Below are 576,716 nucleotides of genomic sequence, written 5' to 3'. Positions count from 1 at the left end.
TTAGTAATGGGTCTGAATATTAATTTACTGGTTTCCCATTCCCAATCCTAGTTCAAGGTGTTAGATACAAACTAAATTGAGTTACTTGCCTCCTGAGAAACATGTATGCAGATAAAGAGGCAACAATTAGAACTGGACATGGAACAACAGACTGGTTCCAAATTGGGAAAGGAGTACATCAAGGCTGTATATTGTCACCCTACTTATTTAACTTATATGCTGAGTACATCATGCCAAATGCCGAGCTGGATGAAGCACAAGCTGGAATCAAGATTGCCAGGAGAAACACCAGTAACCTCAGATATTCAGATGACACCACCCTCATGACAGAAAACGAAGAATTAAAGAGCCTCTTGGTGAGAGTGAAAGAGGAGAGTGAAAATGTTGGCTTAAAACTCAACATTCAGAAAACTAAGATTATGGCATCTGGTCCCATCACTTTATGGCAAATAGATGAGGAAATAATGGAAACAGAGACTTTATTTTTGGGGGTTCCAAAATCATTGCAGATGGTGACTACAGCCATGAAACTAAAAGACACTTGCTCCTTGGAAGAGAAGCTATGACCAACCTAGACAGCATATTAAAAAGCAGAGACATTACTTTACCAACAAAGGCCTGTCTGTTTTTCCAGTAGTCATGTGTGGATGTGAGAGTTGGACTATAAAGAAAGCTGAGTGTGAAGAACTGATGCTTTTGAACTGTGGTGTGGAAGAAGACTCTTGAGGGTTGCTTGGACTGCAAGGAGATCAAACCAGTCAATCCTAAAGGGAATCAGTTCTGAATATTCATTGGAAGGACTGATGCTGAAGCTGAAGCTCCAATGCTTTGGCCACCTGATGTGAAGTACTGACTCATTGGTAAAAACATTGATACCGGGAAAGATTGAAGGCAGGAGGAGAAGGGGACAACAGAGGATGAGATGGTTGGATGGCATCATCAACTCAATGGACATGAGTTTGAGTAGCCTCTGGGAGTTGGTGACGGACAGGGAACTCTGGCGTGCTGCAATCCACAGGGTTGCAAAGAGTCAGACAAATCTGAGCAACTGAACTGAACTGAAATAAAGTTAGGTATTTCAAGTGTCAGGTGTCATTTTAGAGCTCATGGCTACACTGGTTGAGAGTCTATTTGCCCAGGAGGAATAATTTGTAACGAGATTATGGAGACAATACCACCTGCATTTGTGGAATGACTCTTCCCCCTCCCACCACTGCCCCAGGAAATAGGTGTAATTTATTTTCTTTATTGCATTTTGACATTCTCACATTTTATTTTATTTGGGCATGATGTTACTTGGCTAATACTCAAGTCATCCTTTCAGTGACTAGAGTCAGTTGTTCCCATGCAAAATTTCAGAGCAGATATAATTAAGATGAGGTTGTCCTGGAGTAGGGTGTATTCCTGATCCAATATGACTGCTAGCCTTATAAAAAGGGGAACTTGGACATAAACACTCATAGGGGAAAGGTGATGTGAAGAGATACAGGGAGGAGATACCCATCAACAAGCCGAGGAGAGAGGTCTGGAATACACCCTTCCCTCACAGCCATCAGAATAAATCAACCTTGTCACAGTCCTGGTTTTGGACTTTTAGACTTCCGAACTGTGAGACAATACACTTCTGTTGGTTAAGCCACCCAGTCTGTGGTACTGTTATGGCAGCCCTAGTCAACCAAGACACCCACCAAACTCTGGCATCATGGCTTCAGGTAGAGGGAATACGGTCCATTGACCCAGTATCGGTCATATTGCCTTTGCCTGTCAGCACACTCACCCATATGCTGCGAGAAGGGAACTTAAGTCTTTTTCTCAGAGATGCCAAGTGTGTGTTGTGAACTAAATATGGCCCAGCAAGAGGACCTTTTGTCTTTTAAAAATGGTATTGGAGGAGGGTAAGAACTCACAGATGATCTTTCTTTTATTTTGTGGAATGTTGGACAGGGAAGAAAAAGAGAAAGAAACAGCCCTCAGGGCACTCTAATAATATTTACTTTTAACCAGCAGTGAAAGAATTCACAAGTTATTGATGGAATATTTTTAAAGAGAGAAGGTATTTTTGTGGATTTTCTTCCTTGTCAAATGACCAAAAAAAAAAAAAAAAAACCCACACCCCAAATCCAAACTCTTTACTTTATTTTCTTAAAGATTTGTAGTATTCTGTACTCTTCATTTCAAATTTCTAACTTATTTTTTAGTTTTCCCATTTCAACACTTAACGATCAGTATTCTTTAACTCCATGCCTAGTTATTACTAGTTGCCCAAGAGGTACATAATTTACTTTCCCTGATTTGCAAAAGGCATGTGTGTTTGTCTAAGTGACAGATTATAATATGATCACACTTTTAATTTTACAACGTGGCAAGCCATTAGCATTAATAAAGTCTATGCATGAAATAATAATTTGAATTTTGAAAATGACCTAGTAGGGAGGAAGTAGGGAAGAAATATGGTGTCTAAAAAGAATACTGGACTTGGAATAAGAAAATCTGAGTTTAAATTCAAGCTCTCACTTCCTCCCTCTGAAATTGTGAACTGATTATATAACCTCACTGCACAACATTCAAGATTATAAGATAGTGATTTCCCCCATATGTTTATTCTGAGAATTAAAATTAGATAATATACATCACTGGAGGAGGCAATGATAACCCACTCCAGTATTCTTGCCTGGAAAAACCCATGGACAGAGGAGCCTAGTGGGCTACAGTCCATAGGGTCTCAAAAGAGTCAGACATGACTTAGCGACAGATTTTCACTTTTTTTCACTCGGTATACCTCAAATCATCTGGCACGATGCCCGCACCCTAAAAAATAGTTATTGGGAATTTGTTAAATTGAATGCTGAACTAGAATAATAAATGGATGTTATTTACATTCCAGCTCTGTTTTTTAAATAGATATTTCTTCTCAAATTTGAAAGTTTCTTAAAATTAAGCACAAAAGACTTAACCTATAACCTTTTTTTCAAGGCACCTAGTTTTAGGATGTCATTTAATATTTACTGAGGTTTTGCTGTGTACCAGAAAGTGTTTATTATGATTATCTCATCTGGTCTTTATAAAACCCCAAGGAGACAGACAACATCATTACTCCCACGAGGAAACTGAGGCTTACAGAATAAGTGCAAAGTCTCAGCTAAGAAGGGAGCGGGCTTGGCTAGGAAGAAACATAAGGCTGGGACCAAGCTTTTAACCTCTGCACTAGGCTGCCTCCCTGTAGTAGAGAAATTATCCCAAGCACTACCCTCTCGCCATCCAGATGATGGGTTACAGAGAAAACTTCTTTTATTGGGAGAGATAACTAGCAAAAGGGGATTAGATTTATTATTACCACACCATAAAGAATGAAGACCTCTCAGAGATCACGGCTGTCTTTAATCTCTTCTTGAAAGAAAAATCTTGGGAGAAGGATAAATGAAAGTGAACGATGCCCAGCCTTGGGAGAGAAATGGTTTCCCACATCTGAGATGACTCACATCTTACCCTTTTTGCTCTAATTTCTCTCTTTGTACGTATCCTGTGATTTACTCTCTGCACGATGGCTCTGCCGCCAGTTCCCAGCCAGTGCTCACAGACGCTATCCATTTCAGAAGAGACATGCTCTTTGCTTGTAAGTGGTCACTTCCCGCCCCCCCCACCCCCAGCTTCCCATATTTCTCTTCCCCTGAGAGTACATTGTTGACCGTGAAGTAGGTTAGGAAGCAGAACCATTTCACACAGTATAAGAGGCAGGTTGATTCTGTGGCGTTTTGCTACTTGGGTTACAATCGATCCTGGGTAGCGGAGACTCCTGGAAATTCCTCCTGGGACCACGGTGGTGTGTATGCGATGCTGGTTTTGCAATGTGGCCTACATAGAGTTGATCTTGCCCAGTAATTAGGGGTTCACTCCCTTGATTTTGTCTCATCAATCTGGTTTATTTTGCCTCAGACACATTTTTCTCCTGAAGATTACCTCCACAAACCCCAGGACTGAGAAGAATGAATTCCAATAAAACCCAATAAATCTGACAGAAAAATGTGGAGTTAGAGATCCACACAGACCATGAGGACTGTCACATTAAAGGCGCCTGGGGATTTTTTTTATGACTTTTTTTTCCTTCCTCTAATGCTTGGTCTCTTGCTTCCATAAATTGTACGGGCTGGCTTTTCATTAACTCGGAAAGCTGAAATAATTCTTTGTAAAGAATTCTTTAGTCACACATGATTCAAAAGTTCACCGAGATCAAAGCCAGTCAGCTCTGTGGCAGGCCCAACACCGTATATTTCATGTAAATAGTGTGGCTTGCTGCCCTCTCGGCTGGAGTTGTTTCAATTTCACATCCCTCCGGCAGATAATGGGACCCTCTGATATTGTCCCCAGCACATGGGGCTGCTCTGTGTCCCATTCCATTCTCCTCAGTAGCCCATGTAGATGCTGTCTGTATGGGCCAGTGAAGTTATTCTGACAGCCCCCTCAATATTACCTGAAATTTCATGAGGTGTGGGAGTCCTTCCTGACTCTAGGGGGTCTGGAGGAGTGGGGTGGGGAACAGAACAGAGAAACGCTTCATTGTTCAAGCTTCATCTGCTGCTCTTATTCTCCCTGTAGGAGTGTGGGATGTGTTAAAGGGGCCCAAAGGTGAGGTTAAAATAAACCAAGAGCAGCACGAGCAGGCAGTCCTCCTTCCTGGGGATACTGCTGTCTTGTTCTTAGCCTGTCTTATTGTTCTTAACATTTTCCATTTAAAACGTATGGGCACAGGAGGAAATGATGTGTGAGAGACGTGAGAGAGAAAGCTTGACAGTTGAGCTGTTACAATAACAGCGCTGGAATAACAGTGGGCTTTTCCTGGGGCTCCCCACTTCCATGCATGCCCCCATCATGGACAGAAGCTCAGAGCAATTCAGAGACTCACCAGGCGCTTGGTCAGAAGCAAGAAGAGAGTAAATTCTTCATGAGGCTGAAGAGAGGGAAGGGTGTGTCTGCAGGTGAACTCCAGAGGCTCCGGGCGCCTATAGAGTATATGCCAATTGGCTGTTCTGTTGATGAAATGACAGCCATCTGAGTCCATTTCTGGATGAGTCCATGGGATACTCGAGCATTCAGTCCCTTGCATGGGTAGTAGTGGCTCTGATATCTGAGAGACATTCCAGGGATTCAGGGGAGGCCCAGAGATGAAGGACAAAGATAGGAGATGCTGTAGATAGGCAAGAGATGTACCTGAGAAGGACATCCTTGAGGGATGTTCCCCCAAAGAGAGGGAGACTCAAAGAAGAAAGGTGGAAAGTCTGCTGGTAGTTGCAGGAAGTAAAATGACACCCTCACCTGGCACATTGCTGTGTGCTGAGTGGAAGAGGCCGTCCTGCATCCATTTGGTAGTCTGGGTAATTTCTCAGGAACTTCAGCAGTCTAGGTAACATGGCCCTTCTATTAGACCACAGAATTCAAACCCTAAACGAAGTCAGGCTCAGGTTCATCCCTTCCCTTGGCTGGCAAAACTTGGGGCCAATTGCATCACTCCCTTCTGCCTTGGTTTCTCACATCTTCATTATAGGATCAGAGTAACTAAGCCTTGGCTTATTTTGCCAGATGTTAATGAATATAATAATACAGGTAGTCATTCAAACTGGTAGAAAATGCTCTTTTTGCCAACACCATGGAAATATGGACAGTGAAGTTAGAAAAGAAAAAAACTGGCTTTCTATTACTACCAACAATAGCTCATACATCACAGAAGTTGCAAGTCAGCTCCCGTCCTTCCTCCGCAAGGAGCAAACTATATTTTCAAAAATGGAAGCATCTGGTTAAATATTAAATAGAAGAGTCATTCTTCTGAGGTCTCGCACCGCCAGCACTTAGGTAGCAGTTAAGTGAGATGGCTTGTTGGCTTTGACGGCTGTACAAATAATAACTGTATAAAGTTATGCTGTATAAATAATAACTGACAGCAGTTCCACGGCGATCTTTCCAACAGTCTCGCCTCTCTGCACTTTCTTTAGTGGCTCTTTCGCTTGTGCATACACGCGTCCACACACACACACATACACATGCACACACACTTTGCCTATCATAATAGCTATTGTCTTCTCCTCACCCCCCCTTTCTTTCAACAGATGTGTCCATTTTTAGTTAATGCAAAGGAAATAGCAGCTTTTAAAGGTAACCTTTTGCAGTGGGAAAGAGCTGCATTAACTATAAAAAACTTTTAGTTGCACAATTTTTTATTCAGAATCTCCTCCCCAGACATTGGTCCCCCAGCTCAGTATTTCCCTTCAAGCTTACTGGTGATTAGAAGTGATTGCTTGAGGGGCTGTGAAGGAGGAGCTCACAGCAGCAGCAGTAGCAACAGCTGAGAAACTTTAGCTCTCAGTCCCCAGGCCAGAGAGCAGTGGCATTTATAGCCTCTGACAAAGTAATATTTGTGTGTTCAAAAAACATCTTACGGAAAAGTTTGTTGTGCCAACCCATGCTTAAGATGCTAATGGTATTTGTCTAGGCCATTGGCCAAATGAAAACAAATTCACACATATGAAGTAGAAGGACACTTGAAATAATAACTTTCGTTTCCAGATTGTCTCAAAATGTGATGAGCACACGAGCTCAGGAGACTGGGAGATCCTCAGGGCCACTGGAAGGCAAGGCTTCAGCCATAAACTGACCTCAAGTGAATCCACACATTAGAGAAACCTTGCATGTTTGTGGTGTGGGAAAATCTCAGACAGGAAATGCCGAATGCCAGCTCTTTGTACCAACTCAGGTGTAGGAGAGATGGCCAAAGGATGTAATTCTTGTGGGAAGCATTCTGTAAGGTGATCGCACTCATCCTATTTAGTGTCTCAGCGAATCACACTTCAGGCAGCAAATTCATCCTACAGGCCTTATTCAACAGAGTGTGTTAACAAAAAGATCAACCTCCCTCCCTTCCACCTTGTCCTGATGACTAAGTACTGAGAATGCACGAAATAATTGGAAAAATCTAAAGCTCTCTCTGGAAATTTACAAACTCAGGAAAATCAGCCATTGACCTGAGTTGTAGATGTCAGTTCCATCATGGCTCCAGACTTGTTACTCACGGGAAAGAAACTCCCTACAAGGGTCACACCCACATCGGCATCTACTCCTTGGACTTAAAGAAAAGCCTTGTGACAGGCAGTTTTTCCACTCTACCTTCCTCTCTCTTCTGAGAATAACCATGTAACCTTCTATATCCTTCTAAAGGCTGCTCCTGGCAAAAATGAGCAGAAGGCCTAGTTCCTTAATGAATGCACTTAACAATTACACTAGGAAGCTTTGCAATGTGTCCACTCTCCTCTAGGTGGAACTGAGAAGCACAGAAAAGACAGGATCATGGATGAACAATTTGAGCACCAACTGTGTATATTGTTAAATTCTGGGGGATATGAAAATTTTCAAGACACCTTCCTCTGCACCTTCCTCTCTTGAGCAGCCCATGTTGACAATGAAGATAAACTCCATCAGGACAGCCTATCAACAACTGAATATGAGCTTCTGTTCTTGAGTATTTCCTATGAATTCTACCAGCAGGAGAAATCTTCCCCTAGCTGGTTAGAGTTTCTTCTGCCCTAGCATCTAGCCAGTCTATGCATCACAGTGGTTCCTAAACTTGGCTTTCAGTGGAATAATCTGGGGGTGGCCGGAGGGTGGGGGTGGGTAAAATACACTGACCTTCCCTTTCCTGAGGTTTTGATGTAATTGGTCTGAGGTGCACCCTAAGCAGTTCTGCTGAGCAGCCAAAATTGAGCACCATTGCTACAGTCACATTATTTCCCCATTGTTGTTGCTGTTCAGTCACTAAGTCTTGTTCTGCCTTTAGCAACCCCAGGCACTATAGCTCACCAAGCTCCTCTGTCCATGGGATTTCCCAGGCAAGACTACTGGAGTGGGTTGCCATTTCCTTCCCCCATTTCCCCATGGCTGTTTCCAAATAACAGACCATAACTGGTCCAACTGCTGGGGATGTCTTCTCCATCCTTGTTGGCCCCATGCCCTCTCTTCTGCCCAGCACATGGGTCTTCGTACATTTCCCAAATGAACTTGACTGAAACAAGGTCTTCAGATACCAAGAATAATTCTGTTTCTCTAGAAGGCTGCAGTTTTCAGAAAAAAACAAAACAAACAAACAGAAAAAAACCACAACAAAAAACATTGTGGGTAGTTGTATTAGGTTTCTATTTCTGCCATAATGAATTACCACCAATTTAACCATCTTAAAATTTATTTACTTTCAATCCAAGGGTATTTCCAGCAACTCTTTCATTATCTTGCGTTTCTGCAGGTAGTGTTTCTGTGGAAGTCTGACAAGGGTCTCATCAAGTTAGAATCAAGGAGTGGCAGGGCAGTGCTCCTTACCTGAGGCTCTGGGGGAGAATCTGCTTCCAGGTTCATTATGACTGCTGGCAGATATCACTTCCATTGGTTTGTAGGACTGAGGTCCTGGTTTCCTTCCTGGCTATTGGCCAAGGTTGTTCTCAGCTTCTGGAGGCCACCTGCATCCCTTGGCTCATGGCTCCCTTCCTCTGTCTTCAAAGCCAGCAGTGATAGTTGGAGTCCTTCTCAAGTGTCACAGCTCTCTGATCTCTCCTTCCATTTCCTCTGTCTCTCTCTTCCTCTGCATCTCTCTGACTCACTCTTCCACCTTTATCTTCTGCTCTTTGGGGCCCCTGTGTTTACATCTGTTTCACCTGGAGAATCCAGGACACTGTCCCTAATTTAAAGTTGGCAGATTAGTAAGCTAATTTCTTCTGCAAAATCCTTTCACAAGAATTAATCCAACTCTAACCTAGTTTAGGTTAGAGTTGGATTAAATGCCCATGGGTGAGAATCTTGGAGGATGTCTTAGAATTCTGCCGACCACAGTAGCAATTATTAGTGAGAACAGAAAACCTCTTTGTGGACAGGAAGTTATTAGGGTCAGGGCCAGGATCATGAACCTGCAGATGAACGTTTTGAAATGATTATTATTTTAGCCATGACCATAAATATCGGCAGATGACAGACAGTCCTTGAGGCTGTTAGAGCAAACTGGGGAGAAGAGACTCGTGTTTATCCTGGGCTTTATAGTTTACAAAGAAAGACTCTTCTAGAATTGGATTGCTGAAGGGTGAGGAGGATTTGAGTACTAGAGGTTCAACAGGCAGGGCTGTGCTCCCCTCCTCAGCCCTCAAACTGGAACAGCTTTGCTTGATGTGTTTAGGATATTGGACTGGAATACAGATGATTTCTGAAGAAATACTTCATCAAGTGGTCTTCGGGATGCCTTGTGAGGCAGATGGGACAGCTTTTAACTTCCCTGTCTTGCTGGCGAGGAAACAGGTTGCCTGAGGTTCCATGACGTTCCCAGAGTCCATTTAGCCAGTGATCCTTCACTCTGTGCAGAACAGGTTGGCTGTGGCTGCCCTGAAGTGGCCTACAGAGCCCACTTATAAGCTATTTGATGAAAATCAACTTTTTTTTGTTCTGGTGCAATCTCATTGTAACCCTGACACACTATGGTCCAGCTTGATTCATTTTTTTTTAACATCTTTTTTAAAATTTTTAATGAGAGGATAATTGCTTACAATATTATGCTGGTTTCTGCCATACACCAACATGAATCAGCCATAGGCATACAGACAACTCCTCCCTCTTGAACCTCCCTCCCACCTCCCACCCCATCTTACCCCTCTAGGTCATCATAGAGCACCTGATTTGCAGCTTGATTATTTTTTTAAAGACCTCAGACATGACACTCAGCATCTTGGACTTTTCCCACAAATCATGCTATGCATACTATGAAGGATATTCAAAATGATGTGCTAAGCTCTAAACTCAACTGTGAAAGAATTTCTCACACAGATAGATAACTGATCGTGTGTGTGTGTGTGTGCTGGGGAAGAAGGAGATCACTGAAATAAGTCCAAGTCTCATATAGGAATCTGCTTTGAAGACAGTGAGACTTATTTGGATACATATACTTTTCTTACTTATTTTTTAGAAAAAGTCACCTAATTTTACCATATTTAGGTTTTGATAGATTTAATAAAGGCTTTTGAAATCACTGGATAAAGGGCAAAGAGGAAATGGAAAATACTCTGATTCCATGGCATGTTATCAACCAAAATATGAAAGTTGTATGTTACTAAGCATTCAGGCTTTTCTCTTGCTTTCGGAAAGGGCTGGGTTTTCCTCCTAGCTGCAGCACTTTTACAGTATTATTGAGGCTGTCAGAATGCCTCTGTCTATATGAAAAGCATTAGAAAAGCAGTGGATGTGCGGGGTATTTCCTAGAGAGAAAACCATGCTTATCTGTCTTTTCCTCCTTTGAAGTGGGCCTTGCGTGGTCTTGAAGTGGGGGTGGGGGCGCTTTGAAAAGGAGGGGTCTGGGGGGAGGGTGGGAAATCAGGCCAGGGGAGTGTGTGTGGGAAGAGTAGCCTCAGACACAGGGTCATTAGTGGTCGGCTGAGCTGCAATATTCACAGCACATTTGCGGGGTTCAATTGATCACTCCAGGCCAGAGATAGCGTCAGCGAGGATGTGGTGAGCAGTGGCCCGGTGCTCCGGGGCTTCCGCTCTCACACATCATCAAGCCTCATTTTTAAATGGTTTGAATTAATGACACTTATTCAGACAGACAAAGGAGGTAAATGGAAATGTTAGACCAGGCTTTTCACCTACTTTGCTTAACATTTCCCGTTACCTTGAGTGCTGGAAACTCTCCATGGTCTCGCTCAGCCTGAACAGGAGCTGCCTGAGTGCCCCGCCTACTCGACCTTGAAGGAGGACGTGCCCGTGCCCATGTAGGGAGGTGACAGCTTACGGGGAGGGTGAAGGAGGATGCTGTCAGCCCATCAGAGAGCATGCTGGGGAGCAGGGGTTTCTGTCCTCCAGGGTCAGGACTACCCCCAACAATGATGCCTTTCATCACGTAGATTTTTATAATGATTAAGACGATTTTCTGGCAGTGGGCTGCAACATGTCTTGAGCAAGGGCACCTTTGACCAATTCACACAAAGTGGGCTTTGAGGCTGGTGGCAGGGCTGCCAAGTGACACGGAGGGACAAAATAAAAGGACTCTGGAATTAGGGTCCAGCTCAAATCCTCGCTTTGCCATTTCCTGCCTGTGCAAAGTTGAGTGAAGCCACTTACACAGTTTGAGGTTTAGTTTCATCATCCATAATCATGGGTGTTATGCTAGATTGAAATGAGGTGAGCTGGGAAAATGGTGATCGTGGTCAGAACTTCATGAGCTCACAAGTCACTAGGACTTTGCCCTGCTGGTCCTCTTTCTGCTCCTACCAGATTGCCTGGAAACCATGGGTCATGAGACCCTACAGGGACTCCAAAGCACTAAAGCCGATTGACCCAGGAGGACACACACATTTGCAGGACTTGAGTTTGACAGTCTGCAAAGCCATCTGTTAGCAGGGCCCAGGAATTTGTTCCCAAGGGGGAGCCAGCTTCCTTCTCTTGATGGAATGTTCAGGTTATCCCATCATACCCTCCTTAGCACAGGTGAAGGACAGGGGATCCCAGTCTAGGCAGGTCAGGCAGTGAAAAACAAGGAACAAGGGCTACAGCCCTGTGATGGGTGGGATGTGGAGTGTCAGGGGGAGGCGAAGGCCTGCAGGGGAGCAGGTGAATTCAGTCTTTGTTCCTAGCATCTTGCTCTGGGGACCTGCTCCAGGTTTCTGTCTGGCCCCTCTCCTGACTTTTTTATGTACACAGGAGAGTAGAGGATGATCCAGAGTCAGACTGTCTGGATCCCAATGCAGGCTTCCTGTGTCTACTGGCTTTGTGACCTTGAGCAAGTTTCTTAACCACTCTGTGCTTCAGTTTCTACATCTGTTAAATAGGGGTAGTCATAAAATACCTACCTGACAAGGTGGTTGTAGCAATTACATGAAAATGATTTAGTAAGTATTCACTACATGTTGATATCTTTGCTATTTAACTATGATTTGTCACCTTCTTAGATTTCTAATTGATGTAATTTTAATATACAGTCAATGGATTTTACATGCAAATTAATGCAAATCAATATCAAGAAAGTATTGATTTCATTCTAGCACCCATTGTTGGGACAGTGAATAAACCAATCCACTCGGCCTCGGTTCCCCAAAACCCACTCTGTTTCCCTGTCAATTGAACCTTTGGCTGACTCTCCTGAGGCTAAGCTGTAAAACTCTTTTTACAGATTGAAAGGTTTTTATTCTGAAAATAATATTTTCACTTTCCTTTCCAAAGGGAGTTTGCTCTTCTCTGTGGGGACAATCTGAGTTTTCCTTCAGATTAAATATTTTTAATGTAAATGTTCTAAGGGGAAAAGTGTAGGGTTAGATGAACCCTCAATCTGGGTTCTGTGTGCATTAGTGAAGGTTTTCAAATGCAAATATTTGATAAAAATATGTGGTTTTGTTTATTTATATGTATCTATATGTTAGCAACGTTAACTTGAACTGAACCGTTTAACGTGCTTAATCTGAGGCAGATGGAACGGTCAGTGAATTATTTTTGTAAACCACTTCTGTTGGCATTTTGAGCTTCCTTTCGTATTGATTCCATTCTGGCCAACCACTCGAGGCTTCACCAGCATAAGCCGGTGCCAGACTCCACTTCAATGACATATGTGTTCGTTCCCCTGAAACACAACACAATTGCAAATTTCTTCAGCCCATAGAACCCCTTTTGTAACTAATTAGACCAGACAGCGTGCTGCGGAGAAACCCCCAGACACAGCACTGCATCCTGGTGGATATTCATACAGGCCAGCCTCTTCACAAAGTGAACAATTGCCCAAATAATTATTTCCTGCTGTGGACTCTTTTTTTTTTTTTTTTTAATGCTTTGTTTGTTAAATCCTATTTTCCTTCCTACTTTCCTGTTGACTGCAGCTAAATTGAATTTGGTCCAACCCATCTCACACTGGATCAGCAAAAACGCTTCACTCTGTGGGAGAAAGGAGTTAACCCTTTGAGTGCTGCCTTTCCTGTCAGCTCAGGACCCAACATCTGGTTCTGTCTTATTCCAATAGCAGAGCAAGAGGAGAGGAAGGGCTGCACTGATGCAGGAGCAAATGAAGAATGAGATAGAGATGGAATATGTTGTATTAGGATCATGACCATTTGGGGTGAAGAAAGTTTGTGTCATTTTCATGTCGTCCCTCAGAATACAGAGCTATGAAAAGGCAGGGAAGAGGGTGTACACAGCTTAGTAAATATAAGGAAGAAGGGCACTTTTGAACCAAGGCCTTCTCTAGAAATGTGACAGACATTTGAAGTGAAGTGCAGGTTGTTAAATGAAATATTGAATAATTTGGATAATCATTTCTGCATAATAAGATTAATTCATTGCTGTTGTTTAGTTGCTAAATTGTGTCTGTCTGACTCTTTTGTGACCCCATGAAATGTAGCCAGCCAAATCTCCTCTGTCCATGAGATTCCTCAAACAAGAATACTGGAGTGGGTTGCTATTCCCTCCTCCAGGGTATCTTCCTGACCCAGGGATCGAACCCAAGTTTCCTGCATTTGCAGATGAGTTCTTGGCCACTGAGCCACCAGGGAAGCCAAGGAAGATTAATAGAAGGGTCTGAATTAGATAAAGGGAAGAATGACTTTAATTCATATCTCATCTTAGAGCCATCTGTGATGGGAGTACCCATCTCATTAATGGTTTCTCACTGTTGGAAAACTTGGGGCTGTATTGTGAAATCAGATAGCTGAGTGTGTCGAGAGGCGTGAGATCCCAAGGAAAGAGAAGCTGCTGTGAGGAATATTCTGGCCAATATCAGCAAGTGTGATTTTGTGGGCGTGTTGTAGCTTCTGTCCTTCGTTGTGTGAAAACTGTCCATCTGGTGAGACTCTGTGGAACTTGCTGTAAGCAGAGATGGTGTCAGAGGCTGCATTTGGCTGTCAGTCCCGGAAATGTAGCTTATGTTTCTGCAGGTGGAGTGTCAGAGCATTTTCCTGTTTGATGCAAGAGTCTCAGATTTCTCTTAGATATTGTATAAACTTTTACTTCCACCAGCAATATATGAGATTACTGCTTCCCCCAGCCCACCCTACAAAGAGCATGTAATCCAACTTTTACTTTGCACCAATATATGTTTAAGCAATGATATTTTGGCTTGAAAAATTTTTTTATTGAAATATCATTGATTTATAGTGTGGTGTTAGTTTCAGGCGTATAGCAAAGTGAATTGATTATACATATACATATAGTTGCTCAGTCATGTCTGACTCTTTGTGATCCCATGGATTGTAGCCTGCCAGGCTCCTCTGCCCATGGAATTCTCCAGGCAAGAATACTGGAGTGTGTTGCCATGCCCTTCTCCAGGGGATCTTCCCACCCAGGAATAGAACCCGGGTCTCCTGCATTGCAGGCAGATTCTTTGCTGTCTGAGCCACCAGGAAAGCAAAAGTGTTCCAGCATTCCTTTTTTTTAGCTACACAGCTTGTGGAATCTTAGTTCCCCTGACCCGGGACTGAACCAGGGCCTATGGTAGAGAAAGAGCTAAGTCTTAACCACTTGACCTCCAAGGAATTCCCCATCCACTTTTTTTTTAGGTTCTTTTCCCATATAGGCCATTACAGAGTATGGAGTAGAGTTTCCTGTGCTATATAGTAGGTTCTTATTAGTTGTCTATTTTATACATAACAGTGTGTATGTCAGTCTCAATATCCCAATTTATCCCTCCCCCCAGTCTTATAAGATAAGCACTTATTTGCTTTTTACATCTGTTTTGTAAATAAGTTCATTTGTACCCATTTTTAGATTCCACATATAAGTTGGTTGTCTTTTAATATGAATGAGAGTGTCTGGTCATGTGTTCAAGAGCCATACCCAATGTTTTTCCTGAACTGTAAGATCGAATCATTTGGTAACTTCATTGGCATGTTGCTCTTTTTCCTATGTATTTACAAAAGCTCTTCTCAAATGTCTCATAATTTTATGAGGATATTAATCCTTGCTTTATTATGTAAGGTGCAATATTTTCCCAGTTTGTTACTTTTGACTTTTCTGTCAGTACTTTTTGCTATGTAGAGGTTTCTAATTTTGTTACCGTTAAACATGGAATATTTTCCCATTACACTTTCTAACTATTGTTTTATATGGAAACTATTTTATTTCCCTTTATTAACTTTGTGCCCTGATATTTTACTGAATTTTCCCTTTTCAGCAATCTTTCAAGTGCTGCTCTTGACTACAGATTTACAGGGTCTTCTGCAAATAGATACAGTTGCATATCCTCATTTTTAATTTTTAGGAATAAATGAAAACTCTATGAAGAAAACTTTAAAATTATTTCTAAGAAGCATTTACCATACATGTGTGCACATGGACACACACACACATACACACACACATAAACATGCTTGAACAAATGGGAGGCATCAATTCTTAGATAGGAAGACAATATTATAAAGATGTCACTTTTCACTAATTATAAATTTAACATGGTCACAACAAAAAGTAACCCATGGGACTTTTAAAAAGTTGAAGTAATTCTAAATCAAGAAAGAAAAGCAGAAAAATTCTGGAAAAACCAGAGCAACAGAGAAGATTGTCATATTAGATATTAAAGGGTATTATAACTGCTCAGTAATAGCAACAATGTGGTATTGTTCATGAGTAAGCAGACAGATCAGTGGAACAGATTAAGAAATCCAAACATAAACCTTAGTATATGGAAGTTTAATATGTGGGAAATCAGTGAAGGAAGCCTGTACTATAATAAGTGGTACTAGAACAAATCATAAAATCATAGCCAAGTGAAAACAGATGAATTTATATCTGAACCTTATGCCCAATATCAGGATAAACTCCCAATGTATCAAAATTTAAATCTAAAAAAGATTAGTATATAACTTTAAAAAAATCCTAATGGTAAAGGTACTATAAACATGAAGCTGTATCAGTTAATATACTTCTGCCATTTCATTTTTAATAGTTTCATAGTACTCCACTCAACAAACTATCATACTTTGTTTATGGACATTCTAGGCTCTTTCCAGCTTTTTACTGTTATAAACAAAGCTGAAATAGCCATTTAACAATGTAGGGGGGATTATTTACCAAAACAGCAAAACAGATTTCTCAAAATTGAACGTCAGTTATTGTGTTCATTTCCTATGGCTACTGTAACAAATTACCACAAATTCAGTGACTCAAAACAACAGAAATTTATTCTTTCACTGTTCTGGAGGCCAGAGTTCCAAAATCAGTATCACTGGCCTGATATCAAGGGATCATAGGGAAGCTCTAGCTTTTTCCTTTCCTCTTCTAGTGTCTTCTAGCATCCCTTGGATTGTGGCCACACACCATTCCAGTCTCTACTTCCGTAGTTATGTGGCCTTCTCTTCTAAGGTCAGATCTTTCTCTGCTCCCTTCTTATAAAAGTACATGCAATGATATTTAGGAACCATCTGGATAATCCAGGATTGTCTCCCAGTCTGAAGATCCTTAATCACAACTGCAAAGTCCTTCCCCCACTCCTGCCCCCCCACCCCCTGTTTGAGGTAACATTCACTGGTTCAAAGGATTTGAACTTGCAATTTTGGCAGGATGGGGTTGTGGGACTGGGTCAGGGGAGTAGGCATGCGCAGCTATCCATGTTCTTGGAAATTTGTAGATTATTCTAGCTCTGGAGAAATTCTTAGCAGCATTAATTTCTAGGCAGATTCCAGCTTTTGCCAAATTACCAGGCTCTTTCTTACTTCTTCATTCTTCTTCTCCCTCTTTCCAGCATCATTGTCCCAAGCCTCCCCAAGGCCTGCTTATCTGGGATGTTGGTCAGCTAAAGGCCTCCTCAGTCCTATTCCTAGGTCACCCGTTCTTGTCCTGAGGTCAGTCTTTCCAAGGGCTCATCCTAAAGTCTGGTTATCTCTTCCTAAGGGGATTTCTCTTTGGTGTTAGCCAACTTTTCCTCTCAGGTTTCTTACTTCATAGCTCAGGTATGCAGCTATTCCTATTATAATCACCACCTTGCTCCATTCCAATGGTCCTTCACATGTTTCTCTGGCAGTTTCTGGCTAAGAAACTCTTATCTGCAATAACAATACCACCATCTCCCCCTTTCCCAAACACTCGCATTTCAAGTCTTGGCCATTTTAACAGAAAGGAAAAATAAAAACTTTTTGCAAATCATGTGTCCCTGAAAAGTCCCAAGTTCGTGACTTTGTTTCTTTCTGCCAGGTGATTCTTATCTCCATATTATTTGTGCTCTTCTATGGACTCAGCAAAGGGCCAAAACCTAGGGAACCCCCTATCCTCTAGGCCTGAGCACTTTGCTGGAAATCCTGCTGATCATGTTGTGGGTGCTGGAATCTGCTAGTTAGCATCTTACCCACTTCGTGTCCCATCTTGGCAGCCTTCAGATTTGTCAGCAAAGAACTCTTTTTGAGTTCTTTTTATGTCGGTTTATGACCCAGTGCCCAGCCCTGGGACAGCTTCTGAGAATAAGCAAGCAGGAAATTTGATGGCAAACCCATCTCCAGATGTGGTAAGGCCCATGACGACGCCCTGCCTTTCTTTACAAACCCTTCCAGCATCTGTGTAGAAACTTTATTTATTCATTTCTGGATTCCGTGTACTCCAAAGTACAGAAGAAGGGCTTTGCATCCACAGCCTGAGTCTTCCACTGGCAGAAATATGACCTGTCCTAATTGTGTAGTCTGGTTCAGCTTCAGTTTCCCAGTCAGTGAACTGGGCCCTGATGCTGGGAAAGATTGAAGGCAGGAGGAGAAGGGGACAACAGAGGATGAGATGGTTGGATGGCATCACCAACTCAATGGATGTGAATTTGAGTAAGCTCCAGAAGTTGGTGATGGACAGGGAAGCCTGGCGTGCTACAGTCCACAGGGTCACAAAGATTCGGACATGACTGAGAGACTGAACTGAACTGAACTGGGCCCAGTGAAATCATGTCAAAGATTGCTGTGAAGACCAGGTGAGACAATGGATGTTGCACACCCAACACCGCTCCTGACCAGCAGCATCTCAACATCTGCTCCCCTTTATCTGCTACTGCTGAGTCACTTCAGTCGTGTCCAACTCTGTGCGACCCCATAGATGGCAGCCCACCAGGCTCCCCCGTCCCTGGGATTCTCCAGGCAAGAACACTGGAGTGGGTTGCCATTTCCTTCTCCAATGCATGACAGTGAAAAGTGAAAGTGAAGTCACTCAGTCGTGCCTGACTCTTAGCGACCCCATGGACTGCAGCCTACCAGGCTCCTCCATCCATGGGATTTTCCAGGCAAGAGTACTAGAGTGGGGTGCCATTGCTCATGCTCAAACTTGAGCCTTGTTTCTCACTCTGTATTTTCTTCCTTTAAATCAAGTTCTTCTAAGTCCTGCTTATACTTAGCCACAGTATGGTTTAGTAATTAAGGTAATTGATATTCCTACTTATTAAGCCAGATACAGCAATACTTGCCTTTAGGTGCATTTTGGCATTTAATCTATCTTTTTCTTTTTAAAAAATTACAGAAACAATTGAAGCCTCATTTGTACTTCTTTCCAGTCTCACCTCTGTCTCTCAAATACAAGTTTGAAGTTGATGAGGATCTTTTCTGAGTTTTTTAAAAACTTTTGCTATATTTCAATGGCTAATGTGTAATAGAAAAAATAGTGCTGCTTTCTGTTTTAAAATTTTACCTAAATGGTATTATAATGTACATTTCCTTCCCAATCTGATCTTTGGAATCAACAGTGTATTTTAGAAATAGATCCATGTAGCTCTAGTCCATTAATTTTAACTAGTATAATAGTATATAGAATAAAAACACTACTATTTATCTATACATTCTTCAATGGACAATTAGTTTGTTTTCAAATTTACAAGCAGTTCTGCAATGACTATTCTTGTGTATGTCTCCTTGTTCCCAAATTATTATTTTTTAAGACAAATTCCTAATGGACAAACTATTTGGCACATTTTTAGGACCTTCATTATCTCCTAACAAATTTTGCTCCATCTCCACCAGCATCATTTTTAGTTCCACCAGCATCATTTATAGTTTCACCAGCAGGGTATGAGAATGTCTGTCTCCCCCGATCATCACTAACATTTTATGTTCTGATTCATTTAAATTTTTGCTAATCACAACAAAAAATCATCATCTCATACTTTTAATTTTCCTGTCTTTGATGAGTAGTGAGACAGCATCTTTCCTTATACTTATTAGCCATTTATGGTTTTTGTCCTGATCTTTAACTTCTGTATATTTTACAAATATGTTGCCCAATTTGCCAATAATCTTTTGATTTGTAGTAATTTTTACTCTGTAAACTTTAAACTTTTTATATAGTCAAGTGGTCAAATCTATCAACATTTTCAACTGAAGTCTTTTTTAGTTATTGAATTATATTTAATTAAATATCTTATCTATCTATCTGCTATGTGAAAGACACCAAGGGTTACAAATAATAGTCAGTTATCATTTCAGGGAGAACTTCTAATTTAGTTGAGGCAAGATACTTAAAACTATTGGCAATAATACAAGCTGTCCATGATGAGTGTTAAGTACTTGGCACAAAAATTAGGTGATTTCACTTTGGCTGCCAGAAAGCTGAGAGCAAAGAGCACAAGTAAATGCTGAATCACAGTGACTAGATTAGCCTTGGTGACTCATGGAAATGCAGAATATTAAGGCTGGAATAGTCCTAAAAGCCATCTAACCCAACCCTTCCATTTAAAATAAAAACATATATCTTTCAGCATTGAGTGAATTCCCACCAAAATGTCCTGCCAGCAGACCAGGCAGCCATGCCAGCCCCCACCAAGTGTTCTCCTAAGTGACTGCAAAGTGCCCAAGACCATGCCCTCTCCAGGCTCTTTGTGCTGTGGGGCCAGTCCTGAGAACAGATGCCGCATGAGCCCCCACAGCCCCTTACATGGCACAGACGCCAGCACCAGAGTCCTGACTAGTGTGAGTGGGGGCTCTGGGACTCTGGCTGCCGCCTCAGCTCTGGGCTCAGGCACCACAGAGGATCAGTATTGAGGCAATAGACCGAGGGTGGAGGATATAACCCAGCCCAGTGCTTCCCCTGCCCTCACTCTCTTTCCTCTACTGCACGGGGCTGACTAGTCTTGTGTTAATGGAGTCTTCCTTGCAGAATGTTCTCTTTGATCTGAAAACTCAGTATTCATTGTGGGTCCTGATTTCTTTTTTCTCATATGATACTTGCCATTGTCAGATTATTTGTACTTCATACAATTGTTTACCCACCCTCCAAAGCTCAGGGACCCCAGGATACCTCTCTTTAAGGTTAATAGCAGAGCCTCATTAAATGGTGAGCCATCTTAGCAATTCCAAGGATGCCTTCTTCATCTTTTTTCTTTTTTAAACTTTTTATTTTGAATTAATTATAGACTCAATAAATTGTAATAAAAGAGAGTAGCTCCATGTCCCATCACTCAGGTTTCCCCAAAAATGACTTCTTATATAACAATATATTATGAAGCAAGGAGATTTTTTTCTTTTTTGGCCACACTATGTAGCTTGTGGATCTCAGTTCCCCAACCAGGGATTGAAACCATGTTCCCTGCAATGGAAGCGTGGAGTCCTAATCACTAGACCACTAGGGCATTCCCTGAAGCAAGGAAACTAACTGACTCAAAACCATCAACTAAATTACAGATCTTATCATATTTCACCAGTTTTTACATGCACTCATTCTTGGTATGTCTCTGTACAATTCTATGACATCTTATCACATGTATAGATTTGTATAGCCATCACCACATTGAGTTCCAGAACTGTTCTGTCCCATAAAGTATCCTCTTTGTAGCTACCCTCTCCTCTTTTCTATCCACAGGAACCCACTGATGCAATGATTCAAAAACTGCATCAGTGGAATCACACAATCAGTATAACCTCTAAAGACTGGATTTTTTTTTCACTTCACATAGTGCTCTTGAGATCTATTCAAGTTGTTGCATGGATCAATAGCCAGTTCCTCTTTATTGCTGAATAGTATTCCATGGTATAGATGCACCACAGTTTATATTATTATTTATCTGTTGTGGGACATTAGATTGGTTCTGGGTAGTATAAATCAAAGTGTTTAAGTGATGTAACTGTGGAATAAACTAAATATGTAACAGTCATATGGATATTTTACAAATGAGCTCTCTTCATCTTTTTTAATTAAAAAACATACATATTTCTAGGGGAGTTCTTTCCTATCTGCATTCTTGATGAGTTTCTTAAAGGGGTTGTCTGGGCAAATGACCATTCCCAGGTCATCCTTCTGATACCTACCAATGATTTTCAGACTTTTTTGGGGGAAACCAAGTTGGTCCTCTGCCATTAGAGGTTTCCTTTCCAAAAATTCTAGCTATCAAAAGCTGCCATCTGCTATGTGGACTCCCATCACGGGGACTTTGTACATTTTCCCCTTGTTTCACAGCCTTCTGACCATTTAACTCTCTGACATTATGATCTTTGTTGATTTGTTGCCTTGTCTGCTGACTACCCCTTCTGTGAGAGCTGCTGCTGCTGCTGCTGCTGCTAAGTCACTTCAGGCGTGTCCGACTCTATGCGACTCCATAGATGGCAGCCCACCAGGCTCCCCCGTCCCTGGGATTCTCCAGGCAAGAACACTGGAGTGGGTTGCCATTTCCTTCTCCAATGCATGAAAGTGAAAAGTGAAGTCACTCAGTCACTCAGTTGTGTCCAACTCATAGTGACCCCATGGACTTCAGCCTATCAGGCTCCTCCGTCCATGGGATTTTCCAGGCAAGAATAGTGGAATGGGGTGCCAATGCCTTCTCCGTCTGTGAGAGCGAAACCTTGCTTTGTTCTCTGCTATTTCCCAGTTTATAGCTTGGGGGCCAGGTATAGAGCAGGTGTACAATAAATGGTTTTGATTGAATGTGTGAATGAATTGTGTCTTTAATACAGAAAAGAAACTTGAAAACATCTGTAAGACTGGACTTAAGCAAATTTAAGTAAAGTCCACCAAATACAGAGAATAAAGGAAAACCATTCCAGAGCTTGAATTTAGAAAGCCTGGGTCCGAATTTCATTTCTGCCCCTTTCTGGCTCTAAATCTGTAGATAAATGATGTAACTTCTCTGCCAAAGTCTCGTCATTTGCAACATTATGCATCGTCTTCACAGGATAATCGTGAAGTTCAAGTAAGACAATTTTGTGCATGTTGAAAGGCACTAAAGTGCTATGTACATCTAAGGGGTTCTTCCTCTTCTCATAGTTATTATGACATAGTCCTCCTTCTCTCTCCTTTTCTCTTTCCCCTCCCCCTCCTCCATCTTCATGTCACCATCACCACCATCAGGACCCTCTGGATCCTTGAGGGGATGAAAACATCCAGGCAACTGCAAATATGAAACCATGGGTTCCTTGTGACATTCCATCCAGTAGAGGGCAACAGTTCCTACCAGCTAAGTCCAGTGTCTTTAACCATCAAGTTGAAGTACAATCATGGCAATTTATGATCATTAATACTTATTTAAAAGAAACACACATGTCTCACCTAGTAATCTTTCCATTCAAAAATTTTCAGATATTTTTGTTTGGTATATTGCCTTCTAACCTAAATTTCTGAAAATGTCTGATGGCCTTGAAACATTTTTTAAAAAAATAGGATTTGCATCCTCTCCCTTCTTTCCTGATTGGCTGACTAAAATGCAAAACAAATAGTGGTTTAGGACTGATGACATAGGCATGCTTCTCTTTTGAATATTTATATCCTTGGCATTCCTCTTATATGATAGGATAATTGCTACAGGTTATCTGAGAATTCTCCCACTCCTCAGATGGGAATTCTCTCACCTACACTTTCTGTGTGCTGGGCTGTCACTAAATGTATTTCATTCTAAGATTGGTAGAGAGGGTTCTCTACCAAGAAACTGATCTCCTGAGTCTACCTGATAGGGTCTAGGAACTCCTTCCTGTAATGTTGATGATCAGCTATCATGTCAGTGGGTGAGGGACAGAGAGGCTGGGAAGTTACTGGGGGCTTCACTGCAGATAATGAGCACAGTGGGGCCTTTGATATTCTGTTTTAACCTGTAGCCAGGGGAACCACACTAGAAAAAGCCACTGCAATCAGCTCCAGAGAGGGAGAGAGAGAAAGATACACAAGGCAGCCCAGTTGCTTCCAGTTAACGAGAGCAGAGAGAATAATCAAACATTAGCAGATGCTTGCTTGTTCACTCTGGGGAGGAACATGCTTTCCCCATCATTGTGTGGAATTACAGGCAATCCTGGGATGCCTCTTCTTTTTATTGGACATCTATTAACTTTCATATCATACCAGCCCCTTTTATTGAGGAAGGCACCAAGATATTTAAACAAGATGGTTTATAAATTTGAGTATCATTCATCCATTCATTCATCAAATACCAGTGGAAGGCCTACTATTTGCCAGGAACTAGAGATTCAAAAGGCTTCCTTAGTAGCTCAGTTGGTAAAGAATCCGCTTGCAATGCAGGAGACCCCAGTTCAATTCCATGGTTGGAAAGAGCCTCTGGAGAAGGGATAGGCTGCCCACTCCAGTATTCTTGGGCTTCCCTTGTGGCTCACCTGGTAAAGAATCTGCCTGCAATGTGGGAGACCTGGGTTTGAGCCCTGGGTTGGGAAGATACCCTGGAGAAGTGAAAGGCTACTCACTATATTATTCTGGCCTGGACAATAGTCCATGGGGTCGAAAGAGTGGACATGAGTGAGCAACTCTTTTTTTTCACTTTCAGAGATTCAGAATAAAGTAGGATCAAGACACTTCCCAGTCTCTGGGGGAATCGGATGCAAACCATTAAAGACCCACAGGGGAGCAAGTGGTATAACTGAGCTAAGAATGTATGGTCATGAGCACACCCTAGGAAATGGTGACTAGCTCTGTCTGTGAGAGTCCTCTAGGGAGGTGGTGTTGAAGCTGTGTCTATGTGCTACGGGATACATTTCAGAATTTTTCATCTTGTTTCACTTCTTAAGCAAAGCTTAGTTTGTGTCTACAAGGATGCTGGATGAGAAAGATGCAGTCAGTCTTAATTGTTGTCACCCTCCCTCCCAGTGTCCCAGCCCTGCCTGGTATAAGCTATGATTGGATTTGACAGTTGTGAATTGGTGAGCACAGTGGGATGAGTTGGCATACATGTCCTAAGAGTTCAGGATGGGAAGCCAGATCTTGAGTCTTCTTCCCTCTTCCCTGTTATTGGCTAAGGAGAGAAGCGAATGGAGCTTGTTTGATTTCCTTTGGTTGGGGCCACACTAACTTTTCCCTAAGATAAGGCATGCCTCTCAGTATTCTGCTACAACTTTCTAATGAAAAGTACCGTGTCAGGGAGAGGACACTGCGGGTTTAAAATGCGGGGAAGAGGTCCTGTTGTAGGAGAAAAATCCCATCCACTTCCCCATGAAGCCTTATGCGACATGCGTAATTTATTCTTCCTTCTTGGGAACCACACTACTCTGTATATTAATTTGGTCATTTTGCTAAACTTTTCCCTCTCAAAGCTGGATCTCCAAGACACCTTTAAGATAAGTCTGAGGGCATAAGCCCAGCCCTGCAGCACTTCTGGAGCTCTGAGCCCCAGTCTTTGGAGTAGTGAGCATTGAGCAGCTGCCCCTGGCAGAGCAAATGAGGAGACCTGACACCCCCACCCCCAGCTCCTCAGCTCAGAGCGCCCAGAGCACACATCCTCCAAGCTGTGATTGAGCCTGGGGCAGAGCCCAGCCCTGGGGACAGCACAGCCCACACTCCAAGCCCAGGAACACTTTAGACCCATGTTGGCTTGGCTCTGGAGCTGGCTGTGGCCAGCTGGGACACTGAACCGTTGGCCTGTTCTGTCAGCAGCCCTGAAGAACTGGAGCTTTTCCCCTGTGGGTGAAGTCTAAATTTAGCCCCAAAGAAACTGCCTTCCCATTTTGCTGGAGAAAAGCTCTTTTCACTGGAATGGGCCTCTGCTTTGATTAAGTGGGAGGACCCACATCTGGGAATACATAAACTTTATTGTCCTTGGATGACAAAACTCTTTCCTTGCCTACTGGTTTTCCGCCTTTTTAGCCTGGACTGTGATCCTCTCTGCTTATGACTATGTTGGCCAGGGCAAGCCATTTCACTGTGGACTGGGCTCCCCGGGTGTGTGCCTAGGCTGGAGTTGATACCTGGGGATGTTGTCTTGTTCCTACTTCACCTCCTGAGGCCCAGCTCTGTGCACACAGGACAGAACAGAGAGCAGGAGGCTGGGTCTCTGACATGGTCCTAGGGGAACACAAGGCCCAGATCTGACACTCTCCAATCCTTGGATTAGATCCCAGGATTTCAGGAGGCCTGGGACATTCCAGGGCTTCCCCATAAGGCTCCATGGGCCAAGGTCTTAGTTGCCACCCTGGCCTACACGAGTGAACATGAGACCCTCCTATTGAAAGACACCTAGCGTAAGAGCTTCTCTGGGCAAAGAAAGGCTTTGGGGACTTCTGATGCCTGCCCTAAAACCCCTCTGCCGTTTGAGTCTCGTGACAGTAGCTCCAGTCATAACATCTTTTCTGATAAGTGTTTTCTTTGGTGTCCAGTGATACGAACTCTGGTTAACTCTTCTATGTAAGAGCTTTGGAAATATAGGGTACAAACTTGGCTTGTACAGCAGTCACTGACAAGTCCAAGTACAGCATTGGACTTGGCTTCAGAAAAGTTGGGTTGCTGGGTGGTCTGATTTTACTCCTCATTAGCTGTATGACACTGGGCAAGGTAGACTTCTCCAGACTTCTGTTTCCTTGACTGGAAAATGGCAAGAAAAAGACTGTACTCATAGTTTTGTTGTCAGTGACAAGTGGGAAGATGTTTTATGTAGCTTTAGAGTGCTCTTTGTAAGAGTAGACTGCCTTCTTCATTCAGGGGTGTGGGCTGGTGGCAAATGCTTGCTTGGACTTCACTGGCTCCCATATGACCCTCTTTCCCTACCCCATGGAAATCTCTTTTCTCTCACAGAGCCTCTGAAAGGACACAGGGAGCTTATCATATCAAGGGAACTCCTGCTCTGTTTAGGCCCTTCTGTGCCCACAGAATCTCTTGTTTGATCTCCTGAATCTCACTTTGTTTTCCAGAAGAATCAAAGTGAAGAGGTCTGGGAGGAAGGCATCACACTTCTGACTTTTGCTGAATGTCCTTCAGCAGATTATATCTAGTCTGTCTTTACCTCAATTTCTTGATCTGTAGAATGGACACACAAGTACCCATAAGCAGGTCCTGAGAAATGACTTACTGAGAGATCAGAGAGGAAAACCGTAATGATTTCAATGCTGTGGTCGTCATCCAACTCTGGCATATTTTCTGATCAGAACCTAAAGTATGGTGATTTTTCCAATCTATTCTGCACAGTCTTCAACAGCAGTCTGAAACAAGCTTTCCCATTTAAAAATAATTGATAGAACAGAAAGAAATTCGACTAAATCTAAAAAAAAAAAAAAAAACCAACCAGGATCTGGGTAAAGAACTGGAAAGATACCCTCTTGCTGTAATTTTCCAGGATGCCCTGGATAGCCCCCAGAGGTTGTCAGTATGGAAAGAGCTTGGAAACGTTTTACAAGCTGGTGAAACATTGTTGAGGGGCTGGTGGTGGTGATAGAGTCTTTGGAATTTATCTGCGTGGCTGACGTCACCTTCTCAGCACAAGGAGCCAAACTGTCTCAATGTCTGTGGCTCCTTTCTGGAACCGCTTCCCAGTTGTTAATCCCAAGTGACCCTTAAGGCCACTCACCTGTCAGAAATTGTTGGTCTGCAGTGAGAAGTGGCTCTCTCAGGGTCCCTGAGGTTGGCAAGGATGCTTTCCCTTCCATCTGAAATGGAAGGGAAATTAACGGCTTCTCTGGGCTGCAGGCCCTCTCCCCGGCAGACCCATGTCTGGGCGGTCCACGCCTCATATTTTAAATCTTTGCCTCCACAAGTAACAGCTGTCACCCTTGCCAGCTAGATGCCATCCACAGGCACTCAGCACTATTTTCTACCCCAGCTTAGATTAGAATGTGGCTTCCAACAACAGACTGAGCGGAACCCTGCTCTCAGGCTGAGTCCCTGACTTTGTTACGGTTGACAGCGTCACTTCATCTTTCCTAAGCTTTAGTGATTACAAAATGGTCTTTTCATCTGGCCATTGGGGAGGATATGACAATGGATCCAGGAAACCAAGAGGGCAAGGAAGAAGGAAACAAATGAACATTTACTGAATCCTTTCTCTGCGCCAGGCACTCTGCTTAAATATTTTAATGTACAGAAGGAAATGGCAACCCGCTCCAGTATTCTTGCCTGGAGAATCCCATGGACCGAGGAGCCTGGTGGGCTGCAGTCCACGGGGTCACAAAGAGTCAGACACGACTGAGTGACTTTACTACTAATCATGTTTAGCTCTCAAAGAACTCCCCACGCTAGCACATTATTATAAACCTCATGTTACAGATCTGGAAATTAAGGTTTGGAGAGCTAAAATGAAATGAAGGACTATGGCTTTTTCTTGATTCTCTTGGAGGCTGGCTTCTTAATAGAGGTGATGTCATCTTGTACAGGAATATGAAAACAACAACCCCAGTATCACAGAACCAGGACTCCCTGGAACTCCATTTGATAGATCCCATTCCTTCAGGGGAGAAGGCAATGGCATCCCACTCCAGTACTCTTGCCTGGAAAATCCCATGGGCAGAGGAGCCTGGTGGGCTGCAGTCCATGGGGTTGCGAAGAGTCGGACACGACTGAGCAACTTCACTTTCACTTTTCCCTTTCATGCATTGGAGAAGGAAATGGCAACCCACTCCAGTGTTCTTGCCTGGAGAATCCCAGGGATGCGGGAGCCTGGTGGGCTGCCGTCTATGGGGTCACACAGAGTCGGCCACGACTTAAGTGAGTTAGCAGCAGTAGCAGCAGCAGCATCCCTTCAGGTTGATGAAGCACCCTAACAGAAAAACCCAACAGGGATTTTCTAGGCAAACCAATCTCTCCTTTTCCAACAGGAGAGCTGGTGCAACCAAACCTGGCCATTCCTTCCCTCTAGGACAGGGTGACCCTTCAGATCAGCTGCTCTCAAGATGGCTCTGCAGAGCCCCAGTGCTGGCTGCCAGCGGTGTTCCAAAATCTCTCTGCTGCCCAGACCAGCCTTGGGAAAGAGACAACACTGTCCAGCTGGCGAGCCTAGGGGGTGACTCATCTGGCCACGGGGGCCTGAGCATCAGCACGCCCTGCTGCTGGCCGCTATCTTTGCCATGACCACAGCGGCCTGCAGGCACGGCGGAGGCTGTGACCCTGGGCACTGCCAGCCACCCAGCCCTGAGACGGAGCCACCTGGAGGCAGAGAGCTCAGCTGCCATGCCTCCTGTATTCCCCGCCCTCCTTGCTTGCTTGCAGCTTGATCCCCCAGGACTTAGGGTGTGGAAAGCAATTCCTGTCTCCAGATGCCCCGTGACTGAGCTGAGATGGGAAGGATCTGTGGGCCCCCTTCAGTCAGAGACAGCAAAGACGTTTATCCCCCAGAGTTAGGAGTCCCCTGGGTGTGAAGCGGGGGAGCAGCAGGAGAGGTCTTCTGTCACTTTCTGACCTGGCGCTGACCTTCACTCCAGTGGCCACCACTCCCCTGCCATTTGCTTCTGTAGTCAGAGAGCGGGACAGATGACGCCATGGCACTTTTTAAAGTGCTGAAGTGAAGTTTTGACAAATTCCAAAGAACATCAAAGTGCAGAACAACAGCCAATACATCATAGTCTGTCAGCAGGGCCCCCGCCCCTGATTATCACATTAAATCAGCAATGGGCACATTTCAACCCAAGCTCAACAGACGCCTACTGGAACTGAGTTTCTCCTTCCAGACTTAAACAAATATGGCAATGGTTCTATTTAAAAATCTGTGCTTCCTATTCTACATTCAGCAGCTGAGCCCTTCATCACACACACACACACACACACACACACACTTACTGAGAAAAAGAAGCATGTTGCTAAAGAACCCACAGATAATTGGGATAAGTAGTCCAGAAGAATAGTGGAATACAGAACTGGGTTCTAACCCCAGCTCTGACACTTAATAGCTTGAAACTTTTAGCCGCTTAGTTAACATCTCTCGGCCTCGGTTTCCTCGGGGTGACAACTCTATTTTCCAAGGTTGTTGAGCACAGTTGGTACTGCAGTTCAACAATCATTCTTACCTGGGAATCGCGGACACTGCTTGCTGGTCATGATGTTTTGTATTCATTTTTTGATGTGTTTATTATGTGTAACTTTCGGATGTAAGAAAGAGAAGATGTTCTTTTCCACTAAAGATTGGTTTAGAAGCATTCGTGAGTGAAGGGAGCATAGGCCACTCAGGGTTGGAGTTGCCGGTTGTGAAGGAAATACTTGCTGGGTTGGTATTTCCCTGGGTAAATTCTCACCAGGGGTGGGAGCGGAAGGTAACTTCAGAAAGAGCTTATGTTGATCTTTAGAACCATTTCCCCGAAACTCTGGAGCATCCAAAGAAAGCAGAGTTACCTGCCAGAATGTCCCAGAAAGAACAACAGGCATGTGAATTCTATGCCACATGAGCAGGCACAAGAAATGTCACATTTCTTTTATTACTTTAAATTAGATTTGATATGCTATTGTAGCCATCCTGCCAGGATGGGGGAAAGTCAGGCTCAGGCCTTCCTGGAACACCCTCTTCCTCCCAGATTCTGTGAACATCCACCCAGAGCATTCAGGTGGAGCCCCCTGGTCTCCTGTCCCCTCATGTTCATTTGTCAGGCCCCTATCAACCTTGGAGGCTGGAGTCTTTACCATCTCTTGGGAGAACTTTGCCGTGGCTCTCTTTTCTTCCTGAGGCCCTACTGCCTCCCCAGAGGGCTTTCAGGGAGGTAGAACCTTCACACCTGGGAACACAGATCTCCATCCCACTCCAGTCCCTGGAGGAGGCATCAGGATTCTTTTCAGATTTCCTTCACTAATAGCACTGCCTTCCTCTCCATCTTCTAAAGAAGACAACCAGTAAGCTCTCTGCAGAGAGCCTTTAGGAACACAATGATGGCCTCTGCTTTTTCCAGCTAAGGGAAAGGAAGCTTATTAGGTTAAGTAGAATTAACCAACTGTGCTACTGAGTTGGGGAAGGAGATAGGATTGGAGAATTGGGGGATTTAATGAGGAAAATGCAGGAGAGAGATTTAGAGAATCACATGTGAAACTGGAGGAGATTCTGGTTCTTCTGAAATACCTGTTGCTTCCTTTCCTCCCACTTCTACCTGTGCAGAGTAACCAGTGTAGGGAGGAGGCCTGGGAGGGCAGCAGCAGAAGAGAGCTGCTTCGTGAAGCTCCAGAAGCAACAGGAGGTACTGTCTGCTGATGACAGGGTATCGATCTCTTTGTACACTGAGAAGGTGCTTGCTGGGGGGTGATCTGATTTGGCTGTTACAACCACTTTGCAAGGTACACAGGGCAGTCATTAGTCCCACTTTCCAGATAAGAATACTGAGGTTTAGATGGTTTAAAAGACTTGTCCGAGTTTATAGAGCTGAGTGGCTCAACAGGACAACTTATCTTGGCAGTTTCTTCAAGACCCCCCAGGTTCTTTAGCTCATGATGTTTGTTAGACTTCCCGCGGCACCATCCATCCATGACTTGGGATGTTTGCCTTTTGCCAGTGGTCTGGCATTCTGGAAACCTGCCAACAGATTTTTGTCTAACTCTTGCTCTTACGCTATTCTTTGCTACTTTCAGGAAGTCAGGCTAGGAGTAGAATACATTTCTTATGAGAGAATACACTTTGGACTTTGATTCATATCTGGTGGTTCCCAAAGCCTTAGGTTGTGGCAAGTTTAAGAGCATGGTGATAATTCTATGAGCATTCAATAGGACTCCCTTCGTGAGGGGAGTACTTTTATAAAACTATTAATTCAAATTTCAAAGAAGAATTGCAGGAAATGTATTTCTGACTATTTAGAAGTGACTCACTATGGGACTATTTGAAAACTATATATTATTTTTATCAGTACATAGAATTGCCTATAGTCAATGTTATCTCGTCACATCCAGGGATTCTAAGATCCGCTTACCCACTTCCCTCAAAACAACTGACAGCAAATCTGGGGAAGAGAGGGCCCACCAGTCTCAAGGCTAAACCTCCCCCACACCCACTACAAACTGATAACGCCACACCCTCCTGCAAAACAACAGAGGGTAGATAAGATGGAAAATTTCATTCCAGTTCCCAATTATTTCTGCAGCCAGTGAGATATCAGGATCGGAAGAGGTTCCATAACCAGAAAATCTTGGCTGGAGTTTCACTATTTGGAAGTAAAAAAGGAAAATTAAGGAGAGCCTGAGATAGCTTTTCTTGGGGGACTATGTTAGGATAGGGGTTTTTGAATATTTAAATTGAAACAAAGGATGGCCAAGAGTTTGTACTCTTTAGTCCTTTCCCAGGTTAACATCAGACTGTACAAAGTATTTTTAATAGAAAATATCTAACCCACTTTCATTTGTTTCTTGGAGTATTTGGCCTCACCTATGTGAAGCAGGAAATTTCGATGCTAGCTGTGTCAGCCCGGCTCTTTGAAACACAGGTATTCAGTGTTCAAGGCACTCTGGTCCCTAAATAGTCAAGAATAGATACTGACCACCTTGGAGCAGGCTTTCAGTTGGAGAGTGATGGGCCAGCCCACGCAGCTTTTTGGGTGTGCTCCACCTGGGGGGAGGTGATCCAGATCCTTCTCTCTCCAACAGTCCCTGGGTTTGACACTTCCCGAGAGTGCCAAACTGGCTCCCTTGTGTGCCACAACTCTGGAATGCAGCTCTTCCTGTTAGGAAGACAATGGTCTTTATGGGAAGGCTAGGACTTGCAAGGAAGAAAGATTTGAGCAGCAAAGAGGAGGCAGGCACTGCTGGTAAGGGAAAGACAGGCAGATAATCCTGGTAGGGGATGGGGGTGGGTGTGGGTGTCCTTGAGGGCTGAATAATGTCTGCCTGAAGCAGAATAGGGAGGGGAGGGGGTGGATTGAGGAGGTTAGAAATGTAGTCTGGGGGTGAGGAGCATCTCAGTGTTTTACCCCAGCTTTAGAAATCCGGCTCATAGCCTACTGATCTTTGCCACTCAGAGTGTGGTCCTAGGATCAGCAACACCCTTGCCATCTGAGACTTGTTAGAAATGCAGAATCCCAGGGCCCACCTCAAACCTAGGCATCATAATCTACATTTGAACATGAACCCCAAAAGATTTGTATCTTTTTAAAAAATTTATCTATTTTTGGTTGCACTTGTTCTTCATTGCTATGTGCAGGCTTTCTCTAAATGCAGTGAGCGGAGGCTGCTCTTCCTTGCAGTGCACGGGGTTCTCACTGTGGTGGCCTCTTTTATTATGAATCACAGGCTCTAGGCACACAGGCTCAGCAGATGCAGCACGTGGGCTCAGTAGCTGTGGCTTGTGGGCTTAGCTGCTCCGTGGCACGTGGAATCCTCCCAGACCAGGGATCGAATCCCTGCACTGGCTGGTGGATTCCTACCCACTGCACCGCCAGGGAAGGCCAGATTTGTATCTTCATTCAAGGCTAGAAGATACTGTTGTAGCCACACATTCTGGGAAACAAACTCACTCAGAAGGACAACGCAGATAGCGGAGTGCAGTTTATTACACCGGCGGGCCCAAGGCAGAGTCTCCTCTTAGCCAAGGACCCTGACCAGTTTTTCTGACAACCGTATATACCCTAAGTGTACGTGCCCAAACCCACCTCCCCAAATTCTCTGAGACTAGTCTGAACAAAGGAAAAGAAAGATACAAAGTTAACCTGTGATTCATATGCCTTAAGCCTAGGTAGTTAACAGTGGACAATTATCAATAGGCCTGTGGTCATACCCCAATAAGCATAATAGAATTCATCATTCTATTCAGTTACACAGATAATTAGGGTATTCTTTTAGGCAACAGAGAGTCTAGGTACAAGCCCTGGGGCTCTTCCATCCAGGGGGCCTGGTTTTCCAGTTGGTATGTCGTTTCCATAGATACTGGGCATATAGCTCAAAGTCTAAGGTCTGGCCCAAAATAGAGTCCTGCTTTCAATATGGAGCCTGTTCTGTCTGTTTCCACCTTCAATACAAATTTGTATCTTTGTTTCAGGCTAAGAAGAAGCAAGGAAGATTATGCAGCTTAGGATGGAAAATGTGTTTTGAAACAAGCCTGCCAACCACATGTTGACACTTTGCATGAGCACTTGCCGCCTACCTCTACACAGATCAGATCATGTGCTGCTGCAGCTGCTGACCTTCAGCACTCCCCGAAGGAGTCAGGGTGGAGAGCAGAAACAGGCACACTGTGCTCAGGGAAAAACTGGCAGGACAGGTCTTCAAATAGCTAGATATTCTCAGGGCTGAGTTTATATGAGCCCAATTCTTGTATCTCTTCATATCTAGAAAAACACGAAAATCCTTCATGGTGACTAGCAGAAGTCACAAGACTCAGTTCAGTTCAGTTCAGTCACTCAGTGTTTCTGACTCTTTGCGACCCCATGAATCGCAGCACGCCAGGCCTCCCTGTCCATCACCAACTCCCGGAGTTCACTCAGACTCACGTCCATCGAGTCTGTGATGCCATCCAGCCATCTCATCCTCGGTCATCCCCTTCTCCTCCTGCCCCCAATCCCTCCCAGCATCAGAGTCTTTTCCAATGAGTCAACTCTTCGCATGAGGTGGCCAAAGTACTGGAGTTTCAGCTTTAGCATCATTCTTTCCAAAGAAATCCCAGGGCTGATCTCCTTCAGAATGGACTGGTTGGATCTCCTTGCAGTCCAAGGGACTCTCAAGAGTCTTCTCCAACACCACAGTTCAAAAGCATCAATTCTTCGGCATTCAGCCTTCTTCACAGTACAACTCTCACATCCATACATGACCACAGGAAAAACCATAGCCTTGACTAGACGGAGCTTAGTCAGCAAAGTAATGTCTCTGCTTTTGAATATATTATCTAGGTTGGTCATAACTTTTCTTCCAAGGAGTAAGCGTCTTTTCATTTCATGGCTGCAGTCACCATCTGCAGTGATTTTGGAGCCCCCCAAAATAAAGTCTGACACTGTTTCCACTGTTTCCCCATCTATTTCCCATGAAGTGATGGGACCGGATGTCATGATCTTCGTTTTCTGAATGTTGAGTTTTAAGCCAACTTTTCGCTCTCCTCTTTTACTTTCATCAAGAGGCTTTTTAGCTCCTCTTCACTTTCTGCCATAAGGGTGGTGTCATCTGCATATCTGAGGTTATTGATATTTCTCCCGGCAATCTTGATTCCAGCTTGTGTTTCTTCCAGTCCAGCGTTTCTCATGATGTACTCTGCATATAAGTTAAATAAGCAGGGTGACAATATACAGCCTTGACGTACTCCTTTTCCTCTTTGGAACCAGTCTGTTGTTTCATGTCCAGTTCTAACTGTTGCTTCCTGACCTGCATACAGATTTCTCAAGAGGCAGGTCAGGTGGTCTGGTATTCCTATCTCTTTCAGAATTTTCCACAGTTTCTTGTGATCCACACAGTCAAAGGCTTTGGCATAGTCAATAAAGCAGAAATAAATGTTTTTCTGGAACTCTCTTGCTTTTTCCATGATCCAGCAGGTGCTGGCAATTTGATCTCTGGTTCCTCTGCCTTTTCTAAAACCAGCTTGAACATCAGGAAGTTCACGGTTCACGTATTGCTGAAGCCTGGCTTGGAGAATTTTGAGCATTACTTTACTAGTGTGTGAGATGAGTGCAATTGTGCGGTAGTTTGAGCGTTCTTTGGCATTGCCTTTCTTTGGGATTGGAATGAAAACTGACCTTTTCCAGTCCTGTGGCCACTGCTGAGTTTTCCAAATTTGCTGGCATATTGAGTGCAACACTTTCACAGCATCATCTTTCTGGATTTGAAATAGCTCAACTGGAATTCCATCACCTCCACTAGCTTTGTTCATAGTGATGCTTTCTAAGGCCCACTTGACTTCACATTCCAAGATGTCTGGCTCTAGATTAGTGATCACATCATCATGATTATCTGGGTCGTGAAGATCTTTTTTGTACAGTTCTTCCATGTATTCTTGCCACCTCTTCTTAATATCTTCTGCTTCTGTTAGGTCCATACCATTTCTGTCCTTTATCGAGCCCTTCTTTGCATGAAATGTTCCCTTGGTATCTCTAATTTTCTTGAAGAGATCTCTAGTCTTTCCCATTCTATCGTTTTCCTCTATTTCTTTGCATTGATCGTTGAAGAAGGCTTTCTTATCTCTCCTTGCTATTCTTTGGAACTCTGCATTCAGATGCTTATATCTTTCCTTTTCTCCTATGCTTTTTGCCTCTCTTCTTTTCACAGCTATTTGTAAGGCCTCCCCAGACAGCCATTTGCTTTTTTGCATTTCTTTTCCATGGGGATGGTCTTGATCCCTGTCTCCTGTACAATGTCACGAACCTCATTCCATAGTTCATCAGGCACTCTATCTATCAGATCTAGGCCCTTAAATCTATTTCTCAGTTCCACTGTATAATCATCAGGGATTTGATTTAGGTCATACCTGAATGGTCTAGTGGTTTTCCCTACTTTCTTCAATTTGAGTCTGAATTTGGCAATAAGGAGTTCATGATCTGAGCCATAGTCAGCTCCCGGTCTTGTTTTTGTTGACTGTATAGAGCTTCTCCATCTTTGGCTGCATAGAATATAATCAATCTGATTTTGGTGTTGACCATCTGGTGATGTCCATGTGTAGAGTCTTCTCTTGTGTTGTTGGAAGAGGGTGTTTACTATGACCAGTGCATTTTCTTGGCAAAACTCTGTTAGTCTTTGCCCTGCTTCATTCTGCATTCCAAGGCCAAATTTGCCTGTTACTCCAGGTGTTTCTAGACTTCCTACTTTTGCATTCCAGTCCCCTATAATGAAAAGGACATCTTTTTGGGGTGTTAGTTCTAAAAGGTCTTGTAGGTCTTCATAAAACCATTCAACTTCAGCTTCTTCAGTGTTACTGGTTGGGGCATAGACTTGGATAACTGTGATATTGAATGGTTTGCTTTGGAGACGAACAGAGATCATTCTGTCGTTTTTTGAGATTGCATCCAAGTACTGCATTTCGGACTCTTTTGTTGACCACGATGGCTACTCCATTTCTTCTGAGGGATTCCTGCCCGCAGTAATAGATATAATGGTCATCTGAGTTAAATTTACCCATTCCAGTCCATTTTAGTTCGCTGATTCCTAGAATGTCGACGTTCACCCTTGCCATCTCTTGTTTGACCACTTCCAATTTGCCTTGATTCATGGACCTAACATTCCAGGTTCCTATGCAATATTGCTCTTTACAACATCGGACCTTGCTTCTATCACCAGTCACATCCACAACTGGGTATTGTGTTTGCTTTGGCTCCATCCCTTCATTCTTTGACTAGTAGAAAACTTTTGGAAAAATATGTGCTTGATTGCATGTATTCCCTGATTTACCAAAATCACATATACCCAAACCTCCCCCCTACCTCTTTGCAGTAGTTTCTCTGAGTTACCTGAGATGCTGTCTCCCGGGTTGCAGTCCTCATTTTCCCCCAATTAAAGCTTAATTCACAACTCTCATGCTGTGCATCTTTTTTAGTTGTCAGCCTGCAGAAATGGTTAAAGGACACCCACCAAGGAGCCCATGGCTGTATTTCAGTTGTGGCAGAGAGGAGAGAGACAAGGAGGAGAGTCCAAGATGGGTGTTTTGACCAGAACAACAACTCCCCGGAGACAGACCTCCATCACCTGATCTATCCATCACATGGTGGGCAGCCCAGACATTGTACAACGTTAGGTAGGAGATGTGTGCTCCAGAAGTGGCCATCCCCAGGATCTGCGCTTTTGAAGTCAGATTTCATCGCCGTGGCTGATCATATGCCCAACCCCAGGGAGCTGGCTGGTGCCCTGCCGCCACACAAACATGAAGCTGGTAGAGCCAGAGCTGCTGTGAAAGACATTTCGGAAGTTTCCTGTGGCTGCAACAAATTGTTGGTGTCTGCCCCACAACACCACTGTGACCTGCTTACCTCAATTTCAGGGCAGCCAGCTCCTGAAACTGGAGATTCCCAGAGCCCCTTGGTTTCTGCTTGCCCGGGGGGTGAGGAGGACTGCCTGTAACACCTCCCCTCTCTGTCCAAGCATGCCAGCCCTGCCCAATGGGCTGGACAGACTGGGTTTCCTGTGCCTCTGACTCCAGGGAGGAGGTGATTATTGCTTCCATAGCAATGGCTGAGAATTAAGGGAGGCAGTGATGTAGGTCCGGGACCCAGTGAGGCCTGCATCTGCAGGCAGAAAGAGAGGCTGGGTGACATGGAGAGAGCGCAACTGCAAGATTCGAAGCCTCTCAGTTTTGAAAGGAAAGGGCATGGACTTAGTTTCAGTTTGTTCCTGCCTTTTAAAACTGTTGCTTTGTGACTTTGGCCAGTTAACATGTTGTAGTCATGCATTCTGGGAAACAAACTCACTCAGAAGGACAACGCAGATAGTGGAGTGCAGTTTATTACACCGGCGGGCCCAAGGCAGAGTCTCCTATTAGCCAAGGACCCTGACCAGTTTCTCTGAAAACCTTATATATCTTAAGTGTACATGCCCAAACCCACCTCCCCAAATTCCCTGAAACTAGTCTAAACAAAGGAAAAGAAAGATACAATCAAAGTTAACACGTGACTCATATGCCTTAAGCCTAGGTAGTTAACAGTGAACAATTATCAATAGGCCTGTGGTCATACCTCAATAAGCATAATAGAATTCGTGATTCTATTCAGTTACACAGATAATTAGGGTATTCTTTTAGGCAACAGAGAGACTAGGTACGAGCCCTGGGGCTCGTCCATTCAGGGGGCCTGGTTTTCCAGTTGGTATGTCGTTTCCATAGATACTGGGCATATAGCTCAAAGTCCACAGTCCGGCCCAAGATGGAGTCCTGCTTTCAATATGGAGCCTGTTCTATCTGTTTCCTCCTTCAAACAGACCTCTCTGAGTCCCAGCCTTCTCTCTTTCTCTCTCTCTCTCTTTTTTTAAAATTCAGCCTGCAGGATCTTAGTTCCCCAACGCGGGACTGAACCTGAGCCCTCGGCAGTGGAAGGCAAGGGTCCCAACCACTGGACCGCCAGGGAATCCCTCAGCCTTCTCTCTAGAAGGAGACGATATCAGTTTTCAAAGGTGGTGAGGCTCTGAGAGTACCACCTGGCATGTGGATGGCCAACCAATGTTAGTTTTCCTTCTTTCCCCTTCTCCAGAGTTGCTACCTCCTTCTTGCTGTTTTTTGCAAATAAACTTCTGAATTAAAATAATTCCCATCTGGCAATTCAGATCAACTAAAGAGAAGACAAGTCTTGAATACATGACATTTTGAATCTGGAGCCTACTGTGTAGAATAAATGTGCTCATTTACTGAAACCAAACCATCTTCTAGAATGAAATCTGTAGGGTCCTGCTTCATGAACAGACCAGAGGGTCATTAGCGTGTTAGTTATTTGAGAGCAAGTGGGTTCTCTTAGGACACAGATATAATTAAAAGCAGTTTGCTCTAGTGTCTGCGGTTTAAACATTGCTCACAGTGTTCTTTTTTTCTACTCTTGCTGAGTAAACCCATACTTTATGAATTCAAAAGCTAACCTCTGATGAATCCTACTTATTCTAGATATATTCTCAAATCATGAGTTCCTGAAGGTATTTTCAGTCCTCTGCTCTCTGGAGACTGTGAGGTTATCAATGTTGTGGAAAACCTCTCATAAGGTTTTTCTCTAATATAGACCTTGGGAACACAGAAGCCTCCTTGAATGGTCAGGCTTACCTTTTTCCCAGGACCGTAAAGATATATATTTTTGTTTCCACCCCAAACACAGCATAACTCACTTCCCATTTTTCCTGGGAGATTGTGGTAATATGGGGAGGCCTGGGGGGTCTCCAGGATAAAGCAGCTTGTAAAACAACCATGGGGGCTTCCAGATCTGACTTAATCAACATTTCTCAAGATCCGTAGACCAATAAAACTGTTTGCTTTCTTACCACAGTTCAGCTGATTTATTTCTCTCACCCTGCAGAAGCTGTCGCTGCCCAAAGCAGTTCATTTGTCAGGCGGGGAGAATTACAATTCACAGGACCCTCACTACTGCTATCTCAGTTTATAAATTTCACGAATTACAATTTATTGCCCTGCACCCCGCAGAGTCTCATATTAATAAATTGCATCTCATCTGCAAAAGCACGTGTATATGGCTCCCTTGGACATAGGCTTACGGTCCTAGAGCCGCAGCACGTCTGCATGTGGCCAGCACACAGCCTGAGCTGTGCCGGTGGAACTGAGCTGCAGTCAAGTTCCCGTGGCCTCTGTCTGCTTTTTGCTTTTCCTTGCAATCCCCGTTTGCAGGCCCTGGTCTCTTGTTTTTAATCTCTACAAGAATGCTGCATAAAGGAGATCAGACACCGTCTGTGGGTGTTTGTGTTGTGGTCGTACAGTGGGGCTGAAGGAAGAAATTAATGCTTTCTAAAATGTAAACTTCTACTGTATAACTTTTATCAACTGGTGGGTACAAGCAGAGTCACATTAATAATGTAAACTCTTTGGGACTTCCCTGGTGGTGCAGTGGTTAAGAATCCGCCTTACAATGCAGGGGACATGGACTCGATCCCTGGTCAGGGAACTAGGAGCCCACATGCCGAGGAGCAACTTAGCCCATGTTCCAAAACTGAGCCTGTGCACTCCAGAGGTAGCAAACCACAACTAGAGAGCCTGCCTGCTGCCACTAAGACCCAACACAACCAAATAAATAACAAATAAATAAATTTTAAAAAAGAGATCAACATCATAGAAAAAAATGGCAGAAGAAGAAAAAATGGGGTAAACTTTTCCTTTGCCAGATTTTGTCCTTATAAGCCACAAGATCCTCCACTTTCTTCTGCAAGTCTTTGGTGAATTTCTCACATACACTCAGAAGCTAGTCTAGTTGTCCATCTGGTCAACTCCCATGCAGTGTTTTCTGTTTTCTTCCTTTTTTCCTTGTTTTAGCCTCTTCTGCTAGACAGGTCTCCCACCCGTCATCACTGTATGATTTCTACCACTCTACCCCTGAGTCCACCTGCAACTTTGTTTCTTAGTGAACCTCTGCTGGTTACATCAGATTCCCTTCGGGCATGCCCTAATTCTCCCTACCTTTCAGACTGCCCTGCATTCTTCAGTCCTTTCATGGGTTGACTTGTGTTCCCCACAAATTCATATATTGAACTCTGAATCCTCAGTACCTCAGAATTTAAAGATAAGGTTTTTAAGGAAGTAATTAAATTAAAATGAGATCACCAGGGTGGTCTCCAATTCAATATAACTAGTATCCTTATGATAAGAGATAATTTGGACATAGAAAGTGCAGAGGAAAGACCACATGAAGATTCAGGGAGTTGACAGCCATCCGCAAGCTAAGGACAGAGGCCTTAGAAGAAACAACCCTGCCAGTACTTTGATCTTGAATATCCAGCCTCCAGAACTGTGAGAAGATAAATATCTATTGTTTAAGCCACCCGGTCTGTGGTGCTTTGTTATGGCAACCTTAGCTAACCAATACAGTCCCCTGACAAGAAATGTCTGGAGCTTTCTTGGTGACCGAGACGGGTACCAGTGGGTATCAGATGAGAGATGAGAGCTTCTGACTTTGGTTGAGGTTTTGGTGTTTTGGGAGGAGACCCAAAGCCTTCCATGATGGCTCAGCTGATAAAGAATCCGCCCTCAATGCAGGAGACCTGGGTTTGATCCCTGGGCTGGAAAGATCCCCTGGAGGAGGAAACGGCTATGCACTGCAGTATTCTGGCCTGGAGAATTCCATGGACTGTACAGTCCTTGGGGCCGCAAAGAGTCGGACATGACTGAGTGACTTTCACTTTTTAAAGCCTCCCAACCTGGCATCAGCCAGCTGCTCCAGGTTCTTATCCCCCTCCCCCCAAAAATGGTCTGTGCTCTCGTTGTACCAGAGTTATTTTTTCTAGAAATTATTGTGACTTTTGGTTAAAACAGGGGCTGGGATCACTCAGAGAAACCTGGAATCACAGTGACTCTATTTGGGGGCATGAGAGCCATGGAGGAGACTGGGGTTGCTGCTGAGGACACCTCTCAAGGATAAGAAAGGAGGGAAGAAAGGTCCAGGCTGCACCCACCTTTCCTCCCACACTTGGTCTCTGCCACGTTCATCCCATGGGCTGAGCCCTGCAGGAAACGACAAGGGTCTGGGAAACAGCCTGTGGGGGCAGCCCCCAGCGGTAGAGAGCAGGTAAAGGGAGGAGAATGGGACTTGGGGCAAGCAGGCCTAGGATTGGCCTTCTGCTCGCCCCCCTGTATTTGTTTCCTGGGGCCGCTGCTATGAATTACAGTCCTCCCACTGTATCTGCTATCCAAGGGGTTCCACAGCCATGGATTCAACCAACCCTGGATCGAACATGTTCAGAAAAAAAAAAAAATCCCAGAAAGTACCAAAAAGTAAAAGTTGCATTTGCTGGGCATGGACAACTATTCACATAGCGTTTACTTTGTATTTATAACCATTTACATAGCATTTACAATGTATTCGGTATTGCAAGTAATCTAGGGATGATTTAAAATCCCTGAGAGGATATGCATGGGTTATATGCAAATACTACACCAGTTTATATAAGGAACTTGAGCATTCATAGATTTTGGTAAGGGGTCTAAGAACCAGTGCTCCATGGATACTGAGGAACTGCACCCCAACTTGGTACAACTTTAGGTGCCCTAAAAAATAGCAGAAATTTATTCTCTGATGGTTCTAGAAGCCAGAAGTTCAAAATCCAAGCATCAGCAAGCCTCTGCTGCCCAGAGGCTGTCAGGGCGAGTCCTCCCTTGCCTCTTCCAGGTTCTGGGGGCCCTAGGTGTTCCTTGGCTGTGGCTACACGACTCCAGTCTCGCTGTCTTCAGTCCTCTCCTCTTCCCTCTGTGAGCCTCTCCTCTGTGTGGCACTGGTCATGGGACTGAGGACTGACCCAGATTATCACTATCTTTCATAGCTCAGCCGGTAAAGAATCTGCCTTCAATGCAGGAGACCGGGGTTTGATTCCTGGGTGGGAAAGATCTCCTGGAGAAGGAAATGACAACCCATTCCAGTATTCTTTCCTGGAGAATCCTATGCACAGAGAAGCCTAGTGGGCTAGAGTCCATGGGTCACAACTGAGTGACTAAATCACCACCAGATTACCCAGGATGATCTCACCTGGAGATCCTTAACTCACTTACGTCTTTTCCAAATCAGGCCACATTCACAGGTACTAGGTGCAAGGCTGTGGGGGTACTTTGGGGAAGGCACCATTCAACCCGCTATAATCTCTTTTTGCTGGAGCTGTATTTCCCCAACCCTTCTCTATCTAGAAAAATCCTTCAAGTCCCCACTCTGGTATCACCTTCAGTGTGAAACCTTGCCTGAACTGCATTATGGGATAGACTCACTCACAACCCTCTGGGGCCTATATACAGTTCTTTGTTCCTGTGTGCAGCTTTTGCTACCTCAATAGTCTGGTCCATTAGACCATGAACTCCTCAAGGACAGAGCAGGGCCTGTGTCCTCTGCTTCAAGGGCCAGATTCACCTCTCAGCTTCTCTTTTCCATGAAGACCTTCTGTCTGGTTTTTTTCAGTTCTCTTTTCCTGTTTTTGGATACAAATAGCTTTCTTTACAGGAGAAGGCAATGGCACCCCACTCCAGTACTCTTGCCTGGAAAATCCCATGGACGGAGGAGCCTGGTAGGCTGAAGTCCATGGGGTTGCTAAGAGTCGGGCACAACTGAGCAACTTCACTTTTACTTTTCACTTTCATGCATTGGAGAAGGAAATGGCAACCCACTCCAGTGTTCTTGTCTGGAGAATCCCAGGGAAGGGGGAGCCTGGTGGGCTGCTGTCTCTGGGGTCGCACAGAGTCGGACATGACTGAAGCGACTTAGCAGCAGCAGCAGCAGCAGCTTTCTTTACTCCTGTGTGGCTCTGCCCACCATCTGACCACCTCACATGTCTGGAACCTAACCCCAGGGGGTTTGCCTGAACCCCCTCACCCTGGACCTAATCACATAGGCTTCCCAGCACAATCCGTGCTCAAGATGTGCCGCTATTGAAAAAGTCACATTAGAAACATGTAGAGCTGGGACTAGAGGAGGGGAAGAAACTTTGTGGTATCATAGAGTTTCTGGTAGAAGAATTTGATCTGGAATTTGGGATAAAGACTGAGTCTAGTCTCTAAAAACTCATTTAAAACTAATAAGTAGGTGCATGATGCTGAGAAAGATTGAGGGCAGGAGAAGGGGCAACAGAGGATGAGATGGTTAGATGGCATCACCAACTCAATGGACATGAGTCTGAGCAAGCTCCGGGAGATGGTGAAGTACAGGAAAGCCTGGTGTGCTGCAGTCCATGGGGCTGTAGAGAGTTGGACACGATTTAGCAACTGAACAACAAGGTGCAAGTGATTTTTTTTTTTTTTTTTGTAGTGAATGACTTTGCATTGTTGACTGAGAAGTGTTTTAAAAGTCTCTTAAAGTTCTGTAGGAAAAAAAAAAAAACAACCTTGATTACCAGGAACATTTGGGAAATTGGAGACTTGGTTCTTATTTGTTATAAGCCAAACCCTTCAGTTGTAATTCTTGGTGCTGTTTTGCCTGAAACACATCTCTCTTTTGCGTCAGTAGATGAAAGGTGGCAAATGGGATATTCATTTTGTACTCCTGGGATTGAGGACTAGAGATGCCGATTTGGGAATCAAGCGAGGGATCTGAAGCAGAGCCTTTGTAAATCCCCATTTATCTGCTTCCTTTCAGAGAATTTTGTTTTTCTCCAAAAGCAGAGGGCAAAAATAGTCAATTAAGTGAAAGTTTCTTTTTGCTGTATTCTGATTAGTTTTCTCTTTCCTTCTGAAGTGCTAAGAATATTTTCTTAGCAGTAATCGAGAATGTTATAAATGTTGCCATAGAGAGAGGTTTTGACCACATTTGCAGGTTTCCTCCTGCTTGAGTAGGGGTGTGTGTGCATGTGTGTATGTGTGTGTGTGTGTAACTGAGTGTGTTTGTAGCTGAGTTAGCCTGAGGGGGGTTTAATCTCCAGTGGAATGAATGAGAAAAGCAGTGGGTTAGACATCAGAAACCTCTGCATTTTATCTCTCTCTTTACTGCTTACCGTGCTAGGACTTTTAGCAAGTAAATTTACTATATCTATTTTCTCATCTAAAAATAAGACTAATTCTCATTTCTACCAGCCTTATAGAGTTGTTATGGGGATAGAGTCAGATGTTTAGAAAGTGATTGATAAATAAAATACTGCCTAGACTTTCCATGGTATTTGCATGACACCACACTCTGTAGAGGTGAGTGTTTTTGTAAAAGACTTGTCTTGTTAACTGGCATCGTTGCTATTATATTTTCTAACACTGATTCTGCTTTTACCGCATCTGAGTCTGTGCGTGGAGGCTCATCACTGACAGGCCACACCAGGGCCATGTTTCCAGGCCTGATCATCTTCTCTCGCCTTTCCTTTCCACACCCAGTCACGCCTCACCAGCCCGCCTGGCCCTGCTACACAGCCATTTGTTGTATTCCAGGGAGAAGCTAGACTCTGCTCTTTTACCCAACATAAAACCTTGATGTCTCCCTCATGTCCAAAAAAAAGGAAAGAAGAAGAAGATTAGACGCCAGAGAGACACTATATATAGTTTTTCTTTGACTGCTGGGAAAGATAAGTGGCTGAAAAGAGACGGGAATTGTTTGCCTATAAATTGAGTGCCAGCAGGTTTATCGCTGAATGCAGTAGATTATGCTGAGTGGAGCAATCAGGAGGAAGAATGGGAGGCTACAATAACACTGCGATAGGCACTATTTGGAGTCCACAATCAGACCCTTCTTGACTTATGTATCCTGGGTGGAAAGCGCTTATGTTACAAAACAGCCTGAGGTCCCGGCCCCGAGATCCTTCTGTGTCTGTGAGGTAGCGAGGTGACTGTTGCCAGTTGGACTGGTGCACTCTACGGCTGGGTCCAATGTCACTTGAGAGAACTAGATGGGGTAACAGGGGTGGCAAAGGCTTCTTCCCACAGAGCGTGTCAATGCCCCAAAGCTGGAATCCAGGGGGCTGCTGAGAAGGGCAGTAAATGCCTGGTGCAGAATAATATTTGGGCACAGTGTTCTGTGAACCATGGGAGGCGTGGAGTTGTCTGAGTCTCCCTCTGGCCCCTGCTACCCTGTAAGCTGCAGGTGATAAATAATATCTCAGTCCCAGTGGCGCCCAGTGTCTATGGAGTGTCCGGGCTGGCCCCTCGATGAGGCCACTGTGAGAGCTGGAAATCACATTACTGGAGCTGGGGTGGGGATTGGGGGACTGAATAGGGTGGAAACACGGGACAACTTCCATGAACCCCAAAGCCTTTCTGACGGTTGGTGCTGTGTTCCTGGTACTGTGGTCTGAAGAGTGAAGTTCCGCTTCCCAGTAGTCCTGTGTGATGGTGGGGAGGCAATAAAGTGGTCAGGGAGCATGGACGGCTGTGGTATAAGTTGCAGTGATATTCCTGTTCTGCTGGTGAGTGTAAATCAGGAGACTTCTCCCTTATCTTGGCAGAGGGTTTACTATCCTGATAAATCACCCTTGTGACCAAATGCATTTGGCTCAGATGAAGTGTCTCTTGAGCCTATAATTACTCATAGTAATTCTCATTTGTGACTCCAGTGGGCTCACAGAAGGGACAGACTCAGTCCCCAATAAAACGGATACCTTATACTCCCCATGTGAGCCAGCCATGGTGCTGTAAGACAAGCCAAGGGGCCAAAAGAGGAGCCCATGGTAGGTGCCTCTTCCAAAAGTTTATAGCTAAAGGGAAAAAGAAAATCTATAGCTGAATGCAATGTTTATAGACACCCCAGATTCTCCCTATTGCTTCAAAATCAAGCCTAAACTTCCCAGTGAGGTATCGCGATCTCTCTCTTTCTTTTATTTTTTCCCCCCAGCCTCATCTCTTGCCACTCCCTGCCTCTGTGCCCTTCCCTCTTGCAGCACCAAGATACTTTAAATTTCCCAAGCAATTTATGCATCTATGCTTCTTAGCGTTACTCACGCTAGCTCCTCTTGGCACAAATCCCATGTTTCTGGTGAGCTTCTATTCATCCTTCAAAACCTGAGTGCCCTCATGAATCTGCAGTCCATTCACTCTTCTTACTGTAACTCTGAAATAGACTGGAAGTTTCCTTGTTGTGCTCAGGGCAAGTTGTTTATTCCTCTAGTGCAGGGCTTGCCCTCTGGACTTGATATTATTTGTTCAAAGTTTGATTTCCCCAGTAAGTACTAGGCTTTTATTAAGGCTTACTCATCTTTCAGTTCAATTCAGTTCAGTCGCTCAGTCATGTCTGACTGTTTGCGACCCCATGAATCGCAGCACGCCAGGCCTCCCTGTCCATCACCAACTCCCGGAGTTCACTCAGAGTTGCGTCCATAAAGGCAGTGATGCCATCCAGCCATCTCATCCTCGGTCGCCCCCTTCTCCTCCTGCCCCCTATCCCTCCCAGCATCAAAGTCTTCTCCAATGAGTCAACTCTTCGCATGAGGTGGCCAAAGTACTGGAGCTTCAGCTTTAGCATCATTCCTTCCAAAGAAATCCCAGGGTTGATCTCCTTCAGAATGGACTGGTTGGATCTCCTTGCAGTCCAACGGACTCTCAAGAGTCTTCTCCAACACCACAGTTCAAAAGCATCAGTTCTTTGGTGCTCAGCCTTCTTCACAGTCCAACTCTCACATCCATACATGACTACTGGAAAAACCATAGCCTTGACTAGACGGACCTTAGTCGGCAAAGTAATGTCTCTGCTTTTGAATATGCTATCTAGGTTGGTCATAACTTTTCTTCCAAGGAGTAAGCATCTTTTAATTTCATGGCTGCAGTCACCATCTGCAGTGATTTTGGAGCCCCCAAAAATAAAGTCTGACACTGTTTCCACTGTTTTCCCTGTTTCCCCATCTATTTCCCATGGAGTGATGGGACCGGATGCCATGATCTTCATTTTCTAAATGTTGAGCTCTAAGTCAACTTTTTCACTCTCCTCTTTTACTTTCATCAAGAGGCTTTTTAGTTCCTCTTCACTTTCTGCCATAAGGGTGGTGTCATCTGCATATCTGAGGTTATTGATACTTCTCCCAGCAATCTTGATTCCAGCTTGTGTTTCTTCCAGTCCAGCATTTCTCATGATGTACTCTGCATATAAGTTAAATAAGCAGGGTGACAATATACAGCCTTGACATACTCCTTTTCCTATTTGGAACCAGTCTGTTGTTCCATGTCCAGTTTTAACTGTTGCTTCCTGACCTGCATACAGATTTCTCAAGAGGCAGGTCAGGCGGTCTGGTATTCCCATCTCTTTCAGAATTTTCCACAGCTTATTGTGATCCACACAGTCAAAAGCTTTGGCATAGTCAATAAAGCAGAAATAAATGTTTTTCTGGAACTCTCTTGCTTTTTCCATGATCCAGCGAATATCTCCAAACCAGCACAAATTGGTACATCCTTAATTTCTTCTGGGAAATGGCAACCCACTCCAGTGTTCTTGCCTGGAGAATCCCAGGGGCGGCAGAGCCTGGTGGGCTACCGTCTATGGGGTTGCACAGAGTCGGACATGACAGAAGCGACTCAGCAACAGCAGCAGCAGCAATTTCTTCTGAATTAAAATACTGTATCTGTAACATATGTGACAAAACCAAGCCCTATTTTCTTTTTACTCACTGAACAGTTATGAGGGGAAATGAAATCATTCATAGAAACGTATGGCCATCTTCTATCAGCTTCCTTATGGCCTCCAATTTGTGAGAGGCATAGCTAGTGCCTATGGCACATGATGAATATGAGCAAGGAATAAAAATAAGATGGAATGGAGATTTGTAAATTGGAAGCAGAGGAGAGAAGACTGAAAGTCACTTTTGTGGGAATAATCCTTTGCTTTTATTCTGATTATTCATTTGGTCTTTCACTGATATTTCCCCACCAAAAGGAAGCGGCAGTGTAATTGCTCAGTTGTGCGTTGTTGCAGAATGGGATAGCATTGGACTGACAATCCAGATGCCCAGACCCAAACCCTAACTCTGCCATAAATCATAAATCATCTTTGTTTCAGTTTTCCCACCTGTGGGGAGAATGACTCAGACCAATGTGTCTCGGTAAAATGGGATTATCAACAGAAGAGTATTAAGTACATCCCACTAAGTAGCAGAATATAATTCAGGCCCAGGCCTAAACTCAAGAGTCCATGCAGTGTCTACCAGTTGTATTTTGGATGTAAGAAATTTTCTGTTGTTTTTAAACCTCTTGGAAATAGTCAACAATCTGCAAAATTTGAAGTACCAAAAGCCATATGGTTGCCAAATATTGTGCATCTAACTGTCTACCTTAATCTTCTTTAGATGTTCTAGGAAGGCGATGTCTAGTTTGTGTTCCCCATCATTGCCAGGGCTATCTTTTTCAGATATAATCTAATTATGAGTATTTCCCTCTTAAAAACCTTCAATGACTCCCCATTGCCAATGAGAAAAAAAATCCAAGATTTTCAAGAGGAATTTCAAGACTACTTATGATCCAGCTCTTGCATGTGCCTCCTACTTTTTTCCCGGTCATCGGCCCTGACCCCTCCTCTACCTCCATTGCAGCGATAGATGGAAGTAAGGCGGAAGTGGTTGTACTCCCTCCAGCTCCCGTTTCCACACTTAAACAGGGGCAGTTGGATCAGGGAGCAGTACATGTATCCTCTCCACCTGAAAGGGGTTCTCCTCTGCTGTCCTTCTCTGCCTGGTAAACTATTTATTTCTATACAATTTACAAAGCAGTGCTTCCTCTGTAAAGATTTATCTGCCCTCCAAATTTGAAACAAAGTTAATTATTCCCTCCCTTGTGAGAGGCATAGCTAGTTGGCTAATCCATACTCCCTCCATCTCTTCTTACTTATTTTCCATATCAGTTACACATTTGGGGGGCATAACAAATTTCCCTGAAACTCACGTAAAGCAATAATGATCATCTATGATTTCATGCCATTTATAAGGGTTAGGGATTAGGAATGGCTGAGCTGGGTGATTCTGGCTTCAGGTCTCTTGTGAGGAGGCAGTCAGTTTACAGCTGGGCTGTAGTTATCTGAAGGTTGGACTGGGGCTGGAGGATCTGCCTCTAAAATGGCTCACTCACATGGTGGACACATTAGCTCTGCTTGTCAGCAGGATGCCTCAGTTCCTCAACACCTGGACCTCCTCACTGAACTGATGTCCCCCAACAGACATGGTGACTGGCTTTGCCCAAATCTTCTTTGCTTGTTGATGTCAAATTTTGTTCAGTGCAGCAATGTGCCCACCTTATAAACTTGAATTCCCAAGCTCAGGGGGCCTATGGTGGCCCTGTGATACCATTCTAGCCAAAAAGATGTAAGAGAAGAAAGCTCTTATTTTCCCGGTTAAGGGAGAGTCTCTCTTGGCACATGCTTTTACCTTTACCTGTTTTTCCTGCCCGAAACTCACATTTGGTGTCTGGATGTGCAAGCGTCATGATGAACATCATATTTGAGGGATGGCAGAGGGGAATGATGAAAGGAGCTTAGGCCCTGACAGCTTCATGGAGCTCCTAGTCTTGACTAGACTGCTTAACTCTTCACTTCTTACTCCTTAAGAAAAATGACCCAATTTGGTTACATCCCTGTTGTCAGTTTCTTGTTTCATGCACCTGGACACAATCCTAACACATTCCTTTGTCTTCTTCTAAACTTCTAGGACTTCTATTACTATAAACATCACACTGAATTTTCATTACGTACTGACATGGGCTTCTCCTCAACTTTTCACTGAACTTAATGAAGGAAAACATCAGATTATACCTAAATTTGTGTGGTACATTTTTATTAAACCACTGGGCTTATATTTAAAAGAAACCTTTAATGAATTCTTTGAGCTTTTGACCTCAGAGAATAAGTTCAATCATTCTATTGGTGATCAGTAAGTCTGGTCTCATCCTGACTTTCTTTCTCACCAGAGCCAAGATCTGGGTCAGAGAAGAGAGACATCAAAGGCAGCTGGGGTGGAGAGGGGAAGACCTGTTTGATGTGAAGAAAGAGGGAGAGGTCTTTGCTAAGTTGACTACAAAGAAGCACTTCTGTGGAAATGGCTGCTGGCTCACCAGGTCATTATTTTTGCCATTCACCTTGCATGGGTCAGAGGACTCGAAGACAGATTCCTGCAGCCAGAGAGTCTAAGCTCATCGTGAACATGACTCCAACCTGTCACTGGGTGCCCTCCCCTCTCCTTTAAGTGCCTCTTCCTCAAAGGATAATGAGGGAAGAGTCAAAGTTGATTCCAGGGTGATGAGGTGACTAGGGGGATGGTGTGTCATTAAGAGAAATGGGTGGTCAGGGGCTGGCATGCAAAGCACACAGCAGACTGGCTTTCAACATCCAAGTGGAGGTGTGCAACGGGCCAGCAGGAATTTAACCTGGAGAGCTGTCAGAATGCTTGAAGTGGTCCCTGAAAATGTGAGGATGGGAATTACTCCCTAAAGGGGAGAATAGAGCAAGAAGAGAAACAGATCAGGATTGGAACTGCAGGGAATCTCCCAACTTGGGTCAAGAAAAGAGAAAAAACAGGGGCATTTAGGACAGTAAAATTATTCTGTTTGATTCCATAATAGTAGATGCAGTTTTCAAAACCAACAGAATGTAGGAGACAAAGAGTGAACCCAATGTAAACTATGGACTTTAGTTAATAGTATTATATCAAAATTAACTCATTGATGATATCAAATATACCACACTAATTCAAAATCTTAATCTTAGGGGAAACTGAGGAGGAAGGGAGGTATAGGGGAATTTTCTGTACTTCCTGCTTAATTTTTCTATAAACCCAGAACTGCTCTGAAAAATAAAGTCTCTGTATTTTTTAATCACAAAAAATATAAAAGAAAAATGGATAGGAGGAGAACAAAAAGAGTTAGTGTCTTGGATACCAAAGAAGAGGAAAAGGGAGTGGGCTGCAAACAAGTTTGGGTTAATGAGATTGACACTAAATCAGAATCAGAATAGCTCATATGAAGCCATTTACTGTGTGAGCTCACTGTCTCAGTGGCATGAGTGGCAGCACCAACTCCACGGACATGAGTTGAGCAAACTCCAGGAGACAGTGAAGGACAGGGAAGACTGGTGCTGCAGTCCATGGGGTCACCAAGAGTCAGACATGACTTAGCAACTAAACAATACCAACAACTGCGACTTTGGAAGATTCGCTAGTTATCTCCATTGAGTCTGAGACTCAGTGTCCTCATCTGTGTAATGGGTATGTAAGATGTTAGAGTGTTTTCTCAATTCTTGGTAAACATATTACTGGTGGATTTGAAGATACTACAATGTCATCTTTGATGATATTGAATCACATGGTGAGAAAGTTATCTGTGTGAAATCACACAGTAAATGGCTTCATATGAGCTATTCTGATTCTGATTTAGTGTCAATCTCATTAATCCACACTTGTTTGCAGCCCACTCCCTTTTCCTCTTCTTTGGTATCCAAGACACTAACTCTTTTTGTTCTCCTCCTATCCATTTTTCTTTTCCAGTTCAATTTCCGTCCTAACCTGGTCAAGTGAAAGTCTCAGTTTGGTGCTCGAAAGACTCTGTGTGTGTGTATTTGTGTGTGTGTGTGTGTGTGTGTGTGTTTGTGTGTGTGTGTGTTTGCTCAGTCATGTCCAAGTCTTTGTGACCCCATGGATTGACTGTAGCCTACCAGGCTCCTCTGTCCATGGGGTTTCCCAGGCAAGAACGGTGGAATGAAAGAGCGTGCAAATCACTCAGTTGTGTCTGACTCTTTGCGACTTCATGGACTATACAGTCCATGGCATTCTCCAAGCCAGAAAACTGGAGTTGGTACCTGTTCCCTTCTCCAGGGGATCTTCCCAACCCAGGGATCAAATCCAGGTCTCCCACATTGCAGGCGGATTCTTTACCAGCTGGGCCACCAGGATAGCCCAAGAATACTGGAGTGGGTAGCCTATCCCTTCTCCAGGGGATCTTCCGGACCCAGGAATTGAACCAGGGTCTCCTGCATTGCAGCCATATTCTTTGTCAGCTGAGCTACCAGGGAAACCGATGGTGGAGTAGCAATCTGTGGTGGAGTGCGTTGCTATTTCCTACTCTAGAGGATCTTTCTGACCCAGGCATTGAGCCCTTATCTCTTGCATCTCCTGCACTGACAGGAGGATTTTTTTTTTTTTTTTAACCACTGTGCTACCTGGGAAACTCTTTAACACATTTCAAATAAGTAATCGCTGGTTTCATTTTTAGAAATTGTGGTTAAAATATGTATAACATAAAATTCACATTTTAACCATTTTTTAGTTTAAAGTGCAAGTGACATTAAATATATTCACATTTTTATGCAACCAAGGCCATCACCCATCTCCAGAACTTTTCCATCATCTTTGCTGAAACTCTATATTCATTAAATAGTGACTCCCTGCTTGTCCCTCCCCCTTGGCCCTGGTAACCACCCTGTACGTTCTGTCTTTATGAATTTATCTACTCTAGGTATCTGAAACAAGTGGAATCATACGATATTTTTCTTTTTGTGGCTAGCTTATTTTACTGTTCATAATGTTGTAGACTGTGTCTGACTTGCATTCCTTATTAAAGCTAAATAATGCTGCAATCATCTGCTGATGGACTTTTGGTTTGTTGTAAGCAATGTTGCTATGAACATGGCCTACAAATATCTCTTCAAGACCCTACTTTCAATTCTTTTGTATGTATGTATACCCAGTAATGACATTCCTGGATCAAATGGTAATTCTGTATTTAATTTTCTGTGGAATCAACATACTACTTTCCACAGTGGGTATCCCAGTTCTCAGTAGCAGTGCAGAAGAGTTTCAGTATCCCCACCTCCACCCCAACACTTGCTCTTTTCTTTTTTCTTTTTTCTGATAAATAACCATCCTAACTGACGTGATGGTTCCATTTTTAAACGAAGTGTGAATGGACTTTGGCCTCTAACTAAGCCTTAGCAGGCAATAGATTCTAGCTAGAATAACAGAGGGAATGCTGGAAACCTGGCCACCTGAGGGAGGGCCCCACACCAGTTCTCTGCCTCTTCTATGTCCTATGGCAGAAATATGTGGGAATTGGCTGAACGAGACTTTGGGCTCTGCTGAGATCCTTATGAGCAAACAGCGGTGGCACCTCTGCCCCATGGGCTGGACGCTGGTTAGAGACCACTGTCTGGGCTTAGGTCTTGGGAAAGGTCTGGCACGTGGGGAGTGGCAGAGGATGATATTGACTGCTTGTGAATAAGCCAGGCCTCTGTGAACCCGGAAAGGTGGAGAAGGAGTTCAGTAGGGCTGAGCCTTCCCACTCTCTGAGAAGAACAGTGGAAAAACCAGAGAACTGATTTTCTCCAGGGGCTCAGAGTCTCCCCTCAACTATAAGGCCCACAGGCCAAGAGTCTTTCTCACTTTAGTTTTTTAACTAAAAAATTCTTTTTATTGGAGTGTAGTTGATTTACAATGTTGTGTTAGTTTCAGCCATATAGGAAAATGAATCAATTATACATATATCCACTCTTATTTTAAAGAGTCTTTTCCCATATAGGCTGTTACAGAGCATTGAGTAGGGTTTCTTGTGCTAGAGTAGGTTCTTATCAGTTATCTATTTTATACATAGTAGTGGGTATATGTTAATCCAGCCTCCCAATTTATCCTTCCCCGCTCCTTATCCCCTGGTAACCATAAGTTTGTTTTCTACATTTGTGACTCTATTTCTATTTTGTAAATAAGTTCATTTGTACCTGTTTTTTAGATTCTACATATCAGTGATATCATCCTTTCACTTTAAATGTAATAACATTATATTTTCTTCACTAGATTTCTTTACACCAGTTTCTCTTAGTAAGACAAAGGATATAGATTCTCCACTTATGAAAAGTTAAGCTATTGAGTTATTTTCAGAAAAAGAATAAGCACATAAAAACACAGGGAAAAATAGATATGGCAAAAATTGAGAAGGTGATATGTTAATCTAGACTGCGGTTTGGGAATCTCTGAGATATTACATGCTTTTCTCACAGGGTCATGAAATCCAAATGACAGAGTATGTGTGAAAGTATTTTATTAGCTGCAAAGGACCCTTTGGGTGTAATATATCATCATTTTCATGACAAATGCTGCAGAGTTGACTCAGTTGAGTGGTGTAGGCAGAAGTCTGATGGTGGGGGGTTAAAGAGTAAGTGGGATGTGGAGAAGGAGGACATGGGCAGGCAGTGGGTTTAACAGAGCTGGTGGGGAAGCACAGACAGAGGAACACATGTGCTTAGAGTCTGGGTGGTGGAGGCCTGTCCTGGATGAGGCAGTGGAGGGAAGATTATGGGGAAGAATGGGCAAGAAGCCCCGATGGCCTGGTAGAAGTGGGGAGGAGAGGGCTGGTGGGGAATAAAATGTGTCTGTGGAGGCAGGTCTTCTTGATGGGAGGGGAGACTGTTGGAAATAGACCCCCCCCACACACACACACCCTGGAGCAAAATTCTTCAGACTATATGCAGAAGTGTTTCTCAGGCAAAGTTTTCAGAATGCAGATTCATGGGCTCTTCCCTCTGACTCTAATGAGGGACCTGGCAATTACTCTTCTAAAGACACCCTGAGGTCAGGATGCTGGCAAACAATTATCTCATCTAAGAGATACCATGGGGAAACAAAAGTCTAACGGGAGAAACTGTCAGCAACTTGGGTAGATAAGTGCATTATTGTGTATATTTCTTCCAGTTGACAGTATTTATTGAGCTCCGGTATGTCTGGTGCTGTGGGAAACTCAAGTAAAGAAGGCATGGCTCCCACATCTGTATGGAGAACCCTGGGAACAGCTCCAGCTCAGTTTGCTGGGCTTATGCCTTGCTGCTGATACCGGGAGCTGGTCTGACTCGAATGAGAGTAACACCAGGGCTTTGGCCTCCAGGAGAGGCAAGAGGTAGTTTCAGCCTGGACATTTAACTCTGATGCTGTGTCTGGGCTCTGGGTAAGTAAAAAGTCTGTTTGACAGAGCCAAGAAATCTGAGCTAGGAAGAGAGACAAGGACTTGAGTACTTGGAAAGGAGCAGCCCAGGGTCCTGGGTGCTGGATGACTTCTACCCTGTCAGCTGGTGTTTGTCACTCCATCAGCGTGCCACAGATGTGAGGGTCATTGCAGGCTGGTAGCCAGGCCTTATTTTTCTTCCTTTCTGAGGTTGACATTGGATCCTTCTGGTCTGGAGCTCTCCTGGTATTGGTGTTAGTGGTCTCCCAAATAAGACTAAAACCTAGAATGCATATTTAACGGGGTCCTGAAAGTGTCCCACAAGCAGTCCTGTTTGCTGAAATCTGTGCTCTGTGATTGGAATCTAACGACTCTAGGCAGAGGCAGATGATACAGTTTGGAGTTGGTGTTGAGGCTTGAAGACTATAGCATTACAGCATTCAGTTGGGTGGGATTCAAAGCAAGTGCAGACAGTCTCTCCTTCAGAAATCTAGGCAAATCTGAGCTCCATTTGCCAAGAGGCTTGTAGGCAATTGGCTGTCAATGTGCTCACATGGAATCTGGACAACAATCTATCTTGCCTTCTCTGGGCTATCATTAAACACACACTCCAAACGTTTTCCTTGCTGGTTTAGTTTTCTCCATCCCGTTGTCCTTTCTCACTCTTTCTCTTTATGGCACACACGGTATGCCCCTCAGCATCCTTCTTTGTAGTTGTACTGGAACAACTATTCAACTGCAGTAGCTGTTGAACAATCACAGACTTTTCTCTCATCTTTAAGCAAAGAGGCCATCATTGTTTCAAGTAGCAGGAACTCAGAAGCAGGAAGCTCCTGTTACTTTGGGAAGGGGCTGGGCCGGGGGAGGTGGCACTGCCGAAAACTCTGGTGGGACTGATGCATCGTAATGAGGTAAACTGAGGAAATCAGTCCTCAATATTCATTGGAAGGACTGATGCTGAAGCTGAAACTCCAATACTCTGGCCACCTGATGCGAAGAACGGACTCATTTGAAAAGACCTTGATGCTGGGAAAGATTGAGGGCAGAAGGAGAAGGGGATGACAGAGGATGAGATGGTTGGATGGCATCACCAAATCAATGGACATGAGTTTGAGTGAACTCTGGGAGTTGGTGATGGACAGGGAGGCCTGGCGTGCTGCAGTCCATGAGGTCGCAAAGAGTCAGACACGACTGAGTGACTGAACTGAACTGAATGAGGTAGATGATGGAATGGCTAACCCTGGATTGGCTCCTCTTCTTGAGGGAAAGGTCATTAGAATGTCTGTTTGGGAAGGAACGCTAGACTACAGTAGAGTTCCAGTGGAATAGAATTTCTGCATCAAAATGAACTCAGAAGTACAAATCTCACATTTGAAAGAAACAAGCTCTTGTTTTGTTCTGATTTGATCTTCAATCTCTGAGGATGAGACAAACCTGTTCAACAGAGCCCCCTTGTGGAGAATCACATATACAGCTTTGTATTAAAGGCTCTGAGAAGTTCTGCAACAAGGAGGCCAGCTTTTCATAATGCACTTCCTAATTTTATTGTCATAGGACTCTCTTTTTCACATACTTTACTTTTCAGGTACATTACTATATGCTTCCTGTAAAACTATTGTTCTACAAAATACTTTTTGGGAAGCATTGTTCTACGAATTTTATAATTCCAAAACCTTTCCTTCCCTAAAAAATATATGTAATCCCCCAGTGATTAATAATGTTTTGACAAACTTAGGAAAGGTTATTTTTTTCTTTATAAGTAGCAAGAAAAATGGATGCATTAATTAACATATGCTAACTGCCAAAAACAAAACAAAGCAACTCCCTAAATCTCAGTGATCTTAAATTATACAGACTATCCCCCAGTCTAAAGCAGTTAATGGGGGCTGTGCTCCATGCGGTCATTCGGGGATCCATACTCCTCTCACTCTGTGGCTTTGCCATCTTCAGAATGGAAATTTGAGGTCCTCTGATGTGATCCAACTGTAAGTGAGAGAAGAGAGAAAGAAAAGAAGACCCGCTCCTGACTTGCTGGGTCAATTCTGCTCATGTTCCATGGCTGAGGTCAGTCCTGTGCCCCACCTAGATACACACGTGCTATGAAAGGCAGCTTAGCTGTGGGCCTAGAAAAATGACACACACCTAGTGAACATCTAATTCATCTCCGTCTCTGTGAGAGAAGAAAAAAAAAATCTTCAGTTTGGGTGAAAGTGAAAGTGTTAGCTGCCCAGTCATGTCTGATTCTTTGCAACCCCATGAACTGTAGCCCTCCAGCTTTTCCATCCATGGGATTTTCAGTTTGCCTATCTGAATCCTATTCTGATGCTAATCTTGGTGGGAGAGCAGAAGGAAGGGACCCAAGAGATGGAGAAAGTAGTGGATGCTATTGAGCATAAATCAAGGGAAGCAAGAGTTTGTGAGGCCTGCCACAAACAGAAAGAAATATTCAAGAGCTACCTATGGGATGAAGAACCAAAGAATCCATGATCTCCATGAATAAAGAATACCACTTTGGGGCTCTGAGAAAGGGACTGAATGCTGTTAAAGAAGCATGGGGGGAAAAAAAAGAAGGAAGAAGGGCACAGACAAGCACAAATTCCAGGAAGGATGTCAGAGTAGTAGTTAAGCATGCTGTTTCTGTACCGGGAAATTGCTTATTTTATTTGTAGAATATCTTTAAAAAAAGACATTTCTTGGAAGGGAAATGAAAGCATTTGTTTTGAAGTAGTTAGCCTGAGAAGACTTTTATCTTACTTTTCTTAGCTTTACTTTTGTAAGGTATTTTTCCCCCTCTAGCCCAGTGACTCTCAACCTGTGTGCCAGTGGATTGCAAGTATCCTGAGACAATGATCTTCTCACACCCTGAGGAATGGGACAGAGTGGGGATAGAATCCTCAAGACATCCTTGGCCTCTGAGCATCTCTTCCATTCACTGCAGTGAATCATGCCAAGAGTGTTATTTTCACTGTCCACCTTGATGTGAAAAATCCTGGGAAGTAGCCCACTAGCTTAGTATCAGTGACTGCTAAGGCACTGGTTGGCACCAACTGGGGTGAGCCACAATCAACCCAGAGGTTGCAATATTTTTTTATTTATCTGTACCTTGCATGGCATAAATACCTGCTAAGCAAGATGCAGTCCATTGTGAAATAGCTGAAGAAAATATGAGAAAGGGAAAAGGAAAGTTGGAAAGATAAGATGGAACCAAGAGTGAAACTGGTAGACAAATAGGCATTGCATGGAAGGAAATATCTCAGAAAAAAAAAAGACAACCAAATCGATTGCACATTCTCCAATATCAATAAGATAAAAATAAATTGTATATTCAAGAGGAAGCATAGCTATTCCTGGTACTAAAATGGGTCCTAAAAAAGACATTATTTCATGATGACCTAAACCCTTCACAACATTCTTAGCATGAGTACAAACACATGTGTTATGAGACTTTTTTATGGTGTACTTCCATGTATGTTCAGAGCAATACTCCAAGTTCAGGCTGGGAAAAGCAGTTTGGAAAGGAAAGGATGAAGGGGGGCCAGAAATGCATAGCCTGAGAAGATGTTCAACGTCACTGGGAAACCAGAAAATGCACAATGCAAAGCCACTTTCCAGCTATCATATTGGCAAAGGTCATAAAGAACACAAAAGAACAAAAATGCCTCATGCCTGTGAGAATATGTAGAAACTGGTACTTTTTATATTACTAGTAGCCTTGAGGAAGGCACTTTCTAAGAAATTCACTGAAGGAAATAATCATGGGTGTGCCCAAAGATGTCACTACAAAGATGTTTGTCGCTGTATTGTTTCTAATTTCTAAAAATGATGGACTAGAAGATTAAATAAATTGGAGCTTACTCATAAGATGAAGTGAAAGAAAGGGAAGCTGCTCAGTCATGTCTGACCCTTTGCGACCCCATGGACTGTAGCCTACCAGGTTCCATGGGATATTCCAGGCAAGAATACTGGAGAGGATTGCCATTTCCTTCTCCAGGAGATCTTCCTGACCCAGGGGGTGAGCCCGGGTCTCTGGCATTGTAGGCAGACGGTTTACCGTCTGAGTCACCAGGATGGGCATTAAAAATCATATTGAAGGACATCCCTGGTGGTCTAGCGGTTAAGAATTCACTTCCCAATGCAGAGGACACAGGTTCAATTCCTGCTCCTCGGGGCAACTAAGCCCTCGGGCCACAACTATTGAGCCCACTCACTGCAAATACTAGAGCCTGTGTGCCTCAAGCATGTGCTCTGTCTGCAACAAAAGAAGCCACAGCAATAAGTCTGAGCATTGTAATTAGGGAGTAGTTCACGGCAACTAGAGAAAACCCATGTAGCCATGAAGACCTAACACAGACAAAAAGAAAAAAAAGTCATATTGAAAAAAAATATTTTAAAAATAAATCTTGTCAGATGATTTTTCTTGACATGGAAACATATTTGTAATTAAGTAAATGAGATAAGTATATTACCTTACAGTATGTACAGTATAATTTCATTTTCTTAAAAGAAAAGAAAAAATAAAACAACAACTCACACATGTACTCACACACACCCCAAAGTATAAATAGTGGTTTTCTTCTTAGGGTGATATTTGGAGTGATACTCCTTTTGAATATACATATTTTTTCCCATTTTCTCTGTTTCTTTTTTGTTGTCTTTATCTTCTAAAGTTCCTACACCAGGAAATGAAACTCCCTTTTTAAAATGGAGGTGGGAGACAACCTGTTTTACTCATTCAGATCCTTCTTTTGAATGATGGTAGAGAGCAGAAGGGCAAATTATCTATATCACACTATGCCTTTCGGGTAAGAGATGTGAACATTCTCCCCCAAAGAGCCTCTCCCAGTGTTATTCAGTGCCACATCCACTGCAGTAAATTGTGGTAGAATGTTCTACCTAGGTTAATACATATGGTCACCTAACAGATGGCTGACAAGGCAGTAGCCCATCCAACGTCCTTCTGGTCCTGTGACAATGGCATCTTTTTCTCTTCAGTCCAACTGCAGCTGCTTCCTCCCATGGTCACACCTGGGTTGTGGCCATCTCCAGGAACTTCTCCACAGAAATCAACCATCTCACTCTAGTTTATCCTCTGTTCTTTCCAGTTCTTCATTCAACATTCCCTTCTTATCATTTGTTCTTAGAATTGAGACCTCCAGTCTTTTGACCCATACACATAATTTGTCATCATTCATTATCTGCCTCTTACTTTTATGCCCTTGTTGTTCAGTCCAGATTTCATAAAACAACTCTCTTGCACATGCAGTAAGTTCTTATACATATGTCTTTTTCCAGAATGGAATTCATGCAATTCCAACCCTGGATCAACATAACATCCACCTTCTCCCGGCATCTGAAAAATCACCAGAGGAAATTTGCACAACTGGGTAACTTTATAACATCATATATTTTGGAATAACGATGCTTATTGAGATCTGAATGGAGTGCAGCAAACCCCCTTCATTTCCCTGGAGAGCACGTACTCCCTTCCCTCATCATGGTGACTCCATTCTTCTAAATTCTCTTTAAGCCTTGGTTCCATTGTAACCCTTCCTCAACTTCAGCCTCATAGTGGAGAGTCTAGGGCCACCTCTCACCACGTTTCCTTTTCTATCAGCGTTTGTCTTCCTGGATATTAAAAACACAAACCCAAAATAAAGTCAAAAAGAAAAAGAGAAAGGTAAAAGAGAGGAGGAGGAAGAGGAAAATAAGAAAGAAAGGGATGAAGTAACTATTTTAAAATAAAAGGAAACTAAAAAGTTACAAGGAGAATAAAACTAAGAACCTCTCACTGGCCAGCAGAATGACATAGGTGGTTTCTCTGCTTCTGAAGATTCTGTACTCAGTTCTAACATGGTGGGGGTAGGGTTCCCAGACATCCAAGCAAACAAATCTTCAACAACAGCTGGGTCTCCTACAGTTTACCTTGATTCTGATAGTATCTATACCTAGAGATAGTATCAGATTCCAGAGACTGGAATTCAGTCCACAAAGACTGCCCCCACCATCCTTACCTTCCCATTCAGATGACAATAGCAAGTCCAGGTTTTCATCTGTACTTCTGACCAACAGGCTATAGATAAAGCTTCCAACAGTCAGCTACCTTTGGTTTAATCAGTTTGCTGCAGTGGCTCACAGAACTCAGAGTAACATTTTAGTCACTAGATTACTAGCTTATTATAAAAGGATATGACTTAGGAACAGCCAAATGGAAGAGATGCACAAGCGAAGGCCTATGGGAAAGGGTATGGAGCTTGAAGTCAGGTGGGCCTTAGGAAGCATCACTATGAACAAAGCTAGTGGAGGTGATGGAATTCCAGTTGAACTATTTCAAATCCTGAAAGACAATGCTGTGAAGTGCTGCACTCAATATGCCAGCAAATTTGGAAAACTCAGCAGTGGCCACAGGACTGGAAAAGGTCAGTTTTCATTCCAATTCCAAAGAAAGGCAATGCCAGGGAATGCTCAAACTACCACACAATTGCACTCATCTCACATGCTAGTAAAGTAATGCTCACAATTCTCCAAGCCAGGCTTCAGCAATATGTGAACCGTGAACTTCCTGATGTTCAAGCTGGATTTAGAAAAAGCAGAGGCACCAGATATCAAATTGCCAACATCTGGTGGATCGTGGAAAAAGCAAGAGAGTTCCAGAAAAACATCTATTTCTGCTTTATTGACTATGCCAAAGCCTTTGACTGTGTTGATCACAAGAAACTGTGGAAAATTCTTCAAGAGATGGGAATACCAGACCACCTGACCTGCCTCTTGAGAAACCTGTATGCAGGTCAGGAAGCAACAGTTAGAACTGGACATGGAACAACAGACTGGTTCCAAATAGGAAAAGGAGTACGTCAAGGCTGTATATTGTCACCCTGCGTATTTAACTTATATGCAGAGTAGTACATCATGAGAAACGCTGGGCTGGAGGAAGCACAAGCTGGAATCAAGATTTGCGGGAGAAATATCCATAACCTCAGATATGCAGATGACACCACCCTTAAACGGCAGAAAGTGAAGAGGAACTAAAGAGCCTCTTGATGAAAGTAAAAGAGGAGAGTGAAAAAGCTGGCTTAAAGCTCATCATTTAGAAAACTAAAATCATGGCATCTGGTCCCATCACTTCACGGCAAGTAGATGCGAAAACAGTGGAAACAGTGGCTGACTTTATTTTTCTGGGCCCCAAAATCACTGCGGATGGTGATTGCAGCCATGAAATTAAAAGACGCTTACTCCTTGGAAGGAAAGTTATGACCAACCTAGATAGCATATTAAAAAGCAAAGATATTACTTTGCCCAGAAAGGTCCGTCTAGTCAAGGCTATGGTTTTTCCAGTGATCATGTATGGATGTGAGAGTTGGACTAGAAAGAAAGCTGAGGGCTGAAGAATTGATGCTTTTGAACTGTGGTGTTGGAGAAGACTCTTGAGAGTCCCTTGGACTGCAAAGAGATCCAACCAGTCCATCCTAAAGGAGATCAGTCCTGGGTGTTCATTGGAGGGACTGATTTTGAAGCTGAAACTCCAATACTTTGGCCACTTGATGCAGAGAGCTGACTCATTTGAAAAGACCCTGATTCTGGGAAGGATTGAGGGCCAGAGGAGAAGGGGAGGACAGAGGATGAGATGGTTGGATGGCATCACTGACACAATGGACATGGGTTTGGGTGGACTCTGGGAGTTGGTGATGGACAGGGAGGCTGGCGTGCTGTGATTCATGGGATCGCAAAGAGTCAGACAAGACTAAGCGCCTGAACTGAACTGAACTGATGGAGCTTCCGCTCCCTCTCTGAGAGCACCACTATCCTTACATTTCCATGTTGCACTGACACTGAACCTTCTCCTCTAGGTCATTTTTTTTTTCCTTTGGAGGCTCCATTACATAAGCTGCTGCTGCTGCTGCTAAGTTGCTTCAGTCGTGTCCGACTCTGTGCGACCCCAGAGACGGCAGCCCACCAGGCTCCCCTATCCCTGGGATTCTCCAGGAAAGAATACTGGAGTGGGTTTCCATTGCCTTCTCCAATGCATGAAAGTGAAAAGTGAAAGTGAAGTCGTTCAGCCGTGCCCAACTCTTAGCGACCCTATTGACTGCCGCCCACTAGGCTCCTCCATCCATGGGATTTTCCAGGCAAGAGAACTGGAGTGGATTGCCATTGCCTTAAGCTTGATTGATTAAATCAGTGACCATTGGTGATTGTCCATTCAACTTCCAGTCCCTCTTCCCTCTCTGAAGTTAAGTGGGGGTGGGACTGAAAGTTCCAACCCTCTAATCACCGGATTGGGATTTTCAGGTGGTGCAGTGGTGAAGAATCCACCTGCCATTGCAGGAGGTGCAAGAGATGCAGGTTTGATCCCTGGGTCAGGAAGATTCCCTGGAGTAGGAAATGGCAGCCCACTACATTATTCTTGCCTGGGAAATCTCTCTCAGCGACAGAGGAGCTTGTTGGGCCACAGTTCATGGGGTTGTAAAGAGTCGGACATGACTGAACACGCAATCACTCAGTTGGTTCTCCTGGCAAGCCCAGCTCTCATCCTTTGTGTGGTCTACAAGTCACCTAATTAACATAACAAAAGCCACCTTTAATGCTCTCATCACTTAGGAAATTTCAAAAGTTTTAGGAGTTCTGTACCAGAATTGAGGAGGGAGCCGCATATATATATTCCTTGTTATAAATCACAACATCACAGCCTCCATCATTGATATTCGGTTTGAATTTAAGACCCTAGGGTGCCCTTGCATGTTCCTCATAGCTCCCAGCCCTCAGGGTGCATTTCGGGCTCCTCAGTTTAGCCTTTGAGACCCAGCAGGAGTCCTCACAGTATAGGTCTTCAGGCCTGGAAGTTGAACCACCCCATCACGGTGTGTGGTGTCCTAATGCCTCTTGGCCTCCATGCTTTCCAATCCCTTTGCTTGGAATGCTGTTCTTCCCTTCTGTTGCCTGGGTAGGTTTTTCCTGTTTTATGAAATAGCTCAACAATTATTTCCTCTGAGAAGCCTTTTCTGAATCTCACCATTATGTGGCCTCCCATCTCCAGTTTGGTTTGGTCTTCAACACCACTGTGGAATAATTGTAGATTTGCTGGTCTGCCTTCCCGATGGAACCAATGCTGGGGACCACTGACTATTACGAAATAAATACTCTAATAAAGCAATATCCAACTGTTTTCTCATCAGATCCTCCACAACCTTGCTAGGTAAGTGGCTGATAGCCACATTTTACAGACTAAGAGGCCAAACTTAGTTGTTTACTTTTTTTTGACAAACCTTTATTGACTTCCTGCTATGTGCCAGGCTTACAGGGGTTAAATAATTTGCCCAAGGTCACCCATTTAAAAAGCTGCAGGAGCCATTTATTGAACTCGAGCCCCTCATATTCCAAGTCTATGCTTTCACTGCTTTGTTTTTTTCTTCTGAGCACAGAGTAGGTGCTCACTAAATGCTTGCTAATCAACAAAAAAATGAATGGATACAAACTCCTCATGTAGTATGCAAATGAGAGTAAAGCCCTTGTGAATCCATTTCTGCTTTAAAAAAATATAATCTTTACTTCATAAGTTATCCATGTTTTTGAAAAAATATTTATTTATTTGGCTGTGCTTCATCTTAGTGCCTGTAGGATCCTTTGACCAGGGATTAGACCCTGGGCCCTCTGCATGGGAGCATAGTCTTAACCACTGGACCACCAGGGTAGTCCCCATTTCTGCTTTCTTGATTCACCCCTTACACTTGGCTGTGATAATACTACTTGGTGGTGCTTGTGCTTGGCATCTTCAAAATAAGGTGCTGCTGAATACGTGGAGCACGTTAGAAAGATGCCAAAGGTAAACACGCAAGTTGCAATAAATTCCTGAGAACTTTCCTTTGAGAAGGCAAACAGAATGTGGACGCTTGAGTTTTTGAGTCTGAGATTTCTAGGATTCATTTTTATGGTTTGGGGGTGGAATGCATGGTTTAAGCAAACACAGTTAAATCCAAATTACCCATGGCTGGGCAGCTACTTGCTGTCTTTTGGTGTCAGAAAAAGTCAGGCTTTAGAGCTAGAATGTATCTAAAGAAAAGGTATGAAATGGCTTTCTCCTTTTCCTTTCTGTAAAGATTCATTTAAAACATGCCAAATTCCTGAGGAGGTTGCCATTTTATTTGTTTGTTTTTCTGATTTGTTAGTATTACACAGCATGAAATCTTGTTTACAAGGCACTGTTCTTTTCTTGAGAAAGATACCCAGAGTTTGCATTCTCAGACACTAAGTCTAAAAACTAAATACAGCTTTTGGCTCTCTGTGACACCTCTGTGTGTTCCTTAAAATATGCTCGTGTTTTTCCTGCTGAATATTCTTCAGAGACAAAGTGCAGGCCACTTACTGTGACTTGTAATGAGTTGATTTACATGGAGACTGTTTTAAATGCAGTGTATCCCTTGTTACGTAGTATACATGCTAAAGTGTCATCTCCATATGGTTGGTACAGGCCATTTGAATAAAGTACCAGATGGAAATCATCGTTCAAACAGTTCTTTTCCCATCACCTAAATGCAAACAGCAAAATGGAGAGCCATTTTCCATAGCTTCCAAAATAATAATAATAATAATGATAATAATCATGATGATAATAATAATAATAATGGTGTTAAAAATCCTGACAGATGCCTTCAGAGGGTATGGTATTATAATGACCGTAACTGCTATAATGGGACTCACAGATGGCAGCCGAGGCAGATCAAACCCTTCATTAGTCCTTCTAAAAACTGTCATATACTTTCTCTTCTTTATGGTTCAAAACACAAAAGGCCCTTTGTGCCTTTAGAAACTTAGCTGCAATTTCAACGAAAAAGAGAAGCACATTAGCCGCTTTTATGCATGAGCCATATCATCAGCATAAAAATGAATTTGTAATATTTTGCCACATGTGATGTATTATTGCTGGGCTATGTAAACAATACCGGGCCTGAAATTGAGCCTTGGGGACTCCCTTTACAACTGACAAATTGAGAAACAAGGCCATCAACTCTCACACATTGCATCCGGTGAGTAAATAACTCAGCCAAGATCCATTTCCAGCCCAGTCTGAGATAATCTCTGTCCTGTAATAATAAATCATGGTCAAGGGCGTCAGATGGCCCAGGCAGATCTATAAACCTGTAAACACTGCTATGCTACAAAATTTTGATCTCTTTCAAGAGTTCAAGCCAAATCATTCATGAGTTTAATCTCAGCATTGGTTGTAATTACATTCACAGCTCCTGTCTGCCTGTCAAAAACAGCAGGGTTACTCTTTGGAAATAGTTCAAGGTAGTAGCTGTCTCTCTTTGTTGATTCTTTGGTTTTTCCTTCCACACTCATGGATTCAGCAAAAGTTAGTATCTACCCTGAGAAGCAGGTCACGGAGACCTGGGGACAAGCTCTGTTGCAGAGGAAGGAAACAGAAAAAGATTACATAGTGAAATGAAATTGCTGAGGCAAAGAATTCTCTGTCACAGAACCTGGAACAAACATTGGGGCCAGAAATGGCCTAGAGGATGACAAATCTGCTCAGTTCTGCCTTCTGATGGCCTTTCTTCCCTTTGCTTTAGCAGCATATGTCCCTGGGTTCATAGGTTTAACTGTCTATTTCATGCCTGTGTTGGGTTCAGTAGGACAGTTAACACTTGTTGATTGTATAAGGTCAAAGCTGATCCATGAAGCTTAATGTTCAGGCTTTCTGTCTGTATTTAGTTCTTTGTGCATGCATGCATGCTAAGCCGCTTCAGTCACGTCCGACTTTTGTGACTGTGGCCTGCCAGGCTCCTCTGTCCATGGGATTCTCCAGGCGAGAATACTAGAGTGGATTGCAAGGCCCTCCTCCGGGGATCTTCCCAACCCAGGGTTTGAACCCACGTCTCTTACATTTCTTGCATTGGCAGGCAGGTTTGCTACCACTAGCACAACCTGGGAAGTGTTTAACCTACCCCAGAATTCACAATGTATGCCTCTTCTCATGAGCTTCACACTCAAGAACTCAAGGACCAAAGCTATAGAGACCAGCAGAGGTTACTAAGGGAGGCTTTGAAGTTCTAGGGAATATGCAGAATCCTTCTCTGATTATACTCACAGGAAAATTTGCGTTTGTTAAACAAACATAAAATTCCAAATGCTGTGCTGCCAGGCTTGGGAATGTTCTCTCAATTAATCCTTACGGTAATCCTGTTGGTGGATGATATAATCCTTGTTTAAGAAAGAACAAAACCAAGACCCAGAGAGGCAAAGTAACTTGCCCAAACACATAGAGTCCACTGAGGGACAGAGCTGGGATTTGAAATGCTCTTCCTCCTATGCCTTACCTTGGGAGATAAATTTAAGTTATCTCCCAGGAGTGATGGTTTGAATTCATGCGTCCTCTTCGTTCTAAGGATGGATAGGCCAATAGAATTTATGCCTGCTGCTGCTGCTGCTAAGTCACTTCAGTCGTGTCCGACTCTGTGCGACCCAGAGATGGCAGCCCACCAGGCTCCACCCGTCCCTGGGATTCTCCAGGCAAGAACACTGGAGTGGGTTGCCATTTCCTTCTCCAGTGCATGAAAGTGAAAAGTGAAAGTGAAGTCGATCAGTCGTGTCCGACTCTTAGCAACCCCATGGACTACAGCCCACCAGGATCCTCCATCCATGGGATTTTCCAGGCAAGAGTACTGGAGTGGGGTGCCATTGCCTTCATAAATCTAGAATTTATGCCAGATTTGGTCAATTAGTAGTAGTGCCTGGAATGCTGAGTTGAGAAAGATGCTTACTGAGAAAGTATCTGTGATTGATTACCGCTGTCTGGCATGTATGCTGCAGGGAGAATACTCATCCACAGACTGAGCTGAGCATATGCTGGCCTTCTCCTTGGGCTTCAAGAGATGGGAATAACAGACGTCCTTACCTGCCTCCTGAGAAATCTGTATGAGAAATCAGGTCAAGAAGCAACAGAACTAGACATGGAACAATGGACTGGTTCCAAATCAGGAAAGGAGTATGTCAAGGCTGTGTATTGTCACCCTGCTTAGTTTTAACTTATATGCAGAGTGCATCATGCGAAATGCCACGCTGGATGAAGCACAAGCTGGAATCAAGATTGCTGGGAGAAATACCAATAACCTCAGATATTCAGATGACACCACCCTTACGGCAGAAAGTGAAGAAGAACTAAAGAACCTCTTGATGAAAGTGAAAGAGGAGAGTGAAAAAGTTGGATTAAAACTCAACATTCAGAAAACAAAGATCATGGCATCTGGCCCTATCAATTCATGGCAAATAGATGGGGAAACAATGGAAATAGTGAGAGACTATTTTGGGGGGAGGGGCTCCAAAATCACTGCAGATGGTGACTGCAGCCATGAAATTAAAAGACACTTGCTCCTTGGAAGAAAAGCTATGACCAACCTAGACAGCATAATGAAAAGCAGACATTACTTTGCCAAAAAAGGTTCGTCTAGTCAAAGCTATGGTTTTTCCAGTAGTCATTATAGATGTAAGAGTTGGACTATAAAGAAGGCTGAGTGAGGAAGAATTGATACTTTTGAACTGTGGTGTTGGAGAAGACTCTTGAGAATCCCTGGGACTGCAAGGAGATCCAAGAAGTCAATCCTAAAGGAAATCAGTCCTGAATGTTCATTGGAAGGACTGATGCTAAAGCTGAAGCTCCAATACCTTGACCACCTGATGCAAAGAACTGACTCCTTGGAAAAGACCCTGATGCTGGGAGAGATTGTAGGCAGGAGAAGGGGATGACAGAGGATGAGATGGTTGGATGGCATCACTGACTCAATGGACTTGAATCTGAACAAGCTCCGGGAGTTGGTGAAAGACAGGGAAGCCTAGCATGCTGCAGGCCATGGGGTCACAAAGAGTTGGACACAACTGAGGGACTGAACTGAACTGAACTCCCTGGGCTATTAGGGGATGTAGTCTATCTTTTGGTAAAATTGTGCCTGTATGAAATTTGTGTTGAGTAGTAATGTATGTCCTGTACATACATCCTGCATCAAGTAGCCTGATGCTCATAACTTGATAGCAAGGTATTGTTCATGTCTTATTGGGAAGAAATTTACTTAAAAAGAACACCTTCCAAATGCTACTATGGAAACTATGAAGTTGTAGCCAATCAGCGTTTCAGAGGCTCATATTCTTGGAAGTAGAACACCCCTAAAGATGCCTAGTGTAGCATACTCTGAAATACTATTTAGAGAAAAATTATTTCCCACCCTCTAGTTGAGTTGCAGAAAGAGTGGTAAGTGAAGGAAGCCTTTGTTGTTTGTTGTTCAGTCACCAAGTCATGTCCGACTCTTTGCAACCCATAGACTGCAACACACCAGGCCTCCCTGTCCCTTACCATCTCCTCAAGTTTGCCCAAATAATTAATATTACAACAAAAACTCCTCCAGACATGAGCTGGTGCTATAATCTATTACCCTTAATTTATAAAAACTTTGTGGATTGCTTGCTGGCTACTCTGTTTCCTTTATACATTCACTTAGTTCTTTGCCTACTTGGCAATCCTCCTCAAGACAAACCAACCACTCAGTGGTCCAGTGAACAAGCATCTCCACCAAGTACCCCTTTTTTAATCTTTTTTTTTTAAATTCATAGACCTTATATTTTAAACACTTTGGTCTAGCAAACAAACTTCAATTAATAATAGAAATTCATTTTTGGATTTTCATTCATTAAAGACTAGAGCTTCTGCTCAGAATATGGCAAGTGTTACCAGATGTGCTATGTTTCTCTAGCTAAATTCAAAGAAATTTAATGCTTTAGATAATGTGCTTGTATGGTCTTCCTGTGTGCATGCTCAGTTGTGTCTGACTCTGCAAACCTATGGACTGTAACCCGCTAGGCTCTTCTGTCCATGGGATTTCCCAGGCAAGAATACTGGAGTGGGTTGTCATTTCCTCCTCCAGGAGATCTTCCCAACCCAGGGATTGAACCTGTGTCTCTTGTGCCTTCTGCATTGCAGGCAGATTCTTTCCTGCTGAGCCATTGGAGAAGCCCCTGTGTGGTCTTATCCAGCACAGACATACAAATTCTAATGGGCTTTTCAAAGTGAAGGACATTGTGCACTAATTCTCATTACTGCCTTTGAAGACTTTATCATTAATTCCTGGGTGCCAGGTAGAAATTTTGTAAATACACAATGGTCGTGCTGGCTCCCTAAAGGTAATACCTGTTGATTCTCTTTGTTGGCCAAATTTGATCATAAACTTAGCTCTTGCTCAGGATAAAATTCTCTATTTCATATGCTTAAGTGTAGTCGCTCAGTCATGTCTGACTCTTTGCAAGCCCATAGACTGTAGCCCACCAGGCTCCTCTGTCCATGGGATTCTCCAGGCAAGAATACTGGAGTGGGTTGCCATTTCCTTTTCCAGGGGATCTTGTACACAATTAACATCTTTAATTCTAGGGTCCAGGAAAACAAGGATACCTTTAGTTTAAATTAAATCACCAAAGTTCTTATAGGATTAGTTGCTAATAGTAAAAGAGACTAGAACTCAGGACAATAGGTATCACCTACAATTTTAACAATTAGACCACACTTCCTCTCAGATATGATTTTTAAGTCCTTCAAATAAAAATAAACAGATTTTTTGACTGGAAGATTTCAGCTTTTGTTTCATTCTCAGTTAGCCTGGAATCCAGCCGTCCAGATGCTTCAGAAAGAGGAGGAAGATGGTAAGACCAAATGTTGCTCAAAACCTTGGAGACAAGTTTGTTCCAGCATGAAATGGAGTTTCACTGGATAAAGGCTTAATATAAGCCACTTCCCTCAATCCCTCTGCGTTATTTCCCACTGCCTAGTGAGCACTGGGACTCAAGAGCCAACGTCACACATGCCTTAGGAATCAAACTTCACGAATTTAGTTACAAACCATGCTTATTATTTGGATTCTTCCCCTGACAGAAGGAAGGCTCTTCCTTTTGGACTAAACCTAAAAGAAGTGAAAGTTCTATGGTAAAAGTGATTCCCAGACTGTTTTTGCTTTATAAGCTGATCAAGCTGATCCTAACAGTCACTTAATCACATTACCCTCCTCCTCCAATGGTGTTCTCGACTAAGCATCTGCCTAACAACATGCTCCAAGTGGTTTCAGATGGACTGACACCAGAGCAGATTGGAGAGGAGATTAAAAAAAAAAACTTTGTGAAAAAAAAAAAAGGAACTGGAAGGGACTGAAGTGTAAACATCATCAAAATAATTTAGAAGATACCTTTGAAAATTATCACTTGCCATTATTTAATCAGGACAATGAGATTACCAACCTAATAAGAGTTGTTCAACAAGACTTTACTGAGAAGGTTGCAAGAAGCCACTGAGGAAGGAGCCCACAGGGGGATTTTTTTTCAGAACCTGGTTTACTGTATCCTCATTGTCTAAACTTTAAAGAATTTAGGAGGAGAGTGAAGTGCAACTATGTCTGAAGAACATAGTCCAGAGGCTGTTGATGGCTCAGTCATTGCAGACCCCAAATAAACGGACAGATTTCAAAGGCATCAAATTGTTGATCAACTGGGATTTAGAAAATGAAGAGTGTGTGAACCAGTGAAATTTGGTAACCTCATAAAGAAAAGGAGGACATCAATTCCTCAGAATGGTACCAGATATGACTGAGATGCAGACAGGTGTCTACCAGCTGTCGTTCAGGCATAATCTAGCTTGGAAGCCCCATTCTGCTGCAGAAATTAAGAACACTGCATTGTACCTCTCTGACTTTCTTTCCCTGGGGCTGTATCTGGCCTGGATGTAAAGATGTTTGGAGGAGACCATAAATCTAGCCCATGACCCTGGCTGCAGTCCAGTTTCACTCACCTCCCTAAATTAGATCTCAGAGCAACTTGAGCTTAATGCAGGGGAAGATAATTCTTCTGCCTGTGGAAAGTGTTAGATGATGACAAAGATTAGACGACAAAGCTTGGTTGTAAAATCTCTCTACGGATTAGGAAGAAAGTTATTTAGACCAGTTGTGTGTCTGCTGATTATAATATAGATATGATCAGTCCCATAAGCCTCAATTTTATCTTTTTTTGGTTATATTACTTGGTTTGCAGAATCTTAGTTCCCCAACCAGGGATTGAACCTCAGTCCCTGGCAATGAAAGCTCCAAGTTCTAACCACTGAACCACCAGTGAATTCCTTCTGCATCTTTAAAATGAGGATATAGTAATAGTTACCTCGATAGGTGGTTGTGAGGATAAAATGAGTAAAGTAGGTAATGTACCTAGCTACACTGTTGTCAGTGGTCCCCAAATGATGAATTATGGAGAGAGGTTCCCTATGCTAGAAGTGAGAGATTCCAACTGATTGTTATCGAGTTTGAGAAGACTCTCTTTCTCATGTTCTCTCTCACTCTGTACACATACACATACACGCATGTGCACACACACACACACATATTAAAGTCTACAGGTATTAAGGAAAGTGTTCCTTTAAAGCTGTGGTACTTACACTTTCAGAGCTTGGTGAAAGCTACAACCCTTCTGTAGGGACAGCTACTAGATTCAGAATGATTTTTAAAGAACTGAATGATGGAAATTGAAATGCAGAACCAGTTTTTCAAGGTTCTAAAATGTATCATTGTTGTGATCATTGTTTTCAGCTTTATCATGCATGCTTGTCCTGAACCCAGCCAGTGAAATGACACTGCAAAATTCATGGTTCCTGTGCTTCTGATACAATAATGTTATGATAATTTTCAAGCACTGTACTAAATGTTACACACACAACAACTCATAGACCTTTTGGCTAAGCCCCCAGCTGGTGGTTACCTTTGATTTCCTCACTTTAATGATAACGAAATTGAGGTTCAGTTCAGTTCAGTCGCTCATTTGTGTCCAACTCTTTGCAATCCCATAGACTGCAGCACATCAGGCTTTCCTGTCCATCACCAACTCCTGGAGCTTACTAACTCGTGTCCACAGAGTTGGTGATGCCATCCAACCATCTCATCCTCTGTCATCCCCTTCTCCTCCTGCCTTCAAACTCTCCCAGTATCAGGATCTTTTCCAAGGAGTCAAATCTTCGCATCAGGTGGTCAAAGTATTGGAGCTTCAGCTTTAGCATCAGTCCTTCCAATGAATATTCAGGACTGATTTCCTTTAGGATTGACTAGCTGGATCTCCTTGCAGTCCAAGGGACTCTCAAGAGACTTCTCCAACACCACAGTTCAAAAGCATCAGTTCTTCCTCACTCAGCCTTCCTTATAGTCCAACTCTCACATCCATGCATGACTACTGGAAAAACCATAGCTTTGACTAGACGAACCTTTTTTTGGCAAAGTAATGTCTGCTTTTCAATATGCTGTCTAGGTTGGTCATAGCTTTTCTTCCAAGGAGCAAGTGTCTTTTAATTTCATGGCTGCAGTCACCATCTGCAGTGATTTTGGAGCCCCCCCCCAAAAAAAATAGTCTCTCACTATTTCCATTGTTTCCCCATCTATTTGCCATGAATTGATAGGGCCAGATGCCATGATCTTTGTTTTCTGAATGTTGAGTTTTAATCCAACTTTTTCACTCTCCACTTTCACTTTCATCAAGAGGTTCTTTAGTTCTTCTTCACTTTCTGCCATAAGGGTGGGGTCACATGCATATCTGAGGTTATTGGTATTTCTCCCAGCAATCTTGATTCCAGCTTGTGCTTCCTCCAGCCCAGCATTTTGTGTGATGCACTTTGCATATAAGTTAAATAAGCAGGGTGACAATGTAAAACCTTGATGTCCTCCTTTCCTGATTTGGAACCAGGCTGTTCTTCCATGTCCAGTTCTAACTGTTGCTTCCTCACCTGCATACAGATTTCTCAGGAGGCAGGTCAGGTGGTCTGGTATTCCCATCTCTGGAAGAATTTTCCACAGTTGATTGTGATCCACACAGTCAAAGGCTTTGGCATAGTCAATAAAACAGAAGCGGATGTTTTTCTGGAACTCTCTTGCTTTTTTGTTGATCCACCAGATGTTGGCAATTTGATCTCTGGTGCCTCTGCCTTTTCTAAATCCAGCTTAAACATCTGGAAGTTCATGGTTCACATAATGTTGAAGCCTGGCTTGGAGAATTTTGAGCATTACTTTGCTAGTGTGTGAGATGAGTACAATTGTGCAGTAGTTTGAGCATTCTTTGGTATTCCCTTTCTTTTGGACTGGGATGAAAATTGACCTTTTCCAGTCCTGTGCCCACTGCTGAGTTTTCCAAATTTTCTGGTATGTTGAGTGCAGCACTTTCACAGCATCACCTTTTAGGATTTGAAATAGTTCAACTGAATTCCATCACCTCCACTAGCTTTGTTCATAGTGATGCTTCCTAAGGCCCACTTGACTTCACATTTCAAGATGTCTGGCTCTAGGTGAGTGATCACACCATCATGATTATCTGGGTCATGAAGATCTTTTTTGTACAGTTCTTCTGTGTATTCTTGCCATGTCTTCTTAATATCTTCTACTTCTGTTAGGTCCATACCATTTCTGTCCTTTATTGTGCCCATTTTTGCATGAAATGTTCCCTTGGTATCTAATTTTCTTGATGAGTTCTCTAGCCTTTCCCATTCTATTGTTTTCCTCTATTTCTTTGCATAGATCATCGAGGAAGGCTTTTCTATCTCTCCTTGCTAGTCACTGAAACGCTGCATTCAAATAATGTATCTTTCCTTTACTCCTTTGCCTTTCACCTCTCTTCTTTTCTCAGCTATTTGTAAGGCCTGCTCGGACAACCATTTGGCCTTTTTGCATTTCTTTTTCTTAGGGGCAGTCTTGATCACTGCCTCCTGTACAATGTTGCTAATTTCCATTCATAGTTCTTCAAGTACTCTGTCTATCAGATCTAATCCCTTGAATCTATTTGTCACTTCCACTGTATAATCATAAGGGATTTGATTTAGGTCATACCTGAATGGTCTAGCGGTTTTCCTTACTTTCTTCAATTTAAGTCTGAATTTTGCAAGAAGGAGTTCATGATCTGAGCCACAACCAGCTCCCATTCTTGTTTTTGCTGCCTGTATAGAGCTTGGCCAAGCTTAGTATATGCAGACCTAGGATCTGAACTCAGGTCTGTGTGAATCATACCCCAAGTTCTTATCACTCCTGTTCTTCACTGCCTCTCATTGTGCCATGCTGATGGGAATGGTGAGCATATGATGCTCCAATACTGACTTGGGGCTGAATTTCAGAACGAGAACTTGGGGAAATGGGCCATCATGTGACCTGTTAAAGACTTGCCTGTCCTTTCTTTTCTGGAAGAGAAGTATCTTGTCATACCAAGCTCAACAGGGTGAAGACCTGGCCCTGCTTTTCGAACTTATCTTGCCTTCCTTTTATTTCATGACCCTGGCTGCTCTTCCTTTGTAATTTAAGAAGAGTCATTAAAAGTTCATCTCTGCCCTATAATTGTCAAGTCAAAAGCACAGAAAGATTCTCACTGTGAGTTGCAAATTTGTTGAGAATCTTGTATTTGATAACTCTTCAGTCTTGTCCCCCTCCCCGGCCCTGTATGAAATGGATGTTCTAATTGCCATTCTGCAAATGAGGAAACCAAAGCTCAGACAGATTACTAAACTTACCTGAAGTCAGATAGCTAGTTGGTGGGCAAACTGGCATATAGATCTTAAGTCTAACTGGACACGATACTTTTGCTTTTTACTTATGCTGTATCCCAACACTCTAATGCAATGGTCCTCAACCAATGGCAATTTGGCCCTGCAGGTAATACTTGGCAGTGCCTGGAGACATTTTTTTGGTCAAAATTGGGGGCCGCTACCAGCAACTTGTAGATGGAGACCAGGGATGCTACTGAAGATTCTACAATGCATAGGACAGTCCTCCACAACAAAGAACAATCACATTCAAATATTAATGGTACGAAGGTTGAGAAATCCTGTTCTGAAGGCAACGGGGGAAGCTGTGTGGTATAGCAGAGAAAAGAACAAGCTTACAGCTCCTAGGCCATCCATAGGGAGTATCTTGTCCCTCAGCTCTGCAGGTGAGATCTAATTACCTTCATTTCGCACACAGGGAAACTGAAGTTCAGAAAAGTTAAGCAACTTGCCCAAGATCACACAATGAGCAATCATGGGAGGCGAAATTCAAATGAAGCCTCCTGATCAAACCCAGAGGTTTTCTCCTTTATCATAATTGCACCCTCCTGGATTCTTGCTTTTCTCTGTGAATTTAGACTTTTAGTCCACCTGTACATTATTTAGCTAGGTCAGTGGTTATCAAACTATAACCTGCTCCAGGTTTACAGGAGGTTTGGTGAAAACATGAATTGCTGGACCCTACCCCCAGAGGTTCTGATTCAGCGGGACCAGGGCAGGACTTGAGAATTTGCCTTTCTAACAGGCTCTCTGTGCTGCTGCTGCCGCTGCTGCTGGCCTGGGGGCCACGCTGTGAGAACCGCTGTGTTAGGTCCTAAGTGTGTTTTCTTTTCTTCTTCTTGTTGGGGGGGAGGGGGAGGGTCATGTCCTATCCCCAACTTGCCTCTCTCTCTCACAACTGTCCGGGGACACAGAGTGCTGAATGCATAGCCTGGCTCCCGTGGACAAGCCGAGGATGACAGGCCTGTGAAATATTAGTGGAACATGTAAAACCCACCGCCTTATGAGTGCTCACTGCAGAGCTCAGCCAGATTACATGTCTAAGCAGTCCCTACAGTCTCCCGGGAGTGAATTAAAATCATTTGCTGGTGACATAGGCGGATGGGCTGGTTCTGAGTCGGGTCTAATCTGGGTCAGAGAGCACAGGCTGATCTGTCATCCGAAACACTGAAATCTCCTCCTGGCGTCTCCTGCGGGACCGTGGCTGCCCTCTGTGCACAGAGGCAAGAGGGTGGGGGTGCAGATGGAGGCCTCTGTCCCCTGTCCCTGTGTCTGGCAGCTGTTCCCCTCACGGGGTGGCTGCTTCAGGCAGCAGTAGGTGGTCTGCTTCAGGAGTTGGGAAGTCAGGCTTTTCACAGCCCTGGGGGTTTCCTCCAGTTTATTACCCTGAATGCTTGGAACATCTGATGTGCTTGAGGTCCAGGAATTTGTGATGAATGTACAATCAAGACATATGCTGCACTCAAACCAGCACTAAGTAGGCAAAAGAGGGAGAGATAGAAATTAGTGTTTGTTGTTGTTGTTATTGTTCAGTTGCTAGGTTGTAGCCAACTCTTTGCGACCCCATGGACTGCAGCACTCCAGGCTTCCCAGAAATTAGTATTTATTGAGCTTGATTGTGTACAAGGCATTGTGTTTGATGCTTTTCAATCATCTCATTTTATTGATCCTTATAATAGTTTTGCAAGTTAGGTATTCTTACTCACATGAAGAGATCTACTGACTTAGCAAAGCCCATGAACCTTGTAAGTGGGGTCACCAGGACTTGAACCCAAGGTAAATTTGACTCCAACAGCTGTAATCTTTCCAGTTAATGACAGAGAGAGAGACAGAGAGAATGCTTGAAAACTTGAGGTTCAAAGGAGATGGGAGTGCCTTATGTCTAGTGATTTACTTTGTAGTTCTTAGGCTAGTCATGACTTTATCAAGCCTTTGTCAGATTACTTCAGAAAATCACTTTCTCTATTGTGTGGTGCTGAGAAATTAGAATGAGAGGAAATGCATTAGTGATGCTGTGAGGGATTTTATTTCCATCCTTAGATTAGTGACTTGTGAAGTGAATATTCCCCTCAGAGCTTTGTAGAAGACATGTAAATTCCAGAATTATTAATAGAGTTTTGGAAGAGGGAAAATACAAGATATTAAGGAGCTGAGACTTGTTTAGGGTAGAAACACAATTTGTTCTCCTTTCAACCAAAGTTTGCCATCTTAGATCTAGACAGAACTCCGCTGCTCCTTTTCTGTCTTGAATAGGAAAAAGAAATTAACCTGTTTCCTACAGTTTCCCTGACTTGTGAAAATAAAGTCAGAATAGGTCTTTGTAACGTTATCCCATCCAAGAAGACGATGAAAGAAGCATGAACCCAAGTGATCTGTTAACCCACTCTTTCTGTGGTCCCCAATGCATAGGTCTTCTTTGCAGGTAGGAAGGGCACTTGGATTGGTAAGACTTTTTTTACATTCACTCATCTGGAGCAAATTGTGATAGCCATAGGACAGGCAGAACCAAACATTTAAACCACTGTTGTGGATAATTGGCCTTGAGCCTCCTAATCCCATAATATGCTTAGTGGTGTCTGCAATAGGCCTGACTTCCAACACTGGCCAATTGAAATTAGACCCAATTCACAACATAATTAATAATACCTTTCATTACTTAATGCCTTTTACAGCCCTGTAAAGCATTTTCAGTCACATTATCTCATATAATCCTCAGAACCACTCACTGAAGAAGATATTTTCATTTTCAGTTTATAGACAAAGACACCAAGCTTTGAAAAGTTCACAGGGTTAGTAAGGGGCAAAGTCCCAACTCAAATTCAAACCTGAGTCCCATCTGACCTAGGCTTGTTCATTACGTTTCTATCTGCCTCTTTGTTTTGTAAGGCCGACTGCTGATTAGATTTGTTTAAAATAGCTTTTCCCTGATACAAAATAAACACATATTCTTATTGAAAATATAGAAAAATCAGTGAAGGAACTCTTCACCTTAATTATACAACCGCTGTCAACATTTTGCTGTATTTTTTTCTGTACATATTGAGTCAGCACCTCTTCATTTTGACTGAGGTCAGATTGCATGTACATGCTTCCATTTTCTCTCCCCAGGTGGTCCTAGCACTATTTATTTTTCTTTTTTAAAAAATTATTTTTAATTGAAGGATAATTGTTTTACAATATTGCACTGGTTTCTGCCATATATCAATATGAATCAGTCATAGGTACACATATGTCCTCTCCCTCTTGAACCTCCCTGCCACCTCCCACCCCTTCCCATCTCCCTAGGTTGTTACAGAGCCCTGGTTTGATTTCCCTGAGTCATACAGCAAATTCCCGTTAGCTATCTACTGCATATGGTAGTGTAAATGTTACCATGCAACTCTCTCCATTTGTCCCATCCTCTCCTTCCTGCCCACTCCCCCTCCCATGTCCATAAGTCTGTCCATATGTCTGTATCTCCATTGCTGCCCATAGGTTCATTGGTACCATCTTTCTAGATTCCATATATATATACATTAGTATACAATATTTGTTTTTTCTCCTTCTGACTCTTTTCAGTCTGTATAATAGGCTCTAGGTTCATCCGCCTCATTAGAAATGACTCAAATGCATTCCTTTTTATGGCCTAGCACTATTTCTAAAGCCTAAAAATTGCTCTGAGGGATCTGCTGTGTGGATGGAGGGACAGAATTATGAATGCATGCATACACAGGTGTATGTAGACACGAAAGACTTAGAAGCTATTGTCTGTGTCTTTGAAATGGCTCCCATCTAAATATTACAAGACTAACTTTTATTTATGCAGCAACTTTTTGGAACAAAAACACAAGGAAGCAACTAAATCAGGAGTTACTAATATGATACGTGTTTCATGTGTAAGTGTTGAGAATGGGATTGAGCAGCACAAATTGGGACTCGAGAAACTCTTGGGACTATGTCACTATTACCTGAAAATTTGGAAGTCACTTATATTCTAACAATTTTCCTTTGGCATTTGGGTCCCTTGAGTGGAAGCACAGTACATCTAGTGGTCCTAGGAAACCTATTCTTTTAATCCATTTATTGAAAATATAAATGTGACCTATGTTTCTGAAGAGTGCTATTTTCTAAGCATTTATGGAAATATACAAAGAAACAAAAATAGGGTTTTTTTTACTATTTAAGCTTTGGCAAAAAGAAATCATGCAACCTAAATAATTTACAGATTAAAAAACTGAGTGTTAAGGAAGAGGTCAGCTTTGTTGATTTTAGAAGAATGATTTATGGGTCTACTTAGCTTTTAAAGTCCTGCTGTGACATTTCGGGAACATGCTTTTCCATTGATAAGTAATGCTGTAGTGTGATAGATGAAGAACAATAGCATAAGTTTGGCCGAATAGCTATTCTTATATTTGGTTAACAGATAAAGAAGTCAGGTGATATTTTCCACCAGTGTGTTGTGCAATACTGTAAAACTAACAGCTCTGAATTTAGCATAGAAAATGAGAAATTCCCAGGGAAACTCTAGACTGCTAATTAGAAAAGGACATCCAACATCAGTTGGATTCCTTAAATACCTTTGCCTATGCTTTTCATGATTTAGTTGAATGTGCACAGACTTTGAAGTCAACTCTGTGTTCAAATCCCAGCTCTGTTACTCTGTAGATGTGAGCCTTTGGAGATGTTACTTGACCTTTATAAGCCTGTTCCTTTACTCTCTAGAAAGGGTTGTTGAGAGGATGAACATAGTTGCTTGTGTAGAGAGGCTTACACAAAACTTGATGCCTAGTGGACTCTCAATATATCCATTCATTCAACAACCATTTTGCACACTGTTAGAGGCTGCACAACAGAAGAATGACAGTCGGTCTCTGCCCTGACAGAGCTAAAATTTTAGTGGGAATGTTAGTTCAAAATAAAAGTAGACAGATAAGTGTATATAATCACTATAAATTTAGTCAAATGTTAAAAAGATTCCAAATGCAGAGACTAATGATATTTGGAGTCAGAGTGAAACTGTGTCCCAGGTAGAAGAGAGAATGCTTTTTGAACAGGCGACTTGAACAGAGAGCTAAAGCATGTGAAAGAGCCAGCCATGAAAGAGTAAGGGGTCAGCATTTTAAGCAGAATGTGCGGTAACATTGCCTGAGGCAGGCATTACTGTTCCAGGAAATGAACAAGACCAATAGGATATGGCCTGGAGAACAAAGAGGTGAACTGCTATGGAGGAACAACGTAGGAGTCAGCAAGGATGGGCCACGCATGACCTTGGTAGAGAGTCTGGGTTTCATTCTAAGTACGATTTGGGCTTCCCTGGTGGCTCAGACAGCAAAGAATCTATCTTCAGTGCAGGAGACCCAGGTTCAATCTCTAGGTCAGGAAGATCCCTTGAGAACAGAATGGCAACCCACTCTAGTATTCTTGCCTCGAGAACCCCACGGACAGAGGAATCTGGTGGGACACAGTCCATGGGATTGCAAAGAGAGGACACACTGAGCGACTAACACACTTTAAGTACGATTTCATCATTTGTGTTATTCCCTTCCCATTGTAATTTCAACCATTAGATAGCATCAAGAACCTGCCAACTGTCATCCAATTTTGCAGGAATTCCAAGGAGTATGTGCTCCAAAGATTAGGGGAGAAATACGAGGGTGGTGAGAAAGTGTATCCTGTTGTGAAGTTAGGCCTGTGGAACCTGCAGTGAGAGGCTACTAACCCAGCACTTATTTCACTACTGCACAATGTGACAGAGCTGCCATGGCCTTGGAGCTCCTCCCATCCTGCTGCTTCATTGTATAGATGTGACTGGTCTGCTTGAGGCGCGGGCTTAAGGTAACTGGGAGAGAGAGATTTAAGTGCTAATTTATTGACAGTCTTTTGTTTTCCAGGAAGGGTGCTCAGTACTTTTCTCTTTAACAACCTCCCTTGGTCCCTGAAAGATAGTCATGTTACTCAGATTTCCCATATAAAAAAGATGAGTCAATTGGTTAAGAAAGTGACCCATTGGAGCAACTATTTTGGAAAATAATTGAGTTTTATTCTGTTATATTGAACTTTCACTGGCAATCCCAGATTTTTACTTTTTGTATATGAGAGTGCCAAGAGACACATATAAGAGTGTTCAAAGAATTGTTGTTCTTAGTAGCAAAGAAGTATAAATAATCCAAATCCCTATTCCTAAGGAAATAGATAAGAAAGTATGATATAATCACATAATCGAATATTACACAGCAGCAAAGTGGAGTGACTTACAACCACCCCAGCAATATGGATTTCATTCAACATAGTGTTAAATGAAAACTAGTCAGAAATGATTTTTTATAATATATACTTTTCTTATAAAGTTCAAAAGCAAGTAATCTAAATGACCTTGGTAGAGAGCCATCTCATCCTCTATCATCCACTTGTCCTCCTGCCCCCAATCCCTCCCAGCATCAGAGTCTTTTCCAATGAGTCAGCTCTTCGCATGAGGTGGCCAAAGTACTGGAGTTTCAGCTTTAGCATCATTCTTTCCAAAGAAATCTCAGGGTTGATCACCTTCAGAATGGACTGGTTGGATCTTCTTGCAGTCCAAGAGACTCTCAAGAGTCTTCTCCAACACCACAGTTCAAAAACATCAATTCTTCGGCGCTCAGCTTTCTTCACAGTCCAACTCTCACATCCATACATGACCACAGGGAAAACCATAGCCTTGACTAGACGGACCTTAGTCGGCTAAGTAATGTCTTTGCTTTTGAATATACTATCTAGGTTAGTCATAACTTTTCTTCCAAGGAGTAAGCATCTTTTAATTTCATGGCTGCAGTCACCATCTGCAGTGATTTTGGAGCCCAAAAATATAAAGTCTGACACTGTTTCTACTGTTTCACCATCTATTTGCCATGAAGTGATGGGACCAGTAGCCATGATCTTCATTTTCTGAATGTTGAGCTTTAAGCCAACTTTTTCACTCTCTTCCTTTACTTTCATCAAGAGGCTTTTTAGCTCCTCTTCCCTTTCTGCCATAAGGGTGGTATCATCTGCATATCTGAGGTTATGGATATTTCTCCCAGCAATCTTGATTCCTGTTGTGTTTCTTCCAGTCCAGCGTTTCTCATGATATACTCTGCATATAAGTTAAATAAGCAGGGTGACAATATGCAGCCTTGACGTACTCCTCTTCCTATTTGGAACCAGTCTGTTGTTCCATGTCCAGTTCTAACTGTTGCTTCCTGACCTGCATACAGATTTCTCAAGAGACAGGTTAGGTGGTCTGGTATTCCCATCTCTTTCAGAATTTTCCACAGTTTCTTGTGATCCACACAGTCAAAGGCTTTGGCATAGTCAATAAAGCAGAAATAGATGTTTTTCTGGAACTCTCTTGCTTTTTCCATGATCCAGCAGATGTTGGCAATTTGATCTCTGGTTCCTCTGCCTTTTCGAAAACCAGCTTGAACATCAGGAAGTTCACGGTTCACGTATTGCTGAAGCCTGGCTAGGAGAATTGTGAGCATTACTTTACTAGCATGTGAGATGAGTGCAATTGTGTGGTAGTTTGAGCATTCTTTGGCATTGCCTTTCTTTGGGATTGGAATGAAAACTGCCCTTTTCCAATCCTGTGGCCACTGCTGAGTTTTCCAAATGTGCTGGCACGTTGAGTGCAGCACTTTCACAGCATCATCTTTCAGGATTTGAAATAGCTCAACTGGAATTCCATAACCTCCACTAGCTTTGTTCATAGTGATGCTTTCTAAGGCCCACTTGACTTCACATTCCAAGATGTCTGGCTCTAGATTAGTGATCACATCATCATGATTATCTGGGTCATGAAGATCTTTTTTGTACAGTTCTTCCATGTATTCTTGCCACCTCTTCTTAATATCTTCTGCTTCTGTTAGGTCCATACCATTTCTGTCCTTTATTGAGCCCATCTTTGCATGAAATGTTCCCTTGGTATCTCTAATTTTCTTGAAGAGATCTCTAGTCTTTCCCATTCTGTTGTTTTCCTCTATTTCTTTGCATTGATCGCTGAGGAAGGCTTTCTTATCTCTCCTTGCTATTCTTTGGAACGCTGCATTCAAATTCTTATATCTTTCCTTTTCTCCTTTGCTTTTTGCTTGTCTTCTTTTCACAGCTATTTGTAAGGCCTCCACAGACAGCCATTTTGCTTTTTTGCATTTCTTTTCCATGGGGATGGTCTTGATCTCTGTCTCCTGTACAGTGTCACGAACCTCATTCCATAGTTCATCAGACACTCTATCTATCAGATCTAGGACCTTAAATTTATTTCTCACTTCCACTGTATAATCATAAGGGATTTGATTTAGGTCACTCCTGAATGGTCTAGTGGTTTTCCCTACTTTCTTCAATTTGAGTCTGAATTTGGTAATAAGGAGTTCATGATCTGAGCCACAGTCAGCTCCTGGTCTTGTTTTTGCTGACTGTATAGAGCTTCTCCATCTTTGGCTGCAAAGAATATAATCAATCTGATTTCGGTGTTGACCATCTGGTGATGTCCATGTGTAGAGTCTTCTCTTGTGTTGTTGGAAGAGGGTGTTTACTATGACCAGTGTGTTATCTTAGCAAAACTCTATTAGTCTTTGCCATGCTTCATTCTGCATTCCAAGGCCAAATTTGCCTGTTATATGTATGTGTGATCAAATGAAATTATTTTGTTGTAAAGATTTGTGGTCTTCAAATGTTTTTGATCATGCATCTAATCAGTATACATCTTTTGAACATTCATTCCTAATATCTGAGAATTTATTGATAAATTACAGCTACTATTATTCATATATCTATTTTTTCTTTTTTTAAAGTAAAATGAAATATAAATGATAGTTTGAATGATTGATTTCTCCTCACATTCCAAAGGATTGTCCTGTGTATCCCTCTTTGGGGAGATATATAGATCACTAAATCATATTAGAAAACACTTATATTTCAAAGTCTCACCATAAATGTCCTTATTTGATGTTCATGATATCCCTAAGTGGCAGGATGGGGAGGCAGTGTTTTTCTAAATCACCAGTGGGGAAAGTGAAGTCCAGAGAATTCTTGGTTCTCTCATAACATTACCAAGAATGAGGCAGAGTTTGGAGTAGAAGCCAGAGGGTCCAACCCTTCCATTGGGTTTCTCACTCTGTATTTGGGAACTTTTAGGCTAGTACCAGGGATTCCCAGGTATTCTTGCCTATATTCTTGCCTGGAGAATCCCCATGGACAAAGGACCCTGGCAGGCTACAGACCACGGGGTTGAGAAGAGTCAGACACGACTGAGCAACTAAGCACAGCACAGCCTAACACCAACAGCCTTATGTGACTCTTAAATTCAGGTCAGCCTGACTTCAAATTCTAGCTCCAGTGCTTAGTTGCTCTGTGTGCTCAAATGGGTCACCCAATCTCTCTGAATCTCAATTTTCTCATCTGTAAAATGGAGATAATTTTATCCGCTCCACGTGGTAGTTGTAAGGAAAAAAACAAGACCAAATGGTTTAAAACTTATAGGGAGGACAAGATAGTCAATACAGGTTAGGTTTCTTTTCCTTCTTATTCCCACTTCTTTCTCCCATTATACTGACATAGGTGATTTAGCAATTTTTGGAAACAGAAGAGGAAGCAGTAATTGTAAACAGCATATAAAATACAGTTTTCTAAAATATAAATAAAATAAGTTTATTTAATATAAATATATTAGATAATATATTTAAATATAAATTATTTATTTAAATTTAAATATATTTATTTAAATATATTGGTTTGTTTAAATATATTAATTTATTTAAATATAAATAAAATTTATTTAATAATAAAATAGAGTTGATTTTTAGTATTTTTTATTTACTTATTTTTGGATCTTCTCTGCTGTGCTTGGGTTTTCTCTAGCTGTGGCGAGTGGGGGGCTCTTCTTTGCAGTGCAAGGGGTCCTCATTGCAGTGGTTTCTCTTGTTGCAGAGCATGGGCTCTTGGGCATGTAGGCTTGAGTAGCTTAGTTGCTCAGTGGCCTGTGAGATCTTCCTGGACCAGGGATTGAACCCATGTCTCCTGAATTGACAGGAGGATTCTTAACCACTGGACCATCAGGGAAAACTCTAAAATACAGTTCATATATTTAACTTTAAATGCAGAAAGTCATATTAGCTGTGTGAACCTTGTCTCTAAATCTCTCATTCTTAGATAAAGCAAAACCGGTCAAGGTACTGAAAAACAGTGTGGTCCACACAGACCTTGTGTCTCTTCCACTTTTTTGATATCAAATATGTTGCCACATTGAGATATTTCATAAGTCTACCCACTTAAAGATCTCTAGCTCTTTGAGTTATAATATAATTTTTGTCCTTATCCCTCTCTGAAGGAGCACCAAAATGTTTTGCTTTGGTTTGTTTTTTGAATCTAAACAACATCAGCACGGGAAGTGAAGCGTTAGTCACTCAGTCATGTCTGATTCTTTATCATCCCACTCTAGAGAGCCTGCCATGCTCTTCTGTCTGTGGAATTCTCCAGGCAAGAATACTGGAGTGGGTAGCCATTCCCATCTCCAGAGGATCTTCCCAAACCAGGGATTGAACCTGGGTCTCCTGCATGGCAGGAAGATTCTTGAACCTGTTAACCTAGGTACCAAAGAATCATACAATGCATATGTGGCCTTATCTGTGAATAAAATTCCTATAAACGTGAGATATAATAACACATCTTTACAGAGCTGACCTACTGAATGCCTGCACATGTTTCAAATTTACATGGAATTATTCTCTCAGGAGATTCCATTCTCCCTTAAAAAACACACATGTACAAAAACAAAACTTGATTTAAATGAAACAGACACCTTAAGAATCTTAACAAGTAGAGCTGACCTTTGAAAGTAATTCGACAAGACTTATTGGGCTCCCCAAGTGTTGCCGGGAGATATTGAACAGATCAATGCATGACAACTCCCCTCCTGAACTTCCATAACATCCAGAGGAGGACAGATTCCATGAGACTCATGGGCAAGGGTGACTTGGCCAGAATCAGGTGGTGCTATTTTTCCTATCAAGCCAGGCTATAATCAAGAGCCCTTCTCTCTCCCTGGAAGCTAGCATCATGTGTTTCCCTTAATTTGATAGTAGCAAAGCCTTTTAGTACAGAGACCATGGGAGGTTGCCTTTCTGTGTAAACAGAATATACATGTGCAGTAACATACATTTTTATACACAGGGACATTCTTAGAAAACACAAGTAGTTGTCCATGCATACATCTGATCTATTGATCAAGAGCCCAGGTTCACTGCAGTGTCTCAGAGTTTAGGAAATCAAATATTAATAATAGAACAACATATATTAAATCTATTCTGAGAGCACTTTACCATTTTACTGAAGGCACTCAGATATCTTAAAAAGGCTTGAGTCGTATTTTAATCTTCATTTCTCATGGTTTTGGCCAATGGCAGAGTGCTACTTATGGGGGGAACTGTGGTGTTGGAGAAGACTCTTGAGAGTCCCTTGGACTACAAGGAGATCCAATCAGTCTATTCTAAGGGAAATCAATCCTGAATACTCATTAGAAGGGCTTATGCTGAGGCTGAAGCTCCAATACTTTGGCCACCTGATGCAAAGAACTGACTTATTGGAAAAGACCCTGATGCTGGGAAAGATTGAAGGCAGGAGGAGAAGGGGACAACAGAGGATGAGATGGTTGATGGCATTACCAACTCGATGGACATGAGTTTGAGCAAGCCCTGGGAGTTGGTGATGAGCAGGGAAGCCTGGCGTGTTGCAGTCCATGGGATTGCAAAGAGTTGGACATGACTGAGTGATTGAACTGAACTGAACTTATCTGGATCCACAGGGACAGAACAGGTTAGCGGTTGCCAGAGGCTGGGGCAGGAGGGAATGTGGAATGACTGCTTCATGGGTTCAGGATTTCTTTGGGGGTTAATAAACATGTTCTGGAATTAGTCAGTAGTAATGATTGCACAACTCTGCAAATTTACTAACACCTAAAAGTGGTAGATTTTATGTTAAGTGAATTTTACCTCAATTGAAAAAAAAATAAAATAGGGACCAGGAACTAAGAGTGTTAAGCTGTGAAACAAAAAGTTAGATCTCCCCAGTGCTGGGGAACAGAGGATGGTTGCATCCTAGAGAGTGCCAAGACGTGCTCCAGGATCAGGGCCTGGGAAGAAGACGGGTGGATTCCAGCACTGGCAGGTGAAGGATCTTGGGGTCAGGACTGGTGAGTCCAGGAAGCATCCAGAAAGTGCCAACTCACCTTTCCCTGGCCACTGCCCCTATTTGGCTGTTTTTTCTGACCCTGGATTATGTTCTGGTGACTAAAAGCAGGACGTGTGTGAGTGCTTAGTCTCTCTTCTGCGACTCTCTGAACTGTAGCCCTCCAGGCTCCTCTGTCCACAGGATTTCCCAGGCAAGAACACTGGAGCAGGTTTCAATTTTCTCCTCGAGGGGATCTTTCCAACCCAGGGATCCAGCTCGAGTCTCTTGTGTCTCCTGCATTGGCAGGCGGAGTCTTGACCACTGCGCCACCTGGGAAGCCCTAAAAGCAGGAAATTCTTCCTAAAACGCATGGGTCTGGTGTCCCCAAGCCCAGCCTCCACTCTGCTTTGCCTGGGACAGAATCCAGCCTAGAGGGGTCCTAGAGCTGATGCCGTGTGTATCACAAGGACCTCTGGGCAACATCCCTGGGATTGCCCAGGGAGCCTGCGACAACAGGAAGGTGCAGGAGGCCAGCTTGCCTGGATTCCTGTGGCCAGAGTTTTACCCACACATGTTGACGCATCGTACATTTCCCCCTAACAAGTGAGCCTGGTGTCATTAGGAGTTCAGTTCAAGAGGGAACCAGTTTATTTCTAAAGTAAATCAAGCTGTATTTTTTATTTGGGAAATGAGAAAGTTGGGCCTTAGTAACTCACGTAGACTTTTTTTAAAAATAGCTTTCCTACAAAACATTAATGTTAGGCTTGAATTTGGGAGTAACATGTTAAAGGTTTTTTTATTTCACTCATACAGCAGGACTGAAATGGTTTCGTCTGCCATATACTCTTTTGTCTTGAAAACTACCAGTAATGAATGCTATGAATTTCTGTATCGGAAAATCTGAATCACCCTGGGATCCACATGAGTTCCTTGATGAAATATGAAATTAATTTTATACTAAATAAAACTTGAAAATGGTTTCAATTATGGGGGGTGGGGAAAACATGAAATGAAGACAGTAATTCTACTGTATCATATTCTTATTTCATTATTTTGAATTTTTAAAATATCATTTTTAGACACTGCTCTATTTCATAAAGACGCTGAGACTGTAAATGTTGGAAGTCGTGGTGATACCTAATACAAACCGTCACCTTCTAAAGAGAGTCTAGGATTGCTTTGGAGTAGGAGGAAATGGAGGGAAGAAACAAGTATTTATGAAGCATTCACTGTATGCCAAGATCTGGGCATGCAGGAAGAACCACACTTGTCTCATGTAGTACTCTCATCCAGTACTCATGACTGTCTGAGATAAATACTGACACCTCTGTTTCAGATGGAAAATGAAAGCTCAAAGAGATTATTCAAGAAATGGCAAAATGATATAGCTTGCAACTGGCAGAATGTGTGTTTCTCTCCTACTCTGAAACTGACTTTTCATTGCAACCCCGTAATCTATTATTGAGGAAATCCAGACAATGCCCATAGCAAAGACTTCTTCCCGTCTTCAGCCTGGCTTCTTTCACCAACATCTTACACTTGGCCTGAGTTTCTCTCCTTAGTCATCATCCTCGCCTCCATAGTGAGCTCAACCTTTCTGAGAGAGTCCCCATGATGTGTCAGAAACTGAGGTCTGAATAGAAAAATAAGCAAAACACAGTTGTACTCTTTGGGAGCTTAATCCAAATGCTGAATTTGGCAGTATTTGACCTCAGTGTCTTCACCTTAAAATGGAGATGATGGTACTTGACCCGAAGGGCTATTGCATGAATTAAAGTAGTGTCAAGTGTCTAGACTCAAAATACATGAATTCTGTTCCCACTGCTACCTCTAGTTTTGGGGCAACAGGCACGTGAGAAACTTTGTCAGGAACACTGAAAGACGAGAAAAGAGTTGGAAGGCAGACAGCAGTTGGAGCTTTTGTCCACAAATGCCATCAAAATCTTGGTGAATTCACATAAATATATACACACATGTGTGTGCCTTCATGGACTTCCCAGGTGGTGCTAGCGGTAAAGAACCCACCTGCTAATGCAGGAGTTGTAAGAGATGCGGGTTCCATCCTGGGACGGGAAGATCTTGTCAAGGAGGGCATGGCAACTTGCTCCAGTATTCTTGCCTGGAGAATCCCTTGAACAGGCTATAGTCAATGGGGTCTCAGAGAGTTGGGCATAACTGGGTGACTTAGAATGCATGCATACACTCACACCCACACCCACATGTCTTTTAAAACTGAAATCTGAATGCAATATAGTTTCTACCCATCAGAGTAATTTAAAGACAGCTCTGTGGTGAAATTTCATGATGGCAGGATGAGGCCCCGAGTAGAAATGACTTCTTTGCCACTCTCTGAATGTGGTGTCACTTGGAGTCATGGTCTCCACTGCTCTCTCAAAAATGGGTCCAAATCAGAGCAGGAAATGGGAGACATTTTCCTCATTCTAACATTTAACTCTGTTGTTGGTCAAAGGACACCCTTATAAAGAAGCCATATTTTCCAGAATGAAATGGAAGACTTTATTGTTAGAGCAGAACCCAGATTTGTCACTGCAGGTGTTGAAGTTCCCCTCTCACAGGCCCAAGGGGTGAGTCAAAGACCCACAAACCAAAGAAAGAGCAAGCAAGTGCTGGTGAGGGTGAAGATGGAAGGAGCTTCAGCTTTCTGGGCTCAGAGGCTCCACAGTGATTCAACACAGAGCTTTAGCAGCAGTTTTGAGCCTGTGAGTTCTAATCACTCACTGACTCTGAGTTTTCTAAAATATTCAGAACATTTTCACCCATATCTTCTCATGTTGCCATGGAAGGCAAGTAGAAGGAAGGACAAAAGAAAAATGACATCTTAAACTGAATTTCTAGGATGTGTTGGGCACTGTGATAAATGCTTGCCTGCGGCCTTATTTCACCTGGTAGGTAATACGGGGATTTAATCTTCCCATTTTGCTGGTAAGGAAACTGAGTTCCTACTGGAAATGGCTTTTGCCCTTTTTAGGTGTGTCTGCTTGTGAATGTTTATAGTACATTGCGGAAAGTTAAACACACAAGATGGGCTTCCCAGGACGCTTAGCAGTAAAGAAACTGTCTGCAGGAGGAGATTCGAGTTCAAGTCCTGGGCTGAGAAAATCCCCTAAGAAGCAACCCACTCCAGTATTCTTACCTGGAAAATCCCATGGACAGAGGGATCTGGTGGTCTATTGTCCACGGAGTCCCAAGAGTCAGACATGACTTAGTGACTAAACAACAACAGAACATTAAAGAGATGGGAGGAAAGTTTCCATTTTGAGATTGAAGGCAGATACTGGAGAAAAGCAAAGCAAAACCCTAGATCAATAAAAGAAATATAATCTGGCATTGCAGAAGAGGGAATACCTACTGTTTATGCCTAAGCACCACACCCCGAAGAATGTGTGCCTTAATTCAGCCCCTAATTCTGAATCACTCCTTGTTGGTCATGTAATATGGTCATTTTCCTACATAGCAGGCTTATTACTTTACTACTTGGAAAATGCTGGGGAGGTGTAGTAATGATCCAAGCCTGTTCAGGTTTGGCACATCAACAACCTTTCCAAGCCTGTTGAAAACAAACCCAAACAAAATGCAAGGGCCTTGAAAATGATCAATAGGATTTGAAGATTGAGGACAGGTTTTAAATACTCTTTTCGTCACAAATCCCCGATATCCTGGATTCCAGTTGTCTTTAGCTTAAAGACAATGATGGAACATCTTCCTGACACTTTAGATTCATTTGCAAAATGGTTTTCAAACCGTGTTCTTTGCAATTCTAGGGTTCTTTGGAGGATCCCCCATGGGTTTCCCATAGGGGAAAGATTATGGTTAATCTGGAGGGGCTCTCAGCTGCCTCCCCCTCATATGCCTCTTCCTTCCCCTCACCCCACCTTCCCTTCCATCAGAACAACTTTGCTTTTATCAGTTTTATGTACTGGTGTTCCCCATTTGGTTTAATTTAGAAAAGTTACATCGCAACTAACAATTTGAAAATCAAGGCTTTAGGAATGGTAGCTCTTGGAATTGAATACAAAAAGCCTTCCTCTGAGATTTACCTTAAGGTTAATGACTTGGAGAGATTCACCTGAGGGAGCATGGGCCAGAATTCAGGGAAGCATGTTTCACTTTCCAAACTCATGTCAGCTTTCAGGACTAAAAAAGAACAAAACCATTGTGAATACAAAACATATCATAAAAAGAACAAAGTGTGGCAACACCACCAGTGAGATCAGACTCCTTTTAGCCCACAGACTTACTGATTGGAGTTTTCTGATGAGGCAGACAGACTCGTGGAAGGCTGCCAGGAAATTCTGGACATCAAATTGCTTTTGCTAAGCCAGCCCAGCGGTGCAGTAAAGAGCTAAGGAGTCCCAGGAGAGGGGTGGGAAAGGATTGGTCTCTGTTTCTCTACCCCTGATGTGGGCCTTTTTCGATTAGGAAGTGGAGTGTGAAGGAAGTTATCGGGGGTGAAATCAACTCAGCAAGAAACCTTTTTAGACCAAAGACCAAGGAAAACTAATAAAACCAGTTGGACTGCTTCATGCTTACTGTATGTTGTGCATGTAGGTCAGCTCGCTTTACAGCCAAGACAGACACCCCCAAAACAAAATGCTCAGTTCTGTGAAAGGATTTCCCAGCCCCTGAAGGCTGGCCTGGTGCTTTTAAGGGGCATTTGCTACATGAAACTCTAGTACCAGCAAGTTTCTGACACACTTTCTCAATTATTGATTGAAAAGAAATGTTGCCTATTGTACAGATTAGGGATTGTATTTGACTGAAAGGAACAAAGGCCCCCATGTTTCTTAGATAGCAGCAAGTCTGCAGGCAGCTCAGGGATGCCAGGATCCAGGTCTTCAGTGATCTCTTGGCTCTCTGCCTTACAGACCCATAGTGGCTCCCATCTTCCCTGGCACCTTTTCCAAGTTCCAGGCAGAATGAAGAGGGCAGACAAAGAGTGAGTGGGCAGGAGGCTGCTGAGTCTGAGCTCTTCCTTCTTCTATTCCCATGCCCACATTTTAAGGAGATTTTCTGGAAACTCTATTCAACAACTTTAGCTTATATAATTTAACTGGAAACTATGTCACATGCCATTTCATCTGCAAAGGAGTCTTGCAGATACAATTCTTTTAGCTAGGAGTGTTGTGGTCCCCAAGAAAACTGGGGCTCATTTCCAAAGAAGGGGAGAAGGTATACCATTCTGACAATTAGCAGAAGATTCCTTCCTCCTAACTCCTCAGGATACATGCACAGCACCCCAGGGCCTGCTCTATCTGGATATTCACATGGGATTGATTCTAGGATTCCAGTGGGTACCAGAATCTGCAATTGCTCAAGCTCCCCGTATAAAATGGCAGAGTATTTGCATATAACACACAGACCTCTCTATACTTTAAATCATCCCTAGATTACTTATAATATCATACAATGTAAATGCTATGTATATAGCTGCAGGCATGCAGAAAATTTAAGCTTTGCTTTTAAGGGACTTTCTGGAATTTTTTTCACCCAAAAATTTTGATCTATGATTGGTTGAAATCACGGATGTGGAACCTGTGGATTCGACTCTACTTCATTCTCACAATAGCTTTTCTTTGTGTTTTGGGTTCTATTTTTCTTCATGACCTCAGATTGCTTCTTGGAATATCACAGCATGCTTAGGTGCCAGGCACGTCACATCCCTGGCTAACGATGGTTGCAAGTGCGGCTTGAGCTGAGTCACAGCGCTGTGTGTGGGGAATGTCAAGTCCAATCCTTTGCAGATGAAGCAGCTGGTGGCAGGCTTGTGGGGCTTCCTTTCAGGTTTGCTGTCATGAGGTCAAAGGTTCACCAATGCCAAGTTTACACAATTTGCTCGTGTACGGCCATTGTTCCACAGACGCAGCTGAGAAATGACACATCCCTGGCCTAAATTGTGCTAGAAACTGCTCTTATTTAATGTCTTATGAATTCTCTGGCTTAATCCCTACAGCAGATGTTTCAAGCTTAGTGTATCTAACCCCAAATTCTAACTACATTTCTGTCCCCTCCTCCATTGAAGGAGACCTCAAATCCTAGTTTGCTAAAAACAAAAATCAAAAACATGAGGTCATTTGATACAAGTTGTGCCCTTCATGCCTCCAAGAGCACTGCATTTTTCATTCTCCCTCTTTGTTTCATTTTGATTATGAGGAATCTAGTCCTTTCTTGGTTCCAGCACTGGAATCATCCTATGGCTCTTGGCCCATCTCTCACACCCCTCCAGAGCTTGTGTGTCTGTCAAGCCTCCTGTACATTTTCAGTTCCTGCATCTCACTCAGCAAGTGCCTTCTTACTTGTATAGTAACGGTCATGGCTACTCTGGTCTACATCAAGCTTGCTCTGTTCTGCTGCTCGTGTAAGCGTCTCCTTTTCTCCTCCGCCCTTTTCTAGCAGGTTGGCTGCATCCTCTGCTGGAGGTCCCACCTCCTGGTCTCCTGGTGGGGCTCTTCACGTGCACTCTCTCTCCCTCTCTGGATTCAGTACTCACTCTCCCCCCTTAGAAGGAGTAAGTGCTCAGGGGAAAAAAAATGGAAATCTGAAGATTAACAAATATTTGCTCTGATTAGGAAATTAATGGTGCTTTTTAAAAAGGAATCTGTTTATTCTTCTATGCACTTTACAATTTTTTTTTTACATTAAGCATAGTTTTAATCAGGAAAGCAGCTTAAATTTGGGTGAATGTCTATCTACTTAGGAAAAGTTCTACTTATCTACCTAGTGGCTCAGATGGTAAAGAATCTGCCTGTAATGCGGGAAAACTGGATTGGACTGCCTGGGTTGGAAAGAGCCCCTGAAGATGGAAATGGCTACTCACTCCAGTGTTCTTGACTGGAGAATCCCATGGGCAGAGAAGCCTGGCAGGCTACAGTTCATGGGGTCACGAAGAGTCAGACATGACTGAGCGACTAACCCTTTCACTTAGAAAAGCAAGTAAGTAAAAGAGAAGAGAAGTCAAAAGAAGTGGACTCAAACGCTACTCTTTCATAATTTACTACGTGTCTCTAAGTGGATTTTCTCATCCATAAAAATCCATAAAGTGGCAACCATACTTTCTACTCTCTGACATTTCCACAGCTTTTGTGACGATTAAATAGACTATATATGGTAAAAACAGTTCTTCTAAGTGATCAGCTGTAAGGACCAATTTGTTCTTTTTTTCTTTAAAAAAAAAAACGCATGCAAACTAAAGTCCATAGTTATTTAGGTTTTCTTATTTTTTACTGAATCTCCATTATCTGTTCCCTCCTACCCTTCAGGACACCATATAGTGTCTCCTTAGCTCTACTTGGTTATGGCAGTGTTTCAGACTTGCCTTGCTTTTGATTACCTTGACAGTTTTGAGGAATACTGGTCAAATACTTCACAAAATGTCCCCAAATTGGAATTTATCTGATATTTCCCTCATGATAAGACTGGGGTTGTGGGCCACTGAGAGGAAGGCCACAGAGATAAAGTACCACTCTCATCACGTCGCATCCGGGATGCAAACCATCAATATGAGTGATGACTGTTGATGCTGATCTTGATCACCGCTGGAGCATTCGTTTCTTTCCTCTTTCCATTCCATTTACACCTGGTTCTATTGCACACAGCTGAGGACACAGTTCACGACTCATCCAGCTCATAGGCAAACACAACCAGATGAGGCCACTGGCCATGTGTTTGGATGGTGTGGCCATGTCAAGTGCCAGAAAGTTTCTGACACCTATTCTCAACTCACCTGCTTATCTCAGCCCAGATCAGTAGATGTCTGCAGACTGGCCTGGGTCCACAACCACACTTTGAGTAGCATCATGCTAGCACATACAACACAGGAGGCTGCAGTGAGTAATTTGAAATCAAACTGAGTATGATTGAGAAATAAAAGGTGAATTTGAGTTGGAACCGTGAAAACATTGCAGTGAAAATGGGAAGGGATCTTGGTGAGAAGCCTTTCAATTTCCTTACCCTACAGATTGGGAATGTGAGTTTCAGGTGTTCAGCTCCACAAGGGAATGTGGTGGTAAACCGATGGGCAGCCTGGGTTTCTGGGAAGAACCAGGGTTCTTCCCACGATCTGACTTTGACTGGAATCATTTCAGGTTCCCCCGTAAGGAAGACCAGGGTAGAAAACACAGGAAGAGATCGGAAGGAATTTAGATCGACAGCAAAGTTAAATTTCTCCCTGACTTTCTGACCTCCTGTTATCCCATTAAAATGTAAATGAGTACCCAAGAAAACCAAAATGTTTAAGGAGAAGCAGAGGAGCTTGCTCGGGTGTAAGTGGTGTTCAGATGATTGGAGTCAATTTGTGCTTTCAAGATAAGTAAGTTAGTCTCCCTTTGGCACCATCCCACCTGTCCTGTCTCAGTGCAAGTCAGAGAAAAAGAAATTTAGGGCTGAGGATGGAAAATAAATTAGTAAGTGGCAGAGTCCTCCCTCCTCAAATGGCCTGTTCACTTCTACTTCCCTTGCAAAAAAAAAAAAAAAGATGGAACGGAGATGTGGGTGAAGGGCTAGAGAAACAAGAAATCAGGAATGTTAGGAGAGGTTTCCTCATTTGACTTCTTTTTCTGTGGAAATGTATTTAAGATTAAATTAGACATGACATTTAGTAGACTCCCAGTGGAAAAATATTTTCTTATACCTGAAGGGGCTTTGGGAAAATGGAACAGCCTGGCAACCAGGCTTGCCTGGCCAGGGTATGGTGGAAGATTAAGTTCCATGGGGTACATTGTAATACACTGCACAGGAGCTTCAGGGTAACGGGTGATGGGATTCTGGGGCCATCTGCTTCTCAGCCGTTCCTCAATTGTTTCTGTTTCATTTTAGAAGGTTTTAAGTTTAGAAGGGAAAAGTGGCATAAGAAATGGATTGTTATTTGACAAGGCATTGCCCCTAGTTCACAGCTTTCCATCACTGTCTACATGATGAAGCCCCCCAGCTTCAACAAGGCACTTAAGGCACCCCCAAATCTGTGCCCACCTGACCCTGTGGCCTCACCTGCCTGGTCCACATCCATAGTTTCCCCCATCCCCTGTTTGTATCTCCACCCTTTTGCAAGAGCTCTTTCTTCATCCTGGAAAACACCCCTTCCTCCTTAGCTGTTGAAATCATTCATTCTTGAAACTCCAGCCCAAACATTACTTCCTATGTGAAGCTTAACCCAATGCCCCAGCCTCAGTAAATTCCCCTGCCCTCACCCTCTGCTGCCTACTGAATGTGTCCACAGTCCAAACTGGTAACACTGCTTTCATCATTTGTGTATACACAAAGCATGTATGAAGTTCTACAAGGCTCACTGTTAGCAATATTTTGTTTTATTTATTTATTTTTTAATTTTAATTCTTACTTTATTTTACTTTACAATACTGTATTGGTTTTGCCATACATTGACGTGAATCCACCACGGGTGTACATGAGTTCCCAAACATGAACCCCCCCTCCCACCTCCCACCCCATATCATCTCTCTGGATCATCCCCGTGCACCAGCCCCATACAAGGCTCACTGTTAAGGGCTTTGTATAATTGTCTTATTTCATCCCACCAGGATCTATCAAGTAGGAACCATGATTACCCTCCTTCTATAGATGAGTAGAGCTCCTGAGTCACCTCGTGACTTTCTCAGAGTGATACGGTCTGTAGAAGAGGATTTAAACCCAGGACTTTCTATTCCTGAGCTCGCTGTGTTTCTTGGTTAAACCACTTGATTCACCACATTCAACTCTGTGCTGGTTATCCCCCCGGACCTAACTCCATCTCCAGCCCACATCTTCAGCGGCAACCCTCTTGGGAGCAGAATTTTCATTAGATGGCTCTCTGGCATCCCTGGTGCCCTGGCTCACTGAAGCGGCCAGGACTGTTTGTTGGCTAAAAGTTACTTCTTGCTTGAGCTCTCTCCCCAAGTCTTGGTAAAGCATCTGACTCAAAAGGCTGTAGCTGATGTTTCTTTTGTAAGAAATAGCCCAGCAGTCAGGAAAACCCACAGTTGAGTCTTTGTGGCTGGCAAGTGATTTCCTTGATACTCAGGGCTTTTGCGATTAAAATCAGAAGGCCTCAGGTGCCAGTGAAGCCTGTTTCTTCAAGACCAAAGTAAGCAACCTTTGTGCTGTCCTTCTCAGATCCTCTACAAGACTGGAGACTTTTCATATCACTCTCACAGCCCTGTCCTGGGCAGCAATGTGTTTTGAGTCTAAATCATGACCAAACAGCTCACAGCTTCTGGGCTGCCAGGGGCTGGGGGTGTCTTTGAAAGCCTCAGGTTGCCTCCTTTTTGTTCTCTCTTGCCCAGAGACAACTCCCAACTTCCAGACATTTGAAGTAGCTCAAAGAATGGAAAGATACCCTTAAAAAAATAAATTAAAACAAATTCACTCACACACAAACACGCAAAGACATTTATGTGTATGTGGGTAGGTGCATGTTTATCTCATCAGCTTCTATTGATTCTCTATATTGAGTTCCTCAGCCTGTTCTTGCAGCAGAAGTGCAGATCTTCCAGGTAAAGATTCGTGGCATCAGTGCCTGAAGAACTACGGAGAGAGGTTTGTGACATTGTACAGGAGGCAGTGATCAACACCATCCCCCAGAAAAAGAAATGCAAAAAGACAAAATGGTTGTCTGAGGAGGACTTACAAATAGCTGAGAAAAGAAGACAAGCTAAAGGCAAAGGAGAAAAGGAAAGACATACCCATCTGAATGCAGAGTTCCAAAGAATAGCTAGGAGAGATAAGAAAGCCTTCCCTAGTGATCAATACAAACAAATAAGAGGAAAACAATAGAATGGGAAAAATTAGAAAATTAGAGCTACCAAGGGAACATTTCATGCAAAGATGGGCACAATAAAGGACAGAAATGGTATGGACCTAACAGAAGCAGAAGATATTAAGAAAAGGTGGCAAGCATACACAGAAGAACTATACAAAAAAAATCTCATGACCCAGATAATCAGTATGCTATGACCACTCACCTACAGCCAGACATCCTGGAACGTGAAGTCGCGTGGGCTTTAGGAAACATCACTACAATTAAAACTAGTGGAGGTGATGGAATTCCAGTTGAACTATTTCAAATCCTAAAAGATAATGTTGTGAAAGTGCTGCACTCAATATGTCAGCAAATTTGGAAAACTCAGCAGTGGCCACAGGACTGGAAAAGGTCAGTTTTCATTCCAATCCCAAATAAAGGCAATGCCAAAGAATGCTCAAACTATCTCACAATTGTACTCATCTCACATGCTAGCAAAGTAGTGCTCAAAATTCTCCAAGCCAGGCTTCAACAGTATGTGAAGCATGAACTTCCAGATGTTCAAGCTGGATTTAGAAAAGGCAGAGGAACCAAAGATCAGATTGCCAAAACCCACTGGATCATCAAAAAAGCAAGAGTGTTCCAGAAAAACATCTACTTCTGCTTTATTGACTATGCCAAAGCCTTTGACTGTGTGGATCACAACAAACTGTGAAAAATTCTTCAAAAGATGGGAATACCAAACCACCTGACCAGCCTCCTGAGAAATCTGTATGCAGGTCAAGAAGCAACAGTTAGAACTGGACATGGAACAACACACTTGTTCCAAACTGGGAAAGGAGTACATCAAGGCTTTATATTGTCACCCTATTTATTTAACTTATATGCAGAGCACATCATGCAAAATGCTGGGCTGGAGGAAGCACAAGCTGGAATCAAGATTGCTGGGAGAAATATCAATAACCTCAGATGTGCAGATGACACCACCCTTATGGCAGAAAGCGAAGAACTAAAGAGCCTCCTGATGAAAGTGAAAGAGGAGAGTGAAAAAACTGGCTTAAAACTCAACATTCAGAAAACTAAGATCATGGCATCTGGTCCCATCACTTCATGGCAAATAAATTGTGAAACAGCGGAAACAGTGACAGACTTTACTTTGGGGGGAGGGGGCTCCAAAATCACTGTAGATTATCACTGCAGCCATGAAATCAAAAGACACTCGCTCCTTGGAGGAAAAGCCATGACCAGCCTAGACAGCATATTAAAAAGCAGAGATATTACTTTGCCAACAAAAGTCCGTCTAGTCAAAGCTATGGTTTTTCCAGTGGTCATGTATGGATGTGAGAGTTGGACTAAAGAAAGCTGAGCACCAGAGAATTGATTCTTTTGAACTGTTGGAGAAGACTCTTGAGAATCCCTTGGACTGCAAGGAGATCCAACCAGTCCATCCTAAAGGAAACCAGTCCTGAATATTCATTGGAAGGACTGATGCTGAAGCTGAAACTCCAGCACTTTGGCCATCTGATGTGAAGAACTGACTCATTGGAAGTGATCCTAATGCTGGGAAAGATTTGAAGGCAGGGGACGACAGAGGATGAGAAGGTTGGAGGGCATCACCAGTTCGATGGACCTGAGTTTGAGCAAGCTTCTGGAGTTGGTGATGGACAGAGGAGCTTGATGTGCTGTAGTCCGTGGGGTCACAAAGAGTCAGACACGACTGAGCAACTGAACTGAACTGCAACCAGGAGCGCCTTCACCTCCAGGTTCTAAGTGTGCTTCAGTTACCTCAGAAAACTATTTCGCATCTATTCCCATGCATCTCTTTCCCCTCATGATGTTACCAAGCTTCCCTCATCCAAAAACCCCACTGTGATTTTAAATGCAATTGCGTGACATTCATAATTATATTTGGTGCACTGACCTCTTGACAATACTTATTCTTCCCATGTAGGAACATCATGTCTCTCTGTGTTTTTTCACGTCCCTTGATCTGACTTTAGGTTTATCTCCACACAGGATGTGTGCATTTCTTTAACTGTATTTCTCAAAAGTTTTATACTGTTGTGGCCATTGTTGGGACTTAATGTTGAATTTATGCACACACACTCCAGCTGTTCTGAAAAGGGAAGTGTCTTGAAATTAAGTGAGTGGATTAGATACCTATTAGAGTGGTTCGGACTCTATCACCTCATGGGTGATACACCTCATGCTTGTGGGCTGCAGGGGACTGGTACATTGCAGGAGTTCAGGATTATGAGAGTGATGGGTAGGAGAAGAGGTCCTTAATCATGCAAGTGAAGGTAGGTCTGTATCAATTACTTCCCCAAATGCAGGGGCCTCAACAGTCATTTGCTGTCACTCACACATCTGCAGTTGGCTTTGGTTCAGCTCATCTCACTGGGTCTTGGCTGGGTGGGGCCTTTGCTTTGGGCTGTGACTACTGGGGAAGCACTGAGCTCAGTCTGCTGTCTCTTCAGTTCTGCCTAAGATGGTACAAGCAGTCAGATTCAACTTAAGGTCTCTTAAATTCTGGACATTGAACCGGTTTGCTGTCCCTTTGAGGCATGTGCACTGGCCAAGACAAGTTATATAGCTGAAGTCAGAGACAGTGGGCATGTGGTGGCTTTGTTAAATTGGGGTTGTGCTTCTGAGAATGCCCTCCCCTGTCAGGTCCTAGAGGAGCCGTGGCCACAAGAAAAATTCTCAGAAGATTTAGAAGGTGGAATTGAAGCCATGGTGGTGTCTATGACAGTGGCAGATCACTGCTGTGGACCTGCTGGCTCACCTTGTAAAGAAGTATGCCAGCCCACACTCCTTTAACTCCTTCCAGATCACCTTCAACCTCTCTGACTCATGGGTTGGGTTTGTAGGCAGCTCCATGGAGGGAGAAATGTTCCAGCCTTCTGCAGGTCTGCATGAACACTGGGGTCTTGGAGGCAGTGAGACACCCATGTGAACACTAGCTCATCCTTGTAGGCTCCAACCGGCCACTGGTTTTTCCCACTTTGCACCCAGCTCAAGAACTGGGCCCACTGACCTCAGGCCTAGCACCTGATGCAAGCACATCATCCTTCCATGGACTGCTTTACCCAAGCCCGAGATCCCATAGGGTCTAATTCTAAAATAAGTCCAGTATTTGCCTCATGATTCTGCTTTTCTGATTGAACCTTTCCTGATGCAGGTGAGGAACTGCACTTCGTCTGTGACATGGCCAGGCAAGATATAGTGAAGAATCGAGGCCATTCATTCTATGTTGGCCATGATATAGTACTTGCAAAGACGAATGTGCCTGCAAACTTTTTCTGAATATTTTTTTTGTAAGGTTTAAGGCAAATGGGACTCCAGTTAACTTCCAGATCATGGCAACTTTAATAATGAGTATCTCCCAGATGGCTTAACTACAAATTTAACTCTACTTCATATTCATTTTAAATGATCTAGGAGACATCCCAACAATGACCCATCAAGAGCAGTTACCAATACTTCATTATAAGGGGATGTTTTAAAGGAATCTCTCTTTTCAATCAAAGAAAGCTGAAGGTCAAATCGCATTGTTACAAATGCTCCTCCAATAAAATTACAAATTATAATTAAATTTCTAAGGTCTAAATCCTCATCCACTTACTTGGAGGAATATTTGATTGGGTAATATAGTAGAATAATTAAACAATCTCTATCTCTTTAGAGTTTAAACAGGATTTGATCTTTAGTATAAATAATTTCTTCTTTAATTTGCCTACCACCATCCTGGATTCCTTGTTTCTTACTGGTCCAAACCGTGGGTTTAAGTAACATTTTAAATGTGAATTTCTTAAGAAGACTTCTGTGGCTTTATTTTTTCTTAAAACAATTTTTGCTTGCCTGGCCTGGGACACTGGCTTTGGGGCTTTTGGGGAGATAAGACACTTCAGTGTTTTCTTGACAGCTGAACTAAAGAAAACCTCTTACATACACGTCATCTGATTTACTTCATGCCATTTTGATCACTCCTTCTGACAGTTCTGATTTAATTTTTCTTTCAAAAAAGAGTATCAATTTCAAGGTTTAGAGTTTTTGGGATTTAGAATCTTTGATTAAAAAAGTGAAATTTAATCTTGAATCAAGGGGAGGGAAATGTGAGCAAGATTAGCAGGCTTCTTTTCGATAGAAGACTCTTGTAGCCAGTATTTATTATGGTAATGCTTTGTTATTATAAACCTCCTACGAATAATATTTTGGGGAGCTGCCACACAACAAGGCGTACATTATAACACCCGGGTTAGGAGGGGGGTGACAGCAAGGACCTGAGAAGCGCAATTATCTCACGGTTATGCATGCCTGTGAAGTGTGTTATTACTTTTGTTTTTTACAACTTGGAGAATATTTTCATTGTAGGTGAAGCATCAGACACATTTTTATTCAAAGGAAGAGAAACAAAAAGAAGGTTGTGTCTGCTGTGCACTCTGAATGGTACCCTGGTGGCCCTGGTCCTCTAGTTGGGGGGCTAATTTATAACGGAGTGTCTCCCAGGCGCCAGAACATTCAGCTTTATTGTCTGTGTCATGGTCTTCTGATATCCACGGCACAAAAGGAGTCATTCTTTGGAAATGGTGATTAGTCAGTTCGAACAGGAGGGTCTGCTGGTGTGCCTACAGGAGGTGTTGTTTTAGGCTGACTTAGTGAAAAAAAAATCAGTAAAGCTTGGTGTGTGTCAGTTTGATGTTTTTTTGAAATCAAGTAACCATGCAACTGGCATTTTATTTGTTGCTAAAGATTTTAAGACCATATTGACAGAGTTCTAGGATAAAAATTAGTCAGTCCTGGGGAAGAAAGTGAGTTAGTGACTGTTAAGTACTTTGCCAGGCAGTTTACTTCAGGTAGCTTTTTAATTCTCACAACAACCTACAAGGCTGATATTATGTTCATCTTTGCAGAGATGAGGAAACTCAGGTTCTGAGAATTCAAATGAGTTGCCCACATTGCTAGGAGATAGTTGTTGTTCAGTCACTCAGTCATGTCTGACTCTCTGTGATCCCATGGACTGCAGCATGCCAGGCTTCCCTGTCCTTCATATCTCCCGAAGATTGCTCAAACATATGTCCATTGAGCTGGTGATGCCATTCAACAGTCTCATCCTCTGTTGCCCTCTTCTCCTCTTGCTCTCAGTCTTTTCCAGCATCAAGGTCTCTTCCAATTGGAACGTGATGGAGCACATATTCAACCTGGATTTGCTTGATTCTATAGCTTTTACACACTTCCATTAAACATTTCCTAAAGGTATATTTCCATGTACAAGAATACACAGAACTATACAAAAAAGATCTTCATGACCCAGATAATCATGATGGTGTGATCACTCACCTAGAGCCAGACACCCTGGAATGAGAAATCAAGCAGGCCTTAGGAAGCATCACTGCAAAAAAAAATTAGTGGAGGTGATAGAATTCCAGTTGAACTATTTCAAATCCTAAAAGATGATGTTGTAAAAGTGCTGCACTCAATATGTCAGCAAATTTGGAAAACTCAGCAGTGGCCACAGGACTGGAAAAGGTCAGTTTTCATTCCAATCCCAAATAAAGGCAATGCCAAAGAATGCTCAAACTATCTCACAATTGTATTCATCTCACACACTACAAAGTAGTGCTCAAAATTCTCCAAGCCAGGCTTCAACAGTATGTGAAGCATGAACTTCCAGATGTTCAAGCTGGATTTAGAAAAGGCAGAGGAACCAAAGATCAGATTGCCAAAACCCACTGGATCATCAAAAAAGCAAGAGAGTTCCAGAAAAACACCTACTTCTGCTTTATTGATTACACCAAATCCTTTGACTGTGTGATCACAACAAACTGTGAAAAATTCTTCAAGAGATGGAAATACCAGACCACCTGACCTACCTCCTGAGAAATCTGTATGCAGGTTAGAACTGGACATGGAACAACAGACTGGTTCCAAATTGGGAAAGGAGTACGTCAAGGTTGTATATTGTTACCCTATTATTTAAATTTTATGCAGAGCATATAATGAAAAACGCTGGACTGGATGAAGCACAAGCTGGAATCAAGATTGCTGGGAGAAATATCAATAACCTCAGATATGCAGATGACACCACCCTTATGGCAGAAAGCAAAGAGGAACTAAAGAGTCTCTTGATGAGAGTGAAAGAGGAGTGAAAAAGTTGGCTTAAAACGCAACATTCAGAAAACGAAGATCATGGCATCTGGTCCCATCACTTCATGGCAAATAGATTGTGAAACAGTGGAAACAGTGACAGACTTTATTTTGAGGGGCTCCAAAATCACGGCAGATGGTGACTGTAGCCATGAATTAAAAGATGCTTGCTCCTTGAAAGAAAAGTTATGACCAACCTAGACAGCATATTAAAAAGCAGAGACATTACTTTGCCAAAAAACATCCATCTAGTCAAAGCTATGGTTTTTCCAACAGTCATGTCTGGATGTGAGAGTTGGACTATAAAGAAAGCTGAGCACTGAAGAACTGATGCTTTTGAACTGTGGTGCTGAAGATTCTTGAGAGTCCCTTGGACTGCAAGGAGATCCAACCAGTCCATCCTAAAGGAGATCAGTCCTGAATATTCATTGGAAGGACTGATACTGAAGCTGAAGCTCCAATACTTTGGCCACCTTATGTGAAGAACTGACTCATTTGAAAAGACCCTAATTCTGGGAAAGATTGAAGACGGGAGGAGGAGGGGATGACAGTGGATGAGAGATGGTTGGATGGCATCACTGACTCAATGGACATTAGTTTGAGTAGGCTCAGGAGTTTGTGACGGATGGGGAAGCCTGGCATGCTGCAATCCATGGGGTTGCAATGCGTCAGAGATGACTGAGTGACTGAACTGAACTGAACGAATACTTCGAATGGGAATACCGTAGGCATTGTGTTGAAACAGATATAGGCAGGGGTAAGCTATGACCAAATGCATTTGGAGAGTGTTAGATCAAAGACATTTATGTTTTTAAAACTGCAGGACTTTTCAGAGCTTTATAATATACCACTATGCAGGATTTGTGACTTGCCTTTTTTTTCCCAGAAAGGGATCATAATATGAAGAACCACATGACATCATCTGCCCCTCAAATGCTTTTTGAGGGAGCACTTGGTGGCATTAATGTTCTGGGGAACACCCATATCCCTGCCTCTGCTGGCCTGATACTCTCCCATATCTGCCTGAAACTCCCTCAGCACATGTACTTGATTCGAATCCAGAAAGAGGATTTCTTTTATTTGGCCACCGAGGTATGGGTGTATGACTTTTGCTCTGAAAAGAGAGTTAACAAGCAAGCCTGAATCTGTATCTTTGCGACCATGTGAATCTGCTCTTTGCTTGTCGTTTTTCCGTTTGCCTTGCTTTTCACCTTCGGTGTGAGCGCTCTCTCTGGCCCTCAGGGCGTAGATAAGAGGCTCGCTCCCAGGCTTCTGTACTCCGTGTACTTCACTCTCATCTACTATCCCAAGCTGGCATAGGAGGCAGGCACACACATACATAATGATGCTATAATATGACATCAAGTGATGGCAGGGAGATGCCAAATATAATGGGAACACAGAGGAATGAGGGACTGTATTGGAGAAGGGAAGGAGGGGCAAGGACGGGGAGCCTGGGTCTTAAAGATGGAGCATGATTTAGTCTCGTGTCTACAAGATAAAGGGCAGTTCATGTGGAGGGAACGGCACCAGCAGTCTAGAGCATGAGGACCATGATCTGTGTAAGGACCAGTTGCTACTTCCAGCAGTGGCTGGAGCGTAAACTGGGAGACAGATGATGAATGGGTAAGAGCTGGAGCTGCTGAGATGGGTGGTGGTCAGGCCATCTGCAAAAGATCTCATCTGCTATTTAAAAATGAGAGCCACTCTGGAATCTATGGAAAGATATTGTGAGGTTAGAAGGGAGCAAGTGATGGGATCAGATTTGGATTTCCACAACATGTAAGCAATCCTCTCTAATGATGTTGGACGTTTCCCTTTCGGGCTTGCTAAACTGGAAAAGGAATATGAAAGAGCCTTTAAGATGGCTCCTGATCTTGGGGTGAGCACAATTGCACTCTTGTTTACCTTAGTGTAATAGGATCATTATCTGGGTGCCCCATTTGGATGAAGCCTTGAAAGCATATTAACCTGTCAACTTTGTTCACAATAATTAAGGAAAATCTCTCAGGCTCCAAGCCCAGGTTTTTAAAGCCAACAGTGAAGTAGTCTTTCCTTGTTTCCTGTGTTGACTTTCATTTAAGATTTGCATAAACATAACTGAATGGTGACTCTTGCTTTTTGGTGCCAGCCAATTATATGAACTGATTTTTGCAGGCCGAAGGTGTTTTTGATCTGCAGTCTGTTAAAAGGTGAAGGCAGGGGTGTTGGCTGACCTTGACCTGAACAAGGAGAGGACTTACCTTTATATCTCAGGGTCTAATAACAGAGACCTCAGTGGTAAATGCATGGGAGCCAGTGGCTTTCTAACCCCACTGTGACAGAGGGTCTCCTGGGGAGTGGGAGCCACAACTGCTCAAAGGAGGTCTGTGCTTCTCTTCTCTCTGACCCACTGCCTGCCTCCATTTACCCAATTAAAGTAGTGGAGGGCATGGCCTGCCTGCTGCTTTCCTGGTTTCACTCAGCCAACCCGCCCTCTGCCTTTGGAGTGCATGATGGATTGGTTTGAAACAAAACCATCTCGTTCCCAAACTGAAAGGTTCCTTTTTACAACTGGGAACAACTTGAAACCACTGGAGAAAATCATGTGCCAATTATGTATAAACTCCTTTACCACAAGGTATAAAGGAAGCCATAATTCGGGGGGGCTTACATTTGATTGAATTCATCTGTTTTCATTTTGTAAATAGAGAGCAGGGAGAATCCATAGTGGGGGACAGTTGACATAGTGCAGCTTCTATTCCCAGGCAAGAGAAAGGGTGGCCCTGTCGCCTCACTTGCTCAGAGCCACGATTCCTAGGTGTAAAGAATCACAAGAAATCCTTACTCTAGGAGGTCAGCCTTGCTCCAGGCAGCGCCAGACTTCCCCCAGAACCAGAGGCACCAAAGAGAAGGGACCGTGTTTTATCAATCACCCAGCCAAGAACAACAACCTTCAACTGGGGAAATACCCAGGCCCCCATCTGGGATGAGATTTACACTGATGGGTCTGTATTTGCCAGCAGCTGACAAGTCAGACTTTACCCTTAACATCCCTAAGTGTGTTGGTACTAATTAGGTGAAAAATGAGATGCATTGTTAAAACTGGCTTTCCTTTCCTGCTTGGCAGCCTGACATTATGGGACACTGAAACCTTAAATTGCCTTGCAGAAACATGCCCGAGGATAACTGCATTGTGAGGGTAGAGGGAGGACCTGGTGACGGAATAAAGATTGCTTCACCATTGCTGCCATCTGTCACTAATGAAACACTGGCTTGTTAATAGGCCTAGAGGATTAATTGATATCGTTCTCCAAATGTGTGCAGCTAGTGACCCCTGATCTTTGGATGCACTAGACAAACTTGGGTGTAATTCCAGATTTTCCACTTGGCTGGTGGCATGACTTTGGGCACCTCTCTCTGCTTCAATCTCCTTAACTGTAAAATGGGGTATTTCTTTGTGCTGTTATGATCAAACAATATTTGAGTGTCATGTAACATGGAAAAGTGAATCACTGGGTTTTTCCTTTCCATTCTGAGCCTTTCATTTCCTGAGAAGGTGGGCTCCTGTGTTCTCTATTTTAAAGCCCTCATGATGGACCATGAAGGCTCCTTGCTGTATAGCAGAGAATGACCACATTCCGTGGCTGTGCATACACCTTTCCTAGACTTTTCTGTATTCTCACCAGGCCACTTTGGATCATCTGCCTCTATCTTGGCGGCTGTGATAACTGGCCCTCTGGATCACTGGTGCTGTGTGTTGTGCTGTGCTAAGGCACTCAGTCGTGTCTGACTCTTTGCGACCCCCTGAACTGTAGCCCTCCAGGCTCCTCTGTTCATGGGATTCTCCAGGAAAGAATACTGGAGTGTGTTGCCAGGCCCTCTTCCAGGGGCTCTTTCTGACCCAGGGATCGAACCCAAGTCTCTTAGTCTCCTGCACTGGCAGCCGGGTTCTTTGGAAGCCCCCCTGGATCACTGGGTATAACCTTAAATTGCTTTCTCTTGTTAATTTTTAAAATGTTAAAATATTCTTCCCCAAATGAAAATGGATTACTATAGAACTGTTGCTTTTGTTTATATTTGGTCCACTCTTGATTGTGCATAGACTAGGGGTTTAAAGCTTACTCTCCATGCATGATACAGACCCTTGCTCTTCCCTTGCTGTCTCATCTCTAGTCCATTCTTGATTCAATTCTGCAAATATTTCATGATAGCTAAGTGACTTACTTGGAAGATCTATTTTAATCTTCACCTTGTCTGAGATTATCCAACAAATAAGTGATGGGGGTGGGATTTGAACCCAGGCAGTCTGACCTTAGAACCTGAGCTTTGGGGATTATGCCTTTATCCACCAGGTGTTCCTTCAGTTCATTAGAAGAGATTGCACAAATGAGGGCCCAAATCATGAAACATAGATCAGATAAATCCAAAGGCTCATGTATGAATGGTGAAGGTGGAACAGGAAATGGGATGTGAGGTGCACACACACCTGGGGGACTCGCACTAACGTTTAGTCCTCGAAGCCAGTCTTCTCACTCTCATAGTCAGCTGAGGTCTGGAGTGAGTTCTACTCCCAGAAAAAAATCAACTTCCAATTTCTTTAAGAGAAATTTTACTTGATACTTTTATGTGGAGGGTTGGAGGGCGGGGCAAGGAACACATCATAGCTTCCCAGGGCAAGTCACTCTTGACATCCTAAAATAAACTTGGTTACACTGCCTGCCTCTGGGCAGCAAAAATTGTATTCATAGTTATCAAAGTTTGTACTCAAGCGATTGCTCCTCCTGCCCCTCTGGAGCCTTTAGATTATGTTTTTGTTCATGATTTATGCTGCGACCACACATCTGACATATTTTTCCTGTTATTTGTTTCAGGCATCAGAATATCTCAGGCTGCCCCTAGGCTTGAGACATAAAGACTCTATTTTGCTTTCATATCCCCCTTTCACCCCCTTGGACATTCAGACCTTCCTGGGTTTGCTTGGTGATTTGACTGCAACTTTTCTCAACTTGGACTTTGGGGGCATCCCGTTTGCCTCCACCTATTTTATAAGCAGAGGTAGCCCCTGCTTGTGTGACAAACCTAGACTTTTTGGAGGATCAATCCTCTCAACGTGTCCAGATTTATTTGTCTTTGTGGGATGCATAATGAAGGGGTTTCAGAGACTGACAGAGTAATTTGTTCCGTCCCAGACAAGGATGGTCTTATTAGGGGATGACTATCGGTGCTGCTGAGGCATCCATGGAGCTCTAACAATATTTGCTTTTGAAAGGCTCAAAGTCCGAACCCCAGCAGCTCTCAGGCTCCTGTCAAGACAACTGACCTAATCTTACCCTGATATAAGCAATTTTAATTCATTGAGATTCTGCCTAATGATGCTGGCGATTTACATTGTTGTCATTCTTGAGTGTGATTATGTTTTCAAAGAAAGGGATCATTCCTGCGGAGACATTTTCCTCTAAATGCTTCCTTTGAAGGACTCTGCTCACTATGGAAGGGAAAGAAACGAAACAAAAGAGAGACTTCTGTAAGACAGCCAGGGTCTCGCCCAAGAACTCTGGGAAGAATAGCATCTATTGTACTCACGTGGCGTTTAGATATCTGTCATCCCAGATCACTTGGAATGAATCCTCCAAGCAACTTTTGGGCCTATAGGAATTTTTAGGGTTCCCTGTGCTCAAGTTTTGCTCCGTTGTTGTTTTGTCACTAAGTTGCGTCCGACTCTTTTGCGACCCTGCGGACTGTAGCTCTCCAGGCTCCTCTGTCTATGGGATTCTCCAGGCAAGAATCCAGGAGTGGGTTGCCATTTCTTTCTCCAGAGGATTTTCCTGACCCAGGGACCAAACCCGCATCTCCTACATTGAAGGCAGATTCTTTATTGCTGAGCCATAGGAGCAGGTTTGGCTTGATCCAGTATTATTATCAAAAGCAGGAGCCCCTTGATTCCGTGAGAAGGGGATTTCTACTACCCCAGAGATAGAGCAGGCACTCTGCAAAGCACTTAGATCCAGAGAAGATACTATGAAGGGAAACCTGATGAGCTTAGTGGTTAAAGAGTCGGACACGACTGAACAACTAAACAAAGACAACAGGAGGAAAATTAGAGGACGGAATAAGAGGAAGAGATGGTAACTATCATTGGAAAGCAGTTTTCAGAACCGTGGCTGCTGCTGAAGAAGAGAGAAGGTTTGATTTGGACAGGTGGCTAAAAACTATCACGAGTGGATGTTATAATGACTGCATCCTTCCTTCATACATAAGACATGTATCACATACACCAGGCACTGCTAGGAGCTTGGGTTAACAGTCATCTTTCATTTGAATGTTGTAAGAGCCCCCCAAACTGGTCTCCTTAAAGCAAGGAGACCTCCATTATTCACCCTTAACAATCTTATCAACAGAACAGCCAGAGTGATCCCAGGAAAATGCGTATTCAGGTCCTGTCACCCTCCAGAGGCTTTCAGCATCTCTTAGAGTAAGTCTGTACAATATTCACATGTGAATGGCTGAGATCTGCCCCCAGCACCCTATTTCCCACTCCAGCACCTCTAAATTCTCACTGAGCCGCTGAGCAGCTTACATGCCACCACCTCCTGAAGAACCCTGGGGCCCCTGTGCAACCCTTTGCTTGTGTCTCAGTTGTTATACTGACACCCAAATTCTCTCTTATATTTTCCATGCCCACTTTGATCTCTGAGGTTCTGCAAGAGGAGCTGGCTTTCACTTACCCCAGAATCATCCCAAGACTAAGTTCTCAGGAGTATTGTTGAATGAATGAACAAATGAATGTGTGCGTGACTGATGCCCCTTCTCCACGGGGTGCCTATGGCTCTGGTACTCCAGGGCAGCCAGCAGACTGGTTCTACCACTGGGCCCTGTTAATGTTCACACCACGCCTGTGTGCCATGATGCCCCATAGCCAAAGCCAGGAGCCAAACCACTTCATTTTTCTGGCCCAAGAGACATCTAGAGACTCCCCACAACTCCATTCCTGGCTCCCGGAGAAATGAAGCATGACTATAAGATCCTTCCTCGCTTCCTCAGTCCTGGGGTGGCCCCAGAAGAGGGTGGGCAGGATGGGGAAACACCCTTGCAGCCGGGCCTGTGCCTTGTTCGCCCCCACCCCCTTGTCTGGTGGAGCTGGGCTCTGTAGACTGGCCCCCCATGCTCTGCGGCTCCAACGATGTAAATATTGTTGAGACGCTCCACTGGGTGGGGGGATGGGGAAGGAAAAGCCATCACGAGGGACACATATGTCTGCAGTGCCTCTTCCAGGGGATAACAGTCTGGGCAGAGCCAGCTGTGGGGTAAGACTTCTGGACCCTGAGACAGGGAAGAAAACCCTGCACAGATCTGAAGGGCCCCCCACTGCCCCTCCCCCCCATGAACTAGTGGCACCTACTGTGGCCAGGCCTTTCCCCAGGGCAGGCGCACAGTGGGCTCCTGGCACTGAAAAGGCTTGGGAAAATTATAGGGGGGAAAGCTATTTGCTTGTGGCACACTGCCCAGGCGGGTTAATCCGGTGCCTCCGAGGAGAGAGTTCTTCCTGAACACTTGTAATTAATCCGGAGAGCTCATGGCCTCAGGAGGCTATGAAGCCAAATTACTCAGTACGTTTCTAAAAAGGAGTTGTTGTCCAGGTGGGAAGAGTAGCATCTTCCGTAGACAAGGGCAGTAAATCTGCAAGGATTGTCAGTGGGACTGCTGGGACGGAGGAAATGCAAAGGTCTGGAGGAAGGATAAAGGTAACAGTGGTTAACTTCTAGAGAGCAATTGCCTGACTCTGTGAGCTCAGCACTTCATTTGCATCTGCTGGTGTGATTCTTATAAGCAGTGACCCTTGTCATTCCCATTTGACAGATGAGGGGCAAGGAGCCCAGAGACATTAAGTAACTTGTCCATGGTCACACAGCGAACACATGCTGAGTTAAAATCTAAACTCAGGCACAGGGTTTCTAGATCGGCTCTTAATAAGTGGGCCTTAGTTCTTTGCTGCCATGGGTTGGAATGGGCTTGGTGAGGCCATGCATGTCTTTTCCTTGTGACTTAGTGCCATGTGTAGAGAGAGTTTCAAATTTGGAAAATACATTTGGTCATTAGCAGCATGACCCTAGAGCAAGGCATTTCATCTTTGAGTAGTGTCCTTGTCTGATAGAGTAGACATAATAACACCTTTCTTACCCATTTTGTGTGATTAAATGTAATGGTGCATTGAAATACACAACATACACACAAAAGTGCTATTGAACTGTCAGATTGTGTTGTGAAATTACCTACAGTTTCGGCCAAATGAAAGCATTAAAGCCAGGCTGTCCAATGGTCTTTCTGAATAATGGAAATACTTTTTATGGATGCTGTTCAATATGGTAGCCACTGGCCCCATATGGCTATAAAAACTCTTGAAATGTGACTAGTGAGATTGAGGAAGTACATTTTAAATTTCATTTCATTAATTTGAACAGCCCGCATGTGGCTGGTTGCTACCATGGTGAAAGCACAGGAGACGGTTTCATCTGGGAAAGACTTTGGAGATCCTTGAGTCCAACCTCTGTTTCACAGATGACAAGACTGAGGTTCTTAGTGGGGCAGGAGCTTGCCCGAGGTCATTTGGTAAGTTAGTAGAGAGCAGGTTAGAATCAGGTCTTCAAGCACCCTGATATTCTCTACTTTAAGCATTTTGAATATCCCTATAAGTAGATTAGAAAAAAAGATTGATCATTATCAACCTAAAATCCATATGAAATACCAGGAAGGCTCTGGTTTTGAAGAGGGGCTGAGGCTAGAGGGGGCAATGATGAATGCCCACACCCATTTGTGTGACACATTGTGTGACTCTCTCCACTAGGAGCCTAACTGGGTGTTGCCCTGACCAAGCAGGCATCTTCTTGCTTAGAGTCAACAGACAGGAAACCCTTTTTCACTGAAACCCATCACAGCAATGATGGAGACACCTCTGGCGAGGTCCATTTCTCCGAGGAATAGCCCTGCCAGTGATGGAGGGCTTGGGGCTCAGTGGACTGTAATGGTATATCTGTGGAAAGAAAGAAAAGGCCTGTGGTGAGGCTGCAACCTTGGTGCCAAATCACAATCTATAATTGGGCCTGATTTTTTCCATATGTATCAACAAAAACAGCTTTGCTTTCACGGAGATGAAAGCAACCCTTTTCTTTGGTCCCATTTCCCTTTTGTATGTATTTCCCAGGTCTCCACTGGGTTCATCATTCTCCAATCAAAACAAACCTACAAGAGAACAAATCAGAAATTAGGGATATGGAAGGACTTAATGGAGAAAATATCTTTCTTTAAAATTTCCATGGCAGAGAGGTATTCTGTATTTTTCTCTCTTTTCTTAACCAAAACAAAATTAACTTGCTCTGCCATAGTTTTGATGAAATCATATTCTTGGGGTGCCTGAGTGCTCTTTATGGCCCCATGGACTACAGCCTGCCAATCTCCTCTGTCCATGGGATTTTCCAGGCAAGAATACTAGATTAGGTTGCCATTTCCTCCTCCAGGAGATCTTCCTGGCCCAGGGATTGCACTCCTGCACCTCCTTCTGCTGGTAGGCAGATTGTTTACTACTGAGCTACTGGAAAGTCCATATTCTTGGGGTGGTGAAAGCAGATAAGTGCTTAACAGCAGTAGATTCATGGATCTGTGTGAACCATCTTTATTAAAGGACACATACATTGTCAACCCACATTTTGTATTGCTGCCATAAAAAAAATTGCAGACTGGAAGCTGTGAGCAAGAAAAATGTATTTACTTACAGTTCTGGAGGCTGAAAGTTCAAGATCAAGGTACTAGCTACTTTGATTTCTCCTGAAGTCTCTCCCTTTGGCTTGCAGATGGCCACCTTCTCTCTGGGTCCTTGGGCTTTTTCTCTGTGCATATATCCCTGGTGTCTCTTCCTCTTCCTGTAAGAATGTCAGTCCAATTGGATTATGACCCCACCCTTACCACCTCATTTAACCTTAATTAACTCTGCAAAGACTTTATCTCCAAATATAGTCACATGGGAACCTAAGGCTTCAGCATATGAACTTTGGTGGTTTAGTCACTAAGTCGTGTCCGACTCTTGCGACCCCATGGCCTATAGCCTGCCAGGCTCCTCTGTTCATGGGATTCTCCAGGCAAGAATACTGGAGTGCGTTGCCATTTCCCTCTCCAGGGGATCTTCCCCACCAAAGAACTGAACCTGGGTCTCCTGCATTGCAGGCAGATTCTTTACCGACTGAGCTACAAGGGAAGATCCATAAGAACTTTGAGGGAACACAATTCAGTCCTTAACAACTTTATTGAGGACTTGCTATGTTTCGGGACTGGAAATACAGGGGAACAAAAAATAAAACACAACAGTATAATAACCTGACCTCTGAGAAGTTGGGAGTCTGACAAACGTTAAAAAAAATGCAGTATGATATGCAATTTATCTACACCAAAGGCACTGAGGGAGAGAATCCACTTTATTTTGGGAAATGAAAGGGAAAAGATTTAGAGAAGTTTTCAAAGACACAGAGCTGAGTGAATTGAGATTTGAAGGAAGTCTGGCATAGGCAGGATGGCAGGAAAAGAAATAAAGAATACAGACGAAATAAGCCAAGTCTCTTTCTTGACTTCTGAAAGGTTCTAAAATACTCTCCCCAGTTTCAAAGGCCAAGCTTCTATGATCAGAGATGACTTCTTTCATTAAGCCATTGTTTCCTAAGAAGAAACAAAAACAAAAATCAATATTGGCTTGGAATGCTTTTGGCTACACACATCATAAAACTATTATACAAGCTGGCCTGCACAATAGGGGCAAGAGTATTTTCCATGATCAGATCAGTGGTAGAGTGGGTTCCGGGCACGGTTTGATCACTGAGTGATCGCATTGACGACTCAGGTTTTTTTGTTTATTCATTTTGCCTGTTTTACAGTGGCCTCAGACAAAGGCTGGATCTTCTTCTCCTGGCTACGATAGCCATCAGTGGAAACCCTACCGACATGCTTACTTACTCACACATTTCAGGAGAGAAAGTGAAAACCTCTACTCCAGTCTTTGGTGTGCTAGAATTGGCTTCTCCTGGCCTCTGAGATCTGATTGTCAAATTTTCAGAAATTTTGCAACTTGTTGTTAAACATAGCTGTTATTAAAAATTAAATCATATAAACCTAAAACAAAACAAACTTGATTAAAAACAAAGATAATAAATATTCAAAATTCATCACTCCCCCTTATTTTACTAATTTTACTCTCATCCGTGCCCCTGGCATGATATACATCCATCGCATGTGGATGGTGGTAATATGCTAAACGGGAGCTACTGCACTGCCCTCCCCAGCTCCGTATTGGTGACCTGAAATCGGCCATGATGACAGTATTCATAGCCTAGAAATGGGCAAGTGCAATAAACAGGTTATGAGATACTGTTTTTTGTTTGTCTAGGGCTTCCCTGGTGGCTCAGTGGTAAAGAATCCGCCTGCCAATGCAGGAGACACAGGTGTGATCCATGGCTCGAGAAGAGCCCCTGGAGGAGGAAATGGTAACCCACACCAGTAGTCCTGCCTGGAGAATTCCATGGACAGAGGAGCCTGTCAAGCTACAATCCATAGGGTTGCAAAGAGTCAGACATGACTAGGTGACTAAGCACACACACCGCCCCCACCCCCCCCCACACAGACTACAGAAAGTGATGGAGAAATGCACATAATGCAGATTAAATTTTTAAAAGTGTTAATCTAAACCACTTGGGTTGTGAATAGTGCAGAAATTTGAGGAGATATTTTTCCAGTTTTATCTGATTCAGCAAAGAAGTCACATCATTGAAAGATGAGTGAAATTCTGATCATGTGCTTTCATTGTTTTACTTGTACCAGAAGCAAAAGCAGCCAGCATTCATGCCAGCATTAAAACTTATCTGTCAATTACAACCATCGATTGGTTAGAGATATAAGAATGGCAAAAGTGAGTAAGAATATTCTGTGAAAATCAATTTATAGTGTGGGATTTACAACAAAGAACATTTTTTGTGTTATTGTATTTGTATTTGGGGTTCTAAACATCCATTAGATTAGTAAAGATTCATAATAAATGTATAACTATGTAGGCATCAGAGGGCAGACACACAAACCATAATCACAGAAAACTAGTCAATCTCATCACACAGACCACAGCCTTGTCTAACTCAATGAAACTAAGCCATGCCATGTGGGCCACCCAAGATGGGGGGGGTCATGGTGGAGAAGTCTGACAGAATATGGTCCACTGGAGAAGGGAATAGCAAACCACTTCAGTATTCTTGCCTTTAGAACCCCATGAACATTATGCAAAGGCAAAATGATAGGATACTGAAAGAGAAACTCCCCAGGTCGGTAGGTGCCCAATATGCTACTGGAGATCAGTGGAGAAATCACTCCAGAAAGAAGGAAGGGATGGAGCCAAAGCAAAAAAAATGCCCAGTGGTGGATGTGACTGATGATAGAAGCAAGGTCCAATGCTGTAAAGAGCAATATTGCATAGGAATCTGGAATGTTAGGTCCATGAATCAAGGCAAATTGGAATTAGTCAAACAGGAGACGGCAAGAGTGAATGTCAACATTCTAGGAATCAGCGAACTAAAATGGACTGGAATGGGTGAATTTAGCTCAGATGACCATTATATCTACTAGTGTGGGCAGGAATCCCTTAGAAGAAATGGAGTAGTCATCACAGTCAACAAGAGTCCGAAATGCAGTACTTGGATGCAATCTCAAAAACGACAGAATGATCTCTGTTCATTTTCAAGGCAAACCATTCAATATCACAGTAATCCAAGTCTATGCCCCAGCCAGTAATGCTGAAGAAGCTGAAGTTGAATGGTTCTATGAAGACCTACAAGACCCTTTAGAACTAACACCCCCAAAAGATGTCCTTTTCATTAAGGGGACTGGAATGCAAAAGTAGGAAGTCAGGAAACACCTGGGGTAACAGGGAAATTTGGCCTTGGAATACAGAATGAAGCAGGGCAAAGGCTAATAGAATTTTGCTAAGAGAACACACTGGTCATAGCAAACACCCTCTTCCAACAACACAAGAGAAGACTCTACACATGGACATCACCGAAATCAGATTGATTATATTCTTTGCAGCCAAAGATGGAGAAGCTCTATACAGTCAGCAAAAACAAGACCAGGAGCTGACTGTGGCTCAGATCATAAACTCCTTATTGCCAAATTCAGACTTAAATTGTAGAAAATAGGGAAAACCACTAGACCATTCAGGTATGACCTCAATAAAATTCCTTATGATTATACAGCGGAAGTGAGAAAAAGATTTAAGGGACTAGATCTGATAGATAGAATGCCTGATGAACTATAGATGGAGATTTGTGACATTGTACAGGAGACAGGGATCAAGACTATCCCCATGGAAAAGAAATGCAAAAAAGCAAAATGGCTGTCTGGAGAGGCCTTACAAATACCTGTGAAAAGAAGAGAGGCAAAAAGCAAAGGAGAAAAGGAAAGATATAAGCATCTGAATGCAGAGTTCCAAAGAATAGCAAGGAGAGATAAGAAAGCCTTCCTCAGCGATCAATGCAAAGAAATAGAGGAAAAGAACAGAATGGGAAAGGCTAGAGATCTCTTCAAGAAAATTAGAGATACCAAGGGAACATTTCATGCAAAGATGGGCTAAATAAAGAACAGAAATGGTATGGACCTAACAGAAGCAGAAGATATTAAGAAGAGGTGGCAAGAATACACAGAAGAACTGTACAAAAAAAAATCTTCATGACCCAGATAATCACGATGGTGTGATCACACACCTAGAGCCAGACATCCTGGAATTTGAAGTCAAGTGGGCCTTAGAAAGCATCACTACGAACAAAGCTAGTGGAGGTTATGGAATTCCAGCGGAGCTATTTCAAATCCTGAAAGATGATGCTGTGAAAGTGCTGCACTCAATATGCCAGCAAATTTGGAAAACTCAGCTGTGGCCACAGGACTGGAAAAGGTCAGTTTTCATTCCAATCCCAAAGAAGTTGAGTTCAGTCGTTCAGTCATGACTGACTCTTTGCGACCCCGTGAATCGTTGCACACCAGGCCTCCCTGTCCATCACCATCTCCCGGAGTTCACTCAGACTCACATCCATCGAGTCAGTGATGCCATCCAGCCATCTCATCCTCGGTTGTCCCCTTCTCCTCCTGCCCCCAACCCCTCCCAGCATCAAAGTCTTCCAATGAGTCAACTGTTTGTATGAGGTGGCCAAAGTACTGGAGTTTCAGCTTTAGCATCAGTCCTTCCAAAGAAGTCCCAGAGCTGATCTCCTTCAGAATGGACTGGTTGGATCTTCTTGCAGTCCAAGAGACTCTCAAGAGTCTTCTCCAACACCACAGTTCAAAAGCATCAATTCTTCGGTGTTCAGCCTTCTTCACAGTCCAACACTCACATCCAAACATGACCACAGGAAAAATCACACCCTTGACTAGATGGACCTTTGTTGGCAAAGTAACATCTCTGCTTTTGAAGATGCTATCTAGGTTGGTCATAACTTTTCTTCCAAGGAGTAAACGTCTTTTAATTTCATGGCTGCAGTCACCATCTGCAGTGATTTTGGAGCCCAAAAATATAAAGTCCGATACTGTTTCCACTGTTTCCCATCTATTTCCCATGAAGTGATGGGGCTGGATGCCATGATCTTTGTTTTCTGAATGTTGAACTTTAAGCCAACTTTTTCACTCTCTACTTTCAGTTTCGTCAAGAGGCTTTTTAGTTCCTCTTCACTTTCTGCCATAAGGCTGGTGTCATCTGCATATCTGAGGTTATTGATATTTCTCCCGGCAATCTTGATTCCAGCTTGTGCTTCTTCCAGCCCAGCATTTCTCATGATGTACTCTGCATAGAAGTTAAATAAGCAGGGTGAGAATATACAGCCTTGACGTACTCCTTTTCCTATTTGGAACCAGTCTGTTGTTCCATGTCCAGTTCTAACTGTTGCTTCCTGACCTGCATACAGATTTCTCAAGAGGCAGGTCAGGTGGTCTGGTATTCCCATCTCTTTCAGAATTTTCTACAGTTGATTGTGGTCCACACAGTCAAAGGCTTTGGCATAGTCAATAAAGCAGAAATAGATGTTTTTCTGAAACTCTTTTGCTTTTTCCATGATCCAGCAGATGTTGGCAATTTGATCTCTGGTTCCTCTGCCTTTCCTAAAACCAGCTTGAACATCAGGAAGTTCAAGGTTCACGTATTGCTGAAGCCTGGCTTGGAGAATTTTGAGCATTACTTTACTAGTGTGTGAGATGAGTTCAATTGTGCAGTAGTTTGAGCATTCTTTGGCATTGCCTTTCTTTGGGATTGGAATGAAAACTGACCTTTTCCAGTCCTGTGGCCACTGCTGAGTTTTCCAAATGTGCTGGCATATTGAGTGCAGCACTTTCACAGCATCATCTTTCAGGATTTGAAATAGCTCAACTAGAATTCCATAACCTCCACTAGCTTTGTTCATAGTGATGCTTCCTAAGGCCCACTTGACTTCAAATTCCAGGATGTCTGGCTCTAGATGAGTGATCACACCATCGTGATTATCTGGATCGTGAAGATCTTTTTTGTACAGTTCTTCTGTGTATTCTTGCCACCTCTTCTTAATATCTTCTGCTTCTGTTAGGTCCACACCATTTCTGTTCTTTATTTAGCCCATCTTTGCATGAAATGTTCCCTTGGTATCTCTAATTTTCTTGAAGAGATCTCTAGTCTTTCCCATTCTGTTGTTTTCCCCTATTTCTCTGCATTGATCACTGAAGAAGTCTTTCTTATCTCTCCTTGCTATTCTTTGGAACTCTGCATTCAAATGGGTGTACTTTTCCTTTTCTCCTTTGCTTTTTGCCTCTCTTCTTTTCACAGCTATTTGTAAGGCCTCCTCAGACAGCTGTGTGTAGACTGTATTTTTTCCTAGACAGTCATTGTTATGCATTTATTAGCACCAGTCCCTCATTCCTTTAGTTTGATTGAGCCCATCTAGCTTACATGCCCACTCTTAAAACCTGGAATGCCTTATATTGATTATGGTTTGTGGCTGGGAATGGATAGTTTGTTGGGAAAAAGGAAACAGGGGATGAATTTTGGCTAGACAGACAAAACTACCTGCATCTGTAAAGGTCACCTAACCCCACCAGCATAAACAACACATTAATACAATATCAGTCTTATTTTGTACACATGTGTGTGCTATTGCTTCAGTCATGTCTAACTCTTTGTGACCTTATGGACTGCGGCCCGCCAGACTCCTCTCTCTATGGAGTTCTCCAGGCAAGAATACTGGGGTGGTTTGCTGTGCTCTCCTCTTCCAAGGGATCTTCCCGACCCAGGGATCGAACACAGTCTCTTCTGTTTCCTCTATTGGCAACCATTTTCTTTACCATTTGTGCCCCAGGAAGTTGCTTTTTTATTTTAGTATAAATTAATATATGACACTTTTTAAAATAGAACAGCTGACTCAGGGCACACTGGATAGAACTTTTAACAGTTTGGGCAGGATAATTCCTTGTTGCGGGAGGAGTGCCCTGTACATCATAACAAGTCTAACAGCATCCCTGACCTCTACCCACTAGATGCCAATAGCACCCCACTTCCAATGATGACTACAAAAAACTTCTCCAGACATTGTGCCAAATGTCTTCTGGGGTCTGTTTTGCTCATCAACTACTGGTTTCAACCCAGGACTTAGGGTTCCAAAGCTGGAAGATTTTAGCTTCTGTTCTCCTCCCTCTAAGTTACTGCTTATCTGTAATCAAATGTTAAATTGATGGCTCAAAGCAACGCCAGAGAAGAGGTACATTCCTGAGGGCTGGAACCCTGGGCCCCAGAAAAAGGAGTCTGGAGGCAAATCTTCTGGGCTCAGGAGAAAGGAATGTTCCAATTGGGCAGGCCAAAGTTTCTAGATACCATCTCTCAACTTAGCAGATTCTACGGTGGCTTTTTTCATCTTTGAAATTCAAATGATATGAAGCTCTTCACCTGAAGATCTATATATGAAGATCTTAAAAACATTTTGGTTCGTTTTAGAAAATTTAAGTAGATTTTAGCCTGAGTTAGAAGGAAGATTTCATTTAGCTCATGCTTGGGTTCCAGAAGCATCAACTCTTCAGATCATAGCAATGATGTAAGTTCCAAAGGAAGCAAACAAATGCATCTCAGCAAGATGTAAACTGTCCAAAGTCTGGGAAATGTCCTCATGCCAGAATCTATTGACATTTGTGTAAAATAAGCTTACCCAAAACTCTCCTCTCCTCAAGAAAACCCTCCTTAGACCTGTTTCTCCTTCCAGCATCCAGCCGGTCTTCATCTTTCCTCAATAGCTAAGGCTCTCAAAGGATTAGTCTTCATTTGCTCACAATTTGTTCTCCTTCTGTTCATTCCTTGGATTCTGTCCCTAAATACCAACAATACTGTTCTGATGTGTTCAGTCACCTCCTCTAAAACATTCTTGTTCTGTCTCATCCTTAGGACAACTTTGGACAACTTTGCTGACCAGCCTCTCTCCTTTATGTTTTTGCCGCTTGTTAGTTCTGTAATGCTGGGGTATTTTTCCTACCCTTCTGTTGAATTCTTTACTGGTTCTTTTTTCTCTGTCTGCTACATAAATAGAAGTATTTCCCCAGGGATTTCATCTTGTTCCTGTTTCTTTCCTTTCCTTTCTCTCTGGGCTGTCTTCTTATCACCTCTTGACTTTAGGTGTGTAGCTTCCAGCTCTGCATCTTCAGCCATGCACGGCCTCTCCTTGGCTCCAAAGATAGGTACATTCACCTTCGCAGGAGTGGGGGCAGCCACAGGGGCTTCAAATACAACACGCCTAACTTGGAACTCCTTTTCTCTTTTCCTAACCCAACTTTTTCTCAGCTCTGTCTCAGTTAATGAAATTGCTTTCTTTCATGTCTCCCAGGGTAGAGACCCTAAAGACACCTTGAGTTAAGGTTTCCTTGTAAATCAACCCCAATATGTCATGTGTCTCTGCATCCTGTGAATTTCACTGCCATCATTTCCTTGATGAGAATGCCACCCTCTCCACCCTCACCACCCACATTTAGATCACAGACTGGCAAGCTTTGTCTCGAAAGGACCAGATAGTAAATATCTTAAGCTTTCTGAGTCACTCTGTCTTTGTTGCAACTACTCAACTCTGCTCTTGAAGCATGAACACAGCCATGGATAATAGGTGAATAAGAAGGTAGACATGACTGTGTTTCAGTAAAACTTTATTTAAAAAAACAGATTTCTGATCTGATTTAGCCCAAGGGACATAGCTTGCCACCTCCTTGTTTAGAGGGTTGTTGTCTTTTACCTGGATTATCTCATCTTCCCAGGTGGCGCTAGTGGTAAATAACCTGCCTGCCAATGCAGGAGACATAAGAGACATGGGTTCAGTCCCTGGGTCTGGAAGATCCTCTGGAAGAGAGCATGGCAACCCACTCCAGTATTCTTGCCTGGAAAATCCCACGAACAGAAGAATCTGGCAAGCTACAGTCCATGGGGTCACAAAGAGTCGGACATGACTGAAGCAACTTAACACACACACACCAGAAGCTTATCTCCCTGCTCCAGTATTACTTTCCTCTAACCATTTTTATCTTGCTGTCCAAAGTAAATATTTATTGATGAATGCATCTGCTTAAAATATAGACAGATTAGATACATCAGACTCTGACACTCTACGTAAGTTAGCTTTCTTCAAACATGCCATACCCTCAAGCTCTATAATTCCCCCCTTACTCTGTTTTCCAGCCTGGAATGTTCTTCCCTGTCCCCAAATCCTTTTAAGTGTCAATTTATAAGACATAGTGTGCAAGGTATCTTTGCTATGAAGCCTTCCATACCTCCCTTCCCAACTCTGAACTCTTTCTTCTCTAATACTCTCTTAAATAATATTACTCCTGCCTCACACTGTCATCTCATTATGAGTCTGCCTTATGGTGAAGTGACGTCTACCTATGTTGGTCTACCTCTGTCCAAAGCTCCCTGGGAAGCAAAAAGTGTCTTTTGAAAAAAATCTTTTTTTATTCCCCAACATATTACTGCATTTAAATAGTAATCTCTACTAATGTACTCTGCAATTTCAAATACAAAATACACACATTTCTCAAGAATAGATGCCAAAAAAAAAAAAAAAAGGTACAGTCCAGAGCTAAGCAAGTTCACTCCACCCACCACCACCAAATGACATTTGGGATTGCTTATTCAGCCTCAATCACATCTTGTTCACCAGTCCATAGCATGCCTACTGAGTCTGTGATTAGTTTTTAGGTTTGTCTTTTCTCTTTTAAGCTTTTGAAAATGGATAGGATGTTGAAGGTTGTGGGGAAATGAAGCTGTGACAAAAATAAAAGAGAAATTTGTTTTTTAAATGGAAATTGGCAGGAAAATGTTGTGTGTGGATCAAATCTTTTGTCTACAAATATGACTTTAAAGGACCAAGAATGAGCCAGACAATGTGTAAAGAGTGCATTATTAATGTGACGCAAGGCAATTAACTGTAAGCAATAAGGCGCAGTGTGTGCACGTGCACTTGGCCGTGTCAGACTCTTTGTGACCCCATGGACATAGCCCACCAGGCTCCTCTGTCTATGGAATTTTTTAGGCAAAAATACTGGAGTGAGTTTCCATTTCCTCCTCCAGGGGATCTTTCTGACCCAGGACAGTAGCCTGCCAGGCTTCTCTGTCTGTAGGATTTTCCAGGCTGGAATTCTGCAGTGGGTTGCCATTTCCTACTCCAGGGGATCTTTCTGACCCAGGACAGTAGCCCACAAGGCTTCTCTGCCTGTAGAATTTTCCAGGCTAGAATACTGGAGTGGGTTGCCATTTCCCACTCCAGGGAATCTTTCCAACCCAGGGACCAAAACTGTGACACCTGTGTCTCCTGTACCAGCAGATTCTTTACCACTAGTCCCCCTGGGAAGCATGCAGTAAGAGGGGAAACTGTATAATGAAGAAATGGAAACATATTTTGAGAGTTTAGCTAGAGTGAGCACTATTTAATATGGTTGTTACTATCAATATGTGTGGTTATTTACATTTAAATAATTGAAATTAAAATTTAAAATTCAGTTCCTCAGTTTGTATTAGTCACGTCTTGAGTGCTCGCTAGCCATCTGTTGGAAGTAGCCACCAATTTGGACAGGACAGGTATAAAACTTTTCCATAGACATAAAAAGTTCAGGCAAGTAGTGTTGGTCTAGAATCAGTGAAGTCAAATATCCGTTAGCTGAAAGTTAAGTCAGAAAATGATGGAACTTTGTTTGAGAATGTGCTGTGTGTTAAGTCGCTTCAGTTGTGTCCAACTCTTTGAAACCCCACAGACTCTATCCTGCCAGGCTTTTCTGTCCATAGGATTCTCCAGGCAAGAATACTGGAGTGAGTTGCCATTTCCTCCTCCAGGGGATCTTCCTGATCCAAGTATCAAATCCGGGTCTCTTATGTCTCCTGCATTGGCAGGCAGATACTTTACCGCTAGCACCACCTGGTAAAGACAAAAGTTGGTTAACATGCTGGTGATGAAAGTTGAGTCAAACTCTGCAGACAGTTCTACAGAGCTGAGGCCCAATAGAATCTTAACTTCCATGTAAGACTGGAGACAGTCAGCTCTGTACAGATTCCTCACAAACTCAGTACTTCTGTGTGCCTGCTGAGAGCATCATTCATCACCAAAGCTATTTGCTTTTTTTCAATGTATATTTAAATGTATCTTTTGGGGAGGGATGTTCCACAACAGTATTTCCCAAAATGTGGGTCAAATTCACTTAGTGGGTCATGAATGATTTAGAATAGAAACAGAACAAACTTGGAAAAAATCAGGCTGGGTCATACATTTGAGAACAAATGTTTTGTGAATCTTTGCTTTCAGTGATATTTGCCCATATTTCTAATGTGAAGTGAAAGTGAAAGTCGTGTTGACTCTTTGTGACTCCATGGACTATACGGTCCATGGAATTCTCCAGGCCAGTATACTGGAGTGGGTAGCTTTTCCCTTCTTCAGGGAATCTTCCCAGCCCAGGGATCAAACCCAGGTCTCCTGTATTGCAGGCTGATTTTTTACCAGCTGAGCCACAAGAGAAGCCCTTCTTAATGTGAGTCAGGCACAAACATTTGAAATCCAGTGTTTCAGAACATAGATTAGCACAGAAGGAGAAAAATATGTTTAGTTTTTGAAATGCAAAAAGACAGACTCGACTGTGTAGGGCTGCCTGTGAAAAAGATAAGCACAAGTGTCACCTGGCCTTAGAAAAAAATCAAAGTTAAAACAAGTCCTGAGAATCTAACCTGTTTGTTCTTAAAAAAAAAAAAAATTTTTTTTTTTAAATTTATGACTGTGCTGGGTCTTTGTTGCTGCATGGGGTTTTCTCTAGTTGTGGTGAGTGGAGTCAACTCTCTCATTGCAGAGCACTGGCCCTAGGGCCAATGGGCTTCAGATGTTGCAGCTCCCTGGCTCTAGAGCCCAGAGACCCTACAGAGACTGAGCCAGAACTGTGTTTGTGTCTCTCCTGTGGAGGTATGGGTCAGCACTTGACTACTGACAAGTGACAGGGAAGCCTGGCGTTCTGCAGTCCATGGGGTCACAAAGTGTCGGACACGACTGACTGACCGAACTGAACTGGTTCTAGAGCACAGACTCAACAGTTGTGACACAGAAGCCTAGTTGCTCTGTGGCTTGTGGGATCTTCCAGGACCAGGCATTGAACCTGTGTCTCCTGCATTGGCAGGCAGATTCTTTACCACTGAGCCACCAGGGAAGCCCTAAGCTGTTTGTTCTTCACTTTCACTTTCTAGAAATGTGTGGATTTTAACCAATTCTTGAGTGGTCTTCATCCCAGAAGAAATGTTCTCTTCCTTGTTATAGCTTGTTACCAGAAACCACCTGAGCTTGCCTGTCAAAAGTGGGTTGATCCCAGGAGCCAAAATTAGCTACTTAGAAAATGGTGTGACCCCTGCGTGCATGTAACAGGCAAGACCAGAAAGCCTTCCATGTGTCCCCAGGCACACAGCCCAACAGTCACCTTCCTACTTGGCAAAAACAAATGCTCTAGTAAATTCTGAGGGAAGAGAATAATGCTTGTCTTATCCACATATTAATATGATTTATTTAAAAACCCTGATCCTGTTGCCTCAAAACGACTTATAATGCTCTGTTTATCTCTTGGAACGTTGACAGTGAGAGTTCAGATTTCTCCCTCCAGTCTTCTAAGTGATCTTTTTTTGGAGCTGGTGGGAGCCCAATGTACTCTGCTACCCTATACATTACATAGTAATATGGAAACCTTGATTGCTGATTTTGGCCAATTTAATTAAAAATTAAAGGAAAAAACCCAGCATAATAGAAAGTTCTATGGATGGCCACGCAAATTTGCAGAAACCCTGAAAACTTGATTAGTCACTTTGAAAAACAGCATTGATTACTTATAATTGTCATTAATAGTTCAGTTTCAAAATTCTTTCCTCAGGTTAAACATCCAATCAGTTCTGACTGAAATATATACATGTTTGTTCTAAATTATCAACATTTTCATAGGCAATAACTTTGTGCTTCAATGAGGGCAGATATTAACTGAAATTTTGGAAGTAGTTTTCTTTGAGCATTTGGGTGGATATTTCCAAATTCTTTTCCCTTGAGTTTTCATTATACAGATATATAAATATGTGTATATATATATTATATATATGCATATCTGTATTATATATATATATATATATATATATATATGTGAAAGTGTTAGGCTCTCAGGCATGTCCAACTCTTTTGTGACTCCATGGACTATACAGCTCACCAGGCTCCTCTGTCCATGGGATTCCCCAGCAAGAATACTAGAGTGGGTTGCCATTCCCTTCTCCAAGGGTGACCCAGGGATTGAACCCCAGTTTTAACGTGGTGGCTAACAAAGTCTACTTCAGAATGTTTCTGTCTATTTGCATTTATTCCTACAGTTTTCTCTGTGAGGCACTGCAAGTATTAACATGGCTCAGCTGCCAGCTCCATGCACTAATCCTAAGTTACATTTATCCCAAGTTCTAAAAACATTCAGGCTCCTGGGCCCTGTATTCCCAGGGACCTCTCCACCTGAATCTCCATGGGCATCTCAAACCCAACATGTTCAAGTCTTCCTGCCTCGACTCGCTTTGTCCTCCAGCTGCAATGCTGTCTTGGTGAGTGATGTAATGTTTGCCCCGTATCTTAAACTGACAGCCCTGATGTGGTCTTGAAGGCTTCCCTTGTCATCAGCCCCCTGTTAACTAAGACCGTTAATGTTTATTAATGATAACAACAATAGGATTTATCAGCTCTTCCTCAGAAATGCCTCAAATTTCAGACTCCGCTGGCAGTGCCTGCGGCTTGGCTCACCGTCTCACCTGGAGGACAGTGCCAACTCCCTAATCAGCTTTCCTCTGTATTTCAGGTCTTCATCCATGCTTCCTCTGTGTTATCTTCCTAAAAACAAGCAAACATACTTTGGACAACCCACTGTCGAACTCTCCTCTATAGGATGTGTGTGCTAAGTCACTTCAGTTTTGTCTGACTCTTTGTGACTCTGGGACTATAACCCACCAGGCTCCTCTGTCCATGGCGATTCCCCAAGCAAGAATACTGGAGTGGGTTGCCATGCCTCCTCCAGGGGATCTTCCTGACCTGGGGCTCGAACCCATGTCTCTTATGTCTACTGCATTGGGAGGAGGGTTCTTTACCACTAGCACCATCTAGGAAGCCCAACAATCCCTGTTGTCTCCTATTGTTGGCAGGATGAAGCCAAACACTCAAGAAAGGCAAATGTGTCTCACAGTTGGCCCCTCTTCTTTCTGCCCCTCCTGAATTTGGTGCTTCAGACACACTGAATTTCCTTCTACTTCCTTCAGATGGAAGGTATTTTCTCATCCCTGCCTTTGCAGTGCTCTTTCGCCTAGAATGGTCATACCTTTGCCCCCACAACAAAGTCTTTTTATCCTCTAAGACTAAACTCAAATGCCCCCTCCTATGGGTATCTTTTGGAATTACACCGTGAAGTATGTTAGCAGTTAATCCCTCTTTTTTGGTTTCATTTCTCTATTATAGCACTTTTCACATTGTATCACAATTACTTACCAAAATGTGTGTGGGATTTTTTAGGGCTATCTATCATGTGTTGCTGGATCTTTCCCAATCTAGTTGTAAGAGGGAATGGTCCTTTCTGATTTTTTTGTGATTGGGTAAGATAAACGACTAGTTCTGGATAATGAATTGGGAGTGGAAGGGATGAGTGTTATTTCTAGACTGAAACATTTAATTACTGGTGCAAGAATTTTCAGACATCTCTTTTCTTCTAGTGTGGTGACTGGTAATGTTAGAGATGGTAACTACTCCATCAACCCAGACTCCTGACCCACAATACACATATAACATGAGGAAGAACCTTTGCTAATTTGGGGCAACAAGATGTTGGGGATGTATGTTCCTGCAGCATCACCTAGCTAATTCTTCATGATACAATATGTGTCATCCCCATGGGGCAGTGAACTCCTCAACAGTCTTCAGCCAGTTCAGTCTGGCATCCCTATTATCTTGCAAATGCATGGTAGCTGGGTGTTCAGTGCAACATTTGTTGAATGAATGCAAACAGAAGTAAAGCATTTAAATCCCAGGGATATCAATAGAAAACCATTAGTGAAAATACAGTGTTTCTATGCCCCTTGAAAAAAAAAAAAAGGCCACTTGAGAAATGTACTTAAAACCAATTCACAGCTGTTTTCATTAAGTTTTCAGTGTAGTTTTGTATTCTGGCTCTGGACCTTGCATTGCAATGAGGGGAATGTTTGTTAAAGAAATGGTGCAGGCATACGTGTTTAATTTGTACATCTCTGTGTAGTTGGGTGATTGGTCCTAATGGACCGTCAGAGCTTTTTAGAAAAAAGCGCTCAGCAATGTGCACATTGCCTTGATTAGGTGAGCTCCTGTTGTTGTTGTTCAGTCGGCAAGTCATGTCTGACTCTCCTTGACCCCATGGACTGCAGAATTCCAGGCTTCCTGGTCCCTCACCGTCTCCCAGAGTTTGCCCAAGTTCATGTGCATTGAATGTAGAGGATTGCATAACTCAGTGAAGCTATGAGTCATGCCATGCAAGGCCACCCAAGACTGACAGGTCATAGTAGAGAGTTTGACAAAACGTGATCCTCTCGAGGAGGGAATGGCAAATCACTCCAGTATACTTGCTGTGAGAACCCCATGAACTGCATTAAAAAAAGGCAAAAAAGTTGAGCTCCTAGGTCCAGAGACCTAGTAAGGATCTGCCTAGTTATCCCCACAGATGTTAAGGGACTAGCTGTTTGAAAGCAATTAGTTACTGAGACTTAACTTCTTTCAGTGATGGAAAATGACGAGGAGTTGCCCTTGAACCAGCTGTGTGTTTGCCTTTGTAAGTGACCAGAACACTGTGTCAAAGCCCTACACATGAGCTAATAACTTGCATTTGGAACTGCTTTCCCTGTCTTCCTGGAAGAGGCTCAACATTAGGAAATATTGACTAATGGTGAAGAGAAAGAACCCTGGGAGGCCTGTCTAGTCAGGGAGGGCTTCAGGGAATCTTTACAGGAGCTAGAGATAAGTAAGATATGGCTTGATTAACCACAAAAAGATAGCAATGAGCAAAGTGGACAGTGTTTGGAGGGGTTCAAGCTCAGACACCAGGGACTCTGAGAAGGAATCATTCTTATTATTTTATCACATTTGGAGCATGATCAACTTGTGCTTCTCCAAACCTGTAATCTGGGTGAGGGATTCCCAAGCCTTTGCAAGCCCTGAAACTTCTCTCAATGTGACCTCTTTCCATAAATTAAGGGATGAGAGAAAGTTAGTGCACTGATTAAAAGAGGGCTCTGCCTGAGAACCAGACCTGTCTGACTGGAGGTCAGATCCCAAAGCTGCCACCTACTAACTGTATGCTTTTCACCTCATTGAATCTCAATTTTGTCATCTATAAAATGGTGTGCTTATTACATTGGAGGGTTCTGAAGATTCAACAAGATCATGCATGTGAAACTGTCACTATTCTCATGAAGCACATATTAAGCCCTCCATAAGTTTAGTGGTTATCCAGCTTGGAAATACACACTGGGAAGTCCATCACTTACAAACGATGTTCTGTTCCTGAAAATGAATCAGAATGGAGAGGTTTAGGTGGTAGGGACGAGGGGCAGAGAGTTGGGGTGTTGGAGGTGAAAGAACATTTTAGCATTTAGATTTTCTACAGGAAACTGTTTTATAAGATACACTTTTGGGTTCCGTTGTCTCTGCAGCAGGCGGCAACCGTTCAGAACTGTAAGCCTCCTGGTGATGCTAATAGCCTGAGAATCGAACAAAGCCCACAGTCTTTGCTTCCCGAAGCAGAGGCCCAGTAGTTACTGTTTTTCCAAAGGCTGCATTTGAGCTTTGTCAGCTGTCTGGGCTGAAGTTTATCCTGTGTCCACTTCCCTTATCAGCCGCCCATGGCAGGCACACGTTTCTCTGCTCAGTGAATGGCAGGACTTTAGGACTCCCTGTTGACAGAGCCAATCCATCTTTCTGCTGTTGCCATCTTGAAATAACTTCGGAGGAGCTTGTCAGAGGATATGGAAGCCGCCATGACGACTGGGAAGTTTTCTTGGGGTATGAAAAGCACTTTTTTCTAACGGCCTACCTACTGGAAACTTTGATGAGGATATATTAGGGAGGAGGCTCAGAACATCTGCTCATTTACTGGGGCAAGAGGGAGGCCCTCTCATCAGATAGTCCAATGTACCCCACTCATAAACTCTTTTAACACAATGTCTTTAAAGGAGGTTTAACGAACAGGAGAGCCCCTGACAAAGTCAGGACATCCCGTACCCCTCTCTACCTATCAGAGCTACTATTGCCCACATCAACCACTGTCACCGGAGCAGACGTGGTGCTGTTTCCTGCCCTAAGATGGGCCTCTGGCACTGACCCACCTTAGAGTAGCTTCCACGGTTCCATGCCTGCCTGGGGTTCTGCAAGCATGCTGCTACTGGGTCATTTTCATGTGATTGGTCTTAGGTTTTGAGAACTGTTTTCCTTTGGCAACAGAAAGCGAGAGGGTAGAGACATGCCTTCTTACATTTAGTGCTCCTTTTCTTAGGGATGGATTATCCTCTATATGAAAGTGCCCAGGTTCAAAAGAAACGACGTCTTCCTAAAGCCTGATCAGAGTGCAAACCAGGATTCCTGCTTTTCTCTCCTTCACCACAAAGTCAGAAGTCAGGCTAAGGGACTTCCTTGTAGAAAACAATCCACCTAGTTTGGCTAGAGGGAAGGTCATGGGGTGGAAGTTTAACCTGGTCAAAGTGGGTTTCTAGGAACTTCCACCCTGGTTCCAAAGTCCAATCTGAGCAGTCTCATCTCATTACATGACTCTGGGGTGGGGCTGTGGGGAGGAGGTGGGCATCTTTCATATCACCTGCTATGTGACTGGTGCCCGCTGGAGTCATATGGTGTAGAAACTGTGCATGGCAGGAGGCAGAAACTTGAACTTGAGCTTCAGTTCCCACATGACATGGGCTCTCAGCCTTATGCTGTGTTCAAGGTACTGCTGCGTCAATACCTTAGCAGGTGGTTGCAAATCACTTGTATCTCATAGCAAAGTATGAACATTTGCAACCTTGTTCATTCTTTATCATGAGTTAAAGAAAGCCAAGATTATCATTGCTTGATCACTTACTGTGACTTAGATATGCTGGCTTTTTTCCCCTTATAATATTTCAGTGTTAGATATGAGGAGAGAGTCATGAAGATCCATCCCCAGAATTTGAGTAGGTTATAACTGAGCATTGTGATCCTTTATCTTCATGTGCCAGTGATAGGAATGTCATCAGTCATGTATGTTTTGGTGGAAACAGAGGCAAAGATTTTCAGGCAAGAAGAGAAAAGAATGGCAACTCTTTGGGCGAGGACTATATCTTAGCCATCATTCTTCTACAAATTGAGTGTGTTGCCTGGTGCCTCAACACTGAATTTAGATTTTTACCATGAATACTCCTGACACCACCCTGCCTGGGGCGGGGCGGGGGGGGGGGGGCGGGGCGTGCAGGGCAGTGGGGAGCTGGTGAGACTTTAGCTCTCACACTTCAAAGGAGGGAAGAAGACAGATTGTGAGTTACCCAACCCATTCCTTATCCTCACAGTGGATTGCATTTCTCTGAGTACATGGTGATCAGCATTTTTAAAAGAATATTTTCAAAGAAGAGTGATAACCTTGTTAAATTTGGCAAAGGAGTTTTATTCCCTGCTTTTTCTCACGGCACTGTCATCAACCTTTATTTTTTGCTTAGCTATAAATGTGTCTCTCAGGAACGTGCAGTGTATTTGGAGAGCAAGTGGTGAGCTTGGTACAGATCCATTTTTCAAAACGGGAAAGTCAAGGCAGTTAAATTAGAGTTATATCCGAGGTGGCGCTTATAAAGGCAGTTTTCTCCTCTAATCTGTTTTGCAAAACCAGCCTCATCTTGGCTTAAAAATATCACATGAAAGCCTCTGGCGGTGGTAGAGCTCACAGGGTCCTTGGAGATCACCTAGGACAGCCTCCCCTTTACGGCAAAGGTCCTCTGAGGGCAAGTGAATTTGATCCTTGAGGAAAAGTCATTTTGGCAAACATTGCTTGCCTTGGGCAATGTGGGGCAGGAAGAATGTGCCGGGACCCGGGGGTTGGACAGCTTGGCCTTCGTCTTGGCTCTTCTGCTTGTGTTTGACCTCTGGCCAGTTTCTGAACTCCATTCCCCTTGTGTACTAAGTAGGGGTCCAGCCTCTCCCTGCCTGGGGGTTGGAAAGAGAATTAGAGGAGAGTCTGTCTTTCCCTGCTGACAGCCATCCAGGAGAGTTCCGTTATCATTAAAATTCACTCTCTCCTCAGCACCTCCATGGCTATTCTTTGCCCCTGAATAAGTCACTAACCCTAAATTCCCTGCAAAACCCATGTTTCCTACGCAGTCAATAGTTGGCAGAGCTTTTTGCCAATAGCTATTTGCCAATCCATGAATGCATATGGATTTGCAGAAAAACCTTCTGGGCTCATTTAGGGACTGAGTGCATAGCCTTCTATAGGGTGCCTCAGTGATTCTTTAGAACATGCCCTAGGAAATTTTTAGGCTATTCCTAAATGGGGTGATGACCCCTTTCTGTGTGACATCCAGGTTCAGTATGACCCCCTGTACTGCTGTTTGGGGATGTTGTAATCTTGTAGCGTGGTGTGGCATGTTCTTATTCTTTGTGCTTTGTCGCTCGCTCAGTCATGTCCGACTCTTTGTAATCCCATGGGCTATAACCTGCCTGTCCATGGGGATTCTCCAGGCAAGAATACTGGAGTGGGTTGCCATACCCTCCTCCAGGGGATCTTCCCGACCCAGGGATCAAACCAAGGTCTCCCGCATTGCAGGCAAATTGTTTACCATCTGAGCAACCAGGAAAGCCCTTTTTCTTTATATTCCTTTAAAACTGCAGATATTTGTAGATTCACATTTTAGTGACATTCCATATCTTAGTGACATTCCGCAGCCACTCATCAACTTTGCAGCAGAGCCAGAAACCTAGGACACAAAACACTACACTATGTTCCCTCCCTTCCTACCACATAAACTAAGAAAAGCTCCTGGAGGAGATGGCTAATGACGAATGACTCTCATGCAATTTGAGGCCTTACCAAGCAAACAAGATGCTTGTGTGAGGAAGGCTGTCTTTCACTGGCCTCTCTGGGACCTTCTCTGTGTTCTTTCTCCTTCTATAACTGGAGACTAGACTTGAGGTTGGATTTCAGTTTTAAGGTTTATGATACAGCATTGGTTTGATCAACAATATAGAAAACTAAGATTTAGTACAGCTTTCAAATTCTACCTCTCAGCCACTGCTCATGTTCTGTCTTGTACTGTAGCTCCTAGGGAGGTATGAGTGACTGCAGTGTTGGAGCTATGAGACCAGGAATGATGTTTTATTCTTCTTGGCATCGTCACATCCCTGACTTAGTTCTGAGGATAACTGGTACCCTCCCCTTAACTGACTCCATCCTCTCGGAACTCTGATTTCCTCCCTCAAATTGCTTCTTCTGCCGTCTTTCCTGTCTCAAGAAATGGCATCGCTACCCAAGTGCCGAAGCAAGCACCTATGATCCATAACTCTCTCTTTTCTTTCCACTCCCCCCTCCATGTCCAATCCATCAACAAGCCCTCCTAGGCCCTCTGAGTTGGCATTGACTGTTGTGGTTATACAGATTGATATATTGAAATCCTTCCAGACTAATTGATAAATTATCTCTTTTAAGAGTCCCCCACTGAGGGCCCCCCTCCCACAATCTCAGCACCCCAGCCCCTTCCATGGAACCTCACCTTTTATCCTCTCGTGGAGTCTAACAGTCAAATGATTACTGCCAAGCACAGGGAGAATCTTCTGAGTCTCACCTTCTTTCTCCACTGTCGAGGACAGGAATGCCATTTTTAGTTTTGTGATGGTTAAATTAAAGAATGTATTTAAAGTTGTGCGTGCATAAGGCTTGGCATTCCCCATGTGGGCACTCCATAAATGAGTTCACTTTCCCTTCTGCTTTGATGGGTTATGGGTACACAGTAAGAAAGACTTTAGAGAAAGCTAGATGTAGATACAAATTCTGGCCTCGCCTCTCTTCCTGTGACCTGGGAAATTAACCAACATCTCTGAACTTCTGTTTTGTTGTCTGTGAAATAGGAATAAGGAGTGTCTAGTGCCGTTCCTTGGCATAGAGGGTATCCACTTTCACTAAATACCAGTTTTCCTTGGTTAATTGAGATCGCATCAGTGGATGCCTTTGAAGTGAAAAAATGTATTGTATACTGAAAAACAGTCTGAAACAGTGAGATACCACCATACACCTATCAGAATGGACAAAATCCAAAACACTGACAACACCAGATGCTGGTGAGAATGTGGAGCAATAGGAACTCTTATTCACTGCTAACGGGAATACAAATGGTACAGGCACTTTGGAAGACAGTTTGACATTTTTTACAAAACAAAACACACTCTTAACCATACAATCTAGCAACTGCCTGCCTTGGAATTTACCCAAATGAACTGAAAATTTATGCCCACACAAAAACTTGCATATGGATGTTTATAACAGGTTTATTCATAATCACCCAAACTTGAAAACAACCAAGATGTCTTTTAGTAGGTGAATTTATAAATAAAAACAGGTACATCCATATAATAGAATATTATTCATTGCTAAAAAGAAATGAGCTAGCAAGCCATGAAAAGACATGGAAGAATCTTAAATACATATTATTAAGTGAAAAAGGCAGTTAGAAAAAGGCTATCTACATAGTGTATGGTCCCAAATATATGACATTCTAGAAAAGGCAAAATTGTGAAGACAATGAAAAGATCAGTGCTTGCCAGGGGTCAGTAGGGAGGGAGGAATGAATAGTCAGAACTCAGAGAATTCTTCGGGCAGTGACATTATTCTGCCTAATGCTTACTGTAATGGTGGATATGTGTCATTATACATTTGTCAAAACCCATACAATGTATACCAAGAGTGAACCCCAAGGTAAGCTATGGACTTTGGGTGATTATAGCGTGTTGATGGGTGTTCACCAACTGAACAAATGTACCACTCTGGTGGCGACATTGGTAATAGAATAGGTTTGCTTGTGTGGAGGCAGGGACTACATGGGAAATGTCTGTATTTCTGCTCAGTTTTGCTGTGAACCTGAAACTGCTCTAAATAATAAAGTCTATTTTTTAAAAAAAGTCTAAAATTTAGATTTCTAATCTAAATTGACCTCTCTCTTAAGAATTGCCTTAGAAATTAGATTTTTTTTCCCAAAGGAAATAGGTGGATTCCCTATGTCCCTTGATAATAATTCCATTCTCTTATGCTTTTATTACCATAGCTCGGGTAAACTTTGAATGAATTTACCTTGTGGGTAGTTTTCTATCAGGGGTTAAAGAAGACATTAGAGTGAATGAAAAGGAGTATCAGTCTGATACAGTTTGCACCAGGCCCAAAATCCCAAAATAGAATACTCTTAACCATCAGAGTGTTTCCTACCCAGAGAGTGGCAGCTAGGTGGGGCCTGCTGACGTATTGGTGGTGATTGCTTTCTCAATTTTGTCCCATGTTTTTTGAATCCTCTTTTTGAGCCATGATAATAGCCAGTATAAAGAGTTTTATCTGGGCCTTTGAGAATGAAGTCATTCTACCTCAGATTCTTTGTGGAGCAAGGCAGGCTATAAATAGATCCCTGTGTGAACAAGTAAGCAGCTCACGTTTCTGTCTGTTGATAGCTCTTCTTGCTTATTTTATGAGGTTAATCTCATTGCTGGATAGAAACCTTGACTTACCACAAGTTCACTCATGCCTGGGAGAGCTGTAGGGGTGGAGTACCAGGAATTTTCATGTGAACCTATAAGACTTGCTATCTCTTCCTTACATCTGCTTCTTTCCACACTCAAGAGCTTTCTCTGGTCACCAGGATGGCTGGGAAAGGGCAGAATTAGGTAGGAGAGGAATGCCTCTGTCCCCTGTCATCTTTTATAAGCAAGCCACTCAGTTCCTGGAACATTCTTTACCAAGTGATCAGGAAGGAAGAATGGTATCAAACCACCATAGTTCTCATAAGTACGCCAAGTGTTCTAGTGGGAGGATGTTCCACAGTTTTGTTGAGTAAATCCAGGAAAACCATTCTTATACCAGTATCATTCATCAGTGGGCATCCTTATGGTCTCAGGACCTCCCTCCTAAGATCTGGGTTCCCAGTTGGAGAAGTATCAGCAAGTCAGGTGTGAGATCCATTTTTCTATCTTCTTCACATTTACTGAGTACTCTAATAATTATGGGAACTTTGAATCCGAATACCTCCCTAACACTTGGAGCTTTGGAAACATTACAAATACTCTCTTCACCCAAATGCCTGATGCCGATTGGCTTGGTATCTCTGGGTTGTCAGGGGACTAGGTTTTTCAGAGGGATGTATCCAGGCTTCATTTTGAATGCACTAAGAAAATGAGACCTATTTGAAAATGAGAGAAGCCCTTTTTTTCCCACAGGAAATTGGGTCTTCTGAAATCCGAATGTCTTCATTTGTGTTGGTGTTGAGTTTTGAGTGAAGGTTCAGCCAGATTCTTGTTTTCTGTAAAACACTCCTATCCATAGACATACTGGCTAATGAAGCCGAGCCACGTGATCCAACTTGGTAAATGTTTTGCTTAAGTCACTAAAAGTTTGGCATGAATAAAGATCAAACAAGGATTTAGGATTAACTTTCTTGGTCCCAAAAGTGAACGAAGTTTTTGAGACCCTTCTTTAAGGGATTTGGATCCAAATCGTCATCTATCATCTGGGTATTTGACAAAGAAGAGTTTGGATTTTTTAAAAGGTCTCCCTTTAGTCCACTTCTACACCCACATAAGAGCAGTATGGGACTGTTCAGAGCCCTACAGAAAGAAATCGAAGATTGAGATTTTTGGATAAAGGTATTTCCTTTTTATGGAGATAATTTTCAATAATACTGACTTTCAGCATAGAGTCTGTAGCCTTTATTGAGATCAGAAAACATTTTGGATGGGGTGATGGAGTGGGGGTGAGCTCGTTGCTTGCACTGACCCCTGCACAGGGACCCTGAATAGACGTTCATTGGCAGAAAGGCAGTGGTGGTTACTGAAAATGGCCAGGGAAAGAGTAGAGGGGAGGGGCAATTGAATGGGGCTTGGGTTCCTTCCTCCTCAAGGGAGCTATTTTTTGCTTTACATGCAAAGAATTGCTTTGGACAGCCAAGTTGGTTTCGATCTTGTTTACATAAGAGAAATTGAACATTTATTTTGTGCTGGGTTATTTTTTTTCTTCCTTTGCCAGTCAGAGGGTCCTAGGCAGATCAATAAACAAAGACTCTGCTCTGTTTTCATTTTGTGGCTGGGGATTTGGACTGGGTAACCCTTCAATGACTGGAATAGCTACTTCTGTGGGGACTGAGACTTTTTGCCTCAGTTAGATGGGGTTTCAGACACATTCTGATCAGGCTGGAACCCTGCAGCTCCAGAAGACAGTGGGAGGGCCCCTGGATCCTTGGGTCTGCAGCAGATGGCAAAGTAGGAGAGAAGAAAACTACCTCTTGGCCTCTGTAATAATCAGTCGAAGTCCTGAAGTATGTGATTTGGTTACTCTCATCTTCGCCTAGCCAACAGCCAGTATTGTTTTGGAGCACTAAATCAACACAAACATTTTTATTTTTTTTTTTTTTTTCCTTTTTTTTTTTTTTTTTATTAAATTTTAAAATCTTTAGTTCTTACATGTGTTCCCAAACATGAAACCCCCTCCCACCTCCCTCCCCATAACATCTCTGTGGGTGATCCCCATGCACCAGCCCCAATCATGCTGTATCCTGCGTCAGACATAGACTGGCGATTCAATTCTTACATGATAGTATACATGATAGAATGCCATTCTCCCCAATCATCCCGCCCTCTCCCTCTCTCTCTGAGTCCAAAAGTCCGTTATACACAGCTGTGTCTTTTTTCCTGTCTTGCATACAGGGTCGTCATTGCCATCTTTCTAAATTCCATATATATGTGTTAGTATACTGTATTGCTGTTTTTCTTTCTGGCTTACTTCACTCTGTATAATCGGCTCCAGTTTCATCCATCTCATCAGAACTGATTCAAATGAATTCTTTTTAACGGCCGAGTAATACTCCATCGTGTATATGTACCAAAGCTTCCTTATCCATTCATCTGCTGATGGACATCTAGGTTGTTTCCATGTCCTGGCTATTATAAACAGTGCTGCGATGAACATTGGGGTACATGTGTCTCTTTCACTTCTGGTTTCCTCGGAGTGTATACCCAGCAGTGGGATTGCTGGGTCATAAGGTAGTTTTATTTGCAATTTTTTAAGGAATCTCCACACTGTTCTCCATAGTGGCTGTACTAGTTTGCATTCCCACCAACAGTGTAGGAGGGTTCCCTTTTCTCCACACCCTCTCCAGCATTTGTTGCTTGCAGATTTTTGGATCGCAGCCATTCTGACTGGTGTGAAGTGGTACCTCATTGTGGTTTTGATTTGCATTTCTCTGATAATGAGTGATGTTGAGCATCTTTTCATGTGTTTGTTAGCCATCCGTATGTCTTCTTTGGAGAAATGTCTATTTAGTTCTTTGGCCCATTTTTTGATTGGGTCGTTTATTTTTCTGGAATTGAGCTGCATAAGTTGCTTGTATATTTTTGAGATTAGTTGTTTGTCAGTTGCTTCATTTGCTATTATTTTCTCCCATTCAGAAGGCTGTCTTTTCACCTTGCTTATAGTTTCCTTTGTTGTGCAGAAGCTTTTAATTTTAATTAGATCCCATTTGTTTATTTTTGCTTTTATTTCCAGAATTCTGGGAGGTGGATCATAGAGGATCCTGTTGTGATTTATGTCTGAGAGTGTTTTGCCTATATTCTCCTCTAGGAGTTTTATAGTTTCTGGTCTTACATTTAGATCTTTAATCCATTTTGAGTTTATTTTTGTGTGCGGTGTTAGAAAGTGATCTAGTTTCATTCTTTTACAAGTGGTTGACCAGTTTTCCCAGCACCACTTGTTAAAGAGATTGTCTTTACTCCATTGTATATTCTTGCCTCCTTTGTCAAAGATAAGGTGTCCATATGTGTGTGGATTTATCTCTGGGCTTTCTATTTTGTTCCATTGATCTATATGTCTGTCTTTGTGCCAGTACCATACTGTTTTGATGACTGTGGCTTTGTAGTAGAGCCTGAAGTCAGGCAAGTTGATTCCTCCAGTTCCATTCTTCTTTCTCAAGATTGCTTTGGCTATTCGAGGTTTTTTGTATTTCCATACAAATCTTGAAATTATTTGTTCTAGTTCTGTGAAAAATATGGCTGGTAGCTTGATAGGGATTGCGTTGAATTTGTAAATTGCTTTGGGTAGTATACTCATTTTCACTATATTGATTCTTCCAATCCATGAACATGGTATATTTCTCCATCTATTAGTGTCCTCTTTGATTTCTTTCATCAGTGTTTTATAGTTTTCTATATATAGGTCTTTAGTTTCTTTGGGTAGATATATTCCTAAGTATTTTATTCTTTTTGTTGCAATGGTGAATGGAATTGTTTCCTTAATTTCTTTTTCTACTTTCTCATTATTAGTGTATAGGAATGCAAGGGATTTCTGTGTGTTGATTTTATATCCTGCAACTTTACTATATTCATTGATGAGCTCTAGTAATTTTCTGGTGGAGTCTTTAGGGTTTTCCATGTAGAGGATCATGTCATCTGCAAACAGTGAGAGTTTTACTTCTTCTTTTCCAATTTGGATTCCTTTTATTTCTTTTTCTGCTCTGATTGCTGTGGCCAAAACTTCCAGAACTATGTTGAATAGTAGCGGTGAAAGTGGACACCCTTGTCTTGTTCCTGACTTTAGGGGAAATGCTTTCAATTTTTCACCATTAAGGATAATGTTTGCTGTGGGTTTGTCATATATAGCTTTTATTATGTTGAGGTATGTTCCTTCTATTCCTGCTTTCTGGAGAGTTTTTATCATAAATGGATGTTGAATTTTGTCAAAGGCCTTCTCTGCATCTATTGAGATAATCATATGGTTTTTATTTTTCAATTTGTTAATGTGGTGAATTACATTGATTGATTTGCGGATATTGAAGAATCCTTGCATCCCTGGGATAAAGCCCACTTGGTCATGGTGTATGATCTTTTTAATATGTTGTTGGATTCTGATTGCTAGAATTTTGTTGAGGATTTTTGCATCTATGTTCATCAGTGATATTGGCCTGTAGTTTTCTTTTTTAACACAAACATTTTTAAACACCACAACTCTGAAGTTTGACTCAGCAGATATGGAATTCCATAGAGAGGCTCCATGCTGGGGGGGCAAAACATATTTTTCCTTAATTTTTTTCTCTAACTGTACCTGCCATGAACTTGGACTGACTCTTTGTTCTTTTGTTGTGGGACAACATGGAAAATAAGGGGGAAAAGTCTTCACTGTAAAAGCATTTCCTTAACCAGTGTTCAACTGGCTGATTTCCCTCTTTAAAAGTTCACAACAGCAGCTTATAGTGGTTCATCATTTATAAATCTCAGCCACTTAATTTCTCCTTTAATTCCTATTATCATCAGCTGGAGCAGCATGATTGAGGTAGGGGAGAATAAGAGCTTTGGTGTTAGACCAAGACTTGAAATCTTATTTTATCCCCTACTAGTAAGTTGGTCTTCGCTAAGTTATGCAGCCTCCCTAAGCCCCAGTTTTCTGCTCTGGAAAACAGGAATGAGAAGATTTATTCTAGACAATATATGTAAGAAGGTTGACATGGTACAACACACTATAGGTTCCCAGTGAATGGTTTTCATTAGGGGTTTCATTCTTCAGACTTGGAAGTTGTGGTGACAGGATTCCTTAGAGTAAGAAGACCTGTGTCACTGACTGGTTGCAGAGGCTCTTCACTCTTCTGAGGGACTCTAGAACAATCTTTAATTGTATGATCGTAACATGTCAACGTATCAGTCATATGCAAGAGAAGTTGTGTATAAATATAACTAACAAGCCCCACAGAATGAAAGTAAAATAAATTTGAATCAGGCAGTCCTTGTTCTTTGCCAAATAATATTATTATCCAAACTGGACACAGCTTGTTCCTTTGAGTATACCTGTTTGAGCAAGTGTAAAATAGTAGAAGAAAAATATTGAATTAATCAAAAGAACTCTGAGTCTTACTAACAGCATATGTTTATTAATTATCTAACCATTTAACAAGCTGGAAAAGTCTGTGGCATACTAATTAAAGTTCACAGCTAGTATTTATTTAATAAGGACCTATAAGAGAGCAGACAGTGTTCTCAGCTTTTCACATACATCAAACTCAATGACAATTACCTAAATATAGTCACATGGGATAGGTTGTTCTTCACCTCTTTTTACTGATGGGACCACTGAAGCTCACAGAGATCAAGTATTTTGCCCAAGGTCACCCAGAAGGAAAGTGATGTAGCTAAAATGTGAACACAGAGAGTTTGACTCCAGAGTTTATTATTTAGCCACTATATTATTCTCCCTCTGGTAGTGATGAAAAAGTTTTGTGAGCAACAGACCTGAGTGTGAGTCTCAGCAGCACTGAACACTGTTTCTATCAAAATGATCTGTGTGAGATTTCCACCTGATATCTCACAAGGTTAACTCAGATAACAGGCTCATGGCAACTTGAGTATAATAATATAACATGATAAAAATATGTGAAAGGACCAAGTGAAAGTTGCATGTCATGAAAAGATTAGAATCTGAAAGTCATTGCCAACCATGAAAATCACGTGGAGTCAAAACTATCCTTGAAAATCTCTTAAATTGCTCACTATGTTCTGTGTATATAACTGTATGCATACAACGTGTTACAACGATGTTAAACCATGAGGCAATGGATTCTTTACAAACTCCAGTAAGTTCTTCACATATCCAATGACTAGCCTTTTCCTCCATGTGATAACACTACTTAAATTAATTTTTTTTTCTTGCTGACTGTATAGGATTGAATCTGTAAATACAAGTGATATGCCCCAATTGGACTAGGCAAATTTTAGGTGAATTAGAACCACTCCTTGCTGGTGGGAGCATTCTGACATTTCTTAACATCAGGATTATAATGATCAACTAAGAAGGTGATTTTAAAATGTTTTAAGGGTCTCTATTTGGAAGGAATGATGCTAAAGCTGAAACTCCAGTACTTTGGCCACCTCATGCGAAGAGTTGACTTATTGGAAAAAACTCTGATGCTGGGAGGGATTGGGGGCAGGAGGAGAAGGGGACAACAGAGAATGAGATGGCTGGATGGCATCACTGACTTGATGGACGTGAGTCTGAGTGAACTCCGGGAGTTGGTCATGGACAGGGAGGCCTGGCGTGCTGTGTGGGGTCGCAAAGAGTCAGACATGACTGGGCGACTGAACTGAACTGAACTGAAAGATTCCAGTGCATTATCTTGGGGGTGTGCCTTTGTGTTCACTTTGAATCATCATTATAGATCTGTGATACTCAGCAATGTTTACTCAAAATCACAGCCATTCTGCCCACTGATTGGTTGATAGGTTGGTTGTTTTTAACTGCTGACTTTTCTGACTCTAGTTTTCTCTCTGTCCTGTATGAGTAGTAGTCAACAAAGTTTAGAGACACTTCTTGAATCTTTGCTCTTTCACAACATGCTTTTCAGTTCTCAGTCCTATTGCACCTATCACTTAGTGTGAGTCACATGTCTACGAGGGTCCACTGTGCACCAGGCTGGGTGTTTTCTGCAATCCTCACTTTCAGGAAGCTCCAGATCTACAACCTCCTTCAGAACATTTCCACCTAGAAGTCAAGCCACCTCTTCATCTCAGCCTGTTTAAATTGGAACCGAGCATCTCCTTTACCTTTTGGGAGCTACTCCTGACTTCCTGGTTTCTGTTGCTGGCAGCAGCTTCTTCCTGTCAGATGAGGCTGACACCTCAGCAGTATCATAAGAGGCTCTTCTCTTGTTCACTTTGGAAGCAGTATCAGGTTCTGATTCTGTAATCTTTCTATTCCTTTCATCTTCAAACCATTGCAGAAGCCCCCAGTCAGCCTCTGGCATCCTGTGTCTCTCCAGTTTCTTTAAGGGATACCTGTTCGTGAGATTTAATTTTCCTTAAAAGTGCTTTGTGCTGCTTCTAAAAAAAATCTAAATACAGTCTGACCACAACCGGTGATTCAAAGTGAACACAAAGGCACACCCCCAAGATAATGCACTGTAATCTTTAGAGACCCTTAAAACATTTTAAAATCAGCTTCTTATTTAGATTTCTGTCTTTCTGCTTCTACAGAAAGATTCTACATGAATATTTTTCTTCAAGGACATAGTTGTATTTCTCACTATTTCCCCATATGTCCTGCCTTTCTTTCCTGAATATTGTCTATTAAGGAAAAGATGGCAGTTCTTACCCAAATTAGTCTACACATTTAATAGAGTTGCAGTTGAAATGCAAATACATTTATTTGTGTTAAGTTTATCTGAAGGAAGAGAGACACATAAATAGCAAAAATAAATTTAAAAGAAATTGGAAGGAAACCTTACACTGATAATAAATTGTAACATAAAATTACATTTAAATAAACATGCAGAGCCTGTAACAAATAGAGAAAGCAATGGACTAGAATAGACAGCCCCCAATGCAAGGATACATCTATTTTTAGTACATGAAAAAAATTCTCCAGCACTCGAAAATAATGTGAAGTGATGGATTATCCGATGAGTGATGGAGAATAATTTTTATTTTAAAAATTAAGTTAATCCTTTCCTTCACCATAGGCTAAAATAAATTTTGGGAAGATAAAAAAGTAAAAAAGTAAAACATAACATAAAATCACCAGAAGAAATCTTAGTTAACTAGTTGTATAATCTGAGTATGTGGGAGGTCTTTTCAGGCATAACCCTAAGGCAGAAGCCATAAAAAATTTAGATATGTAACTATATAAATGTGAAATTATGCATAAAAGTTATAAACAAAATGAAAAGCAAATGGTAAGACTGAGAAAAATATTTGTAACATATAAGACAAACAGGAGATTAATATCTTCAATATGTAAGGCATCATTACAAGTCTCTCAGAAAAAAATAAACATGAATAGAAGCAAAGGGGCAAAGGCTATACAGAGGCAATTCACAGCGAAGAAACAAAAATGCTCAGTACATATGAAAACACCTTTAATCTTGCTTGTAATCAAAGAAATGAATATTTAAATGTTATCTCTGAAGACTAGGACATTTCCTGTTTTACTTTATAAACTTCTGTATTCCTAAGCAATTTTCTAAAAAAAATTCAAATAAAATTAAAAGATAAAATATACTACTGTGGAATTCTTGTAAACCTGTAAAGCCCTTACCAAATTCTTAATCTTTGATAATGATCTTCTAGGGGTATATTTAGTGGAATGTTATCCATCAATAAATACCTAAGAGATAAAAATAACCAAAGGATTAGAATATGTGATAAGGTCCTGTTTTGGTGAAAATATATGTAGAAACATAAAAATATATAGAAGAAAATTTAGATGACTATAAAAGAGAATGTTGATAGGTTTTTTTTAGGTATTGGAAATATGGATAGTATTTTTATTTTCTTATTTTTGCCTATTTATTTTCTAATTTTTCAGCTGTAAGCTTACATTGCTATAAACAAGTACAACAGACATATATACAAACATATAATTTGTAAGTATCAGTTTGATGTATTGTCAGTAAGTGAGCACACTTGTATTAGTTTTCTAATTTTAGCATTCTTTGCAATCTGGGTGGGCCAAGAACCTCTCAAATTACCAAGCACTGGCTCCTTTTTCCTTAGCAGTTCCTTCAGCACTTTATCTTTCTTTTCACATTTTATAAGAGCATCAAGAAGAGACCAGGCTGCATCTTCCACATTTTCCTTAAAAAAGTCCCTCAGCTAAATATCCAACCTCATGGCTTACAAGTTCTGCCTTCTACCCAATGGTAGAGCTCAGTTCAGCATTTTCTCCAGTTTTTAAAAGCATGTTCCTCACCAGAAGTACCTTGAACATTCACATTTCTTAAAAGATTCTATTTAAGACGATAAATATTTTCTCTAAGATGATAGAAGCTTTCTTTTCCATGCCCTTCACCTTCTTTTTTGAGCTCTCACCAGAATCACCTTTAAAGTCCATGGTTCTACCATCTCTTCAAGGCAACATAGTCATTTTTTCTATCATGTGCCTCAAAATTCTTCCAGCTTCTACCCATTACCCAGTTCCAAAGCCACATCCACACTTTTAGGTACTTGTTACAGCCACCATCTCCATTCCCAGCAGCAAAATTGGTATTAGTTTCCTAGAGCTGCCGAAACACATTATTCCGAATGTGGTAGCCTGAAACAGCGGAGATTTATTCTCTCACAGATCTGGAAGCCAGAAGTCCAGACTCACACATTTCAGCACACTGTCCTCCATCTAGAGGCTCCCAGAGAGGAGCTTTCCTGTCTCCTCCAGCTTCCGGTGGGCCCAGGTGATCCTTGACTGGCAGATGCGTCGTTTCAATCCCTGCCATCTTCACAGGAGCTTCACTCAGCCTTCTCTGCTCTTCTCTTCTGTGTTCCTCTGTGTCTTTTCCTTTTCTCTCTTGCTTTTATGGGAGCAGTTTGTTGGAGTTTGGGGCAATGGGCGTGGCTTCTTTCACTACTCCTGTCTGCACATGAAGAACACACTCCAGGCAGCCTATAGTCCTTTAGCCTGAATAGCATCTGAGTGGTGATGGGGGTGCAGTGGGGGAGGGTGGCAGCTCCCAAGGTTGTCATCCAAGGGTCTTCATGAGTAAGCAGTCCGAGGTCTGGGAGGGGGTTGAGGCAGGAATCTGAGGAGAATGTGTGTGTATCGGGTCTAGCATACACACACACTCCTTCAGCTCTTCCCGCTGCTTTGAGAATAAAGACAAAATCCTTTGCATGGCCTACTGGCTCCTGCCCACTCCTGCCTCCTTGTGTTGGAGTCATGTTGGCTTTCTTTTGGTTTCTTGAGTATACCATGATCCTTCCTGCCACAAAGGATCTTTGTGGAATGTCTCTACCCCCATTCAAGAGTTAACTGCTATTCATCTATGGGGTCTCAGCTTTCCATGATTTCTGAGGAGGATTTCCAGCCACCCTCTCCCTGTCCCCTTCTCTGTACCCCTTCTCCTCATACCATGTCATAGAACTATCCTTTCTCTTTCTTCTGAGTGCTTTGACCACACTCATCAGTTATGTGTAATTCATGCATGTCTCCACAACCAGACTATAAGCTCCTCGATGATGGGGTCGCCTCTCTAGCTACTCAGCGCTCCACTGCACCCTCTTTGCCCAATGCCTGACACCACAGCTGGTGCTCATTAATACATAAAATGTTTCAAGATGAAAGAGAAATTGGGTAACAATGAAGACCAGCTTATATACTACAGTTGTTCTTGGGGTCGGGGAGTAGGGTGTGGGCTGCCTCGGGTGGGTTCATGTTGTTAATGAATAGAGATTCATACATCTACAGGGGATTCCTACATCAGGCAGAGGTTGACCCAGATGATCTGTAAGAGTCAGCTCTGAGAATCTGTGCTTTGAACACTCCACATATTCAAGTCGCCCCTGGAATAGACTTATCAGGAGGTGCTCTGTGATTCTGTTCACTGTCACTGTCCCTGCCCTCTTGGAACCTTCAGTCCATGGGACATTTCAAAAGCATCTCCGGTGGAGATTTGGGAGTCTCGACCCCGTTGGTCTCTCTGTTTCTGGTGGTTGAACGTTGTGACCCAGAGACTGGGGTCAAATTTGTAATCAGTTATGCTTATTTGGACCATTGTAGCTCTTGAATTTGGAGACAGTGAGGAGGGGGAAGCTCACAGAATACCTTATTTATTCAGGCTGAGATACTGAGTGGAGACAAGAAGGAATTGAGCAGAGGTGAGACAGACAGGATGAGGCAATGTGTCCTTGGCTAACAAAAACTGGAGAGGGATCTGCGATTTCTCAAAGGTTAGCCCTCAGGGATCCCAGGGGTGGGCACTCCAGGGTTTCTTGGCATACTTTTGCTTTCCTGTGTTGGCTCCAGCCAGCTCAGTATGTGCAAGAAGCAAGCAAGACGCCCCAAATTTTGGCCTGCGTAGCAGTGCGTCTCTTTAAAAACTTACAATTTTTGCAGAGTTCTAATGTTCCTTGCCTATAGTTTGCCCTGGTGAATGCTTGTTAATTCAGTTTCATTGTTGCCTGGGGAGAAAGAACCCCAGTGACCCCCTATAACCACTGCTTTAATGTGGGGCCTCTGCTTTGGGCCTGTGGAGTATCCTTTAACAAATGAGCAGAAGTGGCCAAAGTTATATTAGGCAATGCTGCCAGAGGTTTATGATAAAATCTCCAGTCACTGCCAGGGACAGTGTGATCCCTGTCAGTCTGAGGATTAACTTTTCTGTAGTAACAGCTCAGACCTTTATTGGGAGGTTGTGGGGGAGGCTCTCACTACATACCAGTCACTGTGCTGGTGGTGGGAGTGGGGATGGGGGGGTGATGCTTTTATCTGCACGATTTCTGTTAGTCTTATGTTGTTGTTGTTCAGTTGCTAAGTTGCGTCCAGCTCTGCGACAACATGGACTGGAGCACTCCAGGCTTCTCTGTTCCCCACTAACTCCTGGAGCTTGCTTAAATTCATGTCCATCGAGTCGGTGATGCTATCTAACCATCTCACCCTCTGCCACTCCTTTCTCCTTTTGCCTTCAATCCTTCCCAGCATTAGGGTTTTTCCAATGAGTCAGCTCTTTGTATCAGATAGCCCAAGTATTGGAGTCTTCATAATATTTTTCTAATGTGGATATTAATATTAGTCTTCATAATATCTTTCTTATGTGGATATTATTATTCCTATTTATCATGGTAAAATGGAGATGCAAATTGTTTAGATGACAAACTCGAGATCACACTGGGGCTGAGATTCCACTCCAAACCCATTAGCTGCTATGCACCAGGCTGCCCCTAAGATGACTTAAGAACATAGAGCCAGATGGCCTAGTGCTTCCCTGGTGGCTCAGAGGTTAAAGCATCTGCCTGCAATGTGGGAGACCTGGGTTTGATCCCTGGGTTGGGAAGATCCCCTGGTGAAGGAAATGGCAATCCACTCCAGTATTCTTGCGTGGAAAATCTCATGGACTGAGGAACCTGGTGGGCTACAGTCCACAGGGTAACAAAGAGTTGGACACGCCTGAGTAACTTCACTTTCTTTCTTTCAGATGGCCTAAGGCTGGTTATTTGTCACCCATGGGTCAGTAGGAACCAGCCTCTTTCCCACTTCATCTGACATCATGCAAAGAAAGTGAATTAGGGAAAAGAACAAAGAAATTTTCAGCTAGGCATTCTCTGTCTTCCTAGGTAGCATTTAGGTGTTGACAAATGTTGGAATAAATTAGAAAAATTTCTACCAATCCTTGCTATGTTTGTTCAGCTGTCTCTTGTCTTAAATTCTCATTCCAATGCTGAACCAAAGTTTTCCTTTGTCTGAAAGATTCCAACATGAACTTTAAATCCCCCCAATAATATCCACTTTGCTGGGTTATTGTAAAAAGAAACTGCAAATGATCACATTCTCATTTATCACTTCATTGCATTATATAAAAAATTAAGTGCTGGAAAATACAGGAAGTTAAAATATGAATATACAGACAAGAGTCCTACACAATTTTTAATACTGAGCAGAAAAATTTGGCTCTGAATTTCCTGCTGGTCAAAGGAAAAAGAGAAATAAGATCAAATGTTTAATATTAATTCTCAAAAAAGAAAAACTATGGAAAATATAGTTTCTCAGGGGCAGAGAGATTTCCCTGGCACTTAGAGAGGTAATAAGTTTCTCTAGAAGACTGAGGATGACACTGGATGATAAAGTGACTATAGTCCTCATCACTCCCCTCCCTCCGTTACATTCAATTGCTGTTGTTGTTCAGTTGCTCAGTTATGTCTGACTCTTTGTGACCCCATGGACTGCAGCACACCAGGCTTTCCTGTCCATCACTATCTCCCAGAGTTTGCTCAACTCATGTCCATTGAGTTAATGATGCCATTCAACCATCTTATCCTCTGTTGCCCCCTTCTCCTCCTGCCCTTGATCTTTCCCAGCATCAGGGTCTTTTCAAATGAGTTGGCTCTTTGTATCAGGTGGCCACAGTATTGGAGCTTCAGCTTCAGCATCAGTCCTTTCAATTAATATTCACGACTGATTTCCTTTAGGACTCACTGGTTTGATCTCCTTGCTGTCTGAGGGGTTCTCTAGAGTCTTCTCCAGCACCACAGTTCAAAAGCATCAATTCTTCAGCTCTCAGCCTTCTTTAGGGTCCAACTCTCATATCTGTGCATGACTACTGGAAAAATAGCTTTGACTAGATGGACCTTTGTTGGCAAAGTAATGTCTGCTTTTTAATACGCTGTCTAGGTTTGTCATAGCTTTTCTTCCAAGGAAAAAGCATCTTTTAATTTCATGGCTGCACTCATTGTCCACAGTGATTTTGGACCCAAGAAAAGAATTCTTAAATTCAATATTACAACAGAGGCAAAATGCCAAAGCACAGTCCTCTGAAAGGAATTCTGCAAAGGGGTTAAAAGGATGTGGTTCATGAGACTTCTCTGTCAGTCCAGTGGTTAAGACTCTATGCTTCCAATGCAGGGGGCATGGGTTTGATCCCTGGTCAGGGACCTAAAATCCCACTTGTCATGTGGCATGGCCAAGGGAAAAAAAAAAAAAAAAGAATGAATGTGATTCATTGATATGTATTTCTGGAGTGCCAACAAATCCAGGACTTTAAAATCTAAAATAAAAATGGAAAAGATGCATATATTTTAATGTATTTTCTATAAGGCACATTTTTCTCAGGGGAGTTTTGATCAAAAATTGGGCAATGGGCAGAAGACAGTTTGAGGTTATATAAAGACAACAGTGGCCTCAGAATTTCTTCATGGGGTGAAGGGTTAAGGGAGACAGACTGGTTGGAACTGGGGGTGCTGGGTAGAGTGACCAACTTGTCCAGCTTGCCAAGAATGTTCTCAGTTTGGGGATTAAAAATCTCACACCCCTACATGCTCCTCGGGTCTCAGCAGTTGGAGCAGTGGATCACCCTAGTGCCAGGCTGGGAGTTCCAAAGCCACACTGATATAACAAGCACACTGTTTTTACTTAGATTGCATGTTTATTTAGGGGTGGCTCTGGGGGATACTGATGGATTTCTCCCCAAAGCCAACACACATGTTCCGCATTGCCAAATCGGAATGATTTAGCAGTCCAGTGCTTGGGTGGTGGAATCAGATCCGTCTGTGAAAACTGATGAGCCTGGAGATACTCTGGGGACTAAACATCCATCGTGCCTTGCCTTAGGGTGACTATAAAAATGCTAGGTGAAAACGCACATAGGGAAGTTTTCTTCCCTGAAATTCTTTAGAAACTAGAGAAAAGAGCCAAATGGAGTGACCTTAGTTAGTGTCCTGCTTTGCCACTGATCAGTTGTGAGGTTTTGAGCTGTTCATTCAACCCTTGGAAATGTAGTTTTCTCATTTGTAAAGTGGCCATAGGGACGCTATGAAAATTGACTGAGATACTTGAAAGCCCCTGGCAGAGTGCCTAGTTCAATGCGCATCTCTTTCCTCTTCTCAGGCTAAGATAAGTGGAGTTCAGCCTGCAGGTGGGAGATTTGAACCTAAACAATAATTGTTCTTCAGATAAACCTCAGCAGTTAGAATATCCCCACCATACCACAGCAATGAATAGAGAACTGAATATCTCAGGGGTCATTCCTAAACGTTGTCTGATTGCAAAAGATGTGATTTGCAAAGTGCTTTAAGGATATTCAGTATTAATTCAGTGCCATCTAAAACATCCCTGGATTCTAGACTCACTTTTTCAGCCAGTAAAATATGTGATTTCCCTCCTTCCTTCCTCTCTCCCTCCCCGCTCCCTTCTCCCCCCTCCCCTTGCTCTTTCAAGCTTTCTATTTTTCACTTTTGCTTTTTGGCCCGATCCACTTTTTCTCTACACTAGATTAATTTGCTTTGTCATGCTGATCACTGCTCCAGCCTCCTATGTTGTTCAGTTTACTAGCTATGAGCTCCCAGGTTAGTTATTTGTAGACTCAATCTCCTTATCTATAAAAGAAAAGAAGGAAACCAGATAATTTATGAGATCCCCTACAACTCTATATCCTGTAGTATGAGGAATACTGTTCTTTTATTTATCCAGCAGATATTTATTGAGCACGTACTAAGTACCAAGTGCAATGTAGTAATTAGGGCTACAGTGATAAACAAAACAGCAAAGCCTCTGTTTTCTTAGAACTTATATATCAGAGAGAGAGACAGGCAATAAATGAAACCCAAATGAATACGTAGCATGTCAAGGGTAGTAAGTGCTAAGGAGGGAAATTAAGTGGATGAAATGTAAGGGATGATGGTGATGGTGGCATGTGGGAGTGCCTCGTGGTGCTACTTGAGAGGCAGTGGTCAGGAAAGCCTCTCTCCAGTAAGCCGATATGTGAGCAGAAACCTGAATGAGTGAGGAACAAGCCAGGTGGTTATCTGCGGAAGAGTGTTCTGAACAGAGAAAAGTTAGTACAAACGTCCTGAGGTTGGACCATGTGCTCATTTGGAAGAAATATCAAAGGAGACCAGTGTGGCTATGGATTGTGTGGAGCCACAAAAGAGTAGTAAGAGATGAAGCAGAGAATTATGAAAGGTAATAAGAATAATGCACCATTGGTTCAGCATCTGTGTCTGGCACAGGTTTTGACGGGAACCCTAGAGAGGAGTGTAGACCATCTGAGACTTATCTAATTTCTGGGTGCTGGCCTTTCATAGTCTCTCTTTACATGATGCTGTGTCTTTAACCTTATCCAGGGCTAAGGCAGACAGTCTTCAGAGACCACTAGGCAGGGACACAGAGGCACTGAAGTCTGAATGTCTGGCTTGTTATTCCTGGTACTCTCAGGGATGAGGGCTTGCCCCAGGCTCTACCTTTTACCACCCCCCTGCCTGGAATGGTCCTCGGAGCTTTGGAACACATGCTCTGCGTTTAGAAAGAAGCTGGTGTTTTCCATCCCATTGAAAATGGGGCAGAGTGATAGAAAGCAAATCTTCAGGAAATGGAAGCCTCAATCTTGTTCATGTGTTCATGAAACCTTCTCAGTCTATCTGTCCCTTTCCAAAGCTGAATTTGCCCTCAGCCTATCCCTCCCAGCACCCGTTTTTCCATTATGTAAGGGAAAAATAAAGGGCCTGGAAAATCTGACTGGGCACTTGCTGTGATAGGCTGAGAACCCCCAAAGTTCAACCTTTGTGTTTTCAATTATCTATCAAGGCACAAAGAACTATGGTTATGGCTTCCCGTGTCCTTGCAAACTCAAGCCACTATTGGTCAGAGCCAGCTGTGAAGATATTGATAGAATATTTCTTCCCGTGTTATTGACTGCCTCCTTCTTATATTCCAAGGTCTAGTAGAGTCTGAGACTAGCCGCTCTGGCCTCATTGAATCAGAAACTGTCCCTAACCTTTCCATGTTTTGGAACTTTTTGTGCTCAGGAAGAAGATACTAATGACACATTTTTTTGAGTGGCTGTAAAGTTCTAGAAACAGCGCCAGGTACATTTTACATAAATCGTATCCTTCAGCCTCAGCGCTAGACTGTGGTGGCGGATGTGATGAGCCCACTTAAGCAGCTACAGTCATAGAGCTGATAAGTGAGGGGAATTTTCCCTTTTGTTGCCTCTTTGTTATTCTTCTAAACATGATCAACCTTTGCTCTAATGAAGGGTGGCTCCTTGACCTAATCCATTTTCTCTTCAAATGCCAGCTGGATTGGAATTGAGGTTTGGGGCAAGGTGTAGAACTTTGTTTTATACGATGGTCTTTAAATAAGATGAACTAAGCTTGGCCACTGGAGAAAGAAATGGCAACCCACTCCAGTATTCTTGCCTGGAAAATCCCATGGACAGAGGAACCTGGCAGGCTACAGTCCACAGGGTCTCCAAGAGTTGGACATGACTGAAGTGACTTAACACTGCAGCACGAGCTTGGCCACACACCTAAGCTGAGCATCCCCCAGCCAACGCAGAAAAAGAGTTGTGCAATTCTTCAAACAGTTCAGGGCCACCCCATATGCTTCTGCTTCTGTCCTAGCAAGACATCTCTGGGAGCTGCAGGATTCATACAGGGCACTCAATTCTTTTTCTTCTCTTAGTTTCACCATATCCCTGAGCAGTTGATCTTCCTGCTGCTTTTCTTGCAGAGCCGAAGGAGCCTACACAAGGGATGTGATTGCTCTGTTCACATAGTCGTGGAGGTGGGTTTTGATTTTTGGTTCCCAAGCACCCAGGTAATTTAAAAGCCAACACTTTCTCCTACGGAATTTCAGCTGAACTGGCACTTTTCTGGTGAAGTGTGAGTTAAGTGAGCCCCACTGTTTCAGAGATCGGCTCACTGAATTGCTCTCCCTGGCCTCTTCTGCCTGTTACTTTGTGTTGGAACAGAAATTCCACAGCATCTGCTTGCTGAGAGCTCAGCTGGTGTCATCACCGTCCTCCTGGATCCATCAGCACTCACTGACAAACAAGGAAACTGGATCCATGTTGGACATGAGCTTTGCTCAGTTATGTAGTTTGTCTCCCTGTAATCCCTCTGGTATTGACAAATAGAACGCAGGGACGCAGGCGGCAGTGACAGCTCCTGCAGACAGCACGTATTAGCGTCAGCATTATCGTCCTTGGCCCTGACAGCCTGGGCACTAGAGAGAGGATTAAGCGATTAGTACTGTGTATGTTACAACCATCTTTTTATTCCTTGTGACTTTTCGGTTTTGTTCACTTCATAAAGATGTAAAAGCGGGCTCTGAGTAAAAACAGATGCATTTATACATTTTTCAGGTCTGATGGGTAGCATATGTCTTGGATATTTGGGCAATGTTGAGACATTATCAAGTTTCTCCGTGTACTGAGCAAATTCTCTGCCTTTGTGGCAAATATAGGCTTAAAGGGAACTGTGAGGTACATTACATATATTTAGAAAATAAAGATCTGTTTGAATCTCTGACATTGCTTTTGATGGGTTGGTGTATATAGATAATCATTTAAAGGAATTTGTTCCCTGAAACTTTAGTAAAAGTTAGGTTGATCTCATGGGATTTTGCCCCTGAGATGGAATTAATATAACAGTTTTATATATATATATATATATATACACACACACACACATATATATATATATACACACACACATATATATATACACACACACACACACATATATATATATATACACACATATATATATTTGCATTTATTTTTGATTTGGCCAAATTCTCTGGAATAGTCATGCACAAGAAGTGGCCCAAAGGAATGTCCACCATATCTCTCAACATCAGTTTTACTAGTGATAGCATGTTACACATTTCTAGGGTAGAAAAGTCTATTAAAGTCATTATAAGCTAGGGCCTTTGGTCTTTATCATAGTGTGCGATTTTTAGATTGTAAATTGCTGACCACTTATTCTATGTTTTCTTTTCTTTTAATTTATTTATTCATTCATTCAGGGAGTTTTTTGTTTGTTTTACTGAGCATCTCCTATGTGGAAGTGGCAGAAATCTATACCAATCTAAAATATGTGTTCCTTGTTCCCTGAAAGTCTGCTGAGCTGTCGCAGCTTATGACTATGTGCCAATGAGCTCTGGCAACAGGGAGTGGAGTGGACTTAGCACCGGGGTGAGTCAGTGAGGATGCAGGAGGCAGACAAGACTTTACAGCGGAGGGGCTCAGATGGCCCTCAGAAAAGGAAGGCACACAGGAGAGAAGGGTGCGGCCCCTGTGGGGGTAGGAGAGAAATTAGTGGTTCATGTTTGCAGTTCGGGTAAGACTGGAAAAGGAGATTGGAGCAGACTGTGTTGGACCCAAACTGTCACATTTTGGGAGTTTGGATCTTATCCCTCTAGAAACAGGGAGCTTCTGATGTGAATGAGGATGACATTTGATAGGCGTTCTTAGGACAGATTGTTGGCAGGTAGGATGAGAGAAATGCTAAGGGAACCAGACAGGAAACCAGAATGCAGGAATCAAGGGGTGCAGCCAGGAGGCCCGGATCCCCAGTTACCACAGAAGCAAGAGGGAGGGGATTCTCAGAGGAGAAAGTACCTATGCTGAATTATTGGAAGCTGGAGTAAGAGCCAACCATTTTTTTTTTTTTTTTTTTTGCCCCATGTGAATCTTAGTTCCCTGACCAGGGATTGAACCTGTGCCCTCTGCTTCTTGGACTGCCAGGAAATTACCCAGGCCAATGCCCGAGTGCTGGCCAAACTGCTAAGTAATTTGCATGTATTTAATCTTTACAGAAATTCTGTTATGTAGGAATTCTCATTAGTCCCATTTTTGGATGAGGAAATCGAGGCTTAGAGGGGTCAAGTAACGTGATTAATGTCGTATTGTAGGAAGTGGAGAGCCAAAATTTGAACCTGCCCTCCAAACTCCTAATCATTATGAGTGTCTTACTGCCTGACTGTGGAGGGGATGGAGAATAGAGGGAGAAGGGGAAAAAACTTTTAAAAAATATTGGAAATGTAATATTTCAAAAGAATTTTACTAGTATAATCATATTATTATTAGCCTGGAAAAATAGCTAGCTTGAAATAGAAATGAATAAATCAAATTTTCATATTAAAAAAAAAGATACTCTATAAAGTGAAAGAGAAGTTCATCCAAAATATCCTGTCTTAAAATAGATGCAAAATTCAGAAATGCAATGCATGCTGTTTATCTTAATCCTCTTTATTTACATGTTCTCATACACAGAGCACTGTATACCATGAGGCTGCCCATGAGGACACATGTGTAAATGTCACCCAGGGACCCAAACGAATTTAACCTTGGTTCAAGCTTGAAGGAGAAAATGGCTGTAGTTTCGACTTTTAAAAAATTATCTGTTTATTTCCCTTTCTCTGTCGATAACTCCTGGTTGTAATGCTGAAGTCTTATAAGTACAGCACAGTTAACTCACAAAATGAGCTTAGTGTTCTCCGGGCAGCGCAAGTTGAACAACACATAATTTGGCACAATTTGGTGGGCCTCAGTTTAAGACAAATACGAGACTGAGAGAGCACAGAGGCTTTATTATTTCTAAGTGAGTTCATGTAGTGTACATGGGTGGAACCGATCAGAAACCCCCACACGGCCCTCTGCCACATCCAAGCATTCAGTTCTTGCGCTTTCATAAGTGTCGTATTCATGGCACAGGGTTCCTTCTTCCCAAATAGGAATGCTGTTGTTTTAAATGACCATCTGTGCTTTTGGCAGAATAGTGAATGCCATCTCCTTTTGCCCCCTTCAGGCCCTGTTGGTGTCACAGCGAGGTTGGAAGGGCAGTGGAACACACAAGGCAGAGTGTTTTTTCTACACTCAGAGAGGTTTTCTACAGTCTTATGAAAGGGATGGCAGAGGGGAAATGCTCTATAGAGCTGCTAAATGGGGGCTTCCCTACCCAGTCAGAGAGCTTTACATTACATTTACAAATGGAAGTTCAGTTCAGTTCAGTTCAGTCGCTCAGTCATGTCTGACTCTTTACGACCCCATGAACCGCAGCACACCAGGCCTCCCTATCCATCACTAACTCCCAGAGTCCATCCAAACCCATGTCCATTGAGTCAGTGATGCCATCTAACCATCTCATCCTCTGTCGTCCCCTTCTCCTCTTGCCTTCAATCTTTCCCAGCATCAGGGTCTTTTCAAATGAGTCAGCTCTTCACATGAGGTGGCCAAAGTATTGGAGTTTCAGCTTCAGCATCAGTCCTTCCAATGAACACCCAGAGCTGATCTCCTTTAGGATGGACTGGTTGGATCTCCTTGCAGTCCAAGGGACTCTCAAGAATCTTCTCCAACACCACAGTTCAAAAGGACCAATTCTTCTGCGCTCAGCTTTCTCTATAGTCCAACTCTAACATCCATACATGACCACTGGAAGAGAAGGATATTAATGTAAATTTGCTTGAATCCTTGAGAAAAAGGAAGAGAAAGAAAACGAAGGTTTGTCAGGCACCTATGGAGGAGACCTGGATTTGATCCCTGGGTTGGGAAGATCCCCTGGAGGAGGGCATGGCTACCTACTCCAGTATTCTTGGCTGGAGAATCCCATGGACAGAGGAGCCTGGTGGATTATAGTCCTTGGGGTCGCAAAGAATGGGACTTGACTGAGGGAGTAACACTTTTACTTTTCACTATATTGTATAGCTCAGGTGGCCATATACCCAATCTGAGATTTTACCTATGGTTTTAGGGTGAAAGTAAAAAGTGAAAGTGAAGTTGCTCAGTCATGCCCGACTCTTTGCGACCCCGTGGACAGTAGCCTGCACCAAGTTCTTACGTCCATGGGATTTTCTAGGCAAGAGTACTGGAGTGGCTGCCTTTTTGAACTGGAAAACGTCTCACTTTCAGAGGTGTCCTGGTTTGGACAATAAATCACATCATTGCCCTATGAAAGTGAGACGTTTTCCAGTTCAAAAAGGCAGCCACTCCAGTACTCTTGCCTAGAAAATCCCATGGACGTAAGAACTTGGTGCAGGCTACTGTCCACGGGGTCGCAAAGAGTCGGGCATGACTGAGCAACTTCACTTTCACTTTTTACTTTCACCCTAAAACCATAGGTAAAATCTCAGATTGGGTATATGGCCACCTGAGCTATACAATATAGTGAAAAGTAAAAGTGTTACTCCCTCAGTCAAGTCCCATTCTTTGCGACCCCAAGGACTATAATCCACCAGGCTCCTCTGTCCATGGGATTCTCCAGCCAAGAATACTGGAGTAGGTAGCCATGCCCTCCTCCAGGGGATCTTCCCAACCCAGGGATCAAATCCAGGTCTCCTCCATAGGTGCCTGACAAACCTTTGTTTTCTTTCTCTTCCTTTTTCTCAAGGATTCAAGCAAATTTACATTAATATCCTTCTCTTCCAGTGGTCATGTATGGATGTTAGAGTTGGACTATAGAGAAAGCTGAGCGCAGAAGAATTGGTCCTTTTGAACTGTGGTGTTGGAGAAGATTCTTGAGAGTCCCTTGGACTGCAAGGAGATCCAACCAGTCCATCCTAAAGGAGATCAGCTCTGGGTGTTCATTGGAAGGACTGATGCTGAAGCTGAAACTCCAATACTTTGGCCACCTCATGTGAACAAGAACATTTTTAAGGAAAAATCTCATTCTTGTTGCTGTCCACCTCTGGAAACTGAGTCACTGAGAGGTTAAGTAGTTCAACACATGCAAATTAACATGGGAATTTAACAAGAAATTCTGCTTCATCATTGTACCTCCCAAAGAGCATTTTATCAATGCCAAAACAATGGTACTCATTCACCAATAGGGCAAATTAATTTATTTTCAAAGCAATTTGAAAGGGCAGCATGTTCTTTCCATTGTTTTCCAGTGATGGCGAGTTGGATTTATCCCATCCTCTCTCACTTTGTCTTCTTGTGACCAGGCATAAAATTTGAAGGAATAAATGATGAACTGATGATCACAGTTAAATGGACTGTGGGTTCATGGACTACAAGAAAGGTAACAGATCTGTACAGGAATTAGACCCAGAACAGCTTTTTCCAACTGTGAATTCAGTTCAGTTCAGTTGCTCAGTTGTGTCCGACTCTTTGCGACCCCATGGACTGCAGCGTGCCAGGCTTCCCTGTCCATCACCAACTCCCTGAGTTTACTCAAACTCATGTCCATCAAGTCAGTGATACCATCCAACCATCTCATCTTCTGTCGTCCCCTTCTCCTCCTGCCTTCAATCTTTCCCAGCATCAGGATCTTTTCCAATGAATCAGTTCTTTGCATCAGGTGGCCAAATTGTTGGAGTTTCAGCTTCAACATCAGTCCTTTCAATGAATACTCAGCACTGATCTCCTTTAGGATGGACAGGTTGGATCTCCTTGCAGTCCAAGGGACTCTCAAGAGTCTTCTTTAATACCACAGTTCAAAGGCATCAATTCTTTGGTGCTCAGCTTTCTTTATAGTTCAGCTCTCACATCCATACATGACTACTGGAAAAACCATAGCTTTGACTAGATAGACCTTTGTTGGCAAAGTAATCTCTCTGCTTTTTAATATGTTGTCTATGTTGGTCATAGCTTTTCTTTCAAGGAGTAAGCATCTTTTAATTTCATGGCTTCAGTCACCATCTGCAGTGATTTTGAAGCCTAAAAATATAAAATCTGTCACTGTTTCCATTGTTTTCCCATCTATTTGCCATGAAATAATGGGACTGGATGCCATGATCTTAGTTTTTTGAATGTGAAGTCAGAGGCTGAACAAACCCAAATTCCAGAGGCCCGAATCAAGGAAGTGAGTATTTATAGCATCATATTTTCACACTTTTGTGTTGATAAGTAATAAAGTGCCTTTTAGCCACTGCATATTTGATTGATCTTAGCCAGTCACAGTTAAGAGATAGTTTTGGATATTTTTGGGTAAGCTCTCACTACAGAAAGTACTGCAGAGAACAAAGAGTTCTGAAAAGGGGATCCAGAAACCTTGAGTCCTCCTCCACATTGTAGTTAACTATCCATATGAGCTGTGCCAGCTTCCCTGGTGGCTCAGTTGGCAAAGAATCCACCTGCAATGTGGGAGACCTGGGTTCGATCCCTGAGTTGGGAAGATCCCCTGGACAAAGGCCTAGCAACCCACTCCAATATTCTTGCCTGGAGAATCCCCATGGACAGAGGAGCCTGGTGGGCTTTCAAGTCCATGGGGTCGCAAAGAGCTGGACATGACTGAGTGACTAAGCACACGTGAGCTTGTGCAAATCAGTATACCTTGCTGGGATTCTGTCTTTTAGGAGTAAGAAAAAAGAAAAAAAAAAAAAAAAGAAGAAGACATTAATTGATAAGGAGTCCGTGTCTCCAGGGGGTCCTAATGATTACTGCTAGTTTTTGTAAATACAGCTTTCTTAGAACAAAGCTACACCCATTGTTTACACGTTCTGGTTTTTCAGCTACAATAGCAGAACTGAATAGTTACAAAAAAGACTGCAGGACCTGCAAAGCATAAAATACTTACTGTCTGACCCTTTACAGAAAAATCTTGTCTAATCTTGGATTAAATGATTTCTGAGGACACTTTCACTTTTTGTCTCTAACCACAAGAAAAAAGAAAAGGAGAGTCACGGACGATGAAGTCAAGAGTTATACATCTAAATCCAAAAACCAGAAAGCAACTTACCAACAGTCCATAAGGCAGTTGTCCTAACAGGGACAAATTGCATCACCCCCTGCTGGCCAGGAGGTCCTTTTGCTGTAACGGTAGACTCAAGAACTATAAGAAAGTAACAAATCTGTGCTGGAATCAGATCCTCAGACCCATTTTCAACACGGAAATCTCTGCCAGTCAGTAAGGAAGTTTCCGCTTGCTCTTGATGCCTTTGAATTCATAAAGCACGTGCTTTATGTAGGGAAACTAGGGGAATTTGGATCCTCAAGCTAGAGTGTAAAGCTCCTTTGGAGAGACGTAAAACCAAGAGAGGACAGGAAAAGCTTGCTTGAAAAGAACTTAATCATGGTGAGTGAAGCCAAAGCTAATAAACAGTGCTGGATGGGCTCTCATGGCCTCAGACAGTAGGTGAGGATGGTTATTGTTGTGATTGCATTAAATCATACTAATCCCAATGCCAAAAGCCACTTTGAATGATGAAGTGAAGTGGCCTGCAATGGCGACCAGAAGGCTCTCTGCTCTATCCCGGTTGGGCAGGGCTGCTGTCAGCCCTCTCAGGCAAGCTCTGCATCCTGTCTTAGGGGCCCAACTCTGCCTTCAGAGGAGACTTGCAGACTGGCAGATTTCAGTTTGGTTTGGAGTTTTGTTGTGTGTTTCTTGGCAGGAGGGGACCATCCTCCATCCATGGAGAGCCCCGGATTAATGGCTAAAGTAACACCTACTGGCAGCACCAGCCTCTCTGCTATTGACTCAGGACTCCTCTTGACTCACAGCCTCACTTAGTTTTGTTGGCTGTTTGAGGTTCCTGCTCTAAAGTCTGCCTGTTTCATGATGTGAAAAACATGCTGAAGAGTACATGTTCCTTCTTTCCCAGAGTGGAACATGGGCTCCTTCATGGGCAAACCTTGGGGGACTCAAGAGGAAGTTGTTTTGTGCTATAGTGAATCCCAAGCCAAAAATAAACTAGCCTTAGCATACATAGTCTTAACTTGGTTACTTTCTTTCTTTAATTTCCTTGAACTTCTACTCATAATCTTGGAGAATGGTTGAGATAATGTCCTAATAACCTAAACCCATATGGAGGTTTAGGTTTTTCCTTTTGCCTCCAGTGAATTGAGGTGAAAATTGCCACAGTTTTGGTGTGTTTTCTTCTCCTCGGTGATAAATCCTTCTAGCAACAAGGTGGGATATGAAAATATATGGCGACATGTTTGTTTACTTACATTTTTTCACCCTTTCTCTGAACCCAAATTGTGCCCAAAAGTGCTATTTTTTTCTACTTGGTAGAAGGGTGGAGATTTTTATTTCCTTAATCTCTCTCTCAGGAATATAAGAAAATCAAAATATCTTCTGTAAAGTTTTAAAAATGGGTTAATTTAACTGGAGCTTGCATTTGCTACATATAAAACATTTATTTATATCATGGGTGGACATTGAGTAATGTGAATTTTCTTCATTTTTGAAGGGTACAATACACAAACCAAAGGGATGGTGAAGCATCTGTTGAATTGCCTTAGTTGCCCCATTAAAATGATGCTAAACAAATTAGAAGAAATAAGAATGAAAAATGAACTGAATTTCAGGAAAACTAAACAAGAAGTTCTTACGCAAAAAGGCATGGAAAAAGGAACTGCTGAGCAGTTCTGTATGTCTGTATATATGCACGTGTCTTTATGTGTCTGTGTGCACGCTCTCTCTCACACACACACATGAACTCTCATGCAGTGGGGTGAGATGTGCGGGTAATCTGACTGTTCCTGGAGTACAAATGTAAGGCGAGAGGATTCTGGGATTTAGGATATTGGAGCAGGAATGGATTCCATATCTGCTAGTGTATCGGGTGGCCTGTGTAAGAGGAAAAACCCTTGCCTCTGAGCTTCTAGGCAGGAAATCTGACCTGATCTCCATCTTTTCTTCTTAAGGGAGAATCCAAAGTTTGGAGCATATAAGAAAAATAAAATGATGGATCTCTGAGAAGAAGGCAATGAGATTCAGCCTAAAGGCCAACCCCTCCCAATCATCTCTTACCTCTTGGCCAGGAACAATTAGCACAAAATGTGCTCTGGGTTTCCAAGGGAAACCTTGCCAGAGAGTCACTTAACTGCCCCAGATGGGGGTGGGAGTAAGGGGATTTCTTATTTCTGCAACAATTTAATTCAAGTGAATTTTCCCTTTTGTGGGTCACCTTAAAGCCAGGATCTTGAAGATGTCAAAACCACCTGCTAAAGTTAATTTTTTTCCAAGTGACTAGACCTCAAAGAAGATTTATTTTCATCTCAATTTCTCACACTCCATGAGGGGCAGTTGTATACAGACTATGGGAATTTCTATGGAATTACCATCGTGGGAGAAGAATCTAGCTGGAGTGGTGACCTTGGAATTGGAATTCATTTCAAAACTGACACTCCAGAGGAACTTTCCATATGTCCTACCTCCTAGGGACAGTGCACACTTCTTGAACTCTCAGAAACACTAATTGATAGTAGTGTCTGATAAATGGTAGCTTTGCACCAAAACATGTAGCTGTGACTTTTATTTTGCTGGTTGTGGTTGTAATGTTGAACCTCCCAGGCACATGGCAAAGTCTTACTTCTTATGTATGTGAGTCAAGAAACTTCATTAAACTGATATTGACTGAAAGACTGAAAATTAAAGACTTTGTTTACACAAGGAGATGGTCAATACATATTTATTCGATAGAATATTTTTGCTTTTGAATAGAAGTTGAAGATTTTATGGGGAGGTATTGCTTTAAGAGAAACAAAGTGACTTGCAGCTGTGTCCACTCTCTTTAGTTGGCTGTTTAACCTTGAGCAGTATATTATCAAGTAGACATTTTTTAAAAAGATAGAACCCAGTGTTGGTGAGAGGTTGAGAAATGGACATACTCCTACATTGCCAGCAAGAATATAAATGGTAATGGATTTTTAAATAAAATTATTTGTATATTGTGGTTCAGTAATGCTTCTTTTAATAATTTATCCTAAGAACATAAACAGTAACATACATAAAGGTATATATACAAGGATTTTCATCACATCATTCTAAGAACAAATGCTTTGAAGATAACAAAATTTCCAAAAGAAGAAATGGTTAAATAAATTATGACATATATGGTCTGCAGACATAAAAATCATCTTTGAAAACTTTTTACAGACATAGAGGAGAATATTTTTCAAATATAATATTAAGTTTAAAAGGCAGGAAATGAAGTGAATTAATGAAATAATTTTGGTAAATAATATATGTATAGGAAAAATATTAGATGTACATAATCACTGATGCATTTTGGTTTATATCTGACCGATGAGATTTTGGAAAACCTTTTTTCTCTACTTTTATATATTCATCATCTTTTTAACAACTAATATGCAGTACTCTTGTAATTTACAATTTATAGTTGTGATATTCTTTGAGGAACTGAACAGTTCATTAAAGGGTATATGACAAAAGTAGCATTATTTAACTTAACCATGCTCCATTTTCTCCATATAAGATTTGAGGCTAGTTATGAGAAATACATAGGATACAATTATTAAACACAAATAAAAAATCAGGACTGAATAAAAAGTAAAATTGCTACATGCCATAGAATCCTACTGAATCGTATTAGTCAAGCCATAGATTCAGTGATGTTTCCTAGTGGCTGGAACAAAGAGGGAAAATCCTTAGGTGATGCAGAGGCAAAGTTTTGGAGCCCCTAAATTGAGAGACATTACTGTTGGACTTTATCCGGTAGACATCAAAGGGTGAGATGAACATATTTCTTGGCGATATTTCTGCTGTAGAAGTTGCCATCACTCAACGGATGTCAGTGGAGGAAATAAAAAATGAGATTCAGTGAGCAATTACCTGGGGCCTGTTGTAGTTTAGGTTTTTCCTAAAATAGAGCCCAAATGGGACTCAGGTGCAGGTAGTTTATTTGGGAAGCTATGCCAGAAAGTAGGAGTATGAGGCAGGGAAAGCCCATAAAGGGGTTTTGTTTGTTTGTTTGTTTCTTTTGTGATATAACTGAAACATATAAAGAGAAGCTTGTTTTCCTTATATTCTTAAGTGAATACCATACAATTCATCCAAGCTTTCCAGATAGTGCTAGTGGTTAAAAAAAAAAAAAATCCACCTCCCAATTCAGGAAATGCAGAAGTGAGTTGGATCCCTAAGTCAGGAAGATCCCCTGCAGGAGAAAATGACAACCCACCCCAGTATTCTTGCCTAGAGAATTCCATGGACAGAGGAGCCTGGTGGCTACAGTCTATAAGTTCACAAAGGGTTGGCCACAACTGAAGCACCCACTCAAAGCATACAATGCAATATTTCTTTTAATACATTAAAGAGCCTCTTATAGAGCTGGTCACTGAGGATCACAGAGGTTCCCTCATGCTAGAGACCATATGAAGATCTAGGTAGAAGACTCCCCTACCTAATTGTTCCTCAAAGGAGAGGCAGCTGGGACATTGCCCTTCCCTGGCTGAGGGGCAGTGCCTGTGGTGTGAACATTCCCTGCACCCTGGATGTGCCTGCCCTCCAGACCCTGAGATGAAAGTCAAGAGGTGTGGCCATGCTGCTGAAGGGAGCCCTGGGTTTGCTGGGAACTGACCCCACAGCCACAGCTCTGGTCCACAAAGCAGAGGTGGGCCAGGGGATGGCATGGCAGCAATGCCTGTGCTACAGAGCCAGCAGGCATGCCACTCCAGGCTTCAGTCTGACCCAGGGCTAAAACCATGACTGGCTGCCACCATTTCTGAGATGTCCTCCTCAGAGACAACGTGTGTTTTCTTTTTAATGACTCCTGTTTCTGCTTCAGGCTGCCTTATTCCATCTTCAGTGTCCTCCCACAGCCCTCCTTAGCCACTCTTTCAGTAATGTCTCTTCCTTTTAGAAGCTACCGGAAACCTTGTGTCCCTTACCAATCCTGTCCCAAATGGGAGAAGAGCACTGTCATGCCTTGCTTCCTCCTCCTCCTCTCACCTCTCATGACATTTGCATTTATAGAAACAGTTGCTTCTGCCCATAACTTAAGGAAAATATTGTTTTCATCTAGTTGAGTCTTATTATGGCATATAGGGCTTCCCTTGTGGCTCAGCTGGTAAAGAATTCACCTACAATGCAGGAGACCTGGGTTCAATCTCTGAGTTGGGAAGATCCTTTGGAGAAGGGAAAGGCTGCCCACTCCAGTATTCTGGCCTAGAGAATTCCATGAACTGTATAGTCCTTGAGGTCGCAAAAAGTCAGATACGACAGAGTGACTTTTACCTTCATATGTATCTATACATATACCCGCCCTAGTGGCACTAGTGGTAAAAAAAACAAAAAAAAATCCTGCCCGCCAATGCAGGAGACACAAGAGACGCAGATTTGACCCCTGGGTCAGGAAGATCCCCTGGAGGAAGTCATGGCAAGCCACTCCAGTGTTCTTGCCTGGAAAATTCCCATGGACAGAGGAGCCTGGCAGGCTACAGTCCATGGGTTCACACAGAGTCAGACTTAGTATGCATGCCATAAATATATATATAGTTTACTAAAGGGCCAGAGCAAGAGATGTATCTGTTTGATAAGTTTACTTACTTAAAAAGCAGGTGTGCATAGTGATATTTTTTTAATGATACTTTTCATTTTCATTTTTTGTTAATTTTTGAAAAACTTTTTATCTTGTATTGGGGTATAGCCAATGAACAATGTTGTAATAGTTTCGGGTGAACAGTGAAGGGACTCAGCCGTACATACACATGCATCCATTCTCCTCCAAGATCTCCCATCCAGGCTGCCATGTAACACTGAGCAGAGTTCACTGTGCTATCTAGTAGGTCCTTGTTGGTTATCCACTTTAAATAAAGCAGTGTGTACAAGTCAACCCCAAACTCCCTAACTATACCTTCCCACTATCCTTGACACTTTCTTCCTGTCTGTGTCCTGTGCAACCATAAGTTCATTCTCTTAGTCTGTGAATATGTTTCTCTTTTGTAAGTAAGCTCTAAGTGATATTTTTTAAATGATGCAAGTTTCAGCCTCCTGACATCTCCAATGACCAAACAATATGTCCAGTATATTCCAGGGCACCCTGCCTCCTCTTCTGCTCTCCTCAGCCCCTATACAGCCTACCCTCCAACATATGAACTTCTCTTTTTTCTTTGAGTACACTAAGTCCCAATCCCTTCCTATGCCTTTATCCATGTTCCTCCCTCTGCCAGGAATATCCTTGTCCCCTTTTCTGGGTGGAAGACTGTTAAGCCTTCAGAATAAAACTGATCATAATAAAGGTCACATTTGTTACTTACCTAGCCCAAGCACTTTATATACATCATCTTGCATAATTCCCAGAACAACTGTATGAAGTTAGTGTATATATGTGTGTTAGTTGGTCAGTTGTGTCCAACAGGTCACATTTGTTACTTACCTAGCCCAAGCACTTTATATACATCATCTTGCATAATTCCCAGAACAACTGTATGAAGTTAGTGTATATATGTGTGTTAGTTGGTCAGTTGTGTCCAACTCTGATCCCATGGACTGTAGCCTGCCAGGCTCCTCTGTCCCTGAAATTCTCTAGGCAAGAATATTGCAGTAGGTAGCCATTTGCTTCTCCAGGGGACCTCCCTAACCCAGGGATCAAACCTGGATCTCCTGCATTGTAGGCAGATTCTTTACCATCTGAGCCACCAGGCAAGCTCCTAATGAAATTAGAGCTACTCTTAATTCTCACATTATAGACTGAGGCTTAGAGAGGTTAAGTCACTATAGTGGGTTGATTCCCAAATGGCCCACAATGGTCTCGACTTCCTGATATTCATACCACTTGAATGTGGGCTAGTCTAATGACTTACTTCTAACCAACAGAATATGGCACAGATAATGAGATATCAATTCTACCATTATATTATGGAGATGTTTAACTTTTGTCTTGTTAGCAGATTCTCTTCCTCACGGGTTTTGATAAATTAAGTTGCCATATTGGGAATGTTCACTTGGTCAGGGACTGGCAGAACCTCCAATCAAAAAATCCAACTAGAAATTGAGACACTCAGTCCAATAATTCAAAAGGAACTGAATCCTCAGCAACAATGTAAGTGAGCTTGGAAGCAAATTCTTTCCCAGATGATCTTTCAGATGAGACCACTGCCCTGCCTAATAAGTGAACTGCAGCTTTGTGAGAGACCCTGAAACAAAAGACCCCTCTAAGTTATGTTCAGATTCTTGATCCACAGAAACAGTGAGATAATAAATATTTGTTGTTTTAAGGCACTAAATTTGTGATAATTTGTTATGCAACAAAGGTAACTAAATACAGTCATATTCTTAAGATCCTGGGACTTAGAAATCCATGCCTGGCTGAGTCCAGAACATACACTATTGTTCACTTCTCTGCTAGCTCTGAATATACCTCCATTAGGAAATTTTTCTACTATAAGTATAAATAGCTTTGTTTGTGAATTTTATTATTATTAATACTTATATTTAAGCTCTTTCCATATTGAATTGTAATTTTCTGTTTATTTATCTGTTAGACAGTAGACAGTTCAGGGTCATGAATACAGATTTATCTCTATAACTCTGGCACCTCGCGCAGCCCTGATATATAGATTCTTTGAAAATGTATATATTGAACTGATAGATTATTACTTTGTAAGACAATGTAAATCAACCAACAATTCACTTCTGATGATATTTATTGATGTCTCTCATATCAGCCACTGGATAACATGTCGAGACTCAAGCATGAACAAATCACTGTTACCTATATATAGCTGCTAGCATCTAAAGGTAACTGGCATATGAAAAAGAAAGACAACACGGAGCAGTAAGCAATATCAGAGAGGTGTTAAGTTGAACCCCATAAAATGACCATCTTTGTATGTCAGAAAAAATTGAATATGGACAATGTCATATGATTCAACCTATCAGAGATTATGCTATCAGAACATAAGGTGGAATAATTAGTGGATCTGACATTGTCTTGACCTTTAATTCTAAGGCTTGGAAAAATGACAAAGATAAGTGAATTCTTAGCAAACAGTAGGGTATCCTTTGAGCAGATAAACCCAAGAAAAGATTACATCGTAAGCAAACAGAATGATTGGTGTACTAACAGAGGTGGGAGTAAATGAGGATAAGGTTTTAGAGGATAAGGTTTTGCTAAATTCAGAGGAACAGATCTTCTTTTTCAACATCATACTTCTGTAAGTTAGTTGCTATCAAAATAAATTGTGAAAGAAATTATCCTGTGAAATTCCAATTCAAGTCATTAGTTCAGTTCAGTTTGGTTCAGTTGCTCAGTTGTGTCCGACTCTTTGCGACCCCATGAATTGCAGCATGCTAGGCCTCCCTGTCCATCACCAACTCCTGGAGTTCACTCAAACTCACATCCATCGAGTCAGTGATGCCATCCAGCCATCTCATCCTCTGTCGTCCCCTTCTCCTCCTGCCCCCAATCCCTCCCAGCATCAGGGTCTTTTCCAATGAGTCAACTCTTCATATGAAGTGGCCAAAGTACTGGAGTTTCAGCTTTAGCATCAGTCCTTCCAAAGAACACCCAGGACCAATCTCCTTTAGGATGGACTGGTTGGACCTCCTTGCAGTCCAAGGGACTCTCAGGAGTCTTTTCCAACACCACACTTCAAAAGCATCAATTCTTCAGCGCTCAGCCTTCTTTACAGTCCAAGTCTCACATCCATACATGACCACAGGAAAAACCATAGCCTTGACTAGACGGACCTTTGTTGGCAAAGTAATGTCTCTGCTTTTGAATATGCTATCTAGGTTGGTCATAACTTTCTTTCCAAGGAGTAAGCGTCTTTTAATTTCATGACTACAGTCACGATCTGCAGTGATTTTGGAGCCCCCCCAAAATAAAGTCTGCCACTGTTTCCATTGTTTCCCCATCTATTTCCCATGAAGTGATGGGACCAGATGCCATGATCTTCGTTTTCTGAATGTTGAGCTTTAAGCCAACTTTTTCACTCTCCTCTTTCACTTTTATCAAGAGGCTTTTTAGTTCCTCTTCATTTTCTGCCGTTCTACCTAATGAGCAACATACATGTGCCAGGTATATTAATTATCTCTCGTTATATTTACCCATAATGACATTATTATCTTATAATTTCTGTAAGTCAGGAATCCAGGCACCTCTTAGCTGGATCCTCCAGCTCAGGATCTCTCACAAAGTTGCAATCAAGGTGGCAGCCATGGCTGCCCTGCTTCTAAGGTTTGACTGGAGCATGACCCACTTCCAGGCTCACTCGTGTGGCTGATGAACTGAGGGCCTCAGCTCCTCAATGGCTTTTGAACAAGGGCCACTCCTAATCCTGGCCAGGCAGGTATCTCCAAAGGGCCATGCACGTCATGGCCCCTGAATTTTATCAGAACAAGTGAGAAAGCAAAAGAGGGCACACAAGATGCAAGTCACTGCCTTTCATGACCCAACATTGGATATAACCTCCAGTACCTTAGAATGTAGCCATCCTTCTAGAGGTAACAATCTGTAGGTGAGGTTATTAGAATGGGTTCTAACCCAACATAACTGGTCTTTATAAAAAAAGGGAAAATTTGGACACAGGGAGACACACAGAGGGAAGATGACATAAAAAGGCAGGGAGAACCTCATGTGAGTGTAAAAATGGTCACTGATCAGCCCAGGAAAGAGGCCTAGGACAGATGTCCCCTCTCAGCCCTCTGAAGGAACCAAACTTGCCAACACCTTGATTTGGGATTTCTAGCCTCAAAACTCTGAGACAATAAATTCCTGTTGCTTAAGCCACCCAATTTGTGGTACTTTGTTACAGGAGTTCTAGTGAACTTATGTAAGTGGTGAACAAAATGGATAGGTTTCCTGCAGTCAGAGAGCTTTCAGTCCAAGGGCAGAGACATCTGTTAAACAAATGACCAAATATGTAATTGAAAACTGAAAGACATGTTCTTAAAAAAAGAAAAAAGACTTTATGAACACATAAGAACCCAACTTAGCCCTGCACACTCAGATATCAAAAGCAAGCAGATAATAAGGAGGTAAAAAATTTCTATTAATCTAGCATAGATTCCTAGACGAATCTGGATAAAACTTGCTCAGGAAAATTCCAGCAGGGAAGAATTTAAACATTGGATCCACTGGGTGGCTAAGCATTTCAAAGGAAGGATGGAAATCCCATTTTTTGAGCAATTTCAGATGGCACAGCGGAAAACACTCTAAAATCAATTCTAGGGAGTCTTGGGACTTCCCTGGTGGTCCAGTGGTTAAGACTCCATGCTTCCACTGCAGGGGGCACAGGTTCTATGCCTGGTCAAGGAACTAAGATTCTACAGCCAAGTGGCGTGGCCAAAAAAAGAAGAAACAAACAAACAAAACAATAATAGGGAGCCTTTCTCTGGCCAGTACTTTTCATCTGTGTCTCTTTCATTTCTTTTGCTTGCAATATTCTAATTGCATCTCAAGTTATGGCCTAATAGTCAAAGGGGCTCTAATGCCTCCTTTGTGTAGTCACAGCACTTTGCCCTTTATAAAAGGAATTATGCAAGGCTAATAAATTAAGATAACCCTCAAATAAAATAAAGTGACATTTAAAACAAAATCATTTAAGACTGTTCACCTTCTGAAGGAGGAAAAACTGTTAAGAAATTGAGTCTTGAGATGAACTTGGTGTTTGGCAACCTAAGAGGCTCTTTTCCAAGATAACATTACTCGGCAGCCCAAAGGTTTTAAAACAGAAGCCATTCCTTTACAAGTTCTCAGAAACCATTTGGATTATCTAGTCGAAAAATCACAGGGTTGATAGTTGATTCGGCTGGCATATGAGTCATCTTGTATATATCCAGGGTGTTTTAACCAACACCTCAAATCTTAGATGCTCAGATTTCAGCTGAATTGACCTTCAAAATCTGGGAAATGTGTCAGATGGTTTCAGCAAGCCAAAAGACTCACTTTTGTTTTCCTACACAGCCTCCCAATGGATAAAGTTTAGAGGCGCTGATGGTCTATTTGCCAAGCAGGTCTGTGTCACTGAGATCCTATTTGTCAGTGACATTAGGTTGTCCAGACATAAGTGCCAGTCGAGACTGCTGCCAAGGTCATGCCAGACAAGGGCAGCCAAGTAGGGACAAGCATCACCCTCCCTCATTTTGAAACACAGAGATCTCAGCCTGAGCCGCAAGGCAGGGAGAAAGGTTCTGATTCCAAATCTTTTACTTTTCTGCACCCAGTGCTTCTCTGCTATGCTGTGTTCACCTGGATTTACTCCCTCTAGTCTCTGTCCACTGTCCCAGGGCTTCCAGGTGACTCAGTGGTAAAGAATCTGCTTGCCAGTGCAGGAGATGTAGAAGATGTTGGTTCTATTCTCTGGGTCAGGAAGATGCCTTGGGGGAGGGAATGACAACCCAGTCCAGTATTCCTGCATGGGAGATCCCATAGACAGAGGAACCTCGCAGCTATGATCCATGGGGTCGCAAAGAGTAAGATCTAAGTTAGCAATTGTTCACTGTCATAGCAGCCATTCTTTCCCTCTGTAACTCTCCATTTGGGGTCCGTCAGTGACCTTGAAGGCCTGGAACCTTGTTCATGTTTGAACTTGTTTCTACACATTCTCATTCAGACTTTACATATTCTCAATCATGGGTGATTCTCTCATGCCTGCTGCTGCAAGGATGCCATCTATGCCCAGGAAAAGGCATATCAACATTGGGAAACATTGCGGCTGTGATGGGCCCAGTGAGGTGCCCAGTCACTGATTCCAGCCAGCCTTGTCCTGTATCCCCAATATCTGATGATTAAGGATCGTAACAGAGGGGCCCATCTGGGAAGAGGACTCAGGTTCTCTCTTGGATCTGGTTAGTGCAGGTTTGAGAAGAGCTCAGTGGTGGCCAAGAGGGCCATGGTCTTCTTACCCTATTGGTGTGCTTAGAGATGATGTCTCATTGCTGGTGTTTAAATGAAGTCTGAGCCCTATCTCTCTGTCTTGAATAATCACAAAGAACAGTGTGAAATCTGAGATGTAAAGCTTGCTTGGGGCAGAATGACAGCACATGGTAATGATCTATTTATATATTTGCTGTAAAATTCCACTTGAATGGATGTGTTTGTTCTTATTCTTTCTCCTTCACACTCACACACACAAGGCACTATGCACATTGTCAGTGCTAAGGTGAGATGAGGGAGACACTGGGGTAATTGCTCTGGTTGGATTGCTCTGCTACAGGCTTTTACCTAGTGTCAGAGGCAGGTGCAGCCCCACTGTGTCCAAAGTCTGGAAGTAGCATGTCTCAGCTATGTTCCCTTGGGTCCTGCCATTGCCCAAATCTTGTCGTTCAGCACCCCTTTGGCCTTAAGAATTCTCCTTATTTCCTTCCAAAAATCTCTAATTTCTGCTTTAGTTAGTGAGAGTTGGAATTCTGGCATTACTACTTAGGTATTACATTGTTGATAGTGGAGTTAGATGAAGTGGTTAATCTTTTTTTCTTTCAGCTCTCTCTTAAAACAACAGTTCATAAACCCTCCTGGATTGTATCAACTCAGTGATTTGGTTGAAGGAGGTGAAGAGGTTGATCTAGTTTCAGGATGTGAGTCAGTGGGAATGTTAGTTAAAAAGACCCCTGGAATCCAGAGGCTCCTCTATTTTCTCTCTTTTCTGAAATTCTCCACCTTGAAAAAGACAAAAGTTTTCAGTAATTAGTGTGAAACTGCACTGACCCTATTGATCTTTTAATTATTTCATTTTCATTTTGCTGATTAAGCTCTAAATAAAGCCTAGTTAAGACTTAAAAATTAGTATAAAGTGCCAAGATATTGAAGTTTACAAAATGACCACTACTTGTGTGGTACAAGTCCATCCACAGATGGTTACTATGAGGATGTATTCGTGTCACGTGATTCGGTCCATTGCAGAAGAGAGTAGGAGGGAAAGGTCTCAGCAAAGGGGGAAACATTGGTTATAGCATTTGGGGTTTTAGCTGTGCTTGACCGCCTCTTATTCCATCTGTCACCCTTGGATTATATTGTTTCTGAGAATAAAATATGGCAATGTATAATGTTGGCGAGATGGGTCTCAATCACAATTCATTTCAAGTCTCCTTGGCTGAACTAGGTCCAGGAATTCAGCAAGAAAAGATAGTAATAATCAAGGAGAAGAATGAATAATCATGCAATATATAGAATTCCAACAGGAAAGTATTGAGGTCCTACACTGGGCCAGACACTGCTAAGCCAGAGGATATAAAGATGAAAGATGACTGACTAGTTCTTGCCCTAAAAGAGCTTAGACTCTCTGGTCACTTGGAGATGTGGGTGAATAAACGTATTCTATGTATGTCATTTCAGACCAGAGGCTTGCAGGGCTGGAGGTCGGATTACAAAGAAGCAGGAATAGCTGTCCCACACCAGACCTGACACCCTTCCAACTCCAGTCTGTCTGGAGTTGCCCACCCATTGATTCCATGGGGTTAGCCAACAACATTTTGGGGCAAAAGAGACAAAAAGGCAAAATGAGAAGATAACTGCAGAGCAGAATAGAGCCAGCTTCTGTGGCTGGAATTCATTCATTCCAGTGGTTAAGACTCCATGCTTCCAATACAGGTTCAATCCCTGATCAGGGAACTAAGATCCCACAGCCATGGGGCCAAAATAAACAAAAAAGAATACAACCAGCTCTGCAATGTGAAAATAAGAAGAGCAGAGTAAAAGGCCAAAGATTTCAAGAAGCCTAATCTATGGACTGGCGCCATCTTGGTAATATTTTATAACCTATAGCAAAATGATAGGGAAAGCAGTGTAGTACTTCACTGTATGCCAATTTAAGGTTGCCCAAGGTTTTTCGTGAGAAAGACTCTCATTTATTTTAGTACTATCTTCTCCATAATTTAAAATGCCCTCTCTTTTATGACAGTCTGTACTCAGTTGACAGTTCTCTGAGAATTCCCCAGAACACATTACACTGATGTGCAAACACCGGAAGTCAGGAACCACTGAGAAATTACAGCGCAGTTCCCACCACTGGAGGCACTTCTGCGCTTCAAAAGACAGGCATTTCTCAGGAATTAAACAAACCTGGTTTTTTTTGTGCAGAAAATGAAGAGGAAATGGTGATGGGATTCTGGAAGCAAAGCTTCCCTCACAGTCCGTAGGTACCATTACATTTGGTCAATCATCGGTTTGAATTTCCGGAGACTGAGGGCAAGGGGTCAAACCAGTGTTTACATGGCTGTAGGGAAGAGTGGGAGGAAGGAATGGATGAGTCAAGATGTATCATTCTGGAGTTAGAATGAATTCCTGTCCCCCTCAGCAGCATCGCTGACCAGCCAGCTACAGAAAAAATGAGGAAATTACTTCAAAACAGGGAGTGGAGGTGGAGAGAAAAGTTTCCTTAACTTTCTGAAAAGAAGTAAATAGGCTTTTTATCTCTTCTTCATCTAAAGTAAGGAAGAATCCTGAAACTAGGAGCCTCTCCTTATAATGTTGTTATTGTTATTTAGTCACTAAGTCATATCTGAATTTTTTTGTACAATCCCACGGACTGTAGCCCTCCAGGCTCCTCTGTCCATGGGATTTCCCAGGAAAAAATACCGCAGTGAGTTGGCATTTCCTTCTCCAGGGGATATTCCCAATCTAGAGATTAAACCTGAGTCTCCCGCCTTGGCAGGTGGATTCACTACCACTGAGTCACCAGGAAAGACCCTCTCCTTATACTACAAGGTTCCAAAACAGTGATCTTACACCGAAAACTTCCTCTTGGAGCCTATAGAAAGCAACTATGCTTTCCCTTAGGCATTGACAAAGGCCCTGAAGAAAATGCTGGTCTTCCCCAGGGCGTAGATTCACTGAGCTGCTCTCATCACAGTGAAAAGGGTTCATCTTACCCTCTTTTCTTTTTCTTATTTGTGCAACTTAACTGCAGGCTAAAAGCATCTTACTGCTTTTCTCAACAGAAGTGAACTATCATTTTGTTAGTATTATTAATCAGTGTTATGAACTGCACTCTACCTCCCCTACCCACTAAATTCAAATGTTGAAGTTCTAACCCCCAAAATAAATGTATTTGGAAATTGTTCAGTTCAGTTCAGTCACTCAGTCGTGTCCGACTCTTTGCGACCCCATAAATTGCAGCACGCCAAGCCTCCCTGTCCATCACTAACACCTGGAGTTCACCCAAACCCACGTCCATCGAGTCGGTGATGCCATCCAGCCATCTCATCCTCTGTCGTCCCCTTCTCCTCCTGCCCCCAATCCCTCCCAGCATCAGAGTCTTTTCCAATGAGTCAATTCTTCACATGAGGTGGCCAAACTACTGGAGTTTCAGCTTTAGCATCATTCTCTCCAAAGAAATCCCAGGGCTGATCTCCTTCAGAATGAACTGGTTGGATCTCCTTGCAGTCCAAGGGACTCTCAAGAGTCTTCTCCAACACCACAGTTCAAAAGCATCAATTCTTCGGCGCTCAGCTTTCTTTACAGTCCAACTCTCACATCCATACATGACTACTGGAAAAACCATAGCCTTGACTAGACCGACCTTTGTTGGCAAAGTAATGTCTCTGCTTTTGAATATGCTGTCTAGGTTGGTCATAACTTTTCTTCCAAGGAGCAAGCATCTTTTAATTTCATGGCTTCAGTCACCATCTGCAGTGATTTTAGAGCCCCCCAGAATAAAGTCTCTCACTGTTTCCGCTGTTTCCCCATCTATTTGACATGAAATGATGGAACCAGATGCCATGATCTTAGTTTTCTGAATGGTGAATTTTAAGCCAGCTTTTTCATTCTCCTCTTTCACTCTCATCAAGAGGCTCTTTAGTTCTTCTTCACTTTCTGCCAAAAGTGTGGTGCCATCTGCATATCTGAGGTTATTGATATTTCTCCTGGCAATCTTGATTCCAGCTTGTGCTTCATTTAATCCAGCATTTCTCATGATGTACTGTGCATATGAGTTAAATAAGCAGGGTGACAATATACAGCCTTGAAATACTCCTTTCCTGATTTGGAACCAGTCTGTTGTTCCACGTCTAGTTCTAACTGGTGCTTCCTGACCTGCATACAGATTTCTCAGGAGGCAGATCAGGTGGTCTGGTATTCCCATCTCTTTCAGAATTTTCCAGTTTGTTGTGATCCACACAGTCAAAGGCTTTGGCATAGTCAATAAAGCAGAAGTAGATGTTTTTCTGGAACTCTCTTGCTTTTTTGATGATCCAGTGGATGTTGGCAATTTGAGCTCTGGTTCCTCTGCCTTTTCTAAATCCAGCTTGAACATCTGGAAGTTCATGGTTGGCATACTGTTGAAGCTTGGCTTGGAGAATTTTGAGCCTTACTTTGCTAGCGTGTGAGATGAGTGCAATTGTCCGGTAGTTTGAGCATTCTTTGATATTGCCTTTGTTTGGGATTGGAATGAAAACTGACCTTTTCCCATCCTGTAGCTGCTGCTGAGTTTTCCAGATTTGCTGCCATACTGAGTGCAGCACTTTCACAGCATCATCTTTTAGGATCTGAAATAGCTCAACTGGAATTCCATCATCTCCACTAGCTTTGTTCATAGTGATGCTTCCTAAGGCCCACTTGACTTCACATTCCAGGATGTCTGGCTCTAGATGAGTGATCACATCATCATGATTATCTGGGTCATGAAGACCTTTTTTGTACAGTTCTTCTGTGTATTCTTGCCACCTCTTCTTAATATCTTCTGCTTCTGTTAGGTCCACACCATTTCTGTTCTTTATCGTGCCCATCTTTGCATGAAAATTTCCCTTGCTATCTCTAATTTTCTTAAAGATATCTCTAGTCTTTCCCATTCTATTGTTTTCCTCTATTTCTTTGCATTGATCACTGAGGAAGTCTTTCTTATTTCTTTTTGTTATTCTTTGGAATTATGCATTCAAATGGGTATATCTTTCCTTTTCTCTTTTGCCTTTTGCTTCTCTTCTTTTCTCAGTTATTTGTAAGGCCTCCTCAGACAACCATTTTGCCTTTTTGCATTTCTTATTTTGGGGATGGTCTTGATCAGTGCCTCCTGTACAATGTCAAGAACCTCTGTCCATAGTTCTTCAGACACTTTGTCTATCAGATCTATTTGTCACTTCCACTGTACAATCATAAGGAATTTGATTTAGGTTATACCTGAATGGTCTAGTTTTCCCTACTTTCTTCAGTATAAGTCTGAATTTGGCAATAAGGAGTTCGTGATCTGAGCCACAATCTGCTCAGTTGTGTCCAACTCTTTGCGACCCCCTGGACTATACAGTCCATGGAATTCTCCAGGCCAGAACACTGGAGTGGGTAGCCTTTCTCTTCTCCAGGGGATCTTCCCCACCCCGGGATCGAACCCAGGTCTCCCACATTGCAGGAAGATTCTTTACCAGCTGAGCCACAAGGGAAGCCCAAGAATACTGGAGTGGGTAGCCTTTCTCTTCTCCAGTGGATCTTCCTGATCCAGAAATCGAACCAGGGTCTCCTGCATTGCAGGGAAAGCCCAATAAGTAAGTAACTTTGGTTAAATGAGACCATAAAGGTGGGGCCCAGATGTGATAGGATCAGTGTCATCACGAGAAGAGACATCGGAGAGTTCACTCTTTCCCTCTCTCCCTGCCATGTGAAGACACAGAGAGAATGTGGCATCTAGAAGCCAGGATGAGAGCCCTCACCAAAAACCAAAACAACCGTGTCCAGCAGTGGGTCACAGAAGTTGTCCAGAAGTGAAAGAAATTAACTTCTGTTGTTTAAGCCACCGGTATGTGGCATTTTGTGATGACAACCTGAGTAGATTAATATCATTAGTTATTATAAAATGTTTACCCAGAGGAACGGATAGAAGTCTCTGGGAACCACATTGTCACTTAGAAAGAGGAGGGTACTAACATTATTTGTGCTTTTACATATTTGTTAGGAACTAATCATTGCAAATACACTAGGTAGGAAGCTGTGGGTTAGAGGGCCTGTGCAACTTGGTAGGTCACAGGGCTAGGAAGGTGAGGGCCCCCGTGGGATATGCCAGGTTTGCTGGGCTCAGAAGCCAGACTGTACCTGTTTCCTCTGCCATCTGCACTGTCCTAGCCCACATTAGACTGAGTTCTCACCTTCCTTGCCTAAATATCACTTTTGCTGCAGCAATTAAAACCACTTCATAAACCGGGGAAGGTTTTTTAGAGCATTTACTGAGATCTAGTGGTTATATGATCCCAATTTTGCAGGGGTAAAGAAAGAACAAAAGAAAACACATACTGTGTATCTTGCACTTTTTAAAAGCCTGGGGAAAAAAAGACTGGAAAAGATAGTAAGAGGATCTTTGTTGCTGCTGTTGTTTTTCTGAGTAGTAGGACAATGAGTGACTTTATTTTGTTTTTATATTTTTTGGACCCTTTTAATTTACATTCTCAATTCTTGTAGTCAGAAAAACAGTTTTAATGACAAAAAGCAGGCTACACCGGCTTCTTCCTGTGGCATCCATTTGCTCAGTGCCAGCACAGGGTGTCCATGGCTCCTTAACTAAAAGCTTGGGCATCACGGTCAGGGCTTGGGAGGACCACAGAGAAAAGTCAGTGGCAGGAGCTGACCCTGAGCAATCCCATTACAGAGCAGTGGGGGCAGGGAAGAGATGCTGACACGGGTTCAGTTCCAAACCTAACTGGGAAAAGGTGAAATGGTTACCATCTGGAGTTGCCCGTGATGGGAGGTGAGGGGGGGAGGTGGCCTGCCGCAGGGCTCCAGCACAGGGGTCCCCTCTCTGTGCCCCTGCCCTTCCTCCGAACTGTGACGCAGGAGAAAGAGCTACACCTCTCTGTGACCTTCGGATGACCCAGCCACTCTGACAGGGTGGCCACCATCCAAGTGACATTTCCAAATAATGAACTGATCCACAGACACTGGATCATATCTTTGTAGATCTAACTTTATCAAATAGAAAGAAATGAAAAGCAAATTTTCTGCCTGCGTTCTAGAGAGTGTGTGGCCTAGATGGGTGGTATTCTCTGTGGTTATCTTGGCAATAATCAGCTCTTGTTCCCTCTTATATCTTCTGAAGTGCCATTTTTGGCAAAAGAGCCTGGGAGAAATAGTAGATATTGAGGAAAAGGAAACAGTAGGGTTCCCGCCCCCCCCCCCCCCAACTCTTTCTTTCTCTGTTTCATAATGAAAAGTTGTGAACAGTAGAGAGCTAGGATTTCTTGAGAGAAAATGATGGTGAATGAAAGATTCTTATAAATGCTAGAATATTCTGGAGGTGATCCAGCTGATTAGAAAGTGAAAAGGCTATTGTATTTTTCCCAGGGGGCAGTGACCTGAACAGGGCAGAACTTCTAGAATGATTTACATCTGTCCTAAAAGCCTTTATGCAACTAACTCTTTGCCTTTTTGTAACTCTATCTTTGCCTCTAGTTTCAGTAACTCTTAGGAAGCAGAGATCCTATTCTGTTTATCTATTTGCTTCTTCAGCAACTATTATTGAGCATCTGTTACGTGAACAGCTCTGTGCTACCCATGGAGGGGATATACCTGTGTATATATGTGTGTGTGTGTGTGTGTGTGTATGTACAATGAATATATTATACATGCATTCATTATATATTTTACGTCTGTATATGGTAGTATCCTGAGTAGTGCTCACCAAAAATATAGGCCCACGTCTTAACACTTGTTGTGCGTGTGTGTGAGCCGCTTGGTCATGTCTGACTCTTTGCAACCCCATGGGTACAGACCCCTGGCTGTAGCCTGCCAGGCTCCTCATCCATGGACTTCTCCAGGCAAGAATACTGGAGTGGGTTGCCATTTCCTTCTCTAGGGGATCTTCCCAATCCAGGGATTGAACCTGGGTCCCCTGTATTGCAGGCAGATTCTTTTAACACTGAGCCACGAGGGAAGCCCCTAAAGTGAAGTGAAAGTCATTCAGTTGTGTCTGACTCTTTGCGATCCCATGGACATACAATCCATGGAATTCTCCAGGCCAGAATACTGGAATGGTTAGCCTTTCCCTTCTCCAGGGGATCTTCCCAGCCTAGGGATCGAACCAATTGCAGGCGGATTCTTTACCAGCTGAGCCACAAGGGAAGCCCTAACACTTGCTAGGTATGCAATTCTGAGTAATTTATATCTCCAGTGGAGGTAATAGTTTATGTGTTCTCACATATTCTCTGTTCTTCACCGATCGTAATCCTCACTACTCCGTATTTCAAATATGTGTTTAATGCCTGTCTTCTTTGATGAACAATTATGTTCTATTGTTCCATGAGATCAGGCATTGTTTTGATGCACACTTATACATATAATATATACATATGTGCATATATTATAAGTGTGTGTTAGTTTCCCAGGCACTCTGACTCAGGAGCCTCGACTTTTCACCATTGTACCTCATTGCTCTTTAGTATGTGGAAAGACTAGCAGTATGACTGAGCCTGGCTTTGTAGGCAGAGGCAGCAGGGAAGGGCTTAGTAACTGTGATATGTACGGTTACTACACCTTACATGAATGATTCCGTGCAAGTTCACAGCTTAGTCTGAAAAAGGAGAACTAGAGCCAAGGGATTGCTGTCTTTAACAAATGATCTTAGCCTGGGATTCTGCAGAAGCAGATGCTAAGACAAGATTCTAACAGAGATGATCCCAGAAAAAAACACAGGTAAGAGAGTTGGGGAAGTGAGACAGGGAAAAGAAGGCAGCCCAGGGAAGAGTTCATTATCAAGCAAGCTCACACTGTGGGTAACTGAAGATTAGTCCTGTTGTGGGTCCCTGGGAGCCAGCACGGGGCACATCCTGGGGTGGAAATTATCTCCACTGAGAGAGAAGGGAGCTGGGCTATTTACACACCAACAGCCATTAGTGTTTTGTTTAGGTCTCTTCACAGGGGACAGAATTTCCTTGCACTTTTGGCCAACCAAGCAGCAGCATAGGCCTTTCAACAGAGAAACACAGGTGTGTTTCCCTGGGAGGCAGTTATTTGGGCCATGCGGAGAGCACCGAGAACATCTGCCTCAAGGGGTTGAAAGGATCCATTTTCTAAGGTTACTGGTCCTGAGGGTGCATGTGGAGAAAGAGGCGGGGCATTATATCCCAGAAATGCCAAATCCCCAAACTAGATACATTATTCTCCCAACTTAAACCCAAATTCAGTCCAAAACCCCATAGCAATGAATGAAGCAATGAGTAACTATTGCTCTCTTTTATTTCTCCTTTCCACATGATCAAATATGATTGTTTATTATGATTTGAACAGTGCTTCTATTTCAGGTAGAATATTCTAGAGAAATAGGAAACCATATTGGGCGTATTGGAGAAGGAAATGGCAACCCACTCTAGTATTCTTGCCTGGAGAATTCCATGGACAAAGGAGCCTGGCAGGGTACAGTCCATGGGGTCACAAAGAGTTGGACATGACTGAGTGACTATCACTCACTCATTGTGAGTATGGTTGGGAAAATAGAAAAAGGAGAAGAATCTAAATGTGGAAGTCATCTCAGACACAACTGGCACTGGAAAATTAGAAAACAATTTTTCCTTCTTTTCTGTTGGGGGCAGGTGCAGGCAGCTGGCGGAGGGTGTGGTTTCAAGCCCAGCATCTCTCTGCATATCTCAAGTCCAGTGGGAGAAGGACTTTGGGCCCTGTGGATCTTTTGAAAACATTTACCTTGGTCTTCCCTGGTGGCTCAGATGGTAAAGAATTCTCATGTAATGCAGGAGACCTGAGTTTGATCCCTGGGTTGGGAAGATCCCCTGAAGGAGGATATGGCAACCCACTCCAGTATTCTTGCCTGGAGAATTCCATGGACAGGGGAGCCTGGCAGGCTACAGTTTGTGGGGTCATAAAGAGTTTGACACAACTGAGAAACTAACACTGTCACTTCATAACTGAGCATGAAAAACTGTGTGGAAAATCATTACCAAATCCTCCTGAGGGAGGACATTCTCGTGGCAGGTCCAGGGAGGGAATAGATCTCTCTGTTCTCCCACTGGGCAGGGGGGAAGGCAGTGGGGGCAGAGGTCTCTTGCTCCAGGAAACAAAGCCTCACTGAAATGAGTTGTTTGGGGCAGCAGGGAGGGAAATCTTTTCTTTACCAAGCCAAGAACCCTCAATATTTGTAGAAAGGATGTCATTTCAGAGGCCACAGAGGAATTTCTGGAAGAAAAGGCATAAAAACATCTCTGAGATAACCTCTATGGATAAAATGAAAGAACTCTACCGTTTTGGAAGTAGTAACAGAAGTGAGCAGTCTCAGAGGTTGGTCCTCAAATCAGGGAAGGGAAGCCATGGGAAGAGTTGAAGGTGAAATTATTGGAACTTCCAAGTGCTGCCTAGTGATGGCAGCAGCTCTGAGACCATCTGTCATTGCAGGGGAGTGAGGGTGGCAGACAGGGCATCAGTGCAGTTGTGCAGGAGCCTGGAAGATTAGAGGAGCCTTCTGGAACAATCAGGGAGCAAAGAAACTGGAGCTATGCAGTCCTCACCTGGTGGCAGAGGTGATGCCCAAGACTGTCAAGGCAGTGTAAATGAGTGTTTCAAAACTGGTATAAAGTATATTCATAGGAAATTTGAAGTATAGCAAGGTCAACAGAGGTAGGAAGAATACACAAAAGAACTACACACACAAAAAAATCTTCATGACCCAGATAACCACAATGGTGTGATCACTCACCTAGAGCCAGACATCCTGGAATGTGAAGTCAAGTGGGCCTTAGGAAGTGTCACTATGAACAAAGCTAGTGGAGGTGATGGAATTCCAGTTGAGCTATTTTAGATCCTAAAAGATGATGCTGTGGAAGTGCTGCACTCAATTTGCCAGCAAATCTGGAAAACTCAGCAGTGGCCAAGGACTGGAAAAGGTCAGTTTTCATTCCAATCCCAAGGTAAGGCAATGCAAAAGAATGCTCAAACTACCGCACAATTGCACTCATCTCACACGCTAGTAAAGTGATGCTTGAAATTCTCCAAGCCAGGCTTCAGCAATACGAGAACCATGAACTTCCAGATGTTCAAGTTGGATTTAGAAAAGGCAGAGGAACCAGGGATCAAATTGCCAACATCCTCTGGATCATCGAAAAGAAAGAAATTTCCAGAAAAACATCTGCTTCTGTTTTATTGACTGCGCCAAAGCCTTTGACTGTGTGGATCACAATAAACTGTGGAAAATTCTGAAAGAGATGGGAATACCAGACCACCTGATCTGCCTCCTGAGAAATCTGTATGCAGGTCAAGAAGCAACAGTTAGAACTGGACATGGAACTACAGACTGGTTCCAAATCGGCAAAGGAGTATTTCAAGGCTGTATATTGTCACCCTGCTTATTTAACTCATATGAAGAGTACATTATGAGAAATGCTGGACTAGATGAAGCACAAGCTGAAATCAAGTTTGCCGGGAGAAATATCAATAACCTCAGATATGCAGATGACACCACCCTTATGGCAGAAAGTGAAGAAGAACTAAAGAGCCTCTTGAGAGTGAAAAGAGGAGAGTGAAAATGTTGACTTAAAACTCAATATTCAGAAAACGAAGATCACGGCATCTGGTCCCATCGCTGCCTGGCAAATAGATGGGGAAACAATGGAAACAGTGACAGACTTTATTTTTTGGGAGCTCCAAAATCACAGCAGATGGTGACTGCAGCCATGAAATTAAAAGACGCTTGCTCTTTGGAAGAAAAGTTATGTCCACCTAGATAGCATATTAAAAAGCAGAGGCATTACCTTGCTGACAAAGGTCAGTCTAGTGAAAGCTATTGTTTTTTCAGTAATCATGTACAGAAATGAGAGTTGGACTAGAAAGAAAGCTGAGCACTGAAGAACTGATGCTTTTGAACTGTGCTTTTGAATTGATGTTTTTGAACTCTTGAGAGTCCCTTGGACTGCAAGGAGATCCAACCATCCCATCCTAAAGGAAATCAGTTCTGAATATTCATTGGAAGGACTGATGCTGAAGCTGAAACTCCAATACTTTTGGCCACCTGATACAAAGAACTGACTCACTAGAAAAGACTCTGGTGCTGGGAAAGATTGAAGGTGGGAGGAGAAGGGGATGACAGAGGATGAGATGATTGGATGGCATCACTCAATGGACATGAGTTTGAGTAAACTCTGGGAGTTAGTGATGGACAGGGAAGTCTGGCGTGCTGCAGTCCATGGGGTCACAGAGTCGGATATGACTGAGCAACTGAACTGAACTGAGGTCAACAGGTCCAGAGATGATTGTCATTAAAAGATGGTTTATGGTCTTCCCTGGCAGTCTAGTGGTTGAGAATTTGAGCTTGCAGTACAGGGGCCTTGGGTTCAATTCCTGGTTGGGGAAGTAAGATCCCATATGCTGGGTGGTGCTGAAAAAGAAAACATGGCCTGTTACTTACAGTTCCCAAGAGGAGGGGATGTGCACATCAAGGGCAGGCATGTGGGGGTAACATGTGAAAAGGCACCAGGTTTGGTTAGAAGACAGAAGGAGAGAGAGAAAACTGGTTTCTGCAGGGAGGAACAGGCAAGGCAGAGTAAGCAGGCTTGAGATTGGCCAGTTTGAATGGTTTCAGTGGACTCAGGGGCACAGGACTGTCCCTTACTGTCTGGACCCTGTCCTGGGGTGATTAGTACAGGTGGTCAGTGCCCTGGAGTGTGAGAGTCTGATGAAAGAGGTAGCTGGGATATGGGCTCTAGAGTTGTTGGTGTGTGTCTTGAGAAGTGTGTTCCCGAGTGAGTCGTTTATCTTTAGGAATTAGCTAACTCTGGGAAAGGCAGTCTTTCCAGAGTCAGCAAGGCCCCAGAGCTCAGAGCATCCAAATAGAGAAAATAAAAGACATGGTTAATACCACAAGCCAGCTGGAAGGTGGTGAGCACCATTTTTTCTTTTTCTTTTAAAACCTTTCATAAAACGTTAAAACACTTTACATTTTAAGTCATGGCCCCTATTTCACCACATAGACCAGCCCTCATGTATCTACTCCTAAAGGGAAGTGGTTATATTTGTCCCAGGCCTCACTTGGAAAGGATTTTGAAATCTTTCTCTGCAGAAGGCCTCATATTCATAAGCACAAAACCTTATTCATTGATAATAAACTTCAATGGAAACTTTTAATCATGTTTTTAAAAGCTGCTGTTTCAAAGCAATCTAGTAGAACCAAAGCCTTCATTATTTGAGAGATGTTTTTATGCAGAGTCTGTTGATACCACACTTTGAAAGTGAATTAATGATGAGCCTGGGTAAGCTGGATATTCAAAAAGATGTCAGGAGAGTTCCCCACTGGAACCAGCTTACACTGTGGTATAAAGGGTGTTCCTGCCACAACCCCACATGAACTCTGATTCCCCTTCTTTCTCTCTCTTTTGGGTTGCCCTGCCAAGAAGAAACCAGTCAAAAACTTACACATCACACTGTATTTCACTATATAGCACTATTGTTACTGCCATTTGAATATTAATTTTCTAGAATCAGATGGCAGTGAAACTGCATACATGACACCAGGGAGGGTATGAAGGCGTGAGTGGTTTTCTACCACACACGGATTCCTGGGTTTGACCAAAAATAAAGAGCAATAAATACAACATATTTTAAAAAAGAGAGAGCTTTAAATCTCAACAGACTATGGTTCTTGGGCTTGTGAGAACAGCTTGGTCTCTGAATCACTGAGTGAGCTCTCAGGGAGAGCTGAGCTCTTGGAAGAACCAGCACATGAGTTTCAAAGCCAGGGCTGGCTCCAGGAGCTCAGGGTATCCTGGTGCAGCGCGGTGTCCAGAACACGTAGCCAAGAGTTCAGTTGTGTCCAAAGGGTTGATTCTAGCGCTGGAAAAGTTCTCTCGGGTCATCTCGTGCAAAGCAACCCTCTTCAAATCTGGGCTTTGGATTCTGTGCTAATCCTACCCAATTTTAGCCTGTCTGAGGATTGCTGATACGTAGAGTGGACTGTGCTTCATGGGGACAGTTGGCGTTTACTGTTCCATGATGGCTTCCTGCCACCACCCTTGGACTTGCCACGGGCTCCTATTCCTGTCGACAGTATTTCTATAAATTCAGTTAACTCTAGTGTGATGTGGTAAGAGGTACCACTCATGCCATTCACAGAAGAGAACGTTCTCATCCTCACTTGTTCAAAGGCAGACCTTGAAAGGCAATTCTACTCTGCTTGGGCCTTTTCAGCCAGCTGGAGTGGCCTGAGTGCCCACAGGCCCAGAAATACAGGCCACAATCCCCTCCAGGTCGTTATGATATAATTCTTTATGGAAATCAAACAACAAATAGAAAACAGGGGTTGCTTTCATTTTAATTTTGTCATGTGAAAAAAAATTCTATCTAATTCTATCTACTTTCCCTATCATGTTACAATAAAAGTAACACCTAAAATGTGAATACTCTCCGAAGTTCTCTAATTTACTCACTGTCTGGAGTAAACGTTGGCAGATTGCTCAGCTAGGTAGAAAATATTGACCTGTTTTTCTTGAGTGTTTTCCAGGTATCCTAGGCATTCTTTTAAGCCCTGACGTGTGCCATCTCATTCCCCCCCTCTCCCTTTTAAAATGCTTTGATGGCTTCAAACGGTCCTTTGTAGTGGTGGCAATTTCTCATTCCTGTCACATCAGATCCATCAGCAGGGCCTTGCCCAGGGCATTGTGTAGATAGGGATCCTGACATGAACCAGGGCTCAGCTGGAAGGGTGCCTGATTGATTAATAATGCCTGTCCCCAGAGCGGCTCTGTGGCAAGGGATGGGATGGGTGGATATTTGCCACCCCACAGTTCTCCAGAAAAGTTTCAAAGTCCTCAGTGGGAACTTAAGGCACTTGACAGTTCTTAGGATGCCTTCCTAGACTCATCTCTTTTCTTTCGATTCAGTGCCAGTGTTTCTCCAACTATAAAAGATACATGAATCTCCAGGGTTCTTATTAAAATGCAGATTCTTAGTCAGCAGGTTTGAGATTCCCCATTTCTACCAAGCTCCCAGATGTTGCCAGTCCATGGGCCACATTTTGATCAGCCAGCCACTTACCTTTAAGTTCTCAGAAACTGCAGTGTGCTTTTACTCATCAGTTAATAATGACTGCCATTTATTATTTACTAAGTGTGAACCCCTGTGCTAAGCATTTTACATAAGTCATCTTATTTGATTCTAACCAAAACCCTCTTAGATAGATAGCTGTGTTGTCATTCCATTTTACAAATGAATAAAACCAGACTCAAAGGATAAGTAACTTGCTCATGTTTAGAGGACAGCAAGGGGCTTGAACCCAGTTCCCTGCCACAAACCGCTCCTTGGTGGCTCAGTGGTAAAAAATCCACCTGCAATGCAGGAGACCTGGGTTGGATTTTCCTGGGTCAGGAAGATCCCCTGAAGAAGGAAATGGCAACCCACTCCAGTATTCCTGCCTGGAAAATTCCAATCCATGGAGTCACAAAACAGTCGGATACAACTGGGCCACTAAACAACAACAACAAACTCAGCCCACAGTTAGTAGTACCAGCATCACTCTGGAAGCTTGTTAGACAAGTCAAGCCTCAGGTTGTGCCCTAGACTCTACTGAATCAGAATCTTCATTTTCTCAAGGTCCCAGGTAGTTTAAATACACATGAAAGAAGTAAGTAGTGCTATTCCAAACAATCAGGACTTCTCAGATTTTTCTCATGCTGTTTCTTCCAAAATAGAAAGTCTTGAATCACAATTTTTATGATACCATTTCAATCAAGGATTATTTTTTAATATTCTGCAGTTTTGATCACACAAATTTGACCCAAAGGGCATTTTTTACTAGGTTGCTGAGCAAATTTTTGGCTTGGCTGAAATAATCTACACAAAATAAAACTGACAATAGCTAAAGATGCAAGTGGTAAAACTTCTTATAAATGAAAACCTGCCTAATGGGTCATCCCATGTCAGTCACTTTGGATACTGCAAGAGTTGGCTCAGGACAAAAACTAGACTTGGTTGAAATAATCAACATGAAATAAAACTGTCAACAGCTAAAATTACACATGGCAAGATACAGATTAAAAAAAAAAAAACTGAAAGAAGAATCAAGTCTTCTTAAAAATGAAACCTGGAAAGTTGGTCCCAGAAAGTTGAACTTGGTAGAAAGAGTGGCCTCAAAAAGAAAGCTCACAAATGCAGAGGTTACTCCTCCAAACACCTCCTCCTTATTGTCTATTTCTAGACAACAAGAAATCCTAATTAATGATTCAATATTAAGTTCCCTGTGCAGGAATTAGTATCCTTATTCACTATGTATTCCAGCATATGCAGCAGAGCCCAGTATATAATAGTATCTCAGTTAAAAATGCGTTGCACAAAATCTTAAAATGTATAGGAATACAATCTGATTCAAAAAATTTCAGTAGAACAAAAATGAAAATGGGAAAAATATTTTTAAAAGTCTGAATGTGTGGTATAGAATTTCACCAAAGAAGTAAAGTGACTTAATGACATTTGATCCAAAGAATGATTTTCAACTGAGAAAGATTTCACGAGAAGATGATTCATCAGTGTTGGCAAAATTTGGATAAGAGATTCATAAACATGAGCTAAAATAAGCTGGAAGGATGACCTCATACCGTCCACCTGGTTAAACGGTGGAGTCAGAAATACAGAGCAAAGCAGCTGCATGAGAAAAATCTGCATTCTTTCCTTCTGGCAGTAAATCTTAATTATCCCTCAATGGCTAAGTGAAATTTAACATCTTTCATTAGGATTTTTTTTTATCCAAAGAAGGACATGTTGTCCTCACTGCTTTCACTCCTACCATTTTGACCCAAGGACATGTTGACCACACCACAGAGCCTACTGAAATTCATCAAAGTTGAAAAGAAGATTTTTAGCACAATAAGAGTATTTTCATAATAGAGCAAGCTTCTAATACCTGAGAATTGCTTACAATTTTATTATAGTTTAGCTAAGAAATAAATTCAAACTGTCAAACTGTTACTCAGTTCATTATATATGTTACTAAAGATAATATATAAAATATAAAATGTTAAACAATTAACTGCCTAAAAAGTCACCCTTCCTTGTTCATAACACTGAAAGCTACAAAAATTCACCAAAAGTAAATAATACAGTATAAATATTCAATTAAAATAGTCTGAAGTTGAACTATTGATGGAAGAATGAAAACGTCTTTCGAAATTTAAATTTGAATAATTGAGCTCAGGAAATGGAACTAGATGAAAATGATCAAGAATAAAATTTACAGAGTGATTCAGTACTTACACTTTTAAGTATGTTCCATAAAGACATAAACAAAATATAAAAGAGTTATATCCTAAAATGTTCATTCAGAAGTTATTTATAAGAAAAAATTAGCAAATCCTGCTAAAGATGGAGTATATGGGGAATATTAAGTAAACAATGTCACTTTCTCTTGATGGTTGATGGCTATTTCCCAGAGCAGCAGCTCTCTGTTTATGTCTGATCATTTTTATTTGTATAGTGATGAAAATAATATTTTCCCCATTCTCCTTAACAGTTTTGCAAGATGGCATTTTTGTGGGCAGTTGTGTGATGTCTGTGAATGACAGAGCCCTGGAAACACAAAGGCTACTGCTACTGCTATTTCATCTCCAGGATACCAAACACCAAAGCTGTGTCGAGGGCTTGAGTCAGGGCAGTACTGAAGGATCAAAATATAATTTTGGAGCCTGCCTAGCATGCTGGGACCTAAAGGTTGGAGGTTGGAGGAGTGAGAAATATGAAACACTCCACAATGTTTGAGTAAAAACTGAACATCCTGTCTTTCTCCATTCATTCATTCAGGAAACATTTCTTGAGTGTCTACTGTGCACCAGGCATTGTTCCAGACAATGTTCTAGCTTTAGAACATCAAATTCAGAGACTGAAGGGTGAAGAAAAGAGACAAAAATTCCTGCCTTTGTGGAGCTTACATTCTGGTAGAGAGAGAAAGTCAAAAAATACAGAAGAACATTTGGGGATGGTAAGAACTTCTCTCCAGTGTAGACCAACCCAGAGACAACTTTATTACACACTAGAGCTCTTGGTGTTCTCAATAATTTTTAAGACTGTAGAGAGGTCCTGCAACCAAATAATTTGAGAATTGCTGGCCTAGACAATCCTTTTTTAAGATCCCAAGAAGTCAAATTACTGGTTTGAGACCTGCAGGTTACTGAAGGCAACTCCCCTCTCTACTCTGAATCTATCTCTAAACTTGGAGAACAGTGAGTTTGATTCTTGCCAGTAAAAGTATTTTTAGTAAGTCTCATTTATCACTTTCAAGGACTTATCCCTCTTCCCAATGGGACTCTGCTTCTATTGTCAGATATGGAATTTCGAATTCTCATATCATTGTCCAATCCCAATTGAACATTGTTTTCTCTCTTTTCAAAATCTCATGCATCCCTGTGATGCTGTTCTTACCGTGAAGCTGTACAAATATTTATTGAGTGTCTCCTATGTGCAAGGGTTTCCCTGATAGCTCAGTTGGTAAAGAATCTGCCTGCAATGTTGGAGACCCGGGTTTGATCCCTGGGTTGGGAAGATCCCGTGGAGGAGGGGAAAGGCTAACCACTCCAGTATTTTGGCCTGGAGAATTCCATGGACTGTAAAGTCCATGGGGTCGAAAAGAGTCGGACATGACTGAACGACTTTCACTTTCATTATGTGCAAACTGCTTGTCTAGGGAGATAGGGAGACAACATAATGAAGGAGATGCTATTCTGTTCTTGGAGTTGGTAGTTCAGTCAGAAAATATAACGCGTAGTATAGTCACCCTTTGGTATCCAGGGAATCAGTTCCAGGAAACCCCATGGATACCAAAATCTGTGACTGCTCAAATCCTTTATATAAAAGGTTTAATATTTCCTTATAGTTCATGCACATCTGCCCATAGACTTTTACTTACTAGATTATGTATAATACCTAATACAATGCAAATGCTATGTAAATAGTTGTCAGCATGGGGCAAATTCAAGTTTTGCTTTTGGGGACTTTCTGGAGTTCTTTTTTTCTGGATAGTTTCTATGTGTGATTGGTTGAATCCATGGATATAGAACCCACAGATATGGAAGACTGACTGTATTTAATTGAACACTTACTCTGTATCAGGTTCTGTGCATTTTACATGTGATATTTCCATTGTATTATCACAATTCTCTGAGGTTAGTACTAGTCTCTCCACTTTACATAGAAGGAACCAGGTTAAGAAATCAAGAAATGTGCTCACAATACCATACACCTACTTGATCTTGGCACCCTCGCTAAGATCCTTTCTGGTCTTCACCAGTGCCGTGCATCCATCCCTAAGTTTGGTGTGTTGGAGTGTTAATAACTTGCAGCTACAAAATTCTTCAGAGGATCATCTATGGGCCACAATAGCTGCAAGGCCTCCCCAAGTGCTCAGGAGTTTACTCCTGAACCTCCACCCATGAGCTGATGACTAACTGAGGTTCAGGTACAAAAGCCCAGCTTCTTTTAACTCTGGATAAACTCTGGGGTGCAATTCATACTTCAGAGATTTCCAGGGATCAGGCTGAGGCTGGTTTTCAACTGAAATTAGACCCTTGCTTAGCTTTTTCTTCCCTAGTCTGATTCTCAAAATTTACCATTTTTTGGAGACGTCCCTGGTAGTCCAGTGCTTAAGACTCTGAGCTCCCAATGCAGGGGCCATGGTTCTGTTCCCTAGTTGGGGAACTAAGATCCCACATACAGAGTGACCTTGAAAAAAAGAACCTGAGAGTTCTCTGTTGATAAATCACTTGAACTTGAATCTTTGGCTCACTGTCTGCTTCTGGGAGATGCTGACTAAAGCCAGTTATGTGCCTAAGTGGCAGAAGTCAGGATCTGAACCCAAGCCCAACTGACTCCAGCACATGCAATTTTAACCAGCATGTGTTCCCAGTTTATTGGTGTGGGCTTGTTGGCAAGTTAGCCTACCCAGATGTTAAGGCTATATAATCGCATTTCTTATTCTACCACACACAAGGCTGTTTCTTTTCATCCTGAGGATATGTGTTCTTGACTCCCTTGATAGAAATTCTGCACAGAGAAGAAAGTCACAGTAAGACGGGGTGTCAAGCTTATTTAAAAACCAGACAACTGAAAACAAGAATATATAGACATTTCCTTGCTTCCTCTCCTCCCCAACCTAAATAAAAATAAAGGAAATAGTGACAGACTCTGCTTTCCTACTACCATGATGGAAACAGGTAAGTAAATGGAGAAATAATGTTCCATGGGCTCCGTCCAGAGGATCAGCAACAGTTAAGAGTGTCTTCATGACCTCTCTGGAGAAGCAGCAGCAGCCTGGTGTGTGTGTGTGTTGTGTGTGTGTGTGTGTGAGAGAGAGAGTCACATCATCGTCATTGTGCTGAGTTCTGCCTTCTGGTGTTGAATGCACAAGCTGTTACTCCCCAAGGCCCTTGCCACCCCTTAGTCCAGTCCCTGAAACTCGAGTCAGGGTGACTACAACTACCCATGCATTGCCTTCACAGAAAATCCTCCGGGCTTGACTGTTGGTTGCCCTTCTCTATTGTGGGGTCCTTGAGTTTGTCTGGTGTTAAAATTCACAGGAGGCATAGGGACATGTACCCTCAAAGCAGCCTTAATATCAAAGACATTTCTGTGAAAGGGGCCCTTCTCCATTACTACAAAACTGCTTATTTTTCTAATTAATGAGGGATAAGGTGGTCCACTAGGGAATTTTGGCCTGGAGTTCCAGCATTTAAATACATATGCTAAGTGAGAGGCTTGAAAGACCTTAGATTAATCCAGTTCTTGTGACATCTGGGGCTGGCATGGGGGTGGGAACAACTAGTTTAAGTGCTGACTTTGGAAAGAGCCGTTCTGTTGAAGTTTGGAGCCTGGAGCTCAGGTCACAGCTGCAGGCTTGAAGTAGTTTACCGAGCTACACTCAACTGAAAAGTTGACAGTCCATCCATTGACGTTACTTGATACATACTCTCATCCCTCTATTATACCTTTCCTTCTCTCCTCCTCAACAAACAGTATCTTGTATTTTACTTGAAACTTGCATACACATTTTAAGGCACAGTCTATTTTTCATTTCAAGGAAGAATAAGCCCTAATGAGGTCTTCCTCAGTGACTCAGGGGTAATGAACTCACCTGCAATGCCCGAGATGTGAATTCAATCCCTGGGTTGGGAAGATCCCCTGGAGAAGGAAATGGCAACCCACTCCTGTACTCTTACCTGGGAAATTCCATGGACAGAGGAGCCTGGTGGGCTACAGTGCATGGGGCCACAAAGAGGAAGATATGACTTCACAACTAAAATAGCAACAACAAACAACAAAGCCCCAGTGAGAATCTCACTGGACGCTGGGATAGGTACAGAAAACACCTCACTGATCCACGCTCCTTTTAGGTTAGACTGAATGTAGTTCTTTTCCTCCTCATGGATAGCAGAACGGTCTATTGCATTTCAAAGCAAGCGTATTTGTAGAAATGCTACAAATTTGGTACCTCTGCTCTGCAAAGTTTTCTATAGCAGATATTGGCACAAAAGTGGGGAGGAACTCACCAGCAACTACTAAGAGCACTAATGACTCTAGAGTTAGAGGCCACACTCTGACAACTTCCCTTTTTGTTTTGTTTCCTTCTTCACTCCATGTCCTCCCTTCTCCAGTCTGAAGATACAGAGTCATCAAACTCCCCTGAGGTGGGGATGATTAATGACCAGTCTGATCTTGGGAGAAACTACACTTTGCTATATATTTCAGTAGAGAACCCCAGTAAGATTTCTAAAATTTACCCTCCAATTTATGGAGCTGAGAAATATTTACACCATCTCTTGAATGATTGATTGGAGTAGTGAAGTCTTTCAGAAGAGAAGCTTCCTTTCATGGTGGCATCACTGTGCTCTGTAATAGATGGTGTTCAGGTCTGATTTTGTCTCCTCTTCCCCCTTGCATTTTATTTCCATCTACTGGAGAGAAGAATCTCTTGAACAAAATGTGTGTTATGATCTTATTACCTCTGAATGCACTGTAGTCTTCTTAGGGCCCAGGACACCTCTCTCCTGGGCACGGTAGATGCAAAAAAAAAAAAAAAGAGAGAGAGAATGGGAAAGTCTTTTGGGTTAAAATTCACTTGGGGGTTTGCATTACTCATATAATACCAACTGCCTCCAGAAGATGGATTTCCACCTCAGCTCAGAGACTATACACACATATAGAGACTGAGCAAAATCCAGAAGTGGGAAAACTTGGTTTGGTTCCCACAGCCCCTCCACTTCCCAACAAGTGTCCTGCTCTTCATTTCCCTTCATTTCTTCCTGCTGCCTGCAAAACAATTGATTCTGGTTTTAGGTATGGTTGGATTTGCAGCTCAGTGTCAATGGATTTAGTTCAACATGTTAATTTTTCCTGTATTTGTCTTATTTTTAGTTAGGGAAGGAAAGGTTCTGCCCTCTTAAAGACATTGTGGGGAACCTGGGAGGTACTGAGGACGCAGAAAGGAAACTTCTTCAGGAACCAAGAGAAACATCATCTGAAAATGCCTCAGCTAACAAAACTGAGTTTAGGACATCTGCTTTTGGCCCATTCTCATTAACCACCATGTCCCTAGAGACTAGTTTTCCTCCTAATATGGTGAAATATGCCAAAAGCAAGTAAATTCTCCTGTGGGATTTAAAGGATTTAACAGAATCACATGGAAAGTTACCAGATCTTCTCAATGATTTATGTGGTAGAGGCATGGTTCTATTTGGATGAACTTCTTGCTGTATCACAGGAAAAAGAAAGTATTCAATATATATTCACCAAAAGGTTCCAAGGGACTTGCCTTGAAAAAAGACACATTTTGTTCTAAAAGTTAGCTTACAAATGTATAAAAAGAAGTCACATTTTTATATTGAATTATCACATTGACTTTTTTCCCCCATCGGTACTATAAAGTCACTTTTCTTGTTAGTACATCATTTAATTGCTCATGAATTTTAAAAAGGTGCATAAGTGTGATCTTAATCTAAGTGTTAACACCTTGGTTGGAAATGTGGAGTCCCTCAAATTTATCCTAAACACTTAAAACACATGAGAAAAATTTTAGAAGCTGAAAACCACATGGGGATGCTGGGTCCCAGACACATGCCCTTGTGCCCTCAAAAATCTACAGCATCTCTTAAAAGGGATTATTTCTATTCCCTGCCTTGCTTTAAAATGGAACAGCAGTAATGAATTCTGTTGGGTTCTGCTCACATCTCAGTGACCCTAGAAAAGTCTGCAGGAAGTATACTCCTCAATCATACATTTAGTTGCCTTGTACCTCAAAGACTCCAGATAGTGTGTGGTATTTTTCCATAACTACAGCAAAATTGCTAGAGAATCAGGAAAAATATATACAACTTTTTTTTTTCAAAGGTATCTTCAACTGGAGAGGCAAGAATTATTAAAGAATTTTACATTATAATAATAATAATAAAAAGAATGACCTGTTTTTGCAAAGAATAGATTTGGCAGAGGAGGGATCCAGTTGGAATTCAAGTAATCATGGTGTGCTCTGCAGTCAGCACGTGCCTCATGTTTCATAAGTGTTGGGGAAATTTACAGGGTCACCCGGATGTGTCCAGCTAACAAGTTCCTGTTCAGCAGGATCTTTCACACCATCTGAAAACCAGCAGTGGTCTTGGGAGGAAATTTGGGTGCTTATTTGACAAACCTTCTCGTTTTAGAAATGAAGCTTGTAAAATACATTTGACCTTTGGAACAAGGTAGGGGCTAAGGGAACTGACACTATACCCAATCGAAAATGTTAGTATAATTTATAGCCAGCAGTCAACATATACATGATTCCTCTATCTATATATGTGGTTCCACATCCATGTTTTCAACCAACTGTAGACTGTGTAGTGCTGAAGAAATTACTCATGGAAAAAAATCCTTCTATAAGTGGACCCATGTAGGTCCACTATGCCTTTCAAAGGTCATCTGTATTAGGTTTAGAGATCATTTTGAGAAATTGATTCAAGACAAGTAAAAAGGTACATACCTATCATATACACATCACTTTCCATTCCAGGGTTCTCAAAACTCCAGATCTAGAACATCATTATGGGAGAGTTCTTATTTAAAAAATATCTATGATAGACAGGAGGAAAGAAATAGGATTCTAACCTTGGGCAGAGACATAATTCCTTTAACTAGTGACCAATTAATCCAACTCATCAGAATAACATTTGTCCTCACTTTTAAGTAGTTTATAAACAAGAACCACGGGAAATGGCATTGCTAGGAACTTCTCAGAACTGGAAACAGAATAAAATTGGCTCCAGAAACAAACAGATATAATATACACCAAATTCAAGTTTTAAATGCTATTCAAGCCAGAGAGACAAAGAAGGAAATGCTGATTACTTGGGAGAGAAATGGTGGGAGGGGGGTTGGGGAGGCAATGGAAAGGGAAGACCAGATGTTCAATTTTCAACATCAATGTTCCTGAAGCCAAGAATATATTGCTGACCCAGGCGTGATAAAATGTGCAGGGATTTCCAGCAATCCACAGTCAGCTGACCTGTTTTAGGAGAAAAACAACAATTGAAAAACAATAAAGTTAGGCTGTAAATATAAATTTCTTATCTGGGATTCTGGTTATTTATACCTCAGAATGAATAGCTGCATAAGGATCTTATTGTTTCTCACTGGAACAAGCTTCATGGCCAGGGAATGCCTTGACTTCATAAGGTTATCAGAAGAAAATGTTGTCTTTTTGTGAGATAGACTGACATGGATTTTTTTCAATAGCCAATTGATCAAGATGCTATCAATTATATCAAAAACAAATAGCAATCTTCATCTTATGGCTGGATATGTGGCAGTAATGTTCTTCTTCCAAAAACTGATGAAATTGAATGTTGTTTGTCTGTTGCTTTTCATTGGAACCATTTTACAAGTTTTTTGTTGCTGTTGAAATAAAATGATTTTACCCGTAACACTGAGTGAGCTGTACATTGCCTTCATCAGCTGACATTTTGTACATTTGGTTGCCTATAGATACTGTTTAAAACTTTATAATCTGTCCACTTTCCTTTTGACCTTGCAACCACCAAACAGAAGAAAAATGGCTTTTATAGGGACATGAATCCAACTGAAACTCTGCAAGATTGGAATCATTTAATTTTTGGAGGTTGTGTTCTATCCAAAAGCCTTCTGTGGTTTGTGTACCCCAAGAATGATTTTCTATCCAAAGCATATTTGAATAGAGCAATGGATAAAAGCATATCCTGTGTTTCCAAGAAACCTAATCTGGTCCAGCAGTGGAGAGTCTATAATCTTTCCTTCCACCATTCTTTACAAAACAGGCTGGTAGAAAGTTTGTTTGAAAGCTTGTCTACATGAAAAAAATGTCATTGCATTAACTAAGTCTCACAGCACAAGTTGTCTATTTCATGTCAGGCTTAAAAAATTACATCACAAATATGCATATTTTCTTTTTTATCAAAATATACAGTTTATGTTTTTCAATACCAAAGAGAGGGAGAAAGTAGATTATTTTCATCAGAAGTAATTCTGCAGTTTTTCCTTTTCCCTCGACTCAAGATAGACAAAAATATTTTTGCTAATTTCTTAGAAAGAATGACCTTAATATCAACTGTCTTGTTCCAGATACAACTTTAGCAACCTCAATAAATACATGGTATCTTTGTGTTGAATCTAGTTGTTGGTTTAAACATTTTATAATCCAAAAACATCCCAACTTTCTAAAGCTTGAAAGTGAAAGTGTTAGTCGCTTAGTCGCTCTTTGCAACCCCACGGATAGTAGCCCACCAGGCTTCTCTGTCTGTGGGATTCTCCAGGCAAGAATACTGGAGTGAGTAGCCATTGCCTTCTCCAGGGGATCTTCCCAACCCAGGAACTGAACCTGGGTCTCCTGAATTGCAGGCAGATTCTTTATCTCTGAGCCACCATGGAAACCTTCTAAAGCTTAGATCTATTTATTTCTACCTTAACCTGCTCTGCCTTCCCTCCAAACAAATTTAAGTCCTATCTGATAAGTTAAACAAAAATGTTAGTGATCACATGGGACTTAAAGTTTTCAACATGGGCTTCAAGGTGATAAATACTTGTATTAATTTTGTTCTGTACCCAAAATTGGGCTAGTTCCTCATTGAAGAGAGTGTTTGATAACCATTTGAAAGACTCTAGGGAATTCCCTGGTGGTCCAGTGATTAGGACTCTGAGCTTCCACTGCAGAAGGTGTGCCCCCTTCTCTTGGGAAACATTAAGTAACGAACATCTTCTTTCAGTGGTGTTATCCTCTTTGCGCCATCACTCTGCCACCACCCTAAAGTAAAAGCCTGTGGGTACACGTTTGACACCCACATTGTCTCCAGTTCATGAGAAGTGTCCTGAGAAATGTAAACCAATGAGACCATGGCTCCTCCTTGGCATCTACAATTGTTTAAGAAAGGGCCCAAGAATGAGTTTTCCTAGTCATATAAGCAGGAATGATTTGCATCCCATGTTGGGGGAAAAAATGGCATTTTTTCTTTCTCCTGCTGATTGTGGATTAGGAATTGTATGAACACTCACTGCTATAGGCAGCCATCTTGTAAGTAAGTGTTAGTCACTGAGTCGTGTCCAAGACTCTTTACAACTCCATGGGTTATAACTTTCCAGGCTGCTGTGTCCATGAAATTCTCCAGGCAAGAATATTGGAAGTGGGTTGCCATTTCCTTCTTGCTATCTTGTAACCAAAAGGCAAAACAGCTGTGGGACAGAACCTCTGCTGAAAGTCAGAAGAGCTGAGGGCCAGAGCTTAGAGCCTGACTGATCATCAGTGCTTAGTGTGTGTTAACTGAGCAACGGCCTGGGTTTTGTTGAGCTGGAGACGAACCCTCATTTGAATCCGCACCAAAACAACTCTGGGGCATTGGCCAGTGAGGATTGGAAGGGCTACTCTATTTCCCGTATATTGTGTAAGGAAAGGGCAGTTTTATCATGTGATCAGCCTTAAGCGATTGTTCTCCTTAAAACCAAAACTCAAGTACAACTGGGACATTGGCCTCCGTAATCACCGCCTGTAGTCATAATTCATTTCTATCAAAAATACTGCCTTTTCTGCCAAATTGTGGAAATTACAATCTTGAAGAGTCTGGCCTAAAGAAGTATTTTCTCAAACAGAGATAGTATTTTTACTGTGAATTTTGTCCATGATATTGTACAATAACAACAGTCAAAATCGTGCTTCTGGTCATAGAGTATCATTTAAGTATCTGCTAGCACCACTGCAAGGTGACTCTTCCAACTCAAGCCCTCGTTGGGGGCTGTGATAACAGAGATGGAAATTTTTGCTGCTGGCTAATGCTTAGCATAGTAGATTTAAGCTTCCAAGCATTCCTGTGAATACAGTTTTGCCAAAATGCAGGCATGCACCCATGAATACACATACACAGACACTTTTTTTTTTTTTAGAAAACAAGCCTCAAAAAACCACATAAAGGAGGAAGAAGCACACTCTGACAAAGCATGAAGTCTTGCTTTCTTCTTGCCTCTTAAAAGCAACAATCTTGTTTGAAGATGTGGGATGAGAACAGGGAGTCCATCCAAAGTGATGCCCCCCTCCCTTTTTTTGCTGGAGTTTTGAAATTCAGAGACTAATATTTAAAGTTTGGATAAACGGCTAAAATTGCATGCTTTTGAGTCACAGGACTGATTCTTGCGTGATTGTGTTGATGATCTGGTTCATCTCTTAACAAGACTTTTTTCAGCCCTTCCCTCTGGGCAGGTTTTGGTACTCTTCAGTGGGATCCAGGAAAGTCTCCATAGCCAAATGCCAGCCTGGGTTCCCTCTGTCATCATGCAGGGCCTGAGAAGAAGTCCAAGTCCCAGTTAGGGTTAAATGTAAAATCCTCTCTGTTGGTACAATTCATTAAAAGACAATTCGCCTATAATAGCTACTTAATGTGTCTGCAGTATATTTTCACCATAGACAAAATCAATAGAGGCAGTCAATAAAAAGAATTATCACAATTTCCTGACAACTCCATGGTGGCAGCAGCTGGGAAGCCACAGGGAAGGGGCGGGTGACTTTGCAGGGCTGCCCTTGGGGAATGACTGTCTCCCAGGCACTGGCAGGCAGTCTAGACTGGTTATCTCCGAGTGCCAGCCTCAGGGCTCCCAAGAGAGCTGCCCACGGTCCCCTCCCTACTTATCCAGTAGACCATTACCTTGATCTCCTACTGAACACCCTGGCTCCCAGCCCTTCCCTGGGTGGAGACGGGATGGGGTGAGGCCCCGAATCTGGACTGTTTTGATTTTCATTCTTGTTAACTGCTACCAGGAAACTCTTTAGAACGAGAGTAGCCAATCGCTGACTCAGGTTGAGGGAGGTTGCTCTGTGCAGTTACAGCAGAACAGACATATTCTTTCACTCCTGAGTTCTCCTGATTGTGTGTTTGTCTTCACCTATTTTATACAAGCACAAAAGTGTTAAGCAGTCTTACAATCTAATATAAACAGAAGAGGAAGTCAAGGTCCTGGGCCAGAACATGTAGGACCATTTAGTGGCTATAACTGAGTGGCACAAAGGGACATGAAGGGGAAAAAAACCCCACCAAAACTCTAAAAGGATTCCCTACAGGTTCATGGTGAAGAGGAAAAACACACCTGCTCTCAGCTATGTATGCCTTTTTTTGTTCCTGCTCACAGAGCCAAGTTTATTCAGGCAGTAAAGATGTCCAGGTGTCAGGGAAAGTCACCCTTTTCCAGGTAACCCTGCAAAAAGCCTGTCATGGATTTCAGTTTCCATTTGCTCTGGGATGCTAACCTCAGCCCCCTTTGCAGAGGAGGTGGTGTGTTCAGACCAGTGACTTGTAAGGGGAAGTCTCCCAAGATAACTGGACAGAATCTCCTCTGGTGAGAGCCATTAAAGTTGCTCTTCCCTTCTTCTTGTGACCTTAGTGTGGAAGCTCCATTGGTGGTGTTTTTGCCACCATCTTGCCATACTGGGGCTTGGAGGCAAGGTCAGAAGCGGTGCAAAGGTACAGAGCCAGACCCTCTGGGACTCCTCTCCAGATTTTTGGCTATGTGAGAGAATCAAATACTTTCATTATTTAAGACACTACTGGGAATTCTGTTCATTGCAGCTGACCATACCCTACTGATATGGATAGGTCCTGTTATTGTCTCTATCGTGTAGGTAGGGACAGCTGAGGCTTCCCACACATTAGTGAGCAGCATTGCTTGGACTGGAATCATCCTCTTTGTGACTCCAGACTCAGAACACTTACTCCCCCTCATAGTAATTCTCTAATTTCAGCTGAGATCCTTGTCAAAAATGCAGATTGCTCTGCTTCAAACCAAAAGATTCCTTTCAGTAGCTCTGAGGTCAGGTAGTAGGAAACTCCATAAAGCCAGCAGTACAGGTGGTTCTGTTAGGGGAAGCGCACTGATTGAGACCGTCCACCCTGGCCAGGCACCATAGTAACCATTTGCATGAGCTGTTTTATGACAGGAGATCCTGATAAGGAATACGGAACTAATAAGCCACCACCAACCGGAAGAGTTCGGGAAAGGTTGAAAGGAGACACCGCGTGTCCGTCCACTTCCCAGAATCCCTCTCGCTAGCATCCATCTTGGCTGAGCGATGCGTGCACCACCACCAGGACTCTGAATTAGAATGATTGGCCAAAGGCCACCCAGAAACTAATCCCATCACCATAAAACCCGAGACTGCGAGCCACGCAGCAGAGCAGTTCTCCTGGGTTCCCTTACCCTACAGCTCTCCACCCAGGTGCCCTTTCCCAATAAAATCTCTTGCTTTGTCAGCAGGTGGGTCTCCTCGGACGATTCATTTCCGAGTGTTAGACAAGAGCCCAGTTTCAGGCCCTGGAAGGGGTCAACTTCCTGCAACAGTTCTGGGGCAAGGGCTTCCTGGATCCCCTTTTAAGACTCATTGCCTATGTTATCCAACTCCTCAACCAAGTTCATTTCTTTCCAAAGCCCACCCTTCGTCCCATCACTTTGGGCTGACCTCACTATGGCATCCACACCTCCCTTCCTATCCATCACCCTCAACATGAGAATAATTTCAGCCACGGGTCTAGCTTCACAAAAAACATCAGGTCCCAATTCTTTGGGATTGGAGGCTGAAAAGTGAGAACAATTCAGAAGGAGGAGTGAGACAATCTCCTTTCTTCTTAAGCAGTATTTTTTTCACTTGTCAACTGGACATCCTGGTGGTCACTGATTGAAACAACCAGCTCTAAGCCTTACTTAGTCAGCCAGCTAGCCAGCTTATTACTTGGATGTCAACTCCTTGAACCATAGAGAAACAAAATGATCACAAGTCTTTTGGGGGAACGTGTAGAGAAGGAGTGGGGAGAACAATGCACACATTCATTTTTGTCTCCAAAGAAACCCATGTGGTGCACTGTTATTCAGCATAGATCAGTCTCTGGCTTTGCCTGAGAAACACAGTCCAAACTCAATATTGTAGGAAGCTGTGAAACCAAACTTTTGAATTTTTCTCAAGAATTTCTTTTTTAATAATAAAAAAAAAATCACCAAGCCCATGTGTCCCATAAAAATAAATGAGTGTTTTCACTCTCGAACCAATAAAGCAAATAAAAGTTGGAAGCCACATGACGCTCGTTGTGTAGCTCATCCAGGCTACTCAAGGGCTTGGAGACTCAGTCATTTTGTGTTTTGCAAATGGGGGAAACTGAGACAGTAACAGGTCTGAATCCCAGAGCGTGACCTTCAGAAAGTTGCCTGCCAGCTGTTCTATTCTGGAAGAGCAGCTCTCCAGAGAGTTGGAGAAAAGCCCAGATTCTGTAGCATGGCAAGCCCCAGCCTAGCCAACAAGCTCGCTACCTTTCCGGCCGAGTCCTTCTTGCACCCAGTGACCTGTTGCGGGGAGTCCTGTTGCATCATGCCTTTATGCATGCTGCCCCTTCTCGCTGGAATCCTCTCCTGCTTCTTCCCACACAGCCAGCGCCCACTCACCCATCACTCACTCATCACCAGAAGCTGCTAGTCCACCTGTGTGGCAGCACTGTTGGGCCCTACTGCAACACCTGGCTACTCGATGACATTTACGTACTCTCATGTGTCTGGCCATCCCACCACCTCCCACCATAACGTATATGAAGCATCTCAAAGACTCGATCCTGTTTAATTTATCTTTATGTTTCCAGGACAGGCCACATAGAACAGATGCCCATTAAATGCTAGTTGAAGGCATAAGTCAATGAAACAATGTAGACACGGGGTAATGTGAGCAAAAAGATGACACCCTCAACCCTTCAAAGAAGTCAGAGGATGAAACAGGAAGGATGCAGCTCATTCAGCTTTCTGGCTAGCCTTTTCCCAGGGGCTGCGTCTCCTCTATTGGTCTATGGAATGTAAACACTCAGATTCCTTTCACTGATAAATAACTTCTTCCATTAAAAAATAAAAAGGAAGGAAAACTGACAGTTACTTGGGGGAATGGTTTCTGCTAGGTCGCCAGGGAACATGTTTGTGGCTGTGATGGGTATTTGGGCAATGATACTACAGGCAAGGCTGGGATCACTTAAGGCCGGCCCCATTTGTGCAGAGACTTTTTTTTTTTAAGCTTTTTCTTCTCTTGGGAGGAAGTCACACCCAGCAGCCACTGTCACGCTACGCTCAGTTTAGTCCTGAATGAGAAAACCCAGAGTTTTAGCAAATCGCCCCTCTAGCTCCTTCAGTACAAAGGCTGGGAGCTGAGTAACAGACCTACTACGGTGAGAGGGGTTTTCCCTCCAGCCGGCAGGTGTCAGCCTCCCCACCAGGGGGCTGGAGTCAGGCCTGGCTCAAGTATTTACCCAGGCCCCCAGGCAAGGTGGCCCACTGTGATCCAGGGCTGCCCTCAGCCTAACCTGGCCTGTCCCACAGCCTTTCCTGTCAAGGCTCCATAGATTGTGCTATATCTAAGCCACATCTTCTCACAACAGGTTCAGGTATTTGAATTTTCAGGGTGGGAGGCTGGGAAATTGGCAATGGGTATGATGGGAAAAGCCCAGAGATGGAGTTGGAGAGAAAGTTCTGCAGAGTGAACTCTGTCCCCTTAATTGAGGCACCCTGGTACCAAAGAAGAAAAGAGGGGGATAGGGAGGGAATTAGCCTTCATTAAGGGCCTGGTCTGGTGGTGCTGTTTAATATGTTATTTGATTTAAAACGCCCAAGTACCCTTGAGAACCATATTATCTAACTATCCGTCTATTATCCACTGTATACATATGGCAAAACTTAGGGTAATAGATCTATGGTTAGGATGGGAATATGGTTCATCTGGGGCCCAGCCATGAACCAAGCATAAGCAGTAGGAAATTTATTTTTAAAAATAAAAGAGCTACCCCTGAACAGTTTAAAATCAGGACCTGATTTTTGCATTTCTTGAATGGCTTTTCTCTAACGGGTGTCAATATTTTTAATCCTTATAAAGCTTCCATTTTGTAGATGAGGAAACAGAGTGGTCACGCCACTTGTCCAAAGTCAGATGACAAAGGACTTGTGGAGTCAGAACTCGGGCCATCTGGAATCCTACATATTGACTTATCATTTCACTAGATTAATTTAACTTAATAAATAAGGCAGGGAGGAACACATATCTGCATAAAGCAGCAAGAGACAATGAGAATGAACCATTAGGAAAATAATGTCCTCCGCAAGATGCTGACTGAGATAGGGTAGAATCCACTTGATTCAGAGGATGAGTAGAGAAAGGAGTAGACTCCTGAGAGTCTCTTGGAAAGCAAGAATATCAAACCAGTCTAACCCTAAATGAAATCAATCCTGAATATTCATTGGAAAGACTGATGTTGAAGCTGAAGCTTCAGTACTTTGACCACCTGAAGCAAAGAGCTGACTCATTGGAAAAGACCCTGATGCTGGGAAAGATTGAAGGAAAGAGGAGAACGGGGTGACAGAGGATAAGATGGTTGGATAGTATCACCAAATCAATGGACATGAGCTTGAGCAAACTCCGGGACATAGTAAAGGACAGAGCAGGCTGGCATGCTGCAGTCCATGAGGTTGCAAAGAGTTGGACATGACTTAGAGGCTGAACAAAAGAAACAAGAGGAAAAGGAGCAGAGAACAGATGAAAGCACTTCCTGTTGGAGGTTGGCGCCGCCTAGAGGTCATAGTGACCTCTCATTTTTTTTCCCGCCAGATCTTGAGATAAGTGCAGGCTCCCCCCAAACTGGGATATTTTAAGCTCCTTTGAGGTGGTTTTAAATAAGCACACAAATTCTTTGATACTCATCCCATTAGGAGGGGGATGTCTACGTACCTATCCTTTGAGCCTACATGGGTTTCTGATTTGCTAATAACTAATAACATGCAGGAAAAGTGACTGCAAGAGTTTTGAGGCCAGCTCAGAAAGGCAACACAGCTGCCACCTTTTATTTTGTTGTTAGGACGCTCATCTTTGGAACCCCAAGAAATGTGAGAAATTTGGTTCCCACAGGCTGAGAGATCCTAGATCATGTGTTCTGGCCAAAAGCCCCAAGTGAGGTCCCAACAACAGCCATAAAGTCACCTCCAGCTCCCATGCCCACCCCATCTTTTTATCTTCCCAGTCCAGGCCCCAGTTATCATGGGGCAAAGATAAACTATGACTGCACCCCATCAGAATACAGGTGGACTCCAAGAGCACAATCAAGTCATTTATGACACAAAGTCATGGAGTGAATTGTTGCCCAGCAATAGTAACCAGAACATCAAGTCACTTCATTTATTTTTAGGGGAAGCCCATGTTCCTTTCCTTGCCTCCCATGCCAACCTCTTACTTTTCAGTGAACTCTGTGGATACAAGTAGTGGCTGTCCTCTGAAGAATGCACAGGCTGATCTCATCCTTTGATGAGGGTGATGAGAAGAGCGAAGATGAGCCAGCTGCTTTGCAACTGCCTCTCCTAGCCAGGCTCTCAGGCCCTGCTCTCAACCCCTCTCCATCCTTCACTTCCAGCTGACAGCTCCTTACTCCCTCCTCTGTGCATCTCCATTTGGATGGCAGATACTTTTCAGTCCACTGAGCCCCCAGGGCAAAAGCTTCCCATCAACTCTGAGCCATTTCTGCCATTACTCCATTCACCACACCCTGGGAGCAGCTATGGAGTTTTTGTGAAAGTGGTTGGTATGGAGCTGCCTTAGCGGGTATCTATGTAGCTCAGGTTCTACCCCACTGGCATAATTCCGTGGTTGTTAAAATTCTTCAAAGAACAAGATGAGCTCATTTCTCTTAAATTAGTGCCTGGTAGGAGAGCTCTCATTTTCCCAGAATAAAGTTCATTATGGTACCCCCACTGCAACTCACAATTAGCTACCCTTTCAACCAGGAAACAGAGAATAAAGTTCAGAGTTCAAATAAGATTTTTCATGCTCTCTTTTATTTGTTTATTTATTTTCTTAGTTGACTCTGGAATCTAGCATACATCCAGCATGGCATAATGGGAGAATTTTAGAGCTAAATAGATCGATGTATTCTCTACTTACTGGCTAGTGACTTTATCAAGTTGTCTAAATCCTCTGAGTCCCAGTTTCCTTATCTGCAGGATAGAGATACTAATTCTCACCCAAGGTTGCTGTGAAGCTGGATTGAGATAATATTGATAGTCAAGTTGGCTAGTTAGGCTAGTTGAAAAATTCTAAGGTCTAAGATATTGTTATTTTTCTTGTAGTTATTGTTTGTGGTTCCTCTTCAGCAAATCCTACCAACTCTGTTTTCCTACTAAAGCCAAAATCTGGCCACTTCTCATCACCTCCACTGCTTATCACTTGGTCCAAGCTATGATTGCCTCCATTTGCATGATTGCAACACACTCCTATCTGGTCTCCTGGTTTCATCCCAAATTGATGCCTTTTCCCCCTCCACACAGCAGCCAGAACAATCCTGTTCAATCTTGTGTTACTCCCAGGCTCCAGAAGCTTCAATAGCTTCCTTTCTTACTCAGAGTAAAGTCTTTTACAGTGACCTGCGAGTCTATGCAAGACTGGACTCCTATTACCTCTTTGCCTTCATCTTTTCCTCTTCTTTCTCCCCTTCTCTCCTTTTTTTTTTTTTTGCTATTCTTCAGACAGCACACATCTGCCCTAGAACCTCTGCATTTTGTTTCTTGGCCAGAGAATGCATGACTTGTGCCTTTATCTCCTTCAAACTTCGATTCAAATGTCCTCTTCTCATTGAGATCTTCCCTAACCATCCTATTTAAAACAGCCCCAGTGCCTCCTTTCTGACTTGTTTTTTATTACAGTTGATTACCTTCTAACATACAATTGATTTTTTTTTTTTTTTTAATTTGGCTGCACTAGGTCTTAGTTGCGATATGTAGGATCTAGTTAGTTTCCTGAGCAGGGATGGAACCTGGGCCCCCTGCATTGGGAGCAGAGTCTTAATCATTGAACCCCCAGGGGAGTTCCAGCAATTGGCTTATTTATTTACACTTATGGTCTATTTCTCCTAACTAGGATCTCCGCCAGCTGAAAGGAGAGATTGCTCTTTGGTTGATTGCTATCTCCAGTGCCCCAAACAGCAGCTGTTGTATAGTAGACCCTCAAGTATGAGGCTGAATTGACCATGGACCACAGAAACAACTTACTTGGCTGCTGGTTAATATTTTATTTTAATGAGGATGACTATGTGCATCTACTACAGCATTAATAATTCTGTTTGGAAACATTGTCACTGTGCACTGTGTTTGGGTTTGATGAAAGACTGAAGTAAGAATCCAGCTGAAGTTAGAGAATGGCAGAATAATAGGACCTAGACATTCTTCTGATTGTTGATTTAGAAGGCCCCTAAGAATCAAGTGTGGATTCTCATTTTCAGCAACAGATATATAATTTTCAGAGCCTGGTGCAAAATGAACATGCAGAATGGCCCCTTATTCAAAATGATTAAGAATTTCAAGACTGAGATAGCAGAGCATTGAACTGAGAATGGGCCCTTCTGAGCTCAGTGATCTGTGTCACTGAATGGATTGCACCCATGTGATGCTGGTCCTACTCATTTTTTCACATCTGTATATGTTTTTTGCATCCAATGAAAACAGATCCTTAGAAGGTTTGTTTACTTAGTGAACTTTAACCACCTAATATCTCTTTAAATAGCCATAAAGCTGGAATAGTTAAGAGTATCCATTCTGCCTGAGGTCTACTGATATTTAGGCTTCAGAATAATCCACTTTTGTTTTGTGTTGGATTATGTGACAGCCTTCATGACCCAGATAACCACGATGGTGTGATCACTCACCTAAAGCCAGACATCCTGGAATGTGAAGTCAAGTGGCCTTAGGAAGCATCACTACGAACAATGCTAGTGGAGGTGATAGAATTCCAGTTGAGCTCTTTCAAATCCTAGAAGAAGATGCTGTGAAAGTGCTGCACTCAATATGCCAGCAAATTTGGAAAACTCAGCAGTGGCCACAGGACTGGAAATGGTGTTTTCATCCCAATCTCAAAGAAAGGCAATTGCAAAGAATGCTCAAACTACCGCACAATTGCACTCATCTCACACACTAGCAAACTAATGCTCAAAATTCTCCAAGCCAGGCTTCAACAGTACATGAACTGAACTTCCAGATGTTCAAGTTGGATTTAGAAAAGGCAGAGGAACCAGAGATCAAATTGCCAACATCCGTTGGATCATCAAAAAAGCAGAAGAGTTCCAGAAAAACATCTATTTCTGCTTTATTGACTACACCAAAGCCTTTGACTGTGTGGATCACAACAAACTGTGGAAAATTCTTCAAGAGATGGGAATACCAGACTACCTGACCTGCCTCCTGAGAAATCTCTATGTAGGTCAAGAAGCAACAGTTAGAACTGGACATGGAACAACTGGACTCGTTCCAAATCAGGAAAGGAGTACATAAAGGTTATATATTGTCACCCTGCTTATTTAACTTATATGCAAAGTATATCATGCAAAATGCCAGGGTGGATGAAGCACAAGCTGGAATCAAGATTTCTGGGAGAAATAGCAATAACTTCAGATATGATGTCAGAAAGTGAAGAACTAAAGAGCCTCTTGATGAAAGTGAAAGACAAAGTTGGCTTAAAACTCAACATTCAGAAAACTAAGATCATGGCATCTGGTCCTACCACTTCATGGCAAATAGGTGGGGAAACAATGGAAACAGTGACAGACTTATATTTTCTTGGGCTCCAAAATCACTGCAGATGGTGACTGCAGCCATGAAATTAAAAGACGCTTGCTCCTTGCAAGAAAAGCTATGACCAAACCAGACAGTGTATTGAAAAGCAGAGACATTACTTTGCCAACAAAGGTCCGTCTAGTCAAAGCTATGGTTGTTCCAGGAGTCATGTCTGGATGTGAGAGTTGGACTATAAAGAAAGCTGAGCGGCGAAGAATTGATGCTTTTGAACTGTGGGGTTGGAGAAGGCTCTTGAGAGTCCCTTGGACTACAGGGAGATCCATCCAGTCAATCCTAAAGGAAATCAGTCCTGAATATTCATTGGAAGGACTGATGCTGAAACTCAAATACTTTGACCACCTATTGTGAAGAACTGACTCATTGGAAGAGATCTTGATGCTGTAAAGGTTGAAGGCAGGAGGAGAAGGGGACGACAGAGGATGAGATGGTAGGATGGCATCACTGACTCGATGGACATGAGTTTGAGCAAGCTTGAGGAAGCCTGGCATGCAGCAGTCCATAGGTTTGTGAAGAGTCAGTCACGACTGAGCGACTAAACTAACTAACTATATGATAGCCTCAGTTTTAGAGCAGTAAGACGAAAAGATACCTACAATACTCTCCCTATCCTTTGAACAGGTTATAATAGATTATAAACTCTGAAGACAGCACTGGATGGTGAGACTGGGAACATCCTGGAGCCAGGTAAAGAGGGATTGCTGCTTCTGAAAGAGATAAGGTCATTTCTGGTCCATCATCACTGTTATCCACTGCCTGACCAGCAGCACCAATCTCTGGTTTAATGGTTTGCAGATGTGGTCCAGCCTGAGAGGCACCTGAGAGAAAGTGAGAATGGAATTAAGGCACAGTCGGGGGTGGAGGCCAGGCCCCAGGACTTCAGATGCCATCAGGTAATTTTAGCTAATGACAGTGATCCCTGCTAGAATCCACCGAGGCATTGCTGGTCGGTCAGCTCCTGTCGTTGGTTTTATTTTCTCCACCTTTCAAAGGAGGATTGTGTTATTCAAAGGAGGATTGTGTTATTCAAAGGATATTTTTGAATATTAACCAGACTTTAAATATTGCATTTTCAGGGTTTTTTTTGTTTGTTCATTTTGTTTTTCAGAATCAGGAATTGTAAGAAATGCAAGCCACTCAACTGTTCTATTTAAACATTTTCTGGGGGGAAAAATGAAATCTTTTGCATATTTTCATTACAGGTCCATTTTGACATCTTAAATTTTAAAATGGACCTAAGGCTATCTCTAGATTTTTGGGTAGTTCTAAAGATGAGATGATTTGGCCATAAAGGATTAAAAAATATTAAATGAAATGGGCAGAAACGTTAGTTTAGCATTTCAAGGACAATTTATCACTAAACAAATGCATTTGAATTTATGGAGATCTTTCTTATAAGACTTCAAAGTCTTTTCTTAAAGATAACTAAAATAAATATCATATACTATTTAAAAATTTCTGTGTACATTTAAATCTTAAAGTGAACTGTTTTTTGTGGGTCAAAAGTAAACCATTTGTATAGGAGGACACGTGGCCACTCATATTTACAAAGGTAAATTTTCTTCACTTCCATTTTTGTGTTTGATAAGGCTGCTAACATTTCAAAGTAGTTTGGCTTGTGGTGTGATTGTTTAAATGTGTCCATTCAACTATGGACATCAGTTTCACAGAAAGTGAAATGTCCCGAGGTACTTGACTCTGGAACAGACTAAAGAATTCAGCCAAACACATTTGGAATTATAGGTTTCTCCCCCTTTAAGTAAATATTCTCATAATTTAACTTTCTGGTCCTACACCAAGTTCTTGCTCAAGTAGAACCGACTTTCACTTTGACCATTCCAATTCAGATATTGTCTAGAGAAGGATGCAGCCTGCTCCAGAAATGGGAGCCTGGAGCGTGGATCACCTTATTTCTGTGCAAAGCTAATGGAACTGTTGCATTTCCAGGGATGGCTAGCAGAGTGCAAGGCATTCCTCCTGCAGAAAAATCAACAAGGAAAGTTGCAAGGAAGCTGAGTTGTACTGTCTTCATGGCAGTTAGCCTGGTTTCTTTATCTCAACCAGGGGAGATATCTCTGCAAGGCAGTCAGCCCCAACAAAGCTGTGTCCCCACATTTGGCTCCTGGTGAGATTCTCCTTTTCTAAGCCCCACTCCTTCTCTTTAGGTCTTCACATTCTTTCCTTAGATGTGCTAATGTTCTCTCCAGGGAGCTACCTGGGGGCAGCCTCTTAGGAGGGGATTTTATATCTCTACTCGGATCTTTTACAGAGTCCATGGAGTTGGCTTGAGTGCTTCCCTGTTTACAAGTTCGATAGGCTTTCAGGCAGAGAGGATCATTTCTGGGTCCCAGGTGTCTGACAGGCATGTGAAAGCATTCATCCTTGGATTGTGCTAAATTCAAGGCTGGGCCACTAAAATAGCCATTGTTTCTAACTGATGAAAATTGATAGAATAATTGATAGCAAGATTGATAAAATAATCAATAATTATAAAATTTATTCAGCTGAATATAAGAAATTGCCAATATTCAACCATTTTTTGCTTATCAATGTAGCAATTTCTTATGGTTCGATCTAACACTGCAAAATGGTTTCAGACATCAATGAAGAGATATTGAAAGGTTTTCATTTTGTCTTTTCACTATATTTCACACCTCCTAACTTCTTTTCCTGTACCCTGTTTCCTGCTAAGACTACACACACACACACACACACACACACAAACGCTCGCACTCACAATATGACTTATTCTTTCTTTTCTGGGACCTTAGAGAGGTAAGAAAACCAGAAGACAATGAGATAACAGATATATAGGAATGAAAGGCAGGTCTACTCACAATACTCTTGTTCTTTGTTCAGGGACATCCATCCCTCTCATCTCCCTCCCCCAATTCTGCCTGAAATCATTCAATTCAGCTTGAAAGCAATGAAGGCTTGAGGGCAGGCAGCTTGTGTATGGAACAAGCTCCAACACTGAGTCACAAGCTCTGGATTCTGCATGTGGTTTGATTAATTCCTGATATGTGATCTTGGATGAGTTACCTAAGCAGAGTGTATTTCAGTTTTCTCATCTGTAACATAGAGACAATCATATCTACTCATTAAAGTTGAAGGGCGTCAAGTAAGATAATGTTTGTAATGTACCCCAAACTGGGAGCCAAACTCATGTAAGACCCATAAGATTATATTTCAGTCCCCTGGAGCTTCCAGCCTCTGTGCCTCGCTGTCTACCACACGTGGCTCAGAAAGCAAAGAGCCGCTTGCAGTGACATGTGGCCAGGGACACTGGATGTCTCAGTGGGAACCAGGCGGCTGGGTGAGTCATGGGTAGCAGGGTCTCTGCTGCTTTGGGAGAGATAACTTGCAGCTGGGGAGGCTCAGAAGTGGCTTTGTGGCGTCAGTGACATTTGGGCTAGTCCCCAAGGATGGTTAGGATTTAGACCCGCCCTCTAGGCTGGTGGGGTCTCATTAAACCTTCTGCAATGATGGAAATATACTCTAATCTGTGCTGTCTGAGATGGTAGCTCCTGAGCACTTGGAGTGTGACTGGTGAGATTGAGGACAGAATTTTAAATTTAACTTTGATGAATGTTAAGTAGGCACGTATGGCCAGTGGCTACAGTACTGGACAGCTCAAGACTAGCCAGAGGAAACAGCAAAAGTGCGAGAAGCAGAAAATGATGGGAGTGGGCATGGGGTGCAGCCCGCATTTGAGCACAGCTGAAGCCCTGGGTGTGAGAAGGACACTAGCAGTACTAGTCAGAGAGGGATGCACAGCAAACCAGTGGTCAGGGGAAAGTTCCAATACTGTCTGCTGAGCTGTGGAAGTTGGTGAGGGTTGGTGGGAAGAGGAATGACATGCTGTTGCTCAGTTCAGGGCAATGAATCTAGCAGGAGTTGAGGGAGTGTATCTCTCTGACTAGAGCAGATAGAAGATGGAAACGGAAGCAATTTGGGAGTGTTACTGCAAAAACTCAGGTGAAGCCCTTACTGAGTGCCAGGTACTTAATAAGTGCAAACAGCTCTGCCTGGAATATTTTGTGTCACTCTGAGGCAGGTGCTATCAAGAGATCCATTTTACAGACAAGAAAGTGAGGTTTAGCATTGGCTAAGTTAAAGTCCTAAAGTAAGTACAGAGAGAAAAATTTTAACTCAGGTCTGTTGGATTCCAAAGACCACAAAAGAAAGTATTTAACTCCACTTACCTCTGGGTCTTCCCTGGTGGCGTAGTGGTAAAGACTATGCCTGCCAATAGAGGAGACACAGGAGATGCCGGTGCAATCCCTGGGTCAGGAAGATCCCCTGGAAGAGGAAATGGCAACCCACTCCAGTATTCTTGCCTGGAGAATCCTCCTGTTAGGTAGTTAGAATAGGGAAAAGCAGTCCAGAATGGCAGTGGCTAAAAGATAAGGAAGAGGAAAGCCCGCGAAAACAGAACAAAGGAAGGTCCGAGGACCGGCGGGAGGACCTCAGGCAGAACAAACAACACTCCTGGCTGGCCCAGTTTACATAGGGCAGGCACGGGGGCTGGGGGAACATACAAAAAGAGGAGCCAAAGGGCTGGGGGTCTCTCGCTCTCCCCCCGACCCCCACACGCTGGGGCGCTCTTCTCTTGGCGTCTTTCGGTGGCCATGCCCTCACGCCTCGAGGATGGATTTTCCTGTTGTTATCGAAATAAAATAGAGCTGTAACATGGAGCAGTAACACTGATTTGTCTAAGAGCTATAACATGGTCCGTTCGAGACCTGAGCACTATACCATGGTCTGTCCAAGACCCGAGAGCTGTGATACGCTGAGGGCTTTAATGTCCGTCGCTCCAGATCTTTGTTGTGAAGAGACAGAACCGAGGAGTATACACTCGCCTGACACTTCCATGGACAGAGTGGAGCCTGGTGGGTTACGATCCATGGGGTCACAAAGATTCAGACACGACTGAGCACATACCACGTCTGCTTTAGCTCTCCCTTGGGAAAACAGAATAATGAGAGGTGACATAAAGCCAACCCTAAAGGTGAGGACCTGACATTAAATGAACTGGGTGTGGCTTTTCTCAAGACGGAAGAGAGGAAACTCTTCTTTGCACATGCATTTCTAAATGGGACTCCCTGTTTTGCTGCCAGGTCTGACCCCTCTCATCTTCCTACTGCCTTGGTGAAAGCCTAAATTAGGCCATTACTGAGCCCATTAGCTTGCCTATTTGTGGGCCAGAAGAGTTATTATCTGTATTTGGGGAGCTCTCCAAGAGTACAGACATTTCTTTCCTGAGATCTCTTCAATTTGCAGGCAATTATCTGATGGCTTTGAAAATTTCTTTTATGGCCTTCTCTTAAGAGGCAGCTCAGTGCGGTGTTACAAGCACCCGTTTGAGAACCAGGCTGCCTGGGTCTGAATGCTGGTTTACAGCCTGACTTGGAGTGTGTTTCAGACACCGACTAGTTTTAAGGACTCAGCGAGGAAAGGTACTTAACAGGCTGTGCAAAGCATTTCCTATATGTGTTTTACAAGCATTATTATTTGCAAAACCTGGGCGGAGATGGGACAGGAGTGGCCAGGAAGAGGAAGAAGCAAGTCTCAAAAGACCATTGGAAAACATTTAGATGTGAATCAAAAGGAATTGGTCAGAGAGCTAGGTCCTGAAAGGCCAGTTTTCTGAGTTTAAGTTCAGACTCCCCCGTAAAAGAGAAACCTTACAAATGTAAACGCATGCAGAGAAGTTAGGCTGGAAGGGAAAAGGAAACTCTGACAGGTACTGGGAAGAACAGTTTATACATGCGTGGGAGCAAACTCCTTGTCCTTTTGAACAGATGACGGGGGCTTAACCTCAGTCAGGGTCGCGGCGGCCACCTTAAACGCAGCATCCAGAGTTGCGCTCCCCGGTTGCCTCAGTGCTGCCACCTACAGGGCCTGCGAGGCAGGGCGCGCAGCCCTGAAGGCTCCTGGGCGGCAGGGAGCCGGTTGTGCGCTGGAAGGGTAACCTCCTCATAAGCCTTTATTAGCTCCTCTCTCCTACGGGTTTTAAGTGATTTTATCCCTAGACATAAAAATTCTAGGAGATATTTCTAAACATTATTTCCCTAAGGGGGCAATATAAAAGATAAAATCAGAGGGAGCTTCCCACATGGAAATGTAGAGATGTCACTTTGATGTAGCGCCACATGCCGGGCACTGGTTAGTGGCTTGGCATGTGAAATTGCACTTTATCCCAACAAAAGATGGCATCACTAGTATTATGCCACTTTCAAGGCAAGTTAAAGGATCCCATACAAAATTGATTATGACTTGTGCCACTCCCATTCCAAAGTCCTTATGTGTTATAACATGCTAGCTGACAAATTATTTTTTCATCTTTCCCAAGTATAAAAGCGCACACAACTCAGTTGAACAAACAGGATCAACAGTCACAAAAGTTTCTGTTTGCACATGGCAAATGGTGCTTACCTTGAGATTTGAAAACCAGAACTCTTCAAATGAAGATGCTAGAGCAGAAATTCTCACATAAGTGAGTAAGGACTTTATCAACACAACCTAAATCTTTGTCCATTTGTAAATTATGCCTATTTATCCAAGCCAACCTGAATGAATTTATAATGTGGACTAAACTACAAAACAGTGTCCTGCCTTGTTTTAGCAACTCAAATTTTTTATTAATGAACCGACATTTGAGCACATTTATGCTCTATGTACACTACCAAAGTGATGTTTAAACTGACCATCCAGTGGTACTACAGCGCTTCTCAAACTTTATTGTATATGTCAGTCCCTTGGGAACCTTGCTGAAATGCAGATTTTGACTCAGTGAACCTGGAATGGGGGTCTCAGGTTGTGCATCTCTAACAAGCTCTTAGGTGATGTGGAGGCTGCTGGTCCAGCAAGCACACTTTCAGTTTCAAAAGAATTTGAAGATCTTAAAGTTCTTTTGAATCATCAAGATGTTAGGTTGGCCAACGAGCTTTTTGACTAACCAAATGAAATTTTACTTATTTGCACATTGCTTATATTTTATTGTTTCCTAGTGCTTTGAGAATCAGTAAACTATGTTTCATCTAAAATGCTTCATCAAAATAAAATACTTTCTCAACTAGAACAATGAACTTACCAGAATGTTCTATTCCTTTACCCAGGCTGGATTATAAGGTATTTATCTTTAGAAACTCTGTGACTTTAATAGATTTCATCTTCAACCAAAAAGAAATTTAAGCACCACAGGAATTATTTTCTAAACTCTAAGGGAGAGTAATGATGATACTAACATAGGAAAAAAACTTGTTAAACTTATTAAAATTAAGCTTTCCACTTACTTAGGTTTTTCAATCTGACTCTTTTACCATCTAGGGAATTGACTGTATGGATGTATAGAGCAGTGAGTGGGCCCAGAGACCCACTGAAAAACCAAGGAGCACCTCCTCCTGTCTCTCAAGTCTGGAGGTCCATTTATGCTTATGCTTATCAGAGTTTCCAGATGTTGAAGGGCAAAAAGTAACACACTCACATGTGATACAGAGTAAACACCTATGATAGTGCTCAAAGGACAAGCTATTTATAGCAGTAAAGAATAAACTGACCCATAAATAGAGTGTCATTTACTTCTTTGTTTTGTCTAGGATGCATTGAACGGCATCTGTTAGTATTGCAATAGCTAATGTCCAGCAATCATTTCCATCATACACCTCACTGGGGATGCAAAGTACAATGAAATGAGATCTTCTGTTTGAAATTGATTTTTTTCCCCCAACATCAATTAAAATATGCAAGAAAGGCATTGAGTTCTCCCCCCATGCCTTCTTATTTACACAAATAAAATATATGTACTTAGATAGTTAAATGTAAATGATTGCCTTATACACCTGAGAGAAAAGAATGTCTTATATTAGAATAGTAGAAATTATGGCAACTTTAATAAGAAGAAAATGAAAGAAACTGTGAAAACTTTGATGGGAACAAAGTACGCACATTGGAATTTGTCCAAAATGTGCGTTTACTGACTTGTAGGCCTTAAGATTGATTGCTAGGTTAACATAGCAAAGACTGACATGGGATTGTGAAGATAAGGGTGGGCTCCAGGGTAGGGAAACAGGCTGCTGCTATCTACTTCCCGTGAACTCAGGGCTTCAGCAAAGCTAGTATTTCTTTCCTCCTTTGTAGTTCCCACTCTAATGTCCCAAATCTTTAGGTTGAGACTGCTTATAGAAGATGCTGTATAACCTAGGTATTAGTGTATTAACTATGTACTCTAATTATTGCCAATAATATCTACGGTGGCCAGCTTCTGCTCAGGGCAACCGTGTTGCAGGCTTCGGGCAGAGAGAAAAAGGTACTGTTCCTGCAATTTAAGTTTGAAAAATGCAGGAGAAGAGCTGGGATCTTTTTTTTCAACCCTGGACCAAAAAAATGCGGTCAGAGAGACAGAGATTACAATTGGCCCAGTCTTGACCACATGATCTTCCTGTTTGCTGGAAGTATGTGTGTTTGTGGGTGGGTGGGATTTGAGGGGGTGATTATCATTATTTTAAAGTTTAGTTAAACCATATATTTTGAGGAATATTTCCTAAAGAAGATACTTGCTTTTCTGGAAAAAAATTCACATCCATCACAACTTTGGACAAGTTACTTTATTTGAACTTCAAATGAAGAATTCATATGTTTGTTTGAGAGAGTAGAATTAGATGTTTTCTGACAGCTTTTCCATATCTAAAATCTCTAGTTTTCAGTTACCTTTCTATGTAGCACTTTATGAAATGATCTCATATCCAACCCTGATAAGCAGGCAGAGGTGATGCTATTTCACCCTTTTATTAGATGGGGTAAACCAAGCCTCACAAAGTTAATTAATTGGCCTCAATGATTAGAATGTCAAGTGGCAGAACTAGGACTACATATTAAGTGATTGGATTAGTTTCAAAGAATCCCCTTTGAATGCTACCCACATTAGTGAAATTAGCTTTCTTCATTCTGCAGTGACCAATAACTAACCTCATTGGTAGCAAACTACTATAAATTAAGCTAGAGTTGATGGGAAAGTTTTGATGAGTTAAATCTTGGGCACTTGAATTTTTAATTTTGCTGCCTTCTGGGACACACTGAAGTTGTTCATTAATATGATTACTATCTTTCTGATGGGAGGTACTAGAAACTATGGCTTAGGGAAAGAAAAGCCACTGAGAATTCAAGTTGAAAGAAACTGCATATAGGAAGAGATCCAGGGAAAGCCTGGAGGAAACTGATTATTATCTTCCAGCTCACAGACAGTTGATATTATGCGTGAAGCTCGGAGCAGTCAAATAAGTAACTATTGTTTAAGATTTCCCTAAATAAATATTTACACCACATAATCAATGAAATCTAGAAAGTCGATGGAGTGTGCTTCATTTCTAACAAGACTTAAATTAATTGTATATCACCTGCATCTACAAAACTTTATTAAGATCATTCTCAGAACTAGCTTAGAGCTCCTAACAGAGCAAGTATTTCAGACTGGTATATAAAAATTTTAAGGCTAAAATGGAAAATAATCTTTGATTAAAAATGTATAAAATTATGAATCACAAGCCTTAATGCATATACCTTTGCTCTGCCAATTAATAAATTTATCCTCCAGGAAATGAAAATGAATAGTAAAAGTATGTTCACTGAGGCATCTCTTAGAGTAGTAAAATCAGGGAACAATTTAGATGAGAGACTGTTGAAGAAAATTGTGACACTTTCATAAAATAGAATATTACATAATCATTTAAAATGATGCTGCCAAAGAATAATTAGAGACAAAAATATTCACAACAGCAAAACCCACAGAAGCATAATTTCAAGAGTCAGACAACCTGGATCTTGATTCTAGCTCAACCAACCCGCTGTTGTGTGACCTTGAACAATTTACTTAATCTTTTGTACTTAATTTTACTCAGATATGAAATGAGGCTAATAAAGACAGCACTGGGCTTAGAAACTTGTTGGGTGAAATGAATGAGGTAATCTATGTAAACTGCTTAGTGCAGAGCCAGGCACTGTAATAAGGTTATCAAACAGCATAACTTTTCCTTTCTTTGCTAATCTGTATTTCCTACTTTGGGGGCCAAATTTATGTTAATTTGGTAATGATGAAGAAAATGTAAAAGTTTTTTTTTAATCATTAAAAATTGTCATAATATACATATAACATATATCATCTTGATCATCTTTAAGGATACAGTTCATTAGTGTTAAGTACATTCACATTGTTGTGCAACTTATCTCCAAAATTCTCTTCATCTTGCAAAACTAAAACTCTATACCATTAAACAATAATTCTCCATTCCCCTCATCCCCCGGCTCCCTGACAACTGCCACTCTTTCTGTCTTGATAAATTTTACTACTCTAGGTACCTCATATAAATTAAAACTGTACGGTATCTGTCTTTTCGCAACTGACTTATTTCACTTAGCATAATGTCCTCAAGATTTATCTATGTTGTAGCCTGTGTCAGCATTTCCTTCCTTTCTCAGTGTAAGTAATATTCCATTGTATGTAACACCACATTTTGCTTATCCATGTATCTATTAATGAGCAATCGAGACGCTGCTGCCTTTTGGCTATTGTGACTGATACAGCTATGAACATGAATGTACAAATATTTAAAGATTGCTTTTTCAAAGAAAAAATAGTATAAGTGAAAGTGAAAAGTAAAGTCGCTTAGTTGTGTCCGACTCTTTGCAACCCTATGGACTGTAGCCCGCTAGGCTGCTCTGTCCATGGGATTCTCCAGGCAAGAATACTGGAGTGGGTTGCCATTTCCTTCTCCACGGGATCTTTCCAACCCAGGGATCAAACCCGGGTATCCTGCATTGCAGACAGACGCTTTATTCTCTGAGCCCTAAGTTTCCCCAAATTTCCTAAAACTGATAAGGCAACTGATAAGGCAAGTGTAAACAGGGACTACACAGGTGATTGAAATCCTAAATTTACTCATTTTTCTGAAAGTGATTCAACACAAATATTAACTAATTAATTAACATATTTAGTTTTTTGTTGGACATTTTGTCTTTGAGCCTAATTATTTCAGAAGATTTTATATTTAGTAGAAAATAACAAGGGGAAAAAAAACACCAACAAGGGCTGAAACAAGACATGCACTGAAAGTCAGAGGTAATCAGCTCAGGGTTCATACTGCATTTCATGGTATCAGAGTCTAACCTTCCCTCTTCTAGCTCTACCATGTCCCTAAAGGTTTCCTCCTTAAGGTCTTTTCCTGGGACAATGTGGTTGCTGGTGCTCCAGCAGCATTATTTCTGTTTCTATTCCAGCTATCAGGAGGAGAAAGGGAAGAAAGAGGCATACATCCCAAGTAAAGATACTTTCCATTTCCATTTCTTTGCCTGCAAGTCAGTCATGGGATCACTCCTATCTCAGAGAAGCTGGGAAAAATGGTGTTTATTGCTGATAAGCCATACACACTACACAAATTAGGGGCTCAGTACTGAGAAAGAATGGGAGACATTGGGGGACAGCCAGGATTCTCTGCCTGGAGTCTCCACACATGTTAACTAGCATCTTGGGATATATGTCCTTAGGTAGGTAATGTTGAACAGTTTCTCTCTGAGTCTGTAAATAATCTTGAATAATAATTCAGAGATAGTGGTGAGTTTCATGGCTTTATTGATACCTACTTCAAACGAGATCCATTTAAAGTTTTATAGTAGAGCTGGTAAAACCTAGAGCAATAGGCTTAAGGCATTATTAGCTTAATATTCCAAAGAATAGCAAGAAAAGATAAGAAAGCCTTCTTCAGAGATCAATGCAAAGAAATAGAGGAAAACAACAGAATGGGAAAGACTAGAGATCTCTTCAAGAAAATTAGAGATACCAAGGGAACATTTCATGCAAGGATGGGCTCGATAAAGGACAGAAATGGTCTGGACCTAACAGAAGCAGAAGATATTAAGAAGAGGTGGTAAGAATACACAGAAGAACTGTACAAAAAAGATCTTCACGACCCAGATAATCATGATGATGTGATCACTAATCTAGAGCCAGACATCTTGGAATGTGAAGTCAAGTGGGCCTTAGAAAGCATCATTACAAACAAAGCTAGTGGAGGTGATGGAATTCCAGTTGAGCTATTTCACATCCTGAAAGATGATGCTGTGAAAGTGCTGCACTCAATATGCCAGCAAATTTGGAAAACAGCAGTGGCCACAGGACTGGAAAAGGTCAGTTTTCATTCCAATCCCAAAGAAAGACAATGCAAAAGAATGCTCAAACTACTGCACAATTGCACTCATCTCACATGCTAGTAAAGTAATGCTCAAAATTCTCCAAGCCAGGCTTCAGCAATACGTGAACCGTGAACTTCCTGATGTTCAAGCTGGTTTTAGAAAAGGCAGAGGAACCAGAGATCTAATTGCCAACATCCTCTGGATCATGGAAAAAGCAAGAGAGTTCCAGAAAAACATCTATTTCTGCTTTATTGACTATGCCAAAGCCTTTCACTGTGTGGATCACAATAAACTGTGGAAAATTCTGAAAGAGATGGGAATACCAGACCACCTAACCTGCCTCTTGAGAAATCTGTATGCAGGTCAGGAAGCAACAGTTAGAATTGGACATGGAACAACAAACAGACTGGTTCCAAATAGGAAAAGGAGTACGTCAAGGCTGTATATTGTCACCCTGCTCATTTAACTTATATGCAGAATACATCATGAGAAATGCTGGACTGGAAGAAACACAAGCTGGAATCAAGATTTGCGGGAGAAATATCAATCACCTCAGATATGCAGATGACACCACCCTTATGGCAGAAAGTGGAGAGGAACTAAAAAGCCTCTTGATGAAAGTGAAAGAGGAGAGTGAAAAAGTTGGCCTAAAGCTCAACATTCAGAAAACGAAGATCATAGCATCTGGTCCCATCACTTCATGGGAAATAGATGGGGAAACAGTAGAAACAGTGTCAGACTTTATTTTTGGGGGCTCCAAAATCACTGCAGATGGTGACTGCAGCCATGAAATTAAAAGACGCTTACTCCTTGGAAGAAAAGTTTTGACCAACCTAGATAGTATATTCAAAAGCAGAGACATTACTTTGCTGACTAAGGTCCGTCTAGTCAAGGCTATGGCTTTTCCTGTGGTCATGTATGGATGTGAGAGTTGGACTGTGAACAAGGCTGAGCGCCAAAGAATTGATGCTTTTGAACTGTGGTGTTGGAGAAGACTCTTGAGAATCCCTTGGACTGAAAGGAGATCCAACCAGTCCATTCTGAAGGAGATCAACCCTGGGATTTCTTTGGAAGGAATGATGCTAAAGCTGAAACTCCAGTACTGTGGCCACCTCATGCGAAGTGTTGACTCATTGGAAAAGACTCTGATGCTGGGAGGGTTTGGGGGCAGGAGGAGAAGGGGACAACCGAGGATGAGATGGCTGGATGGCATCACTGACTCGATGGACATGAGTCTGAGTGAACTCCGGGAGATGGTGATGGACAGGGAGGCCTGGCGTGCTGCGATTCATGGGGTCGCAAGGAGTCGGACACGACTGAGCAACTGAACTGAACTGAACTGATTCTGGTGCCTTGGGCTTATGTGAAATTCCTTCAACTATCTCCTACTTCAAATAGACCTATAAGGCTACAACTTTAGTGCCAATGAAGATGGTGATGAGGTTAATTTGGTTTGGGGAGTTACTTGCCAGATGAAATGTAGAGATGAGAATCCGTTCTCAAGGATCATACTCTATTAATGAGCAAACATTTGTGCCTACCTAGTGGGGTGAAATTGGTATCTGATTTTTATAGCTTCCAATATAAAAATTACTTCTTTATTAAGTAATTTAGATATTGATGAAAATTAAAAAGCATCTTTGAAAAAATCATTGCTTTTATTTTAATTGTAGAACTGGAGAATTTATGACACTCCGATGTGGCTGTTTTGGCTCATGGGTATTTAAATAAACAAGCACTATGTGAAACAGGCAAAACTCACCCCATCACTCGTGATGTACCATCATCCTTGAGGCAGGAATTGGAGTGAGATCAAAGGTCGGTGAGGGTCAGGGAAGTGAAGGGGGTTTATTACAATATTAAATCAAAATGAAAAAAAAAAACCACACCAGATTTTATTATTCCAATGCAACTGTTTCTAAAAATGTCTGGTCCCATCATCTTTATTAAAATGCCCTGCTTTAAAAATGAATAAACTCTTCAGTGAGTACAGTTTTATGAAAAGAGCCTTGAGGTTACAAACAAAAGAGAAAATGATTGCATGTGTGTGTGTGTATTTGTTGATCAGTTGTGTCCAGCTCCTTACAACCTCATGAACTATACTTCCTGCTAGGCTCCCATCCATGGAATTCTCCAGCTAAGAATACTGGAGTGGATAGCCATTCCCTTCTTCCTGATGTAGGGATAGAACCCAGGTCTCCTGCACTGCAGGCGAATTCTTTACTGTCTGAGCCACCAAGGAGAACAGTAGAGAAAATGATTAGTAAGGAAACGATCAGGTTAGTGACTTAATCTAATTTTAATAAAAATCATTTAAATAAAATAGGCCAATATCACTAGAATGATGCTTTTGTCATTGTCCCCACTTCCCTCACCTCCACAAAAAAGTAACTTCAGAGCCTCCTACTTTGGAATGACATTATTTAGACCTATCTGGCAGAATCTAGAGGATTTCTCATCAAGGTCAATGGTACCCTCTCCTGTCTGAAGGACCAGAAACTGAGCAAACCAGCAGCAAAGCCCAGGAGACAGCACAGTTTAACATTTTAGCCTGGTGACCCAAGAATAAAATCACCTTTCAACCAGTGAGTGAAGCTGTGGTCTGTTTTACTTGGTCTTCCAACTTGTATCAGTGGTAGCAGTTCAGTTCAATCGACATATGAGTACCAACAGTGCCAACTCTAAACTTAATTTGTATCACATTTAATCCAGTGGTCCTTTCCTATATTCTTATGACTCAAGAAGATAGAACACTTGTAATGCGAAGCTTCACGATCAGGAAGCCAGAGGAACTCTGTTTAAATGGGCTATGCCATTAACTAGTTGTGTGACCTAGGGCAAGCCATTTTCCTCTTAGTCTTCAGAATTCTCATTCTCAAAGGGAAAGGGCAGGAAGTTGGTTAATATGATCTCTAAGATATCTAGTGCTTAAAAAAAAATGTCAAAAGCATCATTTCTACTTTCCTCCCAAGAAGAATCATACAGACACTGGTATTAAGAAACTGATTCATGATGTATTACTTATTCCATCACCCAAACCCTTTCGAACAGATGGAGGTGGAAATGGTGCTCTCCAGTATGAGATTAATAATGAATACATGTGCAGATTGATGAATACATCTGCAGAAATACTTCGCATTCTAAAGAAATGTAGTCTGATTGTTTCTGAGAGGTAGGCACTTACTCCACGGTAAACATCCTGTTGCTCATTTCAGATGGATCCAAGCGCTGCTCATACATCTCTCATGATCAAGCCTTCCCAGAGCTCTGCTCAGCTGGCAGAGCCAATTATAGGACTGGTCCCCATTTTCTTTACGAATCACCTGTCTCCCTGCTGTTACTCTGCAGCTCCTGGATGGTCTTTCCATCTACTGAAGCTGCTGCTTTTCAAATCTCAGCTCCTGTGCCACCTCCTCCATGAAGCTAAGTCTCTTCTTTCTTTAAACTTTCATGCCCTGGTAATTGTAAATAGTGCTGCAATGAATATTGGGGTACATGTGTCTTTTTGAATTATGGTTTTCTTAGGGTATTTGCCCAGTAGTAGGATTGCCAGGTCATATGGTAGTTTTATTCCTAGGCTTTTAAGGAATCTCTGTACTGTTCTTTAGTGGCTGTATCAATTTACATTTCCACAACAGTGCAAGAGGGTTCGCTTTTCTCCACATCTACTCCAGCATTTATTGTTGGTAGATTTTTTGATGATGGCCATTCTGACCAGTGTGTGGTGATACCTCATTGCAGTTTTGATTTACGTTTCTCTAATAATGAGGGACACTGAGCATCTTTTCATGCGCTTATTGGTCATCTGTATATCTTCTTTGGAGAAATGTCTGTTTAGGTCTTCTGCCTTCTTTCTGATAGGATTGTTTGTTTTCCTAATATTCAGCTGCAGGAGCTCTTTGTATATTTTGGAGATTAATCCTTTGTCAGTTGCTTCATTTGCAATAATTTTCTCCCATTACTGCATTCATTTATAAACATGCTTTATCTCACCTCCTAGACTGTAAGCTCCAAGGCAACATCATCCCTTATCCTCAAGTCTAAAACGCCATGCCTGGTGCCTATCATAGAGCAAAACTCACACCGTTATGGAATACTTTTGGCCCTCCCTAGTGGTTAATATCACAATTCCTTTACACTGCTGCTTTTGAAAGGTCTATTTATTTTTAGGAAACTGGGTTGCTGTAATTTCTCTTGAAGTAACTTTGAATATACTGTTATTAACTGGTATATTTAGTTGGGTTTTTCAGTGCAGATTCAGGATCATAGTTTTACCGGGAGGTGAAGAGAAATTCTCCTACCACAGGCCTGGTTCCCTTTTGATCTAATAGGGTTATAGCTTTTATTTTAAAGAAGATGAGATAGAGCTTTTTCTGGCTGATGGTGGAACGGGTCCTCATTATCAATAGGTAATGAATGCTCTTTGGGATCCATTACCTCTCTCACACTGAAAAATGTCATAAACAGAGCCAAAGACAGATTCGCTCTTCTTTTGATCTCAGTCAAGAGCTTTTGTGGGTTTGGATGGGATCACCCTTAACATTATTGGCTTGCCAGGTGACCCAACAGTAAGCCATCTGCCTGCTAAGGAGAAGATGCAAGAGATGCCGATTCAATCCCTGGATCAGGAAGATCCCCTAGAAACGGAAATGGCAACCCGCTACTGTGTTCTTGCCTGGAAAACCCCAGGGACAGAGGAGCCTGGTGGGTTATAGTCCATGGGGTCAAAAAGAGTCAGACCCAACTGAACACAAGGTGGGGGGCCCTTAACTTTAAACATAAGGGCAGATCCATACGCTTTTTCTTGCATACTTGCTTCTTTTTTTATTTTTTTTGACCCCAGAATATCTCATGTTTGTGTAGACAGAGGCCAACTGGCACTGACAGACTGTCAGTTGAAGGGATGGTGGGAGCAGCAGTGGAGGACTGATAAGCCCTTTGGGGAGAAGGATGCTCTTCTAGAAGCAGGGCCCACTTATCCAGAAGGCAGCAGGGGAAATCACTGGTGGCAGCTGATAAACAAACAGGAAGAAGGGACAGACTTCTGTACATCTTTACAATTGGTAAACTTACAGACAGATGAAAATGCTTTCCAGGTGGTTTTTGCATTTGAACCTATAGGGGAAGTTCCAGTATACCCCAAAGCACCTAGTTTGAGAAATGCCACAGATTCCATCATAAAGACTTTTGTTCTGCAAACCCTTGAGGATGTCAGGGAAGGCACTCTTTCTAAAGCTCTGCAATCCTCTAAGGTGAATTTATCCAGGTCTACTGCTGAAATCTAGGGCAATGAAAGTTCTCCCAGCCTACCCATTATTGAGTTTTCCTTCATTAAGTTACGCTTAACAAGTTTATATAAAAGCCCCCTGCAAAGAGAATCTTTGTAGGGTAGAGTTTCAACTGACTGTACTTATCTGTAGTCATAAAGGTTTTTATTTTTTGATTGGTCACTATAGATCAGAAAGTATATAGGAAATCAGACTAGGTTTAGAGATTTCTTTTTTCTTTTCTTTTTTTTGTGCATGTTCTCTTTATGGTTAGTAAATACACTAAACGCTGATTTTCAGGGAGCTGCTTGGCCATGGTGGTTATTTTTTGGGAAAAAGCAACCACACGTCATCTTTCTTCTCTTTTAATTTAAGTTTTACACTAAAAATCTGTTTTGAGAAGGAAATGGAGCGTGTTAGGCTAATGACAGCTTTACCCTCTCTTATTTTTTCCGTTTAAGGGCAACGCTCCTATAGGCTTCCCGGCGTGCCTGGATGTGGGCACTGCAGCCTTAAGTGAAGGCTCCAACGACTCGAAAAAATAAAAACAAATAAACAGCCCCATTCCCCCCACTCCAAAGTGGGGGGAGGGCTTAAGAGGAAACTGTACAAAATGTGTCGGCAAACAGATGAATATATTTGCGAAGGTATAGTTTCTGTGACTACAATCCCTACGTTGCCCAGAAACTGTTAGATGCGTCCTGCTGAGAAACGTGCTCTGCTAGTCCGTGATTGCCTTTCGGACCCGCCCAGGCCGACTCACCAGGAGGACCCGCGTGAGGGCCCCCATTTCCATTCTTAGGGAGAGGAAGCCGGGGACCCACGTGAGCTCGTAAGACAGCTGATTATCAAGTCCCAATACTTGCCAAGCGTCCCCTAATTCCCATTTGGTTACAGAAATTCTCTCCTCCATTGCATATCCTCCTTTGGGCAGAGTGGGCCACGGCTCGAGAGAGAGGCCGCGATCTGGCGGGGATCATTCCTGGGCGGTAGGTAGGGTCGGACTCTTTGACACCCAGGGCTGCTGAAGCGACAACTCCAAGCTCCCGAGAACGCCGCAGCGGTCCCTGCCAGAGATTAGCCGCCGCGCGGGTCCCTCCCTCTTTTTCGGGTGAATGAATGATTAGTCAAACAGCACCTCCCTGCCCCTGTTCGCCCGAGGTTGGATGGGAGGAGTCATGGAACCACTGTTCCTTTTTTAAGGGCGAAAAGAGTTCGCATCTGTGCGTGTATTAATCTACCTTGTGTGTCGTTTCAAATTGTCTTCCCTAGTGTCGCGACGCACAGACACAGCAGCACTGAGCAGTGATCTCGAAGGCCCCTCGCCCCTCTGTCCGCTCAGGGACTGTCGGCCGTCGTGCCCCAGCCAAAGGAAGGCAAAGCAGAGTGAAAAGTTGCCCGCACCCCCACCCTGCCACAGGCGCTGGGTTTATCACTCCTTCCCAAAGCTGGGGCATCAGGGAACGAGCCGCGGTGGTGGGGCGCCCTGCGTCCCATCTTCTCCTCCCTCCTAGGGTTGGAGCACAGGAAAAGGAGCAGGGTTGGCGCGGCATCCCCCGTAAGGGGAGGAATCCCTCCCCACCCGCCCCCGGGGAAAGGGAGGAGGCGCTGCGCGCTCCGGGTGGTGGAGACACGCCTGCCCGGCTCCGATCCGTGCCCCGGGGCAAGCGGCCTCCCTCGAGGGTCTGGGGGAGCTGGCTGGACCCCCGGCGGAGACAAGCGCCCAGCGCGAGGCTTCTACTATCCCTCTTGCGTCCGGGCGCCCCCAACGGGTTCCCCGAGGCGCTCAGTGCGCCCGGGTCTCCGGCGCCGGAGCGAGCGTGCGAGCGGACCGAGTGGAGAGCCGGCGGGGCGGGTAGGAGGTGGGAGCGCAGAAGTGGAGGACGCGGCAGCTGCAGCAGCGGCGCGCCCCGGGGCAGTCGCTGCGGCCCTGGCAGCGGCGGCGGCGGAGCAGCGGTGCGCAGCGGGCAGCGCAGCCACTCCTCTCTGCCTATCTCCCGCAGTTCCGATACCCCCTCCTCCTGGCCCCCTCTCTGGCGTGGAGAAGCCGACGACTAAACCGCTGCGAGCAACTCCTTTAAAAAAAAAAAAAAGCCGCATTGGAGGAGCCTGGCCGCAGGACCCCTCCTCCCTGGGCGCCCCCCACCCCTCGCCTCGCTCTCCCGCCTCTCCCCCCGCCAACTCCCCCCCCCCCCCACCTTTCCCCCGCCCCAGGCTCCCGGGCGCCCGCCTCCCTCCTTCGCGGACTGTCTCCCGACTCGCCGGCTGAGAGCCCTTTTGGACTGCGAGCGGCGGTAGCGGAGCACAGGCGGCGGCGCGGGACCTGCAGTCGCCGGGGATTCCCTCCAGGTGACGATGCTCTGGTTCTCCGGCGTCAGGGCTCTGGCTGAGCGTCCCTGCCGGCGCTCGCCCGGGATTACCTGCTGCGTCTTGCTGCTGCTCAATTGCTCGGGGGTCCCCATGTCTCTGGCTTCCTCCTTCTTGACAGGTAGGGGAGGGGTCGGGAGGGACCGACCCTCCCAGACGCTGGCTTGGTACCTGGGAGAGAAGGCGCTGACTAGCCCCGGGGACGGGAGGGTGGGGAACGAGCACCTTGGAGCCTGCTCCTCGCTGGCGCATGGGGATGAAGGAAGCCCTTCGGGATTAAGGGGTGGGAAAGCAGTGAGTAGGCTAAGGAGTGGAGAGCGGGCAGGCTGTTGACATTAATACTGTAGTGATAACGGAAATTCTATTTGAATTTGAAAAGTTCCTTTATTATCTTTAGTTTTCTTCAATCTTTAGTTTGATCTCTTCTCCCGTTTGCAATTAAAGAAAAAAAAAAAAACACAACAAAACACTGCATCGTTTTCCACCCATAGGCCTGTCTCATTCTGTAAGGTTCACTGGTAGTGATCTTTAAAGCACCCGCCCTCCAGAACTGGATTTAAAGAAACTATCATATTTTAAAAGGGTAATAATAGCAGGATATAATAATTATATGCTTTCAGGCAGGTGAAGACCTCAGCTGCTATTCTGAAGGACATACTTTACTGACACCTGGTGCAGAAAAGAAAATATTGAGTCTATTTCTAAGAAAAGAGGAAAGAAGATTGTATTTCGAAAAGTAATTTCAATTCAACACAATATGAGGCAGATTCATATAAAGGCCTGTTTATTGACACAGTCCTGAATTCTGTTCAAATTTAAAATCTGCCTTAATGGCCAATTTGAATTTTTTGCTTATGGGAGTGTTTATTTAGTTGAAATGGTTTTATAAAGGAGGGGTATTATTAAAGATCCAATGAAATACTTGGAATTGTGCTTAAACCAACCATCTGAGAGCAGAAAATATATCTATACAGCACAGGCTTTTAAAAAAAACTTGTTCTAATAAAATTATTTAAAGTAGGTTTTTTTCAAGGGGACTTTTTTGAGTGAATTTGATTATTTAAAACTCATTAGGGATTTTTGAAATTTGGATATAGTTTTCTCAAAAAGTATTACTATAAAAATTCTATTTTTGTAACAAGGCCATGCAGCTAAATTTAAATAACTTTTTTCCCCCTTTAGGTTCTGTTGCAAAATGTGAAAATGAAGGTGAAGTCCTCCAGATTCCATTTATCACAGACAACCCTTGTATAATGTGTGTCTGCATGGTGAGTATGGAGATCAGGTAATGGGAAATCAATTGCTCCCTCTGACAAGGTGAATCCTTTAGCTGTAATTTTATGACCAGATCTTAAAAATTGCTTTTGGTCATTACAAAACCATAGATGGCTGGTGAATTGAATTCCATTGAATTTCCAAGTTTTATGGACTTTGGCAATTTCTATTTTATCAGGCTGGAGATGTTTATCTTTGACATCAGGTTGCAGAAGTAAACTTCAGATGGACTTGGTATAGCATCACCTCAGTGGTAATTACCACTTGCACTTCTGCTGCTGGGAATGGCTATTGCCACCAAATCATAGGTGCCACCACACTTTTTGCTCTGATTCCATTGCCTGAGCTCAGTGTGAAAATGATAACATTTAGGTATAAAGGTCTGGGATAAGGTATGTGACAAGGGGAAAGAGAGGTTAGAGTCACAAAGCACAAACATGGGGACAAGATCTTGAGTTTTTTTGCCTCTTATATCCTAAGCTCTCAAAAACAGTCTTTATATATCTGATTTGGAAGCCATGAGTCAGAAAGGACATTCTGTCCTTAATAGAGGATGACACTTGGCTGTCAGCTGCTTAGTTAACACTAGCAGTGGCTGGTAGATTAAAAAAATGATTTGTTTCAGTTTATTTTAGCTTTATAGTAAATGATAAGATCTAATAAGTAACCACATGGGGGAGATTAAATTATATGAATAAGAATTTCTGAGCTGAAATAGCGACTCACAAAGAACATTTTTGTTTAAAAGTGTTTTACATGCCAATCACTTTTGGCAAAACTTGATTAAAAACTACATATCACAAAACCCTGTTGGAAATACATTAAGGCAGTCAAAGTCAAATGCAAAGCCCCCAAATGATAGATGACTGCTTGTTATCAGATCAACATGCTGTATGCAACCAGAGAAGGGAATTTTCTCTGTTTAGGGGAAAGCCAAGCCATCTGGGTTTAAACTACCCGAAGTTTTTCATGACAAGAGATGAGGTCAATGTTGTGAAATGATAAATGGGTGAAGGTGAATGTCTGTATCAAATGATTATCAGGTTCTGAAGACTAAGAAAATCAGCAGAAATAAAGGTAAAAATGCATTCCATTTCCAGAGATGATAAGTGTTGCTGCTTTAACAAAAGGGAGCTGAGAGAGGGACAATTAGGTTTGTGTTTATGAGCTGCCTTGTTAATGAATGATTTTTCACCAATGGACCTGTTGAAAAGGAGCTTTGCATTAAATTTTGGCTCAATTGTGTATTTACAAATGTAGTGTGTCTGCCTCTGTGTGTGTGTGTGTGGTGGGGGCAGAAGGGAGATGATTTCTTTATTTCTCCTATCTGCATAGTGTTAGTGAATTATTTTATCTTAATCTCGTAAGATCTCAGAAAATGGGGTAATATTTAAATAAATTTGGAACTCCACATGTGAAAATATTGTTTTTCTCCTCAGCAATATTGTTACATTTATAAGGTTTAAAAACACAGAGTTTGGGTTTTGCAAACTTTTTCCAAATAGTATGAAAATTCTCCATACAGCATTTCCCTTTTTTGGTACCCTTGCCCTGGTGGAAATAGTGCCTTTCCCCGAAAGTACAGCTTACTGCTAATAAGACCTTGCTGTTTTGAAGGTAAAGAGTGAATCTGAAGAAAAAAGATGCGTCGGTTGGAATTCTGGAGTGATACTTATATTGATTATGTTCAGAAGGGTGGTAGGTTCATTTATATCTTTGAGTAACATTTGGAAGTATCTGCCTTCATGAGAACTATCAGAAATCCTTTCCAAACACATAAAGTCGAGACTCGCATTCTGACTCACTAGCTTTTCAGAGGATGCCTCAAAGTTCCCCCTAGCTGAAAGGTTCAGTGATACGTTGCCATGACTTTTGCAGGGGTTTAGGATTGTGGGGCCCAAGTTGTCATAGTTATTATTGTTTCCCAAATGTTTGTAGTACTTGATAAAGTTGAGTAAGGCTAGATGGACAACTGTTTCTTTATTTGTAAGTTTCCAAGGGACCCACTGCAGTATATGAATTTCGAAGCACCTAGCTTACCATGAGGCTAGTTGACAATTTTATATTTAGGCTGGATATTTAGCAAACAGATAATGTCAGAAATAACAACTAACACTTATGAAATACTTTATTTGCTGGCACTTATCGAAGACTGCATCGTTTCATTTAATCTTCACAAAAATCTTTTGAAGATTTGTACCCCTCCCCCCATTTTACAGATGCGGAAACTGAGGCTAGAGGATTTAGTAGCTTCTAAAGGTCATATTTTAGTAAATAGTGGAGCTGGAACTCACTCTCACCTGCCTCTAGAGCACATTCCTATAGTCAAGTGAAACAGGCTATTTTCTAAGTTAAAGATGTGAAAAAGCAAGGAAAAAAATAGATTGTTGAGTTATTTGACTTTTTGGCATTGCTTGAGTTATTTTGCTTTTTTCTTTTGAGTCTTTTAGGAGTTCGGTCAGCTAACATTTGTTAATCACATTATATGAAAGGAAAATCTCGTTATGATTTCAGTTGACCTGCAGGGAGCTTTCGTTGTGAGCTAGTTTTATGTATGTACGTTAAGAGGGTATGTAATAGTCAAAACTGTACTTTGGATAAAGAAAATAGTCATATTTAGTTTGTGTTGGTCCAGCCTTTTGGCAGAAAGCTACCTAAAGCTGAGTGTAAGCTCATATCTTATTTCATAACACGTACTAAAAAAAAAAGCTAACCTCAACGTATGCTTAAAAAAGACGTAAAATGTTACAGTTGAGAGGAAATAGGTGGCACAAAGTCCTGCATATAATTACAGTGTAAAAGCTAGAAAAATCCCACAGAATCAACTTGGCCTGATTTAAACTTTTAAGCTCCGAAATGTTTCAAAGGTGGAATGAACTCATTTCTGTGGGAATTTTGAGGATGACAGCTGATGCAGTGGCCACGGCGAGCAGAACTGAATAATTTTATTCTCATTTATCCTTGTCTGCCCGGACCTCCTCTTGCCAGCATCAGTTGTGGTCCAAGAATAACCAGTTTGTCAGCTGTTGATGGATATTATTTTAAAGCGTGTGGGTTCAACTGTTCAAGGGGGAAGGTGAGAAGTTGGACTATTGTCCCGAAATCTAGGGAAGTGGGTAGACAGTTTGGATTAAAGATGCAAGCGCTTCATTGTTCAGTTAGAAAGCAAAGCACAGCTTTTCCTCTTCTTACAAAATGGTCTTTTGTGGGGCTGGGGAAGGAAGGCCAGACTTATTGCTGTTTTGTGTGGTGTTTTTCCCTTTCTTGCCAGAATTATTTTTCCCGTAATGCCTAGAAAAACATATTGGTGCCTTACGTGAAGTACAGCTGATAGGAGCCAGCCCGTCTCAACTAATGAATCGAAAGTGGTCCTCTGGATCTTTTGGACATCCCCAAATCCATCCAGTGAACCTGAGGATGTGGTACCCCTGCTTCTCACCCCTTTTCCATCTAACCATAACATAGAAGGAAATGGCAAAAGCCAGTGAGTTCGGCCCAGTACTGGAAACCCGAGAAAACTTGGGAGGCTGGGACTCAGAAAACAGAAGTCAGTCCGAGCTTAGTTTGGCATACGTTTTGTTCAGCAAAAAACATTATTCTGAGGTTTAAATTTCCTCTTTTAAATCCAGAGGTGCAATTTAGAAATGGACCCTCTGCTCATAAAAAACAACGTGAAATTTGGTGTTACAAGAAGTGGGGTTCCACCTCGCTTGGAGCCAACCAAGGGGTGCAAACAGAGGGGGCTTTGTCTGCTGTCTTCTACTTTTAATCACAGAATCCTCTGTCACTAAACAAGCAGCTACCAGCATTTTTGATTCTCTAGGGTACTTTATCTCTATAAAAGCTGCATGTTTTCTATTGTTCAAATTAACTGGCTGGAGAATATTTATCTATTAGCTGAACAACTGTAAGGCACGTGTTTGAGGATGAGGGAGACAGCAGTGCATCAGGATTCAATTCATGTATGTCTGCGTGTGTGTGTGTGTGTGAGAGAGAGAGAGAGAGAGAGAGAAAGAGAGAGGTGGAGAGAGGGAGAATGGGCATGGTGAAGGAAGGAGGGACACAGGGGAAATATAAAGTAGTCTTGATGTGTTCAGAGAGTATGCTTCATACATGCACATATGAATAGGTTGCTACAATTTTTTGAAGATTGTTTTGTATCATTTTTAGACTGGATATTGGATGCTCACTAAGACAATTATCAGGGTTTATTTATTTATTTATTTATGTGTTTATGTATTTATTTATTTTTATTTATACTCTGTTTAGAAGATGGTATGACCAATTGCCTTTCCATATGATAAGGTATTCAATAGAGTTTTAGGAAAGGGTAACTAATTTAATTAGAGAAGACTCTTGAGAGTCCCTTGGACTGCAAGGAGATCCAACCAGTCCATCTTAAAGGAAATCAATCCTGAATATTCATTTTAAGGACTGATGCTGAAGCTGAAACTGCAGTACTTTGGCCACCTGATGCGAAGAACTGACTCCTTGGAAAAGACCCTGATATTGGGAGAGATTGAAGGCAGGAAGAGAAGGGGATGACAGAGGATGAGATGATTGGATGGCATCGCCGACTCGATGGACATGAGTTTGAGAGAACTCTGGGAGTTGGTGATGGACAGGGAAGCCTAGTATGCTGCAGTCCAGGGGGTCGCAAAGAGTCTGACACGACTGAGCGACTGAACTGAACTGAACTAGTTTACAGCATCTTACTGACAAATTCACCAATACCAGCTCATAGACGATTATTATCATTAGCGCTTTTTTGAGGCTCATAGAAGTGGAGCAAATGCCCTGAAGTTATATAGTTACTAAGAAACAGACCTGTGATGTGAAAACAGTGTTTTCTCTGCTAAACCAACTTGCTTTTGCAGGTTGTTTACTATTTCCAAATGTCTACAGATCCCTCTAAGGGCTTCAGAGAGTTATCTCAACCTCTACAAAGCTGACATAGGCTCACTCTAGGGAGTAGTTAGAGTGATTTTGTCTTATAGCACAAACCAAGTCTGGCCTTGGAGGGCCCTTCAGAGGAAGATGCAGTGCAGGCAGCTATTGGTTTGTATCATATCATTTTGGCAAAGTGCTTTAGCCCTGGCATCAAACAGGCCTGGGTTCCAATACTGGCTCTGTTGTTAATTGCTAAGTGATGTCCAACTGTTTCGCGATCCCATGGGCTGTAACCCACCAGGCTTTTCTGTCCATGGGATTTCCCAGAGAAGAACACAGGAGAGGGTTGCCATTTCCTTCTGGAGATCTTCCCGACCCAGGGACTGAACCCTTGTCTCCTGCACTGGCAGGTGGATTCCTTACCACTGAGCCACCTGGGGAGCCTGGCTCAGTCACTTACTGCTGGTGAACTCAGGAAAGTTTTTTCACCTTTCTAAGCCTCCATTTCCTTATCTGTAGAGTGGGATGACTGTCATTAACAAACTCATACACTTGCTGTGCAAACTAATGAGATAGAACATTTAAGACTTGGTCCAAAGCTTGGCATTAAGTCAGAACGATTCATTATTGTTATTGTTGATGATGATGTTAATGTTTAAATTATTATTTCCTCACATGGAATTAGAGGCAAATGTTCATCAGAAACGAGAGAAAAGGGGGAACTTCACTGGTGGTCCAGTGACTAGACTCTGGGCTCCCAATGTAGGGAGCCCAGGTTCTATCCCTGGTCAGGGAACTAGATCCCACATGCTGCAACTAAGAGTTGGCATGCTGCAAGGAAGATCGAAGATCTCGCTTGCTGCAACTAAGACCCAGTGCAGCCAAATAAATAAATATTCTTAAAAAAAAAAAAGAAAGAAACCCCATGGGCTCATTAAAGGAGAAAGAAAGAAAAGGGAGGGAAGGGAAGCTGATGGAGAAGAGACCTAGGGATAATGATGCCAAGCCCACCCATCATTATGAATGGAGAGGGCTAGGTGGGTAACGTTTTGTGGGGTTTCCTGTCCCTCCAGACTTGGACTAGGTTGATCTGAGCTGCTTTCTTATTGGTCCAGTGGTCTGTGAGCCCTGTTGTAAGTTTTCCCCTTGCTCTCCATTAAACACTAAAAAAACTTTCCATGGAAGAGGGGCCTCATTTTTTCTGCAGAGTATTTACATCTCCATGCCTGTGGGGTCACCTTCACTTGTACTTTTATTGGCAGAGGGATAGGGTAGGGACTCAGGAGCGTTGTAATTCTGGAAAAACTGCCTAGTGGTCTGGCATCACGGTGATTTTCCTGGACCGTCTTGTGCAAGTCTCTCAACCCTATTCCAGACCTGAGTAGGTTTTTGCTGCTTACTTACTTGTGTGCTCCCCTGCCCCATTCCCATTCCATTTTAAACATGCTTTCTTTTCATCTCAAGGTACCAGTCTTCATAGTGTGCACCACCAGTAAACTGCGTTTTAAGTGTGGGAAGGCAGGCTGGGGAAAGAGAGCCCTTCCCCAGATGAGGATTCAGATATAGTGAGGGCAGGAGAACAGAACATCATAGGAAAAGTCAGGCAACACAAAGCGATGGAAAATAAACCAATTAATACAAATTCAGTGAATAAACAAAAGATATCAGTTTCTTGCACCCTCTTCTATGGCCCTTGGGTCCAACTGATAGTCTGTTGAATCCTTTATGCTATAAAAGAATACTAGTAACATCACCTTTTATGGCACCAGGAGGTCAAGTGTGCTTGTTGAACTTAGTTAAGATCAGCAAAATGAGCTGGGTGTATATTTTAAGACCTCCTGATTCCCAGTTCTAGTGCTATAAAACATCACTCAAAGCACTAGGGATAACAGGTTATGCATTCAATAATATTATTCTTTCTTCTTTCTCTTCACACTTCATTCTCCCCTTCCTTTCTTGCCTTTTCTGTGTTTGAAGCATTGTGCTGGTTGGGTACCTTGGGGGGGCAGACCAATAGTACAGGTTCTTGCCCACAGTGGAATGGAAGAGAAAAACGCAGGCATGGATAAGTTTTACAGGAGTGTCAGAAAAACACTCTGCTAGGTTCAAACCCAAGTACTAAGGGAACTGTAGACAAATTCTGATTGGATTATCTGGGACCTTGATGGGCAGAGAGAGGATAGTCTGGGCAAAGCATGATTGGAGCAAAGGCACAGAAGAGTATGTGCTTGGGAATTGTGAAGACTGAGGAGTTCCGTGTGCCCTGTGTACCCAAAGCTCTGATGGAAGCTACAGTTAGAAGGCTTGGTGAGAAGCATCAAGGGGAGGACACTGAGTGCAATAATAAGGAGCTCAGTTCCACTTGTGGCGTTGTGGGAGCCATTTAATATTTTGGCTCACCCACATGACACAGTAAGATGTGCTTTGTATGAATTCCTCTAGAAGCTTTTGTGAGAGCTGTTTAGAGTGGAGAGGCCAGAGTCTGGACAACAGGCACCAGAAAAAACACAGTAGTTAAACGGTGGGATGATGCGCTAGTGTGTCTCTGTGGCAGTCAGTTTGCTCATCACTTGGTGTGTCTGGAACAGCTCTCTGTGCTGCTATTTGAATAGAATGGTTTACTTCCAGACCTCACTCTCAAATTTTCACTTTGGGGCCATCTCTCTCCTCTTACCCACAGTGATACCTTGCTCTGCACAGTTGCTTGACACGTTTGGCAAATTATTCAGTTTGACAGATACTATTATGGTGGTATGTATTCTCAGTGGTAGCACACATTTTTTACAACAATCAAAATTGTATGACCCACCTTAAAGCAAGTATACCCCTGTGCTGGGACCCCCAGACTTGCAGAGGAGTTTCAGAGCCCAAGTTAACGTGCTAAGTCACTTCAGTCATGTCTGACTTTGTGACTCCGTGGACCATAGCCCACAAGGCTCTTCTGTCTATGGGATTCTCCAGGCAAGAATACTGGAGTGGGTTGCCATTCCCTTCTCCAGGGGAATCTTCCTGACCCAGGGATCGAACCCGCATTCTCTTGGCAGGTGGGGTCTTTACTACTAGTGACACCTGGGAAGCTGTTGATAGAACTTGGCAATAAAATAAATGGCAAAGGTGAGAAATGGGGTGGATTGAAGGGAATTTTGAGAATTCTAGCCGATGTTACGCACAGTGTAGGAAGAGAAGAGGTCATGGATGTGGATGGGGGATAATAACTTCAGAACTGAAGAGGGCTTGAAGACCTTCCAATTAGGAAAACCTAGTAGGCTCTTCAAAATGTGGATCTTGATCGTAATAGAGACATCAAGACTAGAAACCAATGTGTTAACTGTTTGCACTGAAATAAATTTCAGAACTTTGGGGATAAATTATTTGTCTTTGGAAGGGGTCTAAATTGAGATTTCAAGAAATTAGCCTATAATAGTAAATAGAAGAAGGGCTATATTTAATAGAAGTTTAGGAAGGGAGAAGCCGACGACAGAGACTGAGGTATAGTTACAGAAGGAGAATCAGCAAAGTGCAGGCCAAGGCAGAAGGTGTTTGAAGAAGAGGAAGGTCAGTGGTATTAGATCTTTCAGAGTTAGACTGGACCTTCTGGGAGAACATCAAGGAACTTTCTCATCATCATCTTGAACTATTTGAAACAAACACAATGGTGTCCAGGTCCCTAGGACCTGTCACTCATTTTCCCATGGAATAGAACTGATCATAGATGGAATTTGGTGGAACCTGGTTTGAGAGCAATACTAAGATTGCTGTAGGGATTTTGAAAATTTAGTGCAAAAATCACACATTTTCTGAATGTAAAGGTCTCAGCAAAAGTGAATAAATACCACATGACATTTTCAAAGGTCCCCAAACAAAACTAATTTCATGAATAAAAATAATAGACTTTGGAAGTGTCTTTGGAATGTTTCTATAGTTACGTGCAAAATGGACAAAGCTACATGGAGGCAGTTCTTATTATGAATCAGAGCAACAATATCAAAGAACTTGGCTAACATAAAATCTTACAATTATAAAACTTTCAAGTTTGCTCTATGAAACTGTTAATGGTGCTTTAAAAATATTATGATATAATTTAATCCTTTAGTTAGATCTTCAGGAAAAATATTTTCTTTTTTCACTAAATTTTTGATGTCTGTTTCATCACTGAAGAAGACCTGTGGAATGGCAGCCTTGGTGTCTTAAATTATGGGCTCAAGTCTCCCCAGGGCCACCTTGTAGCTGTGCATAACTGGGCAGCCACCTTGGTCTCCCTGAGCCTTAGATGTGGGTACTGAGCAAGTCACAATGGTATGTCTGCCCTTTGGCTTCATTTCTAAAGAGGAATCGTAGTGGAGACCCCATCTGTGGGCTGTAGCCATTGACTGAGATGATGTGTATGGGTTGAATATACTAGTGTTTGTGAAAGACCTCTGTAAACAGTGTAAGTAGAACTATTATTAAGGGCCAGAACTTGAATAAAAGACAGTGAAGTGTATGCTATAAACTAGTTTTTAGCACATACTTTAGTGAGTATATTTTTTAGCAATGATAGTGTAGTGACGCCTATATCCCCTTTAATAGTTGTACAGCTTTGTGTGAGTTACCTAATATTTCTGTATCTTGACATCTTTATTTTCATCATAGGGCTTTTGTCAGAATTGTGAGTCTAAACATTTCTTAAGTCAAGATTCTTAAAACAGAGTCTGGAAAAGTGGTAAGCACTTCAGAGATGATAGCCCTAGCCTGCCAGTGTAGGAGATGTAAGAGACATGAAGGGGTTCAGTCCCTAGGTGGGAAAGATCCTCTGGAGGAGGGCACAGCAACCCACTCCAGTATTCTTGCCTGGAGAATTCCCGTGGACAGAGGAGCTTGGCTTACTACAGTCTATGGGTTTGCAAAGAGTCAGACATGACTGAAGTGACTTAGTACACAGGGACACACGCCGCCATCCAAATGCTATGCAATTACTGCCTATCCCAGACTTCTAAGAAGTGCTTAAGTAGATGACTACAAGGCTTCTAAATCTTCTAAGAAATGATTAACTGGACTACTGCTTTTATTTCAGTGTATGGCCAGTTCCTATGACGTGTTTACTCTGAACTTCTATCAGGGCAGATGATGGAACTTTAGTAGAGGTCACTGCTATCTTTTCCGTAAAAGATAGAAAACCTGGGAAATATTTGGGGCTTAGAAAGATGGCTGCTTCTCTGTTCCTCATTTTCAGAAGTCTACCTGTTTCGTGTTCGTCTCCTGACGGCTAATCGAAATATTGCTTTCACAGTGAGGCCGACTGTCCTTTGCTGCACTGCCATTGAATGAGGAAGTGGAAGGTGGGAGGCAGAAATGTAAAACTAATCACTGAGTGGAGCCACTGAGACTGATGCTTCAGAATCTTCTCCCTTTTATTAAATTAATTTATTTATGTTTTTAAAAAATTTAATAATTTTGTATGCTTAAATTTTTATTTTTGGCTGAGAGGCATGGCTTGTGGGATTTTAGTTCCCCAGCCAGGGTTTGAACCCATGCCCTTGTAGTGAAAGTACAGATTCCTAACCACTCACCACCAGGCAGTTCTCCCATTTTTAAAACTTGCAGAGCCCTGCTGTGTCTGCCCAGCCCCAGTCACTCTGTGGCTGCTCGCGGTGTAGCAGGTGATCCCACATTAACTGATGTGACTGGATTTGGACTTGTAGACCCTCCACATTCACAGAGCGTTATGTGCTTTTGACCCGCTGTCTTGTCAACTCTGCTAAGAATCTGCCTCTTCTCTTTGAGAGCGTATTCTGTGTAGTAATGTATGTGGTTCACTTGGGCAGATTTATCTTAGGAGATGAGGTCTTCACGCGTAAGAACCTTGTCCCCTCATCTCTGGAAGCCCCATAGCTTCAGCGAGAGGTCTGTAACCTTGGGACTTGAGTGGGAGTCAGGCTGGAGTTTCCTGTTTATAATTTGGGTTGTTAACACTTGGGATCGCTACCCCCCAGAATGGAACTCCAAGTTCCAAAACAGGATTCTCCCAGTGAGTTTGTCACAGAAGGTCAACCCCATCTATAAAAGACATCCTAAATAATCATTGCAAAAACACTTTTTTTCTTCCTTTGAAAGGAATGTACTCCCATTTGAGACCTAAAGTCATATAGACATTAAGTCCTGCTTTTATTTGTGTCGAAAGGAACATTCTGTCTTATAGAAATACCCTGCTGCCTTGTAGGCGACAATGCAGGAGGTGCCTGAGAGGGGAGGATCCAGGATTATCTCAGTTCGGTTTTCAAAAATCGCAATTAAAAATGCCCCGGACCCCCTTGGCTGCCATTCCCATCATTCCCTCCCCCTTCACTGAGCCTAACTCTGAAACCGGGACACAAGCCTCAGTGTTTATATTAGGTTTTGGATGTTAGCTCCCTTGGCTTCTGGGAGCCGACTCTGTTGAAAATTATGTTTTTCTTTTAAGGACAAAGGCCTTATTGTATGTACACGTCGTGCAATGTAATGAGTTTTCTGTTTTTTTTTTTTTTTTAATGTTAGGTAATGGGCGGGACTAACCCAGATCTGGCAAATGACAGGTTCAAAGGTCTATACCCTGAGTGGCAATTTGAAGGTTTCATGCAGGTGACTCAACCAGAGAAAGTGGGAGGGAGGGACAAGTGGCATCTTCCCTGACCAGAGCATGTGCCCTGAATGCCCTGCTTTGATGGAATAACCATAAAACGGCTGTGGGAGAGGGCCAGCAACATAAGTGATGATACCCCAGGGACACTCCAAAGAGAATGACAGTGACAGTAAGAATCACGCAGATAACTGTCCTCACATTTTCACTTACAAAAGCGCGTGTTTCCAAAATAGCTCTCGTACTCTTGGTCAAGTAAATAGGTTTTGGCCAGATGGTTTTTCAATGGCCGCAAAGGCTGCAGGCGTAGGCTGAGCATCTTATTTTGAGATGCCGTGCAGTGGGCTCTCTGGTTGTGCTGCTGGCCTCTGCAGCTGTGGGTGACCTCAGAAGATTATTTCCAGGAGAGGTGGAGCTGGTTCTCTGAAAGGAGGCAGGAAAATTAGGAGGCCCGAAACTGTTTTTACATTTATTTGGGTCTCACTGAGAGGCATTTTTAGCATCTTTGTCTTAATTTTTTTTCCTTCTCTTTATGTAAAAAAAATTTTTGGAACCTGTCCTCTCAGGTTCCTCTTTGAGGCAGATCTGCAGACTATAGCATTAGCAATAAGGTTCCTTTCCCTCCTCACTGCTTTCTTTTTAGTGAGCAAAGCAATGACATTTGCATTCTTTTCTGTATTTATTCCTAGAACTTCTTACTAAAAAATATTGGGGGATTCCTTTTCCATTTTATTTTCTAATTGAACAGACCTGTTTGAGGCAAGTTATGACAACTGCTTCCTCTGAGTTCAGAGAGCAGGGCTGCATCTGGTCAGTGTCTTGTGGGACTTGCCACTTCCGCCTCCAGGAGGGCCTTGCTGTGCTGTTCGACTGCCTGTGGGCTTCCCAGGTGGCATAAGTAGTAAAAAACCTGCCAGCCGATGCAGGAGACGTAAGAGACATGGATTCAATCCCTGGTTTGGGAAGATCCCCTGGAGGAGGGCATGGCAACCCACTCCAGTGTTCTTGCCTGGAGAATCCCATGGACAAAGGAGCCTGGTGGGCTACAGTCCATAGGGCTGCAAAGAGTCGGACACAACTGAAGTGACTCAGCACACATGCACTGCCCCTGTACCTCTCAGAAATTCATGAATTCTAGAGGCTCTCACAGCCTGCTGGGTCTCTCCTGAGTTGTGGATTTATAGAGCGAAAGCAGCAGCATCAGAACATTCACATCCCGGTGTTTCTAGGTCTCAGGGGGATGCTGTTTTCCTGAATGGGAAGACTAATCAGATATTCTCCCACTTGACAGCTGCTGTGCCATGTTCCTGGGTTTATGCTCCTTGAGGGAAACGGGCCTATTAGAATAGAGATGAGGCAATTTCCTGTTTTCAAGCACATGTGAATCAGGGGTTCCAGCACCCAGTGGTACCCACCAGAGCTCAACTTGCAGTCTCATTAGCACAATAGGTGAGCACCCAGACGGAAATTCCTTCCCCTTAAGAGGTGACTCGGTCAGAGTCTGGGGAATAGTTGGATGGCAGGGAAGGGGGCAGGAGCCTGCTTTTTGGGTAAGTGTCTCTAATTAGTTCCGAAGTGATGTCTGCTGGAGGAACTGGTGCTTCTTCCTTCCCCCTAGGATGAGCATGTACCAGATAGCAGTGACCTGCTTTCTCCTGTGGCTGCCTGTGTGCGTGTAGGGAACTAGTTGGGATTTATTAAAATATGTGATTTTTTTTTTCTGTTTCGTAAAAGCTGTACACTGGGCAAAGGCAAAGAGACATTTGATTAAAGTACTTTACACACCACTTGGCCAAGTTATAGAAACAGCTTCCAGATTTTGGATATTTGGTGTTGACCTATCAAAACAACAATTTCTTACAGTTCAACCTAATATGTACTTTAAGCACCTCGAGAATTTTTCACTGGAGATACTTATCCTGGCAGGTTATTTCAGTGTATCTTAATGAGGGGACCTTTAAATTCAGGATGAACTGACACTGGTTCCACAAACTAAAAATAAAATGTGTTGATATGGTAAAACACCACCTCTCTTCATCTCTGAGCCCCCAGCTCTGAATTAATGGGTTCTCCTGCACATCCTCAGGATGCCTCTGATGGTGGGGTGGGGGGAGGGCAAGGGAGGAAACAACATTCACCTTGGTACCAATGAGAGGGGCACATGGTGACCTGCAGGAAACATGGGAACCGAATTGCAGGACTGAACTAGGAAAATGATTGATGGTTATTAAACGCAGCACATATGTACTGAGCATTTATGGTAATAATGGCCTGAGGCGCTGTGAGATGGAAAAAACAAAACTTTTTTCCTGCATGAATGAAAGAGATTAAATTATGTTTCAGATAGTTTTGAAGTTAGATCTCTTTTATTGCTTTCAAGTTCTTTGAAAATTGAAGAACTCATGCAGGCCATAGATATTAACTCTTGGTTGGAGTATCTGATTAATCAGAACAAATTATTCTTTGACTGTGCTGGATGACATATGTGTATGCTGTTGCTGCTGCTGCTGCTGCTAAGTCGCTTCAGTCGCGTCCGACTCTGTGCGACCTCATAGACAGCAGCCCACCAGACTCCCCTATCCCTGGGATTCTCCAGGCAAGAACACTGGAGTGGGTTGCCATTTCCTTCTCCAATGCATGAAAGTGAAAAGTGAAAGTGAAGTCGCTCAGTCGTGTCTGACTCTTACCGACCTCATGGACTGCAGCCTACCAGGCTCCTCCGTCCATGGGATTTTCCAGGCAAGTGTACTGGAGTGGGGTGCCATTGCCTTTTCTGGACATACATGTATATGCATATGTAAATATGTATTGTATATGTAGGCATTTGATGTAAAGTTTGGGTCATGTATTTAGTTTGCAAATGACTTTTTCTCATGCGAGAGTCTCAAATAAAAGTGTGAAAATGTGATTGAACCAGAGGTTGTATATGTGTTGGGAGAGACCCTTAGAGCATAGCTTTGAGCGCTCGTGACTAAGGACTCACAGTTGCGTTCTCATCACTGGCAGCCTCTCCTCCCTCCTTGCCCACCCACTTCAGTCTGATGACGTGTCTTCTTTCACACAGTTGTAGGCCATTAACAGGTCAGTGGTAACAATTCTCCCACCTGGGCCCCAGCAGAGATGACTCTCAGTTTTAATGAACAGGAGAACCCCCCAGGGAGCTTGTTAAAAATGCAGATTCTAAGAGATTCTGACTCAATAGATCTGACAGAGATCAAAGAATCTCCATTTTTAAAATTGCTGTTACTATCAGCATCACCATCTTTTTTGTTTTTCTAAGAATCTCCGTTTTTAATAACCTCATCCAGCGACTCCATGCAGGAGCCAGTATTTGAAAAACTTCCCATCTGAGGTTAAGGGAAAGAGAAGGAACTATGAATATAACCATGAATATAGGTCAATTCCCCAATGAAGCAACATGTCCTCTAGTGGTCAGGTACATTTGAGATTCTGTTATTGATACCAAACTTACCTATAGGTCAACTCATTTACAGAACTTTATTTTTGTGGAGCTTTGCAGTTATCTTGTACATCAGCCATCTTTACTGATGTGCTGCTTTTTTCTCTTTGTATCATCTTCTCTTCAAGCCTCCTCTAGTCACTTGATCAGAACTAGTCACTTGTTCTTTGAAGCCTCATGTTGATTTCTCATATTATAATCCTTATTCCTGCCTACCCTGAAGTTTCATTAATTATTCACATGGCTGTCTCCCTATTGGACTTTAGGCTTCTTTAGGGCAGAAACAGTGTCTGATTCTTCTAACCATCACTGAAAACATTTTGCACGGCACCTTGCATTCTGTAAGTCTCAATAACTATTTTACGAATCAATGCCATGTTCTTAAATTGGGGATAGCCTGACCTTCATCTTCCTCAAAGCCACCCTGTGAAGGAGAGAAGGCTTTCTCAAGAAACCTATTTCACAGTTGAGACAATGAAGGCTCAGAAAAGTGAAACAAGACGAAGCTCACACCGCTAATCAGTGAGAGTCAGGGCTACAATTCAAGTATGGGAATCGAGACCCATCCTGGGTAGATTCCGCTGAGATGTCTCTCAGAATGCTTCCTGACCACAGGGGTTGAGAAAGCACTCCAAGGGGGCTAGTGAGAGAGACCCAGGAAATAACTTCCCTGGGGATTCTGTTTTTAACAGTCCTTGTAGTCCAGTGAGGTAGACACTGGCGCCTTTGGGTGGGACAGGCTGACCCTCTGGGTTGCTGCCAGCCTTCTCATGAGATGGATTCCCACAGGAATACACTTTGTTTCCTGTGGTCTTTCTGTGATGGGCAGCAGCTGCAGGGTGAAGCTGATATGACGTTTGTTTGTTGCTTCTCCAGCCTGAGTCAACTAGATGTAGCAATTTGACAAAACCGCCAGGGTTTTATGACAGACTTGCTGGGATCCAGCAGCATCTGGAGGAGCCAGAGGCAAGACGTAAGAGCTGAGGGCCAGGTGAAGCAGGATTTAGAGGTGCTCCCCACCCCACCCCTTCCATTCCCAAGCCTCTATAACGGGAGCTATTTCCTTCTGATGGCAGCTTCCACCCAGCAGGTCCCTTCCTCATCTGGAACAGACCCATTCTGGGAAATGTTTGTTCTTTCCGCTCTGTTGATGGCACCCAATTTCTGCCCACACTTTCCTCCCCCTGATCTGCTGCTGCTGCTAAGTCGCTTCAGTCGTGTCCGACTCTGTGCGACCCCATAGACAGCAGCCTACCAGGCTCCTCCATCCCTGGGATTTTCCAGGCAAGAACACTGGAGTGGGTTGCCATTTCCTTCTCCAGTGCATGAAAGTGAAAAGTGAAAGGGAAGTCACTCAGTCATGTCCGACTCTTCGCGACCCCATGGACTGCAGCCTACCAGGCTCCTCCATCCATGGGATTTTCCAGGCAAGAGTACTGGAGTGGGGTGCCATTGCCTTCTCCGTCTCCCTGATCAGGGAGAGTAAAAAGTCAAGCTGACAGGGTTCTGATTTGTGTTACCTTCACATAATTCTGGTCATGTTGCTATTTTCCATACTTTTAATGAGAATCCCTTTTTAAAAAATTTTTTAAATTAGTCCGGCCTTCCATTGTTCCAGGGTTCCACCCTTATCGTTTCCATCTTTATTATTTTTTTACCATGTTATTTTCTTTCTCTGTTATTAGCCTAGCGTTTCCATGATGTTACCACTCTCCAAGTTTTGTGTCTTGTTTTTCTCAGTTTCAGTTTTTAATTCTTGGTTCCAGCCCGATAATGAAATACATAAACAATTACAGTGGGGAGGTAGCGCTTCCTACACACCCCACGTGGACCAGACAGTTGAGGGATGGACTGTCCAGTGGGGAGCTCTCTGACGTCAGCTGAGTTGGAAGAGTCAGTGGAGGCCAGAGGAGGGCCATTTGGGATAATGATGAAGTGGTTGAGAAAAAGATGGCTGGGAATAACTGAAGCACTACCTAGAGCAGTGTCAAACACCCAGGTGGGGGTTTAGTAAATATTATTCACTAATGATGGTGTGCTGATATCATTTAGCCTGGTGGACAGAATGCCCAGGGGAACTTTAACGGCCTTCAAGTATGTGGGAAGAAATATGATGTTGAAAGGACAGAGAGGAGTACAGATTTCAAAGTTGCAACATATCCTCAGCTCTAGCTTCTCCGCCGGCTGCTCTCTGCTTCTTGCTCACTTTCAGAATGCTCTCCAAGGTGGTTGTGGGGTCTTGGCTTCCCTGCTTCTTGGCCAGTTCCTGCCTGTGAGCGCAAGCCACTTCCCTAGATCCCTGAGTCCTAGTTATCCTGCCGTAGATGAGATCACTCATGCTCCCAGCTTTGAGCCATGTTTGTTAGGATCAGAAATTGAAAGCAGGGTCTGACTATGGGCTCTGTTTTTTCCAGGGGTTTGACTTTAGGTCTTAGTTCAACTGAGAAGGAAAACCTAAAATGGGGGTTTTCCTTTTCCTTTTCAAGTCCTAGGGATCTAATGTTCTCTTACTCCCAAACTCATCTCTAACACTTGCCTAGCGTTTGGCTACTGCTCTCTGTTGGGTCTGAGCTCCCTTAGGACACAGGTTCTAGACCTTTCCCTTGGCGTTCTTAGATCTTCTAGGCAATCAGCCCTTTCCTGAGCTAGAGTCTGTTTCCTCAGAGAGGTAGCTTGGCAGGCATGGTACTTATTAGCACTAGGGTAAGGAGGGGCCAGCAGTAGCCAAGCAGTAGCTCTCTCATGAGCCTTAAATAGCCGCACTGACAGCTGTGCTGAGGCATCTTGGTTGGTAGGTATCTGACACAGTGGCAGGTGCTGAGAGAAAGTGACCTCTGGTGGTCACTGGGTTAATATAATAGTCTGAACCAGTGATCTTATACAGTTGTGTGTGTTATTGCCTGAGGGGTGTGTGTGTGTGCACATGCATGTGTGTATAAAGACTCACACATATAAAGCTTTCTATGGGTTTATAAGAATTATGTTTATTTGGCTACTCTTTCTCAGATCTTTTTATCCTGGGTCTTCCTTATCTTTTTGAACTTTATGTATTGGAGGGCCCCAGGATTTGATCAAAACATTCTCTCTGTTTATACTCCTTCCCTAAGTGATTTTTATATAAATTCATGGCTTAAAAACATCTATATGCTGAAAGTTCCCACATTTGTGTTCCCAGCTCCCTTACCCCTCAAGGCATGCATGCATGCTAAGTTGGTGCAGTCATGTCTAACACTTTGCTGCCCTGTGGACTGTAGCCTGCCAGGCTCTTCTGACCATGGGATTCTCCAGGCAAGAGAAGTGGGTTGCCACGCCCTCCTCCAGGGGATCTTCCTGACCCGGGGATTGAACCTGCATCTCCTGCGACTCGTGCATTGCAAGTGGATTTTTTTACCGCTGAGCCACCAGGAAAGCCTTGACCCCTCAAGAGTAGGCTTATAAATTCAAATGCCTGCTTGGCCTCTCCACATAGATGCTAGGAAGCATCTCAGACTTAAAATGGCCCAAGCAGAGATTTCATTTTGCACCTCTCCTCCAAATTCTGTTTCTTCCAGCCAGCAGTATCAGTTGCACTGCTCCATCTTTTCAGGGATCAACCGTGATGTCCTGAGTTCCTCTTTCTCTTATATCATATGTTCGATATAGTAGCATATCTTGATGGCAAAACCTTGACAATGTATCTGATAATTCCTATCTTCATGATCACTTTTGCCTCTGGACAATACATTATCAGGCAGTGGCCATTGAAACGTATACATCCAATTATTTCACTTATTTACAAAAATTCCCCCAGTGGTTTCTCATCCGACTTGGACTGCAGTCTGAAGTCTAACTGCAGGGCCTGCAGGATCTGGCTTCTGATGCTGTCTCTGACCCTGTCTCCCAGAGCATCCTCCCCTTTCGGTCCGCTACTCTTGCATGATCTCAGCTCCCTCTTAACAAGGGTGTCTGCTCTTTCCTGTCCCCGGAGCACACGTATCCAATATATTTGTTGTTGTTGTTTAGTCACTAAGTCGTGTCTGACTCTTTTGTAACCCCATGGACTGTAGCCCTCCAGGCTCCCCTGTCCATGAGATTCTCCAGCAAGAATACTGGAGCAGGTCGCCATTTCCTTCTCCAGGGGATCTTCCTGACCCAGGGATCCAACCCCATCTCCTGCATTGGCAGGCGATCCTTTAGCACTGAGCCACCAGGGAAGTCCCACCCAATATAGTTACACATTCTCATTTCTTCATTCTCGCCTCTGGAGAAATGCTTTCTTATTTGAGGGCCTTTTTTCTGACCCCTCACCCCTGAAGTACACAGCCTGTCATTCTGTTCCCTTGTCCTGCTTCGTTTTCTCCATAGCCCTTATGAGTGTCCCTTTTATCTCGCACATCTTTGTTTCCTGAAGGCCTCCCTACTAGAATGTCAGCTCTGGAGGCTGTGGACTCTCTAGTCACGCTGTACCCCAGGGCCTGGACCACTGCTGGTCCCCTCCAGCATTGGTCCCCTCCACAGCATACCTGTTGGATGACTAAGTATATGCTGTGTTTAATTTATTTAAATTTAATTTTTTGGTTCAATTAAATTGAATTAATTAGTCTTTAATTAATTCAATTAGTTGTCTTTAATATTTTGATTTAGTAATTTGAAGATAAAACTCATTATTTCTCTTCCTCAGGGTAAGTTATGTATTTTCTTTTCTGCTGTAAACTCTGCTTTTTCTATATTGAGAGCTTGCCATATTCATGGCTCACGTTACTCCACATATCAAGTCAGATGGTGGGGAAATTGTCTTAATACACAGACAAAGCTGAAAAGCTATCTCCAATGAACCAACTAAAATTATAGTAAAATATATAATAGGCAATAATAACTGGAAAATAAATTTGTGCCTTAGAAAAGTGGTTTTAAAAATAAGTATTACTGCTCATGGGCTTCCCCAGTGGCTCGTGGTAAAGAATCTACCTGCAGTGTAGGAGATGCAGGGGATGCAAGTTCAATCCCTCCCTGGAACAAGAAAAGATCTCCTGGAAGAGGGCATGGCAGCTCATGCCAGTATTCGAGCCTGGATAGTCCCATGGACAGGAGCCTGGCAGGCTGCAGGGTTGCAAAGAGTCAGACACAACTGAAGTGACTGAACACAGCACACAGGGCGTTACTGCTTATACTTGGTGACATAATAATGATTGGTTTGGGAATGTAAATTAAAATTCAGTATGTTGGTATTTAACAGTTTACTTAAAATATATGATGGAAGAAAGACTAGCAAAGGGTGTTAAACTTTACAGTTTCATAGAGCAAGAGAAAAGTGGCAAAGCATTTCCCATAATATGCATAAGATGGGCTGCTTTTCTGTTGGTGGTGCCCAGCCATGTTGCTGCACCTACTTTGGAGGGCACTGGAATGGCATCATTGAAGGAGATCCCTTTTGTGGGTTGTCCGATTTCAAGGGTCTAACATAGATAGATTGAATTGTCTCAGTGAGAGAATTGTATCACAAAGCTTTTTGGAGGCTCATTCAGGGGCCCACGTATGGTCTGAAGAACCAGGAGGGTTAGGATGATCTCTGGGGTTTATGGCAATGGAGTTTGGTTGAAACAGACCTTCACGTCTTCTGAACTAACTCATGACTGCCCTGTGTCCACTCATGTTGCAACCTGTGAGGTGCTTCTGCTGTGTTTGTGCTCTGGCCCCTCTCCCTCTTGGACTGGAATCTCTTCCAGGGCAGAGGATAGATCTGATTCATATGTTCTATTCTCAGCAAAAACCTGGCACAGTGCCTGGCCCATCACAGGGGCTCAACAATATCTGTTAAACAAACTCATGCATTTTTAGTCAGATAGGTTTGAATCTGTGGAGCCAACATTTAACCTGCAGAAAAATCCAAGTTTGTAGCCACGATGTCACATTTTCTAAAGGCCGTTTGTCTTCTGTTGACATTTTTGTCTTATTTTAGATGTCAAAGCTTCAGAGAAGCTGTCTTAAGATGAAATCTTTAAGAGAAACCAGAAGGGTAATAATCATGGCCAGTCATTTCTTTTTTAAAATGAAGCATGTGATGTGAGTCCTTTTAGCAACAAGTTTATGTTAATGGTGACCAGTTTATGTTATGGGTGACCAGTCACTTTTATTTCTTCATAACACCTTAATCAGAAATGGATTATATGCAAAATTGGCATTCATTGATTGTTTCATGAGTTTGAAAGTGGAAGCCAGTGAATTAAAATTGCATTCTAAACCTATGAAATAAATCTGTGGCTTCTCCAGTTCTTTCTGACATCTGCATGTGGCCCTTGGGGAAGACTTGGTGACGAGAACAGGCTGTTAATGGCCCTGGTGAATGAGTCAGACCATCCCCAGCTCACACGCTTGCTTTCAGATGAGGGATGCTGTCTGAGACTCACTTTCTCAGTTTTGTGAATTCCCATCTGGCCAGAGGGCTCCTGTCCCCTTGTTGCTCTGCCTGACATTCCTCGGGCTAACTGGACACCCTCTGCCCTCAGCACCAGAGTGAATATAGTCCAGGAGCAAGGATGTTTCCAGCACCTGATGCATCAGACAGCCTTCACTGTTATCCGCAGGCAGGATGGCAGGAACCAGCTCTAACGCCTGCCTCCCAGGGGTCCCTTTGAAAGCCTCTGTGATTGCTGATGGTCAAGGTCAATTGTAAAGATGTCTTTAAAAGTGTCTCACTAGTGACCAGAAAGTTACTTTGTCAAGATGACAGATGGGCTGTGAGCAGTTCCTCTGCCCTGCCTGTTCCCTGTGATGTCAGCTCCATTTACTTGTCGAGGTTAGGTATTTCTGTAGCTCCTCACAGCACATGGACTTTCATGGGCAACCTGTGGAAAATCTTCTGTTCTTTTCTGTGAAAAATCAGCTCAGTGGCTTGCCGTTGACCCACAGGAATGAGGGGCGAATGCGGACCTGGTGAGTCCCACTTACTGCGGGTAGAAGACCCAGGCAGAGATTCCTGCTGACAAGAGGGTGACAGCCCTCCAAAGCTGGTCTTGAGAATAAGTGGTTTGTCACCACCAAACATGCCGGCAGGACACAGCCGGGGCCTAAGACATTTACTCAGTTCCATGTTTTGGATGCGTTCACTCTCCATTGCCCAGACAATCATCTATGTGTACAATTAAAAGGGTCCCTTGAGGTCGCAGTTTCTTTAGGTAGCCAGGGAGCCCAGCTTGTTATATTGTGGCGAGTCAGAAAAGGGGCTGCTGAAAGAATATCTCCAGGTAGCCTTCCTTAACTCCATATCATGAGCTTTCCCATGGAAGTGACTCCAATTTTCTTGTTGTCTTTAACTCCTGAACCCTCACACCTTGCTTCCTCCAGTGCCCCTGCTGGCCTAGGCAACACCTGGTCCCAAGACTGAGAAGCCTGGCTAATGCCTCTGATGATGCCCTCTGATGAAGATCCCGCTGGTCGTTGGGGCTGGATGCCCCACCTTCTTGCTAGTTCAAAAGAACTCACCAGAAAGGCATAAAAATATTCTTAGAATCTCACGCCCTTCCCTTTTTTGTGTTTTAGGGGAGGTGTCAGAGAAAAAGCTCATTTATTACTTGTCATGTGCTGAAGGGCGCCCGTCGTGCAATATAGTCAGAGATGTTGGGAAAGGCGACTGGGCCACTTATGCATGAGACTGTGTTCCTCTGCAGCCTCTGTTCCCCTTCACCCTGGGAAGCGCTGGCTTCTTCCCATAGTGACCGTCTGTGGATGCTTTCTCTGCAGCCCCAACTTCATCCTGGATCCCAGCTGTTTGAATCCCTTTTGATTTTGAGGAGAAAAAGGTAGACTCAGGAATTGTTGTCGTTCAGTCTCTAAGTCATGTCTGACTCTTTGCAACCCCATGGACTGCAGCACGCCAGGCCTCCTCGTCCCTCACCATCTCCCAGAGTTTGCCCAAGTTCACATCCATTAAATGGGTGATGCCGTCCAGCCATCTCATCCTCTAATGTCCCCCTCTGCTTCTGCCTTCAATCTTTCCCAGCATCAGGATCTTTTTCAGTGAGTCAGCTCTTGACATCAGGTGGTTAAAGTATTGGAACTTCAGCTTCAGCATCAGTCTTTCCAATGAATATTCAGGGTTTATTTCCTTTAAGATTGACTGGTTTGATCTCCTTGTTGCCCAGGGGACTTTCGGGAGTCTTCTCCAGCACCGTATTTCGAAAGCATCAATTCTTTGGCCCTCTGCCTTTTTTATGGTCCAACTCTCACATCTGTACGTGACTACCGGAAGGACCATAGCTTTGACTAGACAGACCTTTGTCAGCAAAGTGATGTCTTTCCTTTTTAATACACTATCTAAAATCTGTCATAGGTTCATCATTTGAATTGGGAATGTGGACCACATAAAGGATGCTGCCAGTCACTCCGCTAAGGTCTCATGCCTGGCTCCTGTTCTCTGGTAGAAGAGGACGCAGTCAGCCCACCCTCTGATTTTCCGGTCTGCTTCTGGGAGCCTGAGTGGTGTCCCAGAGCTGCATCTGTGACGGGGTGCCCTGCACTCAGTCACTGGCTGCTCTGTGCTCAATCCATTCCAGTTACATTAATGTGGTGCTGCCAGCAGATCCCTTGCTTATACGACGTACAGTCTAATAAAAACCAGGCAGTGCTACTTTCTTTGGGCTACTATTTTTATTTGGTGGTTATTTCTTTTGTCTTCTGCCTTCTCTAACGCTTTGGTTCTATTTCAAAATATGATTAAACAGAATGAGGAGCTGTTTGACACTGCCCTGTTTTAAATCAGAGCTGTACTTGAGTGGCTGGGACAGTCTAATGGCTGTTTCTCTTTGTTCTGAGAGGTCTTTGAAAAGGTGCCCCCCTCAAAAATAAAAAGCCAGACCTAAATCTTTAAACAGCTTAGGACCCCCAAACAATCCCCCCCAACAAACTAAAGCCCATTAAAATAGAATTGAAATGTTAGGTAAGTTAAATATAAAAAGGGCCTCCTTATTAATCCCCTGCTGCTTCTGCGGGCACGTGTCATATTTTCAAGGTACAGTATCAGGAGAATACTGTCATTTAGTGATGTATTAGGGCCATATATCATCAGAACATCGTCCTGGTAGAGGATATGGGCACTAAAAGACACGATTCTGGCCAGACAGAACAACAGGGGGTCTTACTTCTTTTCTCCAGCCCCTTGCACCCCCTCTGCCTTTTTCTTTAATCTCCCTCTGTTTTGTGTTGCAGAGAAGTGAATTTCTTCATGGGATATGACTTGTTGCAAAATAATCGGGGGGCCCCAGTGGACTTCATAAAGTCTTTTAAATGGCTGGGCTTCAAGGGCAGCTTTGTTCAGAGTTTGAGCCGTTAGCTGGGCTGGGGAAGGCCGCCTTTGCCAGGGTCCAGGTCTCTGGGGTAAAGGCTTGCCGAGCCTAGACTAGAGGCAGAAAGAATAACACTCCCAGATGGAGTGCAATGAATTGTGAGATGTTTTGCAAGATGCTTTCACATTAAGTCTCCAAAACTATATTCTTGCAAGATGCTTTCATGTAAAGACTCCAAAAGTATGGCTATGGGATGCTGCCAGCCTCCTGGGAGAGGAGCACTCTGTCCCTGCGCCCCCAAATCACGAAAGAAACCAGAGGACTTGGAGGATTTTGGTCCAGGCTCTGGTCTCACTTGCAAATGACAGGGCACTCAGAGGCTGACACTTGTTTTGAGTTTTTAAGTCAGAGCCTTAATCTATTTTTTCTACAAGGCACTATTTTTACTCTTGTGTTCAAAACAGAATCATAAACTAAGGTTTGTAATGGTCTTAAAATGGGGAAGTGCTTAACAAAGGCACACATTTAAATGTGTTGGCTGCAAGGAAGAGATGGCTCATCTTAACCTCTAAACCAGGCAAGCTGGTATAGCGATGAAATCACCTATTCTGATTTCAGCGAGACCTGGGTCTGAATCCCTGCTGCAGCTATGTGAAGCTGGGTGAGCCTTTTAACCTCTCTGAATATACGCAATTACATATAAAATGGATAACTAAGGAGAACCTATTGTATAGCAGAGGGAACTCTACTCAATGCTCTGTGGTGAACTAATTGGGAAGGAAATTGAAAATAGTAGATAAATGTACATGGATGACTGATTCACTTTGCTATACAGCCAGAAGCTAACACAACATTATAAAGTAACTATATTCCAATAAAAACTAATAAAAAATAACCTCTCTGAGCCCCAGCTTTACCCATAAAATATGGGTAAATCAGTGCATTCTTTAGGTTTGTTGTGAGGGTTAAAAAGGACATAATACACAAAGCATGTTCAGCACGATCTAGCAAATGATAGGTTTTCTATAAATGTCAGGAGCTATTATTCTTAATAGTTCAGCAGTCTGCCCGGAAAACTGTTACTGCCACTTCATAGAATTTCGTTAGAGATGGGTCAGCTCTGGCTTTTGATAGTGAAGGGATTTGCAAAAGTGGTGGGGGCTGGGGCATTCAGAAAAATCTGGAAATGTTACTTTACATTAACAGCAAGGGCCCTTGACACCCCTCGCCTCTACTGACCTTGGATGTGTCCAGCCTCTTCTTGGCTGGGAAGTTTGGTTCATTTTCCCTGTTGACCACACTTTCTTCACCTTAAAAATGGTTGTGTTGGTGTTTTTTCAACGTTCATTGAGCTGAGAAACATGGTCTGGAGCCTTGGAGCCTCGTACTTGTACACTAAGACTTTGGGGTGGACCAAATTGCCTTTTTTTTTTTCCCTCTTAGCTCTTTTGGTGCAAGAGTTATGAAATCAATTGTACTGTCAGTAACAAAGAACGAGCAAGTCCAAGCTTAATTAAAATAATAAATCATCGATCAAGTTTACTATTGCCATTGGCAACCACTGAGCTATCTCAGTCTCCCTCACCTTCCAGTGATTCTTTTCTCAGAGATTAAGAACAGATTTCATCCAGAGGAGCCCGGCTGGAGCAGGTACAAACTTGTGTTGTCTCCTCTCGGAGGCTCATGCTAGCTTGCACGATTTTCCCAGATTGTATGTTCTGGAGAGGGAATCACTTCACTTTTTCAATGATCAAAACCAGGTATCAGTGATACCTACCCCCCCACCCCCAACCCTGGGTCTTTTCTTTCAGTTTCTTTCTGTGTCTCTGCATTCTAGAACTGTAATTTTTGCAGTTAGGTCTGTTTATTTGAGTTTTGACCCATCTCTTCTGTGGCATCTTTCACAGGTTGCCTTCTAACAGGGCAGGGAACAGGAGCCCTCACGTGTCCGACCCAGGTGGCCTGTCTTTCCAGAAAATTTCCAGACTCGCTCAACTACATACTAATCTAGTCCTAAACTCTCAACAGTCATGTAGGAGCTAACCTAATTTTAATATGATACACTCATAAAGTTTAATGCTGTGCCTTAGCAACTAACCTCCCTGGCTGGCCCCTTAATCCCAGTCTGGGAACCAGGTTTTCTTCCCAAGTTCACTGCTAGCTAGCTCTTTGAGGGACCTGAGACACTTAACTTCATTGTGTGCCATTCCTCCGTCTGCAAATCTTAGGAAACCTGTGAGGATTAATGAAATAATGTCTGCAGAGCTCTTTAGAAGAAAAGTGCTATGTAAACATAAAGTATTATTCTTCTGTTTATGAGACGTTTTATAATATTGCCTAGGAGAAATTGTGACCGGTGTGCAAACGTACCATAAAATTCCTTTTTGGTTCTTTTGGAGCTGGAATTGAGTTACAATGGGGGCACTTCGAGGAAAAGTTGACCTCTTTGACCACATGTGTGTGAAGACTTGGAATTCCAAGGAGGATACATGCGCTGATGTTGGATCACCTTCTTCCTTGGGAAACTTGACAGAAGACATCTGTATCCCTTAAAAAATTTCCTCCGTGAGCAATTTTAAGACTCTCAAATAGCGCAACACTACTGTGTGTGCACTTCAAACAAGTTCTCTAATAAAGAGAATTTGATTAAGGGTCAAAGTGTCTTGTTTGTGCTCACCATCCACGATGGCTTTTGAGTCAAGGTGGAATTCTCTTCTGTAATTCTCACTTGGGGCCAGAAGTTACACTGCAGTGTTTTGTGATCCTGCTCATGTCTGGTGTCTCATTTTCCTCCAGGAGGTTTCTGGAGCAGAGAAAGGAAGCTTGCTAGGTGGTTTCTTTCTCCCTCCCATAGCACTGGGTCCAATGCCACATGGACCATATCTTTGGTTTGGCTACTTTAGAACTGCCCCTCCTCTCCTTCTCCAAGTCACTGTCCTGGACATATGTCCCCTGACTGGAGCTGATGACAGAGGGAACGCCTTAGTCAGAGTCAATATGAGTCTAGCCCCATAGATATTTGTATTTTAATAGGGGCTCCATCCCCTCCCTAAATAAGGCTACAGTGATGAAATGACAGAGAGTGTGTGCACACGTGCAGGGTAGGGTAGCGTAGTCTGGCGGGGACAGACTCCAGACTCCACCAAGAGCAGAGGACATTTAGTACCTGTGGGATAAGGCAGCCAGTGGAAAGGGAGTCCTGAAGACACAGCTTTGTATGTCCCCCTTCTCACCAAAGAGGCTGACTTGGAAACCAGTGTTTTTGTCTTTTGGTGATCTGGAGAGTTTCTAATTTAGGAAAGAGAATTCTACCTATGATAGAATGATACTACTCTAATGATACTACCTGGCCCATGTACCTTATTGACATATTTTGTTGTTCACTTGGGGCAGAAAAAAATATTACAGCTTCACAGCCTTCTTGATTTTCTGAAAAAGGATCTGGCCCTTAGAATTTGTGAGTTCGCCAAATGACAGCTGTTTGCCTCCAAGGCAGGCTTTGCTTTCATAAAAGACAAGAAAGGAGGGAAAAATCACACCATCTTCTGGATGGCCTGCCACCTCCCTAGTATAGCTAATCACAGGAGGATCAGCAGGCAAGGCACCCAGTACTTTCATTTTCCTTCTTATTTCAAGAAATGTGTGTTGCCATTTCATAGTCTAGAAATACAGCATCTGCCAGCTGACATTTCTCCCTGATCGCTCTATCATATCAGCTGCTGTGTTTTCTTCTCCAAATTTTTATTTCATTATTATTTTTAAATATAAATGAAAGGTCAGGTATGGACTTCCCATAGTCCATAATAGGATTGGGACTGGAAGAATCTTAGAAAAAAAAATATCTTCAAGACATTGGCTTGAAATAAAAAAAAGCATCTCAAAAACTTTTTTTTTCTCGCTGAGAAAAGCAAACAGGAAGTTCTCACAATGGCGATTTGCTGTCTCCTCTAACCTCCTCTCCCCACCCAACCCAAATCAGTGAGAGATGATTTCCCTCCACACCAGACACTGAAAAACGCTCAGGAGGCACTGGCAGGTCTCCTGGCCACATTTCTAAGCCCAAGGTACTCTGTGCTGCCATCTAGTGGCAGATCTTAGACACAGCAAGCTGGCTGCTGAAGTCCTGTTTGAACTTGGCTGTGGCCAGAGCTGTGGTTTGGCTTGCATCCTTATAGAGCTTTGTTGCCAGCCATGTAATTTTTTTCCCTTTTTACTCCTTATGCCCCTCTTTAATGTTTGTTTGTTGGCACTTCATTTCATGTGCCTCCAGAGGCTGTGTTTTGAGTTTTGATATATTTGGTCTTTCCAAAAGAAGGCATTAATGCAAACAGATGCCTTTGACAACAGGTAAATGACAGGCTTGCTGATCCTAGAAAGTGGAAAACATGGGGAGACAGAGACTGAGAATGAAAAATGTGATGAGGTTTGTTATCCTTAGGCATGGGCTAGGTTGGGTTTTTAAAAATCTTCTGACATTTTCCCCCACTGCATGTTTACCACCATTTCTGTGGCGTAGATTTGGGAAGAGTCACATTCAAGCTGAAATCTTGGGGAAGATTTACTTGGAGATACGAGCCTAGCCATCAGCGATGTGATAGGCACAGATAAGTATCCATGTCCAAAATAGTGCATCTTTCTTTGTTATCAGAAACAAGCTGGTGTTTGTGGACCTTGTCATGGTTGGTGACGACACAGCACCTCGGAGTTACTCAGCTCTTGTCAGTGCACTCACTTCATGTTTGTGGAACCACCTGCAAGGCACCAGTCTCCCCTGGGGCCTTGAAACTGTGATATTCTTTAGTTCTTGTTAGTATCCCGAATGCCTGGGAAATAGCTGGTGAAACATTTAAGTGCGTGCCTTCTAACAGGTAATGCACCATATTTGGATCTTCTCAGAGTCATTTTAACAGCTAACCTTTCCAGATAAAACCAAAGATACAAATGCTCACCACACTTTCATTAGCATGAGTGCTAATATAGTGCTTCTCTCCAATCCCCTGGGAGTTGCAGAGCCTCTCAAGGCGCTCCCAGGGTCTAATTCAAAAATGAATCCAGACTGTCATCTCCTCCCTTTCTGAATGAGCAGACCCCCTGAGAGTCTGAGAACTCCACACTCTCCAGCTCACCCATCACTCTCCCCTAGAGTGAGGTACATGGAGCCTGGGGATGGGTGGGCCCCTGCCATCCCAACAGCTCCATTTCTACATGGTCTTGTTGTCTCAGTACCCTGATGGCTTTGCAAGGCCCCTGACTCATGGGAATAATAAGCCCACCCCAACCAATGTTCCATACGATGTTACAGAAAAACCTGAACGAACTTTGGGGCCAAACCAGTACTCCAGATCTGCCTCTTGTGGGGCCTGGGCAAGTTGGCTAACTCTGGTACCTTAGCTGTAAAATGGGGATTATGTGTATTTTTTTGTGAAATAATGCATATGCAGCTCTTAGCACAGAGCCTGATACATACAAAGTGTTTGGTAAGCATGAATCAGTAACAGAAAACATTTCTCGAATGAGAAAAGGAACTGAATGAGCCGTAATCTTGAGTAAGAACAGAGGACACTTGGTGCACGTGTGATAGGGTGGCCATTGGAGAGGGAGTCTTGAAGGGACGGCTTTGTGTGTGTACCCCTTCTTACCAGAGCAGCTGGCTTGAAGACCAGTGTTTTTGTCCCTTGGCGAAATCAGGGAAAGCAAAGTGAGTGGTCTTAATTAACCTGTGCTTGAATTTACTCTGTAGCTGCTGGACTCAGTTAAGGGGATGGAGGAATCAGCCTTTCACCAGTGATTCTCTGAAGTTTTTCTTTGTTTCTTGGAGGGCCTGGGAATCTGGGCTTGTGCTCCGCATCCACGCAACCAGACAACAGGGAAATGATCAGATCTGGCAGCTCTGTACCTACATGACCCTGGGTAGAAAATAAAAAAAACCTCCCAAGTGTTATCAGAAGTGGGGGAAAACTCCCTAAACCTACAGCTAAGGTTTAGGTTTGTTCTGTGTGTGTGTGTGTATGTATTCACAAAAAAATTCCAGATGTGACTCTACAAACCATCTGGTTGAAATAACTTTTGTGCTGAAGTGTAATTACAAGCTATTTATTGTGGATCTTGGATCTATGTTTTTTGACTGCCTGCTGGGTTTCTAATTTAGCAGAGTTCTGACATGTAAGAGTATGTGTCTTCCTGTTCATTAGATCCCAAATTTTGACTTCACATGCACCCTGACTACCCTTAGAATTTTTAATTGCTTGTGTCTAAGGAGTTTTCCTTTCAGAGAGGAGATGCACTTGGGGTGACTTTTCCTTAAGGCTGCAGCCAGGTTTGCTGAATGCATAAAGCCGATTTAACAGATGCTCTGAGGTAATGCCCTGGGTGGGAACATCTGGTATCAAAACTATGGTTTTGTGTAACTGCTGTTTGCGAAACTAAGTCAGTGTTCATCATGCCGAGCAGCGTATATACCTGATCGATGTTCTTGATTACTTTGGTGGTGGTTAAAGGTCCCTATAATTTTTTAAAAAAATACTTCTTTAATTTGAAAGGTGACCATAACTATGTATTACATTTGTAATTTAAGAAGAAAGTATAAACATAAATTGCAGGGCTGAGACTGACAGTGAGTCATGATGACACCTTTATTATGAAACAGAGAGAGTGAGGGAAGGAGATTTGCCCTGCTCGGAGCCAGGATATCTGGGTTCAGGTTGGAGTCAGCCAGTCACTCTGGGACTATGGACAGCTCCTGAGCCCACCCAGTTCTTGCAGCAGGAAGAGCACTCTTCTCGTGGCAGTGGTTCTCAGCCTGGGCTGCACGCTGGAATTATCTGGGGAGCCTGGTCCTGAGAGAAATCAGATCTGAGCTTCAGGGGCTGGGAGACAGTGCCAGGCTTCCTGAAGAACTGTGCACGGATTCTGTTTAGCAGCCCAGGCTGAGAATCACTGCCTCATAGTGTTTTAAGGAGTTGGTGAGATTCTCTATGAGAATTCTTATCACATAACAGATGTCAAAAATGGGGAAAGAAAAGGAGACTGGATTACTTAGCTCAACCACACCTTCTGATCAGACACCAATAACCAATAAACGAGAAAACTAGAAGTCTGCCTACCAGCCTTGCAGGAATGGGTACAATGCCTGAAGACTGATGCTCGCTCTTTCAGTGGCCAGGCAGATCCTGGGATGACCCCATCAGAGTGTTTACAATTGGCCTTGGAAATGATGGTCATTTTCTGTGTGTGGCATCCAGTGGGAATGTTTGAGCAACATTGGTTGGGGTGGGCTTATTATTCCCATGAGTCAGGGGCCTTGCAAAGCCATCAGGGTACTGAGACAAGACCGGGTAGAAATAGAGCTGTTGGGATGGCAGGGGCCCACCCATCCCCAGGCTCCATGTACCTCACTCTAGGGGAGAGGTGATGGGTGAGCTGGAGAGTGTGGAGTTCTCAGACTCTCGGGGGGTCTGCTCATTCAGAAAGGGAGGAGATGACAGTCTGGATTCATTTTTGAATTAGACCCTGGGAGCGCCTTGAGAGGCTCTGCAACTCCCAGGGGATTGGAGAGAAGCACTATATTAGCACTCATGCTAATGAAAGTGTGGTGAGCATTTGTATCTTTGGTTTTATCTGGAAAGGTTAGCTGTTAAAATGACTCTGAGAAGATCCAAATATGATGCATTACCTGTTTGTAGAACAAAATACGTGTGAACCAAAAATAGTATGTTACAACACTTCAGCAAGATTGAGACTATAGCAGCAGCAATTGAGACTGTTCTATCTTAGCATTGATTTACAGCTGGAATTTCGTGTATAGGCTGAACTTGGATTCCCAGCCACCAACATACCATCCCCTCCCACCCCGCCCCCCCTCACACACACACACACTCAGACAGTTACAGACACTCCTTACATCTCTCCTTGGTGCTAGAATAGAACTGGAGATCTTCTTTAGTCTCTTGACTTTGAAGGCTACTGGTTACACTTGTAAATCTTCCCAAGGTCTTTGTCAGGGCTGAGTCTCCTGCACATGTTCCAGAAGTGTTCACCTCAAGGTAAGAGAGCTGGTCAGTTGCTCCTCTCTAGTCTGTCCCCAAATCAGGTGATGAATGTGGTCATTCCAGCCTTAACTCAGGGTAGGAGGTGGGCCTTGTGTACGTTTGTGAGCTCAATTTTGAAATCCACCTCTATGATTGCAAAATTATATGATCTTCAAAAAGTCAGAGCTATTCAGAACAGCAATTTTCCTGTGCATAAATGAGAGAGTGATAATATTTATCTCCCAGGAATTTAATAAGAATGATTATTCACCTAGCATTTAGTAGACACTTTTCCAGTCCCAGTCTTGTTGAAGTGTTGTGACATAGTATTTTTGATTCATGTGCATCTTGTTCTGCAAACAGGTAATGCATCATATTTGGATCTTCTCAAAGTCATTTTAACAGCTAACCTTTCTGGATAAAACCGAAGATGCAAATACTCACCACACTTTCATTAGCATAAGTGCTAATATAGTACAGCTGTCCCACAGCTATAAAACACTGACGCCTGTGTCTCTGCTTGGCATGGGGAATATTATTTTTTCTCTTACTGAGCCGATTCAATACTCAACTTTGTCATTATTTGAGTTGGAACTTTAGATTGCTGCATGTTAATGCACTCTACTTTTAAGGATAGTTGGACGGCCGTGTGCAAATATTTTTGTTCTCACAATGCAGTCCTGGCCCAGGTAGCCCAATGGGCAAAATATGATTTACACAAATATTATCATTTCTGTAGTGTGTACCAGAAAGAAATGGTAGAGCAAAAGAAAGCTTCTCTCTCTCGGAGTTTGGTCATTTATGTTAAACTGGCTGGTCAAGAAGGGACTTTCCATCCTGTTCATCTGCCTCTAATCTCAATCTGTTCCTGGATGGATATGCCCACTCCCGAAAGAGCAAAATCTCTTTGGCTATCCCAGAGTTGTCTCGTGAAGATGAAGGCAAGATAGGAAGACGGAAGCTGGGAAAGGCTCAACTGTGTGCTAGGATTCTGGGGATTCTGTTTGAAGCTGATTTCAAATGTGTCTTGTCTTTTTTTTTTTTTTGCCTAGAACAAGGAAGTGACCTGTAAGAGAGAGAAGTGCCCAGTGTTGTCCAGAGACTGTGCCTTGGCCATCAAGCAGAGAGGAGCCTGTTGCGAGCGGTGCAAAGGTGATTTATGTCTTGGCTGCCTTTTTTTGGCTGTTCCTGCAGGTGTTTTTATTTCTCTTCCTCTCACCTTTCTATTCATTCAGCTTTTAGCTGGGATGCAAGGGGGTGTCAGGAGGGACGTGAGTGAGTGTTGAGGGGCTGGTGGTAAGGAGGAATCTCCTAGTGGGGGATGAAAGCATAGAGAGCATCTGCGTCGTTGGCCTATTTTCTGAGGCAAGTTGTTAAACTGTCCTAGAAGAGATGTGAACACGATGCCCCTGCATGTTGGTGCACACACACACAAGCCTGTTTTGTCAAGAAGTTTCAGCACTCAGTTTTTCCAGGCTCTAGCTTGCCCTGCCCACCTCTGCCAGAGGAGTCTTTAAGACCAGTTTATATCATTTTGGTCCCTATTAAAGTTTTTTCTTCTGAATTAAACTGAAGTTCTTCCCTTTGTCTTTGAAACATCCTTAAAATATTCTTATTCCACCACCCCCCACCCTCCGCCCCGTCTCCCGTGACTCTCCAGCATGCCCATCTCTCTCGAACCTGTTCTTCTAGCCTTGCTTCTGCCTTCACTCAGGTCTTTCCTCCCAACCTGCCCAGATGCTGCCTGTGCTCAGGGTTCCCCAGCCGTCATCCATCACATCATAGCTAAGTTTCCATGGCATCAGAAGGCCACACAGACATTTCAGCGATGTGATTTTTCTCCTTCATTGTCTTGTTTGTGTTCAGTCGATTGTCAGCTCCTCAGGACAGGAGCCAGGTCCTGCTCTGATGATGCCTAGTGTATGTAGTATGGTCCTGCAGATGTCAAAATGAGCACAGTGCTTCAGGATGTGGCCCTGGAGTCACACTGCCAAGTCCAGATCCAACAGTCCTGGGTTGCAAAGAGATTTCTCATCCCAAAGATGCATCCTGGGTTGCAGAGTGTTCCCCAAAAGTTCACATCCACTAGAAACCCCAGAATGTGACCTTAATTGGAAACAGGATCTTTGGAGATATAATTAGTTAAGGTCATGCCAGATTAGGGGTGGCTCCAAATATATTATGCCTGGTGTCTTTATATGAAGAGAAGACAGAGACACACAGAGGAGGTGGCCGTGAAATGAGAGAAGCAGGTGTGAATGCCTGGGCTGTGTTGCTGAGATTCACCTTATTCACTTGCTCTGGGAAGAGAAGCTTAGCATCCGTCTTTTTGAAAAGCTCCTGGGGGATTTAATACGCAGCCTTGGTGGGGACCTCTGAAAGAATCTTTTGATCTGGTGATTTCTACCCTCACAGAAGAGAATGCAATTTTGGAGCAGCAAGAGAGGGGCCCCTTCTGTAGAGCTCTCAAAAGCAGTTCTTTAGAAACCAGGTAAACTAAAGCGCCATTTCTAGTGACAACCCCCAAGTCTCTGTACTCAATTAAGAGTTTGAACTTTTCAACACACACTATTATATGAAGTCCACATGTCAAGAATTAATGCCCAATTGTTTGTGAGTGACTATAATTATAAGAGTAAACTATAATGTTTAAGGCTATAAATAAATACATGAGGCAGAGGTTGGAGTTGTGTTGCCACAAGTCAAGGAATGTCTCTGGCTACCAAGAGTCGGGAAAAGCCCAGGGGGGTTCCTCCCCAGAAGCTTCAGATGGAGCATGGTCCTGCCAACACCTTCATTTGGAACTTCTAGTCTCCGAAACTGTGAGAGAATACATTTCTGTTGTCTTAAGCTCCCAAGCTTGTGATAATTTGTCACAGCAGCCTGAGAAACTAATACCTCAAGGTTTCCACTTGAGCAAGTAGAGACACAGAGCCTCTCTCTACTGCGTACCCTCACCTGTTAAACGAAGATAGCAATTGTGTGGGAGAGGTGGCTAATGGTAAGAAGCAAAGTGTTTAGCACAGTGTCTGGCGTGTAAGCATTTCTCAGTATAAATATAGTGGGTACTCTATAAATACCTGATGGCCTTGACTATAACAATGCGTTTTCTGAAGCCTTTTGGAGTAGGAGCAATCAGTCATTTACTTCTCACCTCTTTCCTGCGGAGTTGGGAGTCAGATGTTTTACTCACATGACATCGGAGAGCTATGGATGTAAGACTTGAAATAGTAATTTCATAGGAATCTCCCAAGCTGATGGTCAGATAAAGTAGTTACAATGAAGAATACATTGCTGAATTAATGTGTGTCTGATTTACTGTTGATTCACCTTAAAGAACCTCTTCTATTTCATTCTCCATCTTTTAACTGGTGATTTGCCAGCTTCCTCTTGCAAGGCAGCCTCGGCAGTGAGAGATGAATCGGATGCTACAGGGTGGAAGCAGAATGTGTGAAGGGACCATGCCCAAGGCTTTCAGTTTGTCTCTTGTTATCATGGGACAGGGGGCACCTTGGGTTGGTCTAGTGTGTAATCTCCTTTCTTGTCCTGCTGTTTCCTTTATCATCATTCTTCCTTCCCATCATCCTGATCTTCCAAGGGATAGGGATACTTTTCCTGAGTATTCATTTTTCTCTTAAGATAAGGCTCTTCAAATGGAACTGGACCCAAGAATAGACCATTGAATTCAGTGTCCTGAGTTCTCCATTTTTTAAAATTAATTAATTTGTTTGGTTGTGCCGGGTCTTAGTTGTGGCATGAAGAGTCTTTTTTCAGTTGCAGCATTTGGGGTTTAGGTCTCTGACCAGGGATTAAACCCAGGGCACAGAGTCTTAGCCACAGGGAAGTCCCTTGAATTCTCATTCTGACAGTAAAGTCAAGGCTTTCTGGAGAGGTCAAAATCCTCAGCCTGCCTCAAGATGGAACTTCCTGATAGAAGCTCCTGAGTAAATCTGACCTGTCAGGCTCTAGAGGGGGATCTTAAAGATGTCTCCTTAATTTTCTCAATTTCTACTCCATAATACAATGTTTGTCTCCTGGGTTTGAAGAAACACAGTTGTATTTGCTCTTAACTACTGGTTTATTTATATTTTTTGGATTAGAATAGTTACATATGCTCACAGAAGAAGCTTTTAAAAATAGGCTAAACTGTGGAAAAACAGAACATAAATTACTCATAATCTTACCACCCAAAAGTAATAGATAATTGTTGATATTTGATATATTTTTCCTGTATTGTTTCCCATGTAAAGGTGTTTACCTAGTTGATATCTTGGGCATCCCTGGTGGCTCAGTGGGTTAAGAATCCACCTTCAGTGGATTCTTCAATTAGACGTAGGAAATGCAGGCTCGATCCTTAGGTCAGGGAAGATCCCTTGGAGGAGGGCATGGCAACTCACTCCAGTATTCTTGTCTGGAGAATCCCACAAAAAGAGGAGCCTGATGGGCTATAGTCCATGGGGTCACAGAGAGTTGGAAACAATGGAAGAGACTAAGCACACACACAGTAGGCATCTCACCATCAAATTGTATTATTTCTGTTTTATTTTCTTCTCCCACTTAACATCAGGGGAGGAAGGAATAAAGTATTTTCTATAAAACTGAATCTTCTAAGAAATAACAATTGTTATCAATTTATTGTCTTTCCCAGACCTTTTCCAGTTTATTACATGTACAAACATTTATATATATGTAATCTTGTACATGTGGTTTTATTTTATATGTCATTGTTCAGTCACTCAGTTGTGTCCAACCCTTTGTGACCCCATGGACTGCAGTACGCCAGGCTTCCCTGTCCTTCATCATCTCCTGGAATCTGCTCAAACTCATGTCCACTGAGTCAGTGATGCCATCCAATCATCCCACCTTCTGTTGTCCCCTTCTGCCTTCAGTCTTTCCCAGCATCAAAGCTTTTCCAGTGAGTCAGTTCTTTCAGATCAGATGGCCAAGGTATTGGAGATTCAGATTCAGCATCAGTCCTTCCGATGAATATTCAGGATTGTTTTCCTTTAGGATTGACTGGTTTGATTTCTTTGCTGTCCAAGGGACTCTCAAGAGTCTTCTCCAATACCACAGTTTAAAAGCATCAGTTCTTCAGTGTTCAGCTTTCTTTGTGGTCTGACTCTCACATCCATACATGACTACTGGAAAAACCATAGCTTTGACTATACAGACCTTTGGTGGCAAAGTAGTACCTCTGCTTTTTAATATGCTGTCTAGGTTTGTCATAGCTTTTCTTCTAAGAAACAAAAGTCTTTTAATTTCATGGTTGCAGTCAACATCCACAATGGTTTTGGAGCCACAGTGATTTTGAAGAAAATAAACTGCTTCCATTGTTTCCCCATCTATTTGCCATGAAGTGATGGGACCAGATGCCATGATCTTCGTTTTTTGAATGTTGAGTTTTAAGCCAGGTTTTTACTCTCCTCTTTCACCTTCATCAAGAGGCTCTTTAGTTCCTCTTCGTTTTCTGCCATAAGAATGGTGTCATCTGCATATCTGAGGTTATTGATATTTCTCCCGGCAATCTTGATTCCAGTTTGCGCTTCATCCAGCCCTGAATTTCACATTATGCACTTTGCATATAAGTTAAATATGCAGGGTGATGATATACAGCCTTGATGTACTCCTTTCCCAACCAGTCCATTGTTTATATACAATAAACTGTTGCTTCTTGACCTGCATACAGATTTCTCAGGAGGCAGGTAAGGTGGGTCTTGTATTCTCATCTCTTGAAGAATTTTCTACAGTTTGTTGCAATCCACACAAAGGCTTTAGCATAGTCAATGAAGCAGAGGTAAATGTTTCTCTGGAATTCTCTTGCCTTTTCTATGATCCAACAGATGTTGGCAATTTCATCTCTGGTTCTTCCTCTGCCTTTTCTAAATCCAGCTTGTACATCTGGAAGTTCTTGGTTCACATACTGTTGGAGCCTAGCTTGAAGGATTTTGAGCATAAATGAAATTAAATAGTACTTATTCTTTTGCTATTTGCTTTGTAAAAATATCTCTATAGCTTTTTTTGCTTTAAAATCTTGCTTATATAGCCACATTGCCCCACACTGCCCATGTAACCAGTTATTTACTTGTGACTGCTACATGCACACTCCTGTCCCAAGTTTTTCCTGTTCTGGATTTCTCCCATAGTATAACGGGAATTTTTCTCTCCCTTTCTGTGGTTTTGTGAGAAATGGTATCAAGCTCCTTTTAAAGAACCTAGCTGAGAGCCAGACATTACTTTTATGTTTTTTCAACAATATGTAGAAAGCACTGACAGCTGTCAATAAATCAAGACTTGAATGATACTATTTTTGCAAAATCTTAACCCAGGCTGATGACCTGTAATGATAGGATCAACTGAATTTAGAATACAGGCTAGATGAAGAAAGGGGGGCTATTTTACATGCCTCTTATTTGTTTTTTTAAAAAATTAAAAAAAATATTTTAATTGGAGGCTAATTACTTTACAGTATTGTAGTGGTTTTTGCCATACAATGACATGAATCAGCCATGGGTGTACATGTGTTCCCCATTCTGAACCCCTGTCCCACCTCCCTCCCCATCCCATCCCTCAGGGTCATCCCAGTGCACTGCCCTGAGCACCCTGTCTTATGCATCAAACCTGGACTGGTGATCTATTTTACATATGATAATATACATGATTCAATGCTATTCTCTCAAATCATCCCACCGTTGCCTTCTTCCAGAGTCTAAAAGTCTGTTCTTTACATCTGTGTCTCTTTTGCTGTTTCCCATATAGGGTCATCATTACCATCTTTCTAAATTCCATATATATGCATTAATATACTATTCTAGTGTTTTTCTTTCTAAGTTACTTCACTCTGTATAATAGGCTCCAGTTTCATCCACCTCATTAAAACTGATTCAAATGCATTCTTTTTAATAGCTGAGTAATATTCCATTGTGTACATGTACCATAGGTTTCTTATCCATTTGTCTGCAGATGGACATCTAGGTTGCCTCCATGTCCTGGCTATTGTAAACAGTGTTGTGATGAACATTGGGGTATATGTGTCTCTTTCAATTCTGGTTTCCTTAGTGTGTATGCCCAGCAGTGGGATTGCTGGGTCATATGGGAGTTCTATTTCCAGTTTTTTAAGGAATCTCCATACTGTTCTCCATAGTGGCTGAACTAGTTTGCATTCCCACCAATAGTGTAAGAGGGTTCCTTTTTCTCCACACCCTCTCCAGCATTTATTGTTTGTAGACTTTGATGGCAGCCATTCTGACCGGTGTGAGATGGTACCTCATTGTGGTTTTGATTTGCATTTCTCTGATAATGAATGATGTTGAGCACCTTTTCATGTGTTTGTTAGCCATCTGGATGTCTTCTTTGGAGAAATGTCTGTTTAGTTTTTTGGCCCATTTTTTGATTGGGTCATTCATTTTTCTGGAATTGAGCTGCAGGAGTTGCTTGTATATTTTTGAGATTAGTTGTTTGTCAGTTGCTTCATTTGCTATTATTTTCTCCCATTCTGAAGGCTGTCTTTTCACCTTGCTTATAGTTTCCTTCATTGTGCAAAAGCTTTTAAGTTTAATTAGGTCCCATTTGTTTATTTTTTCTTTTATTTCCATTACTCTGGGAGGTGGGTCATAGAGGATCCTGCTGTGATTTATGGCAGAGAGTGTTTGCCTACTTTCTCCTCTAGGAATTTTATAGCTTCTGGTCTTAAGTTTAGATCTGTAATCCATTTTGAGTTTATTTTTGTGTATGGTGTTAGAAAGTGTTCTAGTTTCATTCTTTTATAAGTGGCTGACCAGTTTTCCCAGCACCACTTGTTAAAGAGATTGTCTTTTCTCCATTATATATTCTTTCCTCCTTTGTCAAAGCTAAGGTGTCCATAGGTGCATGGATTTATCTCTGGGTTTTCTATTTTGTTCTGTGGGTCCATTTTTCTGTCTTTGTGCCAGTACCATACTGTCTTGATGACTGTAGCTTTGTAGTATAGTCTGAAGTCAGACAGGTTGATTCCTCCAGTTCCATTCTTCTTTCTCAAGATTGTTTGGCTATTTGAGGTTTTTTGTATTTCCATACAAATTGTGAAATTATTTGTTCTAGTTCTTTGAAAAATACCATTGGTAGCTTGATAGAGATTGCATTGAATTTACAGATTGCTTTGGGTAGTATACTCATTTTCACTATACTGATTCTTTGATCCATGAACATGGTATAGTTCTCCATCTATTTGTGTCATCTTTGATTTCTTTCATCAGTGTTTTATAGTTTTCTATATATAGGTCTTTTGTTTCTTTAGGTATATTTATTCCTAAGTATTTTATTCTTTTCATCACAGTGGTGAATGGAATTGTTTCCTTAATTTCTCTTTCCGTTTTCTCATTGTTAGTGATGCAAGGGATTTCTGTGTGTTAATTTTATATCCTGCAACTTTACTATATTCATTGATTAGCTCTAGTAATTTTCTGGTGAAGTCTTTAGCGTTTTCTATGTGGAAGATCATGTCATCTGCAAACAGTGAGAGTTTTACTTCTTCTTTTCCAGTCTGGATTCCTTTTATGTCTTTTCCTTCTCTGATTGCTGTGACTAAAACTTCCAAAACTGTGTTGAACAGTAGTGGTAAGAGTGGGCACCCTTGTCTTGTTCCTGACTTTAGGGGAAATGCTTTCAACTTTCCACCATTGAGGATAAAGTTTGCTGTGGATTTATCATATATGACATGCCTCTTCTTTCTAAGAATGATTTTTCATTGAGAAATATTATTTTTGTCATTCAAGTTGTCAAACATACTTCACATTTGAGGCCTTTGAAGAATCTTTGGGGTTACTACTTTTTGTTTTTGTTTTTGATACTTCTAATAGGGGAAAGCATGGAGAGAAGGCATATTATCAGCACATTTTTTCTTGAACAGTCTGTTAAGAAATTTGGGTAAAAATTAATAGGGGAAATTTAAAATTCCCACATTAAATTATGCTTATGTTTATGTCTACCTGTGTACTGATGTATATTTGGGAACATTTTTAATTAGTGTTCATAGTTTATCTATCATTATGTGGAGCCACATTTCATTCTTTTAAATAATTACAGAATAAACAAATAAAATAAAACTCAACATTCAAAAACCTAAGATCATGGCATCCAGTCTCATCACTTCATGGCAAATAGATAGGGAAACAATGAAAGCAGTGACAGACTTTATTTTCTTGGGCTCCAGAATCATTGCAGATGGTCACGCCAGCCATGAAATTAAAAGACACTTGCTTCTTGGAAGAAAATCTATGACTAACCTAGACAACATATTAAAAAGCAGAGGCATTACTTTGCTAACAAAGGTCCATCTAGTCAAAGCTATGGTTTTTCCAGTAGTCAGGTATGGATGTGAGAGTTGGACCATAAAGAAGGCTGAGTGCTGAAGAATTGAAGCCTTTGAACTGTGGTATTGGAAAAGACTCTTGAGAGTCCCTTGGGCTGCAAGGAGATCAAGCCAGTCAATCTTAAAGGAAATCAATCCTGGGTGTTCATTGGAAGGACTGATGGTGAAGCTCCAATACTTTGGCCACCTGATGCCAAAAGTTGACTTATTAGAAAAGACCCTGATGCTTGGAAAGATTGAAGGCAGGAGGAGAAGGGGCTACAGAGGACAAGATGGTTGTATGACATCATCGTCTCAATGGACATGAGTTTGAGCAAGCTCTGGGAGTTGGTGAAGGACAGGGAAGCCTGGTGTGCTGTAGTCCATGGGGTCACAAAGAGTCAGCCATGTCTAAGCAACTGAACAACAACAACAATATTTATTATGGGCTTCCCTGGTGGGTGGGTAAAGAATCTGCCTGCAATGCAGGAGACCTGGGTTCAGGCCCTGGGTCAGGAAGATCCCCTGAAGAAGCAAATGGCAACCCATTCCATATTCTTGTCTGGAAAATCCCATGGACAGAGGAGCCTGGTGGTTATAGTCCATGGGGTTGCAAAGAGTTGGACATGACTTAGCGTCTAAACCACCACCACCACCGTTTATTATATTCATAAAGACCATACTCATTTCCTATAGGTTTTTAACGGTCATTGCTATTCTTTGTTTGAGGCTAGGCTCAGTTATGACCTTGTTCCTACAAAGGTCATAAAGGTTCCTACAAAATCTTCTGTATGTCGTTCCCCTTTTGGTGTGATAAAAGGTGGAATCTCTTTGTATTTACCAAGAACTCTGAGAAAGTTGTGGCATTTGCCTTTCCACATAGTGTTGTTGAAGCCCTGTAGCTGGTGAGATGTTGATTGATTTTGAAAACTTTATCCTACCTGTTACCTTCATAGTAGTGGTCCCAAAGGCACCCACACTGCTAGACACTGGGTTACTTGGTTTATGCTCATCACTTAGTCTTCACAACAGCAAGGCCATTTCTATCTTTCTCATTTTATATATGAGGAAACTGAGGGCTGAGGAAACTGAGGGCTCAGAAAACTGAATTCATTTACCAAGGTGTTAGTGACCCAGAGGTCAACCAGAGGGTGTCCATGCCCTCAAGGAGCTTGCTGTACCAGAGGGACAAAGAATTACCATCTGGTGGGTGAAGTTCTCTAGGGAGGGTATGCCAGAGAGTAGAGGACAAGCGCAGTGCACTGGGGAAGGCTTTCCAGAAGGGGTGACTCATTTTTGTGATCAAGGGGTTCATCACATCCAAAGAGGGCTGTTGTGGGGAAGCTCTCAGGTGAAGGTCATAATCCACACAAAGTCATGGAGTATTTCTTCGGCATTGCCTTCCACTCATATCACCTAGGGAACTTGTTAAAATACAATTTCTGGGCTTTTAAGTTTTTGTTTGTTAATTGTTTGGAGGAAAGTAGAGGAGTCAGACAAGCACATGAAGAATCCTGTCATGACTTCTGCTTATTTTCCTCAGAAAATAAGTTGATACTGAAAAGGAAGCAGTAGAGTAAATCTGCTGAAGCTAGAAATATGAAAACTCATTATTTCCGAAAGGTTTTTAGGAAGGTTTTGTGTGTGTGTATGTGTGTGTATAGGGATTTGTGTTCTTGTTTGCTTCAGTCACATTGCTCATATGTTCCATTCATTCATTCAGTCAGTCAAGTATTTACTGATCCCGTGCCAGGTATTTATAGGATGACACTGCTTACCAAATTAGTCTTATACCTTTTATGAAGCCAGATTATTCTTTAAAACAGAAAAAGCAAGTAAATTATAATGAATTCTTCGTAAGCAAATGTTTCAGTGTACTTTTCAGATTATTTTATGCTAATAATTGTTATACATTTTTATCCAAATAGCTTAAAAACTGGGCAAAAGATTAATCTAATTTGAAAAAACTCAATATTGTTTGATTAAAAACAAATGAGATCATTGAGAGTCAAACAGACAGTTTTGGCTGCTTTTCTGTATTTACTTGGACTGCAAACCACTCTTTAATCTGGGGTTCTTTCATGAACAATAATGTATTTGTTATTTGAATATGTTTGTTATTAGTGTATCATAAGTGAATAAGGTGTGTTTCAAACCTTTATAGGTTCAATTCCATTCTCTTTCTTCATATACAGCATAAAATATTAATGGTCCAGAATACTTTGATGAAAGATAGAAGAACATAGTTTTTCATTTGTTAAGTGGGATTTATTTTCCACAGTCTTCTTTTGCCTTTGATTTCTCTGATTTCTTTGTGCTTCATCTTGTTTTTCTATGATTATGATCCCATGGGTTGTGTTTTTTAATAGTTTAATTTTTATATTTGATTTAAAAAGATCCTATGGTGTCTCAGAAAATGAAAGAGACACGATATAAATATTTGCACACTGATTTCCAAAATTGGACACCCATCCTAGGTTCTAGGCTTATTTACAGAGACCAAGTGCTGACCAAAGTATGAATAATGGTAAAAGATTGAGTATTATTAATTACAGACTGCCTTTCACATAGTGCAGGTTCACACAGAAGGGGTTACTTTGCCTGTTGCTTTGAGAATGACCTGTAAGATGACTATGCCTTTCAGAATATTGCTACATGGCTGTTTTGGAGGGAGCCAGCTGATTACCATATACAGGAATGAACTTAAAAAAAAAAAAACTTAAAAAATAATAAATCCCTGTGTTGACAGAGTAAATTGTCCTCTTGTTTACATGTTTTAAGATGGAAAGGCTGAGTTAACCATGCTCGTGTCCATCTGGTTGTTTGCTTTTAACCAGACTGCTTTGGCACTCCTAACTGTGTATCGCCTGCTGCCCAAACAAAAGAGCGGCTCTTTCCCCAGCCTCTGTTTTCCTTTCTTTTAGACATGACCAGACTCTCTGGTGGTTGTTATCTATGATTGACCTGGATGCCGTTTGCCCCAGGTTTCATATCCCAAATAAGGTATAACCTGCCTTAAGGTTAATACTCCATCAGTCATATAAACTGTATGGTGATTCAGACAATATTTTGAAATAGACAAACTCCAATCTTTAGGTTTTCATAGATAATGTTATAGTCTCTGAGGTGGGGGTTATTATTATTCTGACTTAACAGATGGGGAAACAGAGATACTTAAAGAGGTGAAGAGATTTTTTTTTTAAAGATGCACAGTTGCTCAGAAGTAGCGGGACTCAGATTCCAAACACTCCATTCTTCTTCCTGGTAACACATATGCTGCCTATTAGACGGGAAGGAAGGAAGAGTGACTGGAGAATTAGGAGCGCTCCAGAGATGAAGGAACCAGAGAGACGCTGGCATCAACTTTGCGGCAGTGTTGTCTCTGTCACACCCTTTCTGCTTCCCTGGACTTTTACACTCTGGGTGGACCAGCAATTTCAAAGGAATTACGTGGGCAGTGAAACTTTGTGGAGGTATTGGAAACAACATGTGGCTTTTCTTATGAACTGTTTTGGGGAACCCCTAGCTTACTTTCTTTTCCTCTTCAGTATCCATGACTATACTGCAGTGTACTGAGACAATTTAGTTGATCTTTACTCTTTTGTGCATATGCCTGGTTTCATAAAATATTTTTAATAGATAGTCCATTCATAAAATTCAAAATACACAAAAGCATCCTACGGTAAAAGTAAGGCTTTGTCCTAGTCTCGACCCTAGCCACCTTGTACCCTTTCCTGGAGATAACTATTTCCCATATTTATGGGAATCCTTCCAGGGTCAGTCTCTGCATACAGAAAGCATCTCTGTTAGCTTAACTCTTAGCTTCTTTAATGCTGAGCCTCTGACATATAACTTTAAACATTTTAAGAAATTACATTGCTCTGAAAAACATTCCCATCACTGAGCTACTCGATTCCACTACTGCTGTCATTTTTTAGCTTGATTTTTTTGAGCTTTGGAGAATTCCTAATGTGTTTCTTGAAATTGTTGAGTTATGAGATGCTTGCGTGTGTGTTATAACCTATAACTATTTTAACTTTTAACAGTATAACTAATTTCACCTACTTAGCCCCAAAAATTTGAGTGGAGGTTGTTAATGTGTTTTTAAGGACAAGAAAAAAAAAAGAAAACTTGAGGGGTTTGTTTTCCTCCCTCCTTTTCTCTAACTGAAAAAATATGTATAAAATGTTATGTTTCATAGATTGGTTTCCCATAATATAAACTGGGCTATTTTTGCATTTAAATAAAACAAAAAAGAAACTATTTGTATGAAAGGATCTTGTTAACATTAAAATCATACTTTACAAAAACCTGTTCTTGTTAAAACTAGTAGGAAGACTTAAAACAGAAATCTGTTTTCTCTGTCACATTTGTTTCTGTCCTTTCATTTACAGCCTCTGTGTTTTAGACTCCATGGGCTTTGGAAGGCAGTTTAAGTGAAAAGCTTGTGATTGCCTTTCAGTTAGAAAACTGCATTTCCAAGTCTTGCTGCTGACTTGGGGTGCATCAGTATTTACTTTTCTGAAGTGGGCAAATTGAAAATGTTTCTCATTGTTACGAAGTGTGGTCCTGGTTTCCTGTCATATGCAAAGCGTTGCAATCAAATGTGGACCTGGCACCTATATAAAAAAACATGGGAATCCTCTTCAATGGTTACCAGCCTAACAGATCTTCCTTCAGCTACCAATGTCCAGTTGATATATTTTCTACTGATGCATAGTAAGTTATGACAAACTTAGTGGCCCAAAATAGCAGTCCTTGATTATCTCATCATTTCCATGTGTTAGGATTCTGGACATAGCTTAGGTGGGTCTCATAGAGCTGCAATCAAGATCAGCTAGGGCCACAGTTTTATCTGAAGCTCAAGGTCATCTTCTAAGCTCATGTTACTAGAATTCAATTCCATGTGGTTATAGAATGGTTACTTCTTCAAGGTTAACAGAAAGTGTCTCTCTGACCTATAGACTCTTTAAGGGCTCACGTAATAGGTCAGGCGCACTCAGGAAAAATTCCCTCTTTAAATGGCACCCCACTCCAGTACTCTTGCCTGGCAAATCCCATGGACAGAGGAGCCTGGTGGGCTGCAGTCCATGGGGTCACAAAGAATCGGACATGACCGAGCGACTTCACTTTCACTTTTCACTTTCATGCATTGGAGAAGGAAATGGCAACCCACTCCAGTGTTCTTGCCTGGAGAATCCCAGGGACGGGGTAGCCTGGTGGGCTGCCGTCTGTGGGGTCGCACAGAGTCGGACACGACTGAAGCGACTTAGCAGCAGCAGCAGCAACGACTCAAAGTGAAATTGATGAGGGATCTTAATTACACCTGCAAAATTGCTTCGTCTTTGCATAACCTAATTATGAGAATGATATCCATCACATCCACAGGTCTTGTCCGCTCTTGGGATTATAAAAGGTGGATGTATAAGGGAGTGGAAGTCTTGAGAGTCACTTTAGACTCTACCGACCGTACTCAGAGCAGCTCTGGTATGCATGGCAGTAGAAACATCTGTCATAAATGGTACTTAGAGCTAGAATAAACTTTATGGGTCCTGCAAACAGCAAATGCTGGAAAGTGCTCACCCTTGGCTATTCCCTTTCATCCCTGTAAGGTCTGGCTCCTACTTGTCTTTCTAGCCTCCTCTTGTTCTGGACTCCTGTGGCTGGACATTGTTTCTCTCACTGTTCTGTGCATGCTTCTTGTCATGGGGCTTTGTACACGCTGTTCACTCTGTATGCCTGCTTTTCCACCCAACGTCATCTAGTTGACTTTCATCCTTTCTTCAACTCTCACTTTAGACATCACTTCCTGGCCTCAGTGCTACTTGCTGTGGAATTAACACTAGGCACAACTGTGATTTCGTGTTTTGTTTTTCTCTAACTCCCACTAAAGTAGAGGTTCTGTGAGGGGCCATAGTATTCTCAGTTGTGATCACTGTGCGTGGCACATGGTAGGTGAATGTATGTTGGAAAAAGGCAAGGAGGAGAAAGGAAAATTGGAACCAGATTCCAGTCTTCCTTGTTTAGTGCATGACTCATGAAGTCAACTGTGTATTTAGTGTATTACCGTTGAGCCATATACATCTTAAATTCATTTTGGAATTCAGCAGGACTTTAAAAGAGTTGAGTGAGAATTTTAGGGAGAGAGTTAAAGTGGATAATAGAAATGAAAAAATGGCAGCATGTCTCTAAACCGTTCCCAAACTCCTGATGCCTTACTGTTTCTTTGCTGAATTCCATAGAGATTTTAAAAAGTCCTTAAAATCACCATAACCTAAGTGTAATTTCATGTGGTGGTAGCTGTAGTATATTTCATACTTACAGACTTAGTGATAACCTTAATATAATTTTCAGTAGATTTTTCACCAATTATGACTTCAGATTTCCTAGTTGCTGTCGTTTTGATAGGATTACGTACTTCCTTTTGTGACATCACATAAAACACACTTTAAAATTGGCTTTGAGTTTTCTACAGTGGCTCTGAAAACTATTCTGTGACTGAGTCTAACTTGCTCATGGAGAGTAAGGTGCTCTGCCCTTTAAAATGATTTTCCCCTCCTCTGGTCTGATATTTCACTTACAAGAATGAAATCACGATGACGCCTATCATCTTGAAATGTCTTAGAATCAAAACATTCTTATCTCCTCTGAGGCTTCTGATAGAATTGTTTCATGGAGATAAAAATAAAGGTAGGTATTCCAAGTGGAAAGTTGGAATGCATCTTTAAAAACTGCAGGGAAGCAGTGATTTGAAATAGAAGCTACCAACATCTGTTTAGGGTCTCTTTTATTTGCCGCCTGAGTTTGGCAGCTGCAAAATTGAAAGTATGTCTGTATGTGTGCTACATCACTCTGTGAAGATACATAAATCTATGCATCTATTCATTATTTTTAAGTGACCATCATGCAACAATTAGAAGTAGTCTTATTGGGCTTTGATCAGAGAATAGTCTCTTTCAGTCTCTTTAGAAGTTGGCACAATTGGTTTTTAGGATCAAATGTTTTCGGTTCTCTTTTTGACAGGTATCTCACCTTGAGAACTAATGTTTGTTTGCCTTAGAAATCTATCTGCCAGAGAGGCTCACGTTTTACTAGGACTGATGTGGTAATAAAGGTGAACAAAGTACCTTGGTATGTTCGTGAACTTGAGTGTCTCCTTCACTGAGATGAGCTTATTTACACCGGAGTCATCTAATTATGCTTCCAGTAGCTTGGTGGTTACAGGGCTGTGTATCTGTTTATCTGCAAACATGCGTGGGCATGAACTAGCTGATGTTTAGCACATGAGGCAGCCCCCTGATTCCCTGAGAATGTCTGGGCATTCTCTATGCCATACGTGGAGCCAGCAGAGGGATCAGATTTAAAAGTACAGTTGGAATTTTTGATATTTGGGGTTTGGGTGTCTGCAGTGTGGCTACCTTGATGAGGCTGTGAATGCAAGGTTACAACTTCAAACCTCTAGAGGCAAGACCACATTGAGGTGCTAAATGCAGAAGCCAGGGTCATATTTTCAGGCATCTAGACAGAGCTTGTGTGCCTTGGGACCTGTGGATTGGATAGTTGTGAAGATTCTCAGTCATTTGAAGAATGAAGTGAAAGGGGACTAGACTTGGAATTAGATCTGGAATCAGTTCCCTCCTCTGCTACTTCTAGTTACTCGACTTTCACTCAGTGATTTCTTTCCAAAGCCTTGGTTTTGTCTTCTGTAAAATGCAGGGGTGCTGAACCTGAATGTGCCCTAAAATTGCCAGGGCTGTTTGTGAAATACTCAGATGCTCCAGCCCCACTGCAGACCAAGGGAAACAATTGTCAGTGGGCAAGGCCCACGCATTTGTGTTTCTTATTAATTTTTATTGTGGTAAAATACACAAAGCATAACATTTACCATTTTAAAGTGTGTAGTTCAGTAGCATTAAATGCATTGTTATGCAATCTTCTCTGGAATATTTTTCTAGAACTTTTTCCATCATCCCAAACTGAAGCTGTATACTTATTAAGCAGTAACTCCTCATTCTCCTTTTCCTGCAGCCCCTGGTAACCTCTATTCTAGTTTTTGTCTTAGTGAATTTGCCTCTTCTAGGTACCTCTGTATAAGTGGAATCATATAATATTTGCCCTTTTGTGTCTGGTTTATCTCACTTAGCACAATGTCTTCAAGATTCATTTATGTTGTAACATGTATCATAATTTCATTCTTTTAAAGGCTGAATTATATTCCATTGTATATATACACCATATTTTTTTTATCCATTCATCCATCAGTGGACATTTGGGTTGTTTCCACTGGGTATCTATATTCTGAATCAGCCCTCACATGATGGTCAACAACTTTGAAAGTCACTGGAATGATTGTTCCCCTGGTTAAATTATGAGTTTGTGTATGCCAGGTTTAGGTGGAGGAGGGTGAGATATAATGTCATCACTGTGAGATATCATTTCTCACTTAGCAAAATGGCAAATATATATTCATAGAATGTATAGCATGGGCCTCCCTGGTGGCTCAGGGGTAAAGAATCTGCCTGCAGTTCTGGAGACCTAGCTTCGATCCCTGGGCTGGGAAGATCCCCTGGAGTAGGGCATGGCAACCCATTCCAGTACTCTTGCCTGGAGAATCCCATGGACAGAGAAGCCTGGCAGGCTACAGTCCATAGGGTCACACAGAGTCAGACATGACTGAGCAACTAAGCAGCAGAAACAGTGTATAGCATGATAACCCCAAATGGTGGAAAAGATGTGGAAAATCTCCTATATATTGTTGGTGAATATGCTAAATGTTTCAGCCACTCTGGAAATCAGTATGGCAGTTTCTTATAGAACTAAATATACACTTACTCTTCCCTGGTGGCTCAGAGGTTAAAGCGTCTGCCTCCAATGCGGGAGACCTGGGTTCGATCCCTGGGTCGGGAAGATTCCCTGGAGAAGGAAATGTCAATCCACTCCAGTATTCTTGCCTGGAGAATCCCATGGATGGAGAAGCCTAGTAGGTTACAGTCCACGGGGTCGCAAAGAGTCGGACACGACTGAGCGACTTCACCTCAAATATACGCTTACCATATAACCCAGCAATTGCACTCTGAGCTATGTATACCTTAAAGTGAAAACCTGCTTTCACCCAAAATCCTCTACTCAAATGTTCACAGCAGCTTTAATTGTAATAGGCAAAAAAAACTGGAAGCTACCATCAGTGGGGGAGTGGTTAAACAAACTGGTACATCCATACCATGGAATACTACTCAGCAATAAAAAGGAACAAAACAATGATCCATGAAGCTACATGGATTGATCTCAAAGGAATTATTCTCAGAGGAAAAAAAAAAACCCATATAAAAAGGCTACAGAGTAATTTATGCAACATTCTTTTTTAAAATATAACATTCTTGAATAACAAAATTACAGAGACAGAGAGCTGATTCATGGTTGTCAGGGCTTAGGGATGGAGGCTGTAAGTGGAGTGAGTGTAGGTATAAATGAGTAGCTTGAGAAGGCCTTGCAGTGAGAGTGCAGTTCTGCATGTGTGATTCAACTGAATAGAACTACACACACACACACAAATGAGTGCATGTAAAATCGGTAAAATCTGAAAAAGCTCAGTGGACCACATCAATGTCAACCAGTGTGTTTCTTGATCCTGATGCTGTACTATTGGGACCCAAGATGTTAACTAGGAGAGACTGAAGGGTGGGTGTAACCTTCCTGTAGATTTTTCTGTACCTTCCTGTGCATCTATAATTAGTTCAAAATATAAATGAGAAAAAGGGAGATGGTAAGATATTCCTAACTATTTTTGGAGTGAGCCCTAAACATCCTATCTAATCAACCATGACGGTTGCATCTGTGCGATATGTAGCTCAAAGTATAAAACTGATGCAGGGTAATACATTGGTCCCACAAATGACATTTCAAATGTGTGTCGAATGTAGCTCACTCTTTAGCTCATCAAAGAGATTTTTACCGATGTCTTTGAAATTATGTTCAGGAAACTTAGGATGACTTCTCCCATTCATGACTACTCCATGTGGCTGCCATAAGTTTTGTTATGAGACTGTTGGTTATTTTGTTGTATTCAAATAAATTTTATTTTCTTACACTGCTCCTGTGTACTCCAAATCATGAACTATGTTCCTGTTTTGGGAAATGCATGACTTGGACCTGAGATGTTTGATTTTTGTTGTTGTTGTTGTTCAGTCGCTAAGTTATGTCTGATTCTTTGCACCCCCATGTACTTCAGGATGCCAGGCTTTCCTGTCCTTCACTATCCCCTGGGGTTTACACAAATTCATATCTATTGAGTTGGTGATGCTATCTAACCATCTCATCATTGGACTTTACTTTCACCACCAGACATAACCACAACTGAGAGTCATTTCCACTTTGGCCCAGCCACTTTTCTTTCTGGAGCTATTAGTAATTGCCCTCTGCTCTTTCCCAGTAGGATATCAGACACCTTCTGACCTGGGGACTCATCTTCTGGTGCCATAGCCTTTTGTCTTTTCATACCGTTCATGAGGTTCTCGTGGCAAGAAAACTGGAGTGTTTTGCCATTTCCTCCTTCAGGGGACCTTGTTTTGTCAGAACTCTTTGCTATGACCCATCTATCTTGGGTGGCTCTGCACGGCATGGCTCATAGCTTCATTGAGTTACACAGCCCCTTTGCCATAACAAGACTGTGATCCATGAAGGGGGTTTGATCTTTTGATCCCTTGTTGTTTGTGGCTTCATCATGTCAAAAGGCCTGAGACACAGCATGGTTCATAGCCAGAGGTAAAGGCGTTTAGAACAGAGTAAACATAAATCCACAGAATAGGGTCTTGCTTCTTCCAGTTTTACTCTATAATACTGGTTTTCAGACATCACTGGAACATGATGTTAAAGGATCATGTAAATGAGCAAGTGAAAGGCAGCATGTCATCCTCTCCAGGGATATTATTTCTACTCTTGGAGCTACTACTTTCTGAGTTTCTTCCATGCATCTGGCAGGACCCAGTGAATGAATGGAACATGGACTTTGGACTAAAATATAGAGTGGCTGTGTGACCTGGACAGAGTAATTTAGCTTTTCTGAATATTGGATCCTCATTTTAAAAACTAGGGGTAAAATATTATCTGCCCTAGAGTGCTTTTAATAAGAATAAAATTAAGTTGTATATGAAAATTCCAAGTACAGTGCCTCACCTATAATAATTATGCAATAACTTTTCTCTTTCCTTCTCTCTTGTTGGAGGGTTGTTTATGTAATATTTCTGAAAATATTTTTGGAATTCATCTTTGGAAATGGCTTCTAGTGACATTTTCCTGCATTAGAAAACTGCACTTGTGACTTCACAAGACAATCTCTGCAGGTTTTTCTTCTTTTTTCATTTTTGCTCAGTATGAGCTCAAAATAGTTATTTGTCTTTTGCCTTGTGAGAAACAGTGGATATTGGCTATTCGACAGTGGGATATGGTGGGTAGCATGGCTGCTGCAATACTGATTCAGCCTAGAGGTAGAAGCACTCCCATATTTAGAAGTGTTTGTTCCCTGGAAGGAAAGCGATAATAGATAGTATATTACAAAGTAGAGGCATCTCTTTGCCAACAAAAGTCTGTCTAGTCAAAGCTACGGTTTTTCTAGTAGTTAGGTATGGATGTGAGAGTTGGACCATAAAGAAAGCTGAGTGCTGAAGAATTGTTGCTTTCAAACTGTGGTGCTGGAGAAGACTCTTGAGAGTCCCTTTGACTGCAAGGAGATCCAACCAGTCAATTCTCACAATAACAACAATGATAAGACCAGGTCAGATGCAGGAATGATGGGTGATGTGGCTCGTATTAAATAGTTGTTGCAGGCATTTTTGTCCTTAAGGCATTGCATATTTCTTTTGTTGTATCAGTTATATTAAAGTTTGAAATTGTGTTTTATCAAATAGAAGCCTAATTTGTTTGTGACTCATAGACTCTGTTCTATTATCTTAGCATCAATGCCAGATATTGTATGTATTACAACGTTGTAAAGTCATGAGACAGGTTCTGTAAACCACAGTGTCATCACTTCACAGTCTTCAGTAAGCACATGGATTAGAAATCCAAGCAGATCACATGGAGATTTTGCTTTCCTTTATACTGGTGAAGTGAGTTGAGTTTACAAGTCATCTGTATGCACCTGATATTTCTGTGTATTTAGGTTTTTATTCAGAAATCATAAAAAATTAAGTTACATAGCCTTCCACCATTTCTTTCTCTATTGTTAATTACTTTATTTCAATCATGTTTTTAACTCATAATTGGAAAACAAAACAAAAAAGCTATGGAAAATACTATTCTGACAGGGGGCACGCACCACTCTTCAAGAACTCAGTTCATGGGTCTGAGTCTTTCTCTTGGGATTGAGGAAATGGTTTGACTATAAAATTCCCATTAGCTAAAAATAAGCAAAATTGCCTGCAGGATTCATTGTAGGTACAGCCTTGAAGAGTAATAAAAGGCTGTTTTAAATGAACTCCTGAGGACAAGATTTAAGCCCTAGAATGGCTAGTCAGGTTTTATGTTTATCCCTTTTGATTATACTTCCATATGTTCCTGGAGAGCAGTGTCCGAAAAATGGTTCATTAAATAAATTGTATTGGGCTGAAGTAATTTGGGGATTATTGACCAAGACCAGGGAGCGGGGACTACCAGATCAGGTGACCTGGAAACAGCAAAGAATGGCAGACCGACCTGCTCCGCTTCCCTGTACCAGGTGGGCATGAACTGATTTCAAAGACCCCACGGTTGGTTTCTTTTAAATAAATATGGCAGTTTGCATGCTGCTCCCTACCTCCAAAAAAAAAGAAAAAAGAAAAAAAATAAACCAGTAACTTGGAGGACCAAAGTGGGTTTTGGAAAGAAAAGGGATCCTGAAAGTGAGGTGTGCCAGTATGGGAGAAGGGGGCTGAGGATGTGTTGATATGCTTCTCATTTCTAAGGGTGTGTAAGTGCTGGACTGCTCAAGGACTTTTCTCCACTGCATTCGGCTCTAGCTGACCTGAGCCATGGGAGAATGCGGATGGGGGTCGGTATTAGAAGAGACAGACTTTGGCATCTGAGTTGCTCCAGGAAAACTTTGTTGTTTCTGGAGGTGGAATAGTGACTTGAAGTGGACTACCTGCCAAAGGAGAAAACAGGACATCCAAGGAATGTCATCCTGTCTCCATTTCTTTTTCCTGGCGGTTTGCAGGAATAGTTTGTATATTGATGTTTACTATATATTATTGGTGAAATGAGACATGATTAAGTACCTGCTAAATGCAGTGCTGTACCTTGAAATAGATGTTTGAAAGGCCAAGTCTTCCTGGAGAAGGAGCACTGGAACTTACCCTGAGCGGGGAAGTTTCCAGGAAGGCATCTCAGAGGCTGTGACCTTGAGTTAAGTCTGGAAAGAGAAGTTAGCTACACAAGGAAGGAGAGCCTGGGTGACTTTTGTGTCCTTGTGAGGATAATGGAAATGGAGAGAAATGGAAGAGGTCTGGGTTTTTTAAGAAGGGGCCAGCATTTGCGAAATCACAGGGTAACATTATTTGGTGATTTTTGGGAGAAGTGTGGGGAGTTTCGGAGTAGCAGATAAGAGAACAAAGAAGTGAGTCAAGGCCAGATCTGAGAGTTGCATATGCTAAGTTTGAATTTTATAGTAAAAGTCAGTGATTTTCAATCCTGGCCACACATTAGATTCCTCTTCTGCTTCCTACTTCCAGAGACTCTGATCCAGTTGGTCTAGAGAACAGAGATTGGAGATAAGTACCAGTGTGTACTTCAGCTAGGCTAAACCATCAGTCACTGATAAAGAGTTCAAGTGTGTGAATGAGATAATAAGACCTGGATTTGAAAGAGCACACACTGGTAGTTGTGTAGGAGGGTGCCTGGAAAAGGATCCCATTCAGCCATAAGCAGTCAGTGAGCCTGTTGTAATAGTCCAGATGAGGAACACCCAGCAGCTTAAGTTGAGGCAAGAGTAGAGGGAATGGAAAGGCAATTGTATCAGAGCATCTGGAAAAGTGGGGTGGTAGAGAGTGATGGAGGGATTGGGGGCAGGATGAGAAGGGGACAACAGAGGATGAAATGGCTGGATGGCATCACTGACTCGATGGACGTGTGTCTGAGTGAACTCCGGGAGTTGGTGATGGACAGGGAGGCCTGGCGTGCTGTGATTCATGGGGTCGCAAAGAGTCGGACACGACTGAGCGACTGAACTGAATTGAACTGAACTGGGGAGTGATGGACAAAGGAAAATGTGGTCGACTTGCTACGGAGAAGTCTTCTAAGATAAGGGCTGAGTGTCCCCTTGGATTGGGCACATGTAGGCGGCTGCAGCTGAAGAGAGGGACGTTTCAGTGGGATGATGAAGGCAGGAGCCAGATAGCCTTGGTTGAAGAACTTGAACCTATTTAGAGAAGCATTCAAGTTCTTTACGATCAGGTAACCCCAGAGACTTAGTTCCAGGAATGAGGGCAGAAGACTGGAAAGGTAGGTTGGGGCCATGTAGTGAGGCCTTTGGGTGCTGGGGTTAAGTTATTGGTAATGATAAGATCCGTAGGCTAATGTTAATGTGAAAAAAGAGAGGATTAAAATTAGAAGGATGAGACTGGGTGGAGCTAAGATTCATTAGGTGGCCAGTGCTTTATTTGTTTATGGTCCTGATGATTTTTAACAGCTATTTTAATAACAGAATGATGAAAATGTATGGCATTCTCTCTCCCTCGGGATAATGTGGCTTCCAAAAAAGGTCACAACTAATAAGAAAAATGAGTTTTATTACTTAATTGTGGATTCAATTTATTTATGTCCTTCAACCTAACAGCATATTAAAAAGCAAGACATTGCTTTGCCAACAAAGGTCCATCTAGTCAAAGCTATGGTTTTTCCCATAGTCATGTATGGATGTGTGTTGGACTATAAAGAATGTTGAGCGCTGAAGAATTGATGCTTTTGAACTGTGGTATTGGAGAAGACTCTTGAGAATCCCTTGGACAGCAAGGAGATCCAACCAGTTCATCCTAAGGGAAATCAGTCCTGAATATTCATTGGAAGGACTGATGCTGAAGCTGAAAGTCCAATACTTTGGCCACCTGATACGAAGAACTGACACATTTGAAAAGATCCTGATGCTGGGAAAGTTTGAAGGCAGGAGGAGAAGGGGATGACAGAGGATGAGATGGCTGGATGGAATCACTGACTCAATGGACATGAGTTTGAGTAGGCTCTGGGAGTTGGGGATGGACAGGGAGGCCTGGTGTGCTGCAGTCCATGGACAAGACTGAGTGACTGACTGAACTGAAACTGAAACTGAACTTTCCGTTGCCATGCTGTTTTCCTAGTTGCCTGGGCCAAGCTTCTCTACAGTAGTGTGTATGTGTTTAAAAAAATGCTCTGAAATTCTTCCTCACCCTGAAAATATTTAATATAAAAAAGCTGAAATAAATGCACAAGTACCATATAGCTTTTTTGTACTATTTTAGTTTTGGGAAGAAAAACCATTTTGGGCTTCGTGTGATGGTTTAGATCAGGGTTTCTGAACATTGGCACAGTTAACGTTGTGAGCTGGTTGGTTCTTTGTTGTGCATTGTGGAGTGTTTGCAGCATCTCTGACTCCTGTGCAGTAGAACCATTTAAGCCCCTTTATCCCCAGCCTGTGACATCTAAAAATATCTCCTAACATTATGAAAAGTCCTCTGGGTGGATATTGGAAGGGGAAGGCAAAATCATGCTGGATTGAGAGCTGCAGGTTTAAAAATAGTACAGTGACTTTATCAGAAAATAACCATTCTTCCTGCTATCTGTATAGGTGGTTTTCATGATGCTTTTGGAATCTGGAAGGCTTTTTATCTCCAGAAGAAAACTAATGAATGTTTATAAATCTCCTTCTCAAACATTTATTTTAAAATATTTGAAGAGGAAAAGTGACTTTACTGGTTGCCTAACCATTTGTCTGTTGCCCAGCTTGTCCACTCTTTCATTAAGTTCCTGGATATTCTATCATTTAATTTAAAAGGACAGAGTTGATTTTTTTCCTGGGCCATTAAGTCCTCAATACAAAAGAGCTTATGAATTAGAAAGTGCCCAAATAATATTGTGAGTTTAGACCTGGATGTGGAAAGGTGGATTTCACGCAGGACCAGGTTTTAGTGTTAGTTTTACACCTAATGCCTTCTAATTTTGAGTAAACCACTTTAATCTTGTTTGTGCAGATTTTCTTATATGTAAATGAAAGAAAGAAAGTTTATTATCTGCTATTTGACTTCTAGTTCTAAATGTCTAAGATTGAAATCTTTTGATTGTTTCTTTGGACTGTTCCCCCATCCCATGACACATCCCTCAATGCAGAGCAACTCAAAATGTGCTCTGTAAGTCTCTATTGGTCCAGAGCTGACAATGCTGATCTACAATGAGAAAAGTACAGAATTAGAGAGTAAGCCACTGGAAATGTTTCTCATGATTCTAAATAATTTTATACCCATTACATATAACAATAATTATATTTTGCCATAGTCTTTTAAATTTAATTTTTATAGTAATCTATTTTTATTATATTTTATGAATGTATTGGCCCACACTGAATTAGAAAAACAAAAACAAAACAAACTTTTCCCTAGAAGTGGTTTGAGAAACACTGCCTTAATGTACAATGGACATTTTTTTTTTTTTTGTCTTTCTTTCTACTCTGGCCAATAATAGATATTTAATATATTCCTCCTCTGGGATTTCAAGGGGCGAGATGTTGCCAGTCTTCCCTGCTAGCAGTATAAAGTTGGTGGCAAAAGAGATTGTATTATAAAGAAGTTTGCCTTACAGAGAATAGGAGGTAATTCTGGAGTAAGTCTGAGGATCTTTTTGATTGTATGTATTTGTGACTCTTCACATAGCTCATGTTAGCGTATTGCATTAAGATGGCATGTTTATCTTAGAACATGAACCCAAAGAACAGTGAAAATAGCCTTTTTAAAATTATCTGATTCCCAAGAATCCCTTACATCTGAAACCGACCTAGGATGCTTGGTCTACTGGAGTTGCCAAAACCAGCCAATGCTGTTGAGGGTAGGTGAAGAATGAAAAGATATAGCTTTTACTTTTGAAAGAGATTAATACTGATAGTTTTGAGTCTATTCAATCATTCTGACTCATCCAACATTTGGGAACATCTATTATATGGACTCAGGTGTTGAGCTGGTCATAATTTGATCTTGGTCTTTATATGTTAAACTGGTATAGGAGCCAGATTTCATTTTGAGTTATTTGAGGCAGAAAACATGGCTGGGTTCCCTGCACTGTGGACCACTCTGCCAATACCTTTTATTCCATACTGGGTGGAATAATCTAGAGACTTCTGCCCTACTCCTGGAAGTCATTTGCATATGGCCTGGCATTGTTCGGGAACAGTCTCTTGGCCTGCAGTTCCTGCCTGGTGTATATGGGCTTACAGTGCACTTCCTCCTGTGAAGTAAAAAAGGCAATCTCTTTGCCTGCCCTATTAGAATCATAAAATCACTCTTTCTTTTAGTTTTTTTTTTTTTTTTTAATCCAGAGGATGAAAATGTATAACATATTTGGAAACTCTACTGGCAGACTTGGCAGGCGTTTCATATTTACTTGGACTTAACTTGAATTGGATTTGGTCCTCTGATTTCCCCACCTCCACCTCTCGGAACAAGTTATTTATTATCCGAGTGAGTCTGTGGTAGTGAATCAGACATGCACATGGCACGTCTATTGTTAAGTGGGTTTGTTCCGTAAGATTTATGCTAGCCCAAATGGTTTTATATTGGTTTTCATTGTTGAAAATTTACTGTATTCATTCTGGGTTTGGTGTTAAGTATTTGCAGTGTGCTAGGCGTCCCTGTGGTTGAACATTTTATCGCTGTAACACTTCATGCAAAGGAAATTAAAAAATATATAGTGAAAGCATTTCCCTAATATGTTTCCAATCAGCTGTGTACTTTGGTAATTTGATTTGTAGGAACTAGAGAGAAGAGTGTTACTGAGCCCTTTTCAATCATAATTCTCTGGGAAGTTGAATCATGGTTCTGAGTTTATGAAAATGTCTATTGAAGTTTTCTTAAGTCTTTATTATTCTGTTTGTATTGAGGTTTCTTTTTTCTTTTTTAATTACCACTGCAGTATCCAAAAGAATTCAGGGAAGGAGGTGAGTCTTCTCTTTGTATCTTGGATAAGAAAAATCATGAATTGAGGTGGACTGGGTTGACGGAAGCCAGTCACTTGAACAGAGGCAGACCCTTTTATATCTGCATTATCCCATCTGTGTGTCCCTACTGCTGTACTTTTTGGGCTAAGCAGTAGGGCTGTGCTTGGTGAATCCCATTTGCCTGGTGTACTCCTGATAAGCCAATGGGCACATACTAGAGACATAGCTGGGTTCATCTTCCCTTGAAACCTAACTCACAAGGTAGAAGGCGTTATTTGGACAAACTAAATTAAGATCTAGGTTGTGATCCTTGCACCATTATTTATTTGGCTCTTTCTACAGAGGCTTAAACTTGTTTCCTTTTTTGAGACTCTCTGGCCTTTGACTTCTGTTTTTGCAAGTGAATGAGCAAGACTTCTGTTTTGGCTAGTGAATTGACGTGGGATAATCTATACATCGTCTAGTTTCAGATTTCCTTAATCTAGTTCACCACTTCAAAGTAAAATCAAAGTGAAAAATGAAATCATAGCTCTTAAAGCTGGAGGCAAGTCTTGGAAGGTTTCATCTGTTGAAGACAGTAGCTTGTCAGGAGTCAGATGGGTACAGGATTTTGCGATCATTTTTTATATTTTAATTTTCTTGCTTTTGCTTCTTGCCATGTTTTACATTTCCCTCTTGACCTTCAGGAATCTTAAGTTCATTTAGTCTTGTGTAAAATCCCCTTTCACGGTGATGATTTGAGTCCTGGTCCTCTTCATACTTACTAGGTATAAATAAAGTCACGAGGTTATGTATTTTGGCTTAAAGAGTTCATCAATCCATGGTTTTCCATTTGAAAATATAATCTGTGAGGTTAATCTTTTTGGTAGTCAAAGAATTAATGTAAGTAAAAGCCAAGTGGATACTTAGAAGGCTTAGTTGTGTTTAGAGGAAAATCGCCAAGGAGCATGGTGTTTCCTAGGATCACTAGTTCTGGCTTAGAAGACATAACTTCTTTTGCTTCAAAGATAAATGAAACTCACATTCATTCTTGGCCTTTCTTCCTGCCTCTGTGTTTCTTCTAGGTTGTACCTATGATGGAAGTACCTATAACAGCTCCTTCAAATGGCAGAATCCTGCTGAACCCTGTGTCCTGCGCCAGTGCCAGGTAAAGTCCATTTATTTTACTTTCCAGTGACAAGAAATCCATGAAGTCCTTTTCAGAAACCCTTTCCAGAACACAGAACAAACACAGAATAAAACTCCAAAGAAACAAGCAAAAAATGAGAAACGAATGAAACACCAACTCTATCCTGGTCTATATTTATTGTGACATTCACCATAACAAGACAGGTACAGGATAGTTATTGCATGGGTCTTAGTTCCAGAAGCACACAGCAGAATTGTTCACCGTTGTTAAATTGTGCCTGGAAAAGCTCCGAGAAGATGCATATGTCCTTGGGGAAAATTCATGTCTTCCTGTTGAGTCAGCTTTGCAAAACACAAATTCTTGCTAGCAGAAAGAGGTATTGTTAGAGGATATATGTTTTCCTTTTTCTTTTTTTATTTAGAAACATTTTGAACTGAAGCCAGTCTGTAAACTGTATTAACCAAAGCAATTAGGACATTGTGATCTCCATGATTTCGACCCAACTGATTTAAGAACCGCCAGTTCAGCTCCTAAGGAGCCCACTGTGCCTGGTGCTCGCTGAACTCTGAAAAGTGCACTGTTTCCATGTGACTCTAATCATTACACGTCTTAAACACAGGCAAGATAAACTAAAGGGGAAATGAAGAATCAAAATTTTCTAACTTATTTTCTTTAAAAGAAATACTCTGTTAAAAAAAATGCTCATCTAATTTTGACATAATTTACAATTTTTTCTCTGTAGAGAAGATGCTATTTAATCATTTTACCCCAGGTTTATTTCACTGTCCAAGGATATTCTGTTGCATTTAAAGGAGAAAGCAGTTAGTATAATAATGCATATTTCTCTCCGATCTTATCTCAAATATATTGACATTTAACTTATTGAAATCTGAATCTTATGGAATCGTGTTCTTATTATAAGCCCACAGTGGGCATGTTCACTCATAAGATCTTCAGTTACTTATTCAGTTAAATATTCAATTAATTTATGTAGTAATCTAAATTATTTATGAAAATAAGCAGTAGGTAGAACAGATATGAACAATAGATTAATTGATTCAGTGAGTATTTGTTGAATTTTTTCTCTGGGTTATGCATTCAGTCAGCTTTATGGAACCAAATGATGATGACAATGACTTTTAACAACATCAGAGCCCACACTCATTCTAAAATTTGCCCCACCCCATCACCACCCTGCTTCTTGACTGATGCAATTTCCAATTTTTGACAGGGATACTCTGAAAGCAGCAGCCGCTTGCCTTTTGGATTGGACTATAATATTTGTATACAATAGTCAGAGGTCTTGAAGATCCTCAAGTTGCATGAACCAGTGGTAAATTTTGCTGCCTTTGTTTGAATTAGATGAAAACCAGTATTATCTGGGAGGGAATATTCTGTTGAATGAATAACATATCAAGCCATCATCATTTGTGAACACTGAAAATCCTATTGCGTATCAGCTTTGGTCACTAGTCACTCACCAGGGCCCAGAGATAATATATAGGAATATCAAATTATTGTTGAAAGAAATCTTAAAGACCAACAGACCCAGGAGTCAGGAAGTGCTGAACTTTAGGATGAAGCACACAGAGGAGATGTTCACCACCAAGGATGAACTTTGCCTTCTAACTTTTCTCCTTTTATAATACTTTGCCTAAGCCCTGTTGCTGCTGCTCAGTCACTTCAGTCGTGTCTGACTCTGAGACCCTAAGGACTGCAGCCTGCCAGGCTTCTCTGTCCATGAGATTCTCTGGCAAGAGTACTAGAGTGCATTGCCATGCCCTCCTCCAGGGGATCTTCCCGACCCAGGGATTGAACCCTGTTCTACATTGTAGGCAGATTCTTTACTGCTGAGCCACCAGGGAAAATATCATTTTACTCAATCACCATAAAGGCAAACCTCTGTTAAATTAGTTACAAAAAGCTTCTCCTTCTCTTAGTTAGTACCTTCCCACTCCTGCTTACTTTCTTCCTTCTTTAGGGAAGGTGACCTCATCTATGAATGCAGGAAATGACTGTTTACTGGTACCATCAGGGAAGTCTTCATGTAAGATGCTCCTCTGCTGAAGGACACAATTGCAACCTCTCTCTCCAAGATCTTTCTTCTCAGGACACAGAATTAGTAACAGAAGAGAGAGTGTAATGTAGTGAGTAAAGTATGGCTGTTGCCATTCACATAACTTATTACTTAACCTCTCCAGACTTCACGTTCATGCCCATAAAATGAGGATAGTACTACCTCATAGAGTGGTTGTGAGAATGAGTGACACTGTCATTTAAAGCACTTCTGGTAGAGCCTGCATATACTGAGTACAACTTGGTACCAGACCAGTAACAGCTAGTCTAATGATCCGGTTTATTTCCACTTGAGTTGAATTCTAGCTTATTTCTTATGTCTTCTTACTGAAGGAGTTTGATGGTGGAAAATTTACCTTTATTTTCCACTTTTAGTGTCTAACTGGAAGAGGAAAATCTGAAGATCAGAGACAGGAAATTCATGCTGGGGAGTAACCTGAATCCTGCATCTGCATTGCAGATACTAAAGGGAATTTGATCCTGGACTTTTTGCATTGCTTCAGTTATATAACTAAAGGCCAGTTCCTTTTTTGATGTTGTATATGGCTGGAATTTTGACATTTTTTCCTTCCCAGATGTGATATAGACCACAATAAATTTCTTGGTAGTGGAACCCTCAGGTCTGACAGATGTGAAGACATTTAGGATGTAACTTTCCTTGTTGGATTGAGATGCTATAGTAGCAGGCTTGATGAAGAAAATTGTCTAGTTGTCAGATTGTTACATAGTGTTTTACCTTTTGTTACCACTCCCCTTGAAAGAAAATTAATAAACACACAAAACCATTTTATAAAGGGGGTAGGGAATATAGAGAAAAACCTTCAAAGACCAACTCTGAAAATTGAATTTAAAAAAATGTTTCAATCAACATTAAAGTACTAGAGTCAAAAGATCAGTTGCAAATGAGTCCCTTGATTTTGTTATTAAGACCGAAAGTCTCTATTTTAACATAATATAGTTTCCATTGGTCATGTATGGATGTGAGAGTTGGACTGTGAGCACCAAAGAATTGATGTTTTTGAACTGCGGTATTGGAGAAGACTCTTGAGAGTCCCTTGGACTGCAAGGAGATCCAACCAGTCCATTCTGAAGGAGATCAGCCCGGGGATTTCTTTGGAGGAAATGATGCTGAAGCTGAAACTCCAGTACTTTGGCCACTCATGCGAAGAGTTGACTCATTGGAAAAGACCCTGATGCTGGGAGGGATTGGGGGCAGGAAGAGAGGGGGACGACAGAGGATGAGATGGCTGGATGGCATCACTGACTCGATGGACGTGAGTCTGAGTGAACTCCAGGAGTTGGTGATGGACAGGGAGGCCCGGCATGCTGCGATTCATGGGGTCGCAAAGAGTCGGATATGACTGAGCAACTGAACTGAACTGAACTGAGTATGATCTTTAAAATAGTTTTGTCTGATCTCTTCATTTGCTGAGTGAGAGCCAGGCTCTCTGGGAAGCCCAGAGAAATGTCTACGATTGCAGAGCTGGTGTCTAGTTATTCCTGGAAGGGTGGTGAGGATTTGGGTCTCCAGATGCCAGTCTGGGATATTATGTTTGCCCTCTGTGGTTTATAATTAATTGCTTAAAGTGTAACACCAATTATAGATCATATAATACATGTTGAAAACCTAAAACAGTTGTGAATGAATAGCTAGACTCTGTCAGCTACTGACAGACAGCAAGGAAATCTTAAATACTAGATTTAGAAGAAAGAAAGGAAGAAATCAGAGTCAAAGAGAAAGAGCCAGAACAGGGAAGAGAACAGGTTTGCGCTTGTTTGCAATGGACAAAGTGGAGCCATCAGACCTCGTTTGTGCCACGGACCTATGGACCTGACGCCTGTCCCCCTTTGCACTTTTCGTGTTTTGATTCTTCTCCTACTACTTTGGCTACTTTCCAGAAGTGAGTAAATCTCCGTGGGAATACTGGGGCTGACGTTGATTGTGGCATTCTGTTTTCCAGGAAGGCGTTGTCACAGAGTCTGAGGTGCGATGTGTCGTTCATTGTAAAAACCCCTCCAAGCATCTGGGAACATGCTGCCCCACATGTCCAGGTAACCTCTCAGGAAGGGGAAGGCAGTGTGGCTTTCTGGTACATTACAGCACTGTTGAAATCCTTCGGGGTTCTCTCAAGCATGCATGATTTTCCCACTCCTGACTGGAAGTTTTCTCCCTTTACGTCTGTGTACCTAATGGGTGAGGAGAGCAAACTTCTTTGCATAGAAATGTCCGGTTGGACTCTGGCGGGCCCGGGATGACTGCAATGTGCTGTAGGTCTTGGCAAGGATGCTCCAGGCTCCGGAGGCCTGCTTTCCACTCCACAGGGCCACAGGTAACGCTTATTTTGGAAGGAAAGGTTGTGGCTTTCCCTTGCTTCCAGAAATGTCTTTTTACTGCTTCATATTGCAATACCTTGGCTGGGGCTCGCCGGCTCGCCTTGGTGATGAGGCGACCAGATGTTTTCTGAACACAGAGAGCTGGGTCCCTAAGTGGATTTAGCTTAAGGCTTTGCTGGTCTCAGTTTTCTGTGTGGTGCAGCGACTGGGAACCACTGTCTTTTTAGAGGGCCCCAGGGCCTAGCTGACAGCAAAGCGATCTTTCCTTTTCAGTGGCTGGAGTGTTTCCTCTTACTTCTCTGAACAGGATTACAAAGGCCTCCTGCCTCTTTTCTTGCCCTTAGGTACGAGCCCGGGGATTTTGAGGTGAGAGATTTTTTTCTGATCCCTTAAGCCCCTGGCCCATACTCTTCAACAGATGTTCTACATTTTGGGTTTTACTCTGAGTGCTTTTCCTCACTGGAGGCGATACTCACAACTACTTCTCTTTGCTTTTGAAGTTAATCTCCAAAGGGCCTTCTGTTCTGTGAGCCTTCCCAGGAAATGGCAAAGGCACCATCGTCGGATGCTCTGTGAAGATGAGCCCCTGGTCCCTTCTCCTGCCGTTTTCCTCCACACAGTCTGCCATGCTCCCAGACCTGAGTCCCTTCCAGGGTCCAACCTTCCCTCATCTTTGAATGACAGTGAGGACAGTCTCTCTCCACTGCTCCTAACCTTCCTGCATTCCCTGGACAGTCTTTATTGAGCCAAGCTTCCTTTTCACACTGCAATTTCTATTAAACTTGTATTATTGGATAAACTTAAGTGAAGGCCAGAAACCAGTTGAAAGTAAAATAATTCTTTCCATAACTCAGTTATTTTGTATCTATCAAACAGAGTTTGCTTGAGTACCCTTCCCCTCTGAATGCACTGAATGCTTTGCATCATGTAACCATATTCTAAAATGCCTAAAGGATCTTTATTAAGTTAGCTCAGTCATTCTTTAGGCTGCACATGAAAATCACCTGGGAAGTTTTAAAAAATAAATCTTGATGCCCAGGATGCATCCCAGACCAATTCCATCAGAATCTTGGAGGGTGGAACTCAGGCCTCCTGGATAATTTCTGTGCACAGCCAAGCTTGAGATTGAGAACAGAGCAAATTTTATATGCCATAGAGATTTAAAAGATATCAAAGCTGTTAAATATGAATTCAGCTGGGTTGAGTAGACTGTCGCTTTATTGGTGCAGAATCAACTCGGCATATATAACATTCCTTTTCACTTAGGAGACAGTCATATTTTTAGACTGCCTTTGAAAGTATGTGTATAGAAACAACAGAGTGAATTTATTTCAGCAGCTGAAGTTATCATATTTGAGCAATTGCTTCTCTCATTTTGTTTTTTAGTTGAGTTCCCAGGAAGGAAAGGCTGAGCTCTGTAATTGCACATATTGTAATGTTAAGCCTTCACCACCATTTCAGTAAGGGATGAAGCAGTGTTTTTAGTTCACACAGGCAGAAATTTGACTCAATGAGGATAAGTCCAAAGGTGGGGGTGGGGTCCCTGGCCTCTTTTCTTCTCTGGCCTCTATACTGTACTACCTGCCCCTACCCCACACTGTGATCATTGTTCAGCTTGGGTCTAGATGCCCTGGGAAGCAATATTTAAAAGTTAGCTTGCCAGTCAGCCCTGATGGGAGGGAGTTTAGAGGGGAATGGATCTGTGTGTATGTATGGCTGAGTTGCTTCTCTAGGCACCTGAAACTATTACAACATTATTAATCGGCTATACCCCAATATAAACTAAAAAGGTAAAACATTAGGTTGCCAGTGCTGCACACTAGCCCCCTGACATCTGGGTAGGCACTCTGCCCTTGGTTATGGGGTAGGAATCAACTTTATTCTTTCTCCTTAATTTCAAAGACCAACCTTTGGCATGAAAATCAGAAGACTCAGATCTGGCCGCATCCAGACTGCATTATCCTGTGTCTTGGGAAGGAGGCCTCAGCCAAGTCTAGAGAGGGACAGTCCATTGAGGCCTTGGGGTATTCTCCTTGTAATTCAGAAGGACTGGCATCTGTCATTGATCATGGAATGGTATTCCACATAATGACAAACACGTACAGCTTGTGGTCAGTTTCTTCCTGAAACAGATTGCAGGACATTCTTAGTTATCTGCTCCGTCTTTTCTCGTCTGACTCTTTGCTCAAGGAGGATGGGCTGTAAAGGGAACAGTTTGCAAGAGTTTTCATTTAAAAATCTGTTATTTAAGTTATTATGTGGGTTGTGCAGTTAACCTGTCTGGCAATCTGTATGACAGAACCAGTGGTGCAAACATATATGAAAGCATTGAAGACCCTTTGTTGGAAATGTCTTTTGAAAAGAGATGGATGGCCACCTGCTGTTATTAACAGTGCTGAGATATGGCCACAAGGAGGGCACCAAGCTTATCAGGTCTCCTGGATCAAAGGGAACAGCAGGAGGGTGGCTCTGGCTCCTCCCCTGGCTCTGGTTATGGGCATCAGAAAGATCTTAAAGCCACAATTCACCCAGCTATTCAGCTTCAGTAACATTTGTCTCCATGTGTTTCAGTTGAACAAAAGGCTTCATATCTAGCTTTAAAATGAACAGGTCCAGTGGCTTGATCGGGTGGTTATGGGCAATGCTCATATGTTCAGATGTTCCTTTTGTCAGGAACCAGCTGCTTTGAGTTGGTGGGTTCTCTTAACAACTTTGGGTTTCCCAGGGTGCACAGTGGTAAAGAATGCACCTGTCAATGCAGGAGATGAGGGTTCAATCCCTGGGTCTAGAAGATCCCCTTGAGGAGGAAATAGCAACCTACCCCAGTATTCTTGCCTGAAAAATTCAATGGACAGAGAAGACTAGTGGGCTACATACAGTCCATGGGGCCACAAAAAGTCATACATGACTGAGCATGCATGTTGATGGCTTTAGTGGACAGGCCTTGAACACCTGTTCTCAGGGGCGTGAGTCGGTTTTTCACAAGAGCCCTCTTTGCTGAGTTTCCCCATTGGAAGTGGTGCTTTCCACACTGTCTATCTGTGGAAAGTGACCTCAGCTATCCTGGCAAGGCAGCTGGGGAGGGCAATCCTGAGGAAAGAGGCTTGGCCGTAGCTGATGGTCCTCCTGTGCATGGCCCATGTGGCGCAGGGTCATTGGCCAGCCTGTTCTTCTGGCCATCTGTGACATCGCTTAAGAAAAGAGCAGTGACCTTGGCATCTTTCTGATAGGAGGCACCTCCTTGCTCTTGGGCCCATTTTTAGCCAAACTTGTTGTGGACATCCTAGCTCCTTCAACAACACACAGGGTGGGACTGAAAACCTGTGTGGTGCCTCCTGCCTTGCCTTTGTCCTTTCTCGTCTTGGTGTCTGGCCCTTTGTGTGGTATGGCCAGTGGGTCGGAGCTGAGTTAGCACCCAGTGCTGCCAGCTGGATGAGTTCCTTCCTCTCTCTGGGCCGCATGTTTCTCACCTGCTGGGGCAGTGATCAGAGTCCATGCTCTGTGGGCTCGCTGAAGATAGAGTGAGGTCAGGAGTGCGAAGGGTCTGGCAGGAGCTGGCCACTTCTGGCTACTCTCCAGGTGGCAGCTCTCCATGTCATTTGCTCCTAAGCTCATCCTTGACCTCTCTGGCTTGACCTTCTCTTTGCCTCTTCTAGCTCCTCTGGAATTTGGTTCCCTGGCTGTTATTGGGGTGGTGCTGGTCAGTTCCTCAGACTCTTCATGGCTCAGAACCCTGTACTGCTGCTGCTCAGGCCAACCTGACTTCCAACATTTAGTTTGCTTTCTAGCATCTTTGGGTTTCTGGGTCCATGTCGATCTTTTGTACTCTACAGGTTTTTCTTTTTTTTTTTTTCACTTTGAAGCACTCTTGTCCTCTGATTGAAGACTAGGCTGTACAAGTTGGGGGTGGAGGTGGGGATGGTTGCTCAGTAGCTAGAAGGATATAATGTCAAGCTGAGTCAAGACTGTGGCCCTGATTTGAAACTCTGGGTTGCTTTCCAGGCTGTGTGTTTGAGGGGGTGCAGTACCGAGAAGGGGAGGAATTTCAGCCAGAAGGAGACAAGTGTACCAAGTGTTCCTGTGTTGTAAGTACTGCCTTGGATGTTCCCAGGGTATTCCTTTTGGTTAACTGTGCCTTCAGCTCACCACCTCCAGCCCTAAGTCTCTTTATAGTCTTTTCTCTCCCTCCTGATGTGGAACCAAGGAAAAAGCTCAGCCCTCTAAGGTGGGTATCTCAGCCTTGGCAGTGTTAATATTCTGGGCTGGGTAGTTCACAGGTAGCAGCTGTCCTGTGCCTTGTAGGATGTTTAGCAGGATCCTTGGTCTCTATGCATTGGATTTTAGGAGCACTCACCCTCTCAGTTGTGACCAGCAACACTGCCACATGTGTCCTGGAGAACATGACCACTCCTGATTGAGAACCACTGGTCTAAAGAGTGAGGGAGAGGGGTTGATTTCCCTTCACCTGCCTTCTCTGGGCAGGCATGAATTCTCCAATCTTTGGGCCAGAGAAACTTCTTGTTTAGGCAGCCGTTGAGTTCTTTAGTGTGGTCAAATGGGAAGCAGATGGAGATAAATGTAGCTTGCTTTGGAAAGAAGCTGATTTGAGGATTGATCAATTATACTGAGGAGAATGGACAGGAGGAAATGACCCCTAAAACGTGGATTCAGGGCAGAGAAGGGATTAGTGAGGCAAAGCTGTAGACTTGCCTTTCTAAGCACTGTTGATTTGTAATTCACAGACTAAGGATATTTTCATAGTGCTTAGGAATGAAAAAGGAACTTGGCATATGTTATAGTTTTAAAGGGATATTTTTTATTAATGTATTTTAAATTTGGAGGAAAATCATTGGTGATGGTGGTGGTATTGATGATGATGGGGACTCTAGTCTTAACCAGCCGCTCCAAGTCATTTACAGTAGGGAGTTAGTACAACCATATATTTTTTAAGCTTTTAATCTTTTGCAGTAAGGAACACACAGTAGTCATTTCAAAATATTAAAAAAAAAACAATACATGGGGAACTTCGGCATCCTAACTTCACTGAAGCAGAATCACATGTGGGTCATCATAAATCATAGTATTTGTCATTTCTCCATGTCTTTTCCAAAATATTTCCTCCTTCCTAGAGCACACATACACATACAACTTAGGGAGTCCAGATTAAAGGAAGCATGACCAAGGGTTCTAGTTTTTGCAAGGGGAAGAAGGACAGAAAGGAGAGAGAAGGAAGGAGACACAGGATATTTATATCTATACCTATAGATAGATACACATGTAGATAGAGATGTAAAATAAGTATGTAATATAAGGTATATGTACATTATATACCATGTATGTGTGAATATAAATATCTGACATAGGGTATAGGAAATACCTTATAGGAATATATAAAAACACAAAAGTAGCTAATTAATGAAGATGAACATGATTTTGTGTATTCAGACTCAACTTCCATGTTTTTCCTTTCTTGCTAATTACGACTAAATAGCTCTTTTTTTTCATAATAATTTCTATTTGCCACTAAATACTGCCCATTTCACAATTTTATTTCTTCCACACTGGTAGCTGTCAAGTTTTCTGATAATTAAAAGAATTATTTTCATCTCATTCTTTTGGGTAGATTGAGGAAAATCAAGGCAAACTTCAGTAGAAAACTTTAAATCTTCACCTGAATGAATTATTGTTTCCATAAAGGTGGGCCAAGTTTAGGCAACTGAGCCTCCTTGGGGAAAACATTTAGAAGGTGGCAGGGAGGATGGGAGGCTCGCGCAGTTTCGCCAATGACAGTCACATAAAGTTATCCGATGCTGGGAATGGAAATGAGTTTAGAGATTCTATGTAAAGGGTCATATACTCATGCACTCAAGGCCTTCAGACTTTGTGTGTTTATAAAGACACTGCATGATCAATGAAATACACTGGAGGGCCAAATTCAGGCCCCTGCAAGTACTGCTTTTATTTTCAGTTGAAGAAAGAAAAACCCAAAGAAGTAATTGCTTGCCCAGGCTTTCCTTCTCATGAGTTCCTCCAGATCTATATTCTATATCATTTTCTGTATCCCTATATATTCTAATCTCCTGTGTTTCTGTATTCCTAATCCTATATTCTTTCCAGTTCTCCATGTTACCACCCTTGGCACATAAGGGGCAGCTAATGGTGTTGGCTGTCCCTGGTGTCAGCTTGTCAGTTAATAAGGGAAGGAGAAGAAGAGATGGAGCTCTTGCTCGGGGACAGGACATTTATGAGTTTGCTTGGGTATAGGTAGAATCAAAAGAGCAGTTTTTCTTTTTGTGAATACAAAAGTTTGAGTCATAAGCTTTCTTTTTTGCAGCTTGTTATGAAAGTAATTTGGTTTTTAATATGCTTTTATTTTGCTATCTTTCAATGTAGTATGCTAAAAAAAAAAGAGAGAGAGAGAGGCAATGTCTTGGCAGCAGATGGCCCTGTCCTGAGACTGGCAACTGGACAGATGTTTGCTTTAGAAGGCAATATTGCAAATGTTCAGCCTGGCCCTGGCACCATGAGACTCAGAGTGTGAAGGTTCTGACTGTCCATGGGCTTGGACACCTTGCTGTGGACAGTGCGAGGAGTGAGGGCGTGAAATTGGACAAGGGTTTCGGACAGGACCTGTGCGAGGCTGGGTGGTCCACTGAGGCGGTTACAGGAAGGGTATGCCCCTGGAAGCTGCAGATCCTCCAGTTTAAAAAGAAGACTGTGTATAATTACCCACTATGCTTTGGTAAAAAGGAAAACAATGGTACTATAAGTAGAGAGATGGAAACACATCGATGCATTTGGGTGTATATGTGGTGTTTGTGTGCATATATATTTACATGCATAAATATCTGTATCTATGGGTGTATCTCTCCACACGTACATATCCACATCTATAGAAGCATGCCTATAAATATAAATACAGACCCACATTTACATGTCTAATTTTGGATTCCCCCAGAAACAGAGCTTGCAGCAAAAGTTGGGGTGTAGGAGTCTCATGGGAGATGGAGGATACTGGCTGAGGAGAGCAGAGATGAGATCAGAAGAGGGAGGCAACTAGCTGAGGGTATGTAACCAAGTGTGGATCACTGTGCCTGACCAGAGTTCACCCCTGCCGGAAGACTTGGGAAGCCAAAGGAAGTCATGCCTGAGAATTTCCTGCCCGACAGTGAGAGAGATGAGTTATGGTTGCACCACCTCCCATCTGCTCCAGTGGGGGAGTTGATTGGGTACCCTTTTGAGCTGCCTCTCAGATGGCAAAGTGCCCTCTAAGAGAAAGAATACAGGTGCAGGCAGCTGACGTCTGGCATGTGCAGTCAGGTGTGCGGGCGCAAAGAGGTGGGTGGGGCTGCAGCAGTTGACTACAACATATATATGTGTATACACAGGTACATGTATGTATGCACACAAGCACAGACATTACTATTTTTGTATCTCTGAATATGATGCTGTGAAAGTGTTGCACTGAATATGCCAGCAAATTTGGAAAACTCAGCAGTGGCCACAGGACTGGAAAAGGTCAGTATTCATTCCAATCCCAAAGAAAGGCAATGCCAAAGAATGCTCAAACTACCGCACAATTGCACTCATCTCACATGCTAGTAAAGTAATGCCCAAAATTCTCCAAGCCAGGCTTCAGCGATACGTGAACCGTGAACTCCCTGATGTTCAAGCTGGTTTTAGAAAAGGCAGAGGAACAAGAGATCTAATTGCCAACATCTGCTGGATCATGGAAAAAGCAAGAGAGTTCCAGAAAAACATCTATTTCTTCTTTATTGACTATGCCAAAGCCTTTGACTCTGTGGATCACAAGAAACTGTGGAAAATTCTGAAAGAGATGGGAATACCAGACCACCTGACCTGTCTCTTGAGAAATCTGTATGCAGGTCAGGAAGCAACAGTTAGAACTGGACATGGAACAACAGACTGGTTCCAAATAGGAAAAGGAGTACCTCAAGGCTGTATATTGTCACCCTGCTTATTTAACTTATATGAAGAGTACATCATGAGAAATGGTGGACTGGAAGAAACACCAGCTGGAATCAAGATTGCTGGGAGAAATATCAATAACTTCAGATATGCAGATGACACCACCCTTATGGCAGAAAGTGAAGAGGAACTAAAAAGCCTCTTGATGAAAGGGAAAGAGGAGAGTGAAAAAGTTGGCTTAAAGCTCAACATTCAGAAAATGAAGATCATGGCATCTGGTCCCATCACTTCATGGGAAATAGATGGGGAAACAGTGGAAACAGTGTCAGACTTTATTTTTTGGGCTCCAAAATCACTGCAGATGGTGACTGCCCCATGAAATTAAAAGATGCTTACTCCTTGGAAGAAAAGTTATGACCAACCTAGATAGTATATTCAAAAGCAGAGACATTACTTTGCCAACTAAGGTCCATCTAGTCAAGGCTATGGTTTTTCCTGTGGTCATGTATGGACATGAGAGTTGGACTGTGAAGAAGGCTGAGCACCGAAGAATTGATGCTTTTGAATTGTGGTGTTGGAGAAGACTCTTCAGAGTCCCTTGGACTGCAAGGAGATCCAACCAGTCCATTCTGAAGGAGATCAACCCTGGGATTTCTTTGGAAGGAATGATGCTAAAGCTGAAGCTCCAGTACTTTGGCCACCTCATGCGAAGAGTTGACTCATCGGAAATGACTCTGATGCTGGGAGGGATTGGGGGCAGGAGGAGAAGGGAATGACCAAGGATGAGATGGCTGGATGGCATCACGGACTCAATGGATGTGAGTCTGAGTGAACTCCGGGAGATGGTGATGGACAGGGAGGCCTGGTGTGCTGCGATTCATGGGGTTGCAAAGTGTTGAACATGACTGAGCAACTGAACTGAACTGAACTGAACTGAACTGAACTGATAGGTACATACGCATGCCATCTGTCCCTGGATTACGAGTTTTTTCCCTAAACCCATTACTTCCTTATGCCTCCCATTCTTTGCTCATGTCTCCACCCTTGTTTGGAATCCCTTTCTTATCCTTCTTCACCTGGTCAGTGCTTGGCCTTTGAAAGTTGGTTATCATCACCCACGGCAACTCCCTGACCACTCCATGCCTCTAGGCAGAAGCATAAAAAACCGTTTTCTTATTTGTATTCCTGAGGCTCAGGGCTCTCCCTGGCTGGCTTACTTGCCATATGATGTTCCTCCCTCCTTCCGTCATGTGCAGACACATGCACACACAACACACACATGCACACACTTCCAGGTGAGGCCTGGCCCCATTGTAGCATGATTACCAGAGTATTTTCCTGTTCTGTGTTAGGCCATGTCCTCTGTAAGGGAGGTAGGCATGTTTTCTGATGCTCATCTTGCTAACTTCTGAGCTTAGCCATGTGGGTGCTCTGATGCTGGCTATGCTACCTTGTAATGGTGTACACTAAACCAGCAATCTCTTTCCTTCCAAACTGCGACAGTTCTGCCCTTTAAAGCTGGCCAGCTCCTTCTTGCTTGACAGAACGTGTGTGTGTGTGTGTGTGAGAGAGAGAGTCACTCAGTCATGTCTGACTCTTTGTGACCCCATCGACTGTAGCCCACCAGGCTGCTCCTCTGTCCATGGGATTCTCCAGGCAAGAATATTGGAGTAGGTTGCCATTGCCTTCTCCAGAGGATCGTCCCAATCCGGGGATTGAACCTGAATCTCCTGCATTGCTGGCAGATTCTTTACTGTCTGAACCTCCTGAGAGAATAGCTATTGTTAGATAAATATCCTACTCTCATCAGGTTACTGTTTGCCTTGGAGCACACCCCAGAATGTGTAAACATCTCTAGTGTATATTACCCATCTCTGATGGATGAATTGCCAGCTCTTCAAGTGAATATTATATACACCATGAAAATTGTATTTTACGTCCAGCCCCCTTTGTTACATTCTCCAAATTTGTGAAAATCTCTCTACCCGTGTTTTTTGGATGTGGTGACAGAAGCAGGCCACCAGAAAGACACTCCATCTGACTGAGATGGATTCCTTGGGTAATGGAACAAATGCCTTACACATGGTTTCGCATCCTTGCTTCAGGTCAGGACAGTATATACAGCATTCCAGACAGCTGAGAACATGCTAATATTTGATGATATCTGGAGAGATTTCACAACCTCTCGCTCTTACCCATTTTAGAAGCAGAGTGTCTCCCATTTTTCGGAGTGAACAGCATTATGATTCATGTAGAAAATGCAGTGCTTCACTATCACTTGTGAAACTGTGTCATCCCCGTGTTCCCCCTATACATAAATGACAGAGGCAAGAGTTACTTCCCTAGAGAGCTGGTACTTATCAGGGCAGTGGACATTTGAGTTCTTTGAGCTGTTCCTTAGTGTTGTCTGAGTCATAGCAGAGTGCATTCCTCATGGTGTGTGTTCAGTGAGAATGAGTCCTGTGTTCATTTTAAAAATGAAAGAAGATTCTTTTCTAAGACAGAAGCAAAGAGTAGTTTATAAAGTATATTGAACATTCATCTGAGCTTGAATTTTTATGACTTGCCTAACTGAACAAGAGCTTCCATCCCGGCTTAGCAGTAAAGAATCCTCCTGCAATGCAGGAGATGTGGGTTCGATACCTGGGCTGGGAAGATCCCCTGGAGGAGGAAATGGCAACCCACTCCAATATTCTTGCCTAGGAAATCCCATGGACACAGGAGCCTGGTGGGTTACAGTCCATGGGGTCGCAAAGAGTTGGACACAACTTAGCGACTAAGCAACAACAACAGGCTGAACAGCAAACAGTTCACTGTGCCTTTTTTCAGTCAAATGCTCAGGCTGGTGGCAGTTGGTACAGGTATTTCTAGAAAACCTGATGTCTTCAGGCGTGTAAGGCTAAAGGCCAGGGTGCCAATGAGAGGTGTTTGTATTCTGTTTTACCAAACTATTTTAAGAACCCTATGGGCCCTATGTCCTTGGAAATCACTTACTGAAGTAGGGAAGCCCACAGAGCTGTAGGACGCTCTAAAAATGTGGCAAGTCCTCAGTCTGCAAAACCAGCCAGATTAACAGGCCAAGATGAATTACTTTTGCTGACAAAGGTGTATTAAGTTCTGAGGATTTTTACTAATAAACATGGCTTGTTAATGGTCTGTCTGTGATGAAGGAGCTGAACTTTATTAGCTCTTAGAAGCCCCGGAGTCCATAAACACCTTTGCTCTCACTTGTACTTTAGATACTGCAAAGTGCTGTCTCCCAGGGAAATTGAAACTCCCAGCAAGGTTATTTGGAGAGAACAAAGGAAATGGAGCTCTTCATGGTTCCCATTCCTCTGAGACCAGATTCCTTAAGATTCTCTGCACAGCCTGGCATGGTCCAACCTCTGCCAGGCTCTCTGGCCTCATCATTGACCCTTCCTCGTTCTCTCTGCTCTGACATCTGGGCAGATCCTCCGGATCCTTGCTACACAAAGTGCACACCCGACCAGCCGTATTGACCTCACCTGAGAGCTTGCTGGAAACGCAGAAGTTTGGGCCCTACCCCAGGTCCAGAATTGAAATCTACAATTTGGCAAGATTTTCAGAAAATTCATTTTCCAAATAAAGTTTGAGGAGCTCTGGTCTAACAGCTCTTGGCCTTTCCCTGGGCTGCTTTTTCTTTCTTCTCTCTACTTTGCTCCATGTTTTGATACCCCATGCCTAGTTAACACCACTTATCCTGCGCTTGGAAGCTCAAACATTCCTTCTTTCCAGAAGCTTGTGTGACTCCCAAGACTAGATCGGGTACTATTGCTAAACCCTGTAGAGCAGCCCATACTTAACTTCCTAAACATTTAAAAGGATTCCTAATTGGATATTTTTGTGTGCAATGATTTTACTTAACTCTTTGAGGGTAAATTGTTCAGTCATGTCCAACTCTTTGCAACCCCATGGACTGTAGCCCACCAGGTTCCTCCATCCATGGAATTCTCCAGGCAAGAATACTGGAGTGGGTAGCCATTCCCTTCTCCAGCAGATCTTCCTGACCCAATGGTAACTCTTGTATCTTCGGTGCTTGGTGCATAATGAATATTCGTACTAATTGTTGAATTCAGGAATGAATGAATGTTGACTTTGATTTCGATTTCTTTCCCTACTGCCTCTTTCCCCTCTCTGCTATTTCATATTCCTCTGCATGTTTTGTCTTTTCCATTTCTGGAAGGAAGATGGATATATTTGCAGCCGCTGTAGTACTTACTATAAATTGCTTTGTATGGAATGTAGATGACTTCCCTAAGGATGTCTTGCTTGAAAAGTGTTGCCTGAGCCTTAAAGATTTCCGCTACTCATGGCAACGGAAAGATGCAGTGGCAGGAAGAATTGGCCAATGACTGGGGCCACTCACTGTGGCAGAGCTTGGAAAGGAAAGCATAATTCTCCACCCTCAGAGCTGACTTTGCCCTGAAATATGGAGAGATGTGTCTGACCTCTCCACTCTCCAGTCTGTCCAGCTTCAGATTGTACTTCCCTGTAATTGGATGCAGTGGGGTAGCTGGTCACTTTCCTGGTCACGTGATGCCATGGCAATCCCAGTTACTTATTCCCAGCCATGGCACTGCTCCTCTGACATGGGAACTTGGGACCCTCGATGCCTGAATCCTCTCACATGGACTCTGCTTTACTCTTGATAATATGTGCAATTTGGCACATTTTAGTGATAGGCTGTCATTATGTCTTCCCTGTCCATGGGGAGAAATTTGGCTACATTTGGGCAATAAATTGGAGAATTGAGCAATTATTGAGTGAATTAGATCAATGTGGGCAGTTTCTCTAAGCAGTGTGGGCCAAAAACCCTGAGAGTAGTTTTCAAAACTAGTTTGAAATGTTGATGTAATTGCTGCAGAGTTCCATATTGCATTGTGGTTGTACCATCACTCTGAGGATAAAAAGATCCTGGCTTTGAACAGTCAATTTAAAAAAGAAAAGGCTTTTCTTTAAGGGCTGGATAGCACTTGCCACTAAAAGGGGCCTCAATTTGCTTGGTAAAGTGCCTGGTACTCTGCCTGCTTTTGACTAGACCATGAGGTCCTGAATCTTGGGGTTTTATGTTAGGATGAATCTGAGCAATTGTGGTTTCTCTGTCAACCTTCTATTAGAGGGTCTATTTAATGCCATTCTCTTCAGGGTGACTATGTAAATGTGCAGCTATTGTTATAAGGGTGTCAAATTCTTGCTTATTGACAATAATACCAAAGTAAGGCAGAGCTAAGGCTATTGCTTACTGTGGTCATCAATGATTACCTTGATGGAGCCTTACAATATTATTTTAGAAGGAAAAGGACAAAGATAGGATATTTGTGAGGTTCCTTGGGGTGGGGGAGGTTGGGTTAAGGTGAGTTTTTTAACATAAGGAATTGACTTGGATTGGGCAATTTTCATGATATACTATATCATGATATACATATTGGTGGAAACTATAAAGTGAGCTTCATGGCTTGTCCTAAAGAGTTCATGAGCCTGGTTGAGTTATCTGTGTTACTAATACTTTCAGTAAGTTCCTGAAAGCAACAAGAGGCTCATTTTTTTTTTTTTTATGTTAAAAAGATTGAAATAACTGTTGTATATTTTAAATCCTATTTCAGCCCTGTCTCATGTATTTTCAGGCCAACATTTGAATTTTAATCCCTACACATGTCTTATTTTTTTGTGGTTTCTAAGGTTCCTTATGTTTATTTCTTTATATACTTTATAGTTGAAGCTTTTTGTAAAATTATTTTTCTACATTGGGAACCACCATCTGAAAAATGAGCCTAATGGGGTAAAGAGTTAGAAAGGAAATTTCTTGTGTGACATTTGAGCATTTATAGGAAAACACATAGTTTGAAAGAGATGAGCAAATGATTTATTTATAGAGGAATTACTGATACTAATAGCTGCTTTTGCTGAGTGTATACTCTATGCCAGATATAGTGCTATAATGTCCATTTTCAAGATAGTCCTATATATCTAGGGGGCATTAACACCATTTTTTTGGTGAAGAAGTTGAGATTGGAGAAGTTTAATCACTTGCCTAAGGTCAAAAAGTTAATAAGAATTGAAATCTTGAACTATGTGATTATAGTCACATGTTATTTCTATCCCATCTACCAACCTCCCCCCCCAACCCCTGCCAAACCCGTGTCATTTTGAGATACCCAATGTATGTTTTTTTTGTAGACATTTGAAAGTGGGACATGCCATCTGAATCTATGGAATGAAGAGCAACCAGATATTTTGAGGGAGAAATAATTCAGCCTTGGGCGTTCAGCCTAAGTATGTCACAGTGATGGCACAGTGAATGATGAACATGTATCTGCTACCCTCACATCAGTTGGAGAATGGAGACAGTGTGATCTATAGTGTATCTGTTTGCCAAGAAATTATGAATACACAAAGAGAATGTGATTGTTGCTGGGACAGAGCCATATGCAGTGCTTCTGCTTCCAAAGATGATAGAAATAAATGTTTATCTGGTGGGTCCTATCTGTTCCTTGTAATAGTCACTGATGGAGTTTAATCATCAATTTTGGATAGCCTTCTTATCCATGTAAGAAGCAGATGCATTTGGAAATTTAAGTGACTTTCAGAATGGGTATTGATAGTTGGGAGAAAAACGTGTAGCTCAGATGGCAAAGAATCTGCCTGCAATCCAGGAGACCCAGGTTCTATCCCTGAGTTGGGAAAATCCTCTAGAGAAGGGACTGGCAACCCCCTCCAGTATTCTTGCCTGGAGAATTCCATGGAGAGAGAAGCCTGGAGGTTATAGTCCACAGGGTTGCAAAGAGTTGGACATGACAGCAATTAACACTTTCACTTTTTCTCTTTCCTTGGTGGCTCAGATGGCCAGGTGGTACTAGTGGTGAAGAACCCGCCTGCCAGTGCAACAGATGCAAGAGATGCAGATTCATTCTCTGGGTCAGAAAGACCCCCTGGAGGAGAGCTTGACAACTCCCTCCGGTATTCTTGCCTGGAGAATCTTATGGACAGAAAAGCCTGGAGGGCTACAGTCCATAGGGTCGTAAAGAGTCAAACATGGCTGAAGTGATTTAGCAGCAGCAGCAGCAGCAGCAGCAGCATGCATGCAGAAAAACAAGCTCCGTTGATTAAATCTCATCCCATTATATCTTTGTAAAGATCGTTCCTTGTAATTTTTTCCTCTTTCTTTTATTATTTCAAGATGTGTCGCATAATGAACGCCTTTCATGTCTGAAAAATCCCAGGAAAAATACTGATTTTACTAAAGAGTGAAGAACTTTCCAACTATTCCTTCATTTTTTCTTGTATCTTTTCATTCATCTCTTGTCTCTATAGCCAGCCAGCCGTTAACTAATTTAACAAAGATTGAGTGCCTGCTTTGTGTTAGATCCTGTATTAGGTATTGAGTGTTCAGAGATGAAGAGGATTTCACTTTTTCTTTCCAGGTAACTTGATCTATTGACTTGGGCCTACTTACTAAACTCAAATCAAGCCATACTGTAACATTTCTTTCCAGGTAACTCGATCTATTGACTTGGGCATATTTACTAAACTCAAATCAAGCCATACTGTAACATTTTTTGTGTGTGCCATGTAAAAGATAATAATATTATATATGATAATATATGCCAAGTATAAAATATTTATAAAAGTCCAGATATATTGAAGAGTAGAAGTAACTGTAAAACTCAATAAAACCAGTTAACATGATCTGACATGTTTCCTTCCAAGATTTTTTCTCTATATTTTCATATCGTTATATAACTAGATCACATTCTATATTTTGCATCCTGGTTATTTTCATTTAGCTTTATATTATGAACATATCTTTATTTCACTAAAAAGTCATTTAAAATAATTTTCATAGCCGCATAATATTTTGTCAGTATGTGCTCAGTCGCTCAGTCATGTCTGACTCTTTGTGACCCCATGGACTGTAGACTGCCAGGCTCCTCTGTCCATGGGATTTTCCAGGCAAGAATACTGGAGTAAGTCGCCATTTCCTTCTCCAGTGGATCTTCCTGACCCATGGACTGAACTCGAATCTCCTACATTATTGGCAGATTCTTTACCACTGAGCCATCTGGGAGCCCTCCTTTAGGTTACTCACGTTCAATGCTGTTACCAGAGCAGCTATATTCTCTTTTGCATCTCCTTGCTTCTGTCATTGTTCCTTGGTGTTGAACTTTAAAAACAACATCTACTAATTGAGAAGGATTCATTTCAAACTCACCATCTAATTTTTGTGATTTCTTCATCTCTAGAGTGCTTTGCCTGAAGAAGTTCATATTTACCATCCTTACATTCTCAGGGGCTTCAGGGTCTATATTTGTGTAGCTCCTATAAACTTGATAAATCCTTTCTAGAAACTCTGATGGCTCCTCAGTTGGCTATTGCTTTATCTCCCAAGTTTTATTTAAGCTCTTTTGTCTAGGTACCCCCTTGGGTCTTCTCTCAGACCTCCACACCATAAGGTGGTGGTCCTCTGACTCCTTTTTCTTCTGATGCAATAGCATAAGTGTTTCTACACATGGTATCTCGTCTCTTTTTCCTGTTCCTTTGCAAAACACTTCTAACTGTGAGATGGCAGAATAGTTGAGTGAGCCATTTAGGGGCCATTGCTCTTCTGATCCTAACGTGTTGGGTCTACACACTATTGCAATAGCATAGTCATAGGCTCATGATTATATTTTTCCCATTTATCCAATATATGCCCCAAAGGGCTCTCATTTGAGACAGATGGAGTAGTTCCCATTTATAGATGGAATACTTCCCATTTTTAAAAGTATGACCATACCACAACACAAAAGATGTATACAAATTCCAATATAAAAAATTCCACAAAAAACCTGCAACATTGATACACCAACAGATTGGTTCCCAACTCCCAAACTTACACTACAAACCAAAGAACTAATTCCAACTAGGATAAGCTTATCCCCACATGAACTAGTTCCCCAGTGAACCAGTTCCAGCTCAAGTACAGTCCAACAATTCCCTTCCCTAACAGGGTCCCCCAACAGAACTAGCTTATTCCCTAAAGGAAAAAGCACAAATTGAAGGCTAAATGTGTTCCCAGTGTGCACACTGGAGTGACTTGCCCTACAAAACTGAATCCACTGACGGGTAGTTTGTCAGTATACTATGGTTTATTTAATCATTTTTTTCTGGAATTAAAAATTAACATTGTTTTCAGTTTTCACTATTATGAATAATGTAACAGACATCTTTGAAAACTAATTTTTCCTTAAGCTAACCTCATAGAAGTTTAATTAGTGGATCAAGAATACATTTTAAGATGTGTATGTGAGCACTGTTAAAATACCTCGTATAAATGATGTCCTAATTTCCACTCCTGTCAACAGTACCTGGGTGTATATTTTCCTTACCAAAGCTATTTTTCCATCTGAGCATTTTGATTTCATTAACATTTCACTTCTGGAACTGAGCATCTTTCATATGTTTATTGGATGATTGCATTTTTTTCTGTAAATTGTGTGTTTTTTCTCATTTTTCTGTCGAGTGGTTAAAGTTCTACCGAAGTTTATGTGTGTATGAAGGATGGTAATCTTCTGCTGTTTATATTAAGATGTGTTTTTAAAAACACTGAAAAAATGCTGGATGTGTAGTTTGATCTTAGTATATATATTGCATGTTGGATAATGTTAGATTTTGCTGAAATCCCGTGTCTTCTTCCAGTCTTTTCCCCTCAAATCTTGATCCAAATATATTAACCAAGAAAAAAGTGAGTCAGTGTTGTCAGGTCCCCTATTTAATTTTCCAAGACTTTTCTTTGCTTAAGCTTCTCTTTTCCCTTCTCTGACTTCATTGTGAGAGTGACTTGGACCTGCCCCCACACTCAAGGGAAGTTATTCTTTGAGTTTCTACAGTGCCTTTTCCCTTGCCTGTGGCTCAAGGCTTCCCATCTCTCTGTCTTCTCAAGCTTCTCTTTCTCTCTTGGCTCAGTGAGAAGGGTCCCTCCTGCTTTCCAGACCTGATCTTCCCCTGGGGCTCCGGCTCCCATCTCATCTGGCTCCATCCCATCTTTCCTGCTTCTCCTCCTCTGTGTTCAGCTTCTTGTGGCCAGGCACTGTGGACCTCCCATCTTAGAGTACAATGTCTCGCACATAGGAAACAGTAAATACTTGACTACACGACTAGTCTTTCACTCTCTGATTTGAATATCCATGTTCTTAAAAATGAGTTATATGATCGAGAACTTTCTACCTTCTTACCTGGGTCTTCATTTCTATTTTGAAGGCAATACATACAATATTCACATTTTTAATTGGTTCACAGTGCTTTTCAAGTCTACTATATCCTTTTATATCACTGTATATTCATTCTATTAATTTTTGAGAGTTTGGTATTGAAACTCCAACTGAAAATTTTAATTCATCTACTTAAAAATAATTGTAATATATAGTAGAACTATATGTAGCCTTGTTCTATATTTTCCCAGTCTCCTGTAAGTGTTATCATACATAACATATCATACATAACATGTATGAACATACATACATTCATAATTTAAAAAATTAAAAAGAAAGGGGAAAAAAATGTTACGTGTATTCCCGGACCCATTATAATATATTTACATTTTTTTCTTTCAATGATCATGGTAACCTGAAGGATATATAATAAGTCTGGAGAGGAAGGGACTCCACCCTAAAGCGTTTAAAGAAACTGGTGAGGAGACTTCAGAGTACTGTGTGAAGTGGCTGGGGTTGGGGGTGGGGTGAGCTCTGACTGCTCAGGGCCTCAGGGAATGATGGCAAGTTTGAGCATGCACCGTCCCATGGGATGGGAGGAAGAGAAAGGAGATATTCATTAATGAAACTAAAAGAAATATTCTATTTTGCCAGTAAAGTAGAATAAAATGTTAGTGTCACAGTACCTTAGAATATTTCCAGAACTTTTTTGGGTCATTTTCTTCATTATTTCTTCTTGATCTTTAAAAAAATTGCTATCTGTGGGTCTTCGACTCTCTTTGTCCCTTTCCTTGTTTCTGCTTCATAGCTCTCCCCTCATCCTCATCTCCCTTCATTCTTCCATCACTCCTCCCATCCCTCATGCTTCTGTTTTCCCTGTCATTTCCTGATCCTCCTTAAGCTGACCGTTTTCCTTTCTCATCAGTATCTCAGCACGGCAGCCTGTTTTATTTAGTAAAGTAGCAAAATTCATTTTCATTGCTAGCTTGGCGTCTCCTCAAATAATCATCACAGAGTTCTGTACTGCTAGATATTCATAAATATCTTTTGAACGAATTGGTTACACGTTTTGGCACCTTTTAAATGTCGTTTGAATGTTCAGTGTGGAGGGTGGCAGTGCTTTTGTGGTCCTGTGAATGGCTTCAATTACCACCATTGCCTTAAAGTGGAATTTTAAATGGTACCACTTGTTCAGTGTAAGCAGCGCTGTGTTTATATCCCAGGCCGCATGATTCTCCTGAAGATGGGAGAATCAGTTCAGAGAATACTGGACCACAAATACAAAGGGGAGGATGGGGGTGCACACATCAGACATTGTCTTCTAAAGCCCACCTCTGAGCCTACACTGAGTTACAGCTGTGAATCATCCCTTCTAAGCGCACCTAAGTTCTCTAGCTGTGGTTTAGAAGAGCCAGCTGGAAATGTCTATTGGGTGGACTTCACACTTTGGAAAGGGGATAGGCTTCCAGGAGTAGAGTAAACCTTTACCATGAAATGTACAAGACAACCTGACCTTATATCCAGAGTCAGACACGTCTGTTACATAATTCTTTGTGCTTACTTTTTGCTCTAGTGCCTTTCTTCTGTTCTCCATGGTACACATAGCAGAATGAGATAATATGATTGTGGTTAACAATATGATGTTCCACATGTTCTGTGTGAGGACTTTGCAAAGCTTCTGAATATTGCTAGAGTTAAACAAAAGAAAAAAACTCCTATATTCACAGTGAATAAAAAGAAAAGCCTGTAGTTTGTCAGTGACATTCTCTTTAGTGGGGAGAAAAAGTACCAGTTTAGTTTTGGGTTAGCTTAAATTTATAATATAGTCAAACATCAATAAAAGCCGTTACTTATTATGAAGGACAAGTCAGCAGGGCTTCCTTCATAGCTCAGTTGGTAAAGAGTCTGCCTGTGGTACAGGAAACCAGGGTTCGATTCCTGGATTGGGAAGATCCCCTGGAGAAGGAAATGGCAACCCACTCCAGTATCCTCGCCTAGAGAATCCCGTGGACAGAGGATCCTGGCAGGCTACAGGCCTTAGGATCGCAAGAGTCGACACAACTTCATGACCAAACCACCACCATCATAAAGGAATATCCTGGGCTCATAGTTTAAGCATTGAAATTCAATAATAGAAGTAACATTTTAATTCAAAATGAGTATGAACAATTACCCTCACCACGTCATTAGTACTGATCCATATCTTAAGTTTTTTATGCCTTGATTTGACGAAATAAATATTTCACATACTTTCAGATTTTTGTTCTGGAGCTGTTTGATGCTACAGCACTTTTTTCTCACTGATATGACTTGAGGAATGTGATTGGTAGATGACAGGAGTGACTGGTCTTGACATTGGTGGGAAATATGTTTCTTTTCAGTTTCAAGTTCAGGAAGACGAGAGGGCGGGGACTCTTGAGAATTTTTGGTTTTGTTATTAGGTTTTCAGCATCCATAATATTCATAAACAATGGACACAGCTGTCTTTAATAATCCAGCCTGCTAAGTGAAAGAACAGAACACACGCCAGAAAAACATCAGGCTGGAAGAGGGTTTTTTCCAACACAAAAATGTTCATATATTGAAGCAAGGTTTCCCGTATAATCACACTGGATGCTGACCCTAAACTTCTATCATTAAGTAAAATCATTTGACCAACCACTAGGAAAAGTGTAATGAAGTTTTTGGTATTTTTAGAAGTTTTGCTTTTGCTACTATATCATTTTGAGTAGTCTTAAACATGCAGATGTGCGTCCCTTAGAGGGAATTTTTGTGGGCAGAAGGCGTCTGGTCTGAGTGTGAAGAGACATGGGGTCCTGCTCTGCTTCTGTCACCGGCCTGTTGTGTGGCCTGGAATTTTCCCATTAACCTCTTTGAGACTCAGTTTCCCCATAAGTAAAAGGAAGAAGCCTTCCCAGGTCTGTAATTCCCTGATTACCCACCTCAGAAAAGGCTTTTATTTTCCCAGGCAGAAAATTATTGGACAGACTCAAAATACCAGTTAATAAAAATTATTTTTCTCTAATATAGTAACAGATCATCATCACATTTTAAAATTTGCCTTTTAAAAAAATTAAATTTGAATTAATACACAGTGGGATTTGCTCTTTGGCATACATACGTATGACTTTTGACAGATGCACACTCATGCACATTTGCGAATCATTCATATTATAAATTATGTTAAAAATGCAAAAAAGTCTTTACCTGTTATTCTAGCTATGCCACCACATGTATGCTTAGTCATGTCTGACTCTGTGACCCCATGGACTGTAGCCCAGCAGGCATCTCTGTCCGTGGGATTTCCCAGGCAAGAATACTGGAGTGGGTTGCCATTTCCTACTCCAGGGGATCTTCTGGCCCAGGGACGAACTCTCATCTCATGTGTATCCTGCTTTGGCAGGTGTATTCTTTACCACTGTACCACCTGGGAAGCCCCAAAAAGAAAAAAAAAATGAAAAAAGACAAGCTATTTCTGACTCTGATCATAATGCTTCTCTGAAATATTAAGACATTTCTGATGCTTCCAAAATGTCTAGAATGAGGAGCAAGAGACTCGTCCATTTTGATCACATGAAGTTCTTCACTCCTAGAATGGACTTGCAGGTTTTGTTTGTAGAGCAGTAATCAGAGACAGAGGAAGCTCTTCTTTTTCATCCCAAGGCAAGGGTATCGCAGTAAGATTGGCTGGCAGTAAGAGCCAGGAGAACTCTGGCTATAGGGTTCCTCACTTATATTGCTGGATGGGTCGGGCTTAGTGTGTCTGCAATTGCTATACAATCTTAGATTCAAAGCTCAAAGATGGAAAGGCATTCCAGTAGGCTGACGTGCCTCCACAGTAGTGGAAAACCAGGCAGTAGGAGATTGATGGTTTTCTGGAAGAATTTTGAGGTTCTCTAAGGAAAGCGTGTCCCTTGGCCTTCTCGGCAGCGTTTGTTCCCCGAGGCCTGTGCAGATGTGAGGGTTTGCTTCCTCCTCCGTGTTAACCCTGCTGCTTCCCCATTCCAGGTGTCGTCCAAATGTTGGTACAGAAGAGGCCTGAGTTTGCCGTGGGGTGGGGTGGCCATGACGAGAGTGTTCACAGAGTTAGGGGCCGACCTGTGGATTCTGTGTATTACACCTGGGCCCTGGCCAGTGGGCCCTGCTGGAAGGACATGGTTTTTGGAATCCGTGGGGAAAGGATTTAATTTAGTTCTGCTCCTCCCACAGTGAATGCATTAGAACTCACTTTCTTCATTCATAAAATGAGGACCTACTTCTTGGCGAAAAGTGCTTGGAACCTTATGTTTTCTTCCTCCATCTCTGATATGGTTGCTGTAGAAAACAAGGCCTACAAAGCTGTTCCATGCGTGAAGAGTTTAATGCAAAACAAAAAGGATACAGTTTCCTATAGAAATGAAATAGAAGATTTCAGAGAAACTTTCAAACTTTGGAATCGAAACTCCTCAGCCCCCATTTTTTGTTTTTAGGTTAAAGAAGTTCCAGGTTTTGAGAATTTCTTTGGCTGATATGTACAAAGTGCCTACTCTAGTAACTAGCACTTAGTAGATGCCTCTCTTTCCTGCAGGGCTGAATACTTTTCAGTAATAGCCCTTTCAATGGTAACTTGTTTTCATTTAGGATATACATTTACATATCAAATGTAAACAATTTAAACTGGAGTTTGCTGGATTGTTTTTCTGAGGAGAAACCTAACAGATAGCTCCCTGGTGTCTGATTATTGCCATTCATTCACTAGTGATTCATTCACTTCAAATCCCAGAGCCTTTCTTTTTGTCCATTGGGAGACAGTATTTTGCAGTCATTCTTTTTCATTACTTAAGAAGCTGCTAACCTTTATCTGTTGCTTCTTTGTAAGGGAAAGTCTAAGCACTGTTATAATAACACTAACTCTACTCTGTCCAAGGGAAATATAATTGGAGTCACATATGCAATATAATAAAAAATAAAAAATGCATAGATTTTCATCTTCTACTAGTCACATTAAAAGAAGTAAAAGCAGGTAAAGTGAATTCTAATACTATATTTTGTTGTTAGTCTCTCAGCTGTGTCCAACTCTTTGTGACCCCATGGAGTGCAGCACGCCATGCTTCCCTGTCCTTCACTATCTCCCAGAGTTTGCTCAGGCTTATGTCCATTGAGTCGATGATGCCACCCAACCATTTAATGCTCTGTTGCCTGCTTCTCCTCCTGCCTGCAGTCTTTCCCAGCATCAGGGTCTTTTCCAATGAGTCGGCTCTTTGCAAGAGATAGCCAATGTATTGGAGCTTCAGCTTCAGCATCAGTCCTTCCAATAAATATTCAGGATTGATTTCCTTTAGGATTTACTGGCTTGATCTCCTTGCTGTCCAAGGGACTCTCAAGAGTCTATATTTAATCCATTGTATAAAAAATATTAACATTTCAACATATAAGCATTATAAAAATATTAATGGGACATGTTACATCTTTTTTCTTTTCTTATACTAAGCCTTCAACTTCTGATGTGCGTTTCATACTTATAGCACCCTTGTTTCTGATTAACCACATTTCAGTTACTCAATATCCCATATGTCCCATGTCCCATTTTGGACATCGTAGGTCTAGTAAACGCTACGTGGTCTGGAGGGAGCAGGTCCCATAGTCACACTCACAAGACCTTCCCTCCTGTTGACATTCTATGTGTGGCCTGCCTGGTTGATATTGTGCCAAGAAAGAAGGATGAAAGTGAAGACATTAATTACCAGTCAGAGGAATCTTTCTAAGAGCTTGCCTCGGTGTGCTCTGAATCCTCCAATGGCATCTCTTCTTTTTGAAGTGAAAATGACAGCTCTCTCCCAACCTTGTCTTCCAAGACTTTCCCTCACACCAATCTTTCCAGACACATTGCACTCCTTGCATTTCCTTGAATGCACCAGGCACATGTTCACTTCAGGACTTTTGTATTTGTACAATGCTTTGCCTGGAATATTCTTCCCCAGGTGCCTACATTTGGCTCTTTCAGCTCCTTCAAGGTTTTGCCCAAATGTCATCTATTAGTAAGATCTTTCATAACCAATCAATGTTATCTAAAATGGGGACACTCTTTTGCTACCAGCTTCCTTTTCCACCTGACACTCCTTCTCAAACCAACCCCCTTTAAAATTTTTTTCTTTTGTGTTACCATCTGATATACTTGTTTTTTTTTTTTTTTTCCCCCTCTTTCTCTTTTCTACCTTCCCTCTACCCTCATAAAATATAAGCTTCATTAGGGCAGGAACTGTATTTTGTTCACTGGTGTATCTCCACCACCTAAAACGGAGCTTAGTACATTGTAGGCTTTATTTTCTTGGGCTCCAAAATCACTGCAGATGGTGACTGCAGCCATGAAATTAAGACACTTACTCCTTGGAAGAAAAGCTATGACCAACCTAGACAGCATATTAAAAAAGAGACATTACTTTACCAACAAAAGTCCGTCTAGACAAAGCTATGGTTTTTCCAGTAGTCATGTGTGGATGTGAGAGCTGGACCATAAAGAAAGCTGAACACTGAAAAACTGATACTTTTGAACTGTGGTGTTGGAGGAGACTGTTGAGAGTTCTTTGGACTGCAAGGAGGTCAAACCAATCAATCCTAAAGGAAATCAGTCCTGAATATTCTTTGGAAGGACTGATGCCGAAGCTGAAACTCCAATACTTTGGCCACCTGATGCAAAGAACTGACTCCTTGGAAAAGACCCTGATGGTGGGAAAGATTGAAGGCTGGAGGAGAAGGGGACGACAGAGGATGAGATGGTTGGATGGCATCACCGACTCAATGGACATGAGTTTGAGTAAGCTCCAGAAGTTGGTGATGGACAGGGAAGCCTGGTGTGCTTCAGTCCATGGGGTCAAAAAGAGTTGGACATGACTAAGCAACTGAACTGAACTGAACTAAGCATAGTAGGCACTCAACAAATGTTTGATGAATGGATGAACGAGTGAATAATATGAAGTATCTGATATTTCTAAGAGGTCAGAATTCTAACTGTTGGTTAACGTTTGTGAAAGTGCTCACTACTACCCTGCCCAAGATTAATGGAATATTCTTGCTTATTTGGGAAACATGATCAAATCATTTATGTATTAGCTTTCTTCTGGTTTAGGAGACCCAGTAATGAGCCCCTGTGCTATTGTCTAGGTCAGCTAAACCTCGGTGGGAGTCTGGCCAGTGCTCTCAAGCAGAAGCACTGATCACTTTTCAATGGTGACTTGTGGGAAGGTCAGAATAGATTCAGATCCACTAGTTGTTGAATGCTTTTCCTTCTTTGGAAGTAGATATTTAGGAATTCTCAAAATTTGGGAACTCTCAACTTGAATATTTAATGGGGGCAGGTTGGATTACCTCGTCTGTGTTTACAAACCCACAAAGCCTTCCAGCAGACCTCTCCCACTCAGTTTTAGCAGAGTCCTTGTGAACATCATGAACATGTGCACAGGGTCAAAGTGGAATGGTAAGAGAGATTGTTGTTCTTGGCCGAGTCCACGTGGGGAGCAGCGCTAACCATGGGCTTGTGCAGCCAAACGGTGTGATGTGATCCTCTGGCTGCTGAGGGCCTGGCAGACACTGGAGTCTGGTGCAGTGGCTGCCCAGCTCTTCAGAGGAAAGGCCAGTCTAATTTAGAAGCCAAACAACTTTCTTTTGTCTTACTTGTTTTCTCTCCAAGAAGGCAAAGTTTTGAAGGCCTCAGCAGGAGGGAAGTCTCTGGTGTCAGAAGGGCTCTCTCAGCATTTTGAGACTTGTAATGTGGAGGTTAGCAAGGAGCTCTCAACATCTCTTTCCCCTCTGTCTGCCTGCTCGCAGGCCCTGAACATAGCATTGGCAATGATTGTAAATATATTTCACACTAAGTCATTCTTTCTAGCAATAGAGCGACCTCTCACCATTGTCTTACATGTTCCCAGAGAGAAAATAAAATCTTTATCAGCACCTTAAGAGTCAAACACCTTCCCTGATGGCTCAGACAGTAAAGAATCTTCCTGCAATGCAGGAGACCAGGGTTTGATCCCTGAGTGGGAAAGATCTTCTGGAGAAGGGAATGGCTAATCACTAAGTCTCTAGTTTCTCTTTTTGACCTCGAGTTAACCCCTGCCTGGGTTAACAGTGGGTTTCATGTACTCTCATTTTCTGGTGAATGAGAACTTAGAATTCTAAGTCAGGAAGGTCTTGTGGTTAAAGTTTGATAAGATAGTTTTGGATTAAAACCAACAACCTAAAACTTTAACAAGGTATGTCTTCTCCTCATAAAAGAGAATCAAATATAGGAAGATTTGTTCTTGAGCCTCATTTTTTTTATGTAATAATTTTTGTACTTCTAAATTTTCATTAATGTGAAAAAGACTTTACTGTGCTTACTGGGTTTATACCATTCCAGCATTTGGAAAAGGTGTAGTTTGACAAGAACTTCTGAGAACCTTCAGAGAGAGGATTTTGTTTGCCTGAAATCAGTTTCCCCTTTCTTTCAAAGAGCCTTTCCTTCTGGGACCTTCATTCCAGACTTTGTAATCGAGATGAGAAGATGATATTCAGTCTGCGGACTGCTTAGTTCCTGACCTGTCCACAATCCTCATTGAACAAAGCCAAATGTGTTTAAAGGCTGGTGTTGAACTACACATAAACCTGGGACTCTGGGGTGATGAAAAAATATGATTGGTACAGGGGAAGGAGGCCACAGAGAACCCATTTTATCCTCCGGCCTTTTTTTTTTTTTTTTTCAGTTTTCCTCTATTTCCTTCTTCCAAATATCATTTTGGTTTTTCCCACTTCCTCAGAACTTCAAAGGTAACCATTGTTGGAAATCAGGTGGTATATGTGTGCTCAGTTGCTCAGCTGTGTGCGAGTGTTTGTGATCCCATGGACTGTAGTCCACCAGGCTCCTCTGTCCGTGGGATTTTTCAGGCAAGAATACTGGAGTGGGTTGACATTTCTTTCTCCAGGGGATCTTCCTGACCCAGGGATCGAACCCATGTCTCCTGTGTCTGCTGCATTGCAGGCGGATTCTTAACCCACTGAGCCATCAAATTCTGGTGGAGGGTTTCCTATACAGAGCTTTACAGTCAGGATCTGTAGGAGTTTTGTATATGTCTGTCACTAATTGGTTAATCACTGTGTTCATTTTTCTGATCTACTAAACGACCCGTTTGTAATCCTTTTCTGTAACAAAACTGCACGTCTTATAACACTCACATGTTAAGCACCCAGGTGGGAGAAATGAAGGTATAAAGGAAATTTGAGGACAGTTTGATCAAACTGTATTTGAAAGGAAACTCTGTGACTCAAATATCCCCCGTCCCTAGGGCTCTTGTGACTCTGGTACATTTCATTGCAAGTGCAGGACGTGAAACCATCCATTCATTCATGTGTTAATGATTTTTACTGCATAGCCATTAGAACTCTGATTCTGGTTGAGAGTACAACAGTGAACTAGAAAGATAAAATTCCCACCCTCATGAAGCTTGCATTCCAGTGGGGGAGGTAGGTGACAACCAGGAGAAATAAGTGAAAGATGTATGATAGCAGGTGACAAGTGCTAAGGATGAAAAACCAAATCAGCGAAGGGGAAAAAAGTGTTGGGGATGGGTGGACAATGATTTTAAATAATGGGATAAGGAGAGGGCTCACCACTGTCTCACTGCTAGTGGTGCTAGTGGCTTAGAAGAAAAGAATCTGCCTGCCAACGCAGGAGACACAAGAGATGCAGGTTTGATCCTGGGTTGGGAAGATCCTGTAGAGAAGGAAATGGCAGTTCACTCCAGTATTCTTGCCTGGAAAATGCCATAGACAGAGGAGCCTGGCAGGCTACAGTCATGGGGCTGCAAAGAGCTGGACATGACTCAACGGCTGAGGACACACACATTGCCTCACTAAAGCACTGGACCTCAGACTACCATGCTTGAAATTAATGGATACTCATATCTACTAAATGAAAAGAACTAATAGTTAAGAAATCCCCAGAGATTTGTACAGACCAACTAGTGAATTTTGGTGCATGTAAATATATGAATTTCACATTGCTTATCTGTTTTTGAACTGAGAGCTGACCCTTCGTTCAGTTCAATCGCTCAGTCGTGTCCAACTCGTGGCGACCCCATGGACTGCAGCACGCCAGGCCTCCCTGTCCATCACCAACTCCCGGAGTTTACTCAAACTCATGTCCATTGAGTTGGTGATGCCATACAACCATTTCATCCTCTGTCGTCCCCTTCTCCTGCCTTCAATCTTTCTCAGCATCAGGGTCTTTTGAGTGATGGTCGTTTTAGGGACTGCTGTTCTGTGATCTTTTTGAGAAATTATGGATGCAAATGAATTTTGGATGAACAGAATTTTGGTATTCCCTCTTTCCACATTTGCACAAAAAATAGAGGAATAGCACCACCATTCTAAAGAAACAAACCTGCCATATTAAGTAACAGTTGAAACATCACCTGTGTAGTACTCTACCCTAAATGTTTAACCTGAGTCTTACCATGATGAAGTATTGGAGAAATTCATATTTAGTTTTGGTCTAGATTCTTAAAAATGTCAGTGTTGCAAAGGAAAAAGGAAGTTTGGACAACTGCTTTAAAGTAGATGAGAGAGACATGACAACTAAATGTAATACATGATCATGGCTGGATTCTGGATTTAAAAAATACTATTAAAGACTTTATTAGAGAAGCTGGGGAGATTTGAAGATAGACTGTATATTAGACATGCATGTTTTTGTGTTAGTTGCTCAGTTGTGTCTGACTCTGCAACCCCATGGTCTGTACCCTGGCAGGCTCCACTGTGCATGGAATTCTCCAGGCAAGAATATTGGAGTGGTAGCCATTCCCTTCTCCAGGGGATCTTCCTGACCCTGGGATTGAACCTGGGTCTCTGCATTGCAGGCAAATTCTTCACCCTCTGAGTCACCAAGGAAGGCCATATTAGATGGTTGCTGGTACTATTGCAAAAATATTAAATTCCCTGAGTGTGACAGTTAACTTAATGATTGTAGTAGATTTTTCTCATTGTTTCTTCTTTGACTTACTGGTTTTTAGAAGTGTGTTGTTTAATTTCCATGAATCCTTGAATTTTCAAAATTTTCTTCTGTATTGTTTCTAGTTTTATTCCACTGTGATTAGAGATTGTATTTTTATGATTTCAATCTTTTTAAATCTGTTGAGACTTGATGTGTGAGATAACATGCTCTATTCTGAAAAATGTTCCATGTGCATTTGAGAAATGTATGTATCTTGCTCTTTTGGAGTGGATGGATATTCTGTATATGTCTGTTGTACAGTAAGTCAACTCTAAATCAACAGTGTCAAGTTCTTATTGATATTCTGCTTAGTTGTTCTATCTATTATTGAAAGTGGAGTAATGATGTCTCCAACTATTGTTGTTGAATTATCTGTTTCTTTCTTCAGTTCTTTTAGTTTTTGCTTCATGTATTTTGGGCTTCTTGTTAAGTACATATATTTATAATCAAAACGCAGAGATTTGTGTAATGAATTAGAAAGAAAAGCATCATGCAACTATGTACTGTCTACAAGAGACAAATTTTAGATTCAAAGACACAAGTGAAAAGGATAGAAAAAGTTGTACTGTGCAAATATTAATAGAAAGTAAAAGAGAGCTGCAGGGACTATGCTAATATCAGACAAAAATGACTTTAAGATAAAAATTGTCACTAGAGATAAAGAAGGACATTTTATAATAAGAGAGTCAATCCATCAGGAAACCATGTTGTCTTTTGAATGAACATATTTGTAATAGCTAAGTTAAAGTCTGTCTAGTAAGTGCAACCTCCAGACTTCAGCAAGGACAATTTCTATTACTTGCTTTATGTGTGCATGTTTGTATAGGCAATGCTTTCTTTGAATATCTTACTTATTGCTATTGTTGACAACTGGCCATTTAAAATCATGTAGTTGAACAACTCTGGAAATCAGATTCCCTTCTTCCCCAGTGTTTGTTGTTGCTGTTTGTTTTTGTGGTTATTGTTGCTTTTTGTTTGTTTGGCACTATTGTACTAATTCTGTGAAGTCTGTATTCTTCATCATGTGTGGCCCCTGAATCTCTAGTAATCAGCTAATGATTGGGTAGAGCTTTGCCTATAAGTTTTGCACCAATATGTCTTCCAGCCTCTGCCAAGGGACTCTGTGTGGGTGCTGGGGAATACTTTCAACACTCTAGCAGGAAGTTTACATCATTGCCCTGTACTCCACTTCCTGATGGAGCAAAGCCTCCTGAAAGATGTGGACTTTCTCAGGTGTTTCCTGGGGAGGTATAACCAGTTCAGTTCAGTTCAGTCCTCAGTCATGTCTGACTCTTTGGGACCCCATGGACTGTAGCACACCAGGCTTCTCTGTTCATCGCCAACTCCCTGCTCAAATTCACATCCATCAAGTCAGTGATGCCATCCAACTGTCTCATCCTCTGTTGTCCCCTTCTTCTGCTGACTTCAATCTTTCCCAGCATCAAGGTCTTTAAAAAATTTTAATAAAGTCCAATTTATCAATTTTTTTCTGAAAAGTTTTGCTTTTGATATTAAAAAATACTTATTTGTTTAATTGGAGGATAATTGCTTTACAATGTTTTGTTGGTTTCTGCCCTACAACAACTCAAATAAATCATAACTATATGTATGTCCCCTCCCTCCTGAACTTCCCTCCCATCCATCTCACCCTTCTCCCCTAGGTCATCACAGAATGCCAGGCTGGGTTTCCTTCAGCTTTTCCTTTTAATATTTTTTGTCAGTATCTTGTCAACCCCAATTAGTAATGCTGCTTTGGGCAGTTACTATTGATATATTAAACAATTACTACTGATCATTTTAAACAAATGCCTTGGGGGTAGAATAGAATGAGCTCTGAGCTGAAGACAAACTCTGAGAGTGGAAAGCTTTTTAATTTTTAGTAAGTTGCCAGCAGATGAAATAGTGACAGACACTCTGGGATGAAATGTTTGGGGAATGCCGAACCCATTCTTCTTGTTGTAGTGGCTGCTAGGCAACCGCTGCTGTGAAGCTATTAATTTTCAAGGCTACTGTAGAGCTAGTTAGAGAGGGACAAGATAAGTGTAAGTTAAAATGCCATAAAGTTTGCTGTTCTTATTGTGATTCAGTTATTGTTCACTAATAGATACTCCTTAGATTGTTATAAACCTTTAATCTGCAGAGCTCTGAAAATGTTGACTTTTATAATTTTTGTTGTTGCTTTTATTACTTTGTGGAAGAACAGACTTTCTTAAGTCCTCACTCTGGCATTCTGGAATTTGTAAGCTTTCCAGAATCATTCTATGTTACTTTTGCATTTTATTTTATCAACTTATTTTATTTAAGTACTAGGAAAGAACTTGAGGTTAAATCTTTCATTGTATCTTCAAGTTTTTACATAAGATAATGTTTTTAGAAATATGGTTGCTAGATCAAGATATATTAATATTCTTCTATTTTCATTATGCTTTACCAGCTGGTGTTTCACAAAAATTCTCTCAGTGCACACTTTGGCCATTAGTATATATAAAGTTATATTTTCCTGCATGTTTAGTGACTCAGGATATTAATATGTTATTTTTCTATTATGAAGTTAGAAAATACAAATTTCTAATTCTCCTTTTTTAAAAAAATTACACTAACAACTAGGTTAGTGCCAAAAATAATCTAAGTAAATAATTTTTTTCCTGAAATAATTATTGTATCCTTTTCTATTTAAAAATACATATACAATTTGAATTTCACTTTTAAAATCTTAGAAAAATATAGATAAAATATGACAAATTCTTTTACACTGAGGAAAATTTTGGTTTATGTCTTCTTAATTAAGGATTAAGTTTTACAGTGTGTGAGTGAATCCCTAAGATCATCATGTATTTTTGGCTCAGTTTCTCTGGAAATGAGATATCTTACTAAACTCTATCATTGGCCAAGAAAAGAGGAGGAATAATGATAAAACCATAAAGCCAAGCATATGCAAACAGCTTGCACTAAATCTGATGAGTACTCCAGAAACTGAAATTGCAAATCTGTGATCCTGTCTTTGGGGGAATCTTCTGCTGCTGGGAGTAGGAGGTGCTTTTTTAGAAAGGGTCACTGAGATATTATGCTTAACTGGCAATAGGGTAGATTTGATAGATAAACATCACTTAGTCACCAGGAGTTCCCAGGAAATGTGCTGACAATGCTGGTGTGTTATTTGGACAGTGGTGTTTTTTGGATGCCTGTGCTTTGTAATTTATTTCTTCTTCTTTGAGTTATAACTGGAGAGAAGTTCATGAATTTGGTGGTCATAGTTTGACCTTTAGTGCAAATTGGCACATTAACAAAGAAAGCAGTCTTTGTGTTTCTGATTGTTCCTTTGTACTAGAAATGGAGAGATTTTCCAGTGGCTCATTGGTGAGGAATCTACCTGCAAATGCAAAAGATGCAGGTTTGATCCCTGGGTTGGGAAGATTCCTTGGGGAAGGGAATAGCTACCCACTCCAGTATTTTTTCCTGGAGAATTCCATGGACAGAGGAGCCTGGTGGGCTATAGTCCACAGTGTTGCAAAGAGTCAGACATGGCTGAGCTCACATGCTCTAGAAATGGAGAACAGACTGGAATGAGGGAGGCTAGAAGTATTTCAGGTTCATCCACCTGCTTCAGAATGGGCCAGCCCTTCTCTGCCAAGATACCTTCTTTATACAATTTTCTGAGAATGTTTTTTTTGGTGAGGTCAGAATTCAATGAATGGGAATCAAATCTTGCCCTCCCATATTTACTCACTATATTCCTTAATGCAAATAAAATAAGATGAAATCATAGAACCTTAGAGTTAGAAAGGACATGGAGATAATCTGGTGATCCTGGGTCTCTTAATCATAGATGAATTTTCTTAATCATGAAAGGAGAGGATTATAGTAGTCAGTGATACTTAATCCTTTCTATGCCCTGCTCTTAAGAAGGTTAGAAACTTTATGCACATTACAATTAAATTTTTGATTTTACTTCTTTTGAATAGGTTTTATGTGTACATGTATCTTCCTACATGCAAGGTGGTAAATGATGAAAAGGAAATCCTCCACCCACCTCTGTCACTCAATCTCTTAGTTTTCTCGGGAGGTAGCTACCGTTACCAGGGTTTTGTGTATTCCTCACAAACAAGTTATGCATTTACAGCCATAAACATGTTTGTATCCATTTACCTACACATATTATCCTAACAAGTGGTAGTATTTTATATATACTATTCTATGTTAGTGTTTTCACTTAATTACATATCTTGTGAGGAGGAGGAGGTGTGTACTCAGTTGTATCTGACTCTGCAATCACATGAGCTGTAGCCCGCCAGGCTCCTCTGTCCAGGGAAGGATACTGGAGTGAGTTGCCATTTCGCTTTCCAGGGGCTCTTTCCCACCCAGGGATCAAACCCGAGTCTCTTAGGTCTCCTGCACTGGGAGCCAGATGCTTTACCACTGCACCACCTGTGTATTGTTCCAAATTGGTGTATTTAAATGAGTTGCCTCATTGTTTTAAATGGCTGCATGTTATGTGTTTATAGATATAGGATAATTTAACTCATGGGTATGGGGTAGTTGATTTAAGAATGTAAGTATATATCCAATATTTTGCTTTTAAAAACAGTGATATATAATGATATAAGTAATATATATTTGTACCTATTTCATTTCCACATGGGAAAATATTTCTTTACCATAAATTCCTAGAACCAAAGTTGTTGGAGCATATGTATTTTATTTGTTTTGGGTTATTGCCAAATTGCTCTCCTTGAAAGTTGCAGTGATTTTCACCTCCACTAACAGTGTGTGGGTATGCCTGTTGGTCCATAACTTTCCAAGAGAGTATTTTTATTGTTTTATTTTGTTAATATGATTGGTGAAAAATATTATTTCATTGTAATTTTAATCAGATTTTCTCTTACTATGAATGCAGTTTGATATCTTTTTATGTACTGAAATTCATCACACTTAAGATATCATTGATTATAAGAAATCCAGATTTCAGAAAAGCAACACGCTTAGAATCAATGAAATCAATACATGACCCATATGCATTTCCATTTTTGTGAGATGTCTTTTGTTTATTTCTCTACTGGTTATTGGTCTTCTGTATTGATTTCAAAGGGCTTTTATAAGTTAAGGAAACTGACCATATATCTGTGATGTTTACTGCATTCCCCAATTTTTCACTGTGAAATTCTGTTGTTTTTCATGCAGAAAAAATTTTTATGTAGTTAAATTTATCTAGTTTTTCTTTATCAGCTTCTGGATTTTGTATCACTATAAGAAGGACTTTTCCTCACTAAAATTTAAAAAATACATTTTCCCAGGTTTTTAAACTTATTCTGGTCATTTTATTTTAATATTATATCATTTATCTTTTCATAATTTTCCAGAATTTTCTTCTTATTATATCAGATTTATAAAGTCTGTTTAGTTCTAAATGTTGATATATTTATTGGAGTTATGCTTGGACTTTTGGAGTTCGATCCCTGGGTCAGGAAGATCTCTTGCAGAAGGAAATGGCAGCCTGCTCTGGTATTCTTGCCTGGAAAATTTGATCAACAGAGGAGCATGATGGGCTATATAGTCCATGAGGTCTCAGATTCAAATAGGACTGCTCACACATGCAAATCTAGCTTGAATTCATGCACATTATTGATTTCCTGTGTGATTTTTAGGTAACCTGCTAATCTTAATGAACCTCAGTTTTCTCTTCTATAAAAAAGCTGAGAATATATACCTTATTAGAGTATTATGAAATCTAGAAATTACAGTATACATACACACATGCATACATACATACATGCATGTGGGCCTGGCTGTGTCTAAAAGGCCCTCTTTATTATTCGCTTCCTTCAGAACTTCTTTTTCTTCTGCTCACATCCAAAGCACCTTTCCCTAGATTCTCTACACTGTCCAGTGTTTTTCTCTGCCTTTGAAGATGCACTGTGGCCATTTATCATCTGAAGGGACACTGTACTTTTTCTTCTTCCATCCTCCAGATTCTGGCATCTCAAGTGTGTCGTCTGTGGACTACAGCAGCAGCAGCACCACCACCATCTGGAATCTCTTGCCTGGTTTCTCAGACTTTAGTCTGCATTTGAATTATCTGAGGAGCTTGTTAAAATGCAGATTCTCATCCAGTGGGTCTGAGGTGAAGCCCAAGATTCTGCATTTCTAACAAGCTCCCAGGTGTAGTCATGCTCTCTGTTCCTGGACTACAGTTCAAGTAGCAAGGACCAGGAATGAGGTTGTGCCTTTAAGAATTTATTAGAAACTTGTTTGGCTGCCTCTGAAGATATCATTGGAAGGAAATAAAAAGCATACTGTGCATATGCTGTTTCACAATATGACTGAGCTCACTCATCCTCATACCACTCTCTATGGAAGATGAGTAAAAGTTTCCATTAAAGGAAAAATTTTAAACCAGAGTATAAATAAGGGCTTTGCTGCTTTCAGTTGGTCAGGGCAAGAAAAGCCAGTTTATACTGTACCTTGGAGTTCCTTTGGATAAGGAGAGCAATAGCATTCCTACGAGCTGGGCCCTTCTTAGAAAAGACTGTTGATTTGCTGGGATTTTTACACTGCTGGAGATATGAAAAATGAAAGCCAAATTCATACTGCAGCCCAGAACTCAGTGCTTGAGGTTTAAAGCCAGTAATATTTTCCCTGTAAAATCTCTTTGGAAAGACTTTCAGAACTGAGTCAGCTAGGGTGAACCCATTTTCCAAAATTCTGTTTCTGGAAGCATTTAATTGAAAGGAAAAACCCCAAGAATGCATCCAGAGTTGAATGTTATGCAGCAATTGGAAGGGCTTTGAAATAGTAACAATGGGATTAAATGAAGCCAAATGAAGTCTGCAAATTATTAAGGTGAAATCAGTAAGGGGCATAGAAATTTAATACAAGGGAAGTAAGAGAAATCAGTTTTCCAATACAAACTCTGTTCTGAGATGTTGTACAAAGGAGGACATGGAAGAAGAAACTTCTGTTAGCCAAAGAAATGGCAAAGGCCAAAAGTTTGGAGGAGACAATCTCTCTGATTTTAGTTTGATTTCCTATGAGGGATTTTAGCTTCAAAATCTCATCAAATGGTAGTCCTCAATACAGCCTCTTACAACTTCTCGCAAAAAGAACATCCTGCTGAAACCTCACAGAACATATTCTTAAGTACTCTGAAAATTGAGATAGGCAGAAACCTAGTGTTGGTATCCAGAAGGAACTGACATTAATCATAAAGCAAATAGGTCCTAATTAAGGAAATTGACGACTTTCAGTATAATGCATATTTAATTTAAAAAAATCTGCCGGAAAAAGAGCAGAAGATGTTCTGTTACTTCAGAACATGTTGTATCAATACAACATGGGTACAGAAAACCAGATATCAATTCTTTCTACTTTCTGCAAGGTATACCCATGTGAGATGTGAAGGTACACACCATCTCAGACTCTGGAGAAAAATAAAATCAAAGAAAGCTTAGAATACTTAGAAACAAAATATGCTGCTGCTGCTGTTGTTTAGTTGCAAAATTCTGTCCAGTTCTTTGCTACCCCATGGACAGTAGGCCTCCAGGCTACTCTGTCCATGGGATTTCCCAGGCAAGAATACTAGAGAGGGTTGCCATTTCCTTCTCCAGGAGATCTTCCTGACTCAGAGATCAAACCCACATTCCCTGTGTGGCAGGCAGATTCTTTACCCCTGAGCCGCCTGGGAAGCCCTAGAAACAAAACATACCAGCAGCAAATTATAACAATAAGCTATTCACATAATGACAGTCACAACCAAGTAAACTGATCAAGGAAATATGAACAAGAAGCCTAGAAAAGATGTATAGATAGAACATGAACGTTACCAATTGTGCAGTAATTCTAACTGGGTTAAACTCTCCTTTAAAGATGTCAAATGGAACCAATATTACAAATTTGAGAACTTATTATTTTAAAACTTTATTAAAAAAAAATTGGACTTCCCTTGTGGCTCAGCTGGTAAAGAATCTGCCTGCAATGTGGGAGACCTGGGTTTGATCCCTGGGTTGGGACGATTCCTTGGAGAAGGGAAAGGCTACCCACTCTAGTATTCTGGCCTGGAAAATCCCATGGACTGTATATTACATGGGGTCACAAAGAGTTGGACACGACTGAGTGATTTTCACTTTCACTAAAAAAAAAAAAAAAAAATATACTAGCTGAAGATTTTTGAAAGGACAGCATATTCGTTCCCATGATTTGGTTGTCAGACTTCTGGACTCCCCAGCTGTTTCAGTCTGGAAGCCCTGGCTCAACAATAGGCAGGCAGTGCTGAAAAGGTACTGCACTTGGAACACGGCATTGAGTCCTCTTCTCTAAGCTCCAGCTGCCCCGGTTCATCTCTGCTTGTTGTTCCTCTGATACCAGAACAGAACTCATGATCAGCCTCCACCAGCCCTGGTTCTTTACCGTTCCCTGTCTCAGCAAGTAGCTAGATACCCAGGAATTCTACCCTATACCTTCTTCTTCTTGCCTACCTCCTCCCCTAGATTTATTGAGAAATAATTATCATATATAACTGTATACATTTAAGGCATACACCATTATTGAATATATATTGTAAAATGATTACCACAATAGGTTCAGCTAGCTTCCATCATATCATATAGATACAATAAAAAGAAAAGAAAGAAGGAAAAGCACAGAAGAAAATTTACTCCTTGTGATGAGAATTCTTAAGATTTACTCTCTTAACAACTTTCCTGTATATCCTACAGCAGTGTTAGCTATAGTCAGCGTATTATATATACATCCCTAGTACTTATTTACCTTATAACTAGAATTCAGTTCAGTTGCTTAGTCATGTCCGACTCTTTGCGACTCCATGGACTGCAGCACACCAGGCTTCCCTGTCCATCACCAACTCCCAGAGCCTGCTCAAATTTATGTCCATCGAGTTGGTGATGCCATCCAACCATCTTATCTTCTGTCATCCCATTCTCCTCCCGCCTTCAATCTTTCCCAGCATCAGGGTCTTTTCAAATGAGTCAGTTCTTCACATCAGGTAGCCAAAGGATTGGAGCCTCAGCTTCAGCATCAGTCCTTCCAATGAATGTGTGTGAAGTTGCTCAGTCGTGTCTGACTCTTTGCGAGCCTATGGACTGTAGCCTACCAGGCTTCTCTGTCCATGGGATTCTCCAGGCAAGAATACTGGAGTGGGTTACCATTTCCTTCTCCAGGGGATATTCCCAACCTAGGGATCAAACCCGGGTCTCCCACATTGGAGGCAGACGTTTAACCTCTGAGCTACCAGGGAAGCCCCATATTCCAATGAATATTCAGGACTGATTTTCTTTAGGATTGACTGGTTTGATCTCCTTGCAGTCCAAGGGACTCTCAAGAGTCTTCTCCAACACCACACTTCAAAAGCATCAATTCTTTGGCACTCAGCCTTCTTTATAGTCCAGCTCTCATATCCATACATGACTACTGGAAGAACAATAGCCTTGGCTAGATGGATCTTTGAGGGTAAAGTAATGTCTCTGCTTTTTAATACGCTGTCTAGGTTGGTCATAGCTTTTCTTCCAAGGAGCAAGTGTCTTTTAATTTCATGACTGCAGTCACCATCTGCAGTGATTTTGGAGCCCAAGAAAATTAAGTCTGTCACTGTTTCCATTGTTTCCCCATCTATTTGCCATGAAGTGATGGGACCAAATGCCATGATCATTTTTTGAATGTTGAGTTTTAAGCCAGCTTTTTCACTCTCCTCTTTCACTTTCATCAAGAGGCTCTTTAGTTCCTCTTCACTTTCTTCCATAAGGGTGATGTCATCTGCATATCCGAGGCTATTAATATTTCTCCCAGCAGTTTTTATTCCAGCTTGTGCTTCATCCCACCTGGCATCTTGCATGATGTACTCTGCATATAACTTAAGTAAGCAAGGTGACATCATACAACCTCGATGTGCTCCTTTCCCAATTTGTAACTGACAGTTTATATCTTTTGCCCACTTTTCTCCAGTATTATTGTTGTTAAGTTGCTTAGTTGTGTCCACCTCTGTGACCACATGAACTGTAGCCGACCAGGTCCCTCTGTCTATGGGATTTTCCCAGCAATAATACTGGAGTGGGTTACTGTTTCCTACTCCAGGGGATCTTCCCAACACAGGGATTGAACCCACATCTCCTGCATTGCAGGTAGATTCTTTACTGCTGAGTCACCGGGGAAGCCCTTCTCCAGTACGCCATCCCTATACCTCCTTCTTTTTCCTACCTCCCAGCATCCACCAAATCCTGCAGAATTTGCATCTTCAGTATTTCTTGAATCTCTTTCTCTCCACCTTTAAAGTTCCCATTGCAGCTTTAGCATTTATCATCCTCCAGCTGATCGCCAGTGGAGGCTTCCTAACTAGTCTCCTTGTCGTTACCATTTTCATTTTTTTTTTCCAGTTTTAGTAGGCAATTCTCTTATTTTATATTCTTTTTCTGGAACAACTCTTGAAATGTATTTTACATGCCATGAAATTTACTTGATTCAGTGATTATTTTTAGTGAATTTAGAGTTGTGCAATTATTACCAAAATCCTAAATTCTTTCTACAAAATTTTTATTATGCAAAATTAACATATACACAAGAAGAGAAAGTAGTATAAGGAGCCCTTATATATCATGTTTAGCCATCAACACAGAGCCCATCTTGTTTCATCCATAACTCCATCTACTTTCTTCACATGTATGGAATATTTCAAAGCATATCCAGAATTAAGATAATTTCTTCTGCAAATACTTCAGTGTGTACTTAAAAAAATAAAGACACTTAAAAAGCATAACTACATTATCACATTTTTAAAAAGCTACCAATAATTCCTTAACACTATTAAATGTTCAATCAACACTTCAATTTCTCACTGTCTTTTTTGTATGATTGATCTGTTTGGATTCAGACGAGGTTGATTCATTACAGTTGGTTTATATGTCTTCTAAACTTCAGTTCAGAGTTTCATTATCCCTCTTTTTTGTTGTTGTTGTAACTTACTTGTTGCAGAAATCACTGTTTGCATACTAGAATTTCTCCAGCTTTAGGTTTTCTGATGATGTCTCTACAGTGTCATTTAATGTGTTCTTCTGTCGTTTGGATACCAGTTGTTATTAATATATCTACAGGATTGACTAGCCATAGGTTTGACTCTCTAGAAAGAATATATTAATATTTGGTATCATAAACATATCAGGAGGCACCTAACGTCGGGTTGTACTTATTTTGGTGAGGTTAAGCTTGATCTGTAGATTCAGGTGTTGTCAGCCTGATCTATCCATTTTAAAGTTTCTCATCAACCTTCCACCTAAGAATTATAGCAATGGTTGATAATAATTACCTACAGCCAAAATGTAGCCGTGAATTTTTTTTAACACAATTAACTTTTTGAAATGAAAGTCTGATCCTGTCTTTCTTCTGCCTAAATATCCTAGAGGTTTCCCATAGCTCTCTCTCTGTTTCCTTGCTGCATAGAATCTCTGTGTAGTATGGTGGGATTACTTCTCTGCCCTCTGATTGCTTTGCAAACCCCTTGAAGGTCCTGACTGTGTCTGTTGTCCCTCATCTTTGAAGGCCTAGGACAGCGTCTGACAAATGTTAGTGCTCATTTAATGCTTATTGATGAAAAGAATGAATAAGTTCTTGAATTAAGCCAACAGAGGATTACAGCATCTACAAAAAAAGGCATATTGTATGATTTTCTTTTTTCCTGAATGTGGGAAAATATGAGAAAGGCAAGTAGAGATTGAAGAAACCAGAGAGAGCGAAGCCAAGAAGAGAGGGTTTTGGAAGAGTCTCGGAGTTTTTCGCAGTGGTGACAGTTTGTTCAGAGATGTGGAACAGTGCTCACTGTTTACAGAGAAGAACAGGCAGATGGGAGGCTCCCTGGGATGCACAGGGGGGCCTGAATATTGGGGGAGGAGGCTGAGCAAGGAGGGAGATTCTTGAAACAAGACATGCTGTGTTCTATGAATGTGTGAATCAGCCTCGTGTCCCATTTCAATGGCCGTGGTAGGCATCATTGTAATGCAATGAATTCAGGTCCCTCACAGCAGCCCATTCATTTGCTATTGGTCTCTAGCGTCTCCTCCCCTAACTGTGCAGTCTGTGCCAGGCCAGTAGCATGGAGCATAGGGTTTCCTCAAGACTGAGGGAGACTCAGGCCCTGCCAATACCTACTAGAAGAATTCTTGTTTGGGCAACCTAAGATCTTACAGGGAAATGATATGGGGAATGAAGATTGTGAATAAACCTCTAAAGCCTTAATACATGATTTATATGTTCACTACATAAGTCATCAGCACAATAGAAAGAATATATGTACATTTCACATGTTATAGGTTCATTTTCATTTATCACTAACTTTTGCTTACTGGCATGTTTTCAGTATTTTCCCTGTGCTTAAAAGGGTGCTTGCAAATTTGTTCTGCTTTCTAACCAGCAATGTGGGCACTAAGAAGGAGTATTTCTGTCGCTTGTGATGTCTCCTATAGGGGAAACAGAATAGTGAATAGTCTTCTGATTTCACAATAGAGTCTCGCATTTCATGCTCTACATGTCATGACTGGGTGTACTCTGAAGATTCATCCAAATGTTCACTGAAATTCTTTAGATTATGGGACAGATACACAGAAAGAAAGCAAGTTAGTATACAGGCTAAAAAAAACTGGACTCTGGAGTCAGAATACCTAGGTTTGAATTCAGATTGCACCACTAATTAGCTGTATAACCTTGGATAAGTTACATAAGTGCTCTGTGTCTTCATTTCCTTATCTGTAAAATAGGAAATAATAACACATCACAGTGCTGGACAAAAATGACTTGTTAGAAGTGCTTAGAAGGACTTCCCTGGTGGTCCAGTGTTAGAAGCCACCTACCAACGCAGAGTTTCTTTGGTTTCCACTAACATACTGTTGCGTGTGTATGCACAAAGTCACTTCAGTCATGTCTGATTCTTTGTGACCCTATGGACTGTAGCCCACCAAGCTCCTCTGTCCATGGGATTCTCTAGGCAAGAATACTGGAGTGGGTTGTCATGCTCTTCTCCAGGGGATCTCCCCAACCCAGGGATCGAACCCAAGCCTCTTATGTCTCCTGCATTCGCAGGCAGGTTCTTTTACCACTGGTGCCACCTGAGAGGACGCAGATTCCTTCTGTGGTCCTGGAAGTTTCCACATGCCGAGGAGCAACTCCGCCTGAGTGCTGCAGTTACCGAGCTTGTGCACCACAACTGCTGAAACCCGTATGCCTTAGAGTCCACGCACTACGATGAGCAGCTTAAGAACCACAAGTGGAGGAAGCTCGCGTGCAGCATTGAAGACCCATCGCAGCCAAAAATAAATTAATTTTTTTTTCTTTAAAGTGCTTAGAAGAGTGCCTGGCATGTAGTGAGAGGTATGGGAGTGATGCCCATGAAGACTGATGTTGTTATCAATGAAGTAAATCTGTGCCTGTGAGACTTGTACTTACGAGGACTCTGAGATGAGTGCGGGCTGCTCACAGTACTCCATAGCCTGTCCATGTTTGTGGGTACAGTGCTGTGACAGTGCTGCCCACTTTCCTTCAGTGAGAGGCAAAGAGCAGAAACACAAAAAGTTGAGCTAATCATAAAAGGGGTAATGCACATTTCTTTTACATTTGAGCACATGAAAACTTTGATCGATTTGAGTGGTATCAGTTTCCCTCTACTGTCTGCTAATTCTGACCAGGAAGGGCTTCTGTGAAAGATGGAGCACTTTAAACCTATGGGGCTGAACAATGAGGGCATTTTTTTCTGGATCTGGAGCTCCTAGACTTTGCCCCAAAGAATGCAGCTCAACCAGAGGCATCTGAGGGTGTGCCCCACATTAGGCACAGTGCTTCTGGGAAATAGTGCATGTTTTTATGAGACGTTACAGTAGCATTTTGGGAATAATGGTTTTGGTGTTTCATTCAGATATGACATGAAAACCTGAGGCTGCCCCTCCCCCTCAAAAGAAAATGCTATAAAGTTTTAAGACTTAAAGAAAATTCAATCAGGACTGTTATCCCTTGATCATATTTATTGCACTGATGAAAACTTTTGTTTTGGGTGACGTTTAGCATTCATCTCAATTTTCTTCATCCTCTTCCCAGGAATATAATGGGATGTTTGCCAATTACCTTACTAAAATAAAGAAAAAAGCACAGCTCAAATATCCTTTGATCCCCAGTGACTACATAAAACAGACCTGAGAAGGTTTTTTTTCTACTGTGATTGGTTCTTTAATAATCTTTGCGTGTGCCCATGATCACTTTACTTTCTTGAATGTTCAAAACTACCTGTTTAATACAATGCCTGGAAAAATTTAAAAGCAAATTGTTAAACTCATTGGTATGAAATTCCCAAATTTCTACTTTCCATTCTCTTTCAAAATTAGGGAAGTATTTGCCCTTGTCTCATCTCTGGCACTTTTTAAGCTCTCTGTGATTTCACAGATTACCGACTGCATATTAAGATCGTATCTACATATTAAGATCATTAAGTTTCTTTTAGTTCGTGGGATGGAATTAATCTTTATTATTTCTAAAATCTTAACCTCACTCCCACCTATGTGACTGTTCTGGGACATCCAGGCTCCTCTGATGTCCATCCTCCATCCAAAGATACTGAAACATGTCAATGAAAACCGGTAGTTGAGTTTTATGACTGCATATTGGGCAGGGGTGGGGCCTCCCAGGTGGCTTAGTGGTAAAGAACCCACCTGCCAATGCAGGAGGCATGGTTCCATCCCTCCGCTGACAAGACACACTGAACAAGGAAATGGCAACCCGCTCCAGTATTCTTGCTGGGGAAATCTCATGAACAGAAGAAACCTGGTGGGCTACAGTCCATGGGGTCACAAAGAGTCGGACGGACACAACTTAGTGCCTAAACGACAAGAACAAATCGGGTAGGGGTGCATTTACTTCATTTTGACCTAAAATCCACGGCTTATCTTATCAGCGCTGGTGCTCAGAACCACTGTCTGTGGCCTGAGCTGCCTTTACCAAGTTTGAAATCACTGATGACCACTTCCAATTTGCCATTCAACCTCTTCTGCTAGGAGAAAAAAGAAAGTATCTTGGTTTAAAGTCTTTAATTATGGACTGTAGAAAAATACGTGGACTTCAGAGAAGAAGAGTACTGGGAATTTGAGGGAAAATTTCCTGTCTTTGCAACCAGATGGAAAGCTGCTCCTTCTGCCACTCCCCACCCCCCACTGCCTGAAAACCCATAAAGGGAAATCCCAGCTTTCATCCACATTGAGAAATTTCCGATGGTTCTAGCCTTTTAAAGTCAGCATGAGCAAGTGGAGATCTGGTGTTGAAGGTCGGCTCAGTTTTATAACCTTCAGATTCTCTTTTAGAAAATCTGAGTATGAATCTTACCATCACTTTGGAAAGGCTCTGGAAAAATTCTGACACCTCGCAAAAGTTTCGGGATGAAACTTGACACTGAGACAAGTTCCATGTTTCATTTCCAGTCCTAAATGTGGCTCGCACTTGTTTAATGCTTCGAGTTTCTGATCCTTTTGATGCAGGTCTGCCTTGACTTTATCAAAAATGCTTCTTGATATGTTTCAGGCTGGAGAGAAACCATGTTGCAGTGGAATTTTTCCTTGGAATTTGTCTCACTTTTCCCCCCTGTAAATTTGGAAGATGAAAGACAAATTCCCAGGAGGTAAAATCGCAAAACAAAACTGAAAATTTAAAAAAAAAGAAGAAAGAAAAGAAAACCAAACCTCTCTGCTTTTATGCCTCATGTTCCTTGCCTGACCTTGGAATTGAAACATGCTGCTTGCCTTGACTCGGAAAGGGGTCTGGCAGGTGAAAATAGGAGTTGGCGATAGGAAAGAGCCCAGTGCCTAATCTACTTGTAAAATCCTACTCAGTGTCCAGGATGGGAAAAGAAAACTGCAGGTTTCCAGAAGACTGAAGAGCAGTAGCCCCGCAGATGGATGATCTGCCCAACCACTGATTTCATTTCAACAACTTCTCTGGAAGTTGCTGATCTTCAGGGAACGAGTGTCTTGTTTTGGAGATGTGTTGCCCACAAGATTGCATCACTGTATAGAAATATAGCTTTGGAGAAACTGAAAAAGAACATCCCTCCCCTCTTTTAACCTCCAAACAGCTTGTAGACAGTGGAGACTTGGGTTTTGACTCCTTCATAAATCACATTGTATGGACAGCTGGAATTAGGAGGAAAGTGTACGTTAGCAGACCAGGAGCCATTCTTTGGTCAGGGGACCAAGATCAAGGGCTCTGCTATCCAAGGTCGATTCTTGTCTCAGCATCCCCCACTCACAGTGTACTTCTGGGAGCCAAGACACATTAAAAATTTATCCCCCTGCCCCAATCTGCGTCATTTGTACTCACAGTCTCAATAAAGTCTTTGGAGAGTGAGCTCACGCAGCCTTCATGGAAAACTGCCTGATGTTGCTGAGTTTAGTCTCCTCCTTGGAGTGAAAAGCAACTCTCCCATGTTAGAGGGGGTGCAGGCAGCAAGCACCACTCATCTGTTCACTGACTCATTTCACAAATACTAACGGAGCTTCACTGGGTGTTGCTTCACGTTGGGGGTACCAGTGCCATTGATAGGACAGACATGGCTCCTGCTTCACAGAGCTGTGGTGAGGGATAAAATGAAATAAACTAGCAATTACAGAATAGTCTAATAAGGACCATAAAACTGTATGAAGTACTTAGAAGCTCTGCACATGAGTAACTGGTGCTCAGAGACTAGTAGCAGGTGCCAGGGAGACTACACAGGAGGGGAACTGACTATAGTCAGGGGAAAGGAGGAGAAACTGTCCTTTCAGGTTTTCCAGAAGAGGACATGGCCAGGCTGAAGTCTGGAAAATGAATGTGGAGGTGCCAGAGGAAAGAATTTGGAAGGGACGCTGATAGAACTGCATGGGCAAAAGCGCAGGGACCAGAGAAAATATGAAACATTCTAGAAATAGTTTAGGATGAGTGGAGAGAGCAGTAGAAGCAAGAGGGGGAGAGAAGTAGATGCAGATTTCTTTACCGACTTTTATCCTGAGAACAGAGGAGCAGGCACTGAAAAATTTAAACAGGTAAAAAAAGCTGATCAGATTTCCCTCCGGAGTATAGACCGTGGATTTGGGTGTGGGATGATGGCAAGTGTGTTCAGTTTCTTCTCTCTGCTGGATATCTAGATTAGAAATCAGTTGGCAGTCAGTTAGCTTTAGGGGATGGGAACAGGGAGTTGCCTGGAGTTACAGATTTTCGGGAGGTTCAGTTTTATCTCATGGCCATGGGAACAGATGACAGTCACCTTTGGAAGTGTGTGCAGGTCAGCAGTGCTGTGAAAAGAAGGGAAACAAAAAGCAAAGGAGAAAAGGAAAGATATACCCATCTGAATACAGAGTTCCAAAGAATAGCAAGGAGAGATAAGAAAGCCTTCCTCAGCAATCAATGCAGAGAAATAGAGGAAAACAATAGAATAGGAAAGACTAGAGATCTCTTCAAGAAAATTAGAGATACCAAGGGAACATTTCATGCAAAGATGGGCTCGATAAAGGACAGAAATGGTAGGGACTGAACAGAAGCAGAAGATATTAAGAAGAGGTGGCAAGAATACACAGAAGAACTATACAAAAAAGATATTCATGACCCAGATAATCACAATGGTATGCTCACTAACCTAGAACCAGACATCCTGGAATGTGAAGTCAAGTGGGCCTTAGGAAGCATCACTATGAACAAAGCTAGTGGAGGTGATGGAATTCCAGTTGAGTTATTTCAAATCCTAAAAGATGATGCTGTGAAAGTGCTGCACTCAATATGCCAGCAAATTTGGAAAACTCAGCAGTGGCCACAGGACTGGAAAAGGTCAGTTTTTCATTCCAATCCCAAAGAAAGGCACTGCCAAAGAATGTTCAAACTACCGCACAATTGCACTCATCTCACATGGTAGTAAAGTAATGCTTAAAATTCTCCAAGCCAGGCTTCAGCAATACATGAACTGTGAACTTCCAGATTTTCAAGTTGGTTTTAGAAAAGGCAGAAGAACCAGAGATCAAATTGCCACATCCTCTGGATCATGGAAAAAGCAAGAGAGTTCCAGAAAAACATCTATTTCTTCTTTATTGACTATGCCAAAGCCTTTGACTGCATGGATCACAAGAAACTGTGGAAAATTCTGAAAGAGATGGAAATACCAGACCACCTGACCTGCCTCTTGAGAAACCTGTATGTAGGTCAGGAAGCAACAGTTAGAACTGGACATGGGACAACAGACTGGTTCCAAATAGGAAAAGGAGTACGTCAAGGCTGTATATTGTCACCCTGCTTATTTAACTTATATGCAGAGTGCATCATGAGAAACACTGGGCTGGGGGAAGAACAAGCTGGAATCAAGATTGCCTGGAGAAATATCAATAACCTCAGATATGCAGATGACACCACCCTTATGGCAGAAAGTGAAGAGGAACTAAAGAGCCTCTTGATGAAAGGGAAAGAAGAGAGTGAAAAAGTTGGCTTAAAGCTCAACATTCAGAAAACTAAGATCATGGCATCCAGTCTCATCATTTCCTGGCAAATAGATGGGGAAACAGTGGAAACAGTGTCAGACTTTATTTTTCTGGGCTCCAAAATCACTGCAGATGGTGACTGCAGCCATGAAATTAAAAGACGCTTACTCCTTGGAAGGGAAGTTATGAGCAACCTAGATAGCATATTAAAAAGCAGATACATTACTTTGCCGACTAAGGTCTGTCTAGTCAAGGCTATGGTTTTTCCTGTGGTCGTGTATGGATGTGAGAGTTGGACTGTGTAGAAAGCTGAGCGCCGAAGAATTGATGCTTTTGAAGTGCGGTGTTGGAGAAGACTCTTGAGAGTCCCTTGGACTGCAAGGAGATCCAACCAGTCCATCCTAAAGGAGATCATTCTGGGTGTTCATTGGAAGGACTGATGTTGAAGCTGAAACTCCAATACTTTGGCCACCTGATACGAAGAGCTGACTCATTTGAAAAGACCCTGATGCTGGGAAAGATTGAAGGCAGGAGGAGAAGGGAATGACAGAGGATGAGATGGTTAGATGGCATCACTGACTTGATGGACACGGGTTTGGGCAGACTCCAGGAGTTGGTGATGGACAGGGAAGGCTGGTATGCTGCCGTTCATGGGGTTGTAAAGAGTTGGACACGACTGAGCAACTGAACTGAAGTGAACTGAAAAATTACATGGGTGCTTGTTAAAATGAAGATTCCTGAACCCCGTCTGTGAGATTTTGATTCTGAAGATCTGGGTACTCCATAGGAATCTGCACTTCACCCAAACTCCCTGATGTATGTAGTCTGTGGGTCACACTTGATGAAAATAAGCCATGGGGGTAAATGAGAAGTTTTCATCAGAGAAAACTTGAGCGGCAGAAAGACCGGACTGAATTACCCAGAATTATTCCCTTAGGGTGGAGAAGGAAATGGCAACCCATTCCGGTATTCTTGCCTGGAGAATCAGGCAAGAGGAGACAGAGGAGCCTGGTGGGCTGCCGTCTATGGGGTCGCACAGAGTCGGACATGACTTGAAGCGACTTAGCAGCAGCAGCAGCAGCATTCCCTTAGGGATGTGTCTGCTGACTCCCAGCAGTCCAGAGTGTCAGTCAGTAATGGGAAAATGAGGGTAGAGAGAGCAATTGTCTCTCTATAAATGCATTTTCCCAAATAGGAAAATTGAACCATCCTTCCTTTCTGAAGATCGTGTTTCTTTAAAAAAAGTGTATATAGATATACCCATGCACATATACATATATATATATGCACACGAATATTATGAAAACCGGGCTTCCCTGATGGCACAATTGGTAAAGGATCTGCTTGCAATGCGGGAGACCCCTGTTTGATCCCTGGATTGGGAAGATCCCCTGGAGAAGGGATAGGCTCCCCACTCCAGTATTATGGCCTGGAGAATTCCATGGATTCTTTAGTCCATGGGGTAGCAAAGAATCGGACATGACTGAGCAACTTTTCTTTCTTTCTAATGTAAATACCCATGCTTGATCTAGAGGGGGATCGCTTCATAAACACTTTCAGTTCAGTTCAGTTCAGTCACTCAGTTGTGTCCGACTCTTTGCGACCCCATGAATTGCAGCACACCAGGCCTCCCTGTCCATCACCAACTCCCGGAGTTTACCCAAACTCATGTCCATTGAGTCGGTGATGCCATCCAGCCATAAACACTTTAGATGGTAGAATAAAAGCTTGTAGAAGTGCTCTTTATTTGGACAGAGCTAAAGGAAATATGGGATTGAAAATTTTGAAAGTTTTGGGAAAATATTTTAGAATAATTAGCTCTTTAACATGAGATCCAATCACTGATGTTTATCATCTCTGAATTCTTTGACAAAACTGAATGATCAATTGTAATGAACGTTTCTTTTATCTGATTATATTGTGTGGCTTTTTAATAGTGTTTTTTTCCCTCTCAGTTCTTGACATTTCCTCAGTCAAAAGATTTCAATCTGACTTGATGAACTCAAATCTAAGCAAAATGAATAATTTTTATAGTCATGATCCTAAGGAGAAATATTATTTATTGGTCCTTACATACACTAGAGACTTCAAATGAGGGTTTAGGTGAGATGTTTTGCTTAGTTTTCACAAGAGTCAGTTTACAACATTACAATAACGGCAATGGTAGTTTTGCCATTTTCAGATGAGTCATTTATACCCATGCTCACATAGCCATATACCTATGCTCACCAGGGATTGAATTTGCACCCCCTAAATGGGAAGGTGATGCAGGACCAGACCACTGGAGTGCCAAGGAAGTCGCTGCTGCTGCTGCTGCTAAGTTGCTTCAGTCGTGTCCGACTCTGTGCGACCCCATAGACGGCAGCCCACCAGGCTCCCCCGTCCCTGGGATTCTCCAGGCAAGAACACTGGAGGGGGTTGCCATTTCCTTCTCCAATGCATGAAACTGGAAAGCGAAAGTGAAGTCGCTCAGTCTTGTCTAACTCTTAGCGACCCCATAGACTGCAGCCTACCAGGCTCCTCTGTCCATGGGATTTTCCAGGCAAGAGTACTGGAGTGGGGTGCCATTGCCTTCTCTGAAGCAAGTCGCAGTAGCAATTAAATGACTGAGCTGGAACTGGAAGCAAAGTCTGGCTCCAAAGAGCAAATCTTCAAAGAGTTTGTTGGAGAACTGTGACTCTCGCATTCATTTTCTGATGCTTTACTGAAGACAACAGATTCGCATTCTTTCCCCACTGGCATTGAGGCTGTAGAAACATAAAAGTTGTATTATCAGATTTCCTTGTTAATACTTCCTTCTTCTAGACGTGCTTTTTCTAAGAAAATGCCGAGTTGTCTAAGCTCTGCTCATCCTTTGCATTTGAAGCATTCATTCAGTTGTTCGTTCATCCACTGGATATTTATTAAGTGCCGGACACTATGCAGATGTTTAAGCATAGCAGTAGACATAGTGATGAGCCCCTGCTATTAGGGAACTTACTTTCTTGTAAAACATTGCTGCTGTTGAAATGTTATGACAATGATGGGATGCTAGTGAGCAAGAGCGAGTGCAATGAGTTAAAAAAAAATTAATGACTGTTCTGCTCTGTGATGCTTATCAGTCATGGTTTCTAGAGTATCTTGATGTTAATGAAAGTTGTCCAACTTTCATAAGATGATATCCTGTCATCAAGTGATGGGCCTTTTTAGGGATGTTTTCCGGATTACAGGATTCAGGAAGCTGCTTTAATTTTGAAAATTTAAGAAGCTTGCAACTGAAAATTTTCTTAGGACTCATTGTCCCTGTCTTGTTTTGAGCATGCTCTGTGAGAGATTACATCTAGGGATCACTGCCCACACTTAGCCTTCCCTTGTCCTGTGCTAGGTTTGGCGGAATTCACAATGAAGGGAGGTACTCAGGCAACATCCTTCTCCATTTTCACAGTCTCTTAGGGGAGATGAACTCTAGAATTCCATGAGGCAATGGAGACTTCAAACACTGGAGTTTTCAAAACATTTGAGGAAGAAACTGAACTCCTTCATGACAGTTTTCTCAATCAGGAAACTCCAACTCAGTATTAAAAATCAAATCTTTTTAAAAGCTTTACAAGATATTATAATGGACCCTCTTTATAGCCAAATTTCTGAGTTCCTCTGCTCAGCCTGAAAGATAAGAAATAGCATGTAAGGGTAATTTAGATTTGGCTTGACTTGGCAAGAATACACAGAAGAACTGTACAAAAAAGATCTTCACGACCCGGATAATCACGATGTTGTGATCACTCATCTAGAGCCAGACATCCTGGAATGTGAAGTCAAGTGGGCCTTAGAAAGCATCACTATGAACAAAGCTAGTGGAGGTGATGGCATTCCAGTTGAGCTATTTCAAATCCTGAAAGAAGATGCTGTGAAAGTGCTGCACTCAATATGCCAGCAAATTTGGAAAACTCAGCAGTGGCCACAGGACTGGAAAAGGTCAGTTTTCATTCCAATCTCAGAGAAAGGCAATGCCAAAGAATGCTCAAACTACCTCACAATTGCACTCATCTCACATGCTAGTAAAGTAATGCCCAAAATTCTCCAAGCCAGGCTTCAGCAATACGTGAACTGTGAACTTCCTGATGTTCAAGCTGGTTTTAGAAAAGGCAGAGGAACAAGAGATCTAATTGCCAACATCTGCTGGATCATGGAAAAAGCAAGAGAGTTCCAGAAAAACATCTATTTCTGCTTTATTGACTATGCCAAAGCCTTTGACTCTGGATCACAAGAAACTGTGGAAAATTCTGAAAGAGATGGGAATACCAGACCGCCTGACCTGCCTCTTGAGAAATCTGTATGTAGGTCAGGAAGCAACAGTTAGAACTGGACGTGAAACAACAGACTGGTTCCAAATAGGAAAAGGAGTATGTCAAGGCTGCATATTGTCACCCTGCTTATTTAACTTATATGCAGAATACATCATGAGAAACGCTGGACTGGAAGAAACACAAGCTGGAGTCAAGATTGCTGGGAAAAATATCAATAACCTCAGATATGCAGGTGATACCACCCTTATGGCAGAAAGTGAAGAGGAACTAAAAAGCCTCTTGATGAAAGGGAAAGAAGAGAGTGAAAAAGTTGGCTTAAAGCTCAATATTCAGAAAACAAAGATCATGGCATCTGGTCCCATCACTTCATGGCAAATAGATGGGGAAACAGTGGAAACAGTGTCAGACTTTTTTGGGGGGGGTCCAAAATCACTGCAGATGGTGACTGCCCCATGAAATTAAAAGATGCTTACTCCTTGGAAGAAAAGTTATGAGCAACCTAGATAGCATATTCAAAAGCAGAGCCATTACTTTGCCAACTAAGGTCCATCTAGTCAAGGCTATGGTTTTTCCAGTAGTCATGTATGGATGTGAGAGTTGGACTGTGAAGAAGGCTGAGCGCTGAAGAATTGATGCTTTTGAACTGTGGTGCTGGAGAAGACTCTTGAGAGTCCCTTGGACTGCAAGGAGATCCAACCAGTCCATTCTGAAGGAGATCAGCCCTGGGATTTCTTTGGAAGGACTGATGATAAAGCTGAAACTCTAGTACTTTGGCCACCTCACGTGAAGAGTTGACTCATTGGAAAAGACTCTGATGCTAGGAGGGATTGGGGGCAGGAGGAGAAGGGGATGACAGAGGATGAGATGGCTGGATGGCATCACTGACTCAATGGACTTGAATATGAGTGAACTCCGGGAGTTGGTGATGGACAGGGAGGCCTAGCGTGCTGCGATTCATGAGGTCGCAAAGAGTCGGACACGACTGAGTGACTGAACTGAACTGAATCAATATTATGATTGGGTAGACCAGTGCCTTTAACATTTTGGGGAAACAAAGCCAAGAGAAGAGGTGGGAAAAAATCTGTCACATGGGCAAAATGCTCAAACATCCTTTGCCTTTTTCCTGCAGTGGTCCTGAGTTTGTTTCAGACGCAGTAGTTGTCTCAGGCTGTCTGTGGTGATAATCTGACTAATAATCACCTGTCTGGGCTTCTTTTTGAAAGTCAGAAGTGAAAGGTAATGTATCTCTTGTCACAGAGGTTGATATGTGATCTGAAGGGCTTTGAGCCAACTTGGAACGCTCTCTGAAACCACTAGTAAAATGAGTTAAGACTGAGAGGGCCACAGGGGAAGGTATAACCTGATGAGACTTGGGCTGCCCTTTACCCAGGAAAGGTCTTCTCAAGAAACTGGCTTTACTTTGGAAGTATCCATTTAATCCCCGTAATGTATGGATTTCCCCAGGTGACACAGAAGAAATAGTGGCTTAATGATACATCAGTGGTTTATCCTGTTTGTATCAGTACCCACAGCTGTCACAGTTGTTCACCTATGGCTAGTCACCATACATCATTGGGATCCCAGACTCTTTTTAGTGAAAACATTTTCTCATTGTAATCCTTGATTGGCATTGATGGAGTATGGTAGATCTAAGCTGAAAGAAAATTAACTTACTCAGTGTAGGAAACGAATCTGATGTCATTTGATTGTGTACTTTTCTGGGTGTGTTTTGTTTCTGCTAATAGAGGCACTGCTGCTACAGTGACTGGGGATGGGGGAAATGTTAGTCTTAGTCTTGAGTCTGCCCCTTTCTTAGCTGACTGTTTTCCCCCATGTTTCTCCTATTCTCTGGCTCTTTCCATATTTCTTTGTCCAGAGCACATTCCTCCCAACTTCCAGCATCCCTTGCCAAACTTCTAAATAATCTCAAGTTTCCTGAGTCCCTAAACATATGAACTCCAACCTCTATTATACAAATTTGACATAAAAATTGGGTAAAGAAAAATGATAGGACTCTCCAGAGAGTCTTGAATTATGTCAGATGCAATGCCATTTTAGTAGTAATTATGTGACCATTAAACTGAAAATTTGAAGTGGTCCAAGTTATAACATATAAAATCCATTTTTAATTGCTTGCAGGAATTTAGTGGTATTTTTGCCCATTTTGGGGAAGATCTGATGGAGAAGGGAAAGTCTACCCAGTCCAGCATTCTGGCCTGGAGAATTCCATGGACAGTCTGTGGGGTTGCAAGGAGTCGGACATGGCTGAGTGACTTTCACTTTCACCTTTGCCCATTTGATTTAAAGAGAAGGTTCTGTGAAATTTCTTGACTCATTTAATGAAGTAAACATCCAAGCTAAGCTCTTTAATAGTATGGGTATATTTTGTCTTCTGTCAAAGTATACCCAAAGACAAAATTGAAAAAGTCATCCTTGATAACTAGTTTTTTTCAAGAAGTGCCATTTATCACCACAGATTAACAGAAATAGGATGGAAATGCTACTTTAATAAAGACTGAATAATAGAGTAAATTATTTTATTTTTCATATGTTTTCATTTTTAATTAATATGTGGGTATTGAAAAAAATCAAATAGTGCTAAAAGGTTAATAACAAGTCAGTACTACCCCCCACTCCCACTGTGTATCTTTTCCCTGTTAAATGTCTAATTCCATTGACTTTAGATGTTTATTCTGATGTCTTTCTCTCTACTACCCAACAATATGCCGTTAGTGCTCATTCTTTTTTATTTTAATCTGCGGGAGTATCTCACAGGCACTTCGAAAGAATAACTTCATTTATTTATTCATTTTCGCCTGTACTGGGTCCTTGTTGCTGCTCAGGCTAAGCTCTAGTTGCTGCAAGTGGGAGCTACTCTCTGGTTGCAGTGTGCAGGCTTCTCATTGTGGTGGCTTCTCTTATTATGGAGCACAGGCTCAAGGGGCTAGTTGCAGCTCCTGGACTCTACAGCCCAGGCTCAGCAGTGCGGGATGTGGGACCCTCCCAGATCAGGCATGGAACTTCCTGCACTCTACAGCCCAGGCTCAGCAGTGTGGGATGTGGGACCCCCCAGATCAGGCATGGAACCTCCTGCGCTCTACAGCCCAGGCTCAGCAGTGTGGGATGTGGGACCCCCCCAGATCAGGCATGGAACCTCCTGGGCTTTACAGCCCAGGCTCAGCAGTGAGGGATGTGGGACCCTCCCAGATCAGGCATGGAACCTCCTGGGCTCTAAAGCCCAGGCTCAGCAGTGCGGGATGCGGGACCCTCCAGATCAGGCATGGAACCTCCTGGGCTCTAAAGCCCAGGCTCAGCAGTGTGGGATGCGGGACCCCCCCAGATCAGACATGGAACCTCCTGGCTCTACAGCCCATGCTCAGCAGTGCGGGATGTGGGACCCTCCCAGATCAGGGATGGCACCTGTGTCGCCTGTATCAGCAGGTGGGTTCTTTACTGCTGAGCTACCAAGGAAGCGCTACTGCTCATTCTTCATTCATCAGCTTTAAATGTTGCCTATAGACTTCTTATAGAGATTGATTAGGATTATTTGAGCTCTTTTGTGTACTCCTCTCTTTACTGACCTATTATCCCAGGGTGTGACATACTCATTCTGTTAATAATACAAATCCTGAATATAAAGTATTCATTAAAATCCCAGGCTCAGCACCCAGGTGCAAGGTGGTCTCATTTTTATGCATTATGCATTTTTAGCAAAGGACTGGGTAATTCTGATGCAGATGCCCAAAGAAATTAGGGTCTAGGGTTTGACTCTGGATTTTTCTCTAGGTGTCAGGTAATGCAGGATTTCCAGAATTGTGGAGGATTCAAGGGCATAGTTAATTCGCAAGCAATGACTCAGGGCTTCTGCTTTAATGAATAGATGAATCTGTAGACACCATGCAAATTGTTTGTATTGGGTTGGCCAAAGAATTTGTTTGTTTTTTTTCCTAAAGATGTTATGAAAGACCTGAATGAACTTTTTGGCCAACCCTATACATAATTTTGTTGTTTTTGTTTAGTCGCTAAGTTGTGTTTGACTCTTTTGTGACCCCATGGTCTGTAGCCTTCAGGATCCTCTTTCCAAGGGATTTTCCAGGCAAGAAAGAATACTGGAGTGAGTTGTCATTCCTTTCTCCAGGGGATCTTCCCCACCCAGAGATCAAACCCGAGTCTCCTGCATTGGCAGGCGGATTCTTTACCACTGAGCCATCTGGGAAGCCCATGTTTAATTTTGTAGTCATTGCTTATAAATAAAGTAGAAAATGGCTTACTTCCTCTAAACATAATAAACATGTACCCTTCAAAATCGTTTGCCAAGGAAAGCATAAACTTTAACTTGGCCTGTTAGTCAAGTGATTTATAATGTTTAAAAAGATGCTCTGAATTGCTTTTTCTGCTTTCTTAATGTGTCTGCATTTGTTTTGGAGGTGCAGAAGCTCCCAGAAGTGACAGCAGGCAGAGGAGGCAGAGCACAGGCTCAGAAATCCAAAGTGCAACTAGGAAGAGGAGCAGGAGGTACAAGGAAGTGAGGCCTCCACAGCCCAGCTTCAGCCAGATGATTGATGCCTGACATGAGTCAGGAGAACACTATGCTCACAAGTCCAGGGAGACAACTGTCAGAACCTCTTTAGGAGGTTCTATTCACAAGGAGGCTTTTACCCCTTAGCTTGGAGTTCAGGGGCAGAGAGAGAAGTGGTTCTAGGTCCTAGATGCTAGGAGGCATAAATGTTCAGTGATTTAAAAAGGGACCAAGGCAAAAGCCTAGCCTGAAAGCATCAGTCATCTTGGGTGAGAGCAGATGACAGGGACTAGTACGCGTTTCAGGTCCCAGGCATGTTTTTCCATGAACCAGATTTGGAGTGTAACAGCGGGACCTAGAATATGTTCATGTACTCCTAGTACCTAAAAGGAAATCTTTGGAGATAGAGCTGCCAGGATATTTCTGACTATTTAGTAGGTTTCTGTGTTTGTTTGGAAGCTGGAGTACAGTTTATTAGTTAGCGTGTCTAGCTCCAGTGAGTTTGAGAGAGCAGGGAATACCCATTACCTGGAGGTTTCAGGAGAAATGCTGGAGAATGCTTGGAATGTCAGGAATAATTCCAGAATCCCTCCTTTGGGTTCAGCATTAGAACATGACCTCCTTCCTGGTCTAGACTAGTAAGAAAGATGGTTGTATACCAGCACCTCCAAGGAGTTGGGAAGGTAGAGGGCTTAAGACTGCTTGACATCCTACTTTCTTTGGCCCTGATTGGTGTGGCAAGTGCAATGGGCTGTGGCTTTGGGCTGGTAGCTAGATGTGGAGCGTGGTGGGAAAACAGGACCAGGCAGAGTCAAAGGTTGACTTTATTAGATAATCAAACATTTTGGCTTCTCTCATTATCATGAACCACAGGTTCTCCATTGGATTATTTCTTATTTGTGTGTCAACTTAATGCAAGGGTTTCTTTGATATTGAAATAAGGGGTATATGGAAACTTCTCATTCAGTTTTCCTGAGGTAAAAACTCCAAGCTAAATGTGCCTTGTTGTTAAAAGTGCCAAGCTAAAAGTGCCATGTTGTTAAAAATTCAGCTGTAGGTTCTGGTTTTCCAAGACAGTGACCATCATGTGGACCCCTGCCTGAAGCATATCGGAGAAAAGTTAGCTGGCGTTTCTTGGACATCAGATTGATTACTAAGAATTCAGAGTCACTTAAATGAAAATGGCCACTGTGTTTATTTATAAAAGTACTTTGTTGGTCTTCTAAGTTGAAGTTGATGACAGATGTGTTTTTAGAGAAAAAGTACAAACTCTAGAAACATAAGCATCTGCTCTTTCTCAGGCTTGCCTCCTAGGTTGATATTTCATTTTTTTACCCACACAAAGGGCTTTCTTTTTTCTACTGAATACCTGAAAATATGGGTGTAAATGACTAATATGGATTCTTGACATTTTTACTGGAACAAAACTGGTGTTTTCAGGCTTTGATTGCTCAAATCTGGCTGCCTCTGTGGGTGGTGTTGATTATCCCTCTTTTTTTTTTGCTCTACAGTCCATATGGCATCACAGTCCACTAAGTGAACTTGCCGATTTAAGTGATGATGTACAATGTTTCCCTGGGACCGTAGAGTTCAGTTCTGTGACCCAAATATGCTGCTGTACTTTGGTCTGTTTATCATGGTTATGAGAATTACTTCATGGAGGTAGACCTCAAGAATGTAAAAGTCACAGCATTTGAGTCAGCAGTTCTCAAAGTGTTCCAAAGACTGTTTCAGAGGGTGTATGAGTTCAAAACTGATTTTATCATAATACTAAGACATACTTTGCCTTTTAGAAGGGCTGTATCAATGATGGAGAGTAGAAGTGCTAGAGCCTTAGTTAGCACTAATCAAGGCTGCTGCTGCTGCTGCTGCTAAGTCACTTCAGGCATGTCTGACTCTGTGTGACCCCATAGACAACAGCCCACCAGGCTCCGCTGTCCCTGGGATTCTCCAGGCAGAAACACTGGAGAAAATGAAGTCGCTCAGTCATGCAGTGGCCCTAAAATGGTCATTGTATTGGTCACCACTGCGTACTCAATTTTTTTAAAAATTCAGTTTTATTTAAAAATGTTTGCCATGAAACTAAATTTTTTTTAAAATTAAATCTGACCTTTGAGGACACATCATTTTAACATGCTGCAACTGCTGCCAAGTTGCTTCAGTCGTCCATCTGTGTGACCCCATAGATGGCAGCCCACCAGACTGGAGAATCCCGTCCAGGCAAGAACACTGGAGTGGGTTGCCATTTCCTTCTCCAATGCATGAAAGTGAAAAGTGAAAGTGAAGTCACTCAGTTGTGTCTGACTCTTAGTGACCCCATGGACTGCAGCCTACCAGGCGCCTCCGTCCATGGGATTTTCCAGGCAAGAGTACTGGCTGCTGCTGCTGCTGCTAAGTCGCTTCGGTCGTGTCCGACTCTGTGCGACCCCATAGACAGCAGCCCACCAGGCTCTTCTGTCCCTGAGATTCTCCAGGCAAGAACACTAGAGTGGGTTGCCATTTCCTTCTCCAATGCATGAAAGTGAAAAGCGAAAGTGAAGTCACTCAGTCGTGTCCGACTCTTAGCGACCCCATGGACTGCAGCCTACTAGGCTTCTCCGTCCATGGGATTTTCCAGGTTAAAAAAAGTCTGCTGAATTTGAATTACAATGGATATCTAAATTGAAAAAAAAAAACCACTTAGATGTTTATTTGAATTTTGAGCAGAATGAATCACTTTTTTTTTTTTTTAGTGGAACTCCATTTTTACTTGGGCATTTGGCAGACATCTCAAAAAAAAAAAATTATAAGCATGTCACTCTAAAGACAATAAATGGTAAAGTCACCACTGATCAAAACTTTAGCTTTCACTTGAAAATACGACTTTTGGAAAACTTTCATTTGCCCTTGTGAGACTGACAGATTTTTTTATACTTAAAGACTTTTTATGAGGAAGTAAGAGATGATGATAAGTGTAATTTTTTGATATTTGATGATGAAATATGCTAACATTTTGAAGATCTGGTTAAATAAAGGATAAGATATGGTTTTTAATTCCATATCACAACCAACCTTTAGGATTATTGAATTTTGATATAGTATCAGAGTATCCACCATTATATGAAATAGCTCTCAAAATCTACCTCTGTATTCTGACTGTGTGTCTGTGTAAAACAGTATTTTCCTTATAAACTTCAACCAAAACAGCATATTGGAATAAATTGAAAGAAGCAAATAAGAAAACTCAGTAACATCTATTAAGCCAAACATTAAAGAGCTTTGCAAAAAGGTAGAACAGTGTCAGTTTTCTCACTATTTTTTGTTGTTTGTTTTGGAATGTGTATTTTTCATTAAAGTATGTTATTTCTGTTAGTGTAATGAATTTTTGTTATTTTAAAGTCAACAAGTTTTAAAATTTCTGTTTCAACTTCTAAAACAGTAAATATTCATAGATGTATCTCATATAAAAAAAAGTTTTCGTAAGTTTAATAATCTTTCAGAGCGTAAAAGGATCCTAGGTTAAAAAGATCTGAAAACCATTGGTTTTAGTTATGTTTTCAACATATGGTCTAGATTAGAAATCCATATATAGTTTAAATATAAAGCAAATCATGTTTAACCACCCCCACCCCGCCCCCACCACCGAATTTTCTAAGCATTGCCTTTGTTCTTAAGTTTCTGTGTGTCTGTCCAGAAATGCCCATAAGGAATCTTTGCCCCTAGATCTGCGCACTACCCTCCTGGGAGTAGGTACCAGCCACAATTTCCTCCTACCTGAAAGGAAAGCGAGTCACTTGTGTGCATTTATGGACAGATTGTCATTGTCTCTCACATCTGGCTAACTCCTTTATAAGGAAAGAGGGACAGCTAGCTGGGGATATGATTGCTGGCGGAATGATTCTGTGTGTAAAACCTTTATCTAGAGACAGAATTGGAATTTGGAGGGAGTGTTTATGAGTTCATCATAATGTGGTTTACCTAATGGTACTGCAGTCTATCAACAAAAGATGTAATTATTTATTTAAAAAGATATTGTGGTAGTCTCTGGGAATACAGTGAACAAAAGAGACAGCCCTTGACTGTAAATGTAAAGTTATGTGTGCACCTTGAGATGAAGTTGAAGGTCATGGGTAACAATGAAAACAGTTTAATGAGGAAGCCACTTCTTTTTTAGAACACTTTAAAAAAAATAACATCTTGTTGATGGTATTATTTTAAGTTCAATGTCGGGGCAATGAGGGATTAGAGATGGGTGTGAAATTCATGCTATTTTGACCCCTGCCTCTTTAGAACAGTGGAGGATAGGCCCTGCTCCCAACCTGGTGTTCTCGCCTGATCCCCCCAAAGCTCTTGTCTTCTCTGCAGCTCTTAACCTAACCCAGTCCAGGACTGTCACATCCTACCTTGTTGTCCCATGAGGTCCCACCCAAAGTGAGAGACAGAGGAAACAAACACACCTTTTCCTTGTATCCTTGTTTCTGCCACTACCGCCTACTGAGGAATCTGTAAGGGTTCTATTTGTTTACAACGTGTCTCTTTTTTAAGGCCACCCAGAGGCAAATTTGGAGCAAGTTTGCTAGGCAAAAAAATTAAAAAAGATAAGAGAAAGACATGGCTGAAATATCCCTCAGTGTATCCTACAAACACCCTCTTTGAAGGCATGGAAACCACAAGCCCACAGAGCCTGCCTTGGGAATCTGTAGCCAGCTATGTTTTCAGAGGATATGGGAGGCAGAGTTTTCCTACTGTAGTGTTTATAAATATTCCAGAAATGCCAGGCATTGGTAGGGTGACCTGGTTTATGGAATTGGGAAAGAGCCACGTGGAAACCTAAAATTATTTTTCTATTTTTTTACCCCTATGGTAAAATGTATGAAAATTCTGGGAAAAAAAAAAAAAAAGATGAAGATAATCCTGAAGAAAACAATAAACCCAACCAACCAACGAACACTATCAGAGTGGTTTTTGGAATCTGTAAAAATAAAATATTAAATTGAATTTGAAGAGCATATTTTTTAATATAGTATTTATGGAGGGGAAGGCTTTGGGGAGTAGAACTGTTTGCTCAATTAAGGAATATTGATTGCTCAATATAAGGACTTGTTTACTCTAAAATTGTCACCAAGAAATTTGTGTCAAGGAGGAAGGCTTCTGTAGCTATCAATACTTAGGATAGACACAAAGCAGTAAATTGAAGTTGATTAGTATTTTATGAATTGTGTTCCTCTTTATATTGTACCAGGATATGTCCATGTGCTATGAAAAAAGAGTTCTATGGTCATATGAGAAATCATCTTATATATTCTCCCAATTGGATATTTATATGCATTAAAGGATAAGAAAAGACCTACAATAAAGAAAACTCATTTAACTTTGTTCAACACAACCTTATTCATTTCTTGGCAGGAATCTTATGTCATGGAACCCCTAGCTAATCTCCTATGGAAAAAGATGCCACAAAATACTAGTTTAGGAAATGATACAGGAGATAATTGAATATATTACCTCAATACTTTTGATGGACAGATTTAGCCAATCCAGAAAATTCTTCTAGTGGCTCTGAAAGAAGACTGAGGTAAATGCTGGCCTGTGTTGGTAAGGAATTGCCATTGTCTTTCACATCTGGCTACCTCCTTCATTGGAAAGCTGAAGAGCCAGCTGGGGTTATGAGAATTTGCCTGCGGGATTCAGTGTGCTAGAAGTCACAGCCAACTATTTTATCCTTCCCTCTAGACTTCAGATGGATTGTGGTTATGGCACCCTTCAATGTTTTTTTACAAAAAAAAAAAAACACCACATTTTTAAAAATGCTTATAGATTTTAAAAATGACCTACTATATCTATGGGGTTGCCTCACGTATTCATGGGGAACACCAGCTATTTGTGGTCATGGAGTGAGGGAGCATGCCAGCATGTGTTACTTTCTAGAGGGAGATGAAATGATTATTCCCACCAACCCTCAAACACACCCCTCCTTAGGAAAACAAACATTTGCAAGTTTATTTTATAAAATCCGCATAGAACTTATATAAATACATTGTGACAGCGGCTGTCATACTGCATATATCAAGAAAGTGCTTTGAAATTTTATGCAAATACATGGGTGATGTATACACTACTGTGCACCCCAAAAGACTACTCCATGTGTTCCTGGTGCCAAGGAAAACACGAATGTTCTCCAAGTAATTCAGAGGAAAAGTCACCACAGCCCTGTACCTTTCACAGCCCTGTTCTCTGGGCCTGTGAAACCGACTTTGAATGGCTAATCCTAAAGCATGCAGGGTGGGAGTGAGAGTGCTGAAGGTTCATTTTTATCAGGAACTTTTATAGATTAAGTTCTGTGCTGGGTGCTTTAAGTACATTCACTCATAACCTTTTCACAACAGCTTTGTAAGAAAAGTGGCATTGTTTAGTAATAAAATAACCAGGATGCACATTACATAAATTGCCAAGGTCACTCATTTGTTAATTTATGGAGCTGACTGGGATTTACAGTTAATTTGACCCTACAGTATTTGTAAGAACTAAACATTTAATGAGCACTTATTTGTGCACCAGACACTGAGCTAAAACCTTTACCTCCATCATCTGATTTTTTATATGAACTTGTGAGAATGGGTACAGGTTTTTTGTTTTTTGTTTTCTCTAATTTACAGATGAAGAAATTAAAACATAGAGAAGTAAACTAAATTTAGTGCAAAGTAGCAAAGGATGGAACTGGGGTAGGAGAGGGCTCTTAACCCCAGGGTTTGTTCCTTTGAACCATGTGGATTTCCAGTTTTCCTTCTCGATCTAGACTCTGGAAACTACCTGCTTGTACTGAGTTCAAGGAGTGGGCTTCCCCAGTGGCTCAGTGGTAAAGAATCTGCCTACCATGCAGGAGTCACAGGAGATGTGGGTTCGATTCCTGGGTAGGAAAGATGGCCTGGAGGAGAGCATGGCAACCCACTCCAGTCTTCTGGCCTGGAGAATCCCATGGAGAGGAACCTGGCTGGCTACAGTCTATAGGGTCGCAGAGTCAGACATGACTGAAGTGACAGCACGCACCCACTGAGCTTAACTCACAGGGAGATAGTGAAGGCTCATGCCTTCATAAACTAGGATTTCATAACTTTAAAAAGTAATTATTTTCCTGCAGATTTTTGATTCATCACCCATTATCAGGAATTTGGTATCCATGTGCATGGAAACGGTTATTTCTACAACTCTAATAAAAGACCACATTGGGGTTTTGAGAGACTGTTTCAGTGTAAAGATCTTATATCTAAGTATTAGGTGAAAGGAAAGTGAAAGTGAAGTCGCTCAGTCGTGTCTGACTCTTTGTGACCCCATGGACACCAGGCTCCTCTGTCCATGCGATTTTCTAGGCAAGACCCTGGAGTGAGTTGCCATTTCCTTCTCCAGGGAACTTCCCAACCCAGGGATCGAACCCAGGTCCCCCGCATTGTAGACAGACACTTTACCGTCTGAGCCACCAAGAATGGCCCCCTTATTAGGGTTTGCAGCTTTTTGTCCCAAACATTGTGATACATGTATATCTGAGGCTCTCCTCCTTCATTCCTGTCACCCTTTGGAGTTAGGAATACTTGTGAGGCAAATCATTTAAAATATTTGCTAGGAACAATTTCAGTGGAATACTGCTCCTTTCATTTGCAAGCGTTAAGAACTCTTCTGTTTTTCAAAGTAAAACTTATTAGACCCTTGATGCCAGAGAATGGAGCACTTGTGATTTCAGTCAGGCCACTTGGGAGGATTTACAAAAAAAGAAGGGAGACTTGAGCCTAAAGGCTATCCCAGGCTAAACTAGTTAAAAGGTCAGTGGATCATAGTCTTTGTCCTACACTACTGGAAACATCTTCCTAAAACAAAAGCATGAAATAGTCACTGCACATGAGAATCTCTAGGATGCATTTTAAGTAAAATATAGGACATAAATGTAAGTGTATTTTCCACTTTAGCAATTTTTCTGGGGGGGAGGAATGGAACCATTTTGGTTGTCTCACCCACAGACTCCCTAAAACATAAGATGTTATGTCCTATCTAAAAAATTAAGAGAAATCCTTGACTTCAAGGGCAATATCTATAATCTACACACTTGAGCATATGCCAGACTCTCTTCAGATTAGAAATATTTTCAACCAATCTGAATTAGCAATGTTCTGATCATGAGTTGGTCATATACTTTGATCTACTTGTTTATAACAGTTTTCTGAATTAGGCAACCATACTTGAGTACTGGTTGATGAAGATCTTTATAAATAGCATAGGTCAATTTAAAACGTGACTTTCTGGATTTCTCGGTCAAGAAAAGAGCTAGATGTCCACCTTCAGTGTGTAAACTTTCACTCAATCTGCTTGTTTTTGAGACATTGCCATCATCGTCCCACTGGTTTGGAAAAATAAAATGGTTGATATTTCTGAGTCACTGCCTCCCTCAGTCTTCGATGTCTGCCTTCCAAACACTCCGCTTCAGCACTGTATGGGTATTCAGCACTGGTCTTTAAAGAGAGAGGCTGCATGTGTTCTGAGTTGCTTGGCTCTATTTCAAATGGATCGGCCTTCCCCTGGTTTCCAATCAAAGGTGACCTTCCACTCTTTTTCCATTAGTTTCATAGGAACCATGGAAACTGTCCTTGGCTTTCATTGAAACGTTTATGGTAATTCCGACAAGTGGCTGGCCTTCTGTTTGAGCTATGGCCTAAAATAACTTGTCCTGAACTGTTTTCTGTATCTTTTTCTGAAATAAGATACAATTGTTGCTCAGGTAGAACTTTTTTTTCATACCTTTTAATAGGGTTAAGGGTTTAACCTTAACCTCTGGGTTGCTAGGCGTATTGTCATAGTTACAGAGCTGTTGTCTTCTCAGACCTCACCCATGACCTGGCAAACTTTCCAGCCAGCTGCCCCCTCACTGAGGTACCTACTCTCTTCCGGCTTCTCTGGAGCACATTCTGGCCAAGACTATGAGACAATGCTTCTGAACTTCGTCTGATATTATTCCAGGAGAAGCTCAATTTAGCATAACTCATTGTTTCTGCAAGAAGCCAAGCACTTTCTCTTTCTGCTTATGAGTCCATTTGCCAGAGAATATACATATGTTTTGTCCCCAGGTACTATTTTATAATAGGTATTGCCAATGGTGATCATCTTCTTAGGCGGATGCCTAGTCTTCCTAAAAAGAGTTTATGATAGAGGAACTATCTCTTTTCTGCGCTGGACAAGAGTCCATCGTCTCTCCATGTCTGTCTGCCATTGTCCCCTCTGTTCCCCCCATTTTCCCAGTCACTCTGGTTGTCAGCCTGACATGCCTACTGCATCCATCCTCTTTGATTGCACATTGCCACTAATATCATGGAGACCTCTGATCACCAGCAGTGTCATCTGAATTTTCCTTTCCATGTGTTTTACTCAGTTATAGAAATCCCAAATCAGTGGGCCTGTACTTGAATATTTCAAGTTCTTTTCCACTTTACTTTCAGCAGCTTTCTTCCTCAGGACCAACATGGGCATCCATGGCAGGCACTGGGCTTGGGATAGCTTGAGTGATGGATGCCAAGTTATATTCACAATAGTTCTTTCCTTCTCTGACTAGACTCAGTAACTAGGGGATTCTGTTGTTCTGCATCTCTTCCTCCCTTAGGATGGAGTTTGCTCTCACAAGAAGACAAATGGGTGAACTTCTCTTTTTCACTGGAGTTGCCCAGACTTGTCAGAATGCAAGCTTTGGCTCAAGCTATGAGCCCCTCATCACAACTATTTCCAACAGCCTGTACACATCTTTTCCTTTGATCATATTGGACCTAGATTATGATCATCCCAAGAGCTAGCCAAGATTGGGTTACATCCTGATTGTCTTAAAACACAAACTTAGAATTGGTTGACAAGACCAATACCCACAGGCATCACTAGTTTGAATGAATAGTGCTAGAAGCCTCTAGTTTCTCTGGACAGTGTACCTCAATAGAGCTAGAGTGTTTATAGGACTCTGTGGGTATTATATTTACAGTATTTTATATTTTATTAGAATTTTAGGGAATTGTCACTTGATACAAAGTAAAGAACTGTACATAGTCATGTATACTGAATGGAAGTTTAGAAATTTTTCATTTAAAGATCAGTGTCTAACATATAGAAACTCAAATGTTTGTTGCAGAGATGAACAAAAGCCAAAATGCTGTGACTCATCAATTCAGAAATTTAAGTTTAAATATAATCTTTTTTCTGTAGTGTTTTCAGGTATACTATATTTATGAAAAATCTTGAAGACTTCTAAGTGCAATTTTGTCAATACAGTAAGGGGATCCAGATATATCTTCATTAAGACTAATTCACTTTAAGGCAACAGATATTTTTAGACCTTAGGAAACATTACTGGAGCACACACATTTTTGAATTATTCCAATTTTAACTGACAACTGTACAAGTAGGTGTTTAACTAAAAACCAAGCACTTCCAATGTCACTGTGGTCTAGCTGTGAAGCTGGGAGGAGAGAAGCACTTGAGGAAGACAAAAGGAAGATTAACCTGGCTTCTATCCTTAGTGAACTCTCAACCCAGTTTGGGTAAATAATAAATCCAAATGAAAGACTGCGGAAGCAAAATAAAACAATATGAAGCATGTGGTATATTACATAAACTACTTCTGGTGTCAAAACTTAAAGGTCAACAGAAAGGTTTTAGATGAGCAGTCCATGAGCATACTGTGGGACAGTATTTCTAGAGACACTTGCCTCCAGTCAAAGGCTTTCGTGTGGCTTCCTCCTTAGTGCATAACCAGCTTTGTTGCAGTGCAGACAGCCTGCGGAACATGAAAAATGCCCTTCCTCCTGCACAATGGTGTTATTTCCTTCCTTTCAGGAATGGCTCATAACTCACAGGAGGTGTGAGTTCTGAATGATCTGTCTTTTCATCTCCCTGGAAGTGGGCCAGACTGTAGATAAAGCGTTTGATGTGTCAGCGGTAGGCTTGTAACAGCTTTGACTACTTACATGATGATGAAAGGTTGAACTTTGATAAAAATGGCAAGAAAAGGAAAAGGGCTCGTTTTCTTTCTTTTACTTTTTTTTTTCAGAACGGCAGTTGAAAAATGTCCTACCGGGGTGGTCTGGAAGGTGTCCGGGAATCTGAAACATCAGGAGGGTGTTCTCCTGTGGGTTTGTTTGTTTATTTGTTGATTGTTTCAGAGAGGGAACCCCCCATGCTTGCCAGCAAGGCCAGATTCTCAGGGCCCTTATCGGCAAGTCCTACCTCTCTGTTCAGTGAGCCTTGAAAAGAGGGGTCACATCCTCAGGGCAGATTACTGCTTCTGCTCCAGTCATCCCTCAGCCCTCAGCTCCTATATGCAGACATCAAATGAACCAGGGCTGGCAGATCTGTTCTGATTCCCAGAGCTTTTTTATCCCTCAGGTTGCAGGGCATTTGCTCAAAGATCGCATTGGAGGTTGATCCTCAAGGGTGGTCTTATCTTCCTGTTTCTAAAATGGACAAAGACAGGGAATAAAATATTCGTGGAAACTTCCAACCAGTTGGAATTTGCCTCAAACAGTATCCCAGTTGTTATCAGTGATTTGTGTGTCTGCCTGTGGGGAAAGCTGGGTTTGGGGAAGAGGAAGAAATTTGAAATTTTCTTTTTCAAAGCAGAAACATTAAGGAAAAAAAAAATCCTGCCATTCAGCTAAGTGACAAGAAAGAGCAAAGAACCAGGACTCAGAGGAAGACAGATGAATTTTTACTTTTAGATATGAGGCTTAAGCAACACATAATGGAAACCCTCTTTTAAAATGGTGTTAGTAAAAAGAATCAACACATTTACATCACCTATTTATTTATGACTCTAATATTTGTTTCACAAAATTATGACCTTTGGCCCTGCCTCCACGTGCACTTGAAGTCCACTGTTGTCTCCATAGCTAGGCTGAACCTGCTCACCCAGGCAGCTGCTGATAATAAGCCTAGAGCTGGCAACACGGGAGGCCTGGCTGTGGTACCATACAACCCCAACCCCGGCCTTCAGTTTCTCTGAAATCTCCTGTAGGTATTTCTGAACATGATGAATACAATCAGACTCTCTGGGGATCCCCTGTCTGGCCATCAGAGGACACTGAAGTCCCTGCAGGGCTTATTGTTAAGGGCCAGAGAGTGACAAATCATACAACTTGGCGGGAACTTAAATATAGGGGCCCCGAAGAGACCTGTTGGCAAACAGGATGGTTTCCTCCTTCCTTAACATCCAAAATGTTCCTGAAGGTGTCCATCAGCACCGATGATCGGCCTGAAACGACAAGAAGAGAGTGAGCAAGATGAGAAACTCAGCTTATCTGAATGGAGTGTTCACTTTCTGAAAGGGAGAATGAAACAACTAGAGATGAGCAGGGGAAGAGGAGCAAATGGGAAGTGAGGAACTTGTTCAGTTCAGTTCCATATAACCAGGATTCAAACAGAAGTTCCTGGCTGTCTTTTCCTTTTTGGTAAAACATGGGAAAAACTAGCTTGTTCAGGCAGGGAAAAGCTGATAGGAAGGTTATTATAGTGCGTTGTAGTGACGTTAGAGCTGAAACATTACATCTGGTGCTACACAGTGAAATGAAATGTCATTTCTTTAATAATAATAACTTTGGTAGGTATAATAATGTGCTCTCTGGCTCATCTAGATGTTCACATCCTAATCCCCCAAACCTGTGACTGTCACCTTATATGGCAAAAATGACTTTGCAGATATAATTTTGGTTAAGAATGTTTCCAGTAGTCATGTACGGATGTGAGAGCTGGACCATAAAGAAGGCTGAGTGCCAAGGACTGATGCTTCTGAACTGTGTTGCTGGAGAAGACTCTTGAAAGTTCCTTGGACAGCAAGGAGATCAAACCAGTCAATCCTAAAGGAAATCAACCCTGAATATTCATTGAGAGGACTGATGCTGAAACTGAAGCTCCAATACTTTGGCCATCTGTTCTGAAGAGCTGACTTATTGGAAAAGACCCTGATGCTGGGAAAGATTGATGGCAGAAGGAGAAGGGGGTGACAGGATGAGATGGTTGGATGGCATCATCGACTAAATGGACATGAGTTTGAGAAAACTGAGGGAGATAGTGAAGGACCAGGAAGCCTGGTATGCTGTAGTCCATGGGGTCACAAAGAGTCAGACATGAGAGATTATCCTGGATTATCTGGATGGACCCTTTTTTCAAGAGTCCTTAAAAAGGGAAAATGGAAGGGTCAGAGTTAGAGGAGGCATGATAATGGAGGCAAGGGCCAGGTTCAGAGAGAGATTTGAAGATGCTACTGATGGTTTTGATGATGGAGAAAGAAGACCAGGAACGTAGAAGTTGGAAGAGACAAGGAAACAGATTCCTCCTAGGAGTCTTTAGAAGGAACACAGCCCTGCCAACACTTTGATTTTAGCCCAGTGAAATTGATTTCAGACTTCTAATCTCCAGCACTGTAAGATAATAAATGTGTGTTACTTTAAGTCACCAAGGCTGTGTGGTAATTTGTTAGATCAGCAATAGGAAACCAAAACAATAATATGAGCAACAGTACGGTTGGACTTGGAAACATTAATTGATGGGAAAAATGAAAGGAATTTGATTCAGGCTTGATTCTTAAGGCAGGCCTTGATTTTCTGAATAGGCAGTGAAGAAAGAAAAAGGTTTTGTTTTTATCAGCCCAGTGGGTACTTCTCAGAGGTCATTGTTTGCTCAAGATTTTCATGGGGCAAAATAAGTACCGTGGCGAAACTTTGCTGACATACCTTTGATTCTCTGTGTATAGAACTGAAGTTGAGTTTTATTTTATGACTTGAAAACAAAAACCCATGCATAGCATGATGTTCAGATTCTTGGGAAAGAAAGTCTCCAGGATCCATACAGATTGTGATGATAAAGCCCGAGTTGGACTCAGCACAGATGCCTCAGAGAGGCGTAATTCAACTCGATCAACCTCAATCACCCATTCCTGCCCTCCTTTCCATGAGCATGAGTAAAAGTAGCCTCTAGCCACTGAGGTGAAATGGAGCCCGATTCTTCTCTCAGAGAACTCTTCAACCTAAAAAATATTCTCCATCATTCAGAACACACGTCTTAATCATGTGTTATAAGCTATGATGTGTGCTAGCTGTGAGGAACTCACAAGATAATTATGACTTAATCCCCAATTGATGGAAGCTCCTGTTAATTAGGCATTTGCAAAATGTGGTGCCTGGGACAGCAGCATTCAAGTCGGCTGGGAAAGTTATCAAAAATGCAGGTTCCTGGATCGTGGCTTGAGAAACGTTGGTCTAGTGTAGTAGTTCTCAACTTGAATTGATTTTGTACCCCACCGTCATTTGGCAGCGTTTATTGCAACCAGGGGATGAAGGGGATAGAGACCAGGGATGATGCTAAACATTCTACAGTGCATATGATGGCTCCCTGAAGCAAAGACTTAAAACATCAGTAATGTCAAAGTTGAAAAGCCCTAGGCTAGTGTTGAGTCTCACAAACACACACACACATGTACACACACACACACACACACACAAATTATTTTAGCATGTGGTAGTAGTGGTTTAGTCACTCAATCGACTCCAACTCTTTGCAACCCTATGGGTTATATATATATATATATATATATATATATATATATATATATATAGCCTGTCAGGCTCCTCTGTCCATGGGCTTTTATAGCATGTAATATAAACATATATGCCAGTGTATTGTGTGTGTATATGTGTATGTGTGTGTGTGTTCATATATACCTTTCTCTTGCCCATTGTAGTGGGCTTATGAAAGTAAAAGTTGCTCAGTCATGTCCACCTCTTTGCAACACCATGGACTGTAGCCTGCCAGGCTCCTAAGTCCATGGAATTCTCCAGGCAAGAATACTGGAGTGGGTTGCTGGTTCCTTCTTCAGGGGATCTTCCTAACCCAGGGATCAAACCCAAGTCTCCTGCACTGCAGGCAGATTCTTTACTGTCTGAGCTATCAGGGAAGCAGCTGATATCTCTGCTTTTGTCCACTCTTCTTCCACGCACTCAGCCTCACAACTCACCTGCAGCCTCTCTTCTGTGTTGATTTCTGATTCCACACTGGCCAAGAACAGGGGAAGCCAAGTACTAAATCCTTCACCCTTGAAGTAGCTGTCATGATCCAGAACTTTATCAAAATAAATTTCCAGGTTGAAGAGGGGCGTGGATAAAGATATCCATTTCTTTGGGGGAAGTTTTTTAACCCAATTTGTAATTCAGATTTGGTGCTCTGCTCCCAGATTTGCTTTATACCACTGGTTGTTGTGATGTAAGAATTGTGAGTCACACATGAGCTCTTTGTACCCACGATTTATTTCTTCCTTACGCTAGTTCCTCTAGTTTTTCCTTTTCTTTCATTCTCACCTCCATCGAGAATCAATGGAGAAGTCTATTTTCTTCAGAGTTGAATATTGTTTTTAAAAAATTACTCTCCAACAAACAAAAATCACTCTCGAATGTGGTTGCGTGTAGCTGACTGGTCTTAATTGGTTAGACATGCACTGCTGTGCTTCCCACCTCCTGTTAGGTGGCCGCAATCTGTTTCCTGGTCAAGGAATGAGTGCCATGTCATGTGCTGCAGAACAGTTTCCAGCCCCCAATTCGCAGCAGACCTCAGGGATGGGAGAAGCGTCCTGCATGCACATGGCTGTGGTTTTATCATCTTGCACTCATCACTACATTCAGTAAGATGCTTTCTTTTTCTGTTTTAATTATGCAACAGAACTGCTGCTTTAGGGTGAACTTTGACACAAAGTAATTGTGTTCTTGACTAAATCAACTAAAAGAAAATTAAGAAAATAGACCTGGCATAAGTTCCATGTCTTTCTTTTTAAAACAACTACTTTTGGAGAAGCACTTGCATAGGCAATAGGAACAAAGGATCACCTCTAGAGGACAAGTTTGCCTTTTCAAGGAATGGGCTGCTGCTGCTGCTGCTGCTGCTAAGTCGCTTCCATAGTGTCCGACTCTGTGCGACCCCACAGATGGCAGCCCACCAGGCTCCCCCATCCCTGGGATTCTCCAGGCAAGAACACTGGAGTGGGCTGCCACTTCCCTCTCCAATGCATGAAAGTGAAAAGTGACAAATGGTGGAAATTGTAGCTCTCCAGTATCCTGGACGTTCCTAGCTTTTCTTGTTGATCAAATGGGAATACAGCCATTAGTCCCCATGCATTTTGACCATTTAGACATTTTCAAACATTAGACAAAATGGATACTTGGACTTTAAAAATTGAAGTTGAGGGATGCTTTTTGAAATAATGGCACTAACAAACATTTAGCTGGTACCCAAATTATGCAAAACCCACGGAGGTAAAGGGATGCAGACAGCCCTGAACTCTGCCGTCTCATCAGCATCTTGTAGTTGAAGTGCTCTGAAAAATTTACCTGGGTTCTGGAGCTCATTATATGTGGTGGCTCTTCCTTTCATTCAGTGGATTTTTATTGAGATGTTTCCTTGAGTCCTTTGAAGGATATTAGGCTCAAAGGACTGGTTCCTGCCCATACCATAGTCTAGCTTAGAGACAAATCCAGTGTTGTCTGTCAGGGTTAAATGTTCATGTGTGTGTCAAAAATACTGCAGGAGTAAAGATGAGAAAAGAAAAGATACAGGATTATAAAGGAGGTTGTTGGGAATTGAAAGGGTCTAGAAGACTTTACAAAACAGAAAAGGCATGAAATAGACCTTGAGTGAAGCAGGATTTCCATTGGGGTCAGTGATGGGGGCAGAAAGGGAAAGTTGCATGTATAAAGAAGAGAGAAGGCATGAGATATGTTTGGGGACAGGAAGGAAATAAGATATATTGGAATCCCCTCTCTGTGTTGGTAGGAAAGGAGATTGGAGAAAAGATTATGGAGTATGTTGACAAAGTTGCCTCACTGGGGCAATAAAGAACTGATGCATCCAAGTGTTAACATGATAAAATTTATTTCTTGCTCATGTAACAGTTCCTTGCAGGTGTTTAGTGGGTAGACTTCCATATGGTGACTCAGGGAAGCAGGCTCTTCCACATTATTGCAAAATTCTTGAGAGCATGGCACCTTGTTGTTCAATCACTCAGCTGTGTCCGACTCTTTGTGACCCCATGAACTGCAGCACACCAGGCCTCCCTTTCCTTCACAGTCTTCTGGAGCTTGCTCAAACTCATGTCCATTGAGTCAGTGATGCCATCCAACCATCTCATCCTCTGTCATCCCCTACTCCTGCTTTCAGTCTTTCCCAGCATCAGGGTCTTTTCCAATGAGTCGGCTCTTTCCATCAGGTGGCCAAAGTATTGGATCTTCAGTTTCAGCATCAATCTTTCTAATGAATATTCAGGATTGATTTCCTTTAGGATTGACTGGTTTGATCTCCTTGCAATCCAAGGGACTCTCAAGAGTCTTCTCCAACACCTCAGTTTAAAAGCATCAGTTCTTCGGTGTTCAGCCTTCTTTAGTGTGAGAGATTTCCGTCCCACTGGGCACCCCTAACAGTAAGGGAGACTGGGAAATACAGGTTGGCTCTGTGTCAGGGGAAGAAAAAAGATTCTAGTGGGCATCTGGTTGTTTCTACATGGACTTTTAGCTTGAGTGGGTTGAACTTTCTCCTGAATGTTATGGTTAAGTCATCCTCCACCTTAACATATGGACATGCTCTATAAAGAATGATTTTTTGGTGTATTATATTCACTGCTGGTAATCCCAACATATGGTAAACCTTGAATAAATCTTAGCTCAAATAATGAAACAGTTATGGATGCTAAATAAGGGTCTTAGAGATATTGAACCTTGTAGGATGGACTCGTGGAAAGAAAGCTGAGGCAGGTCAGTTAATTAGAAAGCGATGGTGATAATCTGATAGAGTCGATTTAGTGCAATTACAGGAGGAATTAGTGCAGTTTTAGAACCAGAAATGTTTGCTTCTGCTTTTTTAACTTTCTTAGTTTACAGCAAAGCCCTGGCTTATAGTTTAGCCAGAGTCCCTGCTGAGTTGAAATCATAGAAGCAGGTTGTGAGCTGAAAGGGCCTGGGACTTTCTTTGGAGGTATTAATTGGAATGCAGCCTCGGGACTTGGGCTATGCCACAATTCTGCAACCCAAACAAAATAAAACCTGACCAAAGCAGCAAACTTAAATTGGAGTTCAAGTTACTTTAACGGACTCTTGGGAGACACAAACTGCAGTTGTATTATGTATGCAAAATTCACTCTTTGACCTTATTGTAAGGAAAATTACTGGAGTGCACACAGTCTTTGGCCAGCTTTCCAGTGTGTTGGACAAGTTAACGGCCATGCAACTATGCAATATTTTTCTTAAATTTTAATTTTAAAATATGCTTGAAAAATAGATGCTGATCCAACAAGAACAGAGAAAATTGATGAAAAGAATACATTCTCTGTGCACCTAAGAGAAGCCGACATCCAGGCAACCTCGTGTAGCCCAAGGCTTCGCGATTTGAGGAAGTTAAAAGCTAAGGAGAGCCTTCTGCCTCCCTCTAGATTTGACTTTTGTGGTTTATGTATAAGCCGGGGCAGACCTCAGAGTGTGACCAAGACTCAGGTTATGCACCTCTGAAGTCTGGTGAAGGGCCAGAGTCCAGGATTATACAGTCGAGAGAGGAAACTCACTGAGAACAGCTAGGGATTCCTGGGAGATTTTTAGTGATTCGTGCTCATCTGGAAATAATGTAAAAACAACAGAAGGACTTTTTGTGGTATTTTCGTGTGTTTTCTATTGGTTTGGAGAAGAAGCCAACTTTAAAGTGGCTTAAAAATAATAAATATTTTAAAAGACATAACATGCTCTACCCTTTTCATCTGTCCCTACCAAAAAATAAAGCCTGCACAGTGAAAATGGCAGGAATAGGAAGGGAAAGCAGAAACAACAGGCGACAGTACTGTGCTCGGCTGGGAATGAATGGGATCCAGACGGCTAATGTCTGGTGTTAATACAGAAAGTGCTGGAGAAGGTGTGAGGAAACGCTATGAGGGAATCTTTCCCGTGCGAGGCCCAGGACTCTTTGAGGCGTGAGTTGCTTATTTCCTGAGGCCTCTCAAGATAAAAATTCCAGGCCTGAGGCAACGGGTACTTTTGAGGGCCTACTAGTTTGGTTTCCAGCTCAAATCCTAGAGAAGCCAATTCATTGAAATGTCATTTGCCTAGTGATTGATCTACCAAATTTACTGATTTTTTTTTGGTAAAGAAAAAAAAAACTGAATTATTCACAAGTTTGATAGTAATTCATATTGCACCGGATAGCTTTCACTTGAGCCTTGCAAAGCTGTTGAATGTAAATTGACTGGAAAGCCCCAGGTTTTTTTTTTTTTTTTTTTTCGGCTTTATGGGGATTCAGTTACAAGTTGTTGAGGCTGGAAAAACAGGCATCCCTGCTAAGGAACGGAAAAAGGAAGTTGGTATGCTCATCTTCACATCTTGGAGGGGCGAGAGATACTAAAGGGCAGAGAAGCAGGGGATACTGAGGAAGAGAAGGAATGGATGTCAGAAGTGATGGATGGTGGAGGACAGAAAGGGTCAAGAATGAGAGACAATGAAAGATCTGAAGACTCTAGAACATTTTCTGAGGCTGCTGAAGTCTTTTTAATATCAGTCATCATAAACCTTCTACTTGATTCATGTTAGTTTGACTGAGTGACTTCAGTGAAATGAGTCTTCTGAATGTTGGCTTCCAGTGTATCCATTTTCAGCAGATTGACTTACTTCCCCAAATCTGAACCTTGCTGAGTCGTTCTAGCAACACCTTTAAGGAGTGACCAAAAGGGAGGTCTTCCTGGAGGAAGCTTTACTGCAGGACTAGAAAGATGGGGGCCTGAAAGAGGAAGACACATTTCAGTAAAACCCCCAAAGTTGCTTTCTTGCCTTGGGCTTGGAAAGAGAGGTCAACTTATCTGGGTTTGCCAGAGACGTTTCCTGGTTATAGTACTGAAAGCCTCAAATCTCAGCCAAACTGAGAGTGTTGGTTGGTCTTAAAAGCCAAAATGCTCAAGTGGCTCAGACAGTAAAGAATCTGCTTATAATGCAGGAGACCAGGATTCAGTCTGTAGGTTGGGAAGATTCCCTTGGAGGAGGGCATGGCAACTCACTCCAATATTCTAGCCTGGAGAATGTCATGGACAGAGGAGCTATGGGTGGGCTACAGTCCATGGGGTTGCAAGGAGTCTAACATGACTGAGTGACTTTCACTTTCACTTCAAGAAGGAAAAAAACATAAAGAAAGGTGGTGGCGGTGGTGGTGAGTGGGCAGAGGTGATGCTGTACCCATCACTTTAGAGGCAGTCTTCTCATGGGTACGATTCACGGCATCTACGGGGAAGAGCATGGGATGCCTAGGGGCAGTTTCCCAGTCTGAGCAATCACCCTGGGACCAACCCCAGGAAAGGTCTAGGTTTGTTCCAAATAGTTTGGTTAGACACTATATATATGCACGTACTTTTCTAAATGTGCTTTTTTCTCCTCTTTTCTTTAGGGAGGCAGGACACAGTGCGTGAGAGAAGTCTGTCCCATTCTCTCCTGTCCTCAGCACCTTAGCCACATTCCCCCAGGACAGTGCTGCCCCAAATGTTTGGGTGAGTGATTGTTTTCAGGTCAAAGAACAATGTAATTTATTCTGGAAGTTTCTGTTGAGCGTTGTCCACTTTGTTATCTTGAGGTTTTCAAGTTGTGCTGTTTCATGGCTTCTTAGAGACAGATTACTTGAGTGTAAGGTGTGGTGGTCAGTAGGTAAAGAATCCACCTGCAATGCAGGAGACCTGGGTTTGATACTTGGGTCGGGAAGATCCCCTGGAGGAGGAAATGGCAACCCACTCCAGTATTCTTGCCTCGGAAATCCCATGGGCAGAGGAGCCTGGTGGGCTACAAGACCATGGGGTTGCAAGAGTTGGGCACAGCTGAGAGACTAAACCACCACCAAGGTGTGTACAAGGGTTTATTTCACTTTTGAGCCTCCCCAAAACTTTCTTTTCTTTTATCTTCCCCTGTAGTTGTAAACCTGGTATACCAGACACCCTGGGATAATAGCCTGGTGTGGGGAGAATGGTCCTGAGGAAACCATCTTTAATTGGACATTTGATGATTAGTAGGAATGTATTTTTGTGCGGAGAACAACACTGAGAAACTGTCTTTAACTGGGCATCTAACATTTAGTAGGAATGTATTTTAAAGGCATGTGAGGACTTCCCTGGCAGTCCAGTGGTTAAGACTCTGTGCTACCAATGTGGGGGGTTGGGTGGGGGATGGGGGCAGAGGCGTGAAGGTTCAATCCCTGGTCAGGGAACTAAGATCGCACATGATTCAAAGCATGCCCCCAAAAGAAGTGTTATTTTAGAGGCAAAAACATGCAGGAGGATAAGGTGCCTCAAACAAGAGGTTTGGAAGGGAATAATGAATAAGTCAATAAAAAAGAGGGTTAGCTACTCCTTTTGGAGCAGTTACTATGTACTAGGCACCATGTGAAAACTTCAGGAACTTTTTTTCTCATTTAATTTTCTCAAGAGTCTGTGACATACAGGTGCTAAGTATAGAATTCTGATGTGTATTAATAATATAGGGACCATGATTAGTTTTGTGCTGAGAAAGAAGTAGAATTCCTAGAAGGTAGCAAGCACAGCTAGTGAGCTATGGAGTTGACTCCTGAACATGAGTGTCTGTGATTCCCAAGCCCACAATTTAATCTGCTGCTTCTCAGCTTTCCAGGTAACATGGAGAGCAGCATGCATGTTACCACCTGAAGAGAAACACCCTGGATGGAGGGTCTCTAGAGCGCAGAATCCTTTGGGTTTTGTTCGTAATCTATATATCAGCTTCTTCCATGTGGCCGTTAGGTCACTGAGTTGATTGAGTTTGACTGTTTAAGATTCAGGTAAAAGTAGCTTGATCCATCAAATGAATACAATAGAACATGCAGCGTCCCCACCGGTATCTCCAGGGATCCTTGGCAGGGGGCTTGCATTTTCTCTAGTCACCGCTGGCTTTGTGTTTCTGCTCCTGCTGCTTTTTTCTGTTTGTTCCCTACCTCTTCCTCTTCCACCTCCTCCTCCTTCTCTTCCCTTTTGTTGTTCCTCTTCCTTTCCCTCCTCCATCTGCTTCTTCAACATCATTTTGCTCTTTCAGGAAAACCTCCCCACCCTGTCTTTTCACATTCTATGGTGCTATTGAATCGAGGCTTGTGCAGGGGATTTCACTGAAGGTTTACAGTAAGAGGCTGATTACTTTTCAGGGAAGCGCAATGAATAACAGAAACTGAAATATTAAGCTCGCTTTGTTCTTAAAATGTCTCAGCTACTTTACCTTTAGGAAAATATCACTGTTTGTCTCTTTTCTGTGGATCCCAGCCTCCAATCCTTATTATCCACACTCTTTCCTGGAATCTTCTGTCTTTTCTGTCATACTTTCCTTCCTCCATCCAAAACACCTGTGAATTTATTTTTACCATTCCCAGCTTATCATACCCATACCCTGAAGTCTATCTTTCTACAGTTGAATTGGCCAATAAAGGTATCTTGTTAAATGAAGGCAGCCTTCTCTTCTTTGAAGGATTCTGCTGCTAACTCTTCATCTAATAATGTTTGCCTTCCTTCTGTGTACACACACGCAAACACACACACAAACAAGCACCTGCTTTTAAAGTAATTTCATAGATATTATCAGAACAAAGGAGAATTGCATAGACATGACTGACTGAAGGCATTTCCACTGATGTGTGTGCTTCTTGGGTTGCCCATGTGTGCTTGTGCCCCCAGAAGAGAAGTAGCCAGTTCACGGTTGTTGAAATCATCACGCTGTGGGTCATGGTGGAAACAGGGCCCCATTTAAGTGAGAAAGTCATCCCAGAGGAGGCATGGCTTGGGGCCTCAACTTGAAGATAAGTAGGCTTGCCTAGAGAATCCTGTGGACAGAGGAGCCTGGTGGGCTGCTGTCCATAGGCTCGCACAGAGCCAGACATGACTGAAGTGACCTAGCACGCATGCATGCATTGGAGAAGGAAATGGCAACCCACTCCAGTATTCTTGCCTGGAGAATCCCAGGGATGGAGGAGCCTGGTGGGCTGCCATCTATGGGGTCACACAGTTGGACACAACTGAAGTGACTTAGCAGCAGCAGCAAGCTTGATTAAAGCTCTTAAGCTGGTATCATGGATATGCTGAGTCAGATCAGATTCTCATATGAACAATGACTGTTGTATTAAATGCAGATTTTTCTGTCTATTTGTGGTCATAAGTCAGACTACAAAAGGAACAGCAAGTCTTAGGACACTCAAAAATCCTAATCCTCCCAAATGAGACCTTTACTGCTGGGCTAAGCCCCAGCTGAATAAAGTGGAAATGGCTTAGATTAGGCTATACACAGAGTCTCTGAACTGTTCTTTTGAATGTTTTATCTTATTTTGAGCCATGATGACTTTGGGATTTAGGTAAGATTGTATGTTCTTTGACAGTAGAAAGAAACATACCCACACAACAGAAGACAGGAAAAAAAAGGCGGGGTGGGGGGAAACACAGCAATGCTTAGTAGATGCTGAAATTTTAGACTAATTAGACTTTTGGATTTTTGGACACTGATTTGCTGTTCAGTTTTCCCTTGAGCAGGATTCATTCACATGACATACCCCTGCCTTTTGCACTATTTTCCTCTCTTTTCTCATTTTCAATGACAGCCTCATCAGAAGTTTCTATATATAGAGCACCCGATGCACCTCTTCGAGTCACACAGCCCAAGATCATATTTGAATTATACGTGCTGTGTGCTCACTTGCTCAGTTGTGTATGGTTCTTTGCGACCCCCATGGACTGCAGCCCATCAAGCTCCTCTGTTCATGTGGATTCTCCAAGCAAGAATACTGGAGTGGACTGCCATTTCCTTCTCCAGGGGATCTTCCTGACCCAGGAATTGGGCCCACGTCTCCTGAATTGGCAGGTGGATTCTTTACCACTGTGCCACCTGGGAAGCCTAGTTGAATTATACCACCTCTAATAATGATAATACTTATCTGCCATTGGTCATATTTGTGCAGGGAGATTAAACTCAAGCCTTTTTTGTTCAGTAGTCTACTGATGTATCAATCCACCAGTCTAATGATAATAATATAATATAATATATATAATAAAAGGCAGGACAAGGCAAACCATGTTGTCACAATTTGAAACAAATACTCAGTTGAAGCAGAGCTATTTTTAATTCTTAAAGGACAGAAATATATCTTTGATGGAATAGTATAGAGGACAGTATTTCAAGCAGTGAAAAATAATGTCACCATCATTTTTGTAGTAAATTAAAAAAAAAAATCTGCTTAGGGGTGTTTCTTATACTTTTATAGAGTGTCCTAAATCAAGGTGTGATATGACAGGTGTGATTCTGATAGGTGGGTGTCCTGTACACAGATTTTTGATGCTTCAGACAACTCTTGGGAGTTACCTAGAGGAAGACCTAGAGAAAGGATGAATTCTGTGTTTTTCAGGTAATTCTCTGATTTAATCTGTAAATTTTTACAAACTTCAAAAGACTTAGAACCTGAGTATACACAGAAGAATGCCTGTTTCAGTTGGGATATTGCTAATTGTTAGATGCACATACAGTCATTATGCTAAATTTTATCTAACCATAAAAAAGTTTTTGATGGTGTACTTTAGCACTGACATTGTAGTTAGAGATGGTAATGTGTTATTGGAAGGAGGCATTTTGATATTATTTTATGACAAGTGAACTAAGTCAGGCCTGGAGAAATCAAGCTCAAGATCACCTGGGAGTCTGTATGTGGGACCCAAGTTAAAATTATCACAATCATCTTTTGAAGCAAGTTTGCTTCTTGTAGGGAGAACTAAACTAATGATTTAATTCTACATCTATACTGTATCCCAGCTTTGAGGTTGACTTTTAACGGGAAGATGGCATTTTTGTTGACACCTACTAACAGTAATTCCAACAATTCTAATTCCGAGAATAGCATTTCATATGTGTTTATAGATACTTAAGCATTTCATTTGGTCTCCAATGAAATAGAGATTGCTTTTAATCTTTTTACAGGAAGAGTGTGGGTATAAATCTTATGAGTGATGATTAATCTTTGACTTCTCAACTTAGTCCTTAATTGAAGTAACATTTCAGAGATATTTTTATGTACTGCAGAGAGTAGAAACTCAAATACTGAAAGAAAGGAGAAAATTGAATTGCACTCTTTATTTGGGGTTGATTTTTTTTCGCCTTTTGGGTCACCAATCATATCCTTACATCAGCGAAAACCAAGGTAATTCTGCAAGAGGTGTGAAGCCTGTGGGAGGTTGAACACTGGGTATACAGAGCTGGATTCTTCCTCTCTGTGATCTTTGAGTTAGCATCACCCTTGATGCCGATGGACTTGTCATTTGTTCAACTGAGATACTATCTCATTAGTTTTTCTTTTTGCTCATCCTAGTCTTCTTTGGATATCTTGACTTCTCCTGCCCCTTCCCTGCCAACACCCACTTTCTGGATAATTTTACTCATTCTTTAAGATACAGCTCAGGCAGCACATCCTCCAAAAAGTCTTCTCTGTCCTCCCATTCTCACAGCTCCTAGAGTGGCTTCTTTCTAGAACTGACTGTCTTATTGTATTGAAATCATCTTTTGTGGGTTTGTTTCCCCAGTAAACTAAGCTCCACTGGGACAGGATGCCTTAGTCATCATGGCTCACTAAGATGAACTCATAATAAAGATTTGTTGAACTTACAAGATTCAGTATGGAATCAAACTCTCTTTAGCAAAAACTCTTTGAAGTCATGATTCCTGGGAATCCCCTGGAAACATGTGACCCATGGCTCTGTATTTGTGCACTGGATTGACCTGGTCTTGTGGCAATGCTTAACAGTCCTGTGCTATAATTGCTGATGATGAAGCGGGACAGTCCTGACCTCTGTCTTGCTAACACTATGCCGTTGCTTCTTTCTAGGTCAAAGGAAAGTGTTTGACCTCCCATTTGGAAGCTGCCTCTTTCGCAGTGATGTTTATGACAATGGATCCTCTTTTCTCTATGATAACTGCACTGCGTGTACCTGCAAGGTAAGATGGTTCTGAGGGGCTGTGGTCCAAAATGGATAGCATTTTGGTTTTAATGTTAACGCTATAGCCAAACATAATAATGTGTTATTTATGGTAACAAAGCATTACTGATGCCACTTTATCTGTAAAATTATATTGCATGTTCACAAGGAAGTTTAGACATAGGATCCAAATTACAAATCACTGTTATCTTCCCAGGACCAATAAGAGCTCTGGGGGTGAGAATTAAACTCTGAGGGGCTGAAGCACTTATAAAAATCAGATAAATGCACATGGCAGTGTTCTCTGGCTCTAATTATTCAGTATGAATTCTCTGACACACCTGGCAATAAAAATGGCTTTAACCACACGCAAGAGGAAAGAAGGCAACTCATCAGAAAAAGCTGTTGCTGCGAAAGATCGAGAACAGGAAAAGAAGGGGGCAACAGAGGATGAGATTGTTGGACAGCATCACTGACTCAATGGACATGAATTTAAGCAAACTCTAGGAGATAGTAAAGGACAGGAACGCCTGGTGTGCTGCAGTCCACACACACAAAAAAGTTACACACTTTTCTCAAAAGGCAACCACACATCTAGTGACTGGTAAAGAAAGAATTCCTCAGCTCCAGAAATTTAAAGGGATTATGCACATCACACATTCCTAGACTATGTTTATGTGGTGATTCAGTTCTGAAACCGAGAAGAGAATCATTTACACGGAGGACTTTAGGACCATTCATTAGCAAGTTAACCGAAACATCTGTGTGACATGAGTTTGGAATAATACATTTTGGGGGTGATAGTTGTTGTTTGTTTTTAATAAACAGAGGTCTGTAGAGGGAAAGAAGAACTTTTTTCACTGTCAATCATAGCTTGAATTAGAGTTCAGAAGTTCGTGATTACTCAAGGCATGCTTTGTTAATGAGCATGCACTGCATTTTCAAGGAAGTAGCCGAGTACGGGCTGAACTGTCTGTTCCCTAGCACTGAACAGCAAGTAATTCCGAAGACTGGAAGTACTTTCCTGAGGCCCTCTCCTCTCTTTCATGGTTCATAGAATCCTGTGCTAAACATATAGCCACTCCTTCTGTTGTCTTGACCTCCATCCTCTGGACTTCTCTTTCTCTCCTGGAATTTCACAGGTTATAGCTTCCTCTTGGGGATACTGAGCCTTTGATGAAACATCACATTCCCGATTTTCTTGATTGCAGAAAAGCCAGGCATCCCAGGGGTGGAAATTAGTTATGCTTGCAGCGTTTTGGGTCTCATTCTTTGAGAGATTCTTTGAGTGGTGATTAGCCAATATATCCCAATACTCAAAAGAAGCGTAACTGAAACTGTTCCTTCAAGATGTTTTTTATCAGAGTACGAGTTCACGGTCATTTTTAGGAAATGGAATACTTGAAGAATCAGGCTGCAATCATTTGGGGTGATCAGGATTGTTTTGTACCTGTTAGAGCTTCCCTCTCCAGTATCCCCATCCAGTGAGTGCCTTGGCAGGTACAGGAAACAATTCTCTGAACACAATTCAGTTTTAGGCTTCTGTCTGCCTGCAGTGTCCTCATCTTCCTTGAGTTTGATTAGCAAATTCCTCTTCATTTACAGCAGCCTTTCTCAGATATCACCCCTTCTAGTGAGGCTTTCCCAACCCACCTACATAGGTAATTGTTGCATCTTCTCTAGCCCTAACCTTTACCAGTTTTTTTTTTACCACATTATTATATAGTCCTTGTTCAGATGGTTATCTCCTCTTTGTGAGTTCCTTGAGGACAGGCGCACATCCATCCATCTCTGTATTCTAATTGCTTAATCCAGTTCCAGGCAATGATCTAATGGTACTCTGTGTGTGTGTGTTTGTGTGTGGTGGGGGATGGTTGGTTGTGGGTGTATATTTAATGAAAGTTGGGCAATCTATCATGAAGTATGCATTATTCTAGAGCTGGTGAGTGCCTTTGTTTTTCAAACTTGAAATCAAAACATGCAATTTGACAAAGGATTTTTTTTCCAATTTATGAGTTGACTTATTTCCATGTGCTGGGCACTGTGCCAAGTACTTTGCATATTCCATTAAACTACACAATAAACTTGAGAAGTGTTATCATCTCCATTTTGAAGATGAGGAATCCGGGGCACAGGGGGATGGATTTGTACAAGACAATACACTTAATAAATGAGCTGGCATTCTACCCTGGTCTTATTCAGTTCTATATCTTATCCACTGTGTGGTGTGATTTGAATAACAAATGCCTTTTTTTGAAGGATCATCTCATTGTATTAATCTTAAGAGGATAAGTTAGTGAGAGTATAGTAGATGGTACCAGAAGTGCCTCTTGAAGTCACAGAATTGATGTAGTAGTTGCAGAAGTTACATCCGTCGATTTACACAACCTATTTGTATGCAAGGCTCCAAAGTGAGTCCTCTCTCCAAGCTTACTGACTGGGTCTACATCTTGGAGAGGGGTTTGGTCTTTCATTTCCCTGCTCTTTGTTCACACTAACTCAGCACTTTGAGGTCATTGCCAATCTACCCTGGGACACTTCTTTCCTCCATCCTGTCTTCTTCTAAGTTTCATAAATATTTTGCTCTTATAGTCATTCCACCTGATATTCTACTCCAGGTGAAATTTCAGCTTTTGGCTGGGGAACTGGAAAAATTTACTTTTCTTAGGGTCCTCTGAACTTTTTTCTCATGCATTGTTGAATGAGTCAGTAAGTACAACTCACTTGACTATTTTGTCCATGGAATGCCACTTCTTTTGAATTCAAGCCACACTCCTTAATGTTACAGATATAGACTTGTCACCCTCAGAGTTTAAGTGTCCTTGATTAAGGTCACACAGTTGATGGAAGACCCCTAGAACCCAGGCCTAGCTTTAGAATCGCTTGTTTGGTTCCTTTGTGAACACAGAACACACTAAGGAATTTCATCTTCACATGGAGCATGAGCTCTAAATTTTTACTCTTTGATCAAAGATATCCTGAGTTTACTGTCAGCTCTTAGAAGGTGTCATAAAGCCATGGGGGAGCCGTGAGGGAACACTGTTAAGGAGGGTTGCAAAAGACGAGAAGGGCAGGAAAAAGGAAGGATACTGGTTGGTCCACAGTGCACTGGGCCTTCTTACCCAGTGGCTGGAGCAGGGTAGCCTGTCAGTCTCTTGAGCATTAACTGATAAGCCCTTGGAAAGTGGGGGGCATATGTCACACTCTTCATAGCTTCCTCTTCTAGTCTAGATGCTTAGCAAATAAAATTTTGAGGTGAATGAAAGATTTATTGCAGTGAATTAGAATATGGTATCTTTGATCCCTGGGAAGATTCCCTGTAGAAGGGAAAGGCCACCCACTCTAGTATTCTGGCCTGGAGAATTCCATGGACTGTGTAGTCCATGGGGTTGCAAAGAGTTGGACATGACTGAATGACTTTTACATACATCTTCAGCATATGTTTTAAAGAAGTTAATTGTGGGTTGTTAAAGGGAGACCAGGACTTCCTTGTAGCTCAAACAGTAAAGAAACTGCCTGAGTTGGGAAGTTCCCCTGGAGAAGGGAATGGCAATCCACTCCAATATTCTCGCCTGGAGAATTCCATGGACAGAGAAGCCTGGTGGTCTATAGTCCATGGGGTCGCAGAGAGCCAGACATGACTGAGAGACTAACACACACAGAGGAAGACCAGGTAGGATGTCTGGTGGAGGTGGAAATTGTTTTTAACTTCCAGTTTGCTTTTGGGCCCCCAGGACTCCACTGTTGTGTGTAAGAAAAAGTGCTCCCACCCTGGTGGCTGCGACAGAGGCGAGGAGGCCTGTTGTGATGACTGCCTCCTACGAGTGCCCCAGGAAGACATCAAAGTGTGCAAGTTTGGCAACAAGATTTTCCGGGTATGTCATGAACAAAGCTCGTGGGAACTACTGTATGATACTGAGTTGTAGAAAGCTCCTAGCAAAGTGCAGATTGCAAAATTTCACATTTTGTGTATACATGTATGTATGTGTATAAAAGTATTTATTTATATTATATGTACATATATGTTTAGAGTCAAGGACACTTAGGGGTAGAGAAGCAACTGTCTGTGTTTTTCTTGGCTTTACTTTTGGTTTATAACATATGTTACACCTGTAAAACACTGCCTTTTCTAAATGTGGTGGCCAGTGGTTGGGGCTGAGCTGAGGAGTCCCCTGGATGGTGCAGCTATGGGTACCCAGTGCCTGGGGACAGCAGTCAGAGATGCGTGGTGCTCCTTGGCGAGATCCTGATTCTCTTAGAACTTTTCCACTAAGCTCCTTTATCAGAGAGAGATTTTCCCATTTGGAAGATGTTTGGGTGAGGTTGTGGCCAGCAGAGCAGTTGAACCAAGATGAGAGAGTCCTGCCCCAGCTGAGTGAGTAGGGTCGGCTGCTGCCCGTCTCAGGTGTGTTTTACACTGTTTCCTAGTGGCGTGGGTGGGAAGTTGGCCAGTGACCATTTAAATGTTAGGATTAAGATCATTGACTTTGTCCAGAGTGCTGCCCGTCTAGTCTGTTTTCCCCATGGGTGGAGGGAATTTCTCTGCACCTGAAGGTGTCATCTCAGGGTACCCTTGAGAATTGAGACCCTCAGAATCAAGTCAGAGAAGGAGGCACCTCAGGCCCTCTGCACTTGGCTAGATTTCCTATTATGGAGCTGGAGGGAGAGTCTTGATTCTTACGACATCTGTAAAAAGACTTGATGTGTCATGCCTAAGGGAAGGGCATCCCGTGTGTATATGTGTGTATGTATCTCTGTGTTGTGGTTCCACCAGGCTTCCAGAGCTACTCATGTATCCTCTTTACACGTCATCCTCTGTCTCTGGAGCATCCAGATGCGGTAGGCTCACCCTGATGACTCTTTTGTGCAAAGTGCTTTCCAGGCTCCTCGCAAAAAGGTTCCTTTGTATACATGGATGGGGCCTGAAGTAATTTATGGAGTCCTAGAAATGTGCACTCAGAGAATTTTCAATAGTCAGATGCCCTTTAAAACAGATTCAGTCAGAGAAATAAAAGGCACTAGAGACATAGGCAGTCCTTAAAATACCTTCCAAAAATGAGAAGGAAGAGTAAGAGGCATAGGTAACATCAAAGATCTGGGCTGGTTTTTCTGTTTTTAATAAAATTTGCTGCTCAGATCCAGAAGCCCAGAAAGGAATCCTTGCTCTGTTTTCAGGCCTAAATCTATTGCCCATAATCTTTTTTTCTCACAAGCAAGAATACACGTTCCTGCATGTTCCCAGAAGTACAGGATTTTTGTGGCTGAACACTTGGCAACTGCAGATTATAAATCCAATAAGCCAAAGAGATGCCTCCAACAGCCTTTTCTGGGCTAGAAAATGTGTCCCAAGTGCTACCCAGCCCTTTAGGAGGAGAGTATCAGACAGGCAGGGACATGGGATGAATGGCTCTTGGGAGTTTTCTGTGCTCCACATTTTCAGATGGTTTGCTGGTCAGGTGTCTGCCTGGCAATGGGAGTCATATGGATTAGTCTCTGTTCTTTGCATGTTCATGCCCCATGTGGGCCAGAACCATGTCACATCTGGGAATGAACTAACCACCTCCGGACGTCTCAATTAACTACTGGCATCTGGGAGAACTCAAACTTTTCAGTCCTATCAAATGGAAAAATTAGACCCTTGTTGCATCATGTAGGAAAAGTCTTGTTTGTCTCCCAGGGTGAAGCTAAGTAAACAATGCAAAAGGAGCAAGATGCAAATATGACTTGGTTTGATGTACAAACATTTTTCTTTTTTTTATACCCTGGAGGGGAAGTGCATGCACACACACACACACACACACACACACACAAAGATCTAGCATTTCTATCAGATGAGTTAGATGTAGATAAACACCTCATAGTAATTCGATCTACTGATGGAAATCATCACTCAGGGAAGAAATGCTTTCCTTGACAGACAAATCCTAGCCTGGTGGACTAGCTCCCATCAGCCTCCAGCTTATGGAAGATTCTGTGGTCTCCCTTGCAGGATGGAGAGATGTGGTCGTCTGTCAACTGCACCATCTGTGCTTGTGTGAAAGGCAAGACAGAGTGTCGCAAGAAGCAGTGTGTTCCCATCAGCAGCTGCCCCCAGGTTCGTCTGCAGGTTGACTTTCTCTTTAAGCATCTTGAGAACCATCCTGTGTGTGGCATGGTCACCTCCCATCTTCTGAGCACAGAATTCAGATCCTCCAAAACTTCCAAATTCCCAAATAGACACGTGTCCTTTGCAAAGCTTGCTCTTTGTTCTTTATGGTTCTCATCCAGATTCTAGCCTAACAGGGTAATATCTCTTACCTCGCTCTGTTTTTTACTGATCTCTCCTAGTTTTTTGTTTTAATGTCTCCAACTTCTGTTTGAGCAGCTCCCTCGTGTCTTTTGCTGGGTTTCCTTTTGAATATCATAAAAGATCCTTTCGTTTTACCTCTCTTTTTCTTTCTTTTCAAATCAGTTTTCTTCCTGTAGCCATTCAAAGGAATATGTGGTTGTTTATTAATAAATTCCCCAAGGAGTTTCACCTGCCCAGTGGCACCCTCCAATCCCTTTTCTGAAGTTTTCTCTCTCCAACCCAGGCTCTGTTGTAGTCCTGAATGGAAATGGCGTCTTTATGGAAATATCTCTTTTCAGAAACCCATAGTTCCAGTGCCCTGAATAAAGCATCCATTATCTTCCAAAGCATGAGCTTCATTGAATTCACCTCAGCAACTTGAAACCTTTCAAGGTTTTATGCATTTTGGGAAAATGTCAAGCCTATTCAATACCTTCCAGTGAATGAAAAAATACATCCATATATTCAGGCCATGTCTTCCTTTCTCTGTCAGAGACAGCTTTTAATTTTATTCACATCTGTTATTATTATAAACAAAAAGTTGCTGTTTTTACGTGAGTGCCAAATGAGGCACAAAAAAACAACAGCTGTTGCTATTGCACAACTGAATAAAGGGGGGAGGAAAAAAGAAAGAAAAAAAAGAAACCCTAATTAGTCTTGCTTTAAAAAGCCTCAGACATAAAACTGAAAACCTCCCATAAAAGAAAAAAAAAACCAACCAGGAGATACAATAAGGAGAGTTGAGCATGGTCTGCTTATAAATATTCATTGGGAAAAATGGTATCACATCATTTTTGCCCATCCTCGGGGAACCCTCACTGGTAATGAACTCCTGCGGCACATGTTAGTAATAATGGGCTTCCTTATTCTACAAGACAAAAACAAAAGGCTGAGCCAGCCTGGTGGTTCGAGTAACCAGCCTCTGCAGGCCCTGGTGGAGTTCCCGGCTTCACTTGAGTCCTGCCACTTGCGGCAGGTGTGGTGGTCTGTATAGACCTCTTGCCGGGGGGAAGGCAGCGCTCTTTCTGTTACCAGCATCTCGGTTCCTGTCTCTTCTTTGTGGACCATATTTGGGCCAGGAGCATCCGTCCCTCCAGGCGCAGGCCTGGCGTTTCCCCCACCCCTACCCCCACCCCACCCCTGTCTTCTTGTCAGAGCCCGTCAGGCAGTGCCTGGCTCCTGCCTCAGGGCCCACCTTTTTGTTTCTAGGCAGTTTTCCAATCATTCCTTTGGTTCACACTTTGCCTTCTCAGGGGCCAGCACAGAGCACTTTGGAAGATAATTTAGTTTTACCATGGAAATCCTGTTAAACACTTACTTCCCCTCCCTGCATTGCTTTGGGAAATTAAAAAAAAAAAAAAGATTTTTTTTTTAAATTCCTGCTCAATCTTTCCTGGCTACTATACATCTTTTTCCAGAAGTTTGCATGCCTTGTTGAAGAAGGATTGTGTGGTTGCATTCCCTTCTTGACAGTCCCCCAGGGGCAAAGGAGTGCGTTTGGTGCGAAGGACCGAGGGTTCCTCTGGGGACAAGTTCATTATGACAGTCATTCCATCACTGTTAATATGTCCTGAGACTTCCTCTGTAGTCACAGGACCAACCTCGTCTGATGCTGAGACCCTGCCCCACCGTCCCTGCCCCCCTGAGGTGGGTGCTGTTAACTAGGCCCTTCTTACTGGTGCTTTCATGGGGTGTCCAGAATTCCTCAGCGAGTTCCACGTAACTCAGGAGCCAGACATCATAGCTTTCTCTTGATTTATTCCCTGGCTAATTTAGTGATGTTTCCAGCCCCTCTCTCACTTTCTGAAGAAAGGAACTGGGTGTTTCTGTCGAGGTACAGATGCAGGGAATCAGAGTCACCCTTTGCTGGGGCCCTGGTTTAAACAGCTCTGTTTGGCTCAGACAGAGCACTGTATGCCATCATTCCATCAGCTGGAACCAGTCTCCTTTGGATTTGTCCTAAACTGCTTTCAGGTACGAGAAGCCAAAGGAGTCCTCTGTGCCACATAGAAACAGACAACAGAGCTCTTGGCCATGAAATTGTCATGTTGCCCCAAACCATGGAGGGTGGCATGGCATGGAGTTTTGAGTCTCATTCAAACCTGTCATAGCCTTTAGTGTACCTTTTTAAAGCATCAGACATGGTTCTAATTCTTTAATTATCAACTGCCATCTTTGTTGTTGCTGTTGTTCGTGTGATTTGTTTTTTAAGTACCTAAGTCTACTCTTGATGCAATCGACAGGTAGTGAAACAGGGCTTGACACAAATCTTGGGCCACCACTCTGTGGTCTGTTTCCTTAGTTACCTGTAAAGAGGGGGAAGGGGCATTTGTATATAGAGAGTTGTTGTGAAGCATAAATGAGATAAAGAAAGAAGAAAGTACAGCATTTTTTTCCTACTATATAGATATCCAATAAATGTTAACTTCTCTTAAAGATTAAGAGGAGACCTCTCTCATCTTAAAAATCTGGAGTGAAAAGTTGGCCTATAAGGTCACACAAAATTAGGTTTGATTTTGGGTTATAAGCTCAACATTCAGAAAAAGAAGATCATGGCATCCGATCCCATCAGTTCATGGAAAATAGATGGGGAAACAGTGGAAACAGTGTCAGACTTTACTTTTTTGGGCTCCAAAATCACTGCAGATGGTGATTGCAGCCATGAAATTAAAAGACGCTTACTCCTTGGAAGAAAAGTTATGACCAACCTAGATAGCATATTCAAAAGCAGAGACATTACTTTGCCAACTAAGGTCCATCTAGTCAAGGCTATGGTTTTTCCAGTAGTCATGTATGGATGTGAGAGTCGGACTGTGAAGAAGGCTGAGTGCCGAAGAACTGATGCGTTTGAACTGTGGTGTTGGAGAAGACTCTTGAGAGTCCCTTGGACTGCAAGGAGATCCAACCAGTCCATTCTGAAGGAGATCAACTCTGGGATTTCTTTGGAAGGAATGATGCTAAAGCTGAAACTCCAATACTTTGGCCACCTCATGTGAAGGGTTGACTCATTGGAAAAGACTCTGATGCTAGGAGGGATTGAGGGCAGGAGGAGAAGGGGGCGACAGAGGATGAGATGGCTGGATGGTATCCCATGACTCGATGGATGTGAGTCTGAGTGAACTCCAGGAGTTGGTGATGGACAGGGAGGCCTGAAGTGCTGCGATTCATGGGGTTGCAAAGAGTCGGACATGACTGAGCGACTGAACTGAACTGAACTGACCCTTGTGTTACATGACATCAATGTCTTCATATGAAGGAAAATGCTCAGCTCACTAAGTTTTTGTGCATCTTAATAACAAAAATTATAATTTGTTCTAAATATTAACTTATTTTAAATCCTTACAGTTAGCCTGATATTAGGTAACCTAAGGAATATATCTAGTAGGATGTCTGTTTCATACCATGTGCTTCCTGAATGTCCATTTTCTTCCACACTTCTTTTCCCCTGCGATTCCACTGAGTCAGAGATAAAGCAATGTCATTCTCTGACAAGAGCCCTGAGATTATGCATCTTCCTTTAAATGTCAATCATTAGAAGAAATGCAGTAGAGGAGATTACACTGTTTTTCCAGAAAAGTAATGGAAAATTACTCAGCATTTCAAAACCCTTAGCCCCATTTGGCTTTGACTACATAATAGTCAGGGATAGCATACCACTCTCTGAAAGAAGGAATCAGGTTGAATTTCATTTGTGGCACAGATATTGTTCATATACATAGGCCCAAGCTTGGGTTACTGTTTATTTTTGGCTCCCTCCAATAAGCAGAGACAGAATGAAAGCTTTGCATAGATTGATAGATTGACAGCTAATTCCCATTTCTATACGTGTGCACTTGGTCTCTAGAGGGCTAGATTTGAGTATCAGTGAAAAGGTGGAATACAGACTGTCTCCATCTTCCCTCCAGTGAGAAAAATCACACCAATGAAACCTCTAGGGATTATGTTTCTCTGAGGATAAAAACAGGAAAGCTTTTTGAATGACTTTGCCTGGCTGGAGAACCTGATACTTAAAACTTCATTTTCACCACCATCATCACCATCTGGGCATCGAGTTCAAATACAGCTTGGATGAATTTCATTGATTTATCTGGTATGAGATTTAAAAAAGAGTTTTGTCCTCAGCAGACCCTGATTTTTAACACTGAACTCTTTTTTTTTTTTTCCTTTTCTTGATTAGGGTAAAATTCTCAACAGGAAAGGATGCTGTCCTATTTGCACTGAAAGTAAGTTTATTGAAAATATGTTATTAATATTTATTTTGCAGTTTATAGTACAACAAGAAAAATGGTGGTGTAAGTTTTCAGCCTCTTTTATTTCTGTAGGAATAGGATGGGATCATCTTACCTTGCTACAGACAATTAAAGTCAATGGTAACCCTTGCACAGAAGCACAACTAAGACAAATGTGGATGTTTCTGCTGGGATTTGTTGCTATGAGAAATTTAGAAGACAAATGGTCTGATGAGGTTTTAGGAAGGGCCAGGTGGCTCAGATGGTAAAGTGTCTGTCTACAGTGCAGGAGACCCGGGTTTGAGCCCTGGGTTGGGAAGATCCTCTGGAGAAGGAAATGGCAATCCACTCCACTACTATTGCCTAGAAAATCCCATGGGCAGAGGAGCCTGGCAGGCTACAGTCTATGGGGTCACAAAGAGTCGGACACGACTGAGCAACTTCACTATATTATCACTATAGATAGCTTGATGTGTCTTTTAACTGCTAATAGCATTTGCAGCCATAGCGACTAAAAGATAATGATATCCTGTAAAACCAAACATTATATATAACCTAGGAGAGATTCTCCTTCCTTCCTTATGAAGCCAAACAGTTGCCCGTCTTTCTCCCTTACCCTCACCACGGCTTCATTGCTGTTTCACTTGGGCACATCCTGTGATGTTCTTGGTAAAGAGAAAACAAGAGGTCATTTGGTTGGCAATGATGTAGCCATCCTGTTATTTTTAACTGAGTTCTTGAAGGTTCTCTCTAACATGGCCATTTTGAAAGCCATCTGGGACTGTACTACTCACCACTTAGACAGCATAGCAACAGATTTCATGTTACCCCCACATGTAAGTGTGCCCAGATCTGTTAGCAAACCACTGTTTCAGTCCCCTCACATTCATATGGTTTCTAGATAGCTTTCTGAAATGTTTCACTGAAGGAGGAGTATTCATAATGTCACTGTCAAATTAGTATGATAAGCAGGATTAACCCAGCCATAGAACCTATTGGAGTGTATTTTATGAGCCATTCAGACTTAAGTGGGCTTTGATGATAGTTGAAAGCAGCTTTCACATGGAAACAGGTTTGTTTATTTCACTTGTCTGAAGTCAGAGTTTATATTACTAAGAGTTATCCTGGCTCTTCTTTTTAGACAAGAGGTACATAGGTTCATTATATATATTACCACATATACATATATTGCTATTCACACATACATATATCTATCTCACTATTTTTTGAGACTGAGAAATATTAAACTATTATGCACTGTACACTGGATAAAAGTGCTGGCTGAATTAAGGAAAATTAAGTTATAAACTTAATAAAATAATTTTTCTTTCAAGACAAGGAAGTACATACATTAAGTCAAAGGAGGCCAACTAAGTATATTAGTAGAGCCTGGGAATTATGCAGGAAGAAGAATTAGCTATGATTAACACACCAGTTGATTTTAAAACATATGTATAAACTATTACATTTAATCATCTTCCCAGAGACTCTCTGAGGAAATTTTGTTTATGGATGGTTTGGAGGCCACTTCCAGCTTAATTCTTTTTTGGATGTGCAGAGTCAAGCCTAAATTGAGGAAGTTTTCCTCTGTATCCATGTCAATGAAGATGTTTACATTTCCCTAGAAAGTATCTCCTAGTTTAAGTAGAGCCCAACCGCCAATGAACAGACAGGTTACATCTTCCCGCCTCATGCTGTCAGGCAGGAATACTGCTTATCAGCTTAATAAGAAAATGTATGGCCAGGCTTGTACAGAAATAGCCTAAATCTTAAATTACCAGACTTTATGTTACAAGGATAATTGTTGAGATCATTGAGAGGAAAGCTACATTTCATTATTAGTTTATCCACTATGGGCTAATGTTTGCAAATATATTGGGTTCACCAAAAAGTTCCTCCGAATTTTTCCATAACATCTTACAGAAAAAATACCAGGAAACTTTTTGGCCCACCTAATAGCATACTGGTGACTTATTAGAAAACAAAAAGGAAAGAAAAGAAGAATAGAAGGATGAGTATGACAAAAACCAAACCAGATTTTTAACTGGTCATATTAAATATTGATTGGACATGTGTTGTTCATCGTATTATAAGTATACATGTTGTACACGTAAATGAGCCTGTGACTTCTGTCACTGAGAGAGGCAAGTTGGCAAGGGAGAAGTCACCCAGCTGGAGGGATGCCAAGGAGATGACTGACTCTGTGCACCTGCGTCCAGCAGGTCAATATGGGATGAGTCCAGGCATGTGGTTCTTGGTCCAAATCGAGGTGATATCATCAGATGGCAATGTCTCAATTTCCTCTGGTGTTCTTTCCGTCTGTTTACTCTTTCTTGCTCTCCAGCAGTTCTTCCATCAACGCTGTAAAACACATTCTACTTGGAGAGGTTTATTTGTTCAGATTGAGTTGAGATGGGATGACTTCCAGTTTTGTTTAAGCAATGCTTAGGTTTTCATAGCACATTCAGGTAGACTTATTCTGATGTCCTTCAGCTGCAGTCTAAAGACCTCCTATTTTGAGATTCCTTTGTCATTATATCCAAGATCCAGAATAAACCTTAGAGCTCGTTTTTTTCCCTCCTATGTCAATTATGAAAACTCTTCTGGTATATGAGTTTCTAAAACAGGCAAATGAAGTTTGAAGTACAAACTAAGGCTAGTATTTTCTAGAACCAGAAAAATGACTGATTTCTGTCTCATTCAAATAAGATCACACATGCACATATATATACCCCGTTAGTTACTGCAGAGTTTCCAACCTCAGTGTTATTGATTTTTTGGCCAGATAATTCTTCGCGGTAGGGGCTGTCCAGTGCATTCTGTGATGTTTAGCAGTGTCTCTGGCCTCTACCAACTAAATGTCAGTAGCGACCCAACAGTATCTTCAGAAATTTCCAAATGTCCCCTGGGGGTCAACGTCACTCCTGGTTGAGAACCACTGGTACTCTAAACAGAAGTAACAGCATAGGTGAATCCAGAAACAAACACCTATGATACTAACAATACATTGATTCTTTTAATTAATTAATTTTAGTTAGAGGATAATTGCAATATGATGTTTCTTGTAATACATCAACATGAATCAGCCACAGGTATACATGTGTCCCTTAACACAGTGATGAGATGGAGTAGGGGCATAAAGTGAGGCTGACCTTTACTGGTGTAAAAAATGACATTGCAGAAGCCTTTGGATTTAATTGAATGTGTTTCAGTGTTTTCATTGCCTAGCTCTAGAAAAAAATTATAAAGGTATCATTATGTCTCAATTGATTCAAGTCACCATCTCTGTTTTATTTGCTAGGAAGCTAGAAATAAATTTGTATCTCATCTCCAATAGCATGCGGCTTTTGAGTAATACACTTTCTCCTGACTTCATCTTATATGTCTTTTACCTTTGGATGTTTTGGATTATTTAGTACGGATGCATGTAAGCTATTCCCAATCCTCTTTTGGAAGGAGGCAAGATAAAAATAAGTGTTAGTCACTTGAGTCGTGTCCGACTCTGACCCCATGGACTGTAGCCCACCAGTCTCCTCTGTCCATGGAATTCTCCAGGCAAGAATATTGGAGTTAACCATTCCCTTCTCCAGAGGCTCTTCCAACTCAAGGATTGAACCTGGGTCTCCTTCATTGCAGGCAGATTCTTTACCATGTGAGTCACTGGGGAAGCCCATATTATGTATGTGGAATGGCAATCCACTCCAGTATTCTTGCCTGGAGAATCTCATGGGCGGAGGAGCCTGGTGGGCTGCAGTCCATGGGGTCGCAAGGAGTCAGACATGACTGAGCGACTCACACACACACACATACACACACACACACAGACATGCACACATGCATAAATAAAATGGACTGACTACATAGCATCCAATCTAAAACTTACTTTGGTTATCTGCAGTAGTTAAATGAGTATTGCATTATTTCCAATAGTGACATGGCATCATCTGTTTCTAAAATCCTATAGAATTCCTGCCTTATTGACTGGCTTAATCTGCCTTGGTAGTGTTTGAGGCTCTCTCAGACCTCTGAAAGGAACAGTGAAGAGAAAACTCAAACATGTAAAACAGTTTTATAGGCTTCTCCTTCAAGTCAGTGCTCACAGTAATTTATAGTTACCCAGGTACAATGACTGAGGTACAAAATTGTTATACTCCTCATAGTACAGTAGTCTTCAAAGTCTGAAAGACCAATGATGATTCCATAAAAAGACAGTCCTCTTAAAATCAGACCTGAAGAAAGTGTGTAAAGGATTACTATCTTTTACTAACATGGGACATTCTCTTTTTCCAACTGAAAAGAATTAAACTTGATTTGGAGGATTTATTGAAAATAAGATATTTGAAGTGAGCTAAACAAACTTTATGAAGCTTTGGTGCAAATGCTGTTTCTTGCCAAAGTATGAGCTATAGCTTAAAGCAAGTCCTGCTTTCCCTGAGCTGAGTGTCACAGGACTGTGAATTGGGTGCCAAGAAGGCCACTGTCTGTTGTGTGTGTAGCACTTGGTTTTGTGTAAAATGTTATTTTACTGTGTGTTGTCAAACCGTAGGCAGAATCTTGACCTAGCCACCCAACAGAGACCTGAATCAGATAAATTCTTTGCTGGCAGAATGTCTGTTTTCATACATGGAAATAGTACTCAGTGGCAAAATTTTCACTGATAAGAGATGGAGTGGTGTGTGTGGGGGGCGCGGGGGAGGAGAAAGACTGACTTTGAGAAAAAATTTAATCTCCTAACCATCTGTTAGATCAGAGGCAACCAAAGGTAATCCAGACATAGATGCTCAGTCTCTGACTATCTCAGATCTGTTAAGCTGTGCCTGTAGCTACATCAGTCTTAACCATCAGAATCCCAACCCCAAAGGAAAGTTCACGATTACATAACACAGAGGAGGGTAGGGTATGCTGAGCACAGATGTGCATTTAATTGAAATAACCTCAACGACATGTCCCACAAGTAATAGGAAATATTAGGTTTCAGCAACTTAGGGTACAAGGAGGCTCACAGTTGCCAGGTGACTTTTTAAAACCCCCAAGAGTTAGGTTTCCAGCTGTGTGCAGCACTGGGGTATCTGCTGTCCAGGAGGGCCCCTGTATGCTGCTTGCACCCACCATGGACAAAGTGGAATTGCCCTAGCTGGTCTTGGCACATCTTTCTTAAGTTCTCGAGCATGGCTATAGCGATCTCCAATTAAAGAGTAGTTGTAGAAGGGGGGACTGCAACAACTTAATGAAATAGTGACCTTGAGGTCCATTTTATGAGAAGTCTCCACTGACAGAGGTTCTGCAAATTAGTAATGCTGAGTTTGAGCAAGGTTTCTGGCCTCCAAGACTGTAAGCAACTCCAGGTCCCTGGACGCCAGGAATCTGTCCTTAACTCAGGAAAGCGAGGAAATTTGAAACCGGAGCCCAAGATGCTTGTAGAATAAGAATTTGTGGTGTTGACTTTAGCCCTGCCGAGGAGGTGTTAAGCTAAGTAGCCACTGAAGTTTCTGCTCCAGCATCTGGAGGTGGGTTTGTCACTGCTCCTGAGGCTCACCCAGCAGACGGGGTGGCAAATAAAACCCGACTGTACCACAAGTGGTAGCTGGGAAACCCCACACAGGCAGGAACGGCATTAGAAGGGAGTGCGGGAATGAGTTTATGTTCTGTTTTATATACTGCTCTAAGAAATATTGTTTCTTTAAATGTTCTGGCTCTAGACTGATGTAAAGTTGGAGGGCCCTAAGGTTATTAGGGGTTCTCTTTTATCCATGACCTATTGTCAGTTTCAACAGGGCGTTAGTACTTCTAAAGTTGTGACTATTAACAATCATCACCACCACCATCATCACTGTCTAACAATAATGGCAGTAACTGTAATAGCAACAGCAGCCAATGTTTATTTAACATCTGCTATGTATTGAAACAGGTCCTAGGCTGTCTTTTTTTTTTTTATCTTATTTGATCCTCACAGTCATTTTGGCCATTTTATGGCCAAGTAAATGTCATTAGCTCCATTTAACAGCCGAGGAAACTGAGACTTTGAGGTTAAGAATGATGCCCAACGTAGGTCATGGAGCCCAAATCAAGGAAGTCTGGCCCCAGGGCTTGGACTGGAAATTCTATCTTTGACTTCTCAGTCATTTTGTTTGATTTGATAACGAGTTTCGGTTAGGAAGGGAAGAGAAGGTCTGGAGGGCTTTTTGACTGGTGGGGATTAGAGATTAGAGAAGAATTTTAGGAAAAGTTTCTAATTAGACAGCATTTCCCTCTACACCACCCAGGAAGAAATGTAGGTTCAGATGCCCATGCTTTCCTATTCCTGGCAATACCTTCACTTTTCTGCTCAGGTGCAGAGAAGTTGGTGTGCTCTGTGCTCAATGAAAAATCAAACTGGCATGGTTTTCCACGTTATTCATTTTTCCTCCTGGAAACTCAAGGTTGAGATGCTTCCAGTAGTAAGTGAAGATCTCCCAAATCTTCTTACTTACAATAATAAAAGACATGTAATTTGAAATTTGGAATAACTGTGTATAAATTCCATCAGGAGTAAGAAAGAACAAAATCTCTCTGCCAGTCAAGCTCATCACCATTTTAGCATCATGGGATTGTATAAATGAATGGACCTTAATGTAAGGGCAACCTTCCCACTTCTTAGGTAAGGAAGTTGGGGCTAATGGTAGTATTAACTGGAAGAACAAGGATGAAAACCTGAACATTTTTTATTCCCTACTCCAATATTCATTCTATAATATTGAATGTTCTCCCTGGAATTTTTCTTGGGAAAATGTTTTTAACATTATTATTAAATATTATTATTATTAATAATACCATTATTAAATCATTCATTAAAAGTGACTTTCTTGCCTAATTTTGGAACAGTATATTTTATACTTAAAAATATGTATACATTCATTACTAGATATATGGTACATTTCACCAAGGCTGCCATCTTGAATCTCAAGAAAGACGCAAATACCAATTTCTAAAGAAACTTATGAACAAAGTCTGTTCGCAGTAGTGAACATAAAACACAGCTAAGTGGCAAACCAATACAAATCCCAAACTATGAAAAATATACTTTGTGGAAAAAACTGTATGGTAAATTACACATTACTGTATGCAAACCTGAGGCAGACTTATACCTCTCTGGAGGTCACATTTCCTCTGAGTAAAATAAGAACAACACAAAACCGATACTCTGCTGCCGCTGCAATTGCTCCTATGACCAGCAGCAATTTACTGAATGTAAATCTGTGTCAAGTATCGTGATAAATGCTCTCCATGCATTCTGTTCCTTAATCCTCACAACAATCCATGCAGTGGAAGCTACTGTTATTCTCATTTTACAAATGAGATCTGAGGGTCTGAGAAGTTACTAATAAATAAGGTGTATTTATTAATAAAAATAAGTCATGTCCGACTCTTTGCAACCGTGTGGACTTTAGCCTGCCAGGCTCCCCTGTCCATGGGATTCTCCAGGCAAGAATACTGGAGTGGGTTGCCATGCTCTCCTCCAAGGTGTGTTAGCCAATAGCCTGATCCGTGAGATGCCAATAGCCTGGTCCATGAGACTCCAGAGCCCAAACTTTTAAGCACTACTATATATTCTTTGTTGACTACATGTTGGAGGTTTACTGCCAAGTATATATGAAGTTTGCCAATTTCTTTCCTCTGTACATAATTAGGGGCTTCTATTTTTTAATATAAATTTATTTATTTTAATTGGAGGTTAATTACTTTACAATATTGTATTGGTTTTGCCATAAATCGCCGTGAATCCGCCACAGTTATTTGAAAACATTTGTATCTATTCACCTTTTGAAAGCGTATCTGTGTCTTTGAGATCACTGAATCTCTTCAGTTTCTTGGATTACAGTACTTGAATTCTAACCTTCCCTGGCAGTTGGGAGATATGATTTATTAACTACACTCTGTGGTTCCCCTTGATGGGAAGTTTATATCTGTGAGTAGTATCATCTTTTCCCTTATGCAGGTCCCCTTCTTGGTTAATGCGCTCCTCCCCCAACCGCTGCTCCCCTCCTCTGCTCTGCCCTTTCGTATTTCTCCTTAATGCACATGTCTGCCCTCCTTTTATTTTGTACCTTCTCATCTTGTGAGCTCATGGCCCTGCCTCCACGGTACCCCTTCTGCAGTTACTCTCTCAGTCTGGTTTCACATTTGTCTAGATTTCCAGGTCCTTAACACAGGACTTCTTGGCAAGATACGAATATGGCAGATCTCAGTTTCTCACTTTTTTGGAGGCTACACTCATCTTTCACAAAGGACTTGTTTGAATTTGATTAACAGTTGCTACCTTTGATTCTCTAAATTATCCGGGTTGGGAGTTGGATGGAGAGATGGATGGCTGTTTCCAACCCCTATCTGTTGACTGAATTCTGGCACCCCTTTATCCCAGCTGCACAGGTTTTGAGTCTTAATGTTATTTCTCATACTTTCGGCATTTTTCTCCCATGTTGATCATCAGTCATCAGGTCTGGTTGATTGTCTCTTTGCATTGCTTTTCTAATAAATAATTTCCTTCCCATTCCCACGGCAGCCAGCCCCTCATCCTATTCCCTGTGGTTAACCTCTGCCTTTTCTTCTTCAGCCCTTTCTGCAAGCCACTGTCAGAACCCAAACTTGGCTTTTATGAAAACTACACCAGCTTTCTTGACTGGCCTCTTGCAGAATTTCTCAAAGTTTGTTTTATAAAATGCTAGTGCTGAGGGATCCTCATGAGTAATATTTTCAAAACACGTTTCTATGATTAAATACATTAGGGAAATGCTGGGTCAAGTAAACTTAAATGTGTTTCCTCACTGCAGAATTCTCAGAGCCCTTTACATGCCAGCGTGCAGGGTAAACTTTCAGGAGGATGATGGAATATAGAGTCCTCCCGAACTAATTTGGGCTGCAGAGGTTTTTTTTTTTTCTTTTTTAATTTCTACTTATTTTGGCAGAGTAACAGGCAGGATTGATGTTTCATAGGAAACATGTTAAGAAATGCTGGTTCTTTGGAATAAATTTAAACTTCTCAGGCTGACAATAAATCTCAGGCCAGTTTATTTAGATGGCTGGGGTGTTTTACATCTCCTGAAGCAACTACCCATCCTGGGCAGATTGGTCTCCTGTTCTTGTGCAAGCTGCCTTCTTTCCCATGTCTGACTATCACGGTAACAATCTTCTTTTGGTCTAGAGACTTACTCCATTCAAGCTCCAAATCTACATTTTGTTTGTCTTTTATAGATGAACTCAACATTGTCTTTTCAACACATTTACCTTTTATAAGTACGTTACAGTCTTTTCCAGTTCTATTTCTGCCAGCAGCGGATTTGCAAGATTTACATAGCATTTATAATGATGCAACCAGTAATGACTACTCTGTAAGCATCTATTATATTCTCAGCATTTTGACAATGCTGTCTTTATAACCACCATGCAAAGTAGTTGTTCTTTGACCCATGTTACAGATGAACAGACTGAGGTTATGTAGGTAGTATGCACATGATTTTGTAGTCAGTGGGTGGCAAGACTGGGATTCAAACCCAGGACTCTATTCTAAGCAACTTAATGTTCACAAAGCTCTAAAGTGGTTTCAAAGCTGGGAGACAGGTTAATTTAGAGATGAGAAACCCATCTCTCAGGTAAAAAGTTCTCTTTTCTGATAAACAGTAATTTCTAGCTTTAAGACAGCAGACATTTTAAGGTCAGGGCTTGGATTAGAGAGCATAAAAAATACATCTTCTATAACAAGTTTGTGTTAACACCCAGTGAATTTCCAGCACTCTGGAAGGTGTCATGGAGGACATGGATAAAAGGTTGATACAGACCCTGAGTTGAGGAACTTGCAGTGTGGTTGGAGAGATGAAGTGTAAACACGTTAAATGACAGAACCATATAATATAGTTTATAATTAGCTTCTAGATAGGCATTGTAAAACTGGGGTTCATGAACTCCTAGGAGGTCATTGGTTAGTCTTGGAACAGGGTGCCTATGAATCTCTACATTTGAATGGATACACTCATTTTCACTTGGAAGGAAGAGTGTCTATACCCATCTTCATATTTCCTAAAAGCTCTGTAATCCCAATTTGTTAACAACAATGACTGCATGGGATGTTGTGGTATAGGGTATAAATGGAAATATCGAGTGGAGGCACTGGCTTCAAAGCTACAGAGATTGGGTTGGACTGTTTCTACTGCTAACTGGCTTAGAGACCATGGGCAACATGTCAGTTTCTTCAGATTCACTGCTAAGAAATTAGGGTAATAATATAGCATGTGTAGACAAGTAGTTAGGATTAAAGGAGATAGTGCAACTATGGAAAGCATCTGGCGTGTTGCCTGGTACAAGCTAGTCTCTCCAGGCTAGTTGCCTTGATTTTTGCTAAGTTCATTTTTTTGCTCTTACCTCTGTAAACAAACTGAGTGTTTTAAAAACAGTACACATTTATTATCTTAGCAAGTCCTGGAGGTCAGAAGTCTGAAATGGATCTGAGTGGGTCCAAATCAAGGTGTTGGCAGAACTGCATTCCTTCTCAAGGCTCGAGAGGATCTGTTTTCATGCTAGTCTAGATTCTAGAGGTAGCCCATTTTCCTTGATTTGAAGGAATCCTTGATTTGAAGGAATCAAATCATCTTCAAAGCCAGCAGTGGTGAGTTGAGTTCTTTTCATACCATATCATTGTGTGACTCTTCTCTGCCTTTTTCCTTCACTTACAAGGACACTTGTGATAGCATCTGTCCTTCCTGGATTACCCAGGATAATTTGTTCATAATCCAACTAATTAACTGATTAAGCAAAATTCTATTAAATTATTTGCTGTACACCATTTATCAGACTTAACTATTTTTGTGAGTTCAGTGGGGGCAGTATATTTTTCCTACTGAAATTTAATATTTAATGAATTAACCTTTCATTTAGAAAATATTTGATATCTAATATAGATTATACCAGTCATTGCTGTTGGTAATACATAGATAAATCCGTTTATCCAATATTAAGGTAGATCCTCCAGTGTACAAGACAGTGTGTCAGACACTGAGAAATATACACAGAATTTATGTGTAAGGAGTTTAAGGCCTGGTTTAGGCATTAAAAATACATTATAACTAAAAGCTAGGGTAAAAAGGAACTATAGTTAACAATAGGGTCATCACAAGAAAAAAACACAACTGAACTGGCTGAACTGAAGGTGAGTGATGTTAACTAGACTTGTGGTTATAATTTCAAAATGTATACAAACAGAATTATATTGTACACACAAAACTAATATGAAATTATAGGTCAATTTTACCTAAATTTTAAAAATTAAAAAAACTGAAGTACAAAAGCTAGGGTAGAAAGTGCCTCCTCATAAGCATACTGTGGGTTTGGTGACCAGATTTTTAACCCTCATACTGAAAAACATAATGTGACTATAGGATAGAGTATTTGAAGTTGACCATCTCAGAAAATCTGAGCCATGTGGTCAGTTTTGCTTTGGGGGCTTAGAAGAAAGAATTGACTTTGGCTGAGGCATGGGGAGTTGGTACACGAGCTAGAAGCTGAAGAATTCCAGTGCTGTGAACTGTGAGGTGTGGGCAAGCATGGCCGGTGCACAGCCAAGGTGAGAGGTGGGGTAGCCCTGGGCTCAGGTGGAAAGGCTGCACATAGGATGTGAACCAGGGCTTTAGGGGTAAATTTAGTTTTTATTAGATCTCAAAGGTGTGTGTGGGGGGCGGGGGGGGGGGGATGTGTCCTTTGCTCTTCTGCTTGAGGTTGGTAAGGATTTGAGGTTATGGAAGTTATGTGAAAAGAAGTTTACATTCTTAGCACTCTCTCTAGCAAATCTTTTTTCTTTTTTTTTTTAAAATTAGTTTCAGGTGCCTCTTCAACTTAAAAAGAAAAAATCAGCTTTTTATTTGTAGATTTGTAAGTCTGTCTGGTGGATTAGAGATGAGTGGAAAGAGATCCCACATTCACACAGTAAAGTCAGATTGAGTTTTGATTTAAAAAGCCAAGGGTGTAAAATCTGAAAGGAATCCAGGTGCCCCTCGGTGGCACTTCTGTTGGCTTTGCAGGCCCCCTCAGGGAAGCAGCTGTCAGGGACACCTCTGAGCAAGGCCAGAGCCTCCTGCATGGGGAAGTTCAGTTCCTGCTGGGTCTGTTTATATTGGAGGCTTACATCATGTCAAGAGGAGCCTAGACAAACAGTATAAGGGCTTGTGTTCAGGGCAGTGTTTCTAATCCCAGCCTTTCCTGGTTCTTGACCCAAACTTGCCATCATCACAGCTCTTACCCACCTGGAATTCCCAGGGGGCCCTGCATGACCCAGTGGCCCTGCAATTCCACAGGGCCCATTTCGCAGCAGTTCATGTGGAGGAAAGTTAAAAGCCATGTTTTTATTTGATAGACTTCCTCGTGGTTAGAACACGACTCTGGAAATGTACTGATCTGCGTGGTGGTGTGGTGCAAGGAGTTGGAGAGATGATTCTGTTCACAAAGATACTAATGGACTGAGAATGAAAGTCACCTTCTGTGTTTTCAAAGTGACTTTAGTGACTGGGGAAATCTTATGTTAAGAGAAGAGGAAATAAAATTTCATGTACAGGATAATCTTAACTTTGTTAAAAATATACACAAACATACACACACACCCCCACACTCCAAAATGGTAAACAGGGATTATTTCTTGGTGGTGGAACCGTGAATGATACTTTTTTTATTCTTAGGCTTTTCTGTTTTTGTTTTATTGTATTCTGGGGGAAGCAGGTTAGAATCTCAATTTCTCTTACTTTTTTATGACATGAAGTTGTATGCATACATGTGTGCTAAGTCGCTTCAGTCATGTCCAACTCTGCGACACCATGGACTATGGCCCATCAGGCTCCTCTGTCCATGGGATTCTCTAGGCACAAATACTGGAGTGGGTTGCCATGCCCATCTCCAATGAAGCTGTACACTTTCCCCTTAATTTTCACTGATGGATGTTTTAAGAATAATCACTGCTCTCAGAACAAAGGCATCTTATTAGAATAAATATACTCATGGCAGAAATAAATGTATCTGATGAGGATAAAAGCAAAACATTGGAATTTTTTTCTAGAAGCAGCTTGACTCTTAATTTTCCTAGCTTTCTTATTAAAGTATGCAACATCAAAGAGATACTTTTTAATTCAGTACTTTTAATTTTTAAAAACAAATGTCCTTATTCCAGGAGTATACATAGTGATTGTAAATAATAAAATGTAAATAATAATGTATGTACACATAAACAAGAAAGAGGAAAATAAATATCACACATAATTTCATTACCTAAGAGAAAAAAACATTCTTAGTATTTGGGTTTATGCACTTCTAATCTTTTTTTCCGGTGCCTAGACATTGTATACATATTACTGAAAACAAACCAAAACAAAAATGACATCTGATGATTTGACTTAAAGGACTGTGAAAAGTCCTTACATACTGCTGCTTGTAAACTGACATTTTCCCATCCTCTGACTTAAATATATTCAAGCAAGGATAGCTATGGAAGGGTCTGTTTGTTCAGCTCTATCACTCCAGGCTTCCCAGAAGAATGTGACTAGACATCAGGATGTCTTGGACTGTGGCTCCTTTTACTGGGTCTGCTGAACAAAAATTATATGCAGATACAGTGTTCATTTTTGTCCCCTAAGTATTTCTCTAGTTTTCTTTTTTGCTTTTCAGAGAGGCAGATTTGGTAACCCTGAGATTTTCACTTTCAGTTATTCTCCAGTGCACGTGTTCGCTGCTTTTGCGGGATCTGGCATAGGGACCTTGAGCAGACAGAAAAAAGGGCCAAGGTTTCAAAATTATTTTAGTTCAGGATACAAAGCCCCCAAATGCAGCATGTACTTCTCAGGCATCTTCTTCCTCATGAATTTTTGTTGGCTTCTTCTGTTTTGCTGTTACAAAGAAAATCATCTTGTTTTCTGAACCCTTCTCTTCTACAAGTTAGGGCCTCTTGAAAAATATCTTTCCTGATAGCCCTGCTCAGATACAATTTCCCTTGCCTGGTATCCCTGGATGTCCCTCACTGCTTCCTGCCCAGCTACAATTCAGCTTAGCTTTTCCCAGGACTCCTGGGCCATGGTGCAGGCAGTATGTTTTCTGTTGCTTCTTTGAGGATTTAGTTTGTCATGTAATTGACCTTATTGACATATGCCCACACTTGGACTCTTAAAAACAAAAGGACAACAAAAATGAAAACAGAAAAACGTAAGGCAGAAAAAACAAAATCACTCATAGTCCTACCACTAAGAAACAACCTCAGTTTATAATTTTAGGGTTTGTAGGTGTTTGGATATTTATTTTAACACGGTCAAGATTTGTTATATAGATAGAATTTGGTTTCCTATTTTTCATTTACCATGGCATAAATATTTCTTCAAGCACGAACATTAAGTACAAACTTTTTCAGTGACTAGATAATAGTTCATTTTCTGGATTCCCTGCCAAAGGCTTAGCTCTTTGTTTAATGTTAGGAGAAAATCTAAATATCCATTTTCTTACAATGTGTCCATGATCAGTAGGCATGGAGAACAGTGCTAAGGTGTGTAGTGAATTCTTGGTAAATGTTAGCTATTACTGTGTTTGTTAGTGATAATTTTGATGCAGCTGCAGTCAGAACACCTGGAGAAGCCATACGATGTCCCCTGCAGACTCCAGGCAGAAATATAGGGATTCCCTGTGCTTGCTCAACAGCAGAGAGAGGATTTCTCAGGAGCATAATTTCAGCTCCTTCATTTATGTCTTGGCTGTCGCAAGCTGAAATCCATCTGTTGTGAGCTCAAGAGCTCAAAAGCCTTGATTGGTTCTGGGTTTTCTTGTTGAATATGTGGCATTAAAAACTCTGAAAAAGCCCTTTGCTTGAATTTGGTGCATCTGGTGGTCAGATTAACATTTAGTTCTTTTGTGGCATGTGGTAGTATTAACTTGGAACTATACTTCTCCTGATGCCACTCGGGGCGTCCCGAAGAACTTCCTTGCTTCCTATCAACCAGAAAGCACCATTCTCATACCAGGGAGGGATTCCATTAATCAGAATGTGAGCGAAATGTGTAGTAGGACAATTTTGAAAGTAATAACATGCAGAAGGGGACTGGAAAATGCAGAATGGAGTGGTTAGATAGGTGGGAAAACTAGTTGGAGTTGGGTATGGGATTTGGAAAGTGGGCACTGGGTGCCGTGTGATGCAAGAAACTGAGTAAAATTGGAGTCATACTGAAAGAGCAACCATAAAAAAGGATAAAAAAGAAATTGAATTGGAGGGGGAATTAAAATGTTGCTGCTGAGCTTTTAAGCTTTCTCTCCCACCTTCTTCCCCTAAGTAATCCTTTTCTATAATCCTTAAAGTATTTGAACCCTACGTATCAGAAACGATCAGTTCTGTGAGTCTTTATTAAATGTTGACAAGAAAGGCTAACTTAGACAAGTAATTAATTTATAAAATTCCCAATACATCTGATATATGTGGAGTCACATGAAATTGACATATGAAATGACATAATGTATCATAAAACAACATTAATTTCCAAACACTTTAGAAATTAAAAGCAAATGTTTGCTTTGGATCCAGTTGGTCCTACCAGATCTGTTGGCACGTCCTTCCTCCTGATGGATGCTTCATTTTTCCCTTACATCTTCAGAATTATTGTTTATATGGGATAGTGTCATGTTCTTGACCTGTTCTAGAAACTGATCTTTTCATTTTAGTTTGGACTAATTTCTCTGAATTTCTCATTTCCTGGTTGTGTATGCCTTCTTTAAAACAGATAAAATATCTTTATATGGGAAACAAATCAATGTCAAATTTTGTTTAAAAAAAAATAAATGATATTTAATTTTCTGTATAAACCTTTGGAATGCCCTAAAGCATAAAACTTTACTTGGGTCTCATAATTATTTGTATTACTGGCATTTTGAAGTGATGAATTCATTGAAATTTCTTAAACTTAATAAATGATGGGTTTTACAATTTATTTTTTATCCAACTTTTGATTTTGAATACAAAGATCAAAATATAAGAGGCTTGTATTTCTAAAAAATACACAGAGACAGTTTCTTCAGTGTTTTGTTTCTTAACAGCATTAAACATGTATCTGTTTGGCAAGTCTGTTTATCTGTCTTTAGAAATATATGAGTGTTGAATATAATACTTTTTTAAGACCATGAATAACATTTAGAATACCATGTTCCCTGATTTTTTGAATCAGTTAAAAGGAAACAATATTGTTGCTTTGATGAATTGTCATATATGCTGCTGCCTTTTATTTACATTTTTTCTCGTTTATATGGGTTATGAAATTTGGCCAGTTCTGTTTACAAAATCATCCCAGTTTCATTTCTCTAACCTTGACATTAAGACCATAGAAGCATATCAAGGCTCTAAAATAGAGATGCTTTAAAAACTCAGAAGTGTTATAAGTAACTTTTAAGTATAAAAGCACCAGAAGTACTTCATATCCTATGAGATTTGGTATGAACTTTTGGAACAACCGAACATTTTCTTTTTTAAAGTTGATTTTCCTTAGTGCATCTCTGCTCAGGCCCTCCCTTTACCTGGCAGGTGCCCCTATCAGGTTTATTGCAGAGACCCCTGTTTTTTCTCTTTGAATCCTGTGCTCGGCTTATGACCTGCTTTTGTCTCTCACTCATCCGCAGAGCCCGGCGTCTGCACGGTGTTCGGAGACCCTCACTACAACACTTTTGACGGACGGACATTTAACTTTCAGGGGACGTGTCAGTACGTGTTGACGAAAGACTGCTCCTCCCCTGCCTCGCCCTTTCAGGTGCTGGTGAAGAACGACGCTCGCAGGACCCGCTCCTTCTCCTGGACCAAGTCCGTGGACCTGGTGCTGGGCGCCGGCACCGTCAGCCTCCAGCAGCACCTGACGGTGCGCTGGAACGGCTCGCGCATCGCGCTGCCCTGCCATGCGCCGCAGTTCCACATCGACCTGGACGGCTACCTCTTGAAAGTGACGACCAAAGCAGGTGGGCTTCCGGGAGCAAGGGCCTTCTGTGTACCTCTGGCGCTTCCCTCTGTCTCAACTGGTGCCCAGGAGCTGCAGCTGCTTCCTCTCCTCCTCCGTGGAGGAAAACCAGAGGCAGAGAAGTCCACCAACTGCAGGGGCTGCCTCATTCTCCAGATGCCACAAAATAGCTGGAGAAAATCGGCATACCGAGGAGCCTTGCAATCTGATGCCAGTCACCCGCAACTTGCGATCTGTCCACATCCAGTGTCTTTTCATCCTCATTCCGAAAATAGCAGTTGTTCTCTCCGGATAACCACTGTCTCATGTTGTGTTGCTATTTTAGGTCATTGATGTCCAGCTTGGAATCGTTAGTGTCTTTCCCAGTTCAGCTAGTCAAGTGCAGTTTCACATTTGTGAGAAAGAGTGTTTCCTTATTAACATCTGTCCAAGAAGGAGGGAATCCTCAAAAGCAAACTGCAAACGTGTGGGTGTGCATTTGGGAGTGGGGATGATGGGCTGCGTGACCAGCAGTCCTGTCCTTTCTGGACCTGGGGAAGGCTGCTTATTGAGTTGATGGGCACAACTGTCAGCTCCTGCTGGGAGACACTTAGGGTGTTTGCTCTAAAAGCACTCTCTCCAGCCATGGGCTCATGGAGCTGCCCACTGATGCTGAGACGTTTTCTCAGCATCACATATTGCCTGAGACTTGCTGGACTCTGTTGCCGCTCCACTGGCAGATACATTCCTCCTACGCCAAACTGTTCATAGATGCTAAGAAGTGACTCATAGGGGTTCACAGAGGCCCACATTCTTGTCTGTGAGATGTTGCCTAAGAGAGACATCTTAGAAGCAGAACTCAACCCTTTGTTATCAGCCCCAAAGAATGAATTCAGTTTGTTCACATTTTATATGATATCATGAATGGTTCCTTCCATGGTGCCTTTGGTTAGTGCATATTTCGGTCAGTTGGATATTGAACTGCATGTCCTCTTAGCATGCTATTTCTTTAAGCATGATATTTGAGGAAGTCAGTATATATATATATATATATTTATTTATTTATTTACTTTTTGCATTGATGAGAATTTAACAATGTAAAAGCATCACTTGGGTTCCAGTTTCTTTATCTAATATGGATCAGAAAGGGAAACATTTGATAGAGCAGCCACTTTTGAGGGACTGCAGAGACTGTTCTCCTGGTACTTTCAGAACCCTGTTGTTTTCTGTTCAAGTCAAAATATATTCGGTAAATTGATTTGAGCTGATGAAATGCCAGCTTAGCTAAACAAAGGCAGGAAACCAAAGAGAAACTCATGGAGATTTTTATTTAGAGAATATGGTGTGGTTTCAGTGAGAAATGTTAAATATTAATGTATTCGAGCATTTTATAGAGAAGAATGTTCACTTTGAAAGTGGTAGATGTGAAGCGTTCTGTACTTTCAACTTCAGAGGGATTAATCCACCCCAGAAAATTCAGACACCAGTTGTTAACATTCAAATGACATGTCACTCTGCACATGTAGGCCTCAGCTCGTCTCTTTGAAGGAGGCAACAATTTGTGGCTTCATGTAAAATGGATACAAAACAACCTATCATTACACAGTACTAATTAGAAGTACCTTGTTTATCTTTTTGCATGCTGGCTGAACATAATGGATACTACTGATATGGAAATTATTTGTCAGCCACAACCCAATTCTCAAAGGAATTCTGCATATTCAAAATTACTGACAGTTGAGGAGGTTCAGTACTGCTCCTCTCACAGCTGGCAATACCTTACGGAATAAGTGTACTCTTTGTAAGGACCTCACATGGTAAAAATGAGCAAAAGGATGAGGCTGCTAAGAAAATAATAATAGATCATAAATGCCATAATTGGATTAGTGTATTTAACTCTTCTAGGCCTTGAATTTAGCTTTGCAGTTTATCTTTTTTCCATCTCTCTTTCCATGATGCAGCTAATTTATGTGGTACCTTTACTACTCAGGTGACCAACTTCCTGTAGCACACGGAGGGCACAAACTTTCTGCTTCCTAGGGAAGACTTTATATCTCTGGGTGCTAAAATTGCTTTGAAATTATCTATTGAATGGAACAATTCCATTTCCAGGCAATAGTCCTTCCTACTCTGGTCCCCAAATCTCAGTTTGTACTACCCCTTAGGGATGTTTTCATTTTTATTACCTATTGATTGTCTATCTAAAATATCACAGTATATCCTTTGAATGTTTGTTCTTCCTCCATAATTTTTTTTTCATAAGCTCAAGTGATCAAAGGATATTTCTTTGAAATAGCCGTTTAAATCAAGACTGCAGGTGTAAGTTGGGAGATGGAGAGAAATGACTCTTCGCCCCTGTGGTTTATAGACTCAGCACTTCATGATAGAATCTTTTGGCAGAAGAGCACAGGTGGCTGTGTAGCTTGGGTGGAATTAAGCAGTAGTTACAAATCTAATAACAACTGGGTACTACAGAAGGCAGAGCAAGGTTTGGTAGCTTGAGAAAGCTCTGCTCCTTCCTGTCACAACTCCCCTCTCTCCCCCGCCCAACTCTCGGCACTTAGCGAATCATTTAAAATATTTCCTTTCTGCCATCTGTTCACTTCATCAACTCCACCTGAAACAGTTACGTCAGATCCACCTGAAAGTATTAACATGTGGGAGTGTGGCTTTGTATTTTACTTTTGGTAAAACTCTACATCTGAGGAACCTGGAGTATATACATGTTGTTCAGTTGCTAAGTTGTGTCCAACTCATTGCAACCCTATGAACAGCAGCATGTGAGGCTTCCCTACACACACGCGCACACACACACACACACACACACACACACACACATTCCTTTGGTATAAACTCTAAGCAGAAACAATTCTCCATTTTTAAGCATCACTATGGTATGTCTACAGATTTTGCACCTCCTCTCTCTTAAAAGTGGACTGTGGCAAAAGCAACAATAACAACCAAAAACAAATAAACAAACAACCACAAAATAAAAAGACCAACAACTTTCCCACCAAAAGAAAAAAAATTAGTAATCTGGAGCCAGGTCACACACTTGAAGGGTGAAAAACAGGTTGGTAAAACATTCACTGGTGAAAAGGAAAATTGGAAGACTCTTCATCCAGTGGAAGGAATGCAGCTGCTGCTCACATCCCAGATGAGACATGTGCTTCAGCTTTGGCCTTCTGACTGCCAGTTGTTTCTACCAATTTCCCATGCAGAGAATTGGGAAACTCATCCCAGCTGCGGAAAAGACTAACCCCAAACCCTCAAACACTTCCATGGCATTTTCATTTCATAAGATGCCTATTTAAAAGATCTGTTGGAAAAGCAATGTGTTTTTCAATTACAACTTATTCATTTTTTTTTGCCTGTCACTACTGTAATTTACTTTGCATGGATTTTACTCGTGTAGAGAGTAAAAATAACCATGCAAATACATGTGTATATGATACAAGAATAGACAAAGTCATCTGTAGTCAAGTAAGTCATCCAAACACAATAGGAAGCCTAACATTGTTCTGTGAATATCTTCTTAACATAATGATAAAAAGAGGAAAAGGGAGTGAATTACAAATTATTCTGTTACTTTGAGGATTGTGTTTCATGAAAGAGATGTCAAGAGTCTTGAGAAAAAAAGCACAGGTGTTAGTCATTCATCGTGTCTGACTCTTTATGACCCCATGGACTGTATGTAGCTTGCCAGGCTCTTCTATCCATGGAATTCACCAGGCAAGAATACTGGAGTGGATAGGGAATATTACTGATGCAGGGATCGAACCCAAGCCTCCTGCCTTGTAGTCAGAATCTTTACCATCTGAGCCACCAGGGAAACCCCAAGAATACTGGAGTGGGTAGCCATTCCCTTTTCCAGGGAATCTTCCTGACCCAGAGATTGAACCTGAGCCTCCTACATTGCAGAATCTTTATCATCTGATCAACCAGAGAAGCCCAGAGTCTTGAGAAGAGTATATTTAAAACACAGTGGGCCTGCATCTTCTTAAGCATGCAGGAACCACCAGTCCATTGCAAAGAAAGAATGACTGACTTGTTCCCTGTGAGTTGAATTCCCATGAACTCAGTTGCCCAAAATCTCAAATTTATTGTATCACTGCCAGTAATTTTGCTGGAGCTCTTTTGGATGTGAATTCTTGACAAATGTGGCACTTGGAAAAGCAGTGTTTGCCTGCTGTCTAGGAAAGAGATTTGTAGTTTGGAAAACTTTGCAAGGTGGAAAATCTTTGGAATTATGCTCTAAAAGTTAGAGCATTGTATGGAATTGATTTTCTCCCTTCATTTCTCTGGCTGGGCAGCTGCCTAGTTACAGGAGTATGAGGTCAAGTTTCTTCTATACCTTAGAGAGTATATTACAAATCAAATTATAGTTTGCTTGTCTTTTTTCAAAATGTTATTTCAGTGTCTTAACTGGCATGAAATTCACAAATTTCTTTGGCTTTGCCGACTCATTGTGTCAATTTGCAGGGTAATTCATTCATTTAGTGAGAATGTACTATGTGCCAGATAATGTGTTCGATGATGGGGCATGAAGAAATAGAAATTGTTTTATACAATAGTTGTGATTGTCAGAATTGACCCAATGTTTGAGATCCTCACAGAAGATCAGTCCAGTGTGTGGACAGACTAGCAGCATGTCCTTGCTCTGATCACCTTGTCCCATCATTGTCTTCTCTTCACTCAGTTACTCCCAAAGCCCAAAAGAGACTTTCTTATGACCTTCTTTCCTTCTTTTTACCTAATTCTATTCAGTTGCTTTCGGGAACTGAGTTGCTTCTCCTGACCAAGAAACCTGCTCTACCTTTGCCTTGGGCTGAGAATACTTCCATTCTTTTCAGGTACCGTTCGTGATTTCCATGTGAGTCTTTCGGTTTATTTCTTGAGAAATCCAGTTTTGGACCACTGGTTTATCCTTCCAATAATTTCCCCTAAAGCAGATCTGTAACTCCTTCTTATGTCACTTGTGAGGCCTGCTCGCAGAACGCTATTTGGCCAGGTTTCTCTCCTCTAGGACCATGACCAAAGGAATATTGGCTTAGGGAATATTATCTGCAGCATCTGACTTCTGGGTGTCTCCTACTGCCCTTACATCACTAATGTTGCCTTATGCCAATTTTATATTCAAACAAGATCCATTCCATCCCTCCCCACCCCTTTCTTCTTTCTCATCACCACCTTATCTCCCAGCTTCTGAGCATCTTCTGAGCATTTACTCATCAGGCTAATATTAATCCTTCAGGAACAAAGATAAAGTCTTTTTTTTTAAAAAAAGAAGAAGTTCTCTCTGGATACTCAGAAAGGACTAAATCAAAGACTAGGTTTTGTCAGAAATCCAAGAGGGTAAGATTGAAAACACACAGCTGGGGATATTTTCCATTTTTTCTGTTAAAACAGAGCTTTTTTTGTGGGCTGTCACTCTTAGGAGACAGTGACAGTGAGTAAGGAGGAGTCCCAGGGCAGAAATGCACCGTGAGCTGTTGCAGGTGTCCCCTCGGTGCTCATCTACAGCACTGGTACCTGGTTCATCCATTCACTGGGTGGCTCAGGCACTGCCAAGATACTACCAAGAGAACAGTAAGAAGAGCTTCCACCACACACTTGAGACATACAGAAAATGTTAATACCAGAATCATCATTTGCTCGGGGTTGATTCTTGAAAGACTCTTCATGAAACCCTCTCCTTTGTCTTATGGGTAGTGTGATCACATACTGCATCATTTCTTCCTGACATCCTGATCAAACTGATCCGTGCTGTGTGACAGCAGAGCCTGGCTGTCCGACCCATGACAGAAATTCCGCTTTTCAGTGGGGTCACTTGTTACAGTAAATCCTAGATACTCAGGGCTAGTAGGTCAGGAGAAAATGAATGTTCTCAGACAAATTCTCCAACTGTTTAGATGATCAGTTCAGCAGACCAAGAGGGGATTATGTTCTCAACCTTGTGGAGTGAAGATCGTTCCCTCAGTGAACAGTGCTGTCCAGGTGATTCTGTCCAGCACATGAGGAATTTTGACCTGTGGCCTGGTAGCCCCCATGCTTACTCAAATGTTGAAGCTCATGATCAGCCCAGATATGCATGGAGACCCCAACCTAAGTCTCATAACGTCTCAACCATGGAACCATGGATTAAACAGCTGTGTGTATCTCATGGATGACTGTAAAATAATGAGGAGGCAAATGTTTTCATTTGTATGAGTGTTGTCCTTTGAAGAGGATGTGTTCAGAAGCTTTATATTTATTACTTTAATACTTCCACTATGGCAAATAATTTGGAAATTTTCACTTGGCTCTAAATATCATCATATGGGGAGAATATTAGATAAAGAGAAAATTACATTGCAAATTATCATCTTTGTTATCTTTCCATTTCCACATTATAGTAGTTGTTGGATAAATGAAAACATGATGTGAACCAAGACAATTACTCTGAAAAAGGGCAAAAATATAAACCCTAGAGTAACATGATCAATGAAGAATCATCTGTAAGTCACACTATGTAAGATAACATTGTAAGGGCAAAACTCATACATTTAAAAAGTTCTAAGCCCCAATAACTGATTTGTGTTATATCACACAATGTTTGATGCGGAGAGATTGAAAGGTAATTGTGATTTCAGTGAGGTCCTTAGTGTTCCTTGTTAGAGAACAGTCATATGTACTGTATAAGAATCTACACTTGAAAAGTGTTGGTGGATTCAAGAGTGATTGCTCCTTATTTCCTCTAGGTTTGGAAATATCCTGGGACGGAGACAGTTTTGTAGAAGTCATGGCTGCCCCCCATCTCAAGGGCAAACTCTGTGGTCTTTGTGGCAACTACAATGGACATAAGCGTGATGACTTAATTGGTGGAGATGGAAGCTTCAAGTTTGATGTGGATGACTTTGCCGAGTCCTGGAGAGTGGAGTCCAATGAGTTCTGTAACAGACCCCAGAGAAAACCAGTACCTGAACTGTGTCAAGGGACAGTGAAGGTAAAGCTTAGAGCCCATCGAGAATGCCAGAAACTCAAATCCTGGGAATTTCAGACCTGCCACTCAACTGTGGACTACACTACTTTCTACCGGTAAGCACAGTGCTTTCAGGAATGGGCTTGGGTTACGCACCAGAGATAGACTTGACCTTGGAACAGAAACTGTCAAATCCCTTGGTGTACCAGGGCCCCCAAAGCATAGTCTAAATACCCCTACTTCTTTCTTGTCTTGAGACTGATCTCCTCTTGAATCAGTCCCACATTATGTCTCAAAGTAAGAAATTGTAGGGAGTACTTCAGAGTTATCTTCTATAAGTGATTATTTTTGTGTCTGCAGGTTCACGGGAAAGCTAGGGACACCCTAGGGTTTTTCCAGGTGTTAGCTTGACTCTAAGATTGAGGAGTGCTTCCCAAATTCTGGCCTGAAATACGATGGTATAGGGCAGAAGTGGGAATCTCAAATTGCTCTGGCTGCCTTTGGGTATTTCAGTGAGCTCAGTTATTCCAGGTTTGAGGAAGGGTTCATCAGGTCTTTCCCATGGTCTGGCCCCAAACAGATCTGCACATAGAAAACGAGGTGGCCAGATGAGAGTTCCTTGGATTTTAGCCAACTATGAGACTTTGTGTCCAGAGTTAGAGGAGTATAGAAACAGGGCTTAAGAGATGGAGGAAGGAAGTCTCTCAGTAAGACTGTGGATTCCATAACCTTTTCTAATTCTGATTAACCCCCTTCCATACAAAGCAACTGGTTACAGAGGAGACTTGGCTTTGGCATCCATGCTACAAGGTTGCATTTGTGAATGGATGAATTTGGCCTGGTTGTACTTCCATTTACTACACGATTCCATGGGTTCAAGAGCTGTGACTATCTATAACTTTAACCACCACTGGGTGTGGGAGGAAACATGAGATGAACACAGCCCCAAAAGGCCTTGTTTAAGTGATTTGCCCATGCCTCTTAAAATGAGAAAACTCCTGTGGTCTGAAGCCACAGAGAAGTTATTTTTACTCTTTAATTGCCACCAGTTTATTTCCCCTAGTTCTTATTAAATGTGATTTTTAAAATTTTATTTAATCTTTGGATGTAAAAGATAAAGTTCTATAAAGTCAGCTCAAAGTGTGGTGAAAAAGGATGATCCCTGTCATCACAAATTCCTGAACATGACTGCATCTGTCCAACGGTTTGGCTCCAACTCATGTATTTAGTTTCTTCAAGCCATTTTCTGGTTGTAATTTGAATTCTCTGGGTTCCCTTCTTTCTTTTCCCTAAACCACCCAATAGACTGACCTCACCCTTGTCTATTGAAACCGAAAGATCTTTAATACATTCTGGAGTGAGTTAAGCACCTGGATAGACAAACCAGGCTTCACTTTGAAACTAAATACCCATCACTTAAAAGTCTGATGGGAAGCAGTTGTTGTTTAGTCCCTAAGTCATGTCTGACTCTTTTGTGACTCCATGGACTGTAGGCTCCTCTCTCCGTTTAATTCTCCAGGCAAAGATACCAGAGTGGGTTGCCACTTCCTTCTCCAGGGGATCTTCTGGACCCAGGGATTGAATCCATGTCTCCTGAATTGGCAGGTGGATTCTTTACCGCTGAGCCACCAGGGCATCTTGAATAGGAAGCAACAGAGCACAGTAATTAAGAACTTTGTGGTCTCTCTGAGCTAAAAATCCAGCCCAGCTTTACAAACTTAAACAGTTATTTAAGCTCTCCAAACCTTGGTTTGCTTATCTGGAAAAAGCAGATGGTAAAAGACCCTACCTTGAAGAGCCATCATTCAGATTCTGTGAGATGATGAACATAAATACATCTGCTTAACCCAGTGCCCCAGAGTAATAAGTATTCTGTAATTGTTGGCTACTATCATATCTTCTATCATTAATTAAATGATTAGCCAGTGTTAAGGCCTCTTTTGGATGCTCTCCTAGCCCAGTCATGGATTTGGATTGGGCCCTTCTCAGTCTGAATTAGAATGAAAAGGCTATACTTCTCCCAGGACCCTAGCAGTCCACACCTTTGGTCTTCATCCCATTTCAAAGGAATGTGTTGAAAGCAAAAATTGGAGAGCAGGCCTGTAGAGATTCATCCCTTTTTGCAAATTTCTATTTCTTTGCTCTTTGGTGATTTATTTTGTATTATGATCCCTGGACTGTGAGCAGGAATATGATGAGCACCTTGGCAGCAGTCGTGAGAAATGACGTTGACATGAACAGAGAGAATGGAAACTGTTAGGGGGCCAGACAGATGCTTGCCTTCTGCTCTTGAAAGTTGCTACAGTGGCACAGTAAGGGATAGGGGAGTCACTGTGTAAAGGGCTGGGTGCCTGAGTTTGGAGAGCTTTTGAGAATGCTCTCAGGATCTTTGTGTACTGAGGTTTGGAGGATAGAGTATGGTGGGAAGTGAGCTTATGTTCTGCTGTGTGTGGTGTAGGGGCAGAGCCCTCTTCCAGGCCAGCCACTCCCTGGAAGAGGCAAGGGGAGCTCAGGAAGGCAGAGCTGGGCGATCCTGACTGTCACTCACTTTGTTGATGACCTCAGTCTCCAACTGAGAGGTTCACCTTCATGAATTTTCAAATGAGGGTCGCCAGTATTGGGTAGATCTTGGATTTCTTTCTTTCTTCCAAGCACAGATGTAGCAGGAGAAAGGAAAGAAACAGAGTCCACATGGAAAGAGAATTCTGTTCTCAAGTGATCTCCAGCAAGGACCAAACCTTAGGGAGCCTTTGAGAAGCAATGGACTAAGAAGGTATTGGGTGGTTCCAGGCTGGGTGTAACCTCAACTCTGCCTCTTGGTAGCTGTGTGGTCCTGGTAGCTTGCTGAGCTTCAGATTCTTTGTCTGTAGACTAGACATAGCAGCAGGTACCTGGTGGTGCTCCTCCAAGGCCTGAGGTCAATGGGCAGTGCCATGTTGGCATGTGATAGACAGGCAGTCTGCTTTATCCTATGTACCTTCCTTTTTTTGGAGAAACTTGCCCCTGCTCAGCCACTTACTTTTCTGATACTTGGTATATTTTCCTGTTCTCATTGTGGAGAACAGATTAGATAGAGTCTCACTGATGTATCTGCAGAGCAATTAAAAATGAAAAAAAATTCTCTTTTGTGACATTGAATGAAATATGTAAGTTAAGATTGCATTGTAAATGTTTAAAAACTTGTTGTTTTTTGCCTTATCTAGAAAAATGGTACAGATGAACCTATTTCCAGGACAGAAATAGATGCAGATATAGAGAATGGATGTGGGTGGGAGAACAGGAGTGTGGGACAAATTGGGAGATTAAGATTGACGTATATGCAAATGTTGTTCCGTTGCTAAGTCTTGTCTGGCTTTTTGTGACCCCATGAACTGCAGCATGCCCATGTGTGAAATAGATAGCTAGTAGGAATCTGCTGTAAAGCACAGGAAGCTCAGCTCAGTGCCCTCTGATGACTTGGGTTGGGGGGTTGGAAGTTGGGGAGGGAGGAAGGCTCACGAGGGAGGGAATATTTGTATACATACAGCTGATTCACTTCATTGTACAGAAGAAACTAGCACAACATTGTAAAGCAATTATACTCCAGAAAAAGAGCACAATACATGTTCATTGTATAATATTTAAGTAACATGAAAAAGAATAAAGAAGAAAATAGCTATCACATGACATTCCACACATGTAAATTTTTTCCTGCCTATTTTACGTCATTGGTGGAATTTCTAAAACGAAGCTTAAAACACTGTTCTGTGTGTTAAGCGCTGTGATCTTTTTTATGAGTCAGTATAGGACTAGAGAGATATGTCTTGATATCATGAAAAGTCCTATATGTAAATTGTATATAAATTCAATTCCTTTCATTTTCTCCTTATCCTTCAAAGAAATATCTGTATTTTCCTCTAAGACAAAGAATAAAGTTGCATAATATACGAATGCAACCTTCCAAGTACCATTGTATTTGTTACGTAGAGAGGGAGAGGATACAGGAGGTATTTCTCTGAGGAAATTTTACCCCTTTTGGGTTTCCTTAATTATGTGGCAATTTCCACCGGGAGAATTCTATTATAAATATGAGATAGTTCTTCCTATAAGATCAAAATAACAATTCTGATTTTTCTGAGTTAGAGTTTACGTTTGAGATGTCTAGGACTTAGAACTCATTTTATTTTAGTCTTACCCACTTCAAAAATTTTAATAGTAAACTGTCTATTGTCTAAAAACTCAAAAACTTTTGCAAATAAATAAGAGATGACTACATAGTAGCCAAGACTTTTTTTTTCTCTCTTTTGGGAAACTTTTCTGGTTTTGCTTATTTTTTCTTCACAAATTAGTTCCACCGATCATGGCCTCATTTGGTATAAAAATGTAATGTTCAAAGTCTTTGTGATCAGCATGATTTGGTTTCATTAACCCACTGAATATGTTTGGATGCAAAATAACTTGATCATGAATCACCTAAAAATTGAGTTGTCCTCCAGTTAGTTAATCTCCCTCACAAGTGTTATGCATTAGCCTTCGATGGTGTGTTACTGAGACATTTCTGGTAGCAAGGGAGGTAGGTAGTATCCTGTGGAAGCATGAATGTGAAATCATTTCAATTATATCTGGATTCCAACATAGGCTCCCCTGAGGAGAAGATGCTGTCTTTGTGTTTCTTCGCTCATCCTTTATTTTCACTTCCCTCCCCCAGCCTCGTGTTGCCTTCTCCATCTGTGTCTTGACTGCCAGCTGAGAAATCCAGGAGAAGTAGGCTGCCCCCAACCCCAGAGCCTCCCTGGAGGTCCTCAGCAGCCAGTACGGGGTCCACTGACCACCCTGACATAGACCATGCTGACGAGCCCAGGCCTGGCAGCCCCAGGAGAGAAGAAAGCCAGGAGATGGGCTGGGCTGTGTGGGCCACTCTGGGGAGAGAGAGACCACCTCTACCTTGGGCTGGTGAAACACTAGCAGTGGGCTTCTTCCCACACTCAGGTCTGAATCTTGGATGAGGTAGTTGCAAGTGAGTGTATAACCTGTCAGCAAAGCGGGCCTCTCCCGTTAGGGCAGGCCCACATCTCAGAGTAGCCAGGAAAGAATGTGCACTGTCGCGAAGCCCAGGCATTTACAGACCATGGTTGTCTCAGGACTGTTTTCCTCTCCTCACTCCCCTTTGTGGGGTATAATTCACTGGAGTGAAAGCTCTGCTCACTTGTTCGGTTTGGGAAAACGGCTGGGGATCACCAGTCTAGGAAATGTTCTTTTCTTTTCATGCAGTGGTTTTTACATCTGTAAGGAGTTGAAGGGAGGCCAGAGGATTCACAGACATGTCCTTCCTGCTGAGGTCCTGGGAGGTAGGTGGTGGGAGTTTGTGCAGGAGAACGTTGGAATCCCGACAGCACCGCAGTGTTGGAGATAATGGCGTCCGGGGACTGCTGGTGGCTTCCTTCCAGGGGGAGATCACAGCCTTTGTGGATGACCCACTTTGTGTTTTCCTATAAAGGAAACTCACCATTTATTATAAAACAAGAGGAGGGATCCAGGCAAGGAATACAGACTTTATGTGTGTATGTCTGTTTGTATGAGAAAATCGTATAAGGCTAACTGCTATTCTATAATTCAAATCAAGCCAATCTTGCCTTGTTTCAAAGAAGAACGTTCTTGGAACATTTCTGTTTGCAACTTTTAATGAGTTGTCTCAAATTGCCATTAGAACTAGGGTCCTAAATCAAATGAGATGTTCATTTTATAGTGTGATGTTCTAAACGTGCTTTTTCATTATTCCTTTCGCAAACTCAACTTTCAGGATGAGCAGCCACTCTGTATCTGTAATAAAGATGACACCAGGTGGCAGTAGACTTCAGCCCTTAAAGTTCAACATGTTTTTCCTCCTCAGTAGCTCACTCCTTTTTGTTTTGCCTTTTTTTTTTAGAGTCAGTCCTAGGCTGCTCCTTCACTGTATCTAAGCATATAATGCCAGTTCCTTCCTCTGTGTCCATGTCTTTCCCCTGCCTGAGATGCCTTCATTTTCTACATTGATTTAAGCTGAAGGCACAGCTCAAGTTTCATCCTGGGCCTCTGTAAATGTTCTTATTTGCTTTCTTAGAGATGCTGATTGTGTTTATCCTTATTTAGCACATATACTGTGTTGTATTTGTGGCCGTTGTCTCACGCCAGCATTGGATTTTAGGTTTACTTGGTATTGGGAAATGTCTTTTCTCCTCTTTCGTATTTCATCTAGCATCACTCCTGGAAGTTCTGCTTTGGGGAAGGTTTTCTTAGCTCCCTTCATAGCCTCTCTGTCATCTTTATTCTCTCTGATCTCCTTGTGACTTCTACCCCCAGTGTCAGCTTCACCTTAGGTCTTTATCCCTACGCTTGTTACACACTTTTAGTCAGAATGTGCACACTGTTCTGTCGTTTCAGAGGATAGATGAGTCAGAGCCTCTGTCATCTTTGATGCTTCAGAAATGATCTGCTCTTCTTACTGCATGAGTCTGTTACTGTGACTGCCAGGAGCATGCCTCTGAGTCACAGAGTCTGCTTCTGAAGGTGAAGTCGCTCAGTCGTGTCCGACTCTTTGCGACCCCGTGGACTGTAGCCTACCAGGCTCCTCCGTCCAGGGGATTCTCCAGGCAAGAGTACTGGAGTGGGTTGCCATTTCCTTCTCTGCCTACTCACAGCTCACCTGTAAGCCACTTGGACCTCCTGGATTCAGCCTGTCCTTTCTGTCTATAGATGGGTGGCATTTGTGCTCGCCGTCTTCCTGTGTGGTATTTTGACCTATAGGTATTTCTGCATTGACCTCTGCCACCGTCTTATTCCGTGGAGTCATGAACTAGCATTGACTCTTGTTACAGTTTGTGATTCTATTTATAGAAGCATCACAAGGAAGTTCTCCTGAGCCTTTTAGAATCCCAGGTTTTTATTGGAACTCGATCACCCACTGCCTGTGTGGCTGACCTTCTGTGGCCCCTCCCAGAGGTCATACTAAAGCCTTAAGTCTCCAGCTCTTCTGGAGGTTGGAACCAAAGCCCCCAGCATAAAGCACATTATTAGAGTCTCATAGCCAAAAGTGTTAGTCCCCCAGTTGTGTTCAGTTCTACAACCTCTCTCCATGGAATTCTCCAGACAAGAATACTGGAGTGGGTAGCCACGCCCTTCTCCAGGGGATCTTCCTGACTCAGAGATCAAACCTGGTTCTTCTCCATTGCACGGCAGATTCTTTTTACCATCTGAGCCAGCAAGGAAGTCCCAAAGGGCCCAGGAAAAAAAAAAAAAAGCCTCTCCTGTCTGGCAGGGCATTCCAGGGGCCTAGAGATTACTCTCCAGGAGCTAAAGGTCAAAGCCAGACCCTCTTTGGGCCAAGTTAATTCACTACACAACCTTCCTGGCTCAAGGTTAAATGTAATTTCAATCTGATTTTAATGTTAGCTTGAAGTTTATTTTCAGCATAAACTTCCTGGAATCCTGCAGTGTTTCTCCTCAGAAAATTGTATTCTGGATTGTAATTAGATGGGGCTTTTGAACACAGATTTGAATGAGTGTCATTGTAGCAGGTAAAACACTAATTATTTTGTAGCAACTCTGTTGGTTGCTTACGGTACTTTGATGACTCTTCAATGAGCAGGAAGCCGTGTGGTTTAGCTTTATTATATTTTCATTATCAACAGGTAAAAAGCCCTTTCCAGCCACAAGAATGGTGGCTGACATGAGGAATGTTTTCTTTATGTTACTGTTGAGCTAAGTGAGGCACTGAGAGGTGAGGGGATTCACTTCAGGGCCACCCATGAAACCTGAGTGGCCAGGCTGATGGGACACCTGCTCTTGGGTTTCTTTCTCAGAACTTAGCTGGAGCCCGTATGGCTGCTCTCAGAGTCTATCATTGTCCACTCAAGGTTTTGAATATCCTGCTTCTGCCATGAGCTTATAAAGGAGGATTTCATTAGTCATTTAATTCACTTCCTTTGCAGCTTTTGCGTGTGTGTGTGCGCTGCATGCCAGGGACTGCTCTAGGGACTGAACAAGAGATCCAAAGGCTATTCCTTCAGACAGCCCATGGACAGACAGCAATAAATAAGAAACAAGGCATTGTCAGCCGTGAAAAGAGGAACGGGGAAATTGGTTGTGATGTGATAAGGTGGGCTGAGGGCACCAACTTGGAATAAGGTAGATGGGAAAGTCTTCATGAGGAGTGCCCCTTTGAGTGGAGCCCACAGAACATGGGAAGGACTGGGGGAGGGCCTGTAATGGGCGGGGGAAGGGCAGGCCCCAGTGCGGGAAGAGTGTGGCCTGTCGAAGACTAGAAAGGAGGCTGTCAGTACTGGTGCCTTTAGAAAGTGATGGGTGTGCTGCCAATAACTGCATGAGATTGGAAGTAAATCCTCCCCCGGTCAAGGTTCAGATGAGATGTGTTTGTTGAACTTCATTGTTGAGCCTTTCCTGTTTTCCTCATTCAGTAAGTTTTCATTTTATTGCATTCTGCATGTCGTTTTGTAAGCTGATATAAATCCTTTTTGGAACGAGTTGAGGAATAAGTGACAGTGGCCAGAGGTAAGAGATCTAACAGCTCTGAATATCTATTTTTTGTGTGAAATAGAGATAATATCACCAACAGATTGCTCATGAGGCTGGATAAGGTTTCCCTTGAAATGCCCAGGTGGAAGCACAAAGGAATCCACTTCCCTTGACCGTGTCACTGTATCATAGCACAGTCTAGTGGCATTCTGCCCTGATCTCTGAGGTTGCAGGTAGTTCCATGGAAAATTAAGGTATGTGCTTGGATGCCAGAATGCCTCAGAACCAAGGAAACCTGGGCACAGGTGTCCTCAGAGATGGCCCTGTGTGGGCTGGCTTCCATCAGACCCCAGACAGATGGGTTGGATCTTAGATATTTTGTGAGCCCTGCACTGTGAGTCAGTGAAGCCACAGGGACAGAGTCAGATCTTGTGAAATCAGTCAGCATCCTGGCAGGGCTCTGGGCTTTGCAGAGGTAGCTCACTGGCTTCTGTGCTCTGGGAGCTCAGAGCTGTCCTGGGCTTGATGGTCATCCAGGATTCTTTGACTATTTCTCAATCAAGCTGGCAAAAATTACAGTCGATGGACAGTGTGCACATATGAAATAGGAGGAAGGCTCTTGCAATGCTGGATCCTCCTACACATTGTCCTGTGTGGAAATATTATAGTCAATCTCAATTTTCTTCTGACCTGGCAAACAAAAGGAGCAGTTAGCTTTCATACACAGGCTTTCACAGGGGCTGGTGTTTCAATCAGGGACCAAATATTCAGGAGTGTGTATGTGTTAAAAAAAAAAAAAGACTGGATGTGGGGGCAGTTTTGTTAAGGAAGAAAATGCTGAATTATTATTCTTTTGTTAAGGAAGAAATGCTGAATTATTATTTTTCTATATCTACAGGTCTCTTTTCTAGACTAAAAGTCAATGATTCATGTCTATGAATCAATGAGATCAATAATAAATTAAAACAGGTATATATTATCTATTGTGAACACACACACACATAGGTTATTTTATTATTAGGATTCATTGATTAAATAATTCAACAGGTGCTGTTCAAGGTGCTGGAGGTATGGCAGTGATTGAGATAAATGAGTCCTCTGGCTCACAGAGTTTGCAGTGCAGGCAAGAGTTTTGCAGTGGGTGAGAAAGATGAGTAAACAGGAGTGTAGGTAGGAAAGGGTACATCTTTAATAGAGGATGCATAGGATGCTATGGATATCTTCCGGGGGCATGGCTTCCTGGAGGAGGTGACTTTCTAAGCTGAAACCAAAAGTATATGTGGGGATTAGCTGCACAAAAGGAATATGGGTTTGGGGAAGAGCACAAAGGAAAAGATTCCAGCCATGGAAGACCATGTGTTCAAAGACATGAAAGCCAGCGAGAGCCTGGCATAGGCAGCAAACAGGTGTTCAGTGGGGCAGTGTCATAAACTGAGAGGGGTTTGGACTGTGGGTCAGGAGGCAAGGCCACGACCAGATCATTACAGTTTATGCCCCAGCATTCATAAGACATGAAGGGGGCACACTGTACTGTCTTTCAGCCATTACTTGGGAGCAGCTTATATTGGGCATTGGTTCAGTAAAGTTGAAGATTTATCATTTATTCTTCATTCATTTACTTCTCACTGACTGTGTAGTCACCAACTGTGTAGTCACCAACTTCATAGACTGTGTATGCCTTAGGTCATAGTTCTCAAACTTTGGCAGGCATCAGAATCATTTAGACAGCTAGATTAGACATTTAGATGTTTAGATCTGGTGGGTCTAGGCCAAGGGCTGAGAATGTACATTTGTAACAAGTTCCCAAGTGATGCGGGATTCTGGGATCACACCTGGAGAACCTTAGCTTGAGTGGAGAAATTAGAACTGCTTCCGGGTGTTTGTGCATTCTCAAGGGACTCAGTTCTTTGAGCCTTGGTCTACTCCAAGACCTTTTTATGGCTGATGGGGCTGATCTTTCCTTGTCCTATATAGTCAGGCTTCACACATGAGAGATGAGAACACAGAGTGTGTTCATTGGAAAAGGATTTGGAGCTAAGCACATGCCCACCTAGGCTAAAGTGGTCATTGGAGCTCAGTGGCATTATTTTTTTTTTTTGGGTGTGTTTAAAGTCCAGGCACCAAATGGAATACTGCTCAGCCATAAAAAAAGAATGAAATTTTGCCATTTTCAGCAACATGGATAGACTTGCAAGATATTATCCTGAGTGAAATAAACCAGCAAAGAGAAACACTGCATGATAACACTTAAATATGAAATCTAAAAAATGCAGCAAACTAGTGAGCATAACAAAAAGCAGACTCATAGATACAGAGAACAAACTAGTAGTTACCCATGGGAGGGGGCAATATAGGTGCTTACGAGATACAAGGTACTAGAAATACAAGAACTACAAGAATATAGTCTACAACACAGGGAATATAGCCAATATTTTACAATCACTATAAGTGGAGTATAACCTTTAAAAATTGTGAATTACTCTGCTGCATACCTATAACTTAGATAACATTGTACATCAATTAAAAATACAGGCACCAAACTAAACCTTTTACTATCTTGTTTTATAAATAAAAAGGCCCTGGTATTACTGCTTCCTTATTTGAAAGGCCAAACCCAGCAGAAGTGCTGAACTTGTTTGGCTGGGCCATTTGTGAATTAAAATCCAGAATTCTCCTGGCCACTGAAATAACTTTTCACAGAGCACCCAGTCCTGGGACCCACCTTGGTCACTTTGGGATGAATGACCCAGTGCCCAGCAAGTGCCCTCCCTGGAGAGAAAGCTGGACACAGTGCTGCTCTGTTGCTGACCCAGGTTGGAGCCAGTGTTCCTTGGCAGAGACAGAGCTGTCCAAATCCTCCCTTTCCCAGCACAAAGCACAGACAGGCCTGGAACTGGGAACCAGGCTGGTAAGCCCAGGGATGGCCGACAGGATGTATCTGTAAAAATCTGCTTCCTTTCTGCTGGCTTCAGGCTTGAAAAGAACCTGGTCAGTGGGCACAGAGAGTAGAGAAATAAATACTTTACAAGGAAAGGGGGAAATGTGGTGACAATACTGGAATTAATAATTCTTTTAACATGAAAGAGCTTTTCTCTGTGATCTTTACTGTCTTACCTAGGGTTTGGAGTTTAAACAGAGCAAGAGGGTGAGCTGGTTTCTTCATTGTATCCCAAGCATCTGGCCCATGTGTGAGCACAAAGGTAGGATGCATCTGAGTTGCTCAAAGACTATGGGCCAGAAGACCTTTCAAAACCCCTGAAAGCTTTTCCATACGAATAAGCAATCAGGAAATTGGAGTCTTCATTTTGTCTTTGTGATCAAAGCCAGAGAGGAAAGATATTAAGCAGATACTGACCCGAAGTTTTGTGGCCACTGTTAGGATTTATTGACTGGATGGCAAATAAGGACTGTGGGAAAGCCGAGGTTGGTGTTTACTTGAAGGGAAGAAAAGATTTGGATTCAGAGGTTGACTGGAAACAGAAGCCTGCCCTACTACGGAAATGAGTCCATGGGCTTTGGTAATAGGAGGTAACAACACATTTACAGCATTGATTGACATGCATTATGTGCCTGGAACTCTGGGACACCTAATAATATATGACAGTGTTAATAATAATGGGCAAAGCCACGAGAAGAGGAGTAGTAACAGCTTACATTTGCATGCTGTGTGCCAGGTGGCAGCTGAGGGCTTTCCCTGCATTTAGTGTTCCATTTGTGTGCATGAGCAACATGAGCTTAAAGGAGGTAAGAATATCACCCAAGGTCACCAGGCAAGGAGGAGGCAGAGCCAGAATTTGAGAACAAATATGTTTGACCCAGAGATTGTATTTTTGATCATTGCCACCATCATCTGGTAATAGCTCCTCCTCCTAGCCCATCCCTGACCTGATTGTCTCCATTTTCTAATACTCAGTTTTTGCAAAAGCTTCATATACTGCTTTTCTTTTCTTTTTGAAGGGTTTTTTTTCTTTTTAAAAATTTTCCTTTCTTTTGAGCAAAATCGTCTGCTCAGGTTTTGTAAGTATTGTGCTGGCTGAATTTTAAATAGAACAATTTCATCCTCGTGGTCTTTTAAAAAGAAATGTTTGAATTTCAAAATAGTGGCCATTTTCTACTCAAATTTTTTTTTTTTTTTTTTTACTGATCCAGAGTATTAATTCTAGAGATAAGAATGCCTGATTCTTCTTGAAAGGCTGAGTTCATTATGGAACTGGGATCCTTGATTCTAATGCTATGTGCCTAAAAAGTATTTCCTTCTTTTTCATTTTCTTTTCCTTCTCTTTGGTTATAAAGATGGTTTAGAAACAGTTTCTAAAGAAAGAAACTGATTTTTATTTCACATATTGCTTGCGATGTTTCGATTGATGTGATACTAGTAACTCAGTGCTTCTTGACTTTTGGGAGATTACCATCCTTTTTGAGGTTCTGATGAAAGTTAAGGGTCTCTTGTGTGAAAAATGCACTCATACTTGTGCATACAACAGGGAATTCTCTGCCTAGGTATCAGTGGACCCTCACTTCAGAAATCCTGCCTCCTTCCTCCCTCCCTCTCCCTTCAAGTCTTGAATAAATATTTTTTGAACCTTGTTAAATGTTAAGAACTCTGCTGTGTTAGGATTACAGTGGTGAATGAAACAGGCATGGTTTCTGTCTTCAGAAAGACAGCAAACTAGCATCCCTACAAATAAACCTGCTATGATGTGTGTGTACTTGAAGGACAACTTTGGTGTATCAGATCATGTAATGGGTGAGTCGGATCCTGTAGGTTTGCATATAGGGGAAGGGGGAGGCAGATGGATTGGAGAAGAAACTGCTGCTGCTGCTGCTAAGTCGCTTCAGTCGTGTCCGACCCTGTACGACCCCATAGACGGCAGTCCACCAGGCTCCCCCGTCCCTGGGATTCTCCAGGCAAGAACACTGGAGTTGGTTGCCATTTCCTTCTCCAATGCATGAAAGTGAAAAGTGAAAGTGAAGTCGCTTCAGTCGTGTCCAACTCTTAGCAACCCCATGGACTGCAGCCCACCAGGCTCCTCCATCCATGGGATTTTCCAGGAAAGAGTACTGGAGTGGGGTGCCATTGCCTTCTCTGGGAGAAGAAACTACACTTATGCAAATATGTATATATATTCAAACAAAGAAGTTCAGGTAGCTGTGCTGTGGGACATCTGTAATGTAATTTGACTCCAGTATGTAATAAATGTGTGTACTCACAGAGGGCTGAAGGGCACACCATCACACTTCTGCAAAATACATTTTCACCTAGTCACTGGCATTGTTCTTTATTATCTATATCAGATGGAAAGTCTCCCAACAGAATTTTTGAAGTGGCTGATGATGCAGAGATAGAGCAAGGTAGTTGTCCAGCTAATCAGTGAAATAGTTCATGTTTATGAATTCTAAGGTTGTTTAGGCTGGCTTCCCTTCTTGGTCTTTAAGGGGTCTTAACAGATGTTGGGCCACAAGATAACCACTGAAGGGCAAGCCCTCGGCACCAGCCCTGCTTAGACTTTTGACCTGTTTAGAGACATATTTCACTCCCCCCACACTCATTCCTTTCCGTCTCTGATTCCCACACTCTGTCTGTGGTTACTGTTAATAGTGACTGATGCCCTGCTTTTCTGGACCATCTAATCACCCACTTTGTTCCACCTTCTGTCCTTTCCTTGATTTGAGCATCACCCATAGCATTAGGTAAGAGGCCCTCCCCACATGAGTCTCAGGCCCAGAGCACCCCTCAGGATGTAGACAGTCCCAACTCTGGGAGCCCCATGTACTAATGTGGTGATATAATTTCTCTCTGCATTTGAATGGATCCTCTATTTTCTAAGTTTAGCTGTAGCATGTACTTTTACTCACCTTGCATTAACTAGATTTTTTTCTGTTGCATAACAATAAAGAATACCCTAAGTAAGCTATTAAATAGCAGCATGTTTAATTTGTAAAAATGAGTATTGATCAACTCACGTAACTAAGAAACTGGGAGAAAGTTTTCCTTCACTAGTGGCTCTATCCCAGACTTAAATGAGGCCCCCAGGATTTGTGCTCTCTCCAACTCCTAACACAGATCTTCTATGTTGAAACACAGACTCCTCCTCTCCAAATTCTTCTTGGTCATGGCTTCAGACAAATTATGCAGCAGAGGAGAGTATTTTGTTTCCAAAACCCAAGCAAGTCCTATGCACTTCCTCTATTGAGACTGGGTCTTATGTGCTCATCTTGTGTCTAAGTCAATCACCACAGTTTGGGAAACAGAATGAGTTGATTCCTTTCCATGAGTGGTTCTCAAGCTTCTGTAGGCATGGCCCACCTGGAGAACCTGTCAAAACACAGATCACTGACCCCACCCCCAGGGTTTCTGATTCAGCAGGCCTGAGGTGGGATATAAGAATTTCTAATAAGTTCACAGGTGGTGGCTGATGCTGCTGGTCTAAGGACCAGCTTTCAGAATCAGTGGTTTAGACCAGTCAAGCCCACATCACAGAGACAGAGTGGAAGATAAATGGTCTCCCAACATAATTCCAGCTGCTCTTTTACCTGAAGAGGGGAGCGTGGATGTTTTCATTTCTTCCCCCTCTAGAGTACTTGCACCCAGGTGGCGCTAATGGTACAGAGTCCACCTGCCAATGCAGGAAACTCAAGAGATGGGGGAGATGTGGGTTCGATCCCCGGGTTGGGAGGATCCCCTGGAGGAGGAAATGGCAACCCTCTCCAGTATTCTTGCCTGGAGAATCCCATGGACAGAGGAGCCTGGCGGGCCACAGTCCGTGGGGTCGCAAAGAGTCAGACACGACTGCTGTGATTGTATCTAATGGCAGCTCCCACCAGTATGTGGGAGGAGCTTCTCTATCAGGTTCTTTGTTATCAGGCTCAGGGAATGCAGCTGGGATCAAGACAAAGTCGTTACTCTCATAACTCCTGGAGGTGTGGTGAGGACCGTAACCATAAGTAAATACACATATCATGTAAGATACGATTTCATGTGCTACAGAGAAAGACAGCAGGGAAGGAGACAGAGGAAGATGCTGGGGTCTGAGGTCTGTTCACATAGCACAGTCAGGGGAGAAGACCCTTTGGATAGGATATGATTTGACCTAAAACCTGAAGGAAGAGAGAGCATGAGGTCTGTTCAAGTTAGGAAAAAATATGCTTTACAGGCAGAGTACGAAGAACATGGACAGCTTGGGAAATATCAAAAGGTCACTGTATCTGGGGCAGAAGATGGCAAGGAGAAGACGGAGGGAGAGGAGGTGGAGAAACACAGGGCTTTTCAGGCTGAAGGAAGGGCCTTGGGTTTTGCTGGGAGGAAGAGGAGAAACCTCTCAGTAGCACATCTGGGACTGGGGCTTTGAAATATGGTGGAACCAGTGTGGATGTAAGAGGATGAACTGTGCCCCCAAATTCAGTTAGTGTCCAGCTATTGAAAAGCCAGCATGGGGCTCTAAATGGACTTGGCGTTTTTGCTCCCTTCCTTAAGTATTTCCCGTAACCATATGTTTTGAAACTTGGTCTTCTACAGAGGAGAAGCCACATCACCCCTCTGTCTTCTGGTCACTGCCTCCTGATCCTCAGTCTGAGTTTTTTTTCTAGTTCAGTCTAATGTAAGATTGTTTTCTTCCAAATCTGAACTCTGAGCGATTCCCCTGGCATCATATAAACTTGAAACTCAGGTATTTCTCTCATTCCTCCTTGAGGCAAAGGGGAAAAGGGATTGCTATTGAATTTTGCTTGTGAAAGCATTTTGGAAGCACACTGATTTTTAAAATAACTTCCCCTCTAAGAAAAGGAGGAAAATGAAAAAGGAGGTCTGATTAAAATACAGGTGTAGCTGCAGGCTGACATGTTCACAGGTCTACAGGGCTGCTGGGGAGTAATGCCTCTTGGGACCTTCAAGAGAGTGAGTCATGTGGTAACTCAAGCAGTACATATATGCAGAGTGCCAGAGAGTCTCGAGGACAAGCCGGTTCAGGAGCTCTCACCTCAGCCTGACGCTGCAGTGCTGGGGCCAACAGTGACATCTGGCATACCGTCCGGTGCCCAGAAATGCTTAGTGTCTCTGTCGTTTATACAGTCGAGCTCATAGTCCTGACTATGGCCGTCAAAATGGGTGTATTATGTTTTTGTGAGATTTGCTCATTTTTACCTACATTTTACTCCAGCCAGTTCAGCAGCCCCTGAGTGCAGTTGATACTTTCCTGTGAACGTGCCTTGTTTATGTGTGATGTTTGCTGGGACTGTCCCTTCCTGTTTCTCCTTGTTCCAGCCCAGTTTAAGGACCATTTCTTTTTGAAAACCTTTCTCCAGTGAAAAAGATCCATTTCCCCCTTCACCCACCCACCCATCTCTCTCTGTCTCTCTTGCTTCAGTTGTTCCATTTCATGCACTAATTCCATTTGGCCCTGGATATATTACTATCGCTCCTCTCCTTGATAGCTCCCCTCAAGAGACAGACACTCTTGAGGGAAGAGGCCATTTGTCATTCACGTGTACGTCCCTCCCCCACACCCACCACATCCCCGCATATGCCGGAGGGAATCCGAGGAAATGCTCAAGAAGTGTGCAGTGAGTTGCACTGAACCGAATCCTGGCTCTGGCTGAGAGATGGTGACTGTGGGACATTTCAATCCTGGGACTTGTCAAGGAGATTCCTTTGGGTTTTTTTTTGTTGTTGTTGCTGTTTTGTTTGTTTTATTTTTATTTTTGCTATATTTGTGTAATCTCTCTTTCTCTCTCTCTCTTTTTTTTTTTCCTGAGAACACCTGGATCACGGTTTTCTGAGCTCAGGGTCACTTTCTCTTTTTCTCTAGAAATTTGTAGAGCCACCTGTGAGAAAGAGAAATGTGATTCATTCCAACCAACGGTCTACCTCTCGAGTTGAAATATGGGCGTGTAGTGGTGGTTGGGGCGGCCAGCGAGAGCTCAGATGCTCCGCTCATGGATAAAGTCGCCCTGCCTCCCATGGCAAACTCATCTTCCTTCTGTTGGCCCGCTGCCTGGATGGGAGAAAGGACGTGACGCATCACCGTCATGGGTCTCCCACCTGGCAAATCCGCGTAAGGCGTGTGCAGAAACACGTCTCGGCTTAGCAGTGGGGCGCGGAGAGGGCTGACTTGTATTGAATATATGTTTTCAGGGCTGTAGCATTCCCAGAGATGTCCCTGGGTGGGTACATGGAGCTTTATTTACTTACTTTTGTTTAACAACCTTCTGATTGATTTGAATTAGGAGTTGCCTTCTACCTAGAAGTGATTGGTTTGGAATGCGTACCTGGTGTGCGGGTGGGAGGTCCATGGTCTTCTCGGGGGAGGAGGGAGGAGAGTGATGGAGCATGCCTTCTTGTACTGTGTTCTTGGCTCTTCATGAGTGCCTTAGCGCCATGTGGCTCCTGACTGCTTGTCCTCTGTGACTGTCATCTCAGAGATGAATTACAGTTTGAGGCATGTTGTGCACAATTGTGCTGTCAGGGCCATCCTGTTGTGTGAATTCTGAACACACCCCCATCCATCTGTGGAGGCTGGCAGCAGACGGTGAGTGTGCCGCTGGAATGATGCATGCCTTCTTGTCCTGATCTGGACTTTCTTAAGAGAGGGCTAAGAAGACAGGTTCAATTTGGGTTTTGCTCTTCTTCCCTGTGGATGGCACTGGAAGAAAACTAAAATCACCTGAGGAACTGTCAGAGTGGATCTTATTTATGCTTATAAACCAAGCTCACCATAGAGGACCAATCAGCAATGTCTGCATTCACCAGTGATGAGAGCAGTTTGATCTTTGACTCATGAGTCAAGTTATTTTTCCAGTGGAAGATAAAATCGTTTTTGTTATGTGGATTCTTCAGTGAGGATGAAGCTAGTCCTTTCTGACTTACAGCCTATGAGGCAATTTAATGTACAAAGGGAATATTTGCTTCACAATTATGTATAAGAAAGGTGGTTGTGTCCTTTCTAAAGGGTCCATTTGCCCTGAAAGGAGTGGATAGACTGGTTTCCACATGAGCTGACGATACTATTCCATTCACAATGACATTGCCCTTAAGCCGAAGGAATCTTGAGAGGGTTCTTATTGCTGCAGTTTGAAGGATTAGGAGAGCAGAGGGATCAGATTGCAGACTTGTTTTTCCAAGGTGGCCAGTCTGTAAGAGTTAAGTAAGCATTGAGTTGCTATTCAGGCCTTCAGTGTCTCAGCTTCCATGTCTGTCTTCCAGATAGTATTGTTGGTTCTTATCAGTATAATACCCATCAATATAATACCTGACCACAGGTGCTGTAACACTACATATGCAAATCTTATGCCAAGCAGGGGCTCATTTCAAGCCCCTTGAAGGGGAGCCTGCATTTCCTGTGTGCTTTTGTTGGTTCATATTTTTATTAGGAAAGGCCTTAAGCATTTTCTGCCTGAATCCTGTAGGCATGCGTGCTTACGTGATACTAAGTTGCTTCAATTGTGTCCAACTCTTTGCGGCCTTATGTACTGTAGCCTGCCAGGCGCTTCTGTCCATGGCTTCTCCAGGCAATAATACTGGAGTGGGTTGCCATGCCCTCCTCCAGGGAATCTTCCCAACCCAGAGATCAAACCCATGTCTCTTACGTCTCCTACATTGGCAGGTGGGTTCTTTACCGCTAGCACCATTTACATATAATTGACACTATCCTACCTTTCACACCCAGGTACCAACTCTACTGACTTATTCTAAGAAATTATGTACATTTCACTTCTGTGCATTTGCTGGTACTGTGATTAGATAAATGCCCCGAGCATTCCTAGTCTGTGAAATGGGATGAATAAGAGCTGCACTCAGGGTGGCTGTTAGATCTCAGGGAGTCATGAATGTCCAGCATCTAGGCACAGTGCCCACATGGGGACAGGGCTTGGCCAGCACTGCTTTTCTCCTCTCTCTGCCTTTCTCACTCACAGATATAGTCTGAGGCTCTCATCCTCATGAGCTTTCACTACAGTCATGGACCCCTTAAGTTGTCCCCTTTGCTAGAGTGCCTTACTTGGAGGACCACATCCCAACTCTTTAGCTTGGCATCCAAAATTTGCCCCAGTCTCTGCCTTATCAAATAAACACTTCATTTTCTAAACCATCTGGTCCAGCCAGACGGACAGACTCTGAGTGGGTCATGCTATGTTGTGCCTCTGGCCCTTTGCCTGGAATCTTCTTCCCCATCCCTCCATATCCTACCCATCTTTCTATATTTGGCTAAAGTATCATGACTTTTGTACATATTTTCTCTCTACCAAAGACGCATGATTTTTTCTTTCTTTCTGAACTCCTACGTGAATTGACCACTCCATTGCTTTGCCTGTTAAGCAGCCTCCTTAGCTTCTTGTTGTGGTCATTAATGGGCATTTAGATCCTCTGTTGCTGTGCGTCCTTTCTTCAGCTTCTTTCCCATCACCTCAACTAGAGGGTGTAAGTGTCACAAAACCGAAGACTATATCATGTTTAAATTTCACATGTCCTAGAGTGATGTTCCTTGTATTAGAGGCTCCCAGTAGTTGATTTGATGATTCGTCATGATTAGAACAAATGTCTTCTTCATAGTATTCTTTGTTTTCAGCATATGCAAGCTGTCCATGTGGCAACTCAGTGTGCAGCATCTTAATCTCGATTGGGACATGCCAATTTGAATCCCCTTATTAACTGTGCAGCGTTCTCAAATTAATTTGTCACTGTATCCTCTGGACATTAGAATGCTGATTCTCTCAGACTTTATAATTTCTACCAAACCTCTGAGCATGGCTCTGTCTGACATCCTCCAGAGACTAAACTGGAACAGAGGCAACTGAACTAAGTAAGCCATTTGGAGTGTTATGTAATTTGGACTTAGATTTAGGTTTTTTCGGAAGTAGAATAGATATATGACACCAACTCAGGCCCAGGTGTTTTTTGCCTCCCTTCTGTATTCTGGTCTTTCAAAAATAAATCTAGGGCAGCTGTCTATGTTTTAGGATTGTTTTTGCAATGGGGCTTCTTTTCATTTTATGTCATATCAAGCTCCTTTTCTGGTGGAAGCTCTGTGACTTGGAAGGTTCAATGATCTAATATGAGGCTGTATACTTTGGGTTCTTTGGTGTGTTGAGTTTTGGTGTAAGGGCTAAAAGTGAGGGTTTATTTTCTAACCTCTTGGTTTCTGAAACTCATCTATTAAGTACATATACTATTCATATCTACCTCATAAGATTTTTGTAACTGTTACATGAGATAATATATTTAAAGTTCTTAGCACCAAGTCTGTGATATTGTAAATGCTCAACAAATGTTTGTAATTTAAGAAAACACTATATATTCATCTACCAATGTAGTGATAGGGAATATCAGAACAAAACAAACAGAAATCCTTTTCAGATCTTGAGCCTGGCTCTGCAAGATTGCATAGAGATGTAAAAATCACAATGAAAGGCTTATGCTCATTCTGTAAATCTGTTTATTAACAGTGATTTTGACAGGTAAGTGAAGAATATCCTTCTTCCCATACACTCATCCCTGGCATATTGGACCTAGAGGAAGGTTACACATTTTTGGCTTTTCCAGTGTTATGACATGAGCTGGCTTAAGTGTTTTGCATCATAATCTAGGAATAAACAAGGAGGTGTTTGGGACCAGTGGAGAGCACTGTGCTGAACTGTTCCCTGAATGTGAAGCCAATGTATTCCTGCAGTCACCAGCTGCCGGCTGAGATCACACCAGAGGTCTCAGTTTCCACGTGGATTGTCTTTTACTATCTTCTTTAGGGCACCAATCCTCAGAATGCTAAAGAGTATCATTTATGTCAAGTGATGTATGGAAACATGTGGAGTGTATGTTGGCTACTCACTCCCTCACTTGGGAACAGGTACTCCATGTCCTCCAGTTTCCCTCTAGGGCTTCTCCATAACCTTGAGCGGGGATCTTGAGTAGGAGAGTAAAGGAGAGGGCTTTTCTGACGACTTCGTTTCTATCTGTAATTTTTTAAAGGATCTACACAGGACACGTGACGTTTAGAACTGTTTCCACCTGATGCCCCCTTCCTGGGCTGGAACAGGAAAAAGACCCTGACAATACCCTTGTATTTTTAAATGTTCCTAAATGTTAGACTATCCCTTGAGTATACAGTTCTAATTCTCATCCCAGTGAGGGTTACCTGGTGGCCCTAGTCTTAGATTAAGCCTAAAGTATGTCTTGCAAGACAGTGGGTAGTCTTGGGAGAGGTTGGCTTGTGATTTTCAAATGGATTGATTTGTCAGTCATGGTTCTCCAAAGAAACAGAACCAATAGAATGAAAATCCCATGGACGGAGGAGCTTGGTGGGCTGCAGTCCGTGGGGTCGCTAAGAGTCGGACACGACTGAGCGACTTCACTTTGACTTTTCACTTTCATGCATTGGAGAAGGCAGTGGCAACCCACTCCAGTATTCTTGCCTGGAGAATCCCAGGGATGGCAGAGCCTGGTGGGCTGCTGTCTATGGGGTCTCACAGAGTCGGACACAACTAAAGCAACTTAGCAGCAGCAGCAGCAGTAACTCTCTATATAAAGAGAGTTATTATAAGCAATTGGCTCATGATCCATATATAGGCTTTCCAAGTGGGACAATGGTAAAGAATCTGCCTGCCAATGCAGGAGACATAAGAGACGTGGGTTCGCTCCCTGAGTTGGGAAGATCCCCTGGAGAAAGAAATAACAACCCACTCCAGTATTCTTGCCTGGGAAATCCCATGGACAGAAGAGCTGTCAGGCTATAGTCTGTGGGGCTGTGAAGAGTGGGACATGACTGAGCACGCATGCATACACTTGATTATGAAAGCTGAGAAGTCCTAAATTCTGCCGGGTGAGTTAGCAAGTTGGAGACTCAGGAGAGCTAATGATGTAGTTTCAGTCTGAAGGCCAGCAGGCTCACAAGACCCAGGAAGGGCTGATGTTTCAGTTCAAGTCCAAAGGCAGGAGAAAACAATGTCCCAGTTTGAAGGCAGTGAGGAAGAGTTCTTCCTTTCTCAAGGGAGGGTCAGCCTTTTTGTTCTATTCAGCTCTTCAGCTGATTGGATGGGCCCACCTACATCAGGGAAGGCAACTTGCTTTACTTAGCCTATCAGTTTATTATATCATTTATTTATGTATTTAATATAAATATTTAAAATAAATATAATAAATATTTGTTTATTATATCAGTTATTAATATCATCCAAAAATACCCTCACAGAGACACCCAACATAATGTCTGACTAAATATCTGGGTATCCCATGGCCCAGTTGAGTTGACCTGTAAAATTAACCGTCATAATTGAAGTGTGGACTTCTTTGATTCAGTTCTCCAGGTCCTCCAACAGGTGTCCTATTAATTTGTCTTTCCTTCCCAGGTTTCCTGGCTGATATAATATGTAAATAGTAAAGAGACTTCAGCTTGGAAAGTTGTTACTGAGTTTCCACTATATGTGGGTGCTAGTTAGACTTTGGTGGGAGACAGGGATGGGCTAGTTATGATTTCTGTCTCAAGATTAAAACTCCCTCCATGCCAAGATGCTTGCTGTCAACCTAGTTTTAGAAATTCATTTTCCTTAATCTACTTGAGCCTGGAGTGTGTCAGCACTCAGAAGATTTCTTTGAAAACTTGACTTTCTCAAGTGAGTTTCACCAGTTCCATTGGGTTGTTTCCTTTCCACTTGCTCTAAGCTGCTTTTCCATCTTTGCAAAATGAAGAAGCTGCTTTTTATCCTTCTGGGTTTTTAGGGTTATGCTGACAGTTGCTTTACAGGGAGAGGGAAAATGCCATGCAAGGAAAACCCTCACTGCCCCAGAAGCCTTTCAAATGAAATCATTCTTCTGATGAGATTTTTAAAGCAGCAACCTGAGTTTGAACCATGTATCAAGGTTTCCACTGGCTCTCATGTGCAGTGGGCTTTGCTGGCTGTGTATCCGTTGGCTCCGCTTTGTAGTTTGCATTTTTATCATCTTTGGTCTTCTCATGGGCAGAGGACACCTGGCTTTGTGAGTACCAAGGTCTTATTACAGCAAATTGTGAATCCCAGGCCAGTTTGTTCCAACAATTTCCCTGCAGTCCACTCCTTCCTCACCTTCCTTCCCTACTCTCTCAGTGTCTGTATTTACTGGGGGTGAGGGTGTGGCGCTGCAGAGAGAGAAGGAAAGTGGTTGCACAGGTTAGTGTTTGCTTCCTGCTCCTTGTGATTAGTGTAGCACTGGGGGTGAGTGCCAGATTGCAAAGCCTCTGGAGGGTTCAGAAAAGGATGTAGTGATGAGAACAACAGCTGGCCTGCTGGTCTGGAAATCACAGAAGTAGTATGTTTGTCACTTTCCTCATCACTGTTGTATGTGCTTTCAGACTTTATATACTGTGTGTTCCTGTGATATTTGGAAGAATGTGTTCCAGTGAATCTAGGGGGGAAAGGTTTAGTTGTGTCCTGTGGAGACCCTGGACGGAGCTGCATCTGGGAAGGGAGTTTCTTATGGGAGCCAAAAGTGCTGACCTCAAACTCTAAAGCTGTTCTTCCTAATCTAGGTCAGATTGCTTTTTAATTAATGCATTTATAAGTTGAAGTGAGAAATGAATCCAGACTGAATAATCAGATAGGAGTGTGAAGATACAGGAGTAGAATGACTGACATTAACCTTAGGGTCAGTGAGATGATAATAAAACTCCAGGTGAAGATATAGGAGAGACGTGCAAGGACTCAGTGTGAAAGATAAAGATTGCTTTTACTCTTAAAATGTTTCCAAGGGAAAAAATCTTTCTGGTTCACTGGTTTTCTTATAAGGGTAATGGCTGAACCTGCTTTGCGAGCACAGCAGAGAGAGTAAAGGGCTGGGATTGCCATAAGAAAAATTGATGCTTAAATTAGTTTTCAGTGACACGGTCCTGTTAGCAACTCCTTGGAAAAATTATTGAAGAGAGACAGCTTTTTATTATTTTTTGCTTAAGCTTTTATGGGATCTCCTGCTGTTTCATAGAATTTCAAATGGGAAATCAGAGACTCAATGGCACAATCTTTCGATTCTAGATTATTAGCAGAAGTTTTGTATAAGCTGTACTAAGGTTTTACTTACCCATGGCCCCATATCAACCCTTTTTGTTCCGGTTGTCCCCCAGTTACCTTATCCTGAATATGGATTGTCTGCACAATCAATCAGATGGAATTTGCTGTTGATCCAGTTGGGTTGTACAGACTTTGTTGACTGGCTGAAGTCTGAATGTTTCAGTCATTTGGAGGTAGTTGGGTGGTCTGCTGAAAATCAACCTCATTTGGGGATAATAAGGTGGAGTAAATCTGGATCCAAGACTGTGGTTTGGATCTCAGCTGGCATTGGACTATGATAAATAATTCCTTGGTAATCCATGTGAATCTCACAGGCTAAGACCCCTTTCAACTCTCTGAAGAAAAAACAATTAAAGGCAAAATTATGGTCTGTGGGACTTGCTGTCAATTCTGAAATGAACCTAAAAGAAGCAATCTTGTATTATCTAAATGGTTGCTGAAAATGGATATGACTGTTTTTTGATAGAATTTATAGAAGCTTTTGTATATATTTCACCTTTAACTCTTAGGGAAGTTTTAAAGATTTATAAAATTCTTTTTATCAAGCTAAAATTCAAACAAAGTATGCTTTGTCTGTGCTTCAAAAATGTATTAGATGTATGCCGTGAATGCTGCAGGAGAGCTAGGAGAGATAGACGGTGAAGAAAGCGAGAAGAACTCCACCGAGAGAACTGGTTTTTTATCATTTTGAGGTGTGCATGTATATGTATGAACACTTACAGTTATTTTATAACAGCCATACTTTATTGTATATACCATTATGACCTGTTTTTTTTTTCCCACCAAACAATATAATATTCACATTCTTATATACCAGTAATTTTTTTCACCATTAATCTAAATGCCTATTTTTATTTTTCTTTTCATCTATTAAATACCTATACAGAATTTATTATGTTTCAGGCAAAGTTCAAGTTGCTTTACAAATATTAATTCGTTTCATATAAAATAGATGTAATAAAGTTTATTTTGCCATTATACCAGTGGATCACTTAAGATGTTTTTCATAACAATTTTAAGTCTCATTGCAATGAATATACCTTGCAGCTAAAATAAATAGCTATGCTTATCATCATTTCCTTAGGATATATTTTCAGAAGTGGAATTTCTAGGTCAAATGGCACACAAATTTTAAGGCTTTTGCTATATAGTATATATTTATTTTTAAACTGCCAGTTTTATGTTTAGAAAAACCAGTTTTATGTTTTAACTAGCAATGTGTGAGCAAGTGCATTTGCTAACACAGGGTATTTTCATTAAAACCAAACAATAAAAATCTAGAAAACTCAAAAGCAAAGAAAAAAAACTTTCCAAAATGTTAGGTAAAAATTATTTCTCATTTTTAGTGGCATTTATCTTTTCTTATTGATTTTTAGGAGTTATTTTCGTATTGAAGATGTTAACCTTTGTAATAGCCTGCTGTTTTCCACTTAGTCATTTGTTTTGTTATTCTGATTATAGTCATTTGGATCATGGGCAAGTGTTACTTTTTTGGTAGTCAAATATATTTTTTCTTTGTGGTTTGTGGGTTTTCCTTTTGCATTTATGCTTATATGGGGTTTTACTTGCCCCAAGATTGAATAAAAATATACATAAATTTTATTCAAATATTCTTATGGTTTCATTTATTTTACTTTAAATCTTTAATCCATCTGGAATTTATTTTGGTCAGCATAGTTTTTTGAAACCATCTAGAATGTTTTCAGAACACAGGGACAAACGTTATCCATGTGGTTTTGGAGTAAGTTGTATAATTGAAATATCAACCCATGGGCTTAATTATAATTTTTTAAAATTTCACATTTATTAACTTCATATCATTTGCCAGGTTGTATGCTAAGGGCTTTGCATGTATTATTTCAGGGGCTTCCAAGCAACAGGAATTTCAGTTTTAAGTGTCCTATGATTACCATGGTAACCAGTCATCTTTCCATAATGGCCCAGGACCCTGCTTGGTAAGAGGCATAATGACTCAACCACAACCACATTCCAGGTTTGTCTTTAGGTTCCCCCTTCTCCAGGTCTCCCCTGCTGCTGACATATAGTCTGGGCAGTATCACTGTCTTTCCTTTTTCTGTTAGAATTCTTCAAATGGTTTCTAAGTGCAGCTGTTCCTGTGAATGAGTGTCACTGTGTCTGCTTTCTTACTGACATTTATTGACACAATTGGCATTTCTATTGCCTTTCTGTTTTTAATCTAGGGCAGAAGACTCCTGCATAATAGGCGTGGATTTCCATTTTTAGACAGCTGTCTTCATGTGGCCCTTATTTCATCCCCTTCTTCCTATAAACACCGCAAGCACCAACATCTGCACATGTTTTTCCAGGATCTCTGGGAGTTCACTTCCATCCCCCTGGACCCAAAGCCCCAGGGATTTACCTCTCAGACTGTGATGCTGCACATTCAGCCAGCCAAGGGCTACAAGTCCTTGACTTTTTAATCCTGACTGTGTCCAATCATTGCTATTTATGGATTCTCCTCATTCCTTTGTACTTTTGCTTTTTAAACCAGATTTGACATGTGAATCACTCATTTATAAAGTCTTGTTCATATTAGCACTGAGGTTCTTTTGAGCTTTCTTTTTCTTTATTGACCATTAAGAACCCAGTTCATGAATTCATTCAAAAGCATTTCCCTAGTTGCCTAGTTGTTCCCAAAGCTGTGCTAGGCATGGGAGATACATATGCAGATTAAAGAGTCAAGATCCCTGTCCTCACTGAGTTTACAATCTAGCAAAGAGAAAAACATTAAGTAATCGCACAAGCAAATGTTATTGCAAATTGTGATAAGTACAAAGTGTGATCAAAAAAGTGAGAGGAGTTGTGAGATGCTTTAATGTAAACCTGTTGTGATCTTGGGCTGTAGGGAAGATGCCCTGAAGAGGGGAGCCTTAAGCTGCCATCTAATAAGGAGTTGGCATCAATCAGACAATAACCACTCTGCTGCTGCTGAATCACTTCAATCGTGTCTGACTCTGTGCGAGCCCACTGATGGCAGCCCACCAGGCTCCTCCGTCCCTGGGATTCTCCAGGCAAGAATACTGGAGTGGGTTCCCATTTCCTTCTCTAACACATGCATGCATGCTAAGTCGCTTCAGTCATGTCCAACTCTGTTCGACCCCATGGACAGCAGCCCACCAGGCTCCTCTGTCCACGGTATTCTCTAGGCAAGAATACTGGAGTGGGTTGCCATTTCCTTCTCCAGATAGCCATTCTAGTGAGGATAAAGTAGTATCTCATATTGTGGTTTTATTTTGCATTTTCTTGATGACTGTTAATGTCCAGCATTTTTTAATGTGATGGCATTAATTCTTATGTTAAAAAAAAAATGAAAAACATGTATCCTTTTGCATTGATGGGAACACGAGGTAAAAATGAGGTAGAATATAAGCTCCATGAGAATAGGGACCTTTTTGTGTTACTCATGTCTGTTGCCCCATTACCTAGTAGGCAGTAGTGGTATACAGAAAAATATTGGATAGATGGATGGATAGACAAATGGCAAAAATGAATGGAGAGATGGATGACTAGATGGATGATTGAATGCTTTCTTCTTTCTAATGAAGATAAACTAACAATTTCTAAGATGGAATTTAACTTTTCCATCAGCCTTTTCCCTTGCCTTATTCAGGTTATTGATTCATTCCTATATTTACAAAGAAAAAAAAATTTGTCAGATATAAGATCTCATTAGCTCATTAGATCTCTATAGTGAAAGTGAAGTTGCACAGTCGTGTCCGACTCTTTGCGACCCCGTGGACTGTAGCCCATCAAGCTCCTCCATCCATGGGATTCTCCAGGTAAGAATACTGAAGTGGGTTGCCATTTCCTTCTCCAGGGGATCTTCCTGACCCCAGGGATTGAACCCAGGTCTCCCGAATTGCAGGCAGACGCTTTAACCTCTGAGCCACCAGAGATCTCTAAAGCTCTCTGAATTACTTACTTCTTGGAATTATAGAATTATGGAAGTTAGAAGAGATTTTGAAAGTTTAAAGATCAAGTTTTTAAATTGATTTTTCTTTTTACCTTTCCAAACAACTGTTGTCATCTTTGAACTATTCATCTGTGTTCATGATTCTTAACAAAATCAAGCAGCAGTAAACAACAACAATGACAAGAAAAGGATTATTCCAGCCCAGCAATCATGTATTAATAAATGTCCTAAAGCAAATTGAGATTTGCAAGTCATTGTTTTTTCTATTAATGGGTATTATTATTGGTACATGGACAATTACTCATTAAATGCTATAGGGTCAGATTCTTTAAAAAATGTAAATTCATACCCTGCCAAGCAAAATTTCATCTGCCCTTAAGTTTTTAGAAATTATTATTTATAATAAAGTGAAATGTTAGAACTTAAGGTCAAATTGCCTCATTTATCTTTGGGAGGCCACACCAGAAATTTAGGTATTTCTTAATTTAAAACTCTACTCTTTCCACTTGTGACAGCCATTTTTATAAGACCACCAGGGTCAAAAGTCCTAAACTCTTCAGAGTTTCTCTAAGGTCTCCTGAGTCAGAAGCACTGAACTCAGCTCCTCAGGAGGATATATCAAGAGGCCATATCTTATCTGATGCCCCTCAGAGTCAAAAAGTCAAAAGTAATAGGAAACAGACAAGTAAGCTATTTATTGACAATCAACCCTTGATATTTAGTTTCTAGAGAAAGATACAATAATTATCCCGTTAACACCAGGACCTTTATGATAAACTGAAAAAAAATATTCTAAACTGCTGTTATTATTGCCCTGTTTACTATTATCTTTTAATATTCATTTTTGTCAGCTGTTATTTAATATCTTGGAAGCTGTGGGTCTCTGAAAAGTCTTTGCATAGTGCAAGCCAAACTTGCTTCAGAAATCATTTTTCACCCCCAAACAGAAGGTTGAGATAGGAGACGTTCTGCCAATTTGGCATCAGAAAGGTTGCTGTAAGGCCAGTTAAAAGGACACTCTGCTAATGTAATAAATGCAGGCCATCCTAAGGGGATGAAAATGCATTTTTCCAGAACTTTTATTCCTTGTGTTAAAGATTTAAGCATAAACCTTTGAAAATCCCTGAGAACTGAATTTCTAACTTTAATGCATTTTTTTGTTATGGTTTTCCACTTTCTCTTTTCTTAAGAAAGGCTTGAATTCATTTACCCCATTTTATTAAAACAAAACAAAATAAAACTTAGTATCACAAAAGGTAATTTAAAAGAAATTATGTCACTGTCTGTGTACAATACTATTTATATTTCCATCTTCTCTTTCTTTATTATAGGATCTTCACTGTTTGAAGGGAAGGAACATTCCCAGAGCAGATTCCTCATGGGTGGGAGGGTGGCCAGTTGATCTGGGATTTATTGCTATGAAAGGAGAGCATTGCCTTGAGTAAGTGGAAGATAGCAATACATGGCCCATATTTGGTATTCAGTAAGAATTTGCTGGCTGGCTGGATGGATAGAAAGATGAATGGATAACATGAAAAAGGTGTGATGGTTAATTTTTTGTCAGTTTGGCTAAAAACTGACAAAACCAGGTAACATTATCCAGACATTTGGATAAACATTCTAGATGTGTCTATGAAGGTATATCTTAGGTGAGATTAATGTTTTACTCAAACTAAACTTTGAGTAAAGCCTATTATTCTTTGTAATGTAAGTGGGGTCTCATCTAATCAATTGAAGACCTTATTGGGAAAGGGTGACCTCCCTCAAAAAAGAGGAAATTCTACCAGAAGACTGCCTTCATGAACTACAGTATCATTTCTTCCCTGTGTTTCCAACCTGCTGGCCTACCCTGAAGAGTTTGAACTAGCTGGCCTTGCAATTTGTGAGCTAGTTCTTTAAAATAAATACCATAGATCTCTCAATCTTCCTCTTCTTTATATATATGTGTGGGTGTGTGTATATATATATATATGTATACTCCTATAGTTCTGTTTCTCTGGAGAACCCTAACTGATACAGTGAATTCTGGAGAGCTTTCTGGATGAGGACATTTATCACTGGCTAGGGACTCCTACGGAGAAGGCAATGGCACCCCACTCCAGTACTCTTGCCTGGAAAATCCCATGGACGGAGGAGCCTGGTAGGCTGCAGTCCATGGGGTCGCCAAGAGTCGGGCACGACTGAGCGACTTCATTTTGACTTTTCACTTTCATGCATTGGAGAAGGAAATGGCAACCCACTCCAGTGTTCTTGCCTGGAGAATCCCAGGGACAGAGGAGCCTAGTGGGCTGCTGTCTATGGGGTCGCACAGAGTCGGACACGACTGAAGTGACGCAGCAGCAGCAGCAGCTGAGATTTAAAAACTCAGGGTACGTGACAGATGTTCAGAATGCGCGTGCCAGAGTACACGCAGCACCCACAGCAGAGAAGGGCAGTGCTGTTCCAAGTTGAGAACCAGATGGGCTAAACATCGTTCAACCAAACACCAACCATCTCTACTAGAAACAGAGGTACACATGCAGTACATGAAAATTTGCGTTATGCTTTTCCTCCTGATATAACATCACTCAGCATTTTCTCATTATGCTGCATAGGCTTTAGAAATATTTGTAGTGTTTGTAAACTGTTTCATCACGTTTTCCATTGTGGGATATGTGTTTCTAGCATTATTATAGAGAATGCTTCATGGAACATCTTCATGTACATATGCTTTCTGATCTCTCAATCGTTTCTATAAGGTAAACAACCAGTAACAGGACAAGAATAAGATGTTATTGTCCTAAAGGTAACAGAAGGTAGGAAATAGGGATATAAGGAAGAAAAACTATTATAAATAAAAATTAGAAAAAAGATAGAAAAAAAATTCAAATAGATCTATAACTGGGAAATTAAATGTGGATTAAAGTTGCCTATTAACAGTTGGGCTCTCAGAATAGATTTCTAAAAAAGTAGTTGTGTGTGGTTATATGTGGTGTGGAAAATGAATGCCTAATAGGATGGCATGGAAAACTGAAAGTAAAGGGATGGAATGAATATATCCTAACACGAACACATGAAAGCTGTTATAGCAATCATATCAGATGGAATATAGTTAAAGATGAAAACAGTAAATACGAGATATTAGAAACAATATGCTAAGGAGACATTACAGTCATGCATATGTCCATTCTTAATCATATCACCTTCGCATACATTTCAAAAATTTTCCACCTTACAGGCAGGATTTGACAACTTCTTAATCATAAGGAAAGATTTTAACACATTGTCAGAAATGGATATGTCAAGCTGAAAAATTGGTTTAAGAATAGCGAAAATTTGAACAATTAAGTGTGATTTAACAGACATATATAGAACTCTACATTCAAGGAATAGAGTATACATTTATTAAGAAATTCATGGAACATTGTCAAAACTCGATCATTTGTTAGACTCCAGGAAGTCTAACATGTGCCAAAGATTGATATAACTTACAATTAAATTATTTAAATTCTCAGAAAGATAGCAAAAATACATATACATGGACATGAAAAATAAGGATATGCACAATGTGATACCATTATTGTGAAATTTAAAAATATAAAAGAATACCACATATTATTCATAGATATAATTCTATGTAGTAAAAATTTGAAATTATTATAAAGAATAGTCATTTGCCTTTGGGGCATGGAATTAGGGCCAGAGGGGATTGAGAGGAACTTCTACTGTACCTCTAATGTTTTCTTTCTTTTAAAAGCCTAAGATAAATAAAGCAAAAAGTGAACATTTGTTAATTCTGAGTGCTGGTTACATAGCTACTTGCTATATTACTCTCTTTCCTTTTCTGTTTGAAATATTTCATTATGAACAAAAGTTTGAGATACTTGCCCAGGGATACAGCTAGTACTTGGTACTTTAGATTCAATATTTTGGTTTCTTTATTTTTTATCATACAAAAGTTCTTAATGTTTATAATTTCAAACTGAATTCCTTCCATTTTTCCTAAGTTTGCTTATATTTAAAGAGTGACTTGGTTTTCCGTCTTCCACTCTTGAAGTTTATTCTTTGTTTGCATTCTTACATACCTTTTTCCTTGACCCCTGAGAATTTTGGTCATGAATATTGAACAAGAAAGAATTCTACAGTCAGTTTTTATTAGGAGAAACTTTAGTGTAAGAATGAAATACAAATCTCCCCTCATCACTGACTGAACTCTGAGTTAAGCTTGCCTGCTTTTCAATGAGCATCACCCAGGACTTCAGAAGAAATGTTTTCTTTTCCTTTTAGTTGTCCATCAAGTAACAGTGACATGTATTGAGCATCTGTGATATATGCAGTGCAGTGTGTCAGTTCTAGGGTATTGTGGAGGGCCGGAGAAATACAGGGTAAGGCCTCTTCCTGCACTCGAGAAAGGTGAACTTCTGTTTGTCTATAAGCCTTCTAGGAACTAGCAGACTAGGAGGAGCTAAAGAAGCCCCAATTATTAGCATTTTGAAAGAAAAGAAAAGCCTTTCTCTACTAAGGGCCAGCTGCAGAAACTCCATCTCTGACTTCTCAGACTGTTTAGTCCTCCTCAGCGCTCCCTCTGTCAGGACGGGACTCAGAGAAGGGCCCTCCTACAACATTCCTTCTAACAGTCTCCACTGCTTTTAATGCACTAGTCAAAGCGTTAGTTGCTCAGTCGTCTCGGACTCTTCGTGACCCCGTGGACTGTAGCCTGCCAGGCTTCTCTGTGCATGGAACTCTCCACGCAAGAATACTGGTAGTCATTCCCTTTTCCAGGGGATCATCATCCCAACCCAGGGATCGAACCCACCTCTCCCGTGTTGCCGGCAGATTCTTTACTGCCTGAGCCATCAGGAAACCCTTAACGTGATGAGTGCCTGATTACTCACTGTTCCCCGCCCAACACTTCTCTCTTTGAGTGCTTCGGCTCCACCTGCCTTGCTCAGTGTCCTGGCCGCACATATAGTAGGTGTTCAATGCATGTTTGTTGAGAGAGGGAGGGAATAAATGAAGCGCTTAGTAAACTCTCTGATGTACATGCAAAGTCTTTGAGGAATGCAACTGTATTTTCCATACAACTAAATCACCATGAAAATAGGAACAAAATAAATCTGACCAACAGCCTTGATAGTAGGAGTATTTTAGAGATACATACATTAGATTTCTGTCATTGTGAAGCATTTGTTTTTAATACACTCAAATATCTTTAGTGGGGATGGAAAAGTGGATCAAGACCCAATCTTTTCTTTTTTTTAAAATTTATCTGTTTGTTTGGCGGTGTCAAATCTCAGTTGCCCCATGGCATGTGGGATCTTAATTTCCTGACTAGGGATTGAACCCAGTAAGAACTCAGGGTTCATCCTCAGATGATAAAGATAACCTCTGACTGTAGCATAGAGGATGGGTGATACACCATCCCATTCTTAAGCTACAGCCTCTCCTGTTTCTCTTCCATTTAGCTCCTGCTTATCTTTGGTCTGAGCCCAAGTTACCAGTATTTCAGAGAATCCCACTTCAATTTCCAGACCAAATTTACTCCTTCTGCTCACTTCTCCCAGCTCTATGTCTGTAATCACAGCCTTAGTCCCAACTGTGATGATGAGTTTGCTAGATTGTTGACCCAGTTCGAGAGTGTCATTAGGGCTAAAAGGTGGGATCGTATTTGTCCGGGTCTTTGTTTTATTCCTAGCTCTAGGAATATAGTAGTTAATAAATACCATATAAGTGTTTGGAGAATGATGGATAGATGCATAAATGGTCAATAGATGGACATGGCAGAATGGAAGTGACAGAGTCATATTATTATGGTGATAACTTCGAATTGAATTCTGGTTTATCAATAAGCAAATTGCAAATTTGTATATTTAAACTATTATTAGAAACAGATAAACTTGTGACATCTCTCAAAGCTAATTTCACTACACCAGTGAGTGGGTCAGTAAGACCAATAACCAGTCTCTGAATGTCTTTAAACACTCACGCCTATATTTATATTTCACACGTATATTTATATATTATACAAATTTACATACATGTGTAGTATATATACTTATATATTATAGCATACACATGCATATGTATCATATATAATTACTATGTATTTCAATATTAGCACAGCATGTACATTGTAAATTATAAAAATATAAATTAAAACAAAGTAGGATAGTAAATAAAAAGAGAAGTTCTGTTTTTTCCCCCTTGTACTCTGGAGGATTTCCTTCAGGCTCAGCCTTATGGTGTACTGCTCTTTGAAAGCACTGCTCTGGAGGTAGGAGTGTGATAGGGCTCTAGACTACAGTTCAATGGGTGGGAGTAGGACTGAGATGCTCTCTGTGTGTGTTCAGATTCATATTCTCTCTGTGTGCTCAGTCTTGTCGAACTCTTTTGCAAGCCCATGGACTGTAGCCTGCCAGGCTTTTCTCTTCATGGGATTTTCCAGGCAGGTGTACTGGAGTGTGTTGCCATTTTCTCCTGCAGGGGATCTTCCTGACTCAGGGATCAAAACTGCATCTCCTGTGTCTCCTGCGTTGGCAGGTGGATTCTTCACCACTGAGCCACCTGGGAATCTCAGGACTGAGATTCTACATTTCTTAAGAAAAAAAAAAAACTCAGATATCAGATGAAGCCTCAAGTGAGGTCAAGGCTGCTAGTCCAAGTAGAAAGAACGTGAAACAGAGCTCAGCTGATCCTTTAGCCCTTAGTGAATCTACCTGCATAGAATGCCAGGCCTGCAGGGCAAAGCCAGGAGAAAGAGGTCACTTTTGTTCGAAATAAAGCCTTGTTAACAAGAAACGTCTTGCAGCTTTGTTATTTGCCCTTAACTCCTTGATTCCTTCCTTCAAGAATTCTGGTTTTGCAGTGACCTTTAGCTGAAGGACAGTTGTAAGTAAAGGACTTTGAGGGAGAAGATTATAGTACCTTCTTTGAAATGTTTCTAATAATAACCAGTATTGTTCATTTTTCTAAGTTATGATATGTATATAGGGATGATTCTCATCCGAGATCTTAAATAACTTTTGCCTCAGCAATTAACTGATTCATGTGCAAAGATTAGTGAGCAAATAGAACATCTATCTTAGAGTTTATAGAAACTCTTTACAGTCTGTTTTTGTCCTTATATTGCATTCTTTGGCATCTGAATTCTTTCTTTATAGAATATCGCATAGACCGATACAATTGTAAGAGCTCAATGCAGACCAGCATTTCTAAAATTAAGTAAAATTATTTCAATGCAAGTTTAGGAGGAGCAGGCTTATATTTTGATCCCATAATTTTATTTATACAAAGGCAGAAGAAAATGATCAGACGATAGTATGCTTTCAGCACTTTTAAGGTTGGAAAAGCTTTTAGGCTTGGAGAAGATTCTAAAAACCTTTCCTTAGTTTCTCTATTATAAAAAAAAGTGAGTTTATTGATTATGATGATTCCTGTGGACAATTAGGGGCTAGTATGATCTATGAATGCCAAGTATAGGGCTTCTTTAGCTGTGTTTCATTGAAATCAGAATCTACAACATGAATCGAGATATACTAGTATCAGATGAGAATCAGCATCTGGGGTTCCCCATCAGAGTTGTACCAGAGTCACCTGGGAGTTTGCTGACACTCTGGTCACATCTGGACCAATTAAGTCAGAATCTCCGCCAGTTGTAGCCCCAGCATTGGGGTTGTTTAAAGCTCCACGGTGATTCTAAGGTGTAATAAGGGTTGAGGCCCCATGGTCAAGAGGCTTAGCTTCTCTTTCACTTTGATATTTCACTTTGTAGTCGCCTGAATTATGGTTCTGGTTTCTGCATTTGAGCCAAATTCACAGGTTAGTTTTAAGTCTACCTTTTCCTGCAGTTTCTACATTCTTCTCCATTAATTAAACACTTGGCAGATTTCCTCTGGCTGTTCTTTAATTTGAAAGCATAATTTCTTCATACTTCCCAGTTAATTAAGTTCTACATTCGATTTTTTTTGTTTGTATTTAAAGAAATACCTATAGGTTACCTGTGGGTTGAAACTTTATTTTTTAAAAATCTTTTCTCTTTTCTAGCAGGTTGCAAACTAATGTGTCTTCTCACTTAATTATGCATGGTTCCCAGGGACTAATTTAGTGCCTAGCACATAGAAGGTACTCGGCAAGTATTTGTGGAATGTATAAGCTGTCAATTTTTCTCTCTCCTTTAATTCTCATGCTCAAACAGTCAATTATTTTCTGTATCATGTTGATGTGTGCTCTTAAATATATCTAAAGTCCACTTGGTTGCAATAGTAACCATCATTGCTTTGGTGCAGACTGTCAACATCTTTGTGCTTCCACTTTCTCGCCCTCTTCCTCTAAGTGCATTTGTTCCCCACTATTGACACAAATTCTGCTTCTTCACTCCAGTTTCCACTGTGCAGTCAAAGAGACTTAAAAAATTATTTTCTTTAAATTTATTATTTTGATTGTTACCACATTATAAATACTTACAGAATGCACAATTTTTAAGTATAAAAGTAAAGTCAACTGTATTATCTAAGGAAATCACTCTTTACTTACCCAAGTATGCACATTTTGTTGTTTGCTTCTGCTTTTTTAAAATCTTCTGTGACCTTGACTTGTTGTTGTGAATTGAATTTTTATGTACAGCATATTTTCTAAGAATTACTGGCATTTAGTAAAACTGTTTTTACAACTTATTATTTTGAAGCTTCCTAGTTATAGACAATCATATCATTTGCAAGTAAGTATAATTTTGCTCTTTCCTTTCTAAAATCTATATCTAGTGTTTGACAGCTTGTGTAATTTTAGATGATATAACTTTAAGAATACTGTTAATGGTAGTAATGGAAGGCATCCTTTTTTTTAAATTTATTGATGTACTTATATTTTATTATTGAGAATAATTCTGGCTCCTTAAGTTGAAACAGATGCTATTCATTGTAACAAATAAACATTATTTTATTCAATTTTACCATGTTTAAAATCAGGCTTAGCTATCACAGGCATGTGATGGGTAGATTATATTTTTAATGTAATGAGACGTCTTTGGAAACTTTTGGTTAGAGGAGTGCTATGATTCGTTTTATACTTTTAAAAGAACGCTTGGCTGCTATGTGGGGAATGAAGAGTTTATGTCCCTGTAAGTATTATTATAAGAAGTGGTTGTACAAAAATACTGAACTGGCTGCTGTATCTAGAAGAAGGCATATGATAGTATCTGTGCTGTCACTGTAAAGTTATAGGTGAGAAATTAGAACTTTTCACTGTTGAGTCACAGTAAAATCCTTTTTGATCATGCATTTTTGTCTTCTTTCCTCTTATATTCTTTCCCAGAGTGTGACTTTCAACCATTACCTTCATGTGGGCTATTCACTTCTTTTTTTTTTTTTAACCTGTTATATTTCTTCTTCCATACAATAACCTCATAGGATCATTGACTGCCCCAATAGTAATGTCATGTTGCTAGATTTTTATATACCTGGAAAGAGAAAAAGAGGAGCTTCTAGTTTTTTTTTTTTTTTTTTTTAAGCCAAGTTGCACTCTATGATTGACTGAGCAGCATTATTACGAGTCATTGTAAAACATGAGTCAGACTAGCCCAGAGGTACTTGCGAAGGTGGCAGGGAAACAAAGCAACCTTTAAATTGATTTAGCAAAACACTTAGTTACCATTTCATGGTAGGCAAAACAATAGTAAATCGTAAAGGAGGAATCTTCCTAGGACATTACGAAGCATAAAACTAGCATAAACTCATTGGTTGCTGTCAGCACTCATTTTTATGGTGTTTACATGAATGCTGGTAACAGAGAATGAGAGAAGTTATTTGTGGCTTTTGGCTGACATTAGAACACATCAGTAGGGATGCTCAAGCCTGTCTGTAGCCATGGTGTTAACTTTGTCTTGTAAAGAATCACATTTTGTTTACTGGGCAATAAGGAACACTCTTGGCTCAACTCCTGGCTTCCCTCTCAAACATCTGTTAAACATTTTTACCGGGTGCAATGGTGTGCTGGAGCTGGCTTGTAGTGGCTCTCTAGAGCCAAATGTTAGAATCTTTTCCCAACTTCATGTTTAGTCATCAGTGATGTCATGTTGGTAGCCTGAAAGCAGCTGCAGGGGGAGAATTTACACCAGAGAAATTGGCCTAGGCTACAAATCAGGGGTGCTCTCGCCTCCTCTGCACCCCTCCCCCCAAGAGCCAATTGTTAAACATTTACCACCACATCACTGCCTGAATGTTCCTCCAGAAACTCAGATTGTGTAAATGTAAACCTGGTGTCTCTCCTTCTTTCTACCGTCACCTCCTCTTCCCGCATTCCTTATATTTGTTGATAGACTTTAAACCCAGGCTCAAATCTCCAGAGGCATTTTTTGATCCTTTCTTTTCTCTTTTTTCCCCAACAGGAGATCCTTTTACAGACTCTGCAGATTACACTCCTCTTATCTCATATGCTTTACATCATCCCTCAATTTCTGCTGGTGCTCCCCCAGATTGGTCCCTGGTTGTGTCTGTTTTTCTCTAGTGATCCCTGGCTGAGACATCTTCTATAGCTGCTTAACTCCCTACTTAATCCCCCATCTCCACCTCCTTAGCCCATCTAACACACTGCTATCAGCTCACTTTTTGGAGGTGTGCTTTGTATTCTATCATTTTTCTGCTCAAATTAATCAACGAGTCCTCTGATTTTCAAATTAGGCTCGTACTTCATAGCTTGGCACACAAGGCACAGCCTACCTTTTCAGCTGATGTCCTACAATATCTGTTCCTCTTCTCAATGCTCAGGGATCCCCAAATGCACATGTGGCATTTCAGACAAAAGTATCAATGCTATTTCTAAAATATGACCTTTCTGAGAAGCTCTTTCTTCTGCTTTGCCTGGGTCAAGCTTACGCTTTTTTTTTTTTTTTAAATTATTTATTTATTTTTGGCTGTGCTAGGTCTTCAGTGCTGCACACAGGCTTTGTCTAGTTGTGATGAGCCAAGGCTACTCTAGGTGCAGTGTGAAGGCTTCTCATTGCGGTGGCTTCTCTTATTGGGGAGCATGGGCCCTAGGGCATGTGGGCTTCAGTGGCTGTGGTTCCTGGCCTCCAGAGCACAGGCAGAGTAGTTGTGGCATGTCGGCTTAGTTGCTCTGAGGCATGTGGGATCCTCCTGACCCTGATATTGAACCCATGTTTCCTGCATTGGCATGCAGATTCGTTACCACTGAGCCACCAGGGAAGCCCAAACTTATTCTTTTTTAAGATATAACTCAAGGGATGACTCTTCCTTGAACTCTTTGATAATTCCTTCTCACTCCTTGTCTTCCATACCAAAATAACCTTTCTTGCACAGCTGAACTCACTTCCTAATACTAAACAGCTTTTTATCACATTCATCATTTTCCTCCATTCATTACAATTGATTTTAGCACATTGTGTCGTTTGGCGTAGCAAACCCCATCTTTTTCATCTTTGCCCCTAACTTGGGGTTGAGTACAATGCCCTATTCAGTAGAGATTTGTTGGAAGAATAAACAAAAGGGAAAGAAGGTTTATACTCAGGCTGGACATTCTTGAATTGGTAGATATAAAAGGAAATGAAAGCGTAGGAAGTGAAAAATGGTACAATAGGAATATTTCTGGAAGTCCCCCCAGGGTTTGCTTTTAAGTGGAACATTTTTAGTTTTCATCATGTATTTGAAGAAGATATATGAGTGCTGGGATAGAATAAAATAATACCATAGTTCAACAGAAGCTAGACTCTGAACAAGTGGGTAGAAGTTAAGGAACACATTTTCACTTAATATATAAGAAAACTTCCTGAAAAAGAAGCTATAATTGTTTATCCCAGGAATGAGATTCCTAAAAAGCTACTGAGCTCTTATCACAGACAGGATGCAGATGTATGACCATCTGTCAGGGATGTTATAAAAGGAATTTCTGCAGGGAGTAGATGTTCACTACGTCTTTTAAAACTCTTGATTCTTTGATTCTGTGACTGTTAATGAGTCATCCAGCTTATTGGTAGAGTTTTTGAGCTCTCAGTGTCTTAACCAAGATGGGTTCCCACAATGACTGCTGTGAAGATTTTTACTGTATAGTTGGAAGCATTAAAATCTTTAGGGAGACAGCATCTAGAAAAGTCCCTTCTCACCACTCCCTGCCATAAAAAGAAACAATTCTAAATTTTAGGCCCTCCAATTTGGGGGAAGACGTTTTGTCACTATTTTTAGATTGTAAAATGTAAAATTAAAGTCTAGAAAACCTGCCATATTGCCTCTTTCTCCATAGGAGCTGAAAGGCAATTTTACCAGCTCTAAATTTCTGCCTGATTAGAAATTTGGCTTAGTTTTATTTCTGTTCATTTGCTGTGGGTCCCAAAGGGCTTGGCTTGAAAGACAGCAGAATTGTCCAGAAGGCAGTCTTCCTGCCCCTTGTCTGGACTCCTTCTTCACCTGGAAACACCACTTGCAAATGTCATAAAATCCTACTCACTCTCTTTGCTAGTTATTTGCACTGCATCACTGATCTTCATCCACCTGCTGACCTATAGGGTAACCTTAGTTTTTACCCCCTCCCTCACTGTGCCTTGTATAAGCATAGGAAGTTTTATGGGTTTTTCCCAGGATTTTTTTTTTTTTCCAGAAAATTACTTGCAACTATAAGTGAAGAAAAGTACAGTCTTTCTCCTGCATTCTTGACCCCATTCTCACCTATTTCCTTCATGACATTACTCTCCCAGTTATCTAACCCTTCCATTGCTTTCACGTCAACATCTCTTGGACATCTTTTTCCCTGGTGTAAAGCAATTTCAGATCTCCCTGATCCTAACACACACACACACACGCTACACTTCAATTCCCTTCAAACTATTGCCCCATTTCTCTTCTTCCCTTCCCTGCCAACTGCCGAAAGAACAGTCTTCACTCAATGCCTCATGTATTTTCTACCTTCAATACATGCCAGGGTGATTTCTGTCCTCATCACCCCCATGAAACTATTTCTCCTAAGGCCATCACTCATCTCCTAGTTGCCTAATCCAGTGGCCAGTTTCAGATCCTCTTCCCCCTGGCCGTGGGTAATACTGAAATCCACAAGATGCTCATTCCTCCTAGAAACTTTCTCAGGCTGTTTAACCATCTGCTTCTCATTGTCATCTTAGCAATCACTTTGTCTGGACTTGGACTATAAAACATCTATAAACGATTCATTCAGAAAAATAGATTTTGAGCATCTACTCACAACCAGGTCCTGCACCAAAGCTAGCAAAAGATGATAAGCAAAACCTGCCCACCCAGAAGTGTAGGAGGGTGCATGGAGTGAAGCATTGGTCCCACAAAGGCATGACTGCAGGCTGTGACAAGGACCATCTTAGAACACCATGGGAAAGTTTAATAGCAGCCTCATCCAGCTTGGGGAGGGGCTTCCCAGGTAGTGCAGTAGTAAAGAATCTGCTTGCCATTGCAGGAGATGCAGGAGACATGGGTTCAATCCCTGGGTCGAAGATCCCCTGGAGAAGGAAATGGCAACCCGCTCCAGTGTTCTTGTGTGGGAAATCCCATGGACAGAGGAGCCTGGTGGGCTATAGTCCACCGGGTCGCAAACAGTCAGACACGACTGAGCACAGAACAATAACTAGCTTGGGGATCTCAGAAGGCTGCCCTGAGAAAGCTTTTGGCTTGCATATAGCAGGAGGAGTACGTTTTAACCAGGAGAAAGAATATTTCATGGAATGAGCAGCATGTCCTATATTAGGCAGAGTGATATAAGGCAGAGAACGTGGGCCCAGCATTGCCACTTACCAAACAGTCTGATGTTAACAGGCAAACAAACAAGCCTACTTGACCTCTTTGGGTCTTAGTTCTCGCTTCTGTTAAAAATTTTGCAGTCAGAATTATATGTGCTCATATTTGCGATGTACCTGGTATATAGCTTTGGCTTAGTCAATAACGCAGAAATAGATGTTTTTCTGGAACTGTCTTGCTTTTTCGATGATCCAGCGGATGTTCCTCTGCCTTTTCTAAAACCAGCTGGAACATCTGGAAGTTCACGGTTCATGTATTGCTGAGGCCTGGCTTGGGGAATTTTTAGCATTACTTTACTAGCGTGTGAGATGAGTGCAATTGTGCGGTAGTTTGAGCATTCTTTGGCATTGCCTTTCTTTGTAACTGGAGTGAAAACTGATTTTTTACAGTTCTGTGGCCACTGCTGAGTTTTCTAAATTTGCTGGCATATTGAGTGCAGCACTTTCACAGCATCATCTTTCAGGATTTGAAATAGCTTAACTGGAATTCCATCACCTCCACTAGCTTTGTTCATAGTGATGCTTCCTAAGGCCCACTTGACTTCACATTCCAGGATGTCTGGGTCTAGGTGAGTGATCACACCATCGTGATTATCTGGGTCATGAAGATCTTTTTGGTATAGTTCTGTGTATTCTTGCCACCTCTTCTTAATATCTTCTGCTTCTGTTAGGTCCATACCATTTGTGTCCTTTATCGAGCCCATCTTTGCATGAAATGTTCCCTTGGTATCTCTAACTTTCTTGAAGAGATCTCTAGTCTTTCCCATTCTGTTGTTTTCCTCTATTTCTTTGCATTGATCTCTGAAGAAGGCTTTCTTATCTCTCCTTGCTATTCTTTGGAACTCTGCATTCAGAAGCTTATATCTCTCTTTTTCTCCTTTGCTTTTCACTTCTCTTCTTTTCATAGCTATTTGTAAGGCCTCCCCACACAGCCATTTTACTTTTTTGCATTTCTTTTCCATGGGGATGGTCTTGATCGCTGTCTCCTGTACAATGTCACCCGTCCATAGTTCATCAGGCACTCTGTCTATCAGATCTAGGCCCTTTAATCTATTTCTCACTTCCACTGTATAATCATAAGGGATTTGATTTAGGTCATACCTGAATGGTCTGGTGGTTTTCCCTACATTCTTCAATTTAAGTCTGAATTTAGCAAAAAGGAGTTCATAATTTGAGCCATAGTCAGCTCTCAGTCTTGTTTTTGCTGACTGTATTGAGCTTCTCCATCTTTGGCTGCAAAGAATATAATCAATCTGATTTTGGTATTGACCATCTGGTGATGTCCATGTGTAGAGTCTTCTCTTGTGTTGTTGGAAGAGGGTGTTTTCTATGACCAGTCCATTCTCTTGGCAAAACTCTATTAGCCTTTGCCCTGCTTCATTCTGTTTATTGACTATGCCAAAGCCTTTGACTGTGTGGATCACAATAAACTGTGGAAAATTCTTCAAGAGATGGGAATACAGACCACTTGACCTGCCTCTTGAGAAACCTGTATGCAGGTCAGGAAGCAACAGTTAGAACTGGGCATGGAACAACAGACTGGTTCCAAATAGGAAAAGGAGTATGTCAAGGCTGTATATTGTCACCCTGCTTTATTTAACTTCTATGCAGAGCACATCATGAGAAATGCTGGGCTGGAAGAAGCACAAGCTGGAACCAAGATTTGCGGGAGAAATATCAATAACCTCAGATATGCAGATTACACCTCTCTTATGGCAGAAAGTGAAGAGGAACTAAAAGCCTCTTGATGAAAGTGAAAGAGGAGAGTGAAAAAGTTGGCTTAAAGCTCAACATTGAGAAAACTAAGATCATGGCATCTGGTCCCATCACTTCATGGCAAATAGATGGGGAAACAGTGGAAACAGTGGAAACAGTGTCAGACTTTATTTTTTGGGGCTCCAAAATCACTGCAGATGGTGATTGCAGCCATGAAATTAAAAGACGCTTACTCCTTGGAAGGAAAGTTATGACCAACCTAGAGAACATATTCAAAAGCAGAGACATTACTTTGCCAACTAAGGTCCGTCTAGTCAAGGCTATGGTTCTTCCAGTGGTCATGTATGGATGTGAGAGTTGGACTGTGAAGAAGGCTAAGCACCGAAGAATTGATGCTTTTGAATTGTGGTGTTGGAAAAGACTCTTGAGAGTCCCTTGGACTGAAAGGAGAATCCAACCAGTCCATCCTAAAGGAAATCAGTCCTGGGTGTTCTTTGGAAGGAATGATGCTGAAGCTGAAACTCTGATACTTTGGCTACCTCACGCGAAGAGTTGACTCACTGGAAAAGACCCTGATGCTGGGAGGGATTGGGGGCAGGAGGAGATGGCTGGATGGCATCACCGACTCAATGGACATGAGTTTGGGTAAACTCTGGGAGTTGGTGATGGACAGGGAGGCCTGGTGTGCTGTGATTCGTGGGGTCGCAAAGAGTCGGACACGACTGAGCGACTGAACTGAACTGGCATATAGCTGGTACTCGTGAAATATTGACTCAACGCAGCGTCTTTCACCCTTGGGGCTGTGAAGATTGTGGGGCCTTTCAAGTAATAGTCTCCTTAATTGCTTCTAGGAAATATGCCTCACATTCCAACTCTCTGGGGCTTATACAATGGTGTTGTCATTCTGACAGAGGGAGGGGGAAGCAGGTGAGAAAGCAGTGGGCCCAGGGTGTTTATGATTTGCCTTTGGGGAATATCTGATCCCAGAACCTCTTTTCTGCGATTTGAGAGTGGCCGCCTGCCATCTCATGGGGCCCAGTTCTGATGGGGGTGTCCCTCAGAAGGACACTTTTCCTTTTAGGTCCAGTGGACTGTGTTTTCCTTGGGCAGCCACGCTGCACAGAGGATGGAGTGCAAAAAGTGCTTCTTTGAGCAGTGATTGGATGTGAATGCTGGTTGATGGTGGGGGCAAGGTGTGGACACTTGATGAAAGGCACCCACCATCTGAAAAAGTTCACCACCAGGTAGCCTCCTCTGGGGGCAGCCAGCCACCACTGTGCCCTTTTATTAGCCCACGTAGTGGAGGGTTTGTGGGGCTTGGCAGCCGTCCACGGCCTAAAGTGAAAAAGGTTCTGGATGGATCGGCCCCTTTGAAGCAGCTGGGGTGGTTGTGGCTGCTGCGTGTAGCTGGGGTGTGGCCTCCAGATGCCAGATGCCTCCTTTGCTTTCATGGATTTTTGTCATCACTCTTGTGAGAAGCTCATTGGATAGCTGCCCTCTTGGGCAAGCAGACCCATCCTGGAGCTGCAGGGGCGAGAAGACCCCGAGCGCAGAGGAGAGGGGAGGCCACCCTAGAATGAGAGAGAACGACACACCGTTTCCCACACCCTCCTCACTCAGAATCAGAATCCTCACAATGGGCTAGGAAGGTGACCATGGGGGATTCTGCCCTGGCTGCCTCTTACCCTCATTTCCGAATGTGTTTGAACTTCCCTCTCCTCTTTAGGGATGGCGGCTGTGGCAGTGGGAATCTGTTTTCTCCATTATTTTTCATGAGAATCCTTTGGGAGATTATACAAGGAAACCTGGCATAGAAAGGGGAAGCACCCCAAATGATAAAATTGGGGTTTTCACCAGGGTGGTGACTCCACAGTGCTCCTTACCTGGTCTCGCTTCCTCTCTGATTTCCGAATAACTGCTTTATGTGAGCACCCTCAGTCACTTGTGGGAGCACTCCACCCCCAATCCCCACCCCATAAGTACCATTTAAGGAGGCTTTCCCTCCAGAGCCATCCTGCACTTACAGGAGTCCCAGACTCAGCCTCCTTCATTGTGTTGGCTTGCCTGTCTTCCCCTGCCTCCCCAACACACTGTGAATGTCCCAAGTTTAAAGCAGTGGTACCTTATACACAGACACTCAATGAGTGTTGAATGGAACAGTTTCAAACATGATGTGTATCTGTCATTATTGGGGGAAAAATATGGTGAGACTAGTCACCCCAAAGAAGAGATACTGGGATTTTCTGAGTAAAGAACCTTCACTCTCTTATTTCCTGGAGGATCTTTTCCAAGTAGGAATATTACCTAGCTTTGGTCCATATTTAGATATAGTCATGGGATACTGGAACCGTAGGGACACTGCTTTTTTACCAGTGAAGAGGTAAGGACATAGATAAATATTGGCATCACATTGGTATCTTCTGATTGTGTTACTGTCTCAGACGTGGTAGAGAAGATTTTTCCCCTGCTTACCAAGTATTCTTTTGTACTTGATATGTTAATTGGATATACCCCAATACAAAATTTAAAAAAAATGTAAAAAACAAAAAAGAACCCTATTAAATTGCACATACAATTTGTTTTAAAAAAGTGTATGAAGCTGGATGCAGTACATAGGGAAAATGAGATGTTACGAAAAATGGAAAAGCTTTTAGACCATTATCACTGATGCTCCACCCTACCCCTCTCCAACAGAGTGTTCCAGTCTATATCCTCTCCCTCCTAGGCAGACACTCCATGCAGCCATTCATGATTATTCAGGGATTTTAGTCCACCAACCAGCCTGGCTTTCCAGGTGGCTCAACGGTAAAGCATTCTCTTGCAATGCAGGAGATGCTGGAGACCTGGGTTCGATCCCTGGGTTGGGAAGATACCCTGGAGGAGGAAATGGCAACCTACTCCAGTATTCTTTCAGGAGAATCCCATGGACAGAGGAGTCTGGCAGGCTACAGTCCATGGGGTCTCAAATAGTAGGACACAACTGAGCACCATGCAACCAGTCTTCTTGTTTCACAGTGAGCATGGCAGTGATGCATTGAATGTGTTTAAGAGAAAAGTGATTGATTTTCTGACAAGAAGCCATTCTTATGTCTTATCAGCCAGCCCCGCCCCCTAAACTGAAAGGGTAAGAAGCTAAATGCTATAACAATTAAGGTTACTTGACATTCTAACTCCTGGCCACTAGAGGGGGGCAGCGACCAGGCTTCTCTCTCCAGCTGGATGTGAGGCATCTTTGCCCAAACTGAAATGTTATCCCTTGAAGAGTGACGATTCAGCATACCTTCCGTTCATTAGCTTTTCCCTCTGTGAAGTCAGTGTTTCGTACTCAAGTAAAGGTAGCTCGTCTTTCCTAAGAGGAGTATTTCCAACCTTGTTAGTGAGTATAGAGACTTTGGCCCCTTTAACGTCATAGCGCCTGGATGTGGGGCAAATAGAATGGTGCACACACCTTCCCCACCCCTAAGACGCAAGCTAACTTAACTATGAGCATAAGAACCATAGTTTCCACATATGATCTGATATACGGCCTTATCAAGGGAGAAAATATTTTAGGTTCCAGAACATGCATGATTATTGTTTGGTCTCTGTTCAAAGCAAGAGTGAAGGAAATTAGCATCTAAGGAAAATCATAAGCATTGCTACTCTTTCGAGGAGATGTCTGTGTCCACAGATGCCTCTTATTCCACTAAGACCATCTCTGGTTTTTGAAGGGTGCCCAAGGCTGATGCTTATTTCTGGGATGCCTGTGTAAGGCTGGCTTCTGCTATGTAGGTCCTGGCATTCGCTTCCTGGAAAGTGTTACGAGGATTAAAGCAATCAATAATGTTCAGTATCTGGAGAATCTAAATAGTTGCAAATGTAGCATCCCTAGGCTTTCAATCGGGGATATGCCTAAGTAGGCAGAGAATGCACGACAGGAACAGGATCCAGGCAATCAAAGGGGTTCCTTGTGAGTAATTATCAGATTGGTTTGATAGGTTATTTCTGTGTTATTTTAGTATTCTGATTTTTATTCTTGCAAAGCATGAAGAGAGCAGTTACAGAGAGAAGGACACTGAAGGCAGGAAGAGGAAAACACGCAGGACTGGGAGGGCAGAGCTTAGGAAGGTCGCAGAAGAGTCAGTGATCTCTGCGATTCTCGAGTCTGAGAGACTGCGTGGGTTCCAGCGCATTCACAGAGTCCGTGTGGCTCCAAGGGTCACACCGAAGAGTTAAGGCTGCAGACTATGAGGCTCTGAACCCCTCAAAGAAAGAAATGCCTTGAGGGTAGCCCTGCCAGGCTGCTCTGTGAGGAAGTGAGGTCTTGAGGTGCAGGCTCCGTGACTGCCATCAGGGATCATTTTTGGTTTTGTTTTTAATATTGGAGTTTGGATCACATGATTATCAAGTCTCAAATCTGGTCATTTTCACTCTTGGCTTGTACTGGGGTCCCTGCCTGTGCCTGAAACTTCCTTTTCCTCATTCTTAAAACAAACACAATTACACAGATCCTTTAAGACCCAGTTCCTGTCTCTCCTACTCTGTGAAGCCTCTGGACACCCTTGCCTGCCCTGTGGATCCCATTGCTCTGGTGCTTCCCAGGCGGCACTAGTGGTAAAGAACCTGTCCGCCAATGCAGGAGACATAAGAGACACAGGTTCGATCCCTGGATAGGGAAGATCCTCTGGAGAAGGGAATGGCAACCTGCTCCAGTACTTTTGCCTGGACAGAGGAACCTGGGGGCCTATAGTCCATGGTGTCACGAAGAGTCGGACACAACTGAAGCAACTTAGCGCATTGTTCAGTATCCAAGGGCTTCCCTGGGGGCTCATACGGTAAAGAATCTCTCTGCAATGCAGGAGACCTGGGTTGGATCCCTGGATTGGGAAGATCCCCTGGAGGAGAGTATGGCAACCCACTCCAGTATTCTTGCTGGAGAATCCATGTGGATAGAGGATAGAGGAGCCTGGTGGGCTATAGTCCATGGGATCACAAAGAGTCGGACATGATTGAGCGACTAACACTCATTTTTCTTTCATCCCATTGCTCCAGCTGTCTGCCATTAAAGCCCTCACGTCATTTCGAGTTTGGTTTTCAGTATCTGTGCAATTTTCTCTTCTGGCTGGGATCCATGTCTGTTCATCTTGGAACCTCCCTTAGTGCCTGGAATAAGCAAAGCTCAATGAGTTCATTCTTCATACTAAGGAGTGAGCTCAAGGTCTAGTGTGTGTGGGGGGGGGGGGGGCGGGTGGCTGGGTGGGTGGTGGAGCTGGACTGCAGATAAATTCAAGATCCACAACCAGAGACACAGCTGGCCCCCCAGATTCTCCTGCTCCATCTCCTCAAATAGATTTCATGAAATGCACAAGATCATCCAGAAATGCCTGACCTTGCTATTCTAGCCTGGCAACCCTAAGCCACCTGGAACCAATTTAAACTTTCAGATATTCTCACTCATAGTTAAGCCATGGTGGTGCCAACTGTGACTGGCCCAGGAAGAGTCTGGAAGGAGCAGTAGGCTGGCTTTGCAGACTTGCCCCACACACTTATTAACAACTCAATAAAGCTACGTTACATTTCACGTTATTAAATCTTTGAACCCTGACTTCTAGGTTAGAGTACTGTTATTTGTGTGTGAAAGCATAAGAGTGCCTATATAGTATTGAGGAGAACTGAGGTAGCCACTTCTGAGTTAGGTTTGGAATTGTTTTCTTAGGTATAATGTAACATGGATATGCCTTCAGGTTGTGGCTGCTACCTCTAATTACTTCCATGTAACTCAGGTTAGGAAAGTCAGCACAGAATTTCAAGGGTTAAAGTATTTGTGAAATTTTAAGTAGTCCCTTGGTGTTAAATACACTCCATCCAGTCAGAACTCTGTCTCTAGTAGCCTTTCCCATCTCCCTTTTTCATTGATTCCCAGGCACTAATAAGCCTGAGATGCTTTCACTTGCTTCTGTGAACTCTCCAAATACATGGAGTAAGGAAAGCCATAGGACCCCAGTGTGGTTTTCTAGTCATCTTCCAGTCCTGTTCTATGGTTGCTCCCAGGACAACTGACCTCCAGATTGAACAAATAGCCCAGCCAGAGACCTTCATGGTGGCAGAGGGGAAAGCCGGAGCTCTGACTCTGGCTCCTAGATGGGGCTGGCTCTTGCTTTGCCTATCTGTTCCCCCAGAAACCGGGTGGAGCGTTCCCAGTGGTTCATATATCTGTCTTTCAGGACTGTGTTTGGGTAGCAAAGTCATGAGCACTTGCTTCTCTCTGGCAGGCGTGGCCCTCCTGCCAGAAAAAGCAGAGGGAAAATCACTTGGTGTGCTGTTGCTAGGAAGCAGAGAGGTGTTTGATGTTTTGATTTTAGCAGTGTTGGAGACTTGCCTTTTTAATAACATGAAGAACTATAGGTTGTTCGTACAGGACTGAATATGTGCTTTCCTGAAAATGTGTCATGAATGCAGAATTCTCTCATCAAAATCTTTTTTCCCACCATTCACTAAATGCAAAAAAAATCCTCTGGGATACAGGAGAGGGGTACCAGAAGTTCAAAATGAAAATGACACTGGAAAGGTTCTTGTAGAAGCAGCTTTGTTCCAAGGTAGCCATGGGTAGCAGCTCCCATACCACAGCCAGCAAGTTAGGGGCAAGAATGGAATTCATGCCCCTCAGATATCAGTGTCCAACTGCCCAGCCCCATGGAAGCTGTGTGAAGGTTATCAGGCCATTCTCATCTACTCTTGGGATGATTCACTGAATGCTTAATGAGCTGTGTGTCCAAGGCACAGTGCTTGGCTGGATGAGCGAGATATAGTTCTGCTGCTGAAACAGAGAAAGAGACCATAAGGATTCAGAGGGTCTGCACAAGAAAAAAGATGTGGAAGGCACAGGACCTGATAGACAGGGGATAACTTTTCCTGAGCCAGTCAGGGAGCACCACAGAGGAATCTGAAACTGTCTTAAAGGATAGACATCTGATTTTTCCAGTGGAGAGGACAAAAAGGCACATTCGAGGCAAAAACAAGGCATAAGGAAGCCTGATGCTGAATGAGACGGCCCCATATGATTGGATGAAAGAATGAATGGGAAAGAAAGAGGGATGTTTAGATGGCCAGGGACCTTGACATTGAGGCCAAGAAATTTGAACTTCCTCTGTAGATGAGGCCTTAATCTTACTCCACCAATAATTCCCTCTGGAGAGGACAGGAGTGGTTTTCAAATACAGACAGAGCTGCATTCTTGGTACCACCGTCCAGTACCAGTACAATTTTCTGCAGTGATGGAACTGGTGGAAATGTCTAATATGGTGGTCACGAATTACAGATGGCCATTGAACACTTGAGGTATGGCTAGTGTATGAATTTTAGATTTATTTAATCATAGTTAACTTAAATTTCCATGTAAATGGCTCCATGTGGATAGTAGCTACCATCTTAGAGCTTTGCAGGAGGCAGTGGTTGTAACTTGACAGGGGAAAAAAGATGAGGAGGCTCCCCCGTAGGTAAATTGTGATAAGTCCTATTTCAGGGAGGGAAGGGACCACAGGTAGGTGCTGACACATGTACTCTGCTGGGTGCTATGAGGAGAGGTGTTCAAAGGGTCTTATTGACACGTGGAGCACGGCACATGCACGTGAAATGGATAGACAAGGGAGGCAGTTGGTATGTGACATTACAGTACAGCACAGAGCCAGTTGCTTGGGGCCCTGTGATAGCCCTTGGCATCCTTTTCCTTATCTCTGCACCGCACAGCTGTGCAAACCCCATGGAACGAGAGTCCTGCCTGCACCTCTCTGCTGTCAGGAAAGATGCCAAGGGCAGGGAGGATAAATTAGAAAAGCATTTCTAGGTACATTAATTAAAAGCTCCCATGGCGGAAAGTATGCTTTACAGGGATTGCTCGGGCCAAGCCGGTGCTCTTTACCTGCAGGGCTTTCCTGGAAAAGCTCATTTGAAGTGGATCCTGTGGTTTCCCGTTGGAGCAATGGGCGACGGTGTTTCCTGACCAAGAACTCAGCATCAGACAGAACATTACTGACAGAATAACGCCATGAAAGCAGAAAAACCAAAGCCATAAATCTCAGTAACTACTGAAAGTGATAATATTCTACTACTGATTCCGTAAAATGAATATAAATGTATAGAGTATTGGTGAATACTGACTAAGGCAAGGTCCATGATCTTCTATTAACATATAAAAATTCAGCTCCACTGGGTCATAAATTAGATTTCACTCAGGCTGAAGTATTAAGTGTGATAACATGAATTGAATACTTGAATAACAATAGTTTTGCCCCTCCCTGAAATTTGACGGGTCTATGAAGATGCTTGTATTTTCCTCTTAATAAATTCCTATGTTATCAGCAGAAGCATGCATAATTATTCTGTTATCCATTCCATTCACCCGGATGTCAAGCTCACAGCATCATTAGATCAACGAGGTGGAAATCTGAGGACAACACAAAGTGGATCAAATCACAGCCTATGTCAGGAGGCCTCTGATGTACAGATTAGAAAGATCTTAGCTGGAGAAATATTTAATAGCTAAAATCTACAATGGAAGCTTTATTTTTCTCCAGTTCTTTATTTTTCACTCACTCTAGTTCCTAAATTTGGATTTAAATATTAATACATCTTATGACATTCCTTTTGTTGTTTAAAAAATACACTGTTGTTATGCCCAGTGTCCGAGTCCCCAAAACTGAGAGGATAAGACATCCACAGCAATGCAAAAGCATAAAGGGGTTTATTGCTAGCTCGAGCTAGGGCTCCCGTCTCATCCAGCGCAGTGGAGTCCTGACAAGAGAGCCCTGAGCTCTGACTCACAGCTGCTTTTATACAGGCGGTTCTTAGTACAGCTGGCAGGTAATGATTGGCTGAGCCATACACGTGCGCGATTTCCAAATCCTGCATCCCTATCCGGATTGGCTCAGGTTTGGTGCCATCGGGGACTTTCCCAGGGTGTGGTTCCCTGGAATCATGACTCAGGTTTTAATCCAGTTTGGCACCAGTGGGAGCTCTCCTAGGGTGGGGCTTCCTAGAATTGTGACTCATGCTTACAGGAACCTGAGGCTTAGGCCTGGTGTGGCCTGTTGAGCCTGTCACGGCTCAGGTTAGGTCCCAACACTGTGATTTTATCTTTTTAGAAAAGTGGTACATGTTCATTGTAGAAAATATGCAGGAAAATAAGAGAAAGAGCCAGCACTCAGGGTTGACTGCAGTGAATATTTGGGTATATCGTTTTCTGCATGTGATCACTCCAGTATTCTTGCCTGGAGAATCCCAAGGACAGAGGAGCCTGGTGGGATATAGTCCATAGAATCACAGAGAGTCAGACACGACTAAGTGACTTAGCACATAAGCATGCGTGTGACTACACAAGACTGGAACAGTTTTGCTCTTTTTCCATTAATCCTTCCTGAATGTTTCCTTCAGTTTAAAAATGAACATCATAAATACCATCGTAATGTCTGTAGAATATTTCATTGTAGAAGTCTCCTAAAATGTATGTAACTAACGTAGGCAATTTAGGTTATTTTTTTTTTCCATTTTAATAGTATTGTGATGACACCCCTATATATAAACCACATAAGTTACTATTTCCTTGGGTGTGAAATTTCCCTATCAGGATAAAAATGTTTCTTAGGGCTATTTGTAAGTATTGCTAAGTTACTCTCTAGAAAGATCTTCTAATCTTATTAAGAACATGAGAGTTGAGATTAGAAAGGTCTGAGTTACAGTCCTGGTTCTGAAGTTCTGAATCTGTCATCAGCCATGAGACCCTGGGGAAATTGTTAACATCTCCAGGCTTCAGTTTCCCTATCTGTTAAGTGGGCTGGTAATACCACCTGCCTCCTATCTGGTTCTATGTGGAGTAAATGTGGTAATTCATGTAAAGGCTGAGCAGAGCAAAGTGCTCAACATAAGCGCTACACTTTTACACTTTTGCCAGCAGAGTATGGACTGTCTATTTCTTCATTCTCTTACAAACTCTGGGTACAATTTTGTGTAACAGTCAACTTGACAAGTGAAAAAAGACATCTTATAGTTTTAACTTCTGTGACAAGACACATCTTTCAAGCCTTTAAAAATACGTGACATATTTCAAGTTAAGGACTGACTCTGACAAACGTCTTTCCCTCAAATGTTGTTTCTCATGAGTGCCAAGTAATAGAAGAAGCTCAAATCTTCCTTAGTCTTAAAGGGTAGATGTATTATTGATTGTGTCTGAGAGTCCAGAGTAGTCTGTGGGTAGGGTAGATTATGTGTACATAGCAATTATTAAATATGTGCTTTGAACATTTCTCTCAGCAGTCTCAGTGAATTGGATTGAGCTGTTCATAATTTATTTTAAATTGTATAAATACCTTCATACAACAACTGGCAGAAATATAGAGAAGAGAAGGAAAATACTAGCCAACAGTCCTTTCACACAAACAAATTAAATTTTGTTTGCTGACTGTCCAAACAGTTTTATAGAATTACATTAGACATTCTTTCAAATCAGAGGGAGCATTTCCTCTGGTTGAGATTTTTCCCATATAATTACCACCATTTTACCAGGTTCATGAGGTCCCATCCGCCTCCTGTCATGTCAGTGGGAGTTGAGTACAACAGCAAGGGTACCCATACCCCTGGGCCAGGAAAGAGGGTGAGAAACATGTGAAGCAGAAGTGGGCTCAGAGGGTAGGACCGGAGCAGCCAAAAATGGTGCTGTGAAGTCCGAGCGCAGATGTGGTGGGCGTGGGTTAGTCTGAAATGAAAATTGAAACAACAAAGGAAATAATGTTGAGGAGGGTTCCTTCTCAGACATTTAGTGGCTGTTGTAAGGACAGGCTTTATTTGTCTTTTCTTGGAAACCCGGAGGCTCCACGTTAAAGACATAACATGTGTGTCTAGTATCAGAAAGGGCTGAACATGATTTCACAGGTTTTCTGTAATACAAGTGGAGAAGGTATTAAGAATTACACCTTTGATTATTGCAGAGAGCAGAGAGAGCAGTTTTTCTGTCCTGATTATTGTGTCTTAAGTATCAGGCATCAAACAGTCTCTCTTTGGATGAAATGAAAGCACTCTTGAGGTTTCAGACTTGTTTCTGTTTTGTTCCAGCATAGTTCCCATTTCCCAAGGCTGTGGCCTTGAGTGTTGAAATGTAATAACTTTGAAGGTACACGGTGAGTCTATTGATCTTTTAATATGGTTTCTGCCATTTAATTCTTGTTCAGAGCAGGCAGTTCCACCCAGAGCAAGCTGGTTACTCTCTATAATCAGGTGTGTACACATCTCACAGCAAGAGGGAATGCTTGTGTAAGAACACTGGATGATCATGTCCTGATCACTTTCCAGGATCATCAGTGCTATTTATAATCTTGAATATTATTTTTTCTGCTTCCAGCCTTGAATTAAATTCTGTAAAGAAGTGGTTTCGCTGAACAGAGGATGAAAAAAAAAAGGGTGTCTTATGTAAAATGTTAAGTCAAAATTGTTAGGCAATAAACTTGCTGCAGGGCTTCCGTGTGACTCAATGATAAAGACTCTGTCTGCCAATACAGTACACCCCTTGGGTTCATTGTCCTGGGTTGGGAAGATCCCCTGGAGAAAGAAATGGCAACCCACTCCACTATTCTTGCCTGGGAAATCCTACGGACAGAGGAGACAGTCCGTGGGGTTGCAAAGGAGTCAGAAACAACTTAGCAACTAAACGAACAACAAAACTTGCTGGGAAGAGAGCACTAGTCTCAGGAGATGTAATTTAGTTCACTTTTTTGTCACTTACTAGTGTGACTTTGGGCCTATTTGTAGAATGACTTTTTTTAAATTAATAAAACAGGGACTATGCTATGTCTTATTTAGCACTCGTAACAGAATGAGAAAGGCCTTTGTAGACTGTAATATCATAGTCCAATGTGAGGTTATTATGTCTCCGAAGTCAATGTGTTTGAAAATATAGTAGTTTGTGTTTGAAACACACTTCAGTTCTCTTTACATCCTGGCCAATCATTTCCATACTTAAATTTAAGCCAATAAGGCACTTCCCAGGTGGCACTAGTGGTAAAGAATCGATCTACCTAGATACAAGAGATGTACATTTGATCCCTGGGTCGGGAAGATTGCCCAGAATAGGAAATGGCAACCCACTCCAGTATTCTTGCCTATAAAATTCCATGGACAGAAGAACCTGGCGAGCTGCAATCCATGGGGTTGCCAAGAGACACAACTGAGCGACTGAGTAAAAAGAAAAACAAGGACCTTGACTCAATCTCCTATATTTTTCAGTCTAACTAGTGCCCTGAAAGTTTTGCTTTATTTGGAATTTGTCACCCCACATTCTAAAGAACGTGTTCCTCAAAAGACTAAGATTCTAAGATCCTGGAAAAGTGAATCCTAATTGAATGTCTTCAGAAAGCCAAGGGATTTGATTCTCTCATCAAATTGGTCTCTATTTCAGTTATATCCTAGTATATATCAGAGCTACTCACAAAATGGCAGCACCTTGAACAGGGGTGTATTCTAAGAGCTGTGTTCCCAACATGGTAACAAATAGACATTTGCAACTGTTTACATCTAAATTAATTAAAATTCAATCAAATAAAAAATTTGGTTTTTCATTCTCACTGGATACATTTCAAGTGCTAATTGACCAGATATGATGAGTGGCTATAATTTTGGACAGTGGAGACTATAGAGTATTTCCATCATTAAGAAAGTTCTATTGACCAGTCCTGCTCTAAAAGAAAAGGAAACGGATGTCACATTATTCAGAGGTATCCAGTAAGGTTTCATGAAGTATTTTTTATATCATTTTTAGGTTTCCAATTTAAAATAGCAGCCTTTAATGTCCAGACAAGGTTTGACATTCACTCACCCACTGCTTTTCTTCAAGTTGTATTTAGGATGCTTGGTATTTGATATTTTTGAACGTTCACTTCTTTCTGTTGGTCCCTTAGGTCCTGCGTGACAGACATGTGTGAATGTCCAGTCCATAAAAACTGTTACTGCGAATCATTCCTGGCATATACCCGGGCCTGCCAGAGAGAGGGCATCCGTGTCCACTGGGAGCCACAGCAGAACTGTGCAGGTGAGAAATTTCTGGCAGATCCAACCATCAGAAACTCAACTACAGTGCCCAAGCTAGTAATGTGCTCAGTCTCTAAGTCATGTCTGACTCTGCAACCCCATGGATTGTCGTCCATGAGGCCCTCTGTCCATGGAATTCTCCAGGCAAGAATACTGGAGTGGGTAGCCATTTCCAAGATAGCACTAAAAGAGAATTTGATGATAGGTGAATGGTCACATCCCCCCTTGGCATTATAAGTGGCCCAGCTGGATTTCAACTTGATGAAACACAGGAACTTCTCACTGGGCAGGATAGAAAATGTTTAAGAGAAGTGCTTTGTGATGAGCACATTTGCACAATTTAAGGATTTCCACTGGTGCAAAATCCTCTTAACCTCAAGCTACCAGCTTGATGTGCTTAGCACAGGGATAGTCATTGTTGTGGTTTAGGTTACGTGTGGAACAAAGGAGATCCAGAACAGTTACAGTCATTTAAGTTCTTCAGTATAGTTCAGTTCAGTTCAGTCACTCAGTCGTGTCCGACTCTTTGAGACCCCATGAACTGCAGCATGCCAGGCCTCCCTGTCCACCACCAACTCCCGGAGTCCACCCAAACTCATGTTCATTGAGTCGGTGATGCCTTCCAACCATCTCATCCTCTGTCGTCCCCTTCTCCTCCTGCCCTCAATCTTTCCCAAGATCAGGGTCTTTTCAAATGAGTCAGCTCTTCACGTCAGGTGGCCAAAGTATTGGAGTTTCAGCTTCAGTGTCAGTCCTTCCAATGAACACCCAGGACTGATCTCCTTTAAGATGGACTGGTTGGATCTCCTTGCAGTCCAAGGGACTCTCAAGAGTCTTCTCCAACACCACAGTTCAAAAGCATCAATTCTTTGGTGCTCAGCTTTCTTTATAGTCCAACTCTCACATCCCTACATGACTACTGGAAAAACCATAGCCTTGACTAGAGGGACCTTTGTTGGCAAAGTAATGTCTCTGCTTTTGAATATGCTGTGTAGGTTGATCTTAACTCTCCTTCCAAGGAGTAAGCTTCTTTTAATTTCATGGCTGCAATCACCATCTACAGTGATTTTGGAGACGAAAAACATAAAAGTCTGACACTGTTTCCACTGTTTGCCCATCTCTTTGCCATGAAGTGATGGGACCGGATGCCATGATCTTCATTTTCTGAATGTTGAGCTTTAAGCCAACTTTTTCACTCTCCTCTTTCACTTTCATCAAGAGGCTCTTTAGTTTTTCTCACTTTCTACCATAAGAGAGGTGTCATCTGCATATCTGAGGTTATTGGTATTTCTCCCACAAATCTTGATTCCAGCTTGTGCTTCTTCCAGCCCAGCGTTTCTCATGATGTACTCTGCATATAAATTAAATAAGCGGGGTGACAATATACAGCCTTGACATAGGCCTTTTCCTATTTGGAACCCGTCTGTTGTTCCATGTCCAGTTCTAACTGTTGCTTCCTGTGTGTGTGTGTGTGTGTGTGTGTTTTTTTTTTTTTTGAGAGAGAGAAACTGCTATATAAACACCAGTAAAATGTTCTTTTCCTTCTGAGAGACAGATTGCTGTAATAGTCATTATAACGCTTTGATCTCAGGCAAGTTACTTAGCTTATTTGGTATCTGTAAAATGGGCTTCTTTGTTCATCCAAGAAATATTTTTTACAAAATGGCTAAGTACCAGGCATTGAACAAAACACTGTGAGTACTTTGGTGACTATGAGAGATGGGGTGAGATCCCTGCCATTGAAGTGCCGCCAGCCCAGTGGGAGAACCAGACAAAACTAGTAACTCTACAATAAATACTTGCTAAGTGTGGTGAGTATGGTGAAAGAAACAAATAAAGCAGAGCAAAACAAAATAAATGGAGCCAGAGTGGGTGGCCACTTAAATGGTGAGGAGAGAAAACTTCTCTTTGGACGTGATAGTCCAGCTGCACATTCTAGAACTGAAGGGAGTCAGGGCAAGAGTTCTACGTGGAAGAATCATATTTGTATAAGATAGCAGCTCTCAAATTGGAAGTGAGTCAGTGTGAGCACAGTAGGCAAGGGAAAGAAAGGCTCAAGATGAGAGTGGCGTTGAAGCTGGAGCTGAAGTCCTGCATGCAGGACTTCACAGGTCTTGAGAAGGAGTCTAGCTTTTATTCCAAGAAGGATGGAAGCCACTGATGGAATTCAAGCAACCTTCCTTCTGCTTTTCAAAGACCACCCTGTTTAGAGAATGCATTGAATAGGGCAAGGTTGAAGGCAAGAGGCTGTTGCAGTAGTTGGAATGACAAAATGATGGTGGCTTGGATTAAGATGGAGGCAGTGTGTGGAGGAAGAAGAGAGATTCTAGATATATTTTGGAAATTAGGCTTCCCTGGTGGCTCAGAGGTTAAAGCGTCTGCCTCCAATGCGGGAGACCCAGGTTCGATCCCTGGGTCGAGAAGATCCCCTGGAGAAGGAAATGGCAACCCACTCCAGTATTCTTACCTGGAGAATCCCACGGACGGAGAAGCCTAGTAGGTTACAGTCCATGGGGTCGCAAAGAGTCGGACACGACTGAGCGACCTCACCTTCACCTATAGTAGTATCTACTCTGCAGAGTTATAAGCATTAGTAATATGTATGCGAAACATCTAGAAGAGTGCTCAACTCTTCCAAGATAGTCAGTAGTAATGCTACTCTTAGACGCAAGATAAGACGACTGTCTTTTGCTACAAGGGCTGGCAAATGTTTTTCTTTAAAGGACCTGTTTTGCCTAGAATGGAAACACTGGGGTTTGCAACATTCTACATGAATCCGAGAAAACTTAACTCCAAAATTGGAAAAGAAGGCAGTTCATGGCACTGCTAACTTTAATATATACATTGGTGGAGTGCAAGAGTGGTCAGCTGGTTGGAAGAATTGTCTTGAGTCTTATTTTCAGGGCATGGACCTGATGTTCACTTAGATAGTGGATCTCAATCTGCTCGGCATTGGAGTCATTCTGGGAGCTTAAAAAATAAACCAGGAAACTATGCCTGGGCCCCAAGCCCAGATATCCTGCTTTAACTTGTCTTGTGTATTACTTGAAACCTCTCTGGTGATTCTGACCTGCAGTCAGAGTTGAAACCACGAAGTTAATTTGTGTGCTTAAGGTGTGGCTTTGGGGGAGTTGAATGATGAGGGTTTAAGGATCACTAAAGCTTCTTCAAGCCACCCCTTGACACAGTCACTAATCTATGTCCTTAGAAAGCACTCAAACCCTTTTATCTCCTTGTGACTTCCCTTTTGGATTTGCTCTCTCCTCTGAAAGTCAAGTCCAATCTATGTCTGAGTTCCCTTTCCATGGCAAGAGTACCTCTCTGTCAATGCTGCCCTTCCAGAGGAGGGCTGAGGTGATACAAACTCATATTAAGATGTGGTTGAGGCTCCTGAAACGTGGGACTAAATGACTTACCTCCCTCTTCAGTGCAGGGTAGTATAGGAAGGGCAGGGTTTTGAGAGACTTGGTCCCTCCAGCACACCTTGAATATGCCTGTCTCATTTTCTCTACTTTGAGTCCTCTTTCCCTTGAATTTTCCCTGGTGACTCAGTATCTGACTGCAATGTAGGAGATCTAGGTTTGATTCCTAGGTCGGGAAGGTACCCTGGAGAAGGGAGTGCTACCCACTCCAGTAGTTTTGCCCGGAGAATCCCATGAACAGAGGAGCCTGGTGGGGTACAGTCCTTGAGGTCGCAAAGAGTCAGACAGGGTAGATTTCCCTTGAATCTACCAGGAAATGAATAAAATATGTGGACTCAAGGCCCAGCCATTCATCCTGGTGTAACATTGAGCTCAGCAGAACTTTATTAATTTTATTAGCTATGATGCTGTGACAAGGATCATATCAGATACAGAATATGTGAACCCTCTCTTACTGAGGCTGAGCTATATTTAACACCAGTTCAGTGCACCCAGTGCGTTTGAGGACTACACTTTCCTTCTATCCCAGGATCCTGATTTCAGGGACTGAATCTCATTAGCTAAAATTACTTTTCTAATGGAAAGGGAATATGACTTCTGAAAGGTTCCATTTACCACTTAAAATTAGTGGAACCATCTGAGTGAAGTGTAACTGTCAATTTTTGGTTGCAGGGGACCATTTTAGACACACACACACACACACACACACACACACACACACCCATACACACTGAACTTCCACAGATTGACAGCTGGTATCTATGGAGATGTGCAGCGTCTCTCAGTAGATTCATTTCTGTTTCATCTGGAATATTGAAGACTCTGAGAATACTCTTTACTTGTTTTTAGCTCTCAGATCTTTTGGCTTATGACAGCACTAAAGACCACTTAATATAGAGAAGAGAAATTTTCCAGAGTAAAAAGCTTGTAAGTTGAGTAGATAAGCCAGCCAAGCAAGAAACTCTGAATGAACAAGTGACATCTCTCAGAAGGCTGGATTTTAGTATTACCATGATACTACCACAAAGCGTAGGCCCATCAGCTGTGGTGCGAAGGACTGATGAAACTCTAGTTTAGTACAGGAATTACTAAACACAGTATGATGTGCAGAGGGCTATTGTGAAGGTCTATAAAAGTTTAATAATGAACATTTACATTAATATGTACTATTTTCTAAGCACCTCCTTTGCCCCAAGGACTATTCTGGCACTTTATCTTACATTTTATCTTATTTAATCCCCACTCTAATCTGTATTACCCACATTCTACAGTAAAGGTCATTAAGGCTTAGAATATTTAAGTAATTTGCTAAAAATCACAGAGATAGAAAGTAAGAAAGCTAGGACTCAAAGCCAGGTCAGTTTGCATTATAGCCCCTGTTCTTAATTATTAGGAGAGCACAAATAAGCAAGTACAATGTAAAAGTCAGCCTATTGTAAGAATAAACATTACTTGTAAAATAGAAACAAAAATGTGAGTTAAAAATTTATATATATATATCCTTACATATGAGTGTATATTTGTGTACTTATATAAGCATCAACTAATTTATTGAAATATCAATAACCTCAGATATGCAGATGACACCACCCTTATGGCAGAAAGTGAAGAGGAACTAAAAAGCCTCTTAATGAAAGTGAAAGAGGAGAGTGAAGAAGTTGGCTTAAAGCTCAACATTCAGAAAACTAAGATCATAGCATCTGGTCCCATCACTTCATGGCAGATAGATGGGGAAACAGTGGAAACAGTGTCAGACTTAATTTTTTTGCGCTCCAAAATCACTGCAGATGGTGACTGCAGCCATGGAATTAAAAGACACTTACTCCTTGGAAGGAAAGTTATGACCAACCTAGATAGCATATTCAAAAGCAGAGACATTACTTTGCCAACAAAGGTCCCTCTAGTCAAGGCTATGGTTTCTCCAGTGGTCATGTATGGATGTGAGAGTTGGACTGTGAGAAAAGCTGAGCACCAAAGAATTGATGCTTTTGAACTGTGGTGTTGGAGAAGACTCCTGAGAGTCCCTTGGACTGCAAGGAAATCCAACCAGTCCCTCCTAAATGAGATCAGTCCTGGGTGTTCTTTGGAAGGAATGATGCTAAAGCTGAAACTCCAGTACTTTGGCCACCTCATGCGGAGAGTTGACTCATTGGAAAAGACTGATGCTGGGAGCAGGAGGAGAAGGGGATGACAGAGGATGAGATGGCTGGATGGCATCACTGACTTGATGGACGTGAGTCTGAGTGAACTCCGGGAGTTGGTGATGGACAGGGAGGCCTGGTATGCTGCGGTTCATGGGGTCACAAAGAGACAGACACAACATGGCGTCGCAAAGAGTCGGACACGACTGAGCGACTGAACTGATACTGAATTTATTAAAATACTTGTTGTGTTTGTTGTTGTCATTCAGTCACTAAGTCATTTTGTCTGACTCTTTGGGACCCTGTGGACTATAGCACACGAGGCTCCTCTGTTTTCCACTCTCTCTGATAGTTTGCTCAGATTCATGTCCATTGATTCAGTGATGCTATCTAACTATCTTATCTTCTGCTGTTACATTATGTTGTGTGGACCTTTCCAGTTTCTATTCACCTGTTCCTAATCATTGTTACTTGGTACCTTTTGACTCGATAACTTTCCTATGGTCTTGCTCCTGCATCTTACTTTGCCATCCTTAGCAGATTTTCTGCTACTTGTCACTGAACTTTCAGGAATACATTTTATAAGCGGGAAAGATTCTGGGGTATTCAAAGTGGTATGTGTATTTCTGCAGCAAATGAGACAATCTGCTGGCTTCTGTGGAGAGTTTCCTCCTTGCTTTACTCTGCAGACTCCAGATGATTCTAGCCCCTTTCCTGCAGCACCTCTGCTCTACTTATACACACTGATATCCTCCTTGGTGACTAGACATCTCCTATAAAGGATTAGGAGATATAGTCAGCACTGTAACCTTCAGCACAGAAGAGGGGTGTGGGAACAGCTGAGTCCCAAAGGGCACAAATCTATGCTTACTAATTGCATTGATAATGCCAACACATAATGCCTTCATGGGGCACCACATAAAATGACATGTAATGCTCCTTGCATGCTTTATAGAATAGCTGTTTATGTGCCCCCTTAAGAATTTAAACCTGTTAACCCTAGCCCCAGACTTCCTCAGTGGCTCAGCTGTATAGAATTCACCTGTAATGCAGGAGACCTGGGTTCAGTCCCTGGGTCAGGAAGATCCCCTGGAGGAGATCATGGCAATCCACTCCAGTATTCTTGCCTGGAGAATCCCATGGACTAAGGAGTCTGGTGTGCCACAGTCCATAGGGTTGCAAAGAGTCTAACATGACTGAAATGACTGAGCACAAACATACCCCTAACCACTCTGGTAATTTTCTAGTTTTTGAAACATGTATTTTATCAAATGAAACCTTTTCAAATGCACGTGTATGAATTAGATCACATTTACGTTGTCAGTAAGTATTGTTTGCCTTTTACAAGTTTGAAAAAATATTGGATACATGGAGGATACAACAAGATCCAAGTCAGGATTAACTTTCTAGGATTGTATAAAAGTTGTGCCAAATTGAAGGCAAATTTAATCATATTATCTCCCTAAAACCCTTCTAAGACTCCCTCAAGGATTACAGCCCCTGCCCACCTCTCTGCCTTTGCCTCCTCCCACCCTCATTCTCAAATTCCTTGCTTCTCCTTCAACAAACCAAGGATCCTCCAGTTTTTGATTGGGTCATGGCTGCTTGTTGTTGCTGATTGTACCCTCTTTGCCCTCCTACCGCCCTCCCCTGGCACCATGCTCTCTCTGGAAAACTTCTGCCATTGTCTGTCTGGCAGTGTCTTGTCACCTTTTAATATCTAAGTGGGATCTATTTTCTGAAGTTTTCCTAAATCCCTAGTTAAGTTCAGTTCAGTTGCTCAGTCATGTCCAACTCTTAGCGACCCCATGATTGCAGCATGCCAGGCCTCCCTGTCCATCACCATCTCCCGGAGTTCACTCAGACTCACGTCCATCGAGTCAGTGATGCCATCCAGCCATCTCATCCTCTGTCGTCCCCTTCTCCTCCTGCCCCCAATCCCTCCCAGCATCAAAGTCTTTTCTAATGAGTCAACTCTTCGCATGAGGTGGTCAAAGTATTGGAGTTTCAGCTTTAGCATCAGTCCTTCCAAAGAACACCCAGGACTCATCTCATTTGAATGGATGGTTGGATCTCCTTGCAGTCCAAGGGACTCTCAAGAGTCTTCTCCAACACCACACTTCAAAAGCATCAATTCTTTGGTGCTCAGCTTTCTTCACAGTCCAACTCTCACATCCATACATGACCACTGGAAAAACCATAGCCTTGACTAGAGGGACCTTTGTTGGCAAAGTAATGTTTCTGCTTTTTAATATGCTATCTAGGTTGGTCATAACTTTCCTTCCAAGGAGTAAGCGTCTTTTAATTTCATGGCTGCAACCACCATCTGCATCTGATTTTGGAGCCCCCAAAAATAAAGTCTGACACTGTTTCCACTGTTTTCCCATCTACTTGCCATGAAATGATGGGACCGGTTGCCATGATCTTATTTTTCTGAATGCTGAGCTTTAGGCCAGCTTTTTCACTCTCCTTTTTCACTCTCATCAAGAAGGTCTTTAGTTTCTTTTCACTTTCTGCCATAAGGGTAGTGTCATCTGCATATCTGAGGTTATTGATATTTCTCCCAGAAATCTTGATTCAAGCTTGTGCTTCTTCCACCCCAGTGTTTCTCATGATGTACTCTGCATAGAAGTTAAATAAGCAGGGTGACAATATACAGCCTTGATGTACTCCTTTTCCTATTTGGAACCAGTCTGTTGTTCCATGTCCAGTTCTAACTGTTGCTTCCTGACATGCATATAGGTGTCTGAAGAGCCAGGTCAAGTGGTCTGGTATTCCCATCTCTTTCAGAATTTTCCACAGCTTATTGTGATCCACACAGTCAAAGGCTTTGGCATAGTCAATAAAGAAGAAATAGATGTTTTTTCTGGAACTCTCTTGCTTTTTTGATGATCCAGAGGATGTTGGCAATTTGATCTCTGGTTCCTCTTCCTTTTCTAAAACCAACTTGAACATCTGGATGTTCACGGTTCACGTATTGCTGAAGCCTGGCTTGGAGAATTTTGAGCATTACTTTACTATCTTGTAAGATGAGTGCAATTGTGCAGTAGTTTGGGCATTCTTTGGCATTGCCTTTCTTTGGGATTGGAGTGAAAACCGACCTTTTCCAGTCCTGTGGCCACTGCTGAGTTTTCCAAATTTGCTGGCATATTGAGTGCAGCACTTTCACAGCATCATCTTTCAGGAGCCCTGAATGTTGAGTTGATGTCTCTCTTACTGTTCCACTGTACTTCATTCTCACTGTCTAATGTGTTCATCTTGCATTTAATTAAGAATCCATCTCTGTGTCTCCTTCACCCATTTTTTTTTTAATTTCTTTTTATTTTTTAGGATAATTGCTTTACAGAATTTTGTTGTTTTCTGTCAAACCTCAACATGAATCAGCCATAGGTATACATATATTCCCTCCCTTTTAAACATCCCTCCCATCTCCCTACCCATCCCACCCTTCTAGGTTGGTACAGAACCCCTGTTTGAGTTTCCTGAGCCATAGAGCAAATTCCCGTTGGTTATTTATTTTACATATGGTAATGTAAGTTTCCATGTTACTCTTTCCATGCATCTCACCCTCCCCTCCCCTCTCCCCATGTCCATAAGTCTGTTCTCTATGTCTGTTTCTCCATTGCTGCCCTGTAAATAAATTCTTCAGTACGATTTCTCTAGATTCTGTATATATGCGTTAGAATATGATATTTATCTTTCTCTTTCTGACTTACTTCACTCTGTATAATAGGGTATAGGTTCATCCACCTCATTAGAACTGGCTTAAATCACCCATTTGGTTCTAAGTCCTGGCTCCTGAGACTAAATCTCAGAGATGATATCCGATTCACATCAGATTCCCTGGCCTTAGAGGATGCCTGCCCCATAGTAGATACTCAGTAAAAGTTTATTGATTTAATTTGAATTGAATAGCAATGCTGAAAATAATCCACCTTTCCCCTAGTAGTTTCGCATTTTCTGCCTACAAATGGTGAGGAAAATATCTGTTCAGTAGTCGAAGGTAAGATGTCACAGAGAAGCAGTAGGAAAGTACATGGTGCAGTTAGAAGAAAGACTTGAGAGGTCAGAGAGAGGAAAAGACGTGGGGGAATGCATGTCTAGAGGAGAAGGAGGGAACAGGAAAGAGCGTGGGTGAGAGAGACAGGAAATTTTGCCGAGTTTTCATAGTAGGAGGGATCTTTGCGAGATCTGAGGGGAATAAAGTATCTGGAGTGAAAAGTGAGTTGAAAGAGGCATTCTGGAAGCAGCAGAGTGGAAAATGAACTCAAGGCCAGCCAAATGTAATCCAAATTGGGAATCAAGATGATGGATGGAACTTCATTAAGATTAAATCATCATCCAACAGGCACAGGCATTTATTAAGCTGCTCCTTTGTGCTTGGCCTTGTGCCAGAACTTTACATCATGGAAGACAAGGACTCTGCCCTCAGGAGCCCCAGCTTTGGTGGTTCATTCTGTTCAAGCAAGGGTGTTTGTTATAGTGACCTCTGGAACCTTTAAAATTTACAGCTGCCCAAGGTTCCACTGTAGACACAGAGCAAAATCTTTAGGGAAGGGACTGAGGAATATATGTCTTTTAAAAGACCCTTAGGAGACCCTGTGAGCATCTCCAAATAGGAACCACAGATGCACAATGAGATGAAATTGCTCAGTGGTGTCCGACTCTTTGCGACCCCATAGAGTACAGAGTCCATGGAATTCTCCAGGCCAGAATACTAGAGGGGGTCGCCTTTCCCTTCTCCAGGGGATTTTCCCAACCCAGGGATCGAACCCAGGTCTCCCGCATTGCAGGTGGATTCTTTACCAGCTGAGCCACAACGGAAGCCCACAGATGCACAGTATCTGGGGGATTAAAACAAGTAAACAGGTAACCATCATGTGAGAAGTGCTGCTGGGTGCAGAGCAGGGAAGGGTATCTTGGAGAGATCCAGGAAGCTACTTGAACGAGAGGATGTTTGAATTAGGACTTGGAAAATGATTGATTTGGGGAGAGAATCCAGGCTAATGATAATCAATTTCAGAGTGTTTTGACTGGAAATTGGAGCTAATATTGTAATAACCGATAGAGAAAGAGAGGGAAGGGAAGAAAGAAGAAAGGAAGGTAGGAGAAGAGAATTAATGAGAAGAGAAAAGAATGTCAGGGAAAGGGTCTTGGAGGCAATTTGAACCTTTAGTGTTAAAGAGGTGGTAAAGAAGCCCAAGAGAGAGAAGGTGTCTGCAAGAAGTTAGTTGCTTTTCAACGTTGTGTTAGTTTCTACTGCATAGCAAAGTGAATCAGCTGTGTGCTGTGCTGTGCTCGGTTGTTCAGTTTTGTCCGACTCTTTGCAACCCCATGGACTGAAGCCCACCAGGCTCCTCTGTCTATGGGGATTCTTCAGGCAAGAATACTGGAGTGGGTTACCATGACCTCCTCCAGGGGATCTTCCCAACCCAGGGATCAAACCCAGGTCACCTGCATTGTGGGCAGATTCTTTCCTGCCTAAGCCACCAGAGAAGCCCAAGAATACTGGAGTGGTATCCCCCCTTCTCCAGGGGATCTTCCTGACCCAGGAATCAAACCAGGGTCTCCTGCATTGCAATCAGACTCTTTACCAGCTGAGCTACCAGGGAAGCCTGAATCAGCTATATATATACTTATATCCACTCTTTCTTGGATTTTCTTCCCACTTGGGTCACCATAGGACATTGAGTAGAGTTTTGAGATTAACTGCCCAGAGTTAGCATCAACCTCCACAGGTTTAAGGCCTCAGCCCCATAAGATACCTCATTTCAGATGCTGGTTGCCAAGTACTGAGTCCCTAGGTTACCCTCTGTCTGCTCCACTTGGCTACAGAGTAGGGGCAGAGAGCTGTTCTCACAGCCTCCTTCCCTTTTGGGCTTAATCATTTTCTAGAAGGGCTCACAAAACTCTGAAAAACACTTATTTACTCTTGAAAGTAAAGTGAAAGTGTTAGTTGCTCAGTTGTGTCCTATTCTTTGCTACTCCATGGATTATAGCTTGCCAGACTCTTCTGTCCTTAGGATTATCCAGGGAAGAATACTGGAGTGAGTTTCTATTCCAGGGCATTTTCCCAGTCCAGAGGCTGAACCTGGTTCTCCTGCATTGCAGCTGGGATTCTCTAATAAACTGTCTGAGCTGTTTATTATAAGGGATACAAATGAACAACCAGATAAAGAGGCACAGAGAGTAAGTTCCAAAAGGGTCGCCCAGACACAGGAGCTTCTGTCCCAGTAGAGCAGGGACACCATAATCCCAGCACCTCAATGTGTCCTCCCGTTCCAAGTTTTCTGAACCCTGTCGTTAGTCATCTAGGGATTTGTATGGAGAAGTCCCTATGTAGGCACAGTTGATTAAATCATTGACTGAAAGTGATAAGCTCAATATCCAGTCCCTGTCTGCATCCCTGGCAAAAAAGTGCTGAAAGTTCCAAGCCTTTAATCATGCTTTGGTCTTTCTGGTGAGCAGTCCCCATTCTGAGGCTGTCTGGGTATCCCAACCACCAGCCCTATTGGCATACAAACACTCTGGAGATTTCCAGGTGTTCTAGGAGCTGTGTGCCATGAACTGAAGACAAAAGCAGCTACAGATGGAGTTTGGATGGTTATTACTGTTCTTCAAGAGGATTCTTCTGAATTCTTACATGTGTCAACATCCCTCCTCCTGAGAATGAGGGGTGCCACCTTTGATTGTCATTGGAAGTAACTCAGATGGAAAAGTCCACATGTCATAAAACTTCCAGAATGTTGGCAGTATTTTTTTTTTCTGACAAATCTATTCATGAATTTTCAGTAAGTTTCAGAATACTGTCAAAATCATTTTAGCTCCAACTGAACAAAGATAGAAAATTGCTATGATTTGGCTACATCATCATTTTCATATTCTCTGACCAGCCAGCCAGCTACTTCCCTCTCCCCAGTCACACATCTAAATTTTCTCTGTTGGGCTCTACCCACCTCTTGCTCTAACCAGTTTCAAATTGATTAATTCAACACATGATAACTAGATTAAAGTATGTCACACATTTCTAATATCCTTGGCAGATTTTTTTCCTGTATGAGTTGTTGTTGGTGGTGTTTAGTCGCTTCGTGTCAGACTCTTTGCGACCTCATGGACTGTAGCCCACCAGGCTCCTGTCCATGGGATTTCCCAGGTAAGAATGCTGGGGTGAGTTGCCATTTCCTACTCTAGGGAATCTTCCCAACCCAGGGATCGAAACCGCATCTCCTATATGTGTGATTCTGTATATCTGAATATCAAGGTAGTTGCAACAATGATTCCTAGTCATTGCAGCTCAACAACTGGAAGTTAACTGGAGTTAACTTTTCAAACCATTCTCAATAGCTAGGTAACCTGTAGATTTGCATGTAGCTTTACTCATGTATTAGTAAAGCTTCCCTGGTGGCTCAGATGGTAAAGCATCTGTCTACAATGTGGGAGACCCGGCTTCGATCCCTGGGTTGGGAAGACCCTCTGGAGAAGGCAATGGCACCCTACTCCAGTACTCTTGCCTGGAAAATCCCATGGATGGAGGAGCCTGGTGGGCTATAGTCTATAGGGTCGCACAGAGTCGGACGTGACTGAGCGACTTCACTTCTTCTTACTAATGTATAGTCTTTCCCACCTGGGAATAAGGCTTTCGCGTTTTCTCTCATTTTGAAGTTCACTGGCTCAGCAGGTGGGAGTGTCCTGTTTCCCAGGTGCAGGTGATTCCGAGTGTCTGGGAAGTGCTGGTTCTTGTTCTTCTTCTGTTTGGAGGCGATGTGCACCTGTGCTGCGGGGAGACTGGTGCCACGAGTGACACGAGCCTGCAGGAATGGCATGGGGCTGAGGGTAAATTAACCTGGTTGCTTCCTCACATCTCACCCTTCATCTCGTCTCTCTTCCAGCCACCCAGTGTAAGCATGGGGCCGTGTATGACACCTGTGGCCCAGGATGTGCCAAGACCTGTGACAACTGGAATGAGATCGGCCCCTGCAATAAGCCGTGCGTGGCTGGGTGTCACTGCCCGGCAAATCTGGTCCTTCACAAAGGAAGGTGCATCAGGCCAGTCCTCTGTCCTCAGCGGTGACCTTTGTTCCGTTCCTTCAGACTTTGAACCTAGTGTCCTTGACACTGAAGTGGAAGAGCCAGTGAAAGACTGCAGTATTTGTGTGCTGATTCTGCAAACACACACACAGAGTATATATGTGTACATATATAGATATATTCAGAAGCATTTCATCATTTATATAAACTATAGGTGGATTATTATATGTATATTTTTTGCTATAAGACATGTATTGTTTCTAGGATCCTAATCTGTAAGCCATTGAAGACATTGTATAAATAAATCAAGTGTTTTTAATTTAATAAGGCAGCATGCAGACATATTGGATGGCTTTACCATCACACACATTTATCATTTTTAAGGAAAGTTTTCTAAGAGATCAAAATTGCCTGCCTGAATTAATTTTTTCTTTGGATCAGGATTTGCTGTTGAATGGGGAGTGTGTTTTTTCTGGAGAAGGGCAAATTTATTTGGGGGTATTTCTGCTTCCAGAGAAAGGAAACTATGCCTGAGAGAGATGGCTAGTGATTGGCGACAGGCTCTAATGGTGCATGTAAGCAAGGGATAGGCTGTTAGACTTTATTGGGTCATGGTCTGACATTATTTCCAAAACTGATTGGCTGGTTACCAAGAAATGTATATTCGTCACTAAAGCATAACCAAAGAAGCAAATGATTTCTTGCCCTCTTAGCATATTCCCCAAGTCTCCTAATTATATATGTGTGTATGATGGATGTGGCCACCTCTGTTGTCCCACACTGAGATGATGGAGTGTCTGGATGTCTTGTTAGCTTAACTGGGTGTGAGCAGATATTTGGAGAAACTGTTGCACAACATAAGAGAAAATATCCATTTCTCTGAATCTCATGGCAGTTTAGGATGAACAAATCCAGTGAGTCAAAGTAAGCTATCTATATTTTGTGACTGTTCCATGTATAAAGTGAAAGCCTTTATTTCCAGAAGACTCCTAGTCCAACACTATTTGCAACAGGGAATCTGTCCTAATTATTAGACAGAAAGAAAGGCTTTACTGATCAGTTGATTTAACATCAATCCAAACAAAGAATGGTCTACATGCTTGCTCTCATTTCCTGATAGGTTCCTACTAGTCACTATGTGATTTTCCTGACTTTTGTTTTCTGCTGAATAAGTGAGAATGTAACAAAATAAAACCCACTGATGTCCAAAAATAAAATGTTCTGTGTTGTAGTAAATAAAGAAGTTAAGTTTTACAACAATGCATTTTCTATTTCAAAATGTGTATGTTATACTTTATAAATGGCAACATCAGTTCATCCATTTTAGCAACTTTATTTAGAAATATTTTATATACCATGCAATAACATTTTTATAAAGAGTATTATTAGTAATTAACAACAAACCTCCAAAGTTTTGATAGTCAGCATATTGCCATTGCTTGTTAAGACATTTGTGTTCCTGTTTCATGTATTCATGACAGCTAAAGGATTAGTTTGGATTTTTTACTGGGGCATGTCCAGCTGCTTGAGTAAATTGAATAAGTTACACAGTTTAATAGTGACTGGCTGGACATCAGGAAACGTGGTTGTCATTGTTGTGCTTGGGTCGTGACCATCCTCAGTATCCGGGATGCAAGGAACCAGCGCTTCAGGGCTGCACTTGGAAAAGGGACTTTGATGTAAGAGAATTGGGCTCCAGGTGTGGTTTGTAATCTTGTCCACATTGTTTAAAATCTTGGGCCATACTTTTGCTTCTCCGAAACATAAAGAGGCTTGATAGTATATGGGCAGATTTGAGGATTAGGAGGCCTAGACGCTCACTCTACCACAAGTGAGATAACATGAATAGAAATCTGAGACATGTTTTCCGAAACGTTTTACACTCATAATCTCATTTACTTCTCCCACTGTTCTCAAAGGAGGGGCAGGGCAAATCAGTTGCTCTTTTCTGGTTGGCTTCTTTTTTATTCATTTATTCATTCATTTATAGTACCTTTAAATTCATTTCCAGTTCACATTGGGTTTTTCTCCATGAAAGAGGGATGCAGAAGGGAAAATTGTAGGTTATTTATTCACTGCTCATGATTGGTCCAAGAACTGAGTACTTCTACCCAGTTAGACGAAATAGCCTCTTTCCCAACACTTTTAATCATGGCTGCCCATGATTAAAATGATGAAGGCTCTTCTTCATGGACTGCTTCCATCCATTTGGGGGGCTCAATTATAAGGTTGTGTCACATACCTTATCAAAGGTTTAGTTTAATCTTTATACATTTTTTTATTCCTGAAGAAGAGGGTTATTACTGGCGCCAACTAATCCAAACACATTGAGAATTACCAATTTTTCGGGTGAAAAGTGAAAGTCCCTCAGTTGTGTCTGACTCTTTGCAATCCCATGGACTATGCTATAGCCTGCCATGCTTCTCTCTCCATGGAATTCTCTAGGCAATAATACTGGAGTGGGAAGCCGTTCCCTTCTTGGAATCTTCCCAACCCAGGGATTGAACCTCCCACATTGCAGGTGGATTCTTTACTGTCTGAGCCACCAGGGAAGAGCCACCCCTTTAAACTCACTGTTTCCTGGACATCTGAGTGCAATAAGAAGAACAAATCTGACTACATATTGGATCCATTTCATATTTTATTGCTTTTGCATCAAGTTAAGAATGTTGCCTGTAGACTGAAATATATGGATACCCCATTCTCAAGGCTCTGGCTTTTGCACGTATAACTCCATTCATAGAGAAAGTTGCAGAACAGAGAGTAACATTTGTCTTGGTGGTGGTTTATAGGAACATTGTGGCCCGGCCTATTTGACAACGGCAAAAAAAATAATAATAATTCTGACATCAAGAAGTTTGCAACAACTAGTCATACCCTCTTCCCCTTTGGTTTATATAAAAGAAGTCTGATTCCTTGTTCGACAACAGCAAAAAAAAAAAAAAAAGGATTCTGACATCAAGAAGTTTGCAACAACTAGTCACACCCCTCCCCTTTGGTATATGGAAAAGAAATCTGATTCCTAACTCAGGTTAGATGGTTTCTTGGGACATTAGTCCACTATCTTCTCGGTCTGCAGGATTTCTGAATAAAATTGCTGTTTCTTGCCCCAACAATTCATCTCTAGATTTATTGCCTGTCATGCAGTGAGCGGTATAAGCTAGGACTCAGTAACACACCACTGGTCTTTGAAAGGGCACCAAATGAGAAGGACCAGTTACTGACTCTTCCCCACCTTTTGTCGAACATGAAGAAACCATTTTTACTGGAAAGCTCTTTCTTACTATGAAGTATTTCAGACACACAAGAAGGAATAGAGAGTAATGTTGTAAATGTCCAAAAATACATTATCCTAATTAAGAAAAGTGACCTAGTAGCTTACCTATACATCTTTCTTGCATAGATGAAAACAAACGGTCTCATGGTTGCAATAGCTATGTGTGGAGTTTTTCCTTGCTGAGTTTCTGTTCACTTTGCTGTTCTTCGTTGCTCAAATTCATCTGGATCTGACAAGTTTTAAGAAAGTGATTCTGAACACTCCTGGTGTGGGAGAAAGAGATGCCTTAGGGGACAGGCACCAAGATATTTTAATTAGCTACCTCCTGCAAACATAACCCTCAAGAGCAAGCAAAAACTATCTCCTATTCTAAATCCTGAAGTACAAATGGTTTAAGAACTCATTTTACTTTTGAAAAATGACAAAGTTCAAGTGGCCAAGAAAGAATTATCGGGGGACAGAAACAAATGTTGGTGCTTATGTTGACCTTGAATTAAGAACCCATACACTTAGTCCTTTAAGGGGAGATTTGGGGCTTTAGAACTATATTGTTACGTGGGTTTAATTAAACCAATCAAATGGTGAACACTTGCATGAGATCTGTCTTTATCGTGTTTCCTTTCAGATGAATTTTGAGCAAACCAGCTTTGAAAACATTGTGAGAAATCTGCATGTAGAGACGCACCTAAATTAAAGGATAATTCGGTGTGACTGGCTAAGGAAAGGGGGAAGGGTGTTCCAGGTAGAGAGAAAGTAAGCCGAGGCAGCCAGCGATTCTGTACCTGTGGCTGTACCATGTGCAGTATGGCCTGAGACGAAGGGTAACACACATGTGTGCAGGGCCCCATGGTCATGCCAAGAAGCTTGAGTTTTATCTTTATGGCAGAGCCTCTGAAAGTGTATCATGTCATAGTGTATTCAGAAAACAACGTTTGGGTACTAAAGTAAATGGGTTTCCCTGGTGACTCAGGGGGTAAAGAATCTACTTTCAATGCATTAGAAGCAGGAGATTCAGGTTTGTAGACCCCTAGGTCAGGAGGATCCCCTGAAGGAGGGCATAGCAACCCACTCTAGTATGGGAGCATCCCATGGACAGAGGAGCCTCCAAGTGAAAGATAATGAGCTCCCAAACTAGGAGGCGGGAGGAAACAAGGGGAGAATTTTGTGAAGGTTGGTGGCCAACAGGCAAGTGATGGGTAGTGGCAGGGCTAGTCTGCCACATAAAGAACATGGGCCGGAGAGCAGATTTACAGATATTTCTATTTTAAATCAAAATCTAGGCTGTGTTCTGTTCAGTTCAACAAACATCCTGAGCACTGCCACTAAGAAAGAGTTCAAGGTGAATGACGGGTAGTAAACCAGAGGGGCACAAGCTGGTCGTGGGAGCCTCAGGAAGCCCAATTTGGGGTTTTCTGTTTGGGGGAAGTGTCTGAGAAACTTGCCAGAGAAAGTCAGTTCTGTGATGAGCCTTACTAGGCTGAATACCCTCTATGTATGCAAAGAAATGTGTGTGTGTCTGTGTGTGTGTGTCTATATCTGTGTCTGTGTGTGTGTATATCAGCAGGTGCAATCTGGGAGCTTAAGGCGTGAGTGACTTGTGGATGAGGAGAAAGACAAGCACGCAGTCTGGGGTGCAAAGAACAACAGGGCTTGAGTCCCAGTGGAATGTGTCAGATTTACAGAACTTTTTCGTGTCATAGCAATACAATTCACACACCCTGAGAGGTCTTATCAAACTTCCCTTGATATCTAGTGGAGGGAGCACAAGTAGGGTTTGAGGATACTTTGTCATCTTGTTATAAGCTCCTTCTGTTCCTATGCCTGGTGTGCTCAGGTTTCCTTGATGTGTCTTCTGAAAACCTAGAGAGGGAAGAGTGAAGAGGCTTCTAATGAGACTGTCCTATCTGTACAGTGAGTAAGCATCTTTCAGACCTCTAAGCTCTGGGTTCTTTAACAGAACTGGTCCAAGTTCTGCTTATTCATTTAACTACCGCTTTTGTTGACGTGCCGGTGGCCTGATGGCAGGGGTAGGGGCTGCTCAGGTTCCAAATAGTTGGACCACACCTACAGGTAAAATGCCTGGAAACACAGCTCACCCGGAGTCCCAGTTAGAACAGTTCTGTCACGTTTCATCCACTCTATGTCATAACTAAGTCTATGCCTTGAAAACTGACATAAAATTCTTTTCTGCTTCCTCCAAACTGGAACTTGGCTTATTGAACAATTCCTCTGAGGGTTCTTTCAGCAGTGAGATTTGGGGCTTTAGGAAATGTTTGTGGTAATGAAAAAAATTTTTTCACTTTGGCTCTGAGAGTATAAATAATGTTTGTTATCTTGTCATTGTCACCATGCTCCTACATGTAATTTAAAGAATCAGATCCTGAACAGCTCCATCTGGTTTGGGTGCTTAAACAAGACTAGAGGGGCAGAGGAGGCAGCAGGAAGGCTGGCCATAGTGTTTCTCACACTCTGCAGGCTTCCCTGGCAGCCTGTGGTGTGATGTGTCCCTGCTGGACGCCTTGCACATGTCTGTGATTCAAAGGAAATTCACCACTCTGTATGAATTCCCATTGCCCTCATGAAGACAGTCAGACTGGGAGGATTGTTTTAGAAAACTGGCTTCATCATTTCACTTCTTCTCAGAGATAACTAGACATGATAGGAAACTGAAGTGCGAAGAAAGAGAATTAAAAGACAGCTTTCTCCACAACATCTACCACTCATATCCATCCCAAAAAACTCCAGGAGGACAGGGGACAGACTATTTGGTCCCACAGGAGAGCATTTTCCACTCCGTTTTATGGGATGACATTTGGAACATTTCTGTTTTCATGGTCAGGGCAGCTCAGCTTGAGCAATCTCATTTGTATCATGGATCCACACAGCTACCTCGATCTGGGATTTTCCAGGAGGCACTGGGGGAGAATCCTTCTAATGGTTGGTTGATATGCTGGGCTGCTCCACCATGGCAGGTGAATTGAGACCCTAAACCAGTCTGGGCTTGCCTCTTGAGATCTCCTGCTGATTCATGGCAGGATTGTCTTGCCATGAATTTCCTTGCCTTGCTATTGGCTTGGGCCACAGACGTTGATTTGCTTTGGTTAAAGGCCATAAAGAAGATGGCTAGAGGAACATTCCAGAGGAGCTGGAGTATCTGTTTGAGCTGGGAGATGTTTGCTATGTCTGAACTGTTCCTGAGGGTCAGAGTGGATCCATCAGCTTCACCTTTTTGTTGTGGGAAAGGAGAGGGTGCAGCAAGGGAGGGAAGGCTTTCTCTGTATTAACTCCCTCTGAATTTGCCATTTATTTCCTTCAGTTTTACTTTAAGGAAAGAATGCCACTGAACAACATGGTGTATACATAGTATTTTATCTTAACAGTGAGTAATTGTTTTTTTCAAATTTTGGGATTTTTATATCTTGTTGAATTCAAGATCTATCTACTCTAATTTATTGAATGTTAGAATGTTCATGTTTAGCTGATTTCAAGTGCATATATTTTGAATGCAATTTTCCAAAGCAAAACTTGTTTTCCTTGAAACTGATTCCATGATTTATTGTTCATATGGCTCTTTCATTTGGGCTATCCGCTTCGTGACAGCAAGTGTATGGAAATGTTTGCCTAAATAATATATATATATTACTTTTCTCACATAGTAATATTTATTATTTTTGTATCAGTAAAGCGTGCAGCTTTGTTTCTGCTCCTCCAAGCATAAGTACATAATCAATTTTACTTCTTTCTGCTCATGTTCCTTTTCTTGTAGAAAAAAGAAAGGTTTCCCTCATCGGCCACAGAGTCTCAGTATCTAAAGCCAAAGACCCCAGCAATTGGATTACAGAATGCCAATGGCCAATTCCTATTCTTCTGTTAGAGAAACAGATCATAATGAATCTTCCTGAGGTTTTTTTCACCAGGGATTAAAACAAACAGTTATGTCAGCTATTAATTTGTGGCACCCCTCCTATGTGTGCTTCCTTCCTTCACTTTTCAGTTTTTCCCCTTTTCTCACTTCTCTCTTCCTCTCTCTAAACGGAATCATCACCATGCTTCTCTCTACCATCTCCCCAACCCCCTACCAAACTGGCCTTCCTAATGACAGCATTTATGTTCCAGTCATTTCCTGGCACTTTAAAAAAATATTGCTGTCCTGGTTCCTAGTCCTTCAAGAATTACTTTGCCAAAAATATAGTTGAGCTACTCTGAGGTCTATGCATTATCAGTTTTAGGAACAATATTTTCGTTTTCTTACCTTGAGTTTTCTGGCATTTAATATCTTTAACCGGTAGTCTAGTTCTAATATGAGCCCTTAAGACACTGTATCATATGAGAAGGGAAAATATTTTGAAGTTAGATGGACATTCTGTCGCCCCAGCGATGCCCATGTTATGTAGATGGTACCTAGTGGATGGCAGAGAGGACTGGCTCTGTTTGTCACGTGCCCTTTGAAACATTTTTTGTATATTCCTTACAACCTAAGCCACCAGGGAACCCCTTCCATTTTTGGACCACATATCTAGAATTTCTAATGTCAAAAATTCATTGAAAAAAGAAAGTATGATTCCATTTCTTCTCCTCTTGTGTCCTTACCCACATCTGCCTTCTCAAGAAGAGTGAGTTCAGCTATTTCCCCATAGAAATATGAAGGAATTTTGTAACACTTTTCCTTCTCAAGGTCCTGGGTGAAATTCTAGAGATATGGCATCAAAGTGAAACTCGGTAAAATAGACTTTGTTGAATATCTTAAAGACAATATAGTTCAATCAGTTTTCTGATCCAAGGATAAAATATAAATTTTATTTACCATCCCTTGGCAAGGTGGTTTATCTCTCCATCCAATGTCAAGCAAATTTTAGTTAGTGTTTGTATTCTATGTTGGTATTTGACATTCTTCCCCAACACTGTAGGAAAGAGCACCTGAGTTACTATCGAAGTCTTCACAAGAGACCAGTTTTATCTGCCTTCCTGGATCTCCCTGACGGATGGACTACTCAGCTACTGAAGATCACATTTTTGTCATCAATAAGGACCTCCTAAAAAATATAACACAACAACACATGCAGATACACACACACACACACACAAATTACAACAGAAATTCATTATGCCTTTAGGAGTCTTTCAGATAGAATTTTATGTTCTATTTGACCTACTGTTTGAGATGCAAAAATTCCTGAGCATAAAAATGTAGTGAACCAACTCAAGCTGCTTGTCAAATTGCAGAGTGGAAACCTCAGCTTACTACAAATTGGTCTAATTAAGCCTTATTAAAATTGATACCCCCAGGGTGAATTTTTATCCCTTGCACAAAGGATGGAATTGCAGATTTCCACATACAATGCAGGCGAATCTGGTGCTTTTATGGGTGAATTTTCCAAATGGGGATAGCGAATGTGCCAGGGATAGCATCCCTGAAGCATATGGGGATGTGTAATTGCTCAGTAATTGCAGTTTTCATTTGGGCCAATTAAATGCAAATGAAAACAAAAGTCATGTCCTGTCTCTGCAGTTTGTTGGTAGTAGTCCAGACTCAGGCTGGGGAGTGGGGGGGGGGGGGGCAGGATGGGGGAGGGGGAACCGGGAGATGTCAGAGGTTCTCTCGGGGACATATCTGCTCATCTTTCATCTTCTCCACCTCCCCCAACTGTCTCATCTCACTTCTTTTTTCCTTCCCTGAAACCTCAGTGGGGATCCTCATAGAGGGAAAGGGTCCCATCTGACAATGTCCCTCTGCAGAATGGGGCCCAGCTGACATTCTCTAGCAAGCTTTCACTGTAATGTGACCGCTCGTCTGCTGTGAGGATACAGGGTCTGCTGGAGCTAGAATCAAATGAGTGGAGCACGAAGAGCTGTTATCACCATACAGGGCATGCTGCTGTTTTGCTCCTTCCACCAGTCATTGCATCCTCTTCAGCAGCTCCTGGGGCCAGGAAAAGAGTCACTCACCCAGGGAACAGTGCAAAATAGAGACTCTTGTTGGTGGAGTCTGAGAATGTGGGGGCATTTGCCACAACTCAACAAGGGACTGTTGAAAACAAGTAGCCTAGTCTTTTCTTCAGGCTGTGTTCTGAATTTCAGACTCAGGTCATCCAACTTCCTCCTCACCATCTCCACCTGGCAGTGTAATGGGCAACTCATTATATGTCCTATCAAAGCTAGACACTTTGCATCCATCCTCCCCTCTTGATTCTCCCCGCCTTCAGTCCCTTACATTTTAGTCATTGAAGTCAGTTTCTGGTGGTAGAGCTTCGGGCAAGAGCTTGCCTGGAGAAAGTTTATTTTGGGAAGGGGACCCAAAGACATTTTACTGGAACAGTAAAATGGAAAGAGGGCAATCTGATCCAAGGGAGTATGGTTCAGATGGTTACTGCTGTGGGCTTCTGGGGCCTCTCTATAGTTCCAGTAGGTACTCTCTGAAGAGGTGTGCATGTCACCCACCTTCCAAACCACCATGGGTCAGATGTTGCCCCTAGGGTGTGAATTTTCTGGGTTTCCAGGTTCCCACGGGTACTCGAATGCCCTAGGGTAGAGGGCTGGATGCAAAGATGCAAAGAGATGCAAAGGACTGCAAGGCCAAGGTACTGCCCGGCGCCCTGCCATGGCTGCTTGTTGTCACAGCAACTGCTGGAATGAACAGTTGCAGAAGAGCTTATGAAAGGGCATGATGCCTGGGAGTCATCCTCGATTCCATACTTTCTCTTCACCTCACATTCCACTCATCAGTTATTTCTGTAGATCCTACTTCTAAAATATGTTCTAAATCCGACTGTCTTTCACCATCCCTGCAATGACCACCCTGGTCCAAATTATCAACATTTCTATCTAGACTGCAACAATAGTTTGCCGACGGAGCTCCCATTCTCACCCTTTCTTTCGGTTCCTTACCCCACCGCACACAACACACACAGCAGGCAGCAGCCAGGGCAAACCCTTATGAACTCTTATCATAGGGCTCTCCCTGGTGGTCCAGTGGCTGGGACTTCACCTTCTAATGCAGGGGGTGTGGGTTCGATCCCTGGTTGGGGAGCTAGAATCCTACATGCCTCACAACCAAAACGTAAAACAGAAACACTATTGTAGCAAATTCAAAAAAGACTTAAAAATGGTCCCACAGTAAAAAAAAAAAAAAAACTTAAAAACTCTTATTATAGCCATGTCCTGTTTCCTTTTAAAATCCAATGATAACTCATCTCAGCCAGAATAAAATCCTAAATCCTTTCTAACACCTGCAAAAGTCTGTATGTTTGGCCCTTTTCTCCTTTTCTGAACTCATCAAGTTCTTCCCTTCCCCTCCCAACTTCTTCGGACACTCTGGTCTCCATTGGCCTCTTTTGCTGTTTCCAAATTGCCAGAAACATTCCCACTTCAAGGCTTTTGTATTTGCTGTTCGCTTTTTCCAGAATGCTATTCCTACACGAATGTGCTTGTTTCACTCCCTCACCTCATTCAAGTCTCTGCATAAATAGCATCTTGTCAAAAAAGTATTTTTTGATCATCTTATCTAAAATAATACCTTTCCCTCCAACAATCCATTTTTGGTGCCTCATTTTTCTCTCTGTCTAAAATCTTACAGATTTATTCCTTTGTGTTTATTTTCCTCTTTTTCAATTTAGTGTTAGTTCATCAAAGTAGGGACTTTGTTTTGTTTATTGACATAACTCTCATACCTAAAACAGCCCCCGGTCCAGAGTAGACAAACTTGCTCTCAAAAATGATCCTCCAGGGAGATAGGTGGCAGAAGAATCTAATCATGTGCTTCCTTTTATGTGTACAGGGAAGGTGACTGAGCAGAGATAGTGGGTTCCAGAGCCTGGCACATATCCTGAAGGATGCTGTGCTCATGGTCTGTTGTGTTTTCATTTTGTGTTGTTTCGGGGCCAGGATGCCAGCACAGCCAAGAAGAAGCTAGTCATGGCCATCTCAAATCTGAGTATCCTTATCAAGATCTCCAGAATCACTGAGGGGAGTCTTAGCACATGTGTCTCTTCCTCCTGTCCTCCAAGAATCTGATGAATGGAGACATGATGTCAATGAGAACCTTTCAGAGAACTCAACCACAAGACTTCTCTTAACACAAGTAAGCAATTTCTTCCTCGAGACCTGCTTCTCCATGTCTGTAATGAATTTTAAACCAAGAGAGGACAGAGGTAAAATTTTCATCAGAGTACTGATTTTAGATTTCAGATTCTTGCAGGAAGCCATGCTGTTAGGAAAGAAAGGAGGAAAGGCAAGTAGGTGCCTTAGTATTGAGTTGGGGAAGTAACTGGTGAAGTTACTGGGAAGTATAGGAACCTGGCTAAGTATGCAGATGCTATAGAAACCAAGGTATGGTCTCATGACTTTTCTGTTGTCATTTTTGTTGTCCATCCTTTATCTAAAACTTGGAAGAATCTTTGTTTTTTATGTTCTGTTTTGTATCTCCTTCATAAAGCACCTATTCCTGGTGGTATCAGTGGGGTGCCTCTATCCAGTGCCAAGAGCATGGGATTTGCAATTAGAGAAAGCTAGCTTTACATTCCCGGTTCCTTATTAACATGTAGTGTGACCTTGAAAAGGTTGCTTAATCTTTCCAAACCCCTGTCTCATCGACTGTAAAATGAAGACAATCTATCCTCATTAAATAGTTGTGAGAATTTTAATGAGATTGTATACCTTCCCCCTACTATTCCCTCCCCGCCCTTTATAAAAATAGATCAGTTACAAATTAGATATTTTAAAGCCTGAGACAGCCTATTGTCATTTCTAAGAGATAAATCCTGATAGGCTGGGTGTCTGACTTTTTTTAAACTTTGCTAATATATATATATATGGAAGATATGGGGGAGTTTATCACTCACTTCTTTTAGAACAAGCTCCCACAGGTCTGAGGATGTTTAAAACAGAAGCATATTTAAATGCAGACAACCCTCAGATGAGGACAGATGAAAGACTATTCAATTAGGGAGCAGATAGCCAGGAATCCCTAGATACCTGGGGCTATCTCTCCATTGCAGTTTCTCTGAAAGGCCTGTGCGAGAACTGCAGAGAGGTCAAAAGTCTCCATCAGTATAAACTGAAAATTCTAGATACAGGAATGCATCACTTTTTGTTTGGCAGAGAACATTTTTACTTCAATAACTGTGTACCTAGGATTGTAATCTGGAAAACTCTGCTAGGATATTAGCATGCTATGTGCATCACCCATTTGATGGAGGTCTCACTCCTTACAGATGAGCCAATGAAGAGTTAGATAAATGCAGTGATCTGCCCAAATACGTGCATCCAGTAAATAGCAGGGGGGATTGAAAAGTCCACCTGATACTCATGATTTTCCCAGTGACCCTGAAGCCACAACAACATGGGAAGGAAGGATGCTCTATTGAGTTCAAGCATCCTGCTTATTACCTGAGGGAGGAGATAGGTGAAGAGGAGCAAGCCACCACCAGTCATTGTTATGGAGCATGAAGACACCGAGGACACCATCCCCTTAAAATGGAGTCTGAAAAACAAGTAGGAAGTCCTGGACCAATGGGAGTGTCAAACAGCAGACCCTTAGATTGGTTTAGATGGGAGAGAAATGAGAAAAAAAAGATACAATTTATCCTACCTAGAAAGCCATACAGAAATTTATGAGTTTTGCCTGGAAGATTAGGTGGTCAAATGAGTCCTTAAAAGAGGGACTATAAAAATACGGTGAGAGGCCAGTGCCCTAAATGGGATGTGAACATGGAGAAATATTCTGTGGCAGAGTTTGTGTTTTCTTCAAGCCTTCATAAAACTGTGGAAAGCGCAAGTGTAGGTGAAGCAAAGAGGAAAGACTGCACTAGCCACTTGGGATTCATCTAGCAGAGTAAGAATAGCAGCAGCAGGAGCCGAGACAGTGACGAGATGCTGAGAGTTTAGCCAGAGCTCAAAATCACAGCAAGAAGGCCCTGAGTGAACAATAACCTTCTGGGAAATTCTCTGAAATCCTTATGATATGATTGTGTATATGTTGTGAGATGAAGAGGTCACTGAACTTCCCTTGGTGCTGGGAGCTTAAGGCTTTTTATTTGGAAATTAAAGTCCCCCAGAGAATAGCAGAATTTGGAGGCAGCTGGCTCTGCATAGACTGTGTTGCTGCCTGTTGTAGCCCTCAATAATTCCCACTATTATCATTACAGCCTCCGCAGGAAATAAAGTGTTTTTGATTCAAGTCTTCTTCCATCTCCTCTCCTCTCTTCTCCAATCTCCACTGAACTGAATGGATGATGTCAATTAGGGACATTTATCTGGAATCGAATGTGGAGGCTTAATTATCACAGACAAAAACCACTAATGAGGAAACAACATTATCCTTCACACACGAAGCTGTTTTGCTGGAAACTAATTTATGGCAAGTGTTCTATCCTGCAGGCTTCATTATAAGGGGTCTCTGTCCTCACGGCTTTCTCCCTCCCTTTCCCCCATCCTTTCTCTACTGTCGTTAGCTCAATCGCACAGGGAATCAGAGAGCAGACAGTGCTCTCCACGCCTTTTATAGGAAAGGAAGCAGTGAGGCAGCCAGACTGGCTCCAGGCAAAGTCGCTACATTACAGTGCTCCCTTGGGCATGTCTCACTTTCTGTTTTGGCTGCCTTCCCCTCAAATTTTTCTCTTTCAGTCTTACTCCCATCTTCCCCTTGCCATCCATCACCCAGCTGATTGAAGTCTCTTTTGCCCTCACCTAATCAATCCTTTCCCAGCTTTTTATTTACTTATCAGTAAGAACCCGTTTGCCGGGCAGGAATAGAGCCACAGACAGAGACTGGATGTGTGGACACAGTGGGGGTAGAGGACGGTGGCAAGAACTGGGAGATTAGGACTGACGTGTTTACACTACCATGTGTAAAACAGCTAGTGGGAAGCTTCTATTTAGCACAGGGAGCCCAGCCCAATGCTGTGTGATAACCTAGACAGGTGGGATATGGGGAGGAAGGTTCAAAAGTGAGGCAATATATGTATATATATATATATGTACATAGTTGTACAAAAAAGGTCATAATGACCTGGATAACCATGATGGTGTGGTCACTCACCTGGAGTCAGACATTCTGGAGTGTGAAGTCAAATAGGCCTTAGGAATCTTTACTGTGCACAAAGTTATTGGAGGTGATGGAATTCCAGCTGAGCTATTTCAAATCCTAAAAGATAGTGCTGTTAAAGTGTTGTACTCAATAAGCCAGCAAATTTGGAAAACTCAGCAGTGGCCACAGGACTGGAAACGGTCAGTTTTCATTCCAATACCACAGAAGGACAATGCCAAAGAATGTTCAAAACGAAAGTGAAGTGAAAGTCACTCAGTCATGTCTGACTGTTTGTGACCCCATGGACTATACATTCCATGGAATTCTTCAGGCCAGAATAATGGAGTGGATAGCCTTTGCCTTCTACAAGGGATCTTCCCAATCCAGGGATCCAACCCAGGTCTCTCACATTGCAGGTGGGTTGTTTACCAGTTGAGCCACAGGGGAAGCCCAAGAATACTGGAGTGGGTAGTCTATCCATTCTCCAGTGGATCTTCCCACCCAACCCAGGAATTGAATCAGAGTCTCCTTCATTGCAAGTGGATTCTTTACCAACTGAGCCATGAGGGAAGCTATGAGGAACATTTATGAATGTTCAAACTACCGTACAATTGCACTCATTTCACATGCTAGCAGGGTAATGCTCAAAATCCTTCAAGCTAGGCTTGAACAGTATGTGAACTGAGAATTTCCAGATGTGCAAACTGGACTTAGAAAAGGCAGAGGAACTAGAGATCAAATGGCCAACATCCATTGGATCATAGAGAAAGCAAGAGAATTCCAGAAAAAAAAAAAATCTACTTCTACTCCATTGACTACACTAAAGCCTTTGATTGTATGGATCACAACAATCTGTGGAAAAATTTTTAAAGAGATGGGAATACCAGACCATTTTACCTGTCCTGAGAAACCTGTATGCAGGATAAGAAGCAACAGTTGGAACCAGATATAGAACAAAGAATGGTTCAAAATTGGGAAAGGGGTATGTCAAGGTTGTATATCGTCACCTTGCTTATTTAACTTCTATGCAGAGTACATCACATGAAATGCTGAGCTGGATGAAGCACAAGCTGGAATCAAGATTGCTGGGGGAAATATCAATGACCTCAGATATGCGGATGACACCACACTTATGGCAGAAAATGAAGAGGAACTAAAGAGCCTCTTGATGAAAGTGAAAGTGGAGAGTGAAAAAGTTGGCTTAAAACTCAACATTCAAAAAACAAAGATCATGGCATCTGGTCCCATCACTTCATGGCAAATAGACGGGGAAACAATGGAAACAGTGTCAGACTTTGTTTTCTTGGGCTCCAAGATCACTGCAGATAGTGACTGCAGCCATGAAATTAAAGAACACCTGCTCCTTGGAAGAAAAGCTATGACCAACCTAGATAGCATATTAAAAAGCAGAGACATTATGTTACTGACAAAGTTCCACATAGTCAAAGCATGGTTTTTCTAGTAGTCAGGTATGGATGTGAGAGTTGGACCATGAAGAAGGCTGAGTGCCCAAGAATTGATGCTTTTGAACTGTGGTGTTGGAGAAGACACTTTAGAGTCCCTTGGAGTGCAAGGACATCAAACCAGTCAGTCCTAAAGGCAATAAGTCCTGAATATTCATTGGAAGGACTGATGCTGAAGCTGAAGCTCCAATGCTTTGCCCACCTGATGAGAAGAACTGACTCTTTGAAAAAAACCCTGATGCTGGGAAAGATTAAAGGCAGCAGGAGAAGGGAACAACAGAGGATGTGATGATTGATGGTATCACCAACTCAATGGAAATGAGTTTAAGCAAACTCCAGCAGTTGGTGATGGGTGTTGGTGAGGGACAGGGAAGCTTAGTATGCTGCAGTCTGTGGAGTCACAAAGAGTTGGAAATGACTGAGTGACTGAACTGAACTAAACTGAATGCCGAGTACATCATGTGAAATTCCAGGCTGGACGAACCACAGGCTGTAATCAAGACTGCCAGAAGAAATATCAACAACTTCAGATATGCAAATTATACCAGCCTTTGACTGTGTGGATCACAAGAAACTGTGGAAAGTTCTGAAAGACATGGGAATACCAGACCACCTGACCTGCCTCTTGAGAAACCTATATGCAGGTCAAGAAGCAACAGTTAGAACTGGACATGGAACAACAGACTGGTTCCAAATAGGAAAAGGAGTACGTCAAGGCTGTATATTATCACCCTGCTTATTTAACTTCTATGCAGAGTACATCATGAGAAACGCTGGGCTGGAAGAAGCACAAGCTGGAATTAAGATTGCCGGGAGAAATATCAATAACCTCAGATATGCAGATGACACCACCCTTATGGCAGAAAGTGAAGACGAACTAAAAAGCCTCTTGATGAAAGTGAAAAAGGAGAGTGGAAAAAGTTGGCTTAAAGCTCAACATTCAGAAAACGAAGATCATGGCATGTGGTCCCATCAATTCATGGGAAATAGATGGGGAAACAGTGGAAACAGTGTTAGACTTTATTTTTTTGGGTTCCAGAATCACTGCAGATGGTGACTGCAGCCATGAAATTAAAAGACGCTTACTCCTTGGAAGGAAAGTTGTGACCAACCTAGACAGCATATTCAAAAGCAGAGACATTACTTTGCCGACTAAGGTCCGTCTAGTCAAGGCTATGGTTCTTCCAGTGGTCATGTATGGATGTGAGAATTGGACTGTGAAGAAAGCTGAGGGCTGAAGAATTGATGCGTTTGAAGTGTGGTGTTGGAGAAGACTCTTGAGAGTCCCTTGGACTGCAAGGAGATCCACAGTCCATTCTGAAGGAGATCAGCCCTGGGTGTTCTTTGGAAGGAATGATGCTGAAGCTGAAACTCCAGTACTTTGGCCACCTCATGTGAAGAGCTGACTCACTGGAAAAGACTCTGATGCTGGGTGGGATTGGGGGCAGGAGGAGCAGGGGATGACAGAGGATGAGATGGCTGGATGGCATCACCGATTCGATGGACGTGAGTTTGAGTGAACTCCGGGAGCTGGTGAAGGATAGGGAGGACTGGCGTGCGCGATTCATGGGGTCGCAAAGAGTTGGACACGACTGAGTGATTGAATTGAACTGAATGACTGAAAGGGAAGAAGAACTAAAGAACCTCCTGATGAAGGTGAAATAGGATTGTAAAAAATCTGGCTTAAAACTCAACATTCAAAAAACTGATCCCAACACTTCATGGCAAATAGATGGGGAAAAAAATGGAAACAGTGGCAGATTTTATTTTCTTGGGCTCCAAAAATCACTGTGGACAGTGACTGAAGCCATGAAATTAAAGATGCTTGCTCCTTGGGAGAAAAGCTATGATAAAACTAGACAGCACATTAAAACGCAGAGATATCACTTTGCCAACAAAGGTCCACCTAGTCAAAGCTATGAGTTTTCTAGTAGTCGTATACAGATGTGAAATTTGGACAATAAAGAAAGCTGTGCTGTGTTGTGCTTAATCGCTCAGTCATGTCTGAGTGTTTGAGACCTCAAGGACTGTAGCCCACCAGGTTCCTCTGTCCATGGGGATTCTCCAGACAAGTGTACTGGAGTGGGTTGTCATGCCATCCTCTAGGGTATCTTCCCAACCCAGGTTTCCCACATAGCAGGCAGATTCTTTACCATCTGAGAGACAAAGAATTGATGCTTTTGAACTGTGGTGCTAGAGAAGACTCTCGAGAGTCCCTTGGACAGCAAGGAGATCAAATTAGCCAATCTTAAAGGATATAGACTGAAAATTCACTGTAAGGGCTGAGGCTGAAGTTGAAGCTTCAATACTTTGGCCACTTGATGCCAAGAGCTGACTTATTGGAAAAGATCCCAACGCTGAAAAGATTGACAGTAAGGGGAGAAGAGGGTGACAGAATGTGGTTGCCTGGCATCATCAGTGGATGCCATGATGTATGTTTGCGTGCATCATCACGCATCCAACTCGATGGACATGAGTTTGAGCAAACTCCAGAGGACAGTGAAGCCTGGCATGCTGCAGTTCATGGCCTCTGAAACAGTTGGAACATGACCTAGCGACTGGACAAAAACATAGTTGATTCACTTCATTGTACAGCAGAAACTAACACAACCTTTTAAAGCAAAAATACTCTACTTTAAATAAAGAGAGAATTTGAGCTGGACTGAGGTGCTGGCCGTCTGGATTAAGCATGGGGTTTCCCTACCTACAACTGAGGAAATGATTAGTAGCCTTCATGGGGGTCAGGGAGGTAATAAGTTTCAGAAATCAAAGCTGCTTGTCAGAAAGACATCCAGTAGGACTTGTAGGTGCTTTCGCAGGAGAAAATGGAAAACAGCAATCAGTGACCAAGGCAGAGAAAACTTTAGTTATACAGCCCTCCCCATCCCTGTTTTCCTATAGGATCAGCAATAAAACCCATGCATTGGCCTTTGTAGCCCTCGGTGGGCTTGGCTAAGGCCACTCTGTTCTGTGCCAATGCCCGGCTCCAGAGAGGCCTTCCAGGAATAAGCTAGGAGCTCCAGAGTGAGGAGGAGGAGGAGGTGGGGGATTCCTGGTCTCTGGGGACTGTGACACAGAGGAGAGGAGAGAACCTAGTCCAGCGCCAGGCACTGTATCTCTCCTTCTAGAATGAATCCTCCAGGAAAGCGCCAGGTCTTCTCATTTTTGTATTCTCATTTCTTTCACAGATCTTGCCATATACCATATGAGCTCAGACCATGAGTGCAGTTAAAGAATAAAGGGATAAGTAAATGAAGGAGACAGTTTTCCCCTGAAGTGATGACGTCAGTATTGTACCTTGTATGTGTTGATTCCCAATAGTTTGGCCAGAGGGGTTTGCCAGTGCTCATGCTTCCTAACCCTGTTCATGCTCACTGCTGTGCTGGCAACAGTTAGAACCAGAGCAATCACTGCATCCTGTGTGTCAGTTCCCAGAAGGAAGGGGACAGGCTGCGGGCAGGCGTCTAGGAGGACCAGTAGCAGAAGCCAACTGTCTTTGTAATCTGAAGGCCAGGTGATGGAGAGCAAGTTGGAGAGGGGTGGTGGTCCCATTCAAGGCTAGTTGAACATAGCAAGTGTCTGCAACCATTCTGCTGATTCTGTCACTCTCAGACTGCCTAACCTTGGGCCAGTCCCTCATTCCTTGTCAGATGAAACCATCTAATCATAGCAGCAATGGCAATGCAAAGTTAATGTGCAGGATGAGACGGGAAGGTCGTATGTATTTCTAGTCACATGCCAACTCCCTTTCATTAGGAGTGGTCAGCTGGAGCACTGGCTGTGGGAAAGGAGGATATGGGAGTGTCAGGCTGTGAATCTACTGATTCCATTAAGGCATCTGAATGTCCCTGACCAGATTCAGACTGCCAGGTCCACAGCGGATTCGCAAATATCTCAAACACCAGATGATTCTTTTCTGAGTGAAATGATACACTGCGTTGTGAATAAATCAGTTCTACTTCCCTTAGTGATGAGTGCAAAGGCAAGGAGATCTAACAATGATCAGTGTTCCATTTAGAGCTAAGATCATTTTCATGTTTGGGGAGAGAGAGCCCCAGAGGTGGATCTAAAAGGAGTGGTGTTCAGAGCTCCCCCAGGCCAGGCTGGAGCCTTCAAGGCCCCCAGGCTTCAGGCAGGGTGCAGTCTGCTTGGCCAGAGTCAGAATGCTTATCCAGACCAGCAGTCTTGAACCAGATCTCTGCCTGCTATACCAGTCTTGCTAACAATAGTTACTCACAAGCCTGTTGTCATCATTACTTCCAGACTGCTGAAGAGAGTGTCAGCTCTACCTTTCTTTAGGTTTTTTTTTTTTTTTTTCCTTTTGTTTTTCCATGGCCCAATGAACAGGCTTCCTGAGGAGACTAGCAAAGCATGGCTGTTGTTGCTGGCTGACCACACAGCGGCTCTGTTTTTCCAAACCGATGGCACGGCTTGCCAAGACTGAATTAAATGTTTCCACAGAATCATTTGCTTCGCTCCTAATCGGCTCTGCAAATTATTTTCCTTCCACTAGTTTAAGAGGGGCACACTGGCTCCCTTGATCAGGCACCTCAGGCTAGGGTTTTTGGGAAAGGAAGAAATGGAAAGTCATGAGAGGCCCTTCTAGAAATCTAAGGGGGAGAATGGAAAAGTCTGGGCTGAGTGCAGGCGTGGCCTTGGAGCAGTAGGTAGGACAGAAAACACATGGATGCTTGTCCAGAGCTCGGGATGATGGAGAGGCTGGGAAGCAAGGATTTCTGTGTCATTGACCTCCAGGACACAAACAAAATCATTAACGAGAGTCACGGAAGCTAATGCCGTGACTTGCTCCTGGGGGAAGATTCTGTCGGACTAGCCCCACTTCCCTGGCTCAGATGGGAGACTTCCTAGGGTGTCTCACTCACTGTGATCTTCCTCTGGGTGGTCCTCCAGCCTTGCCACAGTGACCATCTGCAAATACCTTGTAACAGAACGCCCACCTTGCCTCTCTGCCCATCACCCCAGCTGTCCTGGGGTTAGCGGTTGGGGCTCTGGGCTAAACGTCTCCAGTTCAGCTTGGGGCTCCCTCTCAGGGCCAAGTCAGTCTCCCACTCTCCCCAGGCTTCAGCATGACTTTTTCTTTCCAGTATCAGTTGCTCCCCTCTGCCTGCAGTTGGAATATGATGAGAATGTTGCTTCTCCAGTTTTTTCTTTACTTTATTGTCCCTGAAAACACATTCATTTACTATATTCATCTCAACAGGTTGTTGCTATTTAGTCCAGGGGTTGAGAATAGCAGTCTTGGGCAAGTGATGAAGCTTTAAAATAACCAGGGCCCTTGGCCTGTAGTTTCTAATGCTTTCTTTCTGGAATGGTAGCTGTGCTCTCCCTTAGATCTTTACTCTTGAGAGGTGGACTCAATTATATAACCTAGTAACACCTTATACTTTATCTTTTAATGGGGATAATTTGGGGAATGAAAGGGATGTTATTAGTAACATGCCAGAATAATAGGAATAAAAAAAAGAATATTATGGGCAACAGTTATATTCTTACCCTGACTTTGCCTTTAGCAGCCCACATAGAGCAAAAGTCCCTTGGTCAAGAGTTATATCTGGGGTCATTTCTCTTGGAAGTGGTACATCATGGATGTGACAGCCACTATATGGCTTGAAATTCAGAAAGATCCTGGTGCAGTTCTTGGACTCTTACTAAATGCATAGACTAGACAAGTAGTTTCTTTGGTGACTCTCAATTACCCTGTCTGTACAATGGTTATAATGGTAACTGTCTCAAAGATGACTTCAAAGAATAAATAACATATAAAGCATTTTATTTGGAATGCCTCAATGAGTTCTAGTTTCTATTTCTTCATCTTTTCCCTAATGAAACCCACAAAGCATGCCAACTCTGTTTCCACTTCCTCTCCTTTCGAGGGAAGATGGTCTGTGATCTGCTACTCAGTATTCTATCTTAAAATGGATTTTCAACTTTGCATTCTGAACATCTTTTAATGTACCAAATAAAAGGGCTGAAATTCAATATATCAAGTGGGATGATTTTAATGTATGAGACAGAAAGAGAGATTTAGTTTATGTTCCAAATATGCATGAACATGAGATGCATTCAGAACAAGATATTGCCAGATGATAAAAATGAAAAAAGATGAATCTTGTGCTGGGTGTAATTAAATGACTGAGAAGACAGCTAATGGTTTTAGGATGAAAACTTTAGCTCCAGACCATTGATTTTAGTTCAGCACTGAAAGCTATTATGCCCATTGCCAGCTGCTAGGAAAAGAGACTGACTAGAACCAAATGTAATTGCTATGGAGAGTATGGTCTTGGACAGGAGTCCTATGCCCTTGAAGTTCCTCACACTCTCTTGGCTTCAGTTTCTTGACCTGTAAAATGGGCACAAAATTATGAACTGAATAGGAGTGTGATGAGAATGAAATGTGAGGCCTCACAGTGTTCAACTGTCAAACACAAACTGAAATAACTTAATAAACTAAGTTATTATTAGTTTATTTTTATTTCTTTAGGAATTTTAATGGAAGCTGGAGAATCATATATTCTTGCATCTCTTCTTTTAACTTCAGCTAGGTTTTTCCACAGGATTTAATGGAAATTTCTTGTTTTTAGAATGGCTGGACCTAGATCTGTAAACTAACTGATTTCAAGTGAGAAGTTAAGAGGCACCCGATTAGAAATCCCCAAGACCCTCACTATCAAAATACTAACTCTGTGGGACTCTAATAGTTGTTCCTCCAAAAAGGTATGCATGCACAAATATCTTTGGGAAATGCTGAGTAAATAAAATGAAACAGATTGTTGCACAGCTTTTTAAATATTTAAATGAACCAATATGCATCTCCAAGATGGGGCCACCTACCATCCATTGTCTCCCAAGTGTGCTTGACCATGGCCCCCATATTTTTTGTGGGATATTTTTAGAGAACCATGGTCCTTGGCATGCTTTGGCAAGCACTCATTTAATACTTTTTATGGATTTGGGAAAACGTTTGCATTATAATATTAATCGAGAAAGCAAGCTACTAAATTTCATGTTCTGTAAAAATCACAATTATGTTAAATTGTATATAAGAGCCTGGCAAGAAACATCAAAATATTAACTTGTTATCTAAAAGCAGTTATCTCAGGGGCAATAATTCAGGGATTTTTAAAAATATCTATTTCACTTAATCCATATTTTTCAATTTTTCTACAATGACCATGTATTATCTTTATAATCCAAAGATTTTACTCTTCTTTTCTTTTGGTTAAACAATATTAGGAGGGATTGTTTCTTTTCCAACTACAGTGTTTGATCCACCAGTGTGAAATATGCCTTTCATTGTGTCCTTCAAAGACAGAAGAACTGTAAAAAGCTTTTAGAAGCCCTTGAGGAATTTTGTGGACAGTAAAGGATTATAAGCCAAAGAAAAATACACAAAGTTGTAAGAGCAGTAAAGAGAAAAGTGGAGACGAGGGATAGTGAGCATCTAAAGAGGAAAAATAGGAAGCCTAGCCTTTCCAGGGAAAGAAAAAGGTCAAAAACAATGGTGAATTTTTGCGAGAACCCCCATGGTAAGGAAGAAACTCATCAATAGTCCGTAACCAGATTGCTGACCGGAGCATCCTAGATCACAGCCCACCCTCCTGCCTCAGCCAGATCACCTCTGAGTCATCATGAGACTATTTACATAAGGACAACACTTGGGATCCATTCGCAACAGAGCTCCTCAAACCTGTGTCAGAATCTCGAATTAACGGGGCCTAATGAGGAATAGGAGGCCTGATGAAAGTGAAAGAGGAGAGTGAAAAAGTTGGCTTAAAACTCAACATTCAGAAAACTAAGATCATGGCGTCTGGTCCCATCACTTCATGGCAAATAGATGGGGCAACAGTGACAGACTTTATTTTTGGGAGCTCCAAAATCACTGCAGACGGTGACTACAGCCATGAAATTAAAAGACACTTGCTTCTTGGAAGAAAAGTTACGACCAACCTAGACAGCTTATTAAAAAGCAGAGACATTACTGTGTCAACAAAGGTCTGTCTAGTCAAAGCTATGGTTTTTCCAGTAGTCACGTATAGATGTGAGAGTTGGACTATTAACAAAGCTGAGTGCTGAAGAATTGATGCTTTTGAAGTGTAGTGTTGGAGAAGACTCTTGAGAGCCTCTTGGACTGCAAGGAGATCCAACCAGTCCATCCTAAAGGAAATCAGTCCTGAATATTCATTGGAAGGACTGATGCTGAAGCTGAAACTCCAATGCTTTGGCCACCTGCTGGGAAGAGCTGACTCATTTGAAAAGACCCTGATGCTGGGAAAGATTGAGGGCAGGAGGAGAAGGAGATGACAGAGGTTGGATGGCATCACCAACTCAGTTGACATGAATTTGAGTAAATTCTGGGAGTTGGTGATGGGGGAGGCCTGGCATGCTATATAGTCCATGGGGTTGCAAAGAGTTGAACACAACTGAGCAACTGAACTGAACTGAACTGAACTTACAAGGGACAAAGGATGGGAGGAAGAACTGTCTGTGGATAGGGATTGGATGAATAGCAGGAGATATGAATAGTTTTGTGAGCCCCATGGATTCTAAACAATAGCTTTTTAGTATACTTTGAGGATCTGGCTTTAAATCTTGGCTCCATGCTTATATTTGTCTGACTTTGGAAACTTAACCTTTTTGTGCTTTAGTTTCTACAAAATGGAGATAATAATAAGAACTATCTCATTTAGTTGTTTTGAGGACTTAATGAGTGTTAGTTGCTCAGTCATGCCCAACTCTGTGACCCCAAGGACAGTAGCCTGACAGGCTCCTCAGTCCATGGGATTTCCCAGGCAAGAATACTAGAGTGGGTAGTCATTCGTTTCTCCAGGGGATCTTCCCAACTCAGAGAGGGCTTCCCTAGTGGCTCAGATGGTAAAGAATCTGGCTGCAATGCAGGAGACCCGGATTCAATCCCTGGATCCGGAAGATTCTCTGAAGAAGGGAATGGCTGCCCACTATATTGCAGGAAGGGGGACCCCCTTCCAGGGCCTGAGATGGACTCTAGTGTAGCACTCGGAAATAAATTGTCTGAGAAGATATACATGCTGACAGAACAAGAAATTTTATTGGGAAGGGGTGCCAGGGCAGAGAACAGTAGAATAAGGGAACCCAGGAGAACTGCTCTGCCATGTGGCTGGCAGTCTTGGGTTCTATGGTGATGAGATTAATTTCCAGGTTGTCTTTGGCCAATCATTCTGACTCAGAGTCCTTCCTGGTGGCACATGCATTGCTCAGCCATGATGGATGCCCGCTAGAAGGATTCTGGGAGGTGGTCGGACAGGTGCTGTTTCCCTTTGACCTTTTCTAATCTCTTCCAGTTAGTGGTGGCTTATTAGTTTTGTATTCTTTTCTAGGACTTCTGTCATAAAATAAATCACACAAATGGTTGCAATGGTGCCTGACCAGGATGGGTGGTTTCAATCAGTGTGCTTTCCCTAACAGCTCCAGTATTCTTGCTAGAGAATCCCATGGACGGAGGAGCCTGGCAGGCTACAGTCCATAGGTCACAGAATCGGACATGACTGAGTGACTAAAACACTCAATGAGACTACAGATATGGATATAGATTTATTACTTAGCAGTGAGTCCTTTATAAATGATAGCACTAGTATTAAAAAAGGAGTGAGTAACACCTGTAAATGGTTATACAGGGCATGGCACCCACGGGTGTATTATCCTGGTTTCTGGACTTCAGGTTACTTATATAATGAGTGGCACTGTCTGCCAAATATAGGCCATATTCATACAATATTGAATGAGGGAAGTAGTTTCTTAACTGGTGCACTAGCCTCTGGGTACTAACAATGGAAGTGCAATTATCAACTGAGTTGAACTTCTAGGTCTTATGTGAAGTATCTGTAATTGGGGACTTGAGTTAGATGGATTTTGCTGCAATGCTACTATATAGAAAACAGCCTGTTGCAGTGAAAAGGAAACAAAGAGGAATGAGTGTCTCTCTCTTTTCTTTCCTGAGAACAAAGATGATAAAGAGAACAGCAAGCAGGCCTGATGGCTCATAATTATTTTTAATTTAACTGTTCCTAATCTGTAGTCTGAGAAAACTCAGCAGTGGCCACAGGACTGGAAAAAGTCAGTTTTCATTCCAATCCCCAAAAAAGGCAATGCCAAAGAATGCTCAAACTACCACATGATCACACTCATCTCACACGATCGCACTCATCTCACACGCTAGTAAAGTAATGCACAATATTCTCCAAGCCACACTTCAACAGTATGTGAACTGTAAACTTCCAGATGCTCAAGCTGTATTTAGAAAGGGCAGAGGAACCAGAGATCAAATTGCCAACATCATTGAAAAAGCAAGAGATTTCAGAAAAACATTTACTTCTGTTTTATTGACTATGCCAAAGCCTTTGACTATGTGGATCACAACAAACTGTGGAAAATTCTTCAAGAGATGGGAATACCAGACCACCTGACCTGCCTCCTGAAAAATCTGTATGCAGGTCAAGAAGCAACAGTTAGAACTGGACATGGAACAACAGACTGGTTCCAAATAGGAAAAGGAGTACGTCAAGGCTGTATATTGTCACCCTACTTATTTAACTTATATGCAGAGTACATTATGAGAAACACTGGGCTGGAAGAAGCACAAGCTGGAATCAAGATTGTTGGGAAAAATATCAACCACCTCAGATATGCAGATGATACCACCCTTATAGCAGAAAGTGAAGAAGAACTAAAGAGCCTCTTAATGAAAGCGAAAGAGGAAAGTCAAAAAGCTGGCTTAAAATTCAACATTCAGAAAACTAAGATCATGGCATCTGGCCCCATCACTTCATGGCAAATAGATGAGGAAACAGTGTCAGACTTTATTTTGGGGGGCTCCAAAATCACTGCAGATGGTAACTGCACCCATGAAATTAAAAGATGTTTGTTCCTTGGAAGAAAAGTTATGACCAACCTAGACAGCTTATTAAAAAGCAGAGACATTACTTTGCCAACAAAAGTCCATCCAGTCAAAGCTATGGTTTTTCCAGTAGTCATGTATGGATGTGAATGTTGGACAATAAAGAAAGCTGAGCACCGAAGAACTGATGCTTTTGAACTGTGATGTTGGAGAAGACTCTTGAGAGTCCCTTGGACTGCAAGGAGATCTAACCAGTCCATCCTAGAGGAACTCAGTCCTGAATATTCATTGGAAGGACTGATACTGAAGCTGAAACTCCAGTACTTTGGGCACCTGATGGGAAGAGCTGACTCATTTGAAAAGACCCTGATGCTGGGAAAGATTGAAGGTGGTAGGAGAAGGGGATGGCAGAGAATGAGATGGTTGCATGGCATCACCAACTGGATGGACATGAGTTTGAGCAAGCTCTGGGAGTTGGTGATGGACAGGGAGGCCTGGCGTGCTGCAGTCCATGAAGTTGCAGACAGTCGGACACGAATGAGCAATTGAATAAACTGAATAGCGGCTAAACAACAGACTGCTGCTTACGTTTATCGCAGACCACCCCTTGTAGTTTTCTTTCTTTTCAAAGTTCAGAAAGAAGGCCATAGTACAATAAACCGTAGACAAACATACCCAATTACCAGGCTACCTGAAGCCAGCTATGACTATTTTGAAACAAAGCAAGAAGAATTCAAGACCTTCGTAACTTTGAGACTTATCATTTACCCTAAGACCATGAGACCCAAGCTATATGAAGTCTTTCTGTTCCCCCGAGGGAGGGAAGCAGTTCTTGAGGCAGTAGCCTGCTCTGTTCTTCCCCCTCAGCCAGGTGAGAATGAAAGTAATGTTTCTATTTCTTCCAAACTCTGTCTCTATAATTTTTTATTCAGCTTCAGTGGGCAGAGAAAGCCAGGATAGGATTTTGACAGCAACGAACTCCCTATAGATAGCAATACTTATTTCTTACTCACAGGTTTATGAATCAGCTATGAACCTGTGATGCTTTGTTGGTCTTGGCTGGGCTTGGTTTCAGGCTGTTGCTTGGGGTCTAGTCTGCTCTTTGGAGTGTCTTATTCTGAGACTCAGCCTGAAGGCTACTTAGGTAGTGCTCAGGTCATGGTGAAAGAGAAATAAATGCATGAGAGTGTATGACAACTGTAGGGAATGTGCCTTGTCTTGGAACACAGTGCACTTCTGCAACTGTTTTTTTTCTGTTTTGTTTTGTTTAGAGCTTTCATCAATTGAAAACCTATTACTCCGGTAATTTTGTTCTTTTGGTCTAGTGTACCAGTGTATCTATACAGGAATGTCAGATGGAGAATGTCTATTTAAAATATTCAAGAAGTAAATGATAGACGAATGAATGAGTAACCCTCTGTAAAAGTGCCCATGGTAGAAGCCCATAGATTCTGGGCTTCCTGATGGCTAAGAGTGGGGAATCTGGCTGCAGTGTGCGAGACCCAGGTTTGATCCCTGGGTTGGGAAAATCCCCTGGAGAAGGGAATGGCAACCTACTTCAGTACTCTTGCTTGGAGAATCCCATGGACAGAGGAGCCTGGTGGGCTATAGTCCATAGGATCACAGTCAGACGGGACTTACTTTACTTCTACTTTTTTATAGATACTGACTGAAGTGGGAGGCAAAGGAATTCTGGCCAGTGCTTTTCAGACTCTTCTCTCATACACATAAGTAATTTTATCTGTGATTACTTTCTGTCTCTTGCTACCAGCTTTTAGCTCTCTTCACTTACCATTCTATCTGTCCCAGAGCTAGGGTTTAAAGCTGGTCTCACTTGACACATTGTCATTCTACTTCAGTTTTCTTTGGGAACAGTTCTTTTTCTGGGCAATGTCATTTGCTAAATTTTACCCTTTTTACACTGAAAACACATGTCCTGCTCTGGGGAAGGAAGTTCATTCCTTGCTCCTAGAACCTGCCCCTCCTGGGTGTTCACTATTGACTTATTTTTTGGAAGCACTTTTTTGAGAAGCCCAGACTTCTCAGTTTAGGGATATGCTCAGGTTGCTTATTTTGGGACTATCAGATATGCATAAAATACTGCATCTCAAAACTAATGGATTCTCAAACTAGCTTATGGGAGGCATGTCTGTTTTATGCAAGCACAAAAGGTGAATTATTGAACTAACAGCTTTCTCAGGTATGGGTTCTGCGGTGTGATCAATTATATATAATGTTCACTCAGGCAAAAAGAAAAAAATGAGGTGGCTACAAGCTGGCGAGCCTCAGGGCTTCTGGAGCTATTCCATGTTCAAATGTGTGCCAGTGAGCTGGCCACTTCTGTAGTCTGTTACACTCTCACAATATCTGAATTGATGAGCGCCATGTCAGGCTTGTCAGATCCCCCGTGCTCCCCCCTCTTCCGTATTGATGTGGGTGTGGTGTTTGTCCCCTCAAAGCGCCTCTGTAAGTTTTGTCTGATTATGTGCTTGGCCCTTAAGAGTAACAGTAATGATAACAACTACCATTTCATTGAGTGTGTTAGGCGCTTTGTATGATGTTGGTATTCAACTCTCCTAACAAATCTGTGAGGGAGGTCCTGTTGGAAACCCCACTCTCCAATGGAGGAATTGGCGTCTTGGAGAGTTTGCACTGCCAGTAAGAAGCCTAGTCAGCCTGGCCCTGGAGCTGACAATATTATACACTATATTATACCGCTCTTTGGCACTTAATGTATTTTAATTAAGGTTGGTTGAGTGAATAAATGGGCGTATGAATAAATGTCAGAGTAAATGACTTCATAAGAGAAGTATGAAGGCAAAATGCTCAGTCTGAACCTGAAAGGAGGGGTTTATATCTTGTTTGATTCCTAAAGGAAGAGAACAGCAGCTGTCCCTTGGCCCCTCACCGTGTATTCTTGAAAGTGAAGACAGTAAATGGAAGAGACCTTTGTTCAAGCCCAAGCTCTACTACAAGACCATCCGGTTTGTCACAATACCCCCAGTTCACTGGACAGTGGCCTGCACAAATCATGAGTTCAAAACATTTGATGAATGAAAAAATATGATGAGGTATATGTAAGCATCTACTGGCTTCCATCACAAAGAGTTCAATAAATGAAAATATTTGAGCTAGCATTGAAAAAGGGGAAAAAGACAGGAAAGGAGAGAAGATGGGAACAACAGGAGTGCTCTGGAGAGATGGCAATTCCCTGGAGCCAAAGGGAACAGAATTAGTCAGACAAAATGTTCTTGCTTTGCCAAGTTCTCTATCTTTGTCCAAGCTCTGACTCAGGAAGAACAAATGTCCATCTGTTCCTTCGAGATTCAGAAAGGTCCATAAGGAGAATAAGTGCTATTTGGCCCATTTCTTTCTTTCCTTCTTCCCTCTTTTCCTTTCCTTCCATTTTCTTTCCAGTTTAGGAAGTGACCTGTTTTATAGCCTCATTCAAAAGCTATGTACAACTTGCAAGCACTGAGTCATATTTGGACCTCTGGGTCATGGCATTTGATGAAATTAACTTTAGAAAGATTTCTTTCCTTTTTTATAATGGGGGTGAGGATCTTTGGAGAGTCCTAAAAAGACTTCTTGCATAACCACTGGCTCTTAAGGAGATTAAAAAAATTTAAAGCTAATGAGGAGGACATATTTGGAGCCTATTTTACATGGTTCTATTGAACTAGGGTTTATAAGCTTGACAGAGCATCTTGAGAGTTTGGTTGAGCCCCAAATATTTGAAATATGATTTGAATTTGATTGCCCAAACTATCTTGTCCTAGTCCTGAGTCAATAATTGATAATGACCTTTCTCCTTCTCTCCTTTCCTCCCTACTACCCTCCATTCCTTCCTTCCCTTCTTCTTTTCTTCCTTGCTTCTCTCTTTCTTTTTTATAGGAGTGGGATGGGAGGGCAAGTATAGATAGCTTTGAAGGTGAAATGCCTAGAGCTCTTTAGGTTGGGTCTGATTTTTTTTTTTTTTTGCAGTTATTAATTTTCTACTTGGTAGGCAATTTGAACTATCATGTGTATCATTTTACTAAGATTTGATGCTGTATATCTCTGTCAGCTTAACTATCTGAGGCTCAGTCTCCATTTTAATAAAATGAATATCAAATGTGTAAGGCCTGGGATTACCGTATTAGGTGAACAGCTCGTGCCAAGCTCACAGAGTAATGAGCCAGATTAATGCAAAGACAATGCTGTTCACATATCAAAACATAATTGTGTCCTCCAGTTCTCCATCACAGAGATAGGAGACCTCTAATCACAAAGATCTCTTGAAGTAGGAGCAGAATGTGCTAGAAAGACCTAGATTTGAATCCTGCTTCCACCACACATAACTGGCAGGTTACTTACCTCTCTGATTCAGTTTACTCACATATAAAATGAAGATAGCAGTTTCCCCTTGGCATTTTGGGAGGATTCAGTAAGTAACTCAGAGTGTATAAAATGCTTTTCTTCATGAAGAACTCATGAAGTGAAGTGAAAATCACTCAGTCATGTCCTACTGTTTGCAACCCCATGGACTATACAGTCCATGGAGTTCTCTAGGCCAGAATACTGGAGAGGGTAGCCTTTCCCTTCTCCAGGGGATGTTCCCAACCCAGGGATTGAACCCAGGTCTCCCACATTGTAGGTAGATTCTTTACCAACTAAGCCACAAGGGAAGCCCAAGAATACTGGAGTGGGTAGCCTATCCCTTCTCCAGCAGATCTTCCCCACCCAGAAATCAAACTGGGATCTCCTGCATTGCAGGCGGATTATTTACCAACTGAGCTATCAGGGAAAGATGAAGAGTTCACAGTAGGTGCTTAATAAATGCCTTCCTCCTCTTTTTCCCTCTTCTCATTTCTTTTCTCACAAATGGAAATAACTGTAGGAACCCTTTCTTGTAGAGTTGTCATAGGATTAAAAGTAAAACATTTAGATTAGTGCTTCACACATAATAAATCCTGCCTTAGTTAATCTTACGTTATATTCATATGGCATTTCTAGGATGGAGACAAGGCAGGGCAAGTTCCATACAAAAATCTCTTCTTATTTGGATACTGATCAGAAATCCAAATAAAGTGAAATAAAGAGCTCATGTATCTTAGCTGCCTTTTTCTTTCAGGCCATTTGGTTTTTTGGTTGTCTTTCCAAGACATTTCAAGGTTGGTCAACTTAACTTGGAAATATTTAAATGAACTATGATGGAAAACATTTTCCATTCAGCCCTGGCCTAATGCCCCACTGTAGGGCTGAGCCCAGATGCTACTGATATCCTTGGTCTATTTATTGAAATGCTCTGCCCAAAACTCAAATATGAGGGGACACAAATGAGGAAAAGATGCCTGGTGTCTACAAGGCATGACCTAAATGACTTCCATGCTCCATGAGGAAGACTAAGCCTTGGTATGTATGCCTTCTCTGTGTGTTTCACTGCTGGGTGATACCTGCTGACCCCTCAGTATGGTCCTGTGGACTCCTTCCTACTTTGGCACAGGTATAATGGGAATAAGGCATTGATCTGGAGCCCTTGGTTTTATGTCTTGCAGGCTGTGTGAGTTCAGTTCAAATGAGTCAGGCTCAGTTTCCTTTCCAGAAAGTGTTCTAAAAATGCCTACCTAAAGAGTCTTCCTGAAGATTAAATGCAGCAAGTATAGAAAAGCTCATAGCAAATTGTAAAGAGTTTTATAAATGAGGGGCCCTTTGCTCTGTGGGCTATTTAGGTCTGTTCCTTGTTTCTGCTTTGCCTCCTTTTTTTGGCTTCCTCCCCACTTGTATGCTTCCACAACTGTCCAGAAGTTTCTCTGAGCAGCCACCTTCTTTCTCCCTGTTTGGCCCTGTCTCTCTTTGAGATTCATTAGCTGAGAGACCGGGACAACGCAGCAGCTGAGGCGGGAGATGAGTGGAGGACTGGGATGCCTGCTTCCTGTTGCCTCTTTTGGAAGCAGATAAATAGTGGGTGGGAAATGTTTGCAGTGATTTGGGCAGCTGAAGTGGGACAGGGTAAGGTAGCTGGGATGGGATCGTAAGAAATGTAGGCATGCCCAGTGGGCAGGCAATTAGGAGGAAAATGTCTAGAACAGGGCTAGTAAAGTCTGATTTCCTCTTATATATAATATATAAACTCTGTCATCTTGTGTTTTTATTCTCTTTTCTCTGCATAAATCATTCTTGTTCAACCTGATACTAGGGACCTTGCAGCAAAGACTAAGAGTCCGTGTGACATTATTCAATATGGTGGGCCAGGAGGTCATTTTGAAGATCTGTGTAATTTATGTGAGTGCGGCAGAGTCTGTTATATATGTAGGTGTCAACTCCAACATCGTAATCCATAGATCTTTACCCTGCATATCAGGACAATCTGGAATCCATTTACTCAACGTGTCCTCTCCATCTCTTGAACCACTTCCACTCTAATCCAAGCCACCACTATCCCTTATCTGCACCAATAACTTCCCAGCTGCTCCGTATGTTTATTTCCTCCTCCTGTTATCTCCCTAGAATCCATTCTCTGCAAAGCAGTCCCCAAGGAATGATCTTTTTAAAGTGCAAACCAGATCATATAAATCTCCTGCTCATACACTCTAATGACCTGGAGTAAAAATTCACACTCTTTGTCCTGCCTCACTAACTTCTAAATCTGTGTGATCATTTGGAAGCCATAGTCACACGTGGCTATTGAGCATCCAAAATGTGGCTGATCCACAATGAGATGTGCTGTAAGTATAAAATAGAGACCAGATTTTGAAGACTGGAAAAAAAAAAAAGACTCTGTAGGAACGGAAACTATATGAATAATCTTTATGTTGATTACATATAGAAATGATAACATTTAGATATGTTAAAGTCTATTGTGAAAATGATTTTCCCTATATATGTGGCTATCAGAGAAGTTTTCTTTATGCACAGTGACCTGCATTGTATTTCAGCTGGGACAATGCTGATCTGAATGCTGTTGCTGCTGCTGACTCTGTCCTGCCCTCACTCATCCTTCTGCTGTTCCCGGAGTTCAGCAGCACTGCTCTTTTTTTCTGTGGTCAGGCAGTGATCAATCCTGTGCTGGGGCATCTATTCTGTTTACTCTGTGTGGAAGGCTTTTCCCAGTCTTGACAAGGATGGTTCTTTCTCTTCATTCAGATTTGAGCTAAATATCAGCTGCTCTGAGATGTCTCCTCTAAATAGCCCATCAAGAGGATTATCCTATCACTTTTTATTCCCATAGCATTCTAGTTATTCTCTGCATCACGTTTGTCACGAGCTGATAACTTCTTTCCTTCTTTTCCTTTATTTTACAGATTCTTCCTCTCTTATTCCTCAATAACACCTACAGAAGCAGGTATTGTGTCTTGTTCATAGCTGTACGCTAGTGACAAAAATAGATCCTAATGCACAGAAAGCACTAACACAAAACTTCTTAAATTAACACTTTTTGAGACATAAGAAACATGAAGACAAAAAGGCCAGAGAAACATTTCTGGAATATGTCTTACATGTCAGAAATTGACAAAATAATTATATTTCCAATTTAACAAAATGGCTCTATGCTGTCTCATTTGGTTGGCAAACTATGGCTCGTGGACCAAATCAGGTCTGTTTGTGTTGTTCTAAATGAATATTGATTGGAACATGGCCACACTTATTTGTTGACATACTATCCCTTGTTGTTTTTGTACTATGTGACTGAGTTGAGTAGCTGCTAGAGAGATTGTGTGGCTCATAGAGCCTAAAATATTTACTATCTGTTCTTTTTTACAGAAGAAGTTTGCTAAGGTAGTCAAAGGATGACTTGGAAGGGCTATCATCTTTTCAATAAGTCCATAATTGCAAAATCAGAGTGAAAGGAGTGTGGTGCACATGAAGCTTCAACACGAAGTCCTCCATCTCCCTGTGACTGTATTTGAGACCCTGAGTATCCTTATAAAGACAAGAAAGAGTTACTTGGTGAAACCACCTCAACCCTGTGGGGGAGATATTATCACGCATATTTGACAGATGAGTTAAGAGAGATCCCAAATAGGTAAGACACAGAGCCTGTATGGAAATCTACAACTGTCTCGTCACTTATCTACAGTAGTTTCAGAATTCTAGACAGGATGCCCTCCACTCCTGCTGCAGACAACGCTTTTGAAAAAGTCTCTCCAACTGCTCTTTTTCAATGCCTTAGTTTTTGCCTCAGCCTTGGTAATTAATGTCAAGTCCTGGAAGGTTTACTACTGAATGCATCTGGCTCCCCTCCAAGCTATTAAAAAGTCTGAAGAGCCTGCATCCAATCAAGAAATAATAATGATCTTTGGCTTAGCTATAATGTGAAGCAAATGAAGGCGATGCTTTAAAATTGGTTCTGAACTTCCTCGGCACACGCTTTGCTCTTTGCATATTGTTAATTTTTTTATATATACATACAAAAGTTCTCCATGGTAATCAAGTTTTCCTTTACCACAACCCATAGCATTAATGCCTGTTTTTCATCTTTCTAGCTTTCTCTTCCTCTTATTACCAAAACTAAATTAAAATACTTTGAGTTGACAGATAGCCACCAAGATAAGCATAATGTGGCTCAAAAGAATCATTCATAATAGCAGAAAGACAAATTTTCCTAATTAATTTTTTTTTCTCCTTAGACTCTGCCTCCTCTCCATGATGTGGAGATGGTTTTGGACCATTGCTACCTGTTGCTTCCTCCTGATCCAAATCCAGCTTCTAATGTTGTTGATCTGGTGACTTGAGTGCTGTATACAACCATCATCTAGCTCCACTTCTTCATAGTTAGGCATCTCAGCAAATGACCCAACCCAGCTTAATGCGTCTGGCAACTGTCCTCAGAATGGTTCGGAGAAGCTAACCTTGGTTACCCAGATGGGGTTGCCCAGATGGGGCCCATCTGCTTGGCAGTCTTCAGTCACAAGTTAAAGCCTAGGCCCTGATGATGACCAAAACAAGTCAGATGAGAAAGGAGAGGTCTTTCTACAGAGAAAATTCCTGCTGATGTGACTCAGCACATTCGTTTCTGATACAAGAAGTACCCACAGATATTTGCTGGTTAGACGGATGGTTTGGGGAGTGACTGGGTGGATGAGTGTGAAGATGAATTCAACAAAATGGAGAGTAAATTTGGTTCACCTAGACTTTTTTAAACTCTAGGTAGGACGAGCAAGTGGATATTTTAATGGTTGTTCTAGTATGCTAGAATAATAATCATCTTCAGTCAATTCAGAAAAGCATGAATATCATCTGCTTGGTCTACCATGACAGACCTTATTAACCAATGTTGTTCATTTTGTGACACTACGAGCTGTCAAAACCAATCTGTCTATTTAATCAATTTTGGCTTGTTTCTGAAAACTGAAATTTAGCCTTTTAACTGTGAGCTGTTATCCCTCTTCCAGTTAATCTGAATTTTCACAGGTCATGGTAGATCACAAATCGTGTAATTCCATTACACTGCCATTCACAGATTCTGAGCGACTGAAAGTTGCATATATGGAGGTACTTGGTTTGAGACACAATCTGACTTGTGGGTGCTGATGTAAGACAAAATCAAGTTATGCTCACGGGTGAGAGCAAGCTGGGTAGGAACATGCCAGAAATAGCCTTCCCTTGCTTAAGGTTTCCTTACTTGATAAATGTAAATATAATATTATATATATATATATATATATATATGCCTGGATTTGCTTGTTTCAATCAGCACATCCATTTTATTTAGGTCGCTGTTATCTCTACTAGCTATGCCTCATTTTGCAGCAGGGCAGCCCAGCCCACATGATAGGAGAAAGTCTACTAAAGGCTGCCATTGCAATATGGAAGTGTCGTGTGTGTGTGTGTGTGTGTGTGTGTGTGTGTGTGTGTGTGTGTGTGTGTGTGTGTGTGTGTAAGTGGTGCCTGGAAGCACTGACACTCTGACTACATTGCAGCCATAAATGGTGTCATGCTTTTCTGCTAAGTTCCCCCTACTACGAAATTGGCTTCTGGTCCCTGCATTACATCAGCAGATGCATCAGGAAACCCTGGGGTAGAGATACCAAGAAAGCCCTTTCCAGTCCCAGTACAGCTTATAGGAGGGAGGGACGTTTCATTCCTCCTTAACTGAGAGTTGGAGAGGACCATGGGTAGAGAGGAAGAGAGAGGAGAGAGGAAGCAACTTCTTTCTCTGAACACATAACCCAAAAGGTTGCCTTTCAACAACTTGAGGGGATGCCCCAACCTGACCGTGGTTAGGACTGCAGTGAAGGGAACCTACAGAAGGCAGCGTGGAAACCAGGCAGTGAGGTCCCTAAAGAAAGCAATCAAAAGATGTCACCATTCCCTCTGCTTATTCTGAGGGCGCAGGCCCTGCTGCAGGCTGGATTCCCTGCACCATTAGAACCTGATTATGCCCCCACATCAACCCTGACCTTCTGGATGGCAGGCAAAATTCAGTCTGTGCGAGACACAGCTGGTTTCTGACTTAGGGCTGTGAATTGACTGCAGCGGTGTTGGCCCCAGAAGTGTCCCACTGAAGTTCATCACCATTATTTCTTATGGGAAAATTGCTTTTGATCTGGGCTTGTTTAGGGGGATCAGTCATTTTCAAGGACAGACGGTGCCCAGCATTACTGGAGGTGGTAACCATAAGCCTGCCACGTGCTGCTGAATCACGCTGCACATGAAGAGCTTCACTCAACCTTGGGTGCCAGCCTAAGGAAGGACCGCAGTGATCTGGGGAGGCGAACAGATGAGAGAAGGCTCTAGCCTGGGTGTGTAGCCTGGAAAGCAAGCTCAGAGGTAGTATGTGTTCTGTGCCACACCAGGGAGCAGGAATGTGAGTGACCCATGAGCAGATGTTTAGGGGCACAGCATCTTCGTCAGTGTATTTGGGCTGAACTCTCATCTGTGTTGAGAACTGTGGGTATGATCAGATGCAAGGTGGACCAGACCATTTTATAGGAAGTGGAATGGGCAAGTTGCAGATGGTGTAGGAGTCTGGAAAGAGAGAGCTCCCTTCAGCTGAGTCCTGGCACCATGCTTGTCATGCTCTGTCTGTTTATTTCCCTTTCCTCATTTGATGCCACTTGATTGTGGAAGAAAATAAATCTCAGAGATGTGAAGAGTTAAAGCTGCTTATGTCTAGTTCTGTGGTCTTTTTCTCACTTGCTGCTGTTGGAACCTTCCTACTGGGGAAGTTTTCATCCCAGAAGAAAGAAAATGATATCTTCTTGAGGACTGACTGGGCTCAGTATCCCCCATGTGGGAGTGTAACCAAGTACATACCCCAGTGCCAAGGCCATCCATGTGCATCTGTGTTCCCGGCTCAAGGAAGATCTTTTAAAACCAGAGGAAAAAATTCTTTTTTTGTGTGGTCAAAGGCACATGGTGTTGAGTCTTCACTGATGAGAAAATTACCACTGACATCCAAGGGAAAATCAACTTTTATTCAAAACAACAGTCTGGAGTCTTGCATATTTTTTTTTCTCAGTGCTGCTTCTAATTCTTCCTTAAACTCAAGGGAAAATTTCACTGATTGTCTGGGCCTCATTTTCTCCACTTATAACATAATCGTCCTCAATCCTCCCTCAGGTTCATTATAAAAATGAATATAAAAGCAGTTTTGCCTTTAATAGACCCATTTGGATACAGATCACAGACAACTATAAAAAGGCATTAATAATAGTTTTGTTGTCATTAAGAAAAACAACCACAAATAATCATAACACTAATTCAGTTACAAAAGAATCCAACCTGACTTTGATGGAAGGGAAAGAATGTGCGAGCTTTCTTTTTATTATGGGTATTACATAATTAACTTATGTTATAGAAAACTCAGGACAGATAAATCATAAGGAGTACCAGCACTCATGATCTCACTTCCCAGATGTGACAAACTATCGCCTACATTTTGGTATAAATTATTCCTTCATTTCCTTCCCCTACATGTATGTGTGTGTGTGTGTGTGTATAAAATATTCCAGATTTTACCATTTTTTGAAATGGTATCATACTATATTCTTTTGTACCTTGACTGTTGACATAGTACTATACTGTGACCATCTTATCCTGTCAATAAAGTCTATTTAATCAAACCTCTAAGTGATTGAACTATCCGTTGTTTTGGTGTCCCATAATATATAGAAGTAGTTTTTACTGTTGAAAATGAACAAACACCAATCATCCTACGCAATGATGCAATGAACATCTTTTACTCGCTGATCTGATTGTTTTTTGGGAAGCCTTCCTAGAAGTAGAACCATGGGGCCAAAGAGTATGTGCATTTTGTGGTTGGTGATACCCAGTCCAACACTCTCTCCAGAAGGCTGTCCATGTGCTCCTCCCACCTCTGCGCCAGAAGAAGCCAGTTTCCCCAGGCTCTTGCCAACAGCAGGCATTTTCCTTCTCTTTAAATTTGCCAACTTGAGGGATGCAAAAATGGTATTCTGTACTCATTTGCATTTCTTATTTAGTGGTGAGTGGAAGCATTTTTTTCCCCATGTGTTTCTTAGCCATTTGAATTTTGTCTACTACAAATTGCCTATTTATTTACTTTGCATATTATTTTTCCAGAATATTTTTCTCTTATCTAATCTTTCCTAAGAAAGTATACTTAGCAATATTTTCTAAACCTTATTTTAGGATGTAGAGATTCATATCCTCTTAAAATGTGATTTCCCCAGTGCAGTCTCTTCTCATAGAACAAAGGCAGACAATAATTGTAAGAAGCAAAAGGTACTGACACTAAAATTTCCAAAGAGCATATTAGATTTTTTAAATTAGTATTTTATCCCTCAATTTTTAATGTGTAATCACTCTCTCTTCTTCTCTCTATCTTTCTCTGTGTTGGTGATCTTGTACTTAAGGTTTGGGTTTGAAAATAAATAGGCTATCTAACTTCCCTGCTCAGTCTGAGCTTCAGAAACTTCTATAATAATGTGTTTGTGTATGTGTGTGGGTAGGGAATTGGGTATAAGCTGTAGTCTCCACAAGTTGTCTTTATATCATTACCTGAAGGGCTTCTGCAACCGAACCACTTATGAAAACAGCACAGGCAACTAGTTGAAAATGACAGAACCTATATTTTGGTACTAGGATAAGAACTATATATATAATTCGGTATATAGACAATTTAAGCAAAATTTCATGTAACAAATCATAAATGATACATCATAGCTTCTGATATTAATTTCTAAGGCTCCACCAAGAATTACAAAGACCTCCACCAAGAATTACAACTCTTCTGTTGTTTCAGATCTCTGATTTCAGCCTCATCTCTTGCCCCAAGTTGCTATCAGGGCCCTGTTTCCTAGTCACTACAAGCTCCCATCTTCACGATTGCCTGTGTTACTCTCCATTCAGTCTTGAATTGGAGCAGTTAAGCATACTAGCTTCCTCTGATGCTTTCTGCAGAACAATTGCTCTGGTTGTTGGTAGCCTTCACTTCCTAGTGCTCAAGCTTCTCTCTCCGAGAACACTGTCTACCATCCTGTGCTACAGTAGCACTGGTTCACTTCCTACCCCTGCCGTGGCAGTGGGAAGGGTTTTATAAGGTTGAGCAGAAGAGTATCCTCCAGACTGGGACCTGGGTGAAAATTATTTCCTGTTCTCATTCTTTAAAGATGAGAACACTATGTCACTCCAGTGAGACACCTGTAAACAATCCATCTAGCTGCTTGACCATGTAAATCTCAAATTATAAGGGCTGTTTACACCTGCAGGGGTCCTGCAAATCTCGTTTACGTAAAAAAGTATTTTAAGTCTCTAATGAGCTATATATAGCTCATAATTTGGAGATATTTGGGACTTCCCTGGTGGCACAGTAGATAAGAATCTGCCTGTCAATACAGGGGAAAGTGAAAGTGTTACTCAGTTGTGTCGGACTCTTTGCGGCCCCATAGACTGCAGCTCCCCCAGGCTCCTCTGTCCATGGAATTCTCCAGGCAAGAATACTGGAGTGCACGGCCATTCCCTTCTCCAGGGGATCTTCCTGACCCAGGGATTGAACCTGGGTCTCCATGCGGATTCAATCCCTGGTCGGGGAAGATTTCACATGCCAAGAAGCAACTAAGCCCATGACTACATCTAGTGAGCCCTCTGTTCTAGGGCCCATGAGCTGCAACAAGAGAAGCCACCACAATGAGAAACTTGCACACTGCAAAGAAGAGTAGCCCCTATTCACCGTAACTAGAGAAAGCCCACACAAAGCAACGAAGACCCAGTGAAGCCATAAATAAATAAATAAAAATAATTTGGAGATGTTTACCAATTGTCCACCTCCATTTGAGATTTCCTGCTCCATTTGGTAATCTAGGGGTTCATAAGATAAGAGATACACCAACTTTGCCTAAATATGGACATGGCGCAGTTTTCGTTATTCTGCCATGCCATGTTTAAGACAAAGCAGGTTGTGTCTAATTGATTTCTACTGAAAATATTTAGAGATATCAGAGAAATAGCACTGAACAGGAAGAAACTTTAAGTTGTGTTGTCAGGGATGACTATCCCTAAGATTTTATCTGCTGTTCTCTAACCCAGAGAAAACGTCCCCTGTGTGCCTCTGCCCACCATATGGCTGACGCCCCAGTCCCCCCTTGTGAGAGCTTTCTCCTATCTCATCTCTCAATTGCCAGGCCTTCATCTCCTGTTAAACACCAAGATTCTTATTTCACAATTAAGCAGGGCCTTTTATCTTTTTTTTTTATAGGTTTACTTTTTAAAAATTAATTTTTTAAATTGAAGTATAATTGCTTTTCAGAATTTTGCTGTTTTCTGTCAGCCTCAACATGAATGAACCATAGGTATACATATGTCCCCTCCATCTTGAACCTCCCTCCCATCTCCCTCCACATCCCACCCCTCCAGGTTGGTACAGAGCCTCTGAGTTCCCTGAGACATGCAGCAAATTCCCATTGGCTATCTATTTTATATACGGTAATGTAAGTTTCCATGTTACTCTCTCCATACATCTCACCCTTTCCTCCCCTCTCCCCACAATTAAGCAGAGCCCTTTATCTTTGTTTTATCTTAAACTTCTTCTCTCAGATTATGCTAAAACTTTGTCTTATTCAGTAGAGCCACTCGTGTGTGTGTTATTCATTCAGTCATGTTCAACTCTTTGCAGCCCTATGAACTGTAGCTTGCCAGGCTCCTCTGTCCATGTAATCCTCCAGGCAAGAATACTAGAGTGCATAACCATTCCCTTCTCCTGGGGATCTTCCTGACCCAGGCATCGAACCCAGGTCTCCCACATTGCAGGTGGATTCTTTGCCAACTGAGCCATTAAGAGAGCCCCTGAACCACTCATCAGAGAGCTTAAGCTCTCTGAACACAGAACCGATGACGGTCGGTCAGTAAATATATAAAACGCACCTTTTCCTGCACTGACCATCAAGCAGCACAGCCCTTAGAGACTGGTCTACCCAGGCTTCCATCTTGGCTATCTGGGTTCACACATATTCCTCTCACTTTCTTTTCCTTTGCGTTCTCTCTCCTGTTGTATGTAGATAGCCAACTTTGCAGCCCTTCCTACCTTGCTGTGGTTTAATAAAATAATCCAGACACCAGATCTCTCTGCTCACTCTTGAATAGCAGGTCCTGGGCCAGGATGTTTAATGCCATTCTCCTCAACACGTGCTATCAGCCAACATCCACTTCCTCTATTTCCATTTCCTCTTGCTCATGGGGTTTGTCAAACAGCTGGAGGCAGTCCAAAGGGTACAGTAACCGCGTCTTCTCCAAGTTTATTTTTCTCTTTCTTTGACCTGCACCATTTAGTAAATGATTGTTTTAGCATGCCACACGGTTGAAGTAGCCTCACAGAAGTACTTCACCCCGTTCTTGAGAAAATCCAATGCGATGTTTGCTGATCAGAAGGGAGCCTTAGCCACTGCTGCCAAGTGCTCTTACTCTGTTCTCCATCAGAAAAGCCATACATCACCGGGCCTGGCCCAGGGCTGTGCAGCCTAATGCTCTAACTGCACTGTGATTACCTGCACTGGGCCTCTTGCCTGCCTTCGATGTGATCATTTCTCGTGGGTATAATTCATTGCCGTCATTGAGGGCTTGGAGGTGATTCATTTCCACTGTCTCCTGTGGCTTCTAAATAAAACATTTTAAGCAAAGAATAGACAAAAGGGGAGGCTGAGAACAATGATGAATCTCCCCGTCACTCCCAGCTGACATGTTACCCTCTCAGACCAGGATCAGTGCATTAGGAGTTAAGAGATCACTCATTTCGTGGTATTTTTGTAATAAATTGCAATGTTCACTATTGTGTGATTGAAGTCTTTTTTTTCTAAAGGAAGATGCTATTAAAAGAAAACAATTCTCCCTCTATTCACTGAAGATTATACTGACTTTCTGAAGAAAGTCTTGCTGGGGAATCTGATGCCAAGCATTTAGCTGGGAGGATGCCGCCTCAGTCTGAGATGCCTGGGCCCTAATAATATTAATGTGTTTTAGCTCCTCTACGCCTGAAACCAGAGCTTACCCCAGAGGGTGATGGACCTATCAAAGTGGGTCTCCATCTAATGTAAGTTTTCCTTTGTTCAGCCCAGGTATGCTGAAAAGAGCTGCTTTCTGTTCTCTGGGAGGAGGAAATACTCAACAAAAGGATTCTGTGCATAGGGTTGGAAGTGGGGAGAGTGTGATAGCCTCAAGGGGAGCTGGCATATGGATAAGGACACAGAGGGAGGGATAATAGGCAAATGATGTGGGAGCCCGCCTTCCTCCAGATAACAAGTGTGTAAACCATTCCATTTCCTCATTCCAGCCTGCTCAGCTGTTATTAGCAGCTTAAAGCATCTCACAGACACAGCTTTGATGCAGCAAATAAACTGCACTGGCCTAGTTTTGCTGATGGCCTCAACCCTATCCAAACATAGGCATGATATTCAAACTATTCCAAGGCTGGTACAGTCCAGGCACTGACCAGTTGGAGGTGATAAATGAAACACTTTTGCTGTTAGATTACTAGAGTCCACACAGATCAACCTTCTTTCTGATTGCTCCTGTAGCAATGATGGCATCCTTCTACAATATACCATCAGGGTAACGTCTAATTTCTTCTTTCTTCAGTAAGTCATTTTTGCTACAGCACACTTCCTACTGAGAATTTCCTTGCACTTTAATATCAGTACTTTTTTTGCTTCCAATTCTGCTATACATGAAGAAGTAGCTAGTATTCATATCTTAAATAGCCATAAAATGCTTCCTTCAATTCTCTTCCTCCCTTTCTTTCTTAAATATTCAAATGTAACAAAATATTGATGAAGAATAAAATTAATAAAACAAGCTATTTTAAAAGACTCATTAAAATTAAATCAGTGTTTAAAAAAATTTGTATCAGAACAATGCATGTAAATCTAAGGTATTAACTATTTTCAGATTATTTTAGTGTTGAGGTTGGTTTTGTTCTAATTCTTTGCAAATTGTTAATGGCTAGGTAATATGTTTATATGGTGAATGTTATCTATTAATTAGAGTATTTGATTCACCAGAAAATAACTCCATATATCTCAAATCATGTAGTATGGGATTTTAACCTTGTCTTTAAAGAGATGTAGAATGGTTAAATTAATTTATTAAAGTCAGAATTCAGAGCATTTAACATAATGATCATGGGTACTATGGTGTGTGAGATGAGCCATACACGTTTTAATATAATTTTTGCATGTATAGCTATTGATAACAGCTAGAGCGTGATAGCCTGAAATTGCAGTCTCTTTGCTGACTCCTGTTTCCCCTGTCCATCAAAGGCAGCCCGTTTCACTTGAGTGTAAGAGATGAGCAATGAAGACTGTGATGATTAACAACTTCATCTCTCTCTTTTGGAAGAAAATGATACTATGCCATATCTTACAGTTTTCAAAAGGAAAAATACCATAGTGGGATTCTACTTTAACTCAGATCTGGATGTAATCCTGATGACACCAATAGATATGGAGACATGTCACTGGGCAGAGCTGAGTGAATCATGGTGATGACATTTTCATCACCAAGCACTTTGCTTATTTCTAAGCAATCAGTCAAATATTCTAGAATCATTTGAAAATTCTTATGAGAGCAGTAGCTAGGAAGATATTTTTTTAGTTTTAATATAAAGTTTATAAAATCAATAAAAAATTTGTTTTTCTAAGAGGATATGTATAAAGTCACAGCCTCCAACTTTCCAGACTGATCCAGATTAACAGTCCCTCATATCAAGATCACGTGTTTCCTTGTGGTTGGGCAGTCTATATCTGATGATCACACTATGCCACATAATAGATAACTTCAGAGATAGCCTTCCTAGTGACGTTAAAGCTGGTATCCAGCCCCTTGGAACAATTAATCAGAAACTATAACATAATCCAGAATTTCAAGTCTTATTCTTTGCACTTAAGCTTACAAAGAACATGACTGGCAGAGACCAGAGTTCATGGTGGGGTCTTCTAGGACCACTTCTTTCTAAACTCCTCAGGCAATTGAGGACATAGCTTTTAACTCCTGTTTTTTCTCATGCTGCTTGAATTCTAGAATCTGAAGCCAAGAAGCTGACATCTTTAATGTGAGGGGATCAGAGAAAATGTCTTTTTATTTCTTTAAGCATTAATTCTTTTGTTTACCTTTCTGATCTTCTTCCAGGTTTCTGACAGTGCACACACCGGCTCTCTTGAATCTATTCTTTGTATCTTTTCAATCTATCAACGTTCAGTTACTAAGTCACGTCTGATTCTTTGTGACTCCATGGACGGTAGCCCGCCAGGCTCCTCTGTCTATGGGATTTTCCCCTCAAGAAAACTTAAGCAGGTTTGCCATTTCCTCCTCCACAGGATGTTCCCAACCCAGGAGCTGGACCCACATCTCCTGCATCTCCTGCCTTGGCAGGTGTATTCTTTACCACTGAGCCACCTGGGAAGCCCATTTTTCAATCCGTCATTTTGCCCCAAATTCTGCGAGAGCAAGCCAGCCTTTAAATAAACTGCATTGATAGATTCTACTATTCAACATAGTTTTCTGGTCTTCATTACAAATATTTTAAGCAACTGTGTGTATTATTTGATTGTAATCTTGCCTGATCTTAGATCAGCTCTTTACTCTTGCCGGGAAAATCCCATGGATGGAGGAGCGTGGTAGGCTACAGTCCAAGGGGTCGCAAAGAGTTGGACACAACTGAGTGACTTCATTTTCTTTTACATTGATGCAGATTCCATCAAACGTTAGTGCTTTTCTGATGCTTTTTTGTGTATTTCATACGTGGGCTGAGAGCAGCAGGGGCAGGTATAGTGAGCCAGTGTTACTAAATCCGTCCCTGCTGAGTAACTTTGGTAGGATGCAACCCGGGAGATAAAAGGACCATGAATGAGTTAGAAGATGTCACTCAGTAAACTTCACAACACATTATGGTGGGAACCAAACAATTCCAGTATAACAAAGAAAAAATTTGCGTTCTCCCTCTCAGATTTCAAGAGATTGATGGTCTTCCACTACCTCATGAGGACTGAGGTGACCAAGGAAATTCTACAAGCACCGTCAATAGAGACAGAAGCCCAGACAGGACATAGGGGAAGCCACTGGCCTTGTAAACAGTAAAGGTGAGTGTCAACATACTTTTGGATACACATAGGACACCTCTTAGGGAGTCCCAGAAATTCACTGGAGGTGGGAATGACTTTTTAAGAGAATGAATTAATGCAAGTGTTAAGCAGGGGCTTGGAGCTGTTTGGATTCAGGTGTAAGTGTGAATGTGCCATCATTCAATTTTTTAAAAAATTATTTGTGATATTAATGAGTTTTAAGCTATGATTAAGTTTGGGTGAACCCATTATCTATATAAAAAACTAGCATGGGCTTTCCTGGTGGCTCGGTTGTAAAGAATCTGCCTGCCAATGCAGGAGACACAGGTTGGATCTCTGGTCTGAGAAGATTCCCGTGCCATGGAGCAGCTAAGCTTATATACCACAGCTATTGAGCTTGTGCTGGAGCTCAGGAACCACAACTACTGAAGCTCATGTGTCCTCATGCTCATGCTCCTCAACAAGAGAAGCCACTGCAATGAGAAGCCGACGCACTGCCATGAAGAGTAGCTCCCACTTGCCACAAGTAGAGAAAGTCCGCATACCACAAAGACCCAGCATAGCCAGTAAATAAATAAAATTATTTTTTAAAAACACTAACATAAATAACACCATGGAATATATTTGTGGGCACCTCTGACCCTATCTTCCTCTCTGTTCTTTAGGTAACAACTATCTTGAATTTTGTATCTATCACCCATATTGTTATATATGTAGTTTATTCATTTTCCCTGTTATTTAATATTCCATGGTGTGAATATGCCACAGTTTACCTATGTATTCTTTTATCCAGGAAAGTTAGATTGCTACAGTTTTTGTTTTTAAAAACAGTTCTGCTGTGATCATTGTTTGCATGTGTCTTGATACAAATATGCCAGCGTTTCTCTAGAGTGGAGATGCTGGAACATAGGGCATATATGTGCACAGCTTTGTAAGATAATGCCAAACTAAACAATTGGTGAAAGTGAAAGCGAAGTTGCTCAGTCGTGTCTGACTCTTTGTGACCCCATGGACTGTAACCTATCAAGCTCTTCTGTCCATGGGATTTTCCAGGCAAGAGCACTGGAGTGGGTTGCCATTTCCTTCTCCAGGGGATCTTCCTGACCCAGGGATCAAACCCAGGTCTCCCGCATTTTAGGCAGACACTTTACCGTCTGGGCCACTGGGGAGATCATACAATTGGTAGTACCAATTAATTCTCCACTGTGAATGATTAAGAGTTTCTTCTGCTCCAAATCCTACCAGGTTTGGTATTGTCAGAATCTATTTTTTTCCAATATTGTAGGTATAAAATGGTTTCTTATTGTGACAATGTAAATTCCAGTGTTATGAACAAAGTTGAGTGTATTTTCATATTTGTGTTGTGTTTTCTGTGAAATGCATGCTAACGGTAGTGAGACTCAAAATACCTACAACTGTTGCCATCATATCAAATGCCTGAGAGTACATCAAATCAATGAAAATTGGCTGCAAATTAGCTCTATTTATATCTTTGGCTGAGTCTTCTATTGGGTCTTTTGACTGCTTCTTACTGATTTCTAGAATTGTTTTTTACATATTCAGTATGTGTGTGTGCTTAGTCACTCAGTCGTGTCCAACTCTTTGCAACCCCATGGACTGTAGCCTGCCAGGCCCCCCTGTCCATGGGGATTCTCCAGGCAAGAATACTGGAGTGTGTCATCATGACCACCTCCAGGGGGTCTAACGAAACCAGGTATAGAACCCAGGTCTCCTGCACTGCAGGCAGATTCTTTACTGTCTGAGCCACCAGGAAAGTATACTAATCCTACTACTTAACACAAGTTGAAAATATTCTCTCTTAGTCTGTGGTTTATTTTTCACTTACTGTCTGGTGGTATTTGATGAACAGGCATTATCCATTTTAATATAGTCAGATGTATAAATCTTTTCTTCTGTGTTTTGTGATATTTTTAAAAAAATCATTTCTTGCAGCTCATGCAACTCAATACCAGAAAAATAAATGACCCAATCAAAAAGTGGGCCAAAGAACTAAACAGATATTTCTCCAAAGAAGACATACGGATGGCTAACAATCACGTGAAAAGGTGCTCAACATCACTCATTATCAGAGAAATGCAAATCAAAACCACAATGAGGTACCGTTTCACGCCAGTCAGAATGGCTGCCATCCAAAAGTCTATAAACAATAAATGCTGGAGAGGGTGTGGAGAAAAGGGAACCCTCTTACACTGTTTGTAGGAATGCAAACTAATACAGCTACTATGGAGAACAATGCTGAGATTCCTTAAAAAGTTGGAAATAGAATTACCATATGACCCAGCAATCCCACTGCTGGGCATACACACTGAGGAAACCAGAATTGAAAGAGACACATGTGCTCCAATCCTCATTTACAGCACAGTTTACAATAGCCAGGACATGGCAGCAACCAAATGTCCATTGGCAGAGGAATGCATAAGGAAGTTGTGGCATACACATACAATGAAATATTACTCAGCTACAAAAAACAACACATTTGAGTCAGTTCTAATGAGGTGGATGTTCGGTTCAGTTCAGTTCAGTCACTCAGTCGTGTCCGACTCTGCAACCCCATGAATCGCAACACGCCAGGCCTCCCTGTCCATCACCAACTCCCGGAGTTCACTCAGACTCACTTCCATCGAGTCGGTGATGCCATCCAGCCATCTCATCCTCTGTCGTCCCCTTCTCCTCCTGCCCCCAACCCCTCCCAGCATCAGAGTCTTCTCCAATGAGTCAACTCTTTGCATGAGGTGGCCAAAGTATTGGAGTTTCAGCTTTAGCATCAGTCCTTCCAATGAACACCCAGGACTAATCTCCTTTAGAATGGACTGGTTGGATCTCGTTGCAGTCCAAGGGACTCTCAAGAGTCTTCTCCAACACCACAGCTCAAAAGCATCAATTCTTCAGTGCTCAGCTTTCTTCACAGTCCAACTCTCACATCCATACATGACCACTGGAAAAGAGGTGGATGTAACTGGAGTCTATTATACAGAGTGAAGAAAGTCAGAAAGAAAAACACCAATACAGTATATTAATGCATATATATGGAATTTAGAAAGATGGTAACAATAGCCCTATATGTGAGACAGAAAAAGAGACACAGATGTATAGAACAGTCTTTTGGACTCTGTGGGAGAAGGCAAGGGTGGGATGATCTGAGAGAATAGCATTGAAACATATATATTATCATATGTGAAACAAATCGCCAGTCCAGGTTCGATGCATGAGACAGGGTGCTCAGGGCTGGTGCACTGGGATGACCCTGAGGGATGGGATGGGGAGGGAGGTGGGAGGGGGGCTCAGGATGGGGGACACATGTACACCCATGGCTGATTCACATCGATGTATGGCAAAAACCATCACAATATTGTAAAGTAATTAGCCTCCAACTAAAATAAATTAAAAAAAAAGAAAGATGGTAATAATGACGACCCTATATGCAAGACAGCAAAAGAGACACAGATGTAAAGAACAGACTTTCAGACTATGTGGGAGAAGGCAAGGGTGGGATGATTTGGAGAGAACAGCACTGAAACATGTATATTACCATATGTAAAACAGATGACCAGTGCAAATTCGATGCATGAAGTGGGGCACTCAAAACCTGTGCTCTGGGACAACCCAGAGGGATGGGGTGGGTAGGGAGGTGGGAGGAGGGTTCAGGATGGGGTGGGGCACATGTACAACCGTGGCTGAATCATGTCAATGTATGGCAAAACTTGCCACAATATTGTAAAGTAATTAGCCTACAATTAAAATAAATTAATTAATTAAAAAGTTAAAAATAAAATCATTAAACAGTAAAAAAAATCATTTCTTATCCTGGGGTTAAAGATATTAATCTATATATATTATTTCAATGTTTAACTCTAGCTGCTCATATACTTGTCTTTAATTAATTAGAAATTGATTTTTATGTATAGAATATAAAGGGATTCAATAGAAGAGATGTGAGAAAGAGTCTGAAGGTAAATCCAACAGGATTTGCTGTTGAGTTGGATGTCAAGAGTGAGAGAAAGAGAAGAATCAAGTACAGCTCCAAAGTTTACGAACACGGTGCACTGTGAATGCAGTGTTAATAACTAAATGGGAAGAGTAGGATTTTTTTTTTTTTAAGGCAGAAACCAGGAGCTTGGTTTTGATCATGCTAAATTTGACATGACTGGTATGTATCCAAATGAAATTATTGAAGAGATGGTTGGGTCTCTGAGTCTAAAGTTCAGAAGAGAAGTGGAGCTGGAGAAGTTATGAACATAAGCCCTGAAACTCTTCAACCTTCCTGTCACTTTCTGCTCGCTCTCAGGTGTCTTCTCATCCTGCACGTGAGTAGTTCAAGTGTCAGCCAAGGAGTGCAGGGTAATTAACATGCAAAATGGGGGCTCCCTCCTTTGGGGAACTTTCTGCCTTAGAGTTTCAGCTTTCTAGCTACCCTAAGCTCTGACTTCTGACTCGTAGTGTCCGCAAACCGTTGCTCTCTCTTGAGCGGTTCTCTAGGCCAATTGCAGGCAAACTGGGGTGTAACTTAGAGAAAGAGTTGTTTACTTGTAGATCTCACCCAGCAGGTCTTTTCTTTCAACGGTCACAACCTCTCCATGCCTAGCAGCATTTTGTCAATCTCCAGAGCCTTCATATTGTTCTGGTTTTTAAAACAGTTCCCCACAGTTAGTAATTGTTATGAGGAGGAGGGTTGCTCTGATACAAACAAGTCCCCTGTTACTGAAGTCTAAGTTTCTGCCTATCTTCTGTTGAAAAGCAGTCCACATTTTCCCCTGTGCTGTGTCCTTAACTTTCTTTTAAGTGGTCCATCCTTTCTAGGAAATGTGACTGATGAGGAAAAGCTTTCTGGGGTCTTACACTCAACTTGGGGAAGAGAGAAGAGAGACCCCTGACCACCGGGCAGCTTATCTCTCAAAAAGAAAAAGCCTAAGTACAACTTGGGTACAGGAGAACACTTTTCCCCACACCCCCACCTCCAAGAGTTTTCCTCCCATGGTGGAGGTCTCCCACTAGGCAGGGTGGAGTCAGGAAAATCAGCAAGAGCCACAGTGGATTTCCTGGTCAGCCATCTGTAAGCAAACCCACTCTACAGTGGGGCTTTGTTTTCTTTAAAAGAAAACACAGATTGGTCTCCCACGAATAGTGCATTTGCTTCCTAACAAAGGGGTTTACCTCTCCTCTGAGAAGGAGCATTTGCCTCCTTCCTAATGATGCTCTGTTTTTAATTAATTAATTTTTATTGCAGTATAAATGCTTTCCAATGTTGTGTCAGCGTCTACTGCATAGCAAAATGAATCAGCCATACATATACATATATCCACTCCCTTTTGGATTTTCCTTCCATTTAGGGCACCACAAAACATTGAGTAGAGTTCCCTGTGCCGTGCAGTACGTCCCTATCAGTTGTCTATTTTATACGTGGCTTCAATAGTATATACGTGTCTTCTTACACAGGTTCCCCTTTTAACTGAGATGGGCTGCCTGCTCCATCTGAGGAGAACGATGCCAGGTTCAGACAGACTTCTTCTGGCAGCAAACCTCTCACCTTATTGGGCAGCTGAATTTCATCTCACCACATGGTGTTGCTATGTCTACAGTAAGAGAACATGGTCTCAGCCTCTCTCACCCCCTTTCCAATGCTCCTTTCCCCATCCTTTTTTCACTGTACCTGCCTCATTCACCCTCCCCACACACTTGTTCCTGTGCTTCTTCTGGTCAGAAGACAGACAATAAAAATTTAGAATAAAGTTGGTTCACTGGGGCTTTCTCATGTTCCGAAGCACAAGAAGAGAAGTTCTGAGGAGCTGCCTCTGCATGATACAATGATAAAAATTTCAGATGCTGCAACCTTGAGGAACTTTCTGGAGATTACCAATCCCCATGCTGCAACCTTGAGGAACTTTCTGGAAATTACCAATCCCCCTGCTCAGTGTGCTGCCCCATCTGTCAATTTAGAAAGTCAGACCCACTGACAGAAGAGCTTTCCTAGAATGTGAGCTGCCCTGGATCTTGCCAGAAGCCACAGGAATCTCCTACTTCTTGTCTCCTGTCTCCAACATACCGATCTGGAACCTCACGTTCAATAAAAACTAATATGCAAAGAATGCAGATAACGAGTAATGTGTTTCCACTAATCTTTTCTCCTTTTTTTTTTTTTTTTTTTTTTTTACATTCTAGCGAGAAGGTGGCTGAAGATCTTAGAGATTAGTTGATTTAAGCACAGCCATGCAACTAGTAAGGACTTAAACTGAGAGTTGATCCAAATCTAGGAGCACTGCAAATTTCTCCATATCGTGTAGTTATAGAAATTTAAATTTCTCCCTTAACTTTGAAGGACTTGCTAATAAAACCATCTAGGTTCTGAGCTATGTTTTCTTTTGGCCAATTTTTCAAAGGAAAATCTCTCAAAGATTCCCATCTCCAGGAATTGAAAGCTGTATTTGAAAGCAAGAAAGATTCTTAAATTTTCCTGTTAATCCCTATCTTCAGAAGGAAGCCCAGAGTCCTAACGCTTATATTTCTTTTCTTTCCATATGACCCTTTGAGTCATAGGCAGCTCTTTCCATGCTACATAATTTTGGTTGAGCTCCCAAACATGGTTCCATAGACTGAATGCATAAGAATACCCTGTTCAATTCAGTTCAGTCGCTCAGTCGTGTCCGACTCTTTGCGACCCCATGAACTACAGTGCGTCAGGCCTTCCTGTCCATCACCAGTTCGGAGTTCACTCAAACTCACGTCCATCGAGTCGGTGATGCCATCCAACCATCTCATCCTCTGTCATCCCCTTCTCCTCATGGTTTCAATCTTTCCCAGAATCAGGGTCTTTCCAAATGAGTCAGCTCTTTGCATCAGGTGGCCAAAGTACTGGAGTTTCAGCTTCAACATCAGTCCTTTCAATGAACACCCAGAACTGATCTCCTTTAGGATGGACAGGTTGGATCTCCTTGCAGTCCAAGGGACTCTCAAGAGTCTTCTCCAGCACCACAGTTCAAGGAGGTGGGAGGGGGGTTCAGGATGGGGAACAAGTGTACACCCATGGCGGATTCATGTTGATGTATGGCAAAACCAATACAAAATTGTAAAGTAATTAGCCTTCAATTAAAATAAATAAATTTATATTTTAAAAAAAACCCCAAAGCATCAATTCTTCAGCTTTCTTTATAGTCCAACTCTCACATCCATACATGACCACTGGAAAAACCATAGCCTTGACTAGACGGACCTTTGTTGGCAAAGAAATGTCTCTGCTTTTTAAATACAGGTGACTAGGCCCCCATCAAAGGTCTGGCCCAGCAGGCCCCGGGTAGGGTCTCTCAGTGGTTTTGATGCACCCCCATGTCTGGGAGATCTTGCACAGACTGAAGAGTCAAGTCGCAACATTGGAGACTGGAGGTTTGGTCCCAACATTACCACCACTGCCTGAGAATCAACATGTTCACTTGTGATCTGGGGATAAGTAATTTTTGCCTTTATGTACCCTCTGAGGCCAATGTATGAGAGCAGAGTATATCATGGGTGTTAATACACATGGTGAAAATGCTTTACAAATTAGTTTATTTCTATTCTTCTTCACAGGTATGGCCAAGAGAGTATCTAAAGTGTGTTATTGACTCAATATTTAATATCCATCAAGTTTCTATTCAGGATTTCCAGGTGGCTCAGTGGTAAAGAATCCACCTACGACTGTAGGAGCCACAGGAGACGTGAGTTTGATCCCTGGGTCAGGAAGACCCCCTGAAGGAAGAAATGACAACCCAGTCCAGTGTTCTTGTCAGAAATACTGGACAGAGGAGCCCAGGGGGCTACAGTTCATGGGGTTGCAAAAGTTGGACATGACTGAGGGATTAAGGGTGAAAATGCTGTGACTTCCTCAACAGGGGCAGAGAATAATCTTGAGACCTGCTATATCACCAATCCCCAACCTTTTTGGCACCAGGGACCGGTTTCATGGAAGACAACTTTTTCAGGGATGGAGGATGGGAGGCACACAGTTCAGGTGGTGATGTGAGCAATGGGGAGCAGAAAATGAAGTTTGTTTGCTCCCCTGCTGCTCACCTCTTGCTGTGGGGACCAGTTCCTAACAGGCTGTGGACCAGTACTGGTTTGCAACCCAGATGTTGGGGACCCCGTCCTACATGATCTGTTGGACGACATCTAGTCTATTGACCTTCTTCCAAATCTAGAACTTTACAACTGGTCTTTTCAGCTTCAATCCCACTTACACACTCACTTTAACAAAAAGCTTCTTTTTGCCTTCAGGTAAGTGTCGCTTAGGTTCCTTTGTCTGTAGGACTTTCTCAATAAGCCTCTATGACCATCATTTTCCTTTCCACCATTTGGTGTTTAGGGCTACTCCAGTTCTCCTCAAACTTGAATGTAAATTAGAAGGGCCTGGGAGTTTGTCATAAGTGCAGCTTCCTAGGTCCAGAGGGGCTGAAGTGATGTCAGAAAGTTGCATTTTACTAGCATTCCAGGAAATTCGTGAAGATGATCCAAAGGGCACACTTTAGGAAATACTATGCTATACCTTCTGTGTAGCATCAAGTCAGAATGTGCTTATTTTGATGCAAGACATGGGATTTGTGGCTTTTAGAAGGGAGGGGTCAGAGGATGGCCTTTTTTCACTCTGAAGCAAAGTTTAGCTGAGCACTGTAGAGCTTCAGTACTCAACTCGTGGTCTGCAGCCCACCAGTCTCGACTTACCTGGAAGTTTAGCACAAATGCAGAATCTCAGGCCCTTCTCCATACCTTATGATTCAGGCTCTGCATTTTAACAAGATCCCCAAGTGATGCACATGTTCATTGAGGTGTCAGAAGCACAGGGTTAATGACTAGAACATGGTTTTGGATGGAAGCCAACTTGAGTTTAATTTTTGGTACCCTAATCTATCAGTTGTGTAAACAGAATTAGGAGCTTCACCTCATTGAGTGCCTTTTTCCTAGAGAGTAAATGGAAATTATAGATACTGCAAATATCATTTGAGTTAATGTTCTCTGAAGGAAAGTTATGACCAACCTAGATAGCATATTAAAAAGCAGAGGCATTATTTTGCCAACAAAGGTCCATCTAGTCAAGGCTATGGTTTTTCCAGTAGTCATGTGTGGATGTGAGAGTTGGACTATAAAGAAAGCTGAGTGCTGAAGAATTGATGCTTTTGAAGTGCGGTGTTGGAGAAGACTCTTGAGAGTCCCTTGGACTGCAAGGAGATCCAACCAGTCCATCCTAAAGGAGATCAGTCCTGGGTGTTCATTGGAAGAACTGATGTTGAAGCTAAAACTTCAATACTTTGGCCACCTGGTGTGAAGAACTGACTCATTTGAAAAGACTCTGATTCTGGGAAAGATTGAAGGCAGGAGGAGAAGGGGACGACAGAAGATGAGATGGTTGGATGGGATCACTGACTCAAAGGACATGAGTTTTGGTAAACTCCGGGAGTTGGTGATGGACAAGGAAGTCTGGCGTGCTGCAATCCATGGGATTGCAAAGAGTCGGACACAACTGAGCAACTGAACTGAACTGACTCTTGGAGAATTCCTGACAGAAAATCGTACTTCATAAACATCAGTTTCTCAGCACTCATTCTACCTTAATAGTGCCCCAAATTTATATGGGAAATAAGAAAATTGCTTAAGAAACCAAATTGTTTTTTAAACACTACAGGTGGAAAATTTAGATTTCTAGAGGTATACAGAGATGTCCTTGAGAGACCTTAAGCACTGTCTGAGAGGAGCAGACCAGGGACACTTTCTATGTGACTGAAAGGAAAGGAAAATGAGGATATGTAAGAAAAGACATGAGGGGTTATAACTGAGCTGGGCCTTGCGGGGTCTTCCTGGGACAGACACCTCCCCTATATCCTCGGCTGTAGCTTCTCTCTGAAGTACCCAGATAATAGTATATGATGTACATTTCCTAAGTTGTTCTGTAGATGCTAAAACTACCACCAAACGGAAGAAATTAACTACTTGATGAGCATGAGCACATAATTTGCAGACCTACTGAGACCTGAGGAATTTGATCATCTTAACCCTTGTGACACCACTCTGTTACCTCCCCATTATTCAAAGACCTGTGCAGGACCTGATGACATCCCCTGCAACTGCACTCCGACTTAGCCTTTAAAAATGCTTCTGATGAAATCCTTCGGTGAGCATGAGCTACCTGTTCTGATATTGGCACTTTACAGTAAACGCTACACTTCCCTTCACCACAAGCCAGTATCAGTAGACTGGCTTTACTGAACGCAGGAAAGTAGACCCATATTTAGTTCAGGAGCAGAAAGAGTAACAAAAATGACTGAGTTCTCTCCAGTGATTCTACAGGGTTTAGGCAGTGTGGAATTGGAGGCTGAGAGAAAATGTCAGGCACCCAACAATGACAGCCTGCCCATGACTTTCCTGAAGGTGGCTGAGAGACAGTTATGCTGAGGGCAAATCAGAGGGTTTTCCACCTGATGCCCAGTCTTGGTGTGGGAAGTCAGGATGACATCTGTGGATGTGGTGAGCTTTGGAGAGGCTCTGGCCAAGGCATTCAGGGACTTTCCATGAGAGCCAGGAAACAGGAAGGTTGCCATCATGGCCAGCACACCCTCCTTGTATTACTTTTTTGCCTGGAATGGGAGTTACTCTATAATTCATGGCTCAGCCTCTAGCCTACCACCTACCTGCACACTCTGAGCTGGTGACTTAACTTCTTTGTGCCTCTTTTTATTTTCAATACACAGCTAATGATAGAACCTATGTCGTAGAATAGTATGGGGTTCAAATCTGGTAATACATATAAAAGGTCTACCTGTGACTCAGTTATCTACACTTTTGGTTTATTTATCATTAGAGTTATTATATAACATCCATAATATGAACAGGCAATGAATATTTTAGTGTGGATGTCAGCTAGGAAATCTTGTGCTTCTAAATAACCCCAAGGCACTTAGTGTTTGACCTGTATATAAAAGTAATTTCTGTTAGTTAAACTTAATATAATTTTATGATAATAAAATTATCAAAAATTATAATATGGTGCTCATATTATAATTAAAACATTTCCAGGAGCTCTCAGAAAGGGGAATTTATATCCAATGATAGTCAGTAAAGCTAATTATCCAATTTGTGGAAAACTGCACTGATTTATCAGTTATATATCTGTTATCTCTGTGACTTGTTCACAGAGCTTAGCAAACAGAGAGCTTCCATCACGCTTCCCATGTTTTTCATTGTTTCGCTCCACTGCTCAGAAGAGAGTAGCCCTCAGTGAGGTACTCCAGGCTCAGCTTCCCATCAGCAGGCTCACTTGCCTGCAGTCTCCTGCAGCTCCTACTGTTCAGATCGAAGCCAGGCATTCTGTGTTCTCAATTGAACAAGATACCTTTTTTTTTTTTTAAATCAGATCCCCCTAGAAAACATCTAAGGAGCCAAAGTTTCAGCTGCTGTCAAACACTGACAAGTCTGTGTGATACGATTGTGGAGAATGACTTTATAGGCCATTCAAAAATGAATTCAACTAAACAGTGGCCATTTCTGTTAGATGCTTTCGAATTTATGTTAGTTTGTGTGACCTAAAAGATGTTTGTTTAACTTTTGGGTGGAGGGTTAATTTTGACACTTCATATTGTACCTTTTGGGTTTCCCAGGTGGCTTAGCAGTAAAGAATCCATCTGCCAAGAAAGAGAAGCAGGTTCTATCCCTGGGTTGGGAAAATACCCTGGAGAAGGAAATAGCAACCTATTCCAGTATTCTTGCCTGGGAAATCTCATGGACAAAGGAAGCTGGTGAGCTACAATCCATGGTGTTGCAAAGAGTTAGATACGACTTAGCGACTAATCAATAAACCAACCAATTTTACCTTTTATAGGACAGATTTTTTACTCTATGGATGGAGGCCAGTTTGAGAAATATCCAGATGACGTTGATATCTCTGTGGCTGCCATCACTGTCATCATCATCATCATCCCAGCAGTTCCTATGTATTGAGCATCAGGAATTTCTGCCAGGAATTTTTGCATACAAAATAGAAAGTTTAATGTTAAGCATAGCACTTTCTGGTAAACCCTTTAGGGTAAATATTTGCAAAAATGTACTATGGGTAAAACTAAATAACTTAACCTTCCATTAGAAAAATGAATATACATCTTTTGAATATTGGAGGATGTTTGCCAAACCTAATGATTTTGGTTTAAGGTTGTCATCTTAAACCATTCTTTTTGACAATAATCAGATTACAATGCAAATTATGAATGGGAGTCACTTGCATTACATCATGATACATAAGAGAACAGAAAAGAATGTGCACATTGTTGAGAGCGAAAAGGAATACTTACTTATTCTGTCACAACTTAAGGTTCAATCATTGAGACATAAGTTAAAAAGAACCAGGGCCAGAAGACAGTTGTTTCTTACTGCCCCAAATTGCTATTAATCTGTAATATAACTGTTTCCACCAGTTGTAACCATCACCTTGTTAAAGAACAAATTCAATAAAGACATCCATGATCTGGTCAATAAGGCTTCACCCATGACATATGAGTCAGAGCCTGGAGAAAGGTCAATTCAGATGGATAGATAACTACATTTTTTTTCAGACATATACCTTCTCAAGGTGATAAGGAAGTGTAACAGACCACTAGTCAAGCATATTGGAATCAAATTTAAAGATTTACTGTTCCTTAAACTAAGTGTTAGTGTAAGACCCACCAGTCTGCCCTTTGTTCATGAATCAATTGGCATAAGGGGCTGGAGAGAGAAGGGGGCTTCCATTAAACTGCTCGGCTTATGGTTGTGAGAGCGCCAAGGAAATTTCTTTAAAGGGTGAAAATTATGCAAGGCCTATACAGTTAGATCTGATCTGACAAGTTAGTGAAGAGAAGGGCTCAACAGAATGTCAACATTCTGGTTACTGAAAATCTTACTACGCATGTGTTAAAATGTGAACTTATGAATCACTAGCATCATCTAGAAACAAAACAAGGTAAGGTCAGTTCCTCAACTTTCGTTGGATTACGAAGTTGAGAAGAATGGGTGTCCTGGATAGCAAATGAGATCTGGGCTTTCAAGATTTTGTTCACTACTTCCTCTAGTTCCCCTCTCTTCTCAGTTTTCATTGAGCCCAAGTCCTCCCATAAGTACTTATTACTTGTGAGTGTTTTGTAGGAGATGATAGTTTTACAGTAAAATTTAAATTTAATATTATTCTGAGTAGACTTCATTGAATTCTTTCCTAAATTCTGTTTCATTCATCACATCACCAAACTGGCTCTGTTTTATCTGGCTTACTGACAATGCTTCATAAACCATTGACTGGAGGAATGATAATAAAACATCACCGGTGGAATTTAAATGTTCTTTGTTCTCTTTCAATATTTAATCCTCAGTACAAACCTTGGTCCAACTATAAGTAGACATAAATGTTAGGACTATTATAACAAGATCACACCAGGGGGAAGATTATCACCTTTGGCCAATTCAATATACCAATCCTTAGAAGAATTAGCACTAGTTTAAAGTAAGTTTCCCCAATCTACCAGAATAGTTACCATTCAGCAAAATCAAATTATAGACGACTGTCATTTCATCCTCAGGGACCCTTCCACAGAGGCCCTTGGATTTGCTCCCAATGACATCTTCAGCACAGTGAGACACATGGAGTATCGATCTGATATCAAAGGCAATTTTACCCATGGAAAAGATACATCATAATATAGAAACGAAGCATGCTTAGCTTCTTAGAGAACTGAGTCAGCACCAGAAGGAAAAAACACTCCTGTGATTTGAACTAAGGGGCTTAAGTTACATTTCCTTTATGTTCACATTCCTTTAAACATACATTTTATTTAATCTTTAGTATGAAGATTGGCCAGTCTACCCTAACTCCAAAAATGTTTCCCTTTTGTTGCTATTGTTCAGCCCATAAGTCCTATCTGACTCTTTGCCACCCCATGGACAACAGGCTCCTCTGTCCGTCACTATCTTCTGGAGTTTGCTCAAATTCGTGTCCATTAGGTTGCTGATGCTATCTAATCATCTCATCCTCTGCTGTCCTCTTCTCCTTTTGCATTCAATTTTTCTTAGCATCAGGGACTTTTCCAATGAGTAGGAAAAGGTGGCCAAAGTTTTGGAGCTTCAGCTTAGCATCAGTCCTTCCAATGAATATTCAAGACTGATTTCCTTTAGGATTGACTGGTTTGATCTCCCTGCTGTACAAGAGACTCTCAAGTGTCTGCTCCAGCACCACAGTCCAAAAACAGCAATTATTTGGCTCTCAGACTTCTTTATGGTTCGACTCTCACATCCATACATGATTACTGGAAAAAAAACATAGCTTTGCCTATATGGACCATTGTTAGCAAAGTGATGTTTCTGCTTTTTAATATGCTGTCTAGGTTTGTCATGGCTTTCCTTTCAAGGAGCAAGCGTCTTATAATTTCATGGCTGCAGTCACTGTCCACAGTGATTCTGGAGCCAAATAAATAAATAAAGTCTGTCACTGTTTCCATTGTTTCCCCATCTATTTGCCGTGAAGTGATGGGACCAGATGCCATGATCTTAGTTTTTCTGAAAGTTGAATTTTAAGTCAGCTGTTTCATTCTCCTCTTTCACCTTCATTAAGAGTGGTATCACCTGCATATTTGAGGTTGTTGATATTTCTCCTGGCAATATTGATTCTAGCTTATGCTTTATCCAGTCCAGCATTTCACATGATGTACTCTGCATAGAAGTTAAATAAGCAAGAAGACAATATACAGTTTTGTCATACTCCTTTCCTGATTCTGAGACAGTCTGTTGTTCCATATTTGGTTCTAATTGTTGCTTCTTGACCTGTATACAGTTTTCTCAGGAAACAAGGAGGATGGTCTGATATTCCCATCCGGGGCCAGCCTGGACTCCCCATCTCTTTAAGAATTTTCCACAATTTGTTGTGATCCACATAATTAAAGCCTTCAGTGTAGTCAATAAAGCAGTAGTAGATGTTTTTTCTGAAATTACTTTGCTTTCTCTATGACCCAACAAATGTTGGCAATTTGATCTCTGGTTCCTCTGCCATTTCTAAACCCAGATTGAACATCTGGAAGTTCCCGGTTCACATACTGCCTAGGACTTTGAGCATAACCTTACTAGCATGTGAAATGGCATTGCCCTTCTTTGAGACTGGAATGAAAACTGATCTTTTCCAGTCCTTTTAGTACAGAATAATTTAAAAAGGTGCCTATATCATTTAAGGAAACATTTTTGGAATTTTACAGTAAGATGTGATGTTAAACTCCATTTTGAAAAGGATATTGTGATTTTTCTTTGGGATTCCAACTAGAAAAATTTGAAGAGAGGGCCTTCAAAAGTTTGAAGAGATTCCCATCATAATACTGGGAAATATATATTCTAGGGACTCAACTGGACATAAAAGAAGACAGTCACTGCGCATGCTGAGTTACGGAGTTTGGACTAAAATCACGGCTGTTTAATGAACAATTTGACTTACATTTCTCTAATCCAGTCTATCAAACTCAAATATTCTCTGTCTCGAAGACTTCAGGTCTCACCATAGTTGCAAAGTATTTCCTGAGATGTGTTTTTAACCTCCAGGATCATTTTGTTTCTCTGACTTCTATCTTACTAGACTAAACTTGGATTCTTCTTTTCCTCCTCACCCTTTAAGCTTACTGTGCTGTGTCAAAGGTGTGTGCCTGACTGTTTCATTTTGGTTTTGATCTGAGATGCAGACTTTCTCAACCACATACATATGTGGTAAGATCCATCAGAACTGAACACAGGTGCTGGAGTTCAGCAGACCGCCAGTGCCCCCAAGTTGGGGGTCCTGGGACTGATTCAAGAGAACTCACTTTACAGCTCTGGTCATATGTGCAATGTTGGGGTGGGTCTGCCAGAAGGAAACAGTTCCCTTCAGCTGAACTAGGCAAGGGGAACCTTGACAAGGTCTATAGGGAGAAACCTGCCAGTTGTTGAAGGTTCAGCACTATAATGGAACCCTAATTATAGAGTGGAGGGAGTTTTCAGGCAGAGAGAATCACATTTGAGAACCCAACCATACGAAAAATGCTATTGCTTGATCAAAAGAACAAGAACATTAACACAGTTGGTGCAGCAGTTTTATGCAGTGAGAGTGGGGAGAAGCCAAGGAAGAAGAGACTAGAAAAATAGCAGATGATGAATAATCTTCTAAGCTGTGCAGATTCAAGCTTGATCTTGTACATGTTGGGAATGCTATGTATGATGGTAATGGGATAAGAATCAGACATATTTCCTGGTAAAATGTGTGGAGTGATGTATCTCTTCCAGAGATATCAGGGATGAAGATGACATTACAGAAACATAAATGTCACAGATTCAAAGCTACTACGAAGCTAGCACTCTCCATCTCTCACCAATGGCAAAAACATCTATATTTAATTTTCACAATATGATTGCTCTACAAATGGTTGTTTGAATTTCACTAATGGTGTCTTGATGGTCCACACTGGCCACTCCTGGGAGTTGACGGGGTCTTCTGTCCACTTGACTCAGTCTTCTGTTGATGCTCTCCTTTTCATGCTACCTCTCACGGCAGGTTTTCTGAACAATATTTAAAAATATTTAAAATTTAACAATATTTAAAATTCATTAAAACTTTTAAATGAAATAAGCATTTAAAAGTCTTGCTATGATTTAATTTCTGCTCAGGAGCCATCAGTTTTGACCTAGACATGCTGTGGGTATGAAAAATTGCTAGAACACTTTAGGATAGAACTTTCTATTTACAATTGGTGTCAGATGATAGGTGGATTATATTTTTTTTGTCTCTCAATGTTTTTCCATTTTTTACAATTCATACCGTGTCAGGAAAAAAAATCAGAACTCACTTCTGCTGCATTTTGGTGCATTTCCTGAAAGATTATTAGCCAAATCAGTCATACACTCAGAGAGATGATATGGTCCAACTTATTCTCATAACTTACAATTTGGACTCATTTTTCCTTTGCTTTCTTCCAAACTATTTTTTACTGGCAGGAAAAAAAAAGGACCTATTTAGCTATCAGATAATATTTTGGATCCAGTATCATTTTCACTCTCATAAAGGCCAGCTTGAAATGATCAGCAGGGTTATCAAAGTAGCAACGTTTTGTCTTTTATAAATGGCTGGAAATGTTTGGAAGTCCTGCCCAAGGAATCTTTGGATTCAACCAGGGTAGTGAATTATGATTTAATCTTTATTTTGAAACTGATTATCCTAAACTAATTTCTAGTTTGTATCAAGGATTTCAAAGAAAACTGATATGTTTTACAGAAGATTAGGCCACTGGTTTCAGTCAAATAATCCTGTGTAATTACTGGTTGCCTCTCCTGAAGCACATGATTCTTGTTATTGAAAGAAAGCACATTTGCTTTAGTAGTCTCTGACTATTATTATCCATTACTATTATTCTACTGAGGGCTCTGTGTGTTTGTATGTGGGTGTGTGTGTGGCTGTAACTGTCCTCCACTGAAGCCTGGCATGACACAATGGGTAAAGATGGGTCCTTTATGATTCTATTCTTAAATGGGGTCTTTGAGTCTTTAGGCAGAGATGGTGGCTGTGAACATTCAGTCTGGTGGTAGGCCTTATAGATGACCACTTGTGACAAGAAACTCATCCTTCCATATGCTCTGTCCTCAGCTAAGCAGGGAAAACTTCCTAAGCTCACAGAGTCCTTGGCTTTGAAGCTCTGTCCAGGGACAATGGTAGGATAAAGATTCCCTTACCATAGGTACGATGTGAAATGGTACTACACGTATATTTTCACTCATGTGAGATTTTGTCCCAGGTTCCTTATAAGAATTTGAAAAGGTGTTTCAAATTAAGGAGTAGACACATAAGAGTGATAAGCTAAGAGCTATGTTTTGCTTTGAGAGCCATGATAAATGGTAACACTAGCAGCTGACCAGGGCTCAGTCAGAGCAGTGTAAATAGAAACAGAAAGGTCAAAAAGGACTGGGACAAGTTGAAAGTACCACCAACCATGGCCAAATTTTCTCAGAAAGTCAGATCTCATTGCCTGGAATAATGTCAAAGTTGGGTGATTAGTTTGCATGTAAGGAATTCCACAGTCTAGGAAAGAACTGGAAAGATATCAATACAGAAAACATCAGAGGCACACACCTTGGTTTTGGAGGGACAACATTATAGTTGAGAAATGTTATAAGGCCATGGCATAGAGATACCTCTTTTTTTTTTTTTTTTCCCTGAAGGAAGCTCTCACTGGCAGCCATGGAAAAAGGAGCAAGTCATCCTAACAGTCTAGCTGGAGGTGGAAGGGGGGATGCGTGTGGTGGGCAGTAGAGATGTGAGCTCCAGGAATTCCGATGGAGAGGGCTCAAGTGAGACTATGGTTGATAACCCATGTGATGCTGCTGCTGCTGCCGCTCCTGCTGCTGCTGCTAAGTCGCTTCAGTCGTGTCCGACCCTGTGTGGCCCCATAGATGGCAGCCCACCAGGCTCCCCCATCCCTGGGATTCTCCAGGCAAGAACACTGGAGTGAGTTGCCATTTCCTTCTCCAATGCATGAAAGTGAAAAGTGAAAGTGAAGTCGTTCAGTCGAGTCCAACTCTCAGCGACCCCAGGGAATGCAGCCTACCAGGCTCCTCCATCCATGGGATTTTCCAGGCAGGAGTACTGGAGTGGGTTGCCATTGCCTTCTCCGAATCCATGTGCTATCTAGTCTCAAATAAGAAAGAACTGGTAAACGTGAACACTTTATTAGAATTCGCATGAGAAAACTACAGGAATGAACAAAGTACCACCCCTCCAACTCTTGACATGAATATGAGACAAAACTTTGAAGGTCCAGTTCTCATCTCAAACTGAGACCCCATCTCTTTGTGGGCAATTCATAGAGCAGCAAGGTAATATTTTGATTTTGAATCACCTATAAAGTCTTGGGTAAGGTAAACTTTGAATACCCCTGGAGATAGTGGCCTCAGTCCAACCATATTCTAACACTGGCTTGCCCCAGACTTCCATATTTTGTTGTTTAGTCACTAAGTCATGTCTGACTCTTTGGTAACCCCATGTGCTGTAGCCTTCCAGGCTCCTCTGTCCATGGGATTTTCCAGGCAAGAATACTGGGGTGGATTGCCATTTCCTTCTCCAGGGGATTTTTCTGACACAGGGATCAAACCTGCTTCTCTTGCATTGATAGACAGATTTTTTTTACCACCGAGCCAATAGGGAAGCCCAAACTTCCATTTTAGGTAGGCTAATAAGAAAGAATAAATACATGGTTGGTAGGAGATGAGGGGTAGTGTCTCTTAACAAGGAAGCCACTGTCTTCATCCTCACTCTTAATTCTAGTTTCAGTTTCCTATATTGACATTAACAGCATGTCTATCTGTAAATCTAGAATTGTTTCATACTTGATATGTCTTATTCTTATTACATCAATGCTTCACTTTTTATCAGCAGAATATCCTTCCATTCTCCCAACCTGGAAACATCTTTCATTCCCTTCTTAAGACTCTGAAAATCCGTAAAACATACATCCTTAAATTATTCTGACAATTATTCTTAAAATAGTTTAATATCTTGTTCTTCACATGGCCACTGTAAACATAATCAGAACATACACTGATTCACTTCTCCCCCATATCCATACATCTCTGACATGTTCGCATGTCCCTCTGCTTTTCAGAAATTTAGTGTTTTCCCATGGTTTGAGTAGTCAAGTTCAGTCTCATGTTCCATCAGGGACCTGCCTCTTAAGTAGCAATATCCCCACCTCTTCTCAGTAAAGAACCTCAATTCTGAAGCCAAAATCTATACAGACCCCATGCATTTTCATAACAGCACCACTCTTTAGCTAATTTCTGGGACTGGCAACTCCTTTCCTTCCTCTTCCTACCATTTACTACTTTCTACTGTCATAGAAAGCTCAATTTAGTTCTTTCCATGTTGGCAAAGTCATCCTTGGTAACTTTTGTTGCCACCAACCTTGAATAGCTCTGAGCTACACATTTGTTGGCCCACAGTGGGCATTTAATAAACATTTAAATTAAATTACATTCAGGTATATTAATCTCAGTCTCCTTCATGTGTAAAAATATTGTCCTTTAAAATTTAATAAACACTTGCCAAATTGAATTTATCGACTTATGTTGGAAATAATTTTAATTTTTAAGTACATGCTTGGGCAGTAGTCTATCAAATGTGGCCATTTAAACATAAAGGAAATTTAAGGGAATATTTTTCTTCTATGGTTTATCAGAGGAGGAAAATTGATGTGATTATCCAACTATTTTTCCCTTTATGATATATAATATTGTCTTAAGAAGAGGTGGCAAGAATATATGGAAGAACTGTACAAAAAAGATCTTCACTACCCAGATAATCATGATGATGTGATCACTCATCTAGAGCCAGACATCCTGGAATGTGAAGTCAAGTGGGCCTTAGAAAGCATTACTACGAACAAAGCTAGTGGAGGTGATGGAATTCCAGTTGAGCTGTTTCAAATCCTGAAAGATGATGCTGTGAAAGTGCTGCACTCAGTATGCCAGCAAGTTTGGAAAACTCAGCAGTGGCCACAGGACTGGAAAAGGTCAGTTTTCATTCCAATCCCAAAGAAAGGCAATGCTGAAGAATGCTCAAACTACCGCACAATTGCACTCATCTCACACGCTAGTAAAGTAATGCCCAAAATTCTCCAAGCCAGGCTTCAGCAATATGTGAACCGTGAACTCCCTGATGTTCAAGCTAGTTTTAGAAAAGGCAGAGGAACCAGAGATCAAATTGCCAACATCCGCTGGATCATGGAAAAAGCAAGAGAGTTCCAGAAAAAACATCTATTTCTTCTTTATTGACTATGCCAAAGCCTTTGACTGTGTGGATCAGAATAAACTGTGGAAAATTCTGAAAGAGATGGGAATACCAGACCACGTAACCTGCCTCTTGAGAAATCTGTATGCAGGTCAGGAAGCAACAGTTAGACCTGGACATGGAACAACAGACTGGTTCCAAATAGGAAAAGGAGTACATCAAGGCTATATATTGTCACCCTGCTTATTTAACTTTTATGCAGAATACAGCATGAGAAATGCTGGGCTGGAGGAAGCACAAGCTGGAATCAAGATTTCTGGGAGAAATATCAATAACCTCAAATATGCAGGAAGAAAGTGAAGAGGAACTAAAGAGCCTCTTGATGAAAATGAAAGAGGAGAGTGAAAAAGTTGGCTTAAAGCTCAACATTCAGAAAATGAAGATTATGGCATCTGGTCCCATCACTTCATGGCAAATAGATGGGGAAACAGTAGAGACAGTGTCAGACTTTATTTTTTGGGGCTCCAAAATCACTGCAGATGGTGACTGCAGCCATGAAATTAAAACACTCTTACTACTTCGAATAAAAGTTATGACCAACCTAGATAGTATATTCAAAAGCAGAGACATTACTTTGCTGACTAAGTTCCGCTAGTCAAGGCTATGGTTTTTCCTGTGGTCATGTATGGATGTAAGAGTTGGACTGTGAAGAAAGCTGAGCGCCGAAGAATTGATGCTTTTGAAGTGTGGTGTTGGAGAAGACTCTTGAGAGTCCCTTGGACTGCAAGGAAATCCAACCAGTCCATTCTGAAGGAGATCAGCCCTGGGATTTCTTTGGAAGGAATGATTCTAAAGCTGAAGCTCCAGTACTTTAGACACCTCATGTGAAGAGTTGACTCATTGGAAAAGACTGATGCTGGGAGAGATTGGGGGCAGGAGGAGAAGGGGACGACCGCGGATGAGAGTGAACTCCGGGAGATGGTGATGGACAGGGAGGCCTGGCGTGCTGCGATTCATGGGTTCGCAAAGAGTCGGACACGAGTGAGCGACTGAACTGAACTGAATATTCTCTTAGGAGTCAGCATAGGTTCTGTCATTTTTATCATTCGATAGCATTATGAGCACACATATTCTGATATATGGCATTGTGTGGGAAGACAGTTAAAAAGACAGTCCCTAGTTTTTGGATTTCAACATTTTAGTTAAGAGAGTGATGAAGCTATGCAAGACTTTGTGCCCAAGTGGATGTTTTCGGCAGTGTGCTAGAAGAGTACATAGAGGGACTCTTCAGTTCAGTTCAGTTCAGTTCAGTTCAGTCACTCAGTCATGTCTGACTCTTTGCGACTCTGACCCCATGAATTGCAGCACGCCAGGCCTCCCTGTCCATCACCAGCTCCCGGAGTTCACTCAGACTCACGTCCATCGAGTTGGTGATGCCATCCAGCCATCTCATCCTCTGTCGTCCCCTTTTCCTCCTGCCCCCAATCCCTCCCAGCATCAGAGTCTTTTCCAATGAGTCAACTCTTTGCATGAGGTGGCCAAAGTACTGGAGTTTCAGCTTTAGCATCATTCCTTCCAAAGAACACCCAGGACTGATCTCCTTCAGAATGGACTGGTTGGATCTCCTTGCAATCCAAGGGACTCTCAAGAGTCCTCTCCAACACCACACTTCAAAATCATCAATTCTTCAGTACTCAGCTTTCTTCACAGTCCAACTCTCACATGCATACATGACCACAGGAAAAACCATAGCCTTGACTAGACAGACCTTTGTTGGCAAAGTAATGTCTCTGCTTTTGAATATACTATCTAGGTTGGTCATAACTTTCCTTCCAAGGAGTAAGTGTCTTCTAATTTCATGGCTGCAATCACCATCTGCAGTGATTTTGGAGCCAAAAAAAGTCTGACACTGTTTCCACTGTTTCCCCATCTATTTGCCATGAAGTGATGAGACCAGATGCCATGATCTTCATTTTCTGAATGTTGAGCTTTAAGCCAACTTTTTCACTCTCCACTTTCACTTTCATCAAGAGGCTTTTTAGATCCTCTTCACTTTCTGCCATATTAGTAGGTACAAAAACAGAAGGCTTCGTAGGGAACAGGGACGCTGGAGATGAACCTTGAGTAAAGGGGTAAGATTTTAGTGGGGAGGATTAAGTCTCTATGAGAGTTGATGCAAATCAGTAACTCTATGTGTCTTAATATTCCCTCCCATAAAATGTGGAACTTGGGTAAGGTCATTTTCAGGGCTACTTCCAGGGACCCAAAGTAAGGAAGGATCAGTGGAGGTGGGACGTGGTGGAGGAGGGACAGTGATCATAGTAAAATAAGTGTTTCAACAAGTCTGAGCAGGGAAACCGGTGAGGGTTAGAAAAGATTTTTGGCTAAAATTTCATCTTGAGGAAATAGGTAGCAGGGGGCCAGGGAATATTCAAAGTAAACAGTTAAAAGAAGACTGGGCTATGTGGCTTCTTTTGGTCAGGTATAGTTCCTGACACCAAAATCCCAAGGATTTTGGAATTTATATATCAGACTCAGCTTGAATGATGGTTTCCAGTTTTATTTTTATTTTTTATTTTTTCACTTTCTTTTTTTTTTAAATTTTACTTTACAATAGTGTATTGGTTTTGCCATACATCAACATGAATCTGCCATGGGTGTACACGTGTTCCCAATCCTGAACCCCCCTCCCACCTCCCTCCCCATATCAACTCTCTGAGTCATCCCAGTGCACCAGCCCCAAGCATCCTGTATCCTGCATCGAACCTAGACCGGCAATTTGTTTCTTACATGATATTATACATGTTTCAATGCCATTCTCTCAAATCATCCCACCCTCTCCCTCTCCCACAGAGTCCAAAAGTCAGACTTTTGGTTTCCAGTTTTAGATAAATGTGTTACATTAAGGGGGATGGAGAGAATTCGTCTGGCTAGGTTTTAGAATTCATTTTGAAGAAAAGAGTAAAATAAAGTCACACTAGCTACATTTCAAACACTCAGTAGGCACACGTGGCCAGTGTCTACCATAACGGACAGTATGAATGTAGAACACTGCATCATCATAGAAAATTCTATTGGACAGCTCTGCTTTAACTCTCCTGTAAGTTCATTCTAAGCTCCAGAGGGAGATCAGAGAAGAGGAAATGCTCCCCTTTTCAAAGCTATCTTTGATTTTATGACACTTCGAATATTCCCAGAATATCTTAAAGAATGTAACCAAGTTATTTTTAAATTAATTTATTCCAATTCAGGTCAATTAAAACAAAACAAAAAAAAAGGTGTCATGCTCCATTTTTTCTGAGAAGAGAAAAACTTATATTGTTCATATCTTCTCAGAAGAGCTATTTGAGCAGGTCTGAAAACAGAATCTGTTCAGAGAGGACTTGTTTGTTTCATCAATTACATTACCAGCACCTTTTGGAGGCAGCAAAGGGCACTGGGCCCCTTGGTGCTGCTAAAGTGTTTCATTGATCTCTTTGGGTTTTCTGCCTTTTTCATTGAGAGTTTCTGGTGCCTTCCAAACTGTAGGATCCAAGGTTAACTCATGAGTATATAGAATATCCTTATGAAGGAGTCACAGGCTTGTCTGGTTGGCATCTTGAGTGGAAATGTCCCACCTGGCCTTGGCTCATTTTAAAATGGACTAATCATTTTTAGGACTAAAATCCCTCTCCTTGTCATTTAATGACTTGGGCAATGGAGAGGTACTTTGATTTCCTTTTTTCTGGGACAAAGAAAACTAGACACACCAGGCTGGCTAACACGGAGCTAGGAGAGGAGGTGCAAGAGTAAAAAGTGAGGGACATGAAGGTATTCCTGAGGACTGGAGGAGAAAACAATAAATGCAAAGCCTGTCTCACAATCTCCCAGCCCCTCTGGCAGCTGCCATCTCCCTCTTCATTCTAACCCTCAGGCGGACCTGCTGTTATTTCCCAACGCGGTGGGAGTGAGGGTCGTGGGGCAGGAGAGTCACACATCAGTGAACACATCTTCGGTCACAGAAAGCATTCTTTCTGCAGGGGTCCATTTGATTCATTACAGAACAAAAGATAGAATGTGTACCATGACTTGGTCTTTCTGCTTCATGCCTCACATCAGCACAGACTCTTTGAGCTTTACACTTCTTTCAACAATATATTTATATAGCAATAATATCTTGTTCAATAGACTAAGTGAGGTGACAAAGACACTAAGAGAAATAAGATGTTGTCCTTCCCGTTGAAGAGTTCAGTGACTATTAGAGGACTGTAACATATCCAGCATGACCGTAACCACCTTCGCCTCTCTTGCTATAGGAGACATCGCGAACTTACTACTCTTTCATACAAATGAGCATCCACTGTGTACTTAGGCTGAAACAGGCACTATAGACATGTGTGCTTAGTTGCTTTATTCCTGTCTGACTCTTTGCCACCCTGTGGACTACAGTCCACCAGGTTCCTCTGTCCATGGGTTTCTCCAGGCAAGAATGGAGTGGGCTGCCACGCCCTACTCCAGGGGATTGTCCCGACCCAGAGATCAAACCTGTGTCTCTTACATCTCCTGTACTGGCAGGCGGATTCTTTACCACTAGTGCCATTTGGGAAGCCCTGGCACTACAGATACTAAGATGTAAAAGTCAGGTGAGGTCTCTGCCTTTATGAAGTCTGCACTTAACAGCCTGATGGGCTGCTGTCTATGGGGTCGCACAGAGTCAGACACGACTGGAGCGACTTAGCAGCAGTAGCAGCGGCAGTGAATTCAAATATGCTTTCAAAAGTCCTTCTCAACCCAGTGATCTAGTACCACTAATTTCTTAGACTGGTACAGAAGAAACCCATTATCTGAACCACGCTCTGGCAGCAGAAACAGATTCATACATAAAATAATGTGATACTGAGTGACAAACACTACAACCAAAATGCACATTGAGCTGTATTGAAGCATAGAAAGTGAATGATTCATCTGTGCCCAGAGAAATCAAGGTCATTCCTAGAGGGCACACAGGTTTTAAGGGACTTACCTGAAAGAAGGACAGGAGTCCATGAAGAAGATGAGATGTGGTCAGTGGAAGGAGAGCGCTGCAGGCAGAGGGAAGAAGAGCAGAGCCAGGGCAGGAAAGGGCACAGGTGATATTCAGGGATCACGAGATGAGAGTCCCTTGGGTGGCTGGTGGGGGAGGTGCTGTAGTGGCCAGAGTTCAGAGGAGGGAAGACTGTAGAGACAGGATTAGGCTCCATCATGAAAGGCAATCTACTCCACTTTGTGGAGTTGGGACTTCATGCTGGTGGTGATTCTGGGAGAAGCACTGTAAGAAAAGTGACATGTTCAAACCTACAGAAGCAGTAGAATTTAATACTTTTGAGAGCATGGACACCCAGCCAACTTGCCTAGGTTTGATTCACTCTCTGTCACTCACTAGCTGTGTGGTCATGCCTGTTAGTACCCCTGAGCCTCTGTTTCCCCAACTGTAAAGTAGAGATGATAATAATTGCATTCACTGCTTCATGATGATTTAATGAGCTAATATATGTAAAGTGCTTAAACACTGGCACACAGAAGCCCTCTTTGTGACTTATTTCTATGCTTATCACTCTGTTTTTGCAAAGTTGGGAGCTGAGGCACAGAAAGACAAACTAATTTACTCAGGACTATGATGCTCCTTTGTGGTAGAGGCTGGATACCTATCCATCACAGCAAACTGCTTTGAATGTGAGTGTTATCAAACATTCATCTCTCCCAATGGTCCCAGAAGATAAAATTTTTGTTTGTTTAGATGATGAAGAGGAAATTAATTATTTTCAAAACTCTTTGTCATTTCTACTTCCCTCTTTTATCTTAAGATGCTCCAGCTGCTTTCCATATTGTGTTCTTCCACTCTGTTCTTTTAACATGTACCATTTCAACTTCCCAAAACACAGTGCAATTTATCATAATATAAAACAAACAAATAAATAAAACTGAGCAGAAACACAAAGCACGTTTTTCCTCTAGGAAATTACCCTGTTCTCAAACCAGACAGAGAAAATCCTGTGGCACCTTCAACAAACATATACATCAATAAGTGCATTAATCATCACAGTATGAAACTGGCCCAGCTCTGCTGGAATTTCTTGCTTAAGATTGAAAGAGAATGCACGTCTTTCAAGATTGGGCTGATCTATCTAATCGCTGCACCAATCCAAGCCATTTCAGGTTTTGCAAAGCTTCCCACTTTGCAAAATAAGCATAATGACTGTTAAGCTGTTTTCAAGGAGGCATTTCCCTGGATTTCTATATATAATAACCAAAATCCTTTGCTCCCCAGATGAATCCTATAATATCTGTGGTCAGAAGAAGAGATTCTTACCATCACTTTGTGTTAAAATCAGGCTGTCTGTCCATTCCCAAAGTCCTGTGAGTGATTAAGAATTGGGATCTGTGATCAGGAGCAAGAAAAGGAGTCAAAGTGGAGAGGAGAAAAGGAAGTGATATTTTTAGTTGTTAAGCTTTGGACAAGGTAAACTTCTTAGAAGTTTTGCACATAGGGGTCTTAGAATTCTAAGTTTTCAACTTTTGTGGAAGAGAACAGCTGAAGCTTATTTAAGGGGAATTGATATAATGGGACTTATATTTGGTATGCTCTGTTATTATCTAGACGAAGGATTTTAGGAGTAGAGCAGAAGCTGAAAAATTCCATGGGTTGGGGTACAGGGCAGGTCTTTGTTCAGGTGAGGGGTCTCCAGCAGTATGGCTATGCCCAGTGGTACTTAGATTAACCAAAGTGCCATGAGTCCAGCAAGGCTGCAGTTAGTCCAGCTGGGAGTCGGAGCCTCACGTACAGTTGGCTGAAGAAGCACAAACACCAGCCCACTGTCAAGGGTCCCAGAGCTTGTTGTTCTCTAACCTGAGGCACATTAGAATTCCTTAAGGAGATACTTTTTTATTTGCTTATTAAAAATTAAAAAAAAAAGAAGCATAGTACATTCTTATAAAGTACAGAAAACTTAAGCGTATATCCCATGAATATTTAAAGTGACCTCACCCCTACATCACTTGGAACAAAACATAGAGCACTACAAGTACACTCCTACAAGTCTCCCCTGAGCCCGTTACCAGTATCTGCTGGACCACAAAGGAAATTGACATCAGGCTTGCCTCAGCAGAGAGTTCTTTTGCCTGCTTCTGAACTTTATTTTGATGGGATTAAACAGTATATAATTTTTTATGCCTGGATTCTTCTGTCAGCATGATGACATTAATTCATGTCATTACATATGGGAACTGTTTGCTCTCTCTCTTCTTTAAATTTTCTGTCTACACTGTAAACATGTCATTCTCTTGTCTGGTGGCTTCCATTGTTTCTATTAAAAATTCAGGTGGCAGTCTTATCGCTGCTTTTAGAAGGTCGTGTGTCTTTTTTCTCTGGCAGCTATTAAGATTTTCTTTTTCTTATTATGAAGTGCCAAGCTGTGCTTGTCTTTGTATTTACCTTGTTTGGGTTTAAGAGATTCCTGAATCTGTGACTTTTATTTTTTTATTAGTTTCAAATAGTCTTTGGCCAGATTTTCTTTCAGTATTTTTTCTGCTCCATTTTTCTGTTCACTTCTTCTTAGATCCTAATCACACAGTCTGTACATTTTCACTATATTCCATTTGAGACTTACCCTTTTTTAATTCCCCCCGCCCTTATTTTTTTGTATGTACTTCAATCAAGATATTTTCTGATTACCTTCCAGCTGCTTAATTCTCTCTGGTTTGCCTAATCTGCTGTTGCTGTTGTTGGTTAGTCACTAAGTCATGTCCTACTCTTTGTGACCCCACGGACTGTAACCCCCCAGGCTCCTCTGTCCATGGGATTTCCCAGGCAAGAATGTTGGATTGGGTTGCCATTTCCATCCCCAGGAGATCTTTCAAACCCAGGGATCGAACTTGTGTCTCCTGAATTGACAGGTGTATTCTTTACCACTGAGCCACCAGGAAAGCCCAATCTGCTGTTACACTGATCTATTTAATTCTTAATTTTAGTACGGTATTATTTTTGGTTCTAGAATTTCCATTTGATTCTTTTCTATGTATTTCAGTTCGCTGGAGGAATGACTCAACGTTTCATCTTTTTCTTGAACACATTCATTGTAAGTATTTTAAAATCCATGTCTGATAACTTGAATAGTGTGATTACCTCTGATTTATTTCCACTATGTTTTCTTTTTCCCTTTATCTCTTGCCTTTTAATCATTTGGGTCCAGTTTCCTGGCACACCAATTAATTTGAGTAACAGTCATTATCCATGAAAAATGGTCTGAAAAAAATGGGGCTCCAGAAGATTTTATCTTCCTCCAGAATGAACTTAATATTCTTCTGACAGGCAGATAGAATAAAGGCAAATCATGTTAATGTAAGCAGCAATTGCTATAATTTTAGGATTTTTGAGGCACACATTTTTTGCTTGTTTTTACTCTTAGGGAGTAGCTCTTTTAAGGGGGTATTTCAATTTAAATCATATTTGTGATAGCTTCACCTCCCTGGCAGCCCTAACTCCAGTACCAAGAGACTGCCCGAATTTCTATTTAGCTTTTTAGCTTCTCAGCAGATGCTTTTTGCTTGATTTCCTGGCTTCTAGCAGCAGCAGCAGTACCACCTACTCCTACCACCCCACGCACCACTTAAGAACTGACAAATGTCTTAAGAGGAAATGGTGTACATTTTGGGCTGTTTCATTTACGCCTTCGAAGTCTCATACACATTCCTTCCTTTGGCAAAAGTCCAACCTAGGAAGGTCAATGGATGAAGTGTATCTCCCCAAATTCATATGTTTAAGCCGTAACTCTTATTATCTTAGAATGTGATCTTATTTGGAGATAGAGCCTTTAAAGAGACACTTAAGATTAAATCAGGTTATAAGGGTGGGCTTCTAATCTCATAGGACTGATGTCTTTATAAGAAGAGGAAAAGATGTCAGACACATGAATATACATAGAAGAAAAGCTTAGAGGAAAAAGAATGTCTACTTTTCTTAAAAATATCAGTCAAGTATTTTTTTTTTTAATTTGCACCTATGAAGAATCATTCTGAATCTCTAAGCCAATTGCTTAGAGATGTTCTGACAGCATTTGACCATTTGGGTTTACTACTTATTGGGTCAATTATAGTCGCTAATGGGATTTCTTTGGAAGGAATAATGCTAAAGCTGAAACTCCAGTACTTTGGCCACCTCATGCAAAGAGCTGACTCAATGGAAAAGACTCTGATGCTGGGAGGGATTGGGGGCAGGAGGAGAAGGGGACGACAGAGTATGAGATGGCTGGATGGCATCACTGACTCGATGGACGTGAATCTGAGTGAACTCTGGGAGTTGGTGATGGGCAGGGAGGCCTGGCGTGCTACGATTCATGGGGTCGCAAAGAGTTGGACATGATTGAGCGACTGAACTGAACTGAACTGAACTGAATGGCTTTCCGGGAAAGTATATATGTCATACTATGTTTTAGGTGCATTGACATTGCCTCTTGTTTTCCAAAGCACACCCCCCACAACTGTTATATCCCTTATGTTGCAAGTTGAATTGTGTCTCTCCAAAAGATGTGGGCTTCCCTGGTGGCTCAGGTGTTAAAGAATTCGCCTGTAATGCAGAGACTCAGGTTCGATCCTTGGGTCGGGAACAACTCCTGGAGAAGGGAATAGCTACCCACTCCAGTATTCTTGCCTGGAGAATTCCATGGACAAAGGAGCCTGGTGGACTACAGTCCATGGGGTCGCAAAGAGTCAGACACAACTGAGCAATTAACACACACAAAAGATATGTTTAAGTCCTAACACTAAGTATCTGTGCATGTAATCTTATTTGGAAATATGGTCTTTGCAGATATAATTAGTTAAGGTCACACTGAATTAGGGAGGGCTGTAAATCAAATATGACTGGACTCATTACAAGTAAAGAAGACACACAGAGACAGACAGACACATAGGAAGAGGGCCAGATGATGATAGAGGCAAAGATTAAGGTTATGCAGCCACAAGCCAAGTACAGCCAAGGATTACTAGCAACCATCAAAAAGCAGGAAAAAGGCAAAGAAGGATACTCTCATAGAGCTTTCAAAGAGAGTATAGCCCTGCTAATACCTTCACTTTGAACTCATAGTGTCTGTGACTGTGAGAGAATAAATCCCTGTTTTAAACTACTCAGCTGGTGCAATTTGTTTTGACAACCCTAGGAAACTAATACTAACGCTGATTTATATCTTATATCAATTCTTGATTAGATTTGCTTATTCTATTAAAAGTTTAAAAGAAAAATGGTCATTTTTACTTATTTTAAATTCACTGGTTTATGCTTGTATTTTTAGCATTTTCTTTTTCTTACCATTCTAGCTTTTGTCTGACTATATTCTTATAACATTTTGTAACTGAGTAATTAACACTGTTATCCCATGCAAACTCCAGTGGTTGAACTTGACAAAGATTGAGAAAAGTCTAATGAGGCCTGACTGGCCCTCTTCTCTCCTCTAGTTACATATCTGAAACACTAGCCACTTTGGTGCTGGAGTAGCAGAAGAGAGAGAGAGAAGACATACAGTCTTTTAACTGCCTCAGTGCTGGAGACACACTACATCCACTCATTTTATTGGTTAGAAATACTTGCAAAGCCTCTATATGATTGCAAGGTAGGATGTGGAATGTAAGGGAGCACTTGGAAAACTTATTCAGAACTGTGTTTCTGCAGCAATCTTTTATTTTTTTTTCATTAAATAGTATTAAGCTAATGATTTTTTTTTGCACATATAGCTTAGGTACATCTCATACATTTTAGACCATAGTTAGCCAGTAACTCTTCAAAAATGTATTGTCTCCAATTATACATATGTGGGATCACTACAATTGTCCCACAGGTCTCAGATGTTCTTTTCTGTTTTTTTTTTTTTTTCCATTTTATGTAAGTTTGGATCAGGCTTCCCAGGTGGTGCTAGGGGTAAAGAACCTGCCTGCCAATGCAGGGGATATAAGAGACATGGGTTTGATCCCTGAGTCAGAAAGATCCCCTGGAGGAGATCTTGGCAACCCACTCCAGTATTCTTGCCTGGGGAATCCCATGGACAGAGGAGCCTGGTGGGCTATGGTCCATAGGGTCACAAAGACAGACATGACTGAAGCGACTCAGCATGCACACACAAGTCTGGATCATTTGACTTATCTTTGGTTCGCTGACCTTTCTCAATGTCACCTGAAAGTCTAGGGTATTGACCAAGGTCTCTCCCATTCAATTGACTCAGAACTCGAACATGTCCCCACTCCATGTAGCCTCACTAATCCCCATTAACCCTTGTCAGAGAGCAGCAGCTGCTCTCTGCTATGCCTCCAGAGTCTTACTTGGCACTGCACAGTTAGGATTCTACCCAGGATGAGACCCTACGTTTGATGGGGCTATATCTTAGAAGCTTCCTTCTCTCAGGTGTCGTGACTCACAATTTCAGATATTTTACTGATCCAGCCACAGTGTTCCCTTCACCAGCCAGACTTAATTCTGCACAAAGTCTCTACTTCCGTTTGGGAAATTTCCCAGAGAGGAACCCAAGATGGGTGTGGTAGTGCTTACCTTGGTACTCCCTGCTCAAGCAATTACATCCTCTTTGGGCTGCTCTGCAATGGCACATACTTTATCCAGTTTCACAGATGTTCACTGTAATACTAGCAACTCTGTCCCAGCCAGAATGGAAATCTGTATCACATACATTTTAAATGTATTCTTTTTTTAAATTGAAGTACAGTTATTTACAACATTGTATTAGTTTCAGGTGTAAAATATAGATACATATAAAATATATATCTATATTTTTTCTGATTCTTTTCCATTACAGTTTATTACAAAAGATTGAATATAGCCCCCTGTGCTATACAGTAAACCCTTGTTGTTTGTTCATTTTATATATGGTAGTATACATCTGTTAATCCCATACTCTTAATTTATTCCCCCTCTTCCCCTCTCATAACTATTAAGTTAAAAAATAATACAAATGAACTTATTTACAAAATACAAACAGACTCAGACATAAATGTGGTATTCTTTTAATATTTTCATGGTCTTCTAAAAAGTATAATTAAAATTTTCATTTTTTATCAGATGAAATGGTTCTTTAGACTTTTTTCACTTTTTTTTCATTTTTATACTTTATAGTTTTATTATTTTGACACCAAATAATATAGCTGATACATTTATAACTTTTCAAAATGCACTGAGGCTAATTTTTGGTTTAATAGAAAGTCAGTTTTAAGATAATTATTTCATATTTCATGAAATGTTTTTATAACAATATCCAATATTAATTTATTCAGCCATTTCAATCATGCTATTAAAAATTTCTATGTTCTTACTTGATTTTAGTCTATTGAACACATGTAACATTGTGTTAAAGTTTCTCACCATTATTGCATTATTGTGTTCTTATAAATTTATTTTCTTTTTTATCTAATAGTGTTTGTTTTATATATTTTACTTATATATATTGCACCAGTCCAATATGAATTGCTTTATTAAAATAGGTACTTAGCAAATGTTGCTGTCATGTTTTAAAATGAGGAAACAGAACTATAAGGAAATAATTTCAGGTTGCATGATGACATTGTTCATCAAATGGCATCAATCATTCATACTAATGTAATATTATCTTGAGTTAATAAGAAAACCAAACCATATAACCAAATTTTACTATGGTAGATAGATCACTATAATTCATTTTAATACAATTTGTTGGGTGTCTACTACATGCTTGATTTTTCTTTCCTGAGTGAATGATACTTTGGGTCACAGGAAATATTTGACTAAATATGTTGAGTAAAGTTAACCAAAAATGATTCATCATCTTAACCAATTTTTTCTTTATAAAGGTAGACATTTTATTTTTCTAGCTTTTCACATACCTACAGTAAGTTGCATTCATGAAAGCTGACTCATTAGCAACTCCACACCCTTAAAACAGCAAAGCTTTTCCACCTGCTAACTGTTCACCAGCAATAACAGTTGCTAGGTGTGGGCAAGATTGTAAGCCACCAACACAATAGTCATAACTCATAATTTTCCTTGCTAATAGAATGCCAGTATTATTTGGGGTGCCAAGTAGATCCAGATGAAACTTGCTTCCTGGTTTCCCTTGTGTTGCTATACATATTTAGATGCTTTGTTACTGGTTGAATAAGAGTTCATGCCTTGCATTCCTAATTTTATATTTCATCCTTGACTATTCTTTTTATTAGCATAAAATGATCTTCCTCATTCAAGTTTAATAATTTTTGCTTTGATTTCCAGATTGGCTGAAATTCATTTTGCCATTTTGCCTTTTTTTTCTTTTGCTTTTTTTGCCAGATAAATTATTGTCCAGCCTTTTTAAACTTCAAGGTACTTTATTTAGACCTAGTATGTTAGGGAGCATGCAGTTTAATTTTATTTTTTAAAACAACCTGAATGCCTTTGAGAGATGCGTTTAGCCATTTTAGTTCCTGCCACAACTGGTGTGTTTGATTTGACATTGTCTTGCAACACGATCTGTGCCTGTGTGTGTGCTCGGTGTCTGTGTCGAACTGCTTGCGACCCCATGCACAGTAGCCCACCTGGCTCCTCTGTCCATGGGATTTCCTAGGTAAAAACTGGAGTGGGTTGCCATTTACTTCTTCAGGGAATCTTCCCAATCCTGGGATCGAACTCACATCTCTTGTATCTCCTGCATTGGCAGGCAGATTATTTACCTGTGAGCCACTTGGGAGGCCCATAACATGCTCTGAGGTCTCCTTTAATGACTATATGGTGCTTCATAGCCTATTTTTGTTATTATGTTTATTTTTATTTTAAATAACTAGCAGGGTTTATTTGCTTTTATTTTCTCCAGTAATTTTGAAAGTATTATTGTCAGTCACTAAGTCGTGTCCAACTTTTTGCCACCCTATGGACTGCAGCATGCCAGGGTTCCCTGAACTTCACTATCTCCCAGAGTTTGCTCAAACTCATGTTCATTGAGTCGGTAATGCAATCCAACCATCTCATCTTCTGTTGCCCCCTTCTCCTCCTACCCTCAACCTTTCCTAGCTTCAGGGTCTTTTCCAACAATTTGGCTCTTTGCATCAGGTGGCCAAAGTATTGGAACTTCAGCATCACTCCTTCCAATGAATATTCAGGGTTGATTTCTTTTAGGATTGACTGGTTGGATCTCCTTGCAGTCCAAGGGACTCTCAGGACTCTTCTCCAGTACCACAATTCAAAAGCATCAATTCTTTGGTGCTCATCCTTCTTTATGGTTCAGCTTTCACATCTATATATGACTACTGGACAAACTATAGCTCTGACTAGATGAACTTTTGTCTGCAAAGTGGTGTCTCTGCTTTTTAATATGCTGTCTAGGTTTGCCATAGTTTTTCTTCCAAGGAACAAGCATCTTTTTATTTCATGGCTGCAGTTACCATCCACAGTGATTTTGGAGCCCAAGAAAATAAAATCTGTCACTGCTTCCACTTTTTCCCCATCTACTTGCCATGAAGTGATGGGACTGGATGCCATGATTTGAATGTTGAGTTTTTTGAATGTTGAGTTTTAAGCCAGCTTTTTCACTCTCCTCTTTTACCTTCATCAGGAGGCTTTTTAGTTCCTCTTCACTTTCTGCCAGAGTGGGATCATCTGCGTATCAAGGTTATTATTTCTCCCAGCAATCTTTGGAAAGTATATATCTACTTAAAAGTTCTACTAGCAGTTATCTTTAAATTACATACACACACAAAACACTTTTTATAGTAGACATCAATGGAAGTGATGAGATGCTATTTGATTTAAAGCACCTGAGGAGAGAGGATGCTAAAAGCATCTAGTGAGTGGAGGTCAGAGATGCTGCTAAATACCCTACAATGCACAGGGTGGTCCCACAGCAAAGAATTATCCAGCACCAAATGTCAACAGTGCAGAGATTAAGAAACTCTGATCTAGTTAAATCTTTTTATCTTGCATGTGAAGAGTTTAATACTCACAGTTGTGAAGTGTCCTATTCAAATTCAGTTAGCTAGTTTTTGTTGGAATGAAGGCAATAACCTGACTCTAGCCTTTTCCACTGCAGCACCCTACCTCCTTAATAGGCTGTTCATTTAAAATAAGCCACTACTTTGGCCACCTCATTCGAAGAGTTGACTCAATAGAAAAGACTCTGATGCTGGGAGGGATTGGGGGCAGGAGAAGGGGATGACAGAGGATGAGATGGCTGGATAGCTTCACTGACTCGATAGACGTGAGTCTGAATGAACTCTGGGAGTTGGTGATGGACAGGGAGGCCTGGCATCCTGCGATTCATGGGGTCGCAAAGAATTGGACACGACTGAGTGACTGAACTGAACTGAACTGATATATGTCAGAGAATTTTGCACAAGACACTCTTGTTGACTGAAAGATGGCAGAAATAGTTTGTTACGAAATGTGAGATCTTATCTGCTTATTCAGGTTTTCACTTGAGTAAGACCAGCTAAAATGTGGGTAGTACCACAAAGCTTCAGTAAATTAGAATAGCCGTGTGGGCACCAAGCACTTTTGTGGTTTTGCAGGATATTAGATGTGAAATACACAGAATTGAGAGGAGAAAATTGGCTTAGAGGTCATCTTATTCCACCTCTCATCCATCATGGTCATCTAGACTGTCTCTGCTTGGACAATTTCAGGGAGGGGACGCTTAAGACACTCAGATGTAATGGAGATTACTGGAAATACAAGTTACAACAGAAATTGTAACTGTGATTATGGTGACCATAAGGTAACAATTGAATTTACATTCATAAATCAATCAGAGAAGACCGTGTCGAACAGAACAGTGTGAGTATTGTTGAGAAAATGATCCGAAGAGGGTGAGGAGGAAGGTATGAGGTTGGAAAGTGCTTTGGCATGACAGGTGATACAATCAACTTTCTAGGTCCTTAAAGGAGTCTCTACTTCCAAAGACAAAGGGGCTGACTCCCTTTGAGGACCTATTTCTGGATCAGAATTATTATTCCTGCAGGGAAAATTGTAGGGAGAATTCCAAGATTTATGTCATGATGGCTGACTAACTGCCTAGTTAGTCAGTGGCTGCAAGAGACAGAATCAAAGTCCAAAATGTTTCTTAGAAGAAGTCAAGCTGGTAAGATCTCTGGGATATTGTCTGTCTTCTGTATGGCAAAAGAAGAGGAGGAGAAAATATTCTTTACTTGGATTAACATTTTGGATGTGGACAAAGAGAAAGAAATCACCAAAATTAATTAGTTTTGAAAACTATACTATTAATTTCTCAGTGTGTGTGCTAAGTCACTTCAGTCGTGTCCAACTCCATGTGACCCTATGGACTGTAGCCCTCCAGGCTCCTCTGTCCAAGGGATACTCCAGGCAAGAACACTGGAGTGGGTTAGCATGTCCTCCTCTAGGGGATCTTCTCAACCTAGGGATCAAATCCAGGCCTCCCATGGTTGCTGCACTGCAGGGAAATTATTTACTGCTGAGGTAACAGGGAAGCCTCCACTATTAATTTCTAAAAGTGGACTTTTGTTCTATCATCAAATTTTGTATTTCCCTCCCACCTTCAACCTGGCCTGTCCCATCAGTCTTCCCCAACTCAACTAATAGTACATGCATCTACCCAGATGTTTAAGCCAGAGACCTAGAGTGCTGATTCCTTGCTCCTCCACAACCTCTCACAACCAGTCTAATACCAGATTATATGGATTCTACATCCTAGAGTCATCTTAACTCTAGATGCTTGAAACATCTACACTGCTGTGATCTAGCCACTATAGTCTCCTATTTGGAAAACTGCCATCATTTTTCTGGTTACCCAACTCTTGACCCTTTTAAAATTATTTTCTATACAACAGCAAGAGGTTGCTATTGTTTGTTTGTTGAAAAAATGATATGACAGCCCTCTTCCTGGATATGGTGAAATTTTCCATTAAGAAATAGCTTCAATAATAATAGTAATGCCTTTAATTTATGTTACTATTACCAACTGACCCTAAAACAACACTGTGATGTAGTTTTTTTGATTGATCCCCGATCTATGAATGAGAATATTGATGTTCAACAATGCTAAGTAACTTGTCCAAGATCACAAAATTAGGGAGTGCCTGAACTGTGATTCAGCTCTGTTTGATTTCAAGATGATATTGGCTGTTCTTGCTTCTTGTGTTTGGGAAATGGCACACCCTCTCCCCTTTCTTGCAAGGAAAAATTTTTTTAACATTTTCCTGAGCTGACTCTTCCCACAGGCAGAAGGGAGAATTCTACTTCTTATATGTTAATACACTGAATGTAAACTGGATGTTGTGATTAAATTTTCAGTAGTTCTGCACTATTATTTAAGAAAATAACTGAAGGAACAAAAGAAATAATCATGGCATCTCTGAGGTGAATCTTCAATGATTCTTTTCTCACAATGAAACATAATTCTAATTTTTCTTACATAAATAGGGTTTAACAAAGACTATCAACCTGTCAGATCCATGAATCAAGACAAATTGGAAGTGCTCAAACAGGAGATGGCAAGAGTGAACGTCAACATTCTAGGAATCAGTGAACTAAAATGGACTGCAACATGTGAATTTAATCTGGATGACCATTGTATCTACAACTGTGGGCAGGAATCCCTTAGAAGAAATGGAGGAGCCATCATGGTCAACAAAAGAGTCTGAAATGCAGTACTTGGATGCAATCTCAAAAACAACAATATGATCTCTGTTCAGGCAAATCATTCAGTATCACAGTAATCCAAGCCTATGCCCCAACCAGTAACGCTGAAGATGCTGAAGTTGAATGGTTCTATGAAGACCTACAACACCTTTTAGAACTAACACCCAAAAAAGATGTCCTTTTCATTATAGGGGATGGGAATGCAAAAGTGGGAAGTCAAGAAACACCTGGAGTAACAGGCAAATTTGGCCTTGGAATGCAGAATGAAACAGGGAAAAGGCTAATAGGGTTTTGCCAATAGAACACACTGGTCGTAACAAACACTCTCTTCTAACAACACAAAAGAAGACTCTACACATGGACATCACCAGATGGTCAAAACCGAAATCAGACTGATTATATTCTTTGCAACCAAAGATGGAGAAGCTCTATAGAGTCAGCAAAAACAAGACTGGGAGCTGACTGTGGCTCAGATCATGAACTCCTTATTGCCAAATTCAGACTTAAATTGAAGAAAGTAGGGAAACCACTAGACCATTCAGATATGACCTAAATCAAATCCCTTATGAATACAGTGGAAATGAGAAGTCGATTTAAGGGACTAGATCTGATAGATAGAGTGCCTGATGAACTAGGGACGGGGGTTCGTGACATTGTACAGGAGACAGGGATCAATACCATCCCCATGAAAAAGAAATGAAAAAAAGCGAGATGGCTGTCTGGGGAGGCCTTACAAATAGCTGTGTAAAGAAGAGAGGTGAAAAACAAAGGAGAAAAGGAAGGATATAAGCATCTGAATGCAGAGTTCCAAAGAATAGCAAGGAAAGATAAGAAAGCCTTCCTCAGAGATCAATGCAAAGAAATAGAGGAAAACAACAGAATGGGAAAGACTAGAGATCTCTTCAAGAAAATTAGAGATACAAAGGGAATATTTCATGCAAAGATGGGCTTGATAAAGGACAGAAATGGTCTGGACCTAATGAAGCAGAAGATATTAAGAAGAGGTGGCAAGAATACACAGAAGAACTATACCAAAAAGATCTTCATGACCCAGATAATCACGATGGTGTGATCACTCACCTAGAGCCAGACATCATGGAATGTGAAGTCAAATGGGCCTTAGAAAGCATCACTACAAACAAAGCTAGTGGAGGTGATGGAATTCCAGTTAAGCTGTTTCAAATCCTGAAAGATGATGCTGTGAAAGTGCTGCACTCAATATGTCAGCAAATTTGGAAAACTCAGCAGTGGCCACAGGACTGGAAAAGGTCAGTTTTCATTCCAATCCCAAAGAAAGACAATGCCAAAGAAGCTCAGACTACAATTGCACTCATCTCTCATGCTAGTAAAGTAATGCTCAAAATTCTCCAAGCCAGGCTTCAGCAGTACGTGAACTGTGAACTTCCAGATGTTCAAGCTGGTTTTAGAAAAGGCAGAGGAACCAGAGATCTAATTGCCAACATCCACTGGATCATGGAAAAAGCAAGAGAGTTCCAGAAAAACATCTACTTCTGCTTTATTGACTATGCCAAAGCCTTTGACTGTGTGGATCACAATAAACTGTGGAAAATTCTGAAAGAGATGGGAATACCAGACTACCTCACCTGCCTCTTGAGAAAGCTATGTGCAGTTCAGGAAGCAACAGTTAGAACTGGACATGGAACAGACTGGTTCCAAATAGGAAAAGGAGTACGTGAAGGCTGTATATTGTCACCCGGCTTATTTAACTTATATGCAGAGTACATCATGATAAATGTTGGGCTGGCAGAAGCAGAAGCTGGAATCAAGATTGCCAGGAGAAATATCAATAACCTCAGATATGCAGATGATACCACCCTTATGGCAGAAAGTGAAGAGGAGCTAAAAACCTCTTGATGAAGGTGAAAGAGGAGAGTGAAAAAGTTGGCTTAAAGCTCAACATTCAGAAAATGAAGATCATGGCATCTGGTCCCATCACTTCATGGGAAATAGATGGGGAAACAGTGGAAACAGTGTCAGACTTTATTTTTGGGGGCTCCAAAATAACTGCAGATGGTGATTGCAGCCATGAAATTAAAAGACGCTTACTCCTTGGAAGGAAAGTTATGACCAACCTAGATAGCATATTGAAAAGCAGAGATATTACTTTGCCAACAAAGGTCCATCTAGTCAAGGCTATGGTTTTTCCAGTGGTCATGTATGGATGTGAGAGTTGGACTGGGAAGAAAGCTGAGCACTGAAGAATTGATGTTTTTGAAGTGTGGTGTTGGAGAAGACTCTTGAGAGTCCCTTGGACTGCAAGGAGATCCAACCAGTCCATCTTAAAGGAGATCAGTCCTGGGTGTTCATTGGAAGGACTGATACTAAAGCTGAAACTCCAATACTTTGGCCACCTCATGCGAAGTGTTGATTCACTGGAAAAGACTCTGATGCTGAGAGGGACTGAGGGCAGGAGGAAAAGGGGACGACAGAAGATGAGACGGATGGATGGCATCACTGATTCGATGGACGTGAGTTTGAGTGAACTCCAGGAGTTGGTGATGGACAGGGAGGCCTGGCGTGCTGCGATTCATGGGGTCGCAAATAATTGGACACGACTGAGCAACTGAACTGAACTGATCAGCCTAATAAAAAAAATATGAATTTTAAAATGCTTTAGCTTGGTTTTCCATATAAATTTGGGATTTTTACTATCAAGAAAACTTTAGTTTTGAATTGCATTTTGCATTTCACATTCAATTAAATGCAATATAATATATTCAATATGTAGTTTGGGAGGGCAGGCTGTGGAGAAAAGGAAGCTGATGTTCCATAATAGGCCAGATTTGGGCTAAAGATCCATGTTTACCACCTACTCAGTGTATGAAAGTATAGCCTCAACAACTCTCTGTAAACCTCAGTTAAAGTCATCTGAAGAATGGAGGCCAGTTCTTACCTCAAAAGGTTACTGTAATGATCTACTGAGACCATGTGGCCTAAAAGGGCTTACCATTGTGCCCAAACCATGGAAGATTGCCAAAGGATTGGTTTTATCCTAGGTGTAAGAGATGTACAAACAATTCAGGGCTATAGAAACTAGAGGAGGTCATGGTAAATGAGTGATATTGGAAAGATTCCATGGAGTAGGTTATGTTTAAGTTGACATTTAAAGAAAGAGAATTTCCATAGGTGGATATTAGTGATAACAAAATTTCAGTAGAGTAAATGGATTAAATAAAAGCAGGAAAGTAGAGATGTGATTCAGGAATCATTAGTCATGAGAACTGGCTTGAGGTAATAGGTTAACTGGGGGAGAGATGAGGAATGTATGTGATGACTAGACTGATATTTTCCCATTTGAAATCTAAAAAACACCATCCACTGTAAGATGCACTTATTTCATGCTCCATTGAGAAAGAAAAAACCCAGCCAACTAAACAGTGACAAAATATTTATTTTGTTGAAGGAGCTTTTTCAGAATTCGTCATACATCATTCTTATGCATGAGCAGGAAGGAATAAAATAGAAAAGTAAGTCGGTTGAAGAATGCCTAAAGCATCTTCACTTTCAGTATCCTGAGTCACTTGTGCATTCAGAACAGTGTGGTCCTCTGTGGCACCAAGAGATCTGAAGATGCGATGTTTCTTAAAGGAGTGCTCTGCAGTTGTCTCTGGGGTTTCCTCCAAATTGCTGACACCCATTCTGCAAATTCTGATGTGTGTTCTTCGGCAGTGGCAACCGTATCACTCCCACCACATGGCTGCCAGAGACTTTAAGGCACAAACTGATTTCAGAGATGTTAAAATATGAAGGGAAAGGTGGGAAATGTTCTATTTAGAAAATCTTTTGAAGCTGGTGGCTGTGAACGGTCTTGAAAATTCGTTGTGCTTTGACTTTAATCTGTAGCCAATTGAGAAGCACAAAATGCCTTTGAATCAGACGGGTGTTTTGGGTGACTCATTCTAGCAGTAGGATGTGGAGGGATGGGAGAGTGGGGAACTCCTTGAGCTGTGGGCTGCTGAGAGAAGAAGAGGCTGGGAACCAGGGGAACAGCTGAGACAATGGGAAGAAAAAAAGAGACTTTCATGGGGAGGTCACTCTCAAAAGTTCATAATATTTCCCTGTGTTATTTATACATAAAGTCAAATCATCTAAATTAAATTTTGTTTTTCAGTAATTGTAGGTCTGGGCCCTGAAAAAAGAATGAGAAGATTTATAAAAGAAATCTGGGAAACTTCAATTATGCAGATTGACAACAAATTATTTCCATCTTTTAAGCCGTTCGTATGTTGCTGGGCCCCAAACTAGGTACGGAATAGGCAAAGATGGGTATGACTCAATCCCCAGCCCTAGGGAACCCACATTTCTGCAGGGAGTATAGAGAAAACAAGAGTCAGAGTACATGATGCTGGGGAGGAAGAGTGGGTGCAGAGGAGAGAGAGGGAGTCTGATGGGTGGGGGCATGAAGGGTACAGCAGAACTGCTTTTTGATTAATATGCATAAAAGCAGAATTGGAAGCAGGATGGGGTGGGTTTTCCTGCCCAGAATTCACATCATTTTCAATGGGTAGCTCTGTTCCTCAATTCCTTCAAGGCCAGGTGTGCATACTCGTTCTGAGCACCACGAGGCCCCATGGAGACAAGCATGACCAGCACAAGATTTGCTCATCTTGTCTCCTTGTAAGGACTCAGGATGTGTCAGGACTTCATGTGGCCCTGACAGTGGTTCTTCCCTTCTCCTAAGTATGAACCAGGCTTCCCAGGTGGTGCTCGTGGTAAAGAACCCACCTGCCAATGCAGGAGACATACTCGGGCTCGACCCCTGGGTCGGAAAGATCCCCTGGAGTGGGAAATGGCAACCCACTCCAGTATTCTTGCCTGGAGTATCCCATGGACAGAGGAGCCTGGCGGGCTAGGTAGTGTCACAAAGAGTCAAACAGGACGGAAGCAACTGAGCACCTAAGTAAGTATCAGCCAAGCTGGGGACAGAGCACCTTCCCTCACCAGCACACCCAGTGTTCCGGAAACCTGTGCATTCCCTACGGAGGATGAACATTCAGGCTGCTCTTTTTTCAGGCCAATATGTAGCTGCCTTGCGAAAGATTTGCCTCTTGTGATTTTCACTCTGACTTAGTGAGAAGGTAGATAGAATTTTCTGCTAGATCAATATGAGTGACTTGGATCTAGAAAAATTTCCAGGGAGGGAATGTGGTGATAAATGCAACTCCACTGTCTTGATTCATTATGCCAGTGATTGGTGTGTTCTCTGCAGGATTTGTCTCCCTGAAGGAAATCCCAGCCTGGACATAAAGATGCTGCTTGAGGCAAATGCCTGTCATTTACTAAGAATAACTCTGCAAATATATATTTCTAATGCCAAAATAGAGAGTATGAACACTGAGAATAAAATATGCCTAAATTCAGCACCCTACTGATGCTTGGGAATTAGATCTCTGGTGGAATTATTATCCATATGTTTATGATGTTTTAGATTTAATCTTCTATATTTAATGTTAAAGAGATTTTCTAGCTAGGATGAGCCCAACTGTGTTAATAACAAATGGAAAAATGCAAAATAGCTCATGCAGATGGTGGGAAAAGTCTATTTGTTACTCACACAGAGTTCAAAATGTGTGTTTATAATTGACAAGCAGTGGTCAGCAACCCAGGCTTGCTCCTGTGCTTCAAAATTCACCATGCTCACTTGTAAGAACCTAGCATGCGGAGAAAGTCATCAAGGATGATGTTGTTCAGTCGCTGAGTCATGTCGGATTCTTTTGGACCCCATGGACTGAAGCATGCTAGGTTTCTCTGTCTTCACTATCTCAAGGAATTTGCTCGAATTCATGCCCATCAAGGATGATGTGCGGGTGTTTTCTAGGGGACAGGCTTAAAGGGAGTGCATATCACTTTTGATCACGTTTTGTAGGTTAGAACTCAGTCACCTGTATACACTTTACAGCAAGAGAGTTTGGGAGATGCAGATTAGTTGTGTGTTTAAGAAGAAGAGGAAATAGATTATAGGTTGGTAAAGAGTCTCTGCTATCTGGTAACCAGTCCATCTTCTGGTTACCAAACACAGTATCTGTCCTACTTTTCTTCCCACGCAAACAATACACTCAACTTCCTTATTAAGGGAGGAAACTAAAGTTCCACACCGTCCTCACATCCAGTCTTGATCTGTGTGTCATGTACAGTACTGTTCACTAGTTACCAGTGAAAATACGCTAAGTCTCTTCATCATGTCTGACTCTTTGTGACCCCATGGACTGTAGCCCACCAGGCTCCCCTGTCCCTGGAATTTTCCAGGTGAGAATACTGGATTGGGTTGTCATGTCCTCCTCCAGGGGATCTTCCCAACCCAGGGATGGAACTCGTGTCTCGTGTCTCATATCTCCTGCATTGGGAGGCGGTTCTTTATCATTAGCACCACCAGTGGAAGTAAAGTGAAAGTGAAAGTCACTCAGTCATGTCCAACTCTTTGCGACCCATGGACTATACAGTCCATGGAATTCTCCAGGCCGCATTACTGGAGTAGGTAGCCTTTCCCTTCTCCAGGGGATCTTTCCAACCCAGCGATTGAACCCAGGTCTCCTGCATTGAGGGCAGATTCTTTACCAGCTGAGCCTCAAGGGAAACTGGTGAAAGTAACCTATAAATAAATCATTTGAGTCTAATGAACTCCATGGGCAACAGTGGAACATAGAAAGAACAGTAGCAAAGCTCTCATTCAGGAAAAGAAAACACTCCTTCTGGTCCACAGGAAGGATGGAACCCTGCTTGACAGGCGCTGTGAAGGCCATCTCATTTGGAGGCTTCTCCATCAAGCCCTGATTCTGCTGAATGGGAGGACACCATGGTACCTGGTCCCATCTACAGGGAGACTCTTTCTTAACATTTTTCCTCTCTCAGTTTTGAAGTGGATACTGGAGAGTTTGCCTTCCCTGGGGCATGTAGGACTTTTCCTAGCCCATTTTCTTTCCCATGAACTTTTAAAGATTAAACTGTCAAAGATGTTTTCACGCCCAGGGCCATGGTTTCTTGGCAACACAAGTCCCTCAAAAACTGTGTAAGCTTCTGGTCTATTTACTTCAATAAATCTAATGTACCAGCAACAATGTCCAAATCTTTCCCTACCCAATTTTTAATCAGCTTTGTTTCTTTATCCCTCCCTTCTGCCTCCCTCTTCCCCACCCCTCTTTCAATAAAGTTAGTGGTAGCCTTATTGATGCTATCTAAATACTGACGTATTTAGATACGCTATAGTGTATCTAAAACAATACACTTTGGGGATAGGAGATGGTGATTGCAGCCATGAAATTAAAAGACTCTTACTCCTTCGAAGAAAAGTTATGACCAACCTAGATAGCATATTCAAAAGCAGAGACATTACTTTGCCGACTAAGTTCCGTCTAGTCAAGGCTATGGCTTTTCCTGTGGTCATGTATGGATGTGAGAGTTGGACTGTGAAGAAGGCTGAGCACCAAAGAATTGATGCTTTTGAAGTGTGGTGTTGGAGAAGACTCTTGAGAGTCCCTTGGACTGCAAGGGGATCCAACCAGTCCATTCTGAAGGAGATCAGCCCTGGAATTTCTTTGGAAGGAATGATGCTAAAGCTGAAACTCCAGTACTTTGGCCACCTCATATGAAGAGTTGACTCGTTGGAAAAGACTCTGATGATGGGAGGGAATGGGGGCAGGAGGAGAAGGGGACGACAGAGGATGAGATGGTTGGATGGCATCACCGACTCGATGGACGTGAGTCTGAGTGAACTCCGGGAGTTGGTGATGGACAGGGAGGCCTGGCATGCTGCGATTCATGGGGTCGCAAAGAGTTGGACACAACTGAGCGACTGAACTGAACTGAACTGAACTCTATTTATCTGATATTTGGGGTCACTCCATGCTGTCACCTCTGAACTCTTATATTACTGGACAGCTAGATCTCAGCATTACCACTTTTGAAAAATAATTTCACACCTCTTTGAGTGTCTTTCAACTGAGAGCACTGATTGTGTTGGTTAAGTGCTTGTTTAACTAAAGAAGGAGAAACTGGTCTCATTGACTTCCTGTGTATTGAGAGGTGAATCTCTGTCTTACCATGATTCAGCCCCTTAATCAGCCCAAGAGC

At 41.9% G+C, this 576,716-nt stretch overlaps 1 protein-coding gene across 3 annotated transcripts; it reads left to right on the top strand.

The window, feature by feature from the left end:
- Nucleotides 1-230,052: 230,052 nt before the first annotated feature.
- On the top strand, nucleotides 230,053-485,278 carry BMPER (BMP binding endothelial regulator). Of its 3 annotated transcripts, XM_068972503.1 has the most exons (15): nucleotides 230,053-230,238; nucleotides 231,300-231,385; nucleotides 264,677-264,776; nucleotides 292,159-292,241; nucleotides 296,261-296,351; nucleotides 300,636-300,718; nucleotides 373,487-373,586; nucleotides 378,941-379,050; nucleotides 382,766-382,906; nucleotides 385,021-385,125; nucleotides 389,537-389,582; nucleotides 406,239-406,568; nucleotides 413,287-413,623; nucleotides 470,332-470,462; nucleotides 483,914-485,278. In XM_068972503.1, exons 1-15 carry the CDS (start codon nucleotides 230,106-230,108, stop codon nucleotides 484,093-484,095), a joined length of 2,058 nt encoding a protein of 685 aa, XP_068828604.1. In that variant the 5' UTR covers nucleotides 230,053-230,105; the 3' UTR covers nucleotides 484,096-485,278. The 3 variants fall into 3 exon arrangements, with proteins under 3 accessions (XP_068828604.1, XP_068828606.1, XP_068828605.1); XM_068972505.1 differs by lacking the exon at nucleotides 406,239-406,568; XM_068972504.1 differs by lacking the exons at nucleotides 470,332-470,462; nucleotides 483,914-485,278 and adding an exon at nucleotides 465,315-465,360.
- Nucleotides 485,279-576,716: the final 91,438 nt, after the last annotated feature.

This window comes from Capricornis sumatraensis, chromosome 5 (assembly GCF_032405125.1).
Source record: "Capricornis sumatraensis isolate serow.1 chromosome 5, serow.2, whole genome shotgun sequence".
Taxonomy (NCBI): Eukaryota; Metazoa; Chordata; class Mammalia; order Artiodactyla; family Bovidae; genus Capricornis; species Capricornis sumatraensis.
Note: the sequence above shows the minus strand (reverse complement) of the source record. Positions and strands in the feature narration are given on the sequence as shown.

What these genes read in the sequence shown, in the direction of transcription:
- BMPER (XM_068972503.1), top strand. Translation starts at nt 230,106, where the DNA reads ATGCTCTGGTTCTCCGGCGTCAGGGCTCTGGCTGAGCGTCCCTGCCGG. An exon ending in GTATAATGTGTGTCTGCATG is followed by an intron (nt 231,386 to 264,676) that starts GTGAGTATGGAG and finishes TTTTTTGCCTAG; the next exon opens with AACAAGGAAGTGACCTGTAA. An exon ending in ATGCTGCCCCACATGTCCAG is followed by an intron (nt 296,352 to 300,635) that starts GTAACCTCTCAG and finishes GTTGCTTTCCAG; the next exon opens with GCTGTGTGTTTGAGGGGGTG.